At 37.2% G+C, this 576,716-nt stretch overlaps 8 protein-coding genes, 2 long non-coding RNA genes, 1 other non-coding gene and 2 pseudogenes across 31 annotated transcripts; 7 read left to right on the top strand and 6 right to left on the bottom strand.

The window, feature by feature from the left end:
• Positions 1–9,272: 9,272 nt before the first annotated feature.
• On the bottom strand, positions 9,273–9,378 carry LOC118625937. The gene has a single exon (XR_004958785.1). It is a non-coding gene; the product is annotated as a small nucleolar RNA SNORA76 (small nucleolar RNA).
• Positions 9,379–13,108: 3,730 nt separating this feature from the next.
• Positions 13,109–113,926, bottom strand: PMS1 (PMS1 homolog 1, mismatch repair system component). Of its 5 annotated transcripts, XM_036254264.1 has the most exons (17): positions 113,746–113,926; positions 113,512–113,632; positions 107,385–107,536; positions 102,808–102,990; positions 84,207–84,309; positions 79,054–79,217; positions 62,062–62,178; positions 39,900–40,022; positions 39,214–39,357; positions 38,152–39,035; positions 29,096–29,581; positions 25,841–25,971; positions 21,503–21,663; positions 17,999–18,105; positions 16,627–16,685; positions 16,494–16,514; positions 13,109–13,138 (listed from the first exon to the last, which is right to left on the bottom strand). In XM_036254264.1, the coding sequence occupies exons 3-17, from the start codon at positions 107,514–107,516 to the stop codon at positions 13,122–13,124; spliced, it is 2,832 nt and encodes a 943-aa protein (XP_036110157.1). In that variant the 5' UTR covers positions 107,517–107,536; positions 113,512–113,632; positions 113,746–113,926; the 3' UTR covers positions 13,109–13,121. The 5 variants fall into 5 exon arrangements, 4 of the variants coding, with proteins under 4 accessions (XP_036110157.1, XP_036110158.1, XP_036110159.1 ...); XM_036254265.1 differs by lacking the exon at positions 16,627–16,685 and having other exon boundaries at positions 13,117–13,138; XR_004958660.1 differs by lacking the exons at positions 13,109–13,138; positions 16,494–16,514; positions 16,627–16,685; positions 17,999–18,105 and adding an exon at positions 23,438–23,517 and having other exon boundaries at positions 21,575–21,663.
• A 681-nt stretch (positions 113,927–114,607) lies between these two features.
• Positions 114,608–131,397, top strand: ORMDL1 (ORMDL sphingolipid biosynthesis regulator 1). Of its 2 annotated transcripts, none has more exons than XM_036255053.1 (4): positions 114,608–114,728; positions 116,471–116,651; positions 123,560–123,711; positions 129,721–130,307. In XM_036255053.1, the coding sequence occupies exons 2-4, from the start codon at positions 116,478–116,480 to the stop codon at positions 129,854–129,856; spliced, it is 462 nt and encodes a 153-aa protein (XP_036110946.1). In that variant the 5' UTR covers positions 114,608–114,728; positions 116,471–116,477; the 3' UTR covers positions 129,857–130,307. The 2 variants fall into 2 exon arrangements, with proteins under 2 accessions (XP_036110946.1, XP_036110947.1); XM_036255054.1 differs by having other exon boundaries at positions 114,657–114,724; positions 129,721–131,397.
• Positions 131,398–139,065: 7,668 nt separating this feature from the next.
• Positions 139,066–157,711, top strand: OSGEPL1 (O-sialoglycoprotein endopeptidase like 1). Its single transcript, XM_036254443.1, has 8 exons — positions 139,066–139,133; positions 140,478–140,718; positions 150,999–151,386; positions 152,185–152,389; positions 152,466–152,614; positions 155,816–155,946; positions 156,070–156,141; positions 157,567–157,711. The coding sequence occupies exons 2-8, from the start codon at positions 140,498–140,500 to the stop codon at positions 157,643–157,645; spliced, it is 1,245 nt and encodes a 414-aa protein (XP_036110336.1). The 5' UTR covers positions 139,066–139,133; positions 140,478–140,497; the 3' UTR covers positions 157,646–157,711.
• A 3,132-nt stretch (positions 157,712–160,843) lies between these two features.
• ANKAR (ankyrin and armadillo repeat containing) lies at positions 160,844–228,176 on the bottom strand. Its single transcript, XM_036254385.1, has 23 exons — positions 228,074–228,176; positions 225,103–225,738; positions 219,209–219,646; positions 216,665–216,828; positions 215,914–216,017; positions 214,147–214,327; positions 212,655–212,874; positions 206,549–206,750; positions 203,290–203,498; positions 199,537–199,641; positions 198,189–198,430; positions 193,398–193,566; positions 187,038–187,279; positions 186,747–186,900; positions 186,507–186,668; positions 175,573–175,679; positions 173,615–173,737; positions 170,628–170,786; positions 169,799–169,916; positions 167,534–167,643; positions 165,605–165,801; positions 162,650–162,696; positions 160,844–161,112 (listed from the first exon to the last, which is right to left on the bottom strand). The coding sequence occupies exons 2-23, from the start codon at positions 225,701–225,703 to the stop codon at positions 160,868–160,870; spliced, it is 4,299 nt and encodes a 1,432-aa protein (XP_036110278.1). The 5' UTR covers positions 225,704–225,738; positions 228,074–228,176; the 3' UTR covers positions 160,844–160,867.
• A 4,892-nt stretch (positions 228,177–233,068) lies between these two features.
• Positions 233,069–241,422, bottom strand: ASNSD1 (asparagine synthetase domain containing 1). Its single transcript, XM_036254971.1, has 6 exons — positions 241,311–241,422; positions 239,233–239,286; positions 237,895–237,970; positions 235,717–237,272; positions 235,249–235,430; positions 233,069–233,451 (listed from the first exon to the last, which is right to left on the bottom strand). Exons 4-6 carry the CDS (start codon positions 237,178–237,180, stop codon positions 233,166–233,168), a joined length of 1,932 nt encoding a protein of 643 aa, XP_036110864.1. The 5' UTR covers positions 237,181–237,272; positions 237,895–237,970; positions 239,233–239,286; positions 241,311–241,422; the 3' UTR covers positions 233,069–233,165.
• ASDURF (ASNSD1 upstream reading frame) lies at positions 237,170–241,503 on the bottom strand. The gene is made up of 4 exons (XM_036254972.1): positions 241,311–241,503; positions 239,233–239,286; positions 237,895–237,970; positions 237,170–237,272 (listed from the first exon to the last, which is right to left on the bottom strand). The coding sequence occupies exons 1-4, from the start codon at positions 241,404–241,406 to the stop codon at positions 237,202–237,204; spliced, it is 297 nt and encodes a 98-aa protein (XP_036110865.1). The 5' UTR covers positions 241,407–241,503; the 3' UTR covers positions 237,170–237,201.
• Positions 241,504–277,714: 36,211 nt separating this feature from the next.
• On the top strand, positions 277,715–278,209 carry LOC118625835 (annotated as a pseudogene).
• Positions 278,210–322,012: 43,803 nt separating this feature from the next.
• On the top strand, positions 322,013–345,495 carry SLC40A1 (solute carrier family 40 member 1). Of its 15 annotated transcripts, XM_036253907.1 has the most exons (11): positions 322,013–322,146; positions 322,306–322,375; positions 322,591–322,737; positions 323,505–323,644; positions 324,107–324,174; positions 329,211–329,370; positions 331,590–331,705; positions 332,853–332,979; positions 340,733–340,978; positions 341,485–342,138; positions 343,902–345,495. In XM_036253907.1, exons 4-11 carry the CDS (start codon positions 323,602–323,604, stop codon positions 344,213–344,215), a joined length of 1,728 nt encoding a protein of 575 aa, XP_036109800.1. In that variant the 5' UTR covers positions 322,013–322,146; positions 322,306–322,375; positions 322,591–322,737; positions 323,505–323,601; the 3' UTR covers positions 344,216–345,495. The 15 variants fall into 15 exon arrangements, with proteins under 15 accessions (XP_036109800.1, XP_036109802.1, XP_036109801.1 ...); XM_036253909.1 differs by lacking the exon at positions 322,591–322,737 and having other exon boundaries at positions 322,306–322,403; positions 323,463–323,644; XM_036253908.1 differs by lacking the exon at positions 322,591–322,737 and having other exon boundaries at positions 322,306–322,403; positions 323,489–323,644.
• Positions 345,496–401,936: 56,441 nt separating this feature from the next.
• LOC118625781 lies at positions 401,937–407,615 on the top strand. Its single transcript, XR_004958724.1, has 3 exons — positions 401,937–402,039; positions 407,276–407,422; positions 407,522–407,615. It is a non-coding gene; the product is annotated as an uncharacterized LOC118625781 (long non-coding RNA).
• Positions 407,616–410,899: 3,284 nt separating this feature from the next.
• LOC118625016 lies at positions 410,900–419,154 on the top strand (annotated as a pseudogene).
• Positions 419,155–442,017: 22,863 nt separating this feature from the next.
• WDR75 (WD repeat domain 75) lies at positions 442,018–472,778 on the bottom strand. Its single transcript, XM_036254888.1, has 21 exons — positions 472,671–472,778; positions 468,824–468,953; positions 466,173–466,238; positions 465,312–465,402; positions 461,863–461,987; positions 459,041–459,111; positions 456,897–457,016; positions 456,385–456,473; positions 453,602–453,760; positions 452,740–452,799; positions 452,533–452,648; positions 451,299–451,474; positions 449,964–450,121; positions 449,058–449,238; positions 447,947–448,041; positions 447,055–447,150; positions 446,247–446,416; positions 445,865–445,924; positions 443,176–443,322; positions 442,758–442,849; positions 442,018–442,351 (listed from the first exon to the last, which is right to left on the bottom strand). The coding sequence occupies exons 1-21, from the start codon at positions 472,760–472,762 to the stop codon at positions 442,147–442,149; spliced, it is 2,499 nt and encodes an 832-aa protein (XP_036110781.1). The 5' UTR covers positions 472,763–472,778; the 3' UTR covers positions 442,018–442,146.
• A 131-nt stretch (positions 472,779–472,909) lies between these two features.
• On the top strand, positions 472,910–501,831 carry LOC118625796. Of its 2 annotated transcripts, none has more exons than XR_004958727.1 (3): positions 472,910–473,005; positions 491,442–491,502; positions 501,767–501,831. It is a non-coding gene; the product is annotated as an uncharacterized LOC118625796 (long non-coding RNA). The 2 variants fall into 2 exon arrangements; XR_004958726.1 differs by lacking the exon at positions 472,910–473,005 and adding an exon at positions 490,482–490,574.
• Positions 501,832–576,716: the final 74,885 nt, after the last annotated feature.

Below are 576,716 nucleotides of genomic sequence, written 5' to 3' on the forward strand. Positions count from 1 at the left end.
CCAACATGCAGGCCTCCCATGAACTTTTTAGGCTTAGTATGTGGCTCCTTTTTTGTTCCTTAATAATAAATACCTAAAATTTCAGCCCGGCCAGTGTGACTCAGTGGATTGAGTTTACCCCATCCACTAAGAGGTCACCGGTTCAATTCCACATCAGGGCACATGCCCAGGTTGTGGTCTCAGTTCTCCGTGGGGGTGTGCAGGAGGCATTGGAAGGATGTTTCTCTCATAGATGTTTCTATCTCTTTCCCTCTCCCTTCCTATCCCTGAAATCAATAAAATCATATAATGAATATCTTAAACTTCAACAATGGCTTAGGATTTAGGTAATCATATAGACTGTAGACCTTGAAGACAAAAATTTCCTTCCATTAAAGAAATCCAAACTACCTTATTTGCTACAGGTTTTTCCCATAATGATGAGATTCAGATTTTCATGTGTGTGGCAGGTAGATATTCTAAAGAAAGCAATGTATAGAAAAGCAGAAAAAAAACAAGGGTTATGTTAAAAAAACTTCAAGCATTTTAACATGTCATAGTTCAGGGACAGAAAAGTGATTGGAAATGAGGCTGAAAGGCACACAGAGGCCAGACTATTAAGTGCTTCATATACTGTGCTAAGAAATTTGACTTATAACAACAATTAAAAGCAAGAGAGTGATTTGATTAGATTTACATTTGAGAAAGATTCTTTGGTAGCAACATGAGAATGGACAAGAAGTGGGCAGAACCAGCAGAAAATAGACTAGAGGTCTTTCAAAATGGTTGAAGCCAAAAGTGATAAAAGTTTGAACTAGGGCAGTGGCCTCAGAAAGTAATAAAAAAGTGAGTCAAGAACTTTTAGGCAGTAGAAATGACAAGATAATCAGAAAGATGTTAAAATGGCTCCCATATTCCTGACTTTGGAAGATTGGGTGGTTGTGTAGTAGTGATTACATGTATACCAACACATATGAACTAAAAGCATACATAGGGACTGAAAGAAGATATGATTAGAAATGTATGTGGCACACAGAAAAGATTGAAAAGGCAACATATAAAATGAAGTATACATAATTTGCATTTGAGAGAAAAGATGGAAGTAGATGGGCAAATATGTTTGTAGGGAAGTTTTTAAAATTTTTTTCAAGCAAAGTTTATTTAGAAAGTTACAGGGGTAGAAGAAGTGAAGTGTGGAAGAAGTGAGTCAACTGAGCTGCGTGGACTCAGGGAACAAGTTATAGAGGCAAAAGAAGGGAGCTTAGGAGAAAGTGCAAAGCAAGAAAAATGTACCCCGGGGGAAGAGGGTGAGGAAAGGCGCTGGGGAAGTTTATCTTAAAGCAGTTCTTTCATTTCAAGTCATCTATTCACGCAGTACGTACACTTCACACAATGCTATATATCCAGGGTGGGGTAAAAGTAGGTTTATAGTTGTTTGTATGAAAAATAATATAATAATTAATAAATAATAATACAAGAATAAACTGTTTTGTGTACTCACAACTGTAAACCTACTTTTGCCCCACCCTATATATATATATGCTTTGTATATATTTGTTATATATCTCTTTATAAATCCCACCCCCCCTCCTGCCTTCCCCACACTATTGTCTGTGTCCATTGGTTATGCATATATGCATAGAAGTTCTTTGGTTTATCTCCCCCCCCCCTTCCCTTTGAGGTTCATCACTCTAACAACCAATTTGTACTTCTTAATTCCTTCATCTTTTTCACCCATCCTTCCAAGACCTAGCCATCTGGCAAGCAACAAAATATTCTTTGTATCTATGAGTCTGTTTCTGTTCTGTTTGGTCATTTTGTGTGTAGACTCAATTGTTGATAGATATGTATTAATTGATATTTTATTGTTCATATTTTTGTTCTTCTCCTTCAAGAAGACCTTTCAACATTTCATATAATACTGGTTTCTTGGTGATGAACTCCTTTAGCTTTTTCTTGTCTGGGAAACTCTTTATATGTCCATTTCTTCTAAATGATAGCTTTGCAGGATAGAGTCATCTTGGTTGTAGGTCATTGCTTTTCATCACCTTGAATATCTCTTGCCACTCCTTTCTGAACTGCAAAGTTTCTTTTGAGAAATCAGCTGGAAGTCTTATGGGAGCTCTTTTGTAGGTAACGAACTGCTTTGCTCTTTTTGCTTTTAAGATTCTCTCTTTGTCTTGAACCTTTGACACTTTATTTTTTTTTATCCTCACCCGAGGATATTTTTCCATTTTTTGTTCAGGTAGAGTGGGAGGGAGAGAGAGGAACAGAGAGAGAAAGAGAAACATCGATGTGAAAGGAACACATCGAGTGGCTGCCACCCGCACAACCGACGAGGGCTGGGGACAAACTGCAACCGAGGTACGCGCCCTTGGCGGGAACCGAACCCGGGTCTCTCTGGACCGCAGGCCGACACTCTAACCGCTGAGCCAAACCGGCCAGGGCGAACCTTTGACATTTTGATGATGATGTGCCTTTCTGTGGACCTCTTTGGGTTCACCTTGTTGGAACTATTTGTGCTTCCTGGATTTGTATGTCTGTTTTCTTCACCAAGTTAGGGAAGTTTTCTGTCATTTTTTTAAAATAGGCTTTCAATTTCTTTTTTTTTTATTTTTATCCTCACCCGAGGACATTTTTTCATTTTTTGTTCAGGTAGAGTGAGAGAGAGAGGAACAGAGAGAGAGAGAAACATTGATGTGAAAGGAACACATCGAGTGGTTGCCACCCGCACAACCGACCAGGGCCGGGGACAAACTGCAACCGAGGTACGTGCCCCTAGCGGGAACCAAACCCGGGTCTCTCAGGACCGCAGGCTGACGCTCTAACCGCTGAGCCAAACCGGCCAGGGCAGGTTTTCAATTTCTTGCTCGCTCTTCTCCTCTGGCACCCCCATGATGCGAATGTTGAAGTTGTCCCAGAGGCTCCTTACACTAGCCCCATTCTTTTTGGAATCTTTTTTCTTTTTGCTGTTCTGATTGGGTGTGTTTTGCTTCCTTATATTCCCAATTGATGGTTTGCTTCTTGGCTTTACCTATTCTACTATTGATTCTCTGTAAATTATCCTTTGTTTCAGTTAGTGCAGCCTTCATTTCTGACTGGTCCTTTTTCACGTTGTCGATGTTCTAAGTTCCTTGGAGTTCTTAAGCTCCTTTAAGTTCTCACTAAGTTCTTTGAGCATCCTTATAACCAGTGTTTTGAACTCTGCATCTGATTGATTGCTTATCTCCATTTTGTTTAGTACGTTTCCTGAAGTTTTTTTCTTTTCTTTCATTTGGGACATGATTCTTTGTCTCCTCGTTTTGGCTGCTTCCCAGTGTTTGTTTCTATGTATTAGGTAGAGTTGCTATGCCTCCTATGCTTCATAGGGTGGTCTATTATTGTAGGTGTCCTGTAGGATCCAGTAGCACAACTTTGTTGATCACCCCAGCTGGGCCCTTGAGGTGCACCCCTAGTGTGAACTGTACACCCTTCTGTTGTAATTGAGTCTTGATTGCTGTTGGCACATCAATGGGAGGGATTTACTCAGGCTGATCAGCTGCAAGGACTGGCTGTGTCCACTGACCACTGTTTATTAACTATAAAATAGGTGAAAAGAGATAAGAAATATGAACTCATATTCCTAGGCAATATACTAGTTGCTTTACATTTCCTCTCTTTTAGTATTTCCAAATCTGGGGAAGTAAATATTATTCCCAGACAACATAGAGGAAACACATAAAATTTAAATAGTCTATACAAAGAGCTAGTAAGGGATAGAGCTAGAAATCAATACTAAAGCTTTCTAACTCCAGGATCCACAACCTTACATCACCCTATTATTGATTATTAAATGTAGAACATATACGCCTTGTATTTGAATAAAGGTTATAAATTTAAAACACATTTGTATTTCATTGACATATCCTGTGGTTTTCTTTCTTTCTTTTTAATTTTTTTTTAATTACCATCTTCACTTATACTGTCTGTTTCTTCCTCCTTTGAAGAAAAGAACGTAATATTAGGATCATTCTTAATATGTATATGAGAGTGGGAATTTCCCTGACCAAAGTATATATCCCTTAATTGCCAGAAATTCAATCAATTATAGATTAAGTCAATGCAACTGATTGCTTAAATCCTTTAAAATCTAAATATCCCAGTCATTCACATTATAGTTTGCCCCCTTTTATAATAGAATGTATCTTTATATCATTCACATTTATATAAATCCCTTTCAATCTAATTTCTTTTGCTTTAACACTTAGCCAAGATTAGTTAAATTCTGGGAAAAGGAGGTATAATTAATTAGTGGCTGGACGTGAGAGAATAAAAAAGAGATTATCTGGAAATATTTAGGCCCATGTGGAATGTGGAAGAAAGCATGGGGACAGCAATAAGTACAAGGAATCTACAAAGAAGGATAACAAAATATGAATTTTTCCTCCAGGCAAACATCAGAATATTTTCTGTTATAAAAATAAAGATAAAATTAAAATTAAAGCATCTTTTTGTCCATGTACACCATAAATTCAACATTCTTGTTAAGTGTGTTTTTTGTCATCTTCCTAAGTCACTAACATGAACGATAAAATTAAAATAAAGGCTTTAAACTTTTACCTTGATTAACAAATACTCCAAAAGTTTATATGAAACCAAAAAAGACCCCAATAGCCACAGCAATCTTGAAAAAGAAGAACAAAGTGGGAGGGATCACAATACCAGATATCAAGTTATACTACAAAGCCACTGTAATCAAAACAGCCTGGTACTGGCACAAGAACAGACATATAGATCAGTGGCACAGAACAGAGAACCCAGACATCAACCCAAGAAATTATGTGCAATTAATATCCGACAAAAGAGGTAAGAGCATACAATGGAAAAAAGAGAGTCTCTTCAATAAATGGTGTTGGGGAAATTAGACAGCTACATGAAAAAACATGAAACTAGACCACCAAATAACACCACACACAAGAATAAGCTCAAAATGGATAAAAGACTGAAATGTCACGTGTGAAATCATAAATTTTCCAGAAGAAAGTGTAGGCAGAAAATCTCAGACATCACACATAGCAGAATTTTCACTGATACATTGCCTAGGGCAAGAAAAACAAAGGAAAAAATTAATAAATGGGACTACATCAAACTAAAAAGCTTCTACACAGCAAAAGAAACCAGCCTCAAAATGAAAATGGAATCCATTCTCTGGGAGAACATATTTGCCAACGATACATTGGATAAGAGGTTAATATCTAAAATATATAGAATATTTATACAATTCAACAAAAGGAAGACAAACAATCCAATTAAAAATGGGCAGAGGACCTGAATAGACACTTCTCCAAACAGCACATTCAAATAGCCAAGAGACATATGAAAAAATGCTCAACATCACTAATCATCAGAGAGATGCAAATTAAAACCATGAAATATCACCTCACACCTGCCAGAATGGCTGCTATCAACAAATCATCAAACAACAAATGTTGGTGAGAATGTGGAGAAAAGGGGGCTCTTAGTACACTGCTGGTGGGAATGCAGACTGGTGCAGCTACTGTGGAAAACAATATGGTGTTTCCTCAAAAAAATTAAAAATGAAATTGCCATTTGACCCAGTGATTCCAATTCTAGGAATATATACGAAGAAGCCTGAAACACCTATCAGAAAGAATATATTTACCCTTATGTTCATAACAGCACTATTTACAATAGCTAAGATCTGGAAACAACCCAAGTGTCCATCAGTAGGTGAGTGGTTAAAAAAGCAGTGGTACATTTATACAATGGAATACTATATAGCTGTAAGAAAGAAAGATCTCTTATCCTTTGAGACAGCATGGAGGGACCTGGAGAGTATTATGCTGAGTAAAATAAGCCAGTCAGAAAAAGACAAGTACCACATGATCTCACTTAATTATGGACTACCATGAATAAAATAAGCTGTTGATCAAAATAGATCCAGAGACATGGAAGTAAGAAACAGACTGACAATCCTCAGAGGGAAGAGGGTTGGGGTGCTGGGAAGAAATAAACCAAAGAGCTTATATGCATATATGTATAACCAATGAACACAGACAATAGTTTGGGGAAAGTGGGAGGGAAGTGGAAATGGGAACAAGGGGGTCAATGAGTGGGAAAAGGAGGGACATCTGTAAGATGTTCAATAATAAAGATGAAAATAAATAAAATTGTACTTTGATTGAATTTAACTTTAGAAATGATATATTTTTATATCTCAAGAATGTCAAATTCTTCTATTTATTTATTTATTTATTTATTTTTTATCCTCACCCGAGGATATTTTTCCATTTTTTGTACAGATAGAGTGGGAGGGAGAGAGAGGAAGGGAGAGAGAGGGAGAAACATCGACGTGAAAGGGACACATCGAGTGGCTGCCACCCGCACGACCAACCAGGGCCAGGGACAAACTGCAACCGAAGTACGTGCCCTTAGCGGGAACCGAACCCGGGTCTCTCCGGACCGCAGGCCAACGCTCTAACCGCTGAGCCAAACTGGCCAGGGCTCAAATTCTTCTAAATAAAATTCTTCTATGTTGGATGAACACAATGAACATGAGATTACTAAGACACTTATATATAACATAAATGGAATTTTTAACAATATTTTTTTTCAACTGGCCTCCCCATCTCTATTTTTACTCATTCCAATTCATTTTCAACATGATTTTAAACTAATATTCCTAATGCACAGTTCTGATTATGTTGCTCTTCTCAAAACTTTTAGCTGCTCTTAACCACATTTGAAAATCTCTAGCCTGATATTTAGGGTCCCTCAAAATTTGGTTCCAAATTAACTTTTTAAAAAAATCTTCACCTGAGGATGTGTTTCCTGATTTGAGAAAGAGTGTGAGAGAGACAGAAGCATCAATGTGAAAGAGAAACATCAATCAGTTGCCTCCCATACAATGTCCTGACCTGTGTATGTGCCTTGACCGGGAATGGAACCCACACCTTTTGGTGTACAGGATGACACTCCAACCAACTGAACAACCCATTCTAGGCTCCAAATGAACTTCTAATTCTTTTTTTTAATCCTCACCCCAGGACATTTTTGCATTTATCTTCAGACAGAGTGGGAGGGAGAGTGGGAGGAAGAAAGAGAGAAACATCAATGTGAGAGAGACACATCGACTGGCTGTCACCCACATGACCCCAACCAAGGCTGGGGACAAACTGCAACCCAGGTACATGCCCTTAGTGGGAACCAAACCTGGGTCTCTCTGGTCCATAGGCCAAAACTCTAACCACTGAGCCAAACCAGCCAGGGCCCAATAAACTTTTAATCTTATTTTCCATGACTGTCCTTCAGATGGGGAGTAATACCAGTCAATACCTACAGATTTGAAAGTAAAGGGAGATAGCATTAAATAAAATGCCATCATTCAAATATACAGATAATTATAGATTGTCTTCTGGGTTAGGCACCATGATAGGTGATAAAGATAAACAGAGCTAAAACTATACATAAGAAATTTAATTCTAAGTGCACTAAGTATTGAATGAGTGGTAAACATGAGTGCTAGGGTATAGGAGCAGTTACTTTATTTTGGGGGGGGGGGAGAAAAGAAAAAAGAAAGAAGTTTGGGGCCAGTTAAAGAGTGTCCAGGCAGTGAGATTAATCAAAGTCCTATAAAGTATGGGTGAGAAGGATAAAATAAAAAATAAAAAACTTTTGTGGTGGTCAAACAACACAGGTTTGCTCCAACCCTAAGGTTTCTTCCTGTCTTCTGGCTGTAGCTCTCCATTCAGATTATTTCCTTTTGTCTTTTCTGTTTGTTTCCACTTTCTCTTTCCTTTACTAATTAATTTGAATATTTTCTTTATGTTAATGGTTTTTATGTTTTTACTGATTTTTTAGAGAGAGAGGAAGGGGGAGAGAGAGAGAAACATCGATGTGAGAAAGCTACATCAATTGGCTGCCTCCTGCACATTCCCTACTGGGGTTTGAGCCCGCAACCCAGGCATGTGCCCTGACCAGGAATGGAACAGGGACCTTTCAGTCCATGGGACAACCCTCAATCCACTCAGAAACACCACTATGCTATATTAACGGTTTTAATCTCATTTTATTTGTTCTTTAATTGTAACCCACTGTAATCCTTCTTGGAAATAAACAGTATTCAAATTACCTTTTTTTTCTCTTTCAAAATTTTCTTTCCTCTTTACTAGTATTGTTCTCTTAATTGACTAGAACTCAGTAATGAGACATATTTAATATTTAATATTCAATAATATTTTATATTTGATTTTAATTTTAACTGGTACTTCCTGGTTAAGAAAGTGTTTAAGTGTGATCTTTAAATTTTAAAAATATGAATCTCTATGATAGGGAAAGCATAAGTCTTTTCTGATATTTGAAATAAGAAATTATAAATGAGAGGCAATTTAAGAAGAGATGTCAAGAAATTTCACATTAGGAAAAGACTGTTTCAGGCATAAGAAACAATTTAGGAGGAAGACTAAAAGTAGAGTAGGATTATATAAATAAAATTTAATTGTATAGCATGGTGAGAGTAGAGAGAGAACAGATGAGGTGATATGAGAAGAATGGATCTAAAATTGAAGAGGTAGCCTGAAGCATCATTGAAGGACTAGGCTTTAGTTCTTGCTTCCAATTCAAAGATACAAGATTTTATTTGGAGATGCCCAAAAAAAGATGTGGATGTCATTTCTACCCCAAGAAGACAGAGGTAAAAGAGAGAAAAAAAAAAAAAAAAAATGAACATCTATTCTGTGGGAAAGTAACATCATGATGCTTAGAGAGATTTAACTGAATGTTTCTCAATAATAAATGTATCACAATCTGACAAAAAAAATACTTTTATCTACTCTTTTTCTTTTTAATCCTCACCCAAGGACTTTTTTGCATTTATCTTCAGATAGAGTGGGAAGGAGAGAGGGAGAAAAGAAGGAGAGAGAATCATCAATGTGAGAGAGACACATCGAATGGTTGCCACCCACATGACCCCAACTGGGGCTGGGAACAAACTGCAACTGACGAACGTGCCCTTAGTGGGAACTAAATCCAGGACTCTCTGGTCTGCGGGCCGACGCTCTAACTGCTAAGCCAAACTGGCCAGGGTTTTTTATCTACTCTTAAGCTGTTGCAAAGTTCACTCATCTTTCAAAGATTTTGAGTATAAGTATCTGATGTTAGAAGTGTTTATTTCGTCTTCATAAAACATGAATTGTCATACTAATTTTTATTTTTAAAAGCATCTAAAGTCATTTTGGATCTATTACCTAATGAAAAAAGGATACATTTACCTGGAAAATGGGTTCATTCCCCCCCACTGTTGCAAGGGGTTAAAAGGGCTGCCGGAGGGGAGCCTTTGTCCCCAATTATGCTCTAGCACGTGCTCTGGTACTGGAATCCTGACCCCCACTTCCCCAGCACCATGCACAGGCAGCAGGGGTGAAAATGGGTTCATTTTTCTGGGAGAATTATTTTTATTGAACTTTCACTCTCCCACCAGTGGTCCTTCTACATAATGTAGCCTTCCTTGATGGTACTATAATTTATGCACAGACTCAAACTGAATTTTTTTGTAATGCCTATGATGATCTATCTATCTATCTATCTATCTATCTATCTATCTATCTATCTATCATCCATCCATCCATCCATCTACCATCTCTCTACCTATCTATCTCGGTACTAAGTTCTGTTGAGTCTATCTCCATTAATCTTTTCTCCTCCTTTCAATTTCCAGGGTCACTGCCCTGATTCATGAGTTATTTGTGTCCTTACTGCTGCAGCAGGCTCCTCACTAAACTTGACTTTCTCTCTCACACAAAGAATATTACACCTGGCTGCCACACTTAATCTAGGCATAGTTCTGATCATGTTTCATCTCTACTATTTCCATCCTTTTTTCCCTATGTCATTCTTAGAATGTCTTCTCTGATTTCTAATTTTAAATTATGCAAACAAGAAACATTTCCAGGCCCCACAACCCAGCTCAAAAGCAATTTTCTTTATAAAGCTGATCACCATTGCTGATGTGATTTTTATTTATTCTGAAACTCCCCTGCATTTTTAATTCCTCTCTCTCAGCATTTGTTCTAATAGAGTTATTTGTGGACTATTCTCTTTTCATAGGCCAAAATCTTCCTGAGAGAAAGGATTATGTTTCATTTAATTTTGAATCTCTCTGTGTCTTGAATCCCCTAAGGTGTTTTTGATAAGTATCTTGTAAAAACTGAGGAAATGGCCCTGGCCGGTTTGGCTCAGCGGTTAGAGCATCTGCCTGCGGTCCAGAGAGACCCGGGTTCGGTTCCCGCTAAGGGCATGTACCTCAGTTGCAGTTTGTCCCCTGCCCTGGTTGGTCGTGCAGGTGGCAACCACTCAATGTGTCCCTTTCACATCAATGTTTCTCTCTCTCTCTCTCTCTCTCTCTCTCTCTCTCTCTCTCTCTCCCCCTCCCTCCCTCCTTCCCTCTCACTCTATCTGAACAAAAAAGAAAGGAATGTCCTCGGGTGAGGATAACAAAACAAAACGGAGGAAATGAATAAGTTTTAAAATTTCATTAAAATTATTCTTTATGATAAAAGTAAAGCTCAAAGGAGAATGCTCTTAAGAAACTATTATTTGGTCATGGAATGAATCAAAGATAAAAGAAAAAGTAATATTCAGTAAAAAATATTAATCTCTTTTTCATTCAGTTTGATGTCATGGTGACAACATGAATATGTGGGAATTATGTGAAAAATTACAAATCAGATGTACAAATAAACAATCCTTAAAAGCAATATTATCTCCGATCTCAAAGACATAATAGTAACATAACAATTTATCTTTCATGGTTCTGGGGGTTGATGAGCTTCCTGGATAGTTCTCACTTGGGGTACCTCATAGAGTTGAATTCAGATGGCAGCTGAGGAGGCATCTGAAGGTGCTGTCACTCAATGTCTGGCACCTGAGCTAGTATGGCTGAACAAGTATGAACCAGGTAGTCAAGCATCTCTTTCTCCACATGGCCTCTTCACCTTGCTTTCTTGTACTCTCTTATAGAATGGTAGACTCAGGGTAGATTTGACTTCTAATGAGATAACTGGCTTATCCACATAAACCATTTCAAAATAGACAGAGGAAAGCTCCAAGGCTTCTTTGACTGCCTTGGAAGGCATGTAGAATCACCTGTTATAATCTAATGGTCAAGGTAATCATAAACTAGCAAAGATTCAAGAGAATGAAAGAACTGACTCCACCTCTTAATGGAGGGATGTGTGTACAAGAAGGTAACAACAGCTCTGGCCAGTTTGGCTCAGTGGTTAGATTGTCAGCCTGCAGACTAATGAGTCTCAGGTTCAATCCCAGTCAAGGGCACATACCTCGGCTGCAGTTCGACCCCAGCCCTGGTCAGGTCATGTGGGAGGCAACCAGTTCATGTAGCTCTTTTCACATCAATGTTCCTCTCTGTCTCCCTCTCTCTCTCTCTCCCTCCCTCCCTCCCTCCCTCCCTCCCAATCTATCTGATAATAAGTAGAAAAATATCCTTGGGTGAGGAATAAAAAACAAAGCAAACAAAAAAAATAAATGATGTTCCATAAAAAAGCCTAAATCTCACTTCCCAAACGGAATGGAGAACCATAAACAAACTCATATTCTGATTATTTAATTTTTGGTGTATGTTTGGGTTTTAAAAAAATGTACCTACATTCTTTGTTTTATTTTAAAATGTTTTTATTTTTAGAGGGAGAGAGGGAGAGGGAGAGATTAGAAACATCGATGAGAGATAAATCAGCTGCCTCCTGCAAGCCCCTTAGTGGGGGTCAAGCCAGTAACCCAGGCATGTGCCCTGCCTGGGAATTGAACTGGAGACCTCTTGGTGCAGGGGACAATGCTCGATCTACTGAGCCACACCGGCTGGGCTGTATCTATATTCTACCTCAAGAACCTAGCATTTAGCCAAAGGATTATGTATGTTCTTGTTAGCCCAAGGGTAGTTCCTAAACCAGTGGCATAAGCATCACCTGAGAACTTGTTAGAACTGCAAAATATCAGACCATATCCCAGACCTACTGAATTAGATGTACATTTTTACAAGATGCCCAGGAGATTCATATGCATGTTAAAATTTGAGAAGTGCTGACTTGGGCCATACCCATAAACTAGTATACATAGAATATCCTCAAAGTTGTCATCTGAAGAAACCTAGAAAATGTGAAGTACTCTTCCAACTTTGGGAGCAGAGAAGGACTGCACATTTTATTTTGGTTTTAAGTGAAAAAATAGCTAAAACTTCATTGCTCCTATACAATCTTCTACAAGTTGGAAGCTGCACGTGTGGAGGGGAATCTTGTTTTATTGGAACATCAAGGATCACTATGTATGTGGGGAAATGTTTGATCTATAACAGATTTTTATATGACTCAGGAAGCTAAAAAGAAAAGACCAAAAAATTGCAAACTTCCAAGTAGATAATAAATACTTCATATATATTTAGCTATGTACATGCAAAGACACATAGATTTTTTTTTTTTTGCTATTATTATGAATGAGTTACTTATAATACACAGATGCTCCTTAACTTACAATGGGGTTACACCCTGATAAACCCATCACAGATTGAAAATATCCTGTCTAAAATGCATTTAATATACCTATTCTACCGAACATCATAGCTTAGCCTGTCTATCTTAAACATTCTCAGAACACAAACTCTAAAAAATGCTGGTAACACAGTACACTGTGAAGTATCTGTTGTTTACCCTCATGATCGTGTGCCTGAGTGGGAGCTGTGGCTTGCTGCTGTGGCCCAACATCATGAAAGTATCATACAGCATATTGAATATCACATATTGCTAGCCCAGGAAAATATAAACGTTCAAAATTCGAAAGTACAGTTTCTACTGAATATACATTGCTTTTGCACCACCGTAAAGTTGAAAAATCCTAAGTCGAACCACTGAAAGTTGGGGACCACCTATATTTGGGGGCAGAATAGCATCACTTTCTTGCAAGTTAATTTGCTGTAACTTATCAATGTCTTTAGAGAAAATGAAAGAAAATTCAAAAATAAGGATACCCTCTCTATTATTTTAAGTAAAATAACAGTAAATTAACTTTTGAAAACATACCATTTTCTTCCAAAAATATGTTCAATCCATTCACAATTTCTTGCCTGTTTCTTCTTGTCATTCATTTCTATGATCTAAATTACAGAACATAATTAAAATGCCTATGAGAAAGTTCTTAAATATCAAGTAAGTTAAACATTAAAGATAACTTTAAAATTTTCAGCCATTCCTTTGTCTTGTTAAGCATCTGGACATAAACACTACCTAGAAAATTATATTTGAATATATAAATTCTTTATAAATATATTTCATTTAAGGGACAACTAGAAACTTTAGGTTGGTTTCCAAAAGGCTCCAGAGACTAGTCTAGATTAAAATTTAAACACCGGATTTAATCATCTTTAAAATTTTATATTAGCCCTGGCCGGTTTGGCTCAGCGGTTAGAGCGTCCGCCTGCGGTCCGGAGAGACCCGGGTTCGGTTCCCGCTAAGGGCATGTACCTCGGTTGCAGTTTGTCCCCGGCCCTGGTTGGTCGTGCGGGTGGCAGCCACTCGATGTGTCCCTTTCACATCGATGTTTCCCTCTCTCTCTCTTCCTCTCTCTCCCTCCCACTCTGTCTGTACAAATAATGGAAAAATGTCCTCGGATGAGGATTAAAAAAAATATATAAATAAAATAAAATTTTATATTAAATGGTTTTTCTAGTTTGTAAGGAACTCAGGATTAGCTGAAATCATACTGACTTCTTAGTCCAGAAAGAAGTGGCAAATGACCCCTCATTCTTCCAGTAATCTGTTATCAGCATAAATTAGCAAAATAGGGAAAGACCTTTTTTTCACTTTAGTTCTATTATGGCATCATCCCAGAGAATCTAAAGTGAAAACTCCTGCAAGGCTATGAGGGTCTCAATAACTGTCAGATAGACTTTCTCTATTTGTTACCATAGAGCCTTTCTTTTTGTTTGGATCAATCACATTGTCTGATTTTAAACTGGCTCAGGTGTTCTGAACCTTACTGTGTATATTTTGCTTAAAAACTTTAATGGTTTCCAAAATCCTTAGGATAAAATTTCCCCAATCCTTACAGGTTTATGAGAACCTTTACGATCAAGGAACTGCCTATCATTCTAATCCAATCTTCATTTACTCAGGATCTAGTGATGTAGAATTCCTTGTGCTCACCAGTGCACTGGCACATTCTGTTCTCTCTGCCTGAAAGATCCTTCATTTCTTCTAGTTTCTCCCATGGGTTTCTCCAAGTTGGGAGTGGGTACCCCTCTATGCTTCCACAATATATACTACATATCCTCATATTACCTATATTACTGCAAGTTTTCCTCCTCTAGAGGGATGTCTTCTCTCTATACTGTGTTCAGTACTAAGTATGACATTCAATAAGTTATTATTGAATAAGCAAAGGAATGAGTATACAACTAAAATAGAGATGATGGAGTTTGTTATAATGATTTCAAGTTCAATTTGAGTAGGGTAGAAGAAATCTACCTTTTCCCTGATTTGTTTAAAAGATTTTATGGAAAAAGTGGGCTAGTTCTAGTTCAGTGGCATTTATATTTGGTAAAAAAGTAATGTAGTGGTAATTAACTGAAAAGAGGTCATTCCATTCTTTCTAATAAATATTCAAGACAAAACAGGAAGAAACATACAGAATCTTAGAAATGATTGTGTATTTGGGGGTCAAATTCAACATCTTCATTTCAGAGATGAAGAATTCAATGTCTAAAAATATAATTAGAGTGAGGACTTCTACGTTTTAGTTAACTGAGATGACAGATTTTAGTAAGAATCAATAAGAAAAAATATGGGCTAAAAGAACTGAACTTGACATTTGCCAGGGAAATTTTGATATAGGACAGGACAGTGGTTCTCCAAGTGTAGCTCAAATTTGATAATCACTGGGGCAGGATTTTAAAAACATAAGGGATCTTTACATTATTTGTAGTGGTTTAAAAAGGAATAAAAAGTGTGGTAAAAAAAAAAAAAAAAAAAGCAGAGAGAACAATCTCAAGGCAGCAGTGGTGAGAGACCAATTGTGTTGTTAGTATAACAATGGTTTTGAAGATGAAAAAGTACAAGTTTTAGATCAACCCAAAGATCTAGAAAAAGGTAACTGTTAACTTATTTATGCTAATGAAGGGAAGCAGTTCAATCTTCCCTTTAAATTTGGCTTTGCAGTAAAATTTGATTTCAATACTACCTTTCTTTTAGTTTATGGTAATATCAACATTTAAAGTGTAACTAGTAGAGTACTAATCAGGGGCAGGCATTCAGCTGTGGGCAATTCATTTAGTAATTCTGGGTTCTACTTTCTCATCTGTAAAATTGGTTGGATTAGATCACCTCAAAGATTCTCTTTAGCAGCTATGAATCCATGAACACTGGTTTGCCTGAATCAATCTGGAATGCTACAATCCCAAGAACAAATCTAGTTCATTTAAATACTTCAATATAGTTAGTGAAATTTTCTTTTGCTTGGTAACTTTGGGTACCCAATAAATAGGTCACATTTATATTTTTAGGTAAGAAATGTAGGCTGTGGTGGGATGGATTGCAATTCCTGCAATTTCAGCCACAAAAACCTGTATAAAAATCTCAGACTCAAATAGCCAATAAAAATAAAAAAAAAAACCTGTCCATCTGAATTCAGGTCTAACATTTTTCAGTATGTTCAATATCTAAAACATCATAGGCACTGTTGGACCATATATAACTACTCTTAAGGCAAAAGGGGCCTAACGGTCTCACTTCCACATGGCTTCGGCATAACTCATTTCAAAGCCTGGACTGGGACCGCAGGACCCTAAGTTCGCAAGAGCACTTTGGTGTATTCACACGTTGGGTCTTTCTGCTCCAGGGCCATTCCCCAACCTTATGAGGAAAATGGTCAGTTGGGGTGAGGCTATCCGTCCGCTCGGTATCTTCTTGCCTCACCCTTTATCTCCAGAGCTGGCTTCCCAGCCCAGAGCGGCCATTGCCTCCATCCACCCTGGCTTCGCCATGCTGCCGCCCACTCCATTCATGTTGTCCCATAGTGCAGATGATACGGCGAGGGCTTGTGGGGGATGGGAGGGCGCTGAGGGTAGCTCCTGGGGGCGGGGCTTCGGTCTCCGCCTTGGGAACTAGGAGTCCTGCCTCAGCTTAACTGGCCCTGCCCCTGCCCACCTGGACTACCCCAGATCCCTGTTAGAATACAGGGTTGCAGCCCAAAGTTGATATAACATTTCTAAGAGTGGTGTCAGGGAGTGTGTTATTTTCTTTTCGCCTCCAAATACTTACATTGACCCTAATGAATCTCTAGGGCCTATTTTCAGGGCAGGCAGTATAACAGTGGTAAAGAACGTGAATTCTGGTATGTCTTAATAGCACCTACAATTTTGAATTTGTTGTGAAGATCAAATGAGATCATACAAGGTTAAGTGCACAGTATACTCAGCAAATGGATGGTAAATACTTGCTGTCATTACTACTAACCTGATTTGGCAGAATCCACAACTGGAAAGAAAAAGGAACACAAGTTTATTCATCTAAGAGGCTGTGGAAGGACAGCAACACACTATATTAGCTAGAAAATGAATCCAAAATTTCGCTTAGAGCTGGTACAAACATATGATGCAGATTTCATCATCCTCAGTCTCTCTGTGAGCTTCTCTTTCCTCAAATTGCCTAGTAAATTAAAAAGGGTTACTCTCAGAAAGGTCTCCCTGAGAAGGCCCTCCAATTTTTAAAGGGGTTAATGAAGAAAAAAAATAGTATTTGGGTTATAGAAAACAGGCAATGTTGACAGGAGAAAGGCCAGGCTACAGGTAGAATTCCAGGTATCACAATTTACACCTTTTAACACATAAGTGTCTTAATAATTAAAAAATTCTCCTTGACAAATATAGGAGGTGGTATGAGTCTGGAGACACTGTATCCAGTATATTTTACTTTACACAACAAATATATTAATCAAAGATTGTGTTTCAATTTTTTGTAAATTAAGTATTTTGATGCACTGTGGGACCTGGTTTTTGAAAGGACACTCGCAGAACCAATAATCTTAACCTAATTTCTTTGTTAAAAATGTAGATCTTTCCATGCTCTGACAAATTTTAAGCCCAAAGCCCAATCATTTCCACATAAGAGACATCAACTTCTAAACTGTTACCTGCTGAGGAGGCAAATGGCAGAATTTTCAGGTATGTATTTTCTTCATTTCCTCACTTTCTCCCACTTTCTGTCTCACCATCCTACTTTGAACGAGATATGCCAGCCGAGTCTGTATTTCTCCCTGCACAGGACTGACCCAGTGAATTAGTCAGCTCAGACTGCCATAACAAAATACTATAGACTAGTGGCTTCAACTACAAATATTTTTCTGAGTTCTAGAGGCTAAAAGTCCAAGATCAAGGTATAGCACAGTTGATTTCTGATGAAGGCCACCTTCTCTCCATATCCTTACATGGCTAGAGAGGGAGAAAAGGAGAGTAAGCAAACTCTGGTGGCTCTTCTTATAAGAACACTAAAGCCACCATGATGGCCCCACCCTCATGACTTCATCTAAACCTAATTACCTCCCAAAGACCTCATCTTCAAATACCATCACATTGGGGGTTAGGTCTTCAACATATTAATTTTGGAGACAATTCATTCCATAGACCTAGCAGACCAACCACCCATGAATACTAGGTATTTTCAATTTTGTTGTTTACAATCAATTATTATAAAGGGTGGTTCTTCAAAATAAAATGAATAGTCTATATTAGTTTATTTAAGTTTTCCGCAGTTAAAAAATTTTTTCAATATACAAACAAACCAGTGAATCTTCACTTACAAAATAACCATTTCACACAGCACAGAGGAGGTTTAAAAATGAATTCAGATTATTTTATGACCAAATCAATTTTAATAGTAACCAATTTTCTTAAGCATGTTTCAATCATGTAGCTTCTGGAAGATGGGTTAAATGATGAAAAAATGGGCGACCATGAACACACCCTTTAATTTCATTTCCGAATTGGTGCTTCATTCTGTAGATGATGTCTTGGATGTCTTCCTTTGATAAGTACATGGGTAACTGTCTAGATAGACGCACTGCTTCTCCCTGTGAAGAGAAAGCCATACACTTTACTGTGAGATACCCTGAAACAGAAATATGTTATTCTTAGCAAGAAGACAGAAAACTAATTATATTCTTTTTATTATTCATCACTCAACAAATATTTATTAAACACCAATTATGTGCTAGTCACTGTCATAGGTTATAGGAATACAGCGGAGAACAAGACAAATAAGATCCTTGCTCTTGTGAAATTTACATTCAAGTTCAAAGTAACAGAAAACAGATAAAAAGAGAAAGAAAATTTCAGTGAGTAATATATATAAAATTAAACCGAGCAACATGATAGAAAGTAACTATGTGGTTAGGAAAAGCTTCCTTGAGGTGAGGTGACATTTAAGTTTCAATTTAAACAAGAACCAGGATGCAAACATCATGGATAAAGAAAAGCAGTTAGGCAGATAGAACAGAAAGAATCAAATGATCAGGGTTAAATGAAACATAATTACTAAAAGGAAGGGAGTGAGACTGGGGGCACATCATCCTTTAAGATGGGGTGAGCAATTCGGGTTTTAATCTGAATGAACAAGGAAGTAACCAGAGGAATTTTAAGCAAGGGCCTGACTTTGTTTTCACAATTCATATATGGCTGTCATATGAAACACGGTTTGAGGCAATCACTGAGTCCTAGTGAGAGTTTTTGACTAGGGTGATTGTAGTGGCAATGGAGAGAGGTGTAAAGACTCCTGATATGAGTTGGAGGTAGATAAGACTTGCTGATGAACTGTTTATGAAGGATGCAGAATCATGAATCACGTTCACATTTTTGGTATGGTAGAGCTGTTTTCTGAAATAGTAAAGACTGAGTTTGGGGGTAAAATAGTTTTAGTGAATCTGGCTTAAGATTTATTTTAAAAAAATTGTTATACTTCGAAGGTCTTGAATCCTAACATTACTCTAATCACACACCCTCTCCTATTATATTCCTAACCATCCTACTCCTTTATCCCAACTAAACCTATTCTTTTTATTCATTTTGACCTTCAATCTCTACAATCCTTCCTTATTCTCCTAACCCATCAGCACCCTTCTGTCATCTTTCCCTATTTAAGGTATGAATAATAAATAAGAAATAAAGGATACTATCTCTAGCTTCCTGCATTCCTTTTAGACTCCTACTAAAATCTGAAGTCAGATTCCTAGTAGAATGTAATGCATTTGTTAATCTCACACCTAAAATAGTTTCTTGTATATATAATGTGTTCAAATTTCTTCACATACCCTACTCTTTTGTTCTTCCACCAGTCATGTTGCTATCTCAACCTCTGCATAAATTCTACCAAGCACTGTTGGAGAATGGCAAAACTCTTGGTTGGATCCAATATCAATGTTAGCTCTTACAAGCCCTGAGTGCCACCTGAAAATCTTGTTCTTCCCTAATTAACCTTCTTTTATAGAGTGCTGACAGATCTTAATTTCATTTTTTCTACTATTCCCAAATCCCCAGTGTCTCTCCAGCCCCTTCACTCTCAGCAGATAACTTTCCTAGTTCTTTACCACATGAATCATACATGACTTCTCTCAAGTTTACCTCAAAATATTTTTATGTTCATTTTCCCTTCCTTCTGCTCTTGATTCAGAGAACTGTTTCTCCTTTCTAAAGTTTCTATCACATCCCATTTTCCTTCCTGCCTCGTTTGGAACATCTGCTATCCAATCTTTTAGAGTCAATCTTTTCTACCAAATTCAATACAAACATGCTAGTATTTTCTCTTTTCTTCCTTTCACTGTCACATGACTTTCTGCCTACACGTTTTACACCTCTATCCCACACTTTGACCATTGACAAATGTCTTTCATCCTTACTACTTTTCCATTATGGCTCTCTGCAAGATTATCACTTCCATTTAGTAGTCACACCTAATGGTCTTCTAGCAACTATTAACCTGTGAAGAACGTGATACTACTTATTTATATTTAAATTTCTTTCCTCCACCAACTTTTTATATCTACCCCTCTTGGTTCTCCTTTCACATGTTCTATCTTTATCTGTTTCATCTAATTCAACTTAACCTTAAATGAAGCATTCTTATGGTTGTGGTTCTGACAGAAGTTCTCTTTTATCCTAGACTGTCTTCCTTTAAGAATCATATCCACTATTACCTTAATATAATGAAAGGTATAACAATAGTAAAAATATTTATATCTAATCCCACCCACTTTTTTCTGTTATTTCTGAAACCTCCTTTCTTCCCAAATGATTCTTATTTAAGTTTCTACTAATACTTACACACACGCACGCACAAACACGATTTATTTTCCATCCCTAGAAACTAGCAATGTTGAATTGCCCCAAATAGGCTGGGAAGTTCCACAAGACAACCTCTTGAAGGACCCACAGAAAACTACTGAGTACAATCTTCGAAATAGATAAAAAGTGCACTTCCCGGCTGAGGAAGCCTGACCCTCAGAATGCAACAGGCAGACAATGATTATAGTCTAAAACAAAAACTCATTTTTTATAAAGGGAGAAAATAAACTTTATTAAAGATCAGGTTTATTTAAAAAATATCAGTCAAGCCCTGGCCAGTTTGGCTCAGCGGTTAGAGCGTCAGCCTGCGGTCTGGAGAGACCCGGGTTCGGTTCCCGCTAAGGGCACGTACTTCGGTTGCAGTTTGTCCCTGGTCCTGGTTGGTCGTGCGGGTGGCAGCCACTCGATGTGTCCCTTCACGTCGATGTTTCTCTCTCTCTCTCCCTTCCTCTCTCTCTCTCCCACTCTATCTGTACAAAAAATGGAAAAATATCCTTGGGTGAGGATTAAAAAAAAAAAATATATATATATATATATATCAGTCAAACTTGAGGGATAAAGCCTCAAATATGGAGACAATTACTGTTGTTTTCCCACCACTATCTTATATTTGGACGTTTAAAAGTTTAAAATCTTTCTCCATCTTCTATTACATTTGAATCTATTTTTTAACCCACTGTTACATTATTTGTGGTAGATACTGGTAGAAAACTAAAATTTCCATTTCTTTAAGCCTACATCCTTCACTTTCTCTCTCCTCTTCTGCTCTTGAAAAGATCATGGCTTAAAATCTTATTATAGTTCTTTTTAAACAAGTATTTGGTATAAAGGTGGAACAATTTGAATCCCTTCTAAAAAAACAAAACAAATAGAACTTCACTACAAAATGCCTCATGCATAAGGCTCTTCCTCACTATGTACTCAAGAAAAAATGTTATAGCAAGGATACACAATAGAGTTTACCGCAACCAGTCTATTTTAAAGGAGCTTTCTTTTTTAAATGGTATTTTCCTCTTGCAAACAATAATAAATCTTGTAGAAACTTTACTATTTGAAACCATTTATTATTTTATTAAGGAATAGTTAAGTATCTTAAAACCAAGCCAACCTACTTAGTCAAATAATGCATACCTCTAAATAACTTATCACTTTTCGAGGTCTACATTCATAAACTTCTTTTGCATTTTTGTTGAATATAGCATTAAGAATTTCTTTTAAATCCATCACTCCATAGAATGGAAGACAATTAGCCATTCCTTCTATTTCCAAGTAGTTTTCAGCAATGGAAGCTCCTAAAAGAAAAAAAATAAAACAACAAAACACCACAAATATCATTAGTTTATTTGTGTTTAAGTTATATTCCAGAAAATATCTATTAAAAACAAAACCACTATTTAAGTATTTGGTGAATCTTCATTAAAATGTAATATAATAAGGACCAAGTTTTGTTCCTTAGTTGAAAACAAATAATAATTTCCATAGGATTTCACATTCACATTAAGTCCTAAGTGTTCCTAGATACTACATGAGCTTTCTATCATTTAATCTCAGGGACTGCTTTTCTGTTCCCTACATTTGTTTAGAAGGTTTCTTTCTTTAGAGAGAAAATGGAGTCCTATGATATTTATTAAAATAAAACTGCTCTAAGTGTGTTAACAACTGCTGCTGTTCAAGCTCTATCCTACTGGTTTATTATCTAACTTAAAGATGTGGATTATTTCTATGATTATTTTAATTCACATATTATTATAAAAATACTCACATAGTAATTTTCTCTTCCAGTTTTAGTGAAATATAACCGATATAACCTTGTGTAAATTTAAGGTGTACAAGTGTTAATTTGATATACATATATTATAAAATGATTACTACTATAGTAACTTATTAATATATTAATTTGAGGAAGTGAAATAACTAATTTTTATTCAAAATATTTTACTAGGACACTGTTTAAAACTCACATGTTATCTATTATTTAAGTTACTCTAAATAAGTTAATGATTAAAATAAAACTAAAAACTAATGATATGAATGAATATATAAACTAGGTAAAATATTCATAACAGCATATATTCCAAAGCATCAAATTTTGCATTAGAATGCATTTTATGATTTTGGAAATTAGCAGCCTTGTTTTCTTTGGCTATATCTGTGTAACAGTGTTCTTAATATTGAAGTCCATAAAATGTTACTTTGAAGTAAAGAAAATGAGACAGTTCAATGTTGGAAAGTGGTATAAGCAAGCTATAAATGAATGAATAAAAAAAAAAAAGAGGAGTGATGTAGCTTGAAGAGTTTCAGATCCTTGTAAGTCAATGATCCTATCCCTAATCTGCTCTCAGTTACAGACTAGTTCCTTGATGTGGACAGCAGATGCAATAGTGTTACAGTAAACCGAGCAGGCATCCTAATGTTCTTCCTGGGAAACAACTGGAGAATAGTATAAGAACATATATAATCAGTTATTAAGCAATACAACAGAGTTCAGTGAATGGAGACAAAATGAGAGTTTGAGCAACCAGTGGAACTTAAATGGGACTTGCATCAGGGTTTACATAGGCAACAAGGAGATAGCAGAACATTGTAGTACACCAGTTTTTACATAAAAATAGATATGGAAATTTACAAAAATATCAGTCAAAAGACTTGCCACTAATATGATTTGATTGAAAAGTCTAATACTGACTATATTTACCCTGGAAAATTGTACACATTTCATGGAATTACTTGTGGACATGGGTAAAAAGTATTTGGCCACAGATGAGGAAATTGAGCAATATTTTAATCTCTGCTTGCAAAATTCAGATATGGAAAACTTAACAGATATTTGGAACCATATAACAATAAACTTCCAAGACATTTTCATAAAATTCTGTGAAATGCTTTCCAATTTTCAGGGAAAATACTTCAAATTAATAAGCAGTTTGACAAATTTTCACTTCCTAAAATATGGAATCTTATTGATGCAGAACAAAAAGCTATGCTCATTAATAAACAAAGATCTTAAGGTTACATTCAGAATCTTTTCCCTCAAAACCAGATGTATTCTTCCTGTCTTTCATATACCTTTATCTGTATCCAAAGATGTTTTGTAATAACTGGCAAACTGTTCATCCAAAGTTAAGTCCAATACAACAAAACTCTCACTAAAAGAAAGAGAAATGGGCTTTAAGAAACATGGCATAAAAATTAATAAAGAAAAAAGGCCAAAAAATTTAAGAAAGAAAACATGAATGTTTTTAACTTGATCTGTTGTTGACATGAGAAATAATGCTGATGATAATCTAAGTTAAATCCAAACAAATCAAGTCAGTTTGTAGACTGTCTTATTCATTTTTACATCTTTGGTGCCATACAAGTACTGGCATTCAATAAGACTTAAAAAACTATCTACGCCCTGGCCAGTTTGGCTCAGCAATTGAGCATCGGCCTGTGGACCAGTCTCCGGTTCGGTTCCTCCTAGGGGCACATACCACACAAAAAACAAACAAACAAAAAAAACAACTATCTACAAGCTAAGAGTTGAAAGCATCTGTCAGAAACCTAGTGGGTAGCTCAAAAATAAACATGCTCTTGGAATAATAGATAGAGTTAGCATCCTAACTTTAAAACACTTGCTGTGATGAAATCTTTTTAAAAAAATGGCATAGTTGCCCTGGCCGGTTTGGCTCAGCGGTTAAAGCGTCGGCCTGCGGTCCAGAGAGACCCGGGTTCGGTTCCCGCTAAGGGCATGTACCTCGGTTGCAGTTTGTCCCCAGCCCTGGTTGGTCGTGCGGGTGGCAGCCACTCGATGTGTCCCTTTCACATCGATGTTTCTCTCTCTCTCTCTCTCCCTCCTGCTCTATCTGAACAAAGAATGAAAAAGTGTCCTCGGGTGAGGATAAAAAAAAAAAAGGCATAGTTCATCAACACCATAGAGTTCATTAGGAAAACAGATTAAGTCAAGAAAAAAATATCTTGCTACACAACACATACACAAACACATCCCTTGTTTTGTACTGCAAATAAATTAAAAATATTGCAGGGGCTCCGAAGATTTTTAGGACTAAAAGAAATGACTATAAGTCAGTTCAGGTCAGAAAAAAGTGCTGAAGGATAGGAAGAAAAGAGAGTATTTGAACACCTATCATTGCTATATACTATGCTAACTGATTGATATACTTTAATTGCTCACTACTTCATGATGTAAATATCTCAGTTTTAACAGGGAAGTAATGTAACACATTCGTTAAGAGCTAGACTATAAAGGCAAACTGTATGGGTTCAAATCCTGGTTCTACCACTAACTATGTATCTTTAAGAAAACTTAACTTCTCTATGCCTTGATTTTACCACCTATAAAATAGGGACAGTAATAATAGAGCCTACTTCATAGGGCTAGTAGGAAGATTAATAAATGAATACATTTAATATTAAGAAGAGTACCCTAACATATTAAGTATTCAGTAATTACTAATTGTTATTGATGAGCAAATATTTAGGCTAACTCACTTTCCCATAAACAACAGTTTTTAAAAGGCAGAGTTGGGATTTAGACCCTCTTTACTCCAAGTCTAAATATCCAAGACTGAGGCAGTAGGTAAGAAGTTTAAGGTAGGTATCCTTAAAACTGATAAAGTCGAGTAAAATTAAAGTTTAGAGGAAACCAAAGTATTTTCAATATATGCCCAATTTCATGGTCTTGTACACTGCTTTTACTTATTTTCTTTTGAGGTCTCAGTAAAACATTCCTTTAAAAATCTGTTTTGGTTGAACTTTATTTTTCTACACTTTGGTCATGACAAATTTAGGAATGAGTGGGAAGAGGGAACAGTAGCGTCACTCTTCATGGCGCCACTGTGCTCCTTGGTACCAAACTAGGAAGCTAGGGCAGAAGGCATAAGTATGGAAACTATGGAAGAACAGAAAAAAAGGCCAGTGAGGAAAACAAGTCTCCTAGCCAAAGGATTCTTTTTTCTTCCCACTCAATGAATTTCCATATCAACAAATAGTATTATCACAGTCTTTCTAGCAAAGCCATGAAATCAAATCATCTACTCTCCAAATAGTAAGAGTGCTGATGTTACGCATTTACTTGGCAAAATAACTACATGATTTTAAGATGTCCATTTTTGTTAGATCACTCCAGTAAGCTGCATATTTACTTCCACTCAATCACCTAAAGGAGTATTTAATAACTAGTTAAACCAAACAGGCAGTTTGAATATTATGACAAAGAATGGCAAAAATTAAAATAAAACTCCTCAATTAGTTTTGAAAATGCAAATGTAAGGCAACAGACCGAAAAAGATGCCAAACTTGCTTATTTCAGACAGACATGACATGTTTGAAATATGACTGTTTTTACACAGCTGACATACTTTTGGTGAGACAAAAATACACCATGATATCTCTAAATTATGAAACCCAAATTTATCTCTTGAAACAAGATTTTTCTAAGTCAGAAAATATTAAACCACATCATCATACCTGGTATCAATTTTATCTTGAAACCATTTGCTGTAAGACGAGGATCGGACAGGTAAGTTGATCCACTGTATCTTTGGTCATCTGCTGTCATTTTATGTAAAATCTCTAAATAATGAGATCCACTAAAAAGACTGAAAAAAAATAATGGCCCTTTAACTTATTAAATACATAAAATAAAAATTTTAAAATTATGGAAAAAAGTTAATCCAAGGCCTTTTAAAAAGTGTTAAAAAGTAGCCAAAATACAAAAGTACAAGTAACCCTGCTAAGAAACTTTACATTTTGACATTTCTGTTAACATTTTATAGAAGACCTACCACATACAATGTACAAGAGGAAGAATAGATATAAAAGACAGTTTCTATCTTCTAGAATGTTATAAATGTAATGTAAAATAAAAAATGTGCTCTTTCTACAGAATACAAATGAAAACTTTACTTATAAATAATGCCATTTGTACCTTTAAACAGACATAAAAAACACTGTCAAGTGGTACATCCTGCATAATTTTCAATTGTTAGTCAAAGTTTCTTCAATAATAAAAAAAATAAACATATATATTTTTTCTTCTAGGAACTTAAAATTTAGTAATTTAGAGCTTGGGAGAGCTTCCTTCAATCTACTATAGGTATGGCATGTTTGCCAAAGGTGGAATTTGAAATGGTTCTGAGTGGTTTAGGCTTTAAACAAAATTTGGAGGTAGCCAAAGATTATCTAGGGTACAAATTAGCCTTTCATGCTGGTTTTAGGCTTGATCATAGGGCTCAAACATGTTATTACAATAAGTATCTGTTAGGGCTGACATATAAGTGGTTATCATTATCCCAGTCAATGAATATTTGAGTGTCTTATCAAGTGACAATGTCTTAGGTGTACAAGGCACCATTCTATGTTATAGTACAAGATTATAAGCTGCTATTTTTTATTACAATCATGTACCCTTGAAAAAGTAAATGAATAGATGATGTTTTTGCTACTTATCTCTAAAAGGTACAGGACTCCAGTGGCTTTAAGAGCAGATATCATAGAGAGGAAAACTCCGGCTATGTATTAGATGTGCTCTCTTTAGGTCTAACCAACATTCAGAAAATCAGTCTGAGAGCCAGTGGTGATGATGATGATGATATAGTATAGCAACAAATGGTACTGGTTTTACAGTTACTGTCCAGATTGGACTCTTGGATCCAACTATTTATTTATCAGCTGTGTGAGCATAGGTAAGTTACCAGTTCTGTGTTTTAGTTTCCTCACCTATAAAATATGGATAATGATAGTACCTCTCTCTCATAAGGTGTGAAGACGATATGCAAAAGCTTAGTAAAGTTCCTATCATAACTAAGTGCTTAACAAACATTAGCCATTGTTATTATTATTGAGCCCTTACTTTGTGTTATATAGACATTTAAATTGCTCCCTTCAGAGATAAGCTACACAACCCTCATTAGAAGTCTAGTAAAAAACCCTGTCCATAGCTCAATTCTTAAAAACTTACATTATTAACTGTGGTGGGGATGTCACATGTCAGAAAACTCCAGATACACCCTAGCTCTTTTTAAGGAAATAGAGAGAAAAGTATCAGATATCTGAGCTCAAGGCTGAATTCTTTCCCTGATTCTTCCTGTGACAGTGTCCTAAGCCAATCCATACTATAAAAGATGCTGGATTTTAGTTAATGTGAGTACTGTAGCCTTAATTATAATAGAGAGCTTTTACAAATGTTTTTCTGTGTTTTGGTCCCATTTTTTTTCCTCTTGGTAACAGGGTCTGTAACACAAAGTTTTTAATATTTTTTATAAATAATTTTTTATTTATTCTTAGAAGTCTGAAACAGAATTATCTAATGATATGTCCTAGAAAACAAATTCTAATCATCTTTTTTTTAAAAAAAAAAATATGTTACTGATTTTATAGAGAGAGGAAGGAAGAGGGAGAGAGAGACAGAAACATTGATGAGAGGGAATCATTAACTGGCTGCCTCCTGCATGCCCCCCACTGGGGATTAAGCCTGCAACCTGGGCAAGTGCCCTGACAGGAAATCAAAACAGCAATCTCTTGATACATATGATGATGCTCAATCCACTGAGCCACACAAGCCAGGATCTAATTATCTTTTTAACTTCAGATTTTTATCTACTTTGTTGTATATATGATTCTCTTCTATCCATGTCAGATTAAAAAAGAAATATTAAGTATAAAAAGGGGAAATATTAATGTTATTAGTTATTCATTTTTATAGAAAATAATTGGATCATACAGAATATAAAAAGGAAACTCCCTGTTTTACAATCTATAATAAAATTAGTTCAAGCAATAATAACAATGGATGAAACCATTAGATGGAAAGGTTGATAGGAACCTTTAAGGTGGAAGATCAGCAGCTGAACCCAGTGATAAGTGCCTTTTGATGTGATTAGATATAAAACACATAGCATCTATTAAGCAGTCTTACCAGAAAGGAGAATCTAAGTCTATTCAATCCTCATGAGCTAACTTCCATTTAAATATAGGAGAGGGAAAAACAAGTTTACCACCACCACCACAAGGAAGCAAAGAGACAAATCGAGATGAGACAGTCCAATGAACAAGTGTCAGTAGCAACAAAAAGTTAGTAGTGTGGTATTAAAACAGATTTGTGAGCATACCAAAATGTAATGGTTGGACTTTGTTTAGATACAAATTAAAACATTTAAAAATGTAGAAAAGACATTTTGAGACAATGAGGAATAATTCCAAGAAATTATTATTGTATAAGTGATGACCAAGGCACTGTGGTTAGGTAAAAAAAATAGCCATTTTTGAGAGATATATACTGAAAGATGTATGGGTGGGAAATGTTCTAAAATACTTCAGCAAAGACAAGAAAATATGCATAAACACACACATGGACTGCGTAAATGTGGCAATATCTTGAAAAATGTTGATGACAGTATTTATTGTATAATTCTATTTTCGTGTATTTTTGAAATGTTAAAGAGTGCACAATGAAGAAGAATCATGGTAACCTAACTTCAAAATTACCCTAGGGAAGTCACAAATGTACAGGAAGAGAATTTAACTTTATATTTATTAATTGCAGAACTATGTAGAATACTTTATTTGTTTAAAAGAAATTAATTCCACTGAAAATTAAAAATTTCTAAAAGATCTCTTTAAATAAACATTACATTTCTCTACTAAGCAACACCTTCAATTTCTCATTTAGTATGGATTAATAAATGTTTTTAGAGTAAAAAATATTATATTACTTCACCATACCTGTCTGTTAATACAATTGGTTTTTCCAGTGGTTCTGCAGGAAGTTTATGATTCTCAAGAAGTCTTTTAAATAGCAGGGCTTCTTCCACTCTATATGGATTTAATAACATTACCTCTGTTTTGGATGTAATTAACCATGCATCAGGAAACTTGAGATTGTGGATCAAACAAAGTTCATCTTTTTCTTCTACTTCAAATTTCTTGGGTTTCTCAAAATTTTTTTTGAAGTTTTCCATAGAAAAGTGAATTTGAACTGTTTTAATGTTTTGGTTCTTTTTTTTTTCAATTTGGGACTGAAAAAGTTCATCAAGTTTTGGCTGATTAGACAATGACGTTTTCAACTTGTGCTTCTGTGCCAAATTCCATGAGCTTATGGGTTTTATCTTTTTTCTGCCATCTTGTAATGATATCTGTGACTCCTGTTCAGTGGCTCTCTTGATTTGCCTATTGTATCGTTCCAAGTCTTTAGTGGCCCTTTCTTCATATCTATAGAGATACAACAGAACTAATGAGTTCATAATAAGAAATATATTAACCATCTGAAATAAATTTTATAAAAAACAAAGCTGACATTCCACGTCTATTAACTATCCCTCCCATATATGAACAAAATATAGATAACCATTTAAAATAGGCACTGAAAAACGACCAAAAGCAGGCAGAAATTGTATTTGATTCAACCCCTGAATAAAGAGAAACCACATTTATACAGCCCCCAGAGAGCAGTTCCCAGCATTAAGGGGAGAAGCAAAAATTCAGTCAGAAAGCTGTACTCTTACGAGCTTGAGTCAGAACACAGAGCTTGCTCCTTGCTTCAAAACAACTGAAAGCTGAGGGAGAAAATCCCACGTGTGGGAACCCAGAGGAAAACAATCGTTAGAAGGCTAAATGAGCTAAACAGAGATTTCAGTGGCTACTCATTGAGGTGAGAAAAAGATTTTAGAGTTTGAATTCCACAGAATTAGATGGCACAGTAAACACTTTGGGCTTTCAATTTAAATGGAAGGAGGACCACACCTTAGGGATAAGAAAAACAAAACAAAAACAGTCCTATAACTATGGAAGCTGCCCTAGGACCCAAGGCAAAATTTACTCTCCCTAACGAAGTGTAAAACAAAGCCCACAAGCTCAAGGTAATCTGTCAGTAATTTAAATGCCTGAACCAACACGTTTCAGAAGAAAACAGAATCCAGAGTTTCTACAACATATCAGCCACAGTATCAATTATACAATAAAAGACTATCACTCAAGGAATAAAACAGGAAAATAGGAGTCACGGTCAAGAGAAAAGTGGTCAGCCCTGGCCAGTTTGGCTCAGCAGTTGAGCGTCGGCCTGCGGACCAGAGTCCCAGGTTCGGTTCCTGCTAGAGGCACATACTGCCAAAAAAAAAAAAAAAAAAAGAGAGCAAAAGTGGTCAGTAGAAACCAACCTCAAAATGACTCAGATGTTGGATTACAAAATAAATAAATAAATAAAAATAGGTGTTTATAAATAATTAAGTAGTTAAGAAAAGATGATCATAATGAAAGAATGGAAGAGGGTATCTCAACAGAGAAAGTCAATGATAGAAAGGACCAGATGGAAATGGAAATTCTAGAACTAAGAAACACAATATCTAAAGTAAAAAATTCACTGGGTAGGCTTAACAGCAGATCAGAGATGGCAAAAAGCAAGGGTCAGTAAAACAGAATGTAGATCAATAGAAATTACCCAATCTGAAACAACAGAGAGAATAATGATCGAAAAATCACCATAGTGACTTATGGCACCATCATCGACTCAGCATATAAGTAACTGGAGCTCCAGATAAACAATAAGAGTGAGGAGGAAAAACATTTAAAGAAATGAAATTATGGCTGACATTTAACCAATTTGGACATACAACATTTTACACATCCAAGGTCTATAAACCCCAAGCAGGATAAATGCAAAGAAATCCACAGCTAAATATATTATAATCCTAACTTCTGAAAATCAAAGGTGAAGATAAAATCCTGAAAGCAGTCAGAGAAAAAATACAAAAACATTATTACCAAACAACACACACAAAAAAACCCCACAACAATAAAATTATACATTTTTCAGATAAAAAAAAGTTGAGAATCTGTTATCAGCACCACTGCACTATTAAGGAATGACACCAAATTGAAACTCAGAAACAATGAACACCAGAAATGGTAACTATGTAGGTAAATAGAAATAATGATCTTTTTATAAAATTCTCTTATTTTTGAAAGATAACTTTAAATTATACTTGCAAAGTTTTTATACAGGGTGGAACAAAAGGTTTACAGTTCATATGGAAAATAAAACAATAAATAATAATACAAGAATAAACTCTGGCCCTGGTTTGTTTGGCTCAGTGGTTAGAGCATCAGCCCATGGACCAAAGGGTTAGAGGTTCAATCCCTGTGGTCAGCAAATGGTGTTGTCTCTCTCACATCGATGTTCCTCCCCCTCTTCTCCTCCCTCCCTCCCTTCCACCCTACCTAAAAATCAATGGAAAACTATCCTTGGGTGAGGATTAACAACAACAAAAATAGAATAAACTCTATGTTTTACATACTCACAACCTACTTTTATTTTTTTTGGTACATGCCCCTAGCAGAAACTGAACCCAGGACTCTCTGGTCTGCAGGCCAATACTCCAACCGCTGAGCCAAACTGACCAGGGCCTCACAACCTACTTTTGACCCACCCTGGATTTGTGTGAAATGATATACCATTAACTCTAAGTAGATTATCATAAATTAAGGATGTATAAAATATTCCTCAAAGCAAAAACTAATGCAAAGCCAATAGAGGAATTAAAGTTAAATTATATTTAACCTGAAGAAGGCTGTTTCCCTAAAAAAGAAGGAACAGAGGAACAAAACAGAGATGAGACGAACAAAAGAAAATGGTAGACCTAAACTCAACCATGTCAGTCATTACATTACATAGATTAAACATTACAATTAAAGGCAGATTGTCAGACTGAATTTAAAAAGCAAAATCCAGCTGTGTGTCTACAAGAGTTACACTTTAAAGACACAGACATTTTGAAAGTAAACATTTATGTATTTATAGTATATTTTTTATCATTATTTTAGAGTGTACTCTTTCTTACAAAAAAAGTTTGCTGTAAAACAGTATGCCATGTTATGCTGGCAGCAGCCTCTTACATCTTGTTTATCAAGTCTCTTCCATCATTTTCTTTTGTGCTTGATTTAATCTCATGTTTTATAAATTTAGTGTAGCCTAAATCTCCAGTGTTTATAAAATCTACAGTAGTGTACAGTAATGTCCTAGGCCTTCACATTCACTCACCACTTACTGACTTACTCAGAGCACCATTCACGGTAGGTGCCCTATACAGAGTTACCACTTTTAATCTTGTATACCATATTTTTACTGTACCTTTTCTTTGTTTAAATATGTTTAGATTCACAAATACTTACCACTGTGTTACACTTGTCTACGGTATTCAGTAGAGTGACATGCTGTATACGTTTGTGGCCTAGAAACAATAGGCTGTACCACAGAAACTAGGTATGTGTGTAGTAGGCTATACCAACTACGTTTGTGAAGGTACACACTATGATGTCTGCACAGCAACAAAATCACCCAACAACACATTTCTGAGAATATATCCCCATCATTATACAGTGCATAACTGTATATTTATACAATTGAGTATAATAGACTAAAAATGAACTATATAGATACATTCAACAAATATTATGAAAATCACTAAAATATTTTGTTGAGGAGATGATTCAGGGTATAAAAGTATATATGGCCCTGGTCGGTTTGGCTCAGCAGTTAGAGCATTGGCCTGTGGTCCAGAGAGACCTGGGTTCGGTTCCCGCTAAGGGCACGTATCTTGGTTGTAGTTTGTCCCTGGCTCTGGCTGGGTTGTGCGAGAGGCAGCCACTCGATGTGTCCCTTTCATGTCGATGTTTCTCTCTCTCTCTCTCTCTCTCTCTCCCCCTCTCTCTCCTTTGTACTCTATCTGAACAAAAAAATGGAAAAATGTCCTCGAGTGACAATAAAAAAAAAAAGTACATATGATTTTATATATATGAAGCTCAGGTACTGGCAAAAGCAAGCTAGTGTGATGGAAATCAAAACAGTGGCTGCGTATGGAAATTGGCTGGTGAGTGGCATGAGAGAACTTTCTGGGGTGATGGAAATGTTCTATATTTTGGGGTGGTGGTCACATGGTTGTACACAAATGAAAATACATTGAACTATATATATGGTTAAGATCTATGCATTTCATAACAACTAAATTTTACCCAATTTTAAAACCATTTAAGAAAGCACTGAAGGCACAGGCACTAAAAAAATCAACAAAAAAGACAAATAGTCAATCCCAGATCTGAAGAGTTGCTTATACTTGCTATAACATCAACATAGAATAAATAATTCCCTGAGCACTACAAAGAAAATTTACACTCATTAATATTCTATTTATTAAATAGATACTAGTAAAATTAAAGTCACTATAATAACATGCAAAATAAAAATTATTAAATTTATAATGGTTTCATAGCTAAACATTTATTCTTTCAGTTGCTACTTATTTCCCATTTTAGTCATCAATGAAAAAAAGTATTCAAATAAAATGAACAAATCCAAACCATCTATCTAATTTAATTTCAAAGGTACAAAATAATGAACATTTACAAATTTTACTGGGTTCTAGCATAATTGTTTTATCAACCCTTTTCACAAAATTGAGATATCCAGGTCCCACTCTGTTTCTATTTCTCCAGGACTAAGCTGAGGTCAGGCAGTACTGTTTTTTTTTTTTTTCCCAGTCCCCACCTGAGAACATTTTTCTATTTATCTTCAGATAGAGTGGGAGGAAGGGAGACAGAAACATCGAAGTGAGAAGGGCACATCGACTGGTCACCTCCCGTATGACCCAACCAGGTCTGGGGACGAACCGCAACCGAGGCATGTGCCCTTGACTGGAATCAAACCCTTGACTCACTGGTCCACATGCTCTAACTACTGAGCAAAATCGTCCAGGGTTCTTTAAAGAGTGCCATGGGTGATTCTAATGCATATCCAGAATTTTAAAACTACTATTATTGTGTTCAGAAAGTGTAGTGCCTAAGAGCACAGACCATTGAGACAGACTGCCTCGCTCTGCCCCTTAGTAGCTCTGCAAACCTTGGCAAATTATTCCATTTTTCTGTGCCTCAGTATGGATAATCTACAGCTACTTCATAGTGGAATAGTACTTGGCATATAGTGAATGGTAACATTTGCTACTATTATTTTTTATCAAGAAACAATGAAAAGGGAACACAATTTCACTAATGATTAATTATTTAAGCAATATTGCTAATTTTTAAAAATTAAGTTTTAAATTTGAGACTAGAGAATGTTATCGCCAGTTTTAAGAAACTGGCTGAATTCTACTATAGGTAATGTAAATGAAACATTTTAAAGAAGAACTAAAAATAGATTTGTATTAGGAAATAAAAAAGATATTATTGGGAGACTGGATTAAATGTTAAAAGTGAAATTAAGAGACAAAAGACCATTGTATGTTGTGTGGTTTGCACTTAGTACACATTTGTTAAATAAAGAAATGTTAGCTGGGTGAGAATAAAGAAAGACCTTGTTTCTCTGTAAACTAGATAAAAAATGCCACTTTTGGTTATTCACCGTGTCATATTCATAATTCTTTACATTTTCCTCTCATTTCTACTTAGAATCTGATTTTCTGAATTAGCTATATAAAACACATGATTAATTTACTTTCAATATTACTACAATTAAGTATTTTTAGCCGCTGGACATTTAAGTTCAAGATTTCCTGTATGGTAGAAAATGAATTCAAGATGAAGGTCACCATATGTAATTAATTATAAAGTGCAAATTTTCCCATATGGTACTAATCATTTGCCTTACTCAAGAAGTCATTTTCATTAGTTTCTTGAGAAATATAAAAAGTTATGTGCAAAGGTATATTAAGTAAATGTTAAGTAAAAACAGCTGCTACCTTTGACTTAATGTCATTAAGAGATTTACTAACTTGAATGGAAAAATATTAATTCTGATTTGACCAGTAACCAATTGAAATGTTTTTGTGACTAAAGATTACATGTAGTTACAAAGTTTATTTACCATTTTCAATAATACCCCAATTATAATTAATTCTTGGCTATTTTAAGTAGAAATATGTTCATACCTACTGCAAATGAAAGTTCAAGTTAACATCAAATGACTGAGACCCCAGTGGCAGGGCACATGCCTAAATCTGGATTCTAATCTACTAAAGGAGAAGAAAAGAAAGTGTGTGTGTGTGTGGGGGGGGGGGGGGGGGAGGAGGAGCGGACCAGAAAGGAAGAACTGAAAAATAAAAATACTCCTACTCCACAGCCTGTCTTAAGATTTCAGCATAAATACCTGACTCTAGTGCTTTTTCAAACTCTGTTATGGCTTACATGATCTGGCCTGCTCTTCCCCATCTTTCTTTACCACACTTCCATATATTCAATTCCTATCATAGAGGGCATCTTTCAGTTCCCAAATAACAACATTTTGCTTCTACTTTCTGGGCCTTCTTACATGCTATTCCTTCTATCTAGAAAATTCCCTACACCTTTCTGATTAATTACTATTCTATTTTTTTTAGAGAAGCAATTCCTGTTCCATAGATGAGATTAAGACCAACTGCTAAGTGTTTTCATAATTCCCTACATTTTTAAAGTTTTAAAATTCATCACATTCTATGATTATTATTTTTAAATTATCTTCCCCCCTAAACTGTAACATTTATAAGTAGAAAATGCTTACTTATGATTATATAAATAATATATCTATATAATACTGAAGCTACTAGCTAGAGTACCTAGGACCTTGTACACAGAATGCCCTCAATATATACTCCCTAATTTAGGGAAAGAAAGTAGGAAGAACGGAAGGGAGTGAGGGAAAGGGCCAGGAAAGGAGGAAAGGAAGAAAGAAAAAAAGGGAGAGAAGAAGGAAGAGAAAGAAACAGGAAGAAAAACAGGAAAAGAAGAAAAAAGGATGAATGAAAAGAATGGTTATCTGTGGAAGAGAAGTCTATTCTCATATCCCTTAGTACTCCTTGTAGAATCTAGAATCATGGATAAAATTCCAAAATAAAGACTAGAAGAGAAGTGGTAGTTAGTGTAATTAGAGTGATATTTTTGTTCCACCATCTCACTAATCATGATTTTGGACACCGATCATAGTCCCAAGACTGCTGGCTCAGGAAAATTCTAATACAGTACTTTGTGATATAGCGTAAGCTTTTTGATCTCAAGATACCTATATTTCCTTCACAGATTTCTATTTCTGGCCTGCAGATTAAATTTAATATTAATTAAGCAAATGAAAAATAATGTCAATCATAACAGAGAAATTTCTTTCACAGATTAAAAATCTGATTAATATCATGGACAGTCATTCAGTGTGTACCAGTCATTTATCTTGTAGCATAACACACAATACCTTATTTAAATTTCACAACTATCTAGGAGATACTGTCCACACATTTTTACAAAAAGCTAGCAAAGAGAGAAACAGGTTAGAATGAAAGCATAGCTTCAGAGGTCTGCTTTTGACCAATACCATTTCTTGTGTGCCTTATGGCAGTAAGATAGAAAAAATTTTGGATTCCAGAATACTGCCTCAAGACAAAACTTTTAGATGAGAACTACTAACCATAATCCTTGTACCCTAACAATTGAGTCCTACAAGGAGAAACAATGCTGACATTCCCCAAAACTAAAATGATACTTGCTATTGTGAGGCTGCAAGGGAATAGCTATCTTAAGCTGTTACACTGTCTGTCTCTACTTTGATGAGAACTGGAAATATCTATGCTTTTATTTTTCTATTCTCAAACAGCTATCACTTTATTACCTCCCTGGCCAATGGAATTCACTTTTGTGGATTTGCTGTACTAAAAGTTAAGTGCACTCATCTATAACTGCATAGTTGTATCACTTAGGTAAAACTAAAGATAATCACGTGTGACAAACTTTAAAAAATCAGATGTTTACAAAAATAATAAAAAATCTAAATATTAAATTTTTGATGATATTAAGGAATTCCTGTTTTAAAAAGTTATGAAAATTGTATTATGGTTATATTTAAAATAAGAGTATCTTTATTTTTTACAGATACATACTATAATATTTATGAATTAGATATTATCCTAGGATTTTCTTCAGAATAATAATGATAAAGAAGAGGAAGAAGTGAGTGGAGGTATGAATGAAGTAGGACTGACCAGATGATGGTGATAAAACAAGGTGATGAGTTCACTGTACTGTTTTGTTGACTTTTGTGTATATTTCAAAAAAGAACAAAACATGATGACCTTCCCCACCAAAAAAAAAGTGAAGAGAAGTTAATTTATGGAGATTTTGCCTATTGGTATTAATAGTGGTCTTTATTAATAGTGGTCTTTATTATAAGACCAGATAAGTTAATGAAAAAAATTGGTCAAGTATCCACGTATAGCTTTAAGATCTGGATGGTAGGTTACATTAAAGTTTTTCCTTTTGTTGTTTTACAGAATTGAGATGGCTTAGATAATAATATGTGATTGAAAGTACAATTCTACCCTTTCATTTTCTGGCAGGCTAGTTCACACATATTTTGTGTTTACAGTAAGTGCTCTAAATCATGTAGAAACAACCATCATATTATCTGAGAATATTTATTCAGATCATTTGACCTAAAAATGGTAAGTAATATGTAGCTATTTTAATCAGAGATCAAACAGCCTATTTACCTACCAAAAAACCTACTGAGTTATACTGAATAGAGACAGCATTAACACCACTAAATTGAATCTGCAACAATGTTATAATGTTTAAACAAATAGTTAAGGCTTGTACCAAAACAACAAAACTAAAAACCTCTGACAAAAAAAAGTGATGCCCAAAAAGGTACTTAAGCCAAGCCAAGAGGCATTTTCCATTCTGCTTTTTCATAAATAAGAAGCTAAAAATTTTTTTTAACCCAGTGGATGGAAGTATATGAACATTCAGGTCACATGCAATCTCTGGAAACTTACTTCAGTTTTTCCTCTTTACTCAATGTCTTCCACAGTTCTTCAATTTGTGTTGTTGCATCCTCCAAACTGGCCTTAGAATTTCCTGTGAGAAACTGAACACGATGATCTTGAACGAAAAGGGCACTTGCTGACATGGGCTTCTTGATAACATGCTTGCTAATTAAATCATAAGCGGTAAGCTGTCCTGATTTGTTATCTATCACATTTGATTTTTTGTTATAAGAACCTTCCTTGAGATTGTTTTGTTCAGAGCTTGGATCATTCTCATTTACTTTACATGCTGAACTTTCTTGAGGCACAAAAATTTTCACAGGTTCAATGTTTTCTCCCATTGAATTTTTGAGTGCATTTCCCTTGCTCCAGTCATCTGCACAAATTTCCAAAGACTTCTCAGGAACTGCTTCTTTTTCATTTTCCCCACTTTCATCTATATGGCCTTTATTGCCATTTTCTGATTGGGCACGCTTAACAGAATCTACAAAACAAGTTTCACTATATTCCTTCTGGGTTTCCTCACATGATACATTATTCACCGGGATCTCCTGCAATGTATTTTTAGTATTCTTATCAATGCTAGAATTTTCTATAATAAAATGATCATCATAATGGTCACCAACGAGTGTATGATGATTTAAACAATTATTATTTTCTCTAGATTTATCATTATGCACATCATTTTGGAAAGAAATGCTCGAAGTATTAACATTTGGATAATTACTTCCAGATGATTCCATCTTATTAAAAAGAACATCTGTTTCTGCTGTTTTACTAACAACCATGCCAGCTGAGGAAACATCTGTTTTATTATTTTCATAAGAATGTGTACTAGGTAGTGATCCGTAACAAGTCGTCATTAGATTTTCAAGAGCAATTAAAACAGATTCCTAAAAAATACAAATGAATAAATGTTAGAAGATATTATAAAAACAATAAACAGACAAGATTTAAAATAATATTTAAAATATGTATAAATCAGCAAATCTCCTTTGTCACATGTAAATGGTTAGGAATGTATACGTTTATAAATAGCATAACATTTAAAAATTATCTAAAAAAGGTTACCTTATTCTGCAATAATATTTGACTTTTATCTGGTGTTAAATTTACATCCACATCAGCTGTAGGAACATCAATTTTCAGAAAGAAAATAGGATACAAACGAGTAGATTCCTTTAGGCACTTCAGATTGTAGTAACGCCGGATTAACTAGAAATATATATATAATGAATAAAAGACAAAAAAGATGACACATAAATATATATTATCATCCTTAAAATACCACCAAAAGGAGTATATATTCAACTGAGTGGAAGTAACTGTTTTATTTGGAAAAGCAGTATCTAAATAGTAACACTTAGTAGAGGCCTTGAACCTATATGAATGAAGTACAGGCAATCATCAAGAAGTACAAATATCCAATGCAACTGGTTTCATAGTTAAAGATCATAGTGTCAAAGTCCAGAGTTCAAATTCAAATTCTGTTACTTCCTGGCTATGTGGTCAAGAAAGTCACTAACATTTCAGTTTTTTTCTTCATAAATAAGGAAAATAATATATCACATAGTTGTGAAGAGTCAATCAGACATCATATGCAAGATGCTAGAACAATGCTTAATAAATGCTATTTTATCCCTTGTTCTCTTTTTCCTTATTTTAGAACAAAATCTTAGAAGTAATCCTTGTAACAAGTTGACAAATGACAGTTTTTATTTCTGACCCAAGTGATACATTTTTCTTTAATAGATTACCTTTAATATGTCTTTTTGGTGTACTGGTCGACTGTTTATAAAAATGAGACTCCTTTCTGGGGTTGAAAGACTTGTGAGAGAGTGGTCTGCATCATGCTTTGGAAGAAATCCACTTAGATAAATCTATAATTGTAATAATTACAGAATTAATATGCAATGCCAATAATAAATGTGATTCCACAGGTCTGGCTATATACATTAAAAGTTACAAAAATAAACAAACAGAATTTCATCTTATAGTCTAAAGAGTCATATACTTCTTAATAATCATGTCTTGAGCATTAACCTTACATAAAATACTGAAGCATGTTTTTTTTTTTTTTTATCCTCACCCGAGGACATTTTTCCATTTTTTGTACAGATAGAGTGGGAGGGAGAGAGAGGACGAGAGAGAGAGAGAGAAACATCGACGTGAAAGGGACACATCGAGTGGCTGCCACCCGCACGACCAACCAGAGCCGGGGACAAACTGCAACCGAGGTACATGCCCTTAGCGGGAACCGAACCTGGGTCTCTCCGGACCGCAGGCCGACGCTCTAACCGCTGAGCCAAACTGGCCAGGGCAATACTGAAGCATGTTAAATTGATGTTCCTCTCTCTTTTTGCCATTCTATGTTAAGGAAAAACTGGCATTCATAAAAGCTTCATGAATGGGCATATATCTTATTACAAGACATAAGTACTACTCTCTGTTCAACTTTAAATTGTGTTTTTAAAATTTTTATTTTTAATCCTCACCGGAGGATATTTTTCCATTGATTTTTCAGACAGAGTGGATGGGAGGAAAGGGAGGGTGAGGGAGAGAGAGAGAGAGAAACGTTGATGTGAGAGAGATACATCGATTGGTTGCCTCCCACAGGACCCCAACCAGGGCCGGGAATCGAACCACAACCGAGGTACATGCCCTTGACCAGAATCAAACCTGAGACTCTTTGGTCCAAGGGCCAACGTTCTAAGCACTGAGCAAAACTGTCCAGGGCTAAATTCTGTCTTTTAAGATTTTCTTTCCTCAAATCATGACTTTCCTCTGGCTGTCTGTCCTTTTCTTTTTAGCCTTTTCTTGTAAACAAGTGGCTATTTCTGTATTTATTTTGAGTATGCTATGAAGCCAATCAGTTTGGGTTTTCATTTCTGAAATGAAAATCTCTTGCTCTTTGGATTCCAAGATGGCTGCAGAGTTTGTGGAAGCTGCACCAAACTTGCTCCTGGCCCCAAACCAGATTAACAGCTAAATTATAAAGTAATGAACCTGAATAACCATCTGAAGACTAGCTAAACTGAAATGTGATAACCAAAAATCAACAGAAGAAGCTATATAGAGACTGATAAGAAGGGCAGAGACAGAAAAGTCTAGCTTTGACACTCAAGTGCGACGGTGGCTGCAAAACTCCCTCCCACTAGGAACGTGGGGTCTCAGCACCATGCAGGGATCCCCAATCAATAGCAACAGAGACAGGAAGAGGAGCCCACATAACATCTAGTGATGAAAATCAGTGGGGATTGAGTCTGTTTGGAAGACCCACAAACCACCTTTCCAGGAAAGAGCACTCCTACTATTATAGCAACAGCCTGGGGAGAGCATGATCTGAACTCCAACTGCTGGCAAGGCCATGCTGCTGTACTTGGATTCTGCAGAGGGGTCTGCTGGCTACACCCAACAATTACTTTAAGGGGCCCTCTTTTTTCTTGGGAGGCTTCTGGAGGAGACCCAGAAAGTGACTTAACAGTATGGCTTAGGTAAGAGGGCCAGTCTCCCCTGTCTTGAGAGTATAGCCAGTGCCCCTCCCCTAACCCCCTGAATCACTTGGCCACCCCATCCTGCTTAGTTCAGTGACACAGAGCTGGGACTTTCAGATGGTGTCTTCCAGAGAAGCTTTTGTCTGGGAACCAGATGAGAGCTGTGGTGTGTGACTGCATTGCTGGGAGTGTGGAGGTGGGGGAACAACACAAATCCACTCTCCCCCACCACGATATACCTTGGGAAGGGGAAGAAGTGCCCCTCTCCCCTCTACAGGTCTGCAGGCACCACCTCCAATGAGAGAATGTTTGAATCAGCCCTGCCTAGTTGCCTAGTCCTAGATACCTCACCAGGTTTGACTCAGTTCTGTGCAGGGGATGGGAGAGTGGCTCAGAGCTAGGGAATTCAAAGTATGAGACTCCTGAAAGCTATTATCTGGAACTTGGATGAAGCACTTAGCCACCTCCTGTGGTTGGGTCAGCAACATGCCCAACGGAGACTCTTTGGATCTATCCCTTAAGCCCAGGGAGGCTGAAGTTGCTCCTGCAGAGGGGACTGCTGGAGGAACCCAATCTGAAGCTGGAGCAAGTCCCTTTAGCAGGAACTAGAATTAGAGACTCTGGCAGAGGCTGAGTGGTTTGGCTTTGAAGCAGGGGCCTCTTTCAACTCACTGAGTGCCTAACTGTGTGATCTCCAAGTATGGGACCCATTAGCCCTGTCCTCCCCACACCAGTTGCCCCGCCCTACCAAGCTCAAACCTGGGAAAGGAGCTGTGGATCACAGCTAACCTGGGCTCATCCCACAGTCCTTCTTTCGAAGACTCTAGAGAAAGACTAAGTAACCTCAGGGGGAGGTGAAGTAGCTGACAGGTGGAGGTGTACCTCAGGGAGCCTTGGTCCTTTTACAGATCTGCCCCCAGCTTTAAGCTAGAGGAAGCCTACCCTTATACACAGATTGGCCCCTTCCATGCACACCCAGGTCCAGTGATGCAAATACAAACAGTGAACAGCATGGTAGCTCCAGACAGGTAGCTCACAATGTCTGACATAGAACTGAACCTAAGCCCCACCCTAGCTGACCCAGAACCAAAACAACCAGTGGTGCGCTTCAGATGACACAACTAGCTCAACCCAACTAGCCACACAAGCAAGACACCCAAAGGGGAATTCCACCAGGAACCAGACACTGCTGGGAACAACTCTGCCTTGGGGGGGAGGCTCCACAGCATCTCATACATGGTGATCAAGGTTTACCCTTACAGTCACCTAGCCTGAAGGGCTAATTCTACCCATGAAATGGCCAACAGCATTCAAGACTGAACAACAAAAGGGTGTGCCCATAACCCACAAGAAACATTCCTAGACCATGGAGCTCTGGTGATCTGGAAGACTGTGCTACTGCCCAACCAGACACCTTCTCCATAAAGCCAACCTAACAAGTTTGGGAGTCACAGGAGATCTACTTAACACAGAGAAACAGAATGAGGAGACAAAAAAAAAAAATGCCCCAAATAAAAAAACAAGAATAATCCTCAGCAAAAGATTAAATGAAATGGAAGCAACCAAATAACCAGATGGAGAATTTAAAACAATGGTTATAAGGATGCTCCAGGACCTTAGGGAAAGAATGGATAATCTCAGTGAGAACTTAAACAAAGAGATGGTAAGCATTAAAAAGGACTGAGAAACCATAAAAAGAACCAGTCATAAATGAAGATTACAATATCTGAAATGAAGAATACACTAGAATCAACAGCAGGTTAGATGGAGAATCAAATAATCGAATTAGAGAACAAGATAATAGTAAGCACCCAAGAAGAGCATGAAAAATAAAAGAGAATTAAGAGAAATGAGAAAAGTCGAAGGGACCTGTGGGACAACATCAAGTGTAACAACATATGTATCATAGAGGTACCAGAGGGAGAAGAGAGTGAGCAAAGGATAGAGAACTTGTTTGCAGGAATAATGGCTGAAAACTTCCCTAACCTGGTGAAGAAAAAAGTCACACAAGTTTAGGAAGCACAAAGAGTCCCAATCAAGATGAACCCAAAGAGACCCATACCAAGATACACCATAATTAAAATGGCAAAGATTAAACACAAAGAGAAAGTCTTAAAGGCAAAAAGAGAGAGACAGTTAGTTACCTACAAGGGAGCTACCATAAGGCTGATCTGTCAACAGAAACACTTCAGGCCCTAAGGGACTGGCATGAAATATTCAAAGTGATGAAAAGCAAGGACGAGCAACCAAGACTACTCTGTGCAGCAAGACTATCATTTATTTATTTTTATTTTATTTTTTAATTAATTAATTGATTGATTTTTGTTACAGATGTTTCTCCTTTTCCCCCCACTGATACCCCCCTCCCTGTCCCTCCCTGCCCGGTCCCCAGCTTTGTTGTTCATGTCCATTGTTCATGCACACATGCATATGAGTTCTGTGGTTTATCTCTCTCCCATACCCCCTCTTCTGGGGATTGTCAGTCTATATCCCACTTCCACGGCAAGACTATCATTTAAAATTGAAGGTAAAATAAAGAGCATCTCAGAGGAACAAAAGGCTTAAGAAGTTCATTACCACCAAACCACTACTGCAAGAAATGTTAAAAGGGTTGCTTTAAGAAAAATAAAACAGAGAGTGAGGAACACAGATATAAAGAAAAATAATGGCAATAAGTAAGTCCCTATAAATAATAACCTTAAATGTAAATAGATTAAATGCTCCAATGAAAAGACAAAGAGTAGCCGAATGGGTAAGAAAACATGAGCCATATATATGCTGTCTACAAAAGACCCACCTCCAAACAAAAAATACACACAGACTAAAAGTAAAGAAATGGAAAAAAAATATTTTATGCAATGGAGAACAAACAAAAACTTGGGTAGCAATACTCACATCTGACAAAACAGATTTCAAAACAAACGCCATAACAAGAGACAAAGAAGGTCACTACATTAATACTAAAAGCATCAATCCAACAAGAGGATATAACTCTTGTAAACACATATGCACCAAACACAGGAGCACCTAAATATAGAAAGAAAATATTGATGGGCTTTAAGGGACAGGTTGACAGCAATGCAGTCAGTCATAGTAGGGAATTTTAACACCCATGTCATCAATGGATAGATCTTCAAGACAAAAAATTAACAAGGCAACAGCAATCTTAAATGACACCGGATAGGATGGATTTCATTAATATTTACAGGACATTTCATCCCAAAGCAGCAGAATACACATTCTTCCCAAGTGCACATGGGTATTCTCAAAGATAGACCACATGCCAGGACACAAAATAAGTCTTCACAAATTCAAGAAGATTGATATCATATCATCTTCTCAGATCACAGTGGCACAAAACTAAAAATCAACCACAATACAAAAATTGAAAACATTCAAACACGTGGAAGTGAAATGGCACGTTATTAAACAATGAATGGGTTAACAATGAGATTGAGGAAGAAATAAAAAATTACCTGGAAACAAAGTAAATGAACACTTAACAACCCCAAGTCTATGGGACACAGCAAAAGCTGTCCCAAGAGGGAAGTTCATAGCATTACAGACCAACCTCAAATTAAAAAAATCTCAAATAAACAATCTAAGTTTACACTTAAAAGAACTAGAAAAAGAACATCAAAGCCCAAAATGAGCAGTGTAGATTGTATGTGAGTTTATTCCGCACACGGATGGACTCACGCAAAGGTTAACAAGGTTATTCTGCCACAGATGCTTTGGAGTGCTGCTCAACTCTAAAGAACAATTCAGAGCATGTCCTGCACACAGGCTCGCTCCTCCTTCTTGCCTGCAAACAGGAAGGACCAGTTGTTCTTAAGATCAGCCCTAACCTTTGAATGGGGGTTGATAAGAACCAGCAGGGGTGATAATTAGATTAGTTATCTTGAAAGGAACTGGGACCACAGCGGCCTATCTCCTTGGCTATAAAAGTAAACTGCTGCAGGACTTCGGGGCTGCAGTCTTGTCTGTCTTTTGTGTGTTTGTGTTTTTTGTTCATTTCGCAGACCCTCACCGCAACAGAGCAGGAGAAAGAAAATAATAAAGATCAGAGCAGAAATAAACAAAATAAAGTCTAAAAGAACAACAAAAAAGATCAATTAAAACAAGAGCTGATTCTTTGAAAATATAAACAAGACTGACAAACTTTTCATCAGACTCATCAAGAAAAAAAGAGAAGACACATATCAGAAATGTAAGAGAATTAACAACTGACATCACAGAAATCCAAAGGATTGTAAGAAAATACTATGAACAACTTTATGCCAACAAACTCAACAACATGGATGAAAAGTATAAATTCCTAGAAACATACAATCTTCCAAAACAAAATCAGGAAGAATCAGAAAACCTGAATAGTCTGATTACAACTAATAAAATGATACAGCAATAAAAAAACTTCCAGCAAACAAAAGTCCAGGACCAAATGGCCTCAATGGTGAATTTTACTAAACAATCAAAAAAGAATTAACACCTATCCTTCTCAAACTATTGCAAAGATTCAAGAGGAAAGATTTCCAAGCTTTCTTGACAAGGCCAGCATTATCCTAATTCTAAAACCAGATAAATATACTGCAAAGAAAAAAAATTATAGGTCAATATCCCTGATAAACATAGATGATAAAATCCTCAACAAAATATTAGCAAACCAGATCCAGCAATACATTAAAAAGATCAGATATAGACAAATGGTGGCAGAGTGAATGGAAGCTACACAGACGATCTCCCAGGATCAAACATGAATTACAACTAAAATAAAGACAAATCCTCAGAAAAAAAGCAACAGAAAAGTAATAGGACAGGACCATATAACCAGAGACACTGGTAGGATCTGCGGAGGCACAAGAGGGTGGCAGGCTGGGAGCCCACGGACAGCAGCGGTGAGCAGTGCCGTCAGGGTTAAAATACAAGCCTGCTCCAAAGCGCAGAGGGCTGAAAAAGAGCACTGAATTGGTTACAGCCACTCACCTGGGGCTCCAGCCCAGGGAGGGCCAACTGGATTAGAACTCTGTGAAGACACCCGGAAACAGGAGGGTGCTCAAAGTTTTTCCTGAGTCACGGCCACAAAAAACAGTGGCCAGCTTGCTCCTTCCCAGAGCTGTGGGGAAAAACAGCAGCCCCTCCCTCGGAGATTCAGCCACTTCCAGGAGAGGCAAAGAAATGCAAATTGAGGCTCATTAACAACCAGCATCTGTCCCACCCTCTAGAAATCCTCTTAAGCAAAACACGCGGGTTACATTCCAACGCCCTGAGTAACTGAGATAAATAGCCTCCAGGCAAAAAGCTGAACCTTTCCTGAATGGCCTGTAGTGTTTCTGTTGAGAAACCGTACCTGGGCTTGCAAATCTACCAGGAAAGTAAGACTTAACAATGGTGTTTAATGTGGGCCCTCCCATGTTGATCTAAACCCAGTAGAGGGAGCCACAAACAGCAGAAGACCAACACCCACAGGGAGAATTTGGCAGGCTCTAAAACCCACTGAGATAGCCAAAATGGTGAAACGAAGAAACAAATCACAAATGAAAGAACAAGAGAACTCTATCAAAGATGAGATAAATGAAGTGCAGTTACGCAAATTATCAGAGGTAGAGTTCAGAGCCATGATCCTGAGGAAACTCAATAGCATGAGTAAGGACATCAACACCATGAGTACAGATATAGAAACACTGAAAACCAACCAAGTGGAAATGAAGAATGACATAGCAGAAATTAAGAACACAATGGAAGGACTAACCAGCAGAAGAGAGGATGCTGAGGACCGGATCAGTGAATTACAAGACAGGGTAGAAAAAAAATCAACCAATCAGAAAATCAAAAGGAAAAAACAATTAATCAACAGGAAGATAGCTTAAGAGAACTGTGGAACAACTAGAAACATAATAATATTCGCATCATAGGAGTTCTCGAGGAAGAACAAAATGAGCAAGGGTTAGAGAATATATTTGAAGAAATAGTGACATAAAACTTTCTTAACTCGGTGAAGAAAGAAGGCATTCAAGTTCAAGAAGCACAGAGAGCCCCAAGTAAGAACCCAAACAGGCCCACACCAAAACACATAGTAATTAAAATGCCAAAGATTAAAGAGAAATAGAGAATCCTAAAGGCAGCAAGAGATAAGCAACAGATTACCACAAAGAAACCCCCATAAGGCTATCATCTGACTTCTCAACAGAAACACTACAGGCCAGAAGAGAATGGCATGAAGTAATCAAGGTCACGAAAAACAAGGATCTGAATCCAAGATTACTCTATATAGCATGTCTATCATTCAAAATAGAAGGTCAAATAAAGAGCTTACCAGACAAAAAAAAAGGCTAAAGGAATAAATTAGCACCAAACCAGAACTGCAATAAATGTTAAAAGAACTGCTATAGCCCTGGTCGGTTTGGCTCAGCGGTTAGAGCATCAGCCTGCGGTCCCGAGAGACCCGGGTTCGGTTCCCGCTAAGGGCATGTACCTTGGTTGTGGTTTGTCCCCGGCCCTGGTCGGTCGTGCGGGTGGCAGCCACTCGATGTGTCCCTTTCACGCCGATGTTTCTCTCTCTCTCTCTCTCTCTCTCTCTCTCTCTCTCTCTTCCTCTCTCTCCCTCCCACTCTACCTGAACAAAGAATATCCTTGGGTGAGGATAAAAAAAAAAAAGAACTGCTATAATTAGTAGAAGAAATAGGAAGAAAAACAGAACCACACAAAACAAAAATGGCAATAAATAATACATATCAATAATTACCTTAAATGTAAATGCCTTGAATGCTCTGATAAAAAGACACAGAGTAGCTGACTGGATAAGAAAGCATTACTCACACATATGTTATTTTAAAGAAACCTCACAACAAAAGACTCACATAGGTTGAAAGTAAAGGGATGAAAAAAAAATCTTCCAAGCAAATGGAAAGGAAAAAAAGCTTGGGTAGCAGTACTCATATCCAATAAATTAGATTTCAAAATGAAGGTCATAACTAGAGACAAAGAAGGCCACTACATAACATTGAAAGGATCTATCCAACAGGAAGATATAACCTTGGTAAATATATATGCACCCAATATAGAAGCACCAACATATATTAAAAATATGGAGGTCTTCAAAGGAGAAATCAACAGCAATATAATCATAGCAGAAAACTTCAATACCCCGCTGACATCGCTGGATAGATCATCTAGACGTAAAATTAACAAGTTACCACAGACTCTAAATGAAGTGCTAGATCAAATGGATTTGACAGATATCTACAGAGAATTACACCCCAAAACTACAGAATTCATATTCTTCTCAAGTGCACATAGGATATTCTCAAAGACAGACCCCATGTTAGGACACAAAGTAAGTCTCTACAAGTTCAAGAAGATTGAAATCATATCAAGCATCTTCTCAGATCATAATGGCATGAAACTAGAAATCAATTGCAACAAGAAAAGGCAAAGACATTTGAAAACATAGAGGCTAAATAGCATGTTATTAAACAATGAATCAGTTACCATAGAGATCAAGGAAATTAAAAACTTCCTGGAAACCAATGAAAATGAACACACAACAACACAAAATCAATGGGATGCAGTGAAAACAATTCCAAGACGGAAGTTCATAGCACTACAGGCCCACCTCAAGAAACAAGAAAAATTTCTATTTGATTACCTAACCTCACAACTTAAAGAACTAGAAAGCAAACAAAAAGAAAACCCCAGAGCAAGCAGAATGAAGGAAATAGTAAAGATCAGAGCAGAAATAAATGACATGGAGACCAAAAAAACAATTCAAAGGATCAATGAAACAAAGAGCTGGTTTTTCGAAAAGATAAACAAGATTGACAGACCCACACTTAACTAGAATCACCAAGAAAAAAAGAGAGAGAACACAAATACAAAAATCAGAAATGAAAGAGAAGAAATAATAACTGACACCACAGAAACACAATGGATTGTTAACAGATATTATGAACAATTATATGGCAACAAATTCGACAATCTAAGCGAAATGGACAATTTTCTAGAAACACACAGTCTCCCAAAACTGGACCAGGAAGAGATAGAAAACATGAACAGACCAATAACAACTAAGGAAATTGAAGAGGTAATCAAGACTCTCCCAGCAAACAAAAGCCCAGGCCCAGATAGCTTCACGGGGGAGTTTTACCAAACATTCAAAAAAGAACTAACACCCATTCTCCTCAAACTATTTCAAAAGTTCAAGAAGAAGGAAGACTTCCAAACTTGTTTTATGAGGCCAGCATAATTCTAATTCCAAAACCAGAAAAAGACACTACAAAGAAAGAAAACTATAGACCAATATCCCTGATGAACATAGATGCCAAAATCCTGAACAAAATTAGCAAATCAGATCCAGCAATACATCAAAAAAATTATTTACCATGACCAAGTGGGATTCATCCCAGGAATGCAAGGCTGGTACAATATTTGCAAATCAATAAATATAACACACCACATAAACAAAATGAAAGATAAAAATCATGATCATATAAATAGATGCTCAAAAAGCATTCGACAAAATCCAGCACCCATTTCTGATAAAAACGCTCAGCAACATGGTAATAGAGGTATCATATTTCGACATAATAAAGGTCATATATGAAAGACCTACAGCCAACATCATACTCAATGGGCAAAAACTAAAAGCATTTCCCTTAAGAACATAAACAAGACAAGGATGCCCATTTTCACCACTCTTATTTAATATAGTACTGGGAGTCTTAGCCACAGCAATCACACAGGAAGAAAAAATAAAAAGGATCCAAATTGGAAAGGAGGAAGTGAAACTATCATTATTCACAGATGACATGATATCATGCAAAGAAAACCCTAAAGACTCCATAAAAAATCTACTAGACTTAAAAAATGGATTTGGCAAAGTAGCAGGATACAAAATTAACGTCAAAAAATCGATGGCATTCTTATACACCAATAATGAACTCACAGAAAGAGAAACTGAAAAAAACAATCCCATTTACCATCACGGCAAAAAAAATTAATATACTTAGGAATACACTTAACCAAAGAAGTAAAGGATCTATTTGCAGAAAACTACAGGACATTAAAAAAAGAAATAGAGAAAGATATAAAAAAGTGGAAGCACATACCTTATTCACGGATTGGAAGAATTAACATCATTAAAATGTCCATACTACCCAAAGCAATCTACAGATTTAATGCAATCCCCATGAAAACATCAACAACATATTTCACAGAACTAGAACAAATACTTTAAAAGTTCATAAGGAACCAAACAGACCCCGAATAGCCACAGAAATCTTGAATAAGAAGGACAAAGTAGGCGGGATCACAATATCGAATATCAAGTTATACTGTACAAGCTACTGTAATCAAAACAGCCTGGTACTGTCACAAGAACAGGCACATAGATCAATGGAATAGAAGAGATAACCCAGAAATGGACCCAAAACATTATGCTCAATTAATATTTGACAAAGGTAGCAAGAGCATACATACAATGGAGTAAAGACAGCCTCTTTAATGAATGGTGTTGGGAAAATTGGACAACTACATGCAAAAGAATGAAACTAGACCATCAACTTACACCATACACAAGAATAAACTCAAAATGGATAAAAGACTTAAATGTGACTCATGAATCCATAAAAAAATCCTAGAAGAAAATGTAGGCAATAAAATTTCAGACATCATACACAGCAGAATTTTCACTGATACAGAAACAAAGGAGAAAATGAACACATGGGTCTACATCAAACTAAAAAGCTTCTGCACAGCAAAAGAAACCACCACCAAAATGGAAAGGCAACCCACTCTATGGGAGAACATAACTGCCAATGATACATCAGGTAAGGGGTTAATTTGCAAATATATAGAGTGCTCATACAATTCAACAAAAGACAAAGAATCCTATTAAAAAATGGGCAGAGGAGCTGAAGAGACACCTCTCCAAACAGGACATACAAATGGCCAAGACACATATGAAGAAATGCTCAACATCACTAATCATCAGAGAGATGCAAATTAAAACAACAATGAGGTATCACCTCACACCTGTCTGAATGGCCGCCATCAACAAATCATCATACAACAAGTGTTGGCGAGGGTGTGGAGAGAAGGGGACTCTAATACACTGCTGGTGGGAATGCAGACTGTTGCAGCCACTATGGAAAACAATATGGTGTTACCTCAAAAAATTAAAAATTGAACTTCCATTTGACCCAGTGATCCCACTTCTAGGAATATACCCTAAGAAGCCTGAAACACCAATCAGGAAGAATATATGTACCCCCATGTTCATAGCAGCACTATTTACAATAGCTAAGATCTGGAAACAGCCCAAGTGTCCACCAGTAGACGAATGGATAAAAAAGCTGTGGTACATATACACAATGGAGTACTATGCAGCGGTAAGAAAGAAAGATCTCTTATCCTTTGAGACGACATGGAGGGACCTGGAAAGTATTATCCTAAGTGAAAGAAGCCAAGCAGAAAAAGACAAATACCACATGATCTCACTTATATACGGAATATAATGAACATAACAGTCTGAGGAATACAGTAGACCCAGACACATGGAAGTAGGGCACAGACTGACATCCCTCAGAAGAGGGGATGGGGGGTGGGGGGGTGGGAAGAGATAAACCACAGAACTTATATGCATGTATGCATGACCAATGGATATGGACAACTAAGCCGGGGACAGGGTGGAGGGGGGGTAGGGTGGGGGTGCCAATGGGGTAAAAAGGTAAAATATCTGTAACAAAAAAATAAATAAAAATTCATTAAAAAAAAAAAAAGAGAGATGCAAATTAAAACAACAATGAGGTATCACCGCACATCTGTCTGAATAGCCGCCATCAACAAATCATCATACAACAAGTGTTGGCGAGGGTGTGGAGAGAAGGGGACTCTAATACACTGCTGGTGGGAATGCAGACTGTTGCAGCCACTATGGAAAACAATATGGTGTTACCTCAAAAAATTAAAAATTGAACTTCCATTTGACCCAGTGATCCCACTTCTAGGAATATACCCTAAGAAGCCTGAAACACCAATCAGGAAGAATATATGTATCCCTCATGTTCATAGCAGCACTATTTACAACAGCTAAGATCTGGAAACAGCCCAAGTGTCCATCAGTAGACGAATGGATAAAAAAGCTGTTGTACATTTACACAATGGAGTACTATGCAGCTTTAAGAGAGATCTCTTATCCTTTGAGATGACATGGAACGATCTGGAGAGTATTATCCTATGCGAAACAAGCCAAGCAGAGAAAGACAAATATCACAAGATCTCATTTGTGGAATAGAATGAACATAACAGTCTGAAGAACAGGCTAGTTCCAGAGACGTGGAAGTAGGTTCACAAGATCTCATTTGTGGAATATAATGAACATAACAGTCTGAAGAACAGGCTAGTTCCAGAGACGTGGAAGTAGGTTACAGACTTACAATCCCCAGAAGAGGGGGTGGAGGGGGGAGAGATAAACCACAGAACTCATATGCATGTATGCAAGAACAATGGACATGGACAACAAAGCTGGGAACAGGGTGGAGAGGGAAGAAGAGGGGGAATCATTGGGGGAAAAAGGAGAAACATCTTTAGCAAAAATAAAATAAAATAAAATAAATAAATAAATAAATAAATAAATAAATCATACACCACTATTAAATGGGATTTATTCCAGAGATGCAAGGTTGGTACAGTGTTTGCAAATCAATAAAGGTGATACATTATATACAAAAATTAAGGATAAAAACAACATGATCACATCAATACTGCAGAAAATGCGCTTGATAAAATCCAGCACCCATTTATGATAAAAACTCTCAGCAAAGTGGAAATAGAGAAAACATACCTTAAATAATAAAGGCTATATAGGACAAACCCACAGCCAAAATCATACTCAATGGGTAAAAACTACAAGTGTTTTCCTTAAGATCAGGAACAAGACAAGGATGTCTGCTTTCACCACTCTTATTCAACATAGTACTTGAAGTCCTAGCAACAGCAATCAGATAAAAAGATATAAAAGGCATCTATCTAAATTGGAAAGGAGGAAGTAAAACTGTCATTATTCGCAGACAACATAATATTGCACATAATAATATTGCACATAATAAATGAATTTGGCAAAGTAGCAGGATACAAAATTGACAGTCATAAATCGGTGGCATTTTTAGACATCAATAATGAGCTATCAGAAAGAGAAACTAAGAAAACAATCTCATTTACTATTGCAAAAAAAGCAAAAAAAAAGGTACCTAGGAATAATTTTACCAACGAGGTAAAAGACCTGTACTCAGAAAACTATAGGATTCTAAAGAAAGAACTGAGGAAGATGCAAATAAGTGGAAGTATATACCATGTTCATGGATTGGAAGAATTAACATCATTAAAATGTCCATACTACCCAAAGCAATCTATAGATTCAATGTAATTCCCATTAAAACACCAATGGCATATTTCACAGATCTAAAACAAATATTCCAAAAATTTATATGGAACCAAAAAAGACTCCAAATAGGCTCAGCAATCTTGAGAAAGAATAAAGTTGGAGGTATCATAATACCTGATATCAAACTATACTACAAAGCCACTATTATCAAAATAGCCTGATACTGGCATAAGAAAAGGTATACAAATCAATGTCACAGAACAGAGAGCCCAGAAATAAAGCCACACCTTATGGTCAAGTAATATTTGACAAAGGAGGCAAGAGCACACAATGGAGTACAATGCTATTGGGAAAATAGAACAGGTACATGCAATAATAATAATAATAATAATAATAATAATAAAGCTAGATCACCAACTAACACTATACATAAGGACAATTCAAAAATGGATTAAAGACTTAAATGTAAGGCTCAAAACCATTAAAATCCTAGAAGAAAACACAGACAGTAACATCTCAGACATCACTCGTGGCTATATATCTTCTAGGGGAGAGACTATATCAAACTAAAAAGCTTTTCACAGCAAAACAAACAATGAACAAAATGGAAAGAGAACCCACTATATGGGACAACGTATTTTCCAATGATACATGTTATAAGGGGTTAATTTAAAACATTTATAAAGAACTTATACAACTCAACACCAGAAAGACAAATAATCCAATTAAAAATGGGCAAAGGACTTGAATAGAGACCTCTCCAAAGAGGACATACAGATGGCCAATAGACATATGTAAAGATGCTTAATGTCACTAATCAACAAAAAAATACACATTAAAACCACAACGAGATATCACTTCACATTTGTCAAAATGGCTATCATCAATAAATCAACAAACAATAGGTACTGGTAAGGATGTGGAGAAAAGGGAATCCTAATCCACTGTTAATGGGAATGCAGACTGGTGCAGTCACTGTGGAAAACAGTATGAAGTTTCCTCAGAAAATTAAAAATGGAACTGCTTTTGGACCCAGCGATCCCACTTCTGGAAATATATCCTAAGAAGTCTGAAACGCTATTTCACAAGAATATATGCACCCCTATGTTCACTGTAGCTTTGTTTACAATAGCCAAGATCTGGAAACCACTCAAGTACTCATCTGTAGATGAGTGAATAAAAAAGCTGTGGTACACTTACACAATGAAATACTGTGAGGCCATAAGAAAGGAAATCTTACCTTTTGTGAGTGTATGGATGAATCTGGAGATTATTAGGCCGAGTTAAATAAGCTAGTTAGAGAAAGACAAATACCGTATGATATCATTTATATGTGAAAGCTAACAAACTAAACTGATGAAATAGAAACAGAGGCATGGATACATGGAGCAGAATGATAGCTGTCAGAGGGGAAAGGAGAGAGGGGCACTAGATGAAAGAAGGTAAAGGGACTAGCCAAAGAACATATATGCAAAACCCAGAGACACAGACAATGGTGTGATGATGATCACAGGGTAGTGGGGGTGGGGATTAGGTGGAAGTGGGCAAAGCGGGGGAAATGAAGACATCTGTAATAGTGTCAACAATAAAGTTTAAAAAAAAATCTTGTTCTTTGACATTGAATGCAGTGTTGTACTTATTTTTGTTTAGAGAACTTTTCTACAAACCAATTATTTTTATGCATTCTTTCTCTATTTTACAAATATATAAAGAAAAGGAAGAAAATGAAGAGAGATCCTAGAAAAAATTACCAAAGAGAAGAGAGACACTGAGGGAACAGGAAGCAAGAAAAATGCTCTTACTTTTACTTTTAAATATAATTGTTAAGAATACAGTTTAGAGCCAGACTGAGATGATTTAAATCACAGCTCCACTACTATCTATGTCATCTTGGCCAAGTTATTTAAAATTCAGGCCTATAATCTCTTATCAGAAACAAGTAGAACCAGACATGTTATTAACCTGTTAAAAAACTAACAGTAAAGTTTCAGTTTAGGTTTAGAAAAGCGAGAGAATCAGTGGGAGTGCTATTTTTAGTTAAGCAGAAACCATGAGGCTCCTTAACAACATAGCCTGTAGGCTGCCACCTATGTCTATGGCTATCACTACCCTTGGAAATAAGTGTTTAAGGAAGACACATTACCAATTTTAGAACACTAAGTGCATTATTGTCACAGTGCCAAATTGTGTCAATTTTAAAAAGTAAATTAATAAAGCTGGATAATCCATTACAAAATGATACTACTTAATTAACTGTAAAACTTCACAGCACTTATAAATGGTTGTATAATTAAACAGGTAACATGAGACTCCTCTTAAAGCACCTGCTGAGCATCAGGGAGAGCCTATTTAGTCTCTAAAAGACTTACTAAGCTTGTGGATTAAAAAAAAAAGTCTGTCCCAAATAAGTAATTATAAAGAATAAAATTAAGAAGAAATTGGTAATACTGCTGGTGTTTTCCTTTCACACCGTTTTGGTTGGCCACTGAATAATTACTATTACTCCCAAAATATTGAGCTTTTAAAAATGGCTTAGGATAACCTTAAGAACTAACAAACTATATTTAAGTTATATAAAAAGTAAAATCAAACAGTAAAATCTTATAAAATGCTATAAAACATGAAAATCAGGTTAGTTCATAAAAAAAGAATGTTTATAAGAGACCCAATTAGTGCAACAAAACAAAAACCAAATAAAGTGCCCTGCTATCTACTCAATCTATCAAACCTCAATTCTCTTCTACCCCAATTGTGTTGAAGTAACTGTGACTGGTCTCCTAACACTTGTTTTCCTCTAGAACACCATGGAGTTATGTTTCTAAAATAATAATTTAGGTACTTTGGTCAGAATAATGAAATAAGCCTGTAGACATTTCCTTCTCCTCCATCCCAACTGTAAATAGCACTGAGAGATAAAATTAGTTTTTACAATAATTTCGAAAGACCTAACCATTTTTCAGAATGACAAACATAAAGATGTTATTTGTGCAAAACCTAACAGGTCACGATGGCTGAAGTCAAAAGCCCTATGTACTCTAAAATCAGAAACCGGCTATGTCAGTTGGAAATTAAATTGTGGTACGGAAACCGGAACAGAAAACACTCCTATACAAACCTAAGAACTGAAACCAATCTTTCCATTTGAAATTGGTGGCTGGGACACTCTTCCCCCACCCCATCTCCCCAAAATGCTTAAAAAGACCATGACCACTGTTTGGAGCTGCTTGCAAAGGTCACAAAAAAGAGCACACAGAACTCCAAAACAAAGAATAAGGCTAAGCCCAAGTCAGCTAGAAAAAGGGGCCCCCCTAAAATCTCGGCAGGATGAAAGGCATAAACTATTAATATATAACACCTGATTTAGAACTGGGTCGGGGTGGGGGTTGAGGGTGGGGGTGATATCTGCCAAATTATGGAGAGAGAGGGGAAAATTAAAACAACAAAAATGATAAATCTGCATTCAAGGTGATTTTGCAGATTAAAATGTCAGAGCATATAAAACAGAGAATGAGAATATTCTTTCAGGAAAGTAGAAATGATAGAGCCATATGAAAAAGACTTTGACATTAGTATGTGTACCACGCTTTTAAAAGAGTAAAGAAAAATAAAATCCATTAAAAATAAACCAGATGATAAAGAAATAAAAACTAATAGCTATAAATAAGTTTAGAAGAATAGAAAAATGAATTCTGAATCCTAGAAATAAAATACATAATTTTCCAAATAAAAATCAGGCAGTATTGAAGAATTCACCCAGAATTAGCATGAGAAATTAAGATAAAAATAACAAAGAGAAGACAGATGACAAAAAAAACAAAAAACAAAAAAACAAAACTGGAGGAGCTCCATCAAGCCAACAAAGCCACACTGGGAAACACTCAACAAATGCTACCACAGCAGTGGTGCAACTCGGACAACCACCTATAATTAGGAGATTCTTCGTAAATGGAGTCCCTGTAGAAAGAAAACTGACCCTTAACATTATGGAAAGAGTATATATAAAGATTCTCTGCACCCAAGATTTCCAATGGCCTATACATTTACCATCCCAGTCAAGTGAAGGGGCATTGGTGACTAAGTATCACAACTTAAAGATATGTAATGAGGACAAAAATGCAGTGAAAGGGACAACCACTAACAGGTGGCAAACAACTTAAGATTGCTTTTGGCCAGAAATAAGGTGTCAAAGAAACTGATATAAAATAACTCTCCTTACAAGCCCAGAAACCATGGAATGGTAATGGGTCGCTGGTAACAATACAAAATGCCCGTTTCGACACACAGTACATGACAGAAGGTATTTGGTTAGATGATTACTTTCACCAGAGAGACATTCAAAAAGTGTATCATTCTGATAAGCCCATGGAACTGGAGCCACTTCGCAACACATGCTTTCCAAATTCTCCCATTCCTTCATGCAAAAATAAGCACATGGAGGTGCACCAAAAGTTTTGGTATGTATCATAGATTACCAACAGCCCTTATGCAACTCTATCTCAAGAAAAGATATATTTTAATCAATGGGCAAGCATAGATCTGGCAACACATCTCAATACAGACCAGAGAAAAAAAATTCCCAACTGCAGAACTGGCTCATGAGACAGTGCCATCAACACATGGAATCATAGCTGATTGAGGTCTACATCAGTATTTTTCTTTTTTCTTTTTTTTTTTTTTTATCCTCACCCGAGGACATTTTTCCACTTTTTTTGTTCAGGTAGAGTGGGAGGGAGAGAGAGGAACAGAGAGAGAGAGAGAAACATCGATGTGAAAGGGACACATCGAGTGGTTGCCACCCGCACAACCAACCAGGGCCGGGGACAAACTGCAACCGAGGTACATGCCCTTAGCGGGAACCGAACCTGGGTCTCTTGGGACCGCAGGCCGACGCTCTAACCGCTGAGCCAAACCGGCCAGGGCTACATCAGTATTTTTCATACTTCAATGTGCACCTGGGGACCTTGTTAAAATTCAGATTCTGATTCAGTGTGTCTGGGATGAGGACTGAGATTCTTCATTTCTAACAATTAGCTTCCAGATGATGCCAATACTGCTGATCTTCAGACCAAACTATGGCCGTTAGAATTTCTCGAGCATAATACCACAGACATCAAGTATGGATCTCCTGTTACAAACTCCCCAAGTTACCAGTGTAGGCAATAAAGTCCCATGAAGCCAAAAGCAACCCACGGGCATTTTGACAATATACTTATTATCCCAAGTCAGCCACCATAACCAGTCTAAGGTGGCATTTGGGTGTGTTGAAATTATTAAAGAACTACTAAGTGAGTTCTGAAAATCAGGATCCATGTCAGATCATGGCCATGCTCCAGGCACTACAGCTGGCCACTAAGGCTGACCTGCATTGTTCTTAGGGCACAGAGATCTCTTAAGACATTATTTGAGTACAAGCACCTATCCAAGACTCTACTAAAATGAAAATAATTAAGAGCTCAAACCTGCAGAGAGAATAGAAGAGAAACCAGTAGTAGAAAACATTTTTCAACAAATTATGAAAAAAGGGAAGAGCAGAACAGAGAGGCCAACTGTCCAGTAGAACAGAGAGCCTTCAGGCTTCAAGTCAGCAGACATACAAGAACAATAAACAAAGGACTCTTCTATAAAAAAAATGAATAAAGACGATCTTCCATAAACCAATTAAATTTAATTTAGTGCTAGGGAAAAAAGATAAAAAAGAAGAAGGAAGGGAATGGAGGGGAAGGAGAGAGAAAACTGATTTCCTGAGGCAGTGAGTATGGTTGCAGAGTAAGCCTCAACCCCATAATGGCACTTGTGATTTCCCCAGACTCCAGGAACAGGACCAGGATCTTGATTACTTAACATTTAAGTGCAGCCTGACAGTCAATAAGTCCAGCCACAAACACTGAGTTGCCAATTAGACTTGCAATTCAGGGGAAAAGGTAGCAAGAGAATGAGAAGTTTGGAAGAAAAAGACCTGATAAGCAAAACAAAACTGACTTTCTAAAAAAAAAAGTTACTTAAGGAACAAATAATTAAAAAATAGAAACAAAAATTTAATATCTTCAGAGAGATTCAAGATATTATATCCATAAAACATTAAGAAATTATGAAGAAGCAATGCAACTTTAAAATGCTCTTGGAAATATTAAGCTTTCAGAATAAAGATAATTCAGTAGAAGGGGTAAAAGAATCAGAGAGATCTCCTAAAACTTACAGAAAAACGAAAAGATGGAAAACTTGGAGGAAAAAAGAGATAAAAATAAGAGGTCCTAATCAAAAATAGGGAGCCTTCATTAAAAAAGAGAAAAATTATCAAAGTACATAACCCAGGGGTGAAAAAGAAATGACTCTTCAGATTCAGAAGCTTTCACATCAAGAGTTCAGCATAATAAACAAATATATAACAAAAGACACACACATATCCTTGTAAAATTTAAGAACAAAGATGAAGAGCCTAAAAATTTCCAGGTAGAAAAATACATTGCCTAGAAAGAAAGAATTGCAATATATTAATTTTCCCATCAGCAACAACGGACAGTCAAAGATACTCAATATCTTCAAAGTTCTGAAGAAAAATTATTTTCAATCTAGAATTCTGTCTACCAGAATATCAACAAGAGAAAGTGCAAAATAAAAGTCATTCAAACATGAAAGTTTACCTCTCATGTTCCCTTTCTGTGCAAGTTACTTAAAGATGTGTATAAGTAAGAATGAATACCAAAAAAGAGGAAAACAAAGGATATAAGAAATAATTGAAATAACCAGTACTCCTATGAAAAGAAAGCCCAGGATGACAGTGGTGCAGAATGTCTGACATACAATCAATCCAAATACAAAATAAATGAGTTCTAGGAACAATGAGTTCAAAAGAATGAAATGAAATGGGTTACCAGTTATAGCTAGAACAACTAAAACAGCTGGATTTTTGTTGTTTTGTTAATCCTCACCTGAGGATATGTGTCCAGTATTTTTAGAGAGTGGAAGGAAGGGAGGGAGGAGAAGAGAGAGAGGGAGAAACATTAATGTGCGAAAAACACATCGATTAGTTGCCTCCCACACACTAGGGCCAGGGATCGAACCTGCAACCCAGGTGTGTGCCCTTGACCGCGAATTAACATGAGACCCTTTGGTGCATGGGCCGATGTTTGATCTATTGAGCCACACCAACCACAGTTAAAAGACCTGAATTTTATTGCTGACGAAATGAAGAAAGTTTCTTCACTTAAAAAAAGAAAAACTTTTGAAAAGCCTAGAAAAAGCAAAAAACTATATAAGATAGTCCAAATAGGAGGCAAAAACAAAACAACAACAAAAAAAACCTCATGACAAATTTCAAGTAACTAATGGGAGAAAAACAGATTCCATTTAATTGAGACAGTGGGAATACTCTAATTTGTATAGCATAGAGCAACATAAAACTGGATCCTTACAGAGGAAATGTAATTCTAGCACAAACGTGGATTTGCAATGAAAATTATTTATAGTTGCAGTAATGTATACTCCATATAATTTTCAAATTTTAGAATCAATCTTCAAAAAAAAATGGAACACTTAAAAAATGGTTACATTAGAAAATAGGTTAGTAAGATTGATAACATTAAAGCAGAGCTGACATGACTGAGAAGAAAGGGCAAGTAAAAATAAGGGTGGGAGTGTTAATAACCACCAATATTATAAGTACTCAAGAAACACTGAGAGTGACAGATCAAGAAAAGGAAGTTAGAGTGTATATTTAGAACAAGAAAGAGAAAACAAGGGTAAGAGTTCAATTCTTTTTTTTCAGAGTGGAAAGTAAACAGACAAAATCCTAAATTGAAAATCATTAAAAATTAATATAAGCACAACAGTTAAAATTAAAACATAAAGAGAATATACAAAAAGAAGAATGGGAGAGAGGTTTAATATAAGCTCTGTATGTATTTTGTTTTTTATCTTATACACACATTTGATAAAAATGTTAAAAACAAAACAAAAACCCTCTTGCCACCCCCAAACCCCAACCGGGAAGAATTTAATAGTTTCATTGGTAAGTTAGAACTTTTAAAGAACATTTTTGGTGTATACCTGAGAGTCTTCAGAATGGTACTGAAAGGATTCCATATTGCCCATAACAGTAGTTCCCAGAACAGACATGAGAGCCATCTTATGATCTGGTACTCTAGTTTTCTGCCAAATTACTGCCTAGGGACAAAGACACAGATAACTTTTAACACAATTTAGATTTACTATACTCAAGTACTTACACCACTGATTTCTATATTTAGCCTTCACCCACAGTTTATATTTCCAGTACCATTTAAAAGAGATGCATGGAAAGAACAGATGTATACAAAGCCTGACAACTCTGGTTCTGGATTTTAGTAGCTATACATGTTGGAGTGTACAATCTATTTCACTTCCCTTAACCTCAGTTTTCTCCTTTACAAATGACTAAGAATATTTATCTCCCAGAGTTGCTAGAAAATAAAATATATAATGAAGGCAGACACATAAGCCAGTGCCTGGCATAAAACAGTTTCATTAAATATTAATTTTCTACCTCTTCTAAACTTCAGAGTATAAACTTTAGAGTATATTAAAATTAAATTGTTACTCCAAGTTAAGGTATTATTTTATTAAGGATGGACAGATATGCTGTAAGATTTCTGTAAATAGTCTAACTAGTATAAAAATTTGGAATAATGCACATTCTTTAAAATTACCCTCATAGGCAACAGAAACAAAGGAAAAAGTGAACACATGGGACTACATCAAACTAAAAAGCTTCTGCACAGCAAAAGAAACAATCATCAAAATGGAAAGGCAACCCAATGTATGGGAGAACATCATTGCCAATGATGTATCAGATAAGGGGTTAATTTCCAATACATATAGAGTGCTCATACAACTCAACAAAAGGAAGACAAAGAACCCAAGTAAAAAATGGGCAGAGGAGCTGAATAGACACCTCTCCAAACAGGACATACAAATGATCAAGAAACATATGAAGAAATGCTCAACATCACTAATCATCAGAGAGATGCAAATTAAAACAACAATGAGGTATCACCTCACACCTGTCTGAATGGCCGCCATCAACAAATCATCATACAACAAGTGTTGGCGAGGGTGTGGAGAGAAGGGGACTCTAATACACTGCTGGTAGGAATGCAGACTGGTGCAGCTGCTGTGGAAAACAATATGGTGTTACCTCAAAAAATTAAAAATTGAACTTCCATTTGACCCAGTGATCCTACTTCTAGGAATATACCCTAAGAAGCCTGAAACACCAATCAGGAAGAATATATGTACCCTCATGTTCATAGCAGCACTATTTACAATAGCTAAGATCTGGAAACAGCCCAAGTGTCCATCAGTAGATGAATGGATAAAAAAGCTGTGGCACCTATACACAATGGAGTACTATGCAGCGGTAAGAAAGAAAGATCTCTTATCCTTTGAGACGACATGGAGGGACCTGGAAAGTATTATCTTAAGTGAAATAAGCCAAGCAGAAAAAGACAAATACCACATGATCTCACTTATATACGGAATATAATGAACATAACAGTCTGAGGAATACAGTAGACCCAGACACATGGAAGTAGGGCACAGACTGACATCCCTCAGAAGAGGGGGTGGGGGGGTGGGAAGAGATAAACCACAGAACTTATATGCATGTATGCATGACCAATGGACATGGACAACTAAGCCGGGAACGGGGCGGGGGTGGGGTGGGGAGAGGGGTGCCAATGGGGTAAAAAAGGTAAAATATCTGTAACGAAAAAAATAAATAAAAAATTAGAAAAATAAAAAATAAAATTACCTTCATAATTATCTTTTATATACAGAGAACTTACAAAAAGCTACCGGAACCTCATAAACTCAAAATCTGAATAATGAGCTTACATTTTTTTCACTGCAAGTATGTAGTAGGGTAGTTTAAGAGAAGCACAGACCAAAGTTTGGTTGTGAAGAGCACAATCATGTATAATATTGCAATTTCTTCAGTTAACATAAGATCCAATTACAGTCAAATCTCTTGAGAAACCACCAATACAGGTACATTCATTCATTCAACAAATATTCACTTAACACTTCTTAAATCCTGAGGAAAATGTGTAAAGATCCTAGGAGAAAACATCAACATCAACATTCAAAGGGCAGGTAGAGGAAGAGAAGACTGCAAAGGAGTGACCACAGAGGCAGGAACAGCCACAGGACAGGATGGTACACAGAACAAGAAGTTTTTAAGAAGTAAGTAGTAGTCATATGTGACCAATGTTGAGAGACCAAGGTAAGAATAGAGATGTGGCTACAGGATTTAGCAATCAGGAGGTATAAACTAAAGAATATAAAATAGACTTGATGTGACATGGTGACTGAATGAATGTAAAAGTGAAGAAAAGAAGAATCAGGAATGTGATTGAGTCCCTGGTACCAAGAACACTGTCAGGTATTCAGCAGGGCCCAATAAATACTAATTTGTTGAAGGAGTGAGGAATACAATTTTCTAGAGAAAAGTAACTCTTGTGGAGCTGAAAACTATGTTTTTAAAGATTAAGACTGCTGGTTGACATACCATATACACATTAGAAATTATGTCTTAGTAACTTAGTAGTAACTCTGCTTTAGAAAATCCAAAGTAACCTTTGGTTTTCTTTCTTTTAAAAATTAAAACAATATATGTTTACATTGATTTTTTTAAGAGAGAAATGAAAGGGAAAGAGAGACAGAAACACCGATGTAAGAGAGAAACACTGATTGGCTGCCTCCTGCACTTCCCCCACAGGGGATTGAGCCCGAAACCCGGGCATGTGCCCTGAGACTGGAAATCGAATTGGGACCTCTCAGACCATGGGATGACGCTCAATCCACTGAGCCACACTGGCAGGGCTGGTTTTCTTTCTTTTAAAAAAATATAATAGTTTTTTTGAGATATAATTCACACACCATTATAATTCACCCATTTTAAGCGCACAATCAATGGTGTTTAGTATATTTACAGAATTGTGCAACTATCACCATAATTTAATTTTAGAACAATTTTATCATTTCAAAAAGAAACCCTGTACCCATTATTAGTCACTCCTCATTTTCCCCCCACTTTCACTCTAAGTAATCACTAAATATCTTTCTGTCTCTATAAATTTGCCTACTTTAGGTATTTCATATAAATGGAATTATACAATAGTCTACTTTGTGAGTGGCTTCTTTCACTTAGCACAATGTTTTCAAGATTTACCCAGTACTTCAATCCTTTTTTAATGGCTATAAATATGGTTCCACTGTATGGATATACATTAGAATTACCTTTCATTGGATGATGGACATTTATGTTGTTTCCACTTTTTGGCTATTATGAATGATGCTGCTAGAAATATTCATGTACACATTTTTTTGTGAACATATTTTCATTTCTCTTGGACACATGCCAAAGAGTGGAACTGCTAGGTAATGTGGTAAATGTTTATTTTTTTGAGGACTTGCCAGACTGTAATCTCTATGCTTCCTGGTGTGTTTGTGTTTGTGTAAAAAGACAAGGAAGTGCCGGCTTCTGCTATTATAGCTATTATTTTAAGCTAGCCAGTAGCTGGTGCTTTAATGGACACTATACAAATAACAGAAAGTAGTTAAAGTTCTAAATAATCTGCAACTGTATGGGAGTGAAATGCCCCCTGCTTCTGTATCACAAATTACTTGTAACAAAAATTAGCTGAACAATAAAAACTTATTCACAAAAAAATTGATCTCTTCAAAGCTATGCTAGCTGATACTGACATACATATATAAAATATACTTAAAATACAGTACTAAAAGAGAGTTGTCAGGAAAACTTATGCAAAATACCTGATATAAAGCCTATGAAACTTCTAATGTAAATATCATTGTTTAGTTTGTATCAGAGTGATGCCTCAGGTGAGGCCTAAGATATAAATCTTTGATTAATACACAAAGATGCTATTTCACTGCCTGACCTGATGAATAGCTAGTATACAGAAATGTAAAAAGATCACTTGAGAAAATGGGTTCTAAAAAAGCTATGAAACATGAGAACCATTAAATGTGAAAAAAAAATCTTTTAAGTAAATATTACTAGTAGTTCTGAGGCATTATTTCACAGCAGGCAATTATTGCATCAAAGGGGCTAATTTAGAAGCATTTTCTAAACTAGTTACAGTTGGGCTAGCAATAAATGATAAACAGTTTCCCCAAAAAAATTCAATCTTCACTATTAGGCAATTAAGATTCATTTTGAAAACAAAATCCAATATTTTTTAAAGAACTAAACAAAAAAAGTCATAATTAAAAGTGAAGGATCTAGAAGAAACTGAATTTTTAAATACTACATTTTCTACAGCAAATAGTTTTTAGTTTGCCTTCCCTACCATTTAATCATTCCTATATTATTTTCTAAAACAGATTTTCTTTTTACTTCCTGAAATTTTTCATATATTTTGCCCTTATGCTGGAAGCTTAACATGTGCTAAAAATACACACATGCCCCATATGTTTTCTATTTAGGTCACGCAAAGTTGGAGCATCTGGATGTGCCAACTAAGAATCCGACTCTAGTCAGTATGATGACAGTGCAAAAAACACCTCAATCAAAAATATATTATTACATGCACACCGGTAGTTGATTTAAGAGATATATATATAAATATCCTGCCACTGTTACTACTTAATTGACATATACTATTTGAAAGAAATAAAATTACATGAGAATACTCAACATTTAATTAGTAAACCTCAATTGTGAAGGCAATTTGTCATAATGGGGAAAAAGAGGTTGCCCACAGTTGATGCACAATTAACTAAAAAAGGCAATGCCTGAGCAAAGAAGACACATTAATATGAAATAAAAAGTATATATATTGGCCTAAGTACAACCAAACTTTTCATGCAAATTTTATGCACAGATGTACTAAGAAGTTTTAACTACTTCCAAGGTCTTACAAGTTGATATAACTTATCTTATCTACTGCTATCTACTCGATATGTATTTGTACTGACTCTGGTTCAGAAAAGGGCAGGAGCACAAAAAATTATAGGAAACAGTTTCTTTCCCACACTGGCAATATAACAATGATATTAGCTTATCATTAAGTGCTAAACCTTTTGAATTCAGTAAAAAATTATGGATTATTCAATTAGCATAACAATACTATTAAAGAGTATCACATTTCATTAACATAAGTTATTTGATTCTTGCTAAGTAGCGTCAGACTTTTAAAAGGTTTTTATTTTGCCCTGGCCGGTTTGGTTCAGCGGTTAGAGCGTCGGCCTGCGGTCCTGAGAGACCCCGGTTCGGTTCCCGCTAAGGGCAAGTACCTCGGTTGCAGTTTGTCCCCGGCCCTGGTCAGTTGTGCGAGTGGCAACCACTCGATGTGTTCCTTTCACATCGATGTTTCTCTCTCTCTCTCTGTTCCTCTCTCTCCCTCCCACTCTACCTGAACAAAAAATGGAAAAATGTCCTCGGGTGAGGATAAAATAAATAAATAAATAAATAAAAAATAAAAGGTTTTTATTTTATGTTCATATTTTGGAATAAACTATGCATAATTACTTCCCCTGAAAGTTACCAAAAAATTGGTAATTTTACCTTGTAGGTGGGGTGGGGTGGGGATGGGGTGGGGGTGTGTGTGTGTGCTTATAAGAGGTAGGCAGATGAAAGACAAAGATGAGAGTAATTTTGTTTACTTTTCATACTTTTCAGTTTTTGAACCATGTAAAGGTATGATTTATTGAAAAAGTAAATAAAATTTTTAAAAGAGTTAATCTTTGCATAACTTTCAAAGGGAGACTGTAGGTAGATACTCATTCTCTGTGATCTTTAAAACAAGATTTCCAATTATTCATTAAATCTTGTCATATCTACATCAGAAATGTTTTTCCTTGTCTAGACCCTCTTCTCCATGCTCTGTGCAACTACCTAGACTACTGAACCAGTTTCTTCAATTACACAACTACTAAATGTAATTTGGTCCATTCTTCAACTGCCAGGAGAATTACCTTACAATCGGTCCTCATTTATCGCGGTTAATCAGTTCCAGACTCTACCACAATAAATGAATTTCTGCAAAGCAGGATTTTTTATTTATATACAGTTGTCCCTCACCACTTTGAGCTTCGACTTTCGCGGCTTTACTCTGTTAAGGTTTTTTCAAATACTATACTGTATATAGTACTATATAGTATACAAATACTATATACAGTATAGTATTTGAAAAAACTGCGATAGAGTGAAGCCGTGAAAAGTGCAAAGTGGCGAGGGACGACAGTATTTTGTTAGTTTCCTACAGAAACTCCTTATATTGTTCCCTTTTAGTCACCCGGCAAAAATTCCAAATTCCTATGTAAGATACAAAGGGTTCTTCAGAATATAGACCCAGGTAACGTTTCCAGCCTCACCTCCTATTTTCTCATTCCATTTTGAGCTTTCTCTGACCTCTGATGACTCCTAGACCTTAAATGTCCTTTGAATTCCTGTGCCCGCCTAGTCTTTCTCAAGAACCCATTCTAAGGCCACCTCCTCTGAAAATCTTTTTTGAGCCTAACTGGAGTTTAATAACTGCCTTCAGATTACCCATACTTCTCAATATTGTTTACAGAAAACTCTTCAGGTCAGCCTTTCTGAACAACTCTTTAATTTTGAAACCCTGAGGCAATCATTACTTCCTCCCACATTTAACTTTATAGAAAAGGTTATTTGCAAATCAAGCTGCTATGGCTTTATAACAATATTTGATTTCAGCTTTTCTTCTTTATTCTTACTGAATAAAAAACCTAATCTATTACATTTTGTTTTCATTAGACTTTGCTTCTCCAAACTTGCCTTTACTTCTTTCTCTCTAACTCATTCTAACTGAAGCAACCAACCACCTCCTCTGCAATGTAGTTCAATTCTCCACATGGTTCTCTACTTGTTGCTTTTTCAGATAAAGACCAATAGTGGATAGAAGATCCAGATTATTAAGGAATCAGGGGGCTTGAACAACACTATACACCAAATAGACCTAACAGACATATACCAATCACTCTCCTCTACAGCAATAAGTACACATTATTTTCAAGCTCACATGAAAAATCATGTTAGGTCATAAAAAAAGTCAACACATTTAAGATGGAAATATACTAAGCATTTTTTTTCTGTCAACAATGGAATGAAACTAAAAATCAATAGCAGAAGAAAACTAAAAAATTCACAGTATGTGGAAAATAACACATGCTTGACCAACCAGTGGGTCAAAGAAGGAATCAAAAAGGAAATTAGTAAATACTTTAAGATAAACAAAAATGAAAACACAACATACCCAAACTCTTGAGATGCAGCAAAAGCAGTACAAACAGCAAAGTTCATAGTCTACCTCAAAAAAAAAAAAAAGTCAAATAAACAACCTAACTATTCACCTTAAAAAACTAGAAAAAGAACAACAAACTAAGCCCAAAGCTAGCACAGATTAGTGAAATGCAGAAATAAATACAATAGAAAATAGAGAGACAGAAAAAAAAATCTACAAAACTAAGCGTTGGTTTTTTGAAAAGAAATAAAATTGACAAATCCTGAGACTAAAAAGAGAGAAGACTCAAATAAAATCAGAAATGAAAGAAGAGACATTACAACTAATGTCACACATATAAAAAGAATCATGAGCCTACATGAACAATTATATGCCAACAAACTGAATAACCTAGAAGCAAAGGCTCAATTTCCAGTAACATACAACCTAACTAGTGTCACTGCTTATAGCTTCCTATAATTCTTCCCTGTAACCACTGCCAAATTAATTGTCAGAAGTAACACATTGATCAAGTCACTTCCCTATGCCCAATTTTCTACTTAAAAGAAAAGATTCAGCCTACCATTCAAGACCCTTTATAATCAAGCCTCAAATTATCCTTCAGGATCTATCTTCCCCTATTCCTTTATATAAAATACTTACTCACCTAAATTGACTTATTCACTGATGATCAATGGGCTCTGCATTTTTAATGTTCATGTTATTTCTCTACCTAGAATGATCTTGATCAATTTATCTGTATTACCACATTCTACTATAATAGAATCCCCCTATGATACACCTACCTGGGGGAGGAGGTCCTAGGTAAGATCACTTTTTCATGTTGTTCCTACTATACTGAATCAATAACACCTACCTGCCCTGTGGCCAAAGTCAGCCCTCCTCTTCTGTGACTTTCTAGGAGTACCCCAAAAAGGGCTCATGAACAAGCAGCAACTATATGTATCACCTGGAGACTTGTTGAAAATGTAGACCCTCAGGCCCTCCCTGACCTACTGAATCAGAATCTGCATTTTCAAAAAGATTCTCAGGTGATCTGTATGCATAGTAAAGTTTGTTTAAAGCACTGACAGGAGACCAGGAAAGAAAATGGACTAGAAAACACAGTATAAATACTAGGAAGCACTAAGATTAGTGATCATGAATTTAAAGTGGTACTATCAGGAGAGAGGTGTGTTTTCTTCCAGCTACATTCAACTGTACTGATTCAGGCACTAAGATGACAGAGATAGATTTAACCAGGGTTTGGTTAGTCAAACAAGCACAGTTTAATGAAAGAGGAGCAAGAAAACTAAAGAAGTTTCCAAGGAATGTTTATTATGGACCATGTAATTTAAGCACCATAAGGAGAGAAATGAGGACAAAAGGGAAAAGAAATGGTTAAAAGGCAGCAGGGTCAAGATCACAAATCCAATCAAGTCTAAGGATTGTTGCAGGGAGTAAGCTAGAGAGATAAGAGGTGGTAGCCAGAAAGTAAAATACTTAACATTAAAATTATGGAGGAGGTGCAGTTTTGGGCAATGAAGAGGTAGGTCTATAGTTTAGCCATAGGAATTAATGGCTGAGGCAGGGTGGAGAATAAAATCACTGAAGGAAAAGGGTAAAAGATCTAAGAATTTAGAAAAGGCTATCTGTGGGGATACTGAATTCACCATAGTGATAGTAATCTAGGAGTCTAAAGAGCAAGGTTCAAAGCTGAGTGGTATTTTGAGATGAAGAGAAGGAATGGTCTGAAAGTTGCAATGAGTTACAAAGATGTGAGAAATGAGTCATCATTTGAAAAGGCTGCAGGGATATAAGGTTTTCAGGAAGAGCCAGATTTCAGTTAGAGCAAGATGGTGATCAAAGTAAAGGCTAAGGACAGAGATTCTACTTGACTTACCATGAAATAGGACGTTTTAGGAGATGGTGATGTGTGAGAGATGCAGTTAGAAAAAGCAATGATTTGTATGACAGTAAAAGTCCAGGGTGATAAGAGATGATTTGAGAGACCCAGGCTTCTTGTGTTGATTGACCAAAACAGGAATAAAAACATAATGATATTAGGGCTGGTAGTTCCAAAGCACTTAACAGTGTCAAGACTCTGACTTTAAAGGTCTTGCCATGATTATGAGTTTTGGGAATCCTATGTGACACCTGCAGATGCAGGCACAGAAGAGAGGAGTGGATTTATTCTGAGAGTGAAGGCTCCCAGAACACACCCACCATGAAGTCTTCCCTGACTGTTCTAGCCTGAAATAAACGTCCCCTCCTCTCAACTTCTATAGTATTTATCAATATCACTCAAAATCACTCAACAAGTTTTCATTATTTTCACCTATTTAAATGTTCACACATTCACATCTACTTTCTCACCTACACTATAAGCTCTTTCAGAGTGTAGGCCGTCACATAACTGTTTCAGGGCACCTACTCAAAGCTTTGTGTGTCTAACAGCTGTGAAGAAGCCAAAGGAGAATAAACATTGCATTAAAATGAACACATGTAAAATTTAGGTCATCCTCTCCTATATTCAACATTTAAGTTATTAGGAAATCAACTCAAACTTTTGGGGGGGTCACATGAAGATAAAATAGGAACGGACAGAAATAAAAATACTCTATTTGCTAAAAGGTTTGAGGCAGTACAAAAAAGATTTTCAGTGGTCCTCCCCAGGTGTAAAGATCTATAAATCCTGTATCTTCTATTATTTCACGAATTGGTAAATGAATTATCTAATTAGAGTCTTTAAGTGATGAAAATGTGAAATTCCAATTTTGTAAGAAAGATGCAGAATTGCCCTAGATATAACATATGTCCTTAAAAATCAAAGAGTTTTAGCCTTAGAGATCATTTGATCAACCTATATTGGGCCAAGCTCAAAAAGCGAGATTTTTGCAGAATTCTTTGGTTATTATTGATCAAAAAAAGAAATCTACCGTGTAGGAGTAGAAAAATGTATTAGGATATATAGTAAGTATATAAAATGCATTTAGTTAGAGAATCTGTAATGGAATAATTATTTGGTTCTATTTCACTCAGTAGAAACAAAATACATTAAATTGATGACAGAGACTGTGTCTCTGTCAAGTGCTTCCTCCCATTATGTCATCCATATGAAGTCTTTATATATTTTCCTGACTAACTGTAATGAAGACATTATCTGGTGACTTAGGTGCCAGGAAAGAAAATAAACTAGAATAATATCTTTGGATACAAGTGAGAATATACTCTGTAAAAATCTGAGAGGTCACTGGAGAACCCAAAAAGATGAATACTAAAAAAGAATTTATTTTATGAAATAACAGTATGAGGAAGGTTTGAAAAAGGCCAGAGTGTTCAAAACTGGTGCTATATAAATTTATGTATTTTGATTTTAGCACTACCCAATTCATTTAGTATTCTACTCTGAGCTATCTGCACTATACACTGAGTAAGCATTAAAGAAAATACAGATAAGATGCATACCTTCCTCCCAAAAAAGTCTTGTGAACAAAGGGAGACAATGAAAATTATTGCCAACAAATTAAAACTGACATAATAGAAATATGCAGAAAATACTATGGAAAGAGTTGAGAAGTAACTAAGTTCTACCAGTGGATAGAGGAAGACTTCAGAGACTCCTTTAATAGTGTGCATAAACATCAAACTCAGAAATCAACTATACGAAAATTTGATTTATGTATGTCCCTCATCTCTACTATATACAGGGTATGTGAGTATGGGAGTTTATTCTTGTTATTATTTATTAATTATTGTATTACTTTCCATACTAACAACTGTAAACCCACTTCTGCCCCACTCTGTAATATTTCATAGAAGTTAGGTGAAAAGTAAAAGAACTTAATAAAAACAGGCTCTGGCTGGGTGGCTCAGTTGGTTGGAGCATTATCCCATACACCAAAAAGTTACAGGTTTTGTTTTTTTTATCCTCACTGGAGGACATTTTTCCATTTTTTGTTCGGATAGAGTGGGAGGGAGAGAGAGGAAGAGAGAGAGAGAGAAACATCAATGTGAAAGGGACACATCGAGTGGCCGCCACCCACACAACCAACCAGGGCTGGGGACAAACTGCAACAGAGGTATGTGCCCTTAGCGGGAACCGAAACCTGGGTCTCTCTGGACCGCAGGCCGACACTCTAACCGCTGAGCCAAACCGGCCAGGGCAAAAGTTACAGGTTTGATTCCTGTTCAGGGCACCTACTTAGGCTGTATGTTTAATCCCCGGTTGGGGTGTGTACGGCAGGCAACCAATCGTTTCATTCTTATGTGGATGTTTCTCTCTCTATATATATAAATCAATAAACATATCCTCCCTCAAGTGAAGATTTAAAAACAAACAAAAAAACTTAATGTAACTGAAGAGAACATGAAAACCATTTAAAAAATTTAGTTATCAGCCCTGGCCGGTTTTGCTCAGCAGTTAGAGGGTCGACCTGCAGTCCAGAGAGACCTGGGTTTGGTTCCCACTAAGGGCGCGTGCCTCGGTTGCAGTTAGTCCCGGGCCCCAGCTGGGTTTTGTGGGTGGCAACCACTCGATGTGTCCCTTTCACTTTGATGTTTCTCTCTCTCTCTCTCCCTCCCACTCTATCTGAACAAAATATCGAAAAATGTCCTCAGGTGAGGATAAAAAAAAATAAAAATAAAAAATAAAAAATTTAGTTATCATTATATAAGTAACAAAACAAAAACACACACACAAAAACCACCCCAACCAACCAACTATGGTTGATAATCAGTCCCAAGCTAGCTTTAAAATATATCTGAAGAATACAAAATAAACTGAAGAACAAAAAAAAAAGGCATGAATACATGGAACAGACTGACAGCGTTCAGAGGGGAGGGGGTAAGGGGGACTAGATGAAAGAAGGTAAAAGATTAGCCAAAGAACATATATGTAAAGTCCATGGACAGAGATAACAGTGTAATGGCTGGAGGGATAAAGGGGGTGGGGGGTCGGGGGATGGGTGAAGGTAGGCAAAGGGCAGGGGTAAATGGGAACATCTGTAATAATGTTAACAATAAAAAAATATAAAAATATAAATAGACACTTCTCCCAACAGGACATACAAATGGCTAAGAGACATATAAAGAAATGCTCAACATCACTAATCATCAGAGGGATGCAAATTAAAACAACAATGAGGTATCACCTCACACCTGCCAGAATGGCTGCCATCAACAAATCATCAAACAACAAGTGTTGGTGAGGGTGTGAAGAAAAGGGGACTCTAGTACACTGCTGGTGGGAATGCAGACTGGTGCAGCCACTATGGAAAACAATATGGTGTTATCTCAAAAAATTAAAAATTGAACTTCCATTTGACCCAGTGATCCCACCTCTAGGAATATACCCTAAGAAGCCTGAAACACCAATCAGAAAGAATATATGTACCCCCATGTTTGTAGCAGCACTATTTACAATAACTAAGATCTGGAAACAGCCCAAATGTCCATCAGGGGACGAATGGTTAAAAAAGTTAAATACACACAATGGAGTACCATGCAGCTGTAAGAAAGATCTCTTATCCTTTGAGATGACATGGAGGGACCTGGAAAGTATCATCCTAAGCAAAACAAGCCAAACAGAGAAAGACAAGTATCATATGATATCTCTTATTTGTGGCATATAATGAACATAACAGTCTAAGGAATGGGGTAGTCCCAGAGACGTAGAAGTGGGGTACAGACTGACAATCCCCAGAAGAGGGGGTGGGGGGAGAGATAAACCACAGAACTTATATGCGTGTATGCATGAACAACATACATGGACAACAAAGCTGGGGACAGGGTAGGGAAGGAGGGGGAGGGGAGAATCAGTAGGGGAAAATGGAGAAACATCTGTAACAAAATAAATAAACTTAAAAAAATAAATAAAATTATTAAAATAAAACAGAAAAGTTATAAAAATAAATAAAAATTATTCAGCTTCTTAAAAAATAAAATAAAATATATCTGAAGAGACAGCTATCTTCATTAATTAAAAAAGAAACAAAAACAAAACCCACTCAAACTTTCAAGGTTGGAACTGAAAGAATAATTTCTTCCTAAGGAAGGAGCATTTAATCCACAATCCTAAACTTGAATTTCTCTGGGATGGAGAAGAGGGTGTGACCCTTTAACATTGGTCCAACTATGGGCAAAAGACTTTTCCTTGATTCCTCATAGCACAGCTGAAACAAAACTGGGACATTACAAAATATTGCAGTAAAAGGCTAAACGATACAAATAATAACAAAATAAAAAAGATACAAAGAGAAGACTATAAATGTAGGAGACAGAATATAAATTACCACTTATCTTTTATAGTCCAATAAATGAGTCCCTTCTTTCTCATTCTTGGTCACCCACACCCCAAAATCTTTGGCCACCACCACAAAAGAGTACCCTCCTAGAGACCAAAACCTATGTCAAGGGAGGGAGCTACCATACTCACTCCCAAACCTCTATGGCCAGTTTTCTGGATTTCTGTTCCTGGCTAAGGCCCTATCTCTTTCCAGATTGATGGAAACTAGAGATTCAACTCTTCAAAACTGTGTCATCATTCTTCTAAACCTCAAAAATATATACAATGATCCTGAAAACTTAGCACTCCTGTCACAAGAAGGTAGAGTATGTGGAAAGCCATTCCTTCAATTACTTCTCTTTTGTACCAGTTAAAACCTTCTTATATCAAAAGATATCCAATTCAGCTTTTGCAGTATCAGTAGGCTTCTAATTATGAAGACAAAAATTCAATTCCTAACAATTTTTAAAACTACAAGCAATATTTTTGGCCCAAGAAAATATTCACAAAAAACTACAAGTATGAAGAATGAAAGTTTCTCTTATTGGAAACCATACATTTAACACCATGTTCTGAACTAGTGATCTACAGACTTACTCATGTACATATGAAATAGCTAAGAATACTAAATTGGGTTCAGATATTATCATACTAAGAAAAACTTCTAACTATGGAAAATAACTACTTTATAAATAAAAATATATGCAGGACTTTACAGGAATTCAGTTATTACAACTAAAGCTGAAAACTGTAGTGCTCATCCTAAGGAATGATTCTAACATTTCTCCAAATAATATTTACTTTAAATAAACTCACTGAATCCACTTGTAAATTATTTCCCTTTGGCTGTCTCATTATTCAATATGCTTTCAAGGAACATGATGATGAAAGAAGAAAAACACCTCTTTCTAACATAACCATACTGGCAAGAACATTGACATTATCAGTATTCAAAGAATGTCTTGGCAGGTTAAACCTTCATAAAAAGAAGGAACACTATCTAATCCAAGATGTCAAAATAGCAATAGTACTTCTCATATTATGTGTAATGTGATTGTTTGTTTCTAATGCAAAAAAAAAAAAAAAAATCTTCAAAAAAAGATGCCGGTATTGTCACTTTAAGCAAAGGCAAACATATTCTTCAGAAAACAACATAAAACAGGATAAAAGTAAGCATGTTTAAAAGAAAAAGACTAAAAAGACTAAGACCAGAACTGTACTCAATGTTAAAAAGATTTAGGAAAATAAGCAATGCTATTTTGCGAAGTTTAACAATATATTTGAAAATTTGAGGCATAATAGTATTATTAAGAAACAAAAAAGTAGAAAAACAATTTGTACTAAGAGAAAAAAGCTTAAAGATAGACTGCTTAATGTGGTTTGTTCCATGATTTCCTTGTAACAACTAGTACCTAATTTTACTGTAAGACTTTTGATAATATTTCATTACTTTCATTGTGTAACACTCTCAGCATACTCTCCAGGACTTGAAATTACTGAAGGTCATTGAGGGACTCATGTTTGCTCAACATAAGTTCAGATATGTTGGCCTCCAAAAATAATAAAATGGAGTATATTACAAAATCCTACTTTCCATTCTCAAAAGAAAATGCCTATACTGATGATCTTATAGTAGCTGGGAAAATAATATAAACATATCCAAAGCTTACAAGATATATATATATATATGTGACTTTAAATAGTTATTTCCATTACATGAGGCAATAATCTTATTTTATTCTTCAATTATGTTTTCTCTTACTCAACTTTTCTCTTTAGTTGTACACACTTTTATAAACACATAGTTTCCATCTTAATATTTTACCTTTTCCATCTGTTTTCTCTTCCTGATCGTTTCTTCTATCTTTTCTTGCTTGGTTACATTCAACTTTTAATTATTAAATATCTTTTGGATCAAGAGGTCATAGGGTTATTTATATTAGCAGGATGAGCCTCCATGCATTAACATCCTGAGGAATCATAGCATGGTAGAGCTGGAAGGGATCTCAAGGTATCGTTTGATTGAGCTCTATGCCAGCAGGAACAGGTGGTTGACTATTCTTAATGTTTTTCTTTCTTTTTTATGACCAAAGACTTTTATTATAAATATTACACCATAGCTTGGTTTAATACAAAATCTTAATAACAAGTAAAAACACATGGAGTAGAAAGAAAACTGAATGAAAATGGTTCTGACCCAAGCACTATTACTGGAAAATATATAATTATTCCTCTGATCACTCTGAGAAAACAATTCCTTTGATCACTCTGAGCTTCAAATTCCCCATACAAATAGAGATAATGCTGTCTAACTCACAAAGCTGTTGTAAGTGCTCTGAAACCTGGAAAAGAACTATATAAATATCATCTACTATTAAAATGGGAAGCAACACAATAGAGTGTTAAGACCTGTATGTACTCTGTAGGCATGTTAGTTTCAAATCACATAACAACAATTTGCTAGCTCTGCAACACTGAGCAAAGTACTGAACCTCCCTGAGTTCATTTCAGAGGACAACAGCAAAACTGGTTTGTCTAACCTCACTTGATTGTTGCTGTGGATTATAGGAGTTTAATGCACCTACACAGGTCCTGGCATTAAGTATCAACAAATGTTAACTCCTCACTTCCCATCAAGCTTCCACACTTCTGCTGTGTGTTTCTGTTCTCCTTCCATTAACTATTTCAAGGTACATATGTGAAATTTTATGAAAAACAAAATAATCAGAATTTACATAAAACTTTATTTCCCCTAAGATTCATAAAGTTCCTTATCAGCCCTGCTTTGAAAAATAGAAAAGAAATAAAGTAGAGTTTCCTTTAAAAAACAAAAACATGCCCTGGCCGGTTTGGTTCAGCGGTTAGAGCGTCGGCCTGCGGTCCTGAGAGACCCGGGTTCGGTTCCCGCTGAGGGCGCGTATCTCAGTTGCAGTTTGTCCCCGGCCCTGGTCGGTTGTGCGGGTGGCAGCCACTCGATGTGTTCCTTTCACATCGATGTTTCTCTCTCTCTCTCTGTTCCTCTCTCTCCCTCCCACTCTACCTGAACAAAAAATGGAAAAATGTCCTCGGGTGAGGATAAAAAAAAACCAAAAAAAAAAAAAACCAAAAAAAACAAAAAACAAAACAAAACAAAAACATTCTTCCAAAGAAAGAACAGTTTAGAATAGATGATGGAAAACGTCACTAAACTGTGAACTCCTTAAAGGAAAAAATAAAACAAAACAAGTCTTTATTCATCTTTATGTTTAGGAAACACTCAAACATTTCTTGGATGGAAAAGTTTATTGGTGGAATCTCTAATTATAAAAATTAAGAAATGAAAGGTTCAGTCAGATTTTATATAGATACTAGGTGACAAAGTAAAGACTATATACTAAGATTAAACTAAACAAATGAGGACAAATTTTAAGAAGACTTTTTACATGTCTAGCTGATTTAAATAAAATACACTATCCCTTTAATATATCATACACCAAAAACACCTTATAGAAGTACAATAATGCTTACCTTGTTATGTATAAAAATAATCCTTAAGTCAGGTTTAAGTATTCCATAGCTTATGAGGAGATCTTGGATCTTTTTTATTTCATCTTTACATTTTTTAGCAGTTGAGTAAAATTGCTTTCTTACAGGTAAATTCTTAAACAATCTTAAAGCAGTTACAGTTGTACCTGTTGGCAGACATGTGGAAAGCATATTTAGACGTGGAAGGAATTTCAGATCTTTAAATCCATATACAATCAGTAATTAACCAAGCTATTCTGATCCTGTGCTACAGTTTTCTATTTGTAATAGGACTGACCTGCTGATCTCTTCTATGTGGTATAAACAAGAATAATCTTATTTCTACCACTGCAGAGAAACTAGAATGTAGTATTTTAAGAATTCTGCTGGTATTCAAACCACCTGGTGATGATGCTTATTCTATACTTTAAAATAAAATATATAGATGGCTACATAGCATATCTGATAACCTTAATTATTTCACTAAAAATTCTTTTTTTTTTTTTTATCCTTACCCGAGGACATTTTTCCATTTTTTGTTCAGATAGAGTGGGAGGGACAGAGAGAGAGAGAAACATCAAAGTGAAAGAGACACATCGAGTGGCTGCCACCCACACAACCAACCAGGGTCGGGGACAAACTGCAACCGAGGCACATGCCCTTAGCGGGAACTGAACCTGGGTCTCTCTGGACCGCAGGCCAATGCTCTAACCGCTGAGCCAAACTGGCCAGGGCTCACTAAAAATTCTTATCTGAAATATGAAGTTGCCTGTTTTAATTTACTCTCATCTTCTGAACAACAAATATTCAAAACAGGATTTAAAAAAGATTTTTTTTCTTTATTGATTTTAGAGAGGAAGTGAAAGGGAGAGAGAGATAGAAACATCGATGAGAGAGAACATCGACTGGCCGCCTCCCACATGCCCCCCACTGGAGGTCGGGCCCACAATCTGGGCATATGTCCTGGCCGGGAATCAAACTGGTGACCTCTTGATGCACGGGTCGATGCTCAACCACTGAGCAACACCGAAAGGACAAAACAGAATTTTTTTTAAATTGTGAATTTATTTAACTAAAAGTTCCATAAAGGTATAAACATTTATGTAGTTTAAATATCAGGTTAATAGTTAGCTTTTGTTTAAAAAACATGATATTAGGACCATCTTTTCCTCCAAATTCTTTAGCAAAACAGTTGTTTGAAAAGTTTTTGTCTATGGCCTAGCCGGTGTGGCTCAGTGGATTGAGCATCATCCCATGCACCAAGAGGTAACCAATTCGATTCCAGTCAGGGCACATGCCCGGGTTTCAGGCTTGATTCCCAGTAGGGGGCATACAGGAGGCAGCTGATTGATGTTCTCTCTCACACTGATGTTTCCATCTCTCCCTCCCTCTCCCTTCCTCTCTCTAAAAAAAAGCAATAAAATATATTTTTTTAAAAAGGTCTTGTCTGCTAATTCAAATATCTGCGTCACCTGTGGGTTTGCTCCTCTCAACTTATTTTCTCTTGATTATGGATCCCATGTCCTTCCTTCCTTCCTGTCTGTCTGTCTGCCTGTCTGTCTATCTTCCTGTCTTTCTTCATGTCAATCAATAGTTTTACTTTTGCCAGACATTGTGTATAAAAGAACAACAGATAATGAAGTTGATAATACTTTCCCCCAGAGAAGGCACTTCATTTCCTGTGTCAAGAAGCTAGAGTGAAGAGTGGATCTCTTCAAAATAATCAGGAGTTTATCTGCGTTGGAGCTGAGTCACCCCTTCATTTAGTTCTAGTTCACTTTCTGTTTCTAATGTCTTGAGTATGGAAACAGGTCTCTTCCTTCTAGCAAGGCTTTGGGACATAAACACTGTAAGACTTTAATTGCTTACTCAGTAAAAATCATGATGAGATTTGGCATCTAGAGCAAATTAGCTGTGTTTGAGGATCCCATCTTCCAATCTGTCATATAAACACACATGTGGCTATTAAAAGTTCAGCCGGTTTCTCCTAGGGCCATAAAAGATCCCGTGCCTATAGTAGTCCTGCTCTTTTTGCCCACTATGCCTCCAGTCTCAATGTTCCCAGGGATGCAAGTGGCCACCAATTTCTTCTTGTCTAGGAAGGGGTCATCTTTCTCTCGAACTTAATTCATTTAAACTTCTTTGTGACATAGTTCTTCAATGGGTTTTAAAAAATACAAATTTTAAAAATTATGTGTTTTTCTCAAATTATGTGTCTTTTCCCTCCTTGCTACATAGAGAACAATGGTTTCTTGAAGTCTATATCGATCATTCTTCTCTTGCTGAAAGGTTATACTCCCATCCCTTCTGACCTACCATTTCCAAACGCAAATGTTCTTTTCTGAAAAACTTGCTAACTCTCCTCTTGGCAGCTAGTGGCTGCTTTGTATTGTCACTTATTTACTCATGTGTGTTCCCCACTAGTGAGTTCCTTCACTTATCTGTGTTCTCTACTAGCCTGTGACAGATATAATGGCATATATTGTAGCTGTGAAAAGACAGTGTGAAGGAAGGCAGAGAGAAATCAGTAGGCCAAATACAAATATGTTTATGAAAGGAAAAATATATATATATTAATTTAAAAATATATTACATATCAAAAACCACACTACTAACTAATCCATATATTAATTGAGAAATAATTGCTTTAGCAGCTGAAAATATTCTCAGAGTAAACTAAAAATTACCAATAAGCCAAGAATTATTTGTTGGAATAAAACTTAATGATGGAAAACTTTGCTGATTCCAAATGAAATATATAGCCTTTAAAAAAAGTACCAAGTAATATTGGCCAATAGGGAGGAGGCCCTAGTATACTATCATATTTTACAAGAGAACTGCTCAGCTCTCTAACTTTAGCACATTCTACAAACACCAGAATTAAACTGCAGTCCTGTGATATGCTCCCTGTCATATTTTACATAATACCTATGTTATGCCATTTATATAGGTAGCTATTTATGTTCCTCATATAAAGAGGTATGATTGCTTGAATATATCAGAGTTTCTTTAAACTATTTAATAAATAAAGTTCCATTCTCAAGATTAAGAAATCTTTCAATAAATGCACAATCACACATAGCAGGGATTTACAAAGAACATGATGCTCTACTCTAATAACAGGGTAGGGAAAGGAAATACCCTGATCAGAGTACCTTAAATATACTACTTTTGATATCTGAGAAATTCCTAAGGCAGAAGTACTAGGAGGTGTTAACAGAATTTTTTCAGGAGGGTAAATCAATTTAGAAAGCTTAATACTGATTAACTAGGGTAAAGGGGATAGAAGTGATGACAAAAAAGATATAACTGAAACAAATAATTTAGTCAGAGTACTTGGTAAAATAATTTAAAAGCTGAAGACTTATTTTTATATTTCTTGTTGATTTTATAAAAGTCTTAAAAGTGAACAGAAGGTAAGGGAAATTTTAAATGACATACTGTAAAATACATAAGTAGCTTTTAAATGCTAAATTAATCCATAAAACAGGTACCTACACCAGAACTGGAATCTTTAGTAAACTATTTTTAAACATCTTAAAATATGTTTTTTAAAGGAGTAACAAAATTTCCAATGCTTAAAAAAAAATTCTGTTGTGAGTTGTCCCTGCATATATAGTCAGGCGATCTACAGGTGTCATCCTATCAGATGTTATGAGGGGTAACTGCTAAGTAAAGATGTTTACACCACAGCAGAAATTAATCTACAAGAACCCTAAATGCACAGGTATTAATTAAGATGGTTGAACTGTAGTTTTATCTTACACAGAAAATATTTAAATGGAAGCTGAATGACAGCTGGTGGTGAAATGTGAGTCTGTGATTCAATCACTCAAAAACTATCAGCACTAAGGCAATATAAATGTAAAATACTTTTGAAAGTGTTTGTGGATTTCTATAATACATCCACCTAGAGCAACTGAAACTAACAGCTTGATTTTTGTGTTGTTTTCCTAGCCAAGAAACTGTAATTAGGAGAAAAAAGTGAGCTATGAAAGGCAATTACTACTAGTTTAGCAACTACTGACTTTCCAAGTACGTTGTTTCCTAAGGTAAAAGAAATATTGCTAAAGAAAATGAGGTTCATTTGTTGACTATAGAAATTCCTTAATATGCATATCTGATCTCACTTACTAAAAGTAGAAGACGTAGGTCAGTAAGAAAAGAAAAATCAATCAGAAAACAGGCAAAGATCAGAAGAACTTCATATCTAAGAACTGTTGTTATTTCATAGTTCTTATGAAGATGAATACAAGAAAGCATGAGAAGTATGAGTGATGCAAAGCCATTGGCCATCCACATTAGACTGGCTAATACTAAGATAAAAATAAATACATTTAAGTTTTGTAAGGTGACTAGATTACTCCAAAGTACTCTACTGAACAGCCACTCAAATATTTCCTAATGGTTTCCTAATTTGAACTTCTAAGAATTGGAGTCAGAGCATTTCTGGAGAGAAATCATATTTAAAAATGTCTCTTTGTCCTAATCTTCCATATATTAAAAAAAAAGAATCACAATCTATTGTTTTTAAATGATATGTACAATATTACTATACATCAAATTAATTAGTAATTAGATGAGCTCATTTCTACTAATTGAATAAATGAGAAAAAAAGTGTTTTCTTAGTATGCTTTAAATAATACAGAAAGGAAGAAAGTGCATGAGGGTATTAAATGAAATATTAGTAATGAGTTAATAATTGTTGAAACTGAGTGGTGTACACTGTTCTATTTACTGTGTACATTTTTAAAGTTTTCTGTAAATAAATGTATTTTAAATGATTTAATCATAATATCTTGATGGTATGGTTTATTACCGTGACAACTAAATCAACAATGTTTTAGGCATTTCAATAAAGTATTATCCTTTATATATAAAGAAGATAGTAGTAATCCAGTAAGAATAAAATAATTGCTCTTACAGTTTTTACAGAGTAACTAATCCATGCTGATGTCCAAAGTCTTTCACACAGTGTTTCTTGAGAACAACTCTAAGTATTTAGGAAACCAGTGGCTAAAGTACACCTGGAAGTTAAGTCACTATTATCAGGACTAAATTTGAAGCAATATATTTAAATTTACGGAGTAAAAATTTTTAAAAATAAACGATTAAGACAGAAAAGGCAAAGAATACTACAAAGCTACTCTCTTACCTTGACCAAGATGTGAAGGTTTTTGAGAAATTATGTGGCCACTGCCATCTAAAACATACTGGGTGCTAAAATTATCAGCAGCTGTCCTAGTTGTAATTAAAACCTAAAATAAAATAAAATCTTGAATAAAATTATGACTTTTGCAGAGGACTCATTACCAAACCATATTTAAAATAATTATGATATATTCATTTAAGATGGAAAAATTTTACTTAATAAATACTTATGACCACTTCTTTGTAATATTCCTTAGAGTTACACTAATAGGTCAGTTTATATATTTTTTATGTTAAATTACTCATTTTTGAATATTTACTCTAATTAAAACAATAATATATAAATCAGAATACCTGAAATGGCTATTTTTATTATATGTATTATGTGACTTACATCGTAAAATCAAATACTTCAAATACATTAGGGAAGTTTGTTTTTTAACAGATTATTCTTATAAATTTGTTGATAAAGTAAATAAATAATCCTTTTGCAAAGTGATCATTCTCTCCTTTTATATATTCTGTATAAAACCACATTTCTGATTTCAAGTTAATGGTTTGAAAGATTAAAACATAAATCAACACACATATGTATGGCCAATTTTTTAAAAAATCTGAGCTTTGAACTCACTGTTTAAATGTACTTTTTAAAAAAATCCTCACCTGAGGATATTCTTCCATTGATATATATATATTTTTTAGATAGTCAGGAGAAGGGGGAGAGAGAGAAACATTCATGTGAGAGAGACACACTGATTGGTTGCCTCCTGCATGACCCCAACCAGGGCCAGGGATCAAACCTCAACCAAGGTACATGCCTTTGACCGGAATTGAACCCTCGATTCTTTGGTCCATGGGCCAACACTATTAACTACTGAGCCTAATCGGTCAGGGCTAAAATTTTTAGTAATTTAAAAAGCTTAGCATTAAAATATGTAAGTACAAAAGAGGATTTAATTCAGTATAAAACATTTCCTAAGATGTTAGTCATAGAAATATAGACTTAAGAAGGTCTGCACGCTCTCTCAGCTTCCTTTTTACCTGTCTCCTGGGATTAGCAGGCAAGTATAACAATAGTAAACCATATCCTTGCATACCACAGGTGGAAGTGGGGATGCTGGGAAGGAAAGCAGGGTGGATTCAGAAAAGGGTAGCCTCCTCACAATTCTGGTGAACAATGTCAACCCAAAATTGGAAGCAATCTTTCTTGGCCATCCTTGGACTGAGCAGAGCTGATTATCTTAAAATAAATATGTAACTGAAAAAGACATAAAGATCCAGTCCCACTGTTGGAACTCAACTAGGTCCAGTTGAGTATTGTTACCCTGTCTTAACTATGCACTGTTTACTGTAGGTCATATGGCTCTGTGGAACATGTAGATACCATGCAAAAAGTTGCAAAGTCACCAGGAAAAAGTATGGCTTCTCTAGCTGGCAGTACTAGTACAGTCGGTTAGATTCTCTGAGGGTGACATCCATAAAATCCTGACTAAGGGCATTGCTTCAAGCTGTTATTTCTGTCATAACTGTTCTCTAATAATCTAAAGTTACTATTTTACTTCTTCCAAAAATATATTCCATGGCTCAAAGTTGTATAACTTAGAATTTTTCCTGATAATTAAACTTAATCTTCCTTGATACATCACAACTCCAGCATGTCCAACAGTGATTTCTTCTAGTAAAGTTTGTCAAAATAAAGATGACAGATTGCTAGAGATTTTCTTTGTCTCTAATTACTCCATGATTGTCCCTTTAAAAACAATTCTACATTTAACCAACCACTTCTCCAAAGTGCCAAGGTCAACTGAATTCTATTTCTATTCTCCAAAGAGCTAGCCACCTGACCTAAAGTTGGTGTCACAGAGCAAAGGCAGCCCTGGAACTCTGAGTTCTAGTACTAACTCTGCCAGTGGCTTGCTAGATAGTCCTGAATAAATTACACTATCATCTTTAAGGGGAGGGTGATGATAAGATGAAGATGATGCTAATACTTTATAAGGTTACACGGGTTTTTGCTTTAACTACGTCAAAGTACTTTACAGATATTAAATTGTTCATCCTTCAAAACATTAATAGATAGTAAATATACTCCAGCCTAGACGAAATAAACTGAAGTACTAAAAAAGCAAAATAGGACCTTAGAGATCATAATATAACACTTGTGTTAAAGTAAAAAATAGAACACAATATTATTTCTAACATTAACATTTAAAAAGTTAGAAGGTGTAGGGTATTATGAATATTTACTTATACAGGAAATGCTCTGCAATTCACTACTAAAGACAGTGAAGGATAAAATGCATAAGTTTGTTTCACAAAATCATGAAATACAGTGTGTTCTTCAGAGGAAGGAATTGTATTTCAAGAGTTCATTTCATCATATGACCCTGTGTCCTGGGCAGGAAACCTTTTTTTGGACCAGGCACAGGTTCAGAATGCGTTAGCAGTCCAGTAGCTAGCATTTGAACCTGCAATAATTCCACCTCAGAAGCATCTTTAATATTACAAATTATCACTGGTGCCTCTTACTGGAGACATTAAGGAATTGTGGTAGTGAATGAATCTGGTGGTGATAATAAAATAAATTAAAAAATTCATTTAAAAAATTTTAAAAGAAGTCATATTAAAAGGAGAAATTTTACAAGTTCTTAGAGGACCTTAGAGGTTTATTAGTTATAATTAAAAACTGGTTCAGTTACTGAGTTTCAAGAAATGTTTAACAAACTCATACAAGTTTCAAGAAACTGAGTTTTAAGAAATTACAGTACTTATTACAAAGCTAAAATTCCAAAAAAGCACTTATAGATAAGCACAATTTTTCTCAATATTTTAGATTAAATGTAAATTAAAAATGGGATATCACCTGGTAATTCATGCAAAAAAAAAAATCATCCCTTGACAAAAATTCATTTAAGATAATTATAAATCTTTTGTATGTTTTTACTGACTTTGGGGAGAATGCCACACAGGAACATGGGTCTGAAAACTAAAGTAAATGGTCCTCATCATTCAAGTGAAATATGGATTTTGCCTGGATGACTAAAATATATTTTTCTTACTGTGAGTATGCCTGCCTGCCTTTACATTAGCTGTACATTAATATAAGCACTCTGACATCAGAACGTTCTCCCAGATACTCCACTGTGGGAGACTAGCAACAGAAAGATCTTAGCTCTGGCTTTTCCCTTTTCAACAGAGTTCTATTACCTGTGAGGAGGCTGTATTTAGGAAGCAGAGCCTTGAAAAATTTCTGTGCCTATTCTAACTAAAGCTTTACCACCATGGCTCTAAAAAATATAGAAGGTACCCTACACTGTGGAGTATGAGGCAGGAATCATCAGAATTATACTAGGGGCTTCCTCCAAGCCTTTTACTGCTAAGTGGGCCCACTAATAAGGGAGTCTCAACTTCCACTTGGAAAACAGAATGACTTAGCTTTTCATTCTTCCCCCTTTAAGAGGTTTAATGTAAAATAAAACAATAACAAACCTACAGATCCCATATTAGCTCATCACAAAATTATGTATAGTGAACTTGACAGATCAGAATAATACCAGCACACTGTAACCACTTTAGGAAATGTTGGATGAGTAAATCAATAAACATGAGTATTATGCAGAAGATGGCTGGCAATTCTAACTCTTCTGAGGGAAAACCAAAAGGAAAAGCATGAACTTATGCAACAAAATAAAAGACTTGTGGTAAAAATTAGAAGGCATTTACCTAGAAATAGCTGTAAAATTTTAGAAAGGATTTCCCAAAAATATGGAAGAGTTTGCACAGACTTTGAAAGTTGAGATGAAATACTGATTACCAACAAGTCAATAAGCAAGGTTGATGATATCATCTCCTATATGATTCAGCTGCATATTACTTTCCATATTCAAGATAAGAGTAAAAATAACTTTTATTGTATGGCACACGACAATATTCAAGATACTTTAATATGTATTATTTACTCTGACCCTCAAATTATTATCATCACTTTATAGATTAAAAAGGAAAAAAACTCTGAGGAAAGTTAACCTGTTTTATGCCTTTGATCAAGTCTCTTATTCAAACACTTGGGAATGAAAATTAGGCTTCTGACTCCTAATTCAGAATTTGTTCTGATTTTTTTTTTAGTCCTCACCCAAGGATATTTTCCCATGAATTTCGAGATAAAATGGAAGGGAGAGAGAAACACTGATGTGGGAGAGAGACATTGACTGGTTGCCTCCTGCACAATTGACAGGGCCGGGGATCAAACCTGCAACCCAGGTACGTGCTCTTCACTGGCAATTGAATCTGAGACCTGGCAGTCTGCAGGCCGATGCTCGACTGCTGAGCCAAACAGTCCAGGAAGGGTTTGTTCTGATTTTAAGAAAACAAAACAAAACTGTTCTGTATTCCTCCTAAAATTGAGGTATAACTTAGCCTCCATTTAAAATCCAGTTCACAAACTTGTATGAGTTTCTTGAACATTCCTTTGGAGGAAAAAAAAACATCATTTTTAAGACAATGTACATAAAATATCTATTATAGAGAAAAAATATTTTTTATGTTTTATTATGTGACAGGAACAATACAGTTTTCATAAAAATTTTATGAATAGGTCAAAACAGGATTTTCACTCTCTAGTTCATTCTACTCTGTATGCTTAGTATTTAGTACCAGAAATTTAACACTTAAGAATGACAAATACACCAAAATTATTACTCTATGAACAATATATTTCAAGAGAAGTTATGTTTGACATCATTTAAAAAAAAAACAGCCCTGGCCGGTTTGGCTCAGCGGTTGGAGCGTCGGCCCATGGACAGGAGAGTCCCGGGTTTGGTTCCTGCTAGTGGCATGTACTTCGGTTGCAGTTTGTCTCCAGCCACAGCTGGCGTCATGTGGGTGGCAGCTACTCAATGTGTCTCTCTCGCATCGACATTTCTCTCTCTCTCTTCCTCTCTCTCTCCCTCCCGCTCTATCTGAAGATAGGTGCAAAAAAATAAAATAAAATAAAAACCATACAAATTTGTGCCAGTCACTGATACATTCATCATAGATTATGGAATCTGCAATTCCATTTTAAATTATAAATAGGATTCTCTGTACCTATAAAGAGAGTGCTTTATTCCTCTGGCCTATTTAATTCTGAGACTGAAAATCATTTTATTATTGATAAACTAAAAAACTGCCCATTCTTTTAAAGTATTTAAAGAATATAGAATTAGATGTATTTTAAATTTCTCCAGCCAATTTTGCTGAAAGTCTACTTTTTTCTTTTTATAACTAAAATTATTAACATCTTATTTTTATTTTTTTATCCTCACATGAGGATATGTTTATTGACTTTAGAGAGAGGAAGAGAGTAGGGCTGAGGGAGGGAGAGGGAGAGAGAAACATGATGTAAAACATTGAATGGTTGCCTCCTGTACACGCCCCGATCAAGGATGGAATTTATAATCTAAGTATGTGCACTGACCATATATCAAACCCATAGTCTTTTAGTGTATGGGATGAGGCTCCAATCAACTGAGCCTCCTGGTCAGGGTTAAATTATTAATATCTTTTTTTTTTTCTTTATTGATTTTAGAGAGAGAAGAAGGGAAGGGAGAGAGAGATAAAAACATCGATGAGAGAGAACATCAACTGGTCGCTTCCTGCATGCCCTCCACTGGGGATTGGGCCCACCACCTGGGCATATGCCCTGACCAGGAATTGAACCAGCGACCTCTTGGTGCATGGGTCGACGCTCAACCACTGAGCCACACTGGCTGGGCTAAAATTATTAACATTTTAAAATAATCTAACAAAAAAATAATTTCAACAATTGGAGTTTTGGGGAATAGCTGTTTAATGTTGTACAAAACATTATCCCAATTATATACAGGGTGAAGCAAAAAAAAAGTTTATAGCTGTTTGCATGGAAAATAGTAACAGTAATTAATAAATAATACAAGAATGAACTCTGTGCTTCGCATACTCATAACTCTAAACCTACTTTTGCCCTTCCCTGTATTATCAATCTAATGAGCATAAGATGATTTACATCTGTATGACTTAAAAATTATCTGCATTGGTTAGTTTGGCAGATAAATGACCAAATCATTAACTTTTATTATGTAACTGCAATCTCTATCCAAATATTTTCAAAATAAATTAAAGCCTTAAAATAAATATGAAACTTCAATTCTGAGTGGTGAAGAATATTCATTAAATTTAAAAAAGTGATTTCTTTTCCCAAAAAGGCAATCATTAAGTCTTCCTGAATAACAACATTTATTTTTAAATGTAAATGACCTTAACAAGCATATATTGCTTTCTGTATTTCTGAAACACTATTCAGAATCTTTTCACCAAAGTTTCAACTTGACTTCTCCTTTATCAACCTATCTATTGAGCTTACCACTGTAAGCCTGAGATATTTTATTATTTAAATATGAGGTACTTTTAAACTTATAAACACCTTTGGAGCCACCCAAGTAAGAAGGCAGCATGACCTACTGTCGAAAATTCAGCACTAGAAAGCATGAAATTGAAACTGAATTATTGGTTTCACCATCAACACACTATCCCTAAATAAGCCACAATTTCATATTCCATTTACTTCACTATGCAGAGTTCCTCTGAAGTAAACTTCTTACAAAGCACCCTGCGTACAGACAATTAAGTATAAGACTGATTATTAGACTGTGCTTTGAAGTTCGGGTGAGAACTGGCATTTGATTTTCACAAGACCTCAGTTTCCTTATCAATATTATGAGACTCACCATAGGGTGGCTTACACATGCAGTAGACTAGATGGACATGCAGTAGACTAGATGGAGAATAGTGAGGACATTTATTGGGGATTGCTCCTAGGATGATATCCTGTGGGTACATGGCAGAAAGAGAAGTGGGACTGTGCCAGTCACAAGGGCTTGGCAGAACCCAGAGGGGGCACTCTGGAGCACAGATAGCATGGTGGAGTTGTGAACTGGAATAGGACCTTTACAACCCCTTGTCAACCAGTCACTGATGCAGGTGCCCTGTATGACGTGAGTAAGGTAACTCTTTAGTTGAAGTAAGGGCAGTTTCCAGAGAGAGACTCAGCTGTGAGCATTCAGTCACCAATATTCTTAGTAGCTGGGAGAATGAGTGCTCAGTCCTGAAATGGGGATCTGAACAGTGACTAGGGTCTATTACTACTACCACCAAAGTTCTGTATTTCCTTTGGCTTTCAGGCACAATCAACCCTAAATCATCAAAAAAAAAAAATTTGTCTGTGGCAAACATAATACATATTGTAAGATTCCATTTAGATCAAGTTCAAAAACAGTTAGAATTGATCTATGTTGATGTAGGTCAGAATAGCAATTACTTTGAGAAGTACTGACTGGGAGGAGGAGTGCTGACAGTGGTTTATATCTGGATCTGGAGTATACATATGTAAAAATTCACTGTGAAGTGTTTGTGTGCGCGCACGCATGTATACGCGGGGGCACACACACACACACACAAAATCTATGTGTGGTTCTCCCAAAGATTTACAAGCAAAGAGATTCCACAAAATGCTGTTAATATTTTCTACAAGAATTTGATATTGCAATGTGAAAACTGAACATAAATTTTTTTTTTTCATTCTTTTTTCTATCCTTACCTGAGGACATTTTTTTTTTTTTTTTGCATTTATCTTCAGATAAAGCGGGAAGGAGAGAGGGAGGAAGAGAAAGAGAGAGAAACATCGATGTGAGAGAGACACTTCTAGTGGTTGCCACCCACACAACCCCAACCAGGGCTGGGGACAAGCTGCAACCGAGGTACGTGCCCTTAGTAGGAACTGAACCCGGGACTCTCTGATCCTCAGGCCAACGCTCTAACCTCTGAGCCAAACTGGCCAGGGCTGAACATAACTTTTTTAAGTTTTCTATTATTGTGATACTTTGACATTCTTTTATTCCTTTTTAATTTTGATGAGCAAAATTATTTTAAGTATTTATATTTAAGGCATTCAAATGCCTCGAAAACTGAAACAAAAAACAAAATGATAAACAGATATTAAGTGGGTTCAAGTAATCAAATAAAGAAACAAAACAGAAAGTACTACTGGATAAGAACATGCAAGACAGCCATCTAAAATCAGAACTACAGTGTAGATTTGGATAAATCATATGGCTTATGTGTAAGTATAGTGCTGCCACCTAGCAGACAAAGCTGATAATGACTAATTTCAGTTCTGAAAGGTTATATACATCTTAGAAAATAATGAAATGTTAAATTATATATTTTTTTACAATACTCTGCCAAAATAAAGACTAAAGTCTACCTGACAAGTGTGGACAACAGCAAAAAAATCAAATACTTCTGTTATAAAACAAATTATATGATTTCTAAAATAGCCACTGTGAGCTTAAACAATAGTACTAACATTGGGAGCTTCAGAGGTTCTCTGCTACAAATCCCATCCCATTTTAAAAAGCCTTTCTGAAAATAAATAAATAAATAGCCTTTCTGCAAGACCCCAGGGCTATAGGTTCCCATGTACAGTCTTTGGGGAGAATGATGGGTAATGCCCATCACTGTACCCTACTTACTCTTCCCTAAAATGTTTTTGGAGACTCAGTGAACTTTAAAAAAAGCAAGTGCTAAGGAAAATAACAGAAGCACAGGGTATGCTAATTTTGAGAAAGAAGTTTTAAACAGAGTACAATTAAGGAATGACAGGGTCTTCCCTCCTTTAATGATGTTTGAACACATAGCTTCTAAGCAAGGGCCCATAGTCCTCTATGCTAGAACAGCAAAATCGACCACTCTACCTCCACCTCCTCCCTCACCCACAAGTTTTGTTTCTTTCTTAGGCCTCACCTTACAGAGCTCCACAGTCAAAGAGTAAATAAATACCTAGCTGGGACCCTACCCATAAAAAATGGAGAAAACCTACACTGTGGCAATACTCTAAGGGCAGAAGGGCAGAAGGGCAGAAGGGCAGAGGGAAGACCACAATAAGCCTGAAGAATGTATCACTGCTGGGGAGACTAGGCTACTAAACAGATGTCCAGAGACCAGATGAGACAGAAACAATATCTTGTGTCCATGACACTTTTCACGGACAATCAGGTATAAAATCCTATCATTTTATTGCATCTGAGCATTCTCACCTAAATAGGGTCTGCCAGCCTACGCACATATATTTACACAGCCAATGAACAAACTTAGCTAAAAAGAGACCATCTCAATTACCAGGTCCCTCAGTAACACACATATACTATCACTCTATAAAACAGAGCCTAACACAAATTGACAAACAGTAGTACAGCACAAAGAATGTGATAAAACATAACTGAATACATGCTAATTAAGATAACAAGGTTCTAGATGAGCTCTGCCACAATCTACTTGTACAATCTATGGCAGAGACAGTGAAGTGTAATTGGTACTAGGCAATCAAGTAAGTCAGGCACTGAACTGGGGTTTATAAACACCAAAAGCACCTAACCAGCAGTCAGGAGAACAAAGTTCTAGGACCCAATCTGCCTCTAATTACTAGAGATTTAGGCCAACTACATTCACATCTCTAGGGCACAATCTAATTATCTGTGTTGACTAGACATAGTGATAGTTCCAGAATGTGTTCCACAGAACAACAAACTTAGCCATATGCTTCTCAATAAAAGGGTTTCATAGTCAAGTAGGTGGCAGGGAAATGCACCTACTGTAAGTCACCAACCGTAGAGATTCACAATACACATTAATATAGTTAAGGCTCTGAAAATGGATATCTTAAATAGTTAAGGTATCTGTTTTATTTCATTGAATACATTTTTTCCAGTGGGCCAATAAAACACTTCTTCCTCTTCTAAATATAAACACTGCAATACATTCTTTGCTGTTCCTCAAAAAATTAAACAGAATTATCATATGATCCAGTAATTCCACTTCTGGACATATACCCAAAAGAAGTGAAAGCAGGGACTCGGCAGATAGTAAACCAATATTCATAGCAGCATTATTCACAATAGTAGTTGAAAGGTAGAAACAACCCAAACGCCCACCAACAGACGAACAGATAAACAAAACGTGGTTTAAACAATATAATAAAATATTATTCAGCTTTAAGAGATGAAATTCTGATACACATTTTATGTACAAACTCTGAAGACAAACTAAGTGAAATAAGCCAGACACTAAAGGACAAATATTCTATAATTCCATTTATGTGAGGTACCCACAACAGCTGATACATAGAGAGAGAAAGTAAAATAGATGTTATCAGGGGATGGGCTGAAAGGAGCATGGGGATTTATTTTTCCTTATCCTCATTCAAGGACATTTTTCCATTTTTTGTTCAGATAGAGTGGGAGAGAGAGAGAAACATCGACGTGAAAGGGACACATCAAGTGGCTGCCTTCTGCATGACTCAACCAGGACCGGGGACAAACTGCAACCGAGGTACAGGCCCTTAGCGGCAACTGAACCCTAGTCTCAGGACCGCAGGCCGACGCTCGAATCGCTGAGCCAAACCGGCCAGGACTAGGCATTTATTATGTAATGGGTACAGAATTTCAGTTTCAGATGATGAAAAGTTCTGAAAATGGATGGTGGTGATGGCTACACACAATGTGAATGTACTTAAGGTCACTCAACCATACACTTAAAAGTGGTTAAAATGGCAACAGAAGACTAGTCTTTAGCATACAATAGTGTATATAGATGTCTTGTTATAGAATGGTACACCTGATTTTATTTCAATGAATTTAATTTTAAAAATGATCAAATAACTTCTTTTTAATCACTTTATTTTTGTTACAGATGTCCCCCCCCCCACCCCCGTTTCCCCCTCTATCTGATTGAGAGAGAGAAACATCGAAGTGAAAGGGACACATTGAATGGTTGCCACCTGCACAACCCAACCAGGGCAGGGGACAAACTGCAACAGAGATACATGCCCTTAGCAGGAACCGAACCTGGGTCTCTCTGGACTGCAGGCCGACGCTCTAATCGCTGAGCCAAACCAGCCAGGGCTAAATATACATACTTTGAACAAGAAATTACTTTTGGAACTGGCCATGTGAGAGTAAAAGAGAGGAAGAGTTCCCTCATTACCCCGGCCAGGGAAAATATATTCTTCGGGGAAAGAGAGAGAATCGTAACAAAGGAAGAGAACTTATTTTATATTATATTATAAACAGATAATTTCTACCTAAGTTTAAACCAGGTAACTCTTGAAGAGATTATATCAGCCATGGGTGACCCTGTTGCCTTTAAAAAGTGGGTCAACTGTGATCATAAATGCACTTCTGGCCTCAAAATAATCCAGTTTATTTACCCAGCATGATTTTTTTTTATTAATTAATTTATTTTTGTTACAGATGTTTCTTCTTTCCCCCCAATGATTCCCCCTCCACCGCCCTCCCCGCCGCATCTCCAGCTCTGTTGTCCATGTCCATTGTTCATGCACACATTCATATAAGTTCTGTGGTTTATCTCCCCCACAAGCCCCTCTTCTGGGGATTGTCAGTCTGTACCCTACTTCCACATCTCTGGGACTACCCCATTCCTCAGACTGTTATGTTCATTATATTCCACAAATAAGTGAGATCATGATACTTGTCTTTCTCTGTTTGGCTTGTTTCGCTTAGGATACTACTTTCCAGGTCCCTCGATGTCATCTCAAAGGATAAGAAATCTTTCTTTCTTACAGCTGCATAGAACTCCACTGTGTATATGTACCGCCACTTTTTTATCCATTCATCTACTGATGGACATTTGGGCTGTTTCCAGATCTTAGCTTTTGTAAATAGTGCTACTGTAAATGTACGAACATGGGGGTACATATATTCTTTCTCACTGGTGTTTCAAGCTTCTTAGGGTATATTCCTAGAGGTGGGATCACTGGGTCAAATGGCAGTTCAATTTTTAATTTTTTGAGGTAACACCATATTGTTTTCCATAGCGGCTGCAACCGTCTGCATTCCCACCAGCAGTGTACTAGAGTCCCCTTTTCTCCACACTCTCGCCAACATTTGTTTGATGATTTATTGATGGTGGCCATTCTGACAGGTGTGAGCTGATACCTCACAGTTGTTTTAATTTGCATCTCTCTGATGATTAGTGATGCTGAGCATTTCTTCATGTCTCTTAGCCATTTGTATGTCCTGTTTGGAGAGGTGTCTGTTTAGTTCCTCTGCCCATTTTTCAAATGGGTTCTTTATCTTCCTTTTGTGGAGTTGTATGAGCACTCTCTATATATTGGAAATTACCCCTTATCTGATATATCATTGGTAAATATGCTCTCACATACAGTGGGTTGCCTTTACATTTTGATGAGTGTATCTTTTGCTGTGCAGAAGATTTTAAGTTTGATGTAGTCCCATGCGTTCATTTTCTCCATTGTTTCTGTTGCCTTAGGTGAGGTATCAGTGAAAATTCTGCTGCGTATGATGTCCGAAATTTATTGCCTAGTTTGTTCGAGGAGTTTTATGGATTCATGAGTCAAATTTAAGTCTTGTATCCATTTTGAGTTTATTCTTGTGTAGGGTGTAAGTTGATGGTCTAGTTTCATTTTTTTGCATGTAACTGTCCAGTTTTCCCAACACCATTTATTAAAGAGGCTATCTTTACTCCACTGTATGCTCATGCCACCTTTGTCAAATATTAATTGATCATATTGCCTTGGGTCCATTTCTGGGTTTTCAGTTCTGTTCCACTGGTCTATATGCCTGTTCTTGTGCCAGTACTAGGCTGGTTTGATTACAGTGGCTTTGTTGTATAACCTCAAATCTGGTAATATGATCCCTCCAACTTTGTTCCTCTTTTTCAAGATTGCTGTGGCTATTCAAGGTCTTTTTTGGTTCCATATAAACTTTTTAAGTATTTGTTCTAGTTCTGTGAAGTATGTCATTGGTATTTTGATGGGGATTGCATTGAATCTATAGATTGCTTTGGGTAGTATGGACATTTTAATGATGTTAATTCTTCCAAACCATGAACAAGGTATGTGCTTCCACTTTTCCGTATCTTCCTCTATTTCGTTTTTCAGTGACCTACAGTTTTCTACGAATAGGTCCTTTATTTCTTTGGTTAAGTGTTTTCCTAGGTATCTTAATTTTTTACTTCGATGGTAAATGGAATTGTTTTCTTAGTTTCTCTTTCTGTAACTTCATCATTGGTGTATAAGAATGGCATCGATTTCTTTTTTATTTTTATTTTTTTTATTAATTACTTTTTGTTACAGATGTTTCTCCTTTTCCCCCACTGATTCCCCCCTCCCCCTCCCTCCACGCCCTGTCCCCAGTTTGTTGACCATGTCCACTGTTCATGCATACATGCATATAAGTTCTGTGGTTTATCTCTCCCCCACCATCCCCTCTTCTGGGGATTGTCAGTCTGTACCCCACCTCCATGTCTCTGGGACTAACCCATTCCTCAGACTGTTATGTTCATTATATTCCACAAATAAGTGAGATCATATGATACTTGTCCTTCTCTGTTTGGCTTGCCTCACTCAGGTGGCATCGATTTCTTAACGTTAATTTTGTACCCTGCTACTTTGCCAAATTCATTTATTAAGTCTAGTAAACTTCTGATGAAGTATTTGGGGTTTTCTACGTATAGTATCAAGTCATCAGCGAATAATGACAGTTTCACTTCCTCCTTTCCAATTTGGATCCCTTTTATTTTTTCCTTCCTGTCTGATTGCTATGGCTAAGACTTTCAATACTATGTTAAATAAGAGTGGCGAAAGTGGGCATCCTTGTCTTGTTTCTGTTCTTAAGGGAAATGCTTTTAATTTTTGCCTATTGAGAATGATGTTGGTTGTACGTCTTTCATATATGGCCTTTATTATGTCAAGATATGACCCCTCTATTCCCAGATCGCTGAGCTTTTTTTTCAGAAATGGGTGCTGGATTTTGTCGAATGCTTTTTCAGCATCTACTGATATGATCATATGACTTTTATTTTACATGTTGTTTATGTGGGGTATCACATTTATTGATTTGTGAATATTGTACCAGCCTTGCATCCCTGGGATGCATCCCACTTGGTTATAGTGAATACATTTTTGATGTATTGCTGGATTCAACTTGCTAGCACTTTGTTAAAGATTTTGGCATCTATGTTCATCAGGAATATTGGTCTGTAGTTTTCTTTCTTTGTAGTATCTTTTTCTGGTTTTGGAATTAGAATTATGCTGGCCTCATAAAACGAGTATGGAAGTCTTCCTTCTTCTTGAATTTTTTGAAATAGTTTGAGGATAATGGGTGTTAGTTCTTCTTTGAATGTTTGGTAAAACTCCCCCGTGAAGCCATCCATGCCTGGGCTTTTGTTTGCTGAGAGTCTTGATTACATCTTCAATTTGTTTTGTTGTTATTGGTCTGTTCAAGTTTTCTGTATCTTCCCGGTTAAGTTTAGGGAGACTATGTATTTCTAGAAATTTGTCAATTTTGCTTAGATTGTCGAATTTGTTGCCGTATAATTGTTCGTAATATTTGTTAACAATCTTTTGTATTTCTGTGGTGTCAGTTATTATTTCTCCTCTTTCATTTCTGATTTTGTGTATTTGGGTTCTCTCTTTGTTTCTTGGTGAGTCTAGCTAAGGGTCTATTAATCTTGCTTATCTTTTCAAAGAACCAGCTCTTTGTTTCATTGATCCTTTGAATTGTTTATTTTGGTCTCTATGTCAGTTATTTCTGTTCTGATCTTTACTATTTCCTTCCTTCTACTTGCTCTGGGGTTTTCTCTTTGTTAGTTTTCTAGTTCTTTAAGTTGTGAGGTTAGTGTGTTAGAAATTTTTCTTGTTTCTTGAGTGCTATGAACTTCCCTCTCAGAAATGTGTTTGCCGCATCCCATAGATTTTGAATTGTTGTGTGTTAATTTTCATTGGTTTCCAGGAAGTTTTTAATTTCTTCCTTGGTCTCCATGGTAACCCATTCATTGTTCAATAACATGCTATTTAGCCACCACATTTTCAAATGTCTTTTCATGTTCTTGTTGCAATTGATTTCTAGTTTCATGCCATTGTGATCTGAGAAGATGCTTGATATGATTTCAATCTCCTTGAACTGGTAGAGACTTCGTTTGTGCCCTAACATGTAGTCTATATTTGAGAATGCCCTATGTGCACTTGAGAAGAATGTGAATTCTGCAGTTTTGGGGTGTAATTCTCTGTAGACATCTATGAAAGCATTTTGATCTAGCGCTTTATTTAGAGTCTGTGTTTCCTTGTTAATTTTTTGTCTAGATGATCTATCCAGTGATGTCAGCGGGGTATTGAAGTCCCCTGCTATGACTGTATTGTTGTTGATTTCTCCTTTTAAGTCCTCCAGAAGATTTTTAATATATGTTGGTGCTTCTATATTGGGTGTATATATATTCACCAAGGTTTTATCTTCCTGTTGGATAGATCCTTTCGATATTATGTAGTGGCCTTCTTTGTCTCTAGCTATGGTCTTCATTTTGAAATCTACTTTATCAGATATAAGTATTGCTACCCCAGCTTTTTTTTCCTTTCCGTTTGCTTAGAAGATTTTTTTCCATCCCTTCACTTTCAACCTATGTGAGTCTTTTGTTGTGAGGTGAGTCTCTTATAAACAACATATATGTGAGTGATGCTTTCTGATCCAGTCAGCTACTCTATGTCTTTTTATTGGAGCATTCAAACCATTCACATTTAAGGTGATAATTTATATGTACTTATTTATTGCCATTTTTGTTTAGTGTGGTTCTATATTTCTTCCTATTTCTTCTACTAATTACAGCAGTCCTTTTAGCATATCTTGCAGTGCTGGTTTGGTGTTAATATATTCCCTTAGCCTTTTTTTTTTGCCTGGGAAGCTCTTTATTTGACCTATTTTGAATGATAGCCTTGCTGGATAGAGTAGTCTTAGATACAGATCCTTGTTCTTCATGACCTTGATTACTTCATGGCACTCCCTTCTGGCCTGTAGTGTTTCTGTTGAGAAGTCAGCTAAGAGCCTTTTGGGGTTTCCTTTGTAGGTAACCTGTTGCTTATCTCTTGCTGCCTTTAGGATTCTGTCTTTAATTTTTGGCACTTTGATTTCCATGTGTCATGGTGTGGGCCTGTCTGGGTTCTTCTTACTTGGGGCTCTCTGTGCTTCTTGAACTTGAATGCCTTCTTCCTTCACTAAATTAGGAAAGTTTTCTGTCACTATTTCTTCAAATATATTCTCTAACCTTTGCCCATTTTCTTCCTTTTCAGGGAATCCTATAATGAGAATGTTATTACATTTCCAATTGTCCCACAGTTCTCTTAAGCTGTTTTCCTGTTTTTTAATTATTTTTTCCTTTTGGATTTCTGATTGGTTGATTTTTTCTCCCCTGTCTTGTAATTCACTGATCCGGTCCTCAGCTTCCTCTACTCTGCTGGTTAGTCCTTCCAATGTGTTCTTAATTTCTTTTATGTCATTCTTCATTTCCACTTGGTTGGTTTTCAATGTTTCTATATCTTTACTCATAGTGCTGATGTCCTTACTCATGCTGTTGAGCTTCCTCAAGATCATGGCTCTGAACTCTACCTCTGATAATTTGCTTAGTTGTATTTCATTTATCTCATCTTTGATAAAGTTCTCTTGTTCATGGCTCCCTGTACTGGCTTTGGATGAGCTTGGGTGGGCCCATGTTAAACACCACTGTCAAGCCTTACTTTCCTGGGTAGATTTTCAAGCCCAGGAAAGGTTCAGTTATCCTCTAGCTTTTTCCTGGAGGCTAGTAGTCTCAATTACTCAGTGCCTTGGAATGTAGCCCTGGTGTTCTGCATAACAGGATTTCCAGAAGGTGGGAAAGATGCTGGTTGTTAATGAGCCTCAATTTTCATTTCTTTGTCTCACCTGGGAAAGGCTGAATCTCTGAGGGAGGGGGCTGCTGCTTTTCCCCACAACTCTGGGAAGGAGCACACTAGCCACTGTCCTTTGTAGCCACAACTCAGCAAAAACTCTGAGTGCCCTCCAAATCCCAGGTGTCCCCAGAGTTCCAGTGCAGTCTGCCCTCCCTCTGCCATAACCCCCAGGTGAGTGGCTGTGGTTATTTAAGCGCTCTGTCCTGGCTGTCTGCGCCGTGGAGTGGGCTTGGTCTTTATTCCCCAACGGCACTGCTCACAGCTAAAACTGCTGCTGTCCTGGGCTCCCAGCCCGCCACTCTCTCGTGCCTCCGCAGATCCTACCAGTGTCCCTGGTTATACGGTCCTGTCCTGCTGCTTTTCTGTTGGTTTTCTCCGAGGGTTTGTCTTTATTTTAGTTGTAATTCCTGTTTGGTCCTGGGAGATCATCTGTGTAGCTTCTATTCACTCCACCTCCATTTTCACATCCTCTAAGCCTATCTTGTGCATAGGTGGGTCGCACTTGTCTTTCTGGTGCCCCCGCACCCTGTAGGTCCTGCGGGTAACTGGATTGCACAGTCCCTTTGGGGACCCGGCTCTATGCCTATGTTATGGGCTGCTGGGTAACAACAGGCCTCTCTGGTGCTTCAGCACCCCGCAGGCCCCATGGGTAACTAGATTGCACAGTCTCTGCTGGGTTGCACAGTCCTCTCTGGTGCTTTAGCACCTCACAGGTCCTGCCTGTAACTGAATGGTACAGTCCCTGCTGGGTTGCACAGGCCTCTCTGGTGCTTCAGCACCCGCAGGTCCTGCCGGTAACTGGATGGCACAGTTCCTGCTGGGTCGCATGGGCCTCTCTGGTGCTTCAGCACCCTACAAGTCCCGAGAGTAACTGGATTGCACAGTCCCTGCTGGGTCGCATAGGCCTCTCTGGTGCTTCAGCACCCCACAGGTCCCATGGGTAACTGGATAGCACAGTCCCTGCTAGGTTGCACAGGGCTCTCTGGTGCCCCCGCACCCTGCAGTTCCTGCAGGCAGGCAGCTGGATCACACCAGTCTCTCTCGGGCTCTGGTTTCCCACTGCACTTGTGAACTACTGGACTGCACAGGCCTCTGTGGAGCCCCAGGTCCTGCTGCTGGGGGCTGGGGAGCGCTGCTGCCCTGTGGGGCTCAACTGCTGCTCAGCTTTTCCTGTAGATTTTGGGGATGGGTCTCAGCTGCTGGTCTGTGCTTCTGTTGCCTAGGGATGGATGTCTGCTGCCCAGCCTCTGTTGCTGGGGTTATATCTCAACTATGATCAGGTTACCACTGTGGGGGATGGTGCTGGGCTCCCGGCTGTCCCCGGCTTCAGTGACTGGCACCTTCGGAGCTCCATTACTGTGCACCGGTCTGTGTTGACACAGAGTGTCCACTGGTCTGATGGTACCCGGTGTGCTGGTGGGCTCAGATTACTGGGCCCTAGCCGCTCCCACTGCCTCCTCCCAGGGAAGACCTGGGATCTTCCAAAATGGTGGGACCTCCCTGCGGCACCGGGAAGCGCCCTGAAGAGCCGCTTATCGAGATAACTGGCTGCTCTTGTCCACAGCACAGGAACCTTCTGCTCCGCATCTCTGCATGGGTTTGGTTGTCCACCTTCATGTCCAATCACACAGTCTCTCACACACTCACCCTCCCTCCCCAAAATGATAACTTTTGTGTTATATATATTCACCACAATAATAAAATAAAATAAAAATATACACTTTGCCAAATACTGGCTTAGTTTTTTCTTAATTCTAATATTGTGATAAAATCACAAAAATAGAATAAATTACCTTACCTCAGCTACACAACAAATTGATCCTAAGGCTTCGCCACGAAAACCATAAGTTGTCAAATTTTCAAGATCTTCATGATTATTTATTTTTGAAGTGTAGTACTTCACTGCCATTACAGGTGCATCAGTGGCCTTGATACCTTCACCATTGTCTCGCACTTCAATTTTATCAAATCCGTAATTCTCCTAGACAAAGTTAAAAAATACTTTTAGTATACAAAGAATTAAACTGTTACAACATTTAGAAACAGAAACACAAGTGAAATAACTTTGTCATTCACTTATCTTTTATAGAAACCAAATCTTAAGGAAGTAAGAGTTTAATTTCTTAAGTCTATTATCTCCTAGCTATGGTACAGTGGGCAAGTCCCTCATTTTCCCTGGACTCGGATTCAACCGTAAAATAAGAAAAATCAGTCTGATCTTTTAAGTTAACTTGAATTGTCTCAGTATCATAGGTTTTTATGTTTAAACTTGACTAAAAAAGATCCTACCAAATTATAAATACCTTTGTATATGTAATCTCTCAAACAAGTAACAACAGCATAACCATCAAAAACAACACCCACAATGCCCTGGTCAGTTTTTCTCAGCCGTTAGAACATTGGCCTGTGGACCAGAGTTGAGGGTTTGATTACAGTCAAGGGCATGTACCTTGGTTGTGGTTTCTCCCAGGCCCTGGTTTAACTTGTATGGGAGGCAACCTGTCAATTTGTCTATTTCACATTGATGTTTCTCTCCCCGCCTCCCTCCCACTCTACCTGAAGATAAATGGAAAAATACCCTCGGGTAAGGATTTAAAAAAAAAAAAATCACCTACCAACAGTCTAGCAATTATTTTTCAACCTGACTTTTAATACTTTCTCCCTTGAACTACTTATTGTTTCAATAAGATATTTAAATATTTACATAACTTTAAATTTCTTTCTGCATAGTTACCTAAAAGGAAACTGCTGAGAAAATATACCTAATATGGCAATTTCTGAGTTTTTAATTTGAAAAAAACAAGAAAAACCCTCAATTCATGTGTTATCTAACACTAAAATATGCATACATAACAAAAAAAAATCTAAATTCCTATAGTGATCACACTTTCTATGAATACCATTTTCTAAACTTGATACTAAACTTCTATCATAAACTTGACTTCATAAAGTTTTATGTGTTGTAGATGCAAGTTTTAAAGAAAAAAGTATCTGCCCTGGCCAGTTTGGCTCAGCGGTTAGAGCGTCCTCCTGTGATCCAGAGAGACCTGGATTCGGTTCCTGCTAAGGGCATGTACTTGGGTTGCAGTTTGTCCCCAGCTGTGGTTGGGTTGTGTGGGTGGCAGGCACTTGTGTGTGTCCCTTTCATGTCGATGTTTCTCTCTCTCTTCCTCTTTCTCCTTCCTGCTCTACCTGAATAAAAAATGGAAAAATGTCCTCAAGTGAGGATTAAAAAAAAACACTTCCTACAATACAATGACTCTGGTATTTAAAATAATACATCTGTTTAATAACCTAAAATTATGTAATACCATTCATGTCAGTACTTTTTAGATAAAACAGATATACAAGGTGTTGAGGGGGAGCTATCCAAGATTTAGTTCTTATCTCTTTCCAATGTAACATTAAATTAGTCTGGTAATAGCTGGTCTGCTTTTTTAGAGAATAGTCTCTAACTACAGAAACACAAATCTTTCTTTTTCTTTTAAATATGTTTTTATTGATTTTTTTAGAGAGAAATATAAACATTGATGTGAGAGAGAAACATCAATCGGCTGCCTCCTGCATGCCCCACACTGGGGATCAGGCCTGAAACCTAGGCATGTTCCCTGACCGGGAATAGAACTGGGACCTCTCAGTCCATGGGACAACGCTCAGTCCACTAAGCCACACTGGCCAGGCCTTTCAATATAAATAAGAACTCCAGTCATCTGAGAAAAATAACACAAAGATCCCTTTAAATTTTTAGAAAACTATCAACCTGTTTAACTAATTAGAAACATTCCTAGCCAGGATAGTTATTATTGTATGAAACCATAATAAAATGGGCCTTATAATGCATAACAACACAGAGGTTTATTTTAAAAGAGAAAATGTAAGTATCAAGAGACTAATATATATAGCTAGTTAAAAATATGTACTTTGGCCCTGGCCGGTTTGGCTCAGCAATTAGAGCATCCGCCTGCGGTCCGGAGAGACCCGGGTTCGGTTCCCGCTAAGGGCATGTACCTCGGTTGCAGTTTGTCCCCGGCCCTGGTTGGTCGTGTGGGTGGCAGCCATTCGATGTGTCTCTTTCACATCGATGTTTCCCTCTCTCTCCCTCCCACTCTACCTGTGCAAAAAATGGAAAAATGTCCTCAGGTGAGGATAAAAAATAAAATAAATAAAATAAATAAAAAATAAATAAATAAAAATATGTACTTTGATTTACTTTCCTGAGAGGACTTCTGTTGGCTTTATAGCATAATTTTTTTTTTTAACTCCTCAAATGAGAATATTTTTCCATTTATTTTCAGACAGAGTGGAAGGGATGAGGTGAAGGAGCGGGGGGGGGGGGGGGGGGAGAGGAAGTAGAGGAGAGAGAGACAGAAACATCAATGTGAGAGAGACACATCAATTGGTTGCCTCCCGCAGGACCCGGACCAGGGCCAGGGACTGAACCGCAACCAAGGTACCTGCCCTTGACCGGAACCTGTGACTCTGGTCTGCAGGCTGACACTCTAACTGCTGAGCCAAACCAGCCAGAGAATTTGAGAACAAGGTGTTTGTCTGCCCACAATTCTTTAGTGAAATATGCCTAATCCTATTTAATAACTATCAATTGTATTAGAATCAGACTAAAATGAATATAAAAAAATGTCCAAGAAAAATAAATTGTCTTTCTTTGGGTTTAAAAATTTTTTTTCATGTTTATAAAGCTTACATTTATTTTTATTATTATTTTTTTTAATCCTCACCCGAGGACATTTTTCCATTTTTTGTTCAGTTAGAGTGGGAGGGAGAGAGAGAGAGAGAGAGAAACATCGACATGAAAGGGACACATCGAGTGGCTACCACCCGCACGACCAATGAGGGCCGGGGACAAACTGCAACCGAAGTACGTGCCCTTAGCGGGAACTGAACCCGGGTCTCTCCGGATCGCAGGCCGATGCCCTAACCGCTGAGCCAAACCGGCCAGGGCGTAAAGCTTACATTTAAAAACAGGTTTGACATGGTATAGAATAGCAGTTCTCAGCTTCAACTAGAAATCTGCTAGAAATGCAAATTCTTGGGTCCTATCTAGAATCTGAAATTTTGAGGTCCAGTAACAGTTTTAACAAACTCCCTAAATTATTATGATGTACCCAAACATTTTGGGAGCCACTGGCATACAGGAAAGATCTTGAATGGGTTTTAGAGTCAGAAATACCTGAATTCCAATCTCAGCTTCCCTACTTATGAACTGTATGACTTTGGGTAAGTTATAAGAACCTTAATTATTTGTAAAGTGGATATAGTAATAGCTAATTCACAGAGTTTTTATAAGAATTTTATAAGATATAAATATATACACAAAAAGGGTAGGTTTCTTTCCTACAAAAATATTAGTGTCATATTATTTCTAATACTGTAATACTAAAAATAATGTATATATCTGATAATTAGGAGACTACAAGAAAGGTATACTTTCATTCACTCAAACAAATTTACCACCCATGCACCATTTATATGTCGTTTACTCACTATTTATGTAGTAGGTACTGGCCAGGTATGGTGGACACAGAAATGGAAAAAATACAGACCTTACCTCTATGAGCTAGTAATTTATAACAGAGGAGGAAGACATGCAACGTAACTATAATAAATCATGAGTGTCATATCATATTAACTCAAATTATTTAATATATATCACTTAAATTTAAAAATGTGAAAACTATGAAGCAACAAAGGAAACAGGTTTTCTTGTTTTGTTAATCCTCATCTGAGGATATTTGTTTCCATTGATTCTGCAGCAGTGGGGGAGGGGGTATGGGGATGGAAAGAGAGAGGGGGAGGAGAGAAGGAGGTTGGGAGAGAGAGAAGAAAAAAGAGAAAAATGGATGTGAGAGAGACACATCCATTGGTTACCTCCTACAAGTGCCCTCATGGGACTGGGAATCAGACCTGAAACCCAGGTAGGTGTTCTTGACCAGAAATCAAACCCAAAACCCTGACATGTTTGCCTGACACTCTAACCCCTGATCCACACTGGCTAGAGCAGGAAACAATTTTGAGATAAGATTGGATAAAAAAATAAAATGCAAATAAGAATATATAAATAAGTATACCATATATCAATAACCTAGAATAAATACTAGTAGAAAACACAGACAAATTAAATTCATGTAATGGAGTCCTAAATAAGAAGTTTTCTTTTATAATTTCCTTTAGTGTTACTAATGTTGATTAAAATTAAAATTTGTTTTTAAGAATTTATTCTTAAACAAGACAAAGGGTCCAATGTCCTCTGAAATTACTGGTACATATAAAGAAAAGAAAGGTTAATAGTTGCAAGGAGAAAATATCTATCCAGCCCTTTTTTGCTTTAAAGGTATTTGGTTTCTCAGGGACACTCACCAGTTTAACATCTATGCTTGTGGCACCTGCATCCAAGGAATTTTCAATGAGCTCTTTTACAACACTAACCACTGAAGTGATTATCTGGGAACTTGAAAGGAGGCGAACTGTTGCTGCAGGTAACTGTTTCATTCTAGCTTTTAGCAGAGTAGCTAGAAGATAAAAATGTAAATTGTAAAAATTAAAATGGTTAAACATTCCTAACAGAACTAATAGCAACATCAATAATAGAAGCTCGTATTTATGGAGACTCACTACATGCCAGGCTCTAATGTAAATACATACAGTATTAAATCATTTATTTCTTTTTTTTTTTAATCCTCACCAGAGGATATTTTTTCATTTTTTGTACAGATAGAGTGGGAGGGAGAGAGAGGAAGGGAGAGAGAGAGAGAAACATCGACGTGAAGGGACACATCGAGTGGCTGCCACCCGCACGACCAACCAGGGCCGGGGACAAACTGCAACCGAAGTACACGCCCTTAGCGGAACCGAACCTGGGTCTCTCCGGACCGCAGGCCGACGCTCTAACCGCTGAGCCAAATTGGCCAGGGCTAAATCATTTATTTCTTAAAAATACTCTTTGAAACAGATGCTATTATCATCTCCATTTTATAAGACTCAGGCACAGAGAAGTTAGTTGGTGAATCATGTTATGGTAATAACTGAAGGATAAGCAAAATTGAGTTGTGTCATGTGATCTGTCTGGCTGGAAATGACCAGATGGGTACCTTCACTTTGGGATGCAGATGTCAGTCATGTGCTTGCATGTCAGTCTCACTGAAACATCAGTAGTCACCCATACCTTTTGACGAGTTACAATGTGTTTTTCAATTATTGAGCACTTTTGGAGTTAGGATCTCAAGACTCTAAAATGACTGTTAATCCAAACTAGTGAGATCCCAGACATGCGATAACTACCCTCTATACTACTGTGCTTGAAATGTTCAAATCATGTGGTTCTCCAGGGCCTAATGAGATAAAGCTCAAATCTCTGCACTGGCATTCAAGGTCCTTTACTTGCCAATACAAACTATACATCCAAAATCTCTTTTTCAGTTATTGTTCTAGCTATGAAACCCTTTCAAACAAAGGACAAAAAAAACCTATGAAAATCCAGTATGTAAAATGGGTTTGCATCTGTCTTAATGCCTAATTTCAGAAAAAGATTTCAGGAAAATAAACACCAGTTTCACAACACACAATTCTTCTAGAGTCAAGATTTTCTTTGACAAAAAACTTGGGCAGGGAACTAAGTATATCCTTAATTTACTATGACTAGTTACATGCTCACATGATGAGTTGATCCTATGGTATCTAGGTCCAAATAAACAGCAATGCCAAAAACAAACAAAACAAAAATAAGTACTTTTAGCATTCTTTCTCAGGCAACATAAGACAAGCAGAGTCACATAAAGAAAGAGTCAGTAACTGAGCAAGAAATGCAGTATAGCCCATAACAATTACATAGGATTTTAAAGGATACATTTCTGGGAAAAGGCTAATATTGAGTTTTGAGTGGTGTTAAAGTCACAAATATAATGATTTTTTTTTTTTTTTGTACAAGGCAAAGCTGATTAGCACAGTAGAAAAATATACCATATCAGAGTTTTAAAATACAGGTTTTGGAGTTCATCTTTATTACATGTAAAATGAAGCAAATCCCTCTATAAAATCAAGTCATCACCTATATAAGTGGAGATAATGTCACACTGGTTTGTTGTGAGGATCAAAGCAAGCATATATAAAATGCTATATGTGGTAAGGCCAGAATAAATGTACATTATGATGATGATGACAGCTGATTATGTAAAACAATGCTGGGAATTCATTTTTAATTCTAATAATTACCTTCTAACTATATATTTGATATAGTTTGAGGGGTACCCAGTTTTAAGGAGAACAGTTGTTAACAACTACCTCTCAAATATTTCTTTGTGGCTCTCAAGGATTGGGAGGCTTTCCTGATAAATCAGGAAAACAATGGAGAGCAGAGCTGCTCTATTACCTTACCATTCATATAAATTAATGCTTTCACAAGCAAAAGGCACCCTCTGCACTCTCCCCAAGCTTCAGACTGGCCTTACATCTAAGGATATAAAGCTGCATTGTCCTGTATGGTAGCCACTACCCACACGAGCCCTTGAAATGTGACTACTCCAAATTGAGATGTGTTAACACACTCTAGACTTCAAAATCAGTATTGAAAAAATATAAAATCTTATTATTCTTTACACTGATTACAGGATAAAATGATATTCTGGATATACTGAGTTATATAAAACATTAAAATTAATTTTACTTTATTTTTTTATTTTTAATGTGCCTACTAGAAAATTTAAAATTGTATGTGTGGCTTACATTATAGTTCTATTGGACAGTGGGAGGTAAAGTTTTAAAAGTGCAGGTCCTGAAATCACATTGCTTTTGGTCCTATCCTAGCTTTTACACTAACAGTTATATGATGCCAAGGAAATTAAAGTCTAATACTCAACCAATCTACAAAATGGAGATAATAATGATTATCATATGGTTGCAGTAAGCAAATAAGATACTTATTATAGCGTTTGGCATATATTTGCTAAAAGATCCCACAATACTTGAACTAACTTGAGTCTCTCCAAACTCCTAAATGAATTCCTAACCCCTATATCCAAAGAGGCTAGCATCAGGTTAAACTTATGTTAAAAAAGATATCTACCATAGTCTGAGAATCCCAAGGATCTAAGACAAATACTTATCAATCAACCTTCAGGATATAAATCTAGCCTCACCTTAACCTTCATTCTTTCTGAGCAATCTCTTCATTAATCTCATTATCAGCCATAGCATTAATTCTATCTTCACACACACCTTACCTCCTCTACCCAACTGTGTCTCCTGGTTTCTTAAAATGTCTGCACCTCTACCCATATTCTTCTTCCCTCAGGTCAAAGTCTCTTCCTCCTAAACTAACACTTATACCATGTTTCCTTATCTAGTCCCCTTCCCCCACCCCCATGCATCTTGGCATTGAAAGCAAAATCAAACAAAAATTCTTCCCTCAACCCTTTACTCCAATAATTATCTCCCCTTTTTCTTTATGAAGCCAAAACTTGAATAAGTAACCTATGTTCACTGTCACCAATTCAATTCTAAAACCCTTGCAAAATGGCTTATACCCCACAACCATTGTCAGTATTCTTTTTTATTTTTAATCCTCACCCAAGGACATTCTTCCATTTTTTTGTTCAGGTAGAGTGGGAGGGAGAGAGAGGGAGAGAGAAAAAAAGAGAGAGAGAGAGAGAGAGAGAGAAACATTGATGTGAAAGGGACACATTGAGTGGCTGCCACCCGCATGACCCAACCAGGGCCGGGGACAAACTGCAACCGAGGTACTTGCCCTTAGCGGGAACCGAACCGGAGTCTCTCGGGACTGCAGGCCAATGCTCTAACCGCTGAGCAAAAGAGCCAAAGCAGCCAGGGCTGTCAGTATTCTTTTCAAGTTCACCAATGATTTCCCAAAACAAAACTTTGATGACACTCCCTAATTCTCAAGGATCTTCCCATCTATACCTCTTTGATCTCTTCATGTTTTCTTCATTCTCCTCCCAGAAATATGGTCATACCTCAATCCCTCTCTCCTCTTCTTAGATATCTTAAAACCTGAAGTCTCAGATAGAGAAAAATATCTAAATCTATATCCCCAACAGAGATCTCTCTCTTCCTAACACAGGTAGTTCTAAAAAAATCAGTGTCACTGCCACTTCAAAATAAATATTTTTTTTTTTTAAGGCAGGAGTGGGGAAGGAGGAGGGAGTCAATGGGGGGAAAAAGGAGGGACACCTGTAACACTTTCAACAATAAAGATAAATGAAAAAATAAAATAAAATACAAGTATTTCTAAAACAGAACTTATCTTCCCATTCCCTTTCCCATGCCTTCTACTAAATTTTGCTATTTTTCTTAATAAAATACTGATCTTAGTGACCAAGGTCAAAAACTTCAATCTTTCTTTGCCAGCAATCCCACCCTGTTTGCACCTCTACTTCCCCCTAATGCAATTCTGTCTTATAGACCCAGTGCCAGGAATGTCTGTAACATGCCCCTTTCTGATCACCCAACCAGGAATGATCCTTCCCTCCCACTACATTCCTAAAAAACTTTGCTTGCGCCCTGGCCGGTTTGGCTCAGCGGTTAGAGCGTCGGCCTGTTAGAGCGTCGGCCTGCGGTCCTGAGAGACCCGGGTTCGGTTCCCGCTAGGGGCGCGTACCTTGGTTGCAGTTTGTCCCCGGCCCTGGTCGGTCGTGCGGGTAGCAGCCACTCGATGTGTTCCTTTCACATCGATGTTTCTCTCTCTCTCTCCATTTCTCTCTCTCCCTCCCACTCTATCTGAGCAAAGAATGGAAAAATGTCCTCGGGTGAGGATAAAAAAACACACAAAACTTTGCTTGCATCACTCACTGCATGTTCATCACAACCCCGTCGTGACCTATACAACTTTTGAATGCAGAGAATTATATATTTCTGGATGCAACACAGAATAATCAGAGTACTTCACTCACGGTAAGCACTTCATTAATACTAATGAAGGGTCATGAAATTAATTTTATCAGCACCTTTCCGTTACCAACGTAAACATTAGAAAGACTGTCCTCCTTCCCAACAAGTTACTGCTGCCTAAATTCATGCCCTTTATAAAGTCTATTTTCACTGGCCTCCATATGATCCTTTTCCTCACCTGTATCTCCTAACCAGACTTTTTTCTAAATTCCAGGGCAGAATCTTATTTCCAAATACCTTCTAAATATCATTTAGATGATTTGGAGACATTTAAACTTAACATGTTACAAACTGCTCTGGCCAGTTTGGCTCAGTGGTTATAGTGTTGGCCTGTGGACCAAAGAGTCCCAGGTTTGATTCCAGCCAAGGGCATGTACCTTGGTTGCAGTTTGTCCCTGGCCCCACTTGGGGTCGTGCAGGTGGCAACCAATGTCTCTCTCTCTCTCACATCGATGTTTCTTTCTCTCTCTCTCTCCCCCTCCCACTCTGTCTGAAGATAAATGTAAAAATATCCTCGGGTGAGATTAAAAAATAACAAAACATGTCACAAACTGATCTCAGAATCTTTCTCTAAATAATCTTCTTCTTATGTCTTTTTGACGAAAACAATAGCTAAAATAAGCAACTTTATATATATGTATACACATAAATATACATATAATTCCATTTATGTATATTATCATTCCTCTATCACAAATTAGATTTAAAAGCTTAATAACTTGTTTAAGAGCACATAACTAATAAGTGACAGATGCACACCTTGACATGCTTTACTCCAAAGGCCATGCTATTCTCACAAGGCAAAATCAGAAACCTTGAAGTTATCCTAGAAATTCTCCTTACTTTCTACATCCTGTCACCAAATGCCATCTATCCCGTTACTTAAATATTTTTCAAACTAGTCCTTTCCTTTCTATACCTATTGCTACTGCCTCTGTTCAACCCCACAAAATTTCTCCCTTGCTATTTGGAATAACCACCTAGTAGATATTTTGCCTAAAATCTCAATCACCTATAGGGTTCTGTCTTTAATTTAAATTTCATTATATTGCTACCCTATTTAAAATTTATAAAGGTTTCCAACTACTAATTCGGTCAAGTCCCAATTATGTAACAATTGGACCTCTATCTTTCTAATCTCATTCCACTCTCCTCCAGACGCACAGGACAGTCATACTATACAACCTGTCCCTTTCTTAATGTGGTAGTAGTCACTGTTTCCTAGCTCACAAGGTTCCCTCTCCTAATAGATGACTTCTAACCATCCCTCCAGCTGTAGCTCAAGTTGAATCTCATCTCCTCAAGGACGATTTTCTTACTAGCTCCACCCCCACCCCCAGCAAATTAAGCATTCCTTCCTCTATATTACTACTGTACCTTTTCCTTATTTCTAACCCCATACTCATCACAGGTTATTCTAACTATTGCTTTTCTGTCCCTTCCCTCTGGCTCAGAGTTCTCTGAGGACAGAGATTTTGTACTAATCTCATATCCCAAACATAACCTCTGGAACACGGCAAGCATTCTGCAGTATATGCAACAAATGGCATCTTTGGAAAAGTGGAAGGGTTGATATCAGGCTTACAAGTTACAGCAGAGAATATCTGAGAGTGTCAGGAATCAATCTTCCATATCTACTGAGAGGGAAATCGACACTCCTGAATAAGTGCCGATGACCAGGAAAGTCATTAAGGACAACAGAGTACCTAAAAAGAAGCAGAAATCAGATAAAATAATTTATTCCAAGAACATACTAAATCTAACACAATTGTTTGATAGAGCCAATAAAAATGCAAGATATGTATAGTCAAACTCTTACACCAATTTCGAAATGTTGAAAGCTATTTCAGCAAAACAAGTCACAAACTTTGTGTACTGCCAAATAATGTAATTCGTCTTCAAATACGACTCCAAGCACTCTGATTTTTTTCCTCTCGGTCCTCCAATAAAATCAATTTTTGGTATCCACATTTCCTCAGCATACATTACAGATGCCTGACTTCAGCGTGTAGAGAAACCCAGAAATGACACCAGTAAAAATCATCGTTAGCCGAAAAGAATTTGCTTGCACTGCTTGTTATGATGCCACAACACACGATATTATAAAAACACCACACTCGCGAGTTACGGCAGTCTGTCAGGGGCTGGAGTTTATGCCTGGCAAACAACAACGTTTTAAGTCTTGCACCCTGAAAGATCTGGGGACTTGGATGCAACAGAGGCCCAAACACAATTTAGGCAGCAAAGACCAAAGCTAACGTTTAAGGAGCAGAGCGCAGACTGGCTCACGGTCGCTCTCCAGGTGTGCGCGACCCGCGCGCCGGCTAGTCCGCTTCCCGCCCCGTGGTGGGGGAGGGGCGCCCACAGAAGCCAGCGGCTATCGCGGACCGACCAGAACGAGTTGAGGGGAGAGGGCCCCGAGCCCACGAGAACATAAGAACGAATGCTCGTTAGTCACACGACACTACCTTCCTGCTCGCGCGAGGTGGGAAATTACCATCCACTTAGCCGACCAGCCAGCATCCCTCCCGCAGCCCAGACCCGGCCTCGCAGACGCCGGATTGCTCTCAGCGCGCGCGCAGCGGGGCGGGCACAGGCGCGCGTCATTTAGTCCCGCCCCTCCCGGAGAACGTGGGATTGGCACTGCATGCAGCCAATCCGCTGGCAGCGCATTTGGTTCTGAAAGCTTCCGCAAGCTAAACTAAGCTGCTCTGGGGCTGACCACTGGCATTCGGCCTTGGGAGACACCGTCGCTGTGGAGTGGATTCTCCTCTGAGCCGGCCACGCGGAGAGTGGCGGTGGGTGAGTGGCCACGAACGGCCTCTGGGGTGTGATGCTCCCTGCGGCGGTAGGGAGCTGCTGGTGGGTCGGCGTCGGCCTAAGGGAGGACAGTAGGCTCCGGCTGTGTCCGCGCACCCTTTCTGGCGGTGTGGGCCAAGTGGCCTGTGAGGCTAGCACCCCAAATGTTTGTCGTGGTGCCTCGGCGCTGACGGAGATGCAGCTCCGAGAAGGAAGGGGCGGGTGGGGGTGGTGCAGCGGGGCTAGCAGTAGCAGCTTTTGCTAAGCTTGCACTATCCCGGAGCGCCGGCGGGCAGCTGGCTGAAGGCGAGAGACCCCTCCTCGTCGCCCTCAGGCACCCTCTGGGTCTGAGCCGAGAGAATTTTCGCTGTCTGGAGTCATTGTGTGCCGGTGTCGCGGCAGACTCCCCGGAAAGGTCTTCTGTAGTGTGGGTTGGGGCCGTACCACACCACCTTTGCCTTCCAGCTCATGTAAATTTTGAGCGTCTTTCGAGCATGTTTCCCTCCCCATATGGAAAGGGGTAATCTTGAGTGGTGGTATGTTCTGAGTATATAACTCACCATATAAAAATAATGTATGATACATGATTAGAAAAACAATATTTGCACATGTAAATTTGAGACTTTTGCTTCGTTTTAGTGTAACCAACTGTCATCACTGTAAGCCTTGATTCCTTGAGTTCTTCCATAGATTTTTTTTGGAGGGGGAAGGGGACATTGTACTTCGTAAACACTTGTTAGATGGGGTTATGAGAAATCTCTCTCTCAAAACCAACTCTAATGGAAAGGGTAGATATAGATATAGATATAGATATAGATATAGATATAGATATTAAATCAGAGCTGTTCCAAATCTGACTCTCTCTGGAACAGCTCTGATTTAAAAATCTGACTCTCTTTTCCTTCTCTAATCTCACTGGTCCATTTTTACCGGGATGCTAGGTATTCTTCAGAAAAGTTTTATTTTGTTTAAGGGATTTTTAGACCCAAACAAACATCATCAGTAAAATAACTGGGAATTATTATCAGTTCTTCCTTTGGTGTTCATCTTGAACCAAAAGGAAAAACCTAAGCAAGAAAGGAAAAAAAAAACTGAGTTGATTAAGGTTAAAATATTCAGAAGAAAGACTATTGTTTTGACCTAATTGTTTCAGGAGATTAAGAAACAAACCTTATCCCCTGACCATGTAAATTTTCCACCACCTTGTGTACCTCCCAGGTTCAGTATTCAGAAGGAGTGATTTGAACTCTGACCACTCTTTATGGATATAACATTACATTAGATATGAGCCTGGCTACTTACAACAGACTGGCTGGATCAGCTTTGCATTCTTTATATTAACTTATTCTGATGATAAATTTAGCTCCTGATTTTTCCCTTTGCTCTCATGATATAAGAAAATACAGGTTTTCTCTTTCAGTTGGAGTTTTCCTACCCATTATTTCATTTAGTAAAACCAACATGCTAGAAGACAAGTTTTAGGTAAGGGATTTTAACTGTTTGTTTTTTCAGCGAGAACCATAAAAACATTTCTTGTTTGTCTTACCATAAAGTCAGATGTTAAGAATTCTTTACTGCCTTTGTCAGTATCTGCACGTAGCATATTTTGGAGAGTGTGTTTGTTCTATTTCAGAACAACTATGAAAAAATAATCCTAGTTAACACAAGTATTTTATCATGTCAGAATTAGGATATTTAGGTTTCCAGTTATGTCAGTGTTGATTCATTTTATTGCTTTCCTACAGAGCAAACATGAATGTTGGAGTTGCCCACAGCGAGGTGAATCCAAATACCCGGGTAATGAACAGCCGGGGTATGTGGCTGACATATGCATTGGGAGTTGGCTTGCTTCATATTGTCTTACTCAGTATTCCTTTCTTCAGTGTTCCTGTTGCTTGGACCTTAACAAACGTTATACATAATCTGGTAAGAATTTCACCTTACATTAACACTTGAAAGTTAAGGTTTAATCATCAGTGACTGGGGGAGGAATAGTTGGGGAGTTACTGTTTAATGGGTACAGTTTCAATTTTGCAAGGTGCAGAGTTCAGGAGATGGATAGTGGTGATGGCTGCTTAACAATGGGAATGTACTTTATACCACTCAACTGTACACTTTTAAGATGGGTGATATGGAACATCTTATGTTGTGTATTTAAACACAATTTTTTAAAAATCTTAAAAGTTTTCTTATAAAGAAGAAAAGCATATGACTTAGTTTGTATAACAGTTTTATGAGCTATAATTCACATGATATAACATTCCCCCATTTAAAGTGTACAATTCAGTGATTTTTAGGGTTTAATGACAATTTTAAAGAATTCAAGTCTGTAATAGGATTACATATTTTTTATCACACTTTATATTTAAACATTAGGCCTTTTTTATAAGTAAGACTTTATTTCCCTTCTGTTTGGTTTTCTAGAATCTAGAAAATAGGTCATTTTAGCAAAAATTTAGCAAAGACACTATAATTCATGCTACAACATTATACTGATTAACCAGGATACTTCAGAAGAAGTAATTATGTTTTTTGGTTAATTGGAATCTAATGATCATCTTTTGTTTCAGTCCTTGTTAAGTCTTTCTAAATGGTATGCTTTCCTACTTCTGTATAGAAATTTTGACCTTAATCATATTTTATATGATTCAGGATTTGATGGTACCTTAGCTTCTTCATGTTGACTATCACTCTTCTGTATTATATGATAACTCTACAAAGTAATAGGTTTGATCACCTCTGCTGACCATATTTTGCAGCCTTGGAAATTGCCTGTTAGAAAATAAACCTGATTGTGACTTTTCTTTAACAGCTTATCAGAATAGAATGAAAGAGACATCCAGTTAGTTGAGACTTTTAATTGAATCCAGATTAGTTATATGTTTAAAGATATCCCAAGCCCTGGCCAGTTTGGCTCAGCAGTTAGAGCGTCTGCCTGCGGTTCAGAGAGACCCAGGTTCAGTTCCCGCTAAGGGCATGTACTTTTTTGGCCAGTTGGGCTCAGCAGTTAGAGCGTCTGCCTGCGGTTCAGAGAGACCCAGGTTCAGTTCCCGCTAAGGGCATGTACCTTTTTTGCAGTTTGTCCCCAGCCCTGGTTGGGTTGTGCGGGTGGCAGCCACTCAATGTATCCCTTTCACATTGATGTTTCTCTCTCTCTCTTTCCCTCCCACTCTATCTGAACAAAAAAATGGAAAAATGTCCTCAGGCGAGGATTAAAAAAAAAAAAAAAAAAAGATATCCCCAAAGTTAAGAACTTAGAATTAAGACAGAAACATGTAGAAGAAATAGATTTTTAAAAATTAGTATTATTATTTTTATTTCTTCTGGAGAGTATTTAAAGTTGACTGGAGGAGGACAAGGTTCATGTGGTAGAAATTGGCCAATATGCATTTAGTCTATTTTCAGTAATAGACTTTGGTAGGGCAAACACCCTTTTAATTTTTTTATTTTTATTTTTTATCCTCACCTGAGCACACTTTTCCATTTTTTTGTTCAGATAGAGTGGGAGAGAGGGAGAGAGAGAAACATTGACTTGAAAGGGACATATCGAGTGGCTGCCTCCCAACCAGGGCCAGGGACAAACTGCAACCAAGGTTTGTGCCCTTAGCCGGAACTGAACCCAGTCTCTCTGGACTGCAGGCTGATGCTCTAATAGCTGAGCGAAATTGGCCAAGGCAGACACCTTCTTAAATAGTAACTTCTCTGAAATATTTGTTGTTAATCAGATCCCTTTTATTGGAATTCTTTTCCTTTGGCTTTCATCGTATTGCTTTTTCCTATATATATATATTTCTGATCTTTTCATTTTCTTTCTTTTTTAATCCTCACACCAGGACATTTTCACAGATTTTTAGAGAGAAAAAGAAGGGGGTGGGGGAGGGAAAGGAGGTAGGAAAGGCAAACATTTATAAGAGGTAGAAACATGGATTGGTTGCCTCAAGTACGAAGGATCAAACTAGCAACCTAGGCATGTGCCCTGACAGGGAATCAAACCTGAGACCTTTCAGTGTACAGGATGACACTCCTCCTCTCAACTGAGGCACACCAACCAGGGCTCTGATCTTTTCTTCCCTATTTCCTTTTGCACTTCCTGCCTGTTCCTTTCACAAGATTCTTTTCTTATGCTATATATTCTAAATTACTTTATCTTTTCATATTTTCCATTTCTACCAATAGAAGAATGATACCCATATTAATATTGCTAGATCACCTTGTATCTTAAACCATACAAGTATAAATTGAACCCATTCCTGATCTGTTCCTTACCACCCACAATCTAGTCCTCTGACTTTGTTCCTAATCTAATCTAAAGGCACCTCCGTCTTTCCAGTAAGCCAAGCCAGATAGCTGAATATCAAAGGAAAAGTGATCAATATAACGGATCATCCAAACTGAGTGTGTGTTGAGAGTAAAAGGGATCTGTAGTAACAACTACTCCAACAGAATAGGTGTAAATCAGAATCATCCATGCAAACTATGGTCACCCCAGTCTTTGGCTAACTCCTTTTCCTATATATTAGATTGTCAAATTTTAAAAAATGACAATAGCCCATACAACAATTGCCATCCAGTGTAAATGAATCAAAATTATACCTTTTTATCACATCAACAAAAAATGTGTTTTTTGGTATGCCACAGAATTTTAATAGTTTATATGTGCCATGAGATGGAAAAGGCTGAAAATCACTGCAATAGATAAATGGTCTCCTTGATGCTCCTATGCTTTTTTCCATTCCAGCTTGGTAGAATGATAGTTTTAAAATGCACATCGACTCAAGTCTCACTGTTTAAATCCTTCAATATTTCTCTATTATTTTCATAGTAAACTGCTAAATTCCTTGTGTGGGATACAAGACAAGTTGATAACTGTGTAAAGGCAAGAAAGGGAACTCAATTCTATTGTAGGCCATCTCCAGACACAAGCTATGTTCTAACAGAAATGAAAATCATCTTGTTCTCATCTTTTTACTTTGACTGAAGCTCTTCTATTGTTTTTTTCCTTTATTGAAGGGAGAAGGAGAGAGAAACATTGATGAGAGAGAACATCAATTGGCTTCCTCCTGCATCCCCCCCCCCCGCCCGGGTATTTGCACAACCTGGGCATGTGCCCTGACTGGGAATCAAACCAGCAACCTCTTGGTGCATTGGTTGATGCTCAACCACTGAGCCACACTGGCCAGGCATACTCTTCTATTTTAATACCCCTACCTTCTTCCTGCTCTGCCTGACTGAATCTTATTTGTTCAGGAAAACTCTACTCAAGTATCACTACCTCCAGGAAGCTACAAAACTCCCATGCTTTCTTTTATTTATAATGGTTTTATAATTAGCAGTTTATGTTTTTTACTTTTAATTTCTGTATCTCCAAATACTTATTTAAATGTTTGCTGAATAAATTAGTTTGTATTGCCATGTAATTTTTCTTTCTCCAATGACATTTGTATTAAATATACTTTAGAAGTTATTTCTGTTTTTTTTTTGTTTTTTTTTTTATCCTCACCCGAGGACATTTTTGCTTTTCAGATAGAGCATGAAGGAGAGAGGGAGGAAGAGAGAGAGAAACATCGATGCGAGAGAGACACATCGACTGGTTGCCACCCACACAACCCCTACCGGGGCTGGGGACAAACTGCAACTGAGGTACGTGCCCTTAGTGGGAACTGAACCCGGGTCTCTCTGGACCGCAGGCCGATGCTCTAACTGCTGAGCCAAACAGGCCAGGGCACTTTAGAAGTCATTTCAAGCCCTCATGTTTTCCATTTGGTTGACTGATATTGAGGCACAGTATATGGCAATGGAAAAGGATAGGAAATTGACAATATGTAGGGAAGGAAACTGCTGACTTATTAGTTCACCACACTAAAAACCTAACTAACCAGCCCTGGCCAGTTTGGCTCAGTGGTCAGATCGTCGGCCTGTGGGTTCGATTCCAGTCAAGGGCACGTACCTCAGTTTCGGTTAGTCCCCGGCCTTGGTCAGGGTCATGCCAGAGGCAACCAGTCAGTGTGTCACTCTCACTTTGATGTTTCTCTCTCTCTCCCTCTTCCTCCCACTGTATCTGAAGATAAATAGAAAAATATCCTCAGGTAAGGAATTAAAAAAAAAAATCTAACCAGACATAGCTGTAGCATTTATGACTCCAAACTTGTTTCTTTTGAAGATAGCCTATATTAAACCAATTAAAAATGTGAAATACATGCTGAATGCTTTTAAATATAGAAAAGTAGACCTAATTGGTATCCCTGATTAGAAAATATATAGTCTTTGTGTTTCTGAAACCACACTGTAGTGATTGTTTTTCTTCAGTGCTACAGTTCACCGTAGAGGTATTAATACTTTGCCAAATTTTTTGCCTAGCTTTTAAAATGAATGAGAATTCTTTTCATTTTGAGTCAGTAAATATTTGTTAAGGGCTACTATGAGCTACATTTTTTTTCCCTAATTCTTTTGATGTGGGTATAAATCATCCTCACTAAAATTTCATAGAAAAACTATTAAAAATAATGGAGTAGAAGATATATGACCAGATAAGATTTTATTTTTTATTGAAAAGGATATCTAAAATGAACTGAATATTACATATATTCTAAATATTGGTGAGTCCATGAATGTTATATATATTCTAAATACTGCTGATAACACTAGGATTGTTTTTCTCTGATAATTCTAACATATTATATCGTATAGAGTAGACTCAACTTTTTGAGGGTCACATACTCCTGAGAATTTGAAAGCGTACAATTTCTGTTTCATAGTTCCCTATAAAGCCCATGTGAAAATGTTTTCCTTATGCTTCCAGAATAAACATTCCTTAGTTTAATGTCAGCTTAATATCTGATATTTGCTATAAACCAGCCCTTGTTCCCTGAGGTATTCAGGCTCATGGGAAAACAAACAAGCAAACAACTCTAACACAATATGTATATATTGTGCTATAATAAAAGTATTAATAAAATTCAGCCATGTAGACAGGAGGTCATTACTAGTGAGGAGGCCTTCAATAAAGTGGTGTCATTTGAGCTGAATATTCAAGAATGAGATAGTTGACAAGGTAGCATTAAGACTTTTGCCTCAACAACAAGGAACCTTTTCCTTCTCTGCATTTCCTGAGTGCCCTGATTGTACAGTTGCTTCCCTACCTTCTAGTTGTATATGCATCTTTTTTTCCCCTTACCATCTTTTAGAAGATTGACGTTTTTCAGGCTGTCTTGTTCAATTTTATATATGCATGCATGTTCTGTGTCCTGTACATTTAAACTACTTATTGAATGTATGTTGAGTTAAATCCAGTTGAACATGAGTCCATTAATGTATAATTTAGCTGCTATTGTAGCTAAGCAACTCTTGGATTGCCTAATGGAATAAAGAAGTAGACCAAGCTTTGAAAATAAGGGCTCTCTTAACCTATACTAATAATGTATTCAAATCACTAATTTTTCTGTTTTTTCCCATATATTTGTTAAAGGTAGAAGTAGAAAAAATGACATCACATCATGACTTCTAGTGGGAAAAACTTTCATGATAATATTTAGGCTTTATTGTTACCAGTTCCTCAGACAGTGATCCTGCAATGAAGCACTGCCTCTCGATCTAAGCGCATATCATAATCTCTAGGAAAACAAATCTAGTATACATTGTTTTTTTCCTAATTAACCACAAATTTAGATGTTTAAACATATCATTGAATAGATTGGCTTTTTTTTTTTTATCCTCACCCGAGGATATTTTTCCATTTTTTGTACAGATAGAGTGGGAGGGAGAGAGAGGAAGGAAGAGAGAGAGAGAAACATCAACGTGAAGGGACACATCAAGTGGCTGCCACCCGCATGACCAACCAGGGCTGGGGACAAACTGCAATTGAAGCACGTGCCCTCAGCGGGAACCGAACCCGGGTCTCTCCGGACCGCAGGCCAATGCTCTAACCGCTGAGCCAAACTGGCCAGGGCTTATTTTTTAATTTTTAAAAAATAACTTCAAAAGAAACACTGTTGAGGCACAGTTGTGACTATAAAAGTAAATTGAGTTGAACATTATGCCTGTTACATCAAACCATCTTGTTGCTTTGGAAGAGAACTATTGAGACAAAGACAGTCCTAATATTAAATATTTTCAAAACCATTTTTCCTGATACAGAGATTTTGTTTATTTTATTACTATTATTTACTAATTTGTATTATTTTTAAATATTATCAGATTTACTGATATGACACTCCAAACTTGCCTATACATTGTGGAAAAGGTAACCCTATTTCCTAATAGGAAAGGTATTAGAAAATCTAAATGTAATGATGTAAAGTTACCCTGATATTACTTTTTGTTTATTTTTAATTTAATAAAAGATGAAAGCAGGTTACTTTTGGTTTACTTTTTACTGGTTTTCACCAAATAATATTTATATGCTCCTGGAAGTTTTATTGTACTATGAAGAAACAGGCCATAGCCCGGCCGGTGTGGCTCAGTGGTTGAGCATTTACCCATGCACCAAAAGGTCACCAGTTCGATTCCCGATCAGGGCACATGCCCAGGTTGTGGGCCCAATCCCCAGTGTGGGGCATGCAGGAGGTGGCCAGTCGATGTTCTCTCTCATCGATGTTTCTATCTCTCTCGCCCTTCCCTTCCTCTCTCTCTCTAAAAATCAATTAAAAAAAGAAAAAGAAATGGGCCACAACTTTCACAATAATATGAAAGCTTAAAACTTGGGCTGTAAGTTAAATTGTATATTTGTCATATTTTGTATATTTTGACATATGGTCAGGAACTATCTTTGTGTTTACTGACAATTACCAATTTTGTATTTGATATTGATTATATGTACTCCCTTGTTTGTTTTCCAGGGGATGTATGTATTTTTGCATGCTGTAAAAGGCACACCTTTTGAAACTCCTGACCAGGGTAAAGCAAGGCTCCTAACTCATTGGGAACAACTGGACTATGGAGTACAGTTTACATCTTCACGGAAGTTTTTCACAATTTCTCCAATAATTCTGTAAGTGGTGGAAATTTTTAGGTAGGAGGATTGGATGAGAGACAGCTATTGTTTTATTAGATTGAATTTGAATTAGAAATAATATTTTGTTAAAAATCTGTCAATAAATAGCTACCTCAGATAGAGTATAAAATACAGGCAAAATCTTTAACAGGCTGGGGTAATAAACCAGTTTTCACTTTAGTCAGTAACATATGGAGACAACATTACATGCTCATCAGTATACCTACATATTCTAGGATATACAGGTCAAATATATTCTAGTTCATGTTTGTAAGTTGCTTACAAGAAAACTAAACACACAATCTTATTTATATTCCACTATCCGATTGATCTCTATACAAGGATTTGGACAAATTTCACTGACCACCTGCCACATTTAGATGTTCAGACTCCTTGGGAAAAATAGTATGGTTTTGAGCATTGATTTTCAACCGTATTCCTCTCATGGCACACCAACTAATTACTAAAATCATGTGGCATGCCAAAAATATATATATTTTTGCCGATCTGACAAAAAAGGTATAATTTTCATTCATTTTCGTTGGATGGCTAATATTGTGTTGGCTGTTGTCATTTTTAGTTGGCACTAAGAGAAAAGAGGTCAGTGTCCCTGACTAAATATTCAGGTATTACATGTTTTAATTCTTGTAGCACATCAGTTGAAAATCACTGATTTAGAGAAAAGAGAGGTTAGGCTTTTATTGTGTATAGAATAGACCTGGGTTGAATACTCAATCACTCAGCCAGTTTAGTTTGCTCATAAGTAAAATTCTAGCCTGTTGTACTTAACTCAGTCTGATACTATAAGAAATAAATAATATAACATTTATCTGTAAAGCACTTAATCTTGTATCTGATATCTAATTTTCTATTACCTTATATTCAGGGATCTCCACAAAATGGTTCCTACCTTATTTAATTTATTTTGTTACATATGTTTCTCCCCCAGACACCCTCCTCCCTATCCCATCCCCCACCCTGCAAGCATTGTTGTCTATGTCCATTGATAACGCATACATGCATATAAGTTCTTTGGTTTATCTCATCCCTTCTTATTTTTTTGATGTTCATATTTTACTACCACCAAACTCACACCTTGTCAAGCTCTTCTCAGCAGCATTTCTTGAGTCCTATTTCTATGCCTTTGTTCAAATCACTTCTACCTGAAATGCCTCCTCCTTTCTTAATTTATTTCTTGCTCTTCTCTCAAGATTTAAATTCTGCCTCCTCATTAAAGTCTTTTCCTGAGTGCCTAATCTTCAGTGATAATGCTTTGCTTTGAACTCTCATAGTAGTTCTTACATATTTCTTATTTATGCCACTTTATATTATTTCTTTGTTATTATAAATGCTGTTTTATTTCTACAAGGAATTTGTAAGTGCATAGATTGCTTTGAATTCCCCACTCAATACCGTTGCTTACATGTAATACATGTTTCACATATATCTTTGTAAAACACTCCATACCACATAGCTTATACATAATATATCCACAATAGAATCAGTGCATTGTGGAGTAGTTGGAAAGACTTCTTGGAGGCATTAGAATTTCTTAAACTGGGACTAAAGGGAGATTAGGTTTTGGATAGATGTTCAAGTAAGGGAAGGCATTTTCAAATTAAAAGAATAAACTGATCATAAAATGGTAGGATTTTGTTTTTGTTTTTTTGTATATTTAAGCACTTTGACGACATTTTAAAATTATTTTAAACAAAACGATTGTCAAAAGAAAAATGATTTGTGTGGCCTAACAAAGATAAATGCAATAACAAGAATAATGGTTGCCCTGGCCAGTTTGGGTCAGGCCTGCAGACTAAAGAGTCCCAGGTTCGGTTCCCACTAAGGGCACATATGTCGGTTACAGTTTGTCCCCGGCCCTGATTGGGTCGTGTGGGTGGCGACCACTCAATGTGTCCCTTTCACGTCAATGTTTCTCTCTCTCTCTGTCCCTCCTACTCTATCTGAACAAAAAATGTCCTCGGGTGAGGATAAAAAAAAAAAGAAAATGATGTTTGTCTAAAAAAGATTTGATATACCATGCCTCTTCAGCATCCAAGTATTGTTCTAATACTGTTCTTTTTCTGTTCAATTGCTTTTGTACCTGTCACTTGATATAAAATTCTGGATGACAGTTTTTTTTCCTTCAGTGTTTTAAAAATGCGCCACTCTTTTTTTTTTATTATTGTGGAGATATATATATATATATATGATATATCTACCCTCTTAACAAAATTTTAAGTATAGAGTACAGTATTATTTACTATAAGCACAATGTTGTACAGCAGATCTCTAGAACATTTTCATCTTGCATGACTGAAACTTTATACCCATTGAACAGCAACTCCCCATTTTCCCCTCCTCCCAGCCCCTGGTAACCACTATTCTACTTTGTGCTTGATTAATTTGTCTACCCGGTCGGGGTTGTGCGGGTGGCAACCAGTCGATGTGTGTCTCACATCGATGTTTCTCTCTCTCTTCCCCGCTCTCTCCCTCCTGCTCTATCTAAAGATAAATGCAAAAATGTCCTCGGGTGAGGATAAAGAAAAGAAAAAGAATAATGGTTATTCAAACAGCCTTAAATTTGGATTTTAGCTTTCTGGCTATGTGACTTGGCCATTTTCTTGAAAGCTTCAGTTTCCTCATCTCTAAAACGGTGAGCATTTCATTATTAATACATGTAAAAAGCCTGACATGATGAATTTTTGATAATAGCTATCACAAAAAAGGTCAACTGAGATGTACCTGTGTACAACATCCATATTTCTTTTTTTTTATTGTATTTATTGGGGTGTCATTGGTTAATAAAATTATATAGGTTTCAGTATATACAATTCTATAATACAGCCTCTGTATGTTGTATAGTGTGTTTACCACTCAAAGTCAGGTCTTCTTCCATCATCATCTGTCCCCCTGTACCCTCTCTATCTCTCCGCACCCTCTCCCCCTCTGGAAATCACCATGCTGTCGTTTGTGTCTATGAGTTTTGTTTTGTTTTGTTTACTTACTCCCTTCACCTTTTTCACCCAGCCCCGCAAACACCCCTCCCCTCTGACAGTTGTCAAGTCTGTTCTCTATGAGTCTGTTTCTATTTTGTATGTTAGTTTCTTTGTTCATTAGATTTCACATATGAGTGAAATCATATAGTACTGTCTTTCTCCAACTGGCTTTTTTCACTCAGCGTAATACTGTCCAAGTCCATCCATCCTGTCACAAAGGGTAAGATTTCCTTTTTTATGGCCAAATAGTATTCCATTGTGGAAATATACCACTGTTTTTTGTTTTTAATTTTTTTATTTATTAATTTGTTTTTGTTACAGATGTTTCTCATTTTTTCCCCATTGACACCCTCCTTCCTCCCCTCCCCCAATCCCCAGCTACCAGTTTTTTTTATCCACTCATCTACTGATAGACACTTGGACTGCTTCAGATCTTGTACATAATGCTGCAATGAACATAGGAGTGCATATATTCTTTCAAATTAGTGTTTCAGATTTCTTCGGATATATTCCCAGAAGTAGGATTGCTAGGTCATAAGGCAGTTTCATTTTTTATTTTTGTGGTAACTCCATACTGCCTTCCACAGTGGCTGCACCAGTCTACATTCCCAGTAACAGTGCACAAAGGTTCCCTTTTCTCTACATCCTTGCCAACACTTGTGGTTTGTTGATTTATTGATGATAGTCATTCTGACAGGTGTGAGGTAATATCTCATGGTTTTAATTTTCATTTCTCTGATGGTTGGTGATGTTGAGTATCTTTTCATATGTCTATTGGATTGTTTGTTTTCTTGTTGTTGAGTTTTACAAGTTTCTTGTAAATTTTGGATATGAACCACTTATCAGATGTATCATTGGTGAATATATTCTCCCTTGGTGGGTTAACTTTTCATTTTGTTGGTGCTTTCCTTTGCTGTGCAAAAACTTTTTAGTTTGCCGTAGTCCCAATTGTTTATTTTTTTTGTTTTCCCCTTGTCTGAGGCGGTATATTAGAAAAAATATTGCTAAGAGAAATGTCTGAGATTTTATTGCCTATGTTTTCTCCTAGGATTTTTATGGTTTTGAGTTTACTTGCATTGAGTCTTTAACCCTTATTTCTAAAAATGATTTCAAGTATTCTTCTGTTCAATTCCTTACATACCTGAAGAAGCATCATGAAAACCATCTGTAGCACTGATACTTTTCAGAGTGCTTTCACATTTTCTTGTTTGATCATTATTTGTCAGGTGCAGTGTTATCCCAGATTTTTAGATAAAGAAACAGTATCAGGTGTATTACCTTGCTCCAAATCTTGCAGGTAGTTGGAGTCAAAAGCCCAGACAAAACCCTAAACTTCTAGCTTCTAACACAGGTCTCTTTCCAGTATATCCTTTAACAAATAAACACTATCACACTGATTCCCACCTGTTTTTGCATCTTCTTGGAAGGTTGTCTAGTTATTTTTTTTTTTTTTTAGAGTCAACTAATTTTTATATAGTCTACCCACACAACTAGTTTTCATTAAAAGACAAAGGGGACATATGCTACAGTATGATCAAGAGAAGCCATTCCGAGATTTATTATTTCCAATGTATCAGATTATATATAGATTAAACTCATAATGATGATGGGAAATCAGATAATCTTACTAAATGCAAGTAGTATCCTATTTTGTTCACTGAATGAAATTAAACTGTTCAAATACATGAAATCAGGAAGAAAAGGTTTGAAGATTAAGGAATATGAATTATTCTAAAGAAATAATTTTCTGACTTCATAGTTTGTAAAGTAAGTTCAAGATTATAGAATTCCTCAATTTAGATGGTTCTGAAAATAATGTATACAGCTCTGTTTTCAGTCATATCTGAAAATAGCTTTTCTTTTTTTTTTCCCCAATTTTTATTAATTTATTTTTGTTACAGATGTTTCTCCTTTTTCCTCCCTAGACTCCCTCCTCCCCATCCTGCCACTCCGCCCCCCCCCCCCCAGCATTGTTGTCTATGTCCATTGGTTATGCATACATGCATATGAGTTCTTTGGTTCATCTCATCCATCCCACCCACCCCACTGCTCTGAGGTTTGTCCATCTAAACCATACTCCTTTCTATTTTAACCATATCCAGGCATTTATCTCTCTTTATGAGAAACTGATGATAGTACTTAAAAGAAAAACTGTAAGAATACTTTCCTGTGTGCTCTAAAAATACAAATTAGACAAACACCCATATGCAAACTAACTTCTTAGTTATGATGTTTTATTCTTTTAATCCTGTCTATATTAGGATACTTTCATTAGGGGCCAGGTGTTGTGTCTGTACTCTGATGTACCCCTTGGGTAAAACTAGATAATCTGACTTGATGATTTATGGCTTTACAGTTGGCTTAGGCTTGTTAAAACAAATTCTCAGATGTGTGTCTTTGAATATGTATGTATGTTCAGTTATAGCAAAACAACTGGAATTTAACAACAGTGTCTTTCAAGTTTCCAGTTAAACTGGTTATAGACCTGTCCATCTACAATATGAAAATGAGACCATTAAAAGGGCAACCCAGTATTGGTTTCCTTTCAAAGATACTAATCGTACTAGTACACTAATCCCATTTTCACAACTTTACAGCAGTGGTTCTTAACATTTGGTGGGTTACAAAACCCTTAGAGAATATGAAATATCCTTTGGATCTGGATTTTAAATACAAAATTACACCTGAAATTTCAGGGAACATATGAACCCTATTTTGAAAGCCTGCTGTAAAGGTTGCTAAGTAGCAAACATATTCTATTAAATGCATTTAACATAATTGCAGAAGTGCAAAATGTGTATATATGACTCCATTAAAAAATATTTAAAGTCTAAATAAAATTAATTTGAATCGCCAAACGAAAATGTTTTCTCTTGTTTTAATGCTCAAAAATGGTTCTGCTTTTAGGTCTTTATATTTCAGTGGCCTTTTTTCTACCTTTAAATTTTTAAAAAATTATAAGTAATTTTATTTTTAAATGTTATATTATTCTTAACTTTTATTTCTACAGATATTTTCTGGCAAGTTTCTATACGAAGTATGATCCAACTCACTTCATCCTAAACACAGCTTCTCTTCTGAGTGTGCTAATTCCCAAAATGCCACAGCTACATGGTGTTCGGATTTTTGGAATTAACAAGTATTGAAAGTTTTGAAACTGAAGAAAAATTTTTACAGCTACTGAGTTGCCTGTAAAGAAGGAGTGGTTAGTAAACTGCACTTTTTCTATGATAGTGTGAAATGAGAGGTATTTACATTGGAGAGCCTGTTGCTGGTTCTTCATACGCTGTTTTGAAGTGCAGGGTTTCACTAGAGGAGGCCTATGTTTAATGCATCTGGTAAATTTCTGAAGAGAGGCTTTACAGGTAGGCTGGGCAGGCCCAGCTTATAAGTTAAACGGCTATCAAGTGAGGGTGTAGTAGATAAATCCAAGGAAATAAGAGGTTTATAAGAAACTAAGACCAGCTTAGTTTATAATGAATGGGCATTATGTTAGGAGAAGAAACTTTCCAATCATTCAGTGATGGTCAGTTTAAGCCGACTTACATGTAAACCAAAATAATCTCTTTAGGTTTATTGTAAATCGTTTTTATTACCATACATATTTCTCTTGTGCTGTATAAGAGGATATATACCCTCTTGTTTCATACAAGCCAATTCCTACCTTAGGAGTGTACTTTTTTTCATTTTGCTGGCTCAACATTGTGTTTTGATACACGAGATCATTTTTACATTTATTAAGTTAATGAGTTCATGAAGGTCCACGTTCGTGACTGAAGGTGATAGAAGATAGTTTGACATCTTACAAACAGCCTCTGAGTCAGCCTTCTAATTTTGAAACAGAGTGGGTTTTGCTGCCTTTGTAAACACAAGGCTGCTAAACCAATTAAGAAAATAATTTATTTCACACAGTTAAAGTATATGGTAATTTAAAAGTCTCTGCTTATTTGATTGAGCAATCTAATTATTTAAGTCTGCCATTCTTTAAAAAAAAAAATATAGCCCTGGCCGGTTTGGCTCAGCGGATGGAGCATCGGCCTGCAGACCAAAGAGTCCCAGGTTCGGTTCCTGCTAGGGGCACATACCAAAAAAATAAATTAAAAAAATTAAAAAAGGAAATATAAAATGGACTTGTGGTCTGGCAGCAACTGCTTCTCTAGCAATAGTACCAAAGTAAATAATGGAGTCTTTTTTAGCAGGTCTGCAGTAAAAGATAACATTTTTTTCTTAGTCCTCTTGCTCTCAGTCCCCATACTTTTGCCAATAATAGTTTGACTTTCAGTACGTGGGTCTTCATGTAGATCATAACGCAATATGGTAACTATTTCCAAAGCAGCAGCCATACTGAATTCTTGACTTAGAGAAGCTTCTTATAGTTGCTGATGTTAATTGCAAGAAATAACTATATACAACTTTGAGAAGTAAATATTTCCACACACACACACAAACAAGTTTTGATATGGAATGAAACCTAGTAACATTTATCAATAAAATTGAGTGAAAAGAATTACAAATCAACTTAAAAATAGATTTGTTTCAATAAACTGACTTTTGGGGATAATGATCATTGTTTTGTATTTCAAAAGTATTGACTTTAGAAATCAGTTGTATGATAATGCCTTTGTATGTTTGTCTTCCCCTTGTATTTTTAAATAACCAGTAATCTGTACTTCAATAAAATTTTTCTTTGGTGTAGGATTATTGCAAAATCTCCACATTCAGTCATCATCATCATACTTTTATTTTCAAGGGTTATTTTAAGCAACTGTATTTGTAAAAAAAATTAAGGTAGTTAAAAATATTCCTTTGTTGTTTTTTTTCATTTTTTAAAATTTATCTTAAAAGGCTTACAGTTTTTAACACATACTTCAGAGATAGAAATCTGGCTCTAGTCCAGGCCTTCTGCTGTTTTTCCCACTTTCACCCTTCAGTGTTTTAAAAATATTTATTCTATATTTGAGAGCCCACTTTGTTTTAGGTATTGTGGATACAGTTTATAAACAAGACAGACCAAGTTCTTTCCCTTATGTGCTTACAGTCAAGTTGGATAATTGATAATAAATGAGTAAATAAATACATATCATTTCATGCAGTAATAAATGCCATGGTTGGGGAGGGGGGGGAAAGCAAGTGAAAGGTGGGGGAGCCTGCCTCAGAAAAGACTTCTTTATAGATCCTAACTGGGGTGACCTTACTGATGGACATAGATCTTGGGGAAAAAATGCCTCCCTGTATAGGTAATGACAAATAGTAAGGCAGGAATATTAGGGTGGTGTGCTTGAGGTAAAAACAGCCAGCCACTGGGTCCAGAAAGGAGTAATAGGGGGGATGAGAATAGTAGCAAATGAGGTCAGAGAAGTAAGTAGACGTCAGACCATACAGGGTTTTATAGACCAAGGTAATGAACAAATTTTATGCTAAGCTTGACAAAGCCATTGGAAAGTTTTATACAGCTTAAAGGGATATGATTTTTTTTTTTTTTTTTTTTTTTTTAAGGTTAGGGCTGATGCTGAGAATAAATTGTAAGGGAATAGGAAGATGGAAGAGTAGTTGGGAAGCTACTTCAGGCAGAAAGTAGCTCAGACTAGGGAAATAGCCAATGAAGTGGTGAGAAGTAGTCAGATTTGGGCTGTACTTTGCAAGTGCAGCTCATAAGACACTGATGTATTGCAGGATGGAGGGAGGAAACGAAAATAACTTAGTTTTTTGGCCTTAACACTTAGGTGAATGATTGTGTTAAATATGGAAACTTGCCAATTTCATAAGTTGGTACAGTTTAATGTAAAAAAACACAACTTTTTAAAAACAATTTACAATGCCTATTATTTGGAAGAAAAATCATCATTCCAAATAATTGTTATGCTATAATTGCACCTAATTTCAAGTTAGAGACATAATGGCAATTTCCAAATAGGCATGAGTTTAGAAACGCCACTAATTTTAGCATTCATTGGTGAATCATTCCTGCAGCAGTTATTAATGTGAAGTTCCAATAGTGGCTGTTTTCCTAAGGAAGATTTTTTTCCTTCTTTATTCAATTTTTTTTTTTTATCCTCACCTGAGGACATTTTTCCATTTTTGTTCAGGTAGAGTGGGAGGGAGAGAGAGGAACAGAGAGAGAGAGAGAAACATTGATGTGAAAGGAACACATCGAGTGGCTGCTACCCGCACAACCGACCAGGGCCAGGGACAAACTGCAACCAAGGTATGCGCCCTTAGCGGAAACCGAACCCGGGTCTCTCAGGACCGCAGGCCGACGCTCTAACCACTGAGCCAAACCGGCCAGGGCTCTTTATTCAATTATTTATGTTATGGATTGATTGATATTTTATTCTGTGTTTTATAATCCATTATTATCATTATTAATTTGTTGCTCAAATTGTCCTTCAGCTTTAGCCATTGGGAGCCACAGTTCCCAACAGAACTTTCCAAGTTGGCTCCTGTGTCCTTTTGACCTGCCTTTTTTTTTCAACATAGAACTATATTTTTAGGTTTATGGCACTGTTATCTATTAAACTACAGAGATCCTAAGGGGCATAACAAGATCTCCCTAGCTAATATCTGTGTGAATTAGCCTTATAGAGCTGTATGATGCTAAGAATTAGTGCTAATAAAGGAGGACTTACAACTTTCAAGGCTGTATTTTTTTTTTTTTTTTAATCCTCCCCCGAGGACATTTTTCCATTTTTTGTTCAGGTAGAGTGGGAGGGAGAGAGAGGAACAGAGAGAGAGAGAGAGAAACATCGATGTGAAAGGAACACATCGAGTGGCTGCCACCCGCACGACCAACCAGGGCCGGGGACAAACTGCAACCGAGGTACATGCCCTTAGCGGGAACCGAACCTGGGTCTCTCGGGACGGCAGGCCGACGCTCTAACCGCTGAGCCAAACTGGCCAGGGCTCAAGGCTGCATTTTTGTAATGGAATTTATAACTTGTTTTACACTGAGCCATAATCTAATCCTTATTTTATATATAACTATATATTCTATATAACTCACTATTTAACTTTTAAACTGTTATCAATAGCACTGAATAAACATTAACAGAGCCTTCACTGTTTTCCATATGAAATGGTTTCAGATTTCTCCCACCATCCTGGTATTTCTGCTCTAAGTTCATTATTATATAGTATTAGAGCTAACTATAAGAAGTGATAAGATACGATGTCACAACAACAGTATCATTTCCCTTGTTTTGAGTAAATTTTTTTAAAATGCTGCCTATTATCATTTTAGCTATTTTGAAAGCCACATGTCACTGATTCACTTTATATTTACTAAAACCTCAAGTCTTTAACATGTAGTGCTATTTAATGATGGTTTTCCTTTCATGTACTTACTTGATGAATTTATTAAACCAAAGTCTCAGATTTCTTATTTTTCCCACAGAACCACATCTTGTTAGATTTTAGCCTATAGATTCATTTTGTCTAGCTCAAGTTAAATTTTTATTGTCATGCAGCATATTTCTACATTATGTCTCCTATGTTAATATATGTTGCCAGCCTAGTTGGTGTGGCTCAGTGGTTGAGTGTCGACCCATGCACCAAGAGGTCACTGGTTCAATTCCCGGTCAGGGCACATACCCAGGTTGTGGGCCTGATCCCCAGTGAGGGGCATGCAGGAGGCAGCCAATCGATGTTCTCTTTCATCGATGTTTCTCTCTCTCCCTCCCTCTCTAAAATCAATGAAGAAAAAAATATTTAAAAAATAATAATAATATATGTTGCCAGTAAATGTGACTCCAAAATACTCTCATGCTTATCCTGAAGAAGAAAAATGCAGCACCCATATAGACCAATGCAATTTAATAATCTTTCTCACAGGACAGATAGATGAGTAATTCCCCAAACAATTACCTGGATATTACATGTTGATGTAGGACAAACAAACATGTTTAGGACTGGGAAGATGGTCTAAAAGGAAGTAAGGAGTAGTATTGGGCAGGGAAGAAGTTAGGCAAGGGAAGAGGAAAGATAAACTATGATTCAACAGATAGTTTGTTAATATGGGTTAAAATTTTTTTATTTAACTATAAATGAACTCAGAATTATAAACATCAAATTTAGAATACTGAATAGGGTATACAGCACACAATTCAACTATATTTTGTGATGTTTTATCTCTTGGATGTTGGAGTCACAGAAGTTGATTATTAATACTTTTCATAATCTGAAATGGTTTATAATTTTTAAATAGCTTAGTGAAAATATTTGACTTTTATGTTCAGCATAGCAGTGTAATTTATTCTCTTTGTTGATTCATTCAAGCCCATGATAAACAGCTAATGGTTATGGAAATGACTCAACCTGTAACTTAAAGTTTTGTATAATTTTAAGTTTAGCACATAAGCCAATTTATCACTGTCCTTTTCATCTTATGTTGATGAAAATACATTTTTGTCCAAGAACTGTTGTAAAGAAACTACATTATTAACACTGTAGAATGAACTGTTTTTAAAATATAAGGAATTTTATATAGTATATAAATTTTCTGACTTTCCAATTATGTAGTTATAATTTCTTTTTAATTTTTTTTTTCTTTATTGATTTTTAGAGAGAAAGGAAGGAAGAGGGAGAGAGAGTTAGAAACATCAATGAGAGAGAACATCAATCGGCCACCTCCTGCATGCCCCCTACTGGGAATCTGGCCCACAACCTGGGCATGTGCCCTGACCAGGAATTGAACTAGTGACCTCTTGGTGCATGGGTCGATGATCAACCACTGAGTCACACCAGCCGGGCTGTAGTTATAATTTTTTATCAACAATACTTTTTTTTAAAAACTTCCAACTTTTGCAAAAATTCTGTATTTGTGTTGGCTATTTTATCAAGAAGATAAACATGCATTATTTTCTTCATTTTATAATTTTTTAAATGGAAACAGAGAAGCCAGATGATTTATTGGCTGTTGCCCAGGAAGATACTAGTATACCACCACTACATGAAAACCTGATACAGTGATCCTGCTTTAACACATTCAGCCCTCCTATGAACTATCAAACCATATACTTCTGTCCTGGCACTTAACATTCATAGGAAGCATATGAGAGTAACAAAGAGATTCACCCTCTCCCTCCTGTGCCAAAAACATGTGGACACCACACATTTGAAAATAAAATATCTGAATGTGGCAATTCCTCAAAAACTTAAACAATTACCCTATAATCCAGGCATTCCACTTCTGAGCATATACCCCAAACAAGTGAAAGCAGGGACTTGAAAAGCTATTTGTACAATCCATGCTGATAGCATGTATTATTCACAGTAGCCAGAAGGGGGAAACAACCCAAATGTCTATGGAATGAATGGATAAACAAAATGAGGTATATAGACACAATAGAATATTGTTCACTTTGAAAGGAAGGAAATTCTGATACATGCTACAACATTGGAGGAACCTTGATATTAATGCTAAGTGAAATAAGTCAATCACAAAAGGACAAATATTGTATGATCCTGCTTATATGAGGTACCTATAGTGGTCAAAGTCATAAAAACAGAAACAATGGTGGTTGCCAGGGGCTGGGAGTAAAGGGAAATGGGGTATTGCGTTTAGTGGATACAGAGTTAGAGAAGATGAAAAAGTTTTGGAGGTGGACGGTAGTGATGGTTGCACAACAGTACAAATGTACTCAATACCATTGAACTGTACACCTAAAAATGGTCAAAATCATCTTAGGGTAAATTTGTAAAATAAGCATAATGGCTCAGCAAACAAAATAAAAAGCAAAATATCTTCCAAAGATGAGACCTGATTGACAGTATTACCATTAATGAAAGAATGTTTCATATCAAAAGATAGTTGTTAGCAAAGAAACTTAAGAGAGAGAGGAAAATGACAGTATTTTTAGCACAACTGAATCTATAAAGAAGGTAAGAAGTATGTGACGCAAGTGGGAATGGGTGCATTGGGCTCAAAACATTAGCCATTAAAAGCATCAAACTTATTTCTACTGCACATTTACCAAACAATTATAATTTGTATCTGGCTTTCATTGTAATTTGGTTAACATAGAGAAGGTGAAGACCACCAAGCTCAACTATCCTACCTCCTTCATCATTGAATTTCTCATAAATTAATACATTAGTTTAGTTAGTGGTTTTTACATAGTTTATTAGCAAATTGAATGTGTGACTAAGTACCCTGTAGTCCAGTCACTTCTGACTATCGAATTTCAAGCCTAGATAAGAATCAGAAATCCAGCAATCACACCAAGGTCCTGCTAAGCTATGGATACATTTGTGGTAAGCTACACCACCTTACCCAAGCAACTTTCTCAATGCACACTTTCCATAATGCAGTATTACAGTTGCCTGTTGTTAGACTCGGTTCCTTGAAGATGGGAAATTTTTTTCATCTCTGACAACTAATAAAGTTCCTAGCCCAAAGGGAAAAAAACCAATAAATATTTAATAAAATCCAGTTTAGTAGGACATGATTAGGTAATGAAATGAGTATTGATTCTTCAGTATGTAATTTTCCTCTAAAATTTACAAGTGGGAAGTTAGACAATAGCAGAGACAAAAATGAGCATATTTAGATTTATTTGGAACTCTCAATTCAAGCTGAAGTTCTAGTGATAAGGCTATATTTTGTTGAGAATGTCCATGAGTGGCACTCAAACCATATGATGAAAGCCTAGACAGGCCTCAGAGTATCCATGCCTTTCTAAACAATAACTTCTCCAGTACAATGAAGAACATGGAAGGTGTATACCTTCACTTGCCAAATATGTGGGACGGGTATAAGTGCCATTTCTTTCTACTAACATGCACTCAACCAAAGGAAGAATAATTCCTTCCTAATGTATCCTAGAGTTCTGCTGTTTTACATAATGCAACGTTCAGACTCAACACCAATCAAGAGTGCCTAGATGATGAATCTACTAATGATACTAGCACATACAATGAAGATAACTCTTGACAGCAAAGGAGAGCATTGGGGCACACCTACTGAACATAATTCAAATTGCAAGAAAAACAATGCCAGATGTGAAAGGTTTTATGTTCAGGCTAGATTCCAGTGCAAAATAGAAAATAACCTCTGACTTATCATAGCCAATCAGACAGGATGACTAATTTTTCTTAACCTTTAGGTCTTAATTTTTCTTTTTTTCTCTTTTTGGGTAAACAGTACAGCCTAGGAAAAATATGAGTGGTTTCATCTTTTGGCAGTTAAGAAAACAGACTCCAGAGCTAGATGGACTGACCATATCGTAGTTCTGCACTTACTAGCTGTATGACCTGCACATTACCCAAATTCTGTGAACCAGTTACCTTGTGCAAAATGAAGACAGTACCTACCCCATGAGATTGATGGGAGGGTTAAATAAATAAATCTACAACAGTGCCTGGCACAGAGTAAGTGCCACTTTATCGTTAATTATGGTTATTACTACTACACATAATGAAAAATTTTGAAAACATTAAGTTTCACCTAAAAAACTTTACCTAACATTCTGGTAATTATTAATTGACATATCTGTATCTACCACTAGACTATAACTGACTTCCCAACTGATTTATTCATCTTTTTTTACCAAGAACTTCACACTACAAGGCACAAGTATATGTGCCAGCTCTGCCAATCTTGCATTTATAATGCCCTTGCTTAGTAAAACCTTAAAGCCTACCAGGGAAGAAGAAAAGCTATTGGGATAAATATTCAAACAAGTGGTATTGAGTTCACATACCAAAAAATGTAGAGGTGGGAGAATTTGAGGACACACTATGCTGTTTTGTGCATAATATATTCTGAAAATAGGATACTAAATCTTTAAAGGTATGTGAATATTTACTACAACCACCCCTTAAATTTTTACCACAAAAACGAACCAGCCCCACACATTTTCAAGAAATGGGAGTAACAGTTTAGACTGTCCGACCGGAAACGCTTCCGTTCTCTGTGAGCCCTGTACAAGTCCTTGCGTCTCTAGTTTCCACTGACTCTGAAAATATTACATATCTCAGGCCACACCTTTAGGTTTGGTGATAGTTCATCGGAAATGGAATAATGAACAATCTACCCAATCCTTTTCTCACAGTGGCGTCCGAATCTAGCCCAAACTATATATACATATATATATTTTAATATAGTATAGTGTTTAGAACTTAATGGTGTGTAGTCAGACAAATCCATTTCGGCCTACAGAGAAGTCTTGGTATCTACATATCTGGGGGAAATGCCTGAGCGCACACACAGCATCTAGGGCAAAGGCTGACTTTACGCATATTTACCCAGAGATCAGAGTAACGCCCCTAGGGCAATAGCAACCGGCCCTGACAACGGGACGCTGGCATCGTGTTGATGACGTCACTTCCAGGCGTCGAGGTCCGGCTTTCTAGCCCCGGAGAAAGGGCAGTCCACCCTTGTTACCAGAGAAAGGAGAGAAGTATTAGATACTGTCATTCACCAGGAAGGTGGGTGAGTTGCTCACTCCTCCCCACTGATGCTTTTGTGAGCCTGGAAAAGCGGTTCAAAACCGACTACCTCACCTTCTTACAGCAGACAGCGCTGGCCAAGTCCATTGGGTTCACTTGGGAGCCTTCTTGACCCAAAAGAGAAGTACTTAGCACAAGCCATATTGCCTTAATTTAGTGATTTCTCAGGGTGTGTCTGTCTGAGCTGCACTCCCCGCAGCTGTTCTCTGTAAATTGGTCGATCTCATCTAATCCTAGATGCCCTCTGCCCCAGGGAACAATAAAAAGTTCCAGTACTTACTTGCTCCCCCCCCGCCCCGCCATGCTGTCCATTAGTGTGTTATAGAAAGGGCCTACTTAAACACCCAGGAAGTTTTAGAACAGGTGGTTTGGCAGTATGGAAATACCAGGGGACTTGAGAGATGGACTGCTGTCATTTTGGGATATATAGGATTTTGGGAGATGCCTGTTATGATAAATCTGTGGCAAAAAGGTAGATTTAATTTGATAAACTGTAATTCATGGATAAAATAGGTAAGAGGTTGCAGTCTCTGTAGTCAAGATGTGTTCATTTAAGATGAGCTTTGAGAACACTTATTTCTGAACTAGATGACTAAATCTTATTTTGTGTGTGTTTTGTGTGTACTCTTCCAACCAAATGATTAAATTTTATTTTGAAAGATGTTTCTAGGAAATAGAATGTACTTATTTTTACTGCTCCATTTTGCCTTTAAACCACATTTTGTCTTAATTTTAGCTGTCAAAAAATAAATGACACTTTCCAGAGGACTATTCCTTGCAACTATTGTTCTGTGATATTAGCTGTTTTATAAAGAATAATGAGTCCTGGCTGGTTTTGCTCAGTGGTTAGAGCGTCCTTCTGTGGTCCAGAGAGACCAGGGTTCGGTTCCTGCTAAGGGCATATACCTCAGTTGCAGTTTGTCCCTGGCCCTGGTTGGGTCGTGTGGGTGGCAGCCACTTGATGTGTACCTTTCATGAGATGATTCTCTCTCTCTCTCTCTCTCCTTCTGCTCTATCTGAATAAAAAATGAAAAAAATGTCCTCAGGTGAGGATAAAAAAAAAAAAAAAAAAAATAATAATGAGTGGTTTGGTTAGAACAGCATGAAAGTAAGAGTAATACAAAAAAATTTGTATCTGACTCTCCCGTTTCCCTCCTTAAAGAGCATTATAGTCATTCATACTGTTATTTATAGTATGTAAATTATATAATTATATAGCAAATTGCTACAGCCTAAGTTTTCATAACTTTGCCTAACTGAATGGGTTAGTGGCTAATACCAGATCTAAATAATAATTAGTTTGTTTCTTTAATTTTTTTCCAGGAATTATATATAGAGTAAGTATGCTAATATTGAATAAGACAACAGGAGTTTTTTCTAAACCATCAAAAAGGAGTATTTATGAATATTTAAGAAGTTTTAATTTTCATCCTGGAAAAATATTTCTTCATAAACTGGTATTGGGGATTGAAACCAGTTGTGATGATACAGCAGCTGCTGTGGTGGATGAAACTGGAAATGTTTTGGGAGAAGCAATACATTCCCAAACTGAAGTTCATTTAAAGTAAGTAGAATTATCTTGGTAATTTTCACTTTTTTTGAAAAAGAATGAAGAATTCTTTTGTATTTATCATATATAAAAGTTAAATTTTAGGAGCTAATTTCTTCTCTTATACAAAAGCTTCTGATAACTGCTGTTAGAAAACCTTAAACCCCTCAACCTTGCTTTTAAGCCTCTCCACAATAAGGTTCAAACCTTAGCTAATCCTGTTGCCAAAACAAAACTAAGCTTATTCTCAACTCCAATATTTATCCATGATTTCCCCTCAGTAATGTCCTTTCCTCTTTTCACCTGTATGTGTCATGTTCTCAACTGAAGCCCTAGGAAAGCCTGACTTGACCTCTAGCCTTCAGTTAATCACTGAAAAGAAAAAAATCCTATTCACATTTATATACATAACTCATGTTGGTACTATAATAATAATAATATACTATTGTATTAAATCACAGAATAGCGCAAGATTTATGAACTCAGATGTTTCCAGAGGACCACCAGGCAGGTTATATAAATAAGTGGGCTAGATATAAAGTGGAAAATATCTGGAGGAAGTCACTACTCAGCTCCAGCCAATTATTGCCATGCAGGAATATAAACTCTATGTTATTTGATCATCAGGATATTCAAAAGAAAATGGAAATCCAGAATGTTACTATAATATCTCCAGATTATTTTATTTATTTATTTATTATTTTTTTGGTACGTGCCCCTATCGGGAACTGAACCCGGGACTCTCTGGTCCATAGGCCGACGCTCCAACTGCTGAGCCAAACCGGCCAGGGCAGATTTTTTAAATTAGTAGCTAATTCAAAATACGTTGAAGTACTGTACAGATCAAAAATGCCTTGAAGCCATTAATTTAACAACATCTGAATAGTGAAAAAGGTTGGTATTTTGAGATCACAGACCTGTATTTGAATCATGCATTAGGTATTTGGTATTGCCTAACTTTAGGCAAGTTCTTTATCCTCTCTGATTCGGTGTTCGCATCCATAAAGTGGGAAAGATATCTGCGTTATAGGATTGTGGAAAGTAGAACAGAAATAATATAGAATATTATGATTAGAAATAATATATGTGGAGAGGCAGGATAGACCTCTGATGGTTACATAATATGTAAAAGGGACTATAGATGTTAATAAGGCACAGTGAAGTACTAGAAAGTCCTTGCCTTCAAGAAGCTTAACCTAATCTCTAAGACATGATATACAGTTGACCCTTGGACAACACAGGTTTGAACTGCACAGGTCTACTTATGCATAGATTTTTTTCAATAAATATATTGGAAAAATTTTTGAAGATTTGTGACGATTTGAAAAAAACACGAAAATGAATCATATAGCCTGGAAATATTGAAAAAATAAGAAAAAGGTATGTTGTGCATGTATAAAATATATATAGATATTAGTTTATTTTATAATTTACTACCATGAAATATACACAAATCTATTATAAAAAGTTCAGATTTATCAAAACGTATGCATATATTTACCGTACATGGCACCATGCAGTTGAAGAAATTTAAACAAACATAAAGATGAAGTATTAAGTAATAACTGCATGGAATTAACCGTAGAACATACTGTACTACTGTAATCGTTTTGTAGTCACCTCCTGTTGCTATTGCAGTGAGTTCTAGTGTTGCAAGTATCTGTTTAAAACACTGTATGACTCTAATTATTTCTATGTAAGCAGTTCATCTCTCCAGTATGTTGTGCATCATAGTAAAAAGTGATCTCTTGGGGTTCTTGCGTAGTTTTCATGTTTTGTACAGTACCATACCCCTGTAAGAACTCCATGGGACCCATATGAAGTGCCACTAGTGATGCTGGAAGTGCTCCCAAGAAGCAGAGAAAAGTCATGCCATTACAAAAAAAAGTTAGATTGTTTGATATATATCTAGATATGCCCGCCATTTGAAGGTAAATGAATCCAGTATAAGGACCATTGTTGTTTTTTTTAAAAAAGGATATTTGGTCCTGGCCAGTTTGGCTCAGCGGTTGGAGCGTCGGCCTGCGGTCCAGAGAGACCCAGGTTCGGTTCCCGCTAGGGGTGCATACCTTAGTTGTGGTTTGTCCCCGGCTCTGGTTGGTCCTGCAGGTGGCAGCCACTCAGTGTGTCCTTTTCACGTCGATGTCTCTCTCTCTCTCTTCCTCTCTCTCCCTCCCACTCTATCGGAACAAAAAATGGAAAAGTGTCCTTGGGTGAGGATAAAAAAAAAAAAAAAGAAATTTGTGAGGCTGTTGCTGCAGCTATGCAAGCAGGTATAAACATCTTTCACCCGAGGACATTTTTCCATTTTTTGTTCAGATAGAGTGGGAGAGAGAGAGAGGAAGAGAGAGAGAAAGAAACACCGACGTGAAGGGACACATCAAGTGGCTGCCACCCGCAGGACCAACCAGGGCCGGGGACAAACTGCAACCATGGTACGCGCCCTTAGCGGGAACCAAACCCGGGTCTCTCTGTACCACAGGCCGACGCTCCAACCGCTGAGCGAAACCGGCCAGGGCAACATCTTTCACTTCTTATGAAATACCTTGTATTGAAAATGCAGCTTTTATATGGGTGCAGGATTGCCATAAGAAATGTATACCTATAGAAAAATCCAAGTCATTATATGACAATTTAAAGCAAAAGGAAGGTGAAAGATCTAAAGCTAGAGAATTTTATGCCAGCAATGAATGACTTGATAATTTTAGAGAGAGTTTGGCTTAAAAAATGTCAAGATAACAAGTGAAGCAGCTTCTGTTGACCAAGAGGCAGTAGATCAGTTCCCAGATGTTAAAATCATTGAGTAGAAAGGACATCTGCCTGAATAGGCTTTTTTTTTTAATCCTCACCAGAGGACATTTTTCTATTTTTTGTTCAGATAGAGCGGGAGGGAGAGAGAGGAAGAGAGAGAGAGAAACATCGATGTGAAGGGACACATCGAGTGGCTGCCACCCGCACGACCAACCAGGGCCAGGGACAAACTGCAACCGAGGTACGTGCCCCCAGCGGGAACCGAAGCCGGGTCTCTCTGTACCGCAGGTCGACGCTCCAACCACTGAGCCAAACCGGCCAGGGCCTGAATAGGCTTTTAATGTAGATGATAGTACCCTGTTCTGGAAAGAAAAATGCCACAAAGGACATTTATTAGTAAGGATGAACAGTGAGCACCAGGATTTAAAGGTAGGAAGGGATAGGATTTACAGTATTATCTTGGCAAATGCAGGCAGGTTTGTAATCAGGACTGACCTTATCTATAAAGCTGCTAACCCCTGAACTTTGAAGGAAAAAGATGAATACCAGCTGCCAATCTTTTGGTTGTATGACAACAAGATGGCCTGGACAATGAGAACCCTTTTTCTGGATTGATTACATCCATGCTTTGTAAGGAAGTACATTACTGGTAAAGGACTGCCTTTTAAAGTTATTTTAATATTGGACAATGTCCCTGGCTACCCAGAAACCTATGAGTTAATGCTGAAGGTGTCAAAATGGTCTGTTTGCCTCCAAACACAACATCTCTAATTCAGTCTCTAGATTAGGGGGTGATTAGGACCTTTAAGTCTCATTACACACTGTACTCTGTGGAAAGGATTGTTAGTACTATGGAAGAGAACCTGGATAGAGAGAACCTCATGAAAGTTTAGAAGGATTGCACCATTGAAAATGCCATCATTCCAATGGAAAATGCTGTGAAAGCCATAAAGCTCTAAACAATAATTTCCTGCTAGAGTAAACTGTGTCCAAATGTTGTGCACGACCTCATAGGACTTATGACAACCAATCAAGGAAGTCATGAAACAGATTGTGGATGTGGCAAAAAGGTAGGGGTGAAGGGTTTCTAAATATGGATCTTGGAGAAAATCAAGAGCTAATAGATACCATACCAGAGGAATTAACAGAAGACAACTTGATGGAGATGAATGCTTCCAAATCAGTACTAGATAATGAAGAAGAACTGTAGAAGAAGCAGTGCCAGGAAGAAAATTGTCAATAGCTAATCTGGCAGAAGGGTTCCAATTATTCAAGACTTTTGACTTCTTTTACGACATGGACTCTTCCATGATATGGACACTGAAACTCAAAAAAAAGGGGGGGGGGAGGATTGGTATTATATAGAAACATTTTTAAAGAAATGAAAAAGAGGGAGGAAAATGGTGGTGGAGTGAATAGAAGCTACACAGACTGTCTCACAGGACCAAACTGGAATTACAACTAAAATAAAGACAAGTCATCTGGAAAAACCAACTGAAGAGCAGCTGGACAGAACCCTTATAACCAGGGGTGTAAAGAGGATCCAAAATTGAGACTAGTAGGAGCTGCAGAGGTGTGAGAGGGCTGGCTGAGTGCCCACAGGAAGCAGCTGAGAGTTGTCTTAGCTGTGAGCAGTTCCCTCTCACAAGTCAGGGGTTAAAACTCCAAACTGGCTCCCCAGCACAGAATGGTAGAACAGGGAAAGGTGCCCACATAACACCTGGCTGAGAAAATCACAAGAGCAGAGGTTTTGTCTGGCAGGGAGAGGCTCAGGGAACATTGGCACTTCCCTGAAGGGCCAGTGCACTAAATTACAGCTACAACCACTCACCTTGGCTCCAGCAGAGGGAAGGTGGACTGGACTGGAACTGTGTGAGGAGAGTTGGGGGTTTGTGGCACGGGAGAGAGCTGGGAAGGAGGCCATCAGGAGCTCTATGCTGAGTTACTCTCCCACAACACAGTAGCCATATTCCTCACGAAACCCCCTCCCAGAGTGGCATTAGCTCTGGGGAGAAGCAACTGCCCCTCCTCCCGGGTATTTAATGGCCTCCTGGCCCAGAGAAGTGCAACCTAAGGCTCATTAATAGTCAGAAAATATCTGCCAGCCAGTAGGCAGAGAAGAGCCTCTGAAAACTTTGAGCTTGGGATCTGGCTCTCAGTGTTGGGGGTCATAGCTCTGGGATCTGAGCTGTGAAGGCTGAGGCCTGGGTCCCTGCACTGAGCCAATAATCTACACTGCAGAAACCATTTTCTTCTCAAAGCAACTTTAGCCCAGGGGAAAGAAATTGCCCCACTTGCTGGAAATCCTCTTACCCTGCCCATCTGAGAGATTTTTCATTCAGCTGAGGGCTACAACCTGAGGCTCATTAAGTAACTGGGACTAATAGCCTGCAGACAAAAGCTCTAAGAATACTGAATCTTTGCTTGGCCTGTGACTCTACCCAGGAAAGTCAGATCCACTGGTGTTTAGCGTGGTCCATTCTATACTCATCGAAGCCCAGCTAAGGGACCCACAGTCAGCAGAACACTGACACAGGGAATATTTGGCAGGCTCCAAACCCTGCTGAGACAGCCATAATGGTGAAACAAAGAAACAAATCCCAAATGAAAGAACAAGAGAATTCTACAGAAGAAGGGAGAAATAAAATGGAGTTACACAAGTTATCAGAGGTAGAGTTCAAAGTAATGATTCTGAGGAAGCTCAACAGAATGAGTAAAGATACAGAAAGAATGAAAATCAACCAACTGAAAATGAAAAACCACCAAGCGGAGATGAAGAATGACATAGCAGAAATAAAGAACACATTAGAAGGAATAACCACCAGATTAGAGGAAGCCGAGGATTGGATCAACGAATTAGAAAACGGTAGGAAAAAAAAAAAAATCAGAGAACCAAAAAGAAAAAACAATGAAAAAAACAGGAGGACAGTTTAAGAGAGCTGTGGGACAATATGAAACGTAACAACATCCACATCATATGAGTAGCAGAAGAAGAGGAAAATGAACAAGGGTTAGAGAATATATTTGAAGAAATAGTGGCAGAAAACTTCCCTAACTTGGTGAAGGAAAAAGACATACATGTTCAGGAAGCACAGAGAGCCCCAAGTAAGAAGAACCCAAAGAGGCCCACACCAATTCACACCATAATTAAAATGCCAAAAATTAAAGACAAAGAATTTTAAAGGCAGCAAGAGAAAAGCAACAGATTACCCACAGAGGAGCCCATAAAGCTGTCAGCTGATTTATCAACAGAAACACAACAGGCCATATGGGAATGGCATGAAGTATTCAAGGTAATGAAAAACAAGGATCTGAATCCAAGACTACTGTATCCAGCAAGGCTATCATTCAAAATAGAAGGTGAAATAAAGAGCTTCCCAGACACAAAAAGGCTAAGGGAATATATTAGCACAAAACCAGCACTGCAAGAAATGTTAAAAGGACTGCTGTAATCAGAAGAAAGAGAGAGAGAAACATAGCCATAATAAATAAAAGTGGCAATAAATAAGTACATATCAATAATCTTAAATGTAAATGGATTAAACTCTCCAAGAGTGTATGAGACTTCTTTGAATCATCATCATCACCAAAGTATTCAACGTGTAGAATATCATGTGCAAGACTTGTATTAAAGTGGGTAGCCCATCCTTACTTAGGCATAAAGTGAGTAATACTTAATATAAACTTAGTAATGTGTTAGTTTTCTTACTGTTTTATAACTTAGTTTTCAAAGAATTACATTACAGTACAGTATGCTCCTCTCTGATAATTAGAGAAACTGCATATCAGCTAATCATCACAAGGGTTTTTTGTTTTTGTTTTTTTTCATTCTAAAAGAGGATGAGAGTCACCTTTTTTTAAAAAACTTATCTTTATTGTTTAATGTATTACAGATGTTCCTCATTTTTCCCCCATTGACCCCCTCCTCCCCACTGACACCCCCCTCCTGCCTTTCGCCACACTGTTGTCTGTGTCCATTGGTTATGCATATATGCATATCAGTTCTTTGTTTATTTCTTCCCTTCCTCTATACCCACTTCCCTTTGAGGTTTGTCAGGCTAGCAACCAGTTTGTACTTCTTAATCCCTTCACCTTTTTCTCCCATTCCCCCAACCCCCCTCCCATCTGGCAACCAACAAAATTTCTCTGTATCTATAAGAATGTTTTTGTTCTGCTTGTTCATTTTGTTTGCAGATTCAATTGTCAATAGATATGTATTCATTGCCATTTTGTTGTTCATATTTTTTATCTTTTTCTTCAAGAAGACCCTTCAACATTTCATATAATAATGGTTTTGTGGTGATGAACTCCTTTAGCTTTTCCTTGTCTGGGAAACTCTTTACATGGCCATCAATTCTAAATGACAGCTTTGCAGGCCAGAGTAATCTTGGTTGTAGGTTTTTGCTTTTCATCACTCTGAATATTTGTTGCCACTCCCTTCTGGCCTGCAAAGTTTCTTTTGAGAAATCAGCTGACAGCCTAATGGGTACTCCCTTGTAGGTAACTAGCTGCCTTTCTCTTGCTGCTTTTAAGATTCTCTCTTTGTCTTGAACCATTTGCATTTTGATGATGATGTGTCTTGGTGTGGGCCTCTTGGGGTTCATCTTGTTTGGGACTCTCTGTGCTTCCTGGACTTGTATGTCTGTTTCCTTCACTAGCTAGGGAAGTTTTCTGCCATATTGTTTCAAGTAGGTTTTCGATTTCTTGTTCTCTCTCTTCTCCTTCTGGCACCCTCAAGATGTGAATGTTGGCACGCCTGAAGTTGTCCCAGAAGCTCCTTACACTATCCTCTTTTTTTTTTTTCTTTTTGCTGTTCTGATTGAGTGTTTTTTGCTTTCTTATATTCCAAATCGATGGTTTGCTTCTTGGCTTTACCTGCTCTACTATTGAATCTGTGTAAATTATTCTTTATTTTAGTCAGTGCCTCATTCATTTCTGACTGTGCATCCATCATTTCTGACTCCTCCTTTTTTATTGTCTTGAGGTTCTCACTAAGTTCATTGAGCATCCTTATAAGCAGTGTTTTGAACTCTGCATCTGTTAGATTGCTTATCTCCATTTTGCTTAGTTCTTTTCCTGGAGTTTGTTCTGTTCTTTTATTTGGGACCTGTTTCTTTGTCTCCTCATTTTGGCTGCCTCCCTGTGTTTGTTTCCATGTATTACTTAATGAGAGGTATGGGGCTATCTGAGACCAGATGCTGCTTGTTTGAAAGAATTTAGGAAAACCTGAAGCAGGATCCAAGACGGGCCAATCCTATGATAAAGCAGCTGGCAACAGCTTGGATGGGCCTGAAAGTTGGGTAGAGCAGGGCCCTCAGGGAATCACCAGGGCTGGGCAAACACTGTGAGCCAGGTTGCTGGAGTCCCACCTATGGCAGCTGTCTGCCGCCCCAGGGAATGTCTCACCAAAGGAACAAAGGCCTCTGACAACACGTCTGTCCAGGGGAAAGCTTCCTCTCCAGCCCTCGCTCCAATGACAAACAACTCAGTTCTTCCCCTGTATGTCTCTGGTGCCTTTCAAGTTGCCTCCCCTATGCTGGAGCCTGGAGGGTGCGAGTCTGAGTAAGTCCATGCGTGGCCATTTAACAGGAGTTGCCTGAGGCTCCAGATGCCTCAGCCTCCCTCAGTCTCAGTTCCCACTGGTTTTTCCATCCAGAAGTTATGGGGACTTCTCTTCCTGGCACTGGAATCCTGAGCTGGGTGCCTGATGTGGGATGGGGACCCATCAATCCTCAGGGAGGACCTTCTCAGCCGAGGTGTCCCTCCTGATTTTTATGCACCACATGTGGGTGTGAGACCAACCCGTCGCGCCTCTCCCCCTCCTACCAGTCTCAATGTGGCTGCTTCTTTAATTTCGTAGTTATAGGACTTCCATTCAGCTTGATTTCAGGTGGCCTTGAATGATGGTGGTTCTGTAGTTTAGTTGTAACTTCGATGTGGTTGTGGGAGGACCCGCTACCATGTTTACCTACGCCTCCATCTTGACCAGAAGTCTATCACAAGTGTTTTTAAAAATGTAAGTGTTTCCAACACTATATTATGAGTAGGACTATAATACTGTATGTCATAAAAATTTTTATAACCATTTATTTTATAGGCTAGGCTACTGTGAATCAGTTATATTGATTATACTAGAATACCATAAAGCAAATCATATTGCTGCTTCTTTGTTTTCAATGTATGAATTGTTATACCTGTAAATGAATGTACATTTTTGAACATTATCTTTTCATTTTTGATGTCTACTGTTAGTAATACGTATAAATCTACAATGTTTTGTATCAAATAAGACAATATTGATGGAGGTACTGATAGATGATCCATCTTGTAAACAGACAAAATAAACTTATAATATCAACAAATACAGTACAGTACTATAAGTGCTGGTTTTCTTAATAGTATTGTCTTTTCTCTAGCTTACTTTATTGTAAGAATACAGTATGTAATACACATATAAAACATGTAAATTAACATGTAAATTTTATCAGTAAGACTGCTAGTCAGCAGTAGGCTTTTAGTAATAAAGTTTTAGAGAAGTCAAAGTTATACATGGATTTTCAACTTTATGGGGGTTGGTACCCCTGAGTCCTTCATTGTCCAAGGGTCAACTGTATTAAATAAATACTCATTGCATGCACCTATTGAGGATATTCATCTTTGTGTGTAGAACTAGCAGATCTTCAACATCAAATATTTGAAGATGGTACTATTTTTTTTCTGAGATTTGAGGTGCATGTTGCAGATCCTGTATTCTATTGCTGTGGTTCTCTGTCACATGCTGGCAGGTTTTTTGCTAGCAACTTTACCTCCTAATTCTTTACTTTTGACATTTGAAGTGATAATTCACTGCTGTCCTACATGGACCAAAAATCAAAATTACCAACTCTGAGCACAAACTTTATTTTAGGATTGTAAGCTGTCAATTGTGCTGCTGTGACTTCAAGTACAGAATGTTTAAAAATAAACTCATCTCCTTCACAAAACTGTCTTCATGTTTCTGTTAGTGTTTTTCTTCCAGTCATTCCAGCTCAATATTTGATTCATCTTTGATGCCTTGCTTTTCCTTTCTCTTATATACAATTACTTATTATAATTTTCCATGCTCTCCGTCCCTTTCTTTTCATTCTCACAATAATCCAGTTTAAGATGTAATCACCTTACCCTTTTGCAATAACTTTAAAAATCTTCCTATCTGCAGAAAGATTAATTTTTCTAAAATCAAATTTTATCTTGTCCTTTCCTTGTTTAAGATTTCTTCCTTAGAATACTTCTCAAAATTATTCTGGTGATTTCCTTCATCAACAAATCCATAGGAGTTTGTTGTGCGCAATTTTGAACAAAGATATTATACCCTTAACCACTACATATTGAGTTATTATAATGAGCTGTATTATAAGACACATATTTGAAAATATTTGACTTCCTAACATTTTAGCTATGTAATGGTTAATTTGAAAACATGCCTTCAGCTATAATATATTATTTTTCTTCCTCTATTTTTACAATTTTAAAATTATAAAAAACTTTTTTTTAATTTCTTTTAGAACAGGTGGGATTATTCCTCCAGTAGCTCAACAACTTCACAGAGAAAATATTCAACGAATAGTACAAGAAGCTCTCTCTGTCAGTAAAGTCTGTCCAAGTGAACTCTCAGCAATTGCAACTACCATAAAACCAGGACTTGCTTTAAGCTTGGGAGTGGGCTTATCCTTTAGCTTACAGCTAGTTGACCAGTTAAAAAAGCCCTTTATTCCCATTCATCATATGGAAGCTCATGCACTTACTATTAGGTTGACAAATAATGTAGAATTTCCTTTTTTAGTTCTTTTGATTTCTGGGGGCCATTGTCTATTGGCATTAGTTAGAGGAGTTTCAGATTTTCTGCTTCTTGGAAAGTCTTTGGACATAGCACCCGGTGACATGCTTGACAAGGTAATTAAGAATTTCTACATTCTTTTTTGTTAACGTGTCTGTTTCGGTTAAATAGTAATAGCTGTACTAGTACCATTCATCTAAATATTTCTGAATAATATCATATTAGACTGAAAAAGTATATGTGCAGTAAGACAAAAAGAAAAAGTAGCGCCTAATTTACAAAAGATTCTTTTTTACCCATTCCAAATAAAATGGTCAGAGGTTTGTATCAGCACATAACGGCACAAATAGTTTGCAAACATAGTTATGATTTTAAAATAGGATAATATATGTGAAAGAAAATATTTTGTGAAGTGTAAAGTACTGTAAAAATGTGAAATATGAGGATATATAAAGGTAACATAAGGATATTAAAGATGCACAAAGTGCTATGGTTAAATGTCATAATTGCCCATACAACCAAGCATATTTCTGTTTCCTTTGTTCTAGAATCCTACAGAACCTAATGCCATATACAGAAATCCTGCTGCCAACAGCAGAAATGATTAGAAGAAATAGGGCAGGTTCTTATTTTTGAAGTTCATCATTAAGTGGTCATTGTTAACTTCAAACCTATTTTCCATCCCCAGTAGAGGAGCAAAAGTAGATATGGAGGCAGTGATTGGCTGCTATTTATCAAATTGTCAGAAAGAGCAAAATTGGCTCTTTACTGGCCATCAGCCATCGTCCATATTTGTAAAAGTATAGCATGTCTTATTCATCCAGGATTTTTGTGTTTTTTATTTCCTTTGCATCTTGGTTTCAAAATGTGCAGTTTTATGACTCATTATAAATTTTTTTGTCTGTTTTTAATAGGTAGCAAGAAGACTTTTTTTAATAAAACATCCAGAGTGTTCCACCATGAGTGGTGGGAAGGCTATAGAACACTTGGCTAAACAAGGAAATAAATTGCATTTTGAATTCAAACCTCCCATGCAACGTGCTAAAAATTGTGATTTTTCTTTTACTGGACTTCAACACGTTATTGATAAGACAATAACGCAAAAAGAAAAAGAGGAAGGTATATTTCTAATTAATAAAATTGGACAAATAAGTAATCCTGGATTGTGCCTAAAAATACCTGCTTGTTTCTGCAGGGATTGAGAAGGGGCAAATTCTATCTTCAGCTGCCGACATTGCTGCTGCAGTACAACACATAACGGCATGTCACATTGCAAAAAGAACACATCGTGCTATTTTGTTTTGTAAGCAGAGAGACTTGTTACCTCAAAGTAATGCGGTACTGGTAAGTTTTCTCATCACATCTTAGAATAGTAGTAACACTTTACTGTATGATATTTTTCTTCCAAGAACTTAATTAACCCTGTGCATAGGATGGAAAGGTCTTTATGCCATAAGCCAGCCCTGACAGTATGAAATATGAATAAAGACTAACATCCATTTCTGGTACAGTCATGGCAGCTTTATGGGACATATGTATAACCTGTGTGGCAAAAAAAAAAAAAAAAAAAAGTCTAAGGCTGCATCTTTTCATTGAATTTAAAAGAAGGTTTACAATAAGAAATGAAATGGAGTAACTGGTGTCATTATTTTTAAAAAAATAGTGCCCTGGCCAGTTTGGCTCAGCAATTAGAGCATTGGCCTGTGGTCTGGAGAGACCCGGGTTTGGTTCCCACTAAGAGCATGTACCTCAGGACTTCCGGTCAAGATGGCAGTGTAGATAAACACGGTATCGAGTCCTCCCACAAAGACATCAAAGTTACAACTAAACTACAGAACAACCATCATTCAAAACTGCCTGAAATCAAGCTGAATGGAAGTCCTACAACTACGGAATTAAAGCAGCAGCTGCATCGAGATTGGTAGGGGTGGAGGCGGACAGGCTGGTCCCACACCCATGTGTGGCGGATAAAATTAGGAGGATACCTCGGCTGGGAAGGTCCTCCCTGAGGACTGAGGGGTCCCCGTCCCACGCCAGGGGCCCTGTTCAGGGTTCCAGTGCCAGGAAGAGAAGTCCCCATAACTTCTGGCTGGAAAAACCAGTGGGAACTGAGGCTCAGGGGGGCTGAAGCTGCTGGAGTCCCAAGCAGCTCCTTAAAGGGCCCGCACACAGACTTGTCGGACTCACTCCCTCTAAGCTTGGAAGGGAGGCAGCTCGAGGGGCACCAGAGAAATACAGGAAAGAACTGAGCTGTTTGGCACTGGAGCGAGTGCTGGAGAGGGGGCTTTCTCAGGGACAAACGTGCTGTCAGAGGCCTTTGTTCCTTTGGTGAGCCCTTCCCGGGGGGCGGCAGACAGTCGGCATATCTGGGACTACAGCAACCTGGTAGCCCCACCCTGGTAATTCCCTGAGGCCCCGCCCCACGCAACTTTCAGGCCCACCCAAGCTGTCCCAGTTGCTTAACCATAGGATTGGCTTGTCTTGGATCCTGCTTCAGGTTTCCTAAATTCTTTCAAACAAGCAGCATCTGGTCTCAGATAGCCCCATACCTCTCATTAAGTAATACACAGAAACAAACACAGGGAGGCAGCCAAAATGAGGAGATAAAGAAACAGGTCCCAAATGAAAGAACAGAACAAAACCTCAAGAAAAGAACTAAGCGAAATGGAGATAAGCAACCTAACAGATGCTGAGTTCAAAATACTGCATATAAGGATGCTCAGTGAACTTAGTGAGAACCTCAATGAACTTAGTGAGGGCCTCAAGAGCATAAAAAAAGGTCCAGTCAGAAATGATGGATGCACAGTCAGAAATGAAAGAGGCACTGACTAAAATAAAGAATAATTTACACAGATTCAATAGTAGGATACGTAAATCCAAGACGCAAACCATTGATTTGGAATATAAGGAAGCAAAAAAAAAACACCCAATCAGAACAGCAAAAAGAAAAAAGAATCCAAAAAAATGAGGATAGTGTAAGGAGCCTCTGGGACAATCTCAAGCGTGCCAACATTCGCATCTTGGGGGTGCCAGAAGGAGAAGACAGAGACAAGAAATCGAAAACCTGTTTGAAACAATAATGGCAGAAAACTTTGCTAACTTGGTGAAGGAAACAGACATACAAGTCCAGGAAGCACAGAGAGTCCCAAACAAGATGAACTCCAAGAGGCACACACCAAGACACATCATCATCAAAATGCAAAAGGTTCAAGACAAAGAGAGAATCTTAAAAGCAGCAAGAGAAAGGCAGCTAGTTACCTACAAGGGAGTACCCATTAGGCTGTCAGCTGATTTCTCAAAAGAAACTTTGCAGGCCAGAAGGGAGTGGCAAGAAATATTCAGAGTGATGAAAACCAAGAACCTACAACCAAGATTACTCTATCCTGCAAAGCTGTCATTTAGAATCGATGGCCATATAAAGAAAGAGTTTCCCAGACAAGAAAAAGTTAAAGGAGTTCATCACCACCAAACCATTATTATATGAAATGATGAAGGGTCTTTTTGAAGAAAAAGATAAAATATATGAACAAACAAAATGTCAATGAATACATATCTATTGACAATGGAATCTACAAACAAAATGAACAGGCAGAGCAGAAACATTCTCAGATACAGAGAATGTTTTGTTGGTTGCCAGATGAGAGGGGAGTTGGGGGAATGGGTGAAAAAGGTGAGGGGATTAAGAAGTACAAATCATTGCTAGACTTACAAACCTCAAAGGGAAAGGGGTTGGGGGGTGGGAAGAAGTAAACCAAAGAACTTATATGCATAACCAATGGACAGAGACAATAGTGTGGGAAAAGGAGAGAGGGAGGCGGGAGTGGGGAGGAGGGGGTCAATGGGGGGAAAATGAGGAACATCTGTAATACATTCAATAATAAAGATTTAAAAAAAAAAAAAAAAGAGCACGTACCTTGGTTGCAGTTTGTCCCCGGCCCTGATTGGGTCACGTGGGTGGCAACCACTCCATGTGTCCCTTTCACATTGATGTTTCTCTCTCCCTCCCACTCTATCTGAACAAAATATCTAAAAAAATGTCCTTGGGTGAGGATAAAAAGACAAAAAATAGGCTGATTTCCTTAATATTTATGTTTCTATGGTGAAATGTCTTTAATGTGTTTAAAGCCTTGATAAACTTCTTATTTAAACTTCATTCTTTTAAAAATTATGATGTGAGACAATATCTAAATGATAGTAGATTCACAAAATTGAATATCAAAGATAATAGTTTTTTTAAGAATTCTGTAGTAAAAAGAAAAAATGTTTATAAGTAAAAACTTCAAGGTCTAAAGTATTGTTGTACCATGATTGTAATTAGGAAGTTTAGAAGAAAATATACAAAAATGATAGGAGTGATTATTGGTTGATACTAAAATTTTTGGTGATTTTTTCTCTCCAAATTGTTGTTATACAAATATATCACTTGCCCATTTTCATCTATCAGAATGTGATATTTTTATTGTATAATGCTGCTGCTTTCCTCAAGTTTAGCTAAAAGTTTGGCTCATATCCATTTGTTAATTTTGGTCTTCTCAATTCCTTTAGGTTGTATCTGGAGGAGTTGCAAGTAACTTATATATCCGAAAAACTCTGGAAATTGTAACAAATGCAACACAATGCACTTTGATGTGTCCTCCTCCCAGACTGTGCACTGACAATGGCATCATGATTGCATGGTAAGCCAAGGGATATATATGCTTCCTTCATAATTATGTAAATATTAATTGCCATTTCATCATGCTAAATATTCTTCCTTTAAATCTTGGGCTGTTTACTATACTTTAATGATTCTTATTTAGGAATGGTATTGAAAGACTGCGTGCTGGCTTGGGCATTTTATACAACACAGAAGGCATCCGCTATGAACCAAAGTATGTAGTACTATTCATATCTTTATGCAAGTTGCATTATAAAAGTCAAAGCCTTGATTTTGCTTTTATATATGAGGTTTTCATTGACATTCTGGTTATATTATTTCTTTCATTAACCTAGGAGGTAGACACCTTATAAGAAATACTTTTACTACAATTTAAAATCATAAAAAATTTTACAAATCATAGGTTAGAAACAGGTGGTGGGTAAGGGTGATGGATTCCTTTATTTGGAAACAATGGAAACCATGTCTATGGCCTGACTTTTGCAATGTTAAAACCATCTCAGAACTGGCGAGTATGCTGGGAAACTTAAGGAAAATGTGCAAAAAGCATTCAGGTTGAGACTAGGCTGTGAATATGCTCTTTAACATGCAGCTGAGAAATGGCCAAAAGATAACTGTTTTCTGCAAGTCTTATTTTATCTCTCAAATCAAAGTTCCAAAGAATAGCAAAGTTTTTCAATTTTTTAAGTTCTGGTGTAAATTAATTCTAGAATAGTAAAAACAGTAAAGGATGACTGTGTTTCAAAATCTAACATAGTTCTGTTTCTAACATTGTTTCATCTGATGTTTTAAAACTTTTCCACATTATAGTCCATAACTGTAGCTATATGAATCACGGACTCTTATGGCTGATTATAAATGAACAGAGTTTGGTTAGTAGTAGCAGAAGAAAACCCTATGTCCATGGCCTAGCCTTTGGTAGAATATATCATCTGATCCAGTAGTCTTTTGGCAGTGTGGAGGCTGGAGACTGTGACTTTTTCCAGGTTGGGCAACAGAGTAAAAAAGCAGAAATCAGAAGCCAAAATTATTAACTAATGAAGCACAAAGAAAGGGGGTAGGATCTAAGACCTCTCCTGCCAATAGCAACAAAGGAGGGTAGAAAAGGAACAAGCCAAATTTTGAAACCTCAGAGAAGAATCGATAGAAACCTGGGAAATTTCTAAAGTAGGAATGGGTGCAGGTTTGACTTTAGTTATATGGTAAACTGTTTTCACCTTCTTAGCTTTGTAGAGAATTATAAGACTTTTTGGTTATTTTTCTCCTTCATTTTAAGTTTTAATTTATTGACAGTATTTGAGAGATGTGAATTATTTCTTTCAAAACATCTCAATCTCCAAAGTCATTGAGTTATATATTAAATATGTATAGCTTTTACATGTCAAATATACCTCAAAGTGGTTTTATAAAACCTCTAAATTTAGATTTCTTATTAGTGGAACTGGCCTTTCTTCATCTATTATTCTGGTTTGAGGTCCTATTGTATTTGTATGTACTCAAGAACTTTCACCACATATGATTAATGATAAATTAGATAGATATGTATATTGTTTGTTAGAATTCTAAGCAAATAGTCTGCAGAACTAGTGATCAGGAAGCAAATATTTGAAATAATGTGATTTGTCTTATTATGATGCAGATGTCCTTTAGGAGTGGATATATCGAAAGAAGTTGGAGAAGCTGCTATTAAAGTTCCAAGATTAAAAATGAATGTTTGAATTTTGCTTTTCAAAGATCCCTAAAGGTAGTATTTCAGCGTTCAGTTTTGATTTTTTATATATCAAATAGTAGGAGATACATAATATTGTTCATCAAGACTTTCTTTTGTTTTTCCTTTTCTTATGTTTGATGTTTAACCTGCTCTTCTGAGAGACTGTAATGATATGTTATTGTCTTATAAGAGAATATACATTTTAAATAAAATACCAAAGTAATACATCTTGTAGGGGAAAGGATGTACCAATATTGGCAGGTAGAAAAACAAACCTGCAAGAAGAAATACAGTGATTCTGCAAAATTTTGGACCCATGTTATACAGGCTTAGATCCTGCCCCCCACCACACTCCCTTTTCATATCAGAGTAATAGAAGTTTTTTTGTTGTTGTTTGTTTGTTTTTTGCTTCTGCTGAAACATTAGCCTGACTTTTCTAACAAGAGAACAGTTTTAGAAAGGGAGCTGGGTCAAAGTTGTGTCAAATCATAGAATTCGAAATCAAGGCAAAAGGTAATTTTGGCTAACAGAATGTATGTTATTATTTATAAAAATATATGTTATATAGATATGTTCTCTGGAGCAAAGGGAATGTCTATATGTTTCTTAAAACCCATCTGAAATTTTAAGAATAAGAATTGTTACATGCAAATGATTTCTCATTGCACATTGTACTTTTTAGTTGACCACATGTTTATATCCATTATTTAAAAAATTTTATTTAACTGATGAAAATATATGTGATGTAAAAGGTTTTGTTTTGTTTTTGAATACTTTCCTTGAATCTGAAACTTTGTACTTCAGATGTCATAACAGTTTATCACTTTTTTCTGCCTAGATTAAAGTAACTTTAATATAAGGACAATGCTACTGAAAATGTCCTTTGAGAGATTTTACCAGTAGAAATTTATATTGTGTCATCCATACAGGACAAGTTAACTCTCTAGTCACTGACTTGCTTTATTGAGAAACTAGGAGGTAAGGATAAAAATCTATAATGAAAAGATTTCTTTTTTAATCCTGCCTTAAAGTGATTTCCCTTTGGGAAAATTCCATAAGCAATTCTTTTCTTTGGAATTGTGATCATATGGCTTTGCTTTATGATCATCCATTTTATCCAGGAAATAGAAAATATAATTTATATAAGGGAACTTATAAGAAATAACCAATATTTAGAAAGCTTTGCATTGTTTGATGTTGAGATATAGGTATGATGAAATTGGTTTACAAATATTTAAAAGAAATAATTAGTTTGTGAATTCACATCTTACATTTAGATTTTTGTTCCGTATCACATGGATCTGAATTCAGAGAGAAGTGTTATTATTTCCTGTGGCTATTACAGTTAGAGTGTATATAAATAATGGAAGAAAATTGACCAGACTTTCTTCCCACTATCACAAATATTATAAAATAGGGATATCTATAATTTAAATTGTTACTTTCAAAGTATAAATATTGTTCCAGTTGCTACGAGCACACATGTCAAAATTGAGTTCATGATATAAGTAAGGGAAACTATAGATAAAGAAAATGAGAAAATTCTGGAAGCATTGCATATCTTTAGGCCTTTCAGTACTTAGCCATATGGAAGGAAGGAAGGAAAGGAAAGAAGAAAGAGAGAAATATGGAAAGGAAAGGGAAGGAGAAACACTGAACTCTAGATTTGCTGCAACCTCTATATCTTGGGGCCTTTCTCATATTTTTAAAAAATTATTATTATTACTGCTTTTTTAGAGAGAGAGGAAGGGAGAGAGAGAGAATCATCGCTGAGAGAGATAAACATGAATTGGCTGCCTCCACATGCCCCCTACTGGGGATCTACCAGAAGTCAAACCGGGACCTCTCAGTCCATGGAATGACGCTCAATCCACTGAGCCACATCAGCTGGGCAGAGGCCTTTCTCATCTTATACATACTTTTAAAAAATAAAAATAATCTTTATAGGGGGTAGGGGGTTGTACTTTAGGAGAAATACTATAGGTCAAGCCACTCAGGTATTGTCTGTTACTGAATGCAAAAAAAACCTGATCCTCATACCTGAAAATACTCGTATAGTCTGTAGCCCACCTGAAGCTAGTTGCAAAGGTAAAGTTTTCTATCTAAAGGCTTTTTCTTTTAAGTCTACAGAGGCTTAAAATTTCCATTGATATGAATTATTATCCTTAATGATAGTAAATAAATGACAATTTCCCATCATTTGAATCGTTTATCCCTTTCTAGTATAAAATTTGTCATGCCTCTCCCACCACAATGCCTATATTTTAGTCCATTCACCAGAAAGTTGTGATTCAGAGCAATATAAGAGAATATAGAATTGAATTTGAAAATTAAAGAGGTGTCTTATTGTGCACCTGGCCTTGACTCGGACACATAGAGAAGTCTAAGTACACATAGCTGCTGTCACCACCATCATTACTGCTGTGTTAAGGCATGTTGGAGGAAATAACTACTAATTACATATATATTTAGTGCAGCCAGGTAGACCATATGAAGACAGCAAAGTGGGTAGAGAAAAGGGGGGCTGTAAAGGACACAGTGAAGTCTAGCTTGCTTTTGTATCAAATCTATCTGCTGCTGTAAAATAGGAGAAGCAGACATACATCAAAACTGCTACCTACTGGAAATAGTATTCTTTGGGCCAAGATTCCATGTGATTCAAAGCTACGAAGAGTATCAACCTTTCCAGCTGCAAACCACAGGTTTTCAATAAGTACGGAGAGTGGTCAGTGCTGGTTGCCACATTTTTAGCCATACTTTTGTACCTGATGGTCATGAGTTCAGATTTTTTTTTTAATAAAATGGTTTAAAGGTATACATTTCAGATTTTAGAAGCCTTGTGTATATATGGTCTTTATCATTAAATATCTTAAGGTATTATAGTGAGTTAACATGTGGGCTACTTTGAATCAGGCCTTCTTAGTCCACATACTAATTAAAAAATATAGCACTTGATACATACACTAATTATGCCACTTGTGTCAGTTGCTACATTTTAAAAGTTTTAAGTGCTGGCATTCTAGTTTAGAAAATTCTACTTATTTTTTGAAACCATAACTCTGGTCTGAGTTTAATTCCAGTAATACACAAGGGTAAATCTGTTATGTATCAATATCAAGAACTCCCATTAAAAATGATTAATCAGTTATGTTATGTATAATTTACCACAATTAAAAATAAAAAATTTAAAAAGATTGCTCAGGAATCCTTTCATACTACAATGTTTTTATTAGCCTTCTGCAGCTTCCGAATTAGCTTTCTGTACATGTTTCCCAAGTTCATTCAATAACACTATTCTTGGTCTTGATACTTGTATATCTGATGAAATTGCAGATGAAAAGGAAGCAATATTATGAGAAACAGTGGTCTTTTTTGTTGTTTTAAAGAGTCCCATGAAGTTAGTTACAGGAGGCAATAAAGTCAAAGAATCTCTTGGTTGAATTTTAGGTTTTAATTTTCTTCGGTGCTCTTTTCCTAAAAATAAGAGAGTCACAATTCAATGTCTCTTTGTTAAGCCTAAGAGCTCTAGGTTATAGTCTCATTGCCTTTATTCCATATGGTTCTATTTTCTTTACATCACTGAAACATATTAAGAGAACAGATCAGTAGCTTCCAGATTTGTAGATAGATGTCAGAGTGCAAAAATCTTTGGGGACCAAATATATAATTGTTAACTTTTTATTATGCCAAGTTGACACTAATAAAAGAACAAATGCCAACTATTTGAAATATTATTTTGTAAAAGAAGGGATATTTTAACACCAAAAGAAAGTGTAAAAGGCATATCTCAAAACGATGGACTTGCCATTGAATGAAATTAACTTTATCAGAAACTTGCTACATTGTCCTTATTTTTTCTTAAGTTACCACAGACCTGTGAAAACATCATCAGACAATTCCTGGTACACAGATTATTGATTGGAAAGCAATATTAAAGTGAAGAAAGAATAAGACTTACTAAAGAAACTATACAAAAAAAAGACATTCTTTTACCCATGATATTCAGAAATATAGCCTCCCATACATACATATCTAGCTTCCCTCAAATATTCCCTGAATAAATTAAGTTTTTTCCTTCTCCTTTTGTTCTCTCTCCCTATTCTCTCCCTTTCCATTTGTGACTGAAGCAAACTGATTTCTGAATGGTTCTATCCCTGCTTTTGACTATAGGACAATATACCAACTAAGACTGAATCTGGTCCTACACTAAGCACACATGAACAAGCACTAAGCATATACATGAAATCAATAAGTAATCTACTTTTCCTATCACATGTCTAATAGGCATTATGGATCACATTATAAGATCTGGACTTTGTCCGGCGGTGTGGCTCAGTGGTTGAGTGTCAACCCATGAACCAAGAAAGAGGTCACCAGTTTGATTCAGGTCAGGGCACACGCCCAGACAGTGGGCTTGATCCCTAGTGAGGGGCATAGAGGAGGCGGCCAATCAATGTTCTCTCTCATCGATTTTCTGTTTCTCCCTCTCACTTCCTCTCTCTCTATAATCAATAAAGGAAAAAAAATTTTTTTAAATGATGCTTTAAAAAAAAATCTGGACTTTGATCTCGGAGGCCTATCTATCATCTACCAGTCAGCTATCATCTACCAACTATGTGTAAAACAGTACAGAGTATAAGTGGAAAAGTGGTCTGTGCCCTAAGAATTCATTAAACAAGTTGTACATGGAACAGAACAATAGCAAGGTCATAATTTAAGTCATACTTACATGTTGTTTCAGTAATGACCTATTACTGTGCATGGCTTATGAAGAAAAGCAAAGTATGGGAGGAATTTCTATCAATTGATGTTAATAGGGAAGGCCTTAAAAGAAATGTTTATCATTGGCTTGTAAATGGGAAGATGCTTTAAGTATACAGAATTGCAAAAGCAAATGTTTACTGGTAAACTTTTCAGTAGCCTCTACATTTTGAATTTTTATAAGTGGAACACAGAATTGTAAAGTGTCATGGCTAGAAGTTACCTCAGAGATAAAAGAAAAATCAGTTACCTTTTTTAAAGACAGGAATTATGGATGGTCCTCCATTTTTCTCCAGGCTAAAAGGAAAACATTTTTATCAAACTAGAAATATATAAAGACTTTGTACAACAACATACCATGTTCAATGCCTAATTTATACATGTTACCTGTAGGTATTTTATATTCTATTCATGTACTCATTTATTCACTTATCACTTAGAACATTTAAAACATTAAATCTGCTTGAAGTTATCAGGGTGAAGCTTCACAGAAGAAAAAACACTTCATCTAGGTTTTGCAGAAAATAGGTCTTCAAATGGATGAGGTCGAGGAGAGTATCCCAGACAGAGGGAACAGGGTATGAAAGATTACAGTACCATAAAACAGCATGGCATGTTCAGTGGGCACTAAGTAGTATGGTGCATTTGGAATTAAAGGTACCTGGAGATGCAATAGGAGATATGGTTGGAGAATAAACATCAGATCATTTTATGTATTAAGAATGAGGCCTTGGCTGGTTTGCTCAGCGGTTGGAGCATCAGCCCATGGACCGGAGAGTCCCGGGTTCGATTTCCACTAAGGGCACGTACTTCGGTTGCAGTTTGTCCCTGGCCCCGGTTGGGGCTGTGTGGGTGGCAGTCACTTGATGTGCCTCTCTCACATCGATGTTTCTCTCTCTCACTCACTTTCTTCCTCCTTCTCTCCCTCCCGCTCTATCTGAAGATAAATGCAAAAAAAAAAAAAAAAAGAATGAGAAAATTTAAACTTTATTTTCAAAGTAATGGGGTACCAGTGAAGTGTTTCAAGTCAAAGAATAACAAGGTGTACCTAAGTTAATGTGTGTGTGGGGGGGAGGTGGCAGGGGAGTGGTGGTGTTTGTGGCTTTAAAAGAAGTATTATTTTAATCATCATCTTGTACATATAACATATACAAAAATCCCTTGGTAATAAAATGTAAGTCTTGGTGAAAGTTAATATATTAAAAGTAGTTATCACAATTATATTCTGGGTTAATTTGATGAGGAACATTTGCTGTTTTCAACTTTAATGAGGCAACTTCAATGGCTACAGGGTAATATGAAACTAGCGTGTGTTACTCTCATTATTTTCATGGAGGGTCAGTTAATACCAGTAAAATATTCCTCTCTAAATACTTCAAAATTCACACACCCTAATGTGGGGAGAGAGAAGTGGTTATGTACTAAATAAGTAAATGCTATTATGATCCCAACCACAGCCTGTCATTCTGTTTCCAATAGTGATATCAAGGAATATTTTGTGGAAGGAGATGTTTACTCATTCCAAAGGTTCTGAACTTGTTTCAGTAATCTTTTATTCCATTTACCATAATTTTATTTAGAGATGGGGAACCTTTTTCCTGCCAAGGGCCATTTTGATATTTATATCATTTGCAGGCCATACAAAATTATCAACTTAAAAATTAGCCTGCTATATTTGGTCAGGCTAACTTGGTGAAGCCTGTGATGTTAGCTGGTATTGATGTTATGGGCCTTTCCCCACCTGATTACCAAACTCCTTGGCTGGATTGTTATGAAAAGGGAATAGTCCATATAAATGCTCCAAGGAGAGTGCATAGCACTATTTTTTATGGGAGTAATTGTTATTTGCTCACCAATTTCACCTCCCTGGGTAACCATTCTTATAAGTTTACTGACCACTGGTCACTGCTTATTTATAATCGTGAAAGTTGAGTATTTACAACTAAAGAAGGTGCCATTCACTCTTCATAGTCATCCTAGATTTGTATAGTTACTACAGCAATTTTCCAGCAGATGGCGGTAAAGTATCCTGAGTAAGGGGTACTTCTTTCTAATTCCCAAAAAGTTGCCTTATGAGCTAGCTGTGGGAGTGACTGTTAAATAATACTTCCATTATTTATCCTAAATTATTTTCAATCAGTAAATATTACTTTTTAACATTCTCAATTATAGCAATAGCAATTTAGATTTCCCTTGCTCTTTATATAAAATTAGGTAATACATTTTAGATTTTCATATTTTCAAATAAATTAAAGTGACTGAAGATGTACTTATTTTTCTCCATACTTAAAATTGATTTCTAGAACTATGATATTGTATCCTTTTCTCTTCCATTATTGCAAAGTTAATAATACATCTTGATTAGATCTGTTTCCTATATATAAATAGTGCTGTTTGCAGACAAGACTTGTAAATCAGCTATATTTACAGAAGGGAATATACCTAGGGTAAGAAGATTCTCCTGTTTTTTTTCAGAAACTTAAGTTCATGATAAAACTACAACATTGATGCAAAATCCTCTGAATAAATGCCAGGCAAAGTTTGGCATAACTCCAACCACTGGGTCTAATTTGACCTAATTCTGGATAAGTCCCAAAGTCCCATTTGATGCCAAGGTCATGGTGGTGTTCCTGGTTGGCTCAGAATTCTTCAATGTACCCCAGTCTACCCAAAAATGGATTCCTGAATTAGGCATGGATGCAAACAGGCCCCAAAATCTTTTCTGAAATGTAAATATTACTGGCCAGACAGGAACCTCAAGATCTGGTTGTATTCTTGTCTACACTCACATTTCTGTTGCTGAGTTGGAGTTAAAACAGGCTTTGGCATCTGGCCCATGTGGCTCAGTGGTTGAGTGTCAACCCATGTACCAAGAGGTCACGGGTTTGATTCCTGGTCAGGGCATATGCCCATGTTTTGGGTCAAATCCCCAGGGTGGGGGCATGCAGGAGGCAGCCAATTGATGTTCTCCCTCATTGATGTTTCTATCTCCCTCTCCCTTCCTCTCTCTCTAAAATCAATAAAGAAAAAAACAAAACAAAAAACAAGCTTTGGCAATGGACATTTAGAATGAAGTTCATCCTTTGGTATAACAGGCATATATTCATATCAAGGACAATTCCCCTTGTTTGATCTTCCTTAAACTTCTTTAAAAGTTCCTCTATCAATAATTTCACTACTGCAATTTCATATATAGGCACAATACCTTAAGGAAGGAAGTCCCACGTTTTGTTGCATTTGAAATTCCTTTAAAAATGCTGGGTTAATACTTGCATCTCTGCTGATATTATTTGTTATACGGTGGAACTGATTAGGCTTATTCCTGCATTCCTTTAACAGGATGCGGAAAGCATTTGCATTGTAAGTTAAGTAGCCAAGAGCACAGGAGCAAGCTGTGCGAACCTACATGAAGAAGAAACAGTTTGTTCTTAATCACTGAGCTTTGTTCTTAAAATACCCAACCCAGTGCTCTCATTAGATATTTCATAGGAAAGTCCCTGTAGCTATGTACAGCAAATATGTATGTCAACCGAAGGCAATCACAGCCATATATATATTTGGCATTTATCTTCAGATAGAGTGGAAGAGAGCGAGAGGGAGGAAGAGAGAGAAAGAAACATGGATGTGTGAGAGAGACACATCGAGTGGTTGCCACCTACACGACCCCAACCGGGGACTGGGACAAACTGCAATCAAGGTACATGCCCTTAGCGGGAACCAAACCCAGGCCTCCCTGATCCATAGGCCGACACTCTAACCGCTGAGCAAAACTGGCCAGGGCAGCACAGCCATATTTTTGAGAGGAGTGTCAACTACCACTGATTTCTAGTAGTTGTTCTCAGTCCTGACAGCATTTTAGAATCAACAGTTTTTTGTTTTAAGTCTATCAGCTGAAACAGACTCTTGGGATAGAATCTGGGCATCTATTTTGTTTTGAAAGTGCCACAGAAGATTCTAATGTGCAGCCAGAGTAAGAACCATTGAGTTTGAACTAAAACAATGGAGCTCCGTTGTCTTGATTGTGCATTGCAGTCACCTGGATAGCTATGAAAATTACTCATGCCTGGGGTCCACCCCCCAAAACTGATTTTATTATTTTGAGCTGCAGCTTAGACATCACAATTTTTCAAAACTGCTCAGGTGATTATAATAGGAAATTAAGTAAGAGCCTGTAGCATATAAGTAGGTTAAAAATAATTCACTCAGGAAAGTAGCTAAATTTTCCATTGGTGAAAACAGAAACAATAAGCATCAGGCCAAAGAACTCCAGAAGCTGTTCTTTGTTTCCTTGACCTTGAAATAATTAGGTTGTTCATACGATTAATTATACTCCTAGGCAGTTCTTAGGAAAATCTGTTAGTGGTGGCATAAGAAATGTCATAGGATAAACATAAACCAGGCCTATATAGGGTACTAGAAACTTGACATATTGATCTTTACACTTGCATCTGACTGCTGTATATGCCCATATTCCTTCCATGACTTCAACAGTGGTTCTCAGTATATGGTCCCTGGAACAATAGCTTCAGCTTTTGGGGACTTGTGAGAAATGCACATTCTAGGGCCGACACCAGATCTATTAGATCAGAAACTCTTGGAATAGAGCCCAGCAATCTATAGTGTAAAGGGTTCCTTTGGGTGATTCCAGTGTACCCCAAAGTTGGAGAAACACTGCCTGAGACCTTGGGGGGGGGGAGCAGGGTAACACTCAGAGGCAAACCACTATTGGCCAACCTGGCCTTCTTCACACATCCTCGTCTCTAACCCTGCTTGGCAGGTAAGGAAAACCGTCCAATGGATTCCACTTTTATTCCTTCCAAATAATCACAGAAATGACAGTGAGATCACAAAATTTTGTGAGATACTTTATAAATATTTAATTATAAATTTCTGTATCATCAATGTACTTATTTGTAGCTTGAATCTTAAATATCAATGTTAAAACAAATTTTCACAGTTTGTGGGAACCAGAATTGTGGGTGGCAGATATAGTACTAGAGAAATCATCTCATTTTGAGTTAGTAACATGAACTATTATATAACACAGTCAACCTGTGGAGAAATTCACCCACGGAAATGAGAGAGAGGCAAATTATAGTTTTAAAACATTCAATTTTAGAATTACTTTTTTTACCTCTTCTTTTCCTGAATACAAGTGATAGCAGAGCCGTTGAATTGTCCCTAATGTGGTAAATGCTCCAGGAATACCAGCTCTAGAATGAGCCAGGCTAGCTATTAAATTCCCTATAAATTAAACAAGAAAAAAAATGCTTATGTTAGTTGACATAAACTGATACACTGTGCTTTTGGTTATTTGCACATAGTATTAAAAAGGTTTGAGTCACAAGACCTCTCTGTTAATGAAGAAGTGCTTAGAAAAAGCATTTATATGTCAAGTTTAGAATAAACTTTACCCAAAATTATGGTTTGGTTTTTTGTCACAAACAGTAAAAGTTAAATAGGTTTATTTAAGAGAGGGAATATTTGAAAATCTGAGGTTTTCTTCTCCATGGCTTCAGAATATGTTTTGTTTTGAGGTTTCAGGGCTTTTTTTTTTTTTTTTTTTTTTTTAATGACTGAATATAATGATTGACATATCTTAAGAAAACTTAGTATGTCCTTTTTGAAGTTCAAAAGGCTTTGAGTTAAGAAGAGTTCATTGGTATTTTAAAATCAAGCAATATGTTGCTTATAGACGTTTAAAATCATTGAAATTCTTGCCATGAAAACAAATATTTGGGGATTGAAAATAAGTGACTCAGTAATTAAATAAATGTGCAACTACCAACTTAAAACTATCATTCAAATTCTTGTTTTAATTTTAGAGTTTTCTTGTGATACTGTTTCAAAATATTGTTGCTGTATTGGTGTAAGTGTAACACAACTTTTAAGATATAAATAGTGTATTTTTACATTTGTGGGTAGATACTTTATTGGGGTATTAACTGGGTTTTTGTTCTTTTATCACCCCCCCCCCCACACACACACACACACATAAACATAAACACCTCCATTATAAGCCAAAAGACCTTTGTATCTATTGCCTCAGGGTGGAGAAGTCTTGGTTGTATGGCCTAGAGCAAAAATTGTCTAAAGATAACCTTTCTTTCTGGCTTCTAATCTCAAAAGCCGGAGTTTATAGAAGGCATTATGCTAGCAGGAAGAGAGAGAGGTGTCTTCAAACAGGTGGAGTAAGAAATGGGAAACAAATGGAGGAGGGCAAAGAGTCTAAGACTAAGAAGGACATAGTAGGAACTGGAGCTTTGAGTAGAGAATAGCTAAGTGGTGCACATACGAAAATTGGACACTTGGCAATAGAAATGCCAGTCTCTGCAAAACTTCTGTGCTTTTGGAGCTGCTTCAGTATACCTGTGGCCTGAAAAACCTGCTTTGCTGGAGATATCCCTGACATGCATATGACTGGGGATATGTATACCTCTGATGGTGGAATGCAGAGAAAGCCCAGTAATTTTTGAGATTCAATTCCTACAAGCCTGGGGAAATTATTATTTGAAAGCTAGTATAATGTGGCATTTCTTGCACACAAGAGTTTATGGCATAAAATTAAACCCACTGCCATTGTTTTTCAGAGTCACAGAATTATTATGACATTGAATTAAGAATGCTATTTAGAGAAAAATATATTCAATAACTTATTTTAAATGTTCTTTCCTAGGTAGTTTCCATCAGAAAGTTTTTTGTTTGCTTGAATTTTCTTTCCATGCTAAGTAGATATACAACATAAAAGTATAATTCTGTGGCAGCAAATGGAGTTGCCTTTGCTGCTTTTAGTGATCCATTTCAATTAAAAAGCAAATACCTCATTGTTATTATTTTGGTAGTAGTTACTCCATATGTCTGTTGTTCTGATACTGTTTATGTTGTGTTAAGAGTGATATAAAAAGTCAACTAATTATTGATCATCTGGGGAGTTTGATCTGGAGTAGATATAGTTGCACAGTTAGCATTGTATCAAGAACCCTATTGGACCATTTTGTCTTGCTATATTGCTTATCTATGTAGAGAGCTCTTAAATGTTAGCAAAACATGTACAATGGGTTAAAAGGAAACCAGATACAAGTATATCAGTATAAATCTGCCACTACTATAAATCAGTGTGTATAGTTTGTTATTGGTAGCTCATAGTTGAATTCTTATTTTATATTCTGGAAAAAATAACTAGGGGTTTGAAAAAGTAGTTAGAAATCAAAAAGGCCATGTTCAGAGTTACTCTGCTTCTATTTGGGGTGCAGAACAGACTTACATTGTTCCATGTAGTCTCATTCTCCAAATTGTATGACAAGAGTTTCAGATTTATTATTTTATTATTGCTCAGATTACAAAAAACTTTTTTGAAATAGTTTTATGTGGATACAATTAGATTCTAGTTATTTCTTACCTGTCAAGACAATAGTAGTGGACTGAACTGAATACAGACTATCAACTAAAATAGTAACGCCTCTTGAAGACAAAGTAATATGGTCCACATCTATAATGACTTTAGCTAATATAATAATCTAAAAACAAACAAAAAAAGAAGCATACAATCATTGAACATCTTCTACTCAGCTTCTCTACTTACGTTTTTATTAATTAATTGATTGATTTGGTACTTCTCAGGAAGGTAAGAGGAGTAATTTTGTATGGTTGAGTATAAGAGAAGCAAGTGGCAGGAGTAGGAGTTAGAGTACTTGTCCCCTATCTGATCATTTTAGTGACCATAGTAGGCTGTAGTATTCTTTCTATAATGTTTGTAACTTTGATATACTTGAGGTATGGGTTCATAGAAAACACTTCTAAAGGTCATAGGATAGAAAAAGAAGAGAGAGAATACGACTAAGAAGAACTCAGATATATCTAGTTGTCATGTGTTGAAGAATCAGCGTGATCAGCTAAGATATGCAGTAGAAAACTTATGTTGGATACTACCATGTTTCTCTACCTATTTCCTTGTAATATGGAGGTGAAGAAATGCTACTACCTGCCTATTAACCTGGCAGTGTTTTATAATCATCAAATGATATATAAAGACAAAAATTCCATTTTAACTTATAAAATTCTATATAAATGAAGAAGTCCTCATAGATAATGTTTTTTGTTTTTGTTTTTGTTTTTTATGATGTGAAAAGGGCTGGTGTGAAAAATACTGTGAAGATCCAAAAATCTTTCTGATTTTTAACTTTTCACTAAAAAGACATTTATTGAAGTTTAAACCTCTAATTATATACCTGGAATGCTGCCATTGCCTTCTCAGTTTCAATTGTTGATTTAAGAAAAGGTTCAAAAATTGATATGGTTATTATTCCACTTTCCAATATTAAATATTGTTGATAGCAATCATTGAAGGCAAAAAGGGTTAATGCGTAGCCTGCTCTTAAACAAATATCCTAGAAACAGGAGAAAATGCATTATATTTAACTAACTTCATTTATAATTTATCAAGGTAATAGGTTTTGAATTCTTGCCCATTATAATATATCGCATTCTTATCTCTGGGAGTAAAATATGACATTACTGTATTGAGGAAAACAGATAATAGTTACCCCAGAATGTTATTGAACAGAAAAAAATAGAGAATTAGGTTATAGTATCAGGGAGAAGACAATAGAAAAAAAAATTTTTTTAAAGGTAATTTTTGATTACTGGTTATGCAAATGAATACCTAAATGGTAACAGGAAACTCCATAATTTTATTTACCCTCAACTATTTTGTTTCAACATATTTTTATTTTCAAAATTTCTCTTGTATAATAGGCTATGTGTTGCACTGTATGCATTGTGGGATGATTATCATCTCTTAAAATAAGTTCATTTGTAAAATTCTATTGTGCTGTATTCTAAGAGGGAATAAAAGGAACATGATTTACTTTATAAAATCACATTTAACATTCTAGGATGAGGAAAACAGCAAAAAACAATTCTCCTTTAAAGACAGTCTGCTTGCCAAAGATAAACAAGTATGGCAGATCTTCCAGATTGGCCCAAAAGATGGAATCTTATTACTAAATCTTATTTTTATTTTATTTGAACAGTATAGGAGGGAGGAAGAGAGAGAGAGAGGGAGAGAACCATTAATCTTAGTGAGTTTTCTTCTGCCACTATGAATCATTATATAAAAATGCTATATGTACATACTGAAAAATATTTACAGATAAAATTATATGATGCCTGATATTTGATTAAAAAATAACAGGGATAGTGAGTAGGTACATGGAGGAAATAAGGTTGACCATGAGCTGTTTGAAACTTTCCATAATAAAAAGTATATATACACAAAGTAGTCACTTGGCCATAGGCAAGAAGAAAGGTAGTCAAAGGATAGGGTCCAGAGAGTGAAGCAGGCTAGGAGGTAAAGGAAAATGATAGTGGAATAGATAGTAGAATAAAAGGGAGATGAAGGGTATCCTGTGAAATAGGATAATGAGACTAAAATGTGAAAGAAATTGATTTGAGAGGGAAGGAAGGTGGCTTTGAGAGTCAGACATGAGCCCTGGCCCGTTTGGCTCAGCGGTTAGAGCGTCGGCCCATGGACCAGAGAGTCCCAGGTTCGGGAATGTACCTTGGTTGCAGTTTGTCCCCGGCCCTGGTTAGGGTCGTGTAGGTGGCAACCACTCAGTGTGTCTCTCTCATGTCGATGTTTCTCTCTCTCTTTCTCCCTCTCTTCCTTCTGCTCTATCTGAAGATAAATGCAAAAAAGTCCTCAGGTGAGGATAAAAAAAAGAGAGACATGAATTCAGTCTCCTCATGCTATTTCCCTCCCATGTTATTAAAGCAGAACTTCATCTTTTGTGTACCACAATAAAGTAAAATTCTATATTAAAAAATAATAATAATGCAGTGACTTCATTTCTCCCCTAACAACCCATTTTTTTCTCCCTCCCAAATCTCCCAGAACTGAGAGAGACGTAGTTGAAAATTTTCTTTCCTTATTGCCAAATGCACTATAGATAACAGAAGTTCCTGAGTTTTTCTAGGGTTAGTGCTATTCAAAGTGTGGCCCATGGACCAGTGATAATCCTCCAAATGGTTGTCAACAGGATTAGAGAAACTGAGAATAGCATTTAAAAGAAATGGTTCTTTCTTATATTTAAATACAAATTAATAAATGTAGAAGGAAGAAGGAGGGAATTTTTAAAAAATCACCATTAGGAAAATGCCACAGTAATCACTGTTGCATCAGTGGATGCTAAAATCGAGGAACAAAAGTACAGTGCAAAACACAATATTTGCATAGATACTTATTAATTAATTACAAGAGGAAGAACAGTAACTTTACAGTGGAGAAATATAGCAAACATCACTTTAACCAAGTACCCAAAGTTTACATTGGCAATTATAAGACATACCAATATTATGTACCTCCTTAAAGGATGCACTGGGAAGGTGAATGAAGAAGACCATGTAATTTCTACCATATTCTTGCCGAAATGCATCCCCTCAATTTAATCATGAGAAAACAGATAACTCAAATTGAGAGACATTCTACAAAATAATTGGCCTGGACTCATCAAAAATGTCAAGATCAGGAAAGACATGAAATCCTGAAATACCAAGGACTGAGTTTCACAGATTGAAGGAGACTAAAAACACATGACAACTAGATGTAATGTGGAATCCCTGATTGGATTCTGGGACAGAAAAAGGGCATTGTAAAAAAATAGGCAAAATTTACATAAGGTCTGCAGATTAATTAATCGTAATGTGTCAATGTTAATTTCCTGGTTGACATCCAGGGAAACTGGATGAGGATATACTAGAATACTCTCTATTATTTTTGCAAATATTTGTAAAGTCTAAAATTATTTCAAAATTGAAAGTTTTTTTTTTTAATTGGCAGATTAGTAGGGAAAAGCTATCCTTTCATCACAAATAGATTGAGAAAGCACTATTCTAGAATATTAGGTAAGCAGCAGATAACAGAGGGTTGAAAGGTCATACAATTAGGTTAAAGATTTGATGCATTCAGGATAGAAGATACTTGTTTTTGGCTGGTCCCAACACATAAAATTGCTACATTTCAAAGATGAAATGTGATAACTGAAAAATATGGAGCAGTATCATTTCATCATTACAAACTAATGACCTACCAAAGAGATTGTACATTTCTTAAGTAATTCATTTGAATATTGCCATGAAAAAGTCTAGATGATAATTTGAGGATGTGATATAAAAAACTTTATTCTAAATGATCTCTAATATTTTGTAAAGGTATTACCTTATCTTGTGAGTGAAGAAGATAAAGGACATCAGCATACTTAAATCCTTCTTTTTCTTGTAATTCATATTGCAACACTTTATTCCTTAGGACAATGCATGCCAAAGAAAATGCCACTTCAACCTAAGTTTTCAGAAATTAATTTATCTTTCACTCATGGTTTATCAAATGACATTTTTATTACACAAGCATTTATATGGTAAATATCAATTCAAAGATACTATAAAATACTATAAAATCCACTGACTCTAGTAAATCTCACTAGTATTTAGAGAGTTTAGCATTGCAACTTCTGGAGGAATTAACCTTATTATTTTGAACAGCTGGGAAAATATCCTCCTCTATGTGCTGGCATGATCACAAAACTCCGTTTGAGGGCATAGGTGTATCACAGCTATATCTAAAAAATATATTTTTAATTTCCTGGCATGGGTTAAAAAGCTGTTTTGAACTGCTTGTTAGCTACCAGTCTTTGAGTTGTAAGCCGTTGATGAAATGCCTATCAAAGTAAGCAAAGCACTGAAGAGTAGTACTGAAGAATAGTTCTCTATTTCTGGAGTCATTATTCTGAAGCCCTTTAGGAGGATGTAAACTAACCTTGTTTATCACTAGGAGTCAACAGTTAAGTTTTTAAAGTGCTACACTGTGCATTTCTATGAAAAATGTTAAGAGTTAGAAAAGCATGAATATTACAAAAGTATTTTGTTTACTATAGAATTTTTGTGTGGAAAAGTATTGAAATGTATTTATGTTCTGTTTTAACAATTTTAAGAACTCATTGGAAATATATACTGAATTTATAGACAGATGCAATTGAAATAAACTCTTTTGCCATGAAAATGTATGTTTTAAAATAAAAATGTATTTTTATGTGGCATTTTCCATAGTCTTATGAAGCTTATTGGTACTTTGAAAGTTAGTGTAGTTTTTACTATAATTCAAGCCAACTCCCATAATAAAAAAAAAATCTTTTTCATAGCCAGAAAAGCCACATAACTTATAACATCTTTTCTGATAACACATTCATTGAAAGAAATAATGCTAAGTTTGCATACATACATATTTTCTTCTTTGGTTATTTCTATTTTCTCATTTCTAACAGAGCCCATACCAAATTTTGAAAAGAAAAATGTATTTTTGTTGTAGGTATCATTTCCTGCCTGGCCAACTATAGATAATCTTGAATTTCCAAAACTTTAGTAAAAGAGTTTGAGTAGATGTGAATGTCACTTTATTAAAGGCATTCTACTAGAAGTAAATGGAAGAGTGAACGACTCTTCAACAACTCTTAGTAGTTCTTGGTAATGTTTACTCTTGAGAAAACTGTTGCTACCAGCCAAAAAAGGCTGCTTGGTAGAAGGTAGAACTGTTTTGTTGGTGTAGCAATGACAGGATTCACTTATATTTGAGAAATTTTGCTGTATAAACCTCACATCCCTACTACCCCCATCCAGTTTTTAGCAACCAATATCTGAGGGATAAAACTTGCCTGATGAGTAAGGACATAAGGCTTTCATATTTTAAAGAAATGTATTAATAAAATTTACTATCTTTGTAGCAACATTTTTGTTTATAACTTCCACAATTTAAAAAAAATGTTTAGCCCTGGCCCGTTTGGCTCAGCGGTTAGAGCGTCGGCCTGCGGTCCGGAGAGACCCGGGTTCGGTTCCCGCTAAGGGCACGTACCTTGGTTGCAGTTTGTCCCCGGCCCTGGTTGGGTCGTGTGGGTGGCAACCACTTGATGTGTCGCTTTCACGTCGATGTTTCTCTCTCTCTCTCTCCCACTCACTCTATCTGAACAAAATATCGAAAAATGTCCTCAGGTGAGGATAAAAAAAATGTTTAATATTTTTATTGTACTTGTGAACTTGCAAAAGATACAAATTATTCTTAAAATGTCATATTTATGTTAATTTTTTTACCATATCAGAAAAAAATCTGTAAAACTTTATACATACCTTAATGCTAGGAGAAGGGTGACTTCTCAGTAGTTGAATAAGTATTGGAAAGGCATTTTCATCTACAACAAACTGTTGACTAACGGGATTGCTTGTATGGGCAACACCTGTAAGAATCCACATGTCAGTGAGATACTTTTTTCTGTCTTGGAAATGGTACAGTCAAACATAGCTTGATATGTGTGATTGATCAAGTGTCCTAGCATAATATGATTAGTAAACTCTTTCTGCCTTCTTAGAGCCCGTGGAGGTAAGGGGAGTTGTTGCTGCTGAACTTTGTGGGCCTGTTTGGAACAGGACTTCTAAAATGACAAATACGTTTGGGAGGCTGTGGTACAAGGACATTTTTTGATGGCATAAGCGGGATCTCTGGAACCAGAGGGAGCATACAGCTCTTCTTAAAACCAAAGGTGTTTACACTCGAAATGAAACTAAGTTCTATCTAGGCAAGAGATGTGCTTATGTGTACAAAGGAAAGACTTTTGGCAACGGACTTTGTTGGCAAACTGAACAAAACCAGAGTAATCTAGGGAAAGGTAACTCCTGTTCATGGGAAACAGTGGCATGGTTCATGCTGAATTCCAAAGCAACCTTCCTGCTAAGGCCATTGGACACAGAATCCGTGTAATGCTGTTCCCCTCAAGGATTTACAATTATTGAAAAGAAAATAAATAAAAGTGTGCCTGACTGGTGTGGCTCAGTGGATTGAGCATCCTCCTGTGGACTGAGAGGTCCTGGTTCGATTCCTGGTCAGGGCACATGCCCAGGTTGCAGGCTGGATCCCCAGTAGAGAGCATGCAGGAGGCAGTCGATCCATGTTTCTCTCTCTTAAAAAAAAAAAAAAAAAAATCAATGAAAAAGCATATTTGAATAAAAGTGGATTTATTTGCTTATTTAAAAAATAAGATTAGCCTGGCCAATGTGGCTCAGTGGATCAAGTTTCATCTAGTGGATTGAGAGGTCCCAGTTCGATTCCTGGTCGGCGTATGCCTGGGTTGCAACCTTCCTGTAGGGAGTGTGCAGGGGGAAGCCAATCAGAGGTACCTCTCTCACATCCATGTTTCTATCTGTTCCTTTCACTCTAAAAAAAATCAATAAAAACATATTTAAACTTCCAGTCAAGATGGTGGCATAGGTAAACGCGGTATCGAGTCCTCCCACAACCACATCAAAGTTACAACTAAACTACAGAACAACCATCATTCAAAACCGCCTGAAATCAAACTGTATGGAAGTCCTACAACTATGGAATTAAAGAAGCAGCCACATCGAGACTGGTAGGAGGGGCTGAGGAAGACGGGCTGGTTCCACATCCACGTGTGGCGGATAAAATCAGGAGGACACCTCGGCTGGGAAGGTCCTCCCTAAGGACTGAGGGATCTCCGTCCCACACCATATGCCCCGCTCAGGGTTCCAGTGCCAGGAAGAGAAGTCCCCATAACTTCTGGCTGGAAAAACCAGCAGGAACTGAGGCTCAGGAAAGCTGATGCAGCTGGAGCCCCAGGCAGCTCCGTAAAGGGCCCGCGCACGGACATATCAGTCTCTCCCCTCTAAGCTTGGAAGGGAGGCAGCTTGAGGGGCACCAGAGACATACAGGGAAGAACTGAGCTGTTTGGCACTAGAGCGAGGGCTGGAGAGGGGGCTTTCTCCGGGACAAACATGCTGTCAGAGACCTTTGTTTCTTTGGTGAGCCCTTCCCTGGGGCGGCAGACAGTCGGCATATCTGGGACTCCAGCAACCTGTCTCACACTGGTAGCCCTGCCCTGGTGATTCCCTGAGGCCCCACCCCACACAGCTTCAGGCCCACCCAAGCTGTTGCCAGTTGCTTAACCACAGGATTGGCCTGTCTTGGATCCTGCTTCAGGTTTTCCTAAATTCTTTCAAACAAGCAGCATCTGGTCTCAGATAGCCCCATATCTCTCGTTAAATAATACACAGAAACAACACAGAGAGGCAGCCAAAATGAGGAGACAAAGAAACAGGTCCCAAATGAAAGAACAGAACAAAACCCCAATAAAAGAACTAAGCGAAAGGGAGATAAGCAACCTAACAGATGCAGAGTTCAAAATACTTTTTATAAGGATGCTCAATGAACTTAGTGAGGGCCTCAAGAGCATAAAAAAGGACCAGTCAGAAATGATGGATGCACAGTCAGAAATGAAAGAGGCATTAACTGAAATAAAGAATAATTTACACAGATTCAATAGTAGAGTACTTAAATCCAAGACGCAAACCATTGATTTGGAATATAAGGAAGCAAAAAAAACACCCAATCAGAACAGCAAAAAGAAAAAAGAATCCAAAAAAATGAGGATAGTGTAAGGAGCCTCTGGGACAATCTCAAGCGTGCCAACATTCGCATCTTGGGGGTGCCAGAAGGAGAAGACAGAGACAAGAAATCGAAAACCTGTTTGAAACAATAATGGCAGAAAACTTTCCTAACTTGGTGAAGGGAACAGACATACAAGTCCAGGAAGCACAGAGAGTCCCAAACAAGATGAACCCCAAGAGGCCAACACCAAGACACATCATCATCAAAATGCAAAAGGTTCAAGACAAAGAGAGAATCTTAAAAGCAGCAAGAGAAAAGCAGTTACCTACAAGGGAGTTCCCATAAGGCTGTCAGCTGATTTCTCAAAAGAAACTTTGCAGGCCAGAAGGGAGTGGCAAGAAATATTCAGAGTGATGAAAAGCAAGAACCTACAACCAAGATTATCCAGCAAAGCTGTCATTTAGAATCGATGGCCATATAAAGAAAGAGTTTCCCAGACAAGAAAAAGTTAAAGGAGTTCATTATCACCAAACCATTATTATATGAAATGATGAAGGGTCTTTTTGAAGAAAAAGATAAAATATATGAACAAACAAAATGTCAATGAATACATATCTATTGACAATGGAATCTACAAACAAAATGAACAAGCAGAACAGAAACATTCTCATAGATACCGAGAACATGGTGTTGGTTGCCAGATGGGGGAATGGGTGAAAAGGTGAAGGGATTAAGAAGTACAAATTCATTGCTAGACTGACAAACCTCAAAGGGAAAGGGGTTGGGGGGTGGGAAGAAGTAAACCAAAGAACTATAGCATAACCAATGGACACAGACAATAGTGTGGGAAAAGGAGAGAGGGAGGCGGGAGTAGGGAGGAGGGGGTCAATGGGGGAAAAATGAGGAACATCTGTAATACATTCAACAATAAAGATTTAAACAAAAACATATTTAAAAAATAAGATTAGTGACTTCCAGTCAAGATGGCGGCATAGGTAAACGCGGTATCGCCTCCTTCCACAACCACATCAAAGTTACAACTAAACTACAGAACAACCGCCTGAAATCAAGCTGAATGGAAGTCGTACAACTACGGAATTAAAAAAAAAAAAAGCAGCTACATCCAGACTGGTAGGAGGGTCGGCGGCGTGAGGGAGGGGGGGCGGCGACGGCGGCGTGGCCGCGCAACGGGCTGGTCCCACACCCACGTGTGGCGGATAAAAATCAGGAGGCTCCCGCGGCTGGGAAGGTCCTTCCTGAGGACTGAGGGGTCCCCGTCCCACACCAGGTGCCCTGTTCAGGGTTCCAGTGCCAGGAAGAGAATCCCCATAACTTCTGGCTGGAAAAACCAGCGGAAACTGAGGCTCAGGGAAGCTGACCTGGCTGGAGCCCCAGGCAGCTCCCTAAAGGGCCCGCGCACGGACTTATCGGACTCTCTCCCTCTAAGCTCAGAGGGGAGGCAGCTCAAGGGGCACCAGAGACATACAGGGAAGAACTGAGCTGTTTGGCACTGGAGCGAGGGCTGGAGAGGGGGCTTCCTCGGGGACAAACGTGCTGTAAGAGGCCTTTGTTCCTTTGGTGAGCCCTTCCCGGGGGCGGCAGACAGAAGCCATATCTGGGACTCCAGCAACCTGGCTCACACTGGTAGCCCCGCCCTGCTGACTCCCTGAGGCCCCGCCCCACCCCACGCAACTTTCAAGCCCACCCAAGCTGTTGCCACTTGCTTAACCATAGGATTGGCCTGTCTTGGATCCTGCTTCAGGTTTTTCCTAAATTCTTTCAAACGAGCAGCATCTGGTCTCAGCGAGCCCCATACCTCTCATTAAGTAATGCACAGAAACAAACACAGGGAGGCAGCCAAAATGAGGATACAAAGAAACAGGTCCCAAATGAAAGAACAGAACAAAACCCCAATAAAAGAACTAAGCGAAAGGGAGATAAGCAACCTAACAGATACTGAGTTCAAAATACTGCTTATAAGGATGCTCAATGAACTTAGTGAGAACCTCAGTGAACTGAGGGAGGGCCTCAAGAGCATAAAAAAGGACCAGTTAGAAATCATGGATACACAGAATTAAAGGAGGCATTAACTGAAATAAAGAATAATTACACAGCTTCAATAATAGAGTATGTAAATCCAAGGAGCAAACCATCGATTTGGAATATAAGGAAGCAAAAAATCCCCAATCAGAACAGCAAAAAGAAAAAAGAATCCAAAAAAATGAGGATAGTGTAAGGAGCCTCTGGGACAACTTCAAGCGTGCCAACATTCGCATCTTGGGGGTGCCCGAAGGAGAAAAGAGAGAACAAGAAATCGAAAACCTGTTTGAAACAATAATGGCAGAAAACTTTCCTAACTTGGTGAAGGGAACAGACATACAAGTCCAGGAAGCACAGAGAGTCCCAAACAAGATGAACCCCAAGAGGCCAACACCAAGACACATCATCATCAAAATGCAAAAGGTTCAAGACAAAGAGAGAATCTTAAAAGCAGCAAGAGAAAGGCAGCTAGTTACCTACAAGGGAGTACCCATTAGGCTGTCAGCTGATTTCTCAAAAGAAACTTTGCAGGCCAGAAGAGAGTGGCAAGAAATATTCAGAGTGATGAAAACCAAGAACCTACAACCAAAATTACTCTATCCTGCAAAGCTGGCATTTAGAATTGATGGACATATAAAAACTTTCCCAGACAAGAAAAAGTTAAAGGAGTTCATCACTACCAAACCATTATTATATGAAATGATGAAGGGTCTTTTTGAAGAAAAAGATAAAATGTATGAACAAACAAAATGGCAATGAATACATATCTATCAACAATGGAATCTACAAACAAAATGAACAGGAAGAACAGAAACATTCTTATAGATACAGAGAACATTTTGTTGGTTGCCAGTTGGGAAGGGGGTTGGGGGAATGGGTGAAAAAGGTGAAGGGATTGCCCTGGCCGGTTTGGCTCAGCGGTTGGAGCGTCGGCCTGCGGTACAGAGAGACCCGGGTTCGGTTACTGCTAAAAGGGCACCTGCCTCGGTTGCAGTTTGTCCCCGGCCCTGGTTGGTCGTGCGGGTGGCAGCCACTCGATGTGTCCCTTCACGTCGATGTTTCTCTCTCTCTTCCTCTCTCTCCCTCCCGCTCTATCTGAACAAAAAATGGAAAAATGTCCTCGGGTGAGGATAAAAAAAAAAAAAAAAGGTGAAGGGATTAAGAAGCACAAATTTGCCCTGGCCGGTTTGGCTCAGTGGTTAGAGCATCGGCCTGCGGTCCAGAGAGACCCGGGTTCGGTTCCCACTAAGGGCATGTACCTCAGTTGCAGTTTGTCCCCGGCCCTGGTTGGTCGTGCGGGTGGCAGCCACTCGATGTGCCTCTTTCACGTCGATGTTTCTCTCTCTCTCTCTCTTCCTCTCTCTCCCTCCCACTCTATCTGTGCAAAAAATGGAAAAATGTCCTCGGGTGAGGATAAAAAAAAAAAGTAAAAAAAAAAAAAAAAGAAGCACAAATTCATTGCTAGACTGACAAACCTCAAAGGGAAAGGGGTTGGGGGGTGGGAAGAAATAAACCAAAGAACTTATATGCATAACCAATGGACACAGACAATAGTGTGGGAAAAGGTGGGAGGGGGGCGGGAGGGGGGAGGAGGGGGGTCAATGGGGGAAAAATGTGGAACATATGTAATACATTTTACATCCAACAATAAAGATTTGAAAAAAAATTAATTTAAAGCAAAAAAAAATAATAAAATAAAATAAGATTAGTAAATTACAAAAGAAAATGCTATATCAACACTAATTTACCTGAATTAAGTTGTGTTTTTTTTTAATTCTTACCTGAGGATATTTTTTTCCGTTTTTTTAATCATCAGATAGAGTGGAAGGGAGAGAGAGAAACATCCATGTGAGAGAGACGTGAGACAGACCCATCAACTGGCTGCTTCCTGAACGACCCCGACCAGGGCCGGGGACCGAACTGCAACTGAAGTACCTGCTCTTGACCAGAATCAAACCTGCAACTCTTTGCTCTGTGGGCCGACACTCTAACCACTGAGCAAAACTGGCCAGGGCTATGTTCTTTTTCTTTTATAGAGTTTAGAAAGAGAGAAAGGGAGAATGAGAGAGAGAGAGAAACATCAATGAGAGAGAACATCGATTGGTCTCCTCCTGCATGCTCCCCACTGGGGATCAGGCCCACAACCTGGGCATGTGCCCTTACTAGGAATCGAACTGGTGACCTTTTGGTGCATGGGTTGATGCTCAATCACTGAGCCACACTGGCTGGGCATATCTGAATTAAGTTTTTAAAAGGCAAAGCGAAATGGAAATGTTAGTATTAGAAGTGTATATAGTTTTCTAATAGTCACAAAACAAAGAAATTAGAAATTCCAGACCATTAAGGAAAAATAATATAATAGCTGTCATTTATTGAAGAATTATTATGTGCAAGGTACTACTGTTTTTCCATGTTTGTTTGTTTTTTATCTCACCCGAGGACATTTATCCATTTTTTATTCAGACAGAGTGGGAGGGAGAGAGAGAGAAACATCAACGTGAAAGGGACACATCAAGTGGCTGCCACCCACACAACCCAACAAGGGCCAGGGACAAACTGCAACTGAGGTACATGCCCTTAGTGGGAACTGAACCCGGGTCTCTCTGGACTGCAGGCCGACTCTCTAACCGCTGAGCCAAACCAGCCAGGACTCCATGTTTGTTTTTATAAAAATGACTATAGTAAATATTCTGGTTAAAATTTCTGGATTCCCTAAATACACATACTAAAAGATCATCTTACTGCCTTCTTTTATAACCTACTACTTGAAATTATAGTTCTAATTTCAATGAAGAAATTTAGACCATCTCTTTCTAGTAGACACGTATGAGCGATTTTAGTTCTGTTCTTTTGCCATAAATGTCACAACACATACACAGTGGGCTTATATACTTAAATATAAATGCAAGACTGGGCTTCTCTATGAACAATGAAGAGAAGCCATCTACTTATGGTGATCTGTGGAGGTTTGATGGAACTGAGGGAAATACAAGGAGCAAAGAACACTTTTGTGTCCTTGTCTGCTACTCACCCACTGGCCGCCCAGGGATGTACACAAACACTGATCACGTGAATAGTGTTCATTCCCCTAACAGGTATTGAATGTCTAATGCACCAGGCACTGAGATAGGAAGTAGGGCTAAAAAGAGGAAGTAGAATATCTGCCCTCAAGTTTATATTCTACAGGGGAAGGAACTATTTAAATACATGATTTCAATACTGTGTACTAAGTGCTTTAATAGAGGTATAGAAAAGCTCAGAAAATGGACTGCTCACTTCAGAGTAGGTGGGAAAGGGGTAGGAAGGAAGATTTTTAAAGAGTGAAGATACTGCAGGTGGGTCTCAAAAAATGAATATTTTTAATAATGATTATGATAATAATGGTGTTATAAGAATAATATCCTCAAATCTTTAACTGAAACTTCACATGGTAATAATGGGATGAAACTCCATTAAGTTGGAAAAAGAAGCACCACAAGCAATAGGCTGAATAGTTCTCAGAACTCACACAGGGCTAAGGATGGATTGTGTTCCTACTGGCCAGAGTGTAGATATCTCATGATACAAGGGGCTACATACAAGGCATCGAGTCCAGGGAAAATGATCATCTTAATACCAGAGTTAACTTAGTTCCAGAGTAAAGGTTGTGCTACACTTGTCCTAACAAAGCTTAAAAGCTAGCTGTAAAAGGATAAAAAAAATTCCAAGTAACATAAATGCATTCTAGAACAGAGCCTAACTCTTTAAAGGAAAACAAGATTCAATGTGTAACAATTTAAAAAACTCACAATGTCCAGCATTTAATCAAAATTTATTATGCAGGATTTCAAAATGAAATACCTAAGATAAAATTGACAAAATATATTGCAAGCATTGTATATCAGAAACTACAAAACATTGCTGAAAGATATTAAAGAAGACCCAAATAAATGGAAAGATTTGCCGTGTTTATGTATTGGAACACTTGGTATTATCGGGATGTCTGTTCCCCACAAACTTATTTATAGATTCCATGTAACTCCAATCAAAATAACAGCTCTTTTTCAGAAATTGGTCAATTTTAAAAATTGTATGGAAATACAAAGGACTTGTGATTACCAAAACAACTTTGGAAAAGGTTGAAGGACTTCTATACTACCTGCTCAAGATTTACTGTAGACCGCCAGTAATTAAGACAGTAAGTATAGCATAAAGATAGACACATGGAAAAGTAGGCAGAATAGAGAGTCCAGAAACAGACCCACAAATATTTAGTAAATTGATGTATGACAAAGATGCCTAAGAAATTACATGGAGGAAAAGATAATCTTTTCAATAATTGGATAGTACAAAATGAATTTCAGCCACATGCAAAAATTAACTAAAAATGGATCATACATGTAAATATACAGGAGAACAGAAATGCTTTATGATTTTGCATTAGGCAGAGGGTCTTGAAGAGGACACAAAACCAGAACTAAAATTTAAAAAATCAATAAATTAGACTTAATAAAAAAAATACTCTTGCTCTTCAAAAGACCTTGTAACAAATTTGGAGAGATATACCATAGACTGAGAGAAAATATATGCAAAACATATCTCTAACAAAGGACTTGTATCTAGAATATGTAAAAAATGCTTACAACTCAATAAGATAACACAAAAAATGGGCAAAATATTTTAACAGACATTTTACCAGATAAGGTATATAAATGACAAATAAGCACATGAAATGATCTAAATTGCTAGTCATTAGTAAAATGTAAATTAAAACCACAGTGAAATTTACTACACACCCACTAGAATGGCTAAAATTATTATACTAAGTATTGGCAAGGAAGTGAAGCTACTGGAACTATCATACACTGCTGGTAGGAATACAAAGTGGTTAACACTACTTTGAAAAACAGTCTGGCAATTTCTTTAGAAGTTAAACATACACCTAAATAAACCCAGAAATACCACTTCTAGGTATTTATCCCAGAGAAATGAAAACATGTCTATTCAAAGACTTGTGTGTAAATGTTCATAACAGTTTTATTTACAATATCAAGAAACTGGAAACAATCTAAATGTCTACCAGTGGGTGCATTGATAAACAAATCATCATATATTGATATGTACCAATCATGGTTTTCCAAAGAAACAGAACCAACAGGATATGTATGTATGATGTATGTATGTGTACGTATCTCATAAGGCAGAAAATTAACCATTACACCATACAGCATAAAAAGAACTGAACTATTGACATGCTCAATAATATGGATGGATATGAAAATAATTATGCTGAGTGAAAGAAGCAAGAGAAAAAGTACATCTGATTAATTGCATTTACAGAAAATTCTAGAAAATGCAACTAATCTATACTGATAGAAAACAGGGAGTGGTTATATGGGGATGGGAGTGCAAGGAGGGAGGAATTACAGAGGGACATAATAAAATCTTTTGGGGTGATGATTATATTCATTTATTTTATTGCAGTGATGATATCACAGCTGAATACATATGTCAAAACTTACCAAACTGTACACTTGAAATAATGTATTTTATTATATTATATAATTTCATTAGAATATTTTACTGTATATCAGTTATATTTCAAAGCTTAAAAGAATCTACATCTAAAAAATTCTAGGCATGCCAAGGAGCAAGAAAGTATGATTTATAACTAGGAAAAAATTAACCAATAGAAAGAGACTCAGAAATGACAGAGAGGCTAGAACTAGATACAGGGATAGTAAAACAGCTATTTTGCTCAAGAATGTAAAAGAAAGCATGAACATGATAAGGAAGGTATGTGTGTGCCAGTCTATGCTGTTGAGTTTGAAAACAAGGGTTTTCTTCTATAGTTCTACTGGAGAACCCCTTGTCTGTGCAAATGTGGACAGCATTGAAATGAACTAATGAGAAGAAACTGAATATACATACATGTCAGTTATCTTTGTGTATATGTTATCACTTACTAGAATTTTTAAATTACCTATAATTTATACCATATTCTCTGGCTAAAAGGGGAACATTATCTTTTCTGACTGTCTTGGAGCAGTAAGTGAATTTCTGTAAAGTAGCTGTTTCAAACAAAGAGGGGAAAAATTTATTTGGAACCAATTTCTACATTCTTCATCCTGCTAGACTATTTTTGAGGAACTACAGTGAACTAGAAATAAAGATTTTTTTCTCATGTCTACATGACACAGTATATGATCAGCTCCATACATTCATGAAGGTCATTGAAGAACCCAATTTTTTATGTTTTGATAAGTCAATCATTGACAATTCCACATTTTCCAGACATTCCAAAATATTTATTTATTTACAAAGTGGCCACTTTATGAGCAAAGGAGACTAGAATTGAAAATGTTATTGAGATTTGAAAGAAAAAATATTTTTCTCTTAAACTTAAAAATGAGATTCCTTTAAGTCAAAAGAGCCAAGGCTCATTGACCTCATATCCCTTTCTAATAGAGTTCAAGAACAAAACTGATACAAATTTTGAATTAATCCACCTTTACTCATTAAGGTATTGGAGAAATAAAAAATATATATCTATAAATTTAAAATGCTTGAGGGCTCTAACAGTGAGGATAGAGAGGAAGGGAAGTATCTTGATAATTTAAAAACTGAGAATAAATTTACAAACCAATGCACATTGATCCCACTGCTCTGATGACACTCAGAAGTGTGCCTTCAGCAAGTTTACTAATCCTGAGTAAGCGAACCAATGGTGCAATTCCATTCCCTTCACATATTTGATTCTGATGCATCCTGCTGTTCTTACTTAGAGCTATGACTGCTTCACCTCCTGGTAAAGAAAAGCAAGAAACACGTCTGATCTTTAATATTCTCCATTGTGCAGATTTATACATAGAAAATAACTTACCAACATACTGCATTTTAGCTGATGGTGACAAAAGCATATTTATTATAAAGTTGTATCCAATCTGTTCTGCCATGTACTTTTGTTGTTTCAGTGTTTGTCCTGCCAAGGCCCAGAGTGCTACAGCTCCTTGCTCCTTAACATCTATTTGAAATGCCTATTAAAAAAAAATTCATTCATTCAATGAGCATTTATTTAATACTGTAGGAATATCTGTTTTATAAAATGTTTATTCTAGAATTAGTTTTGAATACTTTGTCTAAGAAAAGAGGCAGGTTATCATAAAATTCCTACCTTGAGGAGTTTTAAAAGATATTTGCTTAATGAATTTTCCAGAAATGCTCTTTGTATAGAAGGGTTGTAACTTGCCAGTGATTCCACAGCCATTGCACCCTTCACTTGAACATTAAGTTGTTTCCCTTTAAAAAGAGCCACCAGAGGAGGGATGGCTCCTTCCACAGCCATAGCATTCTGGACTTCCTTATTGTCACGTGCAACCTCAGCTATTGTAGCAGAAGCTACAGCCTTTAACAAATCTTCAAATGAATTCAAGAACCAGTTAATTAAGCCTTTTTTAAAGTAAGAATATAAAAACAGCATATTATTTGTTTTTCATATTATAAAATCAAATTTATATGGTTTACAGAAAATTTAGAAAATAAAGAAAAATAGAAAAAATAAAACTGTCCAGATTCTCACCACATTGTATTTAATCTCATCTACTATTTTTATGAATATATATATAAATTTAGATAGTTTTAAAGACATATTTAATATAGTTGTACTATAAACACAATCCTGTGCATTTTAATTTACCAATATAACATTTTCCTATTCTTTATGAACATCAGGGTCTTCTAAATATTCCATGAATGAGTATATCATATTTCCTTAGTAATTCACATTTTATTTTTATTTTTGAATTACACTTTATATTTAATATTATTTTGTATTAGTTTCAGTTGTACAGCATGGTGGTTAGACAACTGTATAATTTACAAAATAGTCCCCCTCCACCCCGGTATTTCAAGTACCCACCAGGCACCAAAATAGTTATTACAATATTATTGACTATATTCCCAATGCTGTACTTTATATCCCAAGGGCTATTTTGTGACTACCAATTTGTACAAGTTAATTTTTTCATCTTTTTACTCAGCCCCCCAACCTCCTCCCCTCTGGCAACCATCAGTCTAATCTCTATCTATGAGTCTATTTCTTTTTTTTATTTTATTTTGCTCTTTAAATTCTACATATAGTGAAATCATGGTATTTGTCTTTCTCTGACTGACTTGTATCACTTAGCATAATACCCTCTAAGTCCATCCATGATATCACAAATGGTATAATTTCATTTTTTATGTCAAAGTAATATTCCATTGTATATTATGTACCACCACTTTTTATCCACTCACCTATTGATGAGTACTTGGTTTGTTTCCATATCATGGCTATTGTGAATAGCACTGCAGTGAATATACAGGTTCATATATTCTTTCCAATTAGTGTGTTGGTTTCTTTGGATATATACCCAGAGTGAAATCACTGGGTCATAAGGCAGTTCCATTTTTAATATTTTGAAGAAACTCCATGTTGTTTTCCATAGTTGCTGCATCAATCTGTCTTTCTAACAACAGTGTACAAGGGTTCCCTTTTCTTCACATCCTTGTCAACAATTTTTTGTTGATTTATTGATGACAGCCATTCTGACAGGTGTAAGGTGATATCTCTTTTTGGTTTTAATTTGCATTTCTCTGATGACTAGTGACATTGAGCATCTTTTCATATGTCTATTGGCTGTGTGTGTGTCCTCTTTGGAGATATGTCTTCAGGTTCTCTGCTCATTCTGTAATTGGATTATTTGGGGGTGTGTGTGTGTGTGTGTGTGTGTGTGTGTGTGTAGAGTTCCTTGTAAATTTTGGATATTAACCCTTTATCAGATGTGTCATTGGCTAATATGTCCTCCCATTCAGTAGTTTGATTTTTCATTTTGTTAATGGTTTCTTTGCTGTGCAAAAACTTTTTAGTTTGATGTATTCCATTTGTTTTTCTTTTGTTTCCCTGGCCCAAGGAAATATATTAGAAAAAATATTGCTAAGAGAAATGTCTGAGTCTTTACTGCCTATGTTTCCTTCTGGGAGTTTTATGATTTCGAGTTTTACATTGAAGTCTTTAATTCACTTTGAGTTTATTCTTGTATATAGCATAAGAAGGTGGTCTAGTTTCATTTCTTTGCATGTATCTGACCAATATTCCCGACACTAGTTATTGAATAGACTACATTTACCCCATTATATGTTCTTGCCTCCTTTGTCAAGTATTAATTGATCATAAAGGTGTGAGTTTATTTCTGGATTCTCTGTTCCATTGATCTATGTCTGTTTATATACCACTACCATACTGTTTTGATTACTATGGTCTTATATAGTTTGATATCAGGTAGTGGGATATCTCTGACTTTTTTCTTCCTTCTGAAGAATGTTGTTGCTATTCAGAGTCTTCTGTGGTTCCATATCAATTTTTTGAATATTTGTTCTAGTTCTGTGAAAAACGCCATTGGTATATTTTTTTTACTCCTCACCCAAGGATATTTCTCCATTTATCTTCAGATAGAGGGGAGGAGAGAGAGGCAGGAAGAGAGGAAGAGAGGGAGGGAGGGAGAGAAGGAGAGAGGGAGAGAGAAACATTGACGGGAGGGGGACACAGCGATTGGCTGCCTCCCCCACGACCCCAACCAGGGCTTGAACTGACCTGAAACTGAGACACCTGCCCTTGGCCAGAATTGAACCCATGACTCTTTGGTCCACAGGCCCATGCTCTAATCGCTGAGCCAAACTGGCCAGGGCACCATTGGTATTTTTATAGGAATTTCATTGAATCTAGAGATTGCTTTGGTTAGTATTGACATTTTAATTATGTTAATTCTTCCTATCCATAAGCACAGTATATCTTTCATTTATTTGTATCTTCAATTTCTTTTACAGTGTCTTATAGTTCTCCGAGTACAGGTCTCTTACCTCTTTGGTTAAATTTATTCTTAGGTATTTTTAAATGCAATTTAAAATAGAATTGTGTTCTTAGTTTTCCTTTCTGATACTTCATCATTGGTGTATAAAAATGCAACCATCTTCTGAATATGTATTTTGTATACTGCTACTCTACTAAATTTATTTGTTAGTTCATGTAGTTTTTTGGTGGAATCTTTAGGGTTCTTTATCTACAGTATTATGTCATCTGCAAATAATGACAGTTTTACTTCTTTCTTTTCAATTTGGATGCCTTTTATTTCTTCTTCTTGACTGATTGCATGGCTAGGACTTCCAGTAGTATGTTGAATAAGAGTGGTGAAAGTGGACATACCTGTCTTGTTCCTGATATTAAGGGAAATGCTTTTAGTTTTTGCCCATTGAGTACAATGTTGTCATATATGGCCTTTATTATGTTGAGGTATGTTCCCTCTATTCCCACTTTGCTGAAAATTTTTATCATAAATGGGTGGTAGGTTTTGTCAGATGCTTTTTCTGAGTCTATTTTATTTTATTTTTTAATCCTCACCCAAGGACATTTTTTCATTTTTTGTTCAGATAGAGTGGGAGGGAGAGAGAGGAACAGAGAGAGAGAGAGAAACATCGATGTGAAAGGAACACATCGAGTGGCTGCCACCCACACGACCGACCAGGGCCGGGGACAAACTGCAACCGAGGTATGCGCCCCTAGCGGGAACCGAACCCGGGTCTCTCAGGACCGCAGGCCGACGCTCTAACCGCTGAGCCAAACCGGCCAGGGCTTTTTTGAATCTATTGATAGGTGATTTTTATCCTTCATTTTGTTTATGTGGTATATCACATTAATTGATTTGTAAATATTTTACCAACCTTGCATCCCAGGAATAAATGACACTTAACCATGGTGTATGATCTTTTTAATGTATTGCTGGATCCAGTTTGCTAATATTTTGTTGGGATTTTAGCATCTATGTTCATCAGGGATACTGGCCTATAATTTTCTTTCTTTGTAGTGTCTTTATCTGGTTTTAGAATTAAAATAATGCTGGCCTTGTAAAATGAGCTTGGGAGTTTCCCTTCTCTTGAATTTTTTGGAATTGTATGAAAAGGGTAGCTTTTAGTTCTCTTTTGAATGTTTGGTAAAATTCACCTGTGAAGCCATCCAGTCCAAGACTTTTGTTTCTTGGGGATTTTCTTGATTACAGTTTCAATTTCATTAATTGTAATTGGTCTGTTCAGATTTTTTTTGTTTCTTCTTGATTCAGTTTTGGAAAATTGTATATTTCTAGATATATCCATTTCTTCCAGATTGTCCAATTTGTCATATTAGTTGTTTGTAATATTTTTTATAACCCTTTGTATTTCTGTGGTATCAGTTGTTACTTCTTATCTTTCATTTCTGATTTTATGTGTTTGAGTCCTCTCTTTTTCTTGATGACTCTGGTTCAAGGTTTATCGACCTTGTTTGTTTTTTCAAAGAACCAGCTCTTAGTTTCATTTATCCTTTGTATTCTTATTTTATTTTTTATTCTTACATAAGGATATTTTTCCATTCAACTTCAGATAGAGTGGGGGGGGGGAGAGAAACATCCATGTGAGAGAGCCACGTCAATTGGTCACCCCCACACGGCCCCGACCAGGGCCGGGGACCGAACCACAACTGAGGTACGTGCCCTTGACCAGAATCAAACCCAAGACTCTTTGGTCCACAGGCCAAAGCTCTAACTGTTGAGCCAAACCAACCAAGGCTGTATTCTTTTTTTTAGACTCTATTTTGTTTATTTCTACTCTGCTCTTTATTATTTCCTTTCTTCCTTCTACTCAATTTGGGGTTTGTTTGTTGTTGTTTTTTTCTAGTTCTTTAAGGTGTAAAGTTAGATTGTTCATGTAACATTATTCTTGTTTCTTGAGGTAGGCCTGTATTGCTACAAATTTCCCTCTTAGTACTGCTTTCTCTGTGTCCCATGGATTTTAGGTTGTTGTGTTTTTATTTTCATTTGTCTCATGGTATCTTTTGATTTCTTCATTGATCTCATTGTTATCCCATTCATTGTTTAGTGACATGTTATTTAGCCTCCATGTGTTTATGTGTTTCAGGTTTTTTCTCATAATTGATTTCTAGTTTCATATCATTGTGGTTGGAGAAGATACTTGATATAATGTCAGTCTTCTTAAATTTATTGAGACTTGTTTTGTGTCCTAACTTGTGGTCTATCCTAGAGAATGTTCCATGTGCACTAGAAAAATAATGTATATTCTGCTGCTTTGAGGTGAAATGCTCTGAAAATATCAATTAAATCCATCTGGTCTAGTGTGTCATTAAGGCCACTGTTTCCTTGTTGATTGTTTCATCTGGAAGATCTATCCACTGATATCAATGGGGTGTTAAAATACCCTACTATGACTGTATTACTGTCTATCTCTCCTTCTATGTCCATCAAGATTTGCTTTATATATTTAGGTGCTCCTATGTTGGGCATATAAATGTTTACAAGGGTTATATCCTCTGGTTGGATTAATCCCTTTATCATTATATAATGTCTTTCTTTGTCTCTTATTATAACCTTTGTTTTAAAGTCTGTTTTGTCTGACATAAGTATTGCTACCCCAGGTTTTTCATCATTTCCATTTGCATGAAATATCTTTTTCAATTCCTTTAACTTCAGTCTGTGTGTACCTTTTGTTCTGAGAATGGTTTCATGTAGACAGCATATATATGGGTTTTGTTTTCTTATCCATTTAGCTACCCTATGTCTTTTGATTGGAGTAATTTTGATTGGAGTTCAACTTCAAACTCCCTGAGAAAAACTTAAAGAGCACCTTATCCATCTCAGAATGACTATTTACACATTTTCAATGCAAAAATATGTTCATATGTACTCATTACATTTTAAAATATGAAAACTTTGGAATTCTGATCCCAAGAGTTTTAGATAAAGTCTGCCTTCACCATTAGGCTTCATTCACCCAGTTCTTCAGGTTGGAGTTCCTCAAGCTTCTCTTCTTGGTCTGCTGCTTTTTCACACAGCAAACTCTCCTTAAACAATCTTACCTATTCTTAAGAATTTTGTTATAGTTATAATTTATTCTTCCCATTTCTCTATCCAAATCCCTAACCTCTTCTCTAAACTTTAAAGCTCAGAATATTGGGATGATGGAAGTGTTAAGTAAAGACAGCCCTCTTCCTTTAGAATTTCTGCCCAATTGATAGATGGACACAGGAATCAAGTAGAGATAGAAGCTCCAACCTTATCGCTGGAAAGCTTGTTTTGAGAAAACGTGCCCAAAAGAACCTAAACCATGTATTTGTAATGACTTATTCTTCAAATTGAGGAATTACATAATTTACATTCCCTTTCATGGAAGGAATGAGTAACACTCTTAAATGGGAGGTGAGAGCAGGAATTTCTACTTTTTGGACTGATGAAGGGATGTGTGGTAAGAGAAAGAAAGGTTCCCCTTCCACTCTCTTAATTTTGTAAACCAGTTTAAATTTAGGTGTTCCAGATATTTAGGTTATATTATATATGTCTAGATCCATTCTAAGATAAAACCAGGACATCTAATTCATATAGGACAAGTCCAAACCTGTGCTTGCTCCACTTAATACATCTGGTCACTAAAAAATAATACATAAATAGAGGTTTACCTGAATCAGAACTCAGAAACATGATAAGATATTGGATGCCTTTATGGTCTCTCACTGCTCTCTGATTTTTTTCATTTCCCATACATAATACCCGTATACAGTGCATTACATTTACCAGCACATTTTCTATGTCTAACTTTAAGAGATTTATCAGAGCTGGAATTCCATTCTAAAAATAAACAAAAAATTTCATTACAATTAAATTTATTTGAGATTTACGCAAACTTTATTTAGAACCACAATCTATAATCTTGCTGTAAATACCTGCTTATTTAGGATAGAACAACTATCCACAAACAAATGTGTCTACTGATACGGCACATAAAGTGACAGTTAATATAACTTTGAGAATAGTGTATGCTTTAATATTAAGGTAAGTATTCTATAAATATATTTTGAAATAGCCCCCTTTATACCGAAATAAATTGAGGCTGCCTGTTCACTGTAACATTTAATAAATATCTAAAAAATAAAGCAACTAAGATCAATTGAATACAGTGTCCATTTGGAAATATTTGCCATTGTATATGTACTCATTACTGATAATTATATTTGTGCAACATATATTATTTTTTGTTTATTTATTTATTTTTAATTCTCGCGTGATGATATTTTTCCATTGATTTTCAGATAGAGTGGGAGAAAGAGAGAAGGAGAGAGAGAGAATCATCATCATGAGAGAGACACACCGATTGATTGCCTCCTGCATGACCCAAACCAGGGCCAGGGATCAAACTGCAACCTAGGTACTTGCCCTTGACCAGAATTGAATCTGTGACTCTTTGGTCTAAGGGGTGACGCTCTAACTGCTGAGCCAAACTGGCCAGGGCTAAATTATTATTTTTAAATGTGAATATATCTTCCTAATTTTAAATGGAGTAAAGATGCAATTTCTCCCTACTAATAGAAATAATGCAAGAGTATTAAAGATGGTAAGAGGAACGTAACCTCATTTTCAATAAAGGAGCCATCTGTAATGTGAACCATAATAAATGTGTATGAGTTGTCCACAGGGATGAGAGAGATCTCCCATGGCCTCTGGCCACAGAAAATGTTGACAAAGGACAATTTTCCAAGATGAGTGGCTCTATCTTGAGGGGTAAAAAAAGAAACACACAATTCTCTGTCCAGAACAATAGGAATGGGTATGCAGGATGGCAGCAGGCTCTTTTCTTGACTAATTTGGTGTGATGTTTCAAAAATTAAGGAAGGCAAGGATGAACATGGAGCCATACTAACAGATATGTTTGGAAGAAGTAGTCTACTGGTGAGTTAAAAGGAAGAAATAGACTTCACATTGTGGAGGAAACAAAATAGCCATTGTAAGGTACGATATATCCACCAATCTTTGTTGGGAGGACCCATGCACACAACCCTATGGCATCAGTCATATTCCTGCTAGCCTAGAACACAGGTCTGGGCCCTTTTCTACATATACTTCCTGCAAATAGTTGGACTAGAAAGAACCTAATTCAGTGATGAGTAATGATCAAAAAAGAACCAAGATAGGATCTGTCCAAATATGAGAAAAAAATAGGAAAATCTTATGACAGATGAAGAATGCTCATTAGAAAATATTGCCACTGCCCTGGCCGGTTTGGCTCAGCGGTTAGAGCACTGGCCCGCGGATGGGAGAGTCCAGGTTCGGTTTCTGCTAAGGGCATGTACCTTGGTTGCAGTTTGTCCCCAGCCCCGGTTGGGGTTGTGTGAGTGGCAACCAGTCCATGTGTTTCTCTCACATCAATGTTTCTCTCTCTTTCTTCTTCTCTCTCTCCCTCCTGCTCTATTTGAAGATAAATGAAAAAAGTGTCCTTGGGTGAGGATTAAAAAAAAGAAAAGAAAAATACTGCCACAAAGTAGATAAAAATTCTATTAAATAAGAGTGCACAGGAGATACCTGAGGGCTCAGGGGAGATATTTTTGAGACAAGGGGAGATGAAACAAGAACTGGAAAAGCTCAGGAAAAATGTGGAGAGAGATAAAAGCTAAATTTCAATCCACACAAGAATAATGCTAAAAAACATATCAGGGACAAGGAGGACAAGATTGAGGGAAAAAAGAAAAATTAAGTAATAAGTAGAAAAGGACTGGAAAGAAAACAGTAGCCATGTAAGACAGGAAAAGATGATACAGCACACAAATAATAGGTGTTCACAAATGGAAGAAGTCAGCTAATTCAGTGATCATTAAATTCAATGGCCAAGTTTTGATTTTCATCTTACAACAGGATTTGACAATATTAATCATTCTTTTCTCTTTGAAACACTTTCTTCATTTGGCTGACAGGACAACAGATTCTCCAGGTTTTCTCCTACCTCACTGGCTATTCCTTCTTTGTCTCCTTTGCAGTCCCTCTAGACCTTTCAACTTTCCCACTGATCCTGGTGACTCAACTTTCAAAAATAATACAGAATATGATCACTTCTCACCATTTCCACTATTAACACTCTGGTTCAAGACACTATCATTTGGATTACTGCAGTGGCTTCTTCGTCTTGCTGCACCTACCCTTGCCCACCGATTTCAACACAGAGGTAGAATGATGTAAATTTCTTCATGAAACTTCCCAGAACAAAATCATTCAATGGCTTAACATACTCAGAGTAAAAGCCAAGGTGCCTAACAGTTGCCCACATGGCTCTACATGATGTGGTCCACACCACCCAGCGAAGAGTGTCTCCTATCTCTCCTCAGCTGCTTGTGCTTTCTCTCTATTCCTTGAATGTGCCAGGCACACTCCCACTTCATTTACACTGGCACTTGTTTCCTCTGACTAGAATGGTCTTCCTGACAGAAAAATATGGCATGCTCCCTCATCTACTTTAGGTCTATACTCTTAGTGGAGTATTTTTCACCAAGCTCCTCCTCTCCCCTTTCCCTGCTTTATTTTCCACTTTAACTCCTATTCTCAACTCACATAACATACTATATATTTGGCTTACTTGCTTTATTTATTGTCTTGTTACCCCCAACTAGAATAAAAGCTCCATAAATGCTGGGATTTTGTCTGTTTTATTCATTGCTATAACCTCAGCATCTAAAAGAGTATCTTCCATATAGTAAACTCTCAAAAATTACTTATTATATGAATGCACTAAAAGAATACTACAGATGTTTAAAGGTATACATTCAAGAAAACATTCCAAAAATAAAAGAAGATGAATGTACATGTTGAAAAGTTATACTAAGTCCCAGAAGAAAAAAAAAAGGTAATTAATATTGATGTGTAAGGCCTAGACTTTAAAGACAAAGAAAAACAAGTCTGATTATATAATAGGTAAAAAAACAATACCAAAATATGACAGAATGAAGATTAAACATGTCACATCAATAAATGTAAATGAGTTATACTCCATAAAAATGACAAAGCAAAAATTTTAAATATACTGCATAAAGGGACACATTTATCCTAACTCTGGGTAATTATCAGAATCACTGAAGGTTATGAGGTCTAAATTAATAAGACTGACTGACTGACTAACTCTGAAGGTGGGCCAGGGGGTTACTATATTTTTAATATATTTTCAAAATGATTGATAACAAACCAACCAACAAGAAATAAAAAGAGAAAGATGAACAAAGCCACATTAGACATGAGAACACACAAAAAAACGGATCACAAACATATTTTTTGTTCGGTTTGTTTGTTTGTATCCTCACCTAAGGACATTTTTCCATTTTTTGTTCAGATAGAGTGGGAGGGAGAGAAAGAGAGAAACATCGACGTGAAAGGGACACATCGAGTGGTTGCCACCCGCATGACCAACCAGGGCCGGGGACAAACTGCAACCGAGGTATGCGCCCTTAGCGGGAACCGAACCCAGGTCTCTCGGGACCATAGGCTGATGCTCTAAGCACTGAGCCAAACCGGCCAGGGCCATATTTTTGGACAAGACAGATTTCAGGGCAAAAGTATTACATTTGACAAAAAGGGTGCATTTTATAATGCTAAATGACTTCATCCATAATGAAGAAACATCACCTGAAGAAAACTATATAAAAAAATCTTACTTATAAATATCTATTAAAAGATCTTAAGTAAAACATTGACAGACATAATAAGGTGGGTTTTATATGAGGAAGTACAGCATGGCAAAGATTGTTTGTTGTTCACAAAAAATAATTTTCTTCTAACTCATGTACACAACTAGACTACATTTCTCAGGCAGAATGGAAATGTAAAATTGTAGTGTTTCTTTTAATAACTTCTCATACAGCAACCACATCCCCTAGAGTTAAGTAGGTACTTGGCCTGCCTTCCACATTTTCCCAGATGACAGCTTTATACTTTACTAGATATTACCTGTATTGTGTGAGTGTATCAAGATTGTAACAGCTCTTTCCCCTGGATTATGCTTCGGGATTATTATGTGGCTAGCAATTTTGTAAGGTATGGTAACCGCTCCCTTCAGACAAAGGGCAAGCTTGCTTACTGATTGCTAACAAAGTGATAGGTTTCTTAAGCTCAAGGTTCCACAGATGTGACACAACCCCAATGTGCAGGTAGCATCCATCTGGGCCCGCTGTGCCGCCCTGTGAGACTTGGGGACAGGAGAACTGGGCATCTCTGCTGAAGCTCATGCCCTTTGCTGTGCTTGCTCTTACTGTCCTGCTCTAGCTTGCTTCTGGCAGTCACTGGACTGTGGCAGGTTTGCTCTTTGCTGTCCTCACTGAGACTGGAATTCTTCCCTGAAAGTTTTGCCATTCATAGTAACATAGGTATGTATCTTTCTAGCTTCTATATGAGAGAATTACTGTCAGTCAAAATGATGTTCTATGAAAAGAACTTACGTATTTGGCAACAATATCCTTGTTTTCAAGTTGAGCAATGTCATGTAGAATGACAGCACAGCGAGAGTGTAGCTCAGGTTCATCTGAGACCAGTAGGTTGATCAGGGCTGGAATACCTTCTGCCTCCACTATAGCATGCACTACACTTGTATGGGTTGAGATATTACTCAATAACCCAACTGTTTTGCACTGTAATTTTATTTTGGACCCTTTCAATAGATTGATTAAGGCAGGAATGGTGCCTGTAATTAAGAGATCAATGAAAGCATGAATTATTTGTAACAATTTGTAGTCCATTTACCATGATAAGATTTAAATAATGTTTATGGAATTGCCATGTTAAACAATTAGCAAATAATTCTATAAAATATTTATAAAGTTTTCACTTAAACTACATGAGTGCACTTTTCTGTTTTGTCTACAGTATACAGAGCTCTCATTGTTCATACATTTAATTTTCACACAGCACACTATCATAAATTTCATAATGGTAACCCCAAGCCATCTTTGAAAATGGAATTTTGGCTTAAGGTCATGGACAAATAAATTATTTCAGCTACCATATGATAGAGTTCATTTTGTTCATTGCATCAGATTTGTGTGGCAGTTATTTGAGCACTGTATTATATATTTTACCTGTATTTTATACAAGCAACTGAAAAACAAAAAGTATCCAATCTAGTACAAAACAACTTTAGCCTGATTAATTACAATTGGTTAAAATGGGGCATGGTGAAAATAGAAAATCTGGCTTCAGTTGCATGATTGTTATATCAGTTCACTGTGAAAGAAAGGTGCATATTATAGAGAACACACAAAATGTTGGAAAATATAATAGGTATAATTAGGGCTTTAGAGTTAGCCACATTAGAGTAGTGGCTACCCTACTGGACAATGCACATAGAACATTTCCATCATTTTAGAAAGTTAATATTGGACAATGCTGTTCTCCAAACAATCCTATGAGGTCAGACCCATTATATTAATGAGGAAACTGGGCTTAAAAAGGGTAAGCAATTAGCCTAAGTTTTAAGTGCAAAGCTACCTACAAACCCAGGACTGCCGTTACAAACCACCAAAACTGTTTTTAATTTTAAAGATAAATTGTGTAAATACAGTATAGAGATAATTTCTAAACAAAAGTAGTAAATATGAGAAGTAGTATGTTAAAGTAGTTTAATATCATTTTTAAATGTACAAATGTTTAGAGAAATGGGATTTATATAGCTTTTGATCCTGTGAAGTTTTCATGTGGAAAATAAAAATATATCTTAAATGATTAACTGAATATAATATAGCTCTTTATGCAACAGCATAAGCAAAAGATAGTTAATCTATTTTACATCACCTGCATTCAAAATACATTGCCAGTATTCATCCTTTGCTAAGCAAATTACTTCTAAGGACATGACAGCCATCATCCTTCGTTTATAGCTTTCGCACTGCAACATTTCTGGTAAGTATTCAACAGAAAACATGTTACAATTTTACAAAAAGAAGTGGAATGATTGATTCTGTTTCTGCATAGGTCAAATGAAGCCATGAGTTGAGATCACCACTATCACCATATCCACATTCATTCAATTCCCTGTGTGTGTGGCCTTCTGTGAGATGCTGAACATATCGCATACACCCATGATCTTTGAGGTTTATAATCTAATTAGTATAAAAAATCCAAAACTCTTTTTATCTTTGGTCTGATGACTTAGATTGGATGGCCATATGGTTCAAGTTCACCTCAGTGGCCTGAAATCAGTTGCTGAATAAAATTTGAATATGGATATTCAAGGATGTAAACTACATTGTTGTCAATAAAAATTAAATACCTATTAAATCATGTATGAGGCTTTATGTATTTACTGAGTATGAAGAATGAATTTATACTCCAGATATAAAATAATATAAATGTATATGCTTCCAAACAAGAAAAACCACATGTAAGTATCCTTGTCCCATCTCTCTTTACGCAGCCCCTGTGATAACAAATCTGGCCCTAACTCCTAACTTGGCTAGATCACTCCATGGCTCTCTCTTTTAAAATTTAGGTTCTATTCCAAGAGCCAGTCCTGAAGACTTATAATAAATTCTGGCTACTCTTTAACTCATAGTGGAAATGGGCAATGTAAGAAGGAGGATCTATTCCAGGGCTCAAAGCAAAAAAACAGTGGCCAGATGCTCACTGATTATTGTGTTTGCATCATTATTGGGACTTCCCAACATTGGCTGTAGGAAACAGTGGCTGTTGGATTTTTTTGTGCCATTAAAGCTAGTCTTGGTAGGAACACTATTTCATACTAAGGTGAATATTTCAAATGTGTTAGTCTATTAAAAGTAACAGGGAGGTCTTCTTAATTCTTCCTAAAAATACAAAGGTATAAAATGATATATGTACAGTGCTCATACAACTCAACAAAAGGAAGACAAAGAATCCAATTTAAAAATGGGCAGAGGATCTAAATAGACACCTCTCCAAACAGGATATACAAATGGCTAAGAGACATATGAAGAAATGCTCAACATCACTAATCATCAGAGAGATGCAAATTAAAACAACAATGAGGTATCACCTCACACCTGTCAGAATGGCCGCCATCAACAAAGCATCAAACAGGTGTTGGCGAGGGTGTGGAGGAAAGGAGACTCTAATACACTGCAGGTGGGAATGCAGACTGGTGCAGCCACTATGGAAAACAATATGGTGTTACCTCAAAAAATTAAAAATTGAACTGCCATTTGACCTAGTGATCCCACTTCTAGGAATATACCCTAAGAAGCCTGAAACACCAATCAGAAAGAATATATATACCCCCATGTTTGTAGCAGCACTATTTACAATAGCTAAGATCTGGAAACAGCCCAAATGTCCATCAGTAGATGAATGGATAAAAAAGCTGTGGTACATATACACAATGGAGTACTATGCAGCTATAAGAAGGAAAGATCTCTTATCCTTTGAGACGACATGGAGAGACCTGGAAAGTATCATCCTAAGTGAAACAAGCTAAACAGAGAAAGACAAGTATCATATGATCTCACGTATTTGTGGAATATAATGAACATAACATTCTGAGGAATGGGGTAGTCCCAGAGACGTGGAAGTGGGGTACAGACTGACAATCCCCAGAAGATGGGGTGGTAGGGGAGAGATAAACCACAGAACTTATATGCATGTGTGCATGAACAATGGACAACAAAGCTGGGGACAGGGCGGGGAGGGAGGGGAAGGGGGAATCAGTGGGGGGAAAAGGAGAAACATCTGTAACAAAAATAAATAAATAAATAAATAATATATATATATATATATATATATATACACACACACATACAGGGTGGGGCACAAATAGATTTACAGTTGTAAGTTCACGAAACAGTTAATTCTTGTATTATTGTTTATTGTACTTTGCATATGAGCAACTGTAAACATACTCTTACTCCACCCTGTGTACAAATATTGAAAACATCTTCCAATATCTCTTGGGACTGATATAATTGAAATGTTTTCCTAGCACTCAGTAAACGCCAAAATCAGGTATTGAGCCAGTTTTGAAACCATTTATTCAGATTCTTGAATCAGTAGACTGGGGCTGAAAAACATAAATATATCTTTTCCCATCTTAAAGTGAGTTGTTGGAAAAAATATCAGTTCCCATCTCCAATTTGTTTCATTTTTTGCTTTAGCTTTTATTTAATTAAATTAATATATGTTACTAAAAAGCCTACAGCAAAATATAGTGGTTCCTTGCCCTACCCTCTGAGTCTTCTGAGTTTCTCTCTCCAGATACAACCACCTTGGACACTTTCCCTATACCTTCTGTGATTTACATATCTCTATATTTGTAAATAGTTATACACTGTTAGCTTTTGCGATATAAATTTCAGTCCTCATCAAGTGACTTCATATTTTGGTAAATGAGAAACTAGCTCTTTCAACACTGTTCTGTCCATTTCCTCTGCTTCCCCCTCCCCATATTTATAGTTTTTAGTTAAATGAATATTCAATACTTACAGTATGATGCCTATACAGATATTATTCACAGTTAGGCATTAGAGAATACTACAGTGTGTCTCCTTTCTTTTGTTTTCCCTGGATGTAATAATTTTCATATTTTATTTCATCTTTATACCTATTGGTAATTCCACATTTCCCCTTTGGTCTAGGTACATAATTTCCATTCTGGGACACCCCTTTGCTGTCTTCTTTGAAATTCCCTTTGCTTTTCTCTTAGGTCAGGCTCCCAGTTTGTTGAGAAGTCCCTCCCTAGTATCTTTAGGTCTTTCCTGGTTGGCCTCTGCAGAGGACACTGCTGACTGGCACTGTGAGTTCTTGAGCCTATGGAGGATTTATGGTGTGAGTCCGAGGGGTCTCAGTTTTCCCACTGTTGGCCTGGAATGGTTTCTCTAGTCAGCTAAGTCCTAAGGCTTGCCTATCTGTTTCCAATATTTTATTGCTGTTGTGTCCTTTACTGTTTTCTCTTGAATACTTGTTTGCTGCTCATGATGGTGGTATTATTTTTATTTAATTTCCATGTAATTTAGTGGGAAGGAGTAAAATTAGATGTATACATTCAATTGGCCTAGTAACCCTGACCCTTAAATATTTCTGGATAGATTGAATACAGATGTGGATAAAAATCTTGAACAGAATTTTTCACAAAACATTTATCAAAATGTGAGAAAAAAAAATGTTACTGAATCTGTCTCTAAAATTAGAAAGTGAGGAATAAATTGAAATGTAGTTTTTCCACTCAAATTTTATTTTGCTCCCTCTTTCCCCCTTTTATTTTTTAATTTGCTTTTTTGATGGAGAAGAAGATGGTTGGACTTTTGTAGAAAATTAGAAAATATAATTGTGTAAAATGTAGTCTGTCTGGGTTATTTATCTTCTATTTAAATTTAGAAATAAAACTACTTTTGCACACACAAAAATAGAGTTTGATGCTATTTTTATTTCTAGTTTTAACTTAAAATTTTTATTTCATGATTTTAAAATATTTAAAGTATGATACAAGTATTACTGCATTTTATTTGCTCTATTTTAGAGTAAGTATAAATAATCAAACTGAATAATAAAACATTTATAGAGATTGTGTTTTATACTCACCTACCAAAGTTTTCCAAACTGGGAGTTCAGGAATATTTAACTCTATTATATGCTTGAGAACCTCTGTGTGAAAGGTTAGCACTGATAAATGAATTATATTGTTTCCTTTAATATCTGTTTTTGTCCAATTAGCACCAAGAGAAAATAGGTACTTAATAGTGTCCAGTGCTCCTGAAGTGGCAGCAAGTAACAGTGGAGTACACTGATTCCTAAAAATCAAGAAACATATGATAATAACTGAGCACACATATAATGTCGAATTTACTTTTTGTAAAACTATCCAAATTGCTATTGGAGAGAGTCTGATTTATACCATCAGCTTCTCTTTCCTATACATTATTGTTCTGTATGTTCCATATATAAATAGATTTGCCTCTCCTGCCTTGGTTGTCCTTAGTGTTTGCTTCTATGCTCCTTCTCGAATTAATTATCATTTTTTATAATTTGTTCAAAAGTTGATAACTCACAAAGTTCTTAGAATACACTGTTTCAGCCTGGCCGGTGTGGCTCACTGGTTGAGCGTCGACCCATGCACCAAGAAGTGACCGGTTCAATTCCTGGTCAGGGCACATGCCCAGCTTGTAGGCTAAATCCCCAGTGTGGGGCATGCAGAAGGCAGCCAATCGATGTTCTCTCTCACTGATGTTTCTCTGTCTCTCTCCCTCTCCCTTCCTCTCTTTCTAAAATCAATAAGGGAAAAAAAAAAAAAGATTACACTGTCTCATCTAATCCTTACAACCACTCTATGCGTGAAGGAAAAAGCAAAGCAATTATTGTCAGCCCATTTTACAAATGATAAAACTGAGGCTCAAGTAGTGTTACAACCCATTTCTTTATACTTCATGTCTGGTTCTCAAATCCCAGCATCCTCATTATGGCAGAAACTAACAGTTTTTCTCAAAAATCACTATCTTTTTTTTAGAATATGAAGATCTTTTGGTTGAGCACATGGCTCTCCAGTCAAATATGACATTCCCATGGATAGGTATGGCCACCAGACTAAGTTTGGCCAATGTGATATTAATAAAAGTTACCTGGACAACCACCTAAAGAGAAAAGGAGTGCACCATTACTTTTCCTCTTTCTTTCTTCTCATGGCTAGAAAACAGGCATAATTATGAAAGCAGAAATTGCCATCTCGCACCAGGATATGGAAACCACACAATAAGAAGCAACAAGAAGAAGTCTAGGTACCTTGTATTGTCAAGCCATTATGCCAGCCCTCAACCACAAACCCAGACTTCATAAAAAAGAACTACACATCTATCTCATTTAAGCTCCAAATATTTAGGTGTATCTTTGACACAGCAGCTTTAACTGTCTCTTAACTAATAGATCTAGTGACTAGCACTGTGACCTCAAGCCCATGGGGGGGTTATTTTCTTTGTCTGTAAAAGAATGAAGGGAACAATAATCAGCTGATAGTATTGGTCTAAAGCAGTGGTTCTCAACCTTCCTAATGCCACAACTCTTTAATACAGTTCCTCATGTTGTATGTGGGCGTATCTGCATGTGGGCGGACCTGCCTGGAGATGGATAGAGGAGCGGTGTCTCAGTTCCTAAGACCATCAGAAATATGTGTTTTCCGATGGTCTTAGGCAACCCCTGTGAAAGGGTCGTGCAACCCCCAAAGGGGTTGCGACCCACAGGTTGAGAACCAGTGAGAGATGAATAAGGTGCTTAGCACAGTCTTGACACATAGTTCCCCTCTCTTCTTTTCACCACGTCACATTGCCTCAAACATTATCTTTATTTTAAAACCTATATACCTGTGCCATCATCTCTTCCTGAAACCTTTTTCTCTTGCTGCCTGTCCTTGAACTCTCACCCCTATCCAGCTGGCCCCATGCCTCCCTTTGTCCTGGGCGCTGGGGAAACTTGACCTTTATGAGTAAACATCTCTTCACTTTCTCTCTTTTCTACTATAACAAGACTATTCTGTTGCTTTCTTTCTCCAATCAATGGTAGGAATAAAGATTACGGTTACTTCAAACGCCATCACTCTGATTTGCCTCATTTGAAACATATGCCATCACATTACATTACCCTATCCGGTTCTGCATTGCTCTTGCCCCCTGCCAAAATGGTCCTCTTCCACATCCTAGCTCATGCATTGCCTCACCAACGTGCCCCCTCCTATTATTGTTAGTGACTTCAACATCAATGCTAATTAGCAACTGTGTTCTGCTCTCTCAGTTCCTTGTCATACCTTCATTTGTGCTCCATATTCAAACACATATTCAGCACAGCCACACTCCTCATTAACTCAACAAAGGAGATCTCAACCTTGGTAACTATCCTCTCTACTAATCCTTTCTTTCTTCCTTATGTTCACAGATTGCTTTTACTTCCATCTCTGAGATCCAATTGTTTGAACTTTCACAATCCACCTGGTCTTTCAGTCCCCTTGTGCCCAAAGACATTGTCAAGCTATGACAGAATCAGGACCTGAGCTCAGGTTTCCACATTCCATGGCTCTTCCCAGAATCTGTTAGACAATGTAGTAGCCAGAGGCCCTGGTTTCCTGAACGCTTTCTCCACACACGTCTCTGCCCCAACCTAGAGGGAGGATTAATTTCTTTACTGAATAATAATGGACAGATTAGTATTTGAAGACCCAGCAATATCTGAATGAAACCATGCCTAAATCATGTTCAGAGATACAAAACAATAACCTGGTTTTTCAGTTACCCACCAAGAATGTACCCTCAGGAGAAATTATACCTCCACCCTAAAAACTGGTCCTCAGCTAAATTGCAAAAGAGAAGCCTGTTTGGGATGTTTCCCTATTTCAAATTTATTTACTTCATTTTAATGTGTTTTTCTTCTGGATACCACTAGATCTGCCTCCTGTTACCTAAGGCCTACCCACTTTGGTCCGGAGCTCTTGGGCGGCCTCCTGACTGTATAGGTTCCTATTTAGAGAGACTTTCTCCTCCCTCGTCTCAGGCCTCTTCCAGGTCACTGAGTAGTAAACCTGATAAAGAACTCTGAAGAACCATACCATCGGGAAAAGGCTAGGAAAAACTTCCTAGGGCTTGTTCCTTATTCTTCCAGACAACATGCATAAGTTAATAGAAGTTCTGTCTGTATAAGTTCTAAAGATAAGTGGTAGGAGAAGAAGATAGTGACCAGAAAGGACAGCAGAGTAAGCCTTACACAGCCTTTCAAATCAACCATACCAACCATTTCTTTTAGTGCATTTGGGGCAAGCCATGAAAACAGAAGTGTATATGTTTACAAATGCTTAATAACTTACTCAGCTGTTGCCTCAGCTTCTAGCAAACTAGGATCCTTCCTATAGAGAATAATGATGATGCAGATATTGTCATAGAAAGCGGCAAAGTGAATGGGCATCCAGCCTCTTTTTTCAGAAAGAGTGTAATCAGCTTTGAAACTGAGTAGACAGCAGGCTGTTTCTAATGAGCAAGCCTGCGCGGCCAGGTGTAGAGGTGTTGGACCTAGAATGGGTGGACAATTCCTTCAGTGGTCAAAGGTCTAACATTTCTAAAAAAAAACATGCCTTTTTGATATCCAACCACAGAGCTTAGTATTGTGTGATATAGAAACTTCAAGATAAGCACTATAAGGGTTAATTTAGGCAATTCTATATTTATTTATTTAACTCAGTCTGTCTGATCATTAAAAATTAACACTTTTTTTATAAGTTAAGAATAATTAACATGGGAAATATTACATAGTTGAAAAATTAAGTCAACGTGTTAAATAGTTTTGTGATAAATAAGCTATTTCTTATTTAAATCATTTTCCATTTGATTCAAATTTTTGTATAAGAGATAAGATCCTTTGAAATTGAAAAAATAACTCACTCAAAAGGCCTCTAAGTCACTAAATCCAGTGGGTGTTTTTCAATTCTCACCTTACCTCTCAAGAGTAAATTAACCACATCTGCGTCTTTAATATAGTTTCTTTCCTTGGCTTTTGTAATATCATACCCTCCTATTTTCCTCCTACCTCTCTGGCTGTTCCTTTTCCGTTTCCTTTGGGGCCTTCTCATTGTCCTGATGCCTAAATGAGTTTTAAGGCTCTGTCTTGGTCCTTTTTATCTTCTCGATGGCTTCACTTACCACCTAGAAGTTGATGACTCCCAGGAATATGTTTCTAGATCGGTTTCGTCTCCGAGCTCCAGATCTGTATCTCCAACATCTGACAAGGCATCTCCACACACCACCTCAAACTTAACATATTCAAAATTGAACTCCTATCTTTTCTTCCAAACCTGGTCCTCTTTCACTGCTCCCTAAGTCAGTGAGGGGTGTCATCAGTCAGCTATCCACTTCTACAAACTGGAAACCTGGAAGACTCCTTGGTACCTCTTTCATCTCCATGACCAACCCATCAATTCTAAATAGTTCTAACACCCATCTTTACTGTCACCACCACCCTACTCCAAGCCATAATCACCTCCCCACTGATATCCCCATCTTGTTCTTGCCCTTCCCCAATCCATTTTTCAAAATGTAAATGTGATCTTTTTATCCCCTTGCTTAAAGCTCTTCAGTGGCTTCTCAAGGCCATCTGATCATGAATATAGGGAAGAAAAAAAAATCCACTGGCTTCAACTTAACTTGAACCACCAGCTAGCCCCCACCTCCCAAAAACTCACAACTGACACACCTTGTTCTCTTCATCTGGGCCTTCTTGGAGCTCCCCAAAGGTAAGGTGACCAACCACACATCCCTGGCAGCCCAGGAAAACATTAGCCTATGACTGTTACCCCAGAACAATGATTACTAGTGCCCCTTCCATTCTCATGTCTTCCTCATTTAGATGATGAATTATCCAGTCACCCTGGTCTAGTCCTGTTTTCTGAAAGCTTTCTTTTCCTAAACACTTCCCTCACCAGGGTCTAACTAACTCCTTTGTTTCTCAAAAAAGGCACAGCCCGGCCAGTGTGGCTCAGTGGTTGAGCGTCAACCCATGAACCAAGAGGTCACAGGTTTGATTCCTGGTTGGGGCACATGCTCAGGTTGTGGGGCAAATTCCCAGTGGGGGGCATGCAGGAGGTGACCAGTCAATGTTCTCTCTCATCGATGTTTCTTTCTCTCTCTCCTCTCCCTTCCTCTTTCTCTAAAAAATCAATAAAGAAAAAAAAAAGGGTGCTGTTTTTCTCCCAACTCAGAAACTTCCAGTGGCCTTCTGCCTGCCTTAGTAGTGATAGCTTTGATAATCTATAATTATTTAAAGCTACTGCTTAGTTTTTCCTGTTTCTGGTCCAATACGTAAGGAGCTTAGAAGTCACCACTCTATTCTAACTTCAGTAAAAAGCTGAATAAACTAAAAAAATCAACAATTCTTCTTAGATCTGTTAGAGAAGTGAGGTCACAGGGCAAAAATGCTGCCCTCAAAATTGGAGAGACAGACAGGCTGATTCTGAGAATTACAATTTACTGGAGCAGAAACCCAAGAGCAGAGACCTCCACAGGAACCAGTGCTGGCGTAGGAACACCTGAATTGCAATTGACAAATTGTTGGCAGCTCCATGTAGACAAATCTGAGAGTTAAAATCTCCAGAAGGACCCAGTCAGAAGGGACCCTACACTTGAGTGCGTTTTACCTGCAGGAGGGAGCTCCACCAGTTCCTCACAGTGAATATCAGAGAAAAATCACCTCCAGCAGGGGGAGGGGAAATGTTTGGAAGCATACCAGAGAATTCTGTTTTTCTTAACAAGACCTGCTGGCAGGAGAGCCTAGCCTACACTCCTGGGGTATCTGAACCTTACTGACCTGCAGGAAGGAAATATCCAACCCCAGTCCCCTCCAGCCATCCTGGCCCACCTAAGGAGGGAGAGAGCACTGACAAGTTCACAGTCCATGAGCACAGGCTCCCCAAAAGAACGAGACTGAATCATAGGACTTAAGAACATGTTGGTTCATTTTAACTAAAGAGAAGGCAGTAAGTAGGCTGCTCTCAGCATGAGAAATATATCAAAATGAACTAAAGAGTTTTTTTTTAAACCACAACAGCCTCCCCTCTGATCTTTTCCTTCTTCTTTCTACCTCTCTCCAAAAAAATGTTTCAGCTCAACCTAGAGTCAGGAGTACTATTATTATACCCCCATCTTACTACTTTAAAGTGTACTTAATAGAAATTCAGAACCTTGGCTCCCACCCAGGCCCTCTGAGTCAGATTCTGCATTTTAATAAGATCCCTGGCTGAGTCCTATGAATGTGAAAGTTTATCCCAGAACCACCAAGTGCCCCCATAAACATACATTGTCTGATGACATTTTTGCTTGTTGCAACTGAGGTGGGGTTGTTCGTGGCACTCAGTGGGTAGAGGCCAGGGATACTACTAAGCATGCCATAGTGTACAGGACAGCCCCCCACAGCAAATAATTATCCAGCCCACAGTATCAATGGTGCTGAGAATAAGAAACACTGTCCAAAGGCATGCTAGAATCAGGGAAGTTCTGGAGGGGTTTATGTAGTCAGAAGAAACTATTCCCTGGTTGAGAACTCTGGTCTAGGGAATAGGTGCTCTGTTGGGGCCTGAAAGTCATATTTATCTCTCCTTTCTCTGAATTTCTATCAATGTACATTATTAATTATGCCAGTGATTATCAAGTGCTACCCTGCATTCATTCATGCATTCATTCATTAAATAACTATTTCCTGAGTACCTACTAATGCCAGGCTTTCTTCTGGGCACTAGGATACCATTGCAAAGTAAATTAAATCCTGTCCTTTATGGAGTCTATATTCAAGTGGTGGAGATACAATAAACAAGTAATATTATACAAGGTAGTCATAAAGTAATTCTTAGGAAATAAAAAGAAAAAAGAAGAGAGAGTAATAATGCAGGAAACACATTCTTGCTACTCAACTGCAAATTCCTACAGGGTAGGTGGGACAGATAATCTTCCTTTTTCTGCTGCAGGCCCACTCACTTCCCTTTACCACCCACACTACGCTCTATACCCCTACAGATTTGGCAACCCCTGTCCTTTGGCTTCTTATCAGTATCTTCAATGGGGAACCCTAGAGGAAGGAGGGGAATAAGGTCAGGCTATTTATTCTCTCTGAGGTTCCCTCTCTGAGGTCATCACAGGTAAACTGTGTTCCTCTACCAATGCAAGGTGGCTCGTTTGAATAACCACCACCGTCCCCTTACAAAATTCAGGTCTTTTTAAAAACTAAACCCTCCTTGAATGATCCAATATACAGTATGAAGGTATAGCCATACACACACACACACACACACACACACACACGTATATAGCCTTTACATTTTTTTCTGCCTTCTCCATATCCAATACTTAGCTCAAGTTTCACTTCAGTCAGGAAAGACATCCCTCATATCTCATAGATTGTTACTGTCACGTTATGGCAGCATGTCTAAATATTAACTGGTTTTTGTTTAGGGTATAAAAACCACTTTGGGGTCTGATTTTATAAAAATAAGTAGAGGTGACTGCAAATATCATAGTTAAAAAATGAAAACAACAACAACAACCACACTTAGGATGAATATGAATAGATAACCACTGGTAGAAAAAGTTTGTATTTCAAAATGTATATAATACATCATTATGTGACATTTTCTTGAGACAGAGCATTGTGGAGATTATGTACTATAAGAAAAGTTTTAATATATGCAATAACATTTTTTAATGCACTAAATATTTTACTTCTGTCTTACCATTTCTTTCTTTTTTCATGTCCATTTTTGATGACTCTGTTTTAAAAGGAAATACACATAGAAATAATTATTATTGATATATAGCAGTTTCCTAAATTAGTCAAAATAGACTCATATGTATAAGAACAAAAAGACTATGGGTAGACACAGATTACATCAAACAGGACTGGGTATAACTGTTGGTCAAGCCACCTGGGCATACTGTGTGCACCTGACATCATATCAGAGAAGACCTGAAAATGCTGCCTCTCAAGTGGTCGGTCAAATCTCACAGTTGAGGCAGTTTTGTGTTGGTTAAGTAATAATAGACATTTCCAGAATTGTTAAACATTTTCTATACTTCAACATCTACCCAATTCTCAGCCAACGAAAATTCATGAAGTAACGGGATGAATAAGAGACTCATTTGTCAAAGTTTTTTTCTTTTTATTGATTTTTAGACAGAAAGAAAGAGAAAGTGGAGGAGAGAGAGAAACATTGATGTGAGAGCCAAACATGGATCAGCTGCCTCCTGCATGCCGTCTACCGGGGCTTGAGCCTGAAACCCAGGCATGTGTCCTGACTGGGAATTGAACCAGCAATCTTTTAGTGCACAAGATGACACCCAATCAACTAAGCCACACAGATCAGGACTGAAAAAAATTTTTTCACACCAAAAGGGCTTAAAATATAACACAACTTTAAATAGTAGCTACCCACTGCATTTAAATTTTACTGAATTTGTGCTTTTTTTTTTAAACTAAGATATTCTTTTTTGAATATTTTAATTGGTAATAGAAGCATCTTACTATCAAAACATTTAAATTATAGTGATAGAGTACAGAATCTATTAGTAGTCAATAGAATTAAAGCAGAACATTTTGTTTTGGTGAGTGAAAGTTTAGCACAGCTTGTTAAGATAGCTCGTTAAAATACGAAATCACCATTTCTTTATTGCCAGTATTATTGCACCAACCATTCCTGACACTTAATCTCTATTTCTCTCTCCAGTTATGGAGGACTTCCAATTTCATTTTCAATTTTATCATTTGTATACTGGTTAAATGTATTCCAGAGAATATATAAACATGTTGATATAGCTAATAACCAGGAAAAATGTACTTTTCAAAGTTTAAACAAGGGTAGCCTTAAAGGGGCCATTAATCCTAAAAATTATTATAGATAAAAATTTGTTATAAATAGAATTTACATTTATGTGAAGAAATTATCCCCTGGCTGAGAATTCTGAAATAAGAAATGGATGTTCTGCTAGGGTCACTATTAATCTCCCTTTTCTCTGAATTTCTATAGTAAATCATTGTACATTATGCTAGTGATTTTCAAATGCTACCCAGCATTCATACATCTATACATTCATTCAACAATGATTTCCTGAGCACCTACCAATGCCAAGCTTTCTTCTGGAGACTGGGTTACCATGGCAAACAAAGTAAACCAAGTTATTGCCTTTCATGGAGCATATATTCAAGTGAGGGAGACACAATAAACAAGTAACAATAGACAAGAGAGCAATAAGCGATACTCAGAAAACTAAAAGGAGCCCTCTAAAATAAATGAAATGGAAACCTCAACTTTGCTCTAGATACCAATACCACGTTTTAGGTCTGCTCTAAAATCGACATGCATTCTTAATGCTGAATAGGGGTAAGAAAAAGAAAAAACATTTTAAATCCTTTTTAAAGATTTAAAAACTTGATGGTACCTTGGCTAAACATAACAAAGCGTCTCTGGTTGACATTGAAGTTAGCGTTGCACAGCTGACATATAATGGAAACTCTGTTGTGCAGAGCAGCATGATGGAAAATCGCATAACCCGCCTCATCTGAAACATTGATCGTTGAGCTTGAGGTTTTACGGCTAAATGTATGGAAAACAGCATTTAATCCTCTTTCAACAGCAGACTTCATACCGAATGGGATACTCTGAAAATTATTAAGGCCAGGATTAGTTTTTTTTCAAAATACACCTAAAATTTGGTTTATGCAAAACAAAACAAAACAAAAAAGTGAAATATATTAATATAATCACATGATTGGTGCTCAATTTCAGTAGAATTTTCACATGATCCTTGTGAAAAGTGTCTCAATGGGCAATGATTAAAGTTGTTAGAGCTATTAAAGAAACATCAAGAACTTCAAACACTATTTTTGAGAAGTCCTCCCCCCTCTTTTTTAAGGAAGAAGTTGCAGATCCTTTTTCTTTGGAGACAAGAGAAACAGAGTAGACATGTATCTTTCTGAAACACTTCATTTTTCCCCCCAAATTTTATTAATTAATTTTGTTACAGATGTTTCTCCTTTTTCTCCCCGAGACACTTTCTTCCCCATTCCCCCTCACCCACCCCCCTAACATTGTTGTCTATGTCCATTGGTTATGCATACATGCATATAAATTCTTTGGTTCATCTCTTTCTGAAATACTTTAAAAGCAAAGGGAAATCATTGGGTTCCTTCTCTGCTTTAATAATATAATTTTAATTTAGAAGTCTAGAAACTCAAACTGTATATAGCTACAGAAATACAGTTTGTTCTTTGCTCCAGGTCCCAAAATGAAGAGGTAAAAATGTCACACTTTTCCTTTGAGACATTCCAAGCACTTATATTTTAAAGTTAAACTAACAGGTTATTAAAATTTTTTTTTTAATGTATAGACATTAAAACAAATAAATGGTAAGTAAATGCCAGTGTATTCTTATAATTGGTGAGCTAACCATTTAATATACCAGCTCCAGAGATTTGGTTCAGGATGTTAGGTTTGCTCCTTAGATTTAGTTCCCAGGACTGAAGCTGGGCTCTCTCATTTATTAGCTGTGTGATTTGGGAAAGAGTCTTAACTCACTGCACCTCAAATTTCTCATTTGTAAAATAGGAATGATGACAATACTACTAGTATCTTGAAATAGCTTGTTGAAAGGATTTATAATAGTGCCTGGCATAAAAACTTATCACTTAATAAATATTAGCCATTGTTAAGATTAAACACAATCCGGTTCATTAACAGGTTGTTTTGTAGCCCTGCCAGAAATTCATAATCCAGAATTGTATAGCTTTTCAGTTGCTAATATGTGGAATTTTTATTTTATATTACAAACTTTACCTAACCTATCATTTATCCCTAGGATAAAAATTTGAGACATATACTTATCTATGATATATAACTTCTCACACAAAATTATGTGGTAATTACTGAAATACCTTGCATTTCATAGCTTTTTTGAAACCAAATTTTTTCTTAAATTGTTCATGCAATTGAGCATCTGTCAGTGGAAGTCTTTTCGGCCTCAGATTGTTCACTATTTCATTTATGGCTCCCCACCACTGTGTCTTATATAGTTGCTGATAGAAAGTTTCAAGTTCAAAATACATCACATAGTAGCTATAAAAAAATTTTTAAAAGATAAGTTTCTCTGACCGTGAAGTGATTTGCTACTTTTTTATAGGCTGGTAAAACTATATTTTATAATGATTAAATATAAAAATATAGTTTAAATTGTACTTGATTATAAATATTTTTATAACATGGCTATGAATGATTGTTAATCAAGTCTTTTTATAACAAGTGTTATCACCATAGTGGTCCTTCTAACTGACTCTGTCCTGCACATGCCAGTGATAGGGAAGCCCTAACTCTTGCCTGAAGGAATTCTAGGCTTACCTTTTAACCATCTGCTTACCCTCCTTTTACATATTTATATATTATCACATTTAATCTAATTATGCCTCCATTTGCTTTCTCAAGAGTTTGCCTTGAGTCTGATCTGGAATGATGATTTTTACTCACTGCAGAAGTAGACTAGAGAAACCCTCAACCCACCAGGTCCTTGAGATATAGGTAGACAATAGCCTCAGTCCCTCATCAATCTGGAACAGAAAAGTAACAAAATTATGAGTGACTCTGTTCCCTGGGGTTGCTTATTATCACAGGTAACAGAAAATGGTGGTTTTTCTCCACCTCTGTCCATGAAATATGTTTTCCCATCCCCAGATTTTAGTGGTAAACCCCTCAGCGACTGACTATCTCTGCCCGCGGGAAGCCTCTTACTGTTACCTGGGTTTCTGCTGCAAATGTAACTATTTATTGCTGTAAATATAGTATTCTTGACCATGGTCACCCCTACCTATGGCTCTTTGCTGCTTAGTGAGTTATCGGTTCTCCTAAGGGTGCTGAGAAGTTTGTTCCATTGTACACATTTTCAGGGAAGTGAGTCAGTGGCTACACTCAGGGAACCCTTTGCCCAGAAGCTGAGGAGGAATGCCTGAGCCCTATGGGTCAGTTAAAGGAAGGTCTTAGGGAAACACTCTGTTATGAACTAGTCATAGGTTAATATCCTCCTCCTCGACTTTTACGTCAATCCCAGTTTTCTAAATATTATAAACCTCTGCACGGATGTAGGCATATCTGAAGACCTGTTCACATTTATTTGAGGTAATCATTCTTCTTATTCACCATCCTCTCTAAGAAACAGAAACTAGAACACAATATAAGCTAAAGGCAGTCTTCACCCATACCTTGCAAGTATAGTGCTAGGGCTGGTGGTGAGACTTGTCACTTCATCCATGGGCCTCGACTTATGGAGGTGCCACCTCCATCAGTAGGAATTTGCCTAACTTAACTAGACTCCAGCCTCTGAAACCAGCAGCAGGTATTCTGAATCCTACTCAGAAGGCTTTCAAATCACAGTGATGACAAGCTCTAGAAACTTAAGGAGCTGTATAGATCAGACTATGTTAATTATAATGACCACCTCTAAGGATTATTACACAGAATGAATCAATGTACGTGAAGTAATAAATATAACATTTAATACATTGTTGAGTTCGTATGTCATTCATGGGGATTATTATTGGTCTAAGATTTCCATCATAAAGTTTTAAGTTAGCTTTGAATTGTGACACTTCCCTGTTTCCTGCTAACTTTCAACAAGTTGTGGCTATTATGAATAATTACTGAAAGTTCCTTACCTTTTTCCATTAAATTCCATGACTGGTATTGAGTAATATTCTTTGTATCCTGAATCTTCTACAAATGTATTAGCAGCACAATCCCGTATTTTTTCTAAGTCGTTCTAAAATATGAGTTATGTTAGTAAAAACATATCTTTATATGCAAATTTAAACAATTATGTCTTTTAGATAAAATTTTATACATGTAAGTAACAACTTTTAAAAACATAATACCCACTCATACCCTAATAATAACTGCATGTATCAGACTCCTACTTTGGGAATAAGAAAAAATATGCAAGATAAAAGAAATATAAGGATGAAAAGCAATGGCAATTGAAATGTATAATATTTATACTACATTCCAGATGAAGAATTTTTATTCCCAACCTCTAGAGGATCTCTTTCTAATACTAATCTTTGAGGAAATTAGAAGAACATACAATGAATGGTCAGGGATTTCTACTTCACTTTTTGGTTAAGTATTTATTCTAGGGCAAATACTGTCCAGAAGAGGTCTGTAAGTTCTATGAGCATGATAGCTGTACTTAGCTTATTTATCATTTTATCTCTGATATCTAACATCGTACCTTTGATATAGTTTGTACTTAATTCATTTATATTACATAACATATGAAAAAAATCAGTGAATTGGGAAGATAATTGTTTGGAGAGCTGCCGAGTGCTTGTACCAACAGAGACTGAATAGAGAACAGGACAGAAGAGTAGTGAAATGACAAACCACTTCAGGAACAGTAATAATTTAGACCTTAAAAACTTCCAAAGCATTCTCAATTGAAGCGGTGGTGATGTCAAATTCAATTCCTCCATGAACATGAAAATACTGATGTTTTGCATAGTGGAAATTCTGGCATTTAAAATCTTGTCCGTAAATAAATGGAGGCAATTCTCGCTCTGTCTTGACCTTGTCATCTCCAAAAAATAAAAACAAACTTTCATTTGAAAAGTAAAAAACAGCATATAAACAATCATATTTTGGAAATCTAGATTCTCGTTTATCTAAACAAAGTTAAATAATCCACAGGAAGTGAAAAACTTGACAAATATAGTCAATAAAATTATTTATGTGCTTAGTGTATATTTTACTTTTTTTTTTTTTATCCTCACCCGAGGACATTTTTTGATTTTTTGTTCAGATAGAGTGGGAGGGAGAGAGAGAGAGAAACATCAATGTGAAAGGGACACATCAAGTGGCTGCCTCCCACACGACCCAACCAGGGCCAGGGACAAACTGTAACTGAGGTACATGCCCTTAGTGGGAACTGAACCCAGGTCTCTCTGGACCACAGGCTGATGCTCTAACTGCTGAGCCAAACTGGCCAGGGCCTTAGTGTATATTTTAGATATTAAAATATATTTATGTCATACATTTTGGGCATTTTTCTATAGTTTCATTGTGCAGAAATTCCAAAAGAATAGTTAAAACATTATTATACTTATTGATTTTTATATGAGCTCAAAACTAATGTCTTACCTCCAATGATCTGAAAAAAACCTTGTGCCTTAGAGAATCTTTGGTTAAATAAACAAAAATAATACCTGAACTAGTTTAGGTAAAATGTGACATTAAAAAGAAGTAAGTGGGGCACTAGCAGGTTTGGCTCAGCAGAGCATTGGCCTGCAGACCAGAGAGCCCCGGGTTCGGTTCCTGCTAAGGGCATATACCTTGGATGCAGTTTGTCCCTGGCCCTGGTTGGGGTCATGTGGGTGGCAACCAGTAGATGTGTCTCTCTCACATCAATGTTTCTCTCTCTCTCTCCCTCTCGCTTTATCTGAAGATGAATGCAAAAATGCCCTTGGGTGAGGATAAAAAAATAAAAGAAAGAAATAAGTGGTTATTTCTCACATGACAAAAATAACCAGCTCACTTTTCAGAAAAGGAATAAAACCACACGTAAAACATTTAGTTAAAAAATAATTTTCTAAAATCTCAGTAAGGATTAGGCTTGTTCAATATTTTGACTTGTTGGCAGAATGTGGTTTCATCAATATAAAGTATATAATGTATTTTGAGAAACATAAAAGGTACACACAGAAAACAACAAAGAAAAATACAACACCCTAATCTCACCAACTGGAATGAACTATTCACCTGGAATGGACTATTCACATTAACTATTAACACATTTGCTTTGGATAATCTAAGTAATAAAACATTACAGATATAGCCCTGGCTGGTTTGGTTCAGGGGTTAGAGCACTGGTCCGCAGACCAATGAGTCACAGGTTTAATTTTGGTCAAGGACACATGCCTCAGTTGCGGTTCATCCCCAGCCCAGATCGGGTCATGTAGGAGACAACCAGTTGATGTGTTTCTCTCACATCAGTGTTTCTCTCTCTTCATCCCTCTCTCTCTCTCTCTCTCTCCCTCCCTCCCACTCCATCTGATGATAAATAGAAAAAAAAATATCCTCGGGTGAAGATAAAAAAAACACACCATAAAATAACACAACACAAAACAAAACAAAAAACCATTACAGATAAAGCTAACATCCTCCTTCAGTAACCCTCTTAGTTCCACACACTTACCATTCCCTGGGACAAGCACTATCATGAATCCATTTTTAAATAGTTCACAGATATGGATAATCTTCACCATTTGAATGCACATGATGCATATTTTCATTAAGTGATTTGCAAAATTTCTAATGAAAATTTGCCACCTGAATAGAAAACCACATGCTTGGATACCAATGAAAATACATGAACCATGTGTTAATTCAAGTGGAAGGAATAGTTTGCATTACATTCCTGTCAGATTCCATACACAGTAAGCATGGTCCTATTTCAGCTCTCTGTTCTCTACATTGGTCTATTTGTTAATTACAGAGCCATATGTTAATATTGTAACATCTGTTTTCATCTCGTTTTCTGAAACATAAGACCATTCATGATCCTTTAGTGCTCCACATTAATTTCAGAATCCATTTATAAACTTTCATGGAACATGATAAGGATTTTGAGTAGATGTGCACTGACTTTGTAGAGTAATTTGGGTGAGATATGCTATATCCACAGTGTTGTGCCAACATAAACATGGCATATTTCCCAATTTCTCAAAACTTGTTTTAAGTCTTTCAATAGCCCTTATAATTGGAATGAATACATACCAAGTACTATGTACAAATACCAAGTATATTTAATTACTTTGGAGACATTAAATCTTGTTGTTGTTTTCTTTCTAACAGGCTATACAGTAAGTTTACATGCCTGGACTCACATACTAAAACAAAATTAAATGTGAATATAAATTTAATATATATCTATGTTTTTTATTTGATTTTTGGAGATACCTGAAAAAGGCTGAAGCAAACTACTTAAATAGGGAACTTTCATCTTCTTTTTTAAACTCAGTAGAAATGGAATCAGAAAACATATTAACTTTAGGTATCCTATCCCTCTTCTGATTTCTTTTTTCTTCTCCAAGTGTTTTTGAATAACCTTTTTTTGAAGATATAATCTTTGCTGTAGTCTCTGGTAGGTACAAATATCAAGACAATCCTGATTATATTTTAAAGCATTAGTAAGCCAATAAGCTGTTTCAAATATAAAAACATTTTCACACTGTTGAACTTGTGTGGTACTAAATGTCAACTTTAGCATCATATTTTCAGCATATTTCATAAATACAGCTTTTTCTTCAGGGCAATTGGGATTATATGTTGGATCTTCATTCATATCTTCATCATAGATTCCGTCAAAGTCTGGATCCTTTGTAATATCAATCAAACCTTCACAGTAAAAAAGAAAACTTTTAGATAGTGAAAACTTCACACTTGGCTTCTAGATTAATACAGCAGATTGAACACAGGGTTTCATCTCTGAAATCCTACTAACATGACAGTAAAGGGATAATGAAATGCCAATTAAAATGGTTAAAGGTGAAAAGCAGGCAGATGACTTGTAGCTAAGCAGAGTAAAGAAAGATAGAAGTGTGTAGAATTAAAACCAATAGATTTCCATTCTCTTTAAAGGAAAAGAAGCACACTACCATGGAAACAATAACGTAATTCGCATCTTTAAATCAGGGGAAATGTGAAAGAACAAGAAAATGTGATCTCCCTTTATGCAGGGATTCAGCTTCTCATTTGAGCTAAAAGTGTAACTTGCTTTTCAAGCCCTATATTAGATATTTATTGTTTTTGCTGATAACAGAAGATAAACATATACAATTAATAATGAACTTGCCTTCTAACCATGACAAATCAAATAAGAATTAACACTTGATTTTATTCTATTATAAATGACAAACTTCCTGTTACACTTTCTTCCCATTTATGATGAAATTAAGGACTGAAATTGACTTTCTTATTAGTTATTAAGTCTTTTTATAGTTGCATTTATGAAGGGATTAAGAAGTACCAATTGGTAGTTACAAAATAGTCAGGAATGTAAAGTACAGCATAGGGAATATAGTCAATAATAGTGTAATAACCATATATGGTGGCAGGTGGCACTAGAAATATCTAGGGAACACTTTGTGAAGTATATGCTTGTCTAACCACTATGCTTTATACCTGAAACTAATACAAAATAATGTTGAATGTAAACTGTAACTAAAATAAGAAAATTAATAAAGAAAATAATTGCATTTATAATGTTACCCTTAATCTAGGCTCGAAAAACAGCTTAGAACCATAAAATATGATTTTCAATAAAGTATGGAGTTTGTTTGTAACACATATGCCTTAAAGTGTAAATGATACATTAATGTGCCCCCCTTTCTTTTTCCTTTATCCCCTCAAATTCTTCCTATCTGGTTTCTACCTCTCCTCAATACTCTTGGATATTTTAAATGACCACTATGATTCATCTCTCTTTTGCAAAAGAGTCAGTGAGATAAATTATTAAGAGCTTATAAAGAAATTAAATTAAATTAATTAAATTTCTGACAGTTTAAAAATTTCTAAATACGAGTCAAAGCATTGTTAATGCCTCTAAAACTTCCTGGGTTGGAGTGGGTGGGAGTAAGGTGATTGTCACCACAGAAAAGCTCAGAATTTGAAAGCACTAAAGGACAGGTCATGGTATAAGGTTAAGGAGTAGTGTGACTCCCCAGATCACCTTTCCCAGAGAGCACAGCAAGAAAAAAGGGGAAAGGGGAAGGGGGAAGGGGAAGAAAGGAGGAGAGGGAGAGAGGAGGGTAGAGAGAGGTTAGGTGGGGAGAGGAAGAGCAGAGAATGGGAGAATGATTTTGGAGAGAAGATGCCTGGAAAAGAATCGGTCAGTTGAGACAGAAGTAGGAGGGTGACACCCTGGCTGAGGGGCTGTTCCCTCAGTTTACAATTATTTTTTTATTTTTAAATATGTTTTTATTGATATTTTAGAGAGAGGGGGAGGGAGAGAGAGATAGAAACATCGATCTGCTTCTTCCTGCACCTCCTCTACTGGGGATCAAGCCCACAACCAGGGTATGTGCCCTGACTGGGAATCCAACCAGAAACTCTCAGTCCATGGCATGATGCTCAATCCACGGAGCCACACCACCCAGGCTCAGTTCACAATTATTAAATCCCTCTAGAAGAGCCATGCTAGACTTAATTAATCTCTCAAGATGCATAATGCAATTTAACAAATATTTGTTGATGCTTATGCTGTGTCAGACAGTTTTAGGCACTAAGTATACTGGGATAAACAAGGCAGATAAGGACTCTTTTTTCATGGAACTTACACTTAAGCTTAGTGTTTACTTGTTCTTGACATCAGATTTATTTTTTTGTTTCAGCAAGAAATAAAAGCTCAATAAATATTTGTAAAATAAATAAATCAAACTAGAGTTCTTTATAAACATATATGTATATTTTGTGCATGTATATACCATTTTTGATTTAGCTATTGATGGCAGAGAAGGAAAATATAAGAAAACGAATAACGCCATGAAACTAATTTACCATATTAGCTGCATTCAATATTATGAACAACTGCATGCCAGCAAATTGGACACTCTGGAAGAAATTGATATATTCCTAGAAACATACAATCTTCCAAAACTGAATCAGAAAATCTGAATAGAGCAATTACAAGTAATGAAATTGAAACAGTAATGAAAAACTTCCAACAAACAAAAGTCCTGGACTGGATGGCTTCACAGGTGAATTTTACCAAACATTCAAAGAACTAACACCTAACCTTCTCAAACTATTCCAAAAAATTCAAGAGGAGGAAGGACTCCCAAGCTCATTTTATGAAGCAGCGTTTTCCAAAACCAGATAAGGAAACTACAAAGAAAGAAAATTATAGGCCAATATCCCTGATGAAGATAGATGCTAAAATCCTCTACAAAATATTAGCAAACTGGATCCAGCAACACATTAAAAAAAATCATACACCATGATCAAGTGGTATTTATTCTGGGGATGCAAGGTTGGTAGAAGATCCTCAAATCAATAAATGTGATATACCACATAAACAAAATAAAGGATAAAAGTCACATGATTGTAACAATAATGCAGAAAAAACATTTGATAAACTCCAGCACCCATTTATGATAAAAACTCTCAGCAAAGTGGAAATAGAAAGATCATACCTCATCATAATAAAGATCATATATGACAAACCCACAGCCAACATCACACTCAAAGGGCAAAAACTAAAAGCATTTCCCTTAAGATGAGGAACAAGACAGGGATATCCACTTTCACCACTCTTATTGAACATAGTATGGGAAGTCCTAGCCACAGCAATCAGACAAGAAGAAATAAAAGGCATCCAAATTGAAAAGGAAGAAATAAAACTGTCATTATTTTCAGATGACATAATACTGTATATAAAGAACTCTAAATATTTCACCAAATACTACTAGAACTGATAAATTTAGTAAAGTAGCAAGATACAAAATAAATATCCAGAAATCAGTTGCATTTCTATTCACCAATAATAAACTATCAGAAAAGGAAACTAAGAAAACAATCCCATTTACAATTGCATAAAAAACAAATAAAATATCTTGGAATTTAATCAAGGATGTAAAAGACCTGTAGGGGATGCATTAAATATCCAAATGATCATAATTCTTCCACATTTTATTGATAAGATAAGAAACAACATTTGGTTTTCAAAGTATTTTTTTAGTAACCAGATTTACATGAACAAAGGAAAAACATTTTTTTTTTCAGATACTTATCTCCTCAACTAGTGTCCACTTCAGATAAAAGTGATTCCTTTCCACCTGATTTACCATTAATAGCTTCTGTTATTAGCTCTGTTTAACCAAGGAAAATCTGGCCAATTATGGGAGAACAGTTATCCTTTTCTGTCTTAATAAGATTACACAAAAACTTCTTGCCATGTTAAGATTATGTATAAAAACAGACTAAATAAAAATTTTAAACATCATATTTTTAATATTAATTTACCCCATAATGTGCAGCCAGTTTACATGCAATACAAAAATCAAGATTTGTTCTCGGAATAGCCAAAAAAGGAACCATCTGGGTGACATTTTATTTCTGAAGGATGAGCTGTCTCCCTTTTTCAGTTTCAGATATGACAAAATCTATATAAAATTAATTGTCTAGCTCTCTCCTCCAGTCTTGTGAAATTCCAATATGTTTTTTTCTTTTACCAAAATTGAGACTTGTTTTTAAGCCTGTGTGTGCCCTAAAACTATGGAACTCTATTTAGAAAATTATTCAATATACTTGATCAATGAAAGCTGTCAGAAATAGTGTCATATTTGGCCCACTGCAAAAAAGTCATGGGAAAAAAAATGTTTTTTAAAGCTTCAATAAAAATTTGAAATATGCTAAAGAGGATGCACCAGGATTTAGTGACATCTATTGTTCATACACAGGCATTAGAGAATTATGGCCATGAGAAGGGAGGAATTTAAAAATTAGGTAAATCAGCTCTGATCGGTTTGGCTCAGCAGTTGGAGTGTCATCCTTAGGACCAGAGAGTCATGGGTTCGATTCTGATCAAGAACATGTAGCTCCATTGCGATTCGATCCCTGGCCCTGGTTGGGGTCCTGTGGGAGGCAATCGATTAATGTGTCTCTCTTACATCAATGTTTCTCTCTACTCCCCCCCCCACTCTATCTGAAAATCAATGGAAAAATATCCTCAGTAAGGATTAAAAAAATTAGGTAAATCAAGAATAATCATGAAACCAAATTTATCCTTAATCTCAGTTCTTTTTTTTTTTTTTTTCCTCACCCGAGGACATTTTTCCATTTTTTGTTCAGGTAGAGTGGGGGGAGAGAAAGGAACAGAGAGAGAGAGAGAGAAACATCGATGTGAAAGGCACACATCGAGTGGCTGCCACCCGCACAACCGACCAGGGCCGGGGACAAACTGCAACCGAGGTACATGCCCTTAGCGGGAACTGAACCCGGGTCTCTCAGGACCGCAGGCCGACGCTCTAACCGCTGAGCCAAACCGGCCAGGGCTTAATTTCAGTTCTTATGTCATTCATTTTTTGAGGCTAACCAATCTGGTAATCATTTTGTTTTCAAGTTTGAAGATTTTTCTTATTGTACTCCATCTATCCTTTGCTTTATTATGGATTTTCCTACGTAGTCCCTGTAAAAAAGGTATAAACTGAAAACCCTCCATCAGGTATTTGAAATCTGATCTGTTCTGCAGAAACTGGAGATTAAGATGAACGCAGCAAGATGGTTGACTTAAAACATAACTTTTGGTGACACTGAAAAAAAGTTTTATTGAAAAGATTCTTTGAAGTTTAAAAAAAAATCTCTTTTAAGAAATGTGGTTAAATACCTGAAACTGAGCCATAGATAAATTATCTTTTGCGACAGCATGGATGGACCTGGAGATTATTATGCTAAGTGAAATAAGCCAGTCAGAGAAAGACAAATACCATATGATCTCAGCTGTCAGAGAGGTAGGGCTGGATGAAAGAAGGTGAAGGGGTTAAGAAAAAAAAAAAAAAAAGGATATATTTATATAACACACAGACAACAGTGTGGTGATGGCCAGAGGGAAACAGGAGTGGTGGAGGTGGAGGTGGGCAAAAGGAGGATAAATGGGGACAGAAAAAGACCTTGCTTTGGGTGATAGGTGCACAGTGCAGTGTGCAGATGATGTTTTGTTGAGCTGTACTTGAAACCTGTATGGTTTTGTGAACCAATGTCACCCTAATAAATTCAATTAAAAAAATAAAATCTCTCACACAAAATTTTTATAAAAATAGATTCTAATAAAAGTAAAATGTGTTTAATTCTCTTACCTGCTGAACTAAACTCTGCGAAAATATCTTTATTTGTTTGAGGCTTTCCATCTGGATCAATGTCCATGATAGCACGCCACAATTCAGAGAATCTGGTTCGTTTTTCTTTGGGCATGTACATTCCATGCCACAGTGCTTTCAGCATGTAGTCAATATTGATCAGAATTTGCCCAATTCTGGTATCATAATAAGCTGGAGGTAATTGACAAGAAGAACTCTGATCATAATTAGCTTCTAAACTGATTGAAGGAATTTGATTTAAGCAATACATTCCAACAGCCAACTCCCTTATGATCTGATGGACTTCTCTATAGTCTAAGAGGGCAGTAGGATCCACAGGAGTCAGCAGGATGGCATTGTTGAAGCCTACATTATTCATCTGACTCATAATTCCACACGGGATGTCCAGCTGGCTGTGGACGTCTTCTTTGCCAGACAACCAGCTAACTAGTGCAGTAGTTAGCAACTCTTGTACTTCACTCCGATCGTATTTTTCAAAGAAAGCAGAAGCATTTCTCTGTACTGCTAAATTTTCCAGGTAGGTTTCTTCATCTTGAGTTTGATCAATTTTAGGTAATCCTTTTTTGGGCAATCTTAACATTTCTAATTAATTATCTTGTGTCCCTTTTGCATTTTCTGTAATAAATAAATTTTTAAATATCAAGCAATAAAATTTGCCATGGAAATAAAACTAGATTTCTCAAGAACTATAATCTGTTCCTTTCATCCTTATTAGGTTAATTGTTTTGAGGCAGGACAATAAGAAGCTAGGAAAGCCCTGAGGCAAGTAGAATAAAGGAAACTGAGACAAAACAATTAAACAGGGTCAAACAACTTGAGCAATTTATAGCCAGTTAATGAATCACAGGGTTCTGTCTTCCCTAACCAAGGACACTTAGGAGTAAGTGGTTTACACATTCCAGACTGTCCTGGGACAGACTGGCTTTGGTCCTGGTCCCTCTTTGCTGACATTCTTTGAAAATAAAACTAACCAGAAAATAACCCTGCCCACTCTATACTCATATTTTTTTTTATAATTCATCAGTTTTATTAGTCACACAAAACATAAAAATATACAGTACAAATGGAAGTGTTGGTATTTGATATGCATCTACAGTGAGAGCTTTAATCATGGGCGCAACAACAGTTAACACATAGTTAGGTGCACTGTGCTAGATGTGTTACACAAATATACTCACATTTTGATGAATTAACATAGCAAAAGGACACACCTGGAAAGCTAATGAATATTCTGTTAAGACCCTCCCCTGACACCTCCCCTAGGATTCCTATCCCCTCCCCCCAATAAAGATAGATAAAAAGCCTTAAGACAAAGGACCCACTCCCTAGGGCACACCCACACCTTTCTCCCTTAAGCATGTATCTCTGTACTCTCAAAATCACTTGGACTTGTGAAATCTTTCCTGTATGAAGTCAGAACCCACACACTATTGGACAGTACACAGCAGACCCACTCCAGCCCTGGCCCCATCCAGTAACAGTTTCTTGTTAACCATTACATTTTCAATCTTTTAAAAATTTTTTTAAAAATTAAAGTATAATTAACATACAATATTATATTAGTTTCAGGTGTACAACATAGTGGCTCTACATTGATATACCTTATGATGTGATCACCACCATATAACTAGTAACCTTCTGTCACTGTACAAAGTTATTACGATATTATTGACTGTATTCCCTGTGCTGTAGATTACATCCATGTGACTTACTTTATAACTTATTTTGTACCTCTTATTCCCCCTTCACCTTTTGCCACGTATTCTCCCACCCTCCTCTCCTCTGACAACCATCCATTTGTTCTCTGTACCTATGAATCAGTTTCTGTTTTGTTTGTTTATATTCCACACATAAGTGAAATCATACAGTATTTCTATTTCTCTGTGTGACTTATCTCACTTAGCATAATACCCTCTAGGTCAATCTATGTTGTCACAAGTGGCAAGATTCTTATTACTAAATAATATTCCATATATATTACATCATTATGACATCATCTTTATTCATTCATTCGTTATTGGACACAGGTTGTTTGCATATCTTGTCTATAGTAAATAATGCTGCAAAGAACATGGCGGTGTGGATATCTTTTCAAGTTAATGTTTTCATTTTCTTCAGATAAATATCCTCAAGTGGAATTGCTGGGTCATATGGTAGATCTATTATATTTTTCAATTTTAAACTAATTGCAGCATAGGTTGAAATTTGAATTAGAACAAATAAAATTGGAAAACCTTTAACATTAATATGTTCTTTTCTAAAGAAGTCAAAATATACTAGGAAGCATGTCAAAAAGAAATGTGAGGTTATATATGAGGAGCTAATGTTGCATACCTACTTTTTGTTGAAGAGGCTTTTTGGCATACATTTATTTTTTTTAGGTTTTTTAAAAGTAAAATAAAAACCTGCTTAAAAGAAAAGGAAAGACAAGAAGTGCCTGCTTATTTTCCTATTTCTGTGCAACTAACTACTTCTCTGTTCCTAGGATGATAATAATCACAACTATTATTTATTAAACATCTATTATTTGTTTAGCTCTTTATACACAGTGTTTTATTTCATTTAATTGCCCCCACCCTTTTTTTACAGTGGTTCTCAAAATTTAGCCTGCACCGAAATCACCTGGGACTTGTTAAAACAGATTGTTGGGCCCTACCCTAGAGTTTCTGATTCAGTCGGTTGAAGTGGGGCCAGAGAATTTGTTTTTCTGAAAAGTTAAGAGGTGATGCTGATGTGGGCAGGCCACTTTGAGAGCTTGGCTCAGAGCGATATGCTCAGGTATCTCCACTGTGTAGACACAGGTATGGAGACCAGGAAGGTTACAGAACCTGCCTAAGGTTTCACACCTTCAGAATCAGGACCAACCCAGGTCTGTCCATAAGCAAGTCCAAGACCTATGCCCACACCGGCAAGGGAAAGGGGAAAGACAAGAGAAAGGGTAGAAACCTACTTTGAAATGGTTGTTTACTTGTTCTGGAGAAGGAAGCTGCGTCCACTTGGGTCCTCGGGAAATTCTTGAGGGCGGGAGACAGAGGTCATCTGGAATGGCTTCTCTCTGGGCAGGAAAACACCGTCAAGAGCCCCGCTGAGGCGAGAGTCTGGGGAGGCCTGCTCGCTGGATGAGGCCGCCCTGCCCTCTGGGAGCCCTCCACCCTCCACCTGGCCTGCCTCTCCAGGGTCAGAGCCCTTGGTCCTCCGGCCTGGGGCACCAGGCCCCGCCTCCAGGGCCCCTCCCCCCTTCCTCCCGCCCCCTTCCCACCTCCCCTCACTGCATCCTTGGGCTGTGCTTCCAGTGGCATCATGGCCACTGCACTGCTCGGATTCTTCCCATGCACGTGCCCCACCCTGCCCCCTCTTTAGAACTCAGCGCTTCCTCACGGTCTTGTCACCCTGCCTCTGTTAATTTTTATTTTCACTATTTGTCTCTGCGAAGAAAACAAACAAAAAAATGGCAGAGGTGACAGCACCAGGCTCTAAGGTAGTTCCTGAGTTGGAATCCCACCTTCATCATCATTCTTTCCTTCAATATTTATGGACCACCTATTATGACCCAGGCACTGTGTTAGGAGTTGGAGACCCTGGAACACAGGACAGACACCAAGTCCCAACTTGGATAACTTGGATAATCACACAGGTTTATTTAAACAGTGTGATAGATGTTAGGATGAATGGATAGCACAGGAAGGAAACCTGACCAAGACCAGGGGCTGGGAAGAGCTGCCCTGAGGAAGTGATCCATTAAGCTAAGCCTGGAAGATGAAAAAGGGCAATTCATGGCAAGAGTTGGAGAAGGAGAAGGATAGGGAATAGATGATGAAGAATTGACTTGGGAAGAAAGTTAAAATTTTTGAGAAACTGAACAAAACCTTGCACAGAGAACGAGAGAAGTGGACACAAAATTAGGCCAGAGAGGTTGGTGAGGGCCAGATCATGCAGGCTGCTGCATTAATGATTTTGAACTTTATTCCAAAAGTTCAGGCTAGATTGGTGGCAGTAGAGGGTAGGTACAGGCTAGGGTGGTGGCAGTGGAGATGGGGGGCTGTGGACGGATTTGAGAAATCCACAGGTGGCCTATTGAATGGGGATAGAGTGTTGAAAAGGTGGGGCTGTCTAGGTGACACTTCAATTTCTGTCAAGAGCAACAGGGGATCAGGGGAGGATTTAAGAGTTTGTTTGTGGACATACTGACCTAGGTGTACCTGTGACATAACCAACAGAGATGTCAGATGTGCCTTAGTTATACAGGTGTCGGCTAAATATAGCAGCTTGGGTAGGATATGTATTTGGGAGGTTTAGGGTAATTGAAGCCAGGGGAGTGACTGAAATTAGCAAGGGAGAGAATAGAGAAGAGTTGAGAACCCAGAATGGAGACCAAAATTTTTTAATATTTAAAGGTCAGGTAGAAAGGGTGGAGTCAGCAAAGACAAAGAACAGCAGTCAGGAAGGCAGCAGCAAAACCCAGACTGGTCACAGAAGCCAAGAAAAGTGTGTCATGAAGAGGGGAACGGTCATCTTCACTGGATGCTGCTGCTAGGTCAAGGGAGATCAGAATGGAAACAGTTCTACTGAATTTAGCAACATAGAGGATTTTGGTGACTGGGCAGAATTTCTCTTACTCCAATCATATCATATTTTAGCGATTAAAAGGTGTTTATTGATTGATTTTTTGAGAGAGAAAAACGATTTGTTGTTCCACTTATTTATGCACTCATTGGTTAATTCCTGTATGTGCTCTGACTGGGGACTGAACCTGCAACCTTGGCATAATAGGATGATGCTCTAACCAACCGAGTTATCTGGTCAGGGCTTTCATATTTTAGTGATTTTTTTTTTTTTTATGTTCAGAGAGAAACATTGATGTGAGAGAAACACATTGATTGGCGCCTCCTGCACAACCCCAACCAGGGCCGGGGACCGAACCACAACTGAAGTATGTGCCCTTGACTAGAATCAAACCTGAGACTCTTTGGTCTGCAAGCCGGTGCTCCAACTGCTGAGCCAAACTGGCCAGGGGATATTTTAGCGATTTTAAAGACTAAAAAGTCAACCAAATAAATTTTTTTTTTTTTAAATTTTTATCCTCCCCCAAGAACTTTTTTTTTTTTCATTTTGTGTTCAGATAGAGGAGGAGGGAAAGAGAGGAAGAGAGAGAAACATCGACGTGAAAGGTACACATCGAGTGGCTGCCACCTGCATGACCTAACCAGGGCCAGGGACAAACTGCAACCGAGGTACATGCCCTTAGCAGGAACCAAACCCGGGTCTCTCTGGACCACAGGCCGACGCTCTAACTGCTGAGCTAAACCGGCCAGGGCCAACCAAATAAATTAAAAAACCTTGCTCAGAGGTTAGAGTGATGGCCTGCAGACCAGAGAGTCCTGGGTTCGGTTCCCACTAAGGGCACACACCTCGGTTGCAGTTTGTCTCCGGCCCAGGTTGGGGTTGTGTGGGTGGCAACCAGTCGATGTGTCTCTCTCACATCCCTGTTTCTGTCTATTCCTCCCTCTCTCCCTCCCGCTCTGAAGATAAATGCAAAAAAATAAATAAATAAATAAAAGTACTTGGGTGAGGATAAAAAAAATAAAAAGCTAATTGGTGCCCCACTGGTAGCTCAGTGGTTGAGCATCGACCCACGACCCACGCACTAAGAGGTCACTGGTCCAATTTCCGGTCAGGGCACATGCCCAGGTTGTGGGCCAAATCCCCAGTGCACAGCATGCAGGAGGCGGCCAATCAATGTTCTCTCTCATCGATGTTTATATCTCTTTCTCCCTTCCTCTCTAAAATCAATAAAAGAGAAAAAAAATTTTAAAGACCTAATTGACTTTATTGAGGGTTTCATGAATTGGCAGTATCTAATCTAGCAAATAGAAGGAAGCTTTGAGGAGTTGTATAAATGGTTTTTGCAGGTAGAAAGAAGGTGGAACAAGGTTAAAATAATGGATCATTTCTAGCAAGGTCAGCTTCCCTTAGGGAAGCGGTTCTCAACCTGTGGGTTGTGACCCCTTTGGGAGCTAAATGACCCTTTCATAGGGGTCGCCTAAGACATAACAGTAGCAAAATTAGTTATGAAGTAGCAACAAATATAATTTTATGGTTGGGGGTCAGCACAACATGAGGAACTGTATTAAAGGGTGGAGGCATTAAGAAGGTTGAGAACCACTGCCTTAGGGGAAGGCAGGGAGTCTTATCTGGCAGTTTACCTCACTATGCTGACCAGGAAATTCTAGACTGATTGTTTTAAATAGTCCACTCCTGGGAGAGCAATTGAGTTAGCTATGAAGTCCTGGTGGGGCTTAACACAAGTGACCCCATTTTGGGTCTGTTCTTTTTAACAGCTGCTATGGAGGTAAATAGTAAATTTATGATTGCTGTTCTAGGACAAGAAATGTCAAAAATCATTGCCTTCTTTATTTGTATGTTTGCAATTATGAAGCATGAGCAACATATGTAAATTCCTCTACTTATAAGTTTTTTGTTCAGGTATCCAGATGGTTTGTTCCAAGTATCTCAAATCTTTGAAAAGATCATTCCTTTTAGGATTAAAATAGAACTTTATCCCTGAGTTTATAGGATTAATTTCCAAGAAGGCTGTAAACAATCAGGCCCTCTGGGGACTAAAGAAAAAACAAAAACAAATATGCATGAGTATCCTGATGGAGCAGATGACCTGTAGATTCCCGAGGTTCAACTGATTAAATTAACACATATAAAGCTCACACAATAGTGTCTGGCACAGTCAGCACTATATAAATGATAGCTGTTTTCAGTACTGAACTGTATTGTTATATAAATTATTATATTCGACTCTAGGTTGCTAGGCAAAGTTCTTAGTTTACCCACTCCTAATAACGTTAATTAGTGCTCAGTAGCACAGACACTTGAAGTTGTCTGCCTGTAGGTAGAGATGAAAGCTAACTTAATGTCTAAATCTGGTTTGAACATTGCATTCATGAGGGAATAAATTCAGGGCAGGTGAAAATCTTTGACTTTTCTTTTTGTTATATATGTACCCTAATATTTCTTTCTGTGATTGAAAGAATCAAAGTATGTCCATATCCCGAAAGCATCCCCTAATTGGGGATAGATCCCCAACAGTGACCTTAGTATGATGCTCACAGCTGAATAATGTGGGTGGATGTCAGGTTGGAGTTGAGTGGATCAGGTGAAAAGGTGGAGAGGGCAAGTGTGGATGAGTGGCAAGAGATGGTAAGTAGAGGAAGATGCAGGACCAGGGATGTGAATTTTAAAATGGTATAGGCTGGAATGTTTTAAATAATGATAGGAAGGATCCTACAGTGAAGAGGCTGAAGAGGCTGAAGATGCTGGAGAGCGATGTGTAAGATTCCTGAAAGGCAGGAAGGATTAAGATACAAACAGTCGGAGACACATTTCCCTTTCCAACAGCAAGAAGGGAGAGAAGGATAGGTGTACCTACAGGTGAGTTCTAAGTTCTGGTGTTGGAAAGTGGAGGCAGTTCTCGGACTGATGACTAATCTCTGTGAAAAGCCAGGGAGTGAGCTGAAAGGGGGGCAAAGAGAGGGAGGCAGAAATCTGGCACAGGAGAATGTTTAAAATAGTCTTAAAAAATTCTCGGAGTGAGAAAATAAATTGCCTAAAGAGATGTAACAGAACTACTACTAAGTATTGTGCAGGGGTGTTAACCTCAAGCAAATTGTTTAGCTTAAATAGGATCCCTTGTAAACCATGATCCTGACAACAACAAATTGAATTATTTTTGAATATAGCTGCTATGAAGAGTCACTAAAAGTTGCCTTCTTTCAGTGTTGCTGATGGGACATTACAATGCAAGAGTTCAAAACAATGTTAACCATAGTTTAAAATACCCAAGTTGTTCTTTCAAGCATAATCAATCTTTCCATATTATGTCAATTTGACTACATTGGTTATATTAAGCTACATAGTTAAGTAAACATTCACACAATGAACTTTAAAATTACTACATTAAACAATAATAGAGCAGCAGAGTGTTTTATTTTTATATAATCAATATTTAGTAAATGTTATTACATTGTAAAATATTATGTTTTAATCTCCTTTTCAATAGAAAGGTTTTCTAAGGAAATGACTTGAAGCCTTCCACATTTATCAGATGCCTTTTCATGATTTTTTTCCATTTTTGCAATTCTGGATCCAAACTGCATGGCCCGTTTCGGCAGAAGAGCAGAGGCTGTAAGACCAAGTTCCACTGCCGCAAGACGCAAAATTAGTTTTTCACCAATTCCACGGGGTAAAGTCAAGCTTGCCTTTTCCCAAACTGGTAGGGAATTTAGAAAGGAGACAACATTTTCATCCAGGAAAGGAAATCTAAAATAAATAGATAAATACAAACTCTATAAAAAATAAAATCAGTATGATTACTTCTTTTGCGTTTTGTTCAATGTTAAAATTTACTGTATAAAACTAATTTTTGAGGGTACTATTTTTCTCAATTAAAAATATTCTGGCCCTGGCTGGTTTGGCTCAGCAGTTAGAGCGTCTGCCTGTGGACCAGAGTCCTGGGTTCGGTTCCCGCAAAGGGCACGTACCTCGGTTGCGGTTTGTCCCTGGCCCCAGTTGGGGTTGTGTGGGTGGCGACTAGTTGATGTGTCTCTCTTACATTGATGTTTCTCTCTCTTCCTCCCTCGCTCCCTCCTGCTCTCTCAAGATAAATGCAAAAAAAATTTTATATATATCTATATATATCTATATATATAGATATATATAGATATATATTCTGGTTATTTACATAATTTTGCAGCTAAAATGTAATCACATTAAGAAAGTATTTCACATTATGTAATTTTAATACATATGCTGGAAAATAAATTTAGCCTCAATAAATAAATAAATTAGTTCTATGTCGTCAAGATATAATTTCAAATTGTTTCACAAGATATGTTTGGGGATGTCTTAAAAATAAGCATGTTCTTAAATCAATTATTAAATTTCTACCTGGTCTTCATCATGTCTAAACAAATTGAACTTTAAGGATATGAAACCAATATAGAAGGGCTCTATAGTCCTGAACTTGTGAAGAATTTACTCACATAAAAGTTTATGTATCAAAACAGCTTAATTACATTTAAACCATTTAAATTAATATAATAGAATAAAATATTAGATTTAAAAAAATAACTATTCTTTTGGCTTCCGTTTTCTTACAAAATTCTTTTTTGTTTCAAATACTTTAACACTCTCCTTCCTTCCAATTCCTCAAAATGCAATACAGTAATACTAGTGTTCTATTTCACCATATTCTATTCTAGCTCAAGGAGAGAGATTGGAAAGGATAAAGGCATGTGTTATATGGAATATTTTATAAAAATGAATTAATTGTTAAAGCATATTTAGATATAAGAATCTAATCAATAGATAACTGTTGATATGCATGCAAAATTACATAATGGATTTAGATCTAGCCACTATAATGGTATCTACTAAATCACAACTCTGTTTTAGCTGTTCTAAACATTCATCATATGCATCTTTACCTGAGGGTATCAGATGAGACTTTTAGAATTAACTGCTTTTACTAAATAAAATAAATTCCTTTTCTCTGACCTACCTGAAATAATGGACTGAATTTCAATCTCACTCTCTCTCATACACACACACCCCCCCTTCAAAAGGAAAACATTTTAGACTTTGTATTATGGCATTATCTCCTTATAATGAAAATTTGAAAATTATGACAGAATAATGACATAGTGGTAAAGTTTTTACATGTGTCAGAAGGGGCAACTTAAGAATGACAATGGTATAAAGGAAACCATAGTTCAGTGGAAGGAGGAAAAGACTGAAATAGAGACAAGAAACAATGACGTCTCAGAGCGAATGTATTATGATGTTCCAAATCCCACAAAACTTACTTGGACTCCCTTTTCTTGCATGCTTATATATTTTTGCAATAAACTACCACGTAATAAATTGAACAAATTTCTGCTTTTTATAACCAAATGACACATCTTCCTTTGTTGCTGTGTTCGCTATATAAAGCCAAGACATTACTGTTGCTACTGTTGTTCATTTGAACAGTTTCCAAAAAAAAAAGAAACCTAAGAATCTCATTTTACAGTCTATGGTTTTTACAAAATTACACAACATTTAGAGAATTGGTGTTACCTTGCTTCTTTTCCATGATCACCAATAACTCTATCATCACGACCAAGATTTCTAGAAGAAATTCGACCTAGTTCCATCTCAATTTCCTTATTCAATCCTTCCAGCCCATGCGTCTGAAAGCGGACACGATGACGAGAATAACCTGCAAGTTGCTCATCTGCACCAATTCCAGTAAGAATTACCTATAAAGGTAAATCCACATAAAAATGTTTTCTGCCATGCAGTAAGAAAAATAAGATAAATGCAAAGCTTATAAAATTTATAACTTCAAAGATAACATTTTCAGAGAAAAACCACAAGGCAAAGTCATAAAATAGTAAAATATGCCCAATTTTTAAAGTCATATACATTGTATTGTAGTTTAAAATGCCACTAAAATATGCTATATTTTTACAACCTAAATGTCAAAAGCTTTAAGGCCAAGAGTAAGTCTTGGAAATTCTCCTAAGCAGAAATATTGTGCCATACCTTTGCACTGCTCTGGTATGACTTCGCTTCACCCTGAGTCACTAACCAGCCAATTCCTCTGGAAGCAAACCAGACTGCACATCCAATGCTATCATCCAGCACCGTATCCAAGGGCTGAACTAAGTGGCATATTCGAGTTCTTCTTAATTTTTGTAGTTCTTCCAGAGAAACATTAATTTCAACAAAATTCCAAATCCGGGAAGGGTTAGCAGCTTGTAGTTCCTTTAGTCCTGCTCTTCCTGTGATTCGATCTGGTACACTGAATTGTTTATCAAGATTAACAGCAGCAGAAGCAGCAGCAGCATTTTGAGACAATTCTTCAGAAGATATTTCACAATTTTTCTGTTTTCTCCTTTTTTTGTTAAGACTAGTTGGTATGGTCTTTTCTTTAGTCATGAAAGCCACATTAAGAAGATCAATTGGTTCATCTAAGGGAATATGACGATCAGCAAGGGTTGCAATAACCATGGAATCAATACCCCCAGAAAACAGAATTGCAACATTTGCTTTCCTATCACAAGTTTTCAAAACTTCACTTGGTGTCAGGTATTCATCCCCAGGTAAACACAAGACTCGTCTCTTGACTGCAATACTCAGGACATCAATTAACTGCTGAACTACTTCCTTCACATGTCCATCAGTAAGAAAGACCTGAAGTGTCTCTTTTGTAGGTGGGATGCTAGAAATATTATTGTGATGGATATCAAATGGAGTTTGTGGCAACATCATATTTAAAGAAACAATAGGATCTTTTAGATAAAGTTTGGTCTCATTTACTACCACTGACACAAATGTTGGCACGACTGCTGAAATTTGAGTCAGGCTATTAATACATTCTTTGGTAACATCCTCCTTGGAAATGTAGTTCCAAGGATACAATTTTAAAACCACAGATTTGGAAATGGAAGTAGATTTGAGATCAATTCTGAAAATTCCAGATGCTGGAACTTCTTGCCATTGATTGGCCACTTCAGATGTTTGGGTGCCAACTGAAGAGAGGCAGAAACTCTTGCCCAAATTACTAAAATGCCAAAGCAAGCTACGGCGACCAAAAAAATCCCTACCAAACCATAAATGATGACTAGATGCTTGATAATATATAAAAGACCAAGGACCTTGAACTTTTGAGAAGAGTGACAAAATATCAGATTCATTCTTACAAGAGGAAAGGTAATTAAACATTATTTGAGTATCATTCTCTTCGGCTTCAACCTTTATTCCACTAAAGACTTCTCCATTCCACAGGAACACATTGCCTCTTTCATCTTCCATAGGCTGGGCAGTCAAAACACCTCTTAAGTGAAGGACATGACCAGAAAATAAACACTGGTAGTTAACATTAGACTTTAACAACTGCTTACTACTATCAGGTCCTCGTCGTTTAAGATTACACAGTAAATCCTCTTTCAAATCTTTGTTGAAATGTTCAATAGAAAAGCTTACAGAACAACAAATGCCACACATTGTTATGGAAAATCAAGTTGATTATTTCTTGATTTTGGTCTTCTCTGAGTTTTCTATTTCTTGGTATTCTTTTTTCAGCTCATCCAATGTATCTGTGGGGAGAGGGGAGAAGAATATTAAGTAAAATAAAAAGTCTTGGACCTTTACCTAGTAATTCACAGGATGACAATTACCAAGATCACCCCATCTGAATACTATGCAGTGTGTTAGTGCAAATAATAATTTACAAGAGGCTTCTCACGATGAATGTTTATCTTTTAGGAAAATAGTTCCTGTATATTAAATGCTTATTTTGGCCCAGGCACTGGGCTATGCACTTTATATATACCATCTTATTTAAATCCCACAGGACTTTTGAAGCTCAAAGTAATTTATGCAAAGTCACAAAGGTTTCAGAAAGTGGTAGAACAGTGTTTTATATCTAGATCTGTCTCAAACTCTAAAGCACATGTTAATAATTAGTGCTGTCTAACACATCTTATGTATTTTTTATTTTATCGTTACCATAAACTCATCTTTGGAAGGCTAACTTGAAGAAAACAAAACTACTGCATTAATTTTATTAATAGGTTAGGTGTACCACTATTCAATCTTTAGCTATATATTTAAACATTCAGATATAGATAGTATCATTTAAGTACTATCATGAATTTCTACAAAAAGCCTACAAAAGACTTTCTGTGCATTTCCATATAATATACCAATAAAACTTACTTTTGCTTTCCGAAAGCATTTCTGTTCGGTCAGCAAGAAAGAATATGTTGCTGTTCTGTTGCTGCCTATATACTTTCTGCAAAACACAATTTAGGCTTATATTATCATTTGATATAAAAAACAACAGATGTCAAAACTCTGAACCCTAATATTACTTATTCTTAAATTTCAGTAACATGTTCAGAACACTACCTTAGCATAAAGATAAACAAGTTATTCGTTATCCTGCCATTGCTACCATTAACATTGAGGTGAAACTCTTTTCTCTGCATATACCATAATATCATTTTTCTTTAACAAAAAAAGCTTCCTATAACTACAGATTTATAACTGCTTTATCAATGAACAATATACTGAGAACTTTTTTCTTATTACTATGTGTTCTTTTACAACATTACTGTATGGATATAATATATTACAATTTATTTGGTTAGTCCTCAAGTTTTAGATATTTACGGTATTACCAACTTTTAATTATTATAAATCAATGTTGTGATGAACATCTTTGTAACTAAATCTCTGAGCACTCCCTTGATTTTTTTCCTAAATATCAATTCCTAGAAATGGAAGTTTTGACACATTCTGCCAATCTGCCCTAAAAAAGTCTGTATTAATTGTGCCTTAACCTCTAATATTCCACAAGTGACAATATCAGAAATGTCTGTCAGTTATCAAATAATCTGTAAAATACTTAAAAGGGTTCAAAAATCATTTCTTCCTGAACTTTAAAATGTAATTTTTGACAGTATAACTACACTTGAAGCAGCAGCTTGCATGCTTATAAAGACACAATGAAAATGGCATTAAGTGACCATGTTAAATATTTGGAATATTTATGTAAGAAAATGTGGGGGTGGGAGGGGAAGCAATTTATCCATTTTGTTTTTCAACAATTATCCCCTTTCACTTAAAAGAACAATTTCCTCTGTTTTCAATATATTTAAAATTCATTTATTTCTTAAAAAAATATCAGATTTAAGTACAAAGTAAATATCATTCGTTATTATAGCTCCAAGATATTATAGTATAATTAGTATTACTTGGTTCAAAGATAATGTGAATTTCCTATAATGGAGAAAAGATATCAACTATGATTAATATATAGATATCTATATATTTTCTCTTGAACTACAAAATGAATATATCTATATTTGTATAGTTTTCTACATATTATTTATATATACATACATACAAAATCTTGGACACTTCATTTTTGTAATTTAAAAAGATGCTGAAATAGTATAAATCTTATATAAAATTCTTTTATCTTTACTATATAGTTAATAAGATATAATCAAACTATCCTGCATACTACTCAGAATCACTTTGATAACTTACCCTGTTCTTCTTCAGATTAGAAAGTTCATCCACAACAATTTTTTGTTCTTTAATCTATTGAAGTAAAGAAAAATTTTTTTAAATCAAAGATTCTAGAGTATGCTCAATGGGGGCCCATTAAAAGTAGAAATGGGATAATGGGCTATAATGTACTGATTGTCCAGTCTGTGAATACAGATTCTTTTCAGCAGCAGTCTGTATGAGGGTGCAGGTATGGAAAAGTTGGAGTAGGAAACAGAGATTAGACTTGCCAAGTGTGCCCTGGCAGGTTTGGCTCAGCAGTCTGAGTACTGCCCCTGGGACGTAAGGGTCTCAGGTTCAATTCCTAGTCAAGCAAGGGTGCCTGGGTTATAGGTTCAATCCCTGGTCCTTGTCAGGGTCATACAGGAGGCAGCCAGTCCGATATGTCTCTCTCACATTGATGTTTCTCTCTTTCTCTCTCTGTCTCTCTCTCTCTCCCTCCCTTCCTTCTACTCTAACTGAGAAGCAATGGAAAAATAACCTCAGGTGAGGGAAAAAAAAAAAAATCTAGACTCGCTAAGTGTTAGACAGCCCATTGAGCACAGACAGGAGCTTGGTACGGGTAACCAGCTTTCATGCAAGGGTCATAGTTACTAAAAAAAGTTTATACCCTTTACTTAAAACAGACACTATGCACCAGTTTTTCAATGATTTATGTTTCAGCTTTTTAATATAAAGAACAGCAAATGGAAAGAGGGGTGGGCCACTCTCTCTTCTCCCCTAAATACCAATGCTTTTCATGATTTATGTACTAAATGGTGCAGCAAGGCATTCAGAACAAGTAAGTAGTACTAAATGCCCTACCTGGGGCAGTAAGACCTATCACCTTCCATCTTTGCTTTGCTTTATTCCTCTTTGTATGTCAAAGACTAGCACAGTGCTGGTACTGTTGAAAGAGGTCTCACTTTTTATTAGTAGGAGAGAGGGATCAACTAAGTGGGAACTAAGATTTTTTTTGAACTCTTTTCAGTAATAGTAATTATTTTGTGAACATGATTGATTACATAGAGTAACCAGTGCCTCTAAAATCCTGTTTATATCTTTGTTCTACCTCACATACCTCAGGGATGTCAGGCATCAGTACATTTGGCTTGCTATGGTAGTAATCAGTGGGCTGTGTGTGGTTTGAAAATTCACTCTTCTCAGAGTATGTACCCTTCTGTCTCCCCAGTTAACAGCCGGTACAGTAACTGACTCTATAGACTTGAATTCCAAGACCGAATTTGTGCAACCTCCAAACCTGTGTTTGAACAATGCTTTCCCATTCATTTTAGAAATGGCAAGTATACATATATTCCACTTAACTTCAAACAAGGACACAGATACAGAGGAATTAGAGAATTGCCGGAGATATAACTATTAGTTTAGGACAGAACCAAAGAATCTAGGACATCTACTACCTGAAAGGTTATAACCATCCCCAACTTCAATATACTATTAAAGGTCTGTCTGTCAATGGCAGGTAAGATTTATATTATATTGGCTTCCCTCTCCCCTTTTGTGGGTGGAAGGACAATCATATACGTGTTTTAGGATCACTGCTCTGGCTAAAGTGGAGATCGGATGGGAAGATGGTAACGATGGGTGAGAAGCCAGTTTATTAGTAGGAGAGGAGGCCCTGCCAGGGTTCCCGACGGCAGGTAATGAAGGCTGGTTTGGGACGGTAAGAGTGTATACGGAGATAATGGCACATATGTGAGATGAGCTTCAGAAGCAGAATGGCCGGACTTCGTGGTGGACGTCAAGGTCGGCGCCCAAGTTCCTGGCATGGACAACGGGACCGACGGTGGTGACATTTTCTGAGATGGAGAATACGGGCAGTGGGTCTGGGGTGCGCGGCACTTCTAAAAATTTAATCCTAACCAAATCCCCGCCCACCGCCAGCTGGGTGTAATTTCAGGGCACGTTTCAGGGTCTCCCTTAACTGCAGCTGTCCAGAGCCAAGAATGAAAGGATCAAGGCAGCTGAGCAAAGCCGAGACCGGGCCGTGCGGCCGCGATGGGCCTTTTCGGGGGCCCGGCGGCGCCTCGTCCCGCGCCCTCTCGTTTCACACTCACCTTGCTGCTAAGATCCTCTTTGTGAGCGGCCGAATCGTCGGGGGGAACCAGGCCGGCGCAGTCCTCGGGGCGTGCCTCCCGGAACGGCATCTCCATCGAGCACAAAATACGCAGAAAGCGTACCCGACCCCAGCCTCCAGCCCCCGACTCAGCGAGGACACGCTCCCCGGGGCTCCACCCACCTACGGCTCCCTTTCCTGTGAGCCCTACCAATGGAGTCTGCGCGCTCACTGGAACGCCTGCGCAGTTCAGGTCTGGCGTAGGAGCAGTTCTGCGCGTGCGCACAGATGCTTAAAGAGCGCATGAGCAGAGGCGGGTTGTGAAATCTGAGCGGTCCCTGAAAGGTCCCCTAGCGGATCCAATGTAGAAACACTTTTGTGACCGCTTCACTTGACTGTGAGTTGTATGCGCCCCCCAGTGGTATGTATAAAGAATAGACGCGCAGAAGACGACATGAGTTATTGTCTAGGCAAGGATATAAAGCTAGCCCAGATTTAAGAGATATATTGTTGGAAACAGAACTGTACAGACTTGATAAAGTTTTTGTTAAATTGTTATTAGGGTTAAAAGATAAATGGAGGATGTCCATTTAAATATGAATTTAAGATAAAAGAATAACTTTTTAGTGTATGTACGCCCCACACCATATGTGCAATATCACTCCTATGGGAAAAATTATCCAAAACTTGGAAACAGGCAAGAGATTACTGGCTGTTTTTCAGTGCTTTTTTGGGCTTGACTCTCTATTGATTGGGCTCTTTTACAATTCTGTAGGGGCAGAGGTTAACCTGTAGATTTTTGTCTGGCAGAAATGAAAAATAATTTCTGTTTGGTGGGCCACATAACCCCACAGTTTATAATTTATTGTTCTGTAAAACAATCAGTTTTGTATCAAACCCTTCTACCCTAGGCTAACGTTTCTTTACTAACATAGGCCTAGCTTCTCATAGATTCTTTGAATTGGTCTTAACATCTTACCTGATCCCTCATTAATTAATGAGTTAAATAAAATTTTGGCATATGTTCATTTTATATTTGCATGAGAGACATGATTTTATATTGTTTAAATTATACTTTAACATTGGAAATCTCAGCGTTCTATAGAGATGCCCAAAGGACTCACATGATAGAGCCAAATTCTATGGCTAAGGAAATGTAGCTCATGGGTTAAGTCCGGGCTTATCTTTTATTGGCTCTTTGAGTAAATCCAAGGTGGTAATAGAACTAAGTTTACTGTCTATTTTTCCTTTTTAATGACTTAAATTTTTTTGTTTGTTTGTTTCTGATATGTGAATGGCTAAGTTATTCTACATTGGTAGCGGCAGTGACTGGGAATTTAGATGTATGGTCTAATCATTTGCTGATACCTGTTTGGTGATGGAGATCTAGTCTCTATGAGAAGAATGATGACAGAGAATCCAATTTTTTTAGTATTTTTTCTTTTCTTTGAAAGCTTGAATTAATTACGAATTTTGTGCCCTCTAGGAAGAATAGTGTTTTGAGATCTTGGTTGGTGAATTTTTGTGTTTCTGTGTTTATTTTCAGCTTGGGATTGAGGTTGTAAAATTCAAGCTATAAACTTTCTGTGTGTCTGTAATTTAGAACAGTTTTTATATATTGCTGTGCAAATGTAAAATGTTTTGATATTTCTGGAGGGTATTAATAAATTTCATTGTAATGTCTCTTAAGTTAAAGGATGGTCTATAGACTTAAATGTGCACTTGTATAAATCCCAACATTATTAAATAGTCCAGAATTTTTAATACTCTAAATGTGCTAGACTTTTAAGAAAAAAAAAGTCCTTCTTACAAAAACTACTAGCTTAGAAACATTTTAAGAAAACAACTTTATATAAGTAAGGTGAGTCTGCAGAAATCAGACTGGATTAATAATTTGGTTTAAGAATGAAAAGGCAAGTATGTTGTTTCTCTGACTCATTAATGCTTAGTAAAATACAGGTACATGTTTTCTTTTATGATATTTAGATTTGTTTTTTCAAGAAGAGATCTAATCTGAATGTCCTAATTCTTATTTTGGGTGACTGATTAAATCGGCTATCATTATGACTAAAGAATATTTATGTTTATGACAAATGTAAATTCGTGTTCATTAAAATGAGTAATTATTCAGACGAACTTTTTATATCAACAGTAATTATGTTTTGTACCATGTAAGTTCAAACACAATTCCAAAAAAAACTTTAGGTCACTTAAGACCCTGAGATAATGTTAAATTGAGTCAATTAATGATTAATTATTATTTAACTAGATAATTTATCTTAAAAGTTGAATACTGAAACAACGAGTAATAGAAGCATAATTTTAAGTTTATATATTTTTGCTTCTTGTTTTTACATGAGTTAGGATGGCTATCCTTTTGGGTCATGGTAAGGGGCATTTTCATTTTTGACATTTTCAGAAGGTATAAAGGTAATGTGATGACTGTAGACAGTTGTATTATGTATACTACTAAACTTTATTTGTGTGCTAAAATGCTTGCATTTGATATTTCTCAATTATTTACCTCCAGTTCTGTGAAATAGAAGTTATAAACTGGTTACAATTTATAATTAATATGGGTGGCTAAGATATGGGTGGATTAAGAGAAAGAGTAATAGAGAAAACAGGGTAATGGGATGAGTGAGTCTTGTTCTGCAAGGACAAATACTATGTGATTTCACCTGATTATTTTGTGAATATTGAACCAGTCTTATAATCCAGAGATAAACTCCATTTAGTTATGATGTATTACTTTTAGTATTTTTTTGGATTTAATTTGCTAACATTAGGTTGGGAATTTTTACATCTCGTTTGATGAGAGCCACTGGTCAGCAGCTTTATTTTCTTGCAATGTTTTTTTTTTTTTTTTTCTGATTTTTGGTATCAGGGTGATGTTGGCTTCATAAAATCAGTTGGGATGTGTTTCTTCCTTTCTATAATTTTGAAATATAGATATTTTGAAATAAAGATAAAGAACACTATACCTTTTTGGTCTATTTTATTCTATCCTATTAATATTTGTCTGTATGACCATGTTTCACAGTTGGGAGTCTTTCCTTCACTGTATTCTCAGAGTCTGACACACAGTAGGTACTCATTAAATATCTGTTGAATGACTGGCTCTACCCAACTGGTGTACATATGTGGAATATACATTTCTTCCTTACTTTAATGTAGAGTAAATCATTTGCTTTGATGAGATCCAAACTGTAGAATTCCCTTGATTCTCCTGATCTATTGCATCCAGGAATTTAAAAAAATGTTTAGGTAAGTATACTTTTAAAAATATGTTTGTTTATTTTTTAGAGACAGAAAGGGAGAGAAGGAGAGAAAAAGAAACACCAATGAGAGAGAGAGAGATTGCCTGCCTCCTGCAGGCCCCCTATTGAAGATTAAGACTGAAATCTGGGCATGTGCCCTAACTAGGAATCAAACAGGCGACTTCTTGGTAAATGGGACAATGCTCAACCAACTGAGCCACACTGGCCAGGGCTAGGTAAATATTTGTATTCAACACTTTCTTTTAGATAAATGATGACGTAGTATACATACTTTCCTCCGTTTTGATTTTCTTATTTAATATTATATCCTGCAGATCATTCCACAGTATTGTGTAGCAAAATTCTTTATTTCTTTCATAGCTGCACACCACATGTTTAACCACATATTGCAAATATATGACATCACCAAAATAAATATAGTACTATCAAATGTTGAAACTGTGAATAACTTGAGCAACTAGTTCAAGCCATGTTTGACAGATGTGATGGAGCACTGTTTCCTTTGAAAATTTAAAATATCCACAGTGTCCCTCTGAGTTCACTCTGATACCCCAGGGCACTTAAGTGTGCAGTTTGTGAGTCCCAGCATGGCCATCTTGCTGCTGCAATAATCATAGACAATTAAATAATCTATGACCTATGAACACTTTTACTTCCAGGTTAACTTTCTTCAAATTTAACAACCACACTCTACTTTCTGACCACATCAGTATAGTCACACTTTATTTCCCATTTTCTGTTACCATTCTTCTACCATTCCCAATGACCCAATCACCAACCACCTTCTTACTTTCTTGTCTATATAATCACTTGTCTCAGTCCATAGAGTTTCTTCATCTTTATGTATAATTCTTTACACGCCTAAACTCAACATTTACAATACTTTAAAAAATCTTATTGGTATGTTGTTTCTTATGACCAACATGATAGTACTGAATGCAAAGTTGGGAAGAAATTAATCACACACTAAAGATGTAAAAACCTAAGAGTATAGATAATAGTATAATACAGTTTTAAAAGTTAGCATGTGATGTATTTTTAGCATTTATTAGCTTTGTTTTAAATATAATTATTTAATTATAAATTTATATAAGACAATTTTTAGTAATGATCATGTTTGACAACCTGCTTATAAAATTCCTGACAATGTAACAATCAGCCAGTGAGCTGGCTTCAGTCACCACACTTCCTAAAGCTGAATTTTCAGTTATGGAATTAAAGGGTTAAAGGGCAGGAGAAATTGTTGGCTCCTGTTTATTTTGTCAGGTTGTAGCTATGTCTTAACTTTTACTTTGTTAGTATTGTTGCTTTTGCCTTGATTTTTATTTATTTCTTTAAAAAAATTTTTTTTATTAATTAATTTTTGTTACAGATGTTCCTCCTTTCTCTCCCACTGATTCCCCCCTCCCCCTCCCTCCCTGCCCTTTCCCCAGTTTGTTGTCCGTGTCCACTGTTCATGCATACATGCATATAAGTTCTGTGGTTTATCTCCTCCCCACCACCCCCTCTTCTGGGAATTGTCAGTCTGTACCCCACTTCCACGTCTCTGGGACTACCCCATTCCTCAGACTGTTATGTACATTATATTCCACTAATAAGTGAGATCATATGAAACTTGTCTTTCTCTGTTTGGCTTGTTTCACTTAGGATGATACTTTCCAGGTCCCTCCATGTAGTCTCAAAGGATAAGAGATCTTTCTTTCTTACAGCTGCGTAGTACTCCATTGTGTATATGTACCACAGCTTTTTTTATCCATTTGTATACTGATGGACACTTGGGCTGTTTCCAGATCTTAGCTATTGTAAATAGTGCTGCTATAAACATGGGGATACATATATTCTTTCTGATTGGTGTTTCAGGCTTCTTAGGGTATATTCCTAGAAGTGGGATCACTGGGTCAAATGGAAGTTCAATTTTTAATTTTTTGAGGTAACACCATATTGTTTTCCATAGTGGCTGCACCAGTCTGCATTCCCACCAGCAGTGCACTAGAGTCCCCTTTTCTCTACACCCTCACCAACACTTGTTGTTTGATGATTTGTTGATGGCGGCCATTCTGACAGGTGTGAGGTGATACCTCATTGTTGTTTTAATTTGCATCTCGCTGATGATTAGTGATGATGAGCATTTCTTTTTTTTTTTATCCTCACCCGAGGACATTTTTCCATTTTTTGTACAGATAGAGTGGGAGGGAGAGAGAGGAAGAGAGAGAGAGGGGGAAAAATCGATGTGAAAGGGACACGTCGAGTGGCTGCCGCCCGCACGACCAACCAGGGCGGGGGACAAACTGCAACCGAGGTACATGCCCTTATCGGGAACCGAACCCAGGTCTCTCCGGACCACAGGTGGACGCTCTAACCGCTGAGCCAAACCGGCCAGGGCAATGAGCATTTCTTTATATGTCTCTTAGCCATTTGTATGTCCTGTTTGGAGAAGTGTCTATTTAGTTCCTCTGCCCATTCTTTAATTGGGTTCTTTGTCTTCCTTTTGTTGAGTTGTATGAGCACTCTATATGTATTGGAAATTAACCCCTTATCTGATATATCATTGGCATTTATGCTCTCCCATACAGTGGGTAGCCTTTCCGTTTTGATAATTGTATCTTTGCTGTGCAGAAGCTTTTGAGTTTGATGTAGTCCCATGTGTTCATTTTCTCCTTTGTTTCTATTGCCTTAGGTGATGTGTCAGTGAAAATTCTGCTGCATATGATGTCTGAAATTTTGTTGCCTACAGTTTCTTGTACGATTTTTTTATGGATTCATGGGTCACATTTAAGTCTTTTATCCATTTTGAGTTTATTCTTGTGTAGGGTGTAAGTTGATGGTCTAGTTTCATTTTTTTGCATGTAGCTGTCCAATTTTCCCAGCACCATTTATTAAAGAGGCTGTCCTTACTCCACTGTATGCTCTTGCCACCTTTGTCAAATATCAATTGAGCATATTGCCTTGGGTCCATTTCTGGGTTCTCTGTTCTGTTCCACTGGTCTATATGCCTGTTCTTGTGCCAGTACCAGGCTGTTTTGATTACAGTGTCTTTGTAGTATAACCTGAAATCTGGTAATGTGATTCCTCCAACTTTGTTCTTTCTTTTCAAGATTGTTGAGGCTATTCGAGGTCTTTTTTGGTTCCATATGAACTTTTGAAGTACTTGTTCTAATTCTGTGAAGTATGCTATTGGTATTTTGATGGGTATTGCGTTGAATCTATAGATTGCTTTGGGTAATATGGACATTTTAATGATGTTAATTCTCCCAATCCATGAACAGGGTAGGTGCTTCCACTTTTTAATATCTTCCTCTATTTCTTTTTTCAATGACCTGTAGTTTCCTGCGAATAGGTCCTTTATTTCTTTGGTTAAGTTTATTCCTAGGTATCTTAATTTTTTTGCCGCAATGGTAAATGGGATTGTTTTCTTAATTTCTCTTTCTGTGAGTTCATCATTGGTGTATAAGAATGCCATCGATTTCTTGACATTAATTTTGTATCCTGCTACTTTGCCAAATTCATTTATTAAGTCTAGTAAACTTCTGATGGAGTCTTTGGGGTTTTCTACGTATAGTATCATGTCATCTGCAAATAATGACAATTTCACTTCCTCCTTTCCAATTTGGATGCCTTTTATTTTTTCTTCCTGTCTGATTGCTGTGGCTAAGACTTCCAGTACTATGTTAAGTAAGAGTGGCAAAAGCGGGCATCCTTGCCTTGTTCCTGTTCTTAAGGGAAATGTTTTTAGTTTCTGCCCATTGAGTATGATGTTGGCTGTAGGTCTTTCATATATGGCCTTTATTATGTCTAGATCTGATCCCTCTATTCCCACACTGCTGAGCGTTTTTATCAGAAATGGATGCTGGATTTTATCGAAGGCTTTTTCGGCATCTATTGATATGATCATGTGGTTTTTATTCTTTATTTTATTTATGTGGTGTATCACGTTTATTGATTTGTGAATATTGTACCAACCTTGCATCCCTGGGATGAATCTCACTTGGTTTGATTTTTATTTCAATCTTTGATTGCCCATTGGAGCTTGAAATCAGCCGTGGTTGGAGTATGTACAGCACATAAACTGGTAACTGAGACACATTGGGGCTTCTTTTACTCCATATTGTCCCCTTCCCACAGAGGGCAGTTGTTAAATTATTAGCACATTACTGTTCTGTTTAGGATATAATTTTAAAGTGAATAAAAAGCTATGTATAAAGACATGTTCATAGTAGAATTGTTAATAACTATAAAATACTGAAAATAGTTTAAATGTCAAATTACAGTTCTGGGTTGGTTAATAATTTATAGTTTTTGTCTCTATGAAACACTGTGCCGTCATAATAAACAGGTATCTAGACACACAGAATAGAGTAGAGATATAAAATAACATTGACTGAAACTATTACAATTATGTGAAAATTATATATATATAAAGGGATAAATATTGGAATATGTCACAGAAAAATTTTAAAAGTTTAGGTGAGATACATTACATCTAGAAATTATTTTTGTTTCAATGATTACTCATTTAGTTATACATATTTAGCACAACATAACTTCTTTTGTATTTCTCTCTTGCTACAGTGCTATTTTGAAGAGGTGAATTGTGGGAATAAGAAAACTTTAGTGGTCCTGGCAAAAATAGTGCATATTGATCCTGGAAACTAAAATACTAATACTGCTCTTGACATAAATTCTTACATGCATCTCATAATTAATATATTCCATATGTTTATGTATATAAATTATTATATTTATGAATACATACTTTATTATATACATTGTTATTAATTTATATATATATAGAAATCTAATAATGGGAGACAGTATATCAAAGTAGTTAAGAGCATGGACTCTGGAGTTACATCCTCCTATATCACTTACTGAGTGAGTTTGGACAAATCAAAATATTTGAAACTTCAGTTTTCTCAACTGTAAAATGAAGGTTAAAGTGAGGACTGAAGGAGATAATTTATTGAAAATATTCCTTTGCTAACTAACATTATTATATTGTTGTTGCTGTTCTTTGCTCAAAACAAATCCTTTAATTAACCTACAACGTCTCACCTATGGCTATAGACTCATTTTCCCCACTGATTTCCATTTTTATATTCTTGTTTAGCTGGTCTATTTCCTACAAGAAACCAAATTGCATCTTACCTCAGGGCCTTCATACATTCTGGTCTAGGTAGGATACTCTCATTCTTTTTGGTGTTAACTCCCTTTCTTTCTTTAGGTTCTGGTTTAAATGTTAGATCCAGAGACGTTTTCGTGATCTTCTGATTTAAAGTAGCCCCTCACCCCCTTTCTCTCTCAATTACAGCAGTTGGTAACTAGGCATTTATTTGTGTGGTCACTTGTTTAGCTTACCTCCATGACAGCAGAGACTGGGACTGTTTTGCCAGGTGCATAGGTCACTATTAAATACTTGACAAATGGGTGGATGAATAGTTTTATTTCCTAACAAGCCAGAATGTTATACTCCTATTTCTAGGGATTTGGAAAAAAGACAGGTTAGTGGGGGTAAGGAAACATTTCCAGCGAGAAACTGGAGCCTCTAAAGCAGCAGTTCTCAACCTGTGGGTCCCGACCCCTTTGGGGGTCAAATGACCCTTTCACAGGGGTCGCCTAAGACATAACAGTAGCAAAATTACAGTTATGAAGTAGCAACAAAAATAATTTTATGGTTGGGGGCACCACAACATGAGGAACTGTATTAAAGGGTCTCGGCATTAGGAAGGTTGAGAACCACTGCTCTAAAACATATTGTATTAGGATCTGTTTTTAAATAATCAACCAAAATGTCATCAGGCACAGTTGAATAGTTTTCAATAGGTTATATTAAGAAAATATGACCTAGATTTTGAAAGTAACTTACTGCTTTCTTTAAAAAAGTTCTGTGTTGCTATAATTAATGTATTTGAATAAAATGATAAGTACAAGGGATGAAAAAATACAGATGGAATAGAATAGTCCACATGATGCAAATGTATTTGGAAAATAGTTGAATTCTGGTGTTTCTGTACCTAATAGCAAAGGTGCATGTGTATGTACTAAGATCTCAGGGTCTTAGTACAGACAGAGAATATGATGATTTTGCCAGATATCTCTATTATCCTTTGTTTTTCTAATATAAAATTAAATTGCATAAAAAATTGAAAGGTAATAGGAGTGATGTTGGAAAAGAAAAAGGTTTATTTATAATCTTTTTTTCTTTTATTTTCTTTATTGATCTTAGACAGAGGAAGGGAGAGGGAGAGAGAGATAGAAACATCCATGAGGGAGGACATCGACTGGCTGCCTCCTGCATGGCCTCTATTGGGATTTGGCCCACAACCTGGGCATGTGCCCTGACTGGGAATCAAACCGGCAACCTCCTGGTGCATGGGTAGATGCTCAGCCATTGAGCCACACTGGCCGGGCTATAATCTTTATTTTTAAGGTCAGTTGTTTGTTGTAATCTATTCTTTATATTTTTAAAATTGATTTTAGAGGAAGAAAAGAAGAAAGAGAAACATCAATTTGTCATTCCACTTATTTTCATATTCGTTGATTGTTTCTTTTTTTATTTTAAATTGTTTTTTCTTTATTGCTTTTTAGAGAGAGAGGAAAGGAGAGGGAGAGAGAGATAGAAACATCCATGAGAGCCCTGGCCAGTTTGGCTCAGCGGTTAGAGCGTCGGCCTGCGTTCCGGAGAGACCTGGGTTCAGTTCCCGCTAAGGGCACGTACTTTGGTTGCAGTTTGTCCCCGGCCCTGGTTGGTCGTGCGGGTGGCAGCCACTCGATGTGTCCCTTCACGTCGATGTTTCTCTCTCTCTCTCCCTTCCTCTCTCTCCCTCCCACTCTATCTGTACAAAAAATGGAAAAATATCCTCGGGTGAGGATAAAAAAAAAAAAAAAAGAAACATCCATGAGAGAGAACATGAATTGGCCATTTCCTGCATACCCCCAACTGGGAATTGGGCCCACAACCTGAGCATGTGCCCTGATGGGGAATAAAACCAGTGACCTCTTGGTGCATGGGTTGATGCTCAACCACTGAGCCACACTGACCGGGCCATTTGGTTGTTTCTTTTTCTTTCTTTTTTTTTTTTTATCCTCACTCAAGGGCATCTTTACATTTTATCTTCAGATAGAGAGGGAGGACGAGAGAGAGAGACACATCGAGTGGTTGCCACCCACACGACCTCAACTGGGGCTTGGGACAAACTGCAACTGAGGTACGTGCCCCTAGTGGGAACCAAACCTGGGACTCTCTGGTCCGCGGGCCGACGCTCTAACTGCTGAGCCAAACCGGCCAGGGCATTGGGTGTTTCTTGTATGTGCCCTGACCAGGGATTGAACCTGAAACCCTAGTAGTGCATCAGGACAATGCTCTAACCAATTGAGCTACCCAGCCAGGGCTGTTGTGATCTATTTTTATTACCAAGTGAAATAATTGGAAATGTAATGTGTAGTGTTAATTTTTCTACTTGTAATAAAACTATGATGAAACACTTTGGCAACTATTATAATGAACTCTCACTTATCTACTTCAGTGAAAACACTCAAATGCAATCAGGGATGATTAATCCAACAACACGATTAAAGTTATATGCTTTTATACTTGGCATTTGAGCATGTGTATATGAATAACACCAGCTAAATTTATCGGGAACTTACCACTATAGACTAGGCACTGATTTAAGAACTTTACATATTTTAACTCAATTCTTTTTAAAAAATTTTACTTTAAAATTACATAGACATTTAATATTTCATATTAGTTTCAGGTGTACAGCATAGTGGTTAGACAATCATATAATTTACAAACTAATTCTATACATAGTTATTATAATATTATTGACTATACTTCCTATGCTATACTTTACAGTCCCATGACTATTTTGTAACTACCAACTTCTTAATTCTTTCACCTTTTTCACTCAGCCTACCAATACCCCTCCCATTTGTCAACCTGCAGTTTATTCTCCGTATTTATGAGTCTGTTTCTGTTTTGTTTGTTCATTTATTTTGTTCTTTAGATTCCACATAAAATTGAAATTATTTGTTATTTATATTTCCCTGACTTATTTCACTTAGCATAATATCTTCTAGGTACATTCATGTTGTTGCAAATGGTAAGATTTCACTCTTTGTTCACTAGTCTATTGTTGGGCGCTTGGGTTGCTTCCATATCTTGGCTATTATAAATAATACTACATTGAAAATAGCGGTGCATATATCTTTTCGAATCAGTGTTTTGTATTTATTTGGATATATACCCAGAGTGGAATTACTAGGTCATAAGGTAGTAATATTTTTAATTTTTTGAGGAACCTCCATACTGTTTTCCATAGTGGCTGCACCAATTTGCAATCTCACTAACAGTACACAAGGGTTCTCTTTTTTCCCACATTCTCACCAACACTTGTTGTTTGTTGATTTATTGATAATAGCCATGTTGACAGGTGTGTAACTAAGTTTTTGTAACAACACTATGAGTGGTACGTGCACATAGTATTACCCCATTTTACAGTTGAGGACACAGAGGGATTGGTTAATTTACCCAACATTATGTAGTCCATATGTGGCAATGGAGCAATAAGAACTGAGGCAGCCTGATGAGCTAGTCCAAGGTTTATTGCCTATTGTCTTTGGAATTCAGCTAAAAATAGGTAATAAAACTACATGAGGAAGGCATGGTTGGGAGGAAATAGGAAGCAATTAAATTATTTCTGGACACCTTCCCTCTTTATTTCTTTTTATGTCTTATTCCTCCAGATGAAGAAGGAAACAGTTTTCACATGGTTTCTGGGAGGGTTGCTAAATGTTCAAATGGGGTAATAGGTACTAGACAAGTATACTTAAAAATGAATATATTTAAAATAAAAACAGAAACTTTAGATTAATATTTAAATAAACAGCTTTAAATTATAAAAATAAATTCATATTATTTTATTTTTAACAAAATTTAGGTTATATGATTACTATGTCATAATTTTTAGAATGAACAAAGAATGACTTATGTTGGGTTTTGAGGCACAAGAGAAAAAAAGAAACAATATGTGAGAGTCTGATTTGATATCTTTCATTTCATATTTGATTTACTTGAAATGATCAAAAAGTGCCAATTTCACAAATATATTTGAGAACTTCATACTTTATAATTTCCCCCAAAATGACTCTAAATATTTTGATATTCAAAGCATTTTCTCTTGAATCACCTATTGTAATACACACACACACACACACACACACACACACACATACACACAGAGTGTAATATATATATATAACAAAGTGATCCATGAAACATCACTTTGTAGTTTTGCAACATTAGTAATATTACTTTGGAGTTGTTCATTTTCATCTTGTGTATTTACACTAGATGTTTCCAACGTCACCATTGCAGAGACTAACCCCACATGATTGAAGATAAATGTCAGTGTTCCTGGAGCCAAGGAGGGTAAGAGATGTTTGAGTGGAGACAAATTTTATAGTGGTCAGGTATTTGTTGAATTATAGTGGGATATAAAGGTTTTTCCTTAACTACTCAACACAATTTCTGTGGTACTTCACAAATATCAAATATACCTTATTATTTTATTTTTCTGTCCAACTACAGAAGCAAGATTATATTTTGCCTAGAAGTCTAATGACATGGAAGAATACAAAGAAAAAAAACTATCCTTTTTTCCTTCCCCTACATAGTAATTTAAAAAATTTATTTTTAAAATAGCAACACTGAAACGGTATACTTTAGAAATTCAGATTAACTAAGAGACTAAAAATGACAGCAACAAAACTAACCAAAACCAAGTAGGAACAGATATTTAGTGAAGATACAATTTGAAATTGTGAAACAGATTTTTAAAAATTAATAAAAAGTAAATAAAAGGCTGGAAAAGATATAAAGCCTGATTAAGGAAAAGGAAAAAGGTTAAAACATTAATTTGGGAATGAGAAAGGGAATGTGAACATAGATATGAAAGATCAAAAGAAACCTTTGAAGACAATATTATTTGTAATTTAGTGGCAATAAATTTTAAAAATCTAAAGAAAACAATTTCTGGCAAAATGTAAATGAATAAAAGTGACCCAAGAAAAGAAAGAAAATGGAAAAAGACTAATAAATATAGAAGAAATACAAAGTATTGTTGAAGAAATACTATTTAAAGAGCCACCAGGCCTGAGGGATTTTTACTGCTGACTTCTTTCTAACCTACAAAGAATGGACAATTCTTTGAACTAGAGTGTTTGAACTAGACTGATTCATTAAAAAAAATTGTGGAAAATTCCTACTTTAATTTATATCAGATTTAAATACCAAAACCTGATTATAAAGTACACCCCCCCACACACACACACAAAACACATGAATACAGATGCAAATATTTAGCCAATATATTAACAAATTGAACCCGTCACCAAACTGGAAGATAGAAAAATAGAATTTATTGCAAGGTTTCAGGATAAGTTTCCTTGTTGATGACCTAGACAAATAGATAAAGCTAACATGTTAATAGAAAAAGAGAATTAAGCAACAGTGTCCAGAGGTTTAAAGCAAGTAATTAAAGTAATTTCTGCCCAGCTGGTGTGGCTCAGTGGTTGAGCATCGACCCATGGACTAAGAGGTTGCCAGTTTGATTCCCGGTCAGGTCACATACCCAGGTTGTGGGCCTGATCCCCAGTGGGGGGCATGCAGGAGGTGGCCAGTCAATGTTCTCTCTCATCAATGTTTCTATCTCTCTCTCCCTCTCCCCTCCTCTCTCTAAAATCAATAAAGAAAAACAAGGTTTTTTTTTTTAAGTAATTCCTGTACTACACTTACAAACAAGAAATAATTTGGATAAAGTGCAATTACTCTAAATTCACCAAGGATATTTATAAAACTTGCCTATACTAAATAAACTAAAATTTACTATTTAGTAACAGATGAGGCTTTATAAACACAGAATTGATTCTTGTGGGTTTACAGTTTTTCATAACAAAATAAATACTTCAAGAATAAACTCTGTGTTTTGTGTACTCACAACTATAAACCTACTTTTGCTCCACCCTGTAATAGTACAATTCAGTTTTAAGCTTTAACTAAATTATAACCAAAATAAATAAGACTGTTTTGAGAAAAAAAAAATGAATAATGGTTTTAATGTAAATTCCACAAAGTCAAAATTAATGTTTTGTGTTAACATATATTTGCATTTTAGGGAATTTTTAAAAGCTCTTTTTTTTACTTTGATCAAATATTCCACTTAGAGTTTGAAAACTAAGAAAACATCCCCATATAGATGTAGTACTATTTAAATTATGAATATGAGAAATACATGATGAAAGTGATTTTGTTTTTCATTTAGAACTGAATGGAAGTTCCTCAGACATTAAGGTGATAACTTAAGCCCTCTAATGAGTATTTTCTAGCACAATGCCAAGCAACTGTGAGACATCCAAATATTTGTTGAATTCAACTGGAATTCGTTTTACAGCCATTGAAAACCATTTCACAATTTTGTTCATTGAACTGTCCTATGATAAAAGGTCAATCAGCAAATAGTCCTGGGTCCTGGTATCATCTCTGTACTAATAAGCTATGTGACCTCGGACAAATATTTAAATTCCTTGGCCTATTTGAGCCATGACCAGTAAATTCTCAGTATGGGTTCTCTAGGACACGTGATCCACTATTTTTGTTTTTGTTTTGATATGTGAAGAAATGTTTCTGTCAATGTTGGATGAATTTAGGAACTTAAATTATAAAGGCCTGAAATGTTTAGCCAAACAGCAAGCAACCTTGTATGAGATAGGCACTTTTTATACTGGAACAACTCTGTTCAGTAGAACCATGAGTAGCAAATGTGAGCCATCTATATTAAATAATTTTTTTTAGTGGTCACATTAAAAACGTAAACAGAAACAATGTAAAATTAATTTTAATAATATTTTATTTAACTCAATATATCCAAACATCATTTCAACATCAAGATAAACGTAACTAATGAGTTATTTTATATTCTTTTTATACTTTCTTCAAAATCCATATGTATTTTATAGCATATCTCAGTTAAGAATTGGCACATTTTGATGGTTCAATTGGCACATGTGCCTAGCGGCTGACTGTATTGGTTAGTGTAGTTCTAGGACAACTGCACTAATAAATGAATACAAAACAGTGTCTACCATCATTGTGTGAAATCTAACATAATGGCCAAATAACTTTAAGATGATTCTCAAGCACATCAGTGGAACATCAAGAAAGCTTCTCTTTCTTGATTTGTAAAATGGGTGAATTGAATAGATGATCTGCGAGAGCTCTTCCATTTCTAATGTTAATGCTGTAGTTCTGTCAAAGTGCCTTGCATAGAGGGGCCATTAACATTGTCATTTGTGGTGTGTAGATAAAATATGTATGCCTTGTCTCATTCCATAAACGCTTTGAGGCAGAAACTGTTTGTGGAAAGAAGAAAGGAGAGAGAGAGAGAATGAGTAAAGGGAGGAAGGGAAGAAGAGGGGGAAGAAAGAGAAAGGAAGGGAGGAAGGAAAAAAGATAATTGGAGAAGAGTCAAGTCTCAAAAATGTCAATCTCCATTAGGTTTACTGGTAATTATTTCTGGTATCAGTGAACTTTCAAACAGAAGGCTTAGCTGTTGGGTGCAGTGCTCTTTTAAACTACAAAGTACATTTTAAAAATAGAGCATGTCCTGAGAACCCCTTAGACTGTGGACTTATTTACATGTGGCATAGGCCTAACAGACCTTGGGCTTTGTGATCATAACCCTGTAAACTGTAAAGTTCACATCACCATGAGAATGACCAAGCACAAAATCTGCAGTGTGCTCTCTGTATTTTCATGTTCAATGATATTTAAAAGGTGTGATGTTAGTGTAAATATATTTCAACTTATAAAGTTTATTTTTAAGGTTTAAGTGAAATCTCATCGTGGCTTAAGAGGTACTCTCTGTTGAAGCCCTCTTAGAACAAAGTAGAAGCTAGTCCACTTATAGATGAATTTCTAGTTGTTAGGTTGACTTGGGTGTAGAAAAGAGAAGAGTTTACCTATGATCAATAATAGGGATTTTCAGGGTAGTTTTCATGGCATTTGAACTAAAATCCAGGCCCTCATCATACCTGGTTGCATGCTTTGGACTGTGAGGCACTGGAACACAAAGAATCTATTGTCTTAGCACCTACCATAAGTCCCTGATACATAGTACATGATTTCATCCATCTTTGATGGCTTCCATTGACATCTATATGCTGATATCTCAATTTGTAAGTTTGGTCCAGATCTCCCTTTTGAGTTCTAGACCCATGTTAATCAAGACCTCACTTAGTCGACTCACTGGTGTTTCATGCTCACTGTAGCTGATTCATTCCCTCTGAAGCTGCTCCTCCTCCAGGGTTCTTTATCTCAGTAAATGGTATAGCCATCCACCCAGTTACTCAAGTTTGAAACCTTGACTCATAAATTCCCTGGCCTCCCACATCCCATCCTCCCACAGCCCATCAATTACCATGCCCTTCTGAGCCTCCTTAGATGGACATCTTTCACCTGTTCACCTTTCTCCATCTCTGCTCACACCACTTTAGTCCATCATATTTCCCATGACTGCTGTGATAGTCTGTTTTCTCTGTACCCACTCAGGCATCTCTGTACTCCAAGCACTGTGGGGACTTCAAAGTATAGAAATCAGATCACTTCAGCACTCTGCTCAAAATATTCAATGCTCTTAGAGTAAATTCGAAACTCTCTTACCTGGCCCTGCACTTGTGCCACTTCCCCTTCACTTACCAGTTCCAGCCTCGTTGGTCTTCCTTCTGTTCCTAGTACACTTAAGCTCTTTCCACTTCAGTTTCTTCCAATATGCTATACACCCTGCCCCCCCACACACGCTCAATTCCAATTCACCTCTCAGGTTTCACCTTAACTCTCACTTCATCCTGCAAGCCTTTTTTTTGCACAGGGTTGGTTAAATCCCCTTTATGCATTCTTGTAGCTCTCTGTATGCCATTGTGATCCTAATCACATTTGTAATACTTACACAATGTTTATCTTTCCATGTGGGTTTGGACTGTGCTTCTCATGCATTGCAGTATCACCAACAACTAGCACAGGGCCTGATAGCAAGTGCCCAACAATAAATATTACTTGAAATACTGAAGGAATGGATAGGTGTACCCCTATCTTTGATTTAATTAAAGATAGGGGTATATCTGTCTTTAATTAAGATGGGCTGTTGCTATTCATATCTGGGCCTACAGATTTTAAAAGACTTGATTACATTTCTGAATATTTTTGCATGGTAGTAGTAACTCATAAGAGTATTTTAAAATTATTCAGTCTCTTTTTTACATGAACATCAAATACCTAACAAAAATGTTATTGAAAACAGAATAAAAAAAAGAGGATATATGTTTTTACAGTTATGTCCAGATATGTCTGCAGTTGACAGAATTAACAAATGGCAGAGTTATTATATTGGAGTCATTTCAGAGCTGGAAGGCATCTGAAAAATCACCCAGCTCACTTTATTTTATTTTATTATATTTTTTTATCCTCATCTGAGGACATTTTTGCGTTTATCTTCAGATAGAGCGGGAGGGAGAGAGACAGCGGGAGGGAGAGAGACAGCAAAGGAGAGAGAAACATCGGCGTGAGAGAGACACACATTGAGTGGTTGCCACCCACACAACCCCAACCAGGGCCGGGGACAAACTGCAACCAAAGTACATGCCCTTAGTGGGACCTGAACCCGGGCCTCTCTGGTCCATGGGGTGACGCTCTAACCGCTGAGCCAAACCAGCCAGGGCCAGCTCATTTTATTTTAACCTCAATTATACAATGTAAGCACTTGGATAAATTAAATTAGTATCTCTGGGTGATGTATATTCTAAAAACTCCTGAAGTGATTCTAACGTGTATTCATGAAAGAGAACTGCTACTGATCTGCACCCCCCCCCCCCCTTTTCTTTAAAAGAGAAATTGAAGCTCAGGATTCTTAAATGACATGTTCAAGGTCACATGGCACATTTCTATATTAGTGGTCTATTTAGTAGAACATGCTTATTATATTAATAGCTAGAAAAATAGAAATTGGTAAGGAAGAATGATGTTAAGCACCTGAAAATCAATTTTTTGTTCAGGATGCTCAATTTCTGATTGACAATCGAGCATGAATATCTCATTAGATTAGCTGGAATAGTATTACCAGTATCTTAGATTAGTGTTTCCTTGACTGGTCTGATGATAAGAGTCACCCAGGATGCTAGCTATACATTCCACTTCTTAGGCCCACATACTGAATGTTCTGATGCAGTAGGTCTGGATCAAGGCCCAGGAAGCAGAATGTTGTATAAGCACTCAAGTGATCTTATCCTAGTTATGTTTGGGAATCATTGGCTTAGATGATGTCATAATTTCCATTTCCAGAGACGCCAGTTAAAGAGGCCATAAAGAGCTAACTTCAGCATGGTGATTGGGGTTTACTCCCAAGGAAGAAGGTCATCATCAAAGACCGTGATGCAGAAGTAAGTCAAGGTCTGCTGATAAGAAAAGGAGAACAAGAGTCTTGAGAGTTCAGGACTGACAGAGGGCTCAGGCTCAAAATGAGTTAGCAAAAAGCAGGTGTTCTGGTAATGGTGTCTCCAAGTAGCAGTGAACAATTTAAGGTGATCTCATATAGGGTGAAGCCCAGATGTAAAGATTAGATCAGGGTGCACATTCCTGTGTGCCTGGCCTCTATTCCTACAGCAGCAGGAGGCTTCCGTATAGTTAATTTTTAAGGACTCATTGAGGACCTTCTCTGCGCTCAGCCCATAAATGTGAGATGTGGTACTGGCATGTGCAGAATTATAATCCATTTGGGCAAATATGAAACAGTAATAGATACCAGAGACTTAAATTAAGGTGCTAGGTGGTATAGGCTAGACTGTCAGGGCTTTGACACCTTTAAAGAGAATGGTCTTGATAAGGCTGTGATAGTCAGAGCATGCTTTGTGGAGGGACTGCAGCCTGAGCTGGGCCTACAAGAGTCATTAGGATTCTAACAGAGAGGCATAGAGAAGGGAGGGCATTGCCATGGAAGCCATGGGATGAGGAGCACAGAGAAGCAAGCATTTCCCTCAGCCGGTTGGTAGGATAGCAAAGAGTGTGGTGGGGTGGTGAGGTGGGGGGGAGTGGGACTGCGGGGGGGGGGGTAAAGAGACAGCATGGCAAGGGGCAGAGAAGGGAGAGAGAGAGAGAGAGGGAGAGAGAGAGAGAGAGAGAGAGAGAGAACTCATTTCAAAGATCTTGAATGTCAGTGAAATTTAAACTTGATGCTTCAGAAGATAAGGATTTATAAGTGCTTTTCCAGTGGGGCCGTAACTTGGTGTAGTTAGTTACTGTTGGGAATTGGTCTGGCAGCAGGGTGCTAAGTAAACTGTGGCACAATGACAGCCACTGAGCATTTTGGGTGTGGTCGCTAGTGAGGGCCAGGGATGAGGCAGAGTCTGTGGAAACAAAATAGAAGAGCATCCCTATTACTTAGAGAGGGATTTGACACAGAAACTGAGGGAAAAGGAGAGATTAAAGATGGGGCCTTACATATAGTTCACATTCTTGAGTGTGTTTTTAGAATAATACCATTTTTGCTTGTTTACCCACTCCAGGTAGGATATATCAAAACTCTGTTGCTCTGCTCAGAGATACTGTGGCTTAAGGGTTATGAGCATGAGATGAGGATTCTTGATATCTTCTCATGACTCTATAGAGGTGAGGTTTGACTTCACTATTATCCTCTGAAGTTCTCCCTGTGACTTCTTCCTACAGGTAGTGCCTTTGTACATAAGAAGCCAAGAAAGAGGCAGGGAGAGAAGCATCACCTACATTAGGACAGTGTAATGTACAGTCAACACTATGGAGTCAGATGAACCTGAGCAGGTTGTATAACCCTGGGTAAGTTGGTAACACCTCTGAGCTGCCATTTCTTTACCTATAAAATGAAGATAATGCCATTGGCCTACTACCTTGGCAGAGTATGTTCACAAATTAATAAAATATTTGTAAAGAACAGAATTTAGTACAGTGGTTGTCAACCAGGGCTGATTTTGCTCCCATGATTGTCATGACTGGGGAGGTACTTCTAGCTTTTGGTGGGTAGAGACCAGGGATGTGCTAAACATCCTGCAATGCACAGGACAACCCCCCAAAACAAAGAATTATCTGGCCCAAAATGTCAATCATGCCAAGTTTGAGAAGCCCTGACATAGAGTAGGCACTCAAGAATAGCTACAATTTTTAGAGTAGTAATTAATATGTACAAGAATATATTGACTGTATAATATTTATTTTCTACTTGAATTCTTTCAGAAGTCCTGTGGAAGGTAGTTACCCTGATTACAGGTGAAGACATTTACAGGTGGAAAAACCAGGAGTCTGAAAAGTTAAGTAGCTTTCCCAAGGACAAATAACTGGTGCATGGATTCCAGCAGTCTGACTCTAGAGAGCTGATTTTTAACCACTGCACTATACTGTCATTCCAATAAATAACAGATATTATTGTTATTACTGTTATGTAGAGAGAATATAAATTTCTGAACCTATTAATTAATTCAACAAATTGAGTGCCTATGAGCCAGGTCTGTTACGGGTACATAAGACAGACAACTAGTGAACTTCAGTGAACAAGTCTGAGCTTACATGAATTGGCAAATTAAGCCTTTTGTTTCTTCTCCTTTTCTGAATATGGACAAGCCAAACTGAAGACCCATGATAATGACTTGTCATAGCTATTATTCCAGTGAGAGATTTCTGAGTGGTAGCCACAGTGGTGACAGTGGTACTAGGTGGAGCAAGATGTCAGTCTCTAATCTCCCCAGGACTCTTGTCCAAAAGCTGCTACTATACATTTAGTAGGACTGCTCACCACTGTTTACTTCTAATCTAGCTTGCAACTTCAGTGGCACGTGGAATTGAAAGTATTGGGAGCTTTTATACCTCAAGCTAGGCAGTATAATGGAATGGTTAGGCTAGTTATATAATTCGAAAAACTAAGTCTTTGATTTTTCAGCCTGTATTTGGTGTTAACAAATTAAGCTTTGAGATTTTACTATTTTCTGGATCTTCAAATCTAACTTGCTTTGATGACCTGTTAGGAAATCTCCAACTTGATTTTTATATTCATAATAATTAAGTATTCACCTAAATTCATTATATTGTTTGTGAAGGGTTTTCATGTAAATAATTAAAAGATTAGTCTTAAAGCACTCTATAGTCATGGGTGTTATACTAGGTACTTTGGAAGAATGTAGAAAAATAACAATGTTCTTTAAAAAAGTTAAACCTAGGTGAAGAGACAAAATATAAGTAAAACAATTTTTGCAAAACAGTTCACTACCATATACAACATAAAGTAAAGGCAACTATCCCCTTATATGCAAAAGTGAAACAGAAAGAGAATGAGCTGGGTTCATAGGGTCCAAACATATGGAGAGTGGCCTCGTGGTATGATGTAGGACTCACCATCATACATCATACAGGCTGGTCCTGGGTACTAGGCTGGTAGATGCGCAGTGTACACAATGGTGAGGGCTCAGACTGTGGAGTCAAACATACTGAGACCAAATCCTGGCTCAGTGCTTACTAGATGTGTGATCTTCAGTTTTCTCATTTATAAAATGGTGATAATCATAGTAGCTACTTCATTGGTTTGTTATAAGAATTAAATGCCTTAATGTACTTACGTGCTTGAAATCCAGACAGTCTGACCCCAAAATTTGAGCTATAAACCCCCAAGCTACAGCAGGCTAGAATTGTCAATATTGTGGTTTTATTCTTATAATATAATGTGAAACAGAGTGGATCAAGGAAACACTACAAATAGGAGACTGTCTGAAGTTGTTACAGAAATTTGGGCATAAATTATAAGGACCTGCATTAAAGTAGTGACTTAAAATGCAGAGATAAAAGGGAATAAGTGAGGCAAAGGACCAAATCCAAAAGACATTGCATGATACAAATCCAGAGGGTAGTTGGATGTTAAGGCTGAAGTATAGACAGTGAAATATAAGATAACAGGATTGTAAGCCCAGGTGTTCAGAAATTGGGCGATGTCATCGAAAATAATACAGGAGTTCCCATTTTATGATGAAAAAAAGGACAAGCTCAATTTTTGAAATGTTACATTTTATATGTCAAAGGGAAATCTTAGGGCAGATCACCTCTGGGCAAACAAAATATGGTCAATGAGAAGCTAGAAGCAGAGGTAGAATTTTACTTTTGTGCTACATTGCTATTGTGTTACTGGAGTAAAGTAGGTGGAGTTGGAGTATTGCTGCTCTCACCAGATTCTTGACATATTTCTGGGGTCTGGGTGACTGGTTAATCTTAGGTGTCATCATTTAGACTACTTTCACATTCCTGGTTCTGCTTTGATGTATTTCCTTATATTTAAACTACTCTAGTCTAGTACGTATTGCTAAAGTGTTACAAAGGTTGGTAATCTTGTTGCTAAGTAGTCAAGTTATTCTCTTCAAAGTTGTTATCCATTTTATCAGCAATAATACTTTAATTAATGTTATTAGTAAGTCATCCAAATGTTTCTGAGATTGAGTATGATGACTATTATCATCTAATTGTTTTAGCAGAGTTCAAATTGCTACTGATCAAATGTAGCACATGAAAACCCAGCCCCTCACTTTTCCCCGGGAGTGATGATTCCCTCAGTTCAGAGTACAGTGTTTTACGATTACTTTTTGAAATTGTAAATTCCTTGAAGTTGACTAGGGAAGCAGATATCTTCATAAGAGCCCACCATAACTTGTAATTAGAGTAACTTTAAAAAATACATAGTTTCTTGAGGTAAAAGGATTAGGTCAGAGTTTCTCAACCTTGGCACTAGTGATATTTGGGGCCACATAATTCTTTAAGGGGGCTGTCCGGTGCTTTGTAGGATGTTTAACAGCATCCCTGGCTTTTATCCACTAGATGTCAGTAGCAGCTCCACTCCCCAAATTATGACAACAAAAAAATGGCTCCAGACATTGCTGAATGTCCTTAGTTAAAACCACTTGCTTACATTCATCCATTTAGTTATTCACATGGCTTAGTTTGAAGTTGTTTTACATCTTTGACGCCATATTAAATAGCATAATACATATATGTTCTATCACCAAGGATTTCAGAGATCCTGCTCCTTAGATAAATGATGTGCATTGTTTACATTTGTTTGCCTCTAGAACATGAGCCACACCTCAACATGCAGAATGGCATCTAAGAACAAGTACCCTGGAGACTTGCTTCACACTGAGGGTACAAAGATGAATTAAACTGTCTCTGACCTCAAAGAACTCTCAGTCAAGTGGAGAATCCGGACAAGGAAACAGATATACCACAATGTGATGTAAATATTGTTTTATTTATTTATTTATTTATTTATTTATTTATTTATTTATTATTTATTTTTTAAATCTTTATTGTTGAATGTATTGCAGATGTTCCTCATTTTTGCCCCATTGACCCCCTCCTCCTTACTCCTGCCCCCCTCCTGCCTTTTCCCACACTGTTGTGTATGTCCATTGGTTATGCATATATGCATATAAATTCTTTGGTTTATTTCTTCCCACCCCCAACCTCCCTTCCTTTTGAGGTTTGTCAGTCTAGCAACCAATTTGTACTTTTTAATCCCTTCACCTTTTTCACCCATTCCCCCATCCCTCCTCCCATCTGGCAACCAACAAAATGTTCTCTATATCTATGAGAATGTTTCTGTTCTGCTTGTTCATTTTGTTTGTAAATTCAGTTGTTGATAGCTATGTATTCATTGTCACTTTGTTTGTTCATATTTTTTATCTTTTTCTTCAAGAAGACTCTTCATCATTTCATATAATAATGGTTTTGTGGTGATGAACTCCTTTAGCTTTTCCTTGTCTGGGAAACTCTTCATATGGCCATCGATTCTAAATGACAGCTTTGCAGGCTAGAGTAATCTTGGTTGTAGGTTCTTGCTTTTCATCACTCTGAATATTTGTTGCCACTCCCTTCCAGCCTGCAAACATTAGACTGTTTCAGCTGACAGTCTAATGGGAACTCCCTTGTAGGTAACTAACTGCTTTTCTCTTGCTGCTTTTAAGATTCTCTCTTTATCTTGAACCTTTTGCATTTTGATGATGATGTGTCTTGGTGTGGGCCTCTTGGGGTTCATCTTGCTTGGGACACTCTGTGCTTCCTTGACTTGTATGTCTGTTTCCTTTACCAAGTTAGGGAAGTTTTCTGCCATTATTGTTTCAAATAGGTTTTTGATCTCTTGTTCTCTCTCTTCTCCTTCGGGCACCCCCAAGATGCGAATGTCAGCACGCTTGAAGTTGTCCCAGAGGCTCCTTACACTACCCTTATTTCTTTGGATCCTTTTTTCTTTTTGCTGTCCTGATTGGGTGTTTTTTGCTTCCTTATATTCCAAATTGATGGTTTGCTTCTTGGCTTTACCTACTCTACTATTGAATCTGTGTAAATTATTCTTTATTTTAGTTAGTGCCTTCTTCATTTCTGACTGGTCCTTTTTTATGCTCTTGAGGATCTCACTAAGTTCACTGAGGTTCTCACTAAGTTTATTGAGCATCCTTATAAGCAGTATTTTGAACTCAGTATCTGTTAGGTTGCTTATCTCCATTTCGCTTAGTTCTTTTCTTGGGGTTTTGTTCTGTTCTTTCATTTGGGACCTGTTTCTTTGTCTCCTCATTTTGGCTGCCTCTCTGTGTTTGTTTCAGTGTATTACTTAACGAGAGGTATGGGGCTATCTGAGACCAGATGCTGCTTGTTTGAAAGAATTTTGGAAAACCTGAAACAGGATCCAAGATAGGCCAATCCTATGGTTAAGCATCTGACAACAGCTTGGGTGGGCCTGAAAGTTGGGTGGGGCGGGACCTCAGGGAATCACCAGGGCGGGGCTACCAGGGTGAACCAGGTTGCTGTAGTCCCAGATATGCCGACTGTCTGCCGCCCCAGGGAAGGGTTCACCAAAGGAATAAAGGCCTCTGACAGTACGTCTGTCAAGGAGAAAGCCCCCTCTCCAGCCCTCCCTCCAATGCTAAACAGCTCAGTTCTTCCCTGTATGTTCCTGGCCCCCCTTGAGCTGCCTCCCCCCCAAGCTTAGAGGGAGTGAGTTCAATAAGTCCGTGTGCGGGCCCTTTAAGGAGCTGCCTGGGGTTCCAGCCACTTCAGCCCCCCTGAGCCTCAGTTCACGCTGGTTTTTCCAGCCAGAAGTTATGGGGACTTCTCTTCCTGGCACTGGAACCCTGAGCGGGGCACGTGGTGTAGAACGGGGACCCCTCAGTCCTTAGGGAGGACCATCCCAGCCAAGGTGTCCTCCTAATTTTTATCCGCCACATGTGGGTGTGGGACCAGCCCATCCGCATCCGCCCCTCCTACCAGTCTCTATGCAGCTGCTTCTTTAATTTCGTAGTTTTAGGACTTCCATTCAGCTTGATTTCAGGTGGCTTTGAATGATAGTTGTTCTGTAGTTTAGTTGTAACTTTGCTGTGGTTGTGGGAGGACGTGATATCGCGTTTACCTACACCACCCTCTTTACCGGAAGTCCCGTGATGTGAATATTGAAGCGGAGGAATGGAAAAGACACTATGGGAGCTCAGAGGAAAGAATAACTAACTCTACCTGAAGAAATCAGGGAAGGCTTTTCAGAGGAAACAAAGCTAGAACAGATTCTTAAAATGAGTAAGAAGTTATTAGACACAGAAGGAGAACAAGAACTTTGGGTGAAGAAAACAGCCTCTGCAGAAGTCCAGAGACAGGGCTTTCAAGGCATGGTAAGCATGTCTGTGGGACTGGAACAAGGGAGGTGGGCAGTGGTGTGGGAGAGGAGGCTGAGAAAGTGAGCAAAGCCCAGCTGCTGTAGGTCTTGAGTGCCTAGTTAACAGTTTTTCCTGTTGGCCGTGAGAATTCCTTGAGGGATTTATAGGCAGGAATACTATTTTCTGGGTCAGGGATAATCTAGCCAATATTGAGATGTGTTTTGTAATTGTGTTTATTATTCATTCTTTGGACATGTGCATCTGTTCAGTTAAAAATAAAGAAACGAGTTTCTATAATAAATAAGTTTTTGTGCTGTATGTGGGGGAAATAGAGAGAGAAAAAAAAAAAAGACCTCAAGGAAACTATAATTTATTAGAGAAGAAAGCCTACCATATTTTAGAAGTCTGTACATAGTGAGGAGACATCAGGCAAGGAAGGATGATTAATTCTGTCTGAGAGAGTCCCAGTGTCTGGGAAGGTGTCACAGGACTTTGCCAGGTAGACAAAGGCTCAGTAACACTACCTTGAAGGGTTGCTCGCTCTGGGGACAGAAAATTTACTCTTATGTAGGAAGAGTTCCCCTTCATGTTTTAGTTTTCATGAAATAAGTATCAGTTCAATTTATTATTTAAATTTAAAAGTTTAGACTTTAATAAAAGTTTATTATTAAATTTGGATATGGATAAATTTAAAGGCTCATTCAGATTTCGACTCAAAGGTAAGTTTTTCATTGAGGATTTGCCTGACCATCTCCTTTTTCATTTCATCTTTTCATGTTACTTTATCACTATATCATATACTATGCTGCATATTTTATTAATTTTGTTTCTTATCTTCTCCCTCTAGAATGTAAACTCCATGTGACAGGAATTTATATCTATTTTGTTCACTGCTATATCCCCACTGCCTTGTAGAGGGCCTGGTGTATAGTACACTTCAATAAATGTTGAATAAATTAGTATAATTTTCATAATTCATTAAATTGGCTTACCTAAAATTTAATTGTCTACCATATTACTACCTGTGAATGGGATTTTATTTTTTAAAAATAGCTAAATATTCTTGGAAATGGCTTTATTGCCTTTGGTTTTATTCCATGTTTTCTAAAGGAAGTCATTTATTTAATTTTTTTCTATCTAGAATCATACTTGATTTCAAAATTTGTAGTAAATTTTATAACAACTGATTGATATGGTACAGATTTTTAAAATTGAAGCTGTGAAACATTTTAGAGATTTCAAGACCAATAAATTGCTTTACAGTACATATTTTCAGAATCTATAAATATCTGACCCCAATGACAAGATTTCATTTTTAATAAGTAAAATGTAATGAATCACTTTGATAACCTATCTAGGGTTAAGGTACATTATCTCAGCTCTGTGAAAGTCCTCAGTATGTTTTGTTTCCTTCCATTTCTTTCTTTCTCTCTCTCTCTCTCTCTCTCTCTCTCTCTCTCTCTCTCTCTCTCTCTCTCCCTCCCTCTCCTTCCTTCCTTCCTTCCTTCCTTCCTTCCTTCCTTCCTTCCTTCCTTCCTTCCTTCCTTCCTCCCTTCTCTCTCTCTTTTTCTCTCTTTTCCTCCCTCCCTCTTTCTCTCCCTCCCTCCCTCCCTTCCTTTCTTTGCTATATTGCAGTAGAATCATACTTAAGTTAGTGGTTGAAGCAACAGAAATGTATTCTAGTTATAAGGGGGGATGAATTAAAGACAAATTGACTTCAGTGTCTGTCTGTTTTTTCAAATTGAGAGAATATATTTGATTGGTATAGGGGGGGGAAGATGTTGGCCCTGATTCAATCAGCTGTGTCAGGGAGGGGACATCATATGGTTCCAGAGATTTATCTTTCCTGTGGGGGATGCCATAGTTGTAGCTGGTGGGTGGACATGGAGGAGTCAGTAGGGAGAGTGGGAAGGGGTTCACTATACAGATACCCCTGAAGGGCCTATAATAACTGCTCAGCTTAAATAGAGAAAGACTATTTTCTTTCTAAGAGCATTAAAAATGTTTTTTTTTTTTTTTTTTTTTTATCCTCACCTGAGGATATTTTTCCATTTATTGTACAGATAGAGTGGGAGGGAGAGAGAGGAAGGGAGAGAGAGAGAAACATCGATGCGAAGGGACACATCGAGTGGCTGCCACCCGCACGACCAACCAGGGCCGGGGACAAACTGCAACCGAGGTACGCGCCCTTAGCGGGAACCGAACCCGGGTCTCTCAGGACCGCAGGCCGACGCTCTAACCGCTGAGCCAAACCGGCCAGGGTAAAAATGTTTTAAGGAATCATTAAAATTAATAGGTAAAATTTTTCTTTTTTATTCTTTAATCTTTTTGCTGTTTTCCTAGTATTTATGTTGAGTCTATATAGCATAATCCTTAGTCTATATAGCGTAATCCTATTTATAAACACTAAATTTCAGAATTCTCTCTCTCTTTCCTCTCTTTTGGGGTGAGATCTCTGCTGAGGAAAAAGAAAGACAGTATTTTGTTTATTTTGTTTTCTACCTGATATCTAAGAACAGGTCTAGATTCAAATCCAGAAGTTGCTTTTATTTTTTCTCTCAAAAATCAACAAACTCTGTCAAATGTTTTATATCATGAGAACCAGAGTCTGATTCTATTTTAGTCAGTTTATTTTCACTCTTTTTTTTTTTCTATTTCCATTTCTTCCTCTCTGCTCCCACCCCTTGATGTTGTTTAGCAGATTGTGTTCCATGGTAGTATTTCGATTCCTTTTCAAGTTAAAAAAATAAATAAACAATAGGAGTAACTTCGGCAAATCTCTGTAATAAAACTTGAGCTCTCCCTAGCTAACTGGGAGATAGATTTAAGTGACCACATGTTTGGTTTCATCATTCTCCAGATTTGTGTTGAAAACAAAGGCTGTGTCACTGCCCAACCAGAAAGCAGTTCTTGGCCCAGTGTGGAAGACCACATTTGCTTTATAAATTCCTGTGCAGAATGAAAACATGAAACAGCTGCAGTACTTCCTGCAGAGCTGTACACACATTGTTCACTCGTGCCACAAATAAATATTAGTTTCTATTTTGTATTAGGCTAGGTGCTGGGAATATAATTGTGAGCAAGAGAGGTGGCTGTCTTTGCCTCAAGTACCACGTGACATAGTTAGAAAGGTAGACATGTGAACAGACAATAATCCTCTGAAGTGATAAATACTCTGACATGGAACATGCAATTTGCTATATGAGCACACAGGAGACACCTCAAATCAGATCGGGGCAGGGTGGACAGGGAAAAGTTAGTCTTAAGATGAGACCAGAAGAAGTACAACTTAATTAGGCAAAGAGTGAAAGAGTGGGTAGAAAAGAGCAAAAATAAAGGTATTTACTCATAATCACCACAGATAGACTTCAATGTAATTTCTCGGTTTCTGGATGCTACCTTCATGTTGCACTGTCAGGTATCCCAAACATCACAGTTTGATGAATAACAAGTATTTCTTTGCTAAAGTGGACATGTGAGGAATGGCCAGTCCCCTCTGGGAAAGTCACATCTCCTTCCACTCAGCTATTAGAGGCTCCTTTCATAGCTTCAATATGCTTCAAAGGAATCCTCAAGCCCAGCACGATCATGTGCCCTTCCATCAAAGCCTGTGGCACCCTGGCCAGAGCTCTGGGAGAACATGAAAACCAGCTCAGCCATGTCTGTAACCTAGGGGTGTCTCCCCTTTGTTTAAATAAGTAATGCCTCATAATATTGAAAGGACCTATCCAACAGGAAGATATAACCTTGATAAACATATATGCATCAAATATAAGAGCACCAAAATATATTAAAGATCTTCTGGAGGACTTCCAAGGAGAAATCGACAGCAATACAATCATAGCAGGGGACTTCAACACCCCGTTGACAGCACTGGATAGATCCTCTAGAAAAAAAATCATCAAGGAAACAGAGACTCTAAATGAAGCACTAGACCAAATGGATTTAATAGATATCTACAGAGAATTACACCCCAAAATTACAGAATACACATTCTTCTCAAGTGCACAGGGGACATTCTCAAAGATAGACCACATGATAGGACACAAACTAAATCTCTACAAGTTCAAGAAGATTGAAATCATATCAAGCATCTTCTCAGGTCACAATGGCATGAAACTAGAAATCAATTGCAACAAGAACATGCAAAGACATTTCAACACATGGAAGCTAAATAGCATGTTATTAAACAATATATGGGTTATCGAGGAGATTAAGGAAGAAATTAAAAACTTCCTGGAAACCAGTGAAAATGAACACACAACACAAAATCTATGGGATGCAGTGAAAGCAGTTTTGAGAGGGAAGTTCATAGCACTACAGGCCTACCTCAAGAAACAAGAAAAATTTCTAATAGACTATCTAACCTCACAACTTAAAGAATTAGAAAGCAAACAAAAAGAAAACCCTAGAGCAAGTAGAAGGAAGAAAATAGTAAAGATCAGAGCAGAAGTAAATGACATGAAGACCAAAAAACAATTCAAAGGATCAATGAAACAAAGAGCTTGTTCTTTGAAAAGATATACAAGATTGATGGACCCTTAGCTAGACTCACCAAGAAACAGAGAGAACCCGAATACACAAAATCAGAAATGAAAGAAGAGAAGTAACAACTGACACCACAGAAATACAAAAGATCGTTAACAGCTAGTATGAACAACTATATGGCAACAAATTCGACAATCTAAGCCAAATGGACAAATTTCTAGAAACACACAGTCTCCCAAAACTGGACCAGGAAGAGATAGAAAACTTGAACAGACCAATAACAACTAAGGAAATTGAAGAGGTAATTAAGACTCTCCAGCAAACAAAACCCCAGGCCCAGATGGCTTCACGGGGGAGTTTTATCAAACACTCAAAAAAGAACTAACACCCATTCTCCTCAAACTATTCCAAAAAATTCAAGAAGAAGGAAGACTTCCAAACACGTTCTATGAGGCCAGCATAATTCTAATTCCAAAACCAGAAAAGACACTACAATGAAAGAAAACTACAGGCCAATATCCCTAATGAACATAGACGCCAAAATCCTGAACAAAATACTAGCAAATCGGATTCAGCAATACATCAAAAAAATTATTCACCATGACCAAGTGGGATTTATTCCAGGGATGCAAGGCTGGTACAATATTCTCAAATCAATAAATGTGATACACCACATAAACAAAATGAAGAATAAAAACCACGTGATCATATCAATAGATGCTGAAAAAGCCTTCGACAAAATCCAGCATACATTTCTGATAAAAATGTTCAGCAATGTGGGAATAGAGGGATCATATCTCGACATAATAAAGGCCATATATGAAAGACCTACAGCCAACATCATACTCAATGGGCAGAAACTAAAAACATTTCCCTAAGAACAGGAACAAGACAGGGAAGTCCACTTTCATCACTCTTATTTAACATAGTACTGGAAGTCTTAGCCACAGCAATCAGACACGAGGAAAAAAATAAAAGGGATCCAAATTGGAAAGGAGGAAGTGAAACTCTCATTATTTGCAGATGACATGATATTATGCATAGAAAACCCTAAAGACTCCATCAAAAATCTACTAGACTTAATAAATGAATTTGGAAAAGTAGCAGGATACAAAATTAACATCAAGAAATTGATGGCATTCTTTTACACCAATGATGAACTCACAGAAAGAGAAACTGAAAAAACAATCCCATTTACCATCGTGGCAAAAAAATTAAGATACCTAGGAATAAACTTAACCAAAGAAGTAAAGGACCTATTTACAGAAAACTACAGGACATTGAAAAAAGAAATAGAGGAAGATATAAAAAAGTGGAAGCACATACCTTGTTCATGGATTGGAAGAATTAACATCATTAAAATGTCCATACTACCCAAAGCAATCTATAGATTCAATGCAATCCCCATCAAAATACCAACGACATATTTCACAGAACTAGAACAAATACTTCAAAAGTTCATATGGAACCAAAAATGTCCCCGATAGCCAGAGCAATTTTGAAAAAGAAGGACAAAGTAGGTGGGATCACAACACCAGATATCAGGTTATACTACAAAGTGACTGTAACCAAAACAGCCTGGTACTGGCACAAGAACAGGCATATAGACCAGTGGAACAGAACTGAAAACCCAGAAATGGACCCAAGGCAATATGCTCAATTAATATTTGACAAAGGTGGCAAGAACATACAGTGTAGTAAAGACAGCCTCTTTAATAAATGGTGTTGGGAATATTGCACAGCTACATGCAAAAAAATGAAACTAGACCATCAACTTACACCCTACACAAGAATAAACTCAAAATGGATAAAAGACTTAAATGTGACCCGTGAATCCATAAAAATTCTAGAAGAAAATGTAGACAACAAAATTTCGGAAATCATACAGAGCAGAATTTTCACTGATACATCACCTAAGGCAACAGAAACAAAAGAAAAAATGAACACATGGGACTACATCAAACTAAAAAGCTTCTGCACAGCAAAAGAAACAATCATCAAAATGGAAAGGCAACCCACTGTATGGGAGAACATCATTGCCAATGATATATCAGATAAGGGGTTAATTTCCAATATATATAGAGTGCTCATACAACTCAACAAAAGGAAGACAAAGAACCCAATTAAAAAATGGGCAGAGGAGCTGAATAGACACCTCTCCAAACAGGACATACAAATGGCCAAGAGACATATGAAGAAATGCTCAACACCACTAATCATCAGAGAGATGCAAATTAAAACAACAATGAGGTATCACCTCACACCTGTGAGAATGGCCGCCATCAACAAATCATCAAACAACAAGTGTTGGCGAGGATGTGGAAAAAAGGGGACTCTAATACACTGCTGGTGGGAATGCAGACTGTTGCAGCCACTATGGAAAACAATATGGTGTTACCTCAAAAAATTAAAAATTGAACTTCCATTTGACCCAGTGATCCCACTTCTAGGAATATACCCTAGGAAGCCTGAAACACCAATCAGGAAGAATATGTGTATCCCCATATTCATAGCAGCACTATTTACAATAACTAATATCTGGAAACAGCCCAAGTGTCCATCAGTAGACGAATGGTAAAAAAAGCAGTGGTACATATACACAATGGAGTACTATGCACCTGTAAGAAAGAAAGATCTCTTATCCTTTGAGACAACATGGAGGGACCTGGAAAGTATTATCCTAAGTGAAATAAGCCAAGCAGAAAAAGACAAATACCACATGATCTCACTTATATACGGAATATAACGAACATAACAGTCTGAAGAATACGGTAGACCCAGAAACATGGAAGTAGGGCACAGACTGAAATCCCTCAGAAGAGGGGGTGGGGAGGTGGGAAGAGATAAACCACAGAACTTATATGAATGTGTACATAACCAATAGACATGGACAACAAAGCCAGGGACAGGGCGGGGATGGGCTGGGGAGGGGGGTGCCAATGGGGTAAAAAAGGAGAAACATATGTAACAAAAAATAAATAAATTATATAAATAAATAAATAAATAAATAAATAAATAAATAAGTAAATAATTAATGCCTCCTTACTATTTTTTTTTTAATGCTCTCTAGTGCACCCAATCTTCTCCAGAACCATTTCACTTATTTGTGTTATCTGTCTGATGTTTAAAACCATCTGAATTTTTAACACTGCCCAAAGATAATACATGACAGACTTGATACATAAAAATGTAAAATTTCTATATGGTGAAAGACTCCAAAAACAAAGTGAAACTACAAATGACACTTATAAAACATGTAAGAGACAAAAGTGTAAAATTCCTCAAATCCTGCCTATTAACAATGAAAGAAAGAAGAATAGCCCTGGCTGGTTTGGCTCAGTGGTTGGAGCGTTGGCCTGTGGACCAGAGAGTCCAGGGTTCGGTTCCCGTTAGGGGCATGTACCAAAAAAAAAAAAAAAAGGAAGAAGAAGAAGAAACAAAAGCAATCCTATAGAAAAACAAGCTAAATGTGAGAAACAGGAAATTTATTTAAATATACAAATGCCTGCCCAGCCAGTGTGGCTCAGTGGTTGAGTGCCAACCGGTACACCAAGAGGTTGCTGGTTCAGTTCCCGGTCAGGACACATGCCCAGGTTGTGGGCCCAATCCCCAGTGGCAGGTGTGCAGGAGGTGGCCAGTCAATGTTCTCTCTCATTAATGTTTCTATCTCTCTCTCCCTCTCTTTGTAAAATCAGTAAAGAAAAGATTACATAGGCTGGTGTTCAACTGAAACTTGTTGAAAGTGACTGTAATTGAACACAGGCTAAAAAGTATTGATGGGAGAAGTGATGTAGAGCATGAGTTACCCAGTTTTTGTAGCTGCTAAACCTTTTCAGTTTTCATTTGCAGTTCATAACAGTTGTGTCTTACATTACATGATAAAGCAGTCCTGTTAAAAATAATTGTTTTGTATGTTGATTGTAAAAATTTTTAATGTGTGCTGTTACGTTTGTTTTTTCGTATGGAATGCAGATGGGTGCTATCAGAGCCTCTCCCCCATCACAATGTAATAATCTCATTATTACACCACACTGAAGTGTATTCAGAATTAGATGTTCTTTTAGCTTTATTCTTTCTTCAGAGGTGTTTCAAATATACCGATGATACTGTTCCTTGCACTGAATGTATAAACACTCATAAAAATTGAAGATAAACAAAATAAACAGATACTGCCTTCATCTTTTACAAATATACTTCCTCTACAATATCTCCCCAATATTTTTACGAGTTCACTTAAATTCTTATGAGGGTGGGATGCATTTTTCTTGCTGTTCAGTGCTTTATTCTTTTCATCTGTTGTTCTGTTGTTACAGTGAACTTAGCTATGTAGCTAAGACTTTCCCAAATGTATTGAGTGCAAATAAAGTCACTTAGCAAGACCTCAAAAAAGAAAAGAAAAAAATATTAAAAATACAAATGACCAATAAACTTATGAGAGCTATAAATTAAAACACCAACACGCCACTTTTTGTCCATTAAATTTATGACGAGTTATATTAAAACACCAACTCCCAAAGATGTGTAGACCAGAGCCACTCCACCCCAAGCTGTTAGTCCATTCATGCATTTTTTTTCATTCATGCATTTTGATTAGCCTTGTATTAAGTGTAGGGTGTAGGGCTTGGGATCCTATAATTCCAGGAAGCCCCATTCCCATTGTATTTAATATCAATTATCATCTCCTGGAACACAAACCTATACAAAGTGATTAATATCCCTGGAAATTGACTACTATGAGTCCCAGGTTTGGGCACAAGGTTCTTGACAACTTTATTTTAAAAGAGAAATAGCTCCTAATCTCTCCCACCAATATTCAGCTAATGAATTTTGTCCGGCTTTCTTATATGGGATGGATCCTGCAAAGGAGGAACATAATTCTAGAAGCAGAGTAAGATTAGGGGCTTCTTCCTCACTAGCCTGTGTTTTTCAGTCCTGTTTGATTGCTTTATCTCCTGTGTGTTTCTAAAAATAAGAAAAATCTGGGGACCAGGGATAACTGTGGGTATGCCCCCAGACCGTTTAGTCAGTCCTTAGGTGTCCTACAGGTTCATGGCAGAGATCCCCATGATAGTCACATCTGAGTTTCTGTGGTACTGAATTTATCACTTATTGGGTAACTCAACCTCTCTAAACTTTAGGGTGCGAGAATAAAAAACATGAGGGATGTGCAATATTATTTGCTGTATTATTAAGAGTTGGAATTAATCTTACCGGTCTGTAGGCATTGCTTCCTTTATAAGACTGGATCTCTATGTAAAAGAAATGGTTGCTGTTCTAGGCCCATGAACCAGGAGTTTGGGTAGGGTAATGAGACTGGGATGGACACAGGATGTTCCACATGACCCACCTTCTCACTCGAGGCCTGCAGTTTGGTGTTGATACATTTGGTGGCTCAAGGGGCTTCTTTCACTTTACCTTTTATTGGTCCCCAGAAGTCACCTTTGCTGTCTTTGTGGCCCCATCCCTTTAATGTCTTCTTTGCTTGTGTTTACTCCCTTTGGAAGTTTATGGATTTGATCAAATAACATGGATGTGCTTAAAGAGGAGGACCTGCTTGGTATCTCTGACTACTTTCACTTCAAAGTATTGAACTGGGGTCCAAGGCAACCTGTAGCCCCAGTGTATCCTGGGAGCAGCCATTCACCTGTCCTGCATAAACTGCGGGTGTCTCCAGATATCTATCAGGGATTCACCAAGAGCTTTAAAATCCCAAGGCAGTGTCTTAACCCTGATGATCAGAGTGTGCACATATCTTGCATATTGTCATCAAAGAATACATCAAGGTCACCTTCCTCAGGGAGGGGATGGGGCCATGCCATGCTGAAAATATTTCTATATAAAGTATCTTGTGCTTGGCCTTGCAGGTGCTGCCTCCCTGTGCCCAGCCATGGTGAACCCCACCATGTTCTTCGACATTGCCATTAATGGGGGGCCCTTGGGCTACCTCTCCTTCAAGCTGTTTGCAGACAAAGTTCCAAAGACAGTGGAAAACTTTCATGCTCTGAGCACTGGGGAGGAAGGATTTGGTTATAAAGTTCCTGCTTTCACAGAATTATTCTGGGATTTATATGCCAGGGTGGTGACTACTCAGGCCATAATGGCACAGGCAGCAAGTCCATATATGGGGAGAAATTTGATGATGAAAATTTTATCCTGAAGCATAAAAGTCCTGACATCTTGTCCATGGAAAATGCTAAACCTAACACAAACGGGTTCCAGTTTTTTTATCTGCACTGCCAAGACTGAGTGGTTGAATGGCAAGCATGTGGTCTTTGGCCTGGTGAAAGATGGCATGGGTAATGTGACAGCCATGGAGCGCTTGGGGTCCAGGAATGGCAAGACCAGCAAGAAGACCACTGTTGCTGACTGTGGACAAGTCTAAGGAATTTGACTTGTGTTTTATCTTACTACCAGACCATTCCTCCATTCCATCTGTAGCTCAGGAGAGCACCCCTTTACCCCCTTTCTTTTGGAATGTTCTATAATATTCATGTTCTCACTGCAGTTCATTGGGTTCCATATTTTCCTTATCCCTTCCAAGTCTAGCTGGATTGCAGAGTTAAGTTTATGATTATGAAATAAAAACTAAAAAACAACGAAGTATCTTGTGCTCAAAGACAAGACCCTTATACATTTTCCCCAGGATGACATCAATATGCTCACAGTGACTAACGAGCCTCAAAGAGGTAGGGTCAGGAACAGGTTGTATGTGCATGGAGGGACATGATTGGGGATAATAAGAGCATTCCCATTCCTTCCAACCAGCTGAACTATTCTCCCTTTTTATTCTTTTTTCTTCCTCTTTATTTACTGAAGCCCAAACCATTATTTTTACTCTCTGTCTCATTTTCCCCCAGGCAGGGAGACTGCACCATGAATACCTTCCACCACTGAAAACACTTAGCAATGTGTCATCAATTTGGATACTTTGGAGAGACTCAGTTGGGAGGGGATTTCTCTCTCTAGGGTGCCCACTTCAGAGGGAAACCTATTTGTCATGTTTAAAGTTTGCTTCTTAATCAGATTAACACTACAGACATGACTGATTCTTAAATTAATTTAACCTAATCCTAGTCTGTGCCCTGAGCCAGCCCAGGCTCTCACACAGCACTGTTGCCCACCACACATACCCCATCTCAGTGCATACACAGCTCTGAGTTCAGTGATATCGCAGATTTTCTAAAATGCAAAAAAGCCACAGTTTTCAGGAAAAATGTCCTGTCCCTGACCCTCTACAGAGCTGGGCTGTCTTGGTGTGAAGGTGGAGGAGTAGAGAAAAGGTTGGGGAGAGCCAGGCTAGTAGTCAATTTTATGTGTCAAGATTGGAATCCAATTCACATTCCAGTTGTAGAAAATGACCTGAACATTACATGAAAATAAATATGAACTACTTGTCTGAGTCTTCTTTTGCCTCCTAGACTGTTCTCCCTGCTGGTTGGCCTCCTTCTGACAGAGAGAAAAGGAGATAGTAGATATTGTTTTACCCCCGCTTTTTCCTCCTGAGTACACAGAGTTGTATAGTCAGGTGGCCAAGGTTACTATGCACTTGTAACTCTCACACTGAGATCTTTTCACCTTCTGTTGGGTGAGAGAGGAAGGAAAGGTGTTTAGTCTGTGAACAAGGCCATTGAGAATGAATTATTTTTCATTTATCCAGGTAAGTGAACAAAACCTAGCAACCTTCGTACTGCCTCCTCCTCTGTCTACATAACTCTGAACAGGCAGGTGAGCAAAGCCAAGGTCAACCTCCTTCCCAGCCCCTGATTACCTCTGAGAAGCCAATGTAGGCACTCAGTAAGGACTGAAAAGGATTCCTTCCTTTCTCTAAGCCCAAACGACTGAAATTCCCTAAACAACACCCAAACATAGCACCCACAAAATAGAGCACTCAGCTATTAGAAGAACAAATACATGTGGAAAGAATAAATGTTCTTAGTTATGAGAAACAGAGAACAGAGACAATACTCTCCCAGAAAATGTAGTAGCATGTGACTAATTTTCTCTAATTGTACAGAAACATTTCTTTGATAGAAATTTTCCTTCTCAGAGAAAAGACTTTCTTGCTAACTTGATGAAATGCTTCTCTAAAGATGAAGCCTGAAACAGTGGGGAGGGTGGTCTGAGGAACCAGGCCTCCTTCACCCATGCTTGCAGGGTTGGGGATATGCAATAGGGATGACCCAGCCACAGTGGCTGATTCATGATTCTGACAATTTTTTGATATCTAGAGACATGAAAACAAAATACAAGTATCCTACTGGATCATGTTCTGAATGGCAATGAAAATACCTTCATTGACATAATTGTGTAAATTGACAAGAATGTAATAAAGACTATACATAAAATTTTGTACTAGTGTTAAATTCATTATAGTTTATATGTACTATGTATTTATAGAATAATCTCTCTTTTTTAAAACTATATGGAAACTAATATTTATAGGTAAAGAGAGCATTGGTATGGACAAATCTGGGTCATGCAACTTTTCTTTAGATTTTATATTTCTCCCAAATTAAAACAATGACCAACTGTCTCTCGTTAAGAGACATTAATTTAAATTTTTTCTTATGAAAAATTTCATTAGTTTAAATTTTTTCTTATGAAAAATTTCAAAATAATACACCAGAGGAAAAAAATATAATTAATTCTTATGTATCCACTCCTGCCTTATAAATTATGTCATATTGCAATTTGTGACAATACCACCTTTAAAAAAACATAGAGGGGCAGTCCAGTTGAACCTCATGTCCCCACATCTTGGAGGCAGTGCTGAATCCCTTCAGGCAAAGCTCTCCCACGATGGAGCTCTCCCAGCCCTTCATCACTTGAAAAACACGCTTTCCACGTCAGATTGGCACAGCGTTGGCACCGGGCACTTAGTGTGCTCTCAAGGCTCTTGGCAAGAGTCCGCCTGGCTCTCTAGTCAGCTCTGGGGTCTGATTTGGATGGATTTCCTTCACACATACATACCAGGAAGTCATCTGACACAAGTAATTTCAGTGCACAGTAGTACAATAGTGTAATCTTTCAATCACCTAGCAACTGCAGCAGCAAAAACAAGCAATTGAAAATGTGATTAAAACTTCAGACTGCTATATAAATACTTTCTAATGTCGATGATAAATAGCTCTGGTCCTGCCACCTATCTAAAATAAGAATTTGGGATTCCACTCAGACCTTCCCTAATTTTTCCCAAATAACTATCAACTATGGAATTTATAAAGAACTATTTAGTTATACCATGTGTGGCATTTTATGCCATATCATGGTCTAATATTATTGAAATAGCTCATGTGAAACTATTTACTATATTAGAGAAGTATCTGAATATGGGAAAGCTGACCCGAGGTGGACATATTTCCACTCTGTTTCCTTTTGTGGTTAGAAAAAAATTGTTCTTTTTTTTTTTTTAACTCCTCACCAGAGGGTATGTTTATTAATTTTTTTAGAGAGAGAAGAGGGGAGAGTAAAAGAGAGAGGGAGAAACATCTATGTGAGAGAAACATCAATCAATTACCTCCTATACATGCCCTGACCAGGGATCGAATTGAAACCTTTTGATGTACCAGATGACACTCCAACCAATTGAGCCACCTGGCCAGGGCTAGAAAAGAGTTCTTGATAAAAATAGCAGCGCTTAGTAATTATCAATGTTATAAATACCTAAGCTTGTCTGTCCCTTGAACGTGCCAAGCTCTTTTCTGCGTTGGACCTTTCACTTGTGATTCCCGGTACATGGAAACCTCCCTCACTGGCATTTTCATCTTTCAGCTTAAATGTTTTCTCCGTATAGATGTGTTTGTTGTTTTAGACCCAACGTTTATCCATCCTTCTTTTGGTAAAAGAGTAACTTAATTTTACTATGGAGTTCCACCCTTATCCCCTTTTAAGCTCATGGTTTAGGGGGGATGGACCCCATGTCCAGCTACAGGTGTGGTCCTGACTGGCTTGAGCCGATAAGCATTTTCCATTACCCTGGTCATGGAGATTGATTCAGAGATGGTCCTGTTACCCAGTCAGGACGAAGGAGATGTGAGAAGACATTTATCAGAGTTTCTGAGGAAGAAAACTTTCTATTCATTGAGAGCTTTTGGACAAGACCTTTCTCTTTCCCTAGATTGTTGGACAGTAGTTATGTTTATAAATGGAAGTGTATTTGTGTACATGTGTGTAGGGGGTGGGGTAAGGAGGGGAGAGTAGCAACTGTGGAGTCTATCGGATGACTTCATCAGTAAGAGAAGCAGAGCGGGGAGGCGTGTATGCTGAAGATCTTTTGGAATGACTTTGAGCTGCTAGACCAGATCTTGCAAGAAATTCCCAGACAAATCAATAAATTCTCTTTGTTGTTTAAGCCAGTTTTTGTTGTTGTTATTTGTAACATAAACAGTTCTAATCTATACTGCTTTTCAGAGAGAATTTTCCTGATAAATCTACCTAAAATGGTTCCCTCTTCTTACAACTACTTATCATGAACCCTGTTTATTTTCTTCATGTTACTTAGCAAAATCTGTAATTACATTATTTATTTGCTTACTTGTTTACTTATTGTCTATCTCAACTACTAGGCTATAAGTCTCCAGGGCTGGAAAATTTTGTATCTAGTTCACTAATTATCACCAGCATCTGGAATGGGGTCTGAGAAGATGGAAATAACATTTATTGGATGTGTGGATTAGGAACTCTCTGTAAATCCAAAACTGCATTCTTTTCCAGTTCCCTGTTCCAAGCCCCCTTGCCAAAGCCAAAAAAAAAAAAAAAGAGGTAGATTACAATTACACTGCATGTGCCCATCAGTATGAATTCTGATAGTTCTTTTCCAAACAAAATGGAATAATTTTCCTGGAAGGCAGTTTTAACAAGGAATTTTGTTATTTTGCTTAACCGCAGTTAGACTTCCAACAGTTTTATAGTTTGTCTCAGACAAAGAACTCTTTCACCATCTGCTTTTAATTTTGAAAGAGCTCTCCAAAAGACACACATTTGAAAACGTATGGAAACAGAGCTTGGGTAGCTATAAAAGAGGAGCATGAAGTTTTTCTTTTCCAAAAACTGTGACTCAAAAGGTTAGAAATTAATTATTTAGTACTTTTCGGCAACAAAAACAACAAAATGGAACAACAAACAGCTTCATAATTTTATGATAATTGTGGATGACCTGAAGGAAATTAGATATGAATGTAGAAAAAAAATGATTTAGATACTCTGAAAGAAGCTGGAGAAACATATTGGAGAAGAATACTAAAGATTTCTAATACTGTCAATAATATTTGAGTTGTTGCTTTACCTGTGATATAACAATAGCAAGTGATCCTGTTTTCTGTCTTTTCTATTTCACATTTTAAAATATAAACTATTTTCAAATGGGAAAAGATACCTTCTTTTTAATGGCTATTTTCTCAATATTTTCATAGGGTGGTTTTCAAGTTTGGGAAGACCAACACAATAATTTTACTGATCAGAATCTTTGGATATTTACCTTAACAAGACTCATTCATTCAACCAAAAAAATATGTATTAAGCAGCTACTCTATGCTAAGCACCATCTTGGACTTATATGTGCATAATATAACAGGATCCCAATTCATAAGGTGTCTATTATTTAGTTGGCAGGATATGGCAAATGTTCTTAGTACATATTTTATATTTTAAATGTATTGATAAGAGCAAATTTAAGGGATGAATTGCTAAATTCAGCCTCAATATATAATTTTAATGATATGTTCCTGAAATGTGTTTAATACCATTTAGGAAATCCAGTTAATGTAGAACCCTGGGACTGCACTAATATAAAGTCATCTAATCCACTTTGTGTCTAGATAGTAGCAGAAGACAACAGTCCTAGAAAATAAACATCCATTTCATTTTGATGTCCTGAAAAATATGATTTCTTAAAAATGACACTTTTGTTCTAGGATGATAAAGTTTGATACTTTTTAAACAGATAGTGTTGGAATTCTGCTGCTTTGTTCTTGAATTATAGGACCTAAAAGAAAAAAATTGATTTTTAGGAAATTCAAAACCTGAAGAGCTGAGAAAGAAAAATGCTTTCAACATCCAGAAGGGACAAAAGTACAAATAAAAAATTAATAGTCAGTAAAACTTGTGTGGCATTAGACACACAACAAAGGTATTCAATCAACCAAAACGTTTAAATAAATGCAGTTATTCTAGTTTGTAATCTACACAAGCCTTTGGGTGTCTTCTTTATTCATGAAGTGCCTACCGTGACCTGTCACCATTGTAAATGTTAATTATGGTGTTTCCTTCAAGAACACCTGGCATAAGAACCTGTATAAAGGAAGGCCTCCCCTCTTGTCCACTGCCACTGCACAGAGACCTTGACTACCAGTGATGCAGGCAGCCCCCTCCCCCCCCCACTGTAGCCTCTTCCCTCGAGTCCTTACTCCCTGCTGATATCCCTTGTTAAGAAAAATTATCCAAAGCTTGGAAATAAAGCAAAGTGAGTGCTTTTCTGCACTAGCTCTTCACTAGTGAGGAATCAGCGTGGTTAGCAGTAACTGGTGTGCTCAGGAAATCCGAATCAATGTTTTGTATAGATAGCTGTTGAAATTACTAATTTAGAATTAATCTTCAATTTCCTGCTTTTCTCCCACACATCTGGACTTTCTGCTTTCTTTGTATCTCCATTCTCCCTCCTCTGGGTCTGTTTCTTTGAGGACCCCATCCAACTGAACATAGAGCTGACTGAGGGATGATCACAGGAGACACAATGCTCTGTCAGAATTTCCTCTACTTACTGACCTGCTTATTATTGCTTCATTAGTGTGAACCTGTCTGAGCACCAGAGCACTAGGGAACCCTTTACAAACGTTCAGATTCCCAGGCCTATTCCAGAACTCTTAGGAGTGGGATCTGGGAATCTGATTCTGATGTCATGTTTGGGACCCATTGGTGCAAGGGAAATTATTCTGGGGCTACTTGGGTCTTTGATCCTGACCGCAGTCTTCAACTCCTGTGGGCATTGATTTCCCTGACTATAGAACCAGGAAACACCGCCTCTCTATCAACCTCACAGGTTATTGTGAGGCAGATGGCTGTGAAAGCATTTTGGCAAAATACTTTATTCACTACTATTATTTTCAAGAAAAGGCAATTAGCAATAGTTGTTTTTACTCTGCCAGGGAAATGGAGCTTGCAAAGTACAAGTGTCACAAACACACAAAACTCTCTCAAACACGGATTGTATGGGACATGTATACATAGACTCACTGCCATTGCTGGGCCTGGATCTAAACCTAATTATAGAAATCAATCTTGAGAATAGTATAGGGAATTCTATACAATGAGGCCTACAGTTCTTTTACAAAAGAAGAGCCTTTTATTTCGTAATTAAAGATGTCTCATTTTCAAAACACACTTCATGAGATTTACACATTTAGTTAAATGGATCCAATAGTGACATTGACCAAAACGTTCTTCCATGGTCCCTACTTGAGAGTGCTTTGGAGAGGGGTGAGTTGTTTGCAGGAAACTAGTGCATACCTACCAGCAGCTGGGCAGCAGGGAGGGGCTGTTAGCAAGTGGGTTGAAAAGTGCAGACCAGAAACACTAGGGAATTATGTACACAAAATATGCACACTTCAAAATGTGTTCCATTGCTGTGCAGGGGCTTTTTAGTTTGATATATAGTGACAGATCTGACTCGGGCCGGTGGGCACACAGTGCAATATACAGAGGATATATCATAGAATTTATACTTGAAACCTTATTATACACTTGAATCTTATTAACCAGTGACGTCCCAATAAATTTAATAAGTAAAACATTTTCTAGGCCCAGTTCCTGATTTGATACCTTATTTTATTTGTAAGTGGGCGATAGCCTCCTCTTTCTTATATCAGATTTGCCTGCCTCTTCCGGTAAAAGTTAAACTATTCTTGAGATTTTGCTTGACGAGATAAGCATTTGTTAAGTTTCTTATTTACCATAGGCTCATATGTGAATGGGGGGAGAGGGGAAGGGAGTGTAGAAATCTAATTTCTAATTTAACCTAGAACCTGATATTCGTCAGTTGCTTGATTTAACTGAGTCGTGTTCAAATTTTAATTTTCTGACTCCCCAGTAAAGCATAATATTTTTTGTTGAGTTGTTCTTTCAAGATAGCTATTCTTCCCTGGGAAGAAAAAAAACTAGAATAAAAAGCTTACCATCAATTCTGCCATTTCCCTTTTATAAATCATGTGTGTTCTGATCAAGGTCATGGATATTTTGGGTTTGGAGATAGCAAACAATCTGGACATTTTTGGTCAACGCTTGCAAAACAGCAAAGAAGCATATTAGCAAAGAATTACAGGAAGTGGGCCTCTGGCTGGTGAAAAGCAAAGAGGAGATATGGCCTTGCATGCTTCATTCAGCCTTCGTAGGCTTAGGGCTTTCATTATCTAACACTTCCAGTGACGTGTCCCAGATATCAGCTTCGGTTTTAAAAGACTGCAGACTCACTCTGGTGAAAAACAAACACTCTCGAACTGAAAACAACTCAGTCACTGAAGTTCATTTTAGTATTAAGAGAAAAAACGTTTTGCCTGTTTTATCTTTCTCAACTAAATAGTCAGTACATGGATATTGGAAAATGAATTTATTGTTTAAGTCAAGCTTAGGAAGAAAGAAAGGAAAGAGGGAAGGAAGAATGGAGGGGGTGAGGGAGGAGAAAAAAGAAACCAGTTAGCTGCATGTTTGGAGATTTTTTTTTTTTTTAACAAATTGCTCTCCCCAGGTTTATACAAGAGATGAACTATGTAAGACTGATGTAATAGTCATTCTTTTCCCTAGAGAGAATGTAGGGAATCATGTAGAACCCAAACTCTTTGTTCCATTTTAATCATTTAATGAAGGTTCCAGTATTGACATATGAACCAATGCAACTTGTGAGCGGCCTGTGGCTTCTGCAGGCACGTGTGAACCTTGACAGCACTGCTCTCTCCCCACGCTGCTTGCACTTCCACTTCCCTGTCAAAGTGGGCCCGGGAGAACATCTGGCTCCGCTCGTATTAGTGAGAGAAAAAATGTGCAGCTTGGATTTCATGTTTTGCTGACATCATCTATTTGAACTGGTATGTTTAGCATTTAGATGGAGAAGGCCTCCTAAATCAGATGGTCAGTCTGTCAGTTATGCAGAGAAAGCAACTGAAAACATACTATTGGGAGATGAAAACCACAGTTTCCAGTTTCCTCTAAAATCTCACTTCTCTACAATTTCACGAGTCACTCTTTCCTGTTGGGAAAAGGTCATTTAGACTTTCCCTACCTGCCCTTTTTAAGTTATCACAAGCATTTTTATCATGTATTTTCACTTTTGTAGTTACCCACGATCCACGGTGAGTCCTTCCTCACGGTTGTCACAGAGCAGCAATACCTAGAACAGGTCTGTCCAGAGGACTGGGGGAGAGAGGAATTGAGTCCTTCCACAGCACTTTTGGCCAGTTTCTGAACTAACAACTAAGTATTTAATCTAAAAATATTGTGCTTAGTGCACAGTTTTAGTACAAGTCTGTAATTTTCCTATATTGTACATAGTTCCTAAGGCCCTGTAACAGAGACATTCCAGAGGCCTCACTGCCCTGGGGTATTTGATAGCCTGTAGGATTGCATAGTTATAGGGCTACCTCACAGAGCTACTGAGCATCCACTGAGACACGTAGATAAAGCATCTAACATAGTCCCTGACAGGCAGTGAGTGCTCATTTAAAATGTTAGTTCTGTAGGTCGGTTCATCTAGTTTCTGTAATTCAGATATCCATTAACAGATTAGGTCCTTGAACCAACTTGACTTAATTATGTTGTCTAAAAGGGGAACAAATTAGATCCCGTATGGGAAAGGGGCCAGTATGTCAATCAGAAGTAGTTCTCCCTTTGTGATATTTAATGGGATTTAACCTTTAGGTACCATAGATCTTTAAAAAATTACTAGTCCTCTTTCTTTTCAACAAGGCAGCAGAGCAGGCTTGGAAGGATGGAAGGAAACAGGCACTGGGGTGGGTCTGCAGCACACCAAGAGTGTATGATTTTTGCAGGCAAACAACTAGAGGATGGCCGCCACTCTCAGACTACAATATTCAGAAAGTGTTCACCCTGCACTTGGTGCTTCGTCTGAGAGATGGCATCATCAAACCCTCCCTCTGCCAGCTCACCCAGAAGTACAACTTCAACAAGATGATGTGCTGCAAGTGTTATGTCCCCTGCACACCTGTGCTGTCAACTGCCACGAGAAGAAGTGCGGTCACATCAACAACCTTTGCCCCAAGAAGAAGGTTAAATAAGACTCCTCCACCACCTCCTTGGGCCCACAGGGCAGCCTTCTGCCTGAACCCTGTGACTCTGGGACCTCAATAAAGTTTCTCTTTTGTTGACTGAAAAAAAAAATATCAGTGACTGTCCACTAAAGAAATTCATGAGGAGCCCAACTGGTGTGGCTCAGTGGTTGAGCCTGAACCCATGCGCCAAGAGGTTGCCAGTTTGATTCCTGGTCATGTTCAGGTTGTGGGCCAAATCCCAAGTGGGGACATGCAAGAAGCAGCCAATCGATGTTCTCTCTCATTGATATTTCCATCTCTCTCTCCCTTCCTTTCTCTCTAAAAAAAAAAGAAATTTAAGAAGGTAAAGTTTGACCTCCTAAAGAAGGATGCATTGCTTGTGTTCTGGTACTTGATTTACACAATATATTTTTCATCTGTACTTGTAAATCTTTTGCTTTTAACTGTGATATCCATCTCTAGCATTGCAAAGAGAAATCATATTGTAGTCCTTGGAGGACTGCCAAATCACATGTTTGTTGAAGTAGTTGATGCAGTTTTTAGGATAAAGAAAATTCCTGCTTGGAGGGGCTCATTTGTTCTTAGACTTAAGCTTGTATCATGTGAGCCAAACCCTGGAATTTGTACTGAAATTGCTCTTGAAGAGTACGATAAGATATATAGAGAGCCAGTTTTAACTGGTTTGATTAAACTGAGCCAAGAGCAAGACATATCCATGGGGAGGAGGAGCAGAAAAGCCAGATCAACTTGTCTGCAAGAGCCTTAGACTGTTCAAATCAAGTTAACATGCTCATGGGAGCAGGAAGTACCACGGGAGAAACCAGGTCCAAAAAATTATGGCCTTACACAATGTGAGGGTGTCACAACTTTGATTTTCTGAGACTAACTTATTTTGGCAAAGCTTTACAAAGATGCAGCTATACATTGTGGATGTTTTTATGCAAATTAGAAATCAGGAATATGGACTTTCATGTCTGGTTGCAGACTGTAAGCTTAATAATGAGTTCCAACAATTTAACATTCTACTTATTATGATATAGAGCACTGTTCAATCCTTATATTGATGTCTGAAATGATGAGAGTGTAGAAAAAGGGTAAAGTTTCTCAATAATCTGTGGACACCTAGGGGACTGAGTACCTTCTTCTAAAGTCTTTGTATTTTGAAAGATGTGCGTGCTTATGTGTATGTGTGCGTGTGTGTGTGGGAGGGGTGTTTCAGTTCAATGGTGATATTTATTCATTTATTTACTTATTTATTTATTTTAAAACTTATCTTTATTCTTGAATGTATTACAGATGTTCCTCATTTTCCCCCCATTGACCCCCTCCTCCCCACTGCTGCCCCCCTCCTGCCTTTTCCCACACTGTTGTCTGTGTCCATTGGTTATGCATATATGCATATAAGTTCTTTGGTTTATTTCTTCCCACCCCCCAACCCCCCTTTCCTTTGAGGTTTGTCAGCCTAGCAACCAATTTGTCCTTTTTAATCCCTTCACCTTTTTCACCCATTCCCCCATCCCTTCTCCCATCTGGCAACCAACAAAATGTTCTCTGTATCTATGAGAATGTTTCTGTTCTGCTTGTTCATTTTGTTTGTAAATTCAATTGTTGATAGCTATGTATTCATTGTCACTTTGTTTGTTCATATTTTTTATCTTTCTCTTCAAGAAGACTCTTCAACATTTCATATAATAATGGTTTTGTGGTGATGAACTCCTTTAGCTTTTCCTTGTCTGGGAAACTCTTCATATGGCCATCGATTCTAAATGACAGCTTTGCAGGCTAGAATAATCTTGGTTGTAGGTTCTTGCTTTTCATCACTCTGAATATTTGTTGCCACTCCCTTCTGGCCTGCAAAGTCTAATGGGAACTCCCTTGTAGGTAACTAAGTGCTTTTCTCTTGCTGCTTTTAAGATTCTCTCTTTGTCTTGAACCTTTTGCATTTTGATGATGATGTGTCTTGGTGTGGGCCTCTTGGGGTTCATCTTGCTTGGGATTCTCTGTGCTTCCTGGACTTGTCTGTTTCCTTTACCAAGTTAGGGAAGTTTTCTGCCATTATTGTTTCAAATAGGTTTTTGATCTCTTGTTCTCTCTCTTCTCCTTCTGGCACCCCCAAGATGTGAATGTTGGCATGCTTGAAGTTGTCCCAGAGGCTCTTTACACTGTCCTCATTTCTTTGGATTTTTTTTTTTTCTTTTTGCTGTTCTGATTGGGTGTTTTTTGCTTCCTTATATTCCAAATTGATGATTTACTTCTTGGCTTTACCTACTCTACTATTGAATCTGTGTAAATTATTCATTTCTGACTGGTCCTTTTTTATGCTCTTGAGGATCTCACTGTTTGCTGAGGTTCTCACTAAGTTCATTGAGCATCCTTATAAGCAGTGTTTTGAACTCTACATCTGTTAGGTTGCTTATCTCCATTTAGCTTAGTTCTTTCCTGGGATTTTGTTCTGTTCTTTCATTTGGGACCTGTTTCTTTGTCTCCTCATTTTGGCTGCCTCCCTGTGTTTGTTTCTGTGTATTACTTAACAAGAGGTATGGGGGTAGCTGAGACCAGATACTGCTTATTTGAAAGAATTTAGGAAAACCTAAACCTGCTTGGAACCTGAAGCAGAATCCAAGACAGGCCAATCCTATGTAAAGCCTTTGGAAACAGCTTGGGTGGGCCTCAAAGTTAGGTGGGGTGGAGCATCAGGGAATTACCAGGGCAAGGCAAACAGTGTGAGCCAAGTTGCTGGAGTCCCAGATATGACGGCTGTCTGCTGTCCCAGGGTAGGGCTCACAGAGGAACAAAGGCTCTGACAGCACGTCTGTCAGGAGAAAGCCCCCTCTCCAGCCTTCGCTCTAATGCCAAACAGTTCTTCCCTGTATGTCTCTGGCGCCCCTCAAGCTGCTTCCCCTCTGAGCTTAGAGGAAACAAGTCTGAGTAAGTCCATGTGCAGGCCCTTTTAGAGGAACTGCCTGGGGCTCCAGCCGCCTCAGCCTCCCTGAGCCTCAGTTTCCGCTGAGCTTTACAGCCCGAAGTTATGGGGACTTCTCTTCCTGGCACTGGAATCCTGAGCTGGGCACCCGGTGTGGGACGGGGACCCCTCAGTCCTCAGAGAGGACCTTCCCACCTGAGGTATCCTCCTAATTTTTATCCAACACATGTGGGTGTGGGAGCGGCTCATCGAACCTCCACCCCTCCTACCAGTCTCGATGCGACTTCTTCTTTAATTTAGTAGTTGTAGGAGTTCCATTCAGCTTCATTTCTGGTGGCTTTGAATGATGGTTGTTCTATAGTTAGTTGTAACTTTGATGTGGTTGTGGGAGGACGCAATACCGCGTTTACCTACGCTGCCATCTTGACCGGAAGTTCAATGGTGATATTTAAAATTATTGTTTACCCTTACATGAATACCAGTTTTCTTTTTACACTGGTAATTCATAACCAAAAGATGCTCCCATAATCTTATATCTTAGATCAATGTGTTTTAAACTAGGAACTTGACATTACACATGGTCATTCTTATAAGAGGAGTCTATTCTTTACTTAAGCATGAAAAATACTGTAATCTTGGGCAAGTGGATTAACTCTGAGCTCTAATGTCCTGATCCATAAAGCAGGATTTATAATGCTTCTTTTAGGTCCTTATTGATTAAATGTGGACAATGTTTATAAAGCACTTGAGACTTAGTAGGTGCTCAATAAATGTCAGTTCTCCTCCTCTCTGAATTCTTTTTTTTTTTTTTTTTTAACATTTCCTGGGGAAAAATAGAGGTGCAAAACAAATATATGGATTCTAATTATAGGTAGTTAGCTTTGCTTCATCAAATAAAAAAGGTAGAATCGTTTTAACAAGTTATTGCTATGTCAGGCTTTCAGAAAGTTATTCTTAGGCATTATGAAATTCCAGATTCATTAGGAAGGAATCTCATAATTATGAGTAGAATGTTCTAGATAATTCAAGTACAACTGGAGTACCTTATATTTTCCCGCCTTTTGTGGTTGTCCTTTCCATTAATGTCCAATTAAAAATCACTGAAACCCCCATTTGCTTGCCCACATGAAGCTCATTTCTCTTATGGTAGTTTTGAGAGTTTCTTGACATTTTGCCTGTCCTGTTGTTATTTGTCACTTTTTATTTAACTACCCTCTCAGTTCTTAATTATCACTGGCTATCTGGTCACCACACTCCATGTTGATCCTTCTCTCTCTTCTCCATAGCCTCCAAAATGTGGGTAGAACACCTTCTTTCATGTTCTAAGGCAGTGTGAAGACAGGCAGATATTAGATTACAGTGGTTAATAAGAAGAGTTAAAGAATTTGAAAGCTGCCTGTTAAAAATCTCTGCCCCATGCCCAGCTGGTATGGTTCAGTGGATTGAGCACGGTCCCATGGACTGAGAGGTCCCAGTTCGATTTCCAGTAAGGGCACAAGCATGGGTTTTGGGCTTAATCCCCAGGGGGGGGCATGCAGGAGGTGGCCAATTGATGTTCTCTCTCATTGTTTCTATCTCTCTCCCTCTCCCTTCCTCTCTCTTTAACACCTCAATAAAGAAAAAAAAAAAAGTACAACATTTTGCATGTCAATTATACCTCAGTAAAGTAATTAAAAAAATAAAATAAAATAAACTTTCTAGATTTTCATTAAGAAGATGGTGGTAGAGTAGGTGGAGGTTACATTCATTTCTCTCAGGTTTCTACTGGGATTACAACTAAATTATAGAACAATCAACCTGAATAACCAACTAAAGGCTAGCTGAACAGAAGTCTTATAACCAAAGATTTGTGGAAGATATTTTATGCAAGTGGAAATGAAAAAAAAGCTGGGGTAGCTATACTTTTATCACACAAAGTAGACTTTAAAACAAAACCTACAATAAGAGACAAAGAAAGATGTTACATAATGATAAAGAGATCAATACAACAAAAGGATATAACCTTTGTAAACATTTATGCACCCAACACAGGAGCACCTAACTATAGAAAACAAATATTGATGGATATAAAGGGAGCTATCAACAGCAGTACAATTATAGTAGGGGATTTTTTTTTTTTGTCTTTTTGAGGGCATGTGTCCTTAGCGGGAATCAAACCCGGTCTCTCTGGTCTGCGGGCCAATACTCTAACCACTGAGCAAACCCGGCCAGGGCCGTAGTAGGGGATTTTAACATCCCATTGACATCAATGTATAGATCTTCTAGATAAAAAATTTAAGTAAACTACAACCTTAAACAACACACTAGACAACATGGATCTAGTTGATAACATTTCACCCCAAAGCAGCATAATATACTTTTCAAGTGCACATGGAACATTCTCTAGGATAGACCACATATTAGGACACAAAATAAGTCTCAATAAATGTAAGAAGCCCTGGCCGGTTTGGCTCAGTGGTTAGAGTGGTCTGGAGAGACCCGGGTTCGGTTCCAACTAAGGGCATGTACCTTGGTTGCAGTATGTCCCTGGCCCTGGTTGGTCGTGCGGGTGGCAGCCACTCGATGTGTCCCTTCCACATCGATGTTTCCCTCTCTCTCTCTTCCTCTCTCTCCCTCCCACTCTATCTGTACAAAAAAAATGGAAAAATGTCCTCGGGTGAGGATAAAAAAAAATAATAATAAATGTAAGAAGACTGAAATTATATCAAGCATCTTTTCCAAACACAATGGTATGAAACTAGAAATCAACTACAAGGAAAAAACTGAAAAACACACAAACACATGGAGGTTGAATAACATGTTACTAAACAATAAATGGGTTAACAATAAGATCAAGGAAAAAAATCAAAGGATACCTTGAGACAAATTAAAATGAGCATACAACAACCCAAAATCTATGGAACACAGCAAAAGCAGTTCTAAGAGGAAAATGTATAGCAATAAAGACCTGAAGAAGCAAGAAAAATATTTATTAAACAATCTAACCTTGTACCCAAAGGAACTACAAAAAGAAAAATAGAGACTTCTGGTCAAGATGGTGGCGTAGGTAAATGCGGTATCGCCTCTTCCCACAGCCACATCGAAATTACAACTAAACTACTGCACAACCATCATTCAGAACTGCCTGACATTGAGCTGAATGGTAGTCCTACAACTACGAAGCAGAGCAGCCACATCGAGACTCGAAGAACGAGTAGAGGCATGGATGGGCTGGTCCCTCACCCATGTGTGGCAGATAAAAATCAGGAGGGTACCTCAGCTGGGAAGGTTCTCCCTGAGGAGTAATGGGTCCCTGTCTCACACCAGGCGCCCAGCTCAGGGTTCCAGTGCCAGGAAGAGAAGTCCTCATAACTTCGGGCTGTAAAACTCAGTGAGAACTGAGGCAGAGGGAGGCTGCAGCTGCGGGAACCCCAGGCAGTTCCTCTTAAAGGGCCTGCACAGGGAATTACTTGAACGTGCTCCCTGTAAGCTTGGAGGGAAGGCAGCTTGAGGGGTGCCAGAGACATACAGGAAAGAACTGAGCTGTTTAGCTTCAGGACGAGGGCTGGAGAGGCAGCTTTCTCTTGGACAGAGGTGCTGGCAGAAGCTTATGTTCCTTTGGTGAGCACTGCCCTGGCATGGCAGACAACTGCCATATCTGGGACTCTAGCAACCTGGCTCACACTGTTTGCCCCACCCTGGTGATTCCCTGAGGCCCTGCCCCACCCAACTTTTGGGCCCACCTAAGCTATTTCCAAAGGCTTTACATAGGATTGGCCTGTCTTGGATTCTGCTTCAGGTTTTCCTAAAATCTCTCAAACAAGCAGCATCTGGTCTCAGCGAGTCCCATACTTCTCGTTAAGTGGCCCCAGAAGTGGCCCTTGGTGCTAGAAGCAGCCAGCCTTGGTCCACACTTGGCTTTTCCTGGGTACCTCTAAGCCCAGCACAAGAAGCAGCCATCTGCAGATCACTTTGTAGCTTAAGCCTGGTGACTCCAGATAGAACACAGGCAGTGGCTGACCTTGCCCCAGAGCCAGCACACCCAGTTGACAGCTTCAGACCACATCAAAACACCACCACCCAATCACCTCCACAACTCCCAACCACCTGACACACTCAATGAGTAGACTCAGTGGGTACCAGAGCCCTGATAAAGTAAGTTTTGCTCTGTGTGATGGGCCTCTTCACAGCTGATCCTCCAAGGTAGTCAGAGGCCAGTGGTCAGTGGGCACAGCCAGTCCTTGCAGCTGATCAGCCTTAGTAAATCCCTCCCATTGATGTGCCAACAGCAATCAAGACTCAATTACAACAGAAGGTTGTATAGTCCACACTAGGGGGTGCACCTTGAGGGCCCAGCTGGGGTGATCAGGGAGGCTGTGCCACTGGATCCTACAGGACACCTATAACAACAATAGGCCACCCTAGGAAGACATAGCAACTCTACCTAATACATAGAAACAATCACAGGAAAGCAGGCAAAATGAAGAGACAAAAAAACATGTCCCAAATGAAAGAAAAGAACAAAACTCTAGGAAAAGAATGAAACAAAATGGAGATAAGCAATCAATCAGTTGCAGAGTTCAGAAAACATAAGGTTGCTCAAGGAACTTGGTGAGACATTCAAGGGGCTTAGTGAGAACATCAACAACATAAAAAAGGACCAGTCAGAAATGAAGGATTCACTAACTGAAATAAAGAATAATTTACAGGGAATCAATATTAGAGTAGGTAAAGCCAAGAAGCAAATCATCGATTTGGAATATAAGGAAGCAAAAAACACCCAATCAGAACAGCAAAAAGAAAAAAGAATCCAACGAAATGAGGATAGTTTAAGGAGCCTCTGGGACAACTTCTGGTGTGCCAACATTCACATCATAGGAGTGCCAGAAGGAGAAGAGAGAGAACAAGAAATTGAAAACCTATTTGAATCAATAATGGCAGAAAACTTCCCTAACTTGGTGAAGGAAACAGACATACATGTCCAGGAAGCACAGAGAGTCCCAAACAAGATGAATCCAAAGAACCCAAGACACATTATCATCAAAATGCAACAAGTTCAAGACAAAGAGAAAATCTTAAAAGCAGCAAGAGAAAAGCAGTCTGTAACCTACAAAGGAGCTCCTATAAGACTGTGAGTTGATTTCTCAAAAGAAACTTTGCAGGCCAGAAAGGAGTGGCAAGAGATATTCAAGGTGATGAAAAGCAATGACCTACAACCAAGACTAATCTATCCTTCAAAGCTATCATTTTGAATCGATGGACATATCAAGAGTTTCTCAGACATAAAAAAGCTAAAGAAGTTCATCACCACCAAATCAGTATTATATGAAATGTTGAAGGGTCTTCTTGAAGGAGAAGAAGAACAAAAATATGAATAATAAAATGGCAATTAATACATATCTATCAACAATTGAATCTACAAACAAAATGAGCAAGCAGAACAGAAACAGCCTCATAGATTCTGAGAACTTTTTGTTGCTTTCCAGATGGGTGGGGTTTAGGGGGATGGGTGAAAAAGATGAATTAAGAAGTGCAAATTGGTTGTTAGACTGATGAACCTCAAAGGGAAGGGGGGAGGGAGGGCAAGAATTTCTATGCATACATGTGTAAACAATGGACACCGACAATAGTGTGGGGAAGGCTAGAGGAGGGTGGGATTGAGAAGGAGGGGATTAAAGGGGGAACATCTATAATACATTCAACAATAAAATGAGTTTAACAGAAAAAGAAAAAGAAAGCCCAAAGTGAGTAGAAGGAATGATATAATTATCAGAGCAGAAATAAGTTTGATTATTAATTATGGAGATTGTGTTTATATGAGCAATTTCATTCGAAAAACCTCAGTTATTACTGGTAATTACAAGTAATATTAGTAATGACTAAAACATCAGTTAATATTTTATGCATATATTTATACACATACATTTTAGACAAATCAGGCTTTAAAAACAGATATATCAGATCATCTCTCTAAATCCTACATATTGTCTATGCTCTCATCTTCCTCCAGTATTGGTGATTCTCATCTTTTTTAAACCCCATCATGTCAGAAAGAATTGAAAGAAAACCCACCTTAGATCAGGCCATTCAGGCCTGCTGACTTGCCAAATCAGCCTTGAAGATAAATTGTGAAGTAGCTAGAAGATAAATATTCCTCTTAGTTACCGAGTAATGTATTTTAGATTTTTTTTCCTTACTAAACTTAGTTTTTTTAATGGTTGATAACGTTGTTGCATCTGGACAGAGTTATTCTATAAATAAAGAAGTATCTATTTAATATTAATATACCCTATTCACGTCTTGCTTACAGTGGTAGGGGCAGCAATCATATTAGCTGCAGAGGAGGAACATACTATATCTTTAAGACAAGGCCTATAGTAACATCCCTCTCATACCCTTGGAAGCATTTCTGCATTCTTGAGTGGGAGGAAAAGGGGTGGAGGTGCTGCTTACAACTCTGGGCATGTCCATGAGACTGGGAGGTGCATGTCAATACCGTCTTTCTTGTACTTTAAGGTGAAAAAGTGCTTAAGAATCCCTTCTCCTAAATAGTGGATTTTGAATTTTTAAATAAACAGAATTCTTTCCTCAAAATAAATTTTACATGGCCCTGAAATAGATAAAATAAGGATGAAATGGTGAGGGATAGGGTGGGAAAGTTACAGAACCTTAATGGCTAGGCTTCCTTTTAGAGTTTCCTTGACCCCCAAGAGTCTACAGGCACCATATAGAACCCCAGGGCCAGGAGAAACATAGTTTGGATTGCTCTATAGTTGGCTCTGTTGCAATATAATGATTGCATCACCAAATAGAGTGCAAGTACACATTATATTTAAAGACTTCTTGGAGGAATAGCTGAGAGATCACAATTATCCTCAAACTATGACAGCTCAGTAGCCATCAAAGGGAAGGAGAAAGGGACAAGTGGATGAGGTTCCTCTCCCTTACACTCCAACATCCCTCACATACAGTTACTCTTGTATCTGTTTAACCCTATTGGATTTCACACATAAGATTTATTTTATGAGAAAATTTGATTTCTGAAAATAAAAATAGAAACATTTGTTTATTTTTCTGATTTTATAGGTAAGGAATCAGAGTACTTCAGAAATTATGGTTCGTATCTAGGTTGATCAGAGTCAAGACTACAATCAGGGTCAACTGAATAATTTACCACCCCACACTGGTTGAGTGTGTACTCTGTCACAAGCACTGTCCTAAGCAGGAGCAACCTTATAATCTCAGTCTTTCTCTGATAATGTTGTGTCTTTTCTATTTTGGCTCTACTTAGGTGACTACTACTAAGTTTCTTCCAGAATGACAATGTCATGGAACTAGTTCTCCAACACAGCATAAACACAAGAAGACTGTCCCCTGGGAGCTCTCAATACACATCTACTTTGGACTAACGGTGTAGAGATTTAGATTGGTGCAGTGACTGCTTGTACAGGGCATGGTTTTATAAACATCATGATATAAGGGAAATATGTGAGACTCTAACTTAATAGAAGTTAGATAATGTAGGTTTTTGTTGTTGTTGTTGTTGTTGTTTGAGAAGAGATGGGACAGTGGTAGTATAACGAGGAGAGAGTCTGGAAGCCAACATTTCTAACTGAATGTATGACATGGGATGGAGGGGTTGGAATAGGGCCAGAGCATATCCTTTGCTACACCAGCCTTTCTCAATATTGCTACTGTAGGACACCACTTTTCCAAAGAACAGTCAGAGGAATGTCAGTGGACAGGATAAAAGACTGTTTTTGTGTCCCAGAGTAAGAACTCAGGTTCTCCCACTTCAGCCTTTTGGTCTTACAGTCTTGTTGCTGCCTCTCCACCAATGGCCCTTGTGAAGGTGATTGCTCCCCCAGCCTCAGCAGTCCTTCTCTGCTCACAGTCTCTTCTGGTCTTGGAAACAAGCACTGCTATTCCTTCCCTCAGCTCTTCTTTCAGAAACAGTAAAGATGTTCACTGGTGTAAACAAGAACCTAGAGCTGGTTACATAACTTGATCTCAGATAGGCTGCCAATGACAGGGACCTGCCCCCCCCCCCCCCACTCCTTGGCATCTGCATGCCTTAGAATCTAGGCCCTAGAGAAGGACAAAGGAGATTTCTTTCTATTGCTATATAGCTATGGACATAAAGGACTCTTGGAGGTGGTTCTTTTGGACAAAAACAAATTCTAAATCTTCAACTTAGAAGGCATAATTGATTGGAAGTTTGAGAGCTTTAAAAATGATCTGATCCATCTAGACACGTTGAGCATATGATCACAGTGAATTTCTGAAATCTTAACCACATCCTTACAGTGGAGTTCCAACCCCACCCACAGCATCAGCACTATTACCTGTAACAACAGTGCTTGATGCCCTTCCCAGGGAGTTGAGACATTTTAATTTGATGAGGATATGCAGTCCTAATATTTTAGAGTGTTATAGAATCCTTCTGCAGAACAAATGAACTGTGATTTGTAAATGATGCTCTGGGAAAGAACATCTGTTTCACAATTTCACTTACCAATATGTAAACACACTGGCAAAATGAACAGGAAGGTGGTGACAGTTATCTACTCACCTAACAGAGTAAAACAGGCCTCTGTCCCACATCACTTCTCACTGTCAACACATGGCTTTCCAACCCGATCAGTTCCTGTTTACTCCCAACCCCTACCTCCAACTCCTTCCCTTCTTTGTCTGCTGTCTGAATTACCTGGGAAATGTTCATTTGTAATTTTTCTTTCAGGCCTCATATGTTTATACTTTGTTTTATTTACTCATTAGCATGTGAATAGCAGACTGAAGAAGCTTTCAGGGGGAATGTGGTCTTTTCATTTTCAAGATCAACCCTAACTGGGTAGTGTGTACACATTTTTAAGCCTTACAAAATAAGGTCAAAGGCAGTGGTGGTCATTGGAATGAATCCAAAACTCCAGTGGCACAGCCATGAACTATTTGGAGATTGTGAAATAAAATTGTTGCCTCTCCTTTTTTAGTTCAGATTTTTTTTTCCAGGTTTTTTTTTTAAAGCAAGTTTATTTGTTTTTCCGGTAAGCATTGTTTTTTGCATTGCCTACCAGATTTTGTCAGTTTTTCCTGTGGGTTTTTATAGTGTCTATTATTTATTTCAAATCACAGTGCTATCTGCAAGTAGAAGGCCACATTTGATAGTTTTATCTTTGAGGAACCTACCCTAGGTTGTTTTTATAACTGTTCTAAACTTGAGTGAATTAAGCATAAGCAAATTGAAAGTTCACTTTTTTAATAGACATGTATACTGGGCAACCCATTAAAAAATCAGAAATGATGAATTTTTTTATCAGGTAACTGGATTAAATTTCTGTTATTATTACTTTAATTAGCATATGCAGTGTTTTAAAATAGACTACAAATAAAAAATAGTACAACTTTATGAAAGGGAAGATAAAAATATGTGGAATCACTTTGCAGTGCCATGTATACAGATGGCATATTGTTACTAGAAAATTATAAAATTCTTGAAGGCTTCTGGAAAGCTATGTCTGCATTATCCAAGAAGTTCATTGGCCTCCAAATTGCTATATTTGTTTTCTGTCTTAATGAATTATTTATGTGAATTAGATAAAAGAAGGATTTCCTCTGTACTGCCAGAATTCCAAACCAGGTAGCTGTATAGCATAAGGAGATTTTAGTATATGATATGAATAACTGAAACAGCTACTGTTCCTTTGGCTCAGATGTTTATTGTTTAGGCAATAACATATGATTGGGCTGAAAGACAAGTGCCAGCACTATAATATTCAGGGCTGATAATGGAAAGACCATCTGAATTATGGCAGAGGAATGAGATGAACCATCTTTGCTGTTACTGTTCTCATTGAGGCCATTTCCCTTCTTTTCTATAGATGTTGTAATTAGTTGGGCAGGCTTTTGCTCAACTCAGCAGCTACCCTTTTATAGAATTTTATAGGTTGGTGGAACTCATAGATTTTCAAAAAATGTTAATACTGGAGAGGACTTTGGAAGTTATCTAGGTAATTCTGTCATTTTATAGATAAGGCAAAATGAGGCCCAGGGAAAATAAAAAGATACTCTAACTTGCTTTATTTGCAGCAGAATCAGATCTAGAATTTAGGTCTTGTGGCTCCTGGACCAGTGTACTTTTCATTATATTATGCTATCTCCCGTGTGTATCAATTGCTCACTAAAGATGGAAATGACTGAATTTAGGAGTTTTTCATAAAGAAGAGGTGTTTCCACCCTGGCCGGTTTGGCTCAGCGGTTAGAGCGTCGGCCTGCGGTCCGGAGAGACCCGGGTTCAGTTCCCACTAAGGGCACGTACTTCGGTTGCAGTTTGTTCCCGGCCCTGGTTGGCCATGCGGGTCGCAGCCACTCGATGTGTCCCTTCACATCGATGTTTCTCTCTCTCTCCCTTCCTCTCTCTCCCTCCCACTCTATCTGTACAAAAAATGGAAAAATATCCTCGGGTGAGGATAAAAAAAAAAAAAGAAGAGGTGTTTCCTCTAATTCCTGGATCATTGTCTCTGTACATCTTGATCTAAAGCATATGAGTCCTGTTTCAGCCCATCACTCAAAATATCTGTGCCACAAGCATTCATCAGATATTTAAACCCAGAGCAGGTGCTCCCTCTATAGAAACAATTGCTGTTGAGTTGATTAAACAAGATAGTGGTCTTCAAAAAGATAGGCATGAATAGGTGGCAGTCATTGATAAAGTTATCACTGGTCCATGGAAAATTGTAAGACTTAAGAACAATATAGCAAAATTATCTGACAGCCAACTTTATTCAATTACTTTTAAAATTTTAAGTTTGACTTTTCTATTTTTTCTTTATTCCATACATATGACATTGGTAACTGTTAAAGAGACAGTGATTTATCCTCATGGACTTTCTAGTGGAGGACACAGCCTTTGAACAATAAAACACACATTTCATGTATTAGTAAGTTCTAAGCAGAGTAACAGGACAGCGATTACCTGGAGTGGGGAAGGGGTTAGTTAACTCAGGTAGACTAATCAGGAAAGGTCTCTGAGGATGTGGCATTTCAGCAAGAAATGGATGAAGAGAAGGAACTACTAGGTAAAGATCTGAGGAGGGAATATTTCTGTCAAAAGAAAGTATGTGCAAAGGTCCTGAGGTAGGAATGGGCTTGGTGGTAGCAGAAGTTTAGTGAGAAATGGAGGAAACAATAGGAATTGAGATCACAGAAGTGGTCAGGGGCCAGTATATTGGTAAGGATTCAGATTATATTCTACATATAACAGGAAGTCCACTGAAAGGTTTTAAGCAAATAGGACAAGAGTAGACAGAGGGAGACTAGTTGAGAGATTACTGCAGTAATGTAAATGAGAGAAAATTATGACAGATTAGGGAAGTTGGGGTGGAAATGGAAGTGATGAAAGTGTCAGATTTGGAGTATATCTTAATGGTTGAGCTGACAGAATGTACTGAAGGAATTGAATGTAAGAAAAAAATACTAAAGTGTGGCAGATAGACTTTAAATTAAGGTGGCTTCATGACCACTGTTTTCTGGAGTTCTTATATAATCCCCTCCCTTTGAGTGTGGGTGGGACCTATGATGATCTTCTAACCAATAAGAATATGGCAAAGGTGATAGGATGTCACTTCTGTGGTTACATTACAAAGGACTTCAGCTTGCTAAGCTCGCTCTCTTTCTCTCTTGCTAGCTTTGAAAAATCAAGCTGCTTTGTTATCAGAGGGCTGATGGAGAGGGCTATGGGGTAAAGAACTGTTGGTGGCTTCTTGGAGCTGACAATGACCTTCAGCTGACAACCAGCAAGAAGCCAGGGCCCTCAGTCCTACAACTACAAAAACTGAATGCTTCTAGCTACCTTGTGAGCTTGGAAATAGATCACCAGTTTCCAGATAAGAACAAAGCTCTAGCCTTGGCCAGTGTGGCTCAGCTGGTTGGGTGTCATCCCCTGCACCTAAAGGTTGCAGTTTGGTTCCTGGTCAGGGCAAACACCTGGGTTGCTGCCTTGATCCCTGGTGGGGGATGCGCAGGAGACAGCCAATTGATGTTTTACTCTCTCATTGATGTTTCTCTCTCTCTCTACCATTCCTTTACTCTCTCTATAAAATTAAATAAAAAAAATTTTTTAAAAAGAATAAAGCCCTAGTCACCACTATAATTGCAGCATAATTGCAGAGCCCTGACTCCTGATCCATGCAAACTTTGAGATACTAAATGTGTGGGTTTTTTGTTTGTTTTGTTTTATTGATTTTTCAGAAAGAGAGGAAGGGAGCGAGAGATAGATTGCCCACCTCCTGCACACCCTTTACTGGGTATTGAGCCTGCAACCCGGGCATGTGCCCTGACTGGCAATCAAACCACGACCTATCAGTCTATGGGACAATGCTCAATCTACTGAGCCACACTGGCTGGGCTAAATGTGTGTTGTTTTAAGTTGCTAAATATGTGATATTTTGTTACATAGCAACAGAAATTTAATACACCTAGGATGTTTAGTCCAGCTATTCTAGTATCGGTGTCATGAAGTGTTAAAACAGTAAGAAAACCATGATCCTCAAATACAGCCCACCTATTTTGTCCTCACCCGAGGACATTTTTCCATTGTTTTGTACAGATAGAGTGGGAGGGAGAGAGAGGAAGAGAGAGAGAAGGAAACATCGATGTGAAAGGGACACATTGAGTCAGCCCACCTATTTTGAAGATGGGTAGACAGGGCCACAGAGAGTAAGCGACTTGTCTGAGGCCACGCTGCTCACAAGCAATTATAATCCCCCTCCTGCCTCCTCAACCATTGCTCTTCCTGCTGCCTTCTAACTATTACACATCATCTTTTCTTCTCTTCCTTCCTCCCTTCCTCCCTTCCTCCCTTCCTTTTACTGTTAGGCTGTATGAAGCATATTGTGTGACTTTGTTCTGGCTTTTTGAGGTACAGAATTTTTCTTGTTTTGATCCATTAAAGTGTGAGTGAGAGTATCTGTCTTATGTCAGGAGAAAAGAAGGTCCTTCTTTACCTCATCCAGGAGATCTGCCCTATGTGCAAATCATCTGAATTCTTAACCTGCCACCTGTGATGCCTCCGTCATGAAAAGGAACTGGTGTGGAGAACTCTTTAGAGTCCCTCAAACATGGCTCATTTTAAAACTTCCTGCCCAGGTAAGGCAACTTTCCTCTCTCCCCACGTATTCTTAGGAGCCTCTGGAAACCCTTGCCTTGTTTTTGTGGCCTCTCCTGGGAAACACAGCCACGGTTGGGGTCACTGATAGGTCACTGGGTTGAGGTAATAAAAAGCAAGAAAATAGACACAGACAACAGTATGATGATTACCAGAGGGAAGGGGGTGGGGTGGGAGGAATAAAGGATAAAGGGGGCCAAATATATGGTGACAGAAGATGATTTGACTTTGGGTGGTGGGCACACAATGAAATACACAGATCATGTATCATAGAAATATACACTTGAATCCTATATGATCCTATTAACCAATGTCACTCAAATAAATTTAAGAAAAACAAAAAAAGGAAAGAGAATAGAAAATATTTTTAAATAAAAAAAGAGAATTGAATTTAAACTGTAATTGAAAAATAAGAAAAAGAAAGAAATAAAGAAACTATATGACAAAGATACCACCTAAAATGCCAGTGACCCTTGTGCTCATGATGAAAACCATGGAGCTTGAACAGCCCTGGGCTACAAATACTTTTCATTAGCTGCACAGCTTCTTTCAAACACCTTATTCTGCTTTCTGTGTCCATTGTTAGAGACAAGGGAGAGAAGAACTAGAGTTTTGGCTAATGCTGCTTTGGAAGTTGCTCTTTCTTCATGCAGTTCATGAAATATTGAAAGGAGTCAGCAAACAACCTCATCGTATCAAGAAACTTTAACACTTATTTTCTTGGCAATCATTCTCCTAATTATCACATATTTTTCTGCCCTTTGTCTTATGTGGTGTTCCTTGCTTAGCCTAGTACAAAGTGACTACAGTCACGTGCTGCTTAACAATGGGGATACATTCTGAGAAACGTGTTGTTAAAGGATTTTGAACTTGTGCAAACATCATGGCGTGTACTTATGCAAACCTGGATGCTATAGCTTACTAAACACCTCGGCTGTATGATATAGCCTATTGCTCCTAGGCTACAAACCTGTATAGCATGTTACTGTACAAAACAATATGAAATTTAATCAAGCACATGAGAAAATGATGCAAGCAAGAGATGTGGTAAACGCAAGATGTATGAGCTGCTGCCAGCAAATAGGACATACTATCTCATAGCAAACCTTTTTTTTTTTTTATTTTAGAAGAAAGAATACACTCTAAAGTAAGGAGAAAAGTTATAGTAGTATAGTAGCAGTAACATAGTCATATCAAGTATTATGTATTGTGCAAAATTGTACGTGCTATACTTTTATAAAACTGGCAGTGCAGTAGGTATGTTTGTTTTTGTTTTTGTTTTTAATCCTCACCCGAGGACATTTTTCCATTTTTTGTTTAGATAGAGTGGGAGGGAGAGAGAGAGAGAGAAACATCAATGTGAAAGGGACACATCGAGTGGTTGCCACCCACACGACCCCAACCGGGGACGGGGACAAACTGCAACTGAGGTACATGCCCTTAGCGGGAACCGAACCCAGGTCTCGCTGGACCGCAGGCCAACGCTCTAACCACTGAGCCAAACCGACCAGGGCTGCAGTAGGTCTGTTTATACCACCATCACCAAAACATGTGAGTTACATATTGTGCTAAGATTTTTCCAACAGCTACAACATCACTAGGCAATAGGTCTTTTTTAGCTCCATTATAATCTTATGGGATCATGGCTGTATATGTGGTCCATTGTTGACCTAAATGTTGTAGTGCAGCACATGACTGTATTTTCATTATATTAATACTAAGATGATAAAACAGAATTCTTGTCTTTTGTATATGAATCCAGGCATAATCTGCATCAGGGCTGACTGAATGAAAAAGGCAACAAATCAACATCCCTGTGCAGTGGACAACCAAATATTTTTTATAGATTACAGTAATTTAGGAGAGACTCAGGATGAAATGAGGCTTGTAGATAATTATGGTTTAAGTTATAAAGCTGTAGGTTGGACTCCTGTTCAGCTACTTGATAGAAGCAAATATTGGTAGTCAAATTTTATGTGGAAATATTTCACCTGACCTAAGTACATATAAATAGTTACAGCAATTATGAAAATAATTTGAGGTTACTAAGTTTTCCCTATTCCTTTGGCTGGGAAGACCCCTCCCCTTTCCACCATCCTGCAAAAATACTTTCTTCATTTGCCAGGATCCTGAAATTAAAAAATTAAATATTTTATCCTATGTTTACGTTTTGCTTAACTAAAATTTAAATAATATAAGAATGATAAGAAAAGAAGCTTTGCCAGCTATTATTACATGAACATGAGTCCGTCCCTTATTTCCTGGAGCAGGTTTTCCTGAGGAGTGGGAGGCTGGTTTGGCAGTGGAGGAAGTCATACAGAAGGACCTGGAGGGCATATGCAGTGTGGGGGTACACCTAGGGAAGGTCAGGCAGAGATAAAGGGAGCTCTGAAGACCAACTCAACCCACTTGAGAATCTGCCTGGCCAGGCAGCAGCTTACCATGATCTCAGCCTGGCTTCTCTCCTGACCCTTGAAAGATGTTTGAACAAGCTCAAAAACCTAAATAGCAATTATGATGTGGCACACTCAAAAGCCACACCTGTTACACATTGTTTAATAACATAAATATTATTCTATGTAGTTCCACATATTCAAAGCTTTTAAAAGCCCTATATTTTCAGGTTACTTAAACATGTCCTATTGGTACCACCTTCTTGTCTGATGAGGGTGATACACATATTTTGCTGTATATAGGCAATGTATAAATTTCAGTTTGGACACTTTATATTGTATTTGATACCACATGATTGAAATGGTCAATTAGTTCAATCCAACAAATGATTAATTTAGTAAAATATTATTTTAATTTGCGTGTTTTTATTGTTTCTTAAAAACAAATATAAACAAAATTAATCAAAACAAAAACAAAATCCCAGATACTAAGCCTACCAGTTAACTCTGTCAAAAATGTTGAGGCATTGGAAAACAGATTATCAGCAACACTAATGTGAATTTTTGTGAATCTAATAAAAATTGAAGGAACTTTATTTTTATTAACTTGACTTTGAAAATTAGTTTTTAAAATATATACTTATAAAAATTTTACTCTAATGGAAAATAACTTGTACAGTTATGAGAGTTAAAATACCATTACACATTTGTCCAAACCCATAGAATGTACAAAATCAAGAGTGACCCTAAAATGAACTATAGACTCTGGGTGATAGTGATGTGCTAAGGTAGGTTCATCAATTGTAACAAATATACCTCGATGGTGGATATTGATAATGACGGAGACTATGCATATATAAAAACAAAGAATATACAGGAAATGTCTATGCCTTTTGCTCAATTTTTCTGTAAACTATAAACTGCTCTAAAAAGTAAAGTCTAAAAAAAGAGAGAAAAGAAAAGAAGCCTGAATTTTAAAATGCGAACTTTCCATAAGTGATAGTGTATGCAAGATTTACATCTGATTAAGTTGAAATAAAACAGAAAAAAGTTATGATTGCAATTGACTAAGAAAAACTTAGATATATTTGGCTAAACTCTGTAGGTATCAAAGTTGAATTTATTAACTTAGTAGGTTTTCTGGCATTTACATTGAAATCACTTTTACTTTATGGAGCAAATCACTAAAGCCAGATCAGAGAGAGAGAAGGAGAGAGAGAGATGCAGGCATGCATAGAAATGCACACACACACTCTCCTTGCCACTAAAGATCTTGTCAAGAGGTTTGCCAGCTTTATTCCAGAACATGAGCCATTTTAACTTATTGGAGTGACATTGGTTAATAAAACCAAACAGGTTTCAAGTATCACATCATCTGCCAACTGCATCATGCACTCACTACCCAAGTCTCTTTCTGTCTTGATTTGTTGGCACAAAGTATCAATAATTATTATTATTGCATAGTTAAGCATAATTTCAGAAATCTGGTCATGTACAAATTGGTGAAATTCCAAAATTATTTATTTAGAGATTGTTTCAGAGAATAAAAATCAGTCTTCTCCTCTAACACCAATTGTCCAGTGTTCTTACACTCTAAATAAATAACTAAATTGATCATCCTCACCCTTGAATAAATTTTGAGAACTCTCAGTTTTACAAGATCTAGCTTTCATTAGCATCTTTTAATCAATTTGCCCAGCTGAGGAAAGATATTTGAATCTAATAAACAATTGGTTTAGCCTTGACCGGTTTGGCTCAGCGATTGGAGCGTCCGCCTGTGATCCAGAGAGACCTGGGTTCGGTTTCCACTAAGGGCATGTACTTCGGTTGCGGTTTGTCCCCGGCCCTGCTTGGTCGTGCGGGAGGCAGCCACTTGATGTGTCCCTTTCACGTCCATGTTTCTCTCTCTGTGTTCCTCTCTCTCCCTCCCACTCTACCTGAACAAAAAATGGAAAAATGTCCTCAGGTAAGGATAAAAAAACAAAACAAAAAACAAACAAAAAAACAATTGGTTTAAATGCATTTTCCTGCACTAGAAAGGATTTTTGTTATTGTTATTTAGTTTTATTTTTTAATCAGCAGCTTCATCCTGGTCTGATTAGGATCAGAACTCTGACCTACTGCTTTGACCTGAAGACTGTATAATCTTATAATTATGATGCCCATACCTGTGCAGGAGTAAGGAGTTCATTATTGTATTTATTTTTAGAATACATATATATATATATAATAATCAGGTTTAGGAGGGGTGCAATGAATCATCGGTTACTGACAGTTTCATTTTTTAATAAATAATAATTTATCATGATTAAATGGGGTTAGGATGTTTTTGTTTTCATGGTTTAAAAAACATAGTAGAGAAAGAAAAACAAAATAAACATAAAATAAACTTTAATAAATATAAGTTACTCAAACAGCATTTAAAATATAATTTTGTGAGTTAAAAATTGCAAAATGTTTTACTATTTATATTTTGGGGGATTTTTCCCAAAATAGCAAAATAAATCTATGATATTATAGGTATTATTGAGAATGTATTAATATTTGGTAGCATTACATATATAAATAAAACCTTAGACTTAAATAAAACTTTAAGCAAAATGTGGTCTCCACATAAAGTACAAGACATATATTTTAATATGTTTTTATTGCTATTGTAGACAGAGGAAGGGAGGAAGAGATAGAGACATCGATGTGAGAGAGAAAGATTGATCGGCTGCCTCCTGCATGCCTTCCACCAGGGATCAAGCCCACAACCTGGGCATATGCCCTGACCAGGAATCGAACCAAGACCTCTTAGTCAGGGGACAATGCTCACTGGTTGGGCAAAGTACAGGATATTTTGCATTTAATCTTGGTAAGTTTCAACCTTTATGTTTTCCTCCTTCAGAAAGCCAGGAAAAAAAGAAGCAGTCATTAGAGGGAATGAAGTATCCTTTCCCCCGCTGAATTTGTAAAAAGATAAAAATATTTCAATTCAGCAAAGTGCATTTTAATCAACAATTAACAAGCAACATAAAATATGTATCTTATTTGTAAATTAAAATTTACAGATGGTCTGTATTTTGGAAGAATTTATACTTTGGGGGTAATTTGATAATTTTGATACATAAGACAAGCAAGAAGGAAGAGAGAGCTTGACTTTAAATTTTGTCAACTGTAAAATTTTCTATTCTTTTTACAACTGTTGTGAAATAAAGATCTACATATAGTCCTTTTTAAATTTCCAAACAAAGTCCCTTCCAACTTTTCAGTTTCCTGTTAAATACAGACTAGGGAAAACAATACCAACACTTCTATGTAAAGGGACTGTTAGAATCTATTCTATTCTATTCTAATCTATTCTCAGCTCCTGCCTTCTTTGGATTTCTCTTAGCATATTCCCTCTTCTCAGCAGTGAGGACAGGTTTGCATCAGTTGCAAAACTGGTCCCCTGTGCTGTAGAACAAAGGGTCCTCAGAGGAATGTCTGGAAATGGTTGAAGTACCAGTAGTCAAGACTGTCTTGGATTTAAACAGCAGAAATGCAAGGGGTCCTTGACTGTGCCCTGTGAGTGGCCCCTCCTGGTTTCTCAGGTGTTAGAACTGAATGAATTTCAGCAATTCCAGAGGACTCAGGTTTTTTTCCTTGAGTGTAGATGTCTCCTGGTGATTCTGAGCCACCTAAATGCTAGAATTGACTTATGTCCTTAGGATTAGAGGGTCCAGAGATTGTGAGTCTCTAGATAATGGCAAAAGATTTCTTTGGGTTTATCTGAATCTGGCTACAGTGAACTGAGTTAAAGTCTTATTGCCCTTGAACTTAGTAGTGAGTCTAAGGGACTGGGTAAAAATAATAATTACAAATGAGAGCTACAGATATGTTTTTAGTCCTTAAAATATGTTAAGGTTTTAAAAAAATATGAGGAGTTTGCCATGATTGGAAATGCTTTTAAATATTTGGATAAAAGCCACTTTGGTAAATATAAAGAATTAATTATTTAGTTAATAATAGTAATTTGGCACTTTAATATGAGGACTTCAATGCACATTAGATTCATGAAACATCCCAACAGTAAGCCTCTTTCCTAGGTGACCAAATGGACAGAAACTGACTTATAAAAGTTCACAGAAAATTTACCACATCATTTGAATTTCAATCTGTGACTTATTCTCAATTCAGGTAGCTACCTATGGTTATACACCTATAAGGTGAACACTTATTAATTAATCAACATTTTCCAAGTCATTAACTATGTACCAAGCACTATAATAGGTGCTGGGTTTCTGAAGATGAGTAATACCTTGTTATGCCTAGAGAAGCTCATAGCCATTTTATGTTCACCTAATCATCCTGTAGCTGCCCACCTGGTTATTCCGGAAGGGTCAGTAGTCTCTTGGGTTTTACCATGGCTCCATCCTGGAAATTTGTCATGAAATATACCTGAGAAGTATGTTTTAGAACTAGATTTGCTTAAGCTATTTGTTTATCATATGCTAAAAATACAAGTGTGAATGGGCATTTGTGAGGGACCATGACTTTTTTGTTGTGAATGTGTAGGAATGCCCTCTACCCAGATTACTTTCTGAGAATTAAATGAAAAGCAAGCGAAGTGGATAGCTTTAAAGGATTTTCAAGGAAGTGTGGCAAAGCCAAATAATTCTCATATCTACTATTGTGATCTTTCTAGGACTACCTGTTAGGTAGTTTTCTTTTCCTTGGGTGGTGCTGACAGTCTTTCCCTCCCTTCCTCTCTCCCTTCCTCTCCCCCTTTCCTCTCTTCCAGCCAGGGTTTTAATGCTCAGTTGACAAGTTGGTCAAGATAGGCTTCATTTCATAAGCACAGATTCTAAAATGATATTCTTTTATATCTTTACAAGGATCTAACACTCAATAAACTGTAATGTGGAAAATAAGTTCTAAAAAATAAAGAGTAAACAGATAAAAGAGAAAAAAATCAAATTTGAAAATCTGCAACTTTACATAAATCTACTTACTAGGAAACTGTAAAGGTGCCACCCATCCTGCACTCTGTGGAATTGTTCCAGTCGTACCAGGAAAATTTTACATCCTGTAAAGGTCACTTTCATATCTGAATAAATGCTTAATATTTACTAGAGTGGTAAAACAAGTTATTGGTTTATGATGACTCGTTACATTACCACCTCAATTTTGCCTGGCACATATTCTAAAAAGTATGGAAAACCTACCCGTGAATAACTGAAGGTATTTTTAGTGGTTTCTTTTTATAGCATATAACATCTCCAAGTAAATGACCTTTAATTTTAATGTATTGTCTAATTTTTAAAAGGTAGAGATGAAATGAGTGTTTTGGTGTGATAGCCAGGTTTATTCTGATGTATGTCTGCTTTAATAAAATATAATATCCATATATTTGGAGGCTTAATTATAATGGGAAATGAACAAATTATGATTTTTCTCCTAATTATAATCTTTAATACTCATTTAAAAATGACTGGAAACAGATACTTTATTTTTTGGAGAAACATCTTACTCTGAGACAATTTTTAGTATTTTTGATATTTGATATTCATCACCTAAAACAGTATATCTGAAAACTATGAGATATTATTTGTACTAATAATAACAATATGGATAATCTCACAAAGCAGTAAAAACCCATTAAATAATAGATACCACATAGATTACTACTTTCTAAAACCCTGTACTTTTTGGGTTAAAGTAAAAATAGTATTTTTAGACCAAGCTTGTGTTTTCATAAACAAGTTTAACTAAGTTAAATTCCAAAAGATTGGCTTCCACTTTTCTGAGGGCTTCTATGATACCATATACTAGATATAGTATCAATGGCTTCTATGATACTAGAAAATTGTTTAAATTTTTCACCTCTTGATTAATGATTTTGTCCTTATGGACACTCATTAGTAGGATAAACACAAACTCAAGATATTCTTATGCTCACAATGAAAGATAAGTTTTCAAGATCAGTTCAGTTTTTAATTTATTTCTATTTGTTGGAATAGATTGTATTCCCTTTATGAACGCAAAAAGCCATTCAAATGAACTTCTTTAGAAATGCTGACAAAATCACAGGTACCAATGAAAATTCAGAAGGATTATTAGTTCTTTTTCTTGAATTATCATGGCATTTTAGCTAAACAACAGTTCCTTAGTTCTGCATTCAGCTCTAGCAGTGTAACTAAAAACACCAATTCTATGTCTAGTTATAGCCAAGGATTGTCAACAGAACACTGAGTTTTAACAAGCCCTCCAGGTGATTCTGATACCACCATTGAGAATAGCAAAAGCCATATTCATCCTATTCCTTCTTCCTCCCTAACAGAATCCCTATTTAGATATTAGTTGAAGATCCTATGATCTCAGGAAAAGTGGTTTAGTTTTTAACCTAGGAGCAAGTAATATGACCTGGTTCTAATGAAGTGTAAGGGGAAATCCTAGGGGTCCTCTGAGGACGATTTTCCTCTTTGATAAGAAGCAAGGTACTAAAAGAAGCCCTCTTCCCTACCACTAGCTACTCCTGTCTTTGAACATAGTTATTGGGAGCACATGATACTTGGTACTCCTGAAACAATCTTGCAAACCAGAAAAGTAGAAGAGACTTTCAGTATTCTAAACCTTTAGGGCCACTCAGCCAACACACCTGCAACTTCTACCCTCCAAATTGTTGGGAGCAATAAACCTCATTTATTTAAGCCACTATTGGGTTAACTATTCTGCCTTGCAAATGAAAGCATTCCTAATTGATATAACCAGGCATTTGTAACATATAGTACATTACCAAAGAGTATGCAGTGGTTGATTCTCAATGCCATCTATTTGCTCATTCATTTGTTTAATCAGTCAATAAACATTTCTTAAACCACTACTATGTGATAAGCACTATGCTAGACACCAGAAACAGTGTTAAGCAAGACAGACACAATTTCCTGCAGTGTGGGTGAAACAGCCTGAGTTATTCAGCTCACTGGCTAACTCATAACCTCCCCTTCTCACCCCAGCTTTTAGGGAAGGTGGTCTATATGCAATTTCCACTCCACTTCCTGTTTGTGAAACTCTCCAGGAGATTTGACCAGTCATCACTACCCACCTGCTTAAAATATTGGAAGGAATGCTGGTCCATAATGTTTCGAAGATTGCTAACCTTTAAACTAAGACTTTAGTTTATAAACGTGAAGATTTAAAAGAGAACTGATTGAAGACAAAAATAAAGGATGAAGGTCAAGTGAGAATTAACTTTAAATTAGGGTTATTTTCTAAAAGTTTGAAAATGAATTTTTAAGTCAAATAAAATACTGAGTGTAAACAAATGGATTATTTTTTTCAGATAGGGAATGGCATCAAAACACAGATTCAGGACATGTAGAGATCAGTGAAAATGTCTACCCTACATTTTGATGAAGTAATTAACATTTGAGACTCACTATGTACCAGGTACTATATCTGTGGCCATACACGGATTATGCAAAGAAACATTTTTATCTCTACTTTACCAAAAAGGACATTGAGGTTGAGATAGTTGGGTAATCTCCTCACATAGTTAATAAGAACGAGAGTCTTGATTCAACTCAAGTTTGTCTAGTGTCCAATAGCACATCCCTAATACCACTTCCTTAAAGACAAAGAGCATCTTCTACAAACTATCCTTTTGTCCTTAAGTCAGAGTCTGAATTTTGCATCAATGCATTATTAGGTTATTCCACTTGGCATTTATAGTCTTGTTCTTAGGAAAAGTTTCAAAAATAGTCTGTAATTTCTTAACAGCAGACCCAGCATATTAAATTTTAAGTTCAAAGAATTTAGACTAAGTTTCTGAAGGATCTTCTTCCCCATTTTAATTTTAAAACAAATGGATTCCAGTAGAGAATTTTCCTTACCCTTGAGGGAATGGTAGTTATTCAAAAATAATTTGAATAATATTTACACCCAGAGTTAACCTGGATATTTATCAGAGAGATATTTTGACCAGTAATCCTTATAAACACCCCTGGTTTACAATGGTTACCCACTCCTATGTTGGTTGAACCAAAAGTTGACATATTTGTCTGGACTTTTAGGTTTAGTTGTAAGACCTGGATTGTCTTTCTACAAGACATATTTGGCAGAGAATTGAAAGTGTTTTGAAGTGGAACTATCAAAACAACTGGAAGTTAATTTGACCTTTTTCTGTATGAAGACAATAGCTAGTTATTGACCCAAAGCCATGGTTAGGGCACTTCTGGCACATTTATATACTGTACCATGGGGACTTTATATACTGTTATGGTTTGCAAAGCAGTTTGGAATACATGGTATTGATGAGTCAATCAGTCTAACTATGTGAACAGGTAAAATCAGAAGAGTTGTCATATACTTTTATTCTAAAAAATGTCCAACAGTTTGCCCTGGCCAATGTGGCTTAGTTAGTTGGGCATTGCCCCATGCACCAAAGGTTGCTGGTTTGATTCCCAGTCAAATCACATGCCCAGGTTGTAGGCTCTATCTCAGGTAGGGGGCATGCAGAAGGCAGCCAATCCATGTCACACTCTTACATCGATGTTTCTCTCTCTCTGACCCTCAGCCTTCCTTTCTAAAAATCAACAAAAAATATTTAAAAAAAAGAAACTATAAGGTAAAGGCAACTACTTTATTTAAAAAATGTCAACAGTTTGAAAGAGAAAATGTGACAGATTTTCCCTGGAGCCAGATAGCACAATGAAATAAAGATAAATATCAATTTAATGTAATTCATGAGGTTTTAGTCAGAAATTATTTTCTAAATATTTAATTACCAGCTCAGTTTAAGCTCACAATGGGCAGATGAATACACTTAATTTGTTATGATTACAATCTGTTTGAGCTTGTCAACTGCTTAGAAAATGAGACTTCCTTTTTTTAGTAGACAAAAGCAATGCCTATGACACAAATATGGACCTTTCCCAAACCATTTTCTCCTAAGCATTCAACTTTAGCTTAGATGGTTCAACCTATGAAGGGCTGACACACAATTAATCATTCTACATCAGTCCACATTTACCTTAAAGGGCAGTAGATTGCACATACAAAGGAAAAACAAATTAGGCATGTGTAAAGTAATTGGTACTAAGAAAAAACAACTAAACTCATTTAATGATACCCCTTTCCCTCATAAACGGATAATTGTAGTCTAGGTGTTTTTTATTTGCAGTTTTAAATCAGTCAAAACATTAATGTTTTCTAATGTGACTTCTTAGGGATGCATTATTATTTTTTTTTTCAAAGGATGGGTCATCTTAATGCTGAGGAAAGCACAAAGTAGATTATACAAAAAGTACATACCTTGTGACCACTAGAAATGGGATGTTGAACTTGCCACAGCACAGTAATTGGCCATTATTGTCAGAAGGAAAGGGTGGGGATGGAAAAGAGGAGACTCATAGTCAGTGTTGATGGAGGGTCAGGTACACCTAAGAAAACAATTTTTGAAGAGGCTGAAGCCAGCCTAAGCTGGACTTTCAAAATCAAATAAAACCTAAAAGTTCAAGGACAGATTCTTTGAAGTTGATAGCTTTGAAAATACTTTTGCCTGCAAGTTCTGGCAGCATATTTTATATATTTTTGGCATCTCTATAAGTATATATTGAAAATCAATCTTCAGATATAAATTAGATGTTCTTAAGAAACAAAACTTCAAATATCCATTGTTACATTTCAGATAATAGATGGACTGATAATTCAAAAGCAATTGCATGTAGAAACACCAAAATAGTAACAAACGAAGGTCCCTCACTGGGTGATAGTATTTTCAGATTATGAATATTTGGATCCTGTGGATAAAAATAAATGAGGATCATATATTGCCTTAATGAATACCTCATATTCCCCAGGGGTATAAAAATGAAACCAATTCAAGTGCAAAGTCAAAGATAGAAAACCATTACCCATGGTCCTCTTAAATAAAACTATATATATATATATATATATATATATATATATATATATATATGGCAGAAAGATTTGTTGAGATTTCTTTTAAAACTATTATTGTAACTCAGATTTTTAAACGTTTAAGTAGTATTTTATGGATGAGTGTCCTTGAAGAGAATTTGCAGTTAGTCCTGTTCAAAGTTTAAAGGGGGATGAACTGCCTTGTGGTTGAAGAAATTAAAACTAAAAAAAGTTTAATTTTTTTTTTTGTTTCTAGATGTATAAGTAATATGTGCTAATTATATAGAAAATTATTGAGAGGAAAATAAAAAATCACTAAAGCTAACTAGTGAATAACAGACAATTTTGATGAATTTGATCTCAGAGATCAACTAAACCCTTCATTTACCAATGAGGGAACAGACCTTAGTTAGAGGTAAAGCCAGTTGCCTGAACACACAAAACTGCTTATTAGTAAAGATGGAACTCTGTCCCCTGATTTCTAATCCAAAGCTTGTTCCTGATGTACCTGCTGACCACACTGTCTCCCTGCTCTTTTGTTCACTTTTAGCTTCAGCCCTTTCAGTTTTCCTTAACTCAGTCCTCTTTCCAAAACCATAATATCCTTATCCACCAATCACAGTGGACCTCTGGGATTAATTTGATGTACAGTGTTCTATCCATTTTTTTTTTTTATCCTCACTCGAGGACATTTTCCCATTTTTTGTTCAGATAGAGTGGGAGGGAGAGAGAGGGAGAGGGAGAGGGAGAGGGAGAGGGGGAGGGGGAGAGGGAGAGAGAGAGAGAGAGAGAGAGAGAGAGAGAGAGAGAGAGAAACATCTACGTGAAAGGGACGCATCAAGTGCCTGCCACCCACACGACTCAACCAGTGCCGGGACAAACTGCAACCAAGGTATGTGCCCTTAGCAGGAACTGAACCAGGTCTCTCTGGACCACAGGCCGATGCTCTAACCACTGAGCCAAACCGACCAGGGCCCATCAAAATTTTTTAATGAATGACCAAAAACTTTATATAGTTATTAGGGCAGTAGGAAAACATCGAAGCACATTATAGACTAAGGAGAACTATGCAAATATTATTACTCTTCTCAGTAGAACATTTTCTAAATATGAAAAATTATTCTCAAAAATACATTTCTTCTGGCACTATAGAAAATATCTTCTATACCTAATAATAAATGTGTATGAGTATTGCTTTATACATAGCTTAAAATAATCTCCTTTATCATGTAAAATCTACACTGATTATGCCTCCTTTTAAAATTATCTTATTTCTCTTTACAGTGCCAAGAAATTCCTTTAGACTGTTTTTGAGATAACAAAACATTTTTATAAAACCCCAACTTTTAATACTGGTTTAAAAGTTCAGCAGTAAGTGGTCTAAAAATAAAAATCCTTCCCAAACCCCAAATATTTATTTTAACCTAGCCTCCCCTTTTTATACCTAAAACTTTTAAATTGAACTTTCACCAACCTACTTAATGTCATTTTATTCATCTTATAGCTATACAGTGCTCTACAAGGGTGCTATACTATCCACTGGACTTGGACAGCAGGCACCACATGGAAGTTCCCACCACTCTAAAGGGGTGGTGGTAATACTACCATTCACTCATCCCAAGTTTTATGTTGGCCTCCACCATCAACACTTAGTTGTAAATCCCCTACTCGTCATCTATAAGGGAGCCAAGAGGAAGAAAAGGCCCTATGTATGCTTTTCCAGCAAATGTGTTGTCCCAAACTTAGTAGGTGGTAAGAAGCAGAATAACAAATTAGAAAGAGCAAGGGCTTTGTAGGCAGACAAATCTTGGCTTAAATCCTAGCTCTACCCCTCTCCAAGTCTAGTTTCTTTAGGTGTACAATGGGGATAGTAACAGCATTACTTCATAGGGGTGTTGTAAAGATGAAATAAAATATCTGACAAGCACCTTGCTTAGTATCTGCCATTTGTCTAGTACTCCAAATAGATGGTGCCTTTGTTATATATGTGGCTCAATGCAGATAACAGTGCAGTAAAACTTTTCTGACAGACATCCTTGGGAGAGGCCTTCATACAGTATTTTTAACTATTCTTAAATGTTAAAAGAATCACTCTAGTCAATATTTTATAATTGCATTAGAGAAGAGAGCTGTGTCTAGAACATGTGAGAAGGGTCTTCTTTATTGTTTTAGAGGCTTCCTTATTACACTATTGGTCTGTGTGACCAAAAATTCAAGAACTGAATATAAGGCTTATCATCTAATCAGGATTTAGTGGCTGTGAGACATCATTATCTTTTACTGTGCTACACTCATAATTGACATGCTATTATAATTAGGCATTTTATGAGACTTGAAAGGAACAAATCAGCAGTATGGAAGTAGTCTTTACTCATATAAAAAAAACAAACAGAAGAGCAGGCATAATGATCACATCACTAAGAGGTTGGGGTTGGAAGGGAGCTGGAAAACAGGAACTCTTGTACTGGACATGTGGACTGTGTCCCAAAGAGAACATTAAGGAACTCTGAAATTTTTGCTGAGAGCCCAGAAAGTAAATTTCATGCATAAATAAATGGCCAGCTTAGTGGGAATCAGCTTCGAGGTGCTGTTTAGAAACAGATAGGTAGTGTGCAGTGGCTGAGACAGAAGACCGAGGATGTAAGAGCATGTAACTCAGAATCCCCTTGCTCAGGTGGGCGAGGCCCTCTGTGCTATCTTCTATGAGGGGTTTGCAAGTAAATGGTGCAATTGAAAAGGGTTCCAAGAAGACCAATTAAAATGACTGAATGCCTGAGAAATCTATCCCTGTCTACACAGCCTGGGTAAAGCCAAGCAAGATCTTGAGAATGTGAAGGGAATGCTCTGGTGATGCTAAACATCTGTCTTCTGTGTTACTGAAGTCAGAATATAAAAGAATGGACTTTATGTTGTAACATGAGTTAGGTTAGACAGTGAAAGAAGCTACCTATAGCAAAAGTTGAGATATCAAAACATTTATTAAGTGAAATTTGTATGTATTTACTGGTTATACATGGAGAAAACGAAACAATTCAGTTTTAAGCTTGTTTAGTTTCCATTGAGTCTGATAGGCATGATATCTCTTTCCCTCTTTCCAAATTCTTTCTTTTTGATTAAAATCTCCTAAGACCATATTTGGCCTACATTTATCCCAGTGAACACTATTACCAAAAATGGCAAACTTTCCATATAGGAATATATTTTGAACTTGAGGTAAACTTCACATAACATAAAATTCACAATTTTAACTATTTTAAAGTAAACATTTCAGTGATTTTTAGTACATTTATAGTGTTATGGAACTATTGACACTATCTAGTTTGAGAAAATATTCATTACCCCAAAAGAAAAACCTGTACCCTTAAGCAGTCACTACCCAGTTTCAACTCCAGCCCCCGACAACTCCTAATACGCTTTCTGTCTCTATGCATTTGCCATGGGAATGTATTTCTTTTCTTTTTTAAAAAATTTTTACCCTCACCTGAGGACATTTTTGCATTTGTTTTCAGAGAGAGTGGGAGGGAGAGAGGGGGAAGAGAGAGAGAGAGAAACATCGATGTGAGAGAGACACATCAACTTTTGTGACCCACACGACCCCTACCAGGGCCTGGGACAAACTGCAACCAAGATACACGCCCTTAGTGGGAACCGAACCCGGGACTCTCTGGTCCATGGGCCGACACTCTAACCGCTGAGCCAAACCAGCCAGGGCGGGAATGTATTTCTTTAGGAATCTTTTAAATTCTGCATTTAATTCCCCAATTAGAAACTGTAGACTACTGAGTATATCTACGTGTGTGTGTGTGTGTGCGTGTGGATGTGTGTATGAGAAAGAGAAAGAGTGAGAGAGAGAGAGAAGTCAGAGTCAGCATTCACTAGAAACAGTATGGTCGAATCTATTTGAAATAGTGGAAACTGCGGAGAATACATATTTTTCAATTAGAGGTCTGTAATTTAAATTAGGTGTCTGAACTCAAATTTCTCAAGGGGCCAGTCTGTCATAGGTTATAGAATGTCAAATAGTTCTTGAAATATGCCTGTAACATTGAGAAAGCCTTTTGAGTGGCAAAGTGGCTGTATAGCTCCTAAGTTATGCCAAAAATTTCACATCCAGCAGAAGCTCTGTCCCAGATTAGAGCTCTTCCTGTAATAGTTGATGATAACCCCTTTACTTTTATTTAGAGCAGTACAGTGGTGACCATTCTTTATTCTGCATTTTTCCTGGTGAGCACATCAGCTAAAGCAGAGGAAACTTAGGATGCCTGACCGGTAAGTGAAAAAGCAACTTAAAAATATAATAATAAATCCCCTTTTATTTACCAAGCATAAATACTTATCAATTTTAAATTAGAATATATATTTTATTCTGGCTGGAATTTTTTAAAAGTTAACCTATTCACAAACTTTAAAACTTTGAGAATGAACTGGAAAATGGTTTTTAGGGTATCTGTTCTTTGTAAACTGATTTAAAATTTGCATGACTTTCTTAGTAATGATTACATTGACAGGAAAGTTATGCTTTCTGACTTCTGGGGGAAAAAAGACATAAGAGTTTTGAAAGAAATCTTAATTTTCAACCAGTCAAATGATTCTTGGAAGGAGGAATAGCCAGTAGGGTCTTGTAATTTAAGCTTTGCTTTGTAATTGCATATGTTAAGGTCAGGAGGAGATTACTGTCATTTTGCATTTTGCACATCTTTTGAGGATTTTCATTACATATTCATTTTTAATTCCTTTATAGTTCATGAGCCCAACTAATATATCTTGACTGTTCCCACTAATAAAGATTTAGAATTCCCCTGCCAAGGCTCAAGCACCTCACTGGTTTTGATGTTATGTTTTCTTTCCAAAGTACCTGTATCTTATCTTTATGCTTCACTGTGGTCTCCTATGTGTTTCTTTCACCATTCTTTCAGTTTTGGGTTTTGGGGACTCCTTCATGACAGTGGAAAACAATCTCCATATCACATTTTGAGGTATACATTGACATAGCTACTATTCCCACAAACACTTCTCAGGCAGTGTTGACCAGAAGTAAATTTTTTAAAAAACCAACTGAACTTCCTTTAAGGCACCTGGAAGTTGGTGACAGCACAATGCTCCTGTCTTGGCATGGAAACATTAATGTAAAGCTCTTGGAGGTCCTTGCTGCTGAGGGATGCTGTGGCAAATGTGCAAATATTATCCTTTGTGCTTTGCTTGTGGACCTATCAACAAAACTCATCTCTAATAAGAGATCCCCAGATGTGGAGGGGTTTAACTCGCCATTTTCCTCTTTCTGCAGGTACCTCATATGAGCATGCCTTAGTTTACTTCTCAAGGACATGTAGAAACCATGATCTTATTCTCCCAACTTCAGAAGACAAACCAAAATATCTCTAGGAGTAGAGAAAGGACTTGAAAGTGTTGTGGAAAGACAGAGGGAAAGAGAGTTTGAAAAGGAAAAAAGCAGTTAACAGCAGTAGCTAAACTGTTAATCCCCTATCTCTGCCCTCCAGACCACATCCCAACCGAATCCAGCTGCACCCCGCCCCGTCGACCTATGGGCTCCTGATTGAGAGTTCAGATACAGGGCATGGCATATATTCACGTGTGTCTCCCTCCACTACTGGGTGTCAGTCCGGCCTGTGCTCACGGGGTGGAATCTGGTTGCAGCTTCAATGTGTAGGATCCACTCCTGGGGTTTTGGCGAGTTTGAGAAGGGTAAGGTAATAGGGCCTGGCAATAGGGGCTGGTATGCTCCAGGGGTTTGGGACAAGGCGGGGTGGGAGTGGCGTGGGGTGTGTGTGGCGGGTGGAGGGTGAAAAAGTCATGGAAGGTGGAAGTCTGGTGTTCTTTAGAATCATTCATCTGTCCCCTCAGGAGGCTGCTGAATGGCTTTATCTGGACAGGGACAGACCCAGGAACACAACTGGGATAACCGGTATTCCTGGTCAGACACTGGGGCGTTTGGAGGAGAGGTGGGGAAGGGACGCGCAGGTGGGGAAGGTGCCGAGAGGGATGGAAGGATGAAGGGAAATACTTGGGCCGCTCCTTCCTCGCTGCAACCCCAGGAAGCGTTTGGAGACCCGAGTTCTGGGCTGGGGTGGGTCTCTAACTCGGTTCTGGACTTGAGCTTACCAAGCCAACATTTACGCCTCTGAAAAGGGCTGGACTCTGATCTTCGCGCCCCTTCCTGCCCTTTGATTCTGGTTCTTTGAGGGAAACCCTGCTATGCAGTCCTGGGAAGAAAGGACATTCTCTGCCGCAGGCGGGCCGGAATGGGAAGGCCGGGAAAGCGTCCTGTGCGACACGGTTATATTTATTTAAATACCTATATTAAAAATGATTTTCGTTAAAAAAAAAATAGAAAAGAAAAAGAAAAAAGGATCCCCCCACGCCCAGACTGGAGCTTTGCACAGTGGGCGTCAGGAGGCCCCCCCCTCTCCCGGGAACGCAGGTGGTGGGTGCGGGCGTTTCCCTCGCGTGCCCCACGCTAGGCTTTGCGCCCACCCTCTCCCACCGCCCCCGCAGGGTCCGGGCGCCAGCCTCCACTTCCCAGCCCCTGGGTCTTCCCGAATGCCCCTCTCGCGGTTCCCGGGGCGCGGGAAAACCCGGCGAGTGCTCAGCCGGCCGAAGGCCTCCGCGGGCCCGCACTTTGTGGCCAGCGGGACGCTGCAGCCGCGAGCTGGCAACTCCTGAGCAGGGCGTGGAGGCGGCACCGCACTGGGGTCGGCGGGGGCCTGGCCTCGCGCCGCAGGCCGCCCGGGAGGCCCTGCGAGGGAGGGGCGGCCCCGAGCCGCGGAGGGAGGGAGCTCCGCCCCGGCCGGTATAAGGGCTGCGCCGGGCCGGCGGCGGCGGCGGCGGCGGCGGCGGCAGCGGCAAAGGGCACCGACCCGGCTTGCTCGGAGGGCTTGTTGAGCCTCCCACCCGCTTCCATAAGGCTTTGCCTTTCCAACTTCAGCTACAGTGTTAGCTAAGTTTGGAAGGGAGACCAAAAGGAGACCCCCGGGCCGTTTTTCTCTTGTTATTTGCCTCAGTGGTCGTTGGGGTCTTTTTGCACAAGGCTGTTGTGTTTTTAGCGGTGCTCTCTTCAATTCCTTGCACTCCTGTTAACAAGTACCTCAGCAAGAGCAGTGGCAGTAGCAGCAGAAGAGCACGCGGGGGGCGCCTGGTGTCATGACCCGGGCAAGGGAGCAAAACCGCCGGGGAGGATGCTGCGGTGAGTGGACGAATGCAAACGGTGGGAACACAGGCTGGGCGGTGGAGACCGGCGCTGCACGCAGGTTTTGGAGGAATGTGAGTTGTTAGCAGAGTGCCTTGTAGCTCATTTGACTCATATTTTGGTGGGGGTTGAGGAAAAAATGAATTTCAAGGTGTGGGAAGAGGGGCTTGCACGCAGGCAAGGGCTGAGCAGAGTGGGCCGTTTGGATTGCCTTGTTTTGAAAACTGGAGCTAAAGAATGTTGACACAGATTTCTTCACTGTGGATTTACGCAGTTATTGGCCAGTAGGTCATGCTAAATTTAAGTGAATGTTACCTGGATGAAATGTACATGGTTTACCCCACAAAATAGTTTTTAATAGCCATGTTGAACAGTCATGTTAAATGTATACACATTCCAACCTAGTCTTACTCCAGTGACTAAATATGCTTTTGATCTTCCGCCCGTGTGTCTTTGCAGGATCCTTAACAACCTACCTGACCTCGGCAAAATTCCTTCTCTATGTTGGACATTCTTTATCCACTTGGGTAAGTGAGCATATACAGTAATTCTTACAACATAAGAATTTCACAATTTCTTGTTTCCTTTGACTTGGGCCAGTTGTTTTAAGCCGTCTTCCAGTTTTGTTATGCAGCTCAAGAGATAAATTATCCCAACACATGCTTTAATAAAACAGTTTTTTGTTTTTTTTTTCACCAAGGGTATTTTCCCACAGGTGTTAGTAAATACTATTTAATTATCAGGTTATTACATTTTATGTACATTGACAATATCCAAAGACAGTGTCAACTAGAACAGTAATGTTTGCATTGTTTGTATTTTGCATTACTAGGCTTAGTAAATGATAATATCTGCTGCTAAGAATGAGTGGATGTCTCATATACCTTTTATTCTTTCATATTCTAATATATTTCTCTATTTTCTTTTGTTAAAATTTTAAATTTCAGCATACTGCACTATGAAAATACGGTAGAATCCTGGAGTGACTGGCTTAGGCTAAACATAACATCTTACCGTTAATTTAAATAAAATTGACACCCAAAACAAATATCTGAGTGATGAAGATTCTGGTCTTTAAAAATGTTATCTGTAGGTAGATATGTGTGGGGCATCTCAGGCTATCTTGAAACCATCATCCAGTGAAAATCATCAACTGGTTCACAATTCTTCCTCTGACTTCCTGTGTGGTCTTAGAAGAGTCCCAGTACTTCTGTGGGCCTGAGTTCTTTCATCAATCACCCCCCCCCCCACTCCCCAGAAAAGAATAATCCCAAAAGGATGTTGGATGTGTATTTAACTAATGGTGATTAGACTCTTGAAAATTAAACAATTGTTATTATTGTTTAAAAGCAATATGTCTGAGTATATTCTATTCATGCCTCATATTGATAGTTAATTTAAAAGAACCATAAATAAGGAGAAAGAATTTTGAGGGTAAATTTTGTGACTGTTGCTTTTTTTTTTTTTTTTTAATTGGAAACTTCTATTGGATCATTCTTAAGACATGAATACATACTATTGTCTGAGGAAGTCTGTACCCCATGCCCTTGGAAAATTCTTAAGCTAGGTTATGAGCTCCTTAAGAAATAGGATGGCCCTTTTAGGAAGGCTGGCTCCTTATCTCTCAGAGGCTTAGACAGGGATGACTGAAAATATATGTAAACAAAGTGGAATGGGTGTGTTTGTTTCATTTCCAATAGCTGATGATTCTAAGTAGAAATCTAGTGAAACTACTCTCAATTAATTTAAATCAGTAATTTGTTTTTTCAATTTAATTCAGTGTGCATTAAGTACTGAATAAACCAATAACAAGCGCTGGAGATAGGATCTAAAATTCTTACCTTGTGGTTTGGACCTGTATATTAGGGCAACAATGTGTCTCACTTCCAAATACTGATAAGTTTAGGGTTTATGTGACCTTTTGTTGGGAGGTTGAGAGGTCAGATTTGCCAAAAGAGTGGAACTGTGGTTGTTCCAGGAGGATTTTGTCATGTTAATTAAAAGTCCCACAGTAAAATGACAGAAGCTTACCCCAGTTTTACAAGTTGAGCAAAGGATGTTCCTGTGGGAAAATTGTATTTAAAACAAAAACAAAAAAATAGCAACTACAATCATATAAGGTTTAGAGGATTTTTACTTCTTTTCAATGCAAAGAAGTGCAAAAGAGGAGTATTCTCTAACTCTAAATAATTCTACCATTTGAGTTTTGTATCCTCTTTGACATTCTGCCTGATATTATTACAACAAAATATGTGTGCTTATGTATATACATCTATCTATCTATCTATCTATCTATCTATCTATCTATCTATCCATCCATCCATCCATCCCCCTGCCAACTCTGCCAAAACATGGTTCCTATACAATAAATATAGAGGTATTAGAGTAGAGGGTTGTATGAGGTTAGTTTGTGTAAGCTTGAATGCTTTTCATTTCTGACTTCATTTCTATCTGCCAGCAGATTGTTACGTTTTACTCTATACTATCAGAATACAAAGTACTGTAAGAAGAGGATTCTGTCAAGGAGAGCTTAATATAGTTTAGTATGGGCTTTAAAACATATATCTAATAACAAAAAGATAACTGATAATAAAAGACAATGAAAAGGGTGTCCAGTTGCTTATATCTTATGTCATTATCCTATGAACTGTCATTTTATAACCCAGATATCTGCATGGCTCCGGTCCTCCCTCCTTTAGATCCCTGCTCTTAGAGAGGTCTCTGTCACCACTTCATGCAAAATATCACCTTCCAATCCCATCCTACTTCATTTTTTGTCATAGCATTTATACTGCTTGACCTATTCTAGATTTATTTTTGGTCTTTGCTCACTGAGATGCAAGCTCATGGACATTGATTTTTGTGCACTGCTGAATTTCTAGTGCCTTCATAGTAGTTTCTCAATAAGTATTAAATAGATTAGTGACTGTGATTATTCATTCACTGATATTCAGTTGGTCTTCAGCTATTAGTCTACTGGGCATGTAAGCACATCATCAAAGTATGGTGAGGGCATATGGGAGGGCAGGAAATGGACATAAGGAAGGAATGTGTGGGCTTGCAATTGCACTTGGTCAACATTTACTTAGAGTTTACCGATTTTGGGGCTCTGTGAGCATAGAATCTGTTGCTTCTTAAAACCAAAGCCTTTGGAAATTGAGGTAACTAGAGCAGTTTTATTCCTCTCCGTCAAGGAAGTGTCATGCTATAAGAGAGAAAATTTCCATTTAATAGCACTTGTTTTGATGGTCTAGGAATCTAGACCATTCCAAAACAGATTCCTTTGGAAAGAAGATAAGAGTAGAAAAAAGAAAAGAAGCAGTAGTAATAGAATAATATTTCTTACTTTTTAGGTTAAAAAAGAGGAAATTCACTCATGGGGGAAATCTTTCATTTGGAACATTTATATGTTTTAGTTTTTCCTTGGGAACTATTCAGAGAAATGGAGATTAGAGAATTAAGTACTCCTCTCTCCTCATTGCATTTTATTCTAATAAAATCTAAATGTGCTTCTCATGTGAAAGATTAAGAAAACAATCTAATTTGCTATTGTTATTGACATCTTTATCTTAATATATAAACTTGTCTTTTTTATTGGTTTCAAACAAATTGTATGTGTATCATACATTTTTAACCATTTAGTACAAATGCATTTGAAACTCAAACAATTCCTATTCAAGTGGAAAACATTTTTATTATCAAAGCAAACTTTAAAAATAGTTCTTTTAGAAATATTAATCATGGTATAGATTAATTCTCAAACTTCTTGAACATTTATAGAACAAATCTAATGTACTAGAACAGGGTAGTTGATGAATCAGTCTAGGTTTTTGCCACCTACTCTTTATTTACTCATTCACAGCTGGGATCCAGTGCATGTCCACTCCTTTGTTGATTCCACAGTTATTTGTTATGCATCTACTCTGGACCATGCACTGTACTGAGGCTTGAGAGTGAAGAAGGTTCTGGAGCTCACATTCCAGACCATCAAGTGAGAATCAGTTTTCCAAACACAGTGCTTCCAGAGTTTGTTTGTTTTAATGTTTACTTGACTATATCCACCCCATCCTTTAAGGCCCTAGTCTTACATTACTTTTGAATTGTGGCTCTAAATTACATTCATAACTGTCTACACCAAGGTTTTTCTACCTTGGCACTATTGACATCTTGGGCTGAGTAATTCTTTGTTGTGGGGGACTGACTGTCTTGTGCATTGTAGATGACAGTAGTAGAACCCCCTTCCCCCAGTTGTGACAACGCAAAACAGCTCTAGACATGACCAGGTGATCCCTGGAGGGTAAAATTAGCCCCCACTTGAAAAATACTGGTATACCTGAAATTTATTGTAAACCATTGCTACTGTGCATGTGCATCAGTTTAAGTTTTAAACGCATAAGATTGTGGTATTGGCTTGATTAAAAATTTAAACTCATTTGACTTATCAGGATAATACTTTGCTCCTGATACATTAAATTTATCAGAAAGATGTTAACAGACATTGGAAAGAACAAGCAGTGTAAGTACTTCCACATAGGGCCAAATTCATAAGGAATCTAGCCTGGAAATTTAGTTTCCTGTAGTGATTTCCAAGGATAGGTTATGATAGAAACAGTGTTTCTGTTTCTGACAATATTTTATATTAATTTATTAGTCAGGAATAGAGCCTAAAATCTCATAATAAGGTCCATTATAGATTTCTTATACATTTATTTACCTGACTAATTTAAAAGTTTGTTATTCCACATTTTGCAGTGGTGAATTTCTGAATTCCCTATATACTCTAGAATTAAGAATTAAGGAAAAAAATTAGTTTTTTCCTCCTTCAAAACCCACCTGTATTAAAATGTGAAAATGGCTACTTACTATGCATTTATTTCAGATATCTTCATTCATACAGTGCCACAATTTTCCCATATTATTTTCATCTTTCTGATTGCCCTGTTTTATGACTTTGAAATTCATTTGTGAAATAGAGCACAGATTTTAGAATATCAGAGGTAAAAGAGGCGTTAGAAATCATCTAGTGCATTCTTATCATTTTATAAGGTAGGAAACTGGCTTTTTTTTTTTTTCTTTTTGGCATTCAAGGCATACTAATGTTTATGAACATGACTCCATTCTGATTCAATGGTAAACTACTTCAGGACAGATAAATTCCAGGCTCAGGTAGAACCTGACACACAAGGAAACAAGTTTTGTCTTAAAATACCTTCTTCGGTCTGGAAACTGTTCTTTTTCTAGAATGAAAAGAACAATGTGTATTTAATTAATATTGTGCTTTTTCAGGTTGGAAACTGTTCTTTTTCTAGAATGAAAAGAACAATGTGTATTTAATTAATATTGTGCTTTTTCAGGTTTATTTTTCCTTGAGCAAGACTATTTTCATTGTGCTAGAATGAACAGTTTTGACAACTGACCAGTATTTAATGCATTGAAGAATTGACCTTGAAAATTTCATGATGTAGCCAAAAAGTGCCCTTGTGATAAGGAAGCAACTTCCTGAGTATAATTGACTAGAAATTAAAACTATTTCAGCAAAACATTTTTTCTTCTCTTGTTCAAGGGAGATCGGATGTGGCACTTTGCAGTGTCTGTGTTTCTGGTGGAGCTCTATGGAAACAGCCTCCTCTTGACTGCAGTCTACGGGCTGGTGGTGGCAGGGTCTGTTCTGGTCCTAGGAGCCATCATTGGCGACTGGGTGGATAAGAATGCCAGGCTTAAAGGTGAGTGTTGGTATAGCTATGCCTTTGTATTCATGGGACCAGTGCCTGAGCTACAGGGAAACCACGGTGGCTCACCCACTGCAGGCCTGCATGCCACACTGAGTGATGGGGAGGTTGGTGGCAGCACCTCTGCATGGAGGGTTCTGGGGCTCCTGCACAAGGTTAGGATGACAGGATATTGAGCTTATAGATTTTTTTGAAGTATCTTTGCTTATTCATAAATTCCGGATGTTAATCATTAACACCGTAGCACTTTTCTGAGAACCATGTTAAACATTGAAAGTTTGCTTAACTCTGGTGTTCTTTCTAACCATGACTTATGCTAGAGTTTTTTTTAGTGTGAGGTTTCTGGGACAGCTTTAACATGTGTCCTCTGGGTTACTGTATTCCATGTAGAAGTATGTGTAAGGGATTGAAAACTGGATTGCAGAGAGAATATCTGAGTCTTGATCACAGAGAGCTGAATTATACGTTTTTGAGGGAAAAGGAGGAATAATAATATATTAACCTTTATTCTAGAGCATTAATGCTGAAATCTTCAGTTTTACATAAGAAAGAGAGAAAGTGATTGAGCAATTCAGCTATTCAGACTAATAGGGCAAACTTCCTGAGTTCTCAGTTGATAGTGCCAAGACCTGTTTATTGTAGATATTGGGGAAAGACTGAGATGCCATGTGTTTCTTTCAATGTAAGATAGCTGCTCCTGGATACAGAGCCCTTGTGTTATCACATTCTAGGTCCAGATGCTATTAGTAAAATGGTCAAGATGGATATTTTTCTGTTTTGAGAATTAACAGACCAAAATGCATATAGAAAAATGTTTTGTATCCTAGAAACAGTTCCTAGTTATTTACATCATTATACATAGGAACTTAGAAATATTATACCTCAATATGTTTAACTTTATGATTGTTGAGCACTGAAAATGTAGGTTACAAGGAGTGTTGAGTTGGAGGAAAGTGTGGTGAGCTAGCAATCTCCTTTTGGGTCCCGTGTAATCAACTCGTATGTCATCCTCCGTGAAATTTTCTGTGATGTCTCTAAGCTGGGTTAACCATTTCTTCCTCTGTGGTCCCCTCAGGCTTAGTTAATCCCTCTGCTATTCTGTTTACACTCTGATAATTATCTGTTCACATGTCTGTCCTTCCTCTAGTCTGTGGGGTCCTAAAAACTAAGAGCCTCATTCAGTTGATATTTAATTATTGTGCAGTAAGTTAATGCATCAATGGATGAGTTGCCCATTGGGATTTTATTACAAACTAATTTCAAAAAGCAGTTTGTTTTTTCTTGAGGCTTTGATATGACCTTCCAAGCCAGAATGAGCTTTACTGCCCTTAAAGACAAGAGCTATAATTATACCTTACATATACAACTCTTTATGTTTTTCAAAGTGCTTTAATAAGTATTTTATTTGAGCATCATAATGACTCTGTAAAGTAAGGAATGCAGGTATGTACTGGCATCCTCATCTTACAGACACAGATATGAGAGACATTAGGTATCCTGTCCTAAGTCCTCTACCCTAGTAAGTGGCAAAGAAAAGACTGCAAGGTGTCCTTACCTGGATACTTACCTGTCCTTATTCCAGTACTTTATCTACATGGCTACCTAACTCTAAGAAAGTTGGTTGTGAGGAAAGGTATAGCTTAGAATTCCATAACAATGACAAACAGTATTAGTATGCCAAAAGAAACACAATGCTGCTTTATTCCTGACAAATGCTTACACATTTTTTCTATTTATCCGTACTGTCTTATCAGATTCAGCCTGCTGTGTAGGAGGTTATGCATTCCATGACCTCATCCTTAACCTCCTTCCTTGCCTGCTACACACTCTTATCCTAGCATAAACAACAAAGAGCAGAGAGGTGAATCTTATCTATTTAATATAATACAGTTCAGTTTATGATAGTAAACTTTCATGAGAATAAGCTAAATGAAAATGTGGTCATTATGAATGGCTTCAACTAACAGAGAAAAAAGTGATGGGAACTTCATCATTCTGTCTGCAAGTTTTAGTGGAGGGTGTATGATCTGGTGGGTTGTCCTGGGAATAGTTGAGGCAGGATTTACTTCAATAATTTTTTTTTTTTAATTTCCTGAAGTAATTTGTATATGTGTTATATAATAGAGTACTGTATATGGATAAAAACAGACTCATTGAGACATTTTGGTGTAATGTGTAGTGAACACTTTGTCACTTTGTTTCTCTCTGTACAGTGGCCCAGACTTCGCTGGTGATACAGAATGTTTCAGTCATCCTATGTGGAATTATCCTGATGATGGTTTTCTTACATAAAGATGAGCTTCTAACCATGTACCATGGATGGGTTCTTGTAAGTTCTCAATGAGATTCTTGATGGCAGAAAATTGAACTTCCGGTAGTAGTAAAGGATGAAAACTCTTTGAGGATAGGGAGTATCTTTTTTTTTTTTTTCCCCCAAATGGGACCTTTAATATTGATCTCTGTGTCTATGTTACTATCCCCAATTTTTTGTTTTGTTTTTTGGGGGTATTTTTTTTGGGAGGGGGGTTCCCATAACAGGTACTCATTAAGAGTTGTTTGAATTTAAATTTTGTCCTATTGGGTTTTTTTCCCTATTTATTTTCAATAGCATTTCTAAGAGTTTATTATATAATTAGTTGTTAGTTTTCAGTTCATTAGTATTAACCTGTAATTTGTTCACACTATGTAAGAAATCTCTCTCTCTCTCTCTCTCTCTCTCAGTGATCACTGTGTTCTTCCAATAAAAGTTGGTATTTTGTGTGGGTGGGCATAGACTAGATAACTTCTCACACTGATTTTATGATAGCTTTATGGAAAAGAGAAAGATAGGGTAGGGGCATGGTGGGAACCAGGAGGAGGGGACAGTGGGGTAATATGGAGCCATTTGTAATGCAACAATAAAGATAAAAAAAGAAAGTAGTAGATTTGATGTCACTACTGAATCTTCTTATGCATATTTAGATTGATATTGTAGAGTTTCAAAGCCAGGTATGACAGTAGAAATCTTCTAGTTTATTTTCTTCATTTTGTTGATGAAAAACTAAGACAAAATGATGTTAGCTGATTGCCCATTGTTACGCAACTAGAAAGTGTCAGTACTATCACTTAAATGCCTTAAAGGCCTTCTCACTTTCCCTTCAGTGTTTTTTCCAAAGTAGATACCTGTGAGGGAAACATTAGAAACTACCCGTGTTAACACTTTATTGGTACACAAATATGCATATGAATATTATAATTTTTATATTTATATGTACTATGGATGACACAGATTAGGAAGACAATGTGCTCTTTAACTTGACCATTGGGATCTAGTGTTTCATATGTACAAGGTAAAATGATTGGTTGCAAATGAAATTAATATCAAAGTTTGATTATTATGCCACCAAAGACCATTTTCAAGTACATTGCACGTTGAGATGTAGGTTCAGTGGGATAACACTGACATATTAACTCAACTTTTCCCTATAATTCCTTAGACTTCCTGCTATATCTTGATCATCACTATTGCAAACATTGCAAATCTGGCCAGTACTGCTACTGCAATCACAATCCAAAGGGATTGGATTGTTGTTGTTGCAGGAGAAGACAGAAGCAAATTAGCAGGTAATTTGATTTTCTCTTTCAACTAAATGGATTATATTAGGATTCACTTTTAATCAGTAATAAATATGACTATAAGCCTCTTTTCTGGGTATTTTTTAAAGCTAATAAATTGAAAGCATAATCTTTTTTTTTTTTTTTTTTTTACCACATTATCAGTCTCAGTGCAAAGATTTATCTCAATGCTATGAAGTTCATTTATAGGATAGTGAACTTTTCTATTCTATGCAAACCTGGGAAAAAGAACATTTCTTTTGAGCTATTTCTCTCTTTTTAATTCTGTTAACTGTTTCTAAAAGTTTACTTAATACTTAGAACAGTAAAAATTTCACATGGGGTTTTATTGCTCATATGGATATTTTTACCAGTGTTTACCAGTCATACTGTTGATATCACTTTTCTCCAAATGGAAACAACTTAAGTCTAGGAGAGATTTTATAAGTTAATTCCTTCTACTTTAAAGTTATAATCTATAACTTTTATTACATTATGTATGATGTAATATAATTGCTGTTACAAATACTAAAGAAATAGAGAAGACAGTTTTTTTATTTTTATCTTTTAATCCTCACCCGAGGACATTTTTCCATTTTTTGTTCAGACAGAGTGGGAGGGAGAGAGAGGAACAGAGAGAGAGAAATATCGATGTGAAAGGGACACATCGAGTGGCTGCCACCCGCACAACCAACCAGGGCCGGGAAAAACTGCAACCGAGGTACCGGCCCTTAGCGAGAACAGAACCTGGGTCTCTCTGGACTGCAGGCCGATACTCTAACCACTGAGCAAAACCGGCCAGGGTAAAAACACAGTTTTTAAGAAGTTTATAATCTTAGTTGTTCATTGGAAAACATATACAAGAGGCCAGAGAAAGACTGAAGAATGCTTACAAAGCTTCATGTCCTATTACATCAGTATTATTTGGGCTCAGAATAAACTACCTCACTCAGCATGCCCTACCTACCCCTCATGCAGCACAGAGACACCAATTGGATTGATAATTACACAAGGTAGAGAAGGAAGGTTACACCTATCTACTGATCAGATCAGCTGAATCAACACTGAGATAAAGCGGATCACAAACACATTGCCCAACCATCCTGACCGACAAGTAAAGCATTCCTGATGACTTAAAATAGCTTTTCTAGGACACAGAAAGCAAGATTAGGTGCTGAGGTTAGCAAACAACTTTGACTGGACCATGTGGTTTAAAAAAAAAAAAAATAGAAAGGAGCTGGTGAGAGAAAGAACAAAATCTGTGAAAGGTCTAGAAGAAAAACAATTTGCTTGAACCATCACTTTGTAGTAGCAGAGTGAGACCAGGAACACCACAGTGATTTTAGAGGATCGTGGGTGCATAGGGTGAATTTAGCACACGTGAATCTGTACTGCATGAAATTCTCTTCTCATTGATTTTTCTTTCTGTGATGATTTACTAATGGAAAATAAGCCCATATTTCTTTTTGTCACATTGAACTATAAGGTAATCTTTTTAACATATAAGTTGGGTATGTAATACATGTGGGTGCTTTAAAATACAAAGGGCATAAAAGGTTTTATTTTGAAAATAGATTACATATATATCTGTTGGAATATATTTGGAGTCAAAGTTGGCTTTTAAAATGATTTTCTTTCCCTTATCTCAATTTCTTAACTCATTTTGACTCTGTGAAGTTTGAATAATCTGTAAAAAAAATGTTTTTAAAAAAATCCTGAGTAAAGACAAAGTTACTCAGAATCTTTAGTTTTTCTCTAAGTATATAAATAAATAAAACAAATAAAATAAAATAAAAAATACAGAATTTTGTGATGTCTTTTTGACTATGCAGTGATGTCCCAGAACAACAACAAAGGTACAACTGGCCATTTCTTAGCTATCTTTCTTCATATTAGGAATTATTGCAGAGTGGAGGAATCTAGGCCAACTAGTCTATTTTCTAACCTTCTGGAGTTTCTCAAGTTTAAGGAAGGAAGGAAGCTGCCTGTTGAACTCTTGTCCACTGTGAGTTAGCTTTTGGTAAGTAAGTGGTACTCATTCAGCCAGCCGTGCAGGTTAGTAGCCTAGTGAAGGAAAACCTGCATGTTGTCTTCCCTCAAGTTTTAACCCCAGTAGTTGTGTTAATTAGAAGCCATGTTTCAAAACAGGTTACAAAATCTTTTTTTAGTTCTAAGAGTCAGCAAGGGTCTGGCCATGGATTTTTGGTGCCATTTCCACTTCAAGGAAGAGTTCAAGAACAACAACAAAAAGAGTTAAAGAACAACAGAAAAGCAGGATAAAGGAAAAGTAGAAGAGAGGAGGGAAAAGTACATGTAGAGGGGGGATTCCAGGTACCTTGTGTCTTTACACAGAGTAATCCACTCCAGGTGGGAATAATTTATGTGAATCAGGGTGATTTTGAGGTTGTGGGCAAAGACAAAGAACCCAAGCAGGATAGGGATGGGTGAACCTATGTGCATGGAGTGTGCTCTGTGAGGGCACTGTGGGTATGGGTGAGGGGGTGAAGGGTTAGAGACTGCATAAAGAGGAAAGGTGAGCTGTATGCTAATTACTCCCATTCACTTTTCCCATTGTTTCTTTCCTTTATTGTTGACAGTATTACAGATGCCCCCCATTTCCCCCTCACCCTAGGCCTTCAACACACAATTTATGTGTCCTAGGGCTATGCATGTAAATTCTTTGGTTAATCTTTTCCCTTCACCCCCACCCCCTCCCCTCTAAGATCTGTCAGTCTTGATTTCAGAGTGTGTTTTAAAGTTGTAAGTTGAATCACTGCAAGTAAAGACAGGAGAAAATGTCTTTGGAAGGTTAAAAAGTTTTAGAATTTCCGTGGCATAAGGCTCAAATATAGCTGTTACCACTTAGTTAAGACAGCTCCAGAAAAAGTTCTGTTTTTTACATAAATACTCTTCATTGATCTGATGACTAATTTGTCTAGGCACTTGATGTAGTGTTTTATTGAAACATTCTCTTGTGCCTGTCAAATCTGTTTAAAACCCACTTCCTTTTCACAGAGTCTTTGCTCTGTTGTTTTCTTTCCTTTCCTATTTCCTTTGCTAATCACTCTTTATTAATAGCTTCTGAAGTTTTTCTTGTCCACCATTCTAAAAAAAACATCTGCTGGTTAGCCTGATCAAGTAGGACAGATAAATTTCTTGTTTGAACTCTGTTGACGAAAATTTGATTTTGTATTTGATGTATATAAATCTGTTGTCTGCTATTTGCTCAGCAAATCTGATATTTTAAATTATAATTCTATGAGATGTAATATAGCCTTTATAATATAGTAGTTATTTAATGTCATGTTCTGTGCCACAGCTGCTGAAAACAATTAAATTGGTTTTAAATGAGCACACATTGTCTGTTTGCATAGAATTTGTAAAAAGAATGTTTGTACATTCAGATGACTGATTCTTCTCTAGCCTGTTACCAGTGAAATGATTAGGTCTTTTATTTAAAAAAAAATTTTTTTTTCTTTATTGATTTTAGAGAGAGAGGAAGGGGGGGGGAAAAAGGGGGGGGAGAGAGAGAGAGAAAGAGAGAGAGAGACATCAATTGGCTGCCTCCTGCATGTCCCCCCCCCCAGCTGGGGATTTGGCCCACAACCTGACTGGAAATGGAGCCAGTGACCTCTTGGTGCATGGGTCGACACTCAGCCACTGAGCCACACTAGCCTGGCTGATTAGGTCTTTTAAAAAATCATTATTTAATTCATTCTGCTTCAGGAAAACAAAAGCTGTCCTCTGACATAAATTATACCTAAACATTATTAAGTTCCTAGGTATAATGTATAAGATAGAAATCGGTGGTACTTGAAAATTGAGATAGTGAAAGAGTAACAAATTATTGTAGCTAAATTAATTTTGTTGTTGTTCTGGGTCTTTCAGATCCAAGTGTATATTTTCATTAGTACCTGATTTTTGGATTCAAATTATTGAGTTATTTGGATCAGTTCTACATTTTTCTGTTAGCGTATGAGTGGGAAATGTGTTATTGGGAGCAGATGGAGGTTAGTGAAGCCTCTGCAGAAATGGTCATGTATAAGGTTAATGAAAACTGCCTTTGCCTCTCAAGTGAAAGGTGAAAGGAGTCAAAGTTCTCCTGTTATCATATAAGCATTGTACACTCACAGGACTAATTGGAAGGTAATATAGGACCAGGAAGAACTGGAGAAGGAATAAAGGCAATTTTCAGTTAATGTATTTTTAGTCACGTATTGCTCTTTCCTTAAGGTGCCCCACATGATTGATAGGACTGGTCTCATTAATTTTCACTTTGTGAGATAGAGAATGAGACAGTAGGTCATTTTCTTGACTTCCTCTCCTTTATTCATCTTGTCCTCCACTCTGACTCAGCTGTATATTCCCATGGTCATACCCTAGACCTTGTCATTACCACTACATCCTCCCCTTCCATAATCTTAGGCATCCGTGTCTTGAACTATCACCTCCCATTTTTCCAGCTCACTCCTCCTGGTACCCCAGCCCCAGCAATCCTGGTTGTTACCTACAAGTCATTAATTCCACTACCTTTTCACTCTTTATGATCCCGCTTGTCTCCCTTGCTTACCCAGCTTAAAGTCCAAGGTCAGTTGTTGTGACCACATGATCGTCAGCTCACTTGGCCTTCTCTCCTTTTGTCACTTTCCTTGTGTAAGACCCTGGTTAAATCCACTTCTCCACAGTAGAACATGGAGAAAAACACACAACCTTATTCACTGTTCTTAAAGTTCATGACCACTGGGTTCAAGTTGGCCCTTTCATGCTGCCTGATGATCATCCTGTTTTCTCTGGTCCCTTCCTTCTCTCCTTTCCCAAAGGATTATTTCATACCTTCTCCTTTGTCTGCATACATTCAGCACCCCCTCTCCCATGCTCACTTTCACTGATGATCTTGCTTTGTATTTTACTGGGAAAATGAAAGAAATGAAAGGAGAACTTCCATGTGCTACCAACACCACATCGCTCGTTCTACCTGTACTTGAAGCCATATACGTGGCCTACGCTGTTGTTGCTATTGATGAATAATTTGTGCTCCTATCTAAGAACAACTGTCCTACTTGTGCTGCAGATTTACATTCTGAACCTTCTCATCTACTGTATTATAGCATATAACCATACTATAATTTTTCTCTTCTTAATTATCCCAGTCCTTACCCACCTTCTACCCCATTTCTTTGTTCTTTTCAGTGAAACTTAACAAAAAGAGATGTCTGTGCTCACTCTTTCCAATTCCTTTCATTGGTCAGGGCCTTGTTCCATTCACATTGTGAATGAGACCACGCCACTCACTTAAAATGTAATGTAAATGATGTCCCCTGGAGTTAGCATCAGTCTCTTAAACCAATTTAAATCAAACATTTGTCCTTTCTTCACTACCAGAAGCTCTTTTTGCTGACCCCAGTACCTTCCATATGACCAATCTAGACCTTCTTCTCAGTGCCCATTTTCTTGACTTAGCAGAGCACTTTTTGGTTTATTACTCCCTTATCTTTGAAACATTGTTGTTACCTCTTAGCTTCTAGGATACCATACTCTCCTGGTCTTTCTCCTCTTTGGCTAGTTCCTTCTCATCTTCCTGACCTCCAAACAGTGGCATGCCTAGGACTCAGTTTTCAGACCTTTTCTCTTTTCAATCTACACTCCCTTGGTGATCTCATCTAGTCTCATTCTATTTAAAATCAACCAGCAGATGCCTTCCAAATTCAGTGCACACTTCTTCCCTGAAATCCAGACTCATATATTTAACTGTCTGCCTGACATGACCTCTTGAATGTCAGTGGACCTATCAGAATCAAAATCTCTTGAACCAAATATTTGTTCTTTTGCCCCTAAACCTAATTCTTCTGAAGTCTTCCACCTTTCTCAGTAAGTGGCAACTCTATCCTTTCAGTGGCTGCTCAGGAAAAAAGATTTAGAGCCATTTCTAATTCCTCTCTTTCTGTCATACACTATATCTAATCTGTTTGCAAGTCTTCCAGATCTTACCTTTGAAGTATATCCAGTGTCTGCTTCTCCATTTTCATTGTTATATCTAGGTCCATGCTACCATCATTTCCCACTTGTTTCCTTGCCTCTTTTTTTTAAATCCTCATTTGAGGATATTTTTCCATTGATATTTATTTATTTATTTATTTTTTAATCCTTACCAAAGGACATTTTTTTGTTCAGATAGAGTGGGAGGGAGAGAAAGGATGTGAGAGAGAGAGAGAGAGAAACATCGACATGAAAAGAACACATCGAGTGGCTGCCACCCGCATGACCAACCAGGGCTGGGACAAACTGCAACGGAGGCATGCGCCCTTAGCGGGAACCGAACCCGGGTCTCTCTGGACTGCAGGCCAATGCTCTAACCGCTGAGCCAAACCAGCCAGGGCTCCATTAATTTTTAGAGAGTGGAAGGAGGGAAGGAGAGAGAGAGAGGAAGAGAGAGAAACATTGATGTGAGAGAGACATATTAATTGGTTGCCTCCCGCATGACCCCGACCAGGGTCAGGGATCAAACCTGCAACCCATGTATGTGCCCTAGACCTGGGAATTGAACCCACGACACTTTGGTCCACAAGCCAATGCTCTAACCACTGAGAAACCGGCCAGAGCTTTGCCTTTTTTCTTGTCTACCTTCCCCCTCATTCTTACTCTACAATCTTTTCTCAACACAGCAGCCAAAATGCACTTTAAAAAAATATGTCAGACTGTGCCATTTCTCTGATGATAAGCATCCAATGGTTTCCTGACTCACAGAGTGTAAAACTTATTTCCATATAATGTCACAAGGCCTAACATGACTGGGCCAGTCTGCCCTCCCTCTGTGACCTCATCTTTTTCTGACCCTTCCCTTCCTTGCTCTGCTTCAGTCCTGTTCCTTTGGCATGCTCCTCCTGCCCCAGGGCTTTTGTTGGGAATTCTCTTTTCACTGAAATCCACACGACTCACTCTCGTGCTTCCTACTACTTCATGTCTTTGCTGCGATGTTATCTTTTTTTCAGTGAGTCCTTTCCTGACCTTACCATATTTAAAACTGAAACGTCCCTTTTCCCCTAAGCACTCTCTATGCCCCCTTTCTGCTTTATTTTTCATCATAATACTTAATGACCATCTGAGGTACTGTGTATTTATATGCTTGCCAATTTATTGTCTTTCTTCTCCTTTGGGAATGTAAACTCCATGAAGATAGGAAAAAGGATATTCTTCCTTTTCTTTATAGTGCTAGATGGTGCCTAGCTCATAATAGGCATTTAAAAATGTTTGTTGAAAAAAAAATGAATGCAGATTCACGATTGTATTCATTTTAAAAGCTGGTATTAGGCTAATTTATACAATCCCAATGGAATAATTTTTTTAAATATGCTTTTATTGATGTTTTAGTGAGAGAGGAAGGGAGAGAGAGATAGAAACATCCACATGAGAGAGAAACGTCGATCGGCTGCCTCCTGCACTCCCCCCACTGGGGATCAAGCCTGGAACCCGGGCAGGTGCCCTGACTGGGAATCGAATGAGGACCTCTCAGTACATGGGATGATGCTCAATCCACTGAGCCACACTGGCTGGGCAGGAATCATTATTTTTGAGGAACATTTGTTTTGACTTGATCCAAACAACACATAATTTCCTAAGAAAATGGTTGTGGTTTTCTCAGGTTGCTTTTATACATTTACATATTAAGAATCTGCACACTTGGTCTCTGAATTTGTATTATGTAAGTGGGTGGTCTGTTTGATAGGTTTGCATACTTACCTGCGTCTTTCACCTACCTTTGTAGATATGAATGCCACAGTTCGAAGGATCGACCAGTTAACCAACATCTTGGCCCCCATGGCTGTTGGCCAGATTATGACATTTGGCTCTGCAGTCATTGGCTGTGGTTTCATTTCTGGATGGAATTTGGTGTCCATGTGTGTGGAGTACTTTTTGCTCTGGAAGGTTTACCAGAAAACCCCTGCTTTAGCTGTGAAAGCTACTCTTAAAGTAGAGGAAGCTGAGCTGAAACAGCTGAATATACACAAAGGTAAATTCAACACAACAGTCAGTTCTTTTATTCTGATGTCCAGACCTTAAATGTTGGTGAAGACCAAACTGTTTTGAATTTATATCAGATTTTATAATCATCGAAGGCCTGCATGAGGCTAAATACATCACTTTGGTAGGTGAATCAAAACTCAGGTTTTTGAGGGTCTGAGGAAGGACTCTGGGTTGAACCTCATGGCCCCAGAAAATAAGATGCTTTGTTTCCCCAGGATATCATTGTATTTTTATCTGATAAGTTTTACTTTGGTAGGAGTATAATTTCAAAGAGCATGTGAGCAACTGAAATTTTGTTTATTTAATGTAATTGCTACATGGAGATTGTTCCTTCGCTGTAATTCTTAGATTAGTAAAAGAAACTACAATTATACTATAGTAGCCAAGTGTACCCATGGGGGTGGGAAAGAGGAGAAGAAAAAATGCTGAGTAAAATAATTGGCTTTTTTCCCCATGCCCTCTCCCCTAAATAATGATATGTTTTATTGACAGAAACTGAGCCAAAATCCCAGGAGGCAGCTCATCTAATGGGTGACAAAGACCCTAACATCCGTGAGCTTGAACAGGAGCAAGAGCCAAGCTGTGCTTCCCAGATGGCTGAGCCCTTCCGCACCTTCCGAGACGGATGGATCTCCTATTATAATCAGCCCGTGTTTCTGGCGGGCATGGGTCTTGCTTTCCTCTATATGACTGTCCTGGGCTTTGATTGCATCACTACAGGGTACGCCTACACTCAGGGGCTGAGTGGGTCCATCCTCAGTATTTTAATGGGAGCATCAGCCATAACTGGAATAATGGGAACTGTGGCTTTTACTTGGCTACGGCGAAAATGTGGCCTGGTTCGGACTGGTCTGATCTCAGGATTTGCACAGCTTTCCTGTTTGATCTTGTGTGTGATCTCTGTGTTCATGCCTGGAAGCCCTTTGGACTTGTCTGTTTCTCCTTTTAAAGATATACGTTCTAGGTTCGTTCAAACAGAGCCACTGTCCACAATCCCTACAGAAATACCTGAATTCATCTTTACAACTGAAACGCACATGTCAAACGGGTCTGTTTCTACTGATGTTGCCCCAGAGATGAATCTTAACTCTGAGTCCATAATCTCTGTCAGTCTGCTGTTTGCAGGCGTCATTGCTGCTAGAATCGGTAAGTCATCTCCTTTTGTATATGAATGAACTAGAGTCTTTTTGAAATATGGGTTCAGAGAATTCAACAATATTCCCTGAATGTTAATTTAAGCAAAATCCATTGTTCATCCTTATGTATAATCCAGTCTTTTATTATGAACTTTTAATTTTATAGTTTAAAAAAACTTTATTTGCATGTTATGTATGTACATACACTTTAATGTGCATACATGATTAGAGCTTGGAAATTTTTCCTAAATGGATATTTTAAGTATTACTCTTTTAATGTTATTTAATTAACCTCTAAAAAGGGATTCGCTATGATAACTATATTGCCATTTAGTAATTTGGAGTCTTTATATTGTTATAACTGTACCAAAAGGACTATAATTTAGAGACATTTCTATGGTACAAGGCAAACAAGATAAGAGTTTTCTTTTGGGGTGGGGTTGCAAATTTTTAAAAAAGATATGGTAGTTAGAAAAAAATCTTTCAAAGGTCCTCTGTAGCCGATATGTATTTATTATATACTTTGCCAAACATGGATTTTATAACTCTGGAAGGAAACATAATGTAAAGACTTCTTACAAAGCAAAATTTAAGTAATCATTAATAGAGTACTGATGAATTATCTCCTTCTGAATTTCTTCTTGAAATGAAACCGTATTTTTATCTTTTGACACAAAGCAGTTTATTAATTTATCAAAGACATTAATATTAAGGTAAGACAGCTTTATTGCAGGGGCTTTAGAACCCAAGTAGTAAATGTAGTCATGGTTTAAAGTTTCCTTACACTTTAACCGTAACAACATATAGGTCTGTTCATTTTAAACTTGAAAAATACCAGTACAGTCATATGCTGTTTAACGAGGGGGATATGTTCTGAGAAAGGTGTCAGTAGGCGATTTTGTTGTGTGAACATGATAGAATGCACTTACACAAACCTAGATGGTATACCTACCACCTAGCCTGTATGGTAGAGCCTACTGCTCCTAGGCCTCAAGCCTGTATAGCATATTACTGTGTAAAACAACACCAGATTAATTCAAGCACAAGAGAAAATGATGCAATCAAGAGACGGTAACTTGAGATGTATGAGGCTCCTGCCAGCATAACACTACATACTGTTTCGCAACAAACTTTTTCTTTAATGAGTAGAAAGAGTACACTTTAAAATAAGGGGAAAAGGTATGGTATGGTAGATACATAAACCAGTAACATAGTCATTTATTATCATTATCAAGTGTTGTGTACTGTGCACAATTGTATGTGCTATATTTTATACATCCATCAGTGCAGAACGCTTGTTTATACTAGCAACACTGCAAACATGTAACACATTATGCTACCATGTTACCATGGCTATGACATCATTAGGCAGTAGGAGTTTTTCAATTGTAGTATAGTCTTATATGACCACCATTGTATATGTGGTTTGTCATTGACCATAATATCATTGTTTAGCACATGACTGTACTAATGACTGATTTCAGAGTTTTGCTTTTATAGTATGAAGAATCACAGAAAAACAAAATTAAGATGTTTGTAGATTAGACTTATTTTTGTCTGTTGGCTGTAAATATAATTTCTCAGAGCCACTAATAACCCAGTTTTTATTAATGAAAAATAATTCTCTAAGGCAAGTTACTATATCATAACTTTATAGTAATAGGGCTAAAATGTATATTTTTCACATGTCAACAGATTTTTAACCTATAAATTTGAAAAGTATTGCTAAAAATTTAGAGATTAACTATCTCTAAAAAATATCTTTTATTATAGGTCTTTGGTCCTTTGATTTAACTGTGACACAATTGCTACAAGAAAATGTAATTGAATCTGAAAGAGGCATTATAAATGGTGTACAGAACTCCATGAACTATCTTCTTGATCTTCTGCATTTCATCATGGTCATCCTGGCTCCGAATCCTGAAGCTTTTGGCTTGCTCGTATTGATTTCAGTCTCCTTTGTGGCAATGGGCCACATCATGTATTTCCGATTTGCCCAGAAAACTCTGGGCAACAAGCTTTTTGTCTGTGGTCTTGATGAAAAAGAAGTTACGAATGAAAGTCAAGCTGATACATCTGCTGTGTAAGACAGTTTAAGTGTTTTTATCCCTGTTACTAGATTATATAGAGCACACATGCTTATTTTGTACTTCAGAATTCCAATAAATGGCTAAGTGTCTCTCTCTGGTTTTACCACAACTGTATCTTGAGGGCTAAAACCTATTTAGGAAACCCAAGTCAGCTGAATGAACTGGTTAACTTCCCTTATGTTTAAGGATGGAAAAAAATAGGAAAAGAAAAAAAGTTTAAATATGGAGACTAAAATAGCAACACTAATTTTCCCTATTTTTCATGAATACATAAAGGAGTGGTTATTCATGTGAGTTAAATTATTTTTTAACAGATATTTATTATCTGTTCTAGAATCCAGATGTCAGTTTTCCCTAAAACTCATTCTTGTTCAAGTCTAGCTAATTTACCTTTGTTGGTATTTTATTCTATTTTATTCTAAAAACAAATTTTACTCCAAGCATGAAGATTAAAGTTTGGTAACCAGTATTATCCTTATCCTGTCGATCTTAAGGGATTTATATATATGTGGAAAACATAGTATAATTCTCTAATAGGGTTATGGTTTAACTTTAGAGAGCACCTTGGTATTTTTACTATCAGATAGGGCAAAATATTGTATTAGCATATGCAGCACTTTGTAAAATGACTATCTTGTAAGCTGCAGGTAGAAGCAGAGCTGTAAAGTAGGTTTCTAACGCAGTGATTGCATAGTGACTTCAAGTATGCCAACAGCTTGGCCACAGAAACTAGAAGCTAAAAGTCGCACAGAAGGGTAAAGATCTGAATTTAACTCCCGCCACTGTCATTAATTATCTCTATCTCAGAATATGAGGGAGTCAGCTTTCTGCTTGGCAGATTAAATGTAGAAAGCAAGCCCACACTTGGAAAGGTTTTGTTTTGTCAGTCACTTGATTTATTATGAACATGTTGTGGGAAAGCATTTTTACTTCTACTGTTTTGTAACCAGGAGTTATTTTTACCTAGTCGCAGAGCAAGACTGTTCATAAATATATTCCTTTTAAATGTTTCTGAAAAGAATGGAGGGGGGAAAAAGACGTTTGTATATATTTTTTAAAACTGTTTTACAAGTCCTTTTGCAACATGCCAGTACCAACATGGTACTTTGCCTTAACCATTTATGCACTTTCATGGAGACTGCAATACGTTGCTATGAGCACTTTCTTAATCCTTGTGGTTTAGTCTTTTTCTTCTTCTTTCTATGGTATGACATAATGATTTGCTATGTTGTAAAATCTTTGTAAAATTTTTCTACATAAAATATTTTTAAAATCTTGTTTTCTTTGTCCTTAATTGCGTTCTTTATTTGCTTTTGTTACAGATCACCGCTTTTGGATAATGTTTTTTTTTTTTTTTTGTATAAAGGGCTACAGTTTCATAATGACTCATGTCTTTTAGTGTTACCTCTAATTTATGGAGGCTTGGGTAAAACTGTAGTAAACATGAGACCCAGTACTCTTCCTTGGACCTTGAAGAATTACATTAAGCTCCCTGAGTTCTATTTTCTCTTCTGTAAATTGGAGATGGTAGTATGAAACCACTTCTATATACCTCACAACTTTCCTGGTTGAGTCAAATCATATGGAATCACTTTGTGAAGTGGAAGACGAGGTAGTCCTATATTACTAGAAGTTGTCCCTAACTAATGACAGTTACAATAGATTCTTGCTGATAGTCCAGAGAGAGAGAGAGAGAGAGTAAAGCCACATTCTGTATTCAACAAATGTTTACTGATCTATGCCTCAAATGTATTGGTCCTGGGATGCAGATATGATTCAGGCATGGCTGATCAGAGGCTCCTTTTCTTTCCCCTAAAAGAGGGAGCTTGGGAACTTTTGGCATCACCCTGTACTGATCTGCTCATGACTTTTGAACAGACTGCAGATGCCTCTCTTAGGTTTGGCTACTGTCTTGAACAGGTCATCTGCTCTCTCCCACAGGGGCTGAGCTGGGGTTGGACATCTGCCCTGAGTGTTTGCAGCTGTAATTTAGGGCCTGTGACCTTGTAAAATGAATAGAGCCATATTAGCAAAGGAAGGTCTCGGCTCTTAATATAGGCATTTTGCCAGACTGTGGGCTTAGAGAGGCCCTGTGTAGGAGGAAGGAGCATGAAGTTGCAGAGTTAATAGGAATTTTTACAGCTGTCTTCCTTCTCTTTGCAGAGAACTGCTCAGAGCAGGGAGAGGAGGGAGGTGGAGGAGAATCTGCTGGGCTGGACAGCCTTCGCTGTTTACTACCCAAGGGCATGGAAGTAGGATAGGAATAGATGATGAGGAGGGTCTCTCTCTGTGTCTGGGTGTGTTTCTGAATGGAAGGGCAGACTCAAATATCTACCGGGTCAATTAGATAATACAAATGAGTGAAGTAGATTAGATACAGAAAGAGTCTTTCATTTAACAGGTAACTGCTTTTCACAACAGTATCACATTTAAGTATGTTTTCACTTAAAAACAAATTCCTCACTTTTTCTTATGCTTTTTGCTATTCCATGCAAGCTTCTTATTGTGGTTATTAAGATCTTTCAACACGGACATCCTTAGTTTGCCTATTAAACACAGGAATGATAGCTATATTCATTTCCATAAAGCAATAGACCTACTCCTACTTTTTTTTTTTTTTACTTGAAACATCAGGCTTGCTTGATATTTCTTTCATTACTGACCTTTTTTTTTTATCCTCACCCGAGGACATTTTTTTTTTTTTTTGATATTTTGTTTAGATAGAGTGGGAGGAGAGAGAGAGAAACATCGACGTGAAAGGGACACATCGAGTGGTTGCCACCCACAGGACCCATCCAGGGCCGGGGACAAACCGCAACCGAGTTGTGGGAACCAAACCCGGGTCTCACCGGACCGCAGGCTGACGCTCCAACTGCTGAGCCAAACCGGCCAGGGCCTGACCTCCTTTTTTAAAAAAACAGGGAGATAATGGTGTAAATAAGAAATTACTTTCCTATTTACCACAAGACGAAAAGCAGTGCCAGAGGAGTGCTAAATGGAGCATGGCCCTGGAAGTGCTACTGGGGGCAGCGGTGTGGTCCGAGCTGTGGTGACCGTGGCTGTGGTGACTGAGAGCAGGCAGCAGGCCAGGAGGGCCTGCTCTGCCAGCAATCCCATTGTGCTGCAGGAATGTGGGCCCTGGGTCCTCAGATCTTTTGATCTTTCAAGAGAAGCTGGGAATCTGGAACTTGGTGTTAAATCTCAAATTTTAAATACTGGCACCTGATTTGAAAATGCTTTCTAGCCAAATAAGAATATATCTTCTGTCATTGGGAGAAAAATGAGAAACATCTGTAACGAAAACAAATTAATAAATAAAAAATTTTTTAGAAAAAGAATATATCTTCAGGCTACCTATGAGTCACCCATGGGCTGCCATTTTTCTTTTAGCTTTTCTCCAAGAGGTTGGTTTGTGAACAAGAGAATGGTATTTGAATAAAGTATAGGAGGAGAGGAGGTATATATACAAAAATTGTGGAGTATAGAGAACAAGAAAGCACTGGGAAAACACATATTTGTGAAAAATGTTAAACTATTATAAATAATCTGTGCATTTTTTACCTGCCACATTGATGTCAATGAGAATTCTGCCAATATGAGTTCCTTCTTCCGTGTGTTGTTTGCACTGATGGGTTAAAGAATAGTGACTACTTAATCTTAAAAATAAAACGTTTAAAGTAAAGTTTGAATTGTAAGCATAGTGTGCTCCTGTTTAACAAAGAAAGCACAGAACTTTGAATTGTCCAGGTCCCCTCTTCCTGACCCACTCCCTGAATTCTCAGAAGTACTCACTGTGAACAGTTTAATGTATCTTTACAGATAACTTCTTCTAAATGAAGTTATAAAAATAACTCTATATTCTCCTTTGGTTTGCTTACCAAGATTATATTGACACCTATCTATATCTGTTGACTGATCAATCAATGTATATTTTTTTTCTGCAGAATTCTGAGGGTTAAAGTCATGTTTGCATTAAGACTCTTGACATAGTAATTAAAAATTTAAAAATATAGAGCAGAGTAGTTAAAAACTTTAAAAACATAGAAGTAGGTATACAAATAGATAGATAGATAGATAGATAGATAGATAGATAGATAGATGATAGACTGAGAAATAAATTTAGTCTGAGATTTCTTTCAGCCAAGACTAAAGACTACTGAGTTTTACCTTTTCCTTCCCAAAGGACACTTGAAACCCTGTACTGCTTCAGTTAAATATTGCTTTGTTAAAAATAATGCCTCTTGTTCTATTTTGATCCACCTTTCAGAAAAATCTATATCAGAAAATTTTAGTTTTACAAAATAGCAATTCAAGAATAGAATGTAAATGTTAGAAGAACCTTGTGACATTTATCACAAACTAGTCTGACCTGGCTACGTTTAACCACAGTAAAAAGTTAAGGGGCGTTTTGCCTTACATGGAAGCTTGTTTACATTTTCCAAGTCCAAAAGGGAGCAAATATTTTATCTAAAGAATGAACAAAGAAGAGTGCAAAGTACAAGTAAGTGGTTTTTTTCCCCTCATATTCTTCATCCTGGCCTCTAGGTGAGTTAGTATACATTTTCTAGTTGGATGTTTTCCTTATTGCATTTCACTGGGAGAAAAGTGCACTTGAAAGTTCCTGAAATACTTATGTTCAAACTTGTCTTAGAGAATGACTATCCTGAACTCATGTGCAGTCACAGTGATGATAGTACTAAAAAGTTAACTGAATTAAATATATTGAAGATGTAAGTGAATAAATATTTTTTAAAAGTTTTTTGCTTTATTGATTTCAGAGAGAGAGGAAGGGAGAGGGAGAGAGAGAGAGAGAGAGAAAAATCGATGAGAGAGAACATCGACTGGCTGCCTCCTGCATGCCGCCCACTGGGGATTGGGACCACCACCTGGGCATGTGCCCTGACCGGCAATCAAAGTGGCGACCTCTTGGTGCATGGGTCACTGCTCAACCACTGAGCCATATTGGCTGAGAAATAAATGTTTTATAGTAACTAAAACACAATGGGAGAAATATATGTTTTGCAGAACTCACTTTCAAAGACCTTACAATAAGTAAGTCCTAATAAGTAGGACATAGTCACATGGTAAATCATACTTAAAATAATATTTGAACTTGATGTATATATATTCTACAAAGAATGGTGGTCCAATGATAGATTTAATTTTTATTTAGTGCAATGTATTGACCAAATAGATACATCTAAGGTATTTAAGTAAAAGTTATTACATGGAAGGAACTAACATTTAAACATCCTTTATTTCTCAGCACTTTCATTTAATTCTCACTGTAATTCAGTGAAGAGATATTATATAAACTTTATAGGTGAGAAAACGAAATCTTAGAATAAATGTCATGTGCTCACACAGCTGTAAGTGGCAGACAGATTCTGAAACCATTTCTGTCTCTCTCCAAAGGCTGTCTTCTCTCCTCCATACCACACAACCCCAGCACGAGCTTTTTCTAATGGGTATGTTCAGAAAATCCTAATATCCTTAAGGGGGTCTGTTTTGTTCATGGCAAACTTTTCAACTTACACAGTAAAATGAGCATACCTCTATCAACTGATTTGTTGAACATGAGGATTTCTAATTGTGCTTCAGGGAGCTAAAGTTTTTTCTAATATTTATAAATGTCCCAAGTTTTACATGCCTGGGTTAGTCCTTGTGCAATAGTTACAATGCTCTGGGGCTTCCCTAATAGTTCTATGAAGTGGAATAAGGAAATGGTTAGGAGTGGCAGAGAAGTCTGGTCCAAATATTGGTCTTGCCAAAAACTAGCTTCTGTGCTCGTAGGCAAATTATTTAGTTTTCCTGAACTTCTTTGTTTGTACAATGGGAATATTAATACCTATCTCATAGGAGATTAGCATTCTTAGCCCAGTATCTGATATATATATATATATATAGTTCTCAATAAAGTATTTCTTAACTTCATGTGAAGAAAAAATCAAGGACATTATTTGTTTCAGCATAATTTATCATTACCTAAATTATTCTTATGCAAATGTGTTATGTTGAATGAACTAGCCAGATGAATTTACCAAATAATTTTACCTGTTTATTTTTTTTTCAAATGTGACATATTCACTTTGATAGTGGAAGTCAAGAAAGAGACCTGTATAGAAGAAAAAGTCACCGAATTAAGTTTAATTTCAGCTCTTTGGGAAACAAGTGAGATTTCCATTGTGGGCATTATAAAGAATGTGGATGAAAAGAAAAAGAGGAAAATTCTCATCACTGTTTTTAATTCTGATATCATTTCCTAGACTTCTAGGTCTATCTAGAAAAGAAGGAGAGAGGAACAGAGGGGCAGAAGGATGGTGAGAGGAAGGGGGAGGAAGGACAGAAGGGTACTGGGGAGAATAGAGAGGAAATTAGCACCACCAGTGTTGAGTCACAGATTGTCAATGGAGTACAAATATTTATCCATGCTTCCTCTTCTAATGTTACTGACCTGACAGAAAAAGGGTACCTAAAACCTTCAGCTTGTTCCTTTGAGAACAGGCTAGGGTAGAATCCTTAACAGATTGAAGATAAATTTCTGGCGTGAAGAAAGCAAATGAGAACATATTTACATATAAGCCCTAGCACAAAAGGCTGAAGCAAAGGTGTGAGCTACCTTTCCTGGAAAACCTTGGGTTGACGGGAGTAGATTGAGAACCAGTGAGGGAAGTGGGCAGCGGATGGCATGTAAAACAGCAGCTCCTCCCCACCCGCGCAGAGCATGTGCAGTGTTAATTAGCCCTGAAGAGGGCCAAAGCTTCAGTGAGGGTGCAGGCACCGGAGAAAAATTTTGCCATAATGGAAGTAAAACCCTGATGACCACCTATTGACATGACTTACCCACTTACCCAGAAATCCTCCCTGTCAGAGTGATATCTTTTGGAAACAAACAAACAAACAAACAAACAAAAAAACAATCAATAGTAGAGGAAATCCACACAAACTACTTGAATTCATCAAACTAGTCTTTCTTTCATAAGTGTGAATAGATAACTAATGATGACAAGATACTGGGGGAAAGCCAACAGTACCAAATAATAGAACTAGGATGAATAAATAAAGTGATGGACCAGAAAGAACCTAGATAATTCAAGTAAGAAACAATTTTTTTTCCAATTCTAGTTAATATCCTCCGAGATATTAAAAAAGGAATATCTATAAAGGAAGTACAAGGTTTTATGCAAAAAGAAAACATGAGGAACTTCTTAGAAATTAAAAATATGGTTGCCCCATAAAATTCAATAAAAAGATAGATTTAAAATAGAGCAGAGACAAAAATAAAGCATACTAGAAAAATAAGTGATAAAGATGAATCTAGGATGTCAAATATCTTTCTATTGAGAAATCAAGTAAGAGGTAGTAAGAGGTAGCAGAAAAATAAAGGAGATGACTGGGAGGGGAGAGGGAAGAAGGAGGAGGTGCTAACTTACTTTAATGATATAATGCAGAATGTATATGTTTCTTGTCTAATAGAAAAAAAGACGATAGAAATTTTAGTTTGTAGTTGAGAAACTTGTACCAGAAAATTATTTCCATGTTTGAAATAAAGTAAACTGTAGCATGATTCTGAGGACTTGTTGGCGTGTATAAAAAAAGGAAATTATTTTTACTTTGATTTTTAAATCATTTTCTTTGCGTGGCAAAGTTTTTCTTACACAGGATTACATTTCTTCTGAGGTCCAGTCGTAATGCTTGATTTTGCAATGAATAATATAAACTAATAATAATGTTCTATGTGTTATTTATTTTTAGTTTTTAGAATTAACCTCTAAATAAAGCTCAAAATCTTTTTAATAAAGTTGTAAAACAAGGACAAGGGAGGCTGTAAATGTAAATGCTATAAATACTGGTCATTGGAAAGTCCTGATGTAGTTGACAACACCTGGGAGTCGGGGGTAGAGAAGAGGTGAAGGATAGTGTAGGGTTCTTATTTCCTTGTTTTATAGAAAAAATTAAGATACCTCTGTCTAAAAATGATGTAACAATTAAAGGAATTTAAGCGTATTATTTGAAATTGTATAAATTATATTATTTTAAAAATATGTGAAATAGTTCATATGATATAAATTATATAACCAATAAAAAAGCTAAAAAGTATAGAGTAACCAACAAAGCCTAGGAGAAAGATTAGGAAAAAAGCAACAAGTAATGTAAAGTGGGTTACTTATCTGTCACAGTGGGTTATTAAGCGTTGTTGTCATAGGTTGCTAAATCAAGATATAGGGAGCTATCAGTAGTATTGAGAATTAGATGTAGCTGGCTTAATGTCAGCCACTCTAGCAGTTCCTAACAATTGCCTAAGTCTTTTAGCTATACATTTATTAACACACTATTCTTCTCACATACAATTCCTACTGAACCCAATGACTGAATTATTGAGAGAACAATGTATACTGTTCATTTGGAAATACAAGTTTAGGAAGGCAGGAGCAGACTTTGTCAAAAGTTGATTATTATAGTATTAATGGTCATTGACCTGACTAAATATGTAGCAGATTGCCTTCTTTTGAAAGTGAGAAGTATTATTTGTATGACATGGAAGGAAAAGACTGTGTGATCTTGGAACTCTAAGTTAATTGTAGTATTTATAATGTAAATATATGTCATAATGTCATCTAAATTATGTTATATTATTTACATCATATGCAATTATGTTGACAATAGCTTGTAGGTTATTTGTATCCAGAAGTTCTTTTTTACTCTTCCCATCATCCTTTCTTTAATTCTCACTATCTTTTCTTCTGGTAGCATTTTAGTTATATTCTCAATGTTTTACATTTCTGAAAATTTTTGGACTGTTGATTTTAAGTAAATAAATACATACAGGTCTTATAAACAGTTTTATACTACATTCAAAATGATGACACGTGCCTAATGTAACACGTTGTAAAAATTCTAAGCTTAATTTCCAAAAGAGTAAGTAAATACACACTCAGAAAGACATCGACTGACCTTTCAGTGTCAATATTTATAAAACAAGAGTCACAGCCTTCATGTGATTATGAAAAGCTGGTGCTTTCAATAGTTGGAGAGTATAAAAATTACATCTGCCTAAACACGGGAATGAGTCTAAGGATGAGTTTACTACCTAAAGAACCAAGAATAATGTGGCGTGATTATCTCTAGCTGGCGTAACAAAGGGCATAACTGTAACTTTTCATTTACTACCATCTTGTTTGGTTTGCATTTTTATAAGCATCAATAGCACCATCTACACCACAAGACCAACACTGTCCTCTAGAATATGTTTATGAATACATTAACAATTTGGATACAGAGTTTAGGTCTTTTGGTTTTTAAACTAATTTCAATTAGAGAACTCCTTTTTCCTTTTGGGGAAATAGGAATAGAGAGATAGCAGTAGTACTGAGAATTCGATGTAGCTGACTTAACATTAGCCACTCTAACAGATCCTAATAATTTCCTAACTTTTTTAACCTATACATTTATTAATGAGTTCATTCTTCTCAAATACAGTTCCTAATGAACGCAATGATTAAATTATTGAGAGAGCAATGTACATTGTTCTTTTGGAAATATAAATAAACTACTCCCCTTTTCCTGTATTTTATATTTCATGTGACTTTCTAATAACAGTTACTAGAGACTGAGTTTTACCTGAAATTAACATCTGTTACTATAGTTCAAAAGTACTAACCCCAGAATATAATTTGTAATCTGGCTAAAGGAAAAAATCAGATGATGAACTCAACAAATTGCTAAGAGGAGCTTATTGTGAAACATTTTTGTGCTACTCAGTGCCAGAACAATTTTTTTAAATGTGTAAATAGAAACAGAGTTCCCAGGAAATCGTGGAGTTGAAACGAAGCATGCCTAGAGCAGAGACCTAGAACAAACTCTGTCAGCTAGTCCTCATCACCAGTCACTGGAGACAGATGCGTGTTGCTTGGTGGATTATTCTCATTTCCAATTTGCAGGTGGAGAAAGTGAGAGTTCCAGAAAAATAGACACGATTTCAATAACAATTCAGTGTCAGTCATTGGCAGGACTTACACAGTAGTCCTTACAAGAAGGATTCTGAAGGATGTTAGTTAATTTATCGAAACCCTGTATCTTGCTTGAAGGTAGATAGATCCATTAAAAAGAGGCCATTACTTTGCATTTCTCCACAATTTATCTCATTTGAACTACTGAAAATAACTTTCTTCAGCTCATAAAACTCACATCTATTGTCCCATAGAATATCACTTTACAGGACACTTGTTTGAGTTCCCAAATAGTTTCAGTCATCGGGTGCTTGTTATGTGATGGTTTCTGAGTTTGGTGAATGGAAAAAGATATCAGGGATGTTCAAGAGCTGGTGATTTCATGGGGAAAAGTGATGTTTACCAATACAAATTCCATATTTTCCTAAGCTTTTGTCAACATTAAATTTTATCTATTATGTCTTTGCCATTCTGATAAATGAAAAATGGTCTTTTTATTCTAATGTGTGTTTCATTAATCATTAGTAACTTTAAACATCTTTTTACATTTTTAAACCTGTTATACTTGTTTTTGTGAATAATATATGTATGTTTTGTATTGACATGTTTATCACCATCTGGTTGATTTATAAAAGATCTTTGTATGCTAGGGATATTAATGTTTGCCTGCCATATAATTATTATTTCATTTCTTCATTTCAAGTCTATCAGTCTTTTCTATTTTGATTTTGACTTTTGTGTGGGCTGTCAAAAGCCCTCTCCACATTGAAAAAAATTTTTTTTTCTATTACTTTTAGAGTTTTGTTTTCATATTTAAATATTTATGAGTCATCTAGAATCAGCTGTGATATAAAATGTGAGGTAGGGTTTCTGTTAGTTACCTATGTTGAGTGATCTCTTTCCCTTAATTTAAAATACTGCATAGTAATATAATGATTAAAAGAATAGGTCTTAGAGTTAGGCTGCCTAGGTCCAAATTCTGGCTCCATTGCTTACTTATAGGGTGAACCTGATTTCTCCTAGGTAAAATGGGGATAATAATAGTATGCATTTCTTGGAGTTGTCAGGACTGTGTACATTAGTATTTGTATAATACATGGCAGATAATAGGAGCTCATTAAATAATAAATATTATTGGGTATCAAATTCACATGTTATGTGAGATTATTTCTAAGCTATTCTGTTATAATCAATAAAGTCTAGAAATTTACAGGTCAGTACCAATTCTGGCTTTAGAACATGACTTGTGGGCAAGTTCTCTCATTCTTTTTCAGGTTTTTTTCTGATTCTTGTAGCATTTTTATTTTTCTAGACAAGTTTTAGGGTCATTTTTTCAATTCCTAGTAGGCTTATTCAGATTTGATTGTCATTATAGAGAATAGTTCCTACTAGAAAAAATTGATTTCTTTGTAATTTTTAGTTTTTATTGCCATTAAATAGGTATTTTTCCCCATTTGTTCCAGTGTTTCTCTCTGTTACTTAATAAAGGTTTATGGTTTTATTCACACAGGCCCTTCTCATTTCTTGATACTGAATATTCTGAGCTAAGTCTTAAAGGATGAACAGAAGTAAGTCATACAAAGAAGGAGAAAACTTATTTGGTAGTGTCTTGTTTGGTGCCAGGAGCCATAGTTATGCTTGGAAGAACTAGAAATAATGTTCTTCAGTCAATGCAGAAGAGATACAAGCAGTGAACTGAACCGGGGGGAAAAAGTGGTCTTTCCTGCAAAGAAGTGGCATGGATGGGCCAGCAGCCAATGTAAAAAATATTTATGCAGCTGTTGCCTGAACTAGTCCAAGAAATTTCTGGGGATTGGCAACAATATACATGTTCGGTTTCTCTAAACCTACTGACTTGTTTTAAAAAATATCAAAGTCCAATATGCTTTTAATCTGCTGTATGAAGCAAGGATTCTGAATACGGATTGATGTCCGTTTGTGGATGTTTTGAACAGAGCAGGACCAAGGCAGGTTTGTGAAGTAGTTCCAGTTTTCCTTCGTTTGCCATTTGATCTCATTTTCAGCCCATCCCACCTCAACTTCAGAACCATGACCTTGGAATACCATCTCTAGGGTTTAATTTCCTGCCCAGATACTCGCATTCCGTGCCCTGTTCAGGATAACACCAAACAGAACCCTCTCCCTCAAACATCTAGTCATAACTCACTGGCTTTAGTTAATCTGTGCTTGGCCAAGTGAAGAAATAAACATTATACTTATTTTCTCCTATAGAATGTACCTTAACGCACTTTTTATCCAGAGTTGTCCATCAGATCTCAGAATTTTAAATACCTTTGTGATTGCTCATCTGTGACATTTTATTACTGGTCTTTATACCACTGAGGAGTACGGGGTCATATTCCACTTTACCAAGCCCTTTAAAAATATTATGCATATTTGGGTAAAGGCACCAGTCCAGGTCATGGGTCCAAGGGCACGAGTTCAACCTACAACACAACTGTTGAAAAAAACAAATCAGGCCATTGCTTTTTTCTGTTTTATCAGTTTAATTAATCTCAGATCTCTGAGATAGCCAGGAAGACGGAGTTCATCTAGTGTTGTTCTTTTATTAATTAACATTTTTACACCTTTCCAACTTTACTTTTTTATATATATATTTGTTATCCTCACCCGAGGACATTTTTCCATTTTTTGTTCAGATAGAGTGGGAGGGAAAGAGAGGAAGAGAGTGAGAGAGAGAAACATCAATGTGAAAGGGACACATCAAGTGGCTGCCTCCTGTATGACCCAACCAGGGCTGGGGACCAACTGCAACCAAGGTACCTACCCTTAGCAGGAACAGAACCTGGGTCTCTTTGGACTGCAGGCCGATGCTCTTACTGCTGAGCCAAACTGGCCAGGGCCACCTTTCCAACTTTTAAAAAATACTAACAGTTCTGTTAATAAAGTGGTTTCCTCTAGTATTCAACATAGACAACAGGGACTGTAGGAAGAATTGTAAAAAAGCAAATAGAGTACAATAACTTTTAAAAATTAGCTAATTTATTATGCAGAAAAATAGATAAAAATATTCGAAAGTTAAATTGTAATGATGGTTGCACAATTCTGTGGATATATGCTATAAACCATTTTATTGTACATTTTAAATAGGTGAAATGTATGGTATGTAAATTCTATTTCAATAAAGCTGTTTTTAAAAAGCTGTAGAAATTCAGGTACTTTAGAGCCAAAATGACAAAAAAAAAAAAAAAAAGAAAGAAACATAGTTATCATTTCTCTTAATTTGACAGTAACTGACTACTATAAATAATAATATCTAAAGCAACTGGTTTGGCTTCTTTGGAATGGGAAGTTTATGTCAAGTCTCATTTAATGATCACAATAAACTTACAAGGAAGGAGATACTATTATCATCCTTATTTCAAACATGAGCATCTGATGCTCAAAGAGGTTAAATACTTTGGCTAAAGCTATGCAGTTAGTAGAGATGATGTTGCTATTTGAGCCTAGGCATCTGTCTCCAGAGCTCAGCTCTGAAACACTGAGCTAACCTACGCGCCCAGGACTGGTTTGGTTTGGGCTGTCCTTTGCAATAAACAGCAGTGATCCTGAATGTTAGTGTCATCTCCAGAAGACCTAAGCAAGTTATTTTATCTTAACCTGTTCTAGTTGTAGCTTAATTTTTTTTTTGCAGTAGGATATATAAAACAGTTATTTACATATAACAACTTCTCAATGATCTTTACTTAATTTGAAAGACATTTTATGAAAGTATCTATCAGATTTTGCAATGTGAATTATATTTTAAAGTACCCAGAGCTAGAGTAGCTTGCTGTGGACGGGATCTCTATGCCTCATATAAATAAACAAAAATGGCAAATATTTTCCATATCTGTAAAACCATTATTGTCTTAAGCAAGGTACTCTCAACATTGCTGTAGTGTCAATTTTTTCTGCATTTTTAGAAACTCCAACATTATTGTCAATGAAGATATATCTCAATAGACCCAGAGACCCACTAGGGCGAAAAATAACAAGGACTTTGGACTAGTACAAATCAGAGAAAGACCATTTACATATCAGAGGTAGAGATATAGAAGGATCAGATTGACAAACCTCAGCACAGGGGGGGAGGAGGGGATGGGGAAGAGATAAACCAAAGAACTTATATGCATATATGCATAACCAATGGACATTGACAACAATACTGGGGTGGGAGCAAGATTGGGAGGAGGGTGTCAATGAGGGAAAAGGAGAAACATCTGTAACAAAAATAAATTCATTAATAAAAATAGAAATTGAAAAAAAAAGATGTATTTCACTAGCTCAGGGGAAAGAAACTAAGGTTGTCATGTTGGATATATAATCTCATTCCTCTGTAGATGAATTCAGCCTCCAAAATAAGTAAAAAATAGATTTGAATTTTACTGTTAGCTTGTGAGGAAGTACAAGTAAGAATAACATTATTATTGAATGTTCAATTTAAGTATTTTAGAGGCAAAACCAAGTCAGTCTCTTGCAGAAAATCTTGTATTAAAGAGCAATAGAACAAAGCTGGGGAGGGGTAAAGGGATGGGGAGGAGGGTTTCAATGGTAAAAAAAGAAGAAACATCTATAACAAAAATAAATTAATAAAAAAAAGAGCAATAGGAACAGCTACTTACAAAACTTTAGACAGTTGGACATTCTTTAGATTAAGATTTGAGATTATTTCTTCCCCTCCACTTTTTTTGTTTATCCTCCCCTGGGACATTTTTCCATTTTTTGTTCAGATAGAGTGGGAAGGAGAGAGAGAGAGAGAGAGAGAGAGAGAGAGAGAGAGAGAGAGAGAGAGACATCGATGTGAATGAGACACATCGAGTGGCTGCTACCCGCACGACCAACTAGGGCTGAGGACAAACTGCAACCGAGGTATGTGCCCCTAGCGGGAACCGAACCTGGGTCTCTCTGGACCACAGGTACACACTCTAACCGCTGAGCCAAACCGACCAGGGCTTCCCCTCCACTTTGAACAGGGCTCATGGGTACGTGAAGTGTCCTGCTATTCACAATCCATCTATTCCATTAGCAGCCCACGGAACATTCATGAGAGGGTTGCTATGATGTTTCAAAGATAAAGCTACACAATCTAGTTATTAGTATAAATTTAACAAAGTAGATATTTAGATCAAATAATAATTTCAAACCTCTGCTCATCTATTGGTTGGGAAGTTTATAACACAATTTCTTGGTGTGGCAAGTTGATTTTCTAGTATCATTTCTAATTTAAAGGAATAGGCTTTAATTGGTTGTCTGTTCAAGGCCCAGAAGAAATCATTGGAAGTGTATATAGGACACAGAGAGAGGGATACAACAGAATCATTTCATTTTAAGAATTTGCAGTCTAGTAGACAGGATAAGACAAGCATGCCAATAACTCCAAAGCAAGGCATAGTGGGAAAGGCAGTCAGTTAAGACATTGTTGAATCTATTTCATGAGCCCATCACTCTGTTAGGGTTTGTGTTAAGTGGAACAATAGAGGTTTCAAATAAAATGCTAAGCATCAAAGATCCTGTTGGGTTATCAGAAAATGATTTTATAGAGAATATGGAATAAATAAGTCTCTGGCTGTCTAGAATGCACCCTTCGGAAGAATCCATTTCTGTCGAATTTGTTTTTCAAAAAAGCAAGTAGTCTAGTTTGGCCAAAGAAATGGGTACCTGTACAACACTGGCAGGAGATGGGAAACCAGAAGAGTATATCCACAGTATAGAGGTCCTGAATGCCAGTTTAATACAATGTCTTAGTTTTAAATTTATAGAGAATGAGTTGTTTTTCTTCTGAACTTTTGGAAGTGGAAGAAGCATGGTATAATCTGGAATGGAACAAAAATAGATTTAGATAACTAGAAGCAACTTAAACCACTAGGGTGAAAAATAACAAGGACTTTGGACTAGTGCAAATCAGAGAAAGACCATTTACATATCAGAGGCAGAGACAACAATGGGATTTCTGGAAAGACTGGATACAGAGAACAAATAACCCATGTAAGATGGTCTCAAGTTTCCAAGCCTGGTTGAATGAAACAGCAATAAATGAACAGAAACAATGTAATAGAGAGGAGATGGGCCATAGAGGAAGATGATGTTTTACATTTTAGTTTTATTGAGTTTCAGCTGCAAACAACCAGAAATGTGAGCCTGTGGCAAGGTAGAAAAGTCAGGTGCCTAAAAGTGATCATTGAAGCCAAGGAGTAAACACAGTCACAAGGATAGAGCGGGGAAAGAGAAAATACTAGAGTAGAATTGCATAGAAACTCTACATTTAGTGGATGGAAAGGGAAGTGTGATACAATGAAAATGGCAAAGAGTAAGAATAAGGCAGGAAAAGAACCAAAAAAAGGAGAGCTCAGCATGGGAACCAAGGAATTTTAAGGAGGAAGGCCAACAGCGACAGAGATTACATGATGAGAAGGGAGAAGTACTCCCAGGTTGTACAAAAAACTACCTATGAGCCAAGTTGTCTCCATTTTCAGAAATAATATTAACTATCTCATCTGAAATGCTCTCATTCTTTGGTTTTAGCTCTTAGAATAATGCCTAACAATATTACTTTACCCATTTCCAGTTCCTGGAACTTTTCTCTAGTAAAATCTAATTATAATGCCTAAATTCTTAACACAATTTTCCCTATCTTTTATCCTGATAAAGGTCTATCATTCATAAATGTGCATCCTTCCTCCCAATGCCAAGAACAGAGAGGATGGCATATCCACCACATGAAAGAGAAAAAGGCATCAGTTTACAACTTCTCTCTTTCTCTCTTGGTATGACTTTTCTAGAAGATTGGTCCTCTTGTGGGTTCAATTATATTTCCTCAAAATTCATATGTTGAAGTCCCAACAGCCAGTAGCTCAGAATGTGACCTTATTTGGAAATAGAGTTGTTGCCGATGTAATTAGTTAAGATGAGGTCATCCTGGAGTAGGGTGGGCTCCTAAGGGGAGATCTGGACACAGATACTCACAGGAAGATCACCTTGTGAAGATCAAGGAAGAAACCAGGGTGATGCAGACAAATCCAAGGAATGACAAAAATTGTCAGCAATCCATCAGAAGCTGGAAAAAGGCATGGAATGGGTTCTCACATCCCTGAGAAAGAACCAACCTTGCTGACAATTTGATCTCATACTTCTAGCTTCTAGAACTATGAGACAATGAATTTCTGTCTTTTAAGCTACCCAGTCAGTGGTACTTTGATACAACAGCCCTAGCAAACTAATGCAGGTCCATAAACAAGTAAGCCAACAATGCGTTTCTGCAGGTGGTGCACATTGAAATCACATACCACAGAAAGAACAGCAATTTAGTTCATCTGAAGAAAAATGTATTCATATTAGTTTTATTTAAAACTGCTTCGGTTTTCAAATCCATTTTATGTCCCAGAGACAGCTGTTCTTTGAGTAGAGTTTACATTGGGAGAGAACAGCCAGTTTTGGAGAATAAATGTCTTTCACTATTTGGGACTATGGACTCTACTAAACCCATCTAATAATAGAACTGGCCTGTCCACAATGATTGGACATTGCACAGTTGAACCATCAGAGATGTTATAAAAATAAAGCCAGATGAAGTTGCCTGTTAGGACATGAAAGCTCTGAATAAGTGTTTTTAATGCAGGAAATGATTATGATTTCTGGAAATGTACAATTGGTGCTCTTTTTTGATATTCAGTGTCATTGGAAAAAAACACACTGACCACCATTTTATAAAGTAGCCTTTTGTATAACTTTAGACATTTACAGCTCATCATGGTTGCACCTGGTTTGGCAAAAGATTCTTGCTGTACAGTGGAAACATTTTTTGGTGGTCAGGTTGCTAAGTGGGAGGCTGCCATGGTGGAGATACTGTGCTTACTTTGGCTACCCTTTTATGTACATTCAGCATTATGTATTTCTATTTATAAGACCATTAGAAGTTGTCCTGTGGCCAAAGCTTTTCTTTCCCAGAGGGAACAAAACTACCCAGATTGTGGCTAATATTTACTGGATTTAAAACATGATTTTTATAAAACATGATACAAATCCATCACTGGCCAAATAAGTATTGCTAAAATCTAAGTTAGGCTCCTGTTCTCTCAAACCGAAAAAAGCAAGGGCTTTCAAATGATCATAATCTCCAGAATCCTTATTTGTGTGTGTGATAACTACAAATCATCCATGAAATAAATTGTCAAAATAAACCTCTCTGAATCTAAGAGGGTATGGTGCCTCCTTGGTGACACTTACCAGGATGATCCTGTCTCTGCTTGTGGACACACTTATCTCCTTTCTTTGATTCATTCCAGTTCTCAGTCCAGTGCCTTTCAGAGATGAAGATAAAAGTACTAGCTTTCCATCAGCAGGTTTTAAAACTTTGAATGGCTGTCCAATTAGTCAATAAAAGGCAGGAGAAGAAGGGTGTGACCACCTGTGATGACTGAGCATTGAGTGAAGTAGGCCAGCCATAATCACACAACCTATCTGATGATAATAATTTATGCCTGGCTCTTAGTTTCAGTATTTGGAAACAGAGAAAAGGTAGGGATGAAGAAGAACAGAGCCTCCAGTGCTCCACTATTTCTCCCTTCCCTGTGTTCGGAGCCAATGATGGAGAACTGTAGACACCATTCTCTTCCTAAAGGACATAGCTGCTACTCAGCTGACTTCTGCTATGGAACGTGGGCCAACTATAGACCTATTTTCTCATTTTCCAAGATAGACCAAATAGATTTTTTTAAAACATCAAATCTTCTGTGTTTTAAATGTTGCAAACTGCATTCATTTTCTATTGCTGCTGTAACAAATTACCTCAAATTTAGTGGCTTAACCAATATGAATGTATGATCTTACATTTCTAGAGGTCAGAAGTTTGAAATGGGTTCCACTGGGTCGAAATCAGGGTGTTGGCAAGGCTATGCTCCCCTTAGTAGCCTTAGAGAAGATTCCATTTCTTTACCTTTTCTGGTTTCTAGAGGCTGCCTGCATTCTTTGGTTTGTAGCCTCTTCCTCCATCTTCCAAAGCCAACAGCAGCATCTTCTAATCTGTTTGACCTTCTCCTTTCTTCATCACATGTTCTTTTCTGACTCTAACTCTCCTGCCTCCCTCTTTCCCTTGTAGGAACCATTGTAATTATATTGCCCCCCCCCCCCCAGTAATTCATGATGCCCTCCCATCTCAAGACCCTCAACTTAATCACATTTGCGAAGTTCCTTTTGCTTTGGAAGGTAACATATTCACAGGTTCTGGGGATTAGGACCTGGACATCTTTGGGGGGTGGCATTATTTACTCTATCCAAACACTGATTCTTTTTTTTAAGTGAAGGTCCAAATAAAACATTGCTGTGGCCACTATTTTGTGATTTGTGGTTAAATTCTGGCTATGTCATCTCTGAGACTGAGTGTTTGTCCTTTAGAGATGAGTGCATCTCAGTCAACAGTATTCTCTGGAAATCTGAAGAAAGAAGAACGTCTGTAGCTCACATTTATGGGAAGTTCTCTGGTTAACCTGGACATGATAGTTCACATCTGCCCTGGGCTGCTTTGCCTGATGGAGCATTCTGCACACCACTGTGGACTATCCAGCTGGAGCACTTCAGGAATTTAGTCTAGGGGTGATGAACAGTAAGAAAAGGGCAACCACTGTGGGGCAAAAGTAGGGTTTTCCAAAGATGGAGGTTTGCATGATATAGATTATATGTAAGGTGCAGAGATTACACAAGAAAAGTACAGACAGGGCATTAGGGTTATGGGTTGGAGAGGATACATGTAGGAACTCTGTAAGGGCTCACACTTGTTGGATGCTTTGCCCTAGACTATTTCTCTTGAACTAAATGACTCCTTTCTTGGTCCAGTTCTTTTTTTACCTTGGCAATTTAGTAAAGGCTGGTATATCATGCAACTTTGTAGGGTGATGCTGTGGAAAACAAATGGGTTAAGCAGGAAAAAGAATGGCCCATCTTGTCTGCTAGTCTCATGTGAAGGAGTGGTAGCCTTCCTCAAAAGAAATGGTGATTGCAAGGTCTAGATTTTCTGATGCAAAATAAGCCATGCTGTATGCCAGAGCTCAAAGGAGTGGGGAGGAATAACTCCTGACTATATAGTTCAGAAAAGATGTAGGGGACAAAGCCCATTGCAGAATTTAGCATCTCAGTGAGAGAAATGGGCAGGTGAAGGATGTGGAGGAGTGAAGCTGGACAGAGGTTGCAGTCATTTGTTACCTTTTACACGCCTGCTAGGATAACTGTCCACTGATCAGACCATTAACCTTTGCCTTTGGCCAACAGTGTGAAAGGTTTACATATTGATTTTCTAACAATATTTCAGTGGAATTTAGAGGACAACAGAGTGAATACTGGTTCATGTCACTATATTCCATTTCAGATATCAGCAGAACAATTTTTTAATTCATATCTGAGCTGTGGTCACCCGTGACCTCTCTCAGAGCATGGTTTCCTCTTAGCTACTGTGACTTCCAGATTTGCTCTTCATTTTCCCTAGGGAGGAACTTGGGCACAGATGCAACTTGGCACAATGAATGTAACATTAACTTCCCTCATAACAACATCTGATTTTTCTGGTTGCTTTTCAGCTTTGTTGACAACTTGTATATATCTGGCAGAGACAGAATCAGCACAATGACTAAGCAATCTTTTAATCATGATTTATGATTTGTCCAGGTCAAGGCTGAAGCAGGACAGGTAGGCTGAATTAGAATCATACCTGGTTAGAGTTGTTTTGTCTGCTGGCAAAAATACTGCTTACTAGCTCATTCCAGGAAATATTTGAAATTTTACTAATAATATGTGCACACACACTGAAAACATGGGTGAAGAAAAACTCCACCTTACTCGTTGTTGTAATCTGAACACCTCACCTAGTATGTGCACCACATTTGTCCTCAATGAAGGACCACGTAAATGGAGTTGGCCTTGGTCATGTAGCACCTGTGTTGCCTCAGGCAAGCTACTCATCTTGTTAAATAAGAGAACAACATTTTTCTCACAAGAAATTTATAAGGATTAAGAGGAGTGATTAAGGTACTATGTACTTCCAAAGTCACATAAATGTATTGACTGATTATTTGTGCAATTTGGATTAGATTCTACCTTTTCTGTGGACTGTGTCCTTTAGAAGAAAACACTGATAATCTCACTGACTAAATGACCTAGGTATCTTCTAAATGATTTTAGTCTTTATTTAAGGCCATCTCAGCTAACTAAGCTCTTAGGGTCCAGACGCTATTAGTTTAAGCAAATTGTTTTTGAACTTTTTTTCTTTGGGGGAAAAAAAAACAGCACTAAGTCAATATCCATATCAAATAGAATATGCCACACAAAATAGACAAGCTTATAAATATTGGCTGGAGTCTCAGTCAAAGGATGGGGATTTGGGGTCTTTTTTATACACAGAAGGATTGATTTCATTAATCTGATTAAAGAAATTTTGAGCAAACTTCTTACTAAAACAGAGTTAATTGATTTGAAGAAAACAAGTTGATGACATACATTAGAGAGAGAAGTAGATTGGATTATTGACAAAACATTTCCCATGCACAAAGGCAATGGTTTACTGGTTGCTGAAAAGAACTGGAACACTTCAAATTTTACCTTATTATGAGCTAGAACAATAGCATTGTATAAAACCCCTCCAACTGATTACAAAGCTGATGAACCACTGGCTGCTTGAGTCATGGACTCTCTTTGATGTTAGCAGAATTTAGACCATTGTCAAGACTTCACTCAATTTTGTTTTTTTGTTTTTTGTCAGTTTCTCAATTAATTCATATTCTTTTTAGGTCACACATCTCTATCTATTATTAAATTGATCATTTGACTGATTCAATGAAATAGTTTGTTTTTACTCATCTTTCCCCCCCTGTACTATCCATTTCCTTTATTTTTAATTTTTTATTAAATTTTTTGGGGCTACATTTGTTAATAAGATAATATAGGTTTCTAATATATGTTTTTATGATACATGATCTGCATATTGCATTGTGTGCCCACCACCCAAAGTCACATCATGTTCTGTCACCATATGTTTGCCCCCCTTTTCCCTTTACTCTCCCTAGCCCCTTCCCTCTGGCAACCACCACACTGTTGTCTGTGTCTATGAGTTTCAGTTTTATATCCCACATATGAGTGAAATCATATGGTTCTTTGCTTTTTCTGACTGACTTATTCACTTAGCATAATATTTTCAAGGTCTATCCATGTTATCTCAAATGGCAGTATTTCACCTTTTCTTAGGGCTGAAAAGTATTCCATTGTATATATGTATCATATCTTTATCCAATCATCTATTGAAGGACACTTTGGTTGTTTTCATGTCTTGGCCACTGTGAATAATGCTGCAATGAACATAAGGGTGCATGTATCTTTGTGAGTAAATGTCTTTTTTTTTGGGGGGGGGGGGTAGATACCCAGAAAAGGGATTGCTGGGTTACATGGTAGCTCTATTCTTAATTTTTTGATGAATCACCACACTGTTTTCCATAGTGACTGTACCAGTTTATTTTCCTACCAGCAATGAATGAGGGTTCCTTTTTCTCCATAACCTCTCTAACACTTTAATCGACTTATTCTGTTGGTTCCCAGGAGGAAATTAGCTTTGTAACTTCATGGGGAAACAAAATAAGAGATAAGCTTCCTGTTGACTGGCTGACCTTCACAGTATCCTTAATAGTCTGCTGCTGGAAGAGGTGCACCCTTCCTTATGGGACCTCAGATTTGGTGGGGATACCAAAGATTGCTGGAGTTCTGTCCCCAGAATTAGAAGAAGCTCGGTTGGTGACCTAAGGAAGAGCATGAATTTTGGAGTCCAGAAAAATAGTCTTGAATCCCATTCAAGTTTGCCATTTTTTCCTGGGTGAACATTGCCACATTATTTTATCTCCTGATTATAATAGACCCTTGAAATACTCAAGGAATAATCTTGAGAAATGGGATCCTTAAATGCAAGAATCCTACTGGAGCACTTGTGGAGAGCTACAACAGATGCGAGCAACAGGGGAGGAAAGCCAACTCAAGTTGAAATAGAGATGTTCGCCAATAATCCCATTTCACTCGCTGGTTAATCACTTGCTCCACTACTTTAGTCTTCAAGTGGGCATCAGCTTCAAGTAATGCTTTAGAACAATTACAAGTCTTATACTTTGGGGTTACTGACAAGTAGTTAAATCACAAGTCTACTGTAATGCCTACTTAGGTTTGTTGTAACCATGAAAAACTGCAACAGGTGAAAGAGTTGGAACATAGTATGATCAATAAATGTGATATGTCTTTCTTCCAAAACAATTTTTGTTAAATGAATGAATGAATTTGTTAAGAGAATTGCTTCTCTCTGGGTAGAAGTGTGATAAATGTAGGTGGTCTTTGAATATTTTTTTCTAAAGTTCTTCATGCCTTTCGAAAAATAATTGTTGGTCAATACTGGCTCTGTGGCTATAAAAAAAGAAAAAGTCAGATCACAGTTGCTTATTCATTTTTCCTCCCTCTTTTCCACTGTTTATGAGGTAGAATTTGTGCTCATCCATGGTGTGTTGAAGGGGAGTGAAGGGGGATGTTACTTTTTAAATGTATTTTCTTATTTTTAAGTGCATTTTGGTAAAAAAAAAAAAAAAAAGAAGAAGATTTCAGTGTGGCTTAAAGAGATGCATCACAGAATTAACATAAATTTCAGAATTAAATTTAAAATAAGAAAGATTAAGAAAGTCAATAATCCCATATTGATTATGTTATAGTTCATGTGGGAAGTCAGACTCAGACAAGAAAGGCATAAAAAAGTTGTCTGTAACAAATCATGTGTATCCCATAATTCCTTTTATATAACACAAATTAACGAAACAAATCACTTCTAACATTTTTGGTTTAAGATGGCAAAAAAAGTACAAGGTTTCATTTTAACATCTACTGAAATGAAAGTAGAAAAGTGGAAAGAAAAACAAACTAGTAACATAAAATAAAATGAAATTGGGGGTGAACCAACAAACAATTTTAACAAATTTCTGGGAGATTGAAAATGAACCGGAATGACTTGGTGAATGAAACAGTCTAAAAAAGCCATAGTTTTATAGATGATAAGAAACTATAAGGAGACAAAAGCCAATCTGCTCTGTAGAATTCTAGAAATTCTCTGGCTTCAGGGTCATTAGCAAGCGAAAACCGAAGTTGAACTCAGAGGATTCACAAGAGGTCTGATGAAGCAACTGCCAATAGCGGTAGGCAGCTCAGTCCTTCTTCCTCAACCCACATGCAGGCAAAACAACAGAGGGCTCCTCTCTAAAAAAAAGAAAAAATATTTGGGGAAAGCAAAGACGTCTAGCTTTAAGTCACCTATGGACAAATACAGAGGGCTTTGCTGTGCTTGCAGGACAATATATAAATATTAATAACCTTACAATGTCAACAAGTAAAAGTGTAGCTCATAGGAGGAAGAAAATGACAGTAGAAGAAAAGATAAGAATGCTAATCCACTGGTACCATTTCTGTTGTCATTCATTCGTTCACTGCTGTTCTAGAAACTTGGGATACAGCGAAAGAAAAAAATGACAGAGCTCCTTATCTGGACAGATCTTACATAACATTATGCCATTAGTAAGTGAGGCTGCACGAGAGACTGCAGAAGCTGATGGAATAAGAAATAAAGGTTTAAATATACTTAAAGATATAAAGATAACTAACAAATAACTATAAATACATTGAGAAGAGTAGAAATGAGTAAGTGATCTGAATTTTAAGCTCTCATAAATGGCATGCATTAGATACTGTCTAAAGTAAATAAATCAAATCAGAGATAAAATCATGATATCTAGAATTAGGAAGGCAACCACCAAAACTAGAAACAGGAACACTGGAAAGAGTTTGCCTCTGGGGTGTGGCAATGAGGTTGAGATGGATGAGAATGTTAATTTTGTTTTCATCATGAGTCTTATTTGCTTCGCTACCACTTGTATGTATTATATTGATTAATGCATATATTTTAAATTAGGTGACTTCTAAGAACAGTTATAATCAAAGAATGAGATTCATTTTTCATCTACCAAGTGTCATGAGATTAGGCATGACATCATTAGAAATGGATTTTCCTTTCTGAATCTTTTTGTACATGTTTGAAAATAGATATTTTATTATCTTCTCTTGGCTATAATGATTGGTGGAGTTCAAAGAACAGGGCTGTGAAGGTAAGTGCTGGAAATGAAAGATACCAAGCAGTCTGTAGAGTGTATTATTAGAACAGCCTGGATGCAGCTCATGTGAAGAAAATCATGCTTTTATTTCCCATTGTTTACCTGAGTTTAGCCAGCAGTGTTTAGGAAAGTGGAACTAATATTTATTGAATGCTTATTTTGTGTAAAGCACTTTGGATATGGTAAATCACTTAACATAGTCAATAACCTTATGACATCGGTATTAATTTTCACGTTTGATAAAAAAAGAGAGTGAAGATTAGACACATGATGAAACTTGCTAATGGCAATCCAGCGTGAATGTGGAGAGGTACATTTTAATCAGGTCTGTCTGATTCAAATGCTGTGCTGTTTCTTCCCTGACTCTTGTCTTTCCCAGGGTACACTTTCTTAGAAAAAGACCATATTTCAGTCAAGTTCCATTGTAAGTTATATTTTCCATTATAAGTCATTGTAAGTCATACTTTTTATTACATGTCAGTATGTTCTAGGATGTACCCTTCTGTATAAGCCCTATTTTTCTAGGTACCTAAGAGATTTAGCTAGTGTGGTAAACATTTCAGCATCAAACTGATAATAAAGGCACATGTCTATTGGGTTTCTAACGTTCCAACAAAAAGAAACCTTATAAACTTTTATTTTCATCCTCAACCAATAATATACTTCTTATTTCTTGTATTTAAAAATATTTCTCAATGGTAGTTTATCCCTGGGCAACTCTTTTGGTCCATCTTATGATCAGCTTTGCACACACACGATTTCTTCTGTTGCTACTATCTGTTGGAATGAGGCAATAGTCCTCCCTTGAGCCCATTGAGTTATCAAAAAGAGCTATACTCTGGTAGCAAGATAGAAGCACATATATTTAGAGAAAAATGAGAATAATAATAACAAAAATAAACTAGCTCCAGTTTTGTATACATATTAGGTGCCAGATGCTTTCCTGCATCATCTCATTTAATTCTCTTTGCAGATCTATGGGGAAGATACTGTGATCAATATTTTACAAATAGAAACCATAACCCAGAGAGTTTAAGAAACTTGCTCAAGCCCTGGCCGGTTTGGCTCAAAGGTTAGAGCACCGGCTTGAGGTCCGGAGAGACCCGGGTTCGGTTCCCGCTAAGGGCACGTACTTCGGTTTCAGTTTGTCCCCGGCCCTGGTCGGTTGTGCGGTGGCAGCCACTCGATGTGTCCCTTCACGTTGATGTTTCTCTCTCTCTGTCTCTTCCTCTCTCTCCCTCCCACTCTATCTGTACAAAAAATGGAAAAATGTCCTCGGGTGAGGATAAAAAAAAAAAAAAGAAACTTGCTCAAACTTGTCACAAATCACAACAATGATAGAACTGGGGTTTGAACACTAGGTTTAAGAATATGTTTGTCATATTTCTAAAGTTGCCTGCTATATAAATAATTTTACAAATTCTTTTATGTTATCCTAGGGAGAAAAGATACATCATTGAATAGGAAAATTAAACAAACTTTTGTTTCTGTGAGTGATCTGAAGTGGATTTGATTCTAGCAATGCCACTCTGAAGGGTGTTCCCAAGTGGGGTACCAAGGACAATATTCTCTATCTTGTTTGATTCCATGTTGTTATTAATGGATTAGTTAGATATGTTTTCTACTGATTATTACTATTATTACTATTATTTCAGAATATACAAAGCTGGAAAAAGGAGAGGGAAAATAAATAAGAATGAGAATCTTTAAAAAATTATAACAAATGACAACAATAATCTGACTCTCTAACAAGATGAAGTTAAGTAAGAATAAATTATAATTGTATTTTGTCTGAAAAGTTATCTGTGTGAGTACAGAGGTGGAAAGATGTGGCTTAGTAGGAACTCATGCAAAACTTTGGCCATCTCATCAATCTGAAGCCTTCATTACCATCTTTACAATGATAGCTCCCACACACCTGTTTCCAGCCCAGACCTCTTACATAGGTCCAGTCCTATATATTCAAGAGCTCTCAACCAATTTCTCTTCTTGGATTTGGGTGTTTGAAATGCTCCTCAGATTCAGCAGGTCCAAGATTGAACTTTAAAATTATCTCCTCCAAACCATATTCTCTTCCAACACCCTCTAATCAGTGAATATTACTACCATATGTAACATAATACTATACTTCATTGACACCTCTTGGTCCCTCATCTCTTCCTTCTTATCTTTACCTCCTCTCAAGACTCTGACTATTTTAACTGCTAGAATCTCAGAATTTGTTACTCTTTTATATCTCCATCACTACCTGATTAGTCCATGGAACCATCATTTCTCCCCTGTTCATCTGGTCTCAATGTTTCTACTCTGGGCGTCTTTACTCCATGTAACACATCAACACAACTGACATTTTATCACAAATATGACTAGGAAATACTCACATCTACCGTAAGATTAAGTTCCTCTAATGTATTTTTATTCCTCTCACATACAAATAAAAGTCATGCCTCCCCTGCCTCGTTTTGGCAGTCTCCTCCTTGTGCTCTTTCTCAGTAATATGGGCTTTTTTTCAGTTCCTTGAACATCCTATGGAACCTCCTGCCACTAAACCTTTGCATAGGTTGTTCCTTTTGTATTTTTCCTCCTCATCATCTGGTTAATGCCTACTCATCCCTCAGGTTTCCATTCAAGTGGCCTTTCCATTAGAAAGCCCTCCCTAGTTCTCTAAACTGAAATTCTTTTGTACCATGTTCTTATAGTTACATGTTCTATTTCTGCCTTTGGACCTCTTATCTCAATTTATAATTAGTTTGCATAACATATATATTTTGAATATTTATTATGTTCCAGGTTTATAAGTGCTGAGGATATAGTGGTGAATAAAACAATTCCCTCCTAAGGATCTTCACTTGGTGATGGAAGAGATAGACAATAATCAAATCAACAAATAAAATATAAAGCATGTCCATTGGTGATAAGTGCTATGGAGAACAATACATCAGAGAAAGAGAATAGAAAGTGCCTTTGTGTGTACAAGTGTATGGTATTATATTTTATTAAAAAATTTTTTTTTCTTTATTGATTTTAGAGAAAGAGGAAGGGAGAGGGACGAAGAGATAGAAACATTGATGAAAAAGAACATCAATTGGCCACTTCCTGCATGCCCCCCACAGGGGATCAGACTCACAACCTGGGCATGTGCCCTGACCAAGAATCAAACCAGCGACCTCCTGGTGCATGGGTTGACGTTCAACCACTAAGCTACACCAGCCAGGCAAGTGTATGCTATTTTAAACAGTCAGGAAAGAACTGATGAGGCAACATTTGAGCCAGATGAGAGGGTGAAACTGGCATTATACCTGAAGGAAGACTGCTCTAGATAGAAGTAAGAGTAAGAGCAAAAGACCTGAGATAGAAGAATGTTCCCCATGTTTAAAGAGCAACAGGAAGGTCAGCACATTTGGAGCACAATAATTGGAAATTATACATCAGGAGATGAGGACAGAGAGAAGGGTCAGGTAGGGTAGTACCTCGAAGGTCAATGTAAGAGCTTGGGCTTTCTGTCTGAGTAAGTGGGAAATAATTATGCAATTTTAGCAAAGGATGTGATCTGACATGTTCTCAATGGATTACTTTGGCTACTGTGTGAGGAATAAACTCTGCGTGTGGATGGGGGTCAGTGGGGAGGGTGGAAGTAGGGATGTCAGTTAGGAACTTGTCTGCACTAATCCAGACAAGATATGATGATGACTTGATCAAGGTGGTAACAGTAGAAATAGGAAATGTGATCAGATTCTGGATATTTTTTAAGGAAAGCCAACAGACTATGTTGACAAATTGGGTATGTGTTATAGGAGAAAAAAAAAAATCAAGGATTCATTAGGGCTTATGGTATCAGTAACTGGAAGAATGGTGTCACCATTCACTGAGATGAGTAAGTCCATGCGAGAAACAGATTTGAGGGGAAAGATCAGGGTACATGTTAACTTCAAAATGATTATTACATATCCAAGTGCAGTTACAGAGTATGTTGTTGAATTTATGAATCTAGAATTTTGGAGAGAAGCCTGGGTATGGTGATAACCATCCTAGCACCCATGGGAATGAGGAGGTTCCTGGGACAGTCTCATCAAATAGAAGAAAAACAAGAGCAGTGTGATGTTCGGGAAGTCAAATGAAAAATAAAAAGTTTCACTGGGAAAGCAGCGGTCAACCATGCCAATATAGATGACAGGTAAAATGAAATGAGAACTATGAACTGACCATTGGATTTAGCACTGTGGCAGTCATCAGCGATCTTGAAAAGGACTGATACCAAGGAATGGTGGGGGGCAAAACCTTGATTGGAATAGGTCCAAGGAAGGCAACAATCAGAGACTGTATATATAGTGCAAAGGAGGATGGAGAAGAAGGGAAGAAGTTAGAGGGGGAAGTAAAGCCAAGAGAGGGGGTTACCAATGGGGAAAACTATAACAGTTTGTTAGCTGCCACTAAACACCCTCAGAACAAATGCTGTGGGGAAGAAATGGAAGACTTGGTAGAGCAAAGTTATTGAGCAGACACTTAAGTAGCTTTAGATAAGAGCACACGTAGTTCATTAATACTGACAAGAATAAACTCACTGGTTCAGATGTAATTAGGCAGGTAGATGCAACGAGCTTGTTTAAATTCTCTTCTGATTGTCCCTATTTTCTTAATGCAAAGGGGAGGTAGGTCATTAGCCAAGTGGCAGATGTGGGATGGGTGAAGGTGTTGGAAGAAGTTGAAAGGGGAGAAGAAAGAACAGATGAACGAATGACTCCTATAAAGGAGGTAATGAAGAGTACAGTTGGGTGACACAATATTCAAAGCTGGAGCAGGAGAGTAGGGCTTAGTGAGCTTAGAGAAAAAAACACTTAGAAAAGGAGCAAGGAGGACACACCCTCCACCTCCAGACCCAGAGAGATAGAAGAGCCACCACAGAGAGGACTGGAGGGAACGCAGAGTCCTCGGGGGAGAAGTAGCTCTAGGAAGGTAACAGGAACATTCATGGAAATTTGGAGGATATTCGGGATTTTAATAATAATAAAGTGGACACTCATGAGGGGGCAGCAGAAGGGTTGAAGAGTTGAAGATGCGGTGAAGGCTGAAATCCCCACTTAATAAGATTAAGGTTTGGGTCTGTGGATGCTCCTGAGAGACCTGGGTTTTCATGCTAACTGAAGTAAACAGGGATACGTGTAGATGGTAGAAGTGAACCTCTCTTGGGAGGGAGCTCTGGAGCTCCTTCTTTTTTCCTGCCAATGGACAGGTGGAGGACAAGGGAAGGCAGTCTTATGGGAGCATGAGTGGTTCTGGGCCACCTCCTCACTGGAATATAATGAATGACACTTTCACAAGTGTCATTATTTGCTCAGCATCTGTCTTCCCCACTGTACAATTTTTTGGTTGCCTTCTTAGCTTTAGGTTTTGTGTTGATTTGTTCAGTTACTTCTCTACTTCAGCTACGGCTTTAGGAAGATGCTACATAAAGGCAGGGAACTGTGTCTGCTTTTGCTCTCTTGACACCTCCAGGGCCTTGAGCACTGCTGTGTGCATAACAGGAGCTTAATAAATAAATGGTCAGTGAATAAATAAGTAATGAAAGAATTGAGGATTTTAACTGACAGAAAGGTTGATATAAGCAGTGTGATGAGGCTGCCAATAAAAGAGGATGGCGCTCAAAGTAAAGAGCAATATCTTGTTCTACTCCTCTCTGAACAGTATGGACTATAGGATTTTATTGGAGAGGTGTGTTAGGCCATTTTAGCTGCCAGAAAATGAAAGAAGAGTATCATCTCAGACTACCCCAAGTACTGAGGGGTTTATTATAAATATGTTTGTAGAAATAGGGCAATAGAAATTTCATGGAAACACAGGATTAGATAACCCTATAAATGGGCCCCATGTGGGAACAAACACACTTTGGAACTGGGTTATTTTGTGCTCCTTCAGTGTCATAAGATTAGTTTATCCATCTTAATGGTGACACATTTTTCTGTTGCTTCTATTGCTTCTTGTCATTCCCAATAACATACCATCAAATATTTTATTTCTAACCCTAATTATCTTTTTCTACTTCACACTTGCCCATAGTTTCTGCTTATTCAGTTTCTACTTAGCTACCCAATAGCATTCTCAACATCTTAGGCAAATCTTCCTCATCTTCCCCCAGCATAGCTGTCCTGATATTCTGTAAACACTTTGTATACCTCTCTCAATATTAAAAGCTATCCAGTTGATATTCTGTTATTATTGATGGCTTTAAGAAGCTGTTTCTCAACAGTTTCCTGCCCTCCCAGATTGTGTCTCTTCTCCCCTGTTTCAAGAGGTCACAATTTCTGATTTGATAGCAACCAACCCATCTCTCCCTGTTCTAAAACCCTCAGAAAGAACAGTTAGATGTGTGAGCATCTGTTCCCATTATCAGTCTCTCCCGAACCTAAAGACTTCTTTTTCATCTTCCTAGGTGTCCACTAAGGTTGATCTGTTGTCTCTGGAAATCTTTCTCATCCCCCAGGTTAATCAGCACATCTTTCTCAATTTTGTTTCCAGCCTTCTCTGTTCCTGTTTTGATAATACTGAGAAAACATGCTTTCTAAACCACCACAGTTTCTACTTGGTTTCTGCCTCTATGAGAGGCAGAGAATGTCATGTACAATTTTTTGGTTGCCTTTTTAGCTTTAGATTTTATATTGATTTCATTCACTTATTTCTGTACTTCAGCTGAGAAGTTGGATATGAGTCTAAGTACTTATTGGACAGCACCAACTTAGTGCTCTGTAAGAAGTTCAAAGTGGCTTATTTCACTCAGCATGATGTCCTCAAGGTTCATTCATATTTCCACATACTCCAGAATTTCCTTCTTTTTAAAGGTTGAATAATATTCCACTGTGTATATATACCACATTTTCTCTATCCCTTCATGGACGTTTAGGTTATTTCTATCTCTTGGCTATTGTGAATAGTGCTGCAGTAGACACAGGAGTGCTACTATCTCTTCAAGATCCTAGTTTCAATTACTGCACACATTAATTTAAATGAGCCATTCAAAATAGTAAAATTCATAGAATCAAAGAGTGAAATGGGGGTTGTCAAGGGCAGGGGAGAGGGAGAAATATGGTTACTAATTAAAGGCATAAAGTTTCAGTTAAATTAGATGAATAAGCTCTAGAAATCAGCTTATTCACCTAGTACCTCTAGTCAACAATCTAGTGTAATGGATTTTACACTTAAAATTTTGTTAAGAGAGTGTCTTTCATGTTGCATTCTTACCACAATAAAATAAAAATCAGTAAGTACAAATGTTTAAAAAGTTGAGATTAATTTTACCCATTAACATCCTTTCATGTTTGTACTTCAGTTAAAGCCCCAAATCTAGTGTTCATCTTCCATTACTTGTCCCTGGCCCTCACTCTACACATTTAATTAGTTGGATAATCTTAAAATATTTTTGAAATATGCTTCCTCTTTTTCATTCCCATTGCTATCCTCTAGTTCAGGTTCCTACCATCACTCACACAAACCATTACTGTGACTTTTGCATTAGAAATTCTGCCTCTACCCTCCACCCCCTTTAATCTTCCCTCCACACTGTTGAGGATGACCTTTGGAATGTTTAAATCTAGTTATTCACTTCCTGAATTAATACCTTTCAATGGGTTTCTATTGTCTCCTGGATCAAGTTCACACCCATTATCATGCCATATAAAACCCTTTATAATTTAGCCTCTGGATTCATCTTTCCAATCCTACTCCATGGCATTGCACCCTCATTTCATCAGTAACAAACCATCAACAGATATCTAAATTTGCCATTATGCTGTTTTCCCTGTGGTTACCTGGCAAAATTCTATTTCTCCATCTTAACATAACTCAAAACAGTTGTCATTCATGAATGTTCTCTTGATCTGCCTCTAGGTAGGATGAACCCCTTTTAATCTGTGCTGTCTCTTTTATTTCCCTTGTTACACTGCAATACAGTGACCAGTTTTCATGACTGCCTCCCTGCTAGATCAAGAGTAATTGAGGTAGTATCTGTGTCTTATCTTTGTGTCCCATATACTAGAACACGTGGCCCATTGCAGGTACTCAATGAATGGTAGGAAAGTAAATGAAACTTATCTGTATTTTCTAATTTCTTCTTTTCAGATTTTCTTAAACAGAAAATGGTAGAAGGAGTTATAGAGAGATTCATTTTTTCCCTCACCTTGCCTATGACGTCAGGGTTTAGAAGACTGTTGAGTGGGAAATGTGAAGAGAAATAGCATGTGGTATGACTTTGGCAAATAAAAATGTTTGTGAGATTTAAGATTAAAAAGATGTGGAGAGTTTAGCCTACCTATGTTTTTGCCTGGCTGTTTCAACAGGAAATATCTATGTTACCAAATGTCCAAGATAGAGAAGTTAGCAAATTTTAGGGAAGAAAGAAGCAGCAGTAAAATATAGTTCAAATTCCTCATGTACACCCTGTTTACAGCTTGTTCTGCCAGAACCTCTGCTTCTTTCACAAGGCACTTGGAGTGCACAAAGTCACATGAAAGTTTACAGAACTAGTTCTGTGACTACTTCAAGTAAATCTTTATGGTTTCTTTCTTTAAAGGTCATGCAGTTAAGGAAAAGTGCTTACTTTTCCTGTCTTACTCTTCACATTGGAATGAACTAAAAATAAGTCTTCAGACGACAGCTGTTAATAATTACAGAGAAAGCACTTTATGGCTTCCCAGCTAGAGCACTTTTGTGTTTGAGGCAATAATGCATTAGTGGACAGCTTCTTTCTCTACTTCCCTGGTCATGACAGACACTATATCTGCCCTTCTAACCAATCACATGTCCCTTTCTTGTTAGCTAAAGACTCCACCAAGTTAAAGCAGACTCTGATCTTTGGTCTCTGAGCTGTTGACTAATCTGTCTTCAGCTTTCCAGGAATTAGCAAGTCAGTCTGAAATCTAGAAGACAGACAATAAGTCTATAAAATAGACTACTGTCTACTTATAGATTATCTGGGGTATCTTGAAATTAAATGCCCCATATATGCATATAAGTTCTGGGTATATACATATCATTGAATATACTCAACTTGTATCTGTGGTGGTCTGTCCTATATTGTTTTTTTTTTTTATTTTTTATCCTCACCCAAGGACATTTTTGCACTTATCTTCAGATAGAGAGGGAATAAGAGAGAGAGAGAGAGAGAGAAACATCAATGTGAGAGAGACACATTGACGGGTTGCCACCCATGCAACCCCAACTGGGGCCAGGGACAAACTGCAACCGAGGTACGTGCCCTTAACGGGAACTGAACCTGGTCTTTTGATCTGCGCTCTAACCACTGAGAAAACTGGCCAGGGCTGTCCTGTATTCTTGCTAGAAGGAATAAAGAAAACAAACATTTAGGTGCCTCCTGTATGTCAGGCAATATGTTAGGCATGTCCGTATATGCTAACTTATTCAAGCTTCATCTGTCAGTAAGTCATTATTTTTAGATCTTACAGATACACAAAAGAGTTTGACTCAAGTCACACAACTAATAAATGGCAGAACAGGGATATAAACCTGACATGGCCTCTGTCAAAATGTATGCCTCTTGCAATATACAATATGTGCCACACTGTAAGCTCATGGTGATTTGCAGCAGGAGGGTAGGAGATGTAGCTACCACAACCCAACACTTGTCCCTGTCTTCAATCTTAACCTTCAGTTTGTGGCCACCGTCAAAAAATGGCATCGCTAATGACACTTTGGCATTTGATGACCTGTCCGCTGCTCTTTCACTCTTTGATTGTTTCATCCTTTTGTTTAACTTCTGGAAGAAAGAAATATCCAACAGTGTTGTAGTGTTAGATGCTAGAATTTAGATTTGCTCTAAACCCTCTGCTTTTTCAAGACATGAACTTGAATGAGTTACTGATCTCCTTGGGACTCAGTTCCCTTACATATAAAATGAGTAGTTTGGATAAGATTGCCTAAGGCCCCTTTCTGCTCTGATAATAATTTTTAACCTTGAGAATTCATGATGTTTTCATATTAGGGTGTAGTATTATTTAAGCTCTCATTCAAGGAAATTGAAAATTAAACCTCTCACTGAGGGAACTGAGGCTCCAGAAGTTTAAATAACTTGCTCAAAGTCACAGAAGTAAAGGATGATTGATCTTTAATTTGAACCCAGACAGCAGAGTGAAGAGGCAAATCTTCCTAACATGACACACAAACCCTTCATGAGTTGGCCTATCTATGCCTCTAGACTTAACTCTTTGTATCTATCTATCATCTATCATCCTCATCTATCATCTATCTATCTATCTATCTATCTATCTATCTATCTATCTATCTATCATCTATCTATCTATCATCTATCTATTTTTGTTACAGATATTTCTCCTTCTTCCCCCATTGACACCCTTCTCCCAATCCTGCCCCCACCCCCAGCATCATTGTCTATGCCCCTGTTTACACATACGTGCATATCAGTTCTGTGGTTTATCTCTTTCCTCCCTTCATGTCCACCTCTTCTGAGGTTTGTCAGTCTGCACCCCACTTCCATGTCTCTGGGTTTATTTTGTTCCTCAGCTTGTTTTGTTCATTATATTCCACAAATATGTGAGGTCATGTGATATTTGTCTTTTCCTGATTGGCTTATTTTGCTTAAGTTTATACTCTCCAGGTCCCTCCATATCATCTTAAAGGATAAGAAATCTTTCTTTCTTACAGCTGCATAGTACTCCATTGTGTATATGTACCATAGCATTTTTATTTTTTATTAATTTGTTTTTGTTACAGATGTTTCTCCTTTTCCCCCCATCAACACCCTCTGCCCCATCACCCCACCCCTTCCCCAGCTTTGTTGTCTATGTCCATTGGTTATGCATACATGCATACAAGTTCTGTGGTTTATCCCCCCCCCCCAACATCCCCTCTTCTGGGGTTTGTCAGTCTGTACCCTACCTCTGTGTCTCTGGGTGAATTTTGTTCATCAGTTTGTTTAGTTCATTATATTCCACAAATAAGTGAGATAATGTGATATTTGTCCTTCTCTGCTTGGCTTGTTTGGCTTAGCATAATACTCTCTAGGTCCCTCCATGTCATCTCAATGATAAGAGATCTTTCTTTCTTACAGCTGCACAGTATTCCATTGTGTACATGTACCACAGCTTTTTTATCCATTCATCTACTGATGGACACTTGGGTTGTTTCCAGATCTTAGCTATTGTAAATAACACTGCTATAGGAGTACATATATTCTTTCTGATTGGTGCTTCAGGCTTCTTAGGGTATATTCCTAGAAGTGGGATGACTAGGTCAAATGGCAGTTCAATTTTTAACTTTTTGAGGTAACACCATAGCATTTTCCACAGTGGCTGCACCAGTCTGCATTCCCACCAGCAGTGTACTAGAGTCCCCTTTTTTCCCACACCCTCATCAACACTTGTTGTTTGATGATTTGTTGATGGCAGCCATTCTGACAGGTGTGAGGTGATACCTCACAGTTGTTTTAATTTGCATCTCTCTGATGATTAGTGATGCTGAGCATTTTTTCATATGTCTCTTGGCCATTTGTATGTTTTGTTTGGAGAGGTGTCTATTTAGTACCTCTGCCCATTTTTTAATTGGGTTCTTTGTCTTCCTTTTGTTGAGTTGTGTGAGTACTCTATATATTTTGGAAATTAGCCCCTTATCTCATGTATCATTGACAATTATGCTCTCCCATATAGTGGCTTCCTTTTCCATTTTGATGGCTGTTTCTTTTGCTGTGTATCCAGACCTAACTGTTACAGTCCAACTTTATATTCTAGTAGCTGATATGTTTGAGCAAGTCATGGGCAAGATGTTCTTAGGATTTTGTGTTCACTTCTCTGGGTCTTTGTTTATGTTTATAAGTTCCCTCAGATATATATATATATATCACATATATATGTACACACACACACACACACACACATAAATAAAATCTTCACCTGAGGATCCTTTTCCATTGATTTTTTAGAGAGAGTGGAAGGGTGAGAGAGAGGGAGAGAGAAACACCTATGTGAGAGAGACACATCGACTGGTTGCCTCCCGCACGACCCCAACCAGAGCTAGGGATTGAACCCACACCCTTAGGTCTGTGGGCCAACACTCTAACCACTGATCTAAACCAGTCAGGCACTGTGGTATATCTTTACTTCTTCTCACCATCTGGCTAATTCCTATTTGTTCCTTCATAACGTAGTTCATTTGTCTTCATGTCCAGAAAGTTTCTCAAATTTCCCAGTTGGGATAAATGTTCCTCTTCCTTGTTTCCATGACATAGCATGCATACTTTTATCTTCAAATTTTTTTGAATTTATGTGTTTTATTCTGTCTCCTCCATTGAATCATAAGCTCTTAGTAAGAATGCATCTTGCCCTGGCCAGTTTGGCTCAGCGGTTGAATGTTAGCCTGTGGACCAGAGAGTCCCAGGTTTGGTTCCTGCTAGGGGCACGTGCCCCCCACCCCCAAAAAAAGAATGCATCTCGTCCTATTCATCTTTATGTACCAGGATCTAGCATATGCTCACTAAATATTATTTGAACTTAACTGAATGGAATGATGCTCAAAACAGGGCTTTACCCTTTTATTTCTCAAGTTATTTTCTGAGTATGGTTATATTCACATCCTCATTTCATAAATGGAGAAACGCAGGCTATATAACCGAGGCTAGAACCTCAAAATTCATCCCATGATCACGTTTCTAGAAAGAGTTATTTATGCACATTTTCCTCATGCCTCACTTCCCTTTCACAATTTTAAGCTCTCCAATCCACCATTCCACTCAAAGTGTTCTGGCCAAGATGTCAGTCAGTGGTGGCCACATTGCAAAATTCAACATACGCCTTCAATTGATTTTTCTGAGTAATTACTCTCTCCATTTGAAATTCTCTTTTCTTGGATTCTATAATATACAACCAAGTGTAACATATCATGTAGTGTCCTTTCTAATCCATCTGACCACCCCTTTCATTCCCCTTTGGTAGTGCCTCTTCTTCTATTTAGCAATCGGAGTTCTTCAAAGACCACTCTTGAACCATTATTTCTTTCTTATCCTTTATTCTTTTCCTATGAAGTCTTATCCACTCCCACATATTATATAAAAATACTATGTATACACCAGTGACTCAGAGATTGGTTTCTAACACAAATCTTGCTTCTGAGCTACAAACTCATAATACAACATTTACTTGGTTGCTTCTTATGCATCTCAATGTAAACATATCTGAATCTGAACTCATTTTCTTATCCTGCAAACCCACTCATCTAGTAGTCTCAATCTCCCCATCCGCCATCCTCCCAATTATTCATGACAGAAATGTTGATGTTACCCTTGACTATTGTCTCTTTTAAGCATCTGTCAATGTGACCTTGTAAGTGAATCTTGAATCTATTTTCTCCTCCATTTAACCACTGCCTCTCTTTTGGCTTAACTGTTACCATCTCTTGGCTGAACTGCAGCAGTAAACTCCCAACTGGGCATTTACTTTCATCCATTCTTGCCATCACCTTGGTTTGCTCATCTCCTCCAGTCATTTGTATTTATATATCACTTGAGCGTTCTTTACAAAATGGAAGAAAAATTAATTATGTTATATTACTGTTTTAAACCTTAAAACATTTCCCATTTCTCTTAGGATAAAACAGAAAATCCTAGCATGACTTATAAGGCTTTGCATGATCAACTTTTACCTTTCTATTTTTTCAAACTCTTCCCATTTGGGCCCTAATTACAATAATAACTATATCATTATTTGTGTGCTCCTTTTTCATTTTTCTTTTTAAAATGTCTTCCCCCTAGAATGTAAAGTGAAATCTATGTCTATGTCTGTTTTGTTGATGTGGATCACAGAAACCTAGCACAATATCTGGTATGCAAAAAAGTCAATAAGTTTTTATTGAATAAATGAATGAATCAATTTATTAATGATGAGTTCTTTTTGGTACATAAAAAACAGATCAACCTGTAGGGCTCTCCCTCTGAGCAATTCTCTTAATTCAAGCATCTTAAGAATTACTATTTTAATGAACTAGATCCAGCCATACTGCATACCAAATTATTCACCTTTATTTCTATCATTTGTTTATTCATATATAAAATTCAACTATATGCCAAACATGAAGGCAATAGAAGTAAAAGAACGCAAGATACAGTGAGAAAACAAACAAGAAAACAGACAAACAAACAAACATAGGATGTTAAAACACTTTTTGGAAATGCTTTTGAACACATTAATTTAAGTATCGGGGTACTGGGATAGCTCTCTGAGATGGATGAGTTTTGTGGCTACTTCTATGAAGGAGGTGGGTCTGCCCAACTTTTTCTGCTTTGTGTTCCAAAATGTTTTGGCTACGAAGCTTTTTTTGTCTGCTCAAGTCCTGATGACTCTGCTGAATGTTAGTCCATTTTTATAATGACTGAGAAACTAGTCTTACCCTTTGGGAAAGTATTGTCATGTTTATTGCCTTCGGCGTGGGTATCTTGGCTGTTTCCTACAAACTTTGTGTAAAGATGTAAGACATGGACTAATACTGTAGGAAATCTGACCTATATTTTTTCAAGGCCAGTTGTTTCCTCATGTAGTCTTATAGAACTCAGCTTAAGAATAGATTGGTCGCCCTGGCCGGTTTGGCTCAGCAGTTGGAGCGTCGGCCTGCGGTACAGAGAGACCCGGGTTTGGTTCCCGCTAATGGCACGTACCTCGGTTGCAGTTGGTTCCGGCCCTGGTTGGTCGTGCGGGTGGCAGCCACTCGATGTGTCCCTTCGCATCGATGTTTCTCTCTCTCTCTCTTCCTCTCTCTCCGTCCCACTCTATCTGAACAAAAAAATGGAAAAATGTCCTCGGGTGAGGATAAAAAAAAAAAAAAAAGAATAGATTGGTCATTATTTAGCTAACCATCATTGAGCTTTCTTCATTAGGTAATTCTAGGCAGGAGATTGCATAATACCTCATATCATTGTCATTCAGCATTTTCAGTGAGTGTGCACCATGGCACTATTGAAAGTGAGGAATGACTAGGGTGATAATCATCAATGGAAGAAAATCAAGACATAAATAATTAACTAAAAATGTTTATATGTCATAAATGTTAGAACTATCAGAAATTCACAGGATTTGGTTATCCTGTTGTTTTTTTCTCCCCAAAGAGAAATCCCAATAGACGAGTATTCGAATTGGTACAGGGGATTCAACCAATGATAGGTGTGAAGACATCTAGGGCCCTGGCCGGTTTGGCTCAGCAGTTAGAGTGTAGGCCTACAGACCGGAAGAGTAGTAGAAGGTTCAATTCCTGATCAAGGGCATATACCTTGGTTACAAGTTCTATCCCTGGCCAAGGTCAGGGCTTTTCAGGAGACAACCAATTCCTGACACATCAATGTTTCTCTCTTTCTCTCTCCCTCTGGAAAAAAAAAATCAACGAAAAATATATACTCGGGTGAGGATTAAAAAACAAAAACAAAAAACCATATCTAGGGCCACATGTTTATCTATAATTTCATTTATTTGAATTACTAAATCTTTTACACCCAGGAAATCAGAACAGTTTTTTTTTTTTTTTAATGAATATATGAAAACTTGTCATTTTAGCAAAGCATTAATGTTTTCTTGTACTAAGAAAGTGTAGCAAGAAGAAGTTGACTCTCTTAGATTTCCATAACATTGTGGGATTTTGTAATTTGGAACAAAACATGTAGCATTAAAGCACTACAAATTCCTAGAGTGAAATCTAGAGCAAAGTTCAAATCCTTTCCTCTTTTTTTCTTGGCAGACTCTGTGTGTTTCTATTTAACCACAATCTTCATTTAAATCCGATGTAGGTCCTGCTGGTGTGGCTCAGTGGTTGAGCATTGCCCCACGCACCAAGATGCCATCAGTTTGATTCCCAGTCAGGGCACATGCCCAGATTGTAGGCTTGATCCCTGGTGGGGGAGTATGCATGAGGTATCCAAGTGATATTTCTCTCTCATCGATGTTTCTGTCTCTCTCTCTCTCTCTTTTTGTAATCCTCATCTGAGCACACTTTTCCATTTTTTGTTCAGATAGAGTGGGAGGGAGAGAGAGAAACATCAATGTGAAAGGGACACATCGAGTGGCTGCCTCCTGCACAACCCAGCCAGGGCCGGGGACAAACTGCAACCGAGGTACATGCCCTTAGCGAGAACCGAATTGGGATCTCTCTGGACCGCAGGCCAACGTTCTAACTGCTGAGCCAAACTGGCCAGGGCTCTCTCTCTCTCTCTCTAAAATCAATAAAAGCATATTAAAAAAATAATAAATAATCTGATTTAAACTGTTAGAAGTTTTGGAGGGAGGAAAATTAAGAGACCGTAGCATTATAACACTTCTTAAAAGTTTTCTAGAATCAGCCATTCAGTATTATTTAATTCAGAAAAAACATGATAACTGAAATATTTTTGACTGAGATACTCATATCTTCTGGATAAACTTCTAAGCACTGCAGTTCTTTGAGCTTAAGCCTGCATTATTGAAATCTTTGTAAAATAAAACCTCCCCCTTTCCTATATTGGGTGGGTTGAGTGGACACAGTCAAATCTTTATTCCATGGCTGAATTCCTAAAATTGGTCTTGACTGACACTTTTGATCCGGGTTCTATGGTTGTATGCATGTGTATAAATGGAGACCTCAAATGATGAACATCCCCAGATACCCTTTCTGCCTAGCTCAGCCTGACTTTAGAACTCCAGGTGCACTAAACCACAGTTCATGGAAGGAAAAACTTTGGTGCTTGTGTTTTTAATGTTTCCCAGTGTCTATTCTGACAGCATTTCCTACAGTGGAGGAAAGTTGTTCCCAGGTTTGGCCCAGGAGCAGTTGCCACAAATACTTCTTCCTTCCCTTTTTTCTGGGTCACTCATGCCAAAACAACTCAGGATAAGAGGCATTTCAGTATTTAATGTATTTTTTTTTCCTTTTGGTGAAGAAATGAAAATGTAGAAGAGAGAAACCACTAAATGAGATCATAACTGCTAAAAAGTGCTGAATGTACTCAAAGGCAGCAAGAAAAGCCCTGAGTCAATCAAAATAGATCCAGAGACATGGAAGTAGGGAACAGACTGACAAACCTCAGGGGGAAGAGGTGGGGGGCAGGAAGAAGCAAACCAAAGAACTTCTATGCATATATGTACACAGACAATAGTTTGGGGAAAGCAGAAAGGCGGGATGTGGGAGCAGTGAGGAGGGGGTCGATGGGGAAAAGGAGGGGGGACGGCTATAATACTTTCAACAATATTTTTTATCTTTAAAGATAAAAAAGAAAAAGAAAAAATAAAGAAAAATCACTCTACCTTACAGATATGGTAAACCCATATCTGGTCATAAGGATATAAATACCACTAGAGTAAACACAGCACAATATTACATTTCAGACAGCATCTCAAAGGAGATTTTGTGGAAGAAGATGGTGGATGCCTTTATAATACTAACTTTAAAATCTTCAGAATATACTCAGAACAGCTCTAACTTCTGATTTTTTTTTTTTTTTACAAAACTTTAATAAGAACATGCATATAAAGGTGCTTTAAAAACGTATTTCTTCCTAAAATATTTTTTCTCTTACTTTCTGAAAAACCTATTATATCTCAATCATTTTTCAAATTTATTTTACTTCAATGAACCTATTTATTTTTACCCTATATAAGCTCCTTAGAATTTTGTTTTATAGTTGCCATGTAGAATTACCTTTTATTTTCCCTAGAACATTGTTTTGTTCAACTATGTTTTCCATATTTGAGAAAACAATATTATTTTAGTTATCATTTAAAAATTTACCCTTAGTTTTTATTTTTTCTACACTAAAGTTTTAATCTTTGCTTTCATTTTCTTTTGGTAACTTAAGTCCTTTAATAATATACAGTTTTCGTCTTTGTGCTTTTTTCTATATTGATCCTTGTGTTTCTTAAGGTACCTGACCAGAAGTACACCAATGTTGAATGAAAGAAAATATCATAGTTTTATAAGCAATTTGTGTGTGTGTGTGTGTGTGTGTGTGTGTGTGTGTGATCTTCAATTCCCTTGTTATATATGCCTAGCACTTGGTTAGTTGTTGGCAATGACTGGCAGATATTTTTACAGTTTGGTATCTCTTTTAGATTTCCTTGAACAGCAGTTAGTTGGGATCATAGGAAAATTTTATCAGGATGACCCAGGATGCAGATGACGTTTGGAATAGCCAGCAAGGGCATTCAAAGTACTAGGGAGACTTGATGAATAAAGCAGACAAATGTTGATAATAAGAAATGGGATTACAAACTGAAAGAGCATGTAAGAAACCACAGGATGGAAACTAAAGTCCCAGAACACAGAGCTTTGGTTAATTGACAAGATAAGAAGTTGTGGTTGTAGAGTAAAGAGCAGGAAGTTAGAGCATCAGGTTAATATACATAATGGTAGGTGGAGCTGTACCCTGTAATTAGGTCCAAGGTTTTCTCTTTTGATGAGTGACCAATGTGGAATGGAATAAATCAGGTCGAAATGATCAGCTAGAAAGAACTTGTGAGATAGAGATTAGAGTAGTTACCAAGAGTTTTAAAACATGTCAATGCCCTGGTCTCACAGGCCAATTGAATCAGAGTCTGGAGGTGGACCTAGGCATTGGCAGGTTTTGAAAAATTATCAAGTGATTCTTGCATGCATTAAGAATTGAAAATTATGAATTAGAGCCACGGTTCTAAACTGGAGACCTTTTTATAATCCTGCTGGTCCAGGTGGCCTCATTCCTTACCAATTAAGTCTATTTGGGGGCAAGATCTGGGCATTATCAGTTCTTAAAATTCCCCAGGTGTTTCCAATGTGCAACCAACTTCAGGAACCACTGGGTTAGAGGGGTGTGTCCTGTGATCTACTATGTCCTCATAGAGTGAATACATTATGTGATAGCCCTGTGCATTAAAATCATACTTTCAACCTTGAAGTTTAAGGCACTGAAAGGAATCCAGATACTATCTTTGTTCCTATGCTTCAGTGCACCCTTCTAACTTAACAAAATTAGAATAACAGAAGTTTGAAAACTGGAGGAGACTTTAGAGAAGTAACCCAGCTCCCTCTTTTTACACCTGAGAAATAAGAGATATAAAAAGATAGTGAATTATTCATGATCACTTGAGTAGTTAATGACAGAGAGGGGTTCTCTTACTCAAATCTTTTTCAATTTTTTTGCCACGATGCTGTCTACATTAAAACCCTTAGTGAAATGACAAACACTAGAAGGGATATGACTTAATTTATAATATCTACAACTTACACGACAGAATTAATATGAACTTGTTCACAAAGCTCTAGAACACTAGAAGTAAAAATTACCCTTCAAGCATTAAAAAAAAGTTTCATTTTAAAACAAATAGCCTTTAAAAAAAAAAAAAAAAAAAAAAAAAAGCTAATACCCAATATGCATTTGTAAAGTTACTGGCCATGAGAATCTCTCAAACCAAAGAGATAGCTATTGGGTAGCCATCCTGTTTTATTTAGGAGAGGCAGAGCAAGGGGACTTAGATCCAAGAAAATACTTAGGTTTGCTAAGGTCACAAGCTAAACTATAAAAGGAAGTTTTGCAGTTAGTACCCAGACCCTCAGTCATGTGGCTCTCATGTGCTTTCATATCCTCTGAGTTGGTGAGTCCAATTTTTGACCTAACTCAACATTGAAGAAATCAGAACCAAAGCAGGCCTCTTTGAGGGATAAAGTTAATTGCATGTGAATACATTTTGCTTGTTAAATGTGCACGCTTCCTTGTATATTCATGGACTTAAGCTCCAGTATTTTATTTTTACAAAAAATATAGTGAGTACTCTCCCCACCTCACCCCCAGGTGATATCCTGTGGTCGGTGTTCTGTCTCCAGCTATTTCCTGGCTAGTGGCTCTGGTAAAAACACTGGAGCATGCTGATCAAGTCTAAAAGTGACTACAAGGAGCAAAAGTGAATAGATTAGATCACAAATTGGGGTTCAGAAAGGTCTCCATGGGCTGAAATGAATGACCAGAATCTCAGCAGATGCAGTCAGTGGGGAGAAAAGAACACGAGTGCAGTAGTTGGACACAGGGCACAGGACGGAGGGGGAGAGCGCTCCTCCCCTTACAGCATTTGAACGGTTGATGTTAAAGAGAGTTTCCAAGTTTAAGGCTCATAGACCATTCATAGTCCTCAGGGGTCTGTAGTGCCCCAGAAACTGCTTGTAAGCCTTTTGTGCATGTCTACAGTCTATTTTTTCCCCTGGTGATAGGGCCTGTAAAGTGTATTAAATTCTCAAAATAAGAAAAACCAGAGTAGACTTAAAGGTTATAACAGGGGAAATAAAAGGGAGCTACAGACAGATTTTACCTTGATGTAAGGAAGAAACTTCTCAGTGAAATCTGTCCGAAGACGGAATGAACTCTTATGGGAGGTTTCAAATTTCCAGACCATTTGGTAAGAATATTATGGAGAGGATTTAAACAACAGATGGGTATTTGAAATGTTTTTATGTTTCTACAAAACAAACAGCTGAGCACATGGAGAGAATGCCTGAACACCACTAACGTGACCCTGCTGCGGTTAGGCAGTCAGCACTGAGGCTCGGAGCCCTAGAGGCTGTGACAGGACTTGTAGGTGATGCGGGTCTTCTCCAGGCAGATCTTGGGTCGCAGATTGTGAGACCAAAAAGCACCCTCATGGGTTTGTTTTGCCTCTGAGTGTAGAGGAAGGTCTTACTCTACACCAAGTCCATTTATGGTGCCTGACAGACAGAATACCCACGGAGTGTTATTATAGAGAAGGTAGAGAAATAAAGGATGAAAGTATAATGGTTAAAGCATGGACTGTCGAGTCCAGGACTGAGTTTCACTCCTGAGTCCATTTTTTCTAGCTGTGTGTGACCTTGGAGAAGTTTTACAGCCACACTGTGCTTCGTTTCCTCATATATACAATGAAAATGACAGTAGCACCTACATTATTGATTAAAGAATCAAATAAACACGAAAAGTCATGTGACGAATTAAAAACTGTGGTTTAAAAAAGTTAGCTATATGATCGTTGTTATTTCTAGTTACTGGTTGAAAATGTTTGAATTCTATTAAAAACCGTCATTTATTGACTGTGTGATATAGGGAAAATTCCTTACCCTCTCTGGTTTCATGTTTCCTAACCATAAAACGGTGACCACATTAACTTTAAAGATAACATTCCATTTAATATTGCCCTTAAGAGCTAAAAGGGTCAAAGTACCCTGAAGGGTCTTACTTAGGAGGCAAGGGTTCAACAATAATTTACAAATTTAGGTTTGCACTAGCATGCGAACTCTTCGTCTGGGGGCAATGCTTTAGACTAGGTTTGGAAATCATTAGCAAACTGTACTAATCTGCTCCATCATCAAGCTTCATTAGTGCCTCCCCATGTTTTGAGCCTGCTGTCTCTAGAGCACCACCCAAAACTTTTAATCCAGAATATCTGAGAGCTATCTTCTTTGTGTCTGTGGATTTCAAAGACTTCATAATAATCCCTGATTCAGCCCCTAGCCAGAGCTGGGATCCTCATAACTAGAGAGGAGCTCTACCTCCCAAGCACTCAGAGCCTTGGACACATCCTAACAGATGACAGACTCCTCTGCTGGAATGTTTTTGCAACAGGGATCGCCCTGCCAATTGGCTCGCGAGATTCATCACACGTTATAGTCTATTTATAAAGTCTTCCTTTTGTCTTAAAAAGAGGCCTTGTGTATGTGTATGTAATAGGTAAGAATGTATAATCTTTAATTAATGACCGATGAAGCCTCATATGAAAGGTAATAGGTTTTGCTTTTAAATTTAGCATCAAATGCTAAATTAGTAGTGTGGGCAAACGCGCATCAGTACAGCCTCATTGGTTTGGACTCTTGGAGGTTTGTGATAATTGGCTGCCAAAGTTATGTGCAAACTAAGTCATCTTCTTTATAACACACATTAATAGCATACCCAACCACTTCAGAGGCTTAGAACTGCTTTTAAGTACTTTATAAACAACTTCTGAAGTGCTTATTATAATTTAGTACTCTTATCTATTCACTGCATCTTTTCTTGAGGAGAACTGGAGACTTAAAAAGTTGACAAGAACAACCTTCACATCTGAGTTCTTGGCATTCTTTGAAAGGAATTTATCAGGCATTTTTCTTCAGCCCAGGCTTCTAGGGGTTTTTTTGTTTGTTTGTTTGTTTGTTTGTTTTGTTTTCCCTATCACCTGCCATGTCCTGTTTGGGTGTCGTTTTAATTTATTATTCATTCAAAGTATTTGAGACCTAGTCTGTGCTGATTTGCAGATGTCAGATTTTCCTTGGACAGTTCAACCTAGGAATGTCTGGGAAATCTGCATTCTATTTGTGTTTTGGGTTGAAAGTGAAACAATCGGGAGAAAGATAGGCCCTCATATAACTTTCCTTCATTACTAGGACACATCTCTGGGGGAGCCCTCCCAAATCAGACTTCAAGAGTCTAGAGCTGTATCAGAAAGAAGTCAGTCTGAACCCCATCTCCTTTTCTCTCAACCCACAAGCTCATTGAACCTTGTTTCCTGTAGTGTATATAGCAGGCTTTTTCAGAAGAACTCCATGCTTTAACATTAAGCTCTTTGAACATGTCCTTTTCCAAAGCAAAAGAACTATTTAAAGACCATTTCTGAAACATCTTATGCTCCAGAACAGAGAAACTGTGACTTCAGTCAGACTCATAGATGCAAACTTTTTCAATGTTGAAGTGGTTTAAATTTAGGAGTGAAGTCCAATCTTCAGATAACTATAAATCAGGGAGACTAAGCCCCTCCCCTTCTCCTGTGCACCTGAACATCGAACAATATTGACTGTATAACGTTCCCCATCACTGTCAGCCAGATCACATCCCCATGCCTTTGCCCTCCCCGGAAGGCCACCCTCACAGATCCCAACTACCCATGTGAGGGGTCTGGAAAGCCTTTCATTTAAGACTCAGCTCAAGCATCACCTGCTTGTAAAACAGTGCCAAACTCTGCCCCTACGTAGGTGATCCCCTCACCATGGAATTCATACTCCTCTTTTTTTTTTTTTTTTTTTTTAATCCTCATCTGAGGACACTTTTTGCATTCATAGAAGCGAGAGGGAGAGAGGGAGGAAGAGACAGAGCGAAGAAACATCGATGTGAGAGAGACACATCGACCGGCCGCCACCCACACAATCCCAACCGGGCCGGGGACAAACTGCAACCGAGGCACGCGCCCCCAGCGGGAACCGAACCCGGGTCTCTCCAGACCGCGGGCGGACGCTCTAACCGCTGAGCCAAACCGGCCAGGGCTTCATACTCCCCTTATAGAGCCATCTTTGCAGGCTGCATCTGTTTTCCTGACTGGATCCTTCACCTGGGCGCATGCTCCTCCAAAGCAGAGTGCATTTCTGGATCGTCACGTTTAGCACAGCGCCTGGCTAGCAAGAACATGCCCCCAATATATGTTTGTAGCATGAATAAGATTATAGCATGACTGAGAGAACTACAGGCAGCAGACCATTTTATAAAAAATGAACAGAATCAGTACAGAGTCCAGAAATTACAGTTTTAGGGAGGTCATTGTTAGGCAATTACTCTGAAATGAAAGAAGGAAAAGTGAAGGTTATTTTTAAAAAGGTCAATGTATAGTAAAATTCCACTAAACAATTATGTGTATCAATAAACAACTTAACAGATACATAGTCAGAATTAACGTAAAATGTAAATATTAATTTTTTTAAAGCAGATATGGTTTCTTAATTTTAAGTAAACAGCATATCTCATACCAAGCTTTAAAAATGCTGCCTAGTAGAGATTCTTTTATATTTTAACTCAGCTATTTGGCAAAAATTGTCATGGCTTTTAGAATTGTTTCTTTTAAAACATTACCTCTGATATGAAACGAAAGAAAACATTATATGCTGGCACTGAAATTTTTATTTTCAGGAATTTAATAGGAATAAAATTAACTAATACATTAAAAGCTGAAAGTAAAAATAAACAAAATTATAATAAAACACTAAGTAATTATGACCATGACTGATTAGAAATTGTGAAATACCTAAATTAATAAAATATTTAAATAGGAGTGCAATTTTATGACTTTCAAAAAGGACCTGGACCTAGGTTGGCATGCATTTCAGTAGAGGTCCTGCTGTAAGGACAATGAGAATGGTCATCAGTTCTGAGGCAAACAATGTGGCTGATTCACGTCACCACCGAAATGTTCCCACAGGCATATGTTCACTGCAAACTCTAATGTAACAGTTTACACATTCAATTAAAAATTACCCCTGAAATTGTGTTCACGCTATTGATTTTCTTCTTTAAAGATGCACAAAAGGAAAACTTTAAATTAGCCCATTTCTAAAATTACCTCAAATTTTCAATTAGAGAAAAGATTGAATTAATGAGAAATCGGTCATTTTGAAAGTTGTATGTGTGTAGGGGTCGGGGGGAGGTACTTGAAAACATAATTTTTCATTTCATTCATGAATGCAAGTTGATGCAATATGATTTTTAACCCATTGAGATTAAGTAGGGAATGCTAAGACACAGAATTTTAACTCCAACCCCCCCCACCTCCCCCTCCCCACCCCCCCCCACACACAAATTGCAAGTTCTAATTAGTAACTTAGTCCAACCATAGAGTGCTTCCACCTGGTCAGCATTTCTTCAACAGGATTCTCGGCCTTGCAGTTCTTAGGATTGATTGCTGAGACTTGTGACTGGCTTAACAACTGGCACATTGCTTGAGACAATGTAAAATAAAAATGAAGTATCCTCCAGTCATGTGATGTTTGCATTAGAAAACAACACGTATGCATTTTTCAGCTGCCATTTTTATAAACGGTTCAACTTGAGTGGAGTTTGAAAAAAAACAGAGGAAAAGAAAGAAAGGGAAGTGAAGGATATACATCCTTTGGGGAAAAGAGTAATAGGGGAGAGAGGTAAAAATACAGAAGGACCTTACTTTGTCTTACAACATAAGCCCTGCGTCTGGCTTTGAACCTCCTTGTTTCTTGTATGTAGCTGATTTCACAGAGTGCAACCTTTCCATCAGGCTGGTCTAGCCTGAGCCACGGTGGACAGGAAACTTGCTAATCTTGAGTTCTTTTGGGAAATTGATGAGTTCCAGGTAATTCCAACCTTCTTTTTCTTCACTGGAATGATTCCAAATATTTTCCATTTTTCTGCACTATTTTATCCTACTCATCTTCTCATTCTAAGTGTATGACTTTATCTCTTATGTCATAAAATAAAATATTTCCCTTCTTTATTCTTCCAAAATTAATAACTTTACCTACCACTCCCTCCTCTCATCCTGTCTCCCTCTACCTTAGGACTTTGTTTCAATCAGTTATTGGTGGCTTCGCATTCTATGCTTTGTCTCTTCCTTCTTAAAAAACAAACCAAAAAGACTAAGAGAATTTTCCCTTGATTCTGCCTCCACCTCAAACTATTGTTTTATGTTTCTTCTTCCTTTTAGCACAAAAATTTATATAAAATTTATCTACATTTGCTCTCTACAACTATCTTCTTTTTCTTTGCAAATTGACTTCCATCTCCATAACTCCTTAGAAAGTATGCTGTTTCAGATTACTACTAACTTTTATAATTGACAGAATCTTTGTCAGTTCTTACCTTCCCTGACTTCTCTTCAACAACAATATTATTGATAATTGTTGGTTTTGTTTTTGTTTTTAGTTCTCTCCCTACCTTTTTACAGTTCCTTCTCGGCTTCTCTCATCCTTTCTGCTTCTTCATTCTGACCCTGAAATATTTTTGTTCATTCAGGATTTACTTGGCAATCTTAATTCTCAATATTCTCTCCCTGAGTTAGTCATTCCATGTATTCTCACAATCTCGGCAATTACCAATATCAAATCTGTTTCTCTTGTATTGACCCCTCTTTGGGCTCCGTTTATGCATTCAAGACAGCAACTTTTCTTTTTTATTTTAAAGTGGATTTTTAACCTGACACCCCCCTTCCCATCCCTCCCCACCCTGTCTTCAGCTTTGTTGTCCATGTCCATTGTTCATGCACACATGCATGTAAGTTCTGTGGTTTACCTCTCCCCCGACCCCCTCTTCTGGGGATTGTCAGTCTGTACCCCACTTCCATGTCTCTGGAACTACCCTGTTCCTCAGACTGCTATGTTCATTATATTCCATAAATCAGTGAGATCATATGATACTTGTCTTTCTCTGTTTGGCTTGTTTCACTTAGGATAATACTCTCCAGGTCCCTCCATGTCGTCTCAAAGGATAAGAGATCTTACTTTCTTACAGCTGCATAGTACTCCACTGTGTATATGTACCACTGCTGTTTTATCCACTCATCTACTGATGGAAAATTGGGCTGTTTCCATATTTTAGCTATTGTAAATAGTGCTGCTACAAACATGGGGGTACGCATATTCTTTCCGATTGGTGTTTCAGGCTTCTTAGGGTATATTCCTAGAAGTGGAATCACTAGGTCAAATGGAAGTTCAATTTATAACTTTTTGAGGTAACACCATAACGTTTTCCACAGTGGCTGCACCAGTCTGCATTCCCACCAGCAGTGTTCTAGAGTCCCCTTTTTTTCCATACCCTTGCCAACACTTGTTGTTTGATGATTTGTTGATGGCAGCTGTTCTGACAGGTGTGACGTGTTACCTCACAGTTGTTTTAATTTGCATCTCTCTGATGATTGGTGATATTAGGCATTTCTTCATATGTCTCTTGGCCATTTGTATGTCCTGTTTGGAGAGGTGTCTATTTAGTTCCTCTGCCCATTTTTTAATTAGTTTCTTTGTCTTTCTTTTGTTGAGCTGTATGAGCACTCTATATATATTGGAAATTAACCCCTTATCTGATGTATCATTGGCAATTATGCTCTCCCATACAGTGGGTTGCCTTTCCATTTTGGTGGTTGTTTCTTCTGCTGTGCAGAAGCTTTTGAGTTTGATGTAGTTCCATGTGTTAATTTTTCTCCTTTGTTTCTGTTGCCTTAGGTGATGTATCAGTGAAAATTCTGCTGTGTATGATGTCTAAAATTTTGTTGCCTACGTTTTCTTCTAGGACTTTTATGGATTCATGAGTCACATTTAAGTCTTTTATCCATTTTGATTTTATTCTTGTGTATGGTGTAAGTTGGTGGTCTAGTTTCATTTTTTGGCATGTAGCTGTCCAATTTATCCAACACCATTTATTAAAGAGGTTGTCTTTACTCCACTGTATGCTCTTGCCATCTTTGTCAAATATTAATTGAGCATATTGTCAAGACAGCAGCTTTACATCTATATGATCGTGGATAATTTATGCAAATTTTTGAACTTCCACATTATTTTCATCTATAAAATGTTGCTGTAAAATTTAAAAATATAACATTTCTTATCATGTTCTAGGTATAATAGGGGCAAATGGAAATTATTTTTTATTACCAATAAATGTTTTGTTGAATAGTAAAGGATGAAAAGTGGCTTTAGTAAGCATGACAGAGATGGTTGTGGAGGAGGCTGAAATAAAAGGCGTCAAAGAGGGGAAGCACCACATTTTACTTAGAGAAAAACTAATACTATGGAATGGATATAGAGTGTGACTGTGCCTGTGGTAAACATACAAATTAGCAGAGATGAGAAAGCAGAACTAGCCCCAAACTAAGCAATTTAAAATGCTGAGTATTATTTTATTTAAATAGTAGCAAGTAGCATAGTCCAAATAAAAATATAGTCATGCATTTTCTTTTAGTGTTTTCGTTAAATTTATGTATTTAGAAGTAGTAATCGAGCAACAAATTGTATATTGTCTATCATATAAACAATATAGACTGAACTGTATTGTAGGTATACTTTCTCTGAGTTTTTACATTGAACCTCAAGTATTAGAAAAATTCACGTATTCATTAATTTAACAATTTTTTTTTTTTTGCATATTGCTTTGTGCCACCACAGTTGCACGATAGTGTCAGTTATTATAAGACACACATGCTTGCCTCAAGAAGCTAAAAAAGAGACCTGTATAACTATATAGTACACATGATAGATATGTGCAAGGTAAGGTAAGAAAGGAGGTCATTTTGCTCAAAGCAATATAAACAACCCATGACTGCGGCTGGCCTTCCTTGGTCAGGTTGCTGTAACACCTCAGGAATGCTGATAGGTATTTGTCCCAGATGTCTCTCTCTGGGTCAGTGCCCTAAAGTAGTCTGTGGCTCAACTCAAGACTACAGTCAGCTTCATTTTCTTTCTCCTCACCATCAACACTTCTTCTTTCTACATTTCATTTCCATGGGCATGGTCTTGCTACTTCACCAAACTACCCGTGACCCATTTCACTATACTGGCTCTTGAGTGAAGCATGTTCCAGGATCTTAGAACTGATCTGAGAATTTCAGAATCTGTGGTTTGAATGTTCTGATCTCAGGTCTCAGGATAATCTTTGAGGATTTGGAAATGTTTGCTTGGGCAGCTTACTTGATTAATCATAGAACTATTTGAAAGATAATCTGGATTTTTAAAGTTAGAGGTTAAAATGATAATTTCTTTCATTATGAAAAGGTTTAAGAATCAAATGCAGTGTCTTTTGAATCAAGTCAGAAGATTAACTGAATCAATTAATTAGATGTGATAAACTCAAGATAAAACTTGGAGAAAAATTAGTATTTTATTTTTCAACAGGTTTAATAAAAAAAAAAAAGAATCAACACTGTATTTCAGTTAGGATTTACTGCTGGTACTTGTTCCCATGAACAAACATCCTCTTGTGAAGGAAGGGCCAATGTTTTCTTCCTTTCCAAGAGAACTGATTACAGCGACTGTTTCTATTTTGGTAAGAATGTAAACATGTTTCAGTGAGAGGAAAAAGCAGAGCTTAGCATGGTTAGTGATTCAGCAAAAATGAGAATGGCTTTGGTCAGAGAAAAACACTTGAAGTCTTTTTAGTGTCATGTCCACTGACTCTCAAAAACATTGCTTTTAAAGTTTCCTGAAGAAGAATTAGACTGTTTATAAAAATCCTCTCATTTTTAAGCTTATGGTAGAATCGTAGCAAAAGTGACTGATAGGGAGGACATTTCCTGGAATTGAGATAATAATTCAGTATTTGGTCAGACATTGCCTTCCAGATAACACTGTCTGCCATATTTGAGGTTTCTGTGCTTTGAACTACAAACTGTCAAAGTTAACGTTTTCATAAGAACAAAGAATGGAATGGCTTTTCAATTACCTTTTAGTTGAAGCCTGCAAGTTTCATTTGTGAACATGGTGATGCATTTGCTGTCCCAGCTTTTATCTCATTTCAGGAACCTAATTACTCAAAACCAAGGCAACCACATCTTACATCTCTGTCAAAACAGGTAAAGTCTAGCTGTAAGACTGATGTAGAGAGACAGGATCAGGCTACACTGGTAAGGTAGGTTTTCCATGTTCACAAAAGAGTGTGATTATACCCATAGTGTAACCAATCTAATTGGAAGTGAGATGCTTCATTGGGGGGATTTATTGGAAAATTATAGTTTGATTATTAATTCATTCATTCAACAAATATATATTTATCATTTACCATGTTGACACAGTCTCTGACCTCACAAAGCTTGCAGTCTAATGGTGGAAACCAACAAGCAAACAGGTGTAATCAGGATAACATTTTGTAAATGCTAAACAGATGTCATTTTAATTCCCATTAAATCATAATATGCTGTAGCTCCCCACCATGCATGCACACAGATGAACCATACAATACAAACGTGAGCTAAAGAGATATTGTTATAAAGATGAATAAGAGCTGGTGGCTAAATTATGTCAGGCAAAAATACAAACAAGTATGAAATACTGAATCCCAGTGAGAACACTTGAGAAACCAAAAGGAGTTCAACATGGCTGGAGTGAGGAAGGATGTGGAAAAAGATGAGAACTGCGAAGTGAGCAGGAGTTGAACATGTTATGCCAAGTAAGCCCTACTACCATTATATGAAGAATTGCAAGGAGGCTATTGTGACTGAACATCTAAGAGGAATATTTGAAAGCATCAGTATGAGTGGTGACCAATTTGAACACTGAAGTTCAATAAATGTACCTGGCTTGCTGCACTATGAAATAGTTAAGGATGTTCTTGTGATCTAATTTGGATGAGTGTCTTAGATGAACAAGAAAAATTTAAGAGAATTTGGATGTTTGGTCACATTGCCTTCATATTTGAATTGAATAGAGGGAAGTGATGAAGTTTGCGTAGCATCCCCAAAGGGGGACATTCTGAAATATTCTGAGTGCTCATTTGTGACAAGTATAAGCTTAGATCCTGGCTCAGGAAAGAGCAGGAAAAAGTTCATGAGATAGTTCTGAGTACTATCTTCTATGCCCTTGCTAGAGGTAGCTTTCCAAGAGGAATGGGAATTAGCATTCACAAGAGGGTTTGAATATGATCCTAGAAAGAGCTGTAGAGTCTCATAATGGGGTTGAAGGGAGAGTGAGATAGACCTGAGGGGCACTATACAAGGTAGTTACTATTTAACTATAGGAATTGGAGGCATTCAGAGAGCTAGTCTATATATAGTACATGTCTAAGAAAGAGTGCTAGGGGTCAAAATCAGAAAAGCCAAATCATTTATGGGTCCAAAAGTTAAGCAGTAATCCAGGAACAAGATGAAGAGAAGCAAAATGCTCATGAATAAAGGGATCTAGGCCTAGAATTTTTGCAATGAGCAAAGTAATGATGCTTGGATTCTCCTTTGTTGGGCACTGGCTATAATGGCATAAATAGTCAGCTTCAATTAATCTACAAAGTTATGGTGGACAAATACAGAAGTGAGGGATGCTGCTGACAGGATAGTCATGGTTGATCAGAACTATCACCTGCCAGAACTCTCATCAAGGAAGGCCATACCAGAGTAAACCAGAGAAGTTACCAAGATCCACCAACTGGAACTATTGACATTGGGAACTATTGTCAAAAGAAACCATGGAAAACCACAGCTGAGAGCTCCAAGATGAAAATGGCCCCTGGAAAGGGAAATAGAGGGTCAGGCTGGAAGGCCACATGGTTCAGTAGTCTCCATCCAGCTTTCTCTGAAATTCCAGTAGAAGTCACTTTTGACATAAGGGAATAGAGATGGAGGGGAATTAGGGAATGGACTCCAGGCAGGGGCTTAGACCAGCTCATACAGAACTATAACCTATCCTTGAACTCATGGTAGCAAGGAAGAGGAAAGATGGCTGTATTAAGCCCGGAAATGCATTATGTCCTTTGTCACTGATATTTGGTTTGCAAAGTAGCAGAACAGAAATGAGATTCCTTCACTGGTGACGTGGTGGACTATTGCACCCTAGTCAGTTTTTATTACTACATTGTCCCTTGGTGAACCTATGTTTCCTTTTTTGGTGATTTTGCTTATACCCAAGCAGAAAATATATTTATATAGGAGCCATTTCTTTCACTGAGGGCCAGAAATTGTTTAGAGGAATCATGGGCAAGATTTTTTTCCTTGTTATTTTTATATTTAACATATGAGTTATATTTGGCAATTTGAATTTAAATTCAAGCAATTAATTTCCCTTAAATCAATAGACATCTATGTTGTTAAAACAGGGAACTAAACAACCCTGAGTCTTAAGTTTTAAAGTGCATGGGAACACAAATACGTTAAGTAACCCTGCACGTGCCCTTTGGCTAGAACTATTTTCTCCAAGTATATTGTTTCTCTTTTCATGGAAAAGAATTAAAATAAATAATGCTTAAAGTAGTATTATAAAAATGATTTAATTATTAAATTGTTAGATTTAAATGAATTTAAGTTGGCTAAAGAAATAAAATTCTAAAAATGACAACTTTAAAAAAATTATATTGAAATAGAGTAGGAGCAGGAGAAAATGTCTATAGCAAGGCTAAAAGTAGTAAACAAACAGAAAACTTAGATCTGAGTTTCTTGGTAGTGAGGGTAAAAATAAATCATGTTGGATTATATATTTCTCATTATTTAATGTAAGAAATTATACCTTTGTAGCCAAAGGGAAATTTCTTTTCGCCAACACTCTAAAAGCAATTTATGAAAAAAAAAATTGCATATGAGACATTTAATAATATGGTAGATAATACATTCAATTCATAGTTTAAGAAAATGCAGAAATAGTCTTCATATGGCTATGTCTTATAGCAACCATTTCTAAAACAGAAGGAAAAAGGTTAAGTCAAACCGGTGAAAGCACATCTGTGTTAGAATAAATTACTAACGAGATATTTTATGTAATCTGATCGCCGCAGTGGTGAACTGTTGAGAAGCTGGAAAAATGAGCTCCCCTCTCATGATTTAAATGTCCTATGAGAAGAGGAGCAGAGAAGAGAATTCAAAACCAAGCCAGCTTCTAAAATCCCAGAATTCTGGGTTGTAAATTGATAGGAGTTCCTCATGTAGTTACTATTTGTATAGGAAGCAAAGTCAAAGTTCAGTTGGGCAAGTGAAACAGTCTTTTTGCAACTCCTGCCCAGATAGAAGTTCTACTTATATTTTCATAGAGGTGGACTACCACCAAAACCGGGTTTGGGGAAATTATAGTTGTGGTTTCCACACAGTAAATTGGCTACTTGTATATTATTTGAAAAGATGATAAAGTATTCATTGACTATCTGAATAAAATAATGCTTCAACAATCATTTTTCAGCTCAGGTGGCGGGATGTCCATTGACACAGCTCTCAATCTATGGGTGGCAAAATATTTGCTTACTAATGATCACTCCTCATACCATTTTACTTTGAGGAATACTTCGGTGGTAAATATTGAGGTAAGAAAACTTGCTTTGTATTCTTTTTTACTTGAAAGTTTTTATTAATATAGTTATAGATTCATGTGCAGTTGTAAGAGGTAATATAGAGAGATACTGGCTATACTTTTCCCAGTTTCTCTCAATGGTAACATTTTGCAAACTAGTATATCATCCTGTTTATTGATATTAATACAATCCACTTATCTTATTCAAATCTCCCCCATTTTATTTGTACTCTTTGTCTTATGTGTTTGTGTGCATTTAGTTCTATACAATTTTATACAGTTCCTGTGTCTATCACCACAGTCAAGATGTTGAACAGTTTCATCACCACAAGGATCCTTTTTATAACCATATTCACATCTCTCTCCCTCTACACTTCTCATCCTCCATCCCTAATCCCTGTTAGTACCTGGCAGGTACTAATTTTCCCTTTATTTATAAACGTTGTCATTTCAAAATGTTATAATAATGGAATTGTATATCATGTAATCTTTAGGATTAGCTTTTTTCACCCAGCATAATTCTCTGAAGATCCATCTAAGTTGTTGCAAATATCAGCAGGTTTTTTTTCTTTTTATTGTTGATTAATATTCTATGGTATGGTTGTCCCACAGTTTGTTTAACCAGTCATCTGTTGAAGGACATCTGACCTGTGTCAAGTTTTTGGCTATTACAAATAAAGCTGCTATGAAAATACATGTACAGTTTTGGTGTGGCTATAAGTTTTAATTTCTCTGGAATAAGTGCCCCAAGACTGCAATTACTGGGCTAAATAGCAATTGGATATTTAACTTGTATAAGAAACCAACAAGCTGTTTTCTAGAGTAGCTGTACTTTTTTGCTTCCTACCAGCAATACATTTGATCTAGTTTTTGCATATAATCACCAGCACTTGGTGTTGTCACTTTTTATTTTATTTCAGCCATTCTTAGAGTCATATAGTGATATTTCATTGTGGTTTAAATTTGCATTTATCTGATGGCAAATAAAGTTCAGTTTCTTTTCATGTGCTTATTTACCATACATATACCCTCTTCAGTAAAATGTTCATTTCTTTTGTCCTGCTTTGTATGTTAAAGTGTACAAATTTCTAACTTCATTGGAGAACACATTGATACCATGTACAATTATTTATCATTGTTTCATTTCAAACACAGGTACCAACACATTCCCCACAGATACAACCCTTATGTATGCACGCAGGATTCATTTGGGAGCTAGCAACCAAGAATCAGAGAAATGGCTTCCAAAACACTTAAACATAATTTTACAAAATTTTGGGGAGACTTAGGGATTCTAATTGTTTCAGTTAATTAGCTAATAAATTAGGTCAGTAATGGAAAATAAATTTACATTTTGAAAGTACATTTGGATATGCTCCACTCTCCATCAACAACTAGTTTTAGCTAGAAGGAAGGTTTATAAGAAGGTATTGAACCTATGTTGGGGAGCTAGACTCAGTAGAACCTCAAGACAAGCACCAATTGCCAACCCTTGACATACGGTTTATTATCAGGGAGTATCAGTAGAGAAATGACAGAGCGGCAAGAGGAGCTGGAACCTGACCTCATCAGCCACGGCACAGACCAACATAACACCAGTGGCTGGTGCTCCATGGCCTTCTCGCTGCAGTGAGAGGAGTGAGCAGTGATGACTGAAATAGGAAAGGTAGTGGAGGGCCCAATGCAGAACTGGAGGCTTCCAAGCCAGTGAAGACAGAGATGGTCAGGAGGGAAGGACAGTGAACACAAGAGCTCTTAGGAGGGAACATGACATGACTATGCATAGTTGTTCGGGGAAAGAAGTCCAAATAGCAGGGAATCCCCAGGCCCATGTGAAGAAATTTTACATGTTTTCTTCTTCTTCTTCTTCTTCTTCTTCTTCTTCTTCTTCTTCTTCTTCTTCTTCTTCTTCTTCTTCTTCTTCTTCTTCTTCTTTCTTTCCTTCCAGGACCACACCACTGAGAATGTGTTTTAGAAACTATAACCCCTGGTATGGAGCTTGTTGGTAGTGGGTAGTGTGAATAAATAATCCATGTAAAAAATTTTTGGAGTCTACATATATGAGTCCAATCTCCATTCAACTCCTCAACTACTCTGGCAATAGTCTGGATAGAACCAACCCCACCCCAAATTAAATGGATAAAGAAATTCTAGACCAACCTGCAGGGGTGGGGAATGTCCAGCCTGTGAGCCATATAAGTCTCAAGAAATCAACACCAGCTAATATCACGTGCCTCACCAAATTAGCCTGACCAAATATAGCAGGCTAATTTTTAAGTTGATAAATTTGTATGGCCCATAAATGGTATAAATTTCCAAATGGCCCTTGGCAGAAAAAAGTTCCCCACCCCCAGAAGGGATTGACTCTCGTGACTTGAAGAGTGAATAAAATGTTCCTCAGGGTTTCCCTGCCTATTTTCCTGGGCTACCACGATCTTTTACTTCTAATATTTAAACCAGTTTCTTAAACAGGTTGGCTCCATTTCCTTATTCCCCCTCTCTTTTATCCCCATCTCTCCTCCAATGTAGTTCTTGCTAATGACCTCCATGTCACTGTGTCACTGAGGAGCTTTTTTTTTTTTAGTTTCATCTCACTTGACTACTTAGCAGCATTTGTGTTTTTTTTTTTTCCTGTGACTCCTAATGTCCCTCTTATTTCCCTATCTCTCTCTTTTTTTTTATTTCTCTCTCTCTCTGTTTTTATTTTTTTTATCCTCACCCGAGGACATTTTTTTGTTCAGGTAGAGTGGGAGGGAGAGAGAGAAAGAGAGAGAGAGAGAGAGAGAGAGAGAGAAACATCGATGTGAAAGGGACACATTGAGTGGCTGCCACCCGCACGACCGACCAGGGCCGGGGACAAACTGCAACCGAGGTACGTGCCCTTAGCGGGAACCGAACCCGGGTCTCTCGGGACCGCAGGCTGATGCTCTAACCGCTGAGCCAAACCGGCCAGGGCTCTCTTTTTTTTTTAGATATATCCTCCTCTGTTGAGCCTTAAAAGTTGGAGCCCCTAAGACTATTTCTGCACTTTTCTCTTGATCTCCACTCATAGATATGGGATGTCACCTGTACCACTTAGAAGCTATCAAATTCTTTCCATTGAATCAAACTTACCATGCTAATCAAACTTACTATTATTCACTCTGAGCCACCTGACCTCCCACTGTTATTTTTTTAAAGTAATCTCACCTCGTCCAGCTGGGTGTGGCTCAGTGGTTGAGTGTCGACCCAGGCACCAAGAGGTCACCAGTTCAATTCCCAGCTAGGGCACATGCCCAGGTTGTGGGCCAGATCCTCAGTGGGGGTCATGCAGGCGACGGCCAATCGATGCTCTCTCTCATTGATGTTTCTATCTCTCTCTTTTTCTCCTTTCCTCTCTTTCTAAAATCAATAAAGAAAAAGAAATAATAAATAAATAAATAAATAAATAATAACTTAAAAAAGAAAAGTAATCTCACCTCTCTGCTCTTAGGGACTAGCTCCTCCCACCGCCACGGGCCTCCGGCCCTGTCATCACATCCTTCTTTCAGTTCTCTCAGTCTCAAGCTTCTCACTAAGGTAGTTCCCTCTGCCCGGAATATTTCTGCCACCCTCCCGCCCTACCCAAGTTAATCTCGCTGTGTCCTAGTCATTCTAAATGTTTTAGCTGAAATGTTACTTCCCCAGAAAACCTCCTGACAACACCAAAATAGATCAAGTCCATCACTCACGTGCTCCAGAGTCTTCTGAACTCTACCTTTACATTTTTCACTGTTTTTATATATTTGGGTAAATATTTGATCAAGTTGTGTCTCCTTACTAGACTCTAAGACCCAGAAGAGGTAGTACCTTGGTAAATAGTCCTCTGTATCTCCAGAACCCAGTACAGAGAAGAAGTAAAGAAACCAAGTAGTGGTAATTGTTTAAGAGCCTGAAGGTTTTCCCCTTGGCCTCCAGGTCTCCATGGAGTGCGGGTTCCACAGCCAGGGGGCATGGGATCCCAAAGTAGGTACCCTGGGCCTCGGAGGTGAGCGTGGGCTGTGACTATCTCAGACTCAATTGTGTTAAGTTCAATTTCCAGTGCTCTTCTTTTCTGATTGCTTAAATAATTCTTCAAAGCCCTGCTTAGCCAGAAAGTTGTCACAGATTTTATTTTTTAAATGTTTTAAAATAACATTTGTACAGCATTTTATAACGTAAAAGTATATGCATTTTCATTGTCATTTGAATCTCCAAACACCTTTGAAGTAGCATATTATTCTTAATTGGCAGATGTTGACAATGAGGCTTAGAGGGATTAAATGATGAACCAGGTTATTTCAGCTAATAGCAGACTAAGCAGGGACTTCATCCCAGATTTCACAACGCCAACTTCTTTCTTATCCCCCTGCTAGATAATTGCTTGTGGCCTCTCTTCACTTGGTCAAGTCTGGCTTTGCATCTTTATGGTTAACAATACCCAAAGAATGATGTAGTTTGCATTACAGCTACCTATATAGCATATATAACATATATCGCAGCATTTGTGTGTGTGTGTGTGTGTGTGTGTGTGTGTGTATATCTATATATATCTATATATATATATCTTCTAATTTGGGGGAATGCCTCCATCTGTATCAGTTTTTCTTATACTGGAAAAGAGACATTTGACTTACATAGTTGCCTTTGTCAGATGGCCAGATACACACCTTGCCTCTTGGGCTGAGAAACTTGAGTGAGTCAGAGAAACACGTAATTGCATTTAATCTTGTGTAAACCAGCTACCAGGACACATTTGCTACTTATTCCATAATTCATTCTCCTTATTTCCCCATTATCTTCAATATTCCACTGATCCCGTAAAGCTCACTTCAGAGAGAAAACACTGCCAGCAGTATTTACCTTCTGCTTAGCATGAGAACATTTGTCTGTGTGCAGTGAATACATCCACTTATAAGCAAACACACTGCTACTCTGGGGGAAAAAAATGTGTCAGTGAACCTTTGTCCACACAATACATACTGTTGTCTTTTTTTTTTTTTAATTGATTTTTTTTTTTTTTTTTTTTTTGAGAGAGAGAAGAAGAGAGAAGAGAGATAGAAACATCTGTGTGAGAATGTGAGAAAGAAGCATCTGTTGGCTGCCTCCTACACTCCCCCTACTGGGGATCCAGTCCAACCCAGGAATGTGCTCTGACTGGGAACCGAACCAGGGCCATCCATGGGATGACTCTCAATCCACTGAGCAACACCGGCTAAGCATACTGTTTGTTATCTTTTCATTACAAATAGGCTGCGAATGACTCATTGACACTGGACCAGACAAGGAATTTGTTTTTCATTAGTGATGGTGAGTTTGCACAGATCCATCCACACTTCCTTGCCTCATCACTGGTGACCTTATAAGCAATTCGAGAGGCAGCTGACGGGGTTAGGAATGTAAGTTAAATCTGGGATCTTAAATTTTGTCCAAGTATGTTCCTATTTATGAGGTGATGTAAACTGGTAAAACAACAGCCACATTGTTGTTGCTTTTAGAAAAACCTCATGCATTCATTTACAAATGGAGCAGAACAAACCCCAGCTAACCAGGCTGTAGGAACTGACCACTCTTCTCACCAGCGGTGCCCAGGTAACCTTTGCTACTATTTCCATCTTAAATTTATCCCCATAGTCTTTGACTTTTACTTTGACAATACTGGGACAAGATTTAGGAAAGTCTTCTACGTTTCTGCTTTTTATTGCCCTAATGCTGCCTGAATATTTTTTGCTAACTTTAAAAACAAAACAAACCAACCACCCAAACAAACAAAAAGCAGTTGGGGTGCTGGGTAAGAAAACCTGTGCCTTGTAGGCTGCTTAATTTGGCTCAGCTCTTTTAATTACTAAACGAAATATTGTCTGACTAACTGTTCCCACTTCAATTTTGCCATATTTTCATTCTTTCAGTAGCTTGAGATCCACTATGCATAATTTTTCAGAATAATACATGCCTACTGAATACAAAAACAAGAACACACCGAGGACCAGAAGTGCTCACTGGAGTGAGTGAGCCCTGAGACTGACGCCTGCCCCACCATCCTTTTTTGACTCATGCTTCCTACTGAAGTTAAGAGAACTTTTTGTTACTGGTGTCTTATATCAGGACCACACAGAATTTTCCAGTCTATACCTATTTAATGCTTAGTCAATGGAATGGAGGTATCATTGAAAAAAGGATCAAAAGGTAAATGATAGATTAAATCATTGTTGGTGATTTAATCTATCATTGGGCATGGAAGCCCAACCATTTTCTAATCTGACACAGGAGCACATTTTCCCAGAGAGTCAGCTTAACCCTCAGCCTAATGCTTTTTAAGTTAGAAATTAACAGGAACACATGTGCACAAAAGAGAGGTAAGGGAGGGTAAAAAAACAAAAACAAAAATCAACAACTGAATAGAAAGAATTTGTACTGTATAAATTTATTACAGGGATCAGGAATGAGGAAATGTATTCATGGGTTAGCAGAGTTGACCAGGATATAGTGATCCCAGATATTTTATTTATGTACTTATTTATTTATTTATTTATTTATTTATTTATTTATTTATTTATTTAATCCTCACCTGAGGATATGTTTACTGATTTTAGAAAGAGAGGAAGGGAGAGAGAAAGAGAAAGAAACATTAACGTGAGAAACTTAAATTGGTTGCTTCCCATATGACCCCAACTGGGGACTGAACCAACAATCTAGGGATGTGCCCTGACTGGGAATTGAACCTGCAACCTTTTTGGTGTACAGGATAACACTCCAACCAATTGAGCTACCTGGCAGGGGCCAGATACGCTTTTTAGAGAGAATAATAAGAAGTGTCTTCTGAGAGAAATTGACTGAGCAGTAATTTGAAAAACCTGGACAATTAATACAAGAAGAATCACTTTCCAATGCTGCAGAGTCTAAAAGCCTGGGTTCAAACTTGAAAAAAAAATTTTTTTTTCTTCCCTTGGGCCATCACCCAAAATGCCACAGGCAATATGGATACAATTTCCTGCTAACAACCATGGACCTAGATGATCTTTATGGTTTCTCCCAGTTCTATAATACGGATTTTTCCTGAAAAAATATTATTCTACTTATACAGTTAGGAAGATTTAGTAAAAATTTTTTTTCTAAAAAAAAGCTACTTTAGGAAGTGGGGTCACAATAGACCAACTATTCACCCATAGTCCTGAATTGGTTTAAAAACTATTTTAGGCAATTTTATTCCCAAATCCTGGCAACAGGAACCACGTTAGGACTGGACCACAGTGCCCTCTGCATGCCAGAGGCTGGGCTTCCTAGCATTCTATAGGAAACCACTGGGCTTTGTCAGTAGATTTTCTTCAGACAATATGTTTTCTTATCATTTGTTTATGTAAGTTATAGACTTCAAAAGTGTTACTCTCCCTTCAAGTTAAAGGAAGCCGTTATTCATTTCAGAAGTGAATAACAACACACCCAAGGCCTCCTCTCCTCCACCTAACATTCCTTAGCAGTTTTAATTTTTTAAACCTAACTTGTAGACATTTTGTCCTCACTAAGGAAAGAAGTTTATAGCTAAACATTCTGATGTATGTTACAAAGTCACTAAGTATATTATGGTCAAATATTTGGGAAAGTAAATGGATGTGTATGTGATATTAGATGGAATCACACTGAACTTCTTTAAACTGTGTTTGATCTACAGAAATGACTTCTGTATGATTCACTGTAATATCTAAAAGAATAAATAAAAAACTAGGGAAAGAACTGGAAATAGGGAGACATATGAGAGGCAAACTTATTTTTGCTATGTATTATTTGAAATCCAATACCGTTTCCTTTTTTTTATTATATAAAAAAATAAAGGTAAACATTTTAAGAGGTAAAAAAAAGAAAATATGTGGCCATAAATTTTCCGAAACTGACTTATCTTCTCCTCTTTCCACATTTCTCCCCACATTCTTTTCTCCTTCTCTGCCAGAGTTGTTTATTAAACTAGCTGATAATCTATTATTTTCAAACTTCTGGCAAATAATTTTTAGAAACATATCCTAAGGAGCCCTGGCCAGTTTGGCTCAGTGGTTGGAATGTCAGGCCTCGGACCAAAGAGTTGCAGGTTCGATTCCAGTCAAAGGTACGTACCTTGGTTGCGGTTTAATCCCCAGCCCTGGTCATGGTCTTGTGGAAGCAACCAATCGATGTGTCCCCCTCACACTGATGTTTCTCTCTCTCTCTCCCTCCCTCCTTCCCACTCTACAAGCAAATCAATGGGAAAATATCCTTGGGTGAGGATATACATACATATCCTAAGGAAATTTATTGGCTAATTCTACAAATATACCTGTGCAAGACTTTTTATTGTTTTAGAATAGTGAAAATTTAAACAACAAAGATGAGTGGTTATATAAATAAAATACGATGCATTCATCTATCAAAATACTATGCAGGCACTGTTTGGTTTTGTTAGTTTTTTGTTTTTTTGCTTTTACTTTTTAGTATGACTCATAATTTTCTTGATAGCTGGACATGATGTATTGAGTGAAAGGAACTCCTATAAATAGGCCTTTAGTGGTGGTAAATTACATGTGTGGGAGCATTCCATAGTCCTATTATACAATAGAAAGACTATTATATATTAGTCTTTCAGTGAGCCTGTACCTCTGGCTTGTAAACCTCACAGGCATTTCTCAGTTTTTTCCAACCCCCCTAAGGTGGGACAGGATGGCTAGAGTGGACTGGAGTTCAGTATTTTCCTTCCCCCATATTGGAAGGCTAGAGCTGACTGGAGTGGGTAGTTCCTTCTCACAGGTGAGTCAGACTCTAACAAGCCTCCAGGCAGGTTAGGCTCAGGTTAACTCGTTCCTCGTGTGGGCAGGCCGTGTTAAGAACAGAGTGCTCTGTTGTACTTCAAAATGGTTTCTTTTTCGTCCACCCTGCTGAAAGCAGGAGGGGATTTCTTTTCAACATTTACTGTTGGAACCTGCCCTAACTCCTGGAGGTAAGTCTCACAATTGTGGGGGTCCTCTAGGATTGGGGCCTTGGGGTTTTTACACACTGAGCTGGCAGCAATTAATCAATTGCAGTTCAGGTTTTCCTACCCTGGTACCAGTTCCTGCTAAGTGAGTTTTTGTTCTGATAATCCACAACTGTATTCGCTTGTTGGTCTCTCCAATATTGAGGGCAGAGATTTGCCCTGTGTTCTCCCCTCTCTAATGGGTCCAATAAGAATTCTTGATTTTTCAATGTGTTTAGCTTTTACTTGTTAGGATGTGCTGGCTACCACTAAGCTCTTTAAATGCAGAGTGGGAAATGGCTTGAAATCAGTTTTTAACAAGACACTGAGGTTCTTCCTAATGAATATTAAAGGATATTTACTGCGCCCTGGCCGGTTTGGCTCAGCGGTTGGAGCATCGGCCTGCGGTCCAGAGAGACCCTGGTTCGGTTCCCGCTAAGGGCATGTACCTCGGTTGCAGTTTGTCCCCGGCCCTGGTTGGTCGTGCGGGTGGCAGCCACTCGATGTGTCCCTTTCACGTCGATGTTTCTCTCTCTCTCTCTCTCTCTTCCTCTCTCTCCCTCCCACTCTATCTGTGCAAAAAATGGAAAAATGTCCTCGGGTGAGGATAAAAAAAAAAAAAAGGATATTTACTGCAAGAGAAATAGAAGTCTATACGGTGAAAGGATGGCTCCTTTCCATTGTGGATATCGAGGGACAAGTTAAGTTTCTGGAGAGTCAAAAGTCATATTCAAATTTTCAACTGTGCAGTGTGGTCACACCCCTAACTCTTACATTGTTCAAAGGTGAACTGTACAAATTTTCCTTTTTTTAAAATTTTTTTATCTTCACTCGAGGATGTGTGTAGATTTTTTTTTTTTATGAGAGCAAGAGAAACATCGATGTGAGAGAGAAACATTGATCAGTTGCCTCCTGTATGCACCCAACCAGGGATTGAACCTGCAACCTTTTGGTGTATGGGATGACACTCCAACCAACTGAACCACTCAGTCAGGGCCTAACTCTCCATTTTTATTTTACTGAAATTATTTTCTTTGGAGGACAATTTTTTTGTATAAATTTTATAATGAAAATTTTTATTGATGATGATACACAATATTTGACCTTTATTTGGGTGCATTATTATTACCAAATCTAATTTTCCCAGGTCAAATTTGAAAATTTAACCTTTTCAAGGAGATTGAATTCTTCCATTAAATTTAGTTAATTTTTTATTAGCATTTTTATTTTTTCTGGGTTAACCTGTACAGCCAATTTACTATTATAATGAAGTGGGTCTGGACTACATGGAGAGACAGAAGAAAGAAGTCATGTAGAAAAGCAGATAAATTTAGTGGTGGGAAGATGAGAGAATGTTTATTTAATAGCTTCTATTTTCCCTGTGTTGTAGGAAGCAAGGCAAGCAACTAAGAGTGAAGGAAGAGAAGGATATGAGTACATTTATGGAGAGAGGAGAATGTGTGATATAGTTATTTTGGAGAGAGGAGAAGTCATCCTATTAGCAAGGATAGTAGATTGTTGGTTCATGTTAAGTGATCTTTGAGATTTGTGGTCATGGATTTTAAGTGAGACTAGCTGGGCATTTTTCCACCAGTGTGTTCAACTGCTTGAGTTCAGGAGCATGGCAGACAGTTGAGTTTTACCTGAGTTGCAGTTTGGCAAGGTGTTCATAGCAAAGGGAGAAAGAATTTCTCCCATAGTTATCTCTGCTTTTTCCTGTATCATCAAACTTTTCTTCACTGAGTATTTCCTTTGGTATAAAATAGGTCCAGTACCAATCATCCTCAAACAACAACAAATCCAAAATAAAATACAAACAAAACCTTTCTATCACCCCATTCCTCTTAAAAGAACCAAGCCACCACCTCATCTATCTGTTCTCTTCAGAGCTTAACATCTTAAGTGAGTTTTCTATAGTCTCTGCTCCATTTCTTCACTTCACATTTTCTCGTACTGCCTTTTCTACCGCCACTCTGAGGACACTGTTTAACTCAGAACCATGACCACCGTTGTGCTGAATTGATAGTTCATGCTCGGTCCTCTTCTTGCTTGACCTCTCAGCACTTGGCCACTTGAAACATTTTCTTCTTTTAGATACCTTGACACCACCTTCCCTCTTTCCCACGCACCCCTATTTCACTGGCTGCTCCTCTGGGGTCTTTGCAAAAGTTTTTAAGTATTGCAGATCACATTCTTGGTAATCACTCTCCCTTGATCTAATTTATCTTTCTTCGGGAATCTTCTTTATTACCAACCACTTAAAGATAACGCATATGCCAGTGGTCTCCATAAATAGATTTTTTTCAATGTTGGAAAATCCTTTCATTCCTAGATCCACCATTGCTTATGATGTAGTGTTATTGTTTGTATTCCGACAAGTGCGATTTGCTAGTGCTTGATCGAGCAGTTTTGCAACTGTATTTTTCAGTGAGGTTACCTATAACATTTTATTTTAATTAAACTGAGGCTTTTTCAAAATAAGCCCTATTAAAAAATTTTTTCCCTATATTCAAACTAAGAGTTTTAATAGAACCTTTGTTTCTAGAAACAATAATAAAGGAAATAAGGCATTTTGTAAAATCTGGTCCTGGACAAGTCACAGTAAAAAATAAATGTGTACTTAACATCCCCCTCCTCAAAACAGGTCGTTCCTTGGCCTTGGGAACAAGGTAAAAAACAGTCCATAAACAATTTGGGCAGGAGGTTGCCAGAACAAAGCTCAAGCAGTTGAATGTGGACACATCTTAAAAGAATTTGGGAAAACCTGACCAAACAACCCAAATTAAAATTTTAATAACTGATACAAAGGTGAAGGGGTTCCTTCGGAGCCTGACCCAGATCCTGTTCACCTGGGCTGTGCTCACCTGTGCTCCCAAGAAAACACTGATGCCCCTGTTTCAGGGGAGACTTTTCCTTTTTTAGAGATTCAGTGTCCAGGAGATCTTTGTGTGAATGATGTAGTGCAGATTCCACGTTGGTTCCTTAAGGGTTAGAGTCAAGTATTTTCCTAACACCTGCTAGGTAGACTCCAGGTGTCAAATGGCCCATTTTCAGTGTGTCCTAGGACCATAGACCTTTGCTATGTTATCATAATCACATCTAATGTTCATTCATATTCTGTGCCTGGAAACAGTTCCTGAATTTAGCAATAATATCTACACATAAAATAATCCACTGTTAACAATGTATATGGTCACAAAACATTAATGATCTTCAGTAGACCAACAATTCTTTTGAACCCTAATTGCTGTGCATCAAATCCACAGCCAGAATCCTCAAGATAAAAAATAATTGCACAATACAAATAATTTAAATGACACATACCCACACTTCTTACAAAACTGTGCTTGGGGATCCTCCATTTGTTCAGTGCCACTGAAGAAATACTCTGCTAAAGTGTTGCTCCAGGAATTTTTGTTTGGAAAACCTATCCCCAGTAGGGCACAGCAATGTATTGGATGAACAGAAAAGAAAGGCTTGTGGCAACCAGAAAGTTTTAATATATTTTAAGTTGTATTAAGTGTACCTGCAAAAATGTTTGAGTGTTCTCTGGATGCAACATTGGAGCTAAAATATGACATCAAATTCAATTCAAAATGTATACAGCAGCCATCTCTCAAGGTCAAACCTGGTACTCAAATATGCAAAAAAAAGCTTCAGGACACCAGAGCTTGTTGGCTTCCTCCCATCTCATCACATAGTCTGATCAGGTGTGAATTTCACAAAAGATGCATATGGTTCTGCTAGATTGCTACAGAGCAGTGGTTTTCAACCAGAGTGCCGCAAGAATTTTAAAAACATTCAATACCTGATTAGTCGGGGTACTGACCTCTTTTCCCTTAGATTGTCAAATAAATAAATGACAACAGCCAACACAATAGCTAGCTGGTGAGAATGAATAAAAATTATACCTTTTTTTTTTTTTTTTGGTCAAATTAGCAAAAAATATATTTTTTGGCTTGCCGCAGAGTTTTATTAGTTTATGTGTGCCATGAGATGAAAAAGGTTGAAAGTCACTGGTATAAAGGATTTGCTCTTACCCATCCCAAATTTGATCTTCCTAGTTTTTTAAGAGATGCTCACATATGATTCCAACTTGTGGAGGGTAACGGGGGGCTGGTCATTCTTCATCCAGGAGGAACCTGGGGAACTGGGTGCTGTGCGACACTGAGGGGTAAAGCTGATTTTCCAAAGTACAGGCTTTACTCCACCTTTGATAAAGACTATATTCTTGTTTCACATTCTAAAAAATTTGCTCTGAAGTTGTTGGCACCTGGGCTGCTGGACAGTGACAGGCAGCTGTAGAGTCGGGGGTGGGTTCTGCCTCTGGGGCCAGAAGTGTGGCCATGCAGAGGGCACAGGGCCAGGCGTTTTGGGGAAGCCTGGGGCCTGCAATGTCACTGCATGTACTGCATCAGAGATGTTGCTATGAGCAGAAATTCAGACTATGAAACAGAGTTTGAGATGTTGTTTAGTCTACATCAGCCTATTCAACTATCCATCGATGTTCTAGCTGGAAATCCCTGCTTTGGAAAACAATTTGTAACTGCTATTTCCTTACTTTCTCCTCTTCTTCCTGCTAACTAAACCAGAAAAAAAAGTTTCTAAAGCTTGTTTTGACGACTCTAGTGTGAAAGACACTATTGGATGGATGGCTACCTAACAGCTATTCCTTTCTCTCATGCTGTCAGGACACCATTTGTTTGGAATGAGGGAATGGATTGGATTTTGTCCCCAATTCTTCATTACCTCTCTGTAATAGAATTATACATCTACACCTCTTGGCATGTGACTTTGTAGTACTTTCCACCAGAGTAGGCACAGTATATATCCCTGCCCAGTTTGTGTTGGACTTGGCCAGGTAATTTGTTTGGCAAATGGAATGTTTTGACATGACATGAGCAGAGACTCAAAATTTGTTTAATTTTATCTGGCTTCTTGTACACCTACCTTTTGCAATGTGAAAAATATGCCATGGGTAGCCAGTAGTGCCAGAATAAGAAAATATATGGATCAGACATGAAAACACACAGCCTAGATCCAAGCCCAATTGATCCCAGCCAATCTAGCAGTCATAAGTGACCTATAGGCCCATAATTGAGGAACAAAGGCTTGTTCTTGCAAACCAGTAAGATCACTGGGGGTTGCTTGTTATGGAGCACTATCACAGTAGTTGACTATATAGGCAGCAGTTTGCCCAGCTCCAGAGAATGAATCATAATTGATCTAAGATAATCTTGTTGTTCTTTTCCATATACTTGATTTACAGATTCTCTTTGACTTAGGGGTGGCCAAATGACCCAGTCTTGGCCAATGAAATATAAGAAGGTGTCTACTCAGGACTTCTGGAAAAGCTTTTGCTTCCATGATAAAAGGAATGGTAGGGGCTGGAAGTGATCTTTCCATCTTCTTTGCTTGAAAATTCAGCAGGCATCTTGAGACCATGAATTGAAAGGCACAAAGATGAAACACTATGAACTGAAGATGATGGAGCAAACAAATAGAAAGTCCTGATGACAGGCTTAGTAGTTGACCAACATCAACAACCACCTATCCTTTCACTTCTTATTTAGTCGGGTTTTCTGTTTCTTGCTTTCCAAGGATTCCGAACCTAATATACCTAAATAACATCAGCTTAGTCATGCTAGTCACTGTTTCTCTGAGGTGAGTGGTGAAAGAGAAAAGGGAGCTGTGTGGTCATGATTCTCCTCACACAGACTGTAAAAAGCCTTCTTATTTATTAGGTTATTAGAGCCTGATGTTTTATGCTATGCTGCCTCTTTGTCAAATGTTTGTCATAACAATGAAGCAATTAGGTTATGGTTGCCTTTAACCAAAAATTTGGTGGGGACTTATTTAGATAAAGAAAACTACATCCTGGCCAAGTTGAAGGTCAACACGTCTGTGGTGGTTCTGAAAAGGAAGCTATGTCAACTGTGGAGCCACACAGTAACAACATCCCTTGAAGGGTTGCTAGGCAGCAAGCTGCCAAAGGTGTTTAAGAAATGCGTGATGTTTGTGATACCACCTTCTTCAACTTGTACTGGGGAGTTACTGCCAGATGAAGAGGAAAAACTGCCAACAGGGTACTATCTTTAAGACTTTATCTTAGCTGAGATGCATGAAGATTCAGGTACATGAATGTGATGCCTACACAGACCATTCTTGGAAAAGCTCTCTATGATGTTGAAGGCTGTTTGTTTGTAAGGGCAAAATATGGAATAAAGACAAATTGTCCTTGTTCAGGCAAGTCAAACTCTTCTTAAAACCAGCCTCAAAGGAAGACATAAAATAGACTTTCTTAACTGGAGAAAAACCTGCTCTGGGTGCTCCATTCCTGCAGAATTCCTCCGTTTTGGAGCTAGCAGCTATAGTGGGGGTGCGACCTTTAAGTCAGCTAGGAGCATGAAACCAGCCTGTCCCATCAGCACTTCTCCTTTAAACTGGCTGTTAATCCTAACTATTGTGAATGTTAACAAAGAAAACAAAGATAAAAATGAATTCAAGAATACACCAAAAATTCTTGATGATATCTTTGCTTCTTTGGTAGAAAACAAAAACAAAAACACTTCTTCTGATTTACGTAAGAACTGATGACAAACCTAGCATTCTGTCACTCCTCACTACTGGCTGTGTGGTAATTCCCTGCTGTTCTTGCAAGATCCCAACAGCAAGAGCAACTGGAATGTGTTCAGGGAGCACTGGAAACAAAGGCAGCCAGGGGTGGTGTCTGCCGCGCATCATAAATTGGACACTAAATATTGAAAACCTGAGTACTTTGACAAAGAGTTTATTGACCAGAGAGTTAATCTAATTGATTGTAGGTATTTCATAGTCTGTTTAGGCTAGATAACAAAATACCACAGAGAGGATAGCCTAAAAAGCAGACATTTATTCCCCTATAGTTCTGGAGGGTGGAAAGTTCAAGATCAAGGTGCCGGTAGATTTGGTATCTGGTGAGAGCCCACTTCTTGATTCATAGATGCTGTCTTCTCGCTGTGTCCTCGCATGGAGAAAGAAGGCAGTGGAACTCCCTGGGGTCTCTTTTATAAGGACACTAATCCCATTCATGAGGGCTCTGACTTCATACCTAATCACCTCCAAAGACCCTACCACCAAACACCATGACATTGGGGATTAGGTTTTAACATATAAATTTGGGGGAGGGTATAAACATTCAGTCTATACCATGAGCCAATGAAATCATCACGGAAGCCACAGTAGAAGACTTTTGGAATGCATTTGAAGATGTTCTAAATCTCTTGGTAAATGAAAAAGAATTAATGATGTTGAAACTTAATGACTGGCTATCAGGAGAAACTTTGAAAGATATGATGTCCTCTAGGTTTTATGATCTGATAGCCAACTTCCATTGCTTGAGTGTACAGGTAAGATGATAAATTTGATTTTGTCTCTAGGCTGCCAATCTACTTTGTTTGGCCAGATTGGGATCCTGAGATGTATAATACTTAGGGATTAATTACTCCAAAAGATAAAAGATGCGAAGCACCGTCTTTACTGAGACATCTTTATATAATGCAGCTAATGTCCTGGCCTATGTAGGAATTCCAAAGGGCACTGTGACCAAGAAGAAGACCTTAAAACTATCCAAGATAGGGGTTCTCATGAACTCACAAGTAAGCAATTTATTGAAAGAAAAGAAGCCATAAGCCCTCTGGTACATATATGCTAGTGAAGACACAGAGAGGATACAAGAATTCCTTAAAAAGGCACTAGAAGAGACAATTCAAGAAAACCCAGTGACTGTGATCCTATTAGTGATCAGAGCTGGCATTTAGCCTGATCACTAAGAAAGCATCTTCATCAGGAATATAGAGTTCAAGGCTGGGCTGTTACACAGTTTCTCAGAGATGTGGCATTTATCACAGAGGAATTCCATTGCAGGTTCATAGCTTGTATAGCTATGTCAAAGTAGCCTAAGATTTTGTTTCTCCAGAGCATGTTAAACAATGATTCTGGCTTATTTAGGAATTCTGTTATCTGTTAGAGATTCATACCAATCATGATGATAAATTATAGATGAAGAATGTCATCTACCATGCAGTGAAAGATGTGGGTGCTATACTAAAAGCCAGAAAATCCGGCTTTGCAAACCCTAAGGGCCTTGGAGATGCCTTAACCCGAGCACAATGAAAATGAATTCTCAGCAGATGTTTGAACTGTTTAGGCAACATTTCTGTGGACTTTGAGAATCAAGTTGCCTTGTTTTAACTGTACCTGACTTAAGAGGGTACTCTGCCTAATGTCTATTTCTTGGGTTTGCAGACACTAAATATGTATGTGTAGTAACTATACAACATGCATCCTTAAAACTAGGACTTCTCATCTAGTATAGATCTTTCACTAAGCTGTAAAAATAAAACCTCTTATCAAACCTGGATCAATACCTGCATTTATGCCCTAGCTACTTGGTTGGATAGCTGAGTCAAAATGCATTTATAACTATTATCAGTAATTCTGTACAGTTTATTTGGATTGCATTTTGTTTTGTGTTTGTCTAACTATCCACTCCTCTGCCCTTTAGGATTCAGAAGAACAGTGGAGGAAATTAACAGCTAATGATGTACTTATTATTGTATTACACAAACTTGGCATTATATAGCATAAATCAACTACGATATCATTTTTGGAGTTAATCATCTTATTAAATGAAGTTTTTGATTACAATGAATCAATGCTAATTTTAAGTGGTAAGCATTTTGCACTAAAGTATTCATATAATTTTAAAAAGTTTACAAGGTACTTTTGCTAAAAAAAAAAGTGATACAGTATCAAAATATGTAAGGCAAAAACTAATGGAATTACAAAGAGAAATAGATGAATGAACTCTCATAATTGGAGACTTCAACACCCTCTATCAGAATGAACAAATCTAGCAGGCAAAAAAATCATAGGACTTAGTTGGAGTCAATAACACTATAAATCATCTAAATATGCCCTGGCTGGTTTTGTTCAGTGGTTGGAGTGTCAGCCTGCAGACCAATGAGTTGCAGGTTCGATTCCAGTCAATGGCACTTCAGTTGTGGTTTGTCCCCGGCCCTGGTTGGGTTGAGCCGGAGGCAGCTGGTTGATGTGTCTCTCACATCGATGTTTCTCTCTCTCTCCCTCCCACCCTCCCACTCTATTTGAAGATAGATGGAAAAATATCCTCAGGTGAGGATTTAAAAAATAATAAAAATCAATTAAATGTAGTCGACATTAACAGACCAATTTACACAACAACACAAAATACATATTCTTCTTATGTTCACATATAACATTCACTATGATAAACATTCACCAATACTGCATTCTAGACATAAAACACACCTTAACACATTTAAAAGAATAGAAATAAATTTCAGCTATTAGACAAAAAATGGAATTTACTAGAAATCAAAAGTAAGATACCTGGAAAGTCCCAAAGTATGGGGAAATTAAACAACACACTTCTAAATAACACATTGGTCAAATAAGATATCACAGAAGAAATTTTATTTTTTATTTATATATTTATTTATTTATTTTTACCAGTTTTCTTTAATCATTAAATTTTAAACAAGTTACAAATAATGCATAAATCAATTATCAATTAAATAAAAACAAAACCCCGTGCATTACAGATAAAGCTAAAAAATCCTTTGCTCACAACCCTTAATATCACCCCCTCTTCCTCAATGGTAACCACTATTGTCACTAGAGTATATATTTTTAGAGTTATTAAAAAATAGTTTTACAACCTGAACCTCACTGGACAACCAGAAATGAACCTCATAATATTCAATAGGAAGCACATAGTAGCATCTAGAAAGTATTAATTTTTTTAACGTTCAATTAAATAAAAATAAAAATAACTTAACAAACTATATGAGATGCAGTAAAAATATTGCTCAAGGAAAATTTACAGCATTAAATGCATATATTAGAAAAAAAAAAATTCTACCATCAATAATCAGTTTCCACCTTAGGAAACTAGAAAAAGAAAAGCAGATTAAAACAAAAGAATGCGCCCTGGCCGGTTTGGCTCAGAGGATAGAGCCTCGGCCTGCGGTCCAGAGAGACCTGAGTTCGGCTCCGGCTAAGGGCACGTACCTCGGTTGCAGTTTGTCCCCGGCCCTGGTCGGTCGTGCGGGTAGCAGCCACTCGATGTGTCCCTTTCACATCGATGTTTCTCTCTCTCTCTGTTCCTCTCTCTCCCTGTTCCTCTCTCTCCCTCCCACTCTACCTGAACAAAAAATGGAAAAATGTCCTCGGGTGAGGATAAAAAAATAAAAAAATAAATAAAACCAAAGAATGCAGAAGAAAAGCAATGATAAAATTTAGAGCAGAAATCAATGAAATTGAAAATCAGTAGAGAAAAATCAATAAACCAAAAGCTGTTTCTTTGAAAAGATGAATAAAATTGCTAAGTCTCTATCCAGACTCAGAAAAAAATGGAGAGTAAACAAATTACTAATATCAGAAACAAAAAAGGGGATATCACTATAGATCCCATAGATATTAAAAGGATATTCAAGGAGTACTACGAACAACTCTATATTCACAAATTAGATAACCTAGATGAAATGGGCCAATTTTTGAAAGACACAATCTATCAAAACTCACACAAGAAAATATACACAATTTAATAGGCCTATATCTAGTATATAAATTGAATCAACAATTAATAACTTTATAAAATAGAAGGCACCAGGCCCAAATGGGTTCACTGGTGAATTGTACTAAACCTTTAAGGAAGAAATTACATCAGTTGTCTACAATCTCTTTCAGAAGAAAGAAGCAGAGGAAAACTGCCTACCTTATTTTATGAGGTCAGCATTACCCTTATACCAAACTAGACAAGAAAAGAAAAATATAGACTAATATCTCTTATGAACATACATGTAAACATCCTCATCAAAATATTAGTAAATCAAATTCAATGATGTATAAAATGAATTACGTACCACCACCAAATGAGATTCACCTCAGGTATGAGAGGTTAGTTCAACATTTGAAAATCACTAAATGTAATTCATCACATCAACAGGTGAATAAAGAACAATGTTATGGTCCTGGCCAGTTTGGCTCAGCAGTTAGGGCCTCAGCCTGAGGACCAAAGAGTCCCAGGCTCGATTCTGGGCAATGGCACGTACCTCCGTTGTGGTTGGGTCCCTGGCCCTGGTCTTGGCACTGGCCGAGATCGTGCAGGAGGCAACCAATTGATGTGTCTCTCTCACATCAATTTCTCTCTCTCTCTTTCCCACTTTATTTGAAAATCAGTGGACAAATATCCTCCAGTGAGGATTGTTTAAAAATTTAAAAAAGCCCTGGACGCTTTGGATCAGCGGTTAGAACATTGGCCTGTGGTCCGGAGAGACCCAGGTTTGGTTCCCGCTAAGGGCATGTACCTCGGTTGCAGTTTGTCCCTGGCCCTGGTTGGTTGTGTGGGCGTCAGCCACTAGATGTGTCCCTTTCATGTCGATGTTTCTCTCTCTCTCTCTCTCTTCCTCTCTCTCCCTCCCACTTTACCTGAACAAAAAATGGAAAATGTCCTTGGTTGAGAATAATAATAATAAAAAAATAATGTTATGATCATATCAATAAATGCAGAAAAAACATTTGACAAAATCCAACACTCATTGATCATAAAAACTCTCAGTAAACTAGGAATAGGAAATTTATATACAAAAAACTCTATCACTAATATTATACTTAATAGTCAAAAATTCAAAGATTTCCCACTAAGATCAGATACAAGGCAAGGATATCCCCTTTTACAATTACTTTTCAGTATTGGACTGAACACTCTAGTGATTGCAATAAGACAAGAAAGGGAAATATAAAATATACAGATTAGGAAGAAAAAATAAAACTGTTTTTGTTCACAGATGACAGACATTTTATCTATGTAGAAAATCTGAATTAAAAAAACCCCAAAACTCCTGGAACTAATAAGTGATTTTGCCAAGGTTGCAGGATCCAAGGTTAATATACAAAAGTCAATCGCTTTCTAGTAATAGGTAGAATTTGAAATTAAATTTCAAATTTATACAATACCATTTATATTTTATTTAATTTTTAAAGACTATGTTCTTATTGATTTTGTAGAAAGTGATGGAAACATCAATATGAGAAGCATTGATCGGCTGCCTCCTGCACACCGGCTACTGGGGATGGAGCCTGAAACCCCGGCATGTGCCCTGACTGGGAATCGAACCAGGACCTCTCAGTCCATGGGATGATGCCAATCTACTGAGCCACACTGGCCAGGTTACAATACTACTTATATTAGTATTTAAAATATTAGCCCAGGTTGCAGGCTCGATCCCCAGTAAGGGGCGTGCAGAAGGCAGCCGATTGATGTTTCTCTCTCTCATAGATGTTTCTATCTCTCTCTCCTTTCCTCACTCTTTCTAAAAAAAAAAAAAAAAATCAGTAAAAATGTATTTTAAAAAATTAAATACTTAGGTATAAATATAACAAAATATGTACAAGATCTCTGTGAATAAAACTACAAAATTTTGATGAACAAAATCAAGGAAGAACTAAGTAGAGACATATTCCATGTTTATGAATGAGAAAACTTAATATTGTCATGAGTTTAATTCTTTCCAAACTGATCTATAGATTCAATGCAATACCCATCAAAATTCCAGCTAGTTAACTTGGTAGATATTGACACACTCATTTTAAAGTTTATATGCTGAGGCAAAAGACACAGAATAGCCAACACAATACTGAAGGAAAAGAAAATTGAAGGACTTTACACTACCTGACCTAAGATTTACAGATGACAGCAACAGTAATCAAGACAGTGTGGTGTTGGCAAAACAATAGACAAATAGGTTAATAGAACAGAATAGAGAGCCAGGAACTAGACCTACATAAATATAGTCAACTGATCTTTGACAAAGGAACAAAGACAATGCAATGAAACAAAGACAGTCTTTTCAATAAATGGTGAAAAGTCCTGAAACAACAGGACTACAGCATGCAGGAAAAATGTATCCAGACGCAGACCTTGCACACTTCACAAAAACTAACTGAAAGTGGATCACAGCCCTAAATGTAAAATGAAGAACTATAAAATTCCTGAAAACTAACATAGGAGAAAACCTACATGACCTCGGTTATAGCAATGATTTTTTAGATACGACACCAAAGGCACAATTCATGAAAGAAAGAATTGATAAATTGGACTTCATTAAAATTGAAAACTCCCGCTCTGGGAAAGACAATGTCAGGAGAAGACAGAATAGGCTGGAAGAAAGTATCTGTTTTTTTTTGTTTTTTTTTTTTATCCTCACCAGAGGATATTTTCCATTTTTTGATCAGATAGAGCGGGAGGGAGAGAGAGGAAGAGAGAGAGAGAGAGAAACATCGACGTGAAGGGACACATCGAGTGGCTGCCACCCGCACGACCAACCAGGGCAGGGGACAAACTGCAACCGAAGTACGTGCCCTTAGCGGGAACCGAACCCGGGTCTCTCCGGACCGCAGGCCGACGCTCTAACCGCTGAGCCAAACCGGCCAGGGCTTTTTTTATTATTTTTTATTTTTTTATTTTTTTTGAAAGTATCTGTTAAAGACACATTTCATAAAGGACTGTTACCCAAAATAAAAAAGAACTCTTAAAACTCTACAGTAAGAAAACAACCTGATCAAAAAATGAGCCAAAGACCTTGAAAGACATTTCACCAAAGAAGATACATATATATGGTAATTAAGCATATGAAAAGATGCTTCGCATCATAAGTCATCGGGGAAATGCAAATTAAAACAACAATGAGATGCCACTGCCCTGTTATTAGAATGGCCAAAGTCTGGAGTGCTTACAGAACCAAATGCTAACAAGGACGTGGAACAACAGAAACTCTCATTCACTGTTGGTGGGAATGCGAAACAGCATCGCCACTTTGAAAGTCAGTTTGGTGGTTTCTTACAAAACTAAACTTACTCTTACCATGTAATCCAGCAACCACACTCCTTAGTATTTACCCAGAGGAGTTGAAAACTCACACAAGAACCTGCACACAGACGTTTACAGCAGCTTTATTCATAACTGCTAAAACTGCAAGCAACAAAGTTGTCTTCAGCAGGTGACTGGAGGAATCAATTGTGGTACATATAGACAATAAAGTATTATTCAGTGCTAAAACAAAATGAGCTATCAAGCCATGAAAAGACACAGAGGAAACTTAAGTGCACATTACTATGTAAAAGAAGACAATACGAAAAGACTACATTTTGTATGATTCCAATTACATGATGTTCTGGAAAAGGCAAAACTCTGAAGACAGTATAAAGATCATTGGTTGCCAGGTTTTATGGGTAGGGATTACAAAAAAAAAGTGTTGTCATCTTAGATTATCACATACTCAACTAGCTCAGTGCTTCAATTCCCAGGATTCAATGTATGCCCTCTAGCAACAAGTGGGGCTTCAATGCATCCTTATACAATTTCTTAAACTAGTCTCTTTTAAGAATGTCTAGCACTATGTCACAAGAAGTTGAATGATAAAATGTCCATCCTACCCAAAACAATCTGTAGATTCAATGCAATTCTTATCAGAATAACAATGGCATATTTCACAGAACTAGAGCAAATAATCCAAAAATTTATATGGAACCACAAAATATCCTGAGTAGCAACAGCAATCTTGAGAAAGAAGAATGAAGATGGAGAAACCACACTGCCTGATATCAAATTATACTACAGTGCCAAAACAGCATAGTACTGGCACAAACAAACAGACATACAGGTGAATGAAACAGAATAGAGGGCCCAGAAATAAATCCACACCACACCTTCATGGTCAATTAATATTTGACAAAGGAGGGAAGAACCTCTAAAGGGTATAAAGACAGTCTCTTAAATAAATGGTGCTGGTAAAATTGGACAGATAAATGCAAAAAAAGAAATTAGATTGCCTTCTTATACCATATATAAGAATAAACTCAAAATAGATTGAAGACTTAAAGGTAAGATGTGATAAAAAATCCTAGAAGAAAACATAGGCAGTAAAATATCGAACATTGATTGTAGTAATTACTTTTTCTGATATATCTCTTCGGGCAAGGGAAACAAAAGAAAAAAATATTCAAATGGAACTACATCAAACTAAAAAGTTTTTGCACAGCAAAGGCAACCATCAACAAAATGAAAAGACAACCTGCTGAATGAGAGAACATATTTGCCAATAATACATCTGATAAGTTAGTATTCAAAATGTAAAAAGAGCCCTGGCCGGTTTGGCTCAGCGGTTAGAGCGTCGGCCTGCGGTCCGGAGAGACCCGGGTTCGGTTCCCGCTAAGGGCACGTACTTCGGTTAGAGTTTGTCCCCGGCCCTGGTTGGTCGTGTGGGTGGCAGCCACTCGATGTGTCCCTTCACGTTGATGTTTCTCTCTCTCTCTCTTCCTCTCTCTCCCTCCCACTCTATCTGTTAAAAAAAATGGAAAAATATCCTCGGGTGAGGATAAAAAAAAAAATTTAAAAAAAAAAAAACAAAATGTAAAAAGAATTTATACAACTCGAGACTAAAAAACAAACTATCCATTTAAGAAATGGGCAGAGGACCTGAATAGACATTTCTCCAAAGAGGACATACAGATGGCAATAGACATATGAAAAGATGCTCAACATCACTAATCATCAGAGAGATGCAAATTAAAACCACAATGAGATATTATCTCACACATGTCAGAATGGCTATCATCAATAACTCAACAAACAGCAAGTGTGGGGAGAATGTGGAGAAAAGTGAACCCTTGTGTACTGTTGTTGGGAATGCAGGTTTGTGCAATCATTGTGGAAAGCAGTATGGAGTTACCTCAAAAAATTAAAAATGAAACTGCCTTATGACCCAGTAATTCTGCTTTTGGCAATATATCCAAAGAAACCCGAAACAGTATTTCAAAAGAATATGTGTACCCCTATGTTCAATATGTGTGTGTGTGTGTGTGTGTGTGTGTGTGTGTGTGTGTAATGGAATATTACTTGGCCATAAAAAAGAATGAAATCTGACCATTTATGAGAGCATAGATGGACCTAGAGGGTATTATGCTAAGTAAAATAAACCAGTCAGAAAAAGACAAATGCCATATGATTTTACTCATATGTGAAATCTAAAGAACAATATAAATGCACAAAAAAACAGAAAGAGACTCAGATACAGAGAACAGACTGATGGTTCCCAGAGGGTAGGAGGGTTAGGAAACTGGGTGAAAAAGGTGAAGGGATTAAGTTGTAAAGATAGTTACAAAATAGTCATGGGGATATGAAATGCAGCATAGGAAATGTAGTCGATAATACAGGGTGAGCAAAAGTAGGTTTACTTGGCCTACTTTATGACATATTTTTGTTCATATGGAAAAAAAATGCAGGTTAGAATTATTACAATAGCTTTATTAACTCAAAAGAATGTCACAATAGTGCAGTAAACCTACTTTTGCCCACTCCTGTATTGTAATAACTATGTATGGTGCCAGTGGGCACTGGAAGTATCAGGGGGAACACTTTGTAAAGTATATGATTACGTGACCACCATGCTGTACACCTGAAACCAATACAAAATAATGTGGTATGTAAACTGTAATTTAAAAATAAAATAAATAAAATTTGTAAAAAATCTTGAATGAGAGATCCAATTATAATAATTAAATTATAGTAATAGTAGTGGGTACTTACATAGTAGTACATAAAACTTGTCTAGTGAAAAAGATTTTGATTTTGTAATCAAAGATCTGAATTAGAATTTTAGTTCTATTGCTTATTCATCACATGACTTTGGGCAAATTAACTACTTAATTAACAGAAGAGTTAATCACTCATTTGACTAATTCATAGTTATGAAAATCAATGAGGTGTTTTATGGGCGTTGCATTTTGTAGACTGTGGAGGGCTTCGCATAGAAAAGTTTCTATTACTAGTACACGTCTCTAGACCAGCTACGAGCAGTGACAGTGAGACAGCAATTTCCATGTGGTTGTTCTGAGGCGGGACATCTGGTTAGACTCTCCTCTTGCTATTGAACAGTAGGCCTGCCTGGTGGCCTGCTCTGAAACTGCGGAAGCTCTAGTTTCAGGTCCCGTTGGCCTATAATCAACTGACCACAGGTACTGTTGCAACTTAAGGACAGGGACTGCATGTCACCTTGTCATAAAGTATAAACTCAAAAACTTGTGGAACAAAACTGAATTTTTGGACACTAAAAATTTCCAGGCACTCCTTGGTATGATTAGAATGTTGTGGGCCTTTGCAGGGACATAAGGCGTCCCTGGATTTCCTCATGCTCTGGTAGAAAGCCCTAGCCTCCCAATACCCCTCATACACCACAAGTTAGATCTGTATCCACTTCTCTGGGTAACTGCTCTGATCTGAAATAATAACATGTCTGTTATATCCCGTACAGAGCCAAATGTTCACAACACATGCTAGGCCCTCAGGGTAAGCCCCAGGACAGCAGTTCTATCTCCTTTGGTATGAAGCCCAGATCTTGGAGAACTCTCGAGGTCGTAAAAGTTGAGACACAGTGGGTTATCTGGCCCCTGGAGGTATTTTATTTACATCAAGAGCCAGGACTCAGACTCATTTTTCTAAGACTGTCTTAGGAGGGGAGGGAAACAGCTGCCTCTTTCCTCTTCATAAACAGAGAAAATTCACTTTCTGTCATCACTCACCTACGGAGTGTGCAGCTACTTGCAGAAGACATTTGACCTGGCTCGTTGCAGTACCCTGGGGGCCAGCACGTTCTGCATCTACCATAAGGTAATTAACACAAACTCTGTCTCTGATCCAGAAAACCTCATGTGCGCATTCAGGGTAAAATTAATAAAGATTAATATTCAAAACCCAGTGGTTTTGACATAATTATAAAATTATCTCCACAGTTTCTAGCCAAGGGAATTGATGACCAAGATTTGGCCTGAATTCTTGGGCACATGCTTACATGTACAAACACACTTTGTTTAGGAAAAAAACTTGCAAGTATGGGTCCGGGCATAAGCAGAAGCAGGCAGTGACTGAAAAGTAGAGGGTAGGGGCACAGCTGGGATTTAGGGAGGCCAGAAGTCCCCACTCCCAGAGGGCATGCTGGGATAGGATAAAGGGCACAGGAGCCAGAGGTCAGAAGTCTTGGAGATGAGGGTTCTTTTGTAATTTATCTGCTGCTTTTTGAAGAGTTACTTCCTTGAGGGGAATTGAGGTGTTTCAGAGGCTTGAAGGGAAGGCTGGAGTTGTGCCCCTTCAGGTCCAGGGAGGCTCCTTCCCAGCAGCTGGTCCTTCAGAGACAGACTGTCTTGTCGGGAAGAGCCAGGATAAGGAAACAGCCCTTCACAGTAGATCCACATCTCCAGCTTTGCCTTCAAGATGGGGATGCATCCAGGAGCTCCAATGTCCAGGGCTTGGGCCAGGGATGAAGATCCAGAAGCTTCAAAGCATCGTCTCTTTGGCTCCGTCACCCAAAGGGGAGAACACCAGCAGCAGAGTTCAGGGTGGGGTCAGTCATTTTCTTGGCTTGGTCATTCAATAGATTTTTTAAAAGCTGGAAAACAAAAACAAAAACAACCAAAGAGCAAAAGTCAAAAAAATTAACCAGCCTCAAAGCTGGCAAGCATCACTATTTCTTTGATGACTCCTGTTCAGAAGGGAAAGTTTCTATTGTCAAGAGAACTTTCACTCCCCCATCCTCCTCAGAAATACTTCTTAGTGGGATACTCAGAGGCTCCCAAAGAGATACCAGACCAGGCAGAGAAAGAGTGAAGAGCCATGTAGTGGCTGGAGTCTTGGATCCCTCAGAGGGTCACTTACAGCACACCAGGCTCCCCACCCTAATCTAGCGAAAGGCTGGAGGCTGAGGTAGTCCAGGCAAGGGAGCCCCCCACCCCCACCCCGCCACCACCACGTGCTTATTGAAGTCACTGATGATGATGTGGGTTGTCCAGCAGATGGAGATTAGGGTCAGGACCAGGATGACAAAGATAATCATGGAGGTGAGCACCAGGTGAACCATGGACTCCTTATCTTCTACAGAGGAATTATACCTGTTCCCAGCAAGTAGATGAACAGGCTCAGCAGGTCTGTAGTGAAGACAGTGGTGCACAGGGATGTGGGCAGCCTGCAGCTCCTGGGGGCAGCGCCAGCCATGGAGGCATCCACCTTGCAATATCTCTGACCTGTGCCTTGTACCACACAGGACATCCGCATCCCCTCCCACACCAGCTGGGATGGCAATGATTCCGTTGTAGAGGCAGGTAATTACCTTCCACAGGGGCAGGGTACAGGCATACACCCAGCGGAGCAATGTCAGGACCATGCTCAGGATTTGCAGACAGCCGAGGAAGGTTATGGTGAGGTTGAGAAGAGATGTGAAGGAAACCAAAGGGCCTCCGGAGTGTGGAGCGGGGCACACAAGTGAGGATCACTGGACCACCGACCACATGCACAGCCAGCAGGAGGGGTGGAGACCCCGGCTCTGACTTAGCCTTGTCAGAGGGAGGATGTTCAGACTGGGGTCACTGTATTCACTGGAAATACAGTGGTGAGGAAAGCCCACTTGCTGGCTTTGGGGTTCACAGGGGTTAAGGGAGCAGGCCCTAGAGCATGAATGTCCACTCTACCACTTAGTAGCACTGTAACCTTGGACAATTCACCTAACCTTTCTGGGCCTCAGTATCCCATCCTGAAAAGGCTGCATTTGAACATATACCTACATCTTAAGGTGTGGATTAAATGGCACATGGTGAATCCTAAGTAAACATTGGATATAGTTCTTGTTAGTGATATTGTTATATCTCTGAGGCCCTTAAGAAAGTTGGAATTATCTCTGCAATGACATATTTTATGTCTGACTCATTTCGCTATTCCCACCTCAAACACACACACATCCGAACTGGGGACGGGGCTTGAAGGCACTGTGGCTTGCACGGAAGTATTTGTTAACCATGCTGCTTCCTTTTAGTTGTATAAAAAAAATTCTGCACCACAATGGGCTTCTCTCATTTTTTAGTATATTCAACAATGAATGATTGTTATCGAAACAGTACTGTCCCTACTGCAAAAGGATGTTATGGAGTACTCTTAGAATTAGGGACTGTCGGAGCTGAAGGGAGCCTCATAGATGACAGCTTCCTCTCACTTTATTGATTAGGAAACAGAGGCCAGTGAAGTTTAAGTGATTTTCCCAGTAATTTAGCAGAGCTGCTGTGACTGAGTTGAGAGTTGAGCTACACTTTCTTTGCCCTCCAAGAGCTGCCTAGTGCTAGATTCTACAACATCCTGAATTGGACATACAGGCCTATACAGATTGCTCCTGCTAGAGAGCTTCCAAAAGATGCAGAGATACCCTAATTGCCCATTAGAAGTTGGAAGTGTTAGAAGACACAGGCAGAATATAAAATAGCAATTTATTGTCCTTGGTTCAAGATAGTCCCAATTTTTGGACATACCAATAAAAGTGTGCTTTCTGGGTAGCTTAGTTTCAATAGCCAATCACATACCTCCATTCTCCGTAAGGGACTTGGACATATATATTGGTATACTTTGTAGTGTTCAATGTAGAATCGGGGGAAGGAGGGGAGTGTTACTGAGGTTGGATGCACCAGAGGGATAGAGTGGAATGGAATTAGGTATGTTCAATTAGCAGGAGTTCCAAAAATCTTCCAAATTCTGGGACTGGAGACAGGGCAGAAATGCAGAACAGATATGACACAAAGGAGAACCATCTGAGCAGGAGTGCTTAGTGCCCTGAACGCAGGAAACTGGGAATGGGGACTTTCTCAGAACTCAACTTGGAAGATGAGGACTGGGTCAAATGCAATAGAACAGGAGAGCAAGGTAAATGTGAAGGAGGCCAAAAAAGCAGAGTAAGGAGCATAAGAAAAGTGGTGTCATCAAAACTGAAGTTAGATACATTGCTTAAGAGAAAATGGAGGCTGGGAAAGCTGAGGGTAATAAAACTCTAGGACAAAAAAATGAAGTCATGAGACTTAGCATGTGAGAAACTTGAGCAGTTCTGGGGACAAGCTGGACTGGTGGGAGAGGCTTGGTCCTGCAGCACTACGGTAGAAGTGGAAGAATTTTTATATATTTTTTGAAATTTTTTATATTTTTATTTTGAAAACTTTCAATGTATAGAAAGTTTGCAAGATGAGTACATTGAGGATCCTTATATCCTTTACCTAGATTTACCAATGATTAACATTTGTGTTACTTGGATAACAAATAACAGTCATATTTGCTCATATCTGTCTATCTAATCTCATACACATCCTTTTTTTCCCTGAACCACTTACATTATCTGTGAATTTTTAAATTGATTTTAGAGAGAGAAAGGGAGAAGGAGAGAGAGAGAAACATCGAGACTGACTGAAACGCTGACCTAGCTGGTGATCAAACCCACAACCTGGGTATGGGCCCTAACCTGGAATTGATGCTCCAACAAACTGAGCTATACCTGCCAGGGCTACCTGTGGATTTAATTTTAAATATATTCTTATTGATTTTTAGAGAGAGGAAGGGAGAAAGAGAGAGAGAGATATAGGAACATTGATGAGAGAGAAACATAGATCAGCCGCCTCCTGCGTGTTCCCTACTAGAGACCAAGCCTACAACCTAGGCTTGTGCCCTGACTGGGAATCAAACCAGCAACCTCTTGGTGCCTGGGTTGATGTACAACCACTGAGCCACACCGACCAGGCTACCTGTGAATTTTAAATGGTCTATATTACACTTCAGACCTAAATACAGGGTGGGCAAAAAAGTAGGTTTACAGTTGTTTGTATGGTAAATAATACAATGATTAATAAATAATAATACAAGAATGGACTCTGTTTCACATACTCAACTGTAAACTGACTTTGCCAACCCCCTTATTTTACTATGTATTTCTCAAGAACAGGGCATGGCTACCTGGCCACAATTCACTTATTGCCTTCAGGAGATTTAACATTGTTATCATCTTATATCTAAAATTTGTATATATTCAGTTTTTCCCAGGTGTCCCACAAATGTCCTTTATAGCTTTTTGCTCCTCTAATCCAGGATCCAACCAAGGATCACACATTGCATTTAATTGTTATGACTTTTAGTCTCCTTCAAGATTGCCATTTTTTTTTTGCCCAGATCAGTTGTTTTGGAGAATGTCCTTCAATTTGGTCTTGTCTGTGTTCTCAGGACTGGGTTTAGGCTAAACATTTTTTTGCAGCCGTACCACATGTTGCTGTAGATGATTAGCTTTCCAATAGGTCATAATGTACCCAAGTGCTATAAGCTGCTGTGATTCTGCTTTTCATCTTGATTACGTGTTTTGTTAAGAATGAATAGAATGATTCCTCAGTGAACTGGGATGTGCAGAAAGCTGATCTAGACCCCCAGGGCATATGGATTCACTCTCAATTCTACTTCACTCTGCTACGTTCAGCTCAGGAATCAGAGGGCTGGTTTCGGTTACTGATAAGCAGATCTTTTCATTCTAGAGTTTATACTTTGTACTTTCGTTTGTCTTAAAGGAACTGATTTGAAAAACAGATACAATATGTTTGGCAATGTAAGTATGTTACCCTCAAGGTAGAGCTGATTCTTGCTGGAATTCATCCTTCAAGTGAAATTGAAACCCTTTCTCTGTTCAAGGGGATACATTTTAGCTAGGGTGACTAAATTTGACAACTGACTTGCTTAGCATTTATATAAAAGTTTATATTTCGAAGAAGGGCTTGATTAAACATAATGGTATTTTGTGTTCATAATAACCCTGTGATGTTGTGAGATGATTGAAGCCTCAGAGAGGAGATTGGTCCTCATTTTAAGTGTGACTCACAGTCTGTTGCTTGTTGCGATTGGTTCATAATCACACATATACTGCCTTCCCACCCGCTGGAAAAAGGTGGTTGTTACAGAATTGGTTACTAGAATGATCAGGTTACCAGAGAGATCAGGCTAATTAAGATCTTTGAATCCACAACATTTTTTGTAGAAAGAGAGTCAGTCTTAAAACAAAAATCTCACTTTGAATTGTTTTTTAAATTGCATATTACCCAATAAATTATGACATTCATTTCTCATTTAGTTCTCAAACTTTCATTCAGAGCTTACTTTGCTAGATACAGGATGACAGGTTGGATATGATACCTGTTAGGATATATGAACATTTGCATGCCCCTATATTCACTTCTGTTTCCAAAAAGATATAAGATAGCTTACAGATACATATAATGTAATGAAAAAACAAAATAAGAAGAAAAGAATAAGCAGTTGAGGTGAGAGAAAAATGAGATTCATGTACAACACAAAGTGTAAATGGTGAGATTTTATTTTCAAGGTTAAACATAGCTGAGCGTAGGCATGTTCCTGTGCTAAGTGGAAAGGGTTAAGTGAAGATTAAAGATATGAGAGCTGGAGGTAATGATAACTGGAGTGAGGTCCCAAGCCATCTAGAAAGAATGGGATCGAAACCATGAGGGTAAGAGTGAGACCTAGTCCCTCATGAAACAAAGGATTTTCTCATACGCAGGGATAAAACAGCAATGGTGTTTAAGAATCATTTTGGAACAAAAAGCAGCCAACCTCTCTGCTGGTGCTGAGGGATGGGGTGGGGTGGAGAGCAGCTTCAAATATCCAGTAAAACTCTGTATTCAGAGACTAAAAAACCTGTACTCAATTTTCTTTGGCTACCCCACGGCCTGACTAATATTCCTGAGCCATGCTGCCCAGGTTGTAGAACATACAACTCCTTAGTGGTTTCTGGGAGTACTTGACCCTGGGAAATAGATTTGATTACACAGGGCAAGTTTGGCCCTTCATTTTCACCTTGACTTTGAATGTAAGTTACAATCTGTAAATCTAATTTCTCTTTTCTCCTTCACTCAACAAATACAGTGCTTCTCGTGTGTCATACAGCCTGCTCCCTCATTCTAATTTCTTCTGTGTTTCATAGTTTCTGGGGAAGTTGCTGAAGAGGAGTTGTGACTCTAATCTGTTCTCCTGGGTAAAGTCTGCAGATTCAGGCTAAGTAGGTGCAGACATGAAATCTTTTAAGCTGCTTGTCTCCTCCTGTCTCCAGCACCAATGGAGACTATGATTAATCAGCAAAGCCACACGTATTTTTTTGAGTAGGGCCAATACAGTTCTGGGCACTTTGGAGAATCACCATTTGAGAGTCAAGAAAGGGCCTTAGGGGATCATCTAATAAAACACAGCTCACTCATTTTAGAGATGAAAAAATGAAATCCTGAAATAAACTTAATACAAGCACAAAGCTACCTAAAGAGAGAGCTGAAGCTAGCATCTTCTGATCCTAGACTGTGAGCATGAGATCTTGCTCACCAAATAAAGCTAGGCTAATGGAATCAAATTTCATACCTCAAACAGGCATTTCTGAGGGAACAAGAATTTTAAATTTATCTTCCTAAGTGATCTAGACCATCATAGCTATATTTCCATGTAAAGTGCTTGTTTTCAGAGCACTTATATTTGTCTTTCCATTAAAGTAGGCAGCCACTGAGTAACAAGGATTATCAAAACTCAGCAGGACAATGGGAGGAACTGGTGCTCTTTCATGTCTGATTATTTCTTTTTGTGAACTACGTGCTCTGATCTCCTAAGGAGTTTCCAAGCAAGAGGTATGTCATGCCTAAATATGGGAAACTAAGATAGCCGTAAACTCTATGTATTTATATGCAGGTGCCACATATTTAGTACTTGCAAGACCAGATTCTTGGCATTTGGGACCATGGGGTGTGAGTAGGGGGCTATAATACACCACTCTGGCATCTAACTTACTTGGGGGGTCACAGAGTATCAAAGCTGGAAGAAATTATTTTGTCTAATTCTGCAATTTAGAAGAAACTGTGATTCAGAGATCAAGTTGTTTGTTCATGGCTTTAGAAAAACAAAAGCAATTTGAGCAATTTACTCATTGATTATCTTTCTCTGGTTGATTCTATTCTCCTCGCATCCCTTCGCCAAGGTATACTACTATTAATCCCAATTACTTCCACTTCTACTTCTCTTTCATCTCAATGATAAAAAAAAGTATACCTGGGAGCCTCAATCCTTCCTGGATCTTATCTTTACCATTTCATTTAGGCTTGTGTGTTGTTACAGAACCTTGAGTTTGATATAAGATAATTTTGCCATTTTCATGGCTATCAAGAAGCCTGACAGGTAACAGAGGAAAATACAATTTTCAGAAATAGTGTATCAGATGAAACAGACTCACAGAAAAATCAGTGCCATTTAGAGAACTTCATTAATTTAAACCAAATGGTTATGTTTTGCTTAATACGTTTCTGTTAAAGGAACCTCTATAGTCATGGTTCAAAGACCTGAAATTATTTAAGATACATTATCCATAACATCAACAACATATTCTATAACTTCTATACTGAGTGCTAGTCTAAGGAAAAAACAAAACAAAAGAAAGAACATTATTGTAGCCCATTAATGAGCCTATTCTAATTAATATGCAGTCATTCAATTAGCCTAGACTTTTCATTAAAATTTTGCACATAAGTGCATAATCTCATACACTGTACACATGTTATACACTTTTCCTATTGTTGAAACATAATAGCACTAGGCAGACAAGCAAAACCAGTTGCAGGGGAGGGAGCACTTCATTTTACATACAGGGGCTGAAAGTCAGATGAAAGGACGGAGCCCAGGCACAGAGCTCACTAGCTTTTGTCTGCAGCTGGGACTGGTCCTAAATCTGGCTATTGTTTGTTGATCATAGTTCCTCCCTAATTACACCTTTGTAATACTGACTAGCTGCCTTAAGTGTTTGGGAGAAAATGTGCTGTTTTAAAAAAATGTTACTGATTTTTTTGGCGAGAGAGATAGAAACATGATCTGAGAGAGAAGCATCAATCGGCTGCCTCCTGCACGCCCCCTACTGGGTATCGAGCCGGAAACCCAGGCATGAACAGGAATCAAACTGGGACCTCTCAGTCCATGGATGAATGCTCAATCCACTGGGCCTGGGCCACACTGGCTGGGGGACAGTGTGCTATTTTAGAAAGAGTACAAGATTTGGGATTTGACAAAGAGGGAATTTTAGCCCTGTGATCGAGGTACAACTTACTCTCTCTAGAGCCAGTTTCTTCATTTGTCATATTGGGGTAACTCCTCAACACCTGGAGTTGTCATAGAAAAAGTGTGATGTATGTCAATGGCACAGCACATAGTAAGTGGTGAACATGTGGTGCATCCTCCAGTGAGGTGGAGTGTGTACTTTCTGAAGTACAGGCTGCAGCAGTGAGAGCACCAAGTAATAGTTTCACCCCTTGACAGGTAAATTAGATAAATGAGGGAGGATGGAAGGTAAGTAATCTTTGTGGGTTCACTTACTATGATGGGACCAGTTTTCTGTGGAAAAAGAACTAAGGACAGCATTCCAGATCTTCAGAAGTCCAGATTTTAAGGACTAGAGTGGTCATTTCCCTTTTATCTATATAGTTGTCTGGGAATTGTTTTTATATTGGAGGAATAATAACAATTCCCCCCACAAGGTTGTCATGTGTTAATATAAGAATGATCAACTCTTTTGAAAAAGTAATTAAATCCACACGTACAAAGCAATTATTCAGATTATATAATAATCACTATTTTAAAAAGACATCTTTCAAATCTACTGTTTTGATTAGAAAGTATAAAACCTTTTATATCTAACTGAAAAAAATAAGTGTTTCTTAAACTTGGAGGTACCTTGTCAGTGTCTGAATATGGACAAATAATAATGAAATTTATTTGTAATTATGTCAATGTCTCATTCCCTGGGAGAGTGGGGGACGGGGGGGCTGACAAACCAAAATGAATGCTAATACAATCCTTCTTGTTTTAACCAAAATTTCTAGGTTAATCTAGCTTCTAAATTTGCGCTTTCCAAAATGGTAGCCACTAGCCACATGTAGCTTTTGGGCACTGGAAATGTGGGTAATTCAAGTTGAGATGTGCCTTAAGGGTTAGATACACATACACTGGATTTTGAAGACTTAGTATGGAAAAAAAAAATGTAAACAATATCATTAAATATCCTTAAAATCGTTATGTTCAAATAGTGTTTTAGATATATGGGGCTTAAGAAAATGTCATCAATAATTTGGGAGTTTAATAAAATACTGTATTTTGTTTTGTTTGTTGACTTCTTTTAGATTCCGCATGTAAGTGAAATCATATGGTATTTGTCCTTCTCTGACTTATTTCACTTAGCATAATACCCTCTAGGTCCATTCAAGTTGTCATAAATGGCAAGATTTTCTTTTATTGGCTGAGCAATATTGCGTTGTATAAATGTACCACATCTTCTTTATCCATTCATCTGTGGATGAATACCTAGGTTGCTTCCATATTTTGGCTATTGTAAACAATGCTGCAATTAATGTAGAAGTGTGTATCTTTTCAAATGTTATTTTTAGATAAATACCCAGAAGTTCTAGGTCATATGTTAGTTGTATTTTAATTTTTTTTTGAGTAATTTCCATACTGTTTTTCAGCCACTGCAATCACACTAACAATGCTCAAGGAATTCTTTTTTCTTCACATCCTTGCCAATACTTTATCTTTGTTGATAACAGCTGTTCTGCAGGTGTGAGCTGCTATCTCATTGTGGTTTTGATTTGCATTTCCCCAATTAGTGATGTTGAACATTGGTTCATGTCTGTTAGCCATCTGTATGTACTCTTTGGAGAAATGTCTATAGAGGTCCCCTACTCATTTTTTAATTGAATTTTTTTTTTTGATGTTGAGTTACAGTCGTCCCTTGTTTGTCACGGTTAATCCATTCCAGACTAGTGCAGTGGTTCTCAACCTTCCTAATGCTGTGAGCCTTTAATACAGTTCCTCATGCTGTATGTGGGCGTATCTGCACGCGGGCAGACCCGCCTGCAGACGGATAGAGGAGCGGTGTCTCGGTTCCAGAGACCATTGGAAATGTGTTTTCCGATGGTCTTAGGTGACCCCTGTGAAAGGGTCATTTGACCCCCAAAATGGTTGCAACAGAACCACTGCTCTAGCGGTTGCACCTGGTGTTGAAGGATTCCCGGGGTGCTCGAATACATAGGCCTACAGTCCATACGTAATTTTAATTGTCATACCGGGTGTATAATTGACTCAGACAACCAAGCACGCGCTGTCTCACTTTCACTGTCTTGATCAACTTTTTAATGAATATATTTGAAAAAACCGTGATAGAGTGAAGCCGCGAAAGTCGAGCACAAAGTGGCGAGGGATGACTGTATGAGTTCTTTATATATTTTGGATAGTAACCATTTATTAGATATATCATTTATTCTTTTTTTTTTTTTTTTTTATCCTCACCCGAGGACATTTTTCCATTTTTTGTTCAGATAGAGCGGGAGGGAGAGAGAGGAAGAGAGAGAGAGAGAGAGAAACATCGATGTGAAGGGACACATCGAGTGGCTGCCACCCGCACGACCAACCAGGGCCGGGGACAAACTGCAACCGAGGTACATGCCCTTAGCAGGAACCGAACCCGGGTCTCTCCGGACCGCAGGCCGACGCTCCAACCGCTGAGCCAAACCGGCCAGGGCAGATATATCATTTAAATACACTTCTGTCACTGAGTAGATTCCTTTTAGTTTTATTGATAGTTTTAGTTTTATTGAGATGCAAAAGCTTTGTAATTTGATGTAGGCCCACTTATTTTTGCTTTTGTTGTCTTTGACCTAAGACACATCTAAAAAAATATTGCTGAGACCATTGTTAAAGAGTTTATTGCCGCCCTGGCCAGTTTGGCTCAGCGGTTGGAGCGTCTGCCTGCTGTCCGGAGAGACCCGGGTTCGGTTCCTGCTAAGGGCATCTACCTCGGTTGCAGTTTGTCCCCGGCCCTGGTTGGTCGTGCGGGTGGCAGCCACTCGATGTGTCTCTTTCACATCAATGTTTCCCTCTCTCTCTCTCTCTCTCTCTCTCTTCCTCTCTCTCCCTCCCACCCACTCTATCTGTACAAAAAATGGAAAAATGTCCTCAGGTGAGGATAAAAAAAAAAAAAAAGAGTTTATTGCCTACTTTTTTTTCATGAAATTTTATACTTTTTCTATACAAAAAGAACTAAGGACAGCATTACAGATCTTCAGAAGTCCAGATTTTAAGGACTAAAGTGGTCATTTCCCTTTCATCTATATAATTGTCTTTGGGTTGCATGTACCCTCCTGTTGTATGTAATTGGGCCTCAATTGCTGTTGGCATGTCGATGGGTGGGGTTGATCTTCAGGTTGATTAGCTGTGAGCACTAGCTGCAGCTATAGTGGTTGAGCTGTACGGTGGGGGTTGACCTCATAAAACAACAGGTGCTGAAGCAGGGGTCTGGTGCCAGCTGACGCTGCCTGTTGGGTCTGTCAGTCGTGGAGTTGCTTGGGTGGGGCTCTGGTGTGGTCTGAGACTGGCCCTACTTGTGTCAGGCTTTGGGCCACTTGGAGCTGCAATGCAAGGTGACAGTGGTTGCTGTTTGTTTTGGGTTTGGGGCTGGCTTGATAGGAGCTATGTTGCAAGCAAGGCTGGATACTACTTGTACCAGGCTTGGGGCCACTTGGTGGGAGCTACAGTCCAAGCTGAGTCTGGTCACTTGCTTATGCTAGGCTTGGGGCTGCTTGGCAGAAGCTACAGTGTGAGCCAAGGCAAGCCTCGACTTGTGAGGGTCTGGAGCCAGTGGAAGAGGCTCTGGCTGGGAGAGCAGGTTAGATAGCACAGGGCAAGCAGTCAGCCAGGCTAATGAAGAACAGACCTTATTCTTGCCTGAGTCAGGCCAGCTAGGTGGGAAGAGTTCAACAAAACAGTGGTGCCCCTCACTGTTTCCACCTGGAGAGCTCCCATTTCCTGCCCCTATAGTCTTTGCTCTAGAGTTAGTCAATTTATTCCTCCCCGTATGACCCAGGTGCTTCTAGGCTGCTGCCTCTGTGCTGGAGTGAGTTTGTCTAAGAATCTCCTTGCCTCACTTGAACATAATCCCCACTGCTTTTCAAGGCCAGATGTCATGGGGACTCTTTTTCCCAGCACAGGTGCCCAGGATGGGACCCCTACCACTGTCCAAGGGGTACCTCGGCAGCCAAGCTATCCCTCCTGTTTATTAATCACCAGGCTGGGTGTAGGACCTGCCTGGAACATGTCTCTGCCCCTCCTATCTGTCACGATGTGACTTATTATCCTTAGTTATAGGAATTCTGTGTAGCTAGTTCATTCAGGTGGTTCTCAGTGATGGCTGTTCTATAATTTAGTTGTAATGCTGATGTGTTCATGGGAGGAGGCGAGTTCAGAATTTAACCACTCTGCCCCCTTTTGTTAACATTTTACTATAATTTTTATAGTAGTGTATCAGGGAACTGGAAAACTCCAAATGCTAAGTGTTTAAAATGTAGCAACTTTACTACTTTTACACAATATAGAGGAGATAGATTCTTTTCTACTAGCAAAGGAACTTTGGTGAAAAGTAGTTGGTCTGGTTAAAAAGTAGTTGTTCTTTGACCAGTATAAGTGTAGCTCATTTTGTTGTGCTTCATAAATGTTGTGTTTTTCACAAACAGAAGGCAAGACCCTCCACCAGCAAGATTACTACCTGCTTTACTGCAACACTCACTTTACTGCTGTGGTCTGGAACTGCACTTGTAATATCTACAAGATAAGTCTGTACTCATAGACAACACTGACAGAATAATACCAGCAATTCTATTTTAAATTATATTTCAAAGTATGATGGATAATCCCTTTTCTGAAAGGCTTGGGGCCAGATCATTTGAATTTAGATTTTTCAGATTTTAGGCAACTATATTATTTTATAATACCCTTAGTGGGGTCTGTGCAATGCCACACAATCAAATCATTTCTCTAAATTTCTCAAAAGAAACAAATACACTAACAGAGATGAATCAGCACTATAGAAAAGCTCACATCAGTTCAGATTGTATTTGGCCCATATTAATTTTGGTGTCAAACTTAAAACAATAATATTATCGACAATAAAAAAAAATGAGATCATGTCTATATGAATAAAGCCAGCAACTAGAAAGCATGATGCAAATATAACTTCATATTATCAGTTATTTAAAAAGTAAAGCCTGTTAATATTTATTTTAAAAACAGAAATAACATTAAAATAGATGTTTTTAGAATATTAACATACAATAAAAAAGTGCATGAACCCTCCCCATCCCCAAGGCTTAAAGAGCAGTTATCCAGCTGTAGTCTACTTTCCTGAATTTTCTCAGTTCCTTTTCTTCACATTTTGACAACTGATGTATAAAATCTTCCCCCAAATCTGTGTTATCTGTATTCTGGACCTTTTCAGTGAAATCATTTTCTTCATCTGAATTGTCACTTTCTTTTTCTTCTTCCATATCCACATCATCAGGAATTTCTTCAGCACTTTAACAAGAGTAAAATATAAACATCTAAATATATAATTCTAAAAAAAAATAACTTTCAAATTAAGATATCTATATAGAAATATCATACAAACTAAGTAAATGAAAAATCTTGTTATTGTGTGGTTTAAAAATTATGGGCTATTATAAAGGAATAGGTGAATTTACAAAAAGTGTAGTTTTGAATTATATGTCAAATCCTTAAAACATACATGCAAAAGATCTCTTTTCTAATACTTATTTTCAATGTACTTTATTTACACGAATTTATAATCCTGCGTCCTTTAACTACATCTTAAATCTAACGTAAAGAGAAATATAGTGGAGGAATATTCTAATAAAGGATAACAAGAACAATCCTGTTTCCCAAAACAGGATAGCTAAACACATGTTAAGAACTGCATTACCTGTTAGTCTCCTTAGACAGCAGCAATGAATTTATAAACATGGAACACAGGAAGGAAGCAGATGGCAGTACATGGGCTGGCGTGTGAAGAAGCTGAAGAAAAAACAGAAAAACAGGGTTTCATTTAAAAAGATTAAGTGATATAGCCAAACACAATAAGCTTTCCCTACAGAAAAACCAAACCAAAGAAAAATCTATTCCTACCTTCCTGTATTTACAGACACAACTCCTTCCCTTCCCTAAAATAATTTGAAATCATAAGTCGATGCTATTTATTTGTATTATTTGTATTAAAGTTGCACAGTGCACAAATAATCATCCAAAAGCTGTTTGTTACAGATCGATTGTATAAAAAGTCTAATTTAAGGTGCGTTAGTGTATTTCACCTCTTTCACATGGTCCGCTTTATAATTACTTACCTCACTAATGGCAGGTATGTTTTCTGTTAAGGGTAGCTGTACTAGTTCATTCTCCAAAGCTTCATTTGATTTTTCATCCTGCTGTTGCCTGTGTTTTCCCAATATGAAATAAAATGGGGTTGTCGGAAGACTTTCTTCTGCTAGTAGCTATAAGAATTTAAGACAAAGGGAAATTATTTCAATAAAAAGGAGAAGCTGCCTTTGACTCTGTAAGAAGTACTATAGAATCATAAAAGGTCAGGGATGAAAGAACTTTAGAACTTTTTTAGTATGTCTTTCATTTTACTGAGGCCTAGCAGCCTAATTACTATGAGAAAAGCTAACAGTAGACACTTAGATGACAGAACAAAACACCCACTTCTCAGTGCTTTTCCCCCAAATCCTACAAAAATGACAGCAAAGGGCTTTTCAAGAGGGCAGAGACCCAGTGAATGGGTGAAATGGTAACATGCTGGAGGCAGGACAGCCGGTTGAAGGGTGGTAACTCAGTAGACTTGAGAAAGCAGAACTCTAAGCTGGCTGTGGGGAAAGCCAAGAAGCATGCTGATTTATACTGCAGAATCCTGCTAATGCTCAGGAATTGGTACTGATAGACACATAACCTCTGTAAAGGGCTAAAAACCCCTAGTAGTCTGGTTGTAAGGCTACTTAGGGAATACTCAGATTCACAGCTCTCCTCAGCTCCAGCAGCGAACTGGAACTATTGATTGGGAAGGGGGGGTGGGTGGGAAGAGAGAGCATTGATCAGTTGCCTCCGGCCCGCACCCTGATGGGATTGAACCCGCAACCTGGGTATGTGCCCTGACTGGGAATCAAATCCACTACCTTCTGGTGTACGGGACAATGCTCCAACCAACCGAGCCACACTGGCCAGGGCTGGAAGTATAGTCTTTGAAAAGTGAAACAAAAGTGTGTCTTTAAACTAGACTGCTTGGTGGGGGGTGAAGGTATAGTTTTCACAGTTAGAGGCAGTTGCACTTCGTAAAAGGTGCTTCTCAGAACACTGGCAACCAGTTTGACATCCTTCAGGGAAGAACTTAGAAGAATTTTATATAGGCAATTTGACCAGCCTAAGAGTAAAAGACTTAAAAATAACACCACTAGAGATTTTCTCAAAATACCTCAACAGAGGCCAGAGAATACGTTTCACCTAAGGCAGAGAACCTCCAAATGGTGTTTTGCACATGGTCACTTTTTAAATAAAAGCAGACAGCCAACTATCATGGGATTCTGATGAAAACCTCCAAAAACAAAAGACAGAGCAAAATGACTGGAGAAAACAAGAAAAAGAAAAAAGGAAAAATACCTGATGGAATGAACCAAATAAGCAAGAAAGAGAAAAAGATGTATTACATGATAAAAATGAGAAATCTCCCAGGAAACAGAAAGAAAATAGAAAAAATAAAAACATCTTAGCACCAGTCTAGAAAGTCTACCACTAAATAAAAGAAATTACAGAAAAAAAACATAGAAAACGAAGGTGAAGAAGTAATTCCTTTTTCCTTAGTTCTGATTACAACCCTTCAAGAGGCTCCACATTTCCTGGGGGAAAGCCAAGTCTTCATTACAGCTGATTTTCTCCACCCTATTTAAAATGGTAAGCAGTACTCCACTCACTCTTTTCCTCTATTCCTTCCCTCATAATTCTTATCACTTAAAATACTACATATTAACTTATTTCATGCTTGTTATTTACTGTCTGTATCTTCCTGTTAAACTAAAAACATCACATGTTTAGAGACTTGCTCACTGATGTATCTCAAACATCTAGACATAGTACACGATCAACAAAGAATTGCTGAATGAATTCAATGAGTAAAGGATTAAGAATAAGAATGGGCACTGGCTGGTGTGGCTCGGTTGGTTGAGCATCTTCCCTCACACCAAAAGCTCACAAGTGAGATCCCCGTCCAGGGCACGATCCCCAGTAGGGATGTACAGGAGGCAGTAGATCAATGTGTTTTTTTTTTCCCCCCCTTCTTTTTCTCTCTCCCTTTCCCTTCCTCTCTTTCTCTAAAATCAATAAAAATATTTAGCTTTGCTGGTGTGGGGTGAATTATGTGAGAAATAAATAGAAAACTTAACAAATAAAGGGAGAAGGTAGTTACTAACTCCAGAGAAAAAAGCTAGTCACAAAGAAAAAAATCCGTTTATTATTACATGGCTTGTCCATGAATTGTATTTAGTTGGTTATAATGATGAATACTGACCTGACCAATTTAAAATTTGTCTATATTGGGAAACTGGGAGAAAGGAAGGGAGTGTGTGTGTGGTGTGTGTGCAGCATGTGTGGGGAGTGGAGGTGTGAAAAAGATCTACAACTTCAGCTTCAACAGATCAGAGTCAACAGATAATATCTAAATCTGAACAATCCAGAATTAGCAATATAAACATGTTTCTCAGCAATATGGAGTTAATGTAATGGCAGTGGTGTTGAAAAGGTTTTTTTTATGAAGAGTCTTGTAGAAGTACTTGACTCTTTAAATCGCAAGCATATAATAATGATATTATAAACTAAAACGGTACTTTCAAAGAATGTAACTTCAAAAGAGGCAAGCAGTTTTTAAGTATGGTTTTTAATTCTATTTTAAGGCCAGGTAAAACATTTTTTTCTCATAGCTTAGTTCTAAGACAAGCTTATCTTTGTAGGGAAGCAATGCAGTCTGTACCATCAGTGGCTAAAACATACCTGTTTGCTTGTTGGTGTGAGTTTTTCTTCTGGAGACTTTGTGCTGAATGTCAATAAACTCTGAAGAGAGAGATATATTAATGATGCAAAAGAAAAATTGTAGAGTATCGTAAATTTAAGATGTTAAAGTTAGAAAATGAGGTCACAATTTTTTGCTTTGATATATAAACATCTACTTAAAGGGCCTCAAAGGTGTGGGTAATTAAAGTGGTGCTCATACACACTAGTAATACTGCTGCATTGAACATATTAGACAATTTCCTTTGGAAACTAATCCTTTAATAAAACTATTGCACCTGTCATGGGCTATTACTCTCAAGTATCAAAGCAACTGACAAATATATATACAAAGGGCTTGCCTTTTTTGAGGAAGGATGGTTACCTGTGATTTTGTTAAGAAGTAAAACTGGGACCTGTTCAACCACTGGTGAGCTTCTGAGGTGAATGATTCAGGAACATCTCGTGGAACAAACACTCCCCACTTGACTTCCTCTCTACAGATATTCTTTTTAATATACAATGGCCTTGGCTCACTAGGTTTAAATACAAACACTAGAGGGGAAAAAACAAACAGGCAATAACCTTTCGCATACAAAAGTTAGTTCTAGCCTCAGACTGGCAGACCATACTAATCCTGGGACTTACCCCATTAAGTAACCCAGGTCATAATTATTTTAAGCTTAGATTCAACAAATGTCTACTGGGCACCTACTATGTGCCAAGCAGGTTAGGAAGGAGGACCATGAAGATAAAAAAGAGAAAAGAACACCAGCTCTAGAGACCAGAGCCTAATGCAGAAGACAGAGAGCAAAATATCAATGTCATATTTTGTCTTAAGTACTAGTACAGAGATATGTACAAAGTGCTTCGAGATCATAGAGGAAGAATGATTAAAGCTTCTCAGGGAAATTAGGAATGCTTCAAAGAGATAAAATGTCTTGAACTGTGAAGGCTGAGTAGAAACTGATGTTGAAAAATGAGGACTGTACTGAAGCTCTCCGAGAACTGAGCGTGAATGCCTAAATAACAAGGTGCTGGAATAAGAACTCAAGAAAGAAAGTGCAGGGCCTTAGGTAAAATGGTTTCAAACATCTGATTTGAAGGCAAGTTTGACTCAAATGATATTAAAGATGTTAAAAAGAACATTTAGGTTATAGATCTCTTACTATAAAAGTGTGATCTGTACTTACAGTCTGAACCCACTGAAGACTGAGAGACGGCAGCAATGTTCTCTGAATTAGGATCAGGTTCCAAAACTGTAATATTTAATTTTGTACTCCACTCCACTAGGGAAAAAAGAAAAAGCAATTCACTTCTAGAAGACTTACCAAAAGCTTTTCAAAGCTTGTTATTTAAAGTAGACAATCTTAATCTTTACTGGGACAATCAATTGTATTGTCCGCAGGAAGAGGATTCTACACTTCCAGAGACACATGCAGGTACACTGAAATGATCTGTGAAGGCTGCACTGAAGAGAGGGCAGGAAGCAGAAAGTACTCCTTCCACACACTACGGAATGGTTATTTCATGCAACTACTGCTGGGGTCTTTTCTGCTGCCACTAAACACGGGCAAAATGTTACCCAGAGTCATCGTGGAGAATATAAAAAGTTATTATCACAAACATTCACTGCTAAGCACCAAAATGCCTTCCATACATGTACTTGAATGAGTAAAATGCCACTCAGTCCACATCTGTTAGGAGGGTTGTGGCAGGCTACATTCAGATTTAAAGCTGTCAGGGATACTGCAGGTTAAAATGCGTTACAAATTAGTAGAAACATTTCTCAAATCGTTAGGAGGATGGAGAACATGGAAGGTAGCAAAGTCATACACAATGAAGACACTGGAAAAAGGTGAGGATAATAGAATCTATTTACTGACAATAAGGCTGTTTATAAATAATCCAGGCCTACTACAGGCCCAGTACTCCAATTTTTAGTGGTATAATGTACCATTTACAATATTATATATTCTCTGGGTAGAGACATGAAGATACAATCCAGAAGTCCTAAAATGCCAAAGTTTAATAACCACTTCCTACTTGCTTTTACAAGTCACTTTATAGTAAGAAATATCTTACATGCACAACTAAGCAGATTCCAACAGCAAAGAATTCCATTTTCAGTAGCACCAAGAAGATACTTCGAACAAGTCAGTCTCCCAAAGCAAAGGTGCCTAGATTAAAACCACAAGGAAGTTATCAAGTCAGTTCTATCACACTTTGTTACAAAGGACTGCAGACTTCCCCTACAGTATTAGTTACATGGGCAAAGCTGAGTTTTAGATACATGTTTTTGTTCATAATTATGTTGCAGAGAAAGGGACTAAGTGCAAAAGGAAGTCTTATTTAGATATATTGTTTCTTTAGAAAAATAGGTTTGATGACCTTTTCTTTCTTTTATCCTCACCCGAGGATATTTTTCAATTTTTTGTACAGATAGAATGGGAGGGAGAGAGAGTGAGAAACATCGATGTGAAGGGACACATCGAGTGGCTGCCACCCGCACGACCAACCAGGGCCGGGGACAAACTGCAACCGAAGTACGTGCCCTTAGCGGGAACCGAACCCGGGTCTCTCCGGACCGCAGGCCGACGCTCTAACCGCTGAGCCAAACAGGCCAGGGCTGATGACCTTTTCTTTAATGTACTGTGTGGTATAATTAAGACATACCAAAAGTGTATGCAAAATATACAGTCATTTAACCAAAACCATTTTTATGCTCATTTACCTAAAGAGGAGCTTGCAATAAGAATTCTGAAGAAAGTTTTACAATGTATATTCAGAATCAGACACGTTAGGAATTAGGACCAATTTCATTAGCCATCTGCCATTCTGTCCTCAAATGCCGTCCGTCACATGAAGTAAAATGAAACATACTGCTGAGATAAGCACTATTTGAGTATAGCTTCTATTATGTAGCACAACCACGAAAAGTATTACCAAAAAAAAATAAAATAAAAAAATCTGTAGGCCTACAATTAAATGTTATTCCTGACTTCAGAAATGGGTAAATCATAGCACATGGTTCATATGCAAAGGATTTTTAGCTTCCCAGCACTCCGGTTAGCTGCTGGCCTCACTGACCCAAGGCTACTTTTATAAAAAGCAAAAATTATTTCTGAAGTTTATGTAGAAAGACTTGTTTTAAATATAAAAAAAGTACATCATATTCCCCAAATTATTTACCTACCTTATATTCCCAGCTCGTTGACAAAATGTGCATTTAAGTTCCCATGTCTCTGAATCCCATATTGTAACAATTTCCTCAAAACTAACTGCGAGTAAAGAGCCGTCTTCAGAGAAACAACAGTTAGTTGCTTGGTATTTGTGATAACTACCCACAAAGTCACAGGTCCAGCCAACAGCTTTTTCTGTGGAAATATAGACCACAAAGTTCAGAAATGGTATAAATGCTAGATAACGTTTTAGTAAGTTATAAACAATAAGAATTAAGAAACAAACGCAACAGAAAATCTGCTCCCTGTAACTTTAGAAGTGCTATAGAGCATTGACATTTGAAATTTATGCCCCTTTCTAGAGACCTTGACCTCCCTCTAGTGGAGCAGTGATAAACACAAAAGCCCTTTTCACCATCCTTGCAAACTGGAATAGAATTATCAGCACATGATTAATCAAATATATCATTAAAAAAAAAGGGGGGCAGGGCTTGAAAATAGGCATGTAATGATATAATATCTTAAATCTTTTTTTTTTTTCATCCTCACCTGAGGACATTTTTCCATTTTTTTGTTCAGATAGAGTGGGAGGGAGAGAGAGGAAAGAGAGAAACATCAACGTGAAAGGGACACATCGAGTGGCTGCCACCCACACAACCCAACCAGGGCCGGGGACAAACTGCAACCGAGGTACACGCCCTTAGCGGGAACCGAACCCAGGTCTCTCCGAACTGGAGGCCAACACTCTAACCGCTGAGCCCAACTGGCCAGGGCTAATCTCTTAAATCTTTTAAAACTAGGAAATATCCTATATAATTAAGACAGAAAATGCACTCCCAGAATGGATATAATTCATGAGATAAACATATAAATTCTTAAAATTGTGTGCTCTTTAGCCATACCATATTTCATTAACTTACTGTAAATATCAGAATCATCTGTTAATATCCACACTTTGAAGTGACCATCTTTACTAGCTGTAACCAAGGTGGGGTTTTCAGATTTTTCTGCATTACAGAAACAGAGAGCTGTGATGTGGTCTTCATGTGGCATGTTAACCTTTGTATTAAGAATAAACCTAGTAGGAAGGAAACCACCAATTTATTCTTACACCAGGACAATATGATATACTGTCATGTAAGAATTTCTTACACATTGTACATTTTCAATAGCATCTTTAAGGAGGGGCAATGGACACATTATCACTTAGAATGACAAACAACTGAATGCTGTCTCTAATGGCCATGGAATGCAGAGCCTTAACATATTATCTCTGTCCTTGTGTACCTTACACAAAACAGAGATGACTATGTATAATGTCAACTTAATGGTACAAAATGAGTATAAAAATGGGTGCCATTAAAAAAACAGAAAATAGATACCTGAAAGCTTACTGTACTAAACTCTTCAGAAAAACTGTATAGAACCCAGATGCCTATCTACTTTTGATAATAAGCAAATGGAATGACTATAAAAGATCCTACTTGTGGCAAGAAAATATAGAAAGAAAACCACCTATTCAAACTGCCCTGATCACTATTTAATATTTATAATCACCCAAACTACCTTTTAAAGCTCGTTTCAGGCACAACTGTGAATGAAAGACAAAATATGCTAGCACCGTGTTCTTTGAAGAACATTAGGGCAAGATAGTGTTGTGGTTTTTGAAAAGTTCAGGTTATAAGAGGGGTGACGAGACAATCACTTAATTGCTCTGGGCCTGTTTCCTTACCTGTGAAATATGGACACCAGACTTATCTTACAGTGTTCTTGTTGAAATTAGCAAGACAATGGGTACAAAAGCATGAAGCCTAGTTCTTGGCACACAGCAAAGACTTGATAAATGGCTATTCCAGCCTTGGTACGAGAAAATGGCAAGTTCCTTATCTATTCAAAACTCATATATTACATTCACCTCTGCCATTTTTCCAAGAAGGTAGTATAATGTTAATAAAAAAAGCAAAGGAACTAATACAGTTAGGGTCTAATCCTGGATTTACCTGGAATTACATATTATGTCCTTGGGGTGTCACTTTTCTAATTTATGCAATGAGATGACATTATGACTTGGAGGACACCTGTGCTTTCTCAGAGCAGAAAGCTTAAAGGCTTTATCAGAAGAACAATAGCTCCTTCATTACTATAATCTAAAACTTATCAAAATAAAACACCCTCAAGACTAAGAACTGAAACCATAAAATAGAAAATAACATGTTTTCTACTTTGAAATTATATGGTTATATAAGTAGTATTACCCTTGTGTTTTCTTATTATACGTCCACAGTTTCATTTGCAATTCAAGCTCAGTTTCCTTTTCTTGACGTTGTTCCACTGTTGCAAGCCAGTTACCATAGCAGCCAAATGCAGCCTTTGTTAGCTCAATTTGGATCAGACCATAATCATTGATATATTCTTGCTGCACAATATCTAACTGATGGGTTAAAAAAAAAAAATCCAAAATGCTTATTAGTGTAAATACATGTATGCTAAAGTATTCAAGGAATGGTAATTTACCACATGATACATAACTTTTAAGATCTATAGTAATAGACTTTTAGATAAAGGGAAAAATAAACTAATTGTAGTTATGGATATCAAATTTGCCATTAAAAAATGAAGTGCATTATACAGTACCAATTCAGCAGTGATAATTCTTCAATGTCCGTGAATATCAGTGATGACTATGACCCACTGATATGATACAACAGAACCCTTAGCTTACAGTAATACTTTTCACTTATTCCTAAGAATAAATAGCTTTACATAAAATCTCAAGGCTAAACGCCACATCACTAGAAACACAAACAAAAATAAAATCTATAGTTTATAAGAAGTGAAAAAAGAGAGATACTGTAAGTAGGCTAGCATTTTATTTATGGTTGTTTCTTTTATCCCATTTCCTTGTCTATTTACTAAACATGTATTAAGTACCTACTATTTCCAGGCATTGTAGTAGAAATGTGCAAAGATCAGTAAGTTTCCTTTCTTTGAGGGGTTTAAAGGTGACGAAGAGAAATCTGTAAAGTGTACTGTGGGGAACAAAGGAAAAAGTGGGAAGTCTGGATTGCATTTATCAGGATTATAGGAAGGCTTTCACTTTAATCTACAGTGAAAATTTTTATCTTCAGTATGCACATATGACACTGTTTCACCACAAGCAGAGGCATATTTGTATTGTCAAGCTACATATTCTTATTTCTGACCCTGTGACTCAGGCAAAGATGTATGTGACAACTAATTAGAGTGCAGTTTGAAAAAAATAAAACAGACAAAGAGGCTGCACAGGAGCGCCAACTGGCTCACATGCAGACTCGGTCTGCACCTCTGGCTATTAGAATCATGCTGTAAACAACAGGTAGTGCTGACTGTGCTCGAGTGGACACAGGCACAGGGCCTGATTTTAGAAGCTACTAAATAAGTCGCAGACCCTGTTGATGTTGTAAGGAGTTTTCATCAGTTTTAAGGCTAGTGAACGTATCAAAACCTTACATTGTATAATTGCTTATCACTTTGGAGAGAATAAAACTGCAAGTGGCCAGGTTTTCCATTCAAAACCAAAGCTTTAGTTCTTGGATCAATCATCAAACCAGTCAAGATACTGCTGTCTGCAAAAGAAGTGACATACAATAGCTGAAATCAGACAAATATCCACTTTTAAAATGTAAACAATTCCAAATTCACTATGTTCTGCAATACCTTTTACTAGGCCTTGAATTACTGCGGATGCCTCAAGGTTTCGGTGAATGACTATTATCTCTGTGGGTAAAAAATATTTAAACATAAAGAGGTCAGAACTTCATAGAAAAAATTAATTGAATTTATATTATTCTAAAATATATCAGAATACAAAACAACTGAGTTATGTTCAATTTAGCTGGAGTGTTACTAGAAAATCAGGAACATATTTTGTGATTTAACTGGATGGAGAGCTTCTCTGTTAGAGACTGTAGGTTTTATCAGTTGTGACTATGAATACATTTTAAGAATTAATCCAGACACTTATATGCCCTAAAAGAGACAGATAATTTTCATGGATTGTAGTTGTGTTCTGTTTTGAAGGAAAGGAGGCAATAAGCTATGGAATCTACATCTAGGCTGAGTAGTAAAAGGATGAGCAAAAGTTCTGGAGGAACACAGGACTGCCTCCATTTCTGCCAGAACAGAACGTCCACACTGGCATAATGGCTATCTCAAAGGAGACTCTGTTCTTTCGTAAATGCCTGTATCTATGAAAGCACAAGCGCCCGCTTCAAAACCCTTCCTTTACTTCCCCGCATCATTCCACATGGAAAGGTTTTGAAATACAAGTGGCACAACAAAAACCAAATACACTTAGCCCTACATTTTCATAACAATTCTGAAAATACTGGATTCTGGTGGCAACTCAGGGCAGAAAGGGGTGATAAAAAGAGGAGGAATGGAAGGGAAAAAAATGCTCATTCAATCTGATGCTACTCTTAATTAGTTTGAAGTCTTTTAATTTCCATTCCTTATAGATGCTAGGTAACTGAGGCATTATACAAATTCTATTTCCTCACAATAACAAATTTAGACTTACTGTTATCAGAGTGAGAAGTACAGAACAGATCCCCTGCCGGAGAGACTGAGATATGTTCAATAGTAGCTCCTAATCGGGGGAGGAACTCCTTATTCTTCTCCGTTGCATCACGCCACTCAACAAGGACAGATTCACGACCACCACTGAGCAGGCTGGTGCCTTCTCACCCAACCACAGAAATGAAAAGGACAGTGTTTGGGAGAAAAAAAATAGAAAAATATATTCAGCTTTTTAATTTTTCTGACCATGTTAGAGAAATTAACTATTTTTTAAAGTATGCAAACAAGTACATTCATATCTTTTAATACTCTTATGACAAAAGATTAAAAAATCACTGATTCAGGTATTTTCCTTTCTAGTAATATCTGATTTGTTTGCTGTTGACCAACTCTTCCTCCTATAAGAAGAAAAATGGAGTGAAACAAACATCCTCTAGGACCAGATGGCTTCACTGATGAGGTTTCCCAAATATTTAAGGAAGAAATAAACCAATGTTCACTCTCCCAGATAACAAAACAAAAAATAAAAGGCGGGGGGGACACCTCTCAATTTGTTTCATAAGACCAGCATAATCCTATGCCCAAACAAGTACATCGTAAGAAAATTCCAAGCCAATTTCGTGACAGAAGAAAATTCCCAAACGATTCCCAAATTCCCAATATACGACTACCAAGCTGAATCCAATGGTATATTGGAAAGACAAGACATCGTTGCAGAGGAGTAAGAGATTGTTTTAACATTTGAAGAAAAAATCAAGGTAAGTAACTTCACTTACAGAATAAATGGGTAATCTTAATAGATGCAGAATTACTAACTGATAGAATTCTATACTCATGATAAAAACACTCAACAACCTTAGGAATTGGTGTGACCTTTATATTTTCATCAAGGATTCCTAGAGAAAATCTATAGCAAACATCATTTTAAGGAATAAAATACTGAAAACTTTCCCCTTGTGACTGGGAACACTATTACCGTTTTTACTAAATATTATCTGGAGGTCCTAAGATAAGAAAGGCTTAAAGATGAGAAAAAAGCAACAATTACTTCAGTGTTCACATACAGCATGCCTCGGTTCAAAGCATAGCTGAAAACAATTTATACTATACCTATTTGCCTGAACTTACAAAGGTTCTCAAAACAACCATAATTTATAGTTCTTTTTACACAGTTAATTTTTTATTCTATTAACTCTCTTATACCTATACAAGGGTCAATACTGACATTTCATTGTTAACCATATACTATATGTAACAATTACTTCTCATTCATAAATACTTACACAACTTAAAATATTAAATCGCTAATTCAACTCTCTAATTGCCAAGATTATCTTGCAGTGCCTCCTATACCAGGGCCCGGGCTAAGGGTAGAAGCGTTTTGTATTCTTTCTTTTCCTTTAAGTGCCAAGTAATCTATTTATTTCTTCTTCTTCAAACCCCACCTGAAAAGGCCAATTCTGAATGTCTCAGGGCTCAAAGGTTACTAAGGCCACCAGAGAAAGCTGTGACTGCTAACTAGTATGAGAGGAGATGGCTAAGGATAACAAATAGAGAAAAGTCACAGTGACAATAAATATCAATTGGTCTTGGCCCTGACTTGGGCAGGAGTCACAACAGAGAAGGGCAGAAGAAGGACTTTAGATTAGGAGAGAATAAAGACACTGTTTGAACATTACGTACGTATGTACACACACATGCCACACACACACACACTCATATGTATTTTTGGGGTGACAGGACGAGGAGGGTGAGGAAGATAAGAGCAGTCCACATCTTTTATTTATAGGGTTAATATCCTTTTCATTCTCAGTTCCTACACCCCACAATGTACTCCTGCTGTGGTACTCCAGATGTGTTAGATTGGGTCCTGCATCCACATACCAGTCACTGTTTCCCAAACCCAAAGCACAAACAGGCTGAAGGTGCCTCCTACTTTCTGAGGCTCCAGTGAGTTAAACCCAAGTAACCCTGTAATGATCCTGGGCTTATGGAGAAAGCTTGTCCTGGCAGTCTCTAGGAAGACCTGCAGAAAGAAAACTCACTTTTTTCCAGGCACATTATCTTCTCTAGCATCTAGCTCTCTTTTTACAGGACCAGTCAAAATAATGCTGACCTAACTTTCATCACATGGGTGAGAGGGTGCCAAAGATAACCAAAGACACTATATACTTCTCCAAACTTTTGCTGAAAAACATTCAGTTTTTAAGGAGGTAGTTTTACTACTATAGCCACACTCTCGTGCAGCTTAAATGAAACAAAAGTCAGAATTAATTTAAAATAGTGCACGTGAATGAGGCAATCTAACAGTTAAAACAAGCCTCTGGATTAGACCTATGTCCAAATCCACTTTACTAGCCATGTGACCTTGGGCAAATTAGTTCTCAACTATAACTCTCCCTTCATCTGTGAAATGAGAATAATGATAACCTATTTCATGGATCAGGGATTAAATGCGGTAATGGATTTCAAGCACTTTTAAATAAAAGTGCTCTTGATAAACTGTCTCTAGGCTTATGGACAATAAGCATCAAGCTATGTAAATATACAGTAAAAGAAACAGGCAAGATAATTTAAATAGGTTCTTTATGAGACTTCACCACAGTTATACACTTTGAAACTCTGAAGGGCTTTGAAATTAAAGTATACGGTATTGTGCTTAGAGAGGGGTGATTATACAGGTTTTTACAATTGACTTGGCCCATGCAATTCTAAATACAGTGAATTAAAATATTTGATTCACATGCTTCAAAAGTTCACTTTAATTATTAAACTTGCACTTACCTGTCACTGAAAAAGCCAAATCCATAACCATATCATGGTGCCAATGTAGACATGTATATGTATATTTCTTATCATCATCAAAATTTCTCCTATTGGAGAAAACCAAAATTTTTAATTTCACCTAACACATAAATAATGTCACGCCAAATATAATAAACATAATATATGCCCGAAATAATAAATTGTGATATCATGCTTATGTATCTTAATGTCCAAAAGTACATTTAGTATATTTTCTATTTCTAACCGGAGCCACTTATATAAACAGCAGGCCATCTTGGTGTCCTACAATTTAGATATTCCCTACTGTCACTCCTTCCTTGTTACTTAAAGGCTAACAAGTAAAGTTCGCTTCAATAAAGTAACTATAGGCAAAACAGAAATTTCACTCCCCCTAAAATAGTAAGCCTATGCAGTGAACACAGTAACACAAGAAAGGGAGGATGTCAGCCTCTCTGCAGCACTAATATGAGTACAGAAATCATCACCACGCTCTTCGTGAGTTAACTGACCAGAGACGAATTTTGCCATCCTTGTGACCAGTTGCTATGCAATCTTCCTTTGGGTGACATGCTACACATGTAAAATTGTTCTTAGCATGTTTCCTATTTCTTGATGATGACAAAGTAAACCTAAAAGAAAACAAAGGTAAGTGGTGATGTAGTTAAGTAAAGGGGATTTTTTACTCTTATTAACTAAAACAAGAGAGCTCTCAGAAATGCAGAATAAAAAATAAAAATTGTCATCAAGAATTAAGAATTTTGTTTGGAAACATTTATTAACATGTAACGCACACTTCATGTGACTAATATTCTACTGTAACCTGTCTACAGAGGCTACTGACATTGGAATCAAGAAAAGACAATCCTGCCCTGGATGGTTTGACTCAGCGGTTAGAGCATCGGCTTGCAGACCAATGAGCTGTGGGTTCGATTCCAGTCAAGGGCACGTACCTTGGTTGTAGTTCGTCCCCAGCGGGAGGCAACCACTTGATGTGTCCCTTTCACTTTGATGTTCTCTCTCTCTCTCTCCCTCCCACTCTATCTGAACAAAAGTGGAAAAAGGTCCTCGGGTGAGGATAAAAAAAAAAGATGCCAGAATCCTCATTATACTGCAAAGAAAAACAAGTGCTAATACTGACATGGTAAAAGGAAAGAGAGGAAAACTACTTATGCTCAGCACTAGTGTCTTTTTAAAAATTTTTACTGATTTTTGAGAGATAGTGTGGGGACAGGGGGAGAGGGTGAGAGAGAGAAAAACATCAATTTGTTGTTCTGCTTATTTATCCATTCATTGGCTGATTCTTGTATATGCCCTGACCAGGGACTGAACCTACAACCTTGGCGTATGGGGACAAGGCTCTAACCAACTGAGCTACCTGGCCAGGGCAGCACTAGTCTCTTTAAATATGTTATCTTGTTTACCCTTACAACTGTTAGGAAGATATTATCCCTATTAAAAATACATGTTAATTTGAGGTACAGCAAAATTCATATGGACTAACTTTAACGCATTTTAAACCCAGGTATCCCAAAGCCTCTATTCATTTTTATACTAGAGCAATGAGGAATATCTCGAGAAGCCTTTATTAATTTAATTTTTTAAATAGGTTTTTATTGAATTTATTATTATTATTTTTTAAGAGAGAGAGGAAGGGAAAGAGATAGAAACATCAATGTGAGAGAGAAACATCAGTTAGCTGCCTCCTGCACGCTCCCCACTGGGAATTGAGCCCATAACCCAGGCATGTGCCCTGATTGGGAGTCAAACTGGGACTTCTCAGTCCATGGGATGACGCTCAATCCACTGAGCCACACCAGCCAGGATATAATAGAGCAATGAGGATTATCTCGGGAAGCCTTTTCAAACCAAATTCAATTTTGACACAAATATGCACTCCAGAATCTTGGTGTACAAGGGGTTTTGGCTAGAAGAAGCTCCCCAGGGTTTTGTTACTAACGATTCCTCAAAACCACCCACTGTGGGTTAAGAACTAGAATCTAAAAAAATTAAATGAACAAAACAGAAACAAACTCATAGATAACAGAGAACAAACTGTTGATTGCCAGGTGGGAGGAGGGTTGGGAAGCTGAGGCTGGGTGAAAAAGATGAAGGAATGAAGAAGTACAAGTTGGTAGCTATAAAATAGTCATGGGGATGTATGTACAGCACAGGGAACATAATAATACTGCAGTAACTATGTATAGTGTCAGGTGGGTGCTAGACTTATCAAGAGTGATTATCAGACTTTGTAAATTATATAAATGTCTAACCACTTTGCTGAATACCTGAAACTAATATGTGTCTACTATAATTGCAAAATAAAAAGAAATTAAAAAAATTGTGGCAAATAGTAACATTTGTCTTACAAAGCCATGTCACAGATCAAATAAAATATATGTCAAAGTCTGCATAATCCATAAAATTAAAACAAAATATAGTTAAATGTTATTAGGTATCACGCCAAAAAAAGAAAACCCTTAAAAACAAAGAAACAAAAAACACAAAACCCCCCAAAACCAAAACTAGCTCTGTATCTTGTGGCTTCACAATCATCTATAACGTGAAACTAGTAACAGCTTTGGATCACAGGTATGAGAATGAAATAAAAAACTGTCAGGTAATTAAAATGAAGCTATCAAAAAGGAATTCTTACCTTGATGTTTTTTTCTTTTTGAAAAAATAGACAGACAAGTAAAAGTCCCGTACTGCAGCAACATATTCTCCCTGGTATTTAAAGAGAAGATAACATTCACAAAGATAGTCAACACTTTTTAAGAAGAAATATTCTTGTCACAAAAATTAATATAGTAACCATGACTTTTTTGCAGATTAAGAGTATGTTAATATAAAACAATATATTATCGTTTTGCTATGGAGAGGATAATCCTGTTTTAAAAATAATTATAGAGCCCTGGTTGGTGTGGCTGTTTGCTGGGCATTAGCCAATACACCAAAAGGTTGCTGGTTCAATTCCCAGTCAGGCCACATGCCAGAGTTTCGGGCTCAATCCTCAGTAGGGAGTTTGCAAGAGGAAGCCAATAGATGTTACTTTCTCGTATGGATGTCTCTCTCGCCCCTCCCCTCTCTCTAAAAATCAGTAAAAATGTTTTTTAAAAATCATAGAAAATGAAAAGAACTTACTTAGATCCTAAATCCTAAAATTAAGCTATCTAGCTTTAGGTATAAAAGACAAGCACGTTATTTCACTTATACATGGAATCTAATGAACGACATAAATAAAACAGAAAGAGATTCACAGATATAGGGAACACACCAACAGCTGTCAGAGAAGAGGGGATTTGGGGACTCTCGGTGAAAAAGGTAAAGAGATTAAGCATAAAAATAAAAAAACTCATACACAGACAACTGTATAGTGACTAATAGAGGGAAAGCTGAGTAGGGAGAGGTAGAAGACAGTAAAGGGAGGATAAATAGCAACGGAAGAAAACTTGACTTGGGGTGGTGAACACACAATACAACATACAGATGATGTATTATAGAACTATACACCTGAAACCTATATAATTTTATTAACCAATGTCACCCTAATAAATTCAATAAAAATTTAAAAAAAGATTGAAATTTTTTCCATTAAGGCAGTTCTCAACCTGTGGGTCACGACCCCTTTGGAGGTCAAATGACCCTTTCACAGGGGTCACCTAAGACCATTGAAAAACGCATATTTCCGATGGTCTTAGGAACCGAGACACCACTCCTCTGTCTCCAGGCAGGTCCGCCCACATGCAGATACGCCCACATACAGATATGCCCACATACAACATGAGGAACTGTATTAAAAGGTCACGGCATTAGGAAAGTTAAGAACCATTGCATTAAGGTGCAACTTACATACAATAAAATGCAGTTTCACATAGATGTACAGTATATCCATGTAACCATCACTACAATCAAGATTTAGAACATTTTCTTCACCTCAGGAATTCCAGTCACCTTGTTCCTCTCTCCAGTTATTCCCCAAAGCCCCCACCCTTGCCAGCAACTGCTGACTTCTAGAATGTCATACAAACAAAATGGTACAGTAAATACTTCGTGTCTGAACTCTTTAGCTCAACATGACCTTTCTGAGATTTATGTGTATCACTAGTTCCTTTTTATTATGAAGCAGCATTCCAATGAACTAATCTATTGTATATATATATTCTTCTTTTTTTTTTTTTTTTATCCTCACCCGAGGACATTTTTCGATATTTTGTTCAGATAGAGTGGGAGGGAGAGAGAGAAAGAGAGAGAGAGAGAAACATTGACGTGAAAGGGACACATCGAGTGGCCGCCACCCATACGACCTGACCAGGGCCGGGGACAAACCGCAGCCGAAGTACATGCCCTTAGCGGGAACCGAACCCAGGTCTCTGTAGACCGCAGGCCAACCCTCTAACCACTGAGCAAAACCGGCCAGGGCATATATATATTCTTATTGATGAACATCTGGGCTATTTCCATTTTGGAACTATGATGAATATTAATCATTCTTGTACATGTCATTTTCTGGTCAGTTCTTATTTCTCTACCAAGAAGTGGAACTGCTGGGTCACTGTAAAGGTGTAAGTTTAACTTTGCTCCATATCTTGCCAATACTCAGTATTGTCAGTCTTTTAATTTTAGCTGTTTTAGTGAATACGAAGCAGTATCTCACTGTGGCTTTAATTTGTATTTAACTGATGACTGTAAGGCTAAAGATTTTATAAAGCTAAAGAGCTTACTCTAAGAAATTAACCCTTTTCAGAATAAAGCCAAAATAATGCTATAAAACTTTAGACGAAAGAAACATGCCACCACAATAATGTCTAGGGCCTTTTGGTGGTACCTGATTATCATAAAGTGATTATTAATAGGCAATGGCTAAACAAATCATGGTAGGAGTATCACATAGTCATTATTTCTGATGAGCATTTAAGTATATACTCATGCTGCAATGTTAAGTAAAAAAAAAAGCTAAAAAGCTGTGAGAGACTGATTTAGTTTAGAAAAAGATATATATGTTTAGAAAAAAGTTTAGAAAAATATTTCTCATTTATTATCACTGGTTAGATTTAACTTCTTCATTTTTTTTCCTATAACCTCCAAATTTTCTATAATGGGCATATTAATTATAGACAGGGAGGTCATATTTTTTAAAGATACCTAGTCTAAAATGAAAAGAATTAAGTATCTTTTGAGACACACTAAGAAATACAGTGCAAATGCCAAAAACACTGATTATGTTTTGGATAATTAGCAAGTTAACAAGAGCAATAACACAGAATATACAACATTAATATGGTCCTAAAAAATCTATACCATAAATACATGCCAAAGCAATAAAACAGATTTCTTAGTTACTAACAAAAATATTGTTAACTCAAGGGAAGGAATATTAAATCCCTATAACGTAAAATGCTGAGAGGAAAGATGGCAGGAAACAGATTTTATGTACAATAAACCCCAAATACAAGAATACAACAAAATAAACTTTACCTCATTTCCGAAGGCAATGCACTTGGGCGACTGGTTTATGTAATCCAAAACAAGGGAGAGCTCCTCAGCTTCTACTTCCTGGCTTGATGATTTGGGCAGTTTCACTGAAACCAGCTGAAATGCATCTAACCAAAGGAAGCTATATTAATATGAAGGTTCTCTAGAGAAAGTGATGATGAGCACTTATTCATATGAAACTGTTAACCAGTACTCTAGAATTCATTTGATGGCAAGATAATAATTCTAGGCCATCTTGAACAAAATGTACCTTAAAGTTGGACTCTTTTGAATATACAAGTTTTACATGGAAGGCTAATTCCACAACTCATATATATACACATGCTCCATATATATAGAAACAAAAGACTATTTGTTTTACTGGTACACTCTACATTCCAAAATACTGAGCTGAGCTTTAAAATGGAGATGAAATATGATATATTGGTGAGCAGCCAAAACAACAAACCATTTGAGTTTTTAGAAATGCTATGGGCTTGCCCTGGCCAGTTTGGCTCAGTGGTTAGAGCGTCGGCTTGCGGTCCAGAGAGACCCAGGTTCAGTTCCCGCTAAGGGCATGTACTTCGGTTGCAGTTTGTCCCCGGCCCTGGTTGGTTGTGCGGGTGGCAGCCACTCGATGTGTCCCTTCACATCGATGTTTCTCTCTCTCTCTCCTCTCTCTCCCTCCCACTCTATCTGTACAAAAAATGGAAAAATATCCTCGGGTGAGGATAAAAAAAAAGAAATGCTATGGGCTTGCCACACATTCATAGAACAAATTTCCTTTTCTGTAATACTGACATGTTTCTCCTCTTTATGTCCCATTTAAAAAATTTCTCCCTGAGGGGAAACAGCTATATTTTACTATGCTATCTCTTTATCCTCCTAGACTTTATAATGATAAAATTCTGTAACACACTGATCTACCATTTTCCTGTTTTCCAGCCTGCTTATTATATGCTCTGAACTCTTCTTTCTTCTAGCCTTCGCAGTCATCTCAAACTTCACATGCCCAAATCCTGAACTCGTGATTTTCGTTTCTACAATTTGTATTCCCTTGCAATGCCCACTGCAGGAAATGGCACCATTTACCCTGTTGCTTAGACTAAACCCTTGAGTCATCGTTGACTTCTCTCTCGTATCCCGTATTAAACCATCAGCAAACCCTGTTTGGCTGTATCTTCAAAAGATATCCAAAATTCACTAATTTCTCACCACCTTCTAGTCCAAAGCCATGATCATGTTTTATATTATAAGTGTGTGAAGCAATGACAATGACAGTTCTCCCTACTTCCATCTTCGTCTCCCTTCAGTATTCTCAATGCAGATGCCACTGATTTTATTACTAAGTCAGAACATGTCATTCTTCTGCTCAAAACCATTTAATAGCTTTTTATTGACTCAGAGTAAAAGTCAGTCCTTCCAATGGCCTACAAGGCTCTCTATTATCTATTTTCCATCCAATCCGGCCTCCCACTATTCCTCAAACATGCCAGGAATGCTACAGAATATGCTTCTCCAATACAGCTGCAATTTAATCTACTCCCAGGACCTTCACTGAGCAATCAGTTGAACTCACGTATAACTTTTGATTCTCCAAACACTTAGCCCACTGTTGACAAAAAGCCTTGCTGGTAACATTCGCAGTTGAGTAGCATATTTTGTATGTTGTATACATTACATACTGTATTCTTACAACAAAGTAAGCTAGAGAAAAGAAAATGCTAAATAGAAAATACATGTATAGCACTGATTGAAAAAAATCTGTGTATAAGTAGACCTGTGCAGTTCAAACCTGCATTGTTTAAGGGTCAACTATATATTTTGAGAATCCAATCACATGGAATCTTTTAAAGTCTGATTCACATTTTTATGTAATAGATAACTAGATTTTCAAACACTGAGTGCCCATGATGTGCCAAAGTACTGGAGAGTAACACTAAATCCTACCATGGACAGAATTCAGATTATAGCACGTAGTTTCCACAGTTAACTTCAAGAGGCTATTGACCAAGGTCTTCACTTTAGTTCAGCAGTTTGCTACCTTGGCTTGCACATTAGACTCAACTGGGGAATATTTAAATAAACAAATAGGCCCCATCACAGAGACTCTTACATTTTAAGTTCCTTGGAGTGATTCCAATGTGCAACCGGGGTTAAGGATCACTGGTCTCAATAACATAAAAAGTTGTTTCTGCCCCGCTGGTGTGGCTCAGAGGACTGAGCTTTGTAAAATGGATTGAGAGATCCTAGTTCAATTCCCGGTCATGGCAAAAGCCAGGGGTTGCAGGCTCTATCCCCAGTAGGGGGAGTGCAGGAGGCAGCAGATCAATGTTTCTCTCTCTCTCTTCCTTCCTTCTCTCCATAAAAAAAATCAATAAAAACATTTAAAAAAATTGCTTCTAAAAAAAACATTAAAAAAATAAAAAGTTGTTTCTGCTATTGGCAACTACCCTTCCAAATGAGGAATCATGGGGTGAGTATGAAGAGTGGTTACCAAATATGTGTTGAGCAGAATCTGGAAATTTACTAAAAATGAGGATTCCTAGACTAAATCTCAGAACTAGTGAATCAACTGTCAGTCACAAAGACTAGAAATCTGAATTTTTTGTAAGCATGTGGGTAGACATTAAAATCCACATATTTATATACAAAATAGAACCTAATATTGAAGAGTGTTACCTTTAAAGTAGTCATTTGGGAAGGCAACTTAGTTGTTTTAGAATGCTGACATTCCCAGAACATTTTTGGAATATCCTTTAGAGATGGTTTATGGGCTACATAAGAAAAACTAAACTTACTGTTTTTTTTATTTTTTATTTTTTATCCTCACCTGAGGACATTTTTCCATTTTTTGTTCAGATAGAGTGGGAGGGAGAGAGAGAGAACCATTGACGTGAAAGGGACACATCGAGTGGCTGACACCCGCAGGACCCAACCAGGGCCGGGGACAAACTGCAACTGAGGTATATGCCCTTAGCGGGAACTGAACCCGGGTCTCTCCGGACCCCAGGCCAATGCTCTAACTGCTGAGCCAAACTGGCCAGGGCTGGTTTTTGCTCTTTAATGTAATATTTTGATAGATGAAATATTATTCATTAACAGACTTAGTACCAAATAAATTTTAGCTAAAAAAAAGATTTAGCTTTCAGTTTAGTCTATTCTCAAGTTACTTAAAAGTCCATGATATATAACAATTTGCTAATTTGTTACAGCAACTCACCCCACCAAAAAAAAAGCAGAACCATGGAAAGAATTCACTTAGCTAATAAGCAGTGAGCCAATCTAGCAGACCGCCCAGTATCCATCTCAAAGCTGCTTTGTACTTTGAATTCCGAATATAAAAGTATTTTACAACACAGAGTGCAGTGGCATTCTTGAATATGAGAAACTATAAAATGTAGAGAGTCACTCAAAGCTGTATAAAACTAACTAAATAAATTTTACTATACCTGGTTCTTCTTTATTTATTATAAGAAAGACAGAATCCTCAGCACGGGCATGAGTAAAGAGAGCATGAAGTTTATGTCCAACTATGAAAGTCTGAAAGATAAAAAGCACCATATTATTGTCTGTCCTCCCCATCTATCCGCACCCCCACCCCAAAACATAAGTTCCATGAAGGGCAAGGATTTTTATCCATTTTGCTCACTGGTACACTCTCAACATCAGAATAGTACCTGGCATATAGAAGACACTCAATACATATTTGTTAAATAAGCTTTCAAGTTAATACATATAGACCCAGCTATTTCTTTTATTAGTTGTATTGTATTCTACTGAATGAATATCCAGTTTTAACTGACATTCAGGTTACATTCCATTTTTTTTCTCCCTGCCATAAACAATGCTTTATGGACTACATATACATGCCATTCATCAGAAGATTCCTAAAGGTGAGGTTACTAGAGCAAAGGTATTTTCAGTTTTATTCTCATTGACTGTGTTCAAAAGTATGCTTCTCTATAATTTTTCTATCATTAGATTTTTTTTCAATCTGCAATTTGGCCAAACTGATTGGGAAAAATGCTGGGTCATCTGTTTTAATTTACATTTGTTTAGTTATTAATGAGGTTAAGCATCTCTTCATGTTTACTGGGTATCTCTTATAAATAATTTCCTTCCAGATTTACTGCTCATTTTTTGTTAGAAGTTTAAAATTTTTATATAGTCTTTTATGGTGTATGAATTTTATGACTTGTTTAGGAATGCCATCTAAGGATTAGGCCTTACAGAAGGGAGTAATATATCTGTCATTAAATTATGTTGTCATTCCTCTTCACATAATAAAAATGGAAGATCAATCCACGTACCTTTATCAAAATGCCATCTATATAGTCCCACAATTTAATTGTGCCATCAAAGGAACAAGAATACAGCTAAAAGAGTAAAAATAATACAAAATTTATTAGAAAATAGAACTCCATTAAGATATCAAATGAATTAAACGCTAATACAGAAGGCATTTTGTTCATTAACCCATTATTCACCTTAGGTGAAGTCATTTATTTATATTGTTTTTGCAAAATTTATATAGTTTGTGACAATCTTATCACAGCTTTTTGGAGGAAGCAGTTGCATCAATTTAAAGTTTTAATTAAAATGAAGGGGATAAAGTCAACCCTCTGTCTTCAGGTAAGGTATTGACATAAAAAAGCATTGAATAACTTCTTGCTAGTTTCCATTTTTATTAGCAGAACTGCTTTTATCTTACGTAAGTATTAAAGGAGCACTTCCCAAATGATCTGAAAATGTCCTGTTTCTTGTTTTTTAAATTTCAAACCCATGAAGGACCAATACTGTTGTAAAATACAATGGAAGTTATTATGTACTTGGATGCTGTGGCGATGTCCAAGTGCTCTAAAGTTTTGGGACAATTTCTAAATGTTATCTCACTGCACACTAGTAACGAACCATCTGTGGCCCTAGTCTGCAAACCATACTTTGTTAACACCAGAAGGCCTTAGTAACACGCCTTTTATTTTTACCCCAGTGGATACTGAATTTTTTGTTGCTGTTATTGTGAAAACACTTTCCTTATAATACTTATAAAGAATTAAAAATTTTTTTTGAGAGAAAGTGGCAATTTTAAGATTTCTGCCAATGAGAATACGAAATCAAATAAAAATTTAAAATAATGAAGAAAATATTATCTATCCAAGTAAAAGATTTATATTAAGTTAAAAATACACATCACAATTAGTATATATAACCTTAGAATTACAAACATGCATTAGTAAAAGTGTGAGGCAAATATATATATAATCACTGTCAAAATAATGGTTAATACAAAAACTGTGACTCCAAAGTCCACAGAATCTCTGGCACCCACCCCCTCACCTCAACCAAACCTGTTATTAAAATTGTCCTCTTCTGATTAATGTGCAGTTCCACGAAATAGAACTTTTATGCAACGTGTATATAGTTTTTCATTTTGCTATAGAACTTAGTAATATAAGACTTCACAAATTCCAATTTTAATGAAAGGGTATTTCTGCTACCAAAAAAAACCCCACCACCATTCAAATTCTATAGATAACATAAACTGTTATCTCAAACCCTCAGAGGACAGCAAGGATAAAATGTGCTTGAATCCTGCAGAAGAGCTACCTAACTGATTTTCAAGGTAGCTTATGTAGTTTTGGAGAGAAACGATAAGTGTTACTTGACATCCTACTTCCTTTGTGATAATGTGGTGAATGACAATGCAAATCCCTTTTTTGAGAGAGGGAGAGGGAGAGAAGAAGGGAGAGGGGGAGAGGGAGGGAAGAGAGAGAGGGGGAGAGGGGGGAGGGAGAGGGGGGGAGAGAGAGAGAGAGAGAGAGAGAGAGAGAGAGAGAGAGAGATGGAAGTCGACCAGCTGCCTCCCGTATGCACTCTGAACCTAAAACATGGGTATGTGCCCTGATGGAAAATCAAATTGCCATGTTTAGGGAGACAGGATGATGCTTCAACTGAACCACACTGGCCAGGGCTGCTAATTCATTTTTAAATCAAGCAATAACTTCCAAATTGGCTTGATAAAAAACTAGAGCAAGAGTATTTTTGAGATAACTATTGCGTAGGTTTGCTGGAACTTATGAACAGAATTAAAATGACCATTTTTTTATTCTTGAATTCTGAGAAGCAAGAGCTGCTTTGTGGAGGGAGTGGGAAGGTCCACAAGTTTGTTCTGAAATTAACTGGTTGATCTACTGATTAAAGAAGCCCTTCTTCTTGTCCAGATGATGTCCTTATGTGACATCTGCATTAACACTAAAAAGCCTCATCTCTAAGAAAGATCTACAAAATCAATACCTCTTGGCTAACATTTAAAAGAGGTGTGTTCCAGAAACGAAAGTGTTCAGAGGTCAAATAAGTTCAAGAAAACATCAAAAACTATGTTTGACCCTTCTGGATGGATACTTACAATGCATATAAAGGAAACCGAGAAGACCTATAATCAAGAAATCCACCATGTGCCAAACCCCAAATTTCAGAAACTCATACAGACAAGAATCTTTTCATTCAAGTAACAGCTATTAGTATTCTGTGTAATAACTGATTCACACAATATACCACAGACAATGTAGCTGTGAGCTGTGACCCTATTTTAATAATTAAAAATAAGTGAAGCCCTGGCTGGTGTAGCTCAGTTGGTTGGAGCACTGTCCTGTACACCAAACGTTTGATTCAGATCAAGGCACATACCCAGGTTGTGGGTTTGACTACCGGTCAGGGTGCATACAGGAGGCAACTGATCCATGTTTCTTTTATTTCGATGTTTCTCTCTCCCTCTCCCCCTTCTTCTCTCTGAACTCAATAAAAAGCATTTCCTTGGGTGGGGGGTTTGAAAAATATCCGGAATCAGAAAATGAATATAGTTCTTTCCCTGATCATAACCTGGACAGTCAAATTCAATTCAATTTTTTCCTGACAACAATAAAGCCAATATTAAAATATGCAATTATAAATCTTTTAACACCTGTAGATGGTTGTTGGGGTTGAGCTGGATTCCTGTCACCACATTTCTGTGCCCTTGCAATATGTGTACACATTCTTCTGTAGCTGTGCTATAAACTTTCACAAAGTCTCCAGAGACACAGAAGATATACCTGGAAATAAGAGAGAAAAAAATAAGTTTTACATACTCTATAGATAGTAAAGTGTCCTTATTGTCCATGTTTCTTTCAAAACACTAGTTTAAAAACTGTACATTCAAATTTTGTGTGCTGTTTAAATCTATGGGGACATCTAAGACTGATTAGTTCATTATCTCTGAAAATTACATCAATGAGAACCAAGCTGTCTAGTCACTAATGGATGCAGACTCTGTGCTATGCATTCACTTACTATCAACCCTTACCCTTTAATGGTTCTGCTAACAGCAGTGTGTTCTCATGTCCCCCAACTTTCTGTCTTTCATTGGGACACCAGCTTATAAACACTAAGTCAAAAGTTCTCTCTAGTCAGTGAGGAGTTTTCCAAAGCAAAGTATAAAGACATTACGACAGTTCTCTTGTTTTTGTTAAAATGCTGGTTATGCTTTTGTCTTTCTGGATTTGCAGCTTTCTTCCACATAGCAAAGGTTACTAAATTATTAAGAGTGGTTCAAATTGGGATATTTGTCTGACTATTTTCATAACAGACATAACCATAGGACCAAGCTCAGAAATGCAAATCTTCCAGTATCCAAAAAAAAAGTTTGCTTTGTGCCTATTACATTCAACACTGTACACATCTAATACAGTGTTTTTCCATACACTGTAGAAGGTACAAATCACAGAATTCTTTGTAATCCCAAAGAACCCTGTGCATGACTTGATATTGATATTTTCACACTGTGGTGAAATTATTTCTATACACATATATTTATCTACCTCCCCTACCTGGCTATAAGATCCTACAGGGAAGAAGTATTATTTACCTTTGTTTCCCAATGTCCAATCCAGTTTGTTGAAAAGAACTTGCCTGAACCGCAGAGGTTTTATAAGTTAACTAGATAAAATAAACCAATAGACTATTACAAAATAATAAAAGAGTAAATATTCTGATGACGACTGGGGTCATTACTATTTTATCAATTCTAAGACACTTGATTTTTCACATATTCACCTCTCTGAAACCAAGCTGCATCTTATAAGTCCTGAAGCCAGGAGGCAGTCATAACACAGTTGTGGGCAACTGTCTAGTAAAATCAAGAAAGCCATGGGCACCAAAGCACCTGAGGTATATGGTCTCTCAGCTGGCTGGGTCCTCCTCTCCATTCCCCTGAGTACTTTAGTTCACTCTTACCATCTCTAGCCTGGACTACTCTTAAGGACTTCCTACAGTCTCCAAGTGGCCCTTTAATTCATCTTTTATACTTCTATCAGACTAATTTTTCAAATCTGACACCACTTCCTTAAAGATAAAATTAAATTTAAATCTCTTAAGATTTTCCCACTGCCTTCAGGATATGATCCAAATTCCTAAGGCCTTTCGTGGTTTGACCTGGGTATGACTGGAACTACTTTATCACGTTAACACTGTGTCAAGTGGCTCACAACTCTAACAACCTTCTCCTTCTGCCAAGACATAACCTATTAGAATCAGCAAATAGATCCTTTAGGCAGTGTTTCCTTGAGATGCTAGTGGGCACTGTTTGCCAAGAAAACTCCCTGTAAATGATTCTGATATGCTTCCCCAAAGAAAAGGAATTTCCTCTCTGCAATCCTCAGCGAGAATAATGGCTTTAACTATTTGAATGCAAGCCCCCAAAGGGACCTCTCCATGTGTCTGCACATTCTGCTATGGACATACAACACTCTTGACTTCTGACTACTTCTTTAAGATTCAGTTCAGGGGGTCTTTCTACTACAATCCTTTCCTTATCTTCTCATTCCAGATCAGCATTTACCACATGGCATTATGAAAGACTTACCCTAACACACTGTAGGGGAGGAACTGTGTGCTTACTTATTATAAATAACAGAAATGTGATATAGTAGAAAACACATTTTTAAAAAAGTTAAACACAAATGGGTTTGCATGCCAGCTTTTCCATGTACTGGATGAAAGATGTTGGAGAATATACTTATCCTCCCTGAACCTCACTGTTGCCTCTTGCAAAATACAGATAACTCTTTCTTGCAGTGTTATCATGATGATTAAAGAAAATTATGTATAAAAATACAAGCTTAGCCCGTATAGCAAACACTCAATAAATGCTTCTGTAAAATAAGGATAATACCTAAACCTTGCAGGAATTTGTGTAAAGCACCCACCACAATGCCTGTCACATGACTCAATCATCTTTGAAGATGAAGTGGAAAAGAAGTTGGGGATGTTCTTAAGCAGGAACCTGGATTTAAACAAGGCTCTGAAGGACATGTGATTTAAGGGCTGGGAAAGAAAACAAATAGCAAGTAAGGAAAAGCAGGGAAATAATGAATGGGTTACTAGGAGAGGTAGGGAACATACCTATCCAACAAGCAATGTGTGCACAATGTGTAAAATCAGGAAACACAAGCAGATAAGCAGAGTTGAGCTAGCTGGCCCAGAGAGCCAGATAGAAGAGCTAAATTTAGGAAGGCAACACAAGCCTGTTAAAGAGTTCTGAGCAAGACTAGGAATAAGGGTTAGGGCAATGGGATGCTGTAACACTTAAGGAAAATTACTACAGCAGCAATATCCAGAACGATCTCTAAGGTAAAAACATTTGAGTAAGAAACAACGACCTCTATCTTAAAATCAAGAAACTTACAAAGGTTACACAATGGAAAACCAAGCTTTGAATCCAGCTTAGTACCAGGACTTAATGTATGCTTTTATCCCACAGACTCTAAAACCACTTTTCACGAAAAGCTCCAAAAGGTTGCCTAAATGTCTTTTTGGGGGGGGGGGGGTAGGAGAGTATGAAGAAAGATTTATTATTAATTTACTTTTGTTACAGATGTTTTTCCTTTTTTCCCTGCAGACACCCTCCTCCCTATCCCCCCACCCCCAGCATTGTTGTCTATGTCCACTGGTTACACATACATGCATGTAAGTTCTTTGGTTTATCTCGTCCAGCCCCCCTCCTCTACAGTTTGTCAATCTGAAGCACTCCTTTCTATGTTTCTGGGTCTATTTTGTTCATCAGCCTTTTCTGTTCATTATATTAAACAAACAAGTCAGATCATGTAGTATTTGTCTTTCTCTGACTGGCTTAGTTCGCTTAACATAATACTCTCCAGGTCCCTCCATGCCATCTCAAAGGATAAGACATCTTTCTTTCTCACACCTGCATAGTGTTCCACTGTGTATATGTATCACAGCTTTTTTATCTATTCATCTATTGACGGACACTTGGGCTGTTTCCAGATCTTAGCAATGGTAAACAGTGCTGCTATGAACATAAGAGTACATATATATTTTCTGGTTGGTGTTTCAGGCTTCTTAGGGTATATTCCTAGAAGTGGGATCACCGGGTCAAAAGGCAGAGATCTTTAATAGCTCAGTAATTCCGAGTGCCCATTGGGTCTCCGACACCCATACCTGGACTACTTTTAGCCTCCCCAACGCTAAGCCGGTTCTAGACGCGTGGGTCCGCCTCCTGAGCCCTTCAATCCACCCGCACAGGAAACCCCAGGGCGGTGTCCCGGTACTAAAGGGTTTCTCGTCCCTCACCGCGCACAGGCACCAGCTCCCACCCGCGTGCTGGGGCGGGGGGGGGGGGCACCCCGCGCCGCACGCGCGCTCCTGCCTGGAGCCCAGATTGGCCGCTGGCGAGCTGGACACTTGACAGGCCTCTGCCCCGCCTCCGGGACTTGCACCCCTCAGCCCGCTGACACAGCGCAGTGGCCCCATACTTGGAATCCGCAGAGAACACCGCTCTTCGAAAGTTCAGCTCGCTGCCGCCACAACGGACCACGCGGACGCTCTCCTCCTCCACCATCTTCATGCAGACGCAGGCGCTCCCGGTGGCGGCCCCGCCCCGGACTTCCTCTCCGGGTCCGGAGGATGGGACGGGTGCCCACAGGAGCCACGCACGGGCTCCTCTAGGCCTGCATCTCTATGGTGGGACGCAGCGCCGGTGCCGCCATCTTTTGTTTGGGCAACGTCAAATTAGAACCCCCGTGAAAGCGAAACAGATGCGGAGACAGTGGATTTACCTTGGGTACCTCTGAACTCCTATTTAGCCCAGGTAAATCTCTCTGTGGCCTTGTCAATCTGACTCCAGAGCCTTTTCCGCCGGAACGGAAAGGTGGCCCAGGAAGAGTCACGTGACCCCCCGGCCTTCCTCTCCTCTTCCCGGCCGCCGCCTCTTTTCTGGAACTATGGTTCGGCGCTAAGAGATGACGCCAGCGTCTCGCGCAGTTTGTTTCTCCGGGGCGCAGTTGAGTTCTTGGGTGGGAAGGTACCTTCTGTTTTTGCACAGTTACCTGCTCCTCTCGTTAGCCATCAGTTTGTGCTGTTCCTCAGAGCATAACACACGTTTCCATTGGCAAGTACCGGTCACTCCTTGAGGTGTTGACATTGACCACATCCCTTCCGTTTTTCTGGAGGCGAAGGGTTGTCCAGAGACCTAACGTGGGAGACGGAGCAAGGCTGACGGGGTCCCTGCCCCGTTACCTGGCACGGGAGAGAGACCGTAAAAAGGTTAAACAGAAACAATCACAGATGGTGTGTTGAAGAAATAAAACAGTAAAACAGCAATTTGAGGGAGAACAGTTTTCTCTGAGGAGGGTTAGGTTTAACCTGATGAATATATGTTAAAGTTCTGCAGGTTAAAAAATGATATTGTAAAATATTTCAACCTTAATAAAGATTCAAAGTAAAATGAATCAATACAGAGATATAATTAGAATGGTCCCAGACCCTCCTAAAACCCTTGAGTATCTCTCACACCATTAAAAGTTTGGTGTGTATGCTTCCTGATACTTTTATATGTATAGAAAAACATTCTTCAGTGCAGGGCACTACAGTTTTATTCTCTATATGTAGATGAAAGCATATGTATATGTACACACACACCCCCCCCAGATCTTATTTCCTTTTTTTTTTTTTTTTTATCCTCACCCGAGGACATTTTTCCATTTTTTGTACAGATAGAGTGGGAGGAAGAGAGAGGAAGGGAGAGTGAGTGAGAAACATCGACGTGAAGGAACACATCGAGTGGCTGCCACCCGCACGACCAACCAGCGCCGGGGACAAACTGCAACCGAAGTACGTGCCCTTAGCGGAAACCGAACCCGGGTCTCCGGACCGCAGGCCGACGCTCTAACTGCTGAGCCAATCTGGCCAGGGCCTTATTTCCTTTTTGATGACTGCATAGTATTTCAGAGTAAATGTACCATAATTAAATAATTCTCTCAACGATGGCTATTCAGTCATTTCCATTTTATAATAATAGTAAAATCTTTATTAACTAGGGTTCTCCAGAAAAACAGAACCAGTAGGATTTATGTATGTATGTATGTATGTATGTATTTATTTATTTATTGGATTTGGCACACTCAGTTATGGAGGCTGAAAAGTTTCACAATTTTTAATTTACAAGTTGGACACTAGAGAAAGCAGGTGTGGTATAATTCAGCCTGAGTGTTGTCTTAAGAACCATAGGAGTGCAGAAGACTGACGTACCAGCTTAGCACTCAGGTAGAGAAGGAATGAATTCTCCCATTTCTTTTCCTTCTTTTCTGTTCAGGTCCTTAATGGACCCTGAATGATGCCCACCCAGGTTGGAGAGGACAATCTGTTTTACAGCTGTGCACAAATTCAAATGCGAATCTCATCCAGAAACACCCTTATAGACAAATCCTAGAGATAATGTTTTTGCAAATATCTTGGCACCCTGTGACCCAGTTAAGTAGATACATGAGATTAACCATCATACCAGGCAACCACTGATCTGTTCTCTATTTCTACAGTTTTGCCTTATCCAGAAAGTAATATACAATGGCATCATATAGTATGTAACCTTTTGAGTCTAGCTTCTTTCACATAGCATAATGCATTTGAGATTCACCTTGTGTAGATCAGTGGTTCCTCCTCCTTCCCCCTCCCCCCTCCCTCCTCCTCCTCCACTTCCTTCTTCTTTGTTTATTGTGGAGTAGAATTCTATTGTATGGATAACCCACAGTTTGCTTATTCATTTTTTGGTTGAAAGATTTTTTTCCTTCCAGTTTTGGAAATTATGAATGTTACTGTTCTAGATATTAATTTGTAGGTTTTGTGTACGTAAGTTTTATTTCCTTGGGATAAGTTACTAACAAGTGGGATTGCTGAGTCAAATCATATGTTTAAATTACAAAAAAACTGCCAGACTCTTTTCTCACAGTTCTCTACCATTTTGCATTCCAATCAATAATGTAAGAGTTTTAATTGCTTCACATTCTTGTCAGCATTTGGTGTTGTCAGTATTTTAGATTTAGCCCTTATGACAGTGGGATTTCATTGGTTTGCTTTTAATTTCACTACTGACTACTGATGTTAGGCATCTTTTCATGTGTTTATCTCCCCTACCTCCCACCTACCCCAAACCATCCAGCAGAAAAATAGACAAAGAATATTAGCAGAAGAGCAAACCAAATAGTCTACAAACATGTTTTCAGTAGACATAGTGAAGAACAAGATACAGGAAGTTTGAAAATAAGGGCTGAAAAAAATATAACAGAAAATACTATAAATTAAATGTAGGTTTTGCAGTATTTAAGTCAGTATAATTTAGGAAAAATGTCCTTCAAAGGGCCAAAGAAATACCTTTACATTTTAAAGGATACATTACATTAAGAAGATATAAATCATGAACATTTTATGATTCACAAACATAGCTTCAAAATACATAAAAAAGACTTATAGAAATGAAACGTGAAATTGGTGATCACAAATCAGCTTATCAGGTGGCCAGAAAAGATGTAGAATGTATCAATAACACAGGCAGGGTGATCTAATTTGCACACACATCCAACCAGCAACATGCTTTGCCTCCAAACACATATCATAATATTCACAAAACAGACCACTATTTTGATCATAAAGATTATTTATTTATTTTTTAAATGGGATGTATTGGGGTGACATTGGTTAATAACACCATACAGGTTTCAAATGTACAACTGATTAAAAACACTGTTTAAATCAATTCCCAAAAGTATATCATATAGGTCATATTTATTGACCACAGTTTAACAGAAGTAGAAATTTAAAGCAAAATATTGTCAAGAGAACAATGAAGAAAACAAAACCAAATTATCCATTTGGAAATTAAAACTTTTCCCTAAATGACTGAAGTCAAAGTATAAAAAAATAGAGCATAGCACTGATAGAAATAAATAAGAGCACTAACTTATCAAATCTGCAAATAAAGCAATATTCAGAGGAAAATTTGTCTTTAAATGGCACTTATTACCACAAAAGACTGAAAGTTAATTAAGTTTTTATATTTAAAGGTCAGAATGAGAATAACAAGATAAACCCAGTTTAGAGTTCTTTCCATTGAATCCCACTAATGCTTCTTTTTTTAAAATGAGGTTTATTATCTTAAATTTTTTTTTTTATTAATTAATTATTTAGAGAGAGTGAAGGGAGAGAGAGATAGAAACATCCATGAGAGAGAACACGAATGGCCGCCTCCTGCATGCCTCCCACTGGGGATTGGGCCCACAACCTTGGCCATGTGCCCTGCCTGGGAATGGAACTTGTGATCTCTTGGCGCATGGATCGACGCTCAACCACTGAGCCACATCGGCCTGGCTCCACTAATGTTTAATAATGGAAGAGAATACTACTTGTTTTTGCTGATCCCTAATATTTAATCATAATATTTGGATAGATCCTCATATTGCTTTTCTATCACACAGAGAAATCTTTGCCTATGAATTTTACTTGTATATAAAATATACAAATTAAAGGAAAGACTTTACTATCTAGTGTCGCTGTGTCTTGTTGCTAAGGATTGGCCCTAAGGGGCAGAAGGCTCTGGAATAGAACATTTATTTGACATCATTAGGTCCCAGGAATCAGTTTGAGAGCTTGAGTTAAATAAAAGAAAACCATTGCTACTTTGTATAGTAATATAAAGAGCTGTTTTTTAGTGAGCAGAAACATCTGTTATGTTAAATTAAGAGAATGTTTTCATTTACAAGATGAATTGTTATTGTATTTCTTTGAGAATTACTGTTTTCCTTGAGAGGACTGTGTAAGTTTCCCCCATGATTTCCCACATGGCTGAGACTGAGGAGCTATTATTTGAACTTCACTCTGGAGAGCCTTAATTCTTCACGCTGCACTGTAAATTCATTTTTAAGAACAAATAAATATAGCATCAAATAATATATGACCCGCAATAAGCTTTCTATTTTTCTTAAACATTTTACCTCAACCATTTAAAGCAAATAGACTCAGTGCTCGATTTACTTTTACCTGGACATCCAACATTGCAGTTGTCCAGTCCTTCATTCCTTCACCCAATGCTACCCCTCCCAACACACACTACATTGCACTCTGGTGTGAAAGGGGCCTGTGAGCCTTTCTTCTTTGTTAGAATTCTTCTCCTTCCATACAAATTTATACCCGTCCTCTCAGAACAGAAGATCTCAGTAAAATATTAGGAAGAAGGTGTCCAATCTCCTTGGGCTCAGTCATCATCCTTTTAAATATGTATTTATTTATTCCCCATCCCCTGCCCTGCTCCAGGAGATTTGGCAGTTATTTCCTGGTTAACATTAATTTTAGGACTCTGTCACCTCACATTACTTATTCAGGTTCTCAACCTTCCTAGAGCTGCGACCCTTTAATACAGTTTCTCATGTTGTATGTGGGTGTATCCGCATGTGGGTGAACCCGTCTGGAGACAGATAGAAGAGCTGTGTCTCTGTTCCTAAAACCATCGGAATTATGTGTTTTCCGATGGTCTTAGGCGACCCCTGTGAAAAGGTCATTTGACCCCCAAAGGGGTCGCGACCCACAGGTTGAGAACTGCTGGATTAGAGGCTCTGAGCTGCTAGTTTATTCTCAGACTGGGAAATTATTTATACAAACTCAGGTGGCAGAAGGATTCTATTTACAATGGGAAAGAAATGCTTGATTTGTTGAATCAATGATTTCCCAGGAACTATAGGCTAAAATTCAGGCTTCTTGACCTGTCAATAAAGGACTGCCGCAAATTGTCATGATTTATATTTCTAATCTATCTTTTTCTCGCTTCTACAAACTTCACTGTGGGTATGGTCTCCCTAGCGTTCCATGACGATCTTTGATCTGTACTTTTATTTAATGTTAATTGTATCTAAAATGGCCTCTTGTTTGTATTCTGCATGCCTGAATCCTGTCCAAGAGCCTTAGAACTTCTCAATTTTCTTACATGAACATTTTGTGTATCTTCCTACTTTTCCACTAAGAGCTCTTAAAATTTGCTTTACTATTCATTGCCATTTAATTATATAATATCTCTTGACTTGTCTCACATTACTGCTTGATTTGTCTGCGTTTTATGTTAACAGATGTATGCTCTTTGGAGGGAAGATGATATATTGTTCCTCTGGATATCCAATGAATGCTTCCTGCATTATGGGCTCTTAGTTATTATTATTGAGTGATGATTCATTAGTATGTAAATTACCTGGGAAAAGACCCTATACTCCTAAAGTCTTTAATGGTATTTGCATACCAGCGATCTGAGCTGATGATGGTGACTTCAGAACTAAATATGAACATTATTTTTCAAAGTTCAAGTACAACTGCAAAAATACAGACATACCACAAGGTGGCAGCAAAGGTACAGCATTATTTTTGCAGATTTTGTATCATACTTTGGGCTACCAGAAATTGTAATTATCCTATTACCATGTAGAAAAAAATATTTTCTATTTTTGTGCATATTTTAATGTCTAATTAGTAAGTAAGCTTAGTGGAATGTTATGGAATAATTACTTTTTAATATAAGGAAAATAAAAAAGATCTTTGGGTTTTTAATTGTCTTTGTTTACAAAGAAAGCATCTATTTAAATTCTAGGACTCCTCCATATTGTTTTGGAATCACATGCCTCTTCCCTCACTGTCTTATACCTCTCTACTATGAAAGTTTCATGAGCATTTGGAGCTGATCTTTGAGATTTTGAGACTGGGGTCACTGGTGACTCACAGGATATTATGCTGAGTAGAATGTGGACCTATACAAATTCCAGCTGTTGATGGTACACGTAGTTCTTTTGCAGACAGGCTTCTTAGGCTTGTTGCCGAAGTTTAATTTCCATGTATAAAGTCATACTTAAAGTATGTAAACTGAAACAGATGTTAGTACTCTGAGAATGCATTTGGTGCACGAAGGAACAGTTCCTTAGCTTCTGCTTCCACTCCCACTGTATTTTGAAAGCCCTTTTGAATAGGAAAAAGGCCTCTGGAGGACCAGAGAATCTAGTGTCTTTGACCCCATTAGCATGTAGCAATTCATTCTTGGGAAACAGTTGCTCCAAATAAATGTTAAATTCTGCTTTAAACTCCTTCCTTAATAACTTTATGGTTTTCTTTCCTTCCCTATAAGCTTTGTTCTTTAATTAGGAAGCTATTTACTTTGATAATCCAAGTTCTCTTAAACTAGAGCTTACTGATGTAATTTAAATAATAACTCTGAACGTTCATTTATTTAAAGATTAACAGTTAAAGCAGATGAAGAACTCTGGTATGGTTTTCTTAACAGATACATGGTGGTGGGGGGATTAGGTGATGAGACTAGAAAGAAAGGTGAGACCAGATTTAGCTATGTCTAAAGGTTTGGAGATATAAATGTAAACTCTTTCTTTAAATATTAGTAATTATAGCCCTGGCCGGTTTGGCTCAGCGGTTAAAGCGTTGGCCTGCGGACCCGAGAGACCCGGGTTCGGTTCCCGATAAGAGCATGTACCTCGGTTGCAGTTTGTCCCCAGCCCTGGTTGGTCGTGCCGGTGGCAACTACTCGATGTGTCCCTTTCACATCGATGTTTCTCTCTCTCTCTCTCTCCCTCCCACTCTATCTGAACAAAACATCAAAAAAAAAAATGTCCTCAGGTGAGGATAAAAAAAAAATTAGTAATTATAGTTTTAAAGTTTTAATGAATGTTTTGATTTATGATAAAATTTTAATTTATGTTACTTCAAAGTGATAATACATGAGCCTTTTGTCTGCATGGTAAAAATTAAGATAGATATAATAGCTGATGTTCTTAAAGTTAGTACATGTATCAGTAAAATACATCAGTTAACTAAAAATTTATGCAATTCTATGTATATTCACATAATTTTTGCTTTGTTATGTAAGCATAAAAAGCCTCCTTGAATTTGTCTTTATATTTAATCATTCAAGTCCATAGATATTTGGCTTTTAGATCAAGAAGCAGAGCTTTAGTGAAAAAAAAATATATAATGCATTTGTGTAATTACCATACTGGTGTGTAATTATAATGTATTGGTAATTAATTAATTTGGCCTTTATTAATGGCCAACTTCGCTAAATGATAGCCCTAGTATATAGCAAATATAACAGAAATGATTGAATTATCAATATAGTATTTTCTTCAAAAAGTAAAACCAAATTCATGGAGAAACTTATGTTCAAAAATTAAATTCCATGTTATTTTGTCTAGCTTTTTGAATCACTGATGGAAGTGTTTCAGTAGCTGTTTTTTAGATACATAATACTATTTTACTATTTTATAAAAACAAGTTAAAATTTCTACTTCTGGTTTTAATATTTGTTTTATTCTTAAATCATACATCTTTTGGTCTTGACACTACAGTCTTAGTTACATGGAAATAAGTGATGTTATTTACTGGGACATATGTGGATGTCTTTAAAAATGTTGTTGCAAGTTTGGCCTGAGGGGGAGAAATATGTTTTTTATTGATTTTTTGAGAGAGGAGGGGAAAAGGAGAGAGAAAGAGAGAGAGAAGAGAAGAGAAGAGAAGAGAAGAGAAGAGAAGAGAAGAGAAGAGAAGAGAAGAGAAGAGAGAGAGAAACATCAATGTGAGGGAGAAACATCTATTCGTTGCTTCCCCTATGTACCCTGACTGGGGACTAAACCTGCAACCTGGGCATGTGCCCTGACTGGGAATTGAAAACGGTGACTTTTTGGTGCATGGGACAATGCTCAACCAAGCCACACCAGCCAGGGCAACCTGAGAATATTTAATATATATTTTTTTCTATTGGATCAGAAGAAAGCATACTTCTAAATTAAGAGGGAAGCATTCATGTTACTCTCTTCCATTTAATGGCTGACATTGAACTCCCTCTTTATTTTTTCAGCCTGAATTGTAATTCTAAAACAAAGAGATTCCAAGTGCTCTACTTTCCATTTTAAAGTTTCCATCAAACTGTGGTCAGGGAATGGATAGAAAATTATTATGATATTCTTTAGGTTTTCTAGTCTGTTTGAGTGATTTTATAAATAAATTAAAGCTTCAGTAAGTTCATTTATGAAAGGCACTTGAAAAAATAATTGGCTAATAATGTCAGAAATAAATTCATTCTTATAAAGGGGAGTGTTATAAAGTTTGCCTTTTAATTTTTTACATTAAAATAATTATATTTTTAGGATGAAGTGAATAGTTTTTAAGGAATTAATTGGTAGATTTAATCTGAATTTTTGCAATTACTTAAGGTTTCCTCGCCTCCCAATTAGAAGTAGAATTTAATGTCATCTCTAGGACTTCTAAGAGACAGTATTAAGGAGAAACTAAAGATAATAATTTTTTTGTTTCATTAACCCCTTACACAATCCTGTGGAGCAATGCTAATTGAGCAATTAGACTTCTGTTTCTGAATTACTAGGGCAGTGATTTTCAACTGGTGTGTGGCAAGAATTTTTAAAACATGCAGTACACTGACTTTTCCCCTTAGAATCTAAGGGGAATCTCTTAATTTGACATTAATTAATAATTAATCCCCTTAGATTGTCAAATTAAAAAAAAAAAATGACAACAGCCAACACAGCAATAGCTGTTCGGTGTGAATGAATCAAAATTATACCTATTTTTTTGTCTGATATTTTTTTTTGATGTGCCACAGAATTTTAGTAGTTTATGTGTGCCATGAGCTGAAAAAGGTTGGTAATCGCTGTACTAGGACATATGACCTTGCATTGAATGGAATTATAAAAATTAATAAAATGTAAGGGTATTTCTATGATTCTGTGAGCAGAATCTATCCTGTATCATTTGGGGAGTGTAATTTTATGTTGAAACAAGTAATAACAGTGACTCTTATCACTGATGATTAGTGATGCTGGGCATTTCTTCATATGTCTCTTAGCCATTTGTATGTCCTGTTTGGAGAGGTGTCTATTTAGTTCCTCTGCCCATTTTTTAATTGGGTTCTTTGTCTTCCTTTTGTTAAGTTGTATGAGCACTCTCTATATATTGGAAATTAACCCCTTATCTGATATATCATTGGCAATTATACTCTCCCATACAGTGGGTTGTCGTTCCATTTTGATGATTGTATCTTTTACTATGCAGAAGCTTTTGAATTTGATGTAGTCCCATGTGTTCATTTTCTGTTTTGCTTCTATTGCCTTAGGGGATGTATCAGTGAAAATTGTGCTGCGTATGATGTCTGAAATTTTGTTGCCTACAGTTTCTTCTAGGATTTGTATGGATTCATAAGTCACATTTAAGTCTTTTATCCATTTTGAGTTTATTCTTGTGTATGGTGTAAGTTGATGGTCTAGTTTCATTTTTTTGCATGTAGCTGTGCAATTTTCCCAACACCATTTATTAAAGAGACTGTCTTTACTCCACTGTATGTTCTTGCCACCTTTGTCAAATATTAATTGAGCATATTGCCTTTGGTCCATTTCTGGGTTCTCTGTTCTGTTCCACTGGTCTGTACGCCTGTTCTTGTGCCAGTACCAGGCTGAGAGATGCAAATTAAAACAACAGTGAGGTATCACCTCACACCTGTCAGAATGGCCGCCATCAACAAATTATCAAACAACAAGTGTTGACGAGGGTGTGGAGAAAAGGGGACTCTAGTACACTGCTGGTGGGAATGCAGACTGGTGCAGCCACTATGGAAAACAATATGGTGTTATCTCAAAAAATTAAAAATTGAAATTCCATTTGACCCAGTGATCCCACTTCTAGGAATATACCCTAAGAAGCCTGAAACGCCAATTAGAAAGAATATATGTACCCCCATGTTTGTAGCAGCACTATTTACAATAGCTAAGATCTGGAAACAGCCCAAATGTCCATCAGTAGACAAATGGATAAAAAAGTGGTGGTACATATATACAATGGAGTACTATGCAGCTGTAAGAAAGAAAGATCTCTTATCCTTTGAGATGACATGGAGGGACCTGGAAAGTATTATCCTAAGTGAAACAAGCCAAACAGAGAAAGACAAGTATCATATGATCTCACTTATTTGTGGAATATAATGAACATAACAGTCTGAGGAATGGGGTAGTCCCAGAGATGTGGAAGTGGGGTACAGACTGAAAATCCCCAGAAGAGCGGGTGGTGGGGGAGAGATAAACCACAGAACTTATATGCATGTATGCATGAGCAATGGACTTGTACAACAAAGCTGGGGACAGGGCGGGGAGGGAGGGGAAGGGAGGAATCAGTGGGGGAAAAAGGAGAAACATTTGTAACAAAAATAAATTAAAAAGAAAGAAGCATATCACTAAACAAGAATAAATGCCATGAAGTGAAAATTGATAAACAAACTTCAGTTAAGGGGATGGATTTGTGTTGTTATCATAACAATTAAACTTGTAAAGTACTCAGATCATGGACACCCTCAGTCATTTCACTTTCCTTTGAATGTGTCCAGGCTGGGTTTCTGCAATCAGAGTCAAGAGGGTCAATTGAATATATAATCTAGTCCATTACATTTCAAACACCTGATAGATTCACAGATATTCCTGGGAAACTCAGGATAATGTGGCTAAGTGATTGTGTCAGTATTTATATTGAGTGTCTTTTATCACTACATGTGGTTTGTCTACACGAGGTCAAGGAAATAGTAGAGGTGTTGATTGCATGTTGTATGGTTTCTGTACAGTGTTTAGATAGATGATTTAAGGGAAGGCTGGTGGTAAAAAGATAAAATATACATTAGTCATGGTATTTTAATTTTCATTATATTCCAATGTATTTGAAAAATTTTTATAATTTTTGAGATATAATTGACATATAACATTGTCTAAGTTTAAGACACAGAATGTATTTATTTGATACATTTATATTATATTCCAGCTTAAGGAATGACTATTAAAGCTCACTCTGGTCACCAAGTTTTATTCTTTGGGTTGCTTTTCTTTTTTATGATTTATATATCCTGTGGTCTTCAGGAAAGTATTAATAGTCAGATTTTTTTTTTAAAAAGCTTTATTGAAATATAATTCATCAATAAAAATTTCATACATTTAAGGTATACAACTTGATGTTTTGATTGTCACACATGTTTTTAAGAGTGTCAATGTAGTATGCCAACTCCAGTTACATAGTAATGCAATCTATGCACTTACCTTCAACATTACACCATCTGAGAGGCAAAAAGGAAAACGTATAGTGCATATGTCCGGGCACTATAGTTTGTGATACAGTGTCTAGTATATTAATGTTTGTGAGAAGGAATTAACTAACCTTTAGCTTCAGCTTCAGCTATAGCCTCTTATTTCAGATAACTTAGAATTATTTTTACTCAGATTTTTATTCATTTACCTTTGTCCTTCACTTAGAAACAGTAATGGATTTTTGACTTGAAATGGGTCCCTTGTGCGAAATAAATAAAATTCTAAACATTTTTTCCACCCTTCCCCATCTTAGAGTGGATTCCATCTTGATATATATATATAAATATATATATATTTCTAATAAAACTGTTCATTCTATCAGAAAGTAGAGGAAATTAAATATAAAGAGCCAGATTTATTTAAACCCAACTTTACTACTATTCTGTAGGTTGCTTTAACCCTATTTTGACATCAGTTATTAAGTAAATTGTGATATTTTCATAGATTTGAAACAACTGAGCTGAAGTTATCCATACCTACAGGATTATTCTGTATTTAATTTTAATGTACAAAGGTTGAAAAAATTATATGACTATAGAACATATTCACAGATTGCACCAGTTTGGAATTCCATCCAACAAAATGACATGTCAGGAAATATAACAGTTAAAAAAAATTAAAATAGAAAATATCAGTAATAGTAACAATTTATTGAGTGCATACTATGTGATAGGGACTTCACACATAGTTGATATCTGAAATCCTTCCAGCAATCCTGCAAATAGTATTAATATTCCTATGTTGCAGATGAGAAAACAGAAACGTATAGAAATTATTCAAGGTTAAATAGTGCTCACATCTTCAGCCATTAAAATGTTAATGACAGAGCCCTGGTCGGTTTGGCTCAGCGGTTGGGGTGTCAGTCTGCGGACCAGAGAGTCCTGAGTTCAGTTCCCGCTAGGGGCACGTACCAAAAATAAATAAATAAATAAAATAAAATGTTAATGACAGAGACTGAGATCTATGTGCCTCCCTGTCCCCAGTGTTTGAAATAATGCTTGGACCATAGCAAGAGCCTATTAAATGCAAAGGAAATGAAACCTGTCCTATTTTCATTCTAGAGTAAAGAAGTTCATTAAATTTGAATTCAGTCGAGGAAGCTGATTAGAGAACATGCATGGAAATACATTTGAAATGAATTTATGTCCCTTAATTATGGATTTGGAATTTTATTTATGAAAACTAGGGTCTTTGAATTTCCAGTTGACAGCTACCTATTTGTAGACATAGAGCACAGTGGTGGAAAGTACACAGGAGTTGGAAGTTGGACAGATTCAGGTAAAATCTTGAGTCTGTGCTTTATTTTACCATCTTGATATTTAAATCAAGCACATTAATCTGGATCAAGGGGAGCCAGGTAAATGGAACCAGTCCATCCAGTTGTGGTTTGAACAGCGTTAGGTAATGCACTCTACCTATACCATCAATAATACTGCATCCATCCTTAGTGGAGGATCTTTAAACTGCCATAACAGGATCTGGAGTTTAAGTTCCTATTAATGAAAAGGCAAGCTTAATATTTTCCTTTTTCCAGAAAATGAAAAACAGCGAAACCCTTATTTCTTGACTCTATGTCAACTGTTACAAATGTCTTAAAGCAAAGAAAATGAAACCTGGGTTTGTTCAGTACAACAGTGCTAGAAAGAAGGATTGTCCTGTGTAGTATGCCTGCAAGTTAATTTATCTCTTGCTTTAGAAAGAAATGTTGTTTCCATTAAAATTAAGTCTCTGGGTAGGTGATTCATAAACAGAGGACCTGTTTATGGAATCAGTCTCTTGAGCCTATTTACATTCTTAATCATACACAGCTGCTCTGTTAATGGAGGATTTTGAATTTTTCAAAGGCAGAAAGAGTCTTATCTTTTCTGATTAAAATGTTAGAGCATGGTCACATTAAAACAATGCCAGGTAACATAATAGTTTAAAAAGCTGAGTTTTGGAAAAGGTGGATACCTCTTTATTTAGTGTGGTGAACCTTTATTTAGTTATTTTGAATTCAGCTTTTAGCACATTTTAAAAACTTTTTCTTTGATGCAAAACAGCTGTTGCTATGTTTTGAGTGATATAAACATACCAACCCCCCCTCCTTATTCTTACACTTTCCAGGTTCAAGGCAAAGGATTTAAAAACTTTGCTGTTTCTTCTTATCATGCACTTCCTACAACTGTTTACCTTCTTCACTAAATCACACTTTATAAGAAAACTTTTACAGAGATGGAGTTTGAACAGTTACTTGAAGAAAATAATCTTAAAAATGGTTGAAAAACAATAGTCATTTTGGGGAAATTTAGTTTTAAATCTTAAAACACCTACTTAACAAATTTTTCACTGCATTTTCTGCTTGGGAAGAACGTGGCCAGCACAGACAATACAAATTCATTCATATTCAATAAATATCTGGGTTGAAACAGGCAAGTCAATTACTACAATTCTGAGTTTATAGGAAGTGATCCTTTCAATATCTTCAACCCCTGTAAATTACAGCTCCATCTTTCTCAATTTTGTGGTGATTTGTCTATGGACTATGAACAATGTTACCATCTTGCATCATCATTGGTGAACTTCCCACACCTTAGAAACTGTAGTAACAAATTAATAGCTTCATTGGTATCTTGTATTTGAATAACATCATGCACAAGAGTCTTTTATTTATTTTAAATGTGTTTTTATTGATTTTTTAGAGAGAGAGAGGAAGGGAGAGAAAGAGAGAAACATCCATGTGACAGAGAAACATCAAAGGGCTGCCTCCTGCACGCCCCCTACTGGGGATTGAACCTGCAGTCCTGGCATGAGCCCTGACAGTGAATCAAACCAGGACCTCTCAGTCCTTGGGAGGAAGCTCAATCCACTGAGCCACAGCGGCCTGGCAAGAGTCTTTTAATATGTTAAGTAATCCAGTCTAAGCCAAATTTCAACCAATTTTTCTTGCCTCATGGCTAGAGGTCAGTGCTGGGTCAATCATGTTTAGTCAGAGAACTTTTTCCATGTAGAAATTTTCTTACAAGATACCAAGGAGTGCATTTTCTGGTGGAGCTTAGCAGGGGGAAGAACTTGATTGTATTTTATTTTTAAATTTTTTATTTATTAATTTGTTTTTGTTACAGATGGTTCTCATTTTTCCCCCATTGACACCCTCCTCCCCTTACCCCCTGCTCCATCTCCAGCTTTGTTGTCTATGTTCATTGGTCACGCATACATGCATGTAAGTTCTGTGGTTTATCTCTTCCCCCACAAACTCCCTCTCCTCTGAGGCTTGTCAGCCTGTACCCCACCTCCATGTCTCTGGGTTAATTTTGTTCAGCAGTTTGTTTAGTTCATTATATTCCACAAATAAGTGAGATCATGTGATATTTGTCTTTCTCTGTTAGGCTTGTTTCGCTTAGCATAATACTCTCCAGGTCCCTTCATACCATCTCAAAGAATAAGAGATCTTTCTTTCTTACAGCTGCATAGTATTCTATTGTGTACATGTACCACAGCTTTTTAATCCACTCATCTACTGATGGACACTTGGGTTGTTTCCAGATCTTAGCTATTGTAAATAGTGCTGCTATGAACATGGGGTTACATATCTTCTTTCTGATTGGTGTTTCAGGTTTCTTAGGGTATATCCTAGAAGTGGGATCACTGGGTCAAATGGAAGTTCAATTTTTAACTTTTTGAGGTAACAACATAGTGTTTTCTACAGTGGCTGCACCAGTCTGCATTCCCACCAGCACTGTACTAGAGTCCCCTTTTCTCCACACCCTCGCCAACACTTGTTGTTTGATGATTTGTTGATGAAGAACTTGATTTTAGACTAAAGAGAAGTGCAAGGATAAGATTTTAATTTGTGGCAGGGAATGTGCACTAAAACTAATTTTTTAGATTTTAGCAATGCAAGCTTTTTGATGGTCTTGAAAGTTTCTGAACATAGTAAAATTTTAGTAGTAACTGAGATGATGTTATCCCAGAGATGAAATCTATCACCTCTTTGTTTTACATGTGAAATATGTTGTTACTCCCAAATACAATACATTAGAAGAAATATATCTTTAAAAGTATTAATTCCATGTTCTTAAAAGTGTAGCATAAACATTAAAATGAAATTGAAATTAAAATTGGCAATTTCCAACATATTATTAATAATGGATTTTCTTTCTGTTACTTTGCACTTATTTTACTTCTTTAGTCATTAATTTATTAAACTTTTTAATATTAGCATTTGGAACTCTGAAATACATTGGTTATATATTTTTCTTTAATCACTCTATGAAGTGGTTGCAAATACTCTAGAAAGAATTAAACTATTTGAAGGGAAATTAAGAATTTTATATGATGCCACAAATTATTAGTCCAAAAAATACTTTCTACAGGATCACAAATGTTGAATAAGTTTTAATAGCAGTTTTAAAAGTTGTCAGAAGAACCCTGGGACAACAGAAAAATTTTTTTCTTTCCTTTATTTAACCATGGAGAGAGGAAGGGAGAGACAGAAACATCAGTGAGAGAGAACATTGTTTGGCTGTCTCCTGCATGCCCCCACTGCTGATCAGGCCCACAACCTGTGCATGTGTTCTGACAGGGAATTGAATTGGCGGCCTCTTGGTGCATGGGTCAATGCTAAACCACTGAGCCACACCGGCTGGACAACAAAGATTTTTGATTGAAATGTTCTATAAAAAATGTTCTGTGATAATAAACTTGTTAAAAGGCAATTTAATTAGAAATGGATATCCTGTGTGATTGTGTGTTTTATCCTTATTGTTGAAAGTATTACAGATGTTCCTCTTTTTTTTTCCCATTGACACCCTCCTCCCCGCACCTCCCACCACCTTCACTGCACTGATTATGTATATGTCCATTGATTATGTATATGTGCATATAAGTTGTTTGGTTTATCTGTTTTCGTCTCCAACCCCCTTTCCTTCTGAGGCTAATGTTTTTTCTTGATTAAAAAACAGTTTATTTGTGTCGTTGTTGTTCAGGAGAATCCAACTTTAAATCTCTCTGCTTTAAGTAGCATTCCTCTAACCACAAACCTATCCCAGCAACCGTTAGACATTATACAGATACCGCTTCGACAATGACTCATATTCTCTCTCTGGGTAGAAATGAAAGTTTTGTAAAATTTAAGCAGGTGTTAGTTAGACTGTAGAAAGACAGGTCTCTGTAGTTCTAGCCAGTATTTAAGCTGATAAAAATCTTAAAAAGTGAAGTAATGAGAATGTGTATAAACCTTCAAAATACAAAAATTTCCAGCTACTGTAGAATGGGACATGGTCTAATCCTATTTAGTTATTAGTTTTCTTTCATTTTAAAGTTGTTTTTCAAAAATATTGAACTAAAGAATATACATATATTTTGCCAGACCCAAGACTGGAAAATCATAGCACCTTTAGACATATGGAATGAAGTCATAGCTGGAGTCAACTACTTTTTATATTTTTTTGGTACAAGGTATTTGAAGATTTCAAAAAATGAAAGAGTATGAAATGATTATGAATATTTGAGACAACCAAGAGTACAGGAGGACAAGTTCAAGTAATATGACATTTTTTGAGGAAGTATTTCCTGAATGTTGTACATGTATTCCTAGTTCTCATTGAATCCAAGCTCTAGTGAGAGATACCCGTAATTAGGACTGTTTTGGCAGTTTTTAATATCCTTTAATTTTTCTTTCCAGGTTTATATGGAATTTTGTGTGGTTGAATTAAGCTTCGTATCTAAACTTTTCATATATTTTATAACTTGATGCATGCAAATAAAAATGGATGTATATATTTTAATATTAAATTTGCTCAATTATTTTACTTTTAAAATAATGGGAATAAAGGATATTATCATGTGTTAACATGGCAAAAATATATTAATAAATGATAAACTAATATCTCAGCTGAACATTAATAACTTACCTAGACTAGTTACTTAATGGGAACACCATTTCAATATTATGTCAAACAGTAATATTGAGATGCACAAGTAATGTAAGGAAAATGTATTCATTTAAATGGAAAGAACTAGTGACCAATTTGCAACAGCATCAACAACAACAAATTAAGCAATTTTATCATGTAGAGTGAGCTAATATGATGTAAATCATTTTAAAAGAAAATTTTAATATTTTTCTTTTTATATTTCAGAAATAAGAAAGAAGACTTAATGAGTAGTATACCTAAGAAGGCCTTTTAAATCTATCTTCTCAGAACAAACAATCCTGTTCCTTATACTAAAGTGAGAAATTTGGTGAATGGCCTTTGAGAATAGTCTATTTAATGTGTCTGATAATTAGTTTCTCTTCCTAAAAGGGAATCTAGAGTAAATTACACTTAGCACATCACTTCTTCTGAGATTTTAGATTGCTATTTTATTTATATATCACCTTGTTCACCCTGGTTCTGTTCTTTGTGACCCTGGTCAATCAGCATTTGTCTAAGGAACTAGCAAATTCAGTTCTTATTTAATGGGAGCGCTGGGTTTTTATTTTAAGTTCTTAAATGTCAGTGACCATAGCTCCAAGTCAGAGATGTCCTCCACAATTCTTACTGCCATACAGCTTAGGAGCTTGTGAAGTTCCAACATTAGCCTGAAGTTCCAGTGTAGCATGTCTGTCAGATGTCGCGCATGGAAAACTGGATTGGAAGGTGGCCTATCATCCTACCTCTGTTTCAGAGTACATCTCAATGCCATCTTCAAAGGTCCAGAGTACTTGAGTTTTAGAACATATGTTACTTTCAAAGTAGTGCCATTGCTTTGGATACATTAAAAAAAAAAGTAGTTTTTAAAAATCTTTGAAAATAACTCCCACCAAATTCCAAGGCTAATGATATACCTTTTAAGCCTACTTTAATAAACTCACATTTAAACTAAAACCTGTTGACCAAAGGAAAAATTTATTATTTTAAGAAATTATCATCCCATCTCAAGGTGACAGTTTCAGAGTATGAAAATAGTTCAATTTTAATGAATTCCAGAAATAAATGATGGATGCCTTATTAATTTGTTGTAAATGACATAATTTGCTAAATAAATTGGGAATGGCTTCTAAATACTGACTACCTATTCTTACCTTTGATCTTTTCTTTTATTATATTCACTTAGACTGTAAAGAGAAGGCTGCAGCTGGGAATTGAATGTTGAGCTCACTAACTTTGGGATGTAGGTGAGTATAGCCTATACCACGTTTTCTAGTGACTTTGGAAAGCAGGGCAGCCACTGTGTTTGGATAACTTCTTTCTTTCTTTCTTTCTTTCTTTCTTTCTTTCTTTCTTTCTTTCTTTCTTTCTTTCTTTCCTTCCTTCCTTCCTTCCTTCCTTCCTTCCTTCCTTCCTTCCTTCCTTCCTTCCTTCTTTCTTTCTTTCTTTCTTTCTTTCTTTCTTTCTCTATTTAATATTAATTTTTTAAAATTAGAGTCTACATTTAGTATTATTTTGTATTAGTTTCAGGTGTATAGCATAGTGATTAGACAATCATATACTTTACAAAGTGTTCCTCCTGATTTTTCTAGTATCTACCTGGCACCATAGATAGTTATTACAATATTATTGACTATATTTTCTATGCTGTACTTTACATCCCCATGACTATTTCGTAACCACCAATCTGTACTTCTCATTCTCTTCATCTTTTCACCCAGTCCCCCAAGCCCCCTCCCCTCTGGCAACCATCAGTCTATTTGGATAGCTTCTTATCCCAACTTTTAATGCTTGGCTTTTCTCTGTCTGAAGCCCTTACCTCATAACTGTATTTCACTCCTTCCTCCATCCCAACCCTATGGCCATGCCTTGCTAGGCAGCAGCAGCTGAATTTGACTTGACTCACATTACTTCTAAGTTGTCTTCTGTTCCATTCTTTTGGAGCCTTTTCTTTGTTAGGATGTGGGCGATCAAGTTTATATTTACTCTTCTTGCTGAAAAAATTTAGCTAAAATTTGGTAGTTTTAATAATCTTGGCTTTATTTTTAAAAATAAACATTTTATTTACTAGACCTGTTTTTGTCTTTATCAGCATTTTTGGTGACTCTCAAGACAAACCACATAGGTATATGCTGCTATGACTATGCATATCTTGGCTTGAAGGACCAAACCATCTTGGTGTATGCTATTGTGGTTTGTGTTGGTGAGCTCTTCGGCCTGATGTTGCTAAGGTGGTGGGTCTGTACTTAAACACAGTCATCCTCTGGGGATCTGTTTTACAACATTATGCTCTATTTAGGCAGTATTTTGGGTTTGGCTTGCCAGATTTTGGGCAGGCCCTAGAGATCCAGGAAGCCCATAGGAACCTGTTTGTATTCCAGGACTCAGTCATCTTGTTCATCAGAAGGATAGACGAGTGTGCCTCCACTGACTAATGTGTTTTCACAGTTCAGAATGCTTCACAGTATTTCCAGGTTTTAGGAAATTTAATGAGAGACAAAATGTGTTGATGGAATCTAGCTTCTTGATGCAATAATGTCTTCCTTCCAGACGTCAGATATATTTAGAATTATTTCAGACTCATGAATGCTGACAGGTTATTAGAAGTTAATATTTCCCATTGCAGTGATTTTCAGTTTAGATTGGAATAGCATTTGTTTTCATTAATGCCTCAATTAATGATTTCAATATGTATGTGGTTTAGGTATGGGGATTAGGAGCTCTAGCGGATTGTATTTTCTTCTCCTGAGAATATAACAGGAATAAGTAATAATGTAACAGCCCTTTTATAAAATTCAGACAGATCATACATATGGTTATAAAGCTGAATTGCTTTTTTTTCTATTTAAAATTTATAGTTATTTTGTCCTAAAAATTGGACTAACAGTATAGCTTTGGGCATTCAGAACACAACAGAGCAGACAAATTTGCTGAAGGAGAAGGTAAAAATGATCTTGGAAAAAATTCCTAGAATCTTTGTCATATTTGTCCATGATGATTTAATTAAAAAGTTGTTTTTAGCATGATGAATAAAATGTGGCCACATATTTGTGTTTCCATGTTTTTTTTTCTGCATATTACTTCCCAAAGTAATTTTTTAAAAATCCTCACTTGAGGATGTGTTTTCTTTGAGTTTAGAGAGGGAGGAGGAGGGAGAGGGACAGGGAGAGAGACATCAATGTGAGAGAGAAACACTGATCTCTTGCCTCCTGCACTCACCCCAAATGGGGATTGAACCGGCAACTTGGGTATGTGCCCTGACTAGGAATTGAACCCATGACCCTTTGGTGCATGGGACAACTCAACCAACTGAGCCACACCGGCCAGGACAGTAATTTTTAAAAGACTCCCCCAAAATATTATAGGACCATCATAGAATTATAGAATATTAGAACTAGAAGATATCTGATTTGCAATATTAGGTTACCACTGTTTGATGTAACTTGAGATAGGATCTTTGAAATTTTTTGGTGGTTCTTCCATGAGCATTTCCTAGGATTAAAGCGCTGGGGATAATCTTATGCCCTGCTGATAAGTGTCAGTGCCTAGAATGTAAAAGGTGCTTAGCGAATGTGTGCAGAATGAATGAATAAGAGAATAAGTGGAAGGGAGAAAATATACTGGATGAATTCAAGTGCTATTCTATGCTCAGCATAACTCTTACTTAGTGTTCTGAAAATAAAAGGAGCATAATTCTGTTTTAGTTGGTGAATGCATTCGAGTCCTAGTTGTTAAGTTTATTTTCCTTTTTCTTAAACCTATATGTCTGTAATTTATTTTTTACACAACAATGAATTTTTAAAGACAAAAATTATATAATGTCACATGTATACTTTAAAATCTTCTAGTGCTTCTTCATTGTAGTTAGTACAAAACCCAACCATTTATCATGACCTAGAAGTACATGCTCAGTCTGATCCTTGCCCACTTACCCAGTCTCATCCCCCACAGCTCTTTTCCTCTCACACTGCACACTAGGCATGTTGGCTCTCTTTTTATTCATAGCTAGTTTTCACTTCAGGACTATCGCACTGACTGTTCCTCCTGCCTGAAAGGCAGATCTTCACATACCTGGTTTTCCCCCATCATTTGGTTCTCATCAAAGTTCACTCCTTAATGATGCCTGCTTTGACCACCGCACACATTTCATGATGTTTTCTTGAGCACTCCCTCCCTGGTCTGTCTCTATTTGATACAGAAGTAATTTAGGATATCTTCCAGGAGAGCCATCTCACTTCTGTGTCCTCAGTGCCTAGAACAGCACAGGATGAATGAGTAAATGCTGTATTTTTTTTTTTTATTATTGAGGTATAATTGACATATAACGTGTTAGTTTCAGGTGAATTCTGTATTCCTTTATTATATTTTTAAAATACTCTATCAAAATGAGTCAGAAATGAACTTTAAAGATTGATCTAGCTCCCTGCTGAGCTCCCTCAGTGCTTTATGCGTACATGTACAATTACCATATTGCATACTAGCGCTTTGTGAGCTTGTGTTATTCACCAACTGTAATCCCTAGGAGGGCAGGATCTCCTGTATCCCTTGGTGTTGGATGTATCAGGAGATTTCAGTAAGTTATTTTGGTAAAGGGAGTCTTAAGTTTATTAGACACCAGTTATGCAACATAGAATGAAAGCAGATCATTACTTTTGGGTTATATCTATTTAAGGGTTAAGAACATAGACTGTGTAGAGAAGGAGTTAGGGAAATAAGAGAAGAGCTGATCTCCTTTTTGGCCTGTGGGTTGGTGGACAGAAGGGATAGCAAGAAGGAAAATATGGAGCCAATTAAATATGTGCCCTAATTGTCCTCTCTTAGCTTTAGCCTAGGTTGAAGGAGTTTGGGAAGTTGACAGGGATATCATTGGCATGCAGCTGTTCCTTGTTCCCCTAACTGGGACTCAGAGAGGCTGTTGAGTAGGGGAGACCCTGATCAATGTAGAGAGAGGAGAGGTTTGAACACTAACATGAGAGACAGTCAGAGTGAGGTGACTCCACAGGAGGGGATGAGAAAAGGCCATCAGACAAGGAAAATGGATGGAGCAGCAGGGTAAACCAGAAGTCTGAAGTGAGTAAGAATTGAGGAAAAGCTGAGTTGGCAAGAGGAAGATGCCAATTTCTTCTGGGAGCAAAGTCCAAGCCAAAGGAATGGATCATAAATTTGCTGCCCATAAATTTCAGCAACAGAGACAAGTGGGGCAACAGTAACCATGATGACAAGGGACCTCAGTTTAGAGACCAGCAGATGCCAGTGCAAGGGCTGGCATGAAGCTGGAGGCTCCTTCACTCCAGCACCAGGAAAATATTACACGTAAAATGGTTGTGACTTTACAGGGACATGGGTAGGAAGAGGCTCTTGTGAGACTGACGTTTTTTATCCAAATGGGAGACTGAGCATTACTTTAAGGGACTGTTAAGTGATGAATTTGAAATGGAGATCTCTCTATGTCTCTATCTGTATATCTGTACCTAAAACTGCTATGTATTAGATTGAGAAACAAGAAACAGATTGGTTTCAGACAAAATAAAGAACTTAATTTTTGCTGGACATCAAGTTTCAGTGTCAATTCCATTTTAAATGAACCCATTTTCCTTGCCGGTCTGGAAGAGGAGAATTGGCCTAGAAGCACTCCAAGGTCCCTTCTAGCTTTAAATGTTAAGGTTTCAACACACTTCCATTATTTGTCAAACTCCTAAAGCAGCCTCCTTAGAAGTCTCTCTACCTCCCAGTAATCTTTCCTTCAATATCCTACCTATCTCCATTGTTGGAGAAAGAATAAACTTTCTCAAATGCCTCTTTATTCATGTGATATCCTGGCTCTGAAGCATACTTCCTTGAACAGGTGAAAACTCCTTTTAGGGATATTAACATTATCCATCACCTGTCTTAATTGAGACCCTTTGCAGGATCAGATGTATTTACCACATGTTGTAAAAACTTAATTTTGCTGGTCTTAATCTTATTTTCCAAATGACATTTTTATCCCTTAAACTTTTTGAACTTTAAACTATGCTCAAAACTTTTCTTTTTCATGCTAACATAAACTGGCTTTTGATTATATCAAACTAAAAAGTTTTGTACAACAAACAAAACAGTGAACAAAATGGAAAGGCAACCTGGGAAATGGGAGAAAATATTAACAAACCATATAACTGATAATAGGTTAGTATCCAAAATATATAGGGAACACTTACAACTCATTAACAACCCCCCCCCCCAAATCTGGATAAAAAATGGACAAAGGACCTGAATAAACATTCTCCCACTGAAGAAATACAAGTGGACAGGTTATATTAAAAGATGCTCAAAATCACTAATAACAATGCATATCAAGACCACAAGGAGATACCACCTAACATCTGTCAGGATATCTATTATTAAAAAGACAGGAGATAACAAATGTTGGCAAGAATATGGAGCAAAGGGAACCCTTGTGTACTGTTGGTGGGAATGTCAATTGGTACAGCCATTGTGGAAAACAGCATGGATATTCCTCAAAAAATTAAAAATAGAACTATGATATGATCCAGTAATCTCACTTCTGGGTATATATCCAAAGGAAATGAAATCAGTATCTCAAAGAGATGTCTGCACTTCATGTTCATTGTAGTGTTATTTACAATAACCAAGATATGGCAGCAACCTAAATGTTTGTTGATGGATCAATGGATAAAGAAAATGTGTAATGTATGCACAATGGAATATTATTCAGCCATAAAAAGAAGAAAGTCCTGCCATTTGTGATAACATGGATGAATCTGGAGGGCGTTATGCTAAATAAGATCAGCCTGTAGAGAAAAACAAATACTGTATAATCTTACTTATATGAAATGAAAAACAAAACAAACTTTGATGCCATAGGAGCAGGTTAAAATGGTGGTTGCCAGGGGATAGGGAGTGGGGAAATTTGGAAGGTGTTGGTCAAAGGGTACAAACTTTCAGTTATAAGATGAATAAGTCTAAAGATCTACTGTACAGCATGGTGACTGTAGTTAATTACATTGTATTGCATATGTGAAAGTTGCTGAGAGAGTAGATCTTAAGTGTTGTCACTCACAAAAAAGATGACTGTGAGATGATGGATGTGTTAATCCACTTGTTTGTGATAATCATTCTCCAATGCACATATATATATATGTACATACATACAATATACATATATCAAATCACCATGTGGTACACTTTAAATATGTTATAATTTTATTTTTCAATTATACCTCAATAGAGTAGATATAAAAAGCACTCAGAGATGTTATATCCTCTGAGTTTGTGCACATCTACTACAAATTATAAAATAAAATACATGGGTGATATTTGTCCTCCAAGAACTTTCCCTGTCCAATTGGAGCTACACAGTGATATCCTCAACAGCACCTTCACTGGCCAATCAGAGTGGCTCCACTCCAACCAATCAGGACAGTACTTTTTGGACCAATTGAACTGAGGATTTGGGGTTCCTTTTTGTATGAGAACAGACCAATCAGGGACCAGGGGTGGGGATTTCTGGCTATATAAGTCAGCTTCTCTCTCATTTAAGGAGCATTTCCTTTTCCGTCGGAGACTGAAGACTGTGTTTTTCTGGAACATTGAAGCTGTTTCACTGGACTAACAAGGCTAGACTGGAGCAGAGCCGTCTAGCTAGAGAGGGGCCTTGCCTCAGGGCTGCCTTGCCCCAGGGCCGCCTCACAGGTGTACTGTTCCACAGTCATGCTATTCTACAGCTTTGCTGTACCAAAGTTGAACTGTTTGTACTAAACAACATTTCCTTTTTCACTGTACCCAAAATTTGGGATTTCTGTTGGTGTTGAATTGGTGCCAAAGACAATTGGTTGACAAGAGTCATTCAGATGAAATAGTTTAGGAATTTTAGTGAAGCTGCAGCCTTGAATCATTTACTCCTCATCTTTTATCAAAAGTGTTTTCTGAGATTGGTATGTACAAAAAATTATTTAAAAGCTGTATAAATCCATCTATACACTAGTCCTTGGGACCTATAGGTAGGCATCAAGAGGTCAGGAACTCCAAAATTGTATACAGAGTGGGGTGTGCATGTGCATTTTTGTGCTTAGAGGTCGTTAGTATTTGAGAGACTTAACAGAGTTTAAAATTCTTAAAAGGGTTCAAAGTTCTCATAGAATTAAGAACCACTTTCCTTCAGCACAAGGGAATGTAGTCAATAATATTATGATAACTATGTATAAAGCCAGGTGGGTACTTTTGAAGTATCAGGAGGGGGGAACCACTCTGTAAAGTACATGCTTTTCTAACCACTTTGCTGTACATATGAAACTAATACAGAATATTATTGAATGTAAACTGTAATTGAAAAATAAATTTAAAAAAAGAAATAAGATCCTCCTTGGATCTCCTCTCATGCTTCATCCCATTACTATCCTTTGCCTCTTTGTTCTTATTATTGTAAGAGTCTCCTACCTCCTTGCTTTTCTTTATTTTAATAACTAAGTATGCATTTCTAAACAAAAGTATTTATTTTTGCTTCTTTTTAAAAATAGTTTTGCCTACTTTATTTATTTTTATTTTTTGTTCCTCACCCGAGGATACTTTCCTATTTATCATCAGATAGAGTGGGAGGGAGGGAGAGAGAGAGACAGAGAGGAACATCAGTGTGATAGAGTCACATCGACTGGTTGCCTCCCTCACGACCTGACCAGGGCCGGGGACACTGCAACAGAGGTACATGCCCTTGGCCCGAATCAAACCCGCAACTCATTGGTCTGCAGGCTGATGCTCTAACTGCTGAGCCAAACTGGCCAGGGCTATTTTTGCCTCTTTTTATATTTTACATAAATGAAATTTTTATATGTTAAAAAAATGAAAAGAAAGAACCACTTTCCTAAATACTCTGAAAACTGTCTTTGGAGAAATTGGACCACAAGAAGATTATTTTTTTAGACCATATTAACTTAACTTGATGTATAATCATCTTCACTGAGTTTTGTTTTAATAATATGCCTTTCAAATAAATAATAGTTGATATAAATTTTTCAGCAAATACTATAAATATAATTGTTGAGAATAAACTTCACTTTCTACTCAGTTTTTCATATTTTACACATAAAAGTTTAAATAACTTTTCTGTAGAATTCAATGGCAGAAAAAAATTTTGCTTCAGTATCTGCTATGTTAATTCCTTTTTCCTTTTAAATAGTAACAATTACATTACTCATTCTATCTTTCTTTCATTTTTACCTTTTCTTTCAGGCAACTAAGAAAAAGAATTTAAACCCAATGAGAGCATCTGTATTGTTCTTACAAATTTTATATTTATGTCATTGATTCCATAGAAACAGCTTTCTATTTCTAATTATATTTTATTATATCTGTTTTTTTGTTGTAAACCAACTCACATCTTTTATGTAAACAGTAGCATATAAATATACATACTTTTTTTTTTTTTATCTTCACTCAAGGACATTTTTTTGTTTTTTGTTCAGATATAGCGGGAGGGAGAAAGAGGAAGAGAGAGAAAGAGAGAAACATCGACGTAAAAGGGACACATTGAGTGGTTGCCATCTGCACGACCCAACCAGGGCTGGGGACAAACTGCAACCGAGATACATGCCCTTAGCAGGAACTGAACCTGGGTCTCTCTGGACCGCAGGCCGACGCTTTAACCGCTGCGCCAAACCAGCCAGGGCTAAATATACATACTTTGAACAAGAAATTACTTTTGGAACTGGCCATGTGAGAGTAAAAGAGAGGAAGAGTTCCCTCATTACCCCGACCAGGGAAAATATATTCTTCGGGGAAGAGAGAGAATCGTAACAAAGGAAGAGAACTTATTTTATATTATATTATAAACAGATAATTTCTTCCTAAGTTTAAGCCAGGTAACTCTTGAAGGGATTTTATCAGCTATTGGGTGACCCTTTTGCCTTCAAAAAGTGGGTCAACTGTGATCATAAATGCACTTCTGGTCTCAAAATAATCCAGTTTATTTACCCAATATAAATTCTTTTTTTTATTAATTAATTTATTTTTGTTACAGATGTTTCTCCTTTTCCCCCAATGATTCCCCCTCCCCCACCCTCCCCGCCCTGTCCATGTCCATTGTTCATGCATACATGCATATAAGTTCTGTGGTTTATCTCTTCCTCACCACCCCCTCTTCTGGGGATTGTCAGTTTGTACCCCACTTCCACATCTCTGGGACTACCCCATTCTTCAGACTGTTATGTTCATTATATTCCACAAATAAGTGAGATCATATGATACTTGTCTTTCTCTGTTTGGCTTGTTTCGCTTAGGATGATATTTTCCAGGTCCCTTCATGTCGTCTCAAAGGATAAGAGATCTTTCTTTCTTACAGCTGCGTAGTACTCCATTGTGTATATGTACCGCTGCTTTTTTATCCATTCGTCTGCTGATGGACACTTGGGCTGTTACCAGATCTTAGCTATTGTAAATAGTGCTGCTACAAACATGGGGTTACATATATTCTTTCTGATTGGTGTTTCAGGCTTCTTAGGGTATATTCCTAGAAGTGGGATCCCTAGTATGAATTATTAAATACATGATTCACAACAGGAAAAAAAATAATGCAACTAATGTGCTTATTCTGTAATAATGCATGATTTTTTACTTTAAATTTAAAATCTCTCACTGTGGTATTCACTAACTTTTTAGGGATGGGGAAGGAGAGAATGAAGGGATTAGAATGGGTACATACAAAAGTTGCAGGGTTGTCATTTTTGAGTTAGAAAAACTTAGAAAAACAACATAATTATGAAAAACTTGGATAAACAACACAATTATGAATTTGATAATGGTGTAGAGAGATTAGTGTGGACCTAAGAAAGCTTTTGGTTATAACCTGATCTCAGTTTAGGTTAGTGTATGATTGTTCAAATGTTCATTTATTTATTTAAAATATATGTGTGGAGTTTCTACCTGTCTAAATACTATTCAAGAAATGAGACACAAATATGAAAGCACCAGTGTTCTTATCTTTGAGGACCATGTATGTAGTTTATGGGAGATTAATTATAGTGTCATGACCCAGGGAGAGCAACATAAGTCTGTGCAAAGTGTTCAAGATCACAGGGTGAAAATGATTGATGTGGCCAAGTTCAGAGAAGGCTTCAGAGGAGCTAATTTTTACCTGCATCTTGACAAATAAGTAAGAATTGTAAAGGAGAGGAAAGAAGGCATTGATGGCAAATGGAATGACTTTTAGATGTCTGGGGATGTGAAAAGCACACATACTTGGGTACAGTCTAGCATGGCTAGAATGTAACATGTGTTCTGATGGACACATGTTAGAAAGTTGTGGTGGATGCTAAAAGTTGGGAACACAGATTGCAAAGGGCCTTGATCATTTTAAGGTGTCTGGGCTTTGTCCTCTAAGAGAAGATGAACCTCAGTCACATAGTCACTCACACTGAATCAATGAGGTATGTATTAAATATTTATAATTTTAACACAAAAATAAAAATGATAACCCCTATTTTATTTAAAAATTCAGCATCTTTTCTATCTATTCTCTAGTTATTGGGGTTGGCAGCTTGCCCACTTTGTAAAATGGGACATCGTGCCTTTGTCTTACCTTATGGATGACTGCTTATTACTTTACATATTTCAGCTGGATGTAAGTGCTTTGCCTGTACTGGTGATTACCAAAGGAAAAGTGGAATATTCCAATATTTAGTCCATTTAAACTGAGAACAACTAACCTAGGATTTTCACAGCTGCATAGATACTACATAAATTCAAAATTGCAATAACCTTTCCATACCAGAGAATACAAATATGTTTATATTTCTGTGCCAACATTTGTAGAGCAGTAGCGGTTGCCTGGAGCATTATTTGGAAAACGATTCTGGGGCTGCATTTGAGTGCAGAGGGAAAGAGTACATTTATAATTGATTAGCAATATCTTCTGTGTGCCAGAAGCGGGGAGTTGTAGCCACATTTTTGCTTTCTTGGTTATTGCACTTTGGGGGGACAAGTCAAGGTTCACTATTTATGCCACAAATATATTCTGTTTTGTTTTTAAAACATATAAAGAATATGATAAAAAATTAGTCAACTGAAGTAGCCTGGAGGCCTCATCTTAGATCTCATACTAGGTAAACTATGGAGGATACAATATACTTGGTGATGGAATAATTATATCAGTTCTTTATTGATAGTGAGGTTAGATAAGTATAAAGAGAAGCAGAATTTAAAATACATTTTAGAAGGTGATCAAATGCCACATGCAAAGATGATAAGCATAAAAAGTTTAAGTTGTTGATAAAGAATAAAATAAGGTATATTATTTTATTGAAGCTATAAAGGCAGCATTGCTTGCACACATTGTGGAAAAGCTAGATTCATGAAGTCACCTTGTGTGCCAGAGAAGTAGAAAACAGCAAAGAGGTCTGTTCTCCCTGTGGAGAATAAGAAGAGTGAGAGCCAAGTTAAAGTTGGGGCTGAGTTGAAAGTTTCCCCAGCAAAAGTTGTATTTTTTCCACTGTTCTGACCTCTACTAATCTTAGAACTTTGTTAATGTGTGTAGAAAGGGTCATACAGAAGAAAACTAACTTTTTCCTTTTTATTAACTTTCTTTTGAATTCCAGATGTCTAAGTAATTATTTTCAAGTATCAGATTTTTATTAAATTGTGTTGCTTACTAACCACTTTGGACCTATCTTGAGGCAAGATCTTGGACCAGATTAGCCATGAGATCTTTTCCAGACCTGTAAGTCTACTGTACAATCGATAATACTGTACTGGGCAAACTCCCCTATTATCCTAAAAGCCAGACTAATTTGAAAAATTAACATTCGTTGCAGGAATTTAAACATTGATAAACTGTGTACAACTTATACTATAAATAAAACACAGACACCACATTAGTTGACAGAAGAAAGAATTGCCCCTATTTTGAAGATAAGAAGACAATTGTAAAATTAATAAATTATTTATAATCTATACACATTATTGTTCAATGAATAAAAATGACCTCTAAAGTATCTAGTAAAATATAGTATGAAGTGATGCTATTTGGTAAAGTAGATTGGTATAGAAATAAAATATTAGTAGTTTATTCAATAACTTGTTTTATGGTCATTTAAATTATTTCAGTGATTACATTTTACACTGTAATTTACACCTGTAGAACATTCTTAAATAAATACGGGCTTTCTCATGCTGTTTCTTACTTTCATTGATTTGAGGTGTGACTTTCCTCCAAGTCATGTACTTTATATATGTGAATACATATGTATATATTTATAAATATAAATACATCTATATCTTAGTATATAATATTTTATTTACATTTTGTTCAGATTTTTATTCTCAGGGCATAGTTGATGATTGAATCTTCTAAGTGGTCATATCTCCTATTAACTTCATTGAAGATTAAGGTGCTTCATTCTCCTTTACTTAGAAAGTATTTTTAAAGAGATCCATAATGTGAAAAGACAATTTGTAAACTATTATACACTGGTGATTTATATCCATTTATGTTTACTCATTCATAGCTTCTTTAGCTCACATTTCTCTCTCTCTTTTTAAAATCCACACCCGATATTTGGATACTTTTCCATTTATCTTCAGACAGAGTGAGAGGGATGGAGGGAGGGAGGGAGAGAGAGAGAGAGAGACATCAATTGTATGAACCCGACCAGGGCCAGGGACGTGCCCTTGACTGGAATCAAACCTGAGACTCTTTGGTCTGTGGGCCGACACTCTAACAGCTGAGCCAAATCGGCCAGGGCAGCTCACATCTCTCTTAACCTGAATGCATGCTTTTAATTTGGAAAATACATCTTACAGTAAATACTAAACATTCATCTTAGAAGATTTTCAAGTGGAAAAGTTCCTACTTTAAGTCATGACACACAAAAATTCTTTGAAAAATATTTCTACGACTCCTGCTTTGCTTTAATCTTGTGCCCTCCATATAAGACTGAAGAAAAAAGTGTATCTTTGATAATTTTTTTTATTAAATTAGCAATGCACCCATTAACAATATATGTTCTAAAAGTGTGATTTTCCAATTATTCCATAAAATTGGTTCTCTGGGGGTCATTTCTTTAAATATGATAAGTAAAATTAATTAAAGGTTATTTTGACGCAGTGGTCAGTTTTTATTTTTTTAAAATGTTATTGATTTTGAGAGAGAGGAAGGGAGAGAAACATCGATCAGTTACCTCTGGCACACGCCCCAAATCTGCAACCCAGGTATGTATCCTGACTGGAAATCGAACCCAGCACTTTTCAGTGAACAGAATGATACTCTGGCCAACCGAGCTATACCATCCAAGGTGGTCAGTGCTTTCTTAAAGTGATCTTAAAATTGAAAGAATGGGTAAAATTGGACCACAGGGACTTCGGTAATGGTAGGAATCTGAATCTCCCCCTACTCAAACATTTAAACTCTGAGGTTGCTGTTAGAAAAGATAAAGATATGTGACAAGTAATTATTTAATTAATTCAATATCTAGTGAAATCTGAGCCCTACTCCATGCCTTGTCACTAATGCACTCTGTGTCATTTCATTTTTCATATTATAGTTTCTTTACAGTAAAATATTCTTTTCAAAAAAAATTTTTTTTTAATCCTCACCGGAGGACATTTTTTCCCATTTTTGTTCAGATAGAATGGGAGGGAGAGAGAGGAAGAGAGAGAGAGAGAGAGAAACATCGACGTGAAAGGGACACATTGAGTGGCTGCCACCCGCGTGACCAACCAGGGCCGGGGACAAACTGCAACTGAGGTACATGCCCTTAGCGGGAACCGAACCCGGGTCTCTCCTCACTGCAGGCTGACGCTCTTACCGCTGAGCCAAACCGGCCAGGGCTGATAAATATTTTTTTATGTCTGCTTTTCCAGATGGGTTTATGCAGGTTGCTTCTTATTCCTTCATAGAACATTTTGTTGAACAAAATGAAATTGATTTCAAGGATAAATTCTCTTCACTTATGTGCTCACAGCAAAAGTCAACATAGCGTCCTGTTGCTTAAAAAAAAAAAAAAAAAAGTTCAAAATACGTATTTGCAAAATACGTATTTGGAAGCCTTAGTCAAATAGGGGATTTCCTGAGTAGGAGATGTTTTGCCCACAGGGTAGAAAAATTAGAGAACTGATTTATTAAAAAATTTTTCATATTCTTTCTCTCATACCTTTCCTCTTCCTTTTTTCCCTGTCAACTGCATTCTTTCTGTGCTTCTCATATTGAAGTTGGTTTCACATGATTCTGAGACCCTCAGTATATGGCCCTACCATATTTCTTCTCAAACACTTTTCATCATTTTTATCCACAAGGAATATTATTTACAGACTGATTATTCATAGTTATCTTGAAAGCCTGGCTCAAAGAAAGGTTTAAAGGGATTTTGCCCAGTAGGAACTTACAAGAGAGAAATATCAACTTGAAAGGAAGAATGTATACTTGTTTTGAAAAATAGAAGCTAGAGAGTTTCTCCGCCTTTGTGGACCCGTAGCCCTCAGTACTCATACTGAAATTCTCTTTTGATATTTTTATCCCCTTTTAGTTGATGACTTTTTGGATAGTAGAGAATACTTAGCTGTCTTTGTTACTCTTAAACTTAAGCCAATTTGTGGTATATGAGATGGTCAATAAATGTTGAACTACACTGAACTGAAAAGAACCTTTTGTAGTTACTGAGCAGTACTTGTAACCAACACTGTTATGGTTGGGACTGAAAAGCCTATTGTAAAAATTAAAAGAGTCATATTTTCCCCGCTGAGATTTTAATGTCTGCTTAGCTTTAACAGAAAAAAAGCCATCCTCTGGGGGGAGAAAGTGAGGTAATACAGAAATTAAGTTTGCCATGAAATGATCCAGAACAATCTAGGGCATTCTGAAGTTAGTGCCAAGTGTAGCATATGAAAAACTTTTAAAAAATATGTCAACTTTCCCAAAATATGAAGTCATTGCATTTGGTACTAACTGATTGGATTGCAAAATTCACCCACTGGAACAGTCCTAACTTCAAATGTGAGAGGTGTGAGTTCATGAAAGTATCCAAGAAATAAAGCTTATTTGTATAAATATAATAAACATCTACAAACAAAAGATGAAGTAATGACTTAAGTCAACAAGTCTTGTCCTTTGAACTGTAACTTTTAATATACCTACTTATGTCAAAATGCTTCAGAAAAAAGGAATACATTATATTTTATAATGACTATTTTTGGAAAAATCTGTATTTACTGTTTTTACTCATTATGTGAGTAATATATGCTCTTGTAAAAACTTTAATAAAGAAGGGCTTAAAATTACAAATGAAAAATCCTCCTGCTAATGCACTTACAGAAATATAATAGTTTCTTGTATATAATTATAGAACTTTTTCATATATATAAACAAATAGTAAAAGATAGACTTTTATCCATTTTCAATGTTGTATATATATCAAGTATGCAAATTTGGAATGCTCTTAAATAGTATGGAAAAAAAGCTGGACATACGTGAGCTTGAAATATGTTCATGAAATAATTTTATACTATTTATAATAGTACAGGTTTTAGTTAATTCTGAAATCAATTTTAAATATTTTACTGAATTGAAAGTAAGTACTCTGAGTGGGTAAAATTAGTACCATACTGACCGTCCTAGAGTAGTCTAAATTATAGTAAGTCTCTATGAATGTATATTGAGCCCTTAGCTCTGTTTGGGATGTTATTTTATGTTTGCTACCAATTAATTTTCACATCGTCTCTGTGAAGTAGATCATGATTCTCCATTTTACAGGTTGAAAAACCGAGGTTCATAAGATAACTAACTTGTCCAGTGACTTAACTCTAACAAATAGAGGAACCAGTGTCTATTATTAAAAGTACAATAAACTTGCCCTGGCCAGTTTGTTCAGCGGTTAGAGCATTGGCCTGCGGACCAGAGAGTCCTGGGTTCGGTTTCCGCTAAGGGCACGTACCTCGGTTGCAGTTCGTCCCTGGCCTCTGTTGGGGTTGTGTGGGTGGCAATCAGTCAATGTGAGAGGATGTTTCTCTCTCTTCCTTCCTCACTCCCTCCTGCTCTATCTGAAGATAAATGCAAAAATGTCCTCGGAAGAGGATAAAAAAAAGATTAAAAGTACAATAAACTTTATTCAGTGTAGAAATTTAAGTGAATGTATAATTTAATTTTCTAAAATTGCAAATAATAGAGCCTATTAGAATGTTTAAGTATCAAGAGGACAGAAACTTTATTCTTTCCCACCTTCCTGCCCCTCAGCCTTTGGGCACAAAGTTATTGTATAAAAATAAATAAATAAATAAATGAATCGTTTGTCCCCCTGTCAGGTTCAGGTCTTTTCCAGCAACTAGGGCTGGGCCACTTTCCCTTTCCATTAGTGCCTACTTTCTAGTGAGCACAAGTATTTAATCACTAGTACAACCAACTGTATAATTTCAGATACTGAGTAAATGCTATGAAGAAAATAATGTGTGTGGATATGTGTGTTTGTGTAAGTCGGTTGTTTATTATGTGTGTTATGTTTTATATTGTATATATATGTTTATGTGTGCTAAGTAAGTGTGATTCTATGTATATTGTATTATATGTATTTTATATGTTATATGAACATTGAATGTGGTTTGGTGTATGTATGATGTGTGTGAGTGTTTTATTTTATATAGGATGATGGTCAGAGAGGATGTTTCCGAAAAATGCTTTGTTGAAATTACAGATAAGATGTATTTAATTCTATTAACTCCAACTCTAAATGTGGCGGGGAGGAGAGAACTAATATGTATATATATTCGCTTGTTTAATTCTGACAATGTCTCTATAAGGCAGACCTTGGGAACTTTTTAGGGCTGCCAAGCCATCACCTGGTTTATAAATGGGATTAGAAACATGTTTCTCTGATTTCAGATTCCATTGCTCTTTCAGCTCTACCACACTGCTTGTCTTAGTCAGTTTGGGTTGCTGTAACAAAATACCACAGACCAAGGGGCTTATAAGCAATGGAAATTTATTTCTCATAGTTCTGGAGACTCAAAAGTCTAAGATCAAGGCTCAGGCAGATTTGGTGTCTGCTAGGGCCCACTTCCTGGTTCATAGACGGCTACCTTTCTGTGCCCGCACATGATGGAAGGAGCAAGAGATAGCTCTCGAGGGTCTCTTGTAAGGGTACTAAGACTATCCATGAGGGAGTCATGACCTACTTACCACCCAAGGGCCCCACCTCCTAATACCATGACAATGGGGATTAGGATTTCAGCAAATTAATTTTGAAGGAACACAAACATTCAAGTTATATACTGCCTATTCCTAAAAGTAGGAAAAAAAGCCATGGAGAGGAAAGGAGAGAGATAAAAGTACAATTAGAGGTAGAGAGTGAATAATTTTCATAATTTCTGAGATGAGAAGATTTAAAATAATAGAAAATCATTTGATATCTATTATGTCAAGGTAACAGACTTACTGTATTAAATGAGTCAAAAATATGTAAAGTACACAGAGCAATACTGGGCATATAGTATGCGCTATATGTGTTAACTTTTATTATTATTACTGATCTGGTAAATTTATAAGTGAAGCTAATAGAGGATTTTGATACATGAGGTTTATGTTTTTAACTAATGAATTACAAACAATTGATTGCATACTGTATGTAGTTCAGCTGTGTACTGAGATAGTTCTCATCACACAAGCAGAGAACAATGGAAAAGCAACACAAATCAAACAAACATTGATGGATAACATAATCAAAGCAAGCCTTATATTTTGCCCATGGAGCTGTTACAAATATATTTGGAATGTTTTGTTTTGAAATTATGTAATTTCTTTAGAAATGACCAAGAGTTCATTTAATCACATTATCAGAGAACAGTGGTTCTTAATTTTATCAGTGCCAATTTCCTGTCATTATAACAAATGAAATTCATAGTTAATATACAATTAATTAATAATATAAAAATCAGAACATACAGATATTTAAAAATATTTTAGAAAGAAGTTCGAGAAGTCATAATAGAAACAAATGTACCAAATTTTCCCCACTTAAAAGCCAGAGATTACCAGATTGAAAAAAAAAATGCAACAAAAATAAAATCAGCTATATACTATATACAAAATATACATGTAAAGCACAGGACACAGAAAGTTTAAAAGTAAAAAAATGGAAAAAATAACAAGCAAATTCCGACAAAAAGAAACTTGGCATAGTTGTGTTAATGTCAGCTGATATGTTTTAATATTGTTAGGGGGTATTGATAGTTATCAAAAGAACTTGACAGTTTTCAGAGTCAAATGAACCTGGACCAGTTCAAAACATGCAGCCATAATATTTTTTTGAACATTAGTGATACATGTTCTTAAATCTTTGGTAAATCACAGTAACTTTTTTTCTTTCAATTGAACCTGGACGTTAGTATGTTGTTTAAATCCTGGACTTCAGTATGTTGTTTATACAAAATAAATATTTAGTGTTATTATTTTGTTGTCATCAAGAACAGGGGCATATTCTCATGGTATGAAAATCACTTCTGCTTACTATTTTGTAAGGGTTGAATGAGCTGTAATCACTAGTGAGAAATTAACTTTGGAAGGATAGAGCTCCTCAAATAATGGTACTTTCCTTTTTTCTTTGTGATCACTTGAATAGACAAAGTTAATTATGATATATGGGACAACTAATTTATAATGCCTCCTCAAAATGGATAGTATATAAAAATCTGCATCATCCTTTAGGGAAGAAGAAAATCTCGGCTGTGGTGAAAAGACTTTTCTTTGGGCATAAACTCATCCAGCACCTTTCAACAATTAATGCTGTACTATAAAAAGTATTATTTTATATCAAGTTTTGGCATTATTCCAAATTAATATCACAACAATAAACTTTATGTGGATATATTGGACTGGTGGTTTTATATAGTAGACTGTTCAAAATTCTCTTCCGGTAGACACTGACTTAAGTGTTAGGTAATGCACCTGAGAAAGCATATTAGCAAGAATTTAACTGCTAAACAATTTTGGTATTTGCTTAAATGTGAATTGGTCTTCCCTTTGTGATGAATTTCCATATAATTGTAGTATATTTTTTGCCTCAGAAAACTAGTGATTTTTCTCAGCATTAACTGTGTGATGTATGTTGCACAGTGTGATATATATCAGTACTGGTAGTTGTCACTTAGCCAATTGTTGTTTGCATGGGTACTTCATTAAGGACATTATCATGGCAAATGAGATACCTGAAGAACTCAGAACTAATGAATAAAACTGCCTTTAAGATGTGTTTTTAGCTGCAAATACAAGGAAAAACGTGCATCCTCATGAACTTGTTTATTTTTTTCTCTTTGATCTCAAATAAGTCCTCTCATCTATATAAACGAATAGGAAAATAACTGAACTATTTATTTATTTTTATTTTTTAATCCTCATCTGAAGATATTTTTTTTATTGCTTTTTAGATAGAGTGGAAGGGAGAGAGGGAGAGAGAGAGAAACATCGATTGCCCTGCCCAAACCTGCAAACATCTCAAACTGAGAAAAATTGACATCTTAACAATAATTAATCTTCTTATACATGAACATGAAATATACACGATCAATTTGTTCCTGTATTTTGTTTACTTTTTCAATTAGAGCTCTTATAATATATTCATAGTTATTTTACATTCCCTGTGTGATAATTCCAAAATCTGTGTCAGATCTGAGTGTGGTTCTTATATTTGCTTTGTGTATTCAGCCTGTGTTTTTTCCCTTGTCTTTTAGTGTGGTTAAAAGCCTTATAAGTTTTTTGTTGAAAGCTAGACATGATGTATCAGGTAATAGGAACTGAGGTAAATAGGACTTTGTTGTGAAGTGTTCTGCTAATCTGGCTAGGAGCTACGCATGTTTAATCTTTCCCTTCCTTCCTTCCTTCCTTCCTTCCTTCCTTCCTTCCTTCCTTCCTTCCTTCCTTCCTTCCTTCCTTCCTTCCTTCCTTCCTTCCTCCCTTCCTTCCCTTCCTTCCCTTCCTTCCCTTCCTTCCCTTCCTTCCCTTCCTTCCCTTCCTTCCCTTTCTTCTTTCGTGGTATGTGCCCCTAGTAGGAACTGAACCTGGGCTCTCTGGTCCACAGGCCAATGCTCAACCGCAGGGCAAGTTTAATCTTTATTACAGCCTTAGGTGCAGGGGCTTCAAATATCTCTAGTGTTTTTGGTTTTTATCTCTGCTGTTGTCTTTGGATTTCCCTAGAGTCTTTGCCCTGCAGCTGTTTATGCTTTAATCACTGATATTATATTCAACCCTCTTGATACAGTAGTAAGGAGTGGAAGAAGGAAGTGCTCCATAATTTTATGATTAAATCTAAGTATTTTAGTGGGCCTGTGTCCCTGATCTGTGAACTTCACAAGTTGGATAACTGCTTTCTGCCTATAAATCTATAGTAAAGTCTTTTACCCTGGAGAATAGTTCTTTGTTATGGTGAATGCAATAGGCATATTTCATAATGGTTACTTTTCTCCTCTTACTGCCAAAGTCATGAGGTGATTTTTCTTGGCTTTTCATGAGACCTTGTGGAGTTCCTAGATATGGGAGCTTCCAAAACTGTAGGCCCCAAGAGTTTCTTACTCTCAAGCTAGTACACACGCAATCTCCAGAAATTTGTCAAAATTATCTTGTATGTTTTCCTACCAGTTTATGATTCTAGCACTTTCTGCTCCAGGTAAACTTACCTCGGCTGTCTTTCTCTGTAGTCGCCTGTCTCTCTACACTTTGGGGTGTCATTTTGCCTTGAAACCTCAATTCTCTGATGGGCCAAAGAAGTCATTAATTTTCTGCTTGTTGCATTTTTTTCTTATTGTAAAGGTGGGAGTAATGTTTTCAAGGTCTTCACATGTCAGAGCTGAAACTGGAAGTTGCTACATCATTTTAATTACATCATCAAGAGCAGACAATTTTGTAATATATTCCATGTATGGGGAGAGTAGAAAAGTAATTGCATCTCTTGCATGATTAGTCAAAAAAATTGTATTGATAATTGGGATGCAGGGACAGTCACACACAGATGAACTCACAGTGGTGCAGCTGCAGGTTTTTTTCCCACAAACTCAGGAATTATGATAAATACTATTTCACAAAATTCAAACAAGGAAAAATGTATAGTGCCTTTATACAATATTAATTGCATTGTCACATATATTCCTGACAGGAGATTGCTTCTGTTTCGTTTAGTCATTGACGAGAACTGGGTCCTTTGCTTATAATTTTATAAATATGGTGACTGGCAGAGTTTTCCCCAGAGGAATTTCTGGCTCTGTACATTTAAGGCCTTGGCTCCCTTCCTTTATGCAGATATTTCCTGCTGGGAGATGCAGGACACTCTGCCTGTGCCTCTGTGTCACAATGACAGGTGGGTCAGCTCAGCGGGTTATAGTAGGATTCCTGAAAGTCATTCTTGTTCTGAGAAGACTAGCAGTCACTTTACTACATGTGGGAATGGCTGTGAACTACAATACACTTCAGTAAACGTAAACTGAATGTATCACCAATTCCACTTCCCCTTACCCAGATCCCAGTGCTACCCACACTTTGAGTTACATCATAATGTAGAAGAAATTGATCTTGTATCTGATAATCTTTCTGAAATCTCTTATTAGTCCTGAGAGGCTGCTGACCACATTCTTCTTGGTGGGTGATCACATAATTGAAATGATTGTTTTGGTAAATATATAATATTGAATAAATTCATGATAAATTCATAAATCACATGAATAAAAAATACATCACAGCCCTGGCCGGTTTGGCTCAGCGGTTAGAGCGTCGGCCTGCGGTCCTGAGAGACCCGGGTTCGGTTCCCGCTAAGGGCATGTACCTCGGTTGCAGTTTGTCCCCGGCCCTGGTCGGTTGTGCGGGTGGCAGCCACTCGATGTGTCCCTTTCACATCGATGTTTCTCTCTCTCTCTGTTCCTCTCTCTCCCCCCAACTCTACCTGAACAAAAAATGGAAAAATGTCCTCCGGTGAGGATAAAAAAAAAAAAAAAAAAAAAAAAAAAAATACATCACAGTCAAACAGGGTTTATTCCAGGAAAGTGAAGATGCTTTAGCATTAGAATTTATAAGGGTAATTCACCACATTAATTAAGAGAAATATAAAATAATTTAAATTATACATAGGAAAAAAAGCATTTGATAAGGCTCAGAACATATTCATGATTAAAAAACTGTTAAAAACCTAAAAGAAAGACAATTTCTGGACTTGATAAACATTATATATTAAAACTTAAGGGAGAAACTTTAAGACGGGAAATGACAGATATTTCACTATTACTGATAATATTTAAAAGTGTATTGAAGGTCCTAGATAATACTAAAAGGAAATTTAAATTTTTTTTATGAAAGATGTTAGTCTTGGAAGTGGAAAAACAATGAATTGTAGACTTTGACCTTTTTTTTTTTTTTCATTTATCTTCAAATAGAGTGGGAGGGAGAGAGGGGGAAGAGAGAGAGAAACATCGATGTGAAAGAGACACATCAGTTGCCTGGGGACAAACTGCAACTGAAGGCCATGCCCTTAGTGGGAACTGAACCTGGGCTTCTCTGGTCTGTGGGCTGATGCTCTAACTGCTGTGCCAAACTGACCAGGGTGACTTTAACCTTTTTTTTTTTTTTACTACCTTTCAAGTTTCCGTAGTATCTATTCTTTTCAAGTTCTCTACTTCTATTGTGAAACTTGTCATTTTATACTATTAAGAAACTATGCATTTATTCTAGGTTTTAAGATTTATAGTATATAGCTGATCCAAAAACTTTTATTATTAGAACATTTTACATCTGAAATTACTTCCTTTTTTCATTTTGTGTTTTGTGTCAGATACCTCTTACTCTTATAAGTCATATCAGTCATTTTCTATCTTAAAATATTTTTAAAGAACTATCGTCTCTGTTTTGTTTGTTGTACTGTTACCCTTTTTTTGGTTTATTCTTTATTTGAGTTTTTTATTACTCCATTTCTAATTTCTTGTGCTAACTTTATTTTTAAACTGTATTGCTTTCAAATGTATCATGCAAATATATAGTGCCCCCTGCATTATAGTAAAAGAATCTATGGTATTGATATTGGTCCTTTGGAAATGAGTCTTTTTTGTAGTTCAACACCTGCCCTATTTTAATATAATAATGGGTATTTGAAAATAAAATGTTTTCTCTGTTTTTCATATGTATTCCATATATTATATATATAATTGTTCAGGTTTTCAATATTTCTACTCTTTTATTTATCTACTTTATCTATCATTTCTGAAAAAGCTGTATTTCAATCTTATCTATGAATTTATCTGTTTGTTCCTGCATTGTGTTTGTTGTTGCTTGGTATAATTTGAGTATATATTTATAAAACGTTTTTATCCCATGTTTTTCATGGGTATATGTTCTTTATTGTTTCTTTTATAAGAATGTAGTGTCCTTGTTCTTTATGATCTTTGTAGCCTAAAATTCTTTTGTAGCCAATATTAAGATTGGTGCCACATTTTTTATTTTTATTTTTTATTTCAGTTTATTTCCAACCTTCTGGGATTTTCTGTTTTAAGAGTGGCTCTTACAGTCAACATTTGTTATAATGGGATCTTATTTCGTAATCTAACTCAAGTGAACTTTTTCTCTGTTTTTCCTCTACTCTTGCTATCTATTGGATTGATAGAGTTTTCTTCTGCTTGTTAAAAGTAATACATTCTATTTTGTATGGTGATTGTCCTTACTTAAAAGTCCTACACATGCTTATTTATTACTGTTGACTAGTTGAATTCATTAACATCTATATTTTCCCCCTAACAAGACAAGCCCTATAGCAACTCCCTCATCCCTTTGTTTTCTTTCATAATCCATCATATGACTAAAATTTTGCTTCTTGATTATTGTAGATATACCTTATATTTTGCTTTTTGGGGAGGTGCTTTTTGTGACAACTACACATTTTATCGAGATATTTGTCACATTTATTTTCTATATCATTTGAAAAATTCTTGATTCTTTTTTCTTTGATTACTTTCTCCAGAAGTGTTTTCAATGTAGACCTTCATATGAAAAACCTTTTAAGGACCTGTATCTCAAGTATGGTTATCCAGAAGCAGACAGGAATTTATTACAAAAGTATTCATGTAAAAACAACTAGTGGAATACAGAAAACAGAAGAGCCAAGCAAAGTCCTAGTTTCTGCCTGGCCCCATGGGGAGAGCTGGAGCACAGATCACACTTAAACATTTTTCCACCTTGAGAAGGAAGCTAGGCTTCTGTGTTCCCACACTAGTCATTGACTATGGTCTTTTTCAGTGGAATAAAAATGTCTAGGCACTTCTAGTTCTTTGTGTGTGCAACTGAAACATCTCCAGTAGCCAAAGCGCAGTCTACTGAATCACTTTGACCCACCCACAAAGGAAGCAAAGGATGGGTACACAAAACCAGTAAGTGGGATCCGGGAAAAACATTAGTTGTGTCCACTACAGCCCATTCCTTCCTCTACTCATATCCACTTAGTTCTCACATAAAGATTGATCCATATTAATGTGGCTCCTTCTGTAGTTTGGATGGTCACAATTTGCGGAAGAAATTTTATAAGAAGCATTTAATGAGATAAACTATACTTTGGTCCTGGGTTTGCAACAAACATTTATCACTTCTTCCTCTACCAACTCTTCTAGATTTCTCTCACTGTGGCTGTTCAAACCTCTGATGCTCTAAGTGGCTTGACAAGAGGTTTAAGCTCTGGGTACTAGGATCTTATAATGATATGGTTGTTCTAATCACAGTTATAATGGGACAGTGGGGTACCAATAGATAGCACAGTAGATGAACTTAGTGTCAAACTATTTCTCTCTTCCCCAACTATGTAACATCATCTCTACTTCCTCATTATGATCAGGGTCAGTTAACTCTATCAGCATGGTTATCTCTTTTTCTAACAGCACAAGGAACTCAAACATTTTGACAATTTTAACTTTCATTTTAGTGAGGCCCATAATTGGTCCCTTGTTGAAAGCATACCTCTTCTAAGAACCACAAACTTTAGACCTACACAGCATAGATTTATGGGGACAAAAAGCACAATATTCTCCAAGAAGTTCTCTGGGAATGATGATAAGAGCCACTTTTACTTCTACTGTTTAATTTTTGAATTTAGCAAAATGTAATGACCAACTGGTTTAAGATATATATAGTATCACAAAAGAGAAAGTTCTAACCATACAGCGTGTCACCTTCAATCTTGTATCTTACCTATACCTTCAAGTACCCATCCCAACATTCTACCAAACTGGTGGCTTATAGATGATTTGACCACTGAATCTTATGGTTATGTGCCCACTGTTGTACATCCTTTGCTTAAAAGTCTGAGGGAATTTTATGTGGAATTCCATGTTATTAAGTCAGATTCTTTGTGAACCTGAGGATAGTTATGTTGGCTGAAATAGTGCAGGCAGGACTATTCCTAAAATACATGTAAAGCTTTGGTCAGAACAAATCATTGCCCTTTGCTGAGTAAAGAGAGTCCTATGTTGACTTGCCATCAAGGGGATAGCTGATCTTGAGGAATGATCTTGAGCAGTTTTCAACTTTGGTCTTTGTTGATGAAAGTATTCAGCAGCAGTGCTACCCAGATCAGTTTTGGTGTGTGTGTGTGTGTGTGTGTGTGTGTGTGTGTGTGTATGTGTATGATGGGAGGAGCTCATGATATTGAGCCCATGTATAGGTTCCATTTCCTCCACCACCACTATTCCATTCTTGGGCTTATTGAGCAAGTACTAGATTGGCCCAAGTACAGATGCTGGCAGACAGCTACTGGATAAGTCATCTTGTTTACCTGGTTGTTTAGTATGTCTTCTGCAATTGATGTCCTATTGAGGGCATTTAGCCCATTCTTACAGGCTCATTTATATGCTTCTTTTTAAGACAATTATAAAAAAATTTCTGATCTGCTGATCTTGCTCTTTCCTAGTCTCTGACCAACCAGCCAAAACATTTTTCTACTGTCTATGTGTCCACATATATTCTTATTTTCAGCCAGTTACTTTTTGTCAGATATCCTGGATAACCAGCTGCACTTCCCCAAGTGTTGCCAATTGACAAAATTTCTCCTCACCACTCTTTGAGGACCACCCTTGAGATGGGATGCAGTACAACAGCAGTCTTTTTTTTATCTTGCCTTAACATATCTAATAGAACTATTCATGAACCAGATTTTTTCTTCTGCCAGCTGGTTGTAAGAAACTGTCCACATGAGCCTGTCAACCTGATCATGGAGCTTACTTGTGTCTTCTAGACATTCTTGGTTCTGTCCTAAAGATACCTGAATGGAACTTCTCATGAAAGACATATTGTTGCTGGGCCAGTTGAAATGTATGACTTGCTTAGGTCTAATAGCATTTAGTTTATTATGCAGTTATGATCAATGTCACTTGCTATTCTGTGGCCAGACTATTGGTTTCCACCATGGCTAAAAAGGATACAGTTCTCTACTGCAGATAGCATGAGTTTGATGCAGAACCCTAGATGTCTGTGCTACAGCTCTCCCTGGATCTTTCCAGAGACTCTACATAATGTTAATTATTCACATTAATGTGAATTTCATTAGTATTATGGGGTCTGATGTGTTGTATGGCCCAAGTGATAAGGCTATTTGTACTTTAGCCTAGATTTACTGTCCTATTTTGACGCCCATGAGAAATGAGTTGAAACAGTATCCACAAAGGCCTCTGAGCACTGTGCTTCTTTCTAAGTGGTAAGTTCTTTATCTTGCAAAGGATATTTTAGCATGCTGCATACTCCTGGACCTCTAAACACTTGACTGATGTATCAGGATCTTAAGTATTTGTAGTATTTATCACCATTGTTAGGAGCTCATGTATGTTACTAGGACATTCAGAATAGTTGCCATTTTTTTTCTCATCAGTTCGTTTATTATAATGTTAGCAATATATTGGACCAATGAGATGTTATATAGAATGTCCAGATGATGAAGTTTCTTTAGGACTATACAGTGGCAGAAGAGAGCAAAACAAACAGAAAACAAAACAAAAAAATAAAATAAAATAAAATTGGGACTAGTAGTTAACTAAATTGTAGAGTCTACTGTAATCTGGCATGATCTATCTGATTTTTTAGGCCATCCTGGCAAATTTAACTGGATTATTAATGGGAAACACCTTCTCTGCATTTTTCAAGTCTTTCAGTTGGTACTAAACTCTGTCATTCAATCTGGAATGCAGTAGTTTTCATTTTCTTTCATACCTGGGGTGAGGTATGGTATTGTGGTCCCTGTTGTCAAAGTCAGTTTAGATCCTGAATTCAGTAGCTCTCAAAAGATTCTAGTTCCCCTTTCCTCAATATAAAATACTTGATAAATGACCCCAGGTCACTGTGGAGAAGGACTGAGAGAATAACTGCTCTTGTTTACTGTGGTGTTCTAAGATCTTTCCTTATGGAGATCTGACCTCTCTTTTAATTAATGAGTTATTTTCTAAGAATTGGCTCAGGACTGGAATGTAAGTGAGAAATAGCAGCTTTCCATTGTTTCCAATGGAGTAGCTTATATAATTTTTCTGCTCATCCGTTCTCAATCTCTATCTATCTATCTATCTATCTATCTATCTATCTATCTATCTATCTATCTATCAATCATCTATCTATCTAATCATCTATCTATCTAATCATCTATCTATCTAATCCTTTGTTTACTGCCTATTTATCTTGCTCTTATGAACTGTGGTCTATTAGTCATCATGATAGTTTTCTGTGGGTCGGGGTATCCTGGATGCTATTTCAACCATGTTGCCAATTATAGTTACTTCATGTACATTGGCTCTGGTAATTAAATGCTGCCATCTGCCTCTGCCACTATGAAATTCTGTCAACCGTACTGATACAAGGGAACTAACTTCCACACAGCATGTCCTGCCATCTACCTCAGCCTGTAGCCAACAGCCACTACTAAGCTTCTCAGTAAAGGTGGCATCTCTCTCTCTAGTGCATTCCTTGTCACCATACTTAATGAAACATTCTCCAAACTCTTCCAAGTAAAGTTAGCTGGTTTTATGTGACAGAGACTCAATAATATTTTAATAGACTTATTCTAGCATGTTCACTTTTCTGGGACATTAGCTTCCTTTTCTCAGCATTCTACCAAGGCAGTTTTAGAATCTCACATTTATTTAATAGAAGTCCATCAACTTTTCTAAGCTTCCAGGAGCCATCCCAGCAGCATATCAGAAGTTGCCAGGGCATTAAATCCTAAATCACAGAATGTGCCCCCATATCAACATACTTTCCCTAATTCAGCTTTAAGTTTATGTCCTTCTTGGTTTTATTCCCTCCAAAAGCCACTCTAGGCATTCTGTCTTAGTTCCTACCAGTTCACATTATGCAGACCTTACAGCAATTTTGGTGAAAAACTCCTTTTCCAATCAGCAGATGTAGAAATTCTAGAATCAGGTTTTGGTAACACTTGGCCTTAGATCTATCAGTCTAGTGGCCAGAAGAGGAGATGGTGGGCATATATGAGGAAGGCAGCATTTCTAGCAAGGCATCTGCCTCAGTTGAGGCTCCACATAGTCTTCAGGTTAATATCTAGAAATCAGTGTTAAAAAGAGGAAATAATTTCTTTCTGTTTCAAAGAGTATCTTCTTGAGGAAGACCTATTCTTTCAAAGATTATAGATAGTATTATGGTAAAAACTTAATTTTTGCTTTTCTTTTTAATGACTTAACATTAATACTTAAAAATGTGATCTAAATGTTATCCAGTGAGATGGAAAACCTTCTAAAAAATGTTTGAGCCCAGGCTAGTGTGGCTCAGTTGTTAGAGCATCCACCTGTGCACCAAAGGGTCATGAATTCAGTTCCAGTCAAGGGCAGGTACCTGGGTTGCAGGTTTATTCCCGTCATGGTTGGGGTCGTGCGGGAGGCAACCAAACGATGTGTCTCTCTCACATCAATGTTTCCCTCTCTCTCTCTCTCTCCCCCTCCCTCCTTCCCTTCCATTCGCTGTAAAAATCAATGAAAAAAAATCCTTGAGTGAAGATTAACAAAAAGAAAATATTTGAATTGAAAATGCATCTAAATAACTTTTTAGTTATTTATATTAATTGTTGAGCAAAATGTGAGTTTGGGATCTTAATTTTAAAAAATGGAGTATTTTCCTACTAATATTTAGCACTTTCCTGTGAATATTTCTTCACCAAATAGAAACTAGTATTGCTTAGAATAGGAAAGCTGATACGTTGACTAACTTCTGTTTACATTTGACAGTTAACTAAAGAGATGTAAAGCTAATAATATTCTTGCCAGGAAAGTTATAAATCAAAAATGAAAAAAAAATTCTGGCAGTGAGGACACAACTGGAACATTTTACATTAAGACAAGTAGTTCATGATCCAGCTGTGCTCTTGGCTAATTCATGCAGTGTCAGAAGGAAACAAATGACCAATATTTTCCTATCATCACGGTTTTAGGGTACTGGGTTGACAGAATGTTGTTGGTAAAATCAGGAAAGAAATTATGGATAAAGGGAAAATTATCTATATATTTGAATATAAGTTCAATATTTTTTACTGGTTTGAAACATTTACAACACTCTGCATTCTTCTTTAACAGCCTGGTAGCCTTATAAACCCATTATGTGATTTTCTAAAGATTATATAGGTAAAATTCTTGCTTTTTAAGTTTTGTGAGTGGTGCCAATTGATAGCTTTGTAAAAAAAAACTCAGAATGATAAATTTATCTGTGGTCTTAAAATCATTATCTCCTCATTTGCTTATATTTTATGGATCCTCGCCTGTGTAAAAAAATGAACAAATGCTTTAAAAATATGACCTAATATACTCTTATCCTGCCATACTGTTTGTGTTATATGATCACATATATTTTCTTTTTCTCATCTAAATGTTATATTTATAAGTATAAAAATAAACTTTATTTTAAAAAATGTTTTTTCTTTATTTTTATTGATTTTAGAGAGAGGAAGGGTGAGGAAGAGAGAGATAGAAACATCGATGACAGAGAACATCAATTGGCTGCCTCCTGCATGGCCTCCACTGGGGATCATGCCCTGGGCATATGCCCTGACCAGGAATTGAACCGGCAACCTCTTGGTGCTGGGTAAATGCTCAACCAGTGAGCCACACTGGCTGGGCAAAAATAAACTTTATTAATTAGCATTATACTTTTTTGAGGGAGTTTTTTTTCCTAGTCATAAGATTATATTATTACTTAAATTTTATGAATTTTTAACAGATGTTTATTACATGTCAGGTTCTATTTTGGAAGAGATTAGAAGATATAATGAAAGAGATTAGAAGATATACTCACAGTCTTCAGGGAGCTTGCAATTAGTAGAGAGAGTAAAGAACAAAATATTTGAAATAATTAAGATGCAATTCAAGAAATACATATAATTAAATACATAATAGTTAAATATTAAATTGGGTAATGCATGTTCTATGGTGAAATTACTGTGCATAAGAGAAGTAGAGAAACTGGGTGTGTTAGTAAATCTAGAGTTGGTTCTAAAGGTTGAATAACATTTACATAAGAGGAGAAAATGCTTAAGGACATTTAAGATGAAAGAAACAATGTGCACTGAAGTACAGAAGCAGGAACGAGTACAGTAAGCATGAAGGGAGCAATAAAAGGACTGGTTTTCTTGGAAAAGAGATTAAGCACTTTGAATCAGTTAGGTTGAAATAAATTATTGCAAAATTTTCAAGTTGGCAGAAGAATCTATGCTGTCTGCAACAGACAACAGAAGATTATAGAGGCATGATGAATGCTTTTGTAGAGGAAAGGAATGATTGAAGTGTGGATGAATTGAAAACTCAAGGAGGCTATACTTACAATTCCAGTGTGAGATGAAAAGTGCCAAGAAAAGGGTGATATGAAGTGGGAATGCAATGAGAATGAAAAAGAAGAAGAACATAAAAGACAGATGATGGAAAGATCTGGAGAAAACGGAGAGGGATAATATATTGATACAGTAACCTTGTTTTTGAGCTTCACATTGCATTTTTTCCCTTTCCTTCTCCAGTTCAAGTAAATATTCAGTTCTGGGCTCATTGTTTCAGGGGAGGGATGTGGCAGGTGGAAATATAAAACTTGGCTTTTGTTTTGGAAATCTAAACCAAATAATGGAGTTGGATTTGTGAAATCAGTAAAACAAAGCTGACGTGAATGCAAAGAAGAGTGTCTTAGATGGATATTTGAAGGAAGAGTTGCTCTGAGACTAGAAAGAAAAAGATTGGGCAGGGAAGAGAAAGCCTGGGAGGTTCATGGTATCCTAAAGATCTGAGTCTTCCACTCTGCTTCCTGGCATTGAACTTGAGAAATTTGGTTTTGGTAAGAGGGTATCAAGGAAATAACTCCATTTAGCAGGTGGGGAATGGGAAACTTTGAGGACAGATTCCTGTGCTCCAGGAATGGTAAGGAAACTGTACCTGACAGACCATAATACTGTGGCGTGATGGACTTCTCAGTGATAATCTTTATATGAGAAGTGACCTCAGGGCCATGTTAATTTCCTATCTCCCCTCATCCTTAACCTTACAAAATCTTTTCCTTTTCAAACTTCAGTATATACCCCTGGAGAACTGGGGTAACCATCAAAAAGACTCACGTTAAAGATTCCAGCTTGCTTTACAGAATCCTAATAACAATTCAATGGCCTGTTGCAAAATAAAATTGGATTTATTGCACATCTAAATTTGTGGGCTTCATCATTCCTGCTACAATAGTGACAGATCCATTATTCCATGTGAATACAAACCATTTCTTTTATTAGAAAGGGGTTAATTTACTAAATGTTAAAATCCATTTTGGAAACTACTTCTGATCATGCATTTTCTTTTTTCTTATATTTATTATTTTCGAAGGATTATTATAAGCTCCAAATGGGAGTCAGTGCCCTAGCAATATGAAAACAAATAACACATACGCCCTACCCTCAAAAAGCGTAGTCTAGCCCTGGCCAGTTTGGCTCAGCGGTTAGAGCGTCGGCCTGTGGTCCGGAGAGACCCGAGTTCGGTTCCCGCTAAGGGCACGTACTTCGGTTGCAGTTTGTCCCCGGCCCTGGTTGGTCGTGCGGGTGGCAGCCACTCGATGTGTCCCTTCACATCGATGTTTCTCTCTCTCTATCCCCCTCTCCCTTCCAGTCTCTCCCTCCCACTCTATCTGTACAAAAAATAAATGGAAAAATATCCTCGGGTGAGGATAAAAAAAAAAAAAAGAAAAAGCTTAGTCTAGTAAGAAAGGAAACATAAACAATTCTAACAGAGACTGTTTCAAATCCATTGTGGAATAATGTAGATTAGAAACAAATAAATCAATAATTCAAAAATACAATTTCTATATCCTAATGTGCATACCAAATTATATATTAAATCTGACATTTATATGAGGAAGAAATTGTTTATTCATAAAAATATATTAAAAAATAATTTGTTCCTGGCTGGTGTGGCTCAGTGGTTGAGCGTCAACTCATGCACCAAGAGGTCCTAGTTCGATTCCCAGTCAGGGCACATGCCCAGATTGTGGGCCCAATTCCTAGTGGGGGGCATGCAGGAGGCAGCCAATCGATGTTCTCTCTCATCGATGTTTCTATCTCTCTCTCTCCCTTCCTCTCTCTCTAAAATCAATAAAGAAAAAATATTTAAAAAAAGAATTTATTGGGTGACAATCAGGTATAAACTACTATTCTTGGCTGAAGGAAGGATGAAGGAGAGGCTGGATATTAAGATAGCTGTAAAAATATTAACTTTGAGGAATTTGACATTTAGTCTTGAAAGCAGTGCGTATACACATATAAAACATGAAAACAAGAGAGATTGGGAAAATTAAGTTCAATGTTTCAGGTGTAAATTCTCTGTAGGCCATCACAGAATATGGGTATATGTTGGAAGGTAATGAGAATATAAAAGGGAAAAGAACAAGAGACATATGACAGAAGGTAGACAAATGTTAGAAGTATAGTTTTGTGAATCGTCTACAAGTAAAATGTGAGGAAGCTATATCATCAAGAGAGTATGAAGTACTAAGAACTAGTCGTTAAACTCTGGGAAATGCAAAACCTTGAAGGAAGAAGTGAAGAAATTCCTGAGAGCTGGGATGAGTGACTGAGAACCATGTCAGGAGTTTAGGTAAGGCAGTTCATAGAAGACAATGGTCTGCAGGTAAGTGTCAAATGCCACTCCTGAGCGGTTGCGGAGAATCAGAGCTGAGCTAGGCCAATGTGTAACACAAATTGGAAATTTACTGGTGAGAATAAAAAGACAGATCCTTCCATGATTTTGTAAGCTAGAATTCTTCAATTTTCTTCTTCTTCCTTATTCCCTCCTTCCACCATGTCCCTCCTGTTCTTTTTTTTTTTTTTAAATTTGCTTTTATTGATTTTAGAGAGAGGAAGGGAGAGGGAGAGAAGGAGAAAGAGAAACATATGCACCCTGGCTGGGATCTGAACTCACAACCAGGGCATGTGCCCTGATCAGAAATTAAATCAGTGACCTTTGGGTACACAGGATGATGCTCAACCAACCAAGTCATACTGGCCAGGTATCCATTAGTTCTTGTGTGTAGTGGCCTCATTTTAATCCAATTTTACTTTAGTTTCATCAACCTGATTTAATTTTTAAGTAGATAATACTTACATATGACACCATATTAAAATTCAGAAGCTACAAAAAGTTACACAGTATATATTATGTGTTTACATACAGGGTGGGGCAAAAGTAGGTTTACAGTTGCTCATATGGAAAATAATACATTAATTAATAAAGAATAATACAAGAATAAACTCTGTGTTTTGCATACTCACAACTATAAACTTACTTTTCCCCTACTCTGTACTTATTGGTCTAGTTCTTTAACTTACTTTTTATCTAACAATTATTTTGGGGATTTTTTATATTATTCTACATAGAGAGCTACCTAGTTATTTTAAGGATTGCATAGTCTTTCTTGTATAAATAGCATCAAGTGCCCAGCTGGTGTGGCTCAGTAGACTGAACGTCATCCCATGGACTGAGAGGTTCCGGTTCGATTCCCGGTCTGGGTACATGCCCAGTCCATGTTTCTCTCTCACATTGATGTATCTATCTCTCTCTTCCTTCCTCTGTCTCTAAAAAAATCAATAAAACCATATTTAAAAAATAATAAATAAATATATAGCATCAAGTATTCTACCAGTTCACTACTGATATAGATGCTTAGGTTTTTTCCAAGTTCAGGTCTTATAAATCATGCTACAATGAATATCCTTGTGTATCATTCCTTGTGAACATGTGCGAAAATCTTTGGATAATTTTTTAGAAATGCAATTGCTGGTTTTAAGGATATGTGACCGAGCATTTTTATCAACATTAAGGCCTTAGTTTGAAGTAGCACTTATTTTAGGTAACACAGCAACAGAGAACATGTAGCTGCCTCCAGAATTTAGTTATGTTTTTCTGTTTGTTAGCCAGATGGAAACCTTTAGAGAGCGAATCAGACTCTCGGAGCTAAAAACTCTGTTGAGGATCTCACAGGTAGTGAGTAGCAAGGTGGAAATTCCATCAGTGTGGCAGAGGTAGGAGAGCCAGGACTTTTTTCTGATATTAATCAGAATTTAATTTTGTAAGTTTCCTGAGACATTACAGAAAGTCCTTTGTTTTAAAATATTTCAAAGTCAGGAAAAAAACAAAACAAAACACCCAACTTGTAGTTCAGAAGGTAGAGAAATTAGAAACATCTGGTAAGTTTGGTTGCAGACACCACTTGTGCTGACAAGGAGATGTAATAACCAGGCAGTTGACTAGTCCAGTCTAATTCGTGTGAATAATATTTTCTCAACAGTCTCCTGGCCACAGAGTATCAAAAAGCAATGGGAACATGCTGTAAAGTGCCTTGATGCCCAGAACAATTACACTCTGGAAACATTCTTTTGGCTGGCTGAATGTGACCTATGACCATGGCTTAGTTCATTCCACAAACAGAATTAGTCACAGAGCACATGTGGAATAACACTCTTTGCAGAACTTTCTTGTGTTGACTTTTTTAGTGCATGATACTATGATGGGCCCTCACGTCTTGGAATGATAGCAGAGATGAAAAATAATGCAACACTCTGCTTTACATAATTACGCAAGTAATTGCATATGAGTGAGGCCAGTCTAAGAGTCTGTGATTTTGGTTTTAACATTTTTTACTATGTTAATAGCATGTAAATAACATGTGAGATACTGGTGTCCTAAGAAACATATTGATCTTCACTTCAGCCCTGTACTTATGTGTCTTTCTGATCACTCCCTTATCTCATGAGGGAAAATGGATAACTTCACTTTCATATAATACATATATACTTCAAACATAATCAAGTTGATTAACTTGTCGATTTGCATTTTAATTTATTTAGATACCTACTCCTCAAAGTTAGTACTATTTTGTTTTATAATGTGTTCCTGGTGACTTTCAGAGTGCCTAGCTTATAATAAGTGAAAAATAAATATTTATAACATAAATGAATCAGTCAGTTAATCGTAGACCATGATCTACCTTAATATGAAATCTAACTTGGCTACTAATCATTTTTATCCTATGGGTTATTCTTGCATTTGGTTTCGTTAAAACTTCTAACTAATCAATATTGCTGGGTAATTTTTCCAAAGACAACTAACTATAAGTTTCTGAATATGTACTCTGAAAGCACCAGTATGTAATTCTGTATAGTTAGGATAGACCAATTTTGTGATCCCACTTTCAAAGGCTTCTGAGGATTCTGTTACTGATGGGAAGAGTTTATTCTAACTGAAAATGAGAGTCTTGCTTTCTACTATACCTGGACATTATAACCTAAAAATATTTAAAATGTTGCATAAATTAAAGAAGCTTCAAAATTATTACTATTTTCTGAATTATTTGTAAACTATATTCATCAAAGAGTTTCTACCAAACACTGACAGGCACCTAGTACATCCCTGAGTACTGTACCAATTAACTTGCCTATGTGTACCCATATGTTGATGCAACATATGATGTCCTCTTTTTTTCTTTTTTTAATCCTCACCTGTGGATATTTTTCTGTTTAACTTCAGATAGAGTGGGAGGGAGGGAGAGAGAGAAACATTGATGTGAGGAACACAACCGCTGGTTGCCTTCCTCATGATCCTGACCAGGGCTGGGGATGAACCGCAACCGAGGTACGTGCCTTTGACTGGAATCAAACCCACGACTCTTTAGTCTGCAGGCCAATGCTCTAACCACTGATGTCCTCTTTTTATGGCTCTTTTAAATTCTGTGTTTGGTATCCTTATGATTTTATTTGTTTTAGAATTCTATTTTCTTTAAAGTTGAACATGACTTTTAGTTATTGTTTATTCATTTGTCATTTTTGATTTTCAACATACAATCCTTCCTAGTCTGCTGAAAAAAGCATTTTCTTGGACACTTTCTCCCTGAAGCTCCTGCCCTGCCTTTCCATGCTTATGTGGGCTGGGAAATTTCATGTCAAAATTTACGTCCTTTTCTACTGTAGGAATATTGGTGTATCAAGGTATTATCAGACAAGACACAATGATGTTATAATGTAGCTTTTGAGTTTCAAGAGACTAGGGGATGTGATGCAAATGATGAGAAGTTAAGATTTTATTTATAATAGAGATTGTTGGCATATTATGTTAGTAATTGAGTACAGGTATATTGTGTAGCTTTGAGAAAATTATTTAATGCTTCTGAGTTTTCTTGTTTAAACTATGGTGAAGATTGGAAGTAATGTTTGTTAAGGTTCTTGCATAGCTGAAACATATTAGGCACTAAAAAATGACAGCCAATAGCATAATTAATAACTGCAAAAAATGAGAGAAATGATGTTGTCTGCGTTTGGTGTCTATGTGGCATGCATGCTGCCCTCCATGTTTATATTGCCCACAGCAGCCTCTGCTGATTAGTCAGCATCTTTCCAGTGAGTCTGGATCCAGCTGTGGGATTACTTACTAATAAGCAGTCATTGCCAGTTAACCAAAGGAAAATGAGTCAAAAGTCATTTTCCATCCCCCATGTAGTCCAATTCTTTCATTTTGCAGAAGAAAAAACAGGATTTTTATATGATTCCTCAAGGTGACACATTTAGTGAGTGGTCAGAACATGTACTAGAAGTCAGAACTCTTAATTTAGTTCTCCTTCACTGCAACAGCTGCCTTTCTTGTTCATCTTCTTTCATAATAACCAGAGTTGGGATTCATTATCAGTTGCCATATTTTTCTCAAGTAAATAAATTAACCCATGATTCTCTTGGATTTGTTTGTTTATATAAATGAGCCCACTGACCACTTTACACTGGTGATTGTATGTTTTTTAAAAGCCATGGTGTTTGATTTAAACCTTCTGTTCTATTAGCTTTCAGAAAAGAAAAAATCCTAAAAGGTCAGCAGATGTTGAAGGGGATATAATCAAGGTAAACAATTAGATCACTAGGAAGACATTTTCTAAGTGAGGAGCTCTAAACATTTTCCACATACTCTCCTTTGATCATTTGACTTTTCCCCCCTAGTCTGGTTATTATGTTGTAAATTTTGAATTGGAATCCACTGAAGCTGGCAACAGTTAAATTAATCATTCTTTTTTATTGAGGATATGCTTATGCTTGCTAACAACTACAAAATTAATTTGAATGTCCTAGCCCAAAGAAAACCGGGATGAGAAAGACAATGTGAAGTCTCCTTGTCTCATCACTTAAGCCTCCATCCCCACTGGTTTTTGTTTGTTTTAGTTACATCTTCAAACATTCTCTCATTTTCCCATGTTCTGTGTTCACTTAGAAAATCCTCTAATAGCACAGATGACAAACAGAAGTTCCAGAAGTGCTGACTCATTACAGCAGAAGTCCAGTGGTTTGGCAGGAGACAATTTTAAAATGTTGAAACTGGTCCTTTTAAAAATAAGTTCCGGGCAGCAGATGTCACTGTTGGTCTGTCTTAACTTGAAGGCACTTGAGTAGTTTGCTCATGAGCATATGATCCCAGTAATCCTAGATATTAGGCAACAGGGTCTTGTGGGACATTTCATGATGGTCTGTGGCACTGTAAGGGCCAGTTCTTACTCCTGGAACCCAATTTAATTATGAAAAACTTTTAATATTATGATTATGATTTTAATACTAATGTCATTTTCCTTTTTAGAGAGCTTTGCATGAAACCCATATTTTCTTTGTTTCTTCCTTCTTTCTGCAAGTCATCCCTTAAGCATGGGACAGCTTTCTTTTTTCTACTCAAATGGATGTAGTTGTTCATGTATCCATGGCTCTTTCTGTAGTTGACATAGAAAATTGTAAGATATTTAAAGTACACATCATGGTGCCCTGGCCAGTTTGGCTCAGCGGTTGAGCGTCGGCCTGCGGACCAGAGAGTCCCGGGTTCGGTTCCCACTAAGGGCACGTACCACACACACACACACACACACACACACACACACACAAAGTATACATCATAGTGATTTGATATACATTGTGAAAATATTTTTCTCATCTAGTTAATTAACACATCGATCACCTCACATACGTATTTATCTTTTTTGATGAGAACATTTAGGCTCTACTCTCTTAGCAAAGTTCAATAATTATATAGCACAATACTAACTACAGTTACCATGTTACACATTAGATCCTTAGATCTTTTGTATTTTATAGCTGAAAAGGTAATACTCTTTGACCACCTCTCCCTACTTCTTCTACCACCCAGTCTCTGGAAACTGCTTTTCTGCTCTCTGTTTCTTTGAGTTTGACTTAAAAAAACAACAAAAACAAAACAAAACAGACTCCACATATAAGCATACCATGCAGTATTTGTAATTTTCTGTCTAGCTTATCACTTAGCATAATGCCTTTAAGTTCCATCCATGTTGTTGAAAACAGGATTTCCTTCTCCCTCATACTGAGTAATAGTCCATTCTCTCTTTCTCTCTGTATGTTTGTATGTGTATCTATCTACTTCACGTCTTCTCTATCTATTCATCCTTTGATAGACACTTAAGTTTTTTCTATATATTATGTATTGTGAATAATACTGCAATGAACATGGGAGTGCAGACATCTCTTTGATAGCCTGTGTTTATTTCCTTTGGAAATTTCTACTTTTAGGCTCACTGTTCCAATTTTTAAATATTGACAACTAACTGAAAAAAAAATCTAAATTTCTGTGTAAGTCAAACTAAACATGTATTGCCCTGGCTGGTGTGGCTCAGTTGGTTAGAATGTTGTCCTGTGCACTGGAGGGTCGCAGGTTCAATTCTCGGTCTGGGCACATATCCAGGTTGTGGGTTCAGTCCCTGGTCAGAGTGCATATACGAGGCAACCAATCGATGTTTCTCCCTCTTTCACTCTCTCCCTTCCTTTTTCTCTCGAATCAGTGAAAAACGTATCCTTGGGTGAGGATTAAAAAAATAAACAAAAGCCTGGCTGGTGTGGCTCAGTGGATTGAGTCTTGTCCTCTGGACTGAGAGGTCCTGGTTCAATTCCGGGTCAGGGCACGTGCCTGGGTTGTGGGCTTAATCTCCGGTAGGGGGCGTGCAGGAGGCAGCCGATCAGTGTTTCTCTTTCACTTCCATTTTCTATCTCTACCTTCCTTCCTCTTTCTATCCCCCCCAAATCAATAAAGCATATTTAATAAATAAATAAATAAAATAAAACAAGGTACTACTTAAACACACACACACACACACACACACACACACACACACACACACACACAAGAAACAAACAATGTATCTGGATTGGACCCAGTTTGCTGCATCCGTGTAGAGTGTGGTCCACAACAGAATCAAGGGTGTGATGGGTGTGGAACCTGGGAGAGGGGCTGCCTTTCAGAGAAAGCATGTGGGAGGGAAATGCTAAGAGTATAGAGATGGATGATTGGACTAGGGAGTAGAACATGAATGAGTCACTTGAGCAGTCAGGAGAGGTTGGGCCTCCTTCCTTAATATGTCTATTAAATGAAGGAATAACTTTTATTGGGATAATGCTAAAATATTTTATAATATTATACCTTTCCTAATGTTTCTATCTTTATAGTTATTGTCAGGAAACAAATAAGACCATATATAGATTATAGAAACCGTTAAGAACCAGGTGGTTTATTATTTGAAACCTTGAGGAGAAAAGAAAGAAAAGAATGGGGGAACTGGCTGAGAACAGAAAATAGGCCTTGGGGGTGAAGACTACTAATATGTAAGTAGAGTGGAACAGAGTTAGATGAGTATGGGGAGAAAATGTACCTCAGGAGTGATATTCAATACATTAGAACAGAAAGAGAGAACTGAAGTTAGACAAAAGTGGAGATTAGCCAGGAATCAGGTCCTGATGGGCTGGGAGTTGACTTGGCAGTACTGGTCAAAGTAAAAGCCAAGGTGAGATACTGAAGTGGGTGGCCAAGATCAGAGCCAGAACTATTGACTACAGAGCCAGGGATCTTGAGGCAGTTTGGAAGGCTGTGGAAGGGGAGCTATGCCAAAAAAATATACCCCCTAGGTTTGGGAGTATTCAAATGGGAAAATTGCTGAGTTCATAATACATATTATGTAACATAGTAATTCTTCTTAGGCTATTCTTTAAGTCAATGTTGAATTAAGAGTTAAACAAATTTAAAATCTGGGATTTTGTTTAAAAAATTAAAACATCTAAACATACAATTTTTCCAACAAATGTTTTTTAAACAGCTCTTTTAGCCAAGTTGCCTAAGAACAACAGTTGACTAGAACTGCACGTCTTCAAACACTGTCTACTGCAGAATGGAAATAGGAACCTCTGGGAATATCTGTGAGTCATAAAATGTTGTAGGGAACTTTCCAAAGACGTTTTCTTGCTAGAATGGAGAGTTCTAATCTCAAGTTGGCAGGCTCTGTTGGCGACAAGGTACATTGTTTACTTTGACTTCTCAGCTGTCTTGCATGACCTGGATTCAAGTTTTTGACATATTAGAGCAGAAGAGTTGCATAATATGATAAAATTGTAACCCCTTCTGTTCTTTTGTTAAAATAGATAAAAAATCATGATTCTAGTCTATGCTTCCTCTGTGGGTATGTTTAATTCAGTTGTCTTTGAAGGAAGTAGTTTGGGTTACTCCCACAATTTTGAAAGCTTATAGTACTGGTAATTGAAGACATGTGTTTTCATTTCATTAAAAAAGGATGTCATAAAACACTTCTAATGCTGCCAGAAAGGGTTATTTCCAAGTGTGTCTGCATGTGTGTACTGGGGTCATTTAATTTAGTTTAAATATTAGTGCTTGGATTTGGCAAAATACAGCACAAATGCATATCTTACAAAGATAGTTATCAATGTTAAGAATGGACCAAAAGTAGGCCAGAAAAAAAAGAATTCCCAATACTTTTCTCACAGATTCAAACTGAATGTAAACTCTTTGATATTTGATAGAGTCTGAATACTTTTTAAATTGATGAATTGTTTACAGATTTTATTTACTTTTTAAAATAAAGGTATACTTTACTTAACATGTAAAAATCTCAAGTGTACATTTCAAAAGGTTGTGACTACTGTTGAAACCTGTGTAATCACCATTAAAATCAATATGTAGAACATTCCCATCTCCTCTGCGCTTCTTTCTAGTCATTCTGTTACCCTCCTTCAAATATCAGTAATAGCATAGATTAATTTTGCATGCTTTTGGACTTTATATAAATTGAATCATACAGTATGTACTCTTTGGGTCTGGCTTCTTTGACCCACTATGTTTTTAAGATTCATCATGTTTTTATGATATGGTGTGTATCAGTTCATTCCTTTTAATTGCTGAGTAGTATGCCATCATATGAAGGCTGTGGAAGGGGAATAGTCAAATATATCATTATTTGACTATTTATTTTCTTGATGATGGAAATTTACACTGTTTTAAGTTTTGGCCATTATAAATAAGGGTGCTAAAACATTCTGGTGAAAGTAATTTTGTGGGATTTTCAAGATGGCAGCAGAGTTAAAGGGATTTATACTTGTCTTCTCCCAGGATCAAACTTGAACTACAACAAAATAAAAGAATGATCACCTTGAATACCCAACTAAAGAATAGCTGAAGAGGAGTCTTATAACCAAGGATTTACAAAAGAAGCCACATTGAAACAGCACCTGCACAGCGGCTTACATGCTATGGTTGGGATTGACCCTCACAGCCAGATGAGGGTCAATCACATGCATGAATGGACCAACAGCAATCAAGACCCAGTTACAAAAGAGGGCTCCACATAACTCACACAAGAGACATTCCTAGAGCACCCAGCTCAGAAGATCAAGGAAACTGCACCACTGGATACCACAGGACATCTATTACATAAGGCCACCCCATTAAGACTGAGAGTCATAGCAGATTTATCTAATACATAGAAACAAGGACAAGGAGACAACCAAAATGGGGAGATTAAGAGAAAGGTGAAAGAACAGGAGAAATTTCCAGAAAAAGAGCTAAATGAAATGGAGCAAGCAATTTATCAGATACAGAGTTCAAAATAATGGTTATAAGAATGCACAAGGAACTTAGTGAGAATTACAACAGCATGAAAAAGGATGTAAAACCATGAACAAGAACCACTCAGATATGAAGAAACCATATCTGACATCAGTAATACACTGGAGGGAATAAAGAGCAGGTTGGATGAAGCAGAGGATCAAATCAGACATTTGAAAGACAAGGTAGAAAAACACACCTAGTAAGAGCAGCAAAAAGAAAAAAGAATAAGAAAGAAAAATGGTAATTCAAGGGAACTTTGTGACAACATGAAGCATAACAACATGTGCATGGTAGGGGTACCAGAATGAGAAGAGAGAAAGAGCGAGGCATGAAGAAACTATTTGAAGAAATAATGACTGAAAACATTCCTAACTTAGTGAAGGAAAAATTCACAAGTCCAGGAAGTGCAGACTGTTCCAAACAAGATGAACCCAAAGAGGCCCACACCAAGACACAGCATAATGAAAATGGAAAAGTTTTTTTTTATCCTCACCCGAGGATATTTTTCCATTTTTTTGCACAGATAGAGTGGGAGGGAGAGAGAGGAAGGGAGAGAGAGAGAGAGAAACATCGACGTGAAGGGACACATCGAGCGGCTGCCACAAGCCCGACCAACCAGGGCCGGGAACAAACTGCAACCGAAGTACGGGCCCCTAGCGGGAACCGAACCCGGGTCTCTCCAGACCGCAGGCTGACGCTCTAACCGCTGAGCCAAACTGGCCAGGGCTGAAAATGGAAAAGTTTAAAGACAACGAGAGAATCTTAAAAGCAGCAAGAGAAAAGCAGTTAATTACCTGCAAGGGAGCTCTCATGAGATTGTCAGCTGATTTCTCAACACAAACATTTCAAGCCTAAAGGGATTGGCATGAAATATTCAAAGTGATGAAAAGCAGGGACTTACAACCAAGACTATTTTACCCAGCAGGGCTATCATTTAATATTGAGGGAGAGATAAAGAGCTTCCCAGACAAGAAAAAACTGAAAGAGTGTGTTACCACCAAATCAGTTATTACAGGAAATGTTAAAGGGCCTGCTTTAAGAAGTAGTAGAAGAAGCTGAGCTATTGTGGCTCAGTGGACTGAGCATCATTCCATGGACTGAGAGGTCCCAGTTCAATTCCCGGTCAGGGCACATGCCTGGGTTATGGACTTGATCCCCAGTAGGGGGCATGCAGGATGCAGCCAATCAATGTCTCTCTCTCACATTGGATTTTCTCTAAAAGAATCAATAAAAAATATTTTAAAAAAGTAATAGAAGATAAAGAAAAAAAGCAAACAACAAAAGACAAAAAAGGAACAGAGTTAAAAGAATAAAATGGCAGTAAATTTGTATTTATCAACAATCACTTTTAATATAAATGGCCAAATGCTCCAAACAAAAGACATAGGGTAGCTGAATGGATAAGAAGGCAAGACATTTATATATATGCTGTCTACAAGAGACCCACCTCAGAACAGAAGATACACATGGACTAAAGGTAAAAAAATGGAAAAGATATTTTATGCAAATGGAAATTAAAAAAAAAAAAAATGGGGTAGCAATACTTATATCTGAAAGAATAGACTTTAAAACAAAGGCTATATAGTAAGAGACAAAATACTACATAATGATGAAAGGAGCAGTCCAACTAGAGGATATAAGTCTGCTAACATTTATGCATCCAACATAGGAGCACCTAAATATGCAAAGTACATCTTGATGGAAGTAAAGAGAAAGATTGACAGTAATACAGTCATAGTAGGAGATTTTAATACTACAGTGACATCAATGGATAGATCTTCCAAACAGAAAATCAACAAGGAAATGGTGGCCTTAAGTGACACACTTGATCAGATGGATCTAACTGATATTTTCAGAGCATTTCACCCTCAAACAGTAGAATGTACATTTTTTTGAAGCACATATGGAAAATTTCCTAGAATTAGACCACATGTTAGGACACAAAACAAGTCTCAATAAATTTGAGAAGATTGGAATCATATCAAGTATCTTCTCTGACCATAATGTTATGAAAGTAGAAATCAACCACAAGAAAAAAACTGAAAAACACACAAAGTCATGGAAGCTAAATAACATGTTACTCAACAATAAATAGGTTACCAATGAGATCAAGGAATAAATCAAACTTTACCCTGAATCAAATGAAAATGAGAACACAACAACTCAAAATCTATGGGACACAGTGAAAGCAGTCCTAAGAGGGAAATTCATAACATTAACAGGTCTACCTCAGGAAACAAGAAACGCTCAAACAATTTAACTTTACACTTAAAGGAACTGGATAAACAACAAACAAAGCCCAAAGTGAGTAGAAGGTAGGATATAATACAGATCAGAGCAGAAATAAATGAAATAGAGTCTAAAATACATAATACAAAAGATCAATGAAGCCAAGAACTGGTTCTTCTTTTTTTTTTTTTTTTTTTTTTTAACTTACCTTTATTGTTGAATGTATTATAGATTTCCCCCCTTTTTTTCCCCATTGACCCTCTCTTCCTCAATCCTTCCCCCTCCTTCTGCCTTCCCCACATTATTGTCTGTGTCCATTGGTTATGCATATATGCGTAGAAGGTCTTTGGTTTATCTCTTCCCGCCCCCCTTCCCTTTGAGGTTTATCAGTCTAACAACAAATTTGTATTTCTTAATTCCTTCATCTTTTTCACCCATCCCCCCAGCCCCCTCCCATCTGGAAAGCAACAAAAAATTCTGTAATACATTCAACAATAAAGATAAGTTAAAAAAATAAAAAAAGAACCAGTTCTTGGCTTCATTGATCTCTGTATCTGTGAGTCTGTTTCTGTTCTAATTGTTCTTTTAGTTTGTAGATTCAATTGTTGATAGATATATATTAATTGCCTTTTTATTGTTCATATTTTTGTTCTTCTCCTTCAAGAAGACCCTTCAACATTTCATATAATACTGGTTTGGTGGTGATGAACCCCTTTAGCCTTTTCTTGTCTGGGAAACTCTTTATATGGCCATTGATTCTAAATGATAGCTTTGCAGGATAGAGTAATCTTGGTTGTAGGTCTCTGCTTTTCATCAATTTTAATATCTCTTGCCACTCCTTCTGGCTTGCAAACTTTCTTTGTAGAAATCAGCTGACAGTCTTAGTAGGTAATGGAACTGGTTGGTTCTTTTAACAGATAAACAAGATTGATGAACTTTTAACTGGACTCATTAAGAAAACAGAGAGAGAAGTTAAATAAATAAAATCAGAAATAAAAGAGGAAAAGTAACAACAGACACCAGAGAAATACAAAGGATTCTTAGAAAATATTACAAGCAACTAAATGCCAACAATTTTGACAATCTGGATAAATTTCTAGAAACATACTGTCTTCCAAACCTGAATCAGGAAGAATCAGAGAATCTGAATAGATAGGTTATAAGTAGTGAAACCAAAGCAGTAATAAAAAAAAAATATTCCAATAAATAAAAGTCCTGAACTAGATGGGTTCACTGGTAAATTTTACTAAACTTATACCTATTCTTCTCAAATTTCCACAAAATTAAAAAGGAAGGAAAACTCCCAAGCTCTTTTTTTTTTTTTTTTTTATCCTCATCCAAGGACATTTTTCCATTTTTTGTTCAGATTAAGTGGGAAGGAGAGAGAGAGAGAGAGAAACATCGACGTGAAAGGGACACATTGAGTGGTTGCCACCCGCACGACCCAACCAGGGCCGGGAACAAACTGCAACCGAGGTACATGCCCTTAGCGGGAACCGAACCCGGGTCTCTCTGGACCACAGGACGACGCTCTAACCGCTGAGCCAAACTGGCCGGGGCTCCCAAGCTCATTTTATGAGGCTAGCAAAAAAAGAAAATTATAGACCGATATCCCTGATGAACCTAGATGCTAAAATCCTCAACAAATATTAGCAAACCAGATCAGCAATACGTTAAAGAGATCATACACAATGATTAAGTGAGATTTATTCTGGGTATGCAAGATTGGTACAAGATCCAAAAATCAATAAACGTGATATATCACTAAAACAAAATGAAGGTTAAAAATCATATGCTCATATCAGTAGATGCAGAAAAAGCATTTGATAAGATCTAGCACTCATTAATGATAAAAACTTCTAGCAAAGTTTGAATAGAAGGAACATACCTCAACATAATAAAGTCCATATATGAAAAAACCAGAGCCAACATCATACTCAATGGGCAAAAACTAAAAGCATTTCCCTTAAAATCAGGAACAAGAAAGGGATGTCTGCTTTCACCACCTTATTCAACATAGTACTGGAAGTCCTAGCCATAGCAATCAGACAAGTAAAGAAATAAAAGGCATCCACACTGGCAAAGAGGAAGTAAAACTGTCATTATTTGTAGATGACATGATATTGTATGTAAAAAACCCTAAAGAGTCACCAAAAGCTACTATATCTAATAAATGAGTTCAGTAAAATAGCAGGATACAAAATTAATATCCACTAGTCAGTGACATTTCTATGCACCAATAATTAATTATCAGAAAGAGACTAAGAGAACCATCCCATTTACTCTTTCAATAACCAACAACAACAAAAAAATTAAGGTACCTAGGAATAAATTTAACCAAGGAGGTAAAAGACCTGTACTCATAAAACATTGAAGAAAGAAATGAGGAAGATATAAACAAGTGGAAGCATATACCATGTTCATGGATTGGAATAATTAACATCATTAAAATGGTCATACTACCCAAAGCAATTTATAGATTCAATGCAATTCCTATTAAAATACCAATGGTATATTTCACAGATCTAGAACAAATATTCCAGAAATTTATATGGAACTAAAAAAGACCCCGAATAGCCTCAGCAATCTTGAGAAAGAAGAACAAAGTTGGAGGTATCACAGTACCTGATATCAAACTATACTACAAGGACATTGTAATCATAATAGCCTGGTACTGGTGTAAGAATAGATATGTAGATCAATTGAACAGAACAGAGGGCCCAGAAATAAGCCCATACCTATATATTCAATTAATATTTGACAAAAGAGGCAAGAACATATGACCAATTAGAGACAGTCTCTTCAATAATTGGTGTAGGGAAAATTGGACAGGCACATGCAAAAAATGAAACTAGACCACCAACTTACACCATATACAAAAATAAACTCAAAATTTATAAAAGACTTAAATGTAAGTTGCAAAATCATAAAAATCCTAGAGGAAAACATAGGCAGTAAAATCTCAGACATTTCTCATAACAATATTTTTGCCACTGTGTCTCCTAAGGAAAGGAAAATAAAGAAAAAAAAATAAACAAATGAGCCTACATCAAATTAGAAAGCTTCTGCACAGCAAAAGAAACCATCAACAAAATGAAAATGGAAGCCACTGATAAGGAGTTAATCTCCCAAATATATAAAGAATGTATATAACTCAACACCAAGAAGACAAACAATCCGGTTAAAAAATTGGCAAAAGACCTGAATAGATAGTTCTCCAAGGAGGACATACAGATGCCCAATAGACATATAAAAAGATGCTCACTGTCACTAATCATCAGAGAGATGCACATTAAAACCACAACAAAATATCACCTCATACCTGCCAGAATGGCTACCATCAACAAACAACAAATGTTGGCGAGATGAGGGAGAAAAGGGAACCCTAGTGCACTGTTGATGGGAATGCAGCTTGGTGCAGCCATTGCGGAAAACAGTTTGGAGTTTCCTCAAAAAATTAAAAATGGAACTGTCTTTTGACCCAGCAATCACACTTCTGGGAATATATCCTAAGAATCCCAAAACACCAATTTGAAAGAATATATATGCCCCTATGTTCATAGTGGCATTATTTATATAAAAGCCAAGATCTGGAAATAGCCCAAATGCAAAGTGCCCGTTAGTAGATGAGTGGATAAAACAACAGTGGCACATTTATACAGCGGAATGCTTTGCAGCTGTAATAAAGAAGGAAATTTTGCCAGTTGCACCAGCGTGGATGGAACTGGAGATTATTATGCTAAATGAAATAAGCCAGTCAGTGAAAGTGAAAGATCATATGATCTCACTTATATGTGGAATCTAATGAACAAAGTAAACTGACCAACAAAATAGAAACAGAGGCATGGATATATGGAACAGATGGACAGCTATCAGAGGGAAGAGGGAGAAAGGTACTGGATGAAAGAAAGTGAAGAGATAAGCCAAAGAATATGTATGCATAACCCATAGTCACATTCAACAATGTGGTGATGGTCAGAGGGAAGGCAAGTCAGGACTGGGTGGAGGTGGGCAAATGGGGGTTAAATGTGGACATCTGTAATAGTATCAACAATAAAAATAATGTAAAAAATAAAAATAAAATTCACTTATATACTTTATAAATGAATAAATAATATTTACGAAAATGAGTTAAAAAAAAGAAAGTTGTTTTGTGGGTATGTTTTAATATTTCTTGGGAAAATGCCTAGGAGTTAGATTGCTGCATCACAGGACTTTAAAAAAAATTGCCAGTTTTTCAAAGTGATTGTGTGATTTTATAATTTTATCAGCAATGCATAGAGTTACATTTGTTTCACATCCTTGCCATCTTTTGGTATTATTAGTATTTTTAATTTTAACCACTTGAGTGAGATTGAAACACTATCACACTGTGGGTTTATTTTTATTTCTCTGATTACTAATGATGTTGAGGAACTTTTTATGTGTTTACTAGACATTTCTATATCTTTTTAAAAATAGAATGTTTCTTCAATTCTGTTACTCATTAAAATATTTTTATCTTTATGTTTTTAAAGGATTTCTCTTTATACTCTATAAGTTCTTTGTCAGACAAATATTTTATGAACATTTTCTCCTAGTCTGTATGTTGTCTATTTCATTGATTCTTTTTTTAAATTGAGGAATACTTTACATAGCATAAAATTTAGCCCTTTAAAGTGAGTGATTCAGTGGCTTTTAGTGTGTTCACAAGGTTGTTCAACCATCAGCACTATGTAATTCTAGAACATTTTATAACCCTCCAAATAAACCCATATCCATTCAAATTCACTCCCCCTTGCCCCTCCTCCTCCAGGCGCTGGCAACTGCTAACACACTTTCTGTCTTTATGGATTTGCATGTTCAGTATAGTTGATATAAATGGGATTATATAATCAGTGGCCTTTTGTAGGTGGCTCCCTAAATTCGGCATGATTTATAGCTGAATAATATTTCAGTGTGTGTGTGTGTGTGTGTGTGTGTGTATGTGTGCTGTTTTGGGGTTGTTTTTACTTTTTGGCTATTATGAATACTACTGCTATGAACATTCATGCACAAATTTTTGTGTAAACATATGTTTTCAATTCTCTTGAGTATAATCCTTACATGAACTGAATGTTGGTGTTTCCCCAATGTTCACACTTGAAACCCTAAACCTCAATCTGATGGTATTTAGAGATTGAGCCTTTGGAAGGTGATTAATTCATGAAGGTGGAGCCCTCTTGATTGGATTAATGCCTGTATAAGAAGAGACATGAGACAGCTTGCTTCCTATCTCTGCTCTCTGCCATGTGAAGATATAGAGAGGTTTTCAAACCACCTCGCCAGACACTGTATTGGTATGAAAATAAGAAAGTTGTTGAGGTTATATTAATATATACCAGCAGATACAGTGGCCGTAAAAAAGAAGGAAATCTTACTTTTTGTGATAGCGTGGATGGACCTGGAGAGTATAATGCTAAGTGAAATAAGCCAGTCAGAGAAAGACAAATACCATATTATTTCACTTACATGTGGAATCTGATGAACAAAATAAACAAACAAATAGAATAGAAGCAGACTCATAGATACAGAAAACAGACTGATAGCTGCTAGAGAGGAGGGGGTTTGGAGGCTGGGTGAAAAAGGTGAAGGGAATAAGCAAAAATAAAATCAGACAGACAACAGTATGATGATTGTCAGAGAGAAAGGGCAGTGGGGGGAGGTGGAAGAGGGCAAAGGGGGGATAAATGGTGGTGGAAAGAGATTTGAGTAGTGAACACACAATACAATATACAGATGATATATTTATAGAATTGTACATCTGAAATCTATATAATTTTATTAACAAATGTCATCCCAATAAATTCAATTAAAAATTTTTAAAAGTTATATTTGTTAAAATAATTTATCATGGTCTACCTCAACATAATATTATTCTATTTTATGAAAAATATAAAAACTTTATAATGAATTCTCTAACATCCATCTTTTTGTATGTCATTTATTTTACTTCTATATACCATATTTCTTACCCTACATTGTTACTATTTATGCTTTAAACAATCAATTAAAAAATAAGTGTATTCACATATAAAAATAGCAAAAATGTTTTTTCTCATACTTACCTTTTCTTATCATAGATTTGGGTTTCTATATGGAATCATTTTCTTTCAGCCTGATAAACCTTTGGCATTTCCTATATGACAGTCTGTTATACTTTGTCTATCAGAAAATTTAAATGAGTCTTAGGATATTATTCATTTGGTATAGAATTTTATGTTGAGAATTTTTTCTTTCATAACATTAAAAATGTCATTCTATTATCATTTGGCCTCTATTGTTTCTGATGAGAATTAAGGAGTCATTTTTGTTTTTGTGTCTCTGAAAGTAAAGTGTCATTTTATTCTCTCTGGCTGGTTTTACTTAAAATGATTTTTAAAAATATTTTGGTTTTTAGCAGTTTGGCTATGATGTGCCTAGTTGTAGTCCTTTTGGTGTTTATTCTAAATTGGTTTAGATATTCTTGGATCTATGGCTTGATGTTTATATTAGTCCAGGTTCTTCAGAGAAACAAAATCAATATGGTCCTTCCTTCCTTCCTTCCTTCCTTCCTTCCTTCCTTCCTTCCTTCCTTCCTTCCTTCCTTCCTTCCTTCCTTCCTTCCTTCCTTCCTCCTTTCTCTCTTTCTCTCTTTCTTTCTTTCCTCTCTCTGTATCTATCTATCTATCTATCTATCTATCTATCTATCTATCTATCTAATCTATCTATCTATCCATCTATCATTTATCTATCTATCATCATCTATCAATCAAAATATAGGAAATTGGTTCATGTGATTATGGAGGCTGAGAAGTCCAACAATCTGCCATCTGCAAGTTGGACATCCAGGAAAGCTAGTGATGTAACTCCAGTACTAGTCCTAAAGCCTGAGAACCAGGGGAGGTGATGGTGTAAATACCAGCCTCTACAAAAGTTTTGGGGTACAGATGGCAATCTGTGAGAATGGGAGGTACCTGGCTCAGTTCCCACGCAGAGAGACAGTATTAACTGATAGCCTCCAAAAGGGCAGACTGTTGCCTGACCCTAGGTTTCAAGAGGCCTTGAAGGCATCTACCAGAATGCTGAAAGCCTGGACTGGAGGGAGGCAATATCTACACAAACCTCAATATAGAATTTTATAATATAATTTAGCTCTTTGGGAGTCAAATCTGTACATATTTGCTACCAATATAACATGTCTGTTTTTTCAACTTTTGGACATGTAATTTTTTAATGCAGTTCTAAAATAAATTATGTATAAAAGTAAGAGGTTTAGTTAACTAGTTAACTCATTGAAGTAATATCAGTCAGCAAATATGAATTTCTTGGCATAGGAACTAAAACATGGTAAGCACTCAATAAGTATTTATTGTTATTTTTTTGTTGGACTCTAAAAAGAACTACAGTATGCTAGTTTGGGTAGATAAGGCATGGGGGAACTTAGTTAAAAGCATTGTTCTATAATAGAGACAGAACAAATTTGGCTCTTCATGTGGACTTTGTAGCAATTTCTCTGTCTGCACATGCAACCTGAATATCTCAGAGGATAAATAAACATGCCAGTAAGTTCTAAGTGGGTTATACAATGTATAATGGCTTGGAAAATAACAACCTATTTCTTGCGGTGAAAATTTGAAGCCCTAAATTGACTCAACATGAACTCCATCATAAAAATAAGCACTTGAACAGTCCAATTATGTCAGATCATGATGTGGATATGAAATATAAATTTTAGAGTCTGTAACTCTACATTATTTTATTTTATTTTATTTATTTTTTTTGTCCTCACTCGAGGACATTCTTCCATTTCTTTGCTCAGATAGAGTGGGAGGAAGAGAGAGAGAGAAACATTGACGTGAAAGGGACACATCGAGTGGCTACCACCTGCATGACCAACCAGGGCCAGGGACAAACTGCAACCGAGGTACGCGCCATTAACGGGAACCAAACCCGGGTCTTTCTGGACCTCAGGCCAATGCTCTAACCACTGAGCAAAACTGGCCAGGGCTGTAACTCTACATTATTTTAAACTTCTAGCTTAAAAACTCAATCATGTTTAGTTATATGGTTATTGTATCCTGAGTAATGCCTTGTATATAGACGATCATTAGTAAATTTTATCATATTATGTAAAAATCTAGTTTATGTATCTGTCAAGCATTCAATTTGATTCTTTATCAAGTTTGGTTATTTTGAAGTAATGTGCCAAAAGGAAGCAATGAAAAGAGGGGGTTTATTTGCTTTTTACTTAGTTGATGAGCAAATGTGCATTTTAATATATATATATTAGATTTCTTTAAACATGTCACTATTATTAGAGCCAAATAATGCTCAAACATTATAAAACTTAAGAAAGCCCTACAATTTTCCTTAAACAGGAAGAGTTAGAATCTGGTAACATATAAAGGTTGGGTAGTGTTTAAACTAATGTTTTGTTTTATTTTTTGCTCTTGATATGGGGAATTCTGAATGTCTGAATTCTTGTCTTGTTATTAATTAGACATAAATCGGATTACTAATCAAAACATTGAGTTGATTTTTATATTATTTGTTTTCTAGATAATATAGAATTTCCATTAATTTCTGTAGGTGTGCAGTTCTTTTTTTAAAAAATTTTAATTTTTTAAATTAGTTTTTTAGAGAAAGGAAGGAACAGACATTGATGTGAAAAACATCAATTGGTTGCCTCCTGCATGCACCCCAACCAGGGATCGAACCCATAACCTGGGTATGTGCTCTGACTGAGAATCAAACTCACAAACTTTTGGTGCACGAGACCATGCTCCAACCAACTGAGCCACAATGGCCAGGCAGGTGTGCAGTTCTTTAGGAATTACATACAAATAACCCTTCAACAATGCTAAGATTCTAATTTTTTTCATCATGCAACTTTTGTTGATGATATATTAAGGCACTATACATCAGGTTGTCAATGAAATCTTTTGTTATTATTTAAAAGATACTAATTTGTCACTTAGAATCCCTAGAACTCTGAAATATAATCATCTGTTTTAGTTTTATTATCATTTAGTCACCTGTTCACATGGATACAGACATAATATAAAGAATTAGCCCTGGCGGACCAGAGAGTCCTGGGTTCGGTTGCCGCTAGGAGCACGTACCAAAAAAAAAAGAACAATAGTGTCACTAGGCCATTTTCAATAAGTTCTATAACTATGAATAATGAAGCAGCACATTTACTTATTTAATAACCAAAGCAAGGTTTCTTGAGAATAATGTCAAATCAGTCATTCAGAATAAGTCCTGAGCTTGCACATGTGCAGTGAGAAGATAATCACACCCACTCAATGAAGGTCTGGGGCACTGGCCTTCCCTTACCTTAGGATCCTGAGGTTACTCTTTGTCTTCTACTTTGTACTCTGGATATCAACCTTCTGATGATAAGTAGGTAGGCTTTTCTCACCCAACCTCTTTACCACCACTTCTTTCCTTTTCTCCCTCGGAAAGTTCATACCCTCCTTTATCTTTCAATTCCATTTTAGATAATATGTTTCTCACATATCTCTTTAACTGTACACCATTCTCTCTTTTTCTAATTCTTTCCCAGTTACCTAAGGAGAGATTTCCTCCTTTCTTCAATCCATCCTTTTGTATTTGTGAGCCCCCTCTTTTTTCCTTCCTTCCTTCCTTCCTTCCTTCCTTCCTTCCTTCCTTCCTTCCTTCCTTCCTTCCTTCCTTCCTTCCTTCCTTCCTTCCTTCCTCCCTCCCTTTTCTCTTTTCTTCTTTCTTTTCTTTTCTTTTCTTTTCTTTCTTTCTTCCTTCCTTCCTTCCTTCCTTCCTTCCTTCCTTCCTTCCTTCCTTCCTTCCTTCCTTTCTTTCTTTCTTTCTTTCTTCTTCTTTCATCTTCTCTTATTCCTTCTTCTTATTCCCCATCCTTGCCCTCTCCTCATCATTTTTCTTCTCATTACTGTTTGTGAACTAAATATGTTAAGTAAACATAGCACAAAAATGTAAGAGTAGAGTAAGTGGTAGACTAATATGGAGGAAAGAGAAAGCTTATGTTATGAATGGAAAATTAGCGTAATTTGAACTCCTATAGACAAATATATAAGAACTAGAAGAAAACCTGAAAGAAAGTGAATATACTTAAGCTTCTCCAGCTGGTAGGATCATGGCATAACTTAAGCTTTCATTTTTATTTTTATCAATGTTTTTATGCTTTTTGTGGGGAGAGAGGTGGTACAAATCACCATCTTGTTCGAAGACCTTAGAAGTTCTTTTCAGAACCTTTTTATAATTTGCTTTCTAATCTTTACCTCTGAAGTTGTTTTTGTCCCCAGTCAGCCTACAAGTTAACCTTTTTAAAGTAAATTATTAATCGATTTGCTTGTTTTTGTTTTTTGCATATCATCATTATAATAAACAAGTTTTGTTCAATATTTCATTGAAAATATATGATATTTCAGCTGCATGATGGATTAAACATATTTTAGTGACCTGGATATACAATTTTCAGCACTATTTCTAACATCAGTTCTTTGGTAAATACATTTTGATTTACAAACAAAATTTTGGATGAATATGCATTTATGATTGAGAACTTTCTGAATTATGTCCTTTGGGAAAATAGAAGTACATTTCTTTTTCTCTTTTAATGTTCTAGTGGGAGAAACTTGGAATTCTCAAATGCATTCAAACAGTTACGAATAAATGATTTAGGAAAAATTACTGCAGATTATGCAGGCACACATACAGCAAATAAATGATTAAATGCTAACTAGGTGGAAAATGTGAAAGGAGTGTGTGTATTGTAGAGCTATAGAATCGTTATGGCTGTGCTTCTCAAACACTTCTGCGTAAGGTCCAGTAGAGACAGGGGAGAAGGAACATGGATGGTTGAGAGTAAGGGAGGAGTGACTGGGAGTGGATTCCTTCAACATGTCATGTTTAGTTTTAAAATTTATTTAATTTTTCATTGTTTTATGCCATAATCATGTTTGTTTTAATATAAAAACAATTACAGGTAAAGTTACTTTATTCTAAAATCTGATTAAAATAGACACCTCGCCCTTGCCGGTTTGGCTCAGCGGTTAGAGCGTCGGCCTGCGGTCCCGAGAGACCTGGGCTTGGTTCCCGCTAAGGGCATGTACCTCGGTTGCAGTTTGTCCCCGGCTCTGGTCAGTCGTGTGGGTGGCAGCCACTCGATGTGTCCCTTCACGTCGATGTTTCTCTCTCTCTGTTCCTCTCTCCCCCTCCTACTCTACCTGAACAAAAAAATGGAAAAATGTCCTCGGGTGAGGATAAAAAAAGAAAAAAAAAAAATAGACACCTCAAGGAGCTAAGTCTTGTCTAGCTTTGTGTTAGAGGATTTCTTGGCGCAGTAAATCATATCTTGGGGACTTTACATACCATTGAGAAGCACAGATATATAATGATAAATAAACAAATCATAGTCAGGTGCAGCTTGTGTGTTTGGAGGCAGCTGTTTTAATTCTGGCAGAGGTTTATTTGCAGATGGCTAAAGCAGCTGTGTCAAAATTTGAGCCTACTCAAAGAGGCATACCAACAGGCACCCCTGAGCTTCACTCTGTCTTTGACTCCTCTTCTATCTCATCCAGTAGAGCAGGGGAGGAGACAGAGTGATACTTGTTTTACAAATTAATTGAAAATAAAAGTTGGTGGTAAAAATTTAATGATTTGATTTTTAGCTGCTTCAAAATATCATTCACCTGTTGGGTACTATTATTGAAGGAGTTCATGGAGAATGAAAACCTTGGTGTAGTGTAGATTAAGTCAAAAGGGCTTCTTGTTGAGGCTGTTTGATAAGCTAATGGCTATTAATTAACCCATTTTTTTGAAAAAGAAGAAAAGGAATTACATAACTAGCAGAAGGACGTGTATAGAGGGAATCTATACGATTCCCGCACGACCCAACTAGGGCCAGGGACAAACTGCAACCGAGGTATGTGCCCTTAGTGGGAACTGAGCCTACGTCTCTCTGGACCACAGGCCGATGCTCTAACCACTGAGCCAAACCAGCCAAGGGCTAAACTTCTTGATGGGGACATAAATAATGTTGTATAGGTTGACTCTGCTGGTGAGGAAAACTTAATTAGTATTTTTATCCCCTTGTATGGGTTTGCTAGGGCTGCTATAACAAAGTAACACTAACTGGGTGAGCTTAAACAACAGAAATTTATAGTTTGACAGTTCTGGAGGCTAGAAGGTGAAGATTAAGGTGCTGGCAGGATAGGCTCCTTCTGAGGGTCAGTGAGGGAAGACTGTTCTTTATCTTGTAGATGATCATCTTCATGTTTACTTGGCATCCTCCCCATATGACTACCTCTGTGTCCAAATTTCCCCTTTCTTGTTCTTCTTTTTTTAAACATATATATATATATATTTTATTGATTTTAGAGAGAGAGAAAGGAAGAGGGACAGAGAAATAGATACATCCATGAGAAAGAACATCGATTGGCCACCCCCTGCATACCCCTCACTGGGGATTGAGCCCACAACCTGGGCATGTATCCTGAACGGGAATGGAAGATGGTGGAACTCCCTAAACTTCTTGATTGGGACATAAATAATGTTGTATAGGTTGACTCTGCTGATGAGGAAAACTTAATTGGTATTTTTATCCCCTTGTGTTAGTTGGTGCATGGGTCTCTTGGTGCTTCTTGGTGCATGCATTGACGTTCAACCACTGCGCCACACCAGTCAGGCCAAATTTCCCTTTTCTGGGACACCAGCCACATTTGATTAGAGCCTGCCCTAATGACCTCACTTTAACTTAATTACCTTTGTGAAGCCTTATCTTCAGATAAGGTCACATTCTGAGATCCTGGGGGTTAGGATTGTAACATATAAAAGTGGGAGGGAACACAATTCAACCCATAACACACCTTCTCATACCTAATTTCATAGGTTAACTCACACAAACTCTCCTCTCAGACACTAAAATGAATTGAAATATTAATGCAGTTTGAATTCAGTTCTGGGTGGAACCATTCATATCAGTGATTGCAGACACAAGTACACTACTGTGGGTCAGATACGGGGTCTAGAAAAAGACACAACATGATGGTTTCTGAGCTCTGTGTATCATGCATTTCTTGCAGGAGTGGGAAATCTTTTTTCTGCCAAGGGCCATTTGGATATTTATAACATCATTCATGGGCCATACAAAATTATGAACTTAAAAATTAGCCTACTATATTTGGTCAGGCTAATTTAGTGAGGTCACTCTGAGAAGAGCATGCCCAAGTTCCTTAGGGTCATTGAGAGTGATGGGAAATGGGGGCACCTCTACTTCCATCCCTTGATTCTTGAGCTCTTGTATTCTTCCCACTGGGGACATACAGAGGTACATACTACATAGTATATAGTACATTATAAAGGTCTGTGATTTGATGTGTATACTGTGTGTTGGTGAATGGCACCCCATTCCCAGAGAGAATTGTCTCTTTAGTTGTTGCTTCAACTGTGTCTCCAGCAGGCCATTTCAATGCTCTATGAGGCTGGCAGGCTCCAAATGGGGTAGTATGTGATATGACCAGTGGGGGTCCTGGTCATGGGCTCTTGTGACACCTCTTTAAATACCTCTAGAACACACTGATTTACCTAATAGCACCTAATTGTACAAATTAAAGTGGATTTTTAGTGAACTCTAAGTTTAGGATATAGAAAAATGAGAAGTCCATTATGAAATTTCCAAATTAGGGGAGGAATTTAGTACCAAAGTTTATTCAAATAAAATAATCTTCTCAGTTACTGGGGACATGTGTTACACATTTCAATTTTACAACATAAGTTCCATTATAAATGAAAGTAAACTCTTACTTGTGTCTTGGTTTCTCGTTTTCTAGGATTTAGAAACAGACTAGTATTTTCTATCAGTTACATATAACCCTTGTGCACAAAATTCTTTCTTAGGGAAACTCCTTCTCCATGTGTTTTTATGTTTTACTTAGCTCTCACATGAAGCAAAAATACAACAAAATAAATATCTTATGAAGAATATTTTACTTTTTTGATTCTTCTGGATTTGAGGAATTTTATGTTTTAGCTTGATGAATAGATTAAATCTCTGGTAAAATTTTAGTGTTCTGAGTTACTCATACAGTAGAACTAGACTGTGGAACTGTTTAACTATGTTATTAACTATTTATTTCTTCAAAGACAGTCTTTGATAAAGTAATTGGCCATATAATTTGGGCAGCATCTCATATAGATATGTAAATGCAATGTAGTTAACCACACTTTAACGAAGAATAAAAATTATTAACCAATTTCTTTCCTTTAGAATACAAAAAGGACATATCAGTATGATAACTTTGAACATAAAATTACAGGGATTCTTATTTCTGAAGTATTTAATGATTCTGATTCTAGCAGATGACATATTATTTGACTGTATTTAAACTGGTACAGGGTGCTAGGTAGGGTATCTAAAAGTTGCATTTTAAATATGTTATTGTTTCTGTGTAATTAAAGTGTCACATTGACATTTGCCTTTTATTTCTTAAGTAATTTAATGTACCAGACACTGAGGTAGATACTCTCACAGATCATCTTTTTAAATCCTTACAAAAAATCACTTAAGGTAGTGTTTACATACCCATTTTCCTGAAGAGGAAACAGTTTAGAAAGAATATGACATCTCCAAAATCTCCTTTCTAGTCTTTGGGACAGCGTCAGAATGAAACATTCCACATGTCCAGCATAAGAACTCATGCTAATTTAAATACTGTTTAACACTCTGCATGTTCTAGAACCATGCAGGCCTTCTACTATTAACCTGATCACTACTGCTGCTTGGATGCACCAGTCTTACTATGACTCTAGAGATGTGTCTACTTCTTCCCTGATGAGGGTCATCACTTTAGTCTTTGGGGTTCTTCTCCTCCAAAGATCGATTGAAGAGCAAAGAACAGTTCTTCTGTACTTCCTTTATTTCTCCAAGTTAGCTGACAAACACAGAGCTATTTTATTTTTCTATTGTTAATACAGTGAAGAAAATTCAGAAAAACCTGTTAACATTTAATGTTTCCCAATTTTATGAAATCTTTTGATGTATAGTCTCATAGTTTATGATGTAGTTTCTGACTTCCTCCTGAAAATATAGAGAGTAGATTTTTAAAAATACAGCCACTGAGGAAAAGACAGAAATATGCAGAAAGACATTTCCATACATCTTTGCATACAGGGAAAAAGAAAAGTGTAAAGTAAGTGCAATATATAACATTGCAAGGAATATGCATTTTAACTCAGAAGATCTAGTGTTATTTTTAAAGCATCAGAAACTTGATCTTGCTTGGCACAAGTATTTATGTGTAACAATACCTAAAGAGATTGTCTAAATTGAATATTTGTTCAAATATATGATAAACAGGGTTAATCCTATAATTTTCCATGAGAACAATTGTCAATACATCTTTATTTGTGATGAACTATAAAGTCAAGAGTGGGTATCTTTTTGTAAGTCTCTAGTTCCACCTTGCTCCTGGAGTTAGTCCTTAAAAGTTCTGAGGGTTACTTTTTCTTTTCTCCCAAGATGCCATGTGATCTGATCTACATTAAGAAAGAATTTCTTGATTTAGGACCACTTTTTATTACGTTTTTGCTTAAGCAGGCACTTCAGTGCAGTATGGAAGCACCATGACTTCCTTTGGAATTGAAACAGAACTGATCATTCCAGAAGGCATAACTACCCTTCAAAACATGAGAAGTGATGCCTTCTCCATTATATGTAGGTATTTTCAAGCAATATTTATCAGAGACCCATCATATTTAATGGCCTATAAAAAACTATACTCTGCCATTTGTAGAGTGTACTCCTAAAATATTGAAATATGTGTTTTCCACAAGTTATAGGTAGAATGGTGATTAGGAATATCAAGTTTTAGCAGTTCTTCCATGCAGGTTAGATAGAATTGAACCACATAACAACATGGGTTCATGGGTTTAGGATGCAGAAGTTTCCTAAACCTGATGATATCTCCACATGACAAAAATGCTGATTGATCTCAAAGCAATCAGGACCTCAATGAATTAATGCAGTTTCCAAATTATTTTTTTTTTGAAAACCAATGGAATTGCATATTTGAAAGTGGATGTTGAAAATTGATTAACTATAACTTAAAACTTCAGCTTAAACTTTAGCTTAAAGATATACCTTCTCAAGTAGTAATCTGGGAAATACAACTGTTGGTTGTGTGCAAATAACTATGGGTTCAATACAATATTTCCTGACTGCTTTTGGTAAAAAAACCAAAACCAAATGGTGGGTAAAACACTTCCATCAAAGTTATAATTGTAAGTGGCAGAACTAACCCTTGTGCATAAGCCACTCCCACCCACCCTCCTTTTTATAGAAACATGACTGGATTGGGAGACAAGAATCATCATGAATGCAGTTACTGTGTTAGACACTTTGTTCTCCCTTCCCGTAGGGAGGAATAGAGATGCTTTTCTTTCTAAGGCCAAATTGGGAGTCGGAAGGGCTCCAACAGAATTACTTGTAAAGAATGGGGGTTCTTACCAGGAGAGACTGGCTGGCATTGTGGTTCTTGATTGGAGGTGTGCTTAGTCAGCAAACTTGGTAGTCTACCTCTAGGACTATTTCCACAGAGACAGAGTAAAGAGAGATTATTGGCAGAGTGAAGAGAGCTGGTACCTGCACTATCTGATGTGGTAAAGATGAGATCAGGCATGTATCAAGGAAGGTACTCAGGCTTGGGCCTGCTTGCCCACTGACTTGGAATGGATGGTTGTGTCCCTCCAGCCCCCAAGATTCACATGTTGAAACTTAATTCCCAGTGTATGGTATTCAACCTGTGGGAGGTAATAAGGTATAGATGAGGTCATGAGAGTAGAGCCCCCATGATGGAATGGATACCCTTAGAGAAAAAGAAAGACATGAGATCTGGAGTTTGATCTACTTCAGCAGAGACCTGTGTTATGAGGAGACTCCTTACAACTTTTCCAAGAAGTTGTACAGCTCTCATGAGAGAATTCACAGTTGGATGGCTGCCATACATAGGGCATCAGTGCAGTCAGAGAAGCAGAGAAAGCCAATATAGAGGAGGCTGTAGTAGCAGCAGCCAGTTAAATAAAGAGGCACTTGTTCTTCTCCCTTTCCCTTCTCCCAACCCCCAACAATTGAAGGAGCTAAGTCTTGAAGAAAAAGGGTAACAAAGGGAGGAGAAGAATACAGATGTACAGACTTCCCTTCAACCTCCACTCCATCACTATCCCTAGCAGTCTAGAGCTATTCATGTCAGAGGCTGAGATGATTTAGATTTACTTTGAGATTGAAGCTTTATATTGGGCTGAATTTTAATAACCAAAAATGACTGGAAAGTTATGAAATCTATCAAAAATGATACTAAGAGATGGAAGAAAGAGATTTGACAAAGCATTACTAAACGCAGTGACTGAAATAAATGATTTCATGTTTGTAGTCTGACTATTTGAGATTACAGTGGTGTTCATTTTGATACAATGTCTTTTTTTGTTTTGGCAAAAAGAGTGGAGAAATAGGGAGAAATATGCAATGAGGGACCGCTTCTTTTTCACTTCAGCTTCTGGAAAAAGTGAAAATTTCAAGAAAAAGTGTTAAGTTACAATAAGCAACATGAATGACATTTTTGTGGTTGTGGTTTTATATGGATTATACTTTTATATAAACACATTTAAAGGAAAATCTTACATGATATAGAAAGCATCTTGATTTTTTCTTTATCAAATAAATAAGTTATCAGTTATGTGAGAACAAAGGTAAATGATTGTGAATCAGTTTTTGCAGTGGACACATCTGGGTGATGCCAGTTTGCATTAATGATCCCCAAGGAGTACAAACAGATGGCAAAGCATGCAGCCTCGGCAATCACCTGGAGCTCCAGAGAGCCCAGACACCTGTGGTTTTAAGCTGTGACATTTTACATTATCTTTTGAGCAGTCCCCATTTTATACTAAAAGTGCAGATGTTTCTCATATGCCTCTAAGACACTTTTTATGGATTTGATCCCACAGAGTCACCTTACACTATTAAAACATGCTGAAGTTTTCTTCTCTTAATATTACCATCGACCTACAAGAAATGAGATGGAATACAAAGCTCATCCCAACCTATGATTATAAAAAATTTAAGCTTGAAAAACTTTCAGACCAAACAAATAATCTCTTCACCCCTCCTCCTCAAATACAGATGCTTCTTGATTTACAGTGGTATTATGTCCTGATAAACCTATCATCAAGTGAAAATATCATAAGTCAAAAATGCGTTTAATACACCCAACCTAGCTTAGCCTAGATTATTTGAAATGTGCTTAGAACGCTTACATTGTCCTGTATACAGTTGGGCAAAATCTTCTAACACAACTGGTACACTGGATAGTATCAGTTGTTTATCCTCATGATCAGGTGCCTGGGTGGGAGCTGTGGCCCAGTATCATAAGAGAGTGGTATACAGCATATCCCTAGTCTGATAAAAGATCATCACTTTTACACTATCATAAAGTTGAAAAATTGTAAGTCAGACTGATGTAAGTTAGGGACCATCTCTATAACCCAAAATAAAAATTAAGGACAAAAGTATATGCTTAAGAAAGCTTATGGCAAAAGCTATTCATAGGATAATTAAAAGAAGTTTATTTTTTTATTATAGAAAAATATTGAAAATTGAAAGACAAATTAGTTTAACATTATTATTTAAATTCTTATTTTTCAACACGTTGTTCTTTTACATTTGTGCTTTTGTCAGTTATAATTTACTGAATTAAATTTAACTTTGGAATATCACTGGATTATTTTTCAAGGAGTTGGATATAGTGGATTGATTTAGACCTTAAAGATACTCACTAGCTTCTTTTACTTTGAGAGTGCTACTTAACCTCTCTGTGCTATTTCTTCATCTGTAAAGTGGTGATAAGAACACTAAGTATATTGAATAGTTGTGTGAATATTGAACAACAATCAAATGAAGTGCTTAGGGGTGAACATACTAGTGTTAGTTGTTATTATGCAGGTGTGAAGATTGAGATATAGATTTGAAAAGAAATGTAAACTAACAAAGAGAAGTTAATTTGGAGAGGTTTTGAAGGAAAATTGAAATCAATGACAGAGAGGGAATTAAAAGTGAGCCCGACATTAGCTTTTCTCATCCTGACCCCAGTTACTTGATGATGAGGCTGTGTTCTGGATGACTGCAGCTGAGCAGTATGGAATGTCTCTTCTGGCCCCTCTCACTCATGGCCTGAGAATTCTGGGGCCCTAACTGCCCTTGTCCCAGCTCGAAATGTGGTGGTTTCACACCAGGAGAGGCGAGTTGAAAAGAATTGCCGAGGTCTTTTGGGAGAAGTTTGCTTACATATTCCAGTATAGGAAAGACATTCTCTCTTTTTCCTGTATCATTTGAGATTAGATATAACCAACAGTGCACCAGCCTGAAAATAAAGCCAAGAATAAAGAGGGGAGAGTGAAGAAACTGAAATAACTTAAGTCTTGGAAGACAAAGTTCAGCCATGAAAAGAATTATTATTGGCATAATGAAGAGTCTGGAGATCGAGTGGGTCCTATCCTGAGATTCACTGCGCTTCCATAACTCCTGATATGAAACAATAAGTATTTTCTTAACATTTAAGCTACCTTAAGGCATGGTTTCTGTTACTTGCAGCCAAATGCATTGTAACTGAAAGATATTAATTTGAAAGCAGTTGGTTATTCAAATCATCAAAATGTTTTACTATGCAATATATTTGTAGTAGTTTTTAGAAAAGCTTTCTATATTCAACATATATATATTTCTGTCCTGTGACCTTTTCCCTTTGTGTTACTCATTAAATGAATTATTACAATTTTTTCTTTTCTTTTTATGTCTTTTTTCCCAACTTTTAGCAAATGTTTTTGGCTTCCAATTTTAGTTTCTATTAGCACCTTTATTGCTTTTTTTTTTACTTTTAATTTTCTGCCCTGTCAATCATATTATGGTTACAATACATCTCTTTGTCTTTCCTTATATATGTTTCCATTTATTTAGTTCCCTCTGCATCTTGGGAAACCCTGTGATAATACTGATGTGCTTTGTTACCTAACGTAACCCATTCTTCACCTATGTTCAAAGAGCAAAATATGAAACCATCATTTATACTGAGGAAAGGAGGGTAATGTTGCTGTCAGAAATGGACAGCAAAGAACTATACCAGCTGCTGCTGAACTTCAGATCCAGGCATGAAAGGCTGTTTTGAGTGGCAGTGCCAACCTACAGATAAGACCTCCACCGCCTGCCATTGCAGCACCGACATGTGGTCAGAAAATCTCCAGGTTGGAGACTGGAAAAAATTTAAAGGTAACAAAGAATAAATAGGGTAGGCCTTGAAGCTGGCCTCCATTCCCCATCATGTGTCAGAGATATAGTAACCAAAGTGCCCTCCTCCACACTTGTCGCACCTGAGTAGATAATGGTTGCAACCTCACAGAAATGGAAGGGAAGAGTTAGGGAAAGAGTAAAAACTGGACTCATCCCTAAATTTTTTACAGTGTTCAGCAGGACATAAGAGAATAGCCAGATCTTTCCTATGCTCATTGTTAGTGTAGGTAGCTAGATATTAATAAAGGAAGGTACCAAAGGAAATTAGCCATTATTAAGTGTGATAAACTAGAGAGTTGAATTGGACAATAAGTGATACAGTGCTTCAGTAGGAAGCTGCAGCATTTATAGGCACCCCAGGAGATTGCAGCATTGCCCTTGCCAAAGGGATTAGCACCCCACCCTGTGTAGGAAGGAAGGACCAACTCCTCAAAGTACAACCAATCCACTTGGCCCTGACTATGGGGGGAGGAATAAACAATAAAAGGGAAGCTCCTCTGCCAAGCACATATTTAGTGGTTAGAGTGTCTGCACATGCACTGAAGGGTGGCAGGTTCAATTTCCAGTCAAGGGCATCTATCTGGGTTGCTAATTTGATCCCTGGCCCTGGCTGGGGGTGTGTGTGTGTGGGAGGTGCCCAATCAATGTGTCGTTCTTACACCAATGTTTCTCTCTCTCTCTCTTCCCCTCCCTCCCTTCTACTTTCTGTAAAAATCGGTGGAAAAAATATCGTCAGGTGAGGATTAACAAATAAACAGACGAAGAAGGCAAGTGCAACAGGGGGAGGTAAACACATGTGCAGTAGGAATTAAGGTGGCCACTGTAAGAGGCTGAGCCTAGCCAAGGAAAAGAATTGAATTGGATAAGGGACACAGAACCCCAGAAGATCTAGGAAATGGCAAGCCTGTGAAGAATTGGGAAGTTGATTTGTTAGTTTGAAAGAGTGCCTGGTTCTTCCCAAGCCCAAGGTAATATAATAAGCCTAACAAAGATGAGCTCTCTCTCTCACTAGGTAACAGGCACTGGCCCCATGTGTAATCTCTATTCATAGCAGCCATGTGGCCCCAGCAGCAGCCTGCGACCCAGCCCAGTGGCTGCACAGACTCCAGGCACAGGCTCCCAGCACAAGTCTGGGTATGGCAATACAGCGCACCTGGAGCACAGCCAGGAATAGAGACTGCACTAGCTGGACAGGAACAAAGGCTGAACCGGACTCCACTTTAACATGGACTGAACCAGTGGCACAGAATTTCTGGACACTGGCCCTGTTTCTGGCCCCGATGAATTCAAGGTCAGATATTTTCCACAGTGGGACAGATGGAGGTGAGAAACCGGGAACCTGGGAGCAGGTTCCCTTCCATTTCTATCCCAGTAAATCTTACCACAACACTTTAACCTCCTATTCCTGGGTCCCCAGAACTGGCAACTCTGTGGAAGGACCCCGTTTCCACCGGAACACTCATGAGAATGGTGATATGGCTAGAGCAGTTTAAAAATTTAAACAACGTGAGGAGGCCAAGGGACCTGTGAAGAGTTGACACATGAGGCCATGCCAGGACTTGGGCCCTTCAGAGGAGGCCCTGAGGACTGTAGTGATAGGGGGCAGAGACACCTGAGAACCATATGGGGTGAATTATATCTGCATTCCTGGAGATCAGCGTCAGCCCCAGGAAAAGGAAAGCAGGGACAAAGAGACTATGATTACACTTTAAACAGAAGTAATTGATTTTTTTTTTTTAATTTTTACTTTTTTTATTAATTTATTTTTGTTACAGATGTTTCTCCTTTTCCCCTCATTGACACCCTCCTCCCGATTCCCCCTCTCCCTCTCGGCCCCATCCCCAGCATTGTCGTCTGTCCATGGTTACGCATACATGCATATAAATTCTGTGGTTTATCTCCCCTCCACCACCAGCCCCTCTTCTGAGGTTTGTCAGTCTGTACTGTACTTCTATGTCTCTGGGTTTATTTTATTCATCAACTTGTTTTGTTCATTATATTCTACAGATTAGTGAGATCATGTGATATTTGTCTTTCTCTGATTGGCTTGTTTTGCTTCACTCAGTTGAACTGAATTTATTGCAAAGTGATTAGATTAGGTTGGAACATTTGGCTACATGGGGCCTTTAAGTAAAAATTTAAATGAAAGGGAAATAAAGTAAGCTGCATTTTGTACTTATGAAGTTTTTGGTATATTGTAACTTTGTAGAATCTGAAATGCATACCCACTGTATATCTATTTTACAAATTCAGTACCCTGAGGAATTCCTTCACAATTTCCCCCCCCCAAATACAACTCCTTGCTAAATACTGTCCCTGCTTCCTCCTGCACATCTCTTGGATGCAGTGTTTCCTCTCCACTTTTGCTACCATGTTAATTTCCAAAATTTCCATTATTTCTCACTTGAGTTATTGTAACATCTTTTTCTAGTATTCCTGCCTTGATTTGTCCTCATTTCAATAAGTTTTATGATCTTGTAACTTTTTCCCCCACAGTAGCATGTACTGTCTTAATTCATTCTTTGATTAGACCTCTCTAACTTTGCATATCACACAAACCTATTTAGTATGATTTGGAGACCAAGGATATATTATACTCTAGTATAATTTATTTATGATCAGCTATCATTCTTCTAATCACTAAACTAATTGTTTCTTTTGGAAGTGCTACTTGACACAAGCATGAGGTTAAATCTCTTATACTTTGATATTTGCGTGGAATTATGTCTATATCTTTAGGTTTATATTTTGAGACTTGCAGAACCTGATGGACTAAGCTAATGCAGATCATCATCTTAAAAAATATAGATGAAATGTTTAAAATAATTTAAAATATAATATTTTCAATGAAAATAAAGGTAATCTACAAGTACCAGGAATTTAGAGAAATAAAGGTCAGAGTTTTAAATGATAGCTGAGCCACTGAAAGCATACTAGGGTTTTAGGCTTGATATAGGCTCCATGGGATGAGAATTTAACATCTACATAAGGATGAGAGCCATATCATTTGATCCCTATGAGTTGGGAGCCAGAACTGAGCACCAAACTTAAAAAACAGTGCTTTAAAGTAGTGCTCTGCTTGCAAAATTGGGTCTTGAAATACCCTGCACATAAATCTTGGGAAGAAAGTTTGCTCTCTTTGGAGCTTTAAGTAGAAAAAAGATAATAATGATAAACTGAAACCCCAAGTCTGTGCCAAATGGGGTCACAATTGATATTTCCTGAATGGCATGGGCAATACAAACTGAGAAATTGGAGTGAAAACTAGTCAAAGACCATTAAAGTCTATTTAATACTCTCAGAAAAAAAGTGCAAAATTGATCTGTCAGGATAATTTCACAACTCAAGAAATACAGGGCTCCTGTGGAAAACACAGATCCACTGAAGATGAACTTAAATAAAAGCTTACAAACTACTTTAGCAAATGAACCACTAGCAGGCATAGTGAACAGGAGGAGTAACACTCAAAACAGAAAATAAGAAACAATCTGGGTCCTCTGCCCATTTTTTAATTGGGTTCTTTGTCTTCCTTTTGTTGAGTTGTATGAGCACTCTATATATTTTGGAAATTTACACCTTATCTGATGCATCATTGGTGATTATGGTCTCCCATATAGTGGAATTCCTTTCCGTTTTCATTGTTGTTTCTTTTGCTGTGCAGAAACTTTTAAGTTTGATGTAGTCCCATGTGTTCATTTTTTGCTTTGTTTCTGTTGCCTTAGGTGATATATCAGTGAAAATTTTGCTGTGTTTGATGTCTGAGATTTTTTTACCTACGTTTTCTTCTAGAATTTTTATGGATTCACAAGTTACATTTAAGTATTTTATCCATTTTGAGTTTATTCTTGTGTACGGTGTAAGTTGGTGTACTAGCTTCATTTTTTTGCAAGTAGCTGTCCAATTTTCCCAGCACCATTTGTTGAAGAGACTATCTTGACTCCACTGTATGCTGTTGTCACCTTTGTCAAATATTAACTAAGCATATTGTCTTGGGTCAATTTCTGGGTTCTGTATTCTGTTCCATTGATCTATCTGCCTGTTCTTGTGCCAGTGCCAGGCTGTTTTGATTACAGTGGCTTTGTAGTATAACCAGAAATCTGGTAATGTGATCCCTCCTACTTTGTTCTTCTTTTTCAAGATTGCTGTGATTATTCGGAGTCTTTTTTGGTTCCATATAAACTTTTGGAGTGTTTGTTCTAGTTCTGTGAAGACACCTCTCCAAAAAGGACATACAAATGACCAAGAGACATATGAAGAAATGCTCAACATCACTAATCACCAGAGAGATGCCAATTAAAACAACAATGAGGTATCACCTCACACCTGTCAGAATGGCTGCCATCAACAAATCATCAAACAATAAGTGTTGACAGGGTTTGGAGAAAAGGGGACTCTAGTACACTGCTGGTGGGAATGCAGACTGGTGCAGCCACTGTGGAAAATACTATGTGTTACCTCAAAAAGTTAAAAATTGAACTGCCATTTGACCCAGTGACCCCACTTCTAGGAATATACCCTAAGAAACCTGAAATGTCAATCAGAAAGAATATATGTACCCCTATGTTTATAGCAGCACTATTTACAATAGCTAAGATCTGGAAACAACCCAAGGGTCCATCAGTAGATGAGTGGATTAAAAAGCTGTGGTACATGTACACAATGGAATACTATGCAGCTGTAAGAAAGAAAGATCTCTTATCCTTTGAGATGGCATGGAAGGACCTGGAGAGTATTATGCTAAGCAAAACAAGCCAATCAGAGAAAGACAAATATCACATTATCTCACTTATTTGTGGAATATAATGAACTAAAAAAACTGCTGAACAAAATTAACCCAGAGACATAGAGGTGTGGTACAGACTGACAAACCTCATGGGAGGGGGCCTTGGGGGGAAGGGATAAACCACAGAACTTACATGCATGAATGCATGACCAGTGAACATGGACAACAAAGCTGGAGATGGGGCGGGGGGAAAGGGGAATAGGGTGTCAATGGGAGAAAAATGAGAAACATCTGTAACAAAAACGAATTAATAAATAAAATATAAATTACCAACTAATATATGTAATTTTAAATTGTGATCTTCCATGCAATATGTGTGGCTCTTACCTACCCATGGGGTATATAGCCAATTATAGCAAATTAGGTTACCAAGTTACCATGTGTCAGACCACTTATTGAAGTTTCTTAGGTTGGGTAGATTGTTTTTCTTTTTAGAGAAATGCAAAAATTGTATTTTGTAGGCCATGGAACTATCCAGTGATTAAACTGATTTCCTTAGGGGGTTTTGATTTTGATCATGTAATAAAAAGGGTATATGAATTTTATGGAAGTGAGCTCTCCATTTTTATAATGGAGAAAATTCAAACATGCCTAGATAGATTTGCACAGAAGATATATTAAAGGTACTAAATTAATATATTTTAGTATAATCCAATAGTTAGAGCAAAACATTATAGAATATAGCAAGCTCTTTTTTAAACCAAGAAGCTTAATTATCCATAGTAAGAAAATTTTCAGTAGTACAGAGGAGAAAAAAGTTTACCAAGATATAAAAATTCAATCCATGGTGAAGAGAAATGACCTTGCCCATTACACAGTGAGTCATAATTTCCAAGTGAATTTCTTTGAGAGTGTGGCTTACAACCACATTATATGGTATGTCTGAGATTCTTCTGGAATGAGAATAACACCTACTCGAAAGAATTTATCCATCATTAAGTTTAAATGAAAATTTAATCAAATGTCATAATAAAGTTATGGGAAAAGAGATGCCAGGAATGAAATAATCAATTTCAAGTTTAAGGGACTAAAACCAAGGAAATAAAAATGAGTCGAAAAATTTTATGGATTTCATCATTTGTAGGGAGTAATAACTGGTAGAAATAGCATGTGTGACAAAATGAGAAAAATTGTTTTTCTTTTTCCTGCCTGATGTAGTTAGGATTATAGACCTAAATCTCTGATCCAGAAAACAGTAGCAATGCTTAAATCTTTCAATCTTTTGTCTTGAGTAAATACAAAGATAACTACTAGAACACTTACATTTTTTTTTTAATCCTCACTGGATGATATATATATATATATATATATATATATATATATATATATATATATTATCCTCACTTGAGGACATTTTTCCATTTTTTGTTCAGATAGAGTGGGAGGGAGAGAGAGAGAGAAACACCGACGTGAAAGGGACCCATCGAGTGGCTGCCACCCACAGGACCCAACCAGAGCTGGGGACAAACTGCAACTGAGGTAGGTGCCCTTAGCGGGAACCGAACCTGGATCTCTCTGGACCGCAGGCCAATACTCTAACCGCTGAGCTAAACGGGCCAAGGCGAGGATATGTTTTTTAAATTGAGTTTTAGAGAGAGAGGAAGTGGGGGGAGAGAAAGAAATGGGGGAGACAGAGAGCGAGAGAGACAGAGAGAGAGAGAGAGAAAGAAAGGGAGAAAGATCTAGCCATTTCCTCCTATACACTCCCTAACCGGGGATTGAACCCACAATCTAGGGTATGTTCCCTGACCAGGAATTGGACCCACAACCTTTTGGTGTACAGGATGATGCTCCAACCATCCAACCAACTGAACAACCCAGCTAGGGCAACACTTGCATTTTTAAAAAACCTTTAAGGGAGATGACTATCTATACCCAAAGTGCAATAAATTATCTATTGAGATTTGTGGAATCAATCCATGGAATTTAGATAAGCATCTCTATGACTTTCATTAGATTTCTTAAATGCCTTAATTAAATTATCTGAAAATTTAATTGGCTCTTTCTTTAACATATTGTTATGATTTATCAACATAAAAGTAGAACAACATATACAATTTTGATATACTTTTCCTTTCTAAAGTATGTGGATCTTCAAGGATAAGACCCAGTACTTTAGACTCTACAGCAAAGCCATAATCTATGCATTTGTATATTTCTGATGGCCTCCTTATTCAACCAAAGATTCTTTCTTACATGCAAAGTTATTTTTGCTGGCTTTGAGATTTAATAATATCCATATATTTGTTATATCCAACACATATCCTTCTAAAAGGGATTTGAGAGTCCCTATATATAATAATGTGTGTGTGTGTATAGTTTCAATTACTATTGATAAGATGGAATCTCAGATTTATTTATCCAGTCCAAATCTCTCCTTTAGACACTAGATTCAGTGCTAACTCCAAAATATCCAAACAGAATATTGGAAAATTTTTGGATATTAATTGATGCAGCTCAAGCAGCCCAAATCTAAAGTCTACACATCTGTATTATTACATCAATATTGTATATTATTTTAAAATAAAATTTGATGTACATCATCTATTACTATAATGCATAAAGATAGCTTATAGCTATCTCTCATTCTTCAATTACAGAATCTATTTCTTTAGCATTATAAATGTGATAATGCAGAAGACAAATTTTCTCTATATAATTATTAAAGTTATTGTTATTGGTGGTTAAAAAAAGAAAGTAATGTTAAAACTAATAAAAGAATATGAATTATTTGATAGAACCAATTTGGGGAGTTTATTTTTGGTCATGTGTTTTTCTGAGATTAATGAAAGATAAATAAATGACCAAAACATATATTTTCTTATTGTTTTTTTGCAAATGTACATCATTGTAAATACACCTGATACATGAAAATAATGATTTATATATAATGTATATTTATGTTTAAGTGTTCTGTTTATAAAACCTAGGGACTCTGTTAATAATTTTTTATTTATTTTTTCCAATTTTCCTCAATGAGATTATGCACACACACACACACACACACACACACACACATTTTGTATTCTACATTTTTTCTCAAGTTTCAGAATTTTCTCATACCTCAAGATACACTTTAAATATATAATTGGCTTTTGCATAATATAGAAGTAACTTTAATTGATTTGATAATTCCCTTATTATGGAACATTTTAAATTGTTTTTATTTTTTTATTTGGTATTGATATAGTAAATTTTTTTGTGTCTAAATAGTTTTAAACTATATGTTTAGGATAGATTCTAAAAGTAAAATTGTGTCAAAAGATTATTATATATTTAGATTATTGACAGGGATTAACTATTTTTCTGTAGGAAATCTGATAAATATATTATCCTGCTATATGTGTATGACAGTACTTCCTTATTACATACAAATTATTATGGACTGAATGTTTGTGTCCCCCACCAAGACATTTGTTGAAATTTGTTCCCCAGTGTGATAGTATTTGGAGGTGAGTACGTTAGGAAGCATTTAGATCATAAAGGTTGGAATACTTCATGAATGATATCAGTGCCCTTTAAGAGCTAGTTTACTTATTTCCCCCATGTGAGGATACAAGAAGTTGGCAGTCAGAAACCTAGAAGAGAGCTCTCCCTAGAACCTGGCCATGCTGCCACCAGATCTCAAACTTCCAGTATCCAGAACTGTGAGAAATACTTTCTGTTGCTTATAAGCCACCCAGGCTGTGGCTCTCATTTACAGCAGTCCAAACTAAGACATTAATATTATTGTATATTTTTAAATTTTTGCTCTTTTTATGGCTTAAAAATTATACTTTATTACTTTAATATTTTTTTACCTATTAGAGATTAACAACTTTCTCATGTTGTCAGTCATTCATATTTCTTCTTTTGTAAGTTTGTCATTTATCAGTTTTTTAACATTTTAAATTATTTTAATTGATCTCTTCAAATTATTTATTTCTATTTATTTCTTATTATGTTTAAGACATATTTTTTTGGAATGTTATTTGCCTTTTGATTATTTATTTTTTATCCTCACCTGAGGATATTTTTTTCCATTTTTGTTCAGACAGAGCGGGAGGTAAAGAGAGGAAGAGAGAGAGAGAGAGAGAGAGAGAGTGAGAGAGAGAGAGAGAGAGAGAGAGAGAGAGAGAGAGAGAGAGAAACATCAACCTGAAAGGGACACATTGAGTGGCTGCCTCCTGCACAACCCTAACCAGGGCTGGGGATGAATTGCAACCAAGGTACATGCCCTTGAGTGGAGTTGAACCTTGAGTGGACTCATTGGTCCGTGGGCCGATGCTCTAACCTCTAAGCCAAACCGGTCAGGGTGCCTTTTGATTTTGTTATAAAATTTTATTTAGGTTAAAGAGTATTTTTATTTGGTTCTTATAAGTTTAGCCACATCTAACAATCTTTTTATTTTTATTTTTTCTATTGTTTTTATGTTAATGAACCCCTTCATAATCCAGGGATATTATAGTCACTGACAAATATTCACTTTTAATGGATTAATCTCTTGGATTTAACTCTTTACCCATTTATAATTATTGTGATATGCAATATGAATGGAAGATCTAAAATTAAATTTTTCTAAGTGGTTATTCACTTATACTATTATTTATTGAATGATTTATCTGCCTGCTTTTATACCTATATTAACTCTTTTAATTGTCATAGCTTTAAAAGATTTTATATATGATAGATCAAATTGCTGTTCCTGATACCACTCTTGTTGTTTTCCCTCAGATTAATTTTTTTTGCATGTGTAATTTTTTGAAGTTCTTAATGATTAAAAATTTTAAATGGCCCCCCAAAAACATATTGGAATTTTGATTGGATTTTATTTACCTATAAAGTAACTGTAGATGGATTAATATTTCTTGTGTGTCATCTTAAAGTATGTTATTTTCCTATCCCATTCTCATCTGATCTTTCTCTTCATTTGGGGACCCATATGACATCAGGGGAGCTAAGCCTATTAGTACATTCCACCTCCCTTGTCACAGAAATGGTGGGCTAGTGACCTCAGTAGATCTAATTAAAGGGACTCTCAGTACTCCTCGGAGATACTGGGAAAAGAAACTCATGCTGTGGCTTTAGAATAAAGCTATAGACAGAATATTCAGACAGAAAGAATTAGGTATTTTGTGTCATTTTTGGACCACTGGATGAGACTTCACTTGAAATATATGGATTTTTATTTTAAAGATCAAACAGATTCTTTTTAGGTTTTACAGGAAGCCTGTGTTAGGTTTACTGTTACTTTCAAATGAGAGCATTTATATTGATACTATATCATTATAATATTCTTTTATAATATTCATAAACATGGTATGACTCTCAATTTCCTTGAGTTCTTTTATATATGCCAACAAAATTGTTTTATTTTCTTCCCATAGATGCATACTTCTTGATTATATCTGGGTGCTCCAGTACAGTTTAAATTATTCCAAACCAAAAACGTTGTTTTTCATAAAGATTGTATTAATACATAATAGACTAAAATGAAGAAATAAATAGTAATAATAACAATGATGTTGTCCTGGTAATTTTTGTGGGTAATTACTATATTACAGACACAATTCTTTTTATATGTTGTCATACATAATCCCACAAGGTAGCAATAAATATTTACCCAAGTTTATGGGTAAGAGAAAGTAGGGACTGACATTGAGTGACTATCCCAGCTTATGTAGCTAGTCAGCTGTACAGCTGAGATTATAACTGTACCCTGAATCCAAAGTGTCTGTGAATGATAACATACAATTTTTTTGTTTGTTTGTAGAATTGTATGAAACAAGTAGGCCAATAGGTCGTTTCAAAATGTTAGAGTTTATAGACAAAAAGGAGCCACATGCTAACCTGACAAGCTCAGGGAAGGCCTGCATGGCAGCCTTGCAAACTCAGAGACCTAAAGTAACCACAAAGAATGACATGAAATTAAACTTTTTAACTAAAAACAGTTTATGGCAGGTAGGCATGTCCTAGGCCAACACATCTTCTGGGACAAAGGTTAACCTTTACCTTAACTGAACCTATTGTCTTTTTGCATCTTTGTATCTTTGAAATGTCAAACTAATTTTCCTTTTCCAGACCCCTCAAAGCACAGGCACCACTCTGTGGAGACCACAAATCGCCTCATTGTTATTGAGTTAATTGCTGACTGTTAACTAGCCTGTAACCACCTATGTAAAAGAAGGATGTGTCTATCATTTTACTTTTCATCCAGTTCCAGAGATTTCCCTGCTTTGCCTTCTCCCACTTCTCAGGTCTGTCACCGGTGGATTTCATGTAACTCACTTGCATCTTCTCTCTTGATTGTAATGTATAAAATAAGGTGCAAAATTGCTGTTCTCTGTAATATTATCTCAATCCGTTGAGATTTGGCTCCCCAACAATTGTCGACAGTTTTGGCTCAAATAAACTCGCAACAATTCTTCACAGGTTTAAATGTTTCTTACATTGACACGTTCCTGTCAACTCACTGGGCATTTATTTATTTATTTATTTATTTATTTATTTATTTATTTATTTATTTTTATCCTCACCCGAGGACATTTTTCCATTTTTTTTATTCAGATAGAGCGGGAGGGAGAGAGAGGAAGAGAGAGAGAGAGAAACATCGACGTGAAAGGGACACATCGAGTGGCTGCCACCAGCATGACCAACCAGGGCCAGGGACAAACTGCAACCGAGGTACGTGCCCTTAGCGGAAACCGAACCCTGGTCTCTCTGGACCACAGGCCGACGCTCTAACCACTGAGCAAAACCGGCCAGGGCTCACTGGGTTTTTAAATATGAATTACCTTGGTTTTTGGTTGGAGCTCAAGGCAGAAGGAATGATGACAATTCATATGATTCTTTTGGTTTCACAATCAGGCAGTTATATTATTGAATGTCTGGTATTGCATGTAGAGCTTTTTAATAACTACACAATCATACTTAGGAAAACTTATCATCCTTTACCTTCAGGTACTTAAAAATCCAGATAGGAGATAGCACAAGTAGATAGGTAACATCTTTATATTGTTTAGAGGAAAGAGAGAAGAACTGGATTTGTTTAGTTACATATGTATATGGTCATAAACTTGTTACACCATGCTGCAATCAAGATCTGGGAAACTAGAGGGAAGCAACTCAACCCTATTTTTCTGGCTAGAACTCCGGTTCAGAAACTGTTGGGCCTTTGTTCACTCTGTAAACAGCAGGGGGCATACTTTCTTTTCTGTTCTTCTTTTCTAGCGGAGCTGTTTACATCTGTTGAACTCTCGACTGCCGTGGCTCTTTGACTTTTGTACATGTGTGATAAACAATTTTGAAACTCCTTGAATGGTTTTGGCTCATAAAAGGCAAAATACAATTATAATTTTATATCTTTGAAATGTTTGAGACATTATTAGGTAAATATTACATTTAAAATTCAGATACATGAAATCTAAGTTAGTAGATTTCCAGTTTAATTTAGAAAGCATAAGTAAACTAGATATCTAAAGTAAAGTGACCAAAAGTGGTTGTAATTTTACTCTTTTTTTATGAATTAGTAGTGTGGCATTTTGAGATATATTAAGAAGATTAATCACAGTGATTTTCTTTTGCAGCTGGCTTTGCATGTGTATGACTCTAAATCTTGTCATTTAGCCTGGTTTGTTAGAAAGTACCCATTGTATGACCCTTATGATACCACTCATTTTAGTATCTAATCATACGTTTCCTTGTTCCATGTGTGCAAGTTTTGTCTCATCATCTGAAATAGCTCTTGAAGGCAGGGATAGGGCATCGTTTAGAGGACTGGGACCACAGTGGTAGCCCATCAAATCCTTGTGAAGCTGAATGGAGGAGAGGCCTGAAAGTGGGGCTCTTCTGTACCCACATCCTGACATCTCCCCTGCACTCCCCTTAATTCTCTCAAAATCACTGGTCCTGTACTCAGTGTGCTGGTGCCACACCTATGCCAGATCTCAGTGGTTAGTACCCAAACTGGAAAGGCAAATAGTATTATTTATTCAGCTGCTCTTTAGCTTTTTATGGAAACAATTTTCAAAACTTTAATGATAATAATGACTATCATTTATTATGTGCTAAGTACTTTGCAGATGTTATTTACTGAAATTCACAGTAATGCTATGAATTAGGTTATTATTATTTTCTTATTTTTATAGAAGACACTGAAACTTGAAGCTAATAAGCGACAGAGCCTGGATTACTGTATTACTAAAATTCCATGGTAATTGACACTTGTCAAATGTAGGCAGATTGTCTCAAAACCATAAACTATCTTTTTTTTTCTTTCTGGGAAGTAAATAATGGGGATATGATTATGGTATTAATGCTAAATTAATATCCACAAGGTAAATATTTCTTCATAGGTCCATTCTTTATTTTGCTCCTGTTGTTTGAAAAACAAAAATAGGTGGCAGTTTCTTCCTACAGATAACATTGTGCATCTAAAATTAGTTCCCAACTTAGAATAATGTTTTCCTTTGTTAGAAATAGACATACTAAGATTTTTGTATTTATTAACCCAGAAGTAATTAAAATAATTTTAGAAGTTACATTTGTTCATTTAGAACAGTTTTTAAAAACAATTTGCTTCACTTTTGAAAGAATGCCAGAAAGTTTCTTAAAGTCATTTAAGACTGCAAATCTGGTCTTCGGTGTGGAGTGTCTTCAGGTTGTGCCAGTAGCTCGCCTCTCTCAAGATAGGCCTTTTCTGGCTGTAGTCAAGTGTGACCACCTCCTGTTTTTCCCTCCAAGTGCCTCCCATGGAAATTCTTGAAAAATAAGGCAATGTTTCAACCCACACTTTAATGAGTGGACTGGAATCCCCATCCCTTTAGATAACTCAGTAGTGACTCATAGAATTGTCTAGCCCTCACTTTCCTAACATTTTCCATTCACTGTAAGTTATTTCTTCATCTTCTTTTGCTGCTCAAAAGTGCTTTTCACGTCTGCCAGCTGAAAAACTAGAAATAAATAAGACCTATAGTTTCAAATTTGAATGTACTATTTGAGCTTTTTAATACAGCCCTGGTGATCTGGTGTTTGGCAGAGGTACCATCTGAAAATGGACAGTTAGGATGCAACTAAAAGCTGCTTGACTATAATTTACTAAATGCAGTGCCAAACTGTGCAATCTGACCTGCCTATGCCATTTGGTGCTCTCTGCTGTCTTCAGTCATTTGTTTTACTACGTGTGAACTTTTGAGGAGTCACCCTTAGGCCACCCAAAGAATCCAGAAATAGAATTACAAAGTATGGTTAGTTAAATAAATGGCCGCTCAGCATAATAAAGTAGTGTCAGAAATGTGCTAAGTAGGATATTATGATACTGATATAAAATGTGTTCATTTGGAACACTGGAGGAAATAGGCAACATCGAAATGAAATGATTTATTCAACTAGAAATGTTTATGCTTCAGCTAGCCACTCATTTGTTTCATGGAAAGATTTCCTGGCTATAGTTAATAAGAAAAAGTATGCAAAAATATTATAGTAATGAGAGGAAGTAATCGCTAAAGGACATTCTGTTTTATTAAAAGAATTTGCCCAGGGTGATGGAAGGAGACTTGACTTGGGGTGCTGAACACACAATGCAATATACAGCTGATATATTATACAACTGTACACCTGAAACCTATATAATTTTATTCACCAATGTCACCCCAATAAATTCAATAAAAAAATATCTCCACTTTACTTTAAGGGTTCACTTTTACCAGTAATTCTAAAATTATGTCTTTGACACTGCGCCTTTCAGAATCAGTGTTGCTGGTGGAAAGATATTGAATTAGATGACCCAAGGTCATTCTAGTTCCGCGCTGGTGATTATGTGACCTTCTGGAAATCAGTTATTTTATCTCAACTTCAGTTTTTATTTCTATAAAATGAAGATAATATAGCTTGCCTTTCCTATCTTGTAGGATTTTTGTGAGCACCAAATGAAATGATACAGATGAGGAACTGCACTTTGACTATAGGTAGGTTATTAGCCAGAACTCAAGAGACCTTTTAAAATTATCTTAACTTTCTGTACAGTTGCAAGGACCCAGAATTACAAGCATTGTTTAGGTGTTGATTGGTCCAGGGCACTAGTAAGTGATATAGAGTAGTGATTTTTCAAGGCTTGGGGAAGTTTTGAACAGTACCAATTTTTTGTCATGATGACCTATCTCAGAAGACAGATGCTCAATTCAAGGATGGAAGCCAGCAGAGGTTCACTCTGCCTTGCTGTGCTTTTATTTTTCTCCCTTTTTAGAGGATATTGCCTCATGAGAACTCTTTCCTAGTCACTATCTCATACACACATGTACATGCTCACACAATGGTTTACTAGAGGCTAACTCAGAGATATCCATATGGATATCATAGAGGAAAGGCTAAATAATGTAAATAAATAAATAAAAACAAAAATCAACAAGAACAACTCCATCTCCAAAGAACAACATCTCCAAACAATAAAACATCCTGGCAAATTTCTTGTTATCCAAGCATGCCTTATATTGTCTTATATTGCAAACCAATTCTTAGGCTTACAAGAACCAGCTATATTTGGCTGCCATATTAAACAAAAAAAAGGGGGGGGGAGAGTCATTGATTAGAAACATTAAAATAATAAAAAATAGAATTAAAATACTTTTGTATTACCAATAAATGATCACTAATTATACTTTGAAAAAGAACTAGGAAGATCAAATGAGGTTTGAGAAAATCCTTGGGACAGAAACAAATGTGGAGTAGCATGGTAAATCTGATTTAATCGATACTTATTTTCCTTCTTTACAGTGTTCAAAGAATTTGCTATTTTTATATAACATGTAGTACTTCATTATCTCTTATATTTGAACTAGGCATTCTTAACATTTTTCGCTATTCTGTTAACAGAACCAGGTCTGTATAAAAGTCTGTTTTAACATAGCACATTAATTTGAATTATAGACTATAAGAACCTTGTTATTAATGTTGATAACTGAAGTATGTTAGGCAGGCCAGGCTAGGTTATGCTTATCAGATCTCAGTGGCTTAGGACCTGAAAGGTTTATTGCTTACTGTGTGTTCTTTGTGGGTTGACATTAGAGCTTTGCTCATTGATGTCACTCAGGGGCTAAGGGTGACAGAGTAGCCAGCCATCTGCCTAAACATGAACTGACCCCTTGCCAGAGGGAAGAACTCCTACTAGATCTCCTATCAGCTTGGAAGTGACATGTATCACTTCTTTTGTTCACAATCTTTTGGCTAGAACATCATGTACCTTATATAAATAAAAGAGGACTGGAAAGTGCCGTTTAACACCTGCCTGGAATGGAAGAGGGTGGAACCAAAATTACTTGGCAAATAACTCTAACTACAGCAGCAAGTTAGTTAGCAACTTTTAAACTTTATTTATTTTAAAAAATATTTTTCTTTATTGATTTGAGAGAGAGAGGAAGGGAGAGGGAGAAAGAGAAACATTGATGAGAGAGAAGATCGACTGGCTGCCTCCTGCGTGCCCCCCACTGGGGATTGGCCTGCAACCTGGGCATGTGCCCTGACCTGGGAATCAAACTGATGACCCCTTGGTGCATGGGTCGACGCCTAACCGCTGAGCCGGGCTAGGGTAACTTTTAAAGAAATTAAAAATTTAGCTAATGTTTTTTGAGACGTATCTATGTGTCAAGTCCTGTGCTAAATGAATTCCTTGTGTTCTTTCATGGAAATCACATAACAAACCTATGAGAAGAGTTGTATTATTATGTCTATTTTAAAACTGGCAAAAAAGATGAGGTACTTTAAGTAACCTGTACAGGGGAACAAAGGCAGCGAGTAGTCGAGTTAGATCTGCCTGACCCCAGAGGTAGCAACTCTTGTCATGCTTCACTCTTAAATGTCCACAATGATCAATGTTCAGATTTAACGTGATGGACATCAAGATGGATATCAGTAGAGTCCTGTGTTACCCAAGGCAGATTTTCTCCCTTTCATTTGAGGAGCCTGATGAAGAAAGGCCAACCTTTGGAGGAAGACGCGTACCCTGAGGGCATTGGAAGGGTGTCTTCGATTCTAAGGATTCTGGTTCTAACTAATTAGGCTAAGCAGAGTTACTGTTTGTAACATGTAATTTTAGTACATTTTTCCAGATTCATGGAAAATATGGTTCCGATTAGAGACTGACTTTGGATTCATGTGGTAGTTTTTGAACTTGTTAGAGTGATTTTTAGGCCTGCATTTAAAAAATAAGCTTTTAACTGTAGAAAAATTCTTATTCACAGGAAATTGTGAAGTTAGTACACAGTTTCCATATACCCCATACCTAATTTCCCATATTGTTAATATCTTCTGTTAGTATGGCACATTTGTTGCAATTAATGAATCAGTATTGATACATTATTGTCAAGTGAAATCCATACTTTATTTGGATTTTCTTCGTTTTGACTTGATATCGTTTTTCTGTTTCAGGATCTCATTTAGGACACCACATTGTATGTAGTCATTATGTCTCCTTAGGTTCTTGGCTATGACAGTTCCTCAGATTTTTCTTGTTTCTGATGATCTTGACAGTTTTGGGGAGTATTGGTCAGGTATTTTGTAGAATAGTTCAAATGGTATTTGTATAATGTTTGTCTCATGACTAATCTGGGGTTATGTGTTTTTATTTTTTGGAGGAAGACTACAGAGATTAAGTTCAGCCTGTATGTTGCTATTTCAGAAATTTCATAGGCTATTTTTAAAATTTTTCTCTGCTTGCTTTGTTTTCCCTTATCTTCCTTTTCTTTTCTGGTTCCCTTTCTTATCCTCTCTCTCTCTCCTCCTACCCTATGTTTTTTCTCCTTCCCTCCCTTTTTCTTTCCTTCTTAATTTCCAAACAAGTCAACAACATTTACTAGCATTTAAATAGTAGTAATGCGTTTTCCTTCAGGGAGATTCCGTAGCTCTTTATCTCCTCATGTTTAACTAACATATCCTTAACTGTTTTGTTGACACAGGAGGCAAATTTATACATTTTTAAACATTGAACAGGCAGTTCATAAATGTCATTGCTCAGATTTTATATTTCAGGATGTAAGAAACTATATCTGTCTAATTTGTACAATAACTATCATACACTTTGTAGTTGCTGCTCTTGAGATTGATTTTAACAGAGAATATGGTACATGTTATTTGTGGTATGGGTATTTTGCATTTATTCTAGGATTTAGATCTTTCTAGAGTATTCAAAGATCATAAGGCACAAAACTCAATTATTGAGTCAAGAAATATACTCTGATTTCACCCACATGTACTCACCACTTTTTTCTCTCATCATCCCACTCAGAGAGTAAAATCTTTGACCTAGAAAAGATGAATAAGGCATCCACATAGTGAGACATATAATTCAAGAATGGAAGGCAACACGCACACAAATGGTGTACTAGAAATTAATCCATTTGTGTCCATAGATGAAAACAAATTCATCATTTTATATCCTGTTACTTTAAATTTCTTGGAGTTAATATATGTCTTCCATTAGCCTCTCTGCCTAATAATTTCTTAACTCTGATCATGGTTTTATTATTTCCATATTATAACTGCAAAAGTTGGCAGTAAGTGACTACATCAGACAGGAAACTGAAAGCAGATATAGAAGTGGAATTAATAATTCTTATTTCCAAAATTGTTTCTTTTGAAATGTTTAGTAGAATTTTATATTTGCACTAACATTCCAGATATTGAGAAACAATATAAATATTCTAAACACATTATCATATGCTATATATTTCCAGAGCTGACTGAAGAGTCGGCAGATGATTATATGTCGTTTCATTTACTCGTTATTATATTTTCACTTTTGGATTATTAATAATGGTAGTGTTAGTATTTTTCATAGTGTGGGATCTCACTTCCTGCCTCTGAGGTTTAAAGAATTTTCAGGTCAAAGAACACCTGATATATCACTGGCACTACTGAGTCTACTTGCTGATTAACTAGAATCTGGCTCTTTCCTTTACTTGATTCTGACCAATGGTTGTTTGTATCAAATCCTTCAATAATTCAGATTCCAATTTTATTGGAGGTGGCATTAGGTCTATCCACAAAACTCATTCCCAGAAGCCCTTGCAAGAAACAGGTCTGCTGGCCCCTGAGGGAGAAATGAAAGGTTAATAGATGTTTTGTATAGGTTTAACTGGAGATTTTCAGGAAGGTTAACTTCCTTGGGGTGGGGGTGCTGTGGAAGAGCCATAGCCCTGAAGCTATGGAAGATGCTGATGATGCAGTTGTTGCTGCACCAGCACAAGACTGCTGACTTCTACATCTGAAAGTGAGAGGATCAAGTTTTTGTTTGTTTGTTTTTGTTTTTGTAAGATGCTGTAATTGGATTTCTGATATGTGTATCTGAGTGTGACTCTCACTATATGTACTTGGGTATGGTAGTGGTGGCAGGATGGTCTACATTGTGCAACTTCCTCAGGTTTGGCTGGGGTGAGATGAGCATATTTAAAAGGTCAAGAATGCAGTGGAAACCTGCCTTTACCACTTTTAACATATTGTTCCTTGACTATATATGACTAGAGACTCTCTGCTCCCTGCGGTAATATTCTGAATTTTAAACCTTGCTCCATTTGATCTTTTGGCAACTTGTGAAACTTAAATACACAGGTTCCTTCCAGATGCGCTAGTCTAGTATCTCTAATTTCTGCCCTTCACTCAGCTAGCCTTGTCCTGTCCCCTCACCTGGCCCAGGGGAGAAGGATTTCCATTTTTTCTATGCCAAGCACATGCTGAGACTTTGCAGTTAGTTGCTGACACTCTGCTTAGAATGCTCTTTTTTCATACATTCATTCTCCTCATTCCTTCAATTCCTTCAGGTCTCTGCTTCAGTTAGCTCATCAGAGAGGCCTTCCCTGAGCATCCCTTTACCTTCTTTATTCTTCTTAATGGTACTTATATACTTATTATGTTTCTTATTGTTTGATCCTTTAGGAAGAATTTAATTCCCCAAAGACCAGAGATTTTGTTTTGTATATTGCCATCTCCTTAATTATAGTACATACTCAATAAATATTTGTCAAAAGGTTGAATTTTTTGCAATTGAATTTACTGTTTTTAGAGGCACTATTACTGGCAGCAAGTCTTATTATAGTGGGTAGTTAATTAAAAGATTAAGGTGGGTCTTAAATTATTTGCCTCACTAAGCAAACATAAAGATAAATTGGTAACCACGGCCTTTTTTATCATTCTTTAGTCACTATTTGGAGAGTCTGACTTTTTAGACACTGTCTGTTAAAAATCTAGTAAACTCAGTCTTTTACTAATATAAGCAACTTCATTCATTGTATTTTACAGTAGGCAGGCTACCCAGCTGTAGTTCTTTCCTAATTATTCATAGCCACATAGCATTTTTGGGTCAGTGGTTTAATGCATAAAGTTCCAAGCTCTTTTTTTTTTTTTTTTTTTTTACTGCTTATGATGAACTGCTTTGGCTTTCAATTCAATTTCTTTAGATATGTATCCAGTTCAACTGTATAATAGTTATATGACAATGAGCATTTCACTTGATTTAGTTGCAATTTAGGTTTTTATTTACAAAATGGAAATAATAATAATAATAAAAATTCCATTCTAGCAATTCATAGTGTTTTAAAGATGCAGTTATATAATAAATATTCAAATTTATCATAAAATATGCAAAATTATCATAAATGCAAAAATACATATTGTTTTAAATTCACCGTTATACATTCCAATAAGAAAAATAGTATACTTATTAAATAGCATTG

The sequence above is a fragment of the Molossus molossus genome, unplaced genomic scaffold (genome assembly GCF_014108415.1).
Source record: "Molossus molossus isolate mMolMol1 unplaced genomic scaffold, mMolMol1.p scaffold_m16_p_11, whole genome shotgun sequence".
NCBI lineage: Eukaryota > Metazoa > Chordata > Mammalia > Chiroptera > Molossidae > Molossus > Molossus molossus.

Excerpts from the sequence above, each read along its gene's own strand:
- PMS1 (XM_036254264.1), bottom strand. The coding sequence starts at position 107,516 with ATGAAACAGTTACCTGCAGCAACAGTTCGCCTCCTTTCAAGTTCCCAG. Across the intron at positions 79,218-84,206 it reads ACCTTCACATCTTGGTCAAG|GTACAACTGTAACTGCTTTA; the intron begins GTAAGAGAGTAG and ends GTCTGCCAACAG. Across the intron at positions 16,515-16,626 it reads TGATGAAATCTGCATCATAT|TTGTGGATTCTGCCAAATCA; the intron begins GTTTGTACCAGC and ends TTTTCTTTCCAG.
- ORMDL1 (XM_036255053.1), top strand. The coding sequence starts at position 116,478 with ATGAATGTTGGAGTTGCCCACAGCGAGGTGAATCCAAATACCCGGGTA. Across the intron at positions 116,652-123,559 it reads CAAACGTTATACATAATCTG|GGGATGTATGTATTTTTGCA; the intron begins GTAAGAATTTCA and ends TTTGTTTTCCAG. Across the intron at positions 123,712-129,720 it reads ACAATTTCTCCAATAATTCT|ATATTTTCTGGCAAGTTTCT; the intron begins GTAAGTGGTGGA and ends TTATTTCTACAG.
- OSGEPL1 (XM_036254443.1), top strand. The coding sequence starts at position 140,498 with ATGCTAATATTGAATAAGACAACAGGAGTTTTTTCTAAACCATCAAAA. Across the intron at positions 140,719-150,998 it reads CAAACTGAAGTTCATTTAAA|AACAGGTGGGATTATTCCTC; the intron begins GTAAGTAGAATT and ends AATTTCTTTTAG. Across the intron at positions 155,947-156,069 it reads AATGGCATCATGATTGCATG|GAATGGTATTGAAAGACTGC; the intron begins GTAAGCCAAGGG and ends ATTCTTATTTAG.
- ANKAR (XM_036254385.1), bottom strand. The coding sequence starts at position 225,703 with ATGTTAAGATTGCCCAAAAAAGGATTACCTAAAATTGATCAAACTCAA. Across the intron at positions 199,642-203,289 it reads AGTTTGGAAAACTTTGGTAG|AAATGTTGCAGTGCGAAAGC; the intron begins GTGAGTATAAAA and ends AATACTTACCAG. Across the intron at positions 161,113-162,649 it reads AATTCCTGTCTTTAAAAAAG|GAAAAGAGCACCGAAGAAAA; the intron begins GTAACTGATTTT and ends TCTTATTTTTAG.
- ASNSD1 (XM_036254971.1), bottom strand. The coding sequence starts at position 237,180 with ATGTGTGGCATTTGTTGTTCTGTAAGCTTTTCTATTGAACATTTCAAC. Across the intron at positions 235,431-235,716 it reads CATACCAGAGCAGTGCAAAG|GTAATTCTTACTGGAATTGG; the intron begins GTATGGCACAAT and ends TTACCTTTATAG. Across the intron at positions 233,452-235,248 it reads GATCATGGAAAAGAAGCAAG|ATTTCCTTTCCTGGATGAAA; the intron begins GTAACACCAATT and ends TATTTATTTTAG.
- ASDURF (XM_036254972.1), bottom strand. The coding sequence starts at position 241,406 with ATGGAGATGCCGTTCCGGGAGGCACGCCCCGAGGACTGCGCCGGCCTG. Across the intron at positions 239,287-241,310 it reads AAGAGGATCTTAGCAGCAAG|ATTAAAGAACAAAAAATTGT; the intron begins GTGAGTGTGAAA and ends TTACTTCAATAG. Across the intron at positions 237,273-237,894 it reads AATGCTTTCGGAAAGCAAAA|ATACATTGGATGAGCTGAAA; the intron begins GTAAGTTTTATT and ends CTCTCCCCACAG.
- SLC40A1 (XM_036253909.1), top strand. The coding sequence starts at position 323,602 with ATGACCCGGGCAAGGGAGCAAAACCGCCGGGGAGGATGCTGCG. Across the intron at positions 324,175-329,210 it reads GACATTCTTTATCCACTTGG|GGAGATCGGATGTGGCACTT; the intron begins GTAAGTGAGCAT and ends CTCTTGTTCAAG. Across the intron at positions 332,980-340,732 it reads AGACAGAAGCAAATTAGCAG|ATATGAATGCCACAGTTCGA; the intron begins GTAATTTGATTT and ends CTACCTTTGTAG.
- WDR75 (XM_036254888.1), bottom strand. The coding sequence starts at position 472,762 with ATGAAGATGGTGGAGGAGGAGAGCGTCCGCGTGGTCCGTTGTGGCGGC. Across the intron at positions 456,474-456,896 it reads GATGGCAAAATTCGTCTCTG|GAGAAATTTTGATGATGATA; the intron begins GTCAGTTAACTC and ends TTTCTCCAATAG. Across the intron at positions 442,352-442,757 it reads CTGTCTAAGGAGACTAACAG|TGCTGAAGAAATTCCTGATG; the intron begins GTAATGCAGTTC and ends CTCTTGTTAAAG.